We start from the raw sequence: 576716 nt of genomic DNA, 5'->3' as shown, positions 1-576716 counted from the left end.
TATGTGTGTTAATATACTGTATTGATGTTTCTCTTTCTGACTTCCTTCACTCTGTATAATAAGCTCTGGTTTCATCCACCTCATTAGAACTGTTTAAAATGTGTTCTTTTTTATAGCTGAGTAATATTCCATTGTGCATATGTGTCACAACTTCCTTATCCATTCATCTGCCGATGGACATCTAGGTTGCTTCCATGTCCTAGCTATTGTAAACAGTGCTGCAATGAACACTGGGGTACATGTATCTCTTTCAATTCTGGTGTCCTCGGTGTGTATGCCTAACAGTGGGATTGCTGGGTCATATGGAAGTTCCATTTCCAGTTTTTTAAGGAATCTCCATACTGTTCTCCATAGTGGCTGTACTAGTTTGCATTCCCATCAACAGTGTAAGAGGGTTCCCTTTTCTCCACACCCTCTCCAGCATTTATTGTTTGTAGAGTTTTTGATGGCAGCCATTCTGATCAGCATGAGATGGTACCTCATTGTGGTTTTGATTTGCACTTCTCTGATAATGAGTGATGGTGAGCAGTTTTCCATGTGTTTGTTAGACATCTTACACAGTGGGATTTTAACAAACCTAACATTTTACACATGTTCAAAGCCTGTCATAATAATGAAGGCCAACCTTTAATAAACAATTAATATGTGTCAAGCAAGTTGCTAAGTACAAGCATGCATTATATTATTGAATCCTTGCATTATTCAATGGATTAAGTGATATTATTATTCCCATTTTATAGAAGAGGAAACTAAGGCTTGGAGAGATTCAATTACTTTCCTAAGGAATTTTATTTGAATTTGAATTTAGGCATTCTGACTCTACAACCCAGGTACCCCATCTCTGCCGTGGCTTATTTTTCCAGTGGAGTGAGATTTTTTTAATCATTAGTTTATAATGTTTCTTAGGTTACAGATACTTTGAAAATCCAATGAATTTCCAGTCTGAAAAGTATCATCCAGAAAGACATATATATATATATATATATATATATATACACACATACACACACACACACACACACATATAACTATCTATGCCCACTTATACATGGGCACATACATGCATATTTCATATCTATCTATCTATCTATATATATATCAGGATCCTAAAAATTCTTGAGATCTGTTGCACAAACTTCAGTTCAAGTTTTCCTCCTGAAAGCCAAGAATACCTGGAGGAGACTGAGGAAGGTCAAGATTAGTCAAGAGCATAGATAATTCACCACGCCCATCTTTTCTGAAGAGTATAGGGTTCTGGCTGCTGGTTCAAACAGGCGTAGAGCTCGCAGAAGATGCTGATACAAGGATTCCCAGGAGGAACTGTCAGTCCAATGAGGTTGCAGATCTGCCACTGTTCAAGGCACATTGGAACTCACTTTGTCCATAAAAATGGAATCATCTTTCTCTAATTACTCTTTTACACCATGAACTTGATTGGCTTGTCCCCAAATCCAGTGTATCCTAGGAAGGGACTTAGGCCTTTCAAAACCAGTCCTAGACTGAATCAATTGTGTTGTAGGTTGTAGTACCAAAAACTTAAAAAAATGTCCTTGAACTTGGTTGAGCAATTGTTTCTAGAAAGTTACCCTAAATAAATAGTTTAAAATATGTGCAAAGATTTTACTACAAGAATTGTCTTTGAAATTTCTCATTAGTTAAAAAGTGGAATAAATGAAGTATTGGAAAAAAAAAAAAAAACAGTCCTAATATTCTCTCGACTTATTCTTCCTTATATTGAGACATGGAGTCATAGTAAACTGATAATAACAAATACTCTAAAGGTAAAAATTCACAAATTATATGTAAAATATTCAACTCAGTATTACTTTTCCACTGAAATGAACCCCTTAGAAATCAAGACTGAAATACATATCATAATAACACTTTTTCTTCTCTTTCAGCTCTGCTCTATGAATTTTTGCGGTCTTTGCAAGTGCAATGTGATGTCATTTGTCCACTAGGGGGAGACTTGCCCACACTTATAACCTATTCCTCCAGCTCCCTTTGCCTTGCTTTAGATAAAAATTGGAACTCGATTACAGCAGCAGCTCATTTACCGGGTTTCCTTTGCTAAGCAAGGCATTTTAGTTTGATTAACAAAATGTTCTAGTTAATGTTCAACTCTCAGGTCAGGAAGTGAAGAGGAAGGTGAGAAATGACTCTTAGGCAAATAAGGTAGTGACTTCCCTCGTTTTCCCTGTCCTTTGAGATGAGGGACTAGAACTGGACCCTGGAAGGCGCCAGCAGTCCGAGTCTCAGGAGAGAAGGCGCAGCTGCAGCGTCGCCAGCTCCAGTGTGGGCAGGACAGCGGACCCAAAATACGCACTCTGCAGCCAGCCCTGTCCCTGCCTTTTTTAGACTGTTTCCGGCCAGGCTGACTCATAGCAGCTAAGACAGCAAAATGTACCTGAGGCGATTACTGACGGTATTCAAACAGCCTTATTTTTCTTTCCTATCTTTTTCTGCTATACTCTGCCCGGCTTCTTTCCATCACCTTTGCCAACTTATTCCTCAGGCCTCTGAGCTGCCCTTAGTAATGGCCAGCCCTTTGAATGGTTCTCAGCAGTAAAGGAGCAAGGGATCCGACCTTGTCTAAAGGTTATTCCCCAAGTTCATAAATTTCCTGAGCAATGTGCATCCACATTATGTCTGGGATTGTATCTGTTCTACTGAGGTTTGCAATATACACTTATATGCACATACATCATCGAGTTTTATTTTTCTGATTTCAGAAGTCATTTGAATTGCAAGAATTTTCTCTGTTGACTAGAAGATGAATGCATGAAAGTCACATCACATGCCCATTTTTATCCTTACTCCTCCTTTAATTTGAATTTGCAGTAGGCATGCACACAAGAGAATAGCCAGGGAGCTGAGCTATATATATCTCTGTTTTCTTTTATTTCCCTTACAAATGTAGCAATTGATTCCAAAGCAGGAAGGTTATCCTTACATGTCACTATCTTCCACATCTAAGAATACATTCCTAATTTAATATCTGCCTAATATCTACTTTTTAAAAAAGTTATTTTAAATGGCACACTGCTGCAAATGGCATTATTTTGTTCTTTTTCATGACCGAGTAATATTCCATTGTATAAATGTATCACATCTTCTTTATCCATTCCTCTGTTGATGGACCTTGGGTTGCTTCCATGTCCTGGCTACTGAAAATAGGGCTGCTATAAACATTAGGGTGCATGTATCTTTTCATATTTATGGGCCTAGAGATTGTCACACTGAGTGAAATAAAACATAAAAAGATAAATATCATATGATATCACTTATACGTGGAATCTAAAAATAAGGATACAAATGAACTTATTTGCAAAACAGAAGCAGAGTCACGGATATAGAAAACAAACATGACTACCAGGTGATAGGAGGGGGAGGGACAAACTGGGAGACCAGGACTGACAGATACACACTATGAGGGCTTCCTAGATGGCTCAGTGGTAAAGAGTTTGTCTGCCAATGTGGGAGGCACAGGTTTGATCTCTGAGTCAAGAAGATCCCCTGGAGAAGAAAATGGCAACCCATCCCAGTGTTCTTATCTGGAAAATTCCATGGACAGAAGAGTCTGGAAAGCTACAGTCCATAGGGTTGTAAAGAATCAGACACAACTGAGCACACACACATACATAAAATAGATAACTAACAAGAACCCTCTGTATAGCACAAGGTATTCTACCCAATACTCTGTAATGGCCTATATGAGAAAAGAATCTAAAACAAAAAGACCGAATATATGTATGTGTGCAACTGATTCACTTTGCTGTTCCCCTGAAACTAATACAACCTTGTAAAATGTGTATACCCCAATAAAAATTAAAAAGAAAAATTAAATTGTTTTAAACCAAAACAAATGGTAGGTATCTTGCCTTCTGAGGGGAGAAGGCAAAATTCATCAATAAAGAGGATACCAGGGTCTCCTTTTTTAGCTGTGGAACAGCATCATAACCAACCCAAACTGCAAGCAGATACACACATACCTGCTAAGGATTACATGGCATTTAGCCCGGCAGGCTAGAGTCTGTGGAGCAGCAAAGAGTTGGACACAACTGAACATGCATGCATGATGAAGCAATCTATCCCAAGACATTGGCTGATACAGCTGTGGGGGCCGACTGACAAGCCCAAATTCACATGGGAAGGCCCGCAGGCTGGAAATTTTGAGGCAGGAGTTGATGCTCCAGTCTTGAGGCTGAATTTCTTCTTCCTTAGGGGAAACCTCATTAAGTCCTTTCCATTGATTGGATGAGGCCCACCCACATCATCAAGGATAATTTCCTTCACTTAAAGTCAATTGTTAGTGGGTGCTAACCACAGCTACAAAATACCTTCATGACAACACCTAGATGAGTATTGTTGAGTAGCTGGGTACCACAGCCTAGTGAAGAGACACAAGAAAACTTTCTACCACTGACTTGTACCTGTTTAACCACAAACTTAATGAAGATACAGAACAGCCCCATCATCCCAGAGAATTTGCTTATGCCTCTTCGTGATCAATCCTTCCCACCTGCACAACCTACTCCCAGCCCCCTGAACTCCTAATCTGTTTTTTCCCTGTATTGTTGTCTTTTCCAGAAAATCACATAAATGGAACTACACATATGTAGTCTTTCAAATCTGGCTCCTTTTGCTTGGAGTGATGCAAATGAGATTCACCCACATTGTTGCATGTGAGTAGATTGCTTCTTTGTACTGCTGAGAAAATTCCCTTGTGTGGAAGTACCATGATTCTAAATTAATTTTGTTAATGGGAGAGATATTATTATCTCTCATACTTCTCCAAATCAGGCACACTACAGAAGTTTGAAAATGTATAGGCATGTACATGGCATAGATATAACCCAATGAAGAATCATATCTGAAGCACATTCCTCCATGCCTGCACAGGTATTTTTCCTTGAAAAAAGATGATTTCATTGGCCACACAGAGTCAAGGCCAGGGTGGATCTTAAAAGCATCAGTCTTTATAATCTTTTAATTGGCCATATGGCATAGCGAACTATTTCAGAGCAGACTCAGATGACACTGATTATCGTAACGGTTAAAGGCTGAGCCACAAAATCAGATCAGGGAAGAGCTGGATTCCTGAACTAGTCGTGAAGAGGCTAACAGGCATAACACTGATGATCAGACATGACAGATAGCCAGACATGACAGACATACATGTTACAGCATAGGTGTCAATCAGTCTACATAAAATGGAAGTGGGACTTTCATCCATATGATCTGACATAAGACCTGTGCTTAAGAAGTCAAGGAAGTCCACAGACTAACCTGGTCCAGGGGGGCCAGCCCCTCTGTATCTGATGGACACTCAGTCTGCTGTGACTAAACTCTCACCCTGTCTATGATGTAGGAGTGGAGTGCTTTAGATGGAGCAAGATCTGAGTGTCCTATAAGCTCAATACCAAAGTTGACCTCATGTCTGCCAATGTCGATAGTGTTGGGCTGGGGTCTTCCTTTCTCAGTCAACACAAATTTATCCAGAAATTTCTATGGATCCCTCATGGTGCTCAGCCCAGGGGATATAAGAACAAATCAGACTCTCCTGGTCCCTCTCTTCATGGAACATAAATTCTATTGTGCAAATGTGTATGATCAAGTAATGTGATTTTTAACGTGAATCATCCTGGTTCCTGGCTCATAGCTCCCCAAACCCAAAGAAGGAAGCAAATCAAGAACTGAGGTTCAGAATACGCTAAGTGGGGAACGCGGAAGTCCTCTATGAGGCATCTGAGAAAAGACAGGATGAGTTAGGGGAAGAAAGTCATAGACAGAAGGAGCAGCGTGTGCAGAGGCTCTGGTAGAGACTGGGTATTACTGGAACAGGCTGAGCAAGTGTGAGAGGGACATGGGACAGGATCAGGAGGTGTCAGGCCACCAGCAGCTTGTGGGCTGTGCAGAGATTGGGTTTCCTTTAGTGAAACGGGAAGCCTGTGGAGGGTTCAGAATACAGGGGTCAGATGACCTGATTTGTGTTTTAAGAGGATTGTTTTGCTGCTATGCTGTAGTGTATTACTGGGCTTCCCAGGTGGCTGAGTGGTAAAGAATCCATCTGCCAATGCAAGAGATGCAGGAGATGCAGGTTCGATCCCTGGGTTGAGAAGATCCCCTGGAGGAGGAAATGGCAACCCACTCCAGTATTCCTGCTGGGAGAGTCGCATGGACAGAGGAGCCTGGCGGGCCACAGTCCATGGGGTCGCAAAAAATCAGCCACAACTGAGCACACACGTGCACACACACAGTGCAGTGTATTGCACTGAGACTGGGTTAGAAGGGGCAAGAGCTGTCAGGGTGCAGTGGCACAAGATTAGTAATGACACAGGTAAGAGAGTCAGAGAGAAGACAGGCTGCAAATCTGGGAGATACATACAGACCCGTTTAGAGGATCCTGATGAGATGGAAAGGTGAGGGAGAAAACAGCCTGAGCTACAGAGTGAACACTGTGGCGAAGACTTCTGACACTTAACTTAAACGGGACAAACTGGTTCAATCAGTGTCTGGAGCTCCACAGAGATGAATCACATTTTGGGATTCAAATATATAATCACTAATATTTAAAGCTATGGGAATTGAGCTTACCCTTCAAAAAGGTGTCAGAGAAGAGAAAAGGGCTCCAGAAAGAATGTGGAGGAAAATCAATACTGTATCCAGGTAACAACAACAAAAAAGAGGGGAATAAGAATAACACTGAGGCCAGCGAGATAAGACAAGATCCAGGAGAATGTGGTGGAAAGGAGTCAAGAGAGTAGTGCTCCGAGAACGAGGGCTTCGTCTCGGAGGGGTTGAATTCTGCTGCAGGAACAAAGAGCTAGAGCAAGAGGGGGCGATGTCTGTGAGAAGGGAGGGATGATCAGAGCCTGAGAGCAGCTGGGTAGGAAAACCCCTTTTAAACTGACCCCACAGGGACCCTGACAACGCATGATTGAAGTCTAATTTTGCTATTGTTAACTGTGGATTAAATTAGTGCAACCTTGTGATTTATAAGAAACATATTTGGCCATTCAGATGATGAAAATACACTTTTCATGTGCATTTGGTCTAAATCCTGGTTCCTGGCTCAAAGCTCCCCAAACCTATGAAATTTCCCGAGTGATAAGAACAATGGAATCACCTTTTGTTGTAATCTTTGGTCTCTTGTCCTCCATTCCTGAAATTGATTCAGAGCCATAAAGGTGAAATGGGTGTCTTGTTATTCATCACAGGACCTTTTCCTCTAACAACCTGGTTTGTGTTAATGAGGATTTTTAGAAAGCACCTAAAGATGGGGGTGGGAACCAACTTTGAATAGAGGATTGAAACTTTCTGTCTCACCTCCTGATTCCTATAGGGAGGGGTGAAGAGCCGAAAATTAATCAACCACCAATGACCAGTGATTTAATCAATCATTCTCATGCAGTGAAGCCTCTATAAAAACTCCAAAGGAAGGTATTTAAAGAGCTTAGTGTGGAGAACCAGAATGCTTCCACATGTCACCAAGCTGAATTTCAAACTTCAAGAAGACAAAAAAAAATCCTTTGTTCAGGAGGTTATCCTATGTCTCCCTTGATCAGATTGTTGAATCATATCCTTTAATATCCTTTGTATTAATAATAAACCAGGAATCTAGTGTGTAAACTGGATTTTTGAGTCCTGTAAGCAGCCCCAGCAAATTAATTGAACCCAAGAGTGGGCTGTGAGAACCTCTCGTTTATAGCCAGTGGGTGAGAAGCGCCTGGACTTGTGTTATTAGAGTCTGAACTGGAGGACAGTTGTGTGGGACTGAGTCCTCAAGCAGTGGGATCAGATACTATTTTGAGGAAATAGTGTTAGAATTGAATTGAATTGTAGAACACCTAGCTGGTATTGCTTGGTGGGTATCAGAACCCTTAATTAGCAATTTAGTTATATTTATTAAAAAATAACTCCCACCATCCCCTCAACAATACCTAAAGAGTGATATTGGCTATCTTATTAGAAAAACAGCATAGTATATTGAAGAGAAAATGAAATTTAAGTGTAGATGGATCTGACCTTGATTCCTGACTCTGCCACTGGTTGGCTGTGTATTCTTAGGCAAATTGTTCAAATTCTCTGACTCTCAATTCCCTGATCTGTAAAGCAAGGATGATATTAATGTTTATCTACATACTTATTCTGAGGTATACATTAATTAGGGTAAGTAAACAGTTTTTAAAATTTCAAAGTCATATGCAATCTAAGTGTAGTAGGAACGAACCCTAGTCCACAGACAGATATGTAAGAAAAAAAGTTTTATGGTTTTACTTTATATCATTTAATTCTGAAGTTGGGTACCCACCCACTTCTGAAACAGGTGAAAATTCAACTTCAGCCATTATTCAACTTCCATCTACTCCTACTGTAACACTCAGTCAAGATTCTTAAGGTTTTCCAAAATACCACATTACTTTGGTACCACAGACCCCACTAGTTACCATGGAAACACCATATGATTCTTTCAGGCCCAGCAACCTCTAGGCCACACTTAAATAAGGTGCAGCCTCCCCAGATAAACTACACGGTCATCCTTCTACAAGGACTCCTGCAAGGGAGAAAGCCCAGCTTACCGGCGTAAGTAAAGGACCTCTCTTTTACCTCCGCCTTGGGCAATCTTCCTTCTCTTTCCTTGCCCTTAAAAACCTTCCAATTATTATGCTCTTCTTCTGGGACACACATTTGCTTTGGAAATGCCATTAATTGAGAGTCATTTTGCTTTCAGGTCCACCAAAATTCCTAAGATAAGGAAGCCCCAAGGGGCCTGGCTATCTCTGGAAAAGAATTAGGAGTTGGGAAGGTAACGAAAGGACAACCAAACCTATTTTTAATAAATTGTGTTCTATGATAGTTTATTTTATGAATTTGCACAGGATCTTCGGTAGTCTTGTTGGACCACCTGGCTTACACCGGGACTGGCACGTTCAAGATATTGGAAAACACTGGCTTTAAGAGTACAGGGGATATATGGAAAATTTTTAATTCTTTAAAGGAAGGTGCTTTTCAGATATGAAGCATGGAGTAGGAAAAACTGGCCCACTTGCTAATGCAGGTATTACCTCTCTCCCCTGGGAACAGTACCCTTTGTTAGGCATCATTTGAGAGATCACTGGGGCTTCCCTGGTGGCTCAGAGGGTAAAGCATCTGCCTGCAATGTGGGAGACCCGGGTTCGATCCCTGGGTTGTGAAGATCCCCAGCAGAAGGAAATGGCAACCTACTCCAGTATTCTTGCCTGGAGAATCCCATGGACAGAGCAGCCTGGTAGACTACAGTCCATGGGGTCGTAAAGAGTAGGACACGACTGAACGACTTCACTTCACTTCTTCACTTCACACATTAACTTAACACATAAATGGATACTTACAAGCCAATTTCTTCCAAGAATGGCTGGGGAGCAATGAAGGAAATTTCCTGGTGAAGGCCTGGTTGCCATGTTCAGTCAATCAAGGTAATGAACATCACTATCTACTTGACTAGATAGTGGTCCATTTGGCTGCCCACACAGTTCCATCCTCACCTAAGTTTCTGTGCCTGAAACAGCCGTAATAGATATCTCACTTAAAACATTGGCCTATGGGTTCGGAACAGCAACAAACTGAGTGTCACTATAGGATGTGTGCAATTCACCAACATAAAGTCCCTAAGAAGATGCCAGACACGAGCAGAAAAGCCATCTTCCCAAGTTACTATATAATAATGAAAATTTTTGTTCATTATTCTAAGATCAAAATAAGAAACTTTGAAATATTATGTAGTGTTAATCGTTGCCTCCATGCAGCCTGAACCTAGCATAGCTTACCAATGTTTATCCCAAGTCTCTGAAAAAGGAAGTCTGGTGAGGTACAAAACCCTCTTTTTGCCTGTTGCCATCTCTGTATACTCCTATAGCCTGTTTGAGTGCCCAGTGAAAGATCCCCAGACTTCCCAATGTAGCAGGTAAAATCAGGTAGCTGGCAAGTGAGATCAAGATCTCAAGCCAGCATTCAGATTTGGAGGGCTTATATATTTTACAGATAGGTTATTTAATTTGCAAAGAAAACAACAATGTACTACATTTATCCTACAAAATAATATATAGAACACTCTTATCCTTTTGCCTAATTTTTAAAGTGTGGGATTGTATATAATAAAACGCTTAAATATATGCCAATAATACATTGTCTCATGAACTACAACAAGGTTATTAAGATAAGTTTTGAAAGGATACTCAAGCCCAGAGGGATAAAGAAAATGGCCCAGGGACTTCCCTGACAGTCCAGTAGTTAAATATCTGTGCTGTCAATGCAGGGGCATGGGTTTGATCCCTGGTCAGGGAACTAAGATCCCACATGCCACAGTGCACAGCCAAAAACAGCAACAAAGGGGGAAAAAAGAAATTGGCCCAATGTCACACAGCCAGATGTGGGAAAGCCTTGATTTAAACCCAGTTGCGATCAAATGCTTTATGATGACCAAACATTTTAGGAATAGTTCAGAATACGTTCTTGTTTTCTGTCTCTCCCTGTTTGTCTTTAGTTTTGGTTAATTTAGATTTGGATTTAATTTAGATTTTGAGCACTGTAAAGTACTCTATTTGTTCAAAGAAAGAGTGAAACTCTTGGCTTCTCTTTTTGTTGCTGAACTGGTGGCTGGGGTCCTCACGGCTGTGCCAGCTGTGGGACATTGAGGCCCACCAGGTTTACAACTTCAGCCTAAATTTCTCCTTTAATTCTTTAAAGCTCAAAACACTTCAGTTGAATCAGTGTGTTAATTCCATCTATGAGAATAAATAAAAATTCACATTGATGAAATGCAGCGTCTGAGTGGGAAGAAGGAAAGCATAATCGGAATCTGCTTCTTAGGAAGGATAAGAGGTAGCTCAGCTCTAAAGAATCTGCCTGCCAATGCAGGAGATAAAGGAGGCACAGGTTCTATCCCTGGGTTGGGAAGATCCCATGGAGAAGGAAAGGACAAATCACTCCAGTATTCTTGCCTAGAATCCCATAGACAGAGGAGCGTGGCAGGCTACAATCCATAGGGTCGCAGAGTCAGACATGACTGAGTGAGCACAGCACAGCACGAAGCAGCCAGCCCCCGAACACACACACACCTAAATTATCCCACATATACACCTATATCTATGGCTCTTAGTCCTGACTAACCTCGTTTGCATGGTCCATTAGCACCGCTTCCTACAGCTGAAGACTAGTCTGATTTAGACCCAAGGGGCATCCTCATCAACATTGTCTTACTACCATCCTAGAATTCCTTGCCTTCCAAACTTCAGAGACCTGCTTTGCTAATCTCCAAATCTGTATCTGTCAGTGGACGTCTGTCTCCAGTGCTAGAGGAAGACTCAATAATATGCAGCTTTTTCTATCCCAAGCACACACTGTCGGAGATGAGGCACTTAGTGTCTCAGCAATACTTTGTATCATCTTTCATTGATTCCCTGGCATAATGATCTTGACCTCCATGCTATCTCAGCCACTCATATCCAGAGATAAACCTTAAACACTGTAGAATAATAATTGTAGAATCTCATTTCCATCATCTCAATTTTGATCATCCCTACTCCCTGAATTTCCCTGCCCACTTCCTCTACTACTCTAATAATTTTTCAACCCCTCAGACACAATTAATCCATTAACCTTAACATACTTTCTCTATAGATCTCCTCACATCCTTGCTTCCCTAGTTTTCCCACTTACATTCCATAGCTCATGATAATAAGCACTCTTGTACATGCTCTTAAGAGTACATTACACTGACTAGGAAAACACAAACCCAGGTTAAATCTCCATTTATTTAAATGCCTTGAACCAGTAAGTCTCTTCAGCTTTTGTTAAAGGATTCTGTGTTTGTTCTCAGAGCATGACTCCATTGCTCTGCAGACAGTTTACAATTCTAGTTTAGCCTTCAATTCCTGTTTGTGCACAGCCTCAAGTTTAGATGAGAGGTTAGGACAGTCTCAGATTTTCCCTGAGCATGTGTACAACCCAGCATATGTGTGAAGTCTTTTAGGTTCTCTAGAAGATGTCAAAAAAATTTTAAACTATTGAAATCATGTTCCAAGCTATTCCTATTAATAGTTCTAATCAGCTTTCCTTTTAACTGTTCCCGATCACTTATTGCACCTCGGCTGCTATGATATTAAATGATCACCACTGGTTGTTTTGAAAAAATGCTATAGGAAACATGCTGGTAGCAATGAGTAAGCTCAAGTTAGGTCAAATAAAGACAAGCTTTGTAAGTTGGGGTTCATAAGTAGCTGTTACACAAGTCAGATAATAACAATTCTTAGGGACGGGGCTTTTTTCATGGCTCCTGATTTGTTCTTCCTCTCTCCAGATGCTGGTAGGCCATTGCTAGGTTTTTATGGCTATCTTGAGTGGAGGAGAAGGAGATGAGAAAAATGTAAGTTAAAGCATCATGAAACTTCCTGTTCTTATCTTAACACCCTGTGACTTATCTATTTTTCTTGAATAAAAATTCCTCAGATTTTGGCAAGCCTTTGGTTAATTTCCAGAATTCTGAAAAAGTTGAATTTGTTTTTTGCAAATGTTCTCATTGCTTTTATGGAGGAGCAGAAATTCAGAGATTTTCACACTGTTTGTCTGAGCACTGTATTATTTTTGTATCACACAAACCCAGCTTATCTCCCATCTTAAAAACTAAATCCCTTATCACCACATTGAGGAACACTGGGAAATGTTAATGTCACATTTGTATTTTCCCAGAAACCTTCGGTGAAGATGTTTTGCCTTAAAGCAATGGGTACATACAATTGTGCTGCAGTAGATTCTTAACAGAGTTATTTGGAAACAGACCATCTTTTCTTCAATCCTATATTTGAAAACCTACTCCATTTCATCCCAGTGACCCACTTAAATGTGTAAGCCCTATTTTCATGTTCATTTGAAGGAGACCTATTAAGTAATCATTAATTTAAATCAACAAACAGCATATTAAAAAGCAAATACATCATTTTGCCGACAAAGGTCCATATAGTCAAAGCTGCAGTTTTTCCAGTAGTCGTGTACAGATGTTAGAGTTGGACCATAAAGAAGGCTGAGAGCTGAAGAACTGATGCCTTCAAACTGTAGTGCTGGAGAAGACTCTTGAGAGTCACTTGGACAGCAAGATCAAACCAGTCAATCCTAAAGGAAATCAACCCTGAATACTCATTGGAAGGACTGATGCTGAAGCTGAAGCTCCAATACTTTGGCCACCTGCTGTGAAGAGCCGACTCATTGGAAAAGACCCTGATGCTGGGAAAGACTGAGGACAGGAGGAGAACTGGGTGGCAGAGGATGAAATGGTTAGATAGCATCATCAACTCAATGGACATGAATCTGAGCAAACCTCAGGAGATGGTGAAAGGTTGTTGTTGAATCACGCGAAGACACCAGGATTCTTGGGCCCCAGAGGAGAAGAATTCAATCCAGGGCCAGAGACAAGGCTTGATCACTCAGAGCTTTTGTGTAATAAAGTTTTTATTAAAGTATAAAGGAGATAGAGAAAGCTTCTGACATAGGCATCAGAAGGGGGCAGAAAGAGTACCCACTTGCTTATGAAGTTATATACTCTCCAATGAATCCAAAGAATGTCTGGAGGTTGTAAAGACCTCACCAGACCTACTCCCATAATTTACATTTTAAGATAACAGAATTAGCCAGAAGGTTTAATCCAGAGACTGTCCTCAGGCAGGATACATCCTTGTAAAGACCAGGTCTACTCCCATAATTTACATTTTAAGATTACAGAATTAGACAGAAGGTTTAATCCAGAGACTGTCCTCAGGCAGGATACATTATTGTTATATAATACTAAGGAATGTAGAGAAGGAAAGCTTTGTCCTTTCTTCCTCCTTGAGAATTTCAGATCCCTCTCTCCTTGGGGACCCCTAGACTCCTTATCAACCTGCCTAGGAAATGACTCTCTCAATGGTGACGTGAAGGACAGGAAAGCCTGGCATGCTGCAGTCCACAGGGTCACAAAGAGTTGGACACAACTTGGTGACTGAACAACAATTTCAATCAAAACATTCATTCTCTGTAATCTTTTTTATTGTTTTTAACTAAGCACAAAGGTAGGTTTTAAAAGTCTGTTTAAGGAAAGTTTAAGCCTGTCAAAGGAAAATGTAATAAACTGGATAAAAGAGGCTTTCTTAGATATATTCATGTCTAAACTCTTCTGAATCCATGCTACTAAATATAAGTTGTAATTTAAATAGCCTCAGGTTACAAGGACAGTGACTAATGAATTATAAAGGAACATAATTAACTTCCTACACTCTCTAAAAAGCTTGCTTTGCGAGACCCTCTCTGACACTTACTTAGAGAAGACCAGAATATCTGATCAGCATTGTTAAGAAAACTGCCCACTTCTCTCCTATTTTCAGACTCCTTTCAGACTGGGGGTGTAGTTACAGCAGACTGTGGAAATTTTGGAGTGGATCAGAAAAAGAAGTGTGGCATGTCAGAAGCTGTTTTGCTATTAACCAGCTGTGGTGTTGGGGAGCAGGTCATTTAAACTCTCTATGCCATGGTTTCCCTATTTGTAAAATGAAGGGTTAAGACAGAGTGACACAGAGAACTCAGCTCAATATTATGTGGCAACCTAAATGGGAAAAGAATTTGAAAAGGAGTGGATACATGTGTATGTATAACTGAATCACTTTTTTGTACACCTGAAACTATCACAACATTGTTAATCAACTATGTTCCAATATAAAATAAAAAGATTTTTTTTAAAAAGACACAATAACCCATAAGCTTTGCTCCCCATCTTATGATCAATGATCCAAGTTTTCTCATCCAAAAGCATATGAAGTATGGTAGGATATTCCACAGCTCACGAGGGTTTAAATAATATTTCAAATAAAATCAAAACTAAACAAACTTTCTGACCTGGATGACTTATTTCTGTGACTTATCAGAGCATTAAGAAAGGAGAATGACTATTTTTCCTTATGCAACTGACTTATTGAACAAACTCAATGTGTGGTTTGGAATTAAAACATGATTTAGTTTTTAATCCCGCCCCCCCCCCATCCCTTTAAGCATTATCCCTTGGTGGGAATCTTTTATCTGTGATAATCTCTCTTCTGCATGTTTCCTTTACTCTTAGGAAACAGTGCAACATTTGCTTCAAGTATCAAATACTCTCAATTCAGGATATATATATGAAGTCCAGCTTCCTATGATTAGCAAAATGTCAAAACTGGTATAACATGTACTTCTCGTTACCAACTTGGACATGCTTCTCAGAATAAGGAGCCTGGTCCTGTTGACTTCTCCTACTTGTGTTATTCTTTAGAAGAGTCCTGGTAGCGAAGGCTTAGAAGGATAAGTGACAGGACAAGTGCGTGGTATTGTCCTTTATGGGCTCTGCAGTTGAGGAAAGCTGTTTCCCACTTCTCCCTTAAAGTGCTTTGAGAACGCCCTTGCTGCCTGTTAAATTCCCTCTCTTGCAGTTTCTTTGATTCGAGCAGAAACATACTTAACCTGACTTGCCCAGTGAGCCTCCTCTTTCAGCCCTTGGTCCTATTGTTAATGCTTCCAGTTTCCCCCAACACCCCAAGACTTCCAGTCTCTCTCTGCTGGACAGGATGTCCAACAATTCCATTCCAGCTTAATTTCACCTCTTCTCTCTCTCACTATGGGAAAACTCAATGTCCTTTGCCCCTACAGACCTGGGAGACAAGTCAATCTCAACAAAGCAACTATTCAGGCCCTCTCTATTCTTCAGATTTCAGGAGCAAGCTCAGACCACACTCCACAGCTGGCTTTACTTTCTCAATAGTGCATCAAGGACCAGTCTTCTATGTTTCCTCATGTTAGGGAACAGAATTTCAAAGCTTTCTGAGTGGAGACCTTAGAGACCACCCCATCCACGCTAAGGGCAACCACTTTGCATATCTCTAGGCTGGTGGCATTTTGCCTTCTGATGCCCCATGTGCTCCCCCAAACAGGAAAATGGGGAAGCAGAGCAAGACAACACATCTCTCCAGGAATAAGAAAATCTTCTTCACTGAACTCCTCTCCAAAGCTTCTCTCTGATGTTTTATATGCTTTTGATTTCATGGAAGTGTCCAAACACTTAGGGATTCCTATTAACTATAAATTCTGCATTTGGAAGTGGTGGACAGATTTGTCTATCTTTGTAATCCAGTATCTATTGTAAGTCATGCTTCATTTGAAACTAATTACAGCAAGATTCTCATTCTAAATTCCTGTAACAGTTACATTAAGCCCAGGGCTGACATGCTACTGAAAAAAAAAAAAAAATGAGAAGGTAATGAAACAAAGAAAAATATTTTAATTACCCTAAGATAAGCATGGTATTTTATTGGTGGCTCAGCAATATAGAAGATTTGGTTTCAATCCCTGGGTCAGGAAGATCTGCTTATTTTGGAGGGCAGTAAAACCATACTTCTTTTATAGCTGTAATCTCATTGTACATACGCTTTTGCAATGTATTTTTTTTTTAAACTTAACTCCTCACAAACATTTTGTGACAGCATGCTTGGAATTTTAACATGTAAATATTATCGTGAATATTGATGTATCATTCATTTATCAAAGACCCTTTGAATGCCTACTCTGTGTCCAATACTGGTTCAGGTGCTGAGGTTGCCAAAGTTAAAAAACTGGGGTAAGCAGTCTGTTTAGGGAAGTGCAAATTATTATAAGGCAACACTGTATTTGTCACAAGACAGTTAACCACACAAGGTGGGAGTAGAGAATAGAAAGTATTTATGTTTTTTAAAGGAAGTTCGAAAGGAATCACAAAGGACGTGTTGAAGCTGAAATGTTTAAGGAGGGTGCGTGGGAGTTGGCTGGGTAGGCAAGTAAGAGGAAATCACCCTCCGTGGATGGAGCAGGTTGTACAAGTCAGGGAATTTATTTTGATCTTGTATAAGGTGTGAGTGTTTTTCTTTCTTTCAAACTGCTATTGAATCATTCTAAAATGACTCATTAAATAATCCTTGCTCCTCAAGTATAGAGTTATACTGGGAAGCTTGTTTTATTGTACATTAACTTTATTCTGTTGCTTGGTCTCGCTATTGCAATTCCAAGGATTTATAGTCTTTTGAGAGGGCCAAAACCACACTTCTTAAAGTATTGTTGGTTTTTAATAGTTTCAAATACCTAATATGCTAATCTACATCATAACTTCTTTGCCAAGAAATTCTTTTCTAAAGCATTCTAATGTTTCCTTAAAGGAACCTAGCTTTCTTTTAAAATTTTGAGATGTCAACAATATTTTTGATATCTCAAACACCTGAAGACAAAACTGCTTCAAATTTTAGCTGAATTAATCAATTTTATTACATTTTCTCTGCTTTTGGATATAGATAAAAAACTTACACAAAAGTTTTGCAAATCCTACAGATTTTTAGAAAATGTTTTGTTGCTGTTCCTTATGTGTGTTCTTTATGTTTGTTTCTTGACGTAAGTCTAAATGCATATGCCTTCATAATCTCCTAAATAATTTCAGAATATTGATATCTTTTTTTTTAAAGCATGGAGTTTAGTCTCAATCTTCCAAACTGTGTAATTTGACACATATTGAGCAAGACCACCAGACAACTGCCAACGTCTCTACTTTACTTTACATATGTCGGCATTCTTAGGAACGTTTGAGGATGGTTAGGTCGTTGTTTTTATGCTTAGTTTTAGGTTTACATAAATTTAGCTCCACAAATTTCTCCTTGCTCCTAAAGCTCAGAAGAAAATAACACACACAGTGTAAAGGGACCCATTCTGGCAAAACTCTGGGTTCAGATGTGCCCCCAAAATGCCTGATCAACAGATGGTCATTGACTTGCATGAGGACTGTAGGCCACAGGAGAGGGAGGAGGTGGTGATCATTCCCTGAGGGAATGGCACAGAAACCCAAGGCTCTTCCCCTGCTTTTAGAAAGTAGGTAGGATTAAAGTTTTCGAAAGGTATATATGCTCTACAATATGTGCACCCAAGCAGTACTGCCAAAATGACAGAATGGCCCTGGAACTTCAACACTGCAACCAGGGAATATTTGCAACAAATTATCACCTTTTGGGGGCTTCCCAGGTAGCTCAGTGGTAAAGAATCTACCTATCAATGCAGGAGATATAAGAGACGCGGGTTCGATCCCTGGGTAGGAATATCCCCTGAAGAAGGAAATGGCAACCCGCTCCAGTATTCTTGCCTGAAAAATCCCATGGACAGACTATAGCCTGCTGGGCTATAGTCTATGGGGTCACAAAGAGTTGATCATGACTAAGTATGCACACCCAAATTGCCTTTGTTTACTTTACCTCCTCATCTCCTCCTCTTTGTTCTATAAAACAATTAGTATCCAAATCTGGGCAGTATGGTTCTTTGGGACACTATTTCACCATCTTCTTGGTTTGCTGGCTTTCCCAATAATGCTCCCATTCCTTATCATAACAACTTGCCTCTCGATTTATTGGTCTCTCATGCACTGAGCAGTATGAGATTGGTCTCAGTAACACTTAGCTAATGAGGGTGACTTTCGTGAATGGGATTGGTTCCCCCATAAAAGAGGTCCCACAGAGCTTTCTAGCTCTTTGCACCATGTGAGGGCACAGAGAGAAGTCACCATCTATTAAGTAGGAAGCAGGCCCTCTCTAGACACTGAATCTATCAACATCTTGATCTTGGACTTTCCAGCCTCCATAACTGTGAGAAATAAATCTCTGTTGTTTATAAGCCACCCAGTAGCTTTTTTTTTAATTACAGCAGCCCAAACAGACTAAGACAAAAGGTTTACTTCAGACTTCAAGGCAGGGTTCAAGTTTGGCAATTCTGTTAATGGAATTCATTACATAAATATTTTAAAGGAGAAAACCATAAAACATAGGGTTATCTTTATAAATGTCAGATTATATTGGACACTAATCAGCACCTATTGTGATAAACAAAACAAAACAAACTTCTATGCATGGTAGATCCTCCTTATCTTGATAAAAGCTAGAACCAACAACAAATATCAATGAAGAGCCTAAGACATTTTTGTGGCCAGAATAAAGATAAGAATGTCCACTGAGGTAGTTAGTCTGCAAAGATACCACCCAATGGACACACTCCTTTATTCACACTTTTGTGCAGTCACTGCCATGTTGAGTCCAACCAACCTGTGACTTACTTGACAACCAGAACACAGCAGAAGTAATGTGGTGGTTACATGGTCCTCCAGTTAGAGGACTATGCCTTAAAAACCCTGACAGCAACCACTTTGGTGTTGCTTGGAAGCCATCCACCATGTAAGCATCTGAGTACCGTTCTGGAGAGGGAGGTCACTGGAAGGGGGTCTGGTGGATGAGACGACACATGGAGAGAGGCTTATGGAAGGGCACCAGGCTCATGAGTGAAGAAGCCAACGTATTATGTGAAACCTGCTATTGTAAAATTAACATTTCAGTGACAACACTGAAGGCTCATCAACTATAAGAACTAAATCATCACAACATTTCTATAGAACTAAATATATAAATAAGTTAAACTGATTAGGGAACCAAGTACAAACTCAAGTATCTAAGAAAGTCTAAGGTACATATATATATATCAGTTCAGTTCAGTCCCTCAGTCGTGTCTGACGCTTTGCGACCCCATGAATCGCAGCACGCCAGGCCTCCCTGTCCATCACCAACTCCCAGAGTTCACTCAGACTCACATCCATCGAGTCAGTGATGCCATCCAGCCATCTCATGCTCTGCCGTCCCCTTCTCCTCCTGCCCTCAATCCCTCCCAGCATCAGAGTCTTTTCCAATGAGTCAACTCTTCGCATGAGGTGGCCAAAGTACTGGAGTTTCGGCTTTAGCATCATTCCTGCCAAAGAAATCCCAGGGCTGATTTCCTTCAGAATGGACTGGTTGGATCTCCTTGCAGTCCAAGGGACTCTCAAGAGTCTTCTCCAACACCACAGTTCAAAAGCATCAATTCTTCAGCGCTCAGCCTTCTTCACAGTCCAACTCTCACATCCATAAATGACCACAGGAAAAACCATAGCCTTGACTAGACGGACCTTTGTTGGCAAAGTAATGTCTCTGCTTTTCAATATGCTATCTAGGTTGGTCGTAACTTTTCTTCCAAGGAGTAAGCATCTTTAAATTTCATGGCTGCAGTCACTATCTGCAGTGATTTTGGAGCCCAAAAAAATAAAGTCGGACACTGTTTCCACTGTTTCCCCATCTATTTGCCATGAAGTGGTGGGACTGGATGCCATGATCTTCGTTTTCTGAATGTTGAGCTTTAAGCCAACTTTTTCACTCTCCTCTTTCACCTTCATCAAGAGGCTTTTTAGTTCCTCTTCACTTTCTGCCATAAGGGTGGTGTCATCTGCATATCTGAGCTTACTGATATTTCTTCCGGCAATCTTGATTCCAGCTTGTGCTTCTTCCAGCCCAGCGTTTCTCATGATGTACTCTGTGTATAAGTTAAATAAGCAGGGTGACAAGATTGTTCCATGTGTGTATGTATATATATATATATACACACACACACACATACATACATATATATATATACACACATACATACATATACAAACACATACATAAGTGTATACATACATAGTTAAAAGGGAATCCAACTGATGCAAAAAAGATGACTCTTGCTGCTACAAACTGTTGGGACAACTAGCATTCAGATGTAAAAAACTAAAAAAAAAAGAAGACTTAGATTGTGCCCATAATAAATAAAAATGAACTAAAGATAGATAAAAGATTTTTAATGTAAAAATGAAATTCTGGAAACACTAGGGAACATTATATGCAAATATTTTTTATACCCTTGGAATGCAACAGCCATTACAAACAAATAAAATGTTCACAAACTATAAATGAAATAATATGAAGAGACTGACTAAATAAAAATGAAAACTTTGGTAATATTAAATTATACTACAAACAAAATTAAGTAACAAACTGAGGAAAATATTTGCAATCTGATTGACAGATAAATGGATAAACTTCTTACTATACATTGTTCTCACAAATCATTATAAAAAATAATTAGTACCCCATAAAATGAGAAAAAAATATGTTTAAGCACTTTATAGAAAATGAATAAAAATATTTCATAACGTCATTACTAAAAATGAAAAATTATAAATGAGAGATTTATTTAGTTATTCATTCTAGGAAATAGTCACTTCTGATTGTGCTCTGGGTTCAATATCTCTTTCTTGAAATTTTCTTTAAAATGTTGAAGAATAACAGTGAAAAGTGTTCAAAACCTAGTGCAATTATTCATAAAGTATCATGAAGTAAACATCTGTATAATCCACATCGGTTTAAAGAATAAAACCTTACCAGCGTCTCAAAAGCCCACTTCATGGTCACCCCAATTTCTACCCCTTTCTTCCTATTCTGTGGTAATTAGCATTCTGATTTCTAACACTCTGGTCTAGTTTCACCCATCTTTGAACTTTATATTTAATTGGAGTCATTCTCTTATGTCTGCCTTGTTTTGTTCAATTTTATGTTTGCAAGATTTACCGTGTCATTACATGTAATCAAAATTCTAATAGGTTAAGTGAATAAAATTTCACTGCTTGAATATATCCAACTTACCATTGTGCTCTTGAGATTCAAGATGTTTCTAGTTTTGGGCCATAATGAATAATGATTCTTTGCATATTCACATATGTGCCTTTTGATATAGTGTTCAAATATTTCTGTTCAGTTCATACATAGAATTGGAAACACTTACCCAGAGAGAATGTGTACTTTTGATAGGAATAGATGTTTCCAGAATGTTTCCCAAAGCTGTACCAATTTACATTTCTATCAGCGTTGCAAAGGGTTTCAAGTTGCTCCATATCACTGTCCACTTCTTATGTCACACTTTTTAACTTCAAGCCATTCTAGTACGTGTATAGCTTTAATTTTCATATTCTCGATGACCAATGAAACCTAGCACCTTTTCAGATATTTATTACCCATTTGAATAGTCTTTATACACAAGTGCTATAGTTCAATACCTTGTTCATTTCGCCTTGCCTGCGCTTTCCTTACTGAGCGACAGGAGTTCCTTAAATATTCCACAAATAAGCCCTCTCTTTTAAAGGTATAGCTAATATATTTTCCCATTCTATAGTTTTTTTCCTACTCTTTTGATGGTATCGTGTCATTAAAAAATGTTCCTAATTTTAATATAATACAAATTATTGATATTTCTTTTACACTCTGCTTTTCATGTCCTATGTAAGAACTCCTTTCCCTGTCTTAGGTCAGAAAAATAGTCTTCCATATTATCTTTTATAATTGAACTGTTCATTACAATAGCAATTAACCACATATGGTTAACTTGTTAAATTAATTGAAATGAAAATGAAAAGTTTTGTTTCCTTGTTTATTCTAGTTATGTCTTTAAGGGCCCAATAGCCAAAGATTTAGAGCATCTCCATCAATGCAGAAAGTTCTATTGGTCAAATACATCCTAGAAGGTCCTTTTATTTTGTCTTTTGTTGTAATAGTGGTAAGAATGTGGGCGGAAAAGTTGTGGGAGGAAAAGCGAGAACATTAATGTTCTCATTGTTGGCAGAAAGTCAATCAATGTTCTGTAAAATGAATGCAAGTAGAAAAAGTAATTTTTATGACTTTTTACCATTTAAAAAAATTATGAATTCCCTTAGCTTTGGAAGGAATCTTTTAGAATATATTTATGTTGTGAGGAAATATTGAAAAAAAGTTTGTTCATTGTTTTGGTTTAGCTTGTCTCTTTTTATTCTAAGTTCAGCTACAACTAAATTTATAATTGAGTAAGTTACGATGATCTCTGGAAGTGAATTAAATCAGATGCCTGTTTTCCTTCTTTTGACTCTGGCCTCCTTTCCTTTGTTTTTCTTTCTATTATGTCCCTCTCATCCGCTCCTTCTTCTGAACCTTGACAAACCACAAAGCTTGCAAAAATAGCTCTTGAAAGAATTGTTCTGACAGTTGCTTGAATGGCATTTACCAAAAATCCTGAGCAAGAAGCGTGGGAAACCAGTACATTCTCCACCTCTCCCAACCACAAGTTTGCAATAGTTATAGATTTTTTTTTTTTTTTTAAGGCAACTCAAGACAGACCACAAGAAAACATAGGCCTCCCTTCTTCTGTAAAACTCCAAACCTCCTTTGGTCTGGGGAGTTACCTGGTTTTCACATTTTCTCTGATGTACATTAACTAATAAAGACTTTGTCCTGTATTTGAATCACTTAAACTATTTGTTTTCTTGACTTCATGCCTTTAGGCTTAAAAAAAAAAAAAATCAAGTTCGGAGTAGAATACCTTGTTTTTGCCAGAACACAAAGATACCATCAGAAATCCCCTGAGTATTGCTTACAGGGGTACTCATTCACCAAGCTATGGCAATTTTATCATCAAAAAGCCTAAAAGCAAGTGTCATTTAATCAAATGTATTAAAAGATAGATGTAAAAGAAAAACAGTGTAGTAGTATATGCTTGTTTTTCTTAACTGTAATGTATACAGGTAAGTGTTGTTCATGAAGTATATATTGAATTTTTATTGAATATATTGAATTTTATGCAGGCAGGAATGGGTTTAGTTTGGGAATTGTGAGCAAACAAAATATTTCCAGAAGAAAGAATTTTATTCAGACTAGGAAGGACTGGTGGAAATTAGTGCTCGTAAACTAACCAGGTAGAAAAAGAATTCCAGAGAGTGCATAGAGATGGTGGGCCAACCAGGGGACCTAAAGAGGAAAGCAGATTGCACAGACTAAATTCTCATCTCATGAATTACAAAACCTTTGGTAACACTTTTAATCATAATAAGATATGGATAAGTGAAAGTAAAGTCGCTCAGTCGTGTCCAACTCTTTGCCACCCCATGGATTGTAGCCTACCTACCATGCTTCTCCATCCATGGGATTTTCCAGGCAAGAATACTGGAGTGGGTTGCCATTTCCTTCTCCAGTGGATCTACCCAACCCAGGGATCAAACCAGGGTCTCCAACATTGTAGGCAGACACTTTACCATCTGAGCCACCAGGGAAGATATGGATAAAGCATCCTCAAATTTCCGGAAGTTCTAACAGATTATATCAGAGCTATGAATAAACTTGAGAAGATAATGGGTTTTACAATGCAGGGTGTAAAAAAGTCAAACTTTTCTTTTGGCAGGGAGTGGTGTTGGGGGTGTGTTTTGTTTAAGGGGATGAGCTTGAAAAATTCCATTTGCAAGTGAAGGTTAATTGTAAGAAAGAGGGTCCACTGTGTACCATCTAGGTTTGAAAGAGCTTAGACACAACAAGATCTCATGCCATGACCAAGAATCAGTTATTTAGTGGTCCAGAAACTATCATTTTAGCAGATTTGTTGGAGATTGTATTTTCTTTTGAGTGTGGCAAGATTACTATATCCCTTGGGAGGTAAAATATAAATACAGTGAAAAGTGAAGAAATAAATCAAAATCATATCATCACCACTTGAACTGTGGTGTTGGAGAAGACTCTTGAGAGTCCCTTGGACTGCAAGGAGATCCAACCAGTCCATTCTGAAGGAAATCAGCCCTGGGATTTCTTTGGAAGGAATGATGCTAAAGCTGAAACTCCAGTACTTTGGCCACCTCATGCGAAGACTTGACTCATTGGAAAAGACTCTGATGCTGGGAGGGATTGGGGACAGGAGGAGAAGGGGACGACAGAGGATGAGATGGCTGGATGGCATCACCGACTCGATGGATGTGAGTCTGAGTGAACTCTGGGAGATGGTGATGGACAGGGAGGCCTCAGTTTAGTTCAGTTCAATTCAGTCGCTCAGTCGTGTCTGACTCTTTGTGACCCCATGAATCGCAGCACGCCAGGCCTCCCTGTCCATCACCAACTCCCGGAGTTCACTCAAACTCATGTCCATCAAGTCAGTGATGCCATCCAGCCATCTCATCCTCTGTCGTCCCCTTCTCCTCCTGCCCCCAATCCCTCCCAGCATCAGAGTCTTTTCCAATGAGTCAACTCTTCGCATGAGGTGGCCAAAGTACTGGAGCTTCAGCTTTAACATCATTCCTTCCAAAGAAATCCCTGGGTTGATCTCCTTTAGAATGGACTGGTTGGATCTCCTTGCAGTCCAAGGGACTCTCAAGAGTCTTCTCCAACACCACAGTTCAAAAGCATCAATTCTTCGGCACTCAGCTTTCTTCACAGTCCAACCCTCACATCCATACATGACCACTGGAAAAACCATAGCCTTGACTAGACGGACATTTGTTGGCAAAGTAATGTCTCTGCTTTTCAATATGCTATCTAGGCTGGTCATAACTTTTCTTCCAAGGAGTAAGCGTCTTTTAATTTCATGGCTGCAGTCACCATCTGCAGTGATGCCTGGTGTGCTGCAATTCATGGGGTCGCAAAGAGTCGGACACAACTAAGCAACTGAACTGGACTGAAGTAAAAATAATAAAAATTAATTGTGAAATCATTCTGGTACTCCATGCTGCTGCTGCTGCTGCTAAGTCGCTTCAGTCATGTCCGATTCTGTGTGACCGCATAGATGGCAGCCCATGAATGTTGTCTATTTCCCAAGTAATTGGATCAATTAACAAGCTAACGAATTAAACTTGATTTTTATTGAAATGTTTTGAAGAATTTAATTACATTTAAAATCCATGTGTAAATGTTTTCTGTTTGTGATGGTCTAGAAGATTGCATTAAGTAGATGTATACATTTTAACAAAAATAAAATAGAGAAGCCAAAAAATATAAGTATTCTTCATAGACAGTCTTGAAATGTTCATAAAACAAAAACTGATTTTCAGCACAACAAAAGATATAACGAAGGACTCACATGAGGCAGTCAGTCTCTTTGTAATGACGGGACAGTCTGTACCCTGATTATGGTGGTAATTACTTGGATCTGCATATGGGATAAAATTTCATAGTATTACTGTTCACTTTCCCAAAATAAGTAATTTTAAGAGAGAACATGTAAAAACTGATGAAATCCAGATGTCAGTGTCGTGGTTTTACATGTTCTAAGTATTATGTAAGATATTATCGTTGGGGGAAGCTGGGTGAAGGGTGCATGTGAATTCTTTATACTACTTTTTTTTTTTTATACTACTTTTGAAACTTGTGAATCTTACACTATTTCAAAATAAAAAGCTTATAAAGTATATGTAGAGATATTAGCTATTGCATAAGAAATAGGCATAGGCTGTCTTAGCGGTGCTGATAGATGGGTCAGCTGAACCTATGTCAGCTTTGCCTCATTTGCTTGCTCTGCTTATGAACTCAGGTATTGACATGACATAGAAGGTAGATCTTGCTGAGTCTGCTAAGGTAGCTTATTATTTTTTACTGGTATTAATATTCTTGTAGGATGTAAATCAACAGGAACAGCTATAAGTGGAAGCACTACAAAATAATCATATACTGTCATTCTTCTCTCTTCATTCTCAAGGGAGTATTCTCAAGGATACCCCCTTGGCATCCTCCTAGATCATTTCTCCCCACACAAAAGCTTTTTGGCTATTAAAGATGCCACTCTCCCATTTAGAACCACCCAATCGTTTCTCTTGGCATTTAGAAAAAACAAGTCTCCTTACAATGTCTCAGGGACTTAAAAAAAAAAAAAATCTGCCTCTGAGAGAAGGAAGTGGCAACCCACTGCAGTATTCTTGTCTGGGAAATCCCATGGATAGAGGAGCCCAGCAGGCTACAGTGCACGGGGTTGCAAGACTCAGACATAATTTAGCAACTAAATCACCACCACCACTGTTGACATTTCTAACCACATTCTGTACACTCTCCCTCCTCCTCAGAGCATCTTAACTACTTCGGCCCATTGGCTGTTATGGCAGAAAGTGAAGAGGAACTCAAAAGCCTCTTGATGAAAGTGAAAGAGGAGAGTGAAAGAGTTGGCTTAAAGCTCAACATTCAGAAAACGAAGATCATGGCATCCGGTCCCACCACTTCATGGGAAATAGATGGGGAAACAGTGTCAGACTTTATTTTTCTGGGCTCCAAAATCACTACAGATGGTGACTGCAGCCATGAAATTAAAAGATGCTTACTCCTTGGAAGGAAAGTTATGACCAACCTAGATAGCATATTGAAAAGCAGAGACATTACTTTGCCAACAAAGGTTCGTCTAGTCAAGGATGTGGTTTTTCCTGTGGTCATGTATGGATGTGAGAGTAGGACTGTGAAGAAAGCTGAGCACCGAAGAATTGATGCTTTTGAACTGTGGTGTTGGAGGAGACCCTTGAGAGTCCCTTGGACTGCAAGGAGATCCAACCAGTCCATTCTGAAGGATATCAGCCCTGGGATTTCTTTGGAAGGAATGATGCTAAAGCTGAAACTCCAGTACTTTGGCCACCTCATGCGAAGAGTTGACTCATTGGAAAAGACTCTGATGCTGGGAGGGATTGGGGGCAGGAGGAAAAGGGGACGACAGAGGATGAGATGGCTGGATGGCACCACTGACTCGATGGACGTGAGTCTGAGTGAACCCCGGGAGTTGGTGATGGACAGGGAGGCCTGGCGTGCTGCGATTCATGGGGTCACAAAGAGTCGGACACGACTGAGCGACTGATCTGATCTTATCTGATCTGAGCACGTGCCTAGCACACTCCTGTGGGGCTTGCTTCTGCTGCTCCCATTTTCATGTAGTCATCTTCTCCCCGGAGATCTCACTTGTCACTCTCAAGTCTACTCTAAACCACTGTACTTTATTTTTCTCTGTAGCACTTATGACTAACTGATGTTATTTTGTATATCTATTTATTGATTTTTAAATCCCTGTCTTGATCTACAGAGTTTAATGCATAATTGATGGCCAATAAATTTTCTGAATGAATGAATGCAAGCTCCTATTAATGGTGCTTATCCTGAGAAGTATGACTAGGGATGATTATACTTACATTATATTTCTCATATTTCAGGGTAGTTTGATATTCTTATATCAAGCATATGCTAATTTTGCAACTAAGTTCAATAACATATACACCCACATACACATATTTATGTTTGGAACAACAGATGACTACAAAGGTCTCTATATCTTTAGCATTGTAAGATCCCAGATTTTTCCAAGTTTTTCTTGTAAGATTTAAGGAACGGTTGCATGGCACAGCTTAGTTCTAAATGGTAAAGTATCAAGGTAAAATCAATTCCATTTTTCAATTGTGAATTAATATGAAAGCATGAATCATAGTCAATATGTAAGAGCCTGCCCAGGTATCACTCAATACATAGATTAATATGAGCACCTGTGTTCTGAACCTTAATTCCTACAAAGAATAGGTCAAGGACATCAAGCACCTCTGAACACCAATCATCCTTGGGAGAAAATAGAGGCAGTATCATTTTGGAAGATGGAGGCAGGTATTGTGTGATGATTGCTTGCAGATTGATTCTTTCCTTCTCCATCTGGTCTCCACAAACAGAAAAGCAAAATATGTGCTCCTAAATCTTGGCCCTCATTTGACCATAATGACTGTTATATTTGAATGATTTGATTTATCTTTCAGAAGTAGGAAGAGTTCAAATAAAGTGCTCATCAAGTTTTTGGTATGCCCTTTCCTTTTCCATAAAGTGTCTAGGCATTTTTCAAGGATCTAGAAGATACTCCAAGACAAGATTAAGGCAGAAGACAAAGAAAGGGCCAAAGGGGCATGAATAAGAAATGGAAGCAGAAGTGAAAGTTAAACAAAACTGTGCTTCTCAGAGACCTACTCTTTTTGCAAATGGGGTACAAATATTGGCTGTAACCTTTCAGAAACCCAGTATAGAGAGAGAAACTGAATTAGTTACACTTTTTGCAATATTTTTAACATAAGTTAAATCAAATCAACTGCTTTGTCAATTCACAGCTATTCCGCATAGCAAAGCAGAAAGGTATTTCTGAAAGTTTCTGTAAAGAAGATGTTATTTTGAATTTCCTTGCCATGATGTTTAACTTCTTTTAATATAGGGCAATGGCATAACTCCAAGATGCAATTAGGTTGAAACAATTATCTGGCAATGGAAGTGATGGTGGAGTGTGAAGTGGGGGTGGAGGTTGTGAATGACACTTTCATATAAATATATGAGCCTTTAACATAATCATGTACATTTTCTTTCTTCAGTCATTCCAGAATGGAAATTGGCAGGAGTACTTTTTTTTTCTTCTGTACCAAATTAGCATCTGCCCCTAGGACTGAGGTGAGGGAAACAGAACTGGGGAAACTGATAGTTAAAAGCCAGTAAGAATCATTATTTCTGCCTCACTGGTCAGGCATATTTTGAGCAAATGAGTCAGCACAGTGTGAGAGGCATGTTGGGGCTAGACTTTATCAGAAGTTACATAAATTTTTCAGAGTGACTAAAGCTGTTCTGGCTAGTTATTTAAAGCTTTGGGGAGCAGAAGGACTGAGGAAGTAGGAGGGGGGAACTGAACTTATTTTGTACCTAAGACAGCTCTGATCAGGCAACTTCTCTGCTCTAGTTCTCTCGGAAATGCCCTCTTTCCGGGGTTTATAATGTCACTGACTTAAGTTTAAGTTGTTCAAATTGTCCAAAACCCCATGGGTTCTCAACTCTGGAATGAATATCTAACAAAGATCCTAGCTTGTAAAATCCATTCTTCTGTATCAGATCAGTTGCCCAGAGCCTTTGCAGGCCCTTAGGGGTAAGGCTATCTTGGTGATTAGTTCTGATTCCTCTGGCGTTAACTAAGTATGAACTCAGTACTTCATATGCATGTGGTTCTTAAAGAGATGACAAAGCTCAAAACATATTTTCTGTCCTCAGGAAGCTCATGATAAAGGGGCAAAGACAGCATGAAGGTAATTAACACTCAGAGTGGGAAGTAGAATGTGATCAAGCAGAAGCAGACCAGGGATTCTGGAGCTAGGAGAGAATAGAATGCATGTTTTGGGAAGGTTCTCCTGTGTCTCTTTTCCTGAGGCATCTTAGTATGGAGCAGATGCTCAAAATGGAGCAGATGATCAAAATTGGCTAGATACATGAATTAATAAGACAGATGTTGACTGGAAGAGTCAAGTATGAAGAGATGGAGACAGGCAGAGAAGACATCCAAGGAGAGAAAGACATGGAACCCATCCAGCCCACATAAGGAAGGAAGCCCAAAGCTCCTCTTCCTCACAAGACCTTGGGAGGCCTCATTTTATTCACCTCATGACTACTTTGATTACCATGACATTGTGAATTTATGGTCACTTCTGTATAATTTAAAGGCTAGACATTTCAATAGGCTAGACTATCCATGATACAGAACTGTCTGCAAGCTCTAGCTAGCTCATTTTCCTACATACTAAGTGATCCTCTCCCACAGCAGTCAGGAATAACATTATTTTCTTAAGTGTTGGTGATGTGTGTAGGTACAATATCACTAATGAGGTGGTGAAATTGCCAGATGACACAGAGGCTTCCCAAGACAAGTGGCTCTTGTTAAGATGCCACAAATCTATTTGTCTCCTTCACCCCAAAACAGCATTCACCCACCCAAAGCCCTAAATCCCAAACAGTTTATCAATCTGCAAGGGAATAAAGGGTAACCTTTATTATAATTATAAGGCAGACTGTAAATAAACTTCCAAATAATATATTCAGATGTGCGCTTCCAAGGTTAGTTTAATATGCTGGATGTAGAGAAGGGCATTTTATGTGAGAAAAACGTTTTGCAAGGAGAACAAAGGAAGTGGAGGAGGCTGTCAAGCCTTGGAGAAAGTATTACTCATCTCAGAGGCCTCTAGCTAGGATGACATGAGAGAGGCAGGCAATTAAAGAAACACATTCACCTTTAGAGAAGTTCAGTCTAGTTTGTTTTGAGTATTAATTTATTAAGGGTGAATTTTCAACTATAACCTCTTATATAAGAAGTGTTAAAATATTTTCAAAATAAAAAAAAATCCGGATTTGCATTTCTATGATAATGGGGCCACAGGACATAAAATATTATCACTGATTGCTCTGGATTCTCCCCATTCCCAAGAGTCCACTTTCTAAGCACCATAGCCAGAGTCCCTCCACATCTGACTACCAGGGGCAGAACCATAGGCTCCAGTATTTGGGGAAACCACTGCCTCCATTCTCTTTTACGTACTGAGAATATTTCAAAGGCACTCCCTCTCTCCCTGCTATGTAACATAACCTCAATGAGTTTTGTTGTTTATCCATTGCTAAGTCATGTCTGATTCTTTTCAATTCCATGGACTGCAGCAGGACAGGCTACTCTATCCTCCAGTGTCTCCTGGAATTTCCTCAAATTCACGTCCATTGAGTCAGTGATTCTATCTAACCTTCTCATCCTCTGCTGCCCACTTCTCCTTTTGCCTTCAGTTTTTCCCAGCATCAAGGTGTTTTCCCAGAGAGTCAGTTCTTTGCATCAGGTCGCCAAAGTATTGGAGCTTCAGCTTGAGCAATAGTCCTTCCAATGAATAGTCAGGGTTGATTTCCTTTAGGGCTGATTGATTTGATCTCCTTGCTGTCCAAGCGATTCTCAAGAATATTCTCCATCAGTCAGTTCAGTTCAGTTCAGTCGCTCAGTTGTGTCCGACTCTGCGACCCCATGAATTGCAGCACACCAGGCCTCCCTGTCCATCACCAACTCCTGGAGTCTACTCAAACTCATATCCATCGAGTCAGTGATGCCATCCAGGCATCTCATCCTCTATCGTCCCCTTCTCCTCCTGCCCCCAATCCCTCCCAACATCAGGGTCTTTTCCAATGAGTCAATTCTTCACATGAGGTGGCCAAAATATTGGAGTTTCAGCTTCAGCATCAGTACTTCCAATGAATACCCAGGACTGATTTCCTTTAGGATGGACTGGTTGGACTTCTTTTCAGTCCAAAGGACTCTTAAGAGTCTTCTCCAACACCACAGTTCAAAAGCATCAATTCTTTAGCGCTCAGCTTTCTTCACAGTCCAACTCTCACATCCGTACATGACCACTGGAAAAACCATAGCCTTGACTAGGCAGACCTTTGTTGGCAAAGTAATGTCTCTGCTTTTTAATATGCTATCTAGGTTGGTCATGACTTTCTTTCCAAGGAGTAAGTGAAAGTGAAGTCACTCAGTCGTGTCCAACTCTTAGCGACCCCATGGACTACAGCCCACCAGGCCCTCCGTCCATGGGATTTTCTAGGCAAGAGTACTGGAGTAGGGTGCCATTGCCTTCTCTGTTAACAGGGGCTAGGCATACTATATTTACTTGGAGCTGGTATACTTGGTGACAGCCTTAGTGCCCTTGGACATGGTGTGCTTGGCCAGCTCCCCAGGTAGCAGCAAGCACACGGCGGTCTGGATCTCCCTGAATGTGATAGTCGAGCACTTGTTGTAATGCGCCAGGCACGATGCCTCACCAAGGAGTAAGCGTTTTTTAATTTCATGGCTGCAATCACCATCTGCAGTGATTTTGGAGCCCAAAAAAATAAAGTCTGACACTGTTTCCCTATCTGTTTCCCATGAAGTGATGGGACCAGATGCCATGATATTCGTTTTCTGGATGTTGAGCTTTAAGCCAACTTCTTCACTCTCCTCTTTCACTTTTATCAAGGGGCTTTTTAGTTCTTCTTCACTTTCTGCCATAAGGGTGCTGTCATCTGCCTATCTGAGGTTATTGATATTTCTCCCGGCAATCTTGATTCCCACTTGTGCTTACTCCAGCCCAGCGTTTCTCATGATGTACTCTGCATAGAAGTTAAAAAGCAGGGTGACAATATACAGCCTTGACGTACTCCTTTTCCTATTTGGAACCAGTCTGTTGTTCCATGTCCAGTTCTAACTGTTGCTTCCTGACATGCATATAGGTTTCTCAAGAGGCAGGTCAGGTGGTCTGGTATTCCCATCTCTTTCAGAATTTTCCACAGTTTATTGCGATCCACACAGTCAAAGGCTTTGGCATAGTCAATAAAGCAGAAATAGATGTTTTTCTGGAACTCTCTTGCTTTTTCGATGATCCAGCAGATGTTGGCAATTTGATCTCTGGTTCCTCTGCCTTTTCTAAAACCAGCTTGAACTTCTGGAAGTTCATGGTTCACATATTACTGAAGACTGGCTTGGAGAACATTGAGCATTACTTTACTAGCATTGTGAGATGAGTGCAATTGTGTGGTAGTTTGAGCATTCTTTGGCATTGCCTTTCTTTGGGATTGGAATGAAAACTGACCTTTTCCAGTCCTGTGGCCACTGCTGAGTTTTCCAGATTTACTGGCATATTGAGTATAGCACTTTCACAGCATCATCTTTCAGGATTTGAAACAGCTCAACTGGAATTCCATCACCTCCACTAGCTTTGTTCATAGTGATGCTTCCTAAGGCCCACTTGACTTCACATTCCAGGATGTCTGGCTCTAGGTCAGTGATCACACCATCATGATTATCTGGGTCATGAAGATCTTTTTGTACAGTTCTGTGTATTCTCTCCACCTCTTCTTAATATCTTCTGCTTCTGTTAGGTCCATACCATTTCTGTCCTTTATCGAGCCCATCTTTGCATGAAATGTTCCCTTGGTATCTCTAATTTTCTTGAAGAGATCTCTAGTCTTTCCCATTCTGTTGTTTGCCTCTATTTCTTTGCAGTGATCACTGAGGAAGGCTTTCTTATCTCTCCTTGCTATTCTTTGGAACTCTGCATTCAAATGGGAATATCTTTCCTTTTCTCCTTTGTTTTTCACTTCTCTTCTTTTCACAGCTATTTGTAAGGCCTTCTCAGACAGCCATTTTGTTTTTGTTTTTTCATTTCTTTTCCATGTGGATGGTCTTGATCCCTGTTTCCTGTACAACGTCACGAACCTCCATCCATAGTTCATCATGCACTCTATCAGATCTAGTCCCTTAAATCTATTTCTTTCTCCCACTATATAATCATAAGGGATTTGATTTAGGTCATACCTGAATGGTCTAGTGGTTTTCCCTACTTTCTTCAATTTAAGTCTGAATTTGTCAATAAGGAGTTTATGATCTGAGCCACAGTCAGCTCCCAGTCTTGTTTTTAGCATCGATTCTTGTGCACTCGGCCTTCTTTCTGGTCCAACTCATATATCTGTACATGGCTACTGGAAAAAACATAGTGTTGACTATACATGCTTTTGTTGCAAAGTGATGTCTCTGCTCTTTAATATGCTATCTAGGTTTGTCATAGCTTTGCTTCCAAGGAGCAAGCGTCTTTTAATTTCATGGCTGTAGTCACTATACTCAATGATTTTGGAGGCCAAGAAAATTGCCACTGTTTCCAAATTTTCCCCTTCTATTTGCCATGAAGTGATGGAACTTGATGCCATGATCTTAGTTTTTTGAATGTTGAGTTTTAAGCCAGGTTTTCACACTCATCAAGAAGCTCTTTAGTTCCTTTTCAATTTCTGCCCTTAGAGTGGTATCATCTGCATATCTGAGGTTGTTGATATTTCTCCTAGCAATCTTGATTCCAGCTTGTGACTTATCCAGCCTGGCATTTCTCATGATGTACTTTGCACATAGCTAAATTAAGAAGGTGATAATATACAGTCTTGTCTTACCCCTTTCCCAATTTTGAACCAGTCAGCTGTTCCATGTAAGGTTCTACCGGTTGCTTCTTGACCCACATACAGGTTTCACAGGCGACAGGTGAGGTGGTCTGGTATTCCCATCTCTTGAAAATTTTTCCAGTTTGTTGTAATCCACACAGTCAAAGACTTTAGCATAGTCAATGAGGCAGAAATAAATGTTTTTCTAGAATTCTCTTGCTTTCTCTATGATTCAATAGATGTTGGCAACTTGATCTCTGGTTCCTCTACCTTTCCTAAACTCAGCTTGTACATCTAGAAGTTCTTGGTTCACGTACTGCTGAAGCCTAGCTTGAAAGATTTTGGCTTTATAAGATCATACCTTTATAAGCATGTGAAATGAGCACAATTGTATGGTAATTTGAGCAATCTTTGATAGCTTCCTTCTTTGGGATTGGAATGAAAATTGATCTTTTCTAGTCCTGTGGCCACTGTTGAGTTTTCCAAATCTGCTAACATAATGAGTGCAGCACTTTAACAGCATCCATATTTTAGGATTTTTTAATAGCACAGCTGGAATTCTATCACCTCCTCTAGCTTTGTTAATAGTAATGCTTCCTAAGGACCACTTGACTTCATACTCCAGGATGTCTTGCTCTAGGTGAGTGACCATAGTGTTGTGGTTATCTGGGTTATTTAAGACATTCTTTTCATAGTTCTTCTATGTATTTTTGCCACCTCTTGTTAATCTCTCTGCTTCTGTTAGGTCCTTACCATTTCTGTCCTTTATCATGCCCTTCCTTGCACAAAATGTTCCACTGATATCTCCAATTTTCTTGAAGAAATCTCTAGTCTTTCCCATTATATTGGTTTCCTCTATTTCTTTGCATTGTTCATGTAAGAAGTCTTTCTTATCTCTCTTTGCTATTCTCTGGAATTCTGCATTCTGTTGGGTGTATCTTTCTCTTTCTCCCTTGCCTTTCACTTGTCTTCTTTTCTCAGCTATTTGTAAAGCCTCCTCAGACAACAACTTTGCCTTCTTGCATTTCTTTTTCTTGGGGATGATTTGGTCACTGACTTCTGTACAATGTTATGAACCTTCATCCTTCGTTCTTCAGGCACTCTGTCTACCAGATGTAATCCCTTGAAGATATTTGTCACCTCCACTGCATAATCATAAGGGATTTGATTTAGGTCATACCTGAATCTAGTAGTTTTCACTACTTTTCTTCAATTTAAGCCTGAATTTTGCAATAAAGAGCATATGATCTGAGTCACAGTCAGCTCCCAATCTTGTTTTGCTGACTGTATAGAGTTTCTCCAATCTTTGGCTGCAAGGAGTATAATTAATCTGATTTCAATATTGACCATTTTGTGAAGTCCACGTGTAGAAGCATCTCTTGGGTTATTGGAAAAGGATGTTTGCTATGACCAGTGTGTTCTCTTGACAAAATTGCTAGCCTTTGCCCTACTTCATTTTGTACTCCAACACCAAACTTGCCTGCTACTCCAGGTATTGCTTGACTTCCTACTTTTGCATTCCAAGGCCCTATGATGCAAAGGACACCTTTTTTTTTTTTTTGGCATTACTTCTAGGTCTTGTAAGCCTTTATACATCTAGATAGCTTCAGCTTCTTCAGTGTTAGTGGTTGCAGCATCAGTTCAGTTCAGTTCAGTTCATTTCAGCCGCTCAGTTGTGTCCAACTCTTTGTGATCCCTTGAATCACAGCACACCAGGCCTCCCTGTCCATCACCAACTCCCGGAGTTCACTGAGACTCACGTCCATCGAGTCAGTGATGCCATCCAGCCATCTCATCCTCTGTCGTCCCCTTCTCCTCCTGCCCTCAATCCCTCCCAGCATCAGAGTCTTTTCCAATGAGTCAACTCTTCGCATGAGGTCGCCAAAGGACTGGAGTTTCAGCTTTAGCATCATTCCCTCCAAAGAAATCCCAGGGCTGATCTCCTTCAGAATGGACTGGTTGGATCTCCTTGGAGTCCAAGGGACTCTCAAGCATCTTCTCCAACACCACAGTTCAAAAGTATCAATTCTTTGGCACTCAGCTTTCTTCACAGTCCAACTCTCACATCCATACATGACCACTGAAAAACCATAGCCTTGACTAGACAAACCTTTGTTGGCAAAGTAATGTCTCTGCTTTTCAATATGCTATCTAGGTTGGTCATAACTTTTCTTCCAAGGAGTAAGCATCTTTAAATTTCATGGCTGCAGTCACCATCTGCAGTGATTTTGGATCTCAAAAAAATAAAGTCTGACACTGTTTCCACTGTTTCCCCATCTATTACCCATGAAGTGATGGGACCAGATGCCATGATCTTTGTTTTCTGAATGTTGAGCTTTAAGCCAACTTTTCACTCTCCACTTTCACTTTCCTCAAGAGGTTTTTGAGTTCCTCTTCACTTTCTGCCATAAGGGTGGTGTCATCTGCATATCTGAGGTTATTGATATTTCTCCCGGCAATCTTGATTCCAGCTTGTGCTTCTTCCAGCCCAGCGTTTCTCATGATGTACTCTGCATAGAAGTTAAATAAGCAGGGTGACAATATACAGCCTTGACGTACTCCTTTTCCTATTTGGAACCAGTCTGTTGTTCCATGTCCAGTTCTAACTGTTGCTTCCTGACATGCATATAGGTTTCTCAAGAGGCAGGTCAGGTGGTCTGGTATTCCCATCTCTTTCAGAATTTTCCAGTTTATTGTGATCCACACAGTCAAAGGCTTTGGCATAGTCAATAAAGCAGAAATAGATGTTTTTCTGGAACTCTCTTGCTTTTGCTATGATCCAGCAGATGTTGGCAATTTGATCTCTGGTTCCTCTGCCTTTTCTAAAACCATCTTGAACTTCTGGAAGTTCGCGGTTCACGTATTGCTGAAGCCTGGCTTGGAGAATTTTGAACATTACTTTACTAGCATGTGAGATGAGTGCAATTGTGCGGTAGTTTGAGCATTCTTTGGCATTGCCTTTCTTTGGGATTGGAATGAAAACTGACCTTTTCCAGTCCTGTGGCCACTGCTGAGTTTTCCAAATTTGCTGGCATATTGAGTGCAGCACTTTCACAGCATCATCTTTCAGGACTTGGAATAGCTCAACTGGAATTCCATCACCTCCACTAGCTTTGTAGTGATGCTTTCTAAGGCCCACTTGACTTCACATTCCAGGATGTCTGGCTCTAGGTGAGTGATCACACCATCATGATTATCTGGGTCGTGAAGATCTTTTTTGTACAGTTCTTCTGTGTATTCTTGCCACCTCTTCTTAATATCTTCTGCTTCTGTTAGGTCCATACCATTTCTGTCCTTTATCGAGTCCATCTTTGCATGAAATGTTCCCTTGGTATCTCTAATTTTCTTGAAGAGATCTCTAGTCTTTCCCATTCTATTGTTTTCCTCTATTTCTTTGCATTATTCTCTGAGGAAGGCTTTCTTATCTCTCCTTGCTATTCTTTGGAACTCTGCATTCAGATGTTTATATCTTTCCTTTTCTCCTTTGCTTTTCGCTTCTCTTCTTTTCACAGCTATTTGTAAGGCCTCCTCAGACAGCCATTTTGCTTTTTTTCATTTCTTCTCCATGTGGATGGTCTTGATCCCTGTTTCCTGTACAGTGTCATGAACCTCATTCCATAGTTCATTAAGCACTCTATCTATCAGATCTAGTCCCTCAAATCTATTTCTCACTTCCACTGTATAATCATAAGGGATTTGATTTAGATCATACCTGAATGGTCTAGTGGTTTTCCCTACTTTCTTCAATTTAAGTCTGAATAGACTTAGATTATTGTGATGTTGAATGGTTTAGGAAGTCTTTATCTTGTTTCCTCAAATTTTTATTCTCACCATCTATCAGGACTCTAAGTCTAAGTTTCTGGAGAGCAGCCTCTCTTCCAAGTATTTAAGAAAATCTGAACTCACTGACCCCTTCATAGATCACAGCCTTGTCATGGCAAAGGGGCATGTGTAACTCAATGAAGCTATGAGCCATGCCCTGCAGGGCCACCCAGGATTAATGGGTCATAGTGAAGAGTTCTGACAAAACGTGGTCCCCTGGAGGAAAGAAGTAGGAAGACTCTCGTCCTTTCCAAATCTTTTAAGACAGAGAACAAATACAAATTAATATCTACAAAAGTTACCCTGCCCTAGTGGTCTTCCCCAAAACCCTCCATGCCCAGTGAGCACTGGAGAATGCTGATCTCTCCAGTGCTGATGATCACAGAAGTTTAAGGCATTGTGTTAAGCCCTGGGCTGAGAGATAGGACTTCAGTCTGCTGCCTGTGATTTTATTGTCTAAGGGGCAACAGCCATGCCTGCAACTCCAAAATCAATACCTGGGATAAATGCTATAATGGAGGAAGGTACAGTGAGAGGAGCATACAACTGGAACCATTCATCAGAGGAGCAGCAGAGATGGAGGATATAATATTTGGACTGCAGATGGTGTCAGTGACCAATATGACTGGGCTCAGCAAGCATCCGATGTGTGGGGTGGTGCAGAATTGCTCAGAGCAGAAGGCACAGCATAGGTAAATCTATCAAACAAAGGAAGATCCTGCATGTTATGGAAATAAAGGGTATCACTGGTCAGGTTCCCTAAGGAAACAAACTCTGAGTCAGAGATTTGCATGCAGGAAGCTTACTGCGGAGTCATCCAAATGGGAATACAGACTTTGAGGGATATGGAAGCAGGATTGAGCAAGTTAAACTGCAAAGTAATTGCAGCAGAAGCCTTGGCAGACCTCATGGGGAGTCTAGAACTGGGATGGCTCTGCAAAAGTGTCTCAAATTGAGGCAAGGGGGCTAAGTCTTATAGGACAGGGCTTTTCTTGGTAAGGGGGCATGTACCATTTGGAAGGGAAATTCCTTTTGGCTAAAGGCAATGCCTGGGAAGCACTCAGCTGTGAGCCTGGGGCAGACAACACTCCCAGGAGCTAGAGGAGGGAATTCCTCCAACCTGAAGGAGGGGATCTGGGTGATAACCCATCGCATCCACTGCAGCAGCCACAACTCAGCACTGCCGTGTCACGTGGTGGGGCAAGAGAAGACTAAGTATTAGTCAGGGTATGCTCAGCTATGCTGTAGTAACAGAAACTCTCATATCTCATGACATAACAAAGCTTTCTTTCTTGTGCATGACTCTTTTCCCAGGGTTGGGCAGTTACCTGTGGTAACTTAGGGATTCAGACTCCTTCGGTCTATCCAGAGCTGCAGTAAAAGAGAAAGAGGGAGACAGGACAATCATGCAAGGGCTTTATGGTCTGGTCTGCAAGACATATATAGTGCTTCCTTCCACATTCCACTGGTGATCTTCAGCCACATGGGCACAACTTAATTGCAAGAGAACTTGGGCATCTACTCTTCTACATGTCCAGAAAAAGGAAATGGAGTTGGTAGTGTCTAGCCAATCTCTGCTTCAGGCAACCATGTATAGTGTCCAGTCTAGAGCAAGATTACTGAATAGCGTTCATTTGCTAACATCCAGTACCGAAGAGGACAATTCAAGACTTTTCCTTTGTTTATAAGCATTAATATTTTAAAATTGTTCAGATTTGTGTTTTCCTCAGCAACACCAAGAATTGCTCTAAAATTATAGAAAGGTGAAAGGGTTAGTCACTCAATCATGTCTGACTCTGGGATCCCATAGACTGTAGCCTGCCAGGCTCTTCTGTCCAGGCAAGAATACTGCAATGGGTTGTTTTCCTAAAACTTGAAAAATCTCATGAAGCATAATTGCAAACAACTTATTAAAATGAGCAAAACAATATTTTTAAGCTGTGACCAATGCTCCATTCCTGGCTGGTATTTTGATATTTTTGTACAGAACATCTGTCAACTCAGCTGTGAAGGAAGGTAGAAGGGCTGCTGGGAAGGGGGAAGTTCTCAAGCCTTTTGACTCAAGCCTCTTGACCTACAGACCCTTCAGCCTTTCCAAGGCCATTGAGCATTACTCTGAGGGAAATGTAAGTCTGAAGGTTCAAGCAGGATGATAATCTGACACCTCCTTTTAGAATATGGTCACCATAGAAGTAGGCAACACATGGTCAATGTGTTCTGATCTCCAAAAGGAGATCAAGAATGTATGTTTGCCAGAAATTTGTTTGCAGTTTAAATTATGATATCAGGTTATTGCTATTTATAATAGTTCAACTTAATCCAAAGGAAAATTCCTTTTGTGTAACCATCTTACTTGAGCTACATCCAGAATTAAATTTGACCAAATGAAGCCACTGAAGACAGAATTTCAAAAGTATCTGCCTCGCATGCAGTCCTCCTAACAACTTTCTCCTTTTATCAATGTAGACAGCTGATGTTCAACTGAATTCTAGACAGTCCTTTAGGAGCCTCTTATCCTATTGGAAATCCAGGACTACAAGGCTCTTCCAATAGTGATTTGATGGCAAAGGAAAGGCCAGGTGAACCTGCACCCCGATGGGAGGAAGTGATGATGTTTCCTGAATCACAATAGAGCAAAACCCTCAGTGACTGGTTTTCTTCTGCTTATTAGACTTAGCTGGAAATGACCATCTGGCAAGAAGGCTTTCTGTGTCTTCCTCCTTCCTCCCATTCCCAAAGCCTTCTGACTGGGGCCAGCACTTTATGGTTGTCGGTTCCTTATTTTTCTGCAGGCAATAGCTGTGTAAGAACAGGGGCCTTGCCTTCCACATGTTATTTGCCCCATAGTACTTGGTGGGCTTCCCCAATGACTCTGTGGTAAAGAATTCACCTGCAATACGGGAACGTAGGAGACATCGACTCAATCCCTGGGTTGGGAAGATCTCCTGAAGGAGGAAATGGCAACTCACTCTAGTATTCTTGCCTGAAAACTCCCATGAACAGGAGAGCCTGGTGGGTTATGGCCCAAAGGGTTGCAAAGAATTGGACACAACCAAGCAACTGAACACACACACACAGCATTTGGTGGAGCTCCTTACCCTCTGCAGAGAATAGATAATTATTTGTTACAAGGGTAGGAGTAGGAGCCACGATTGCCCAGTAATTTTTTCTTACTGCTACCCCACTGAGTAGATCACTCAACCTTTTTAGTCCTCATCTGCGATGAGGTCAGACATTCTCTAGACATCTCCTAGCTTGCAAGTTGATGAATACAACAATTCAGTTTTGGGAAGAGATTTTGATGCAATGCTGCTCTGGAGTGAGGAAGATCTGTGTTTGAATCCCAACTCTGCCAGCTGGGTGACTCAGGCAAGTCACTTAACCCCTCTAAGGAAAACATTTTCAATTTTGTGACTTACAGACAGCATGAAGCAAACACAGACTTAATAACATGAGACTAGCAGTAATACCAGACTAACACTAGGTGTTACCACATCCAGAAGTTCTAAATGCAAATTAATGATTGTGGCAAAAGAACATTCAGGTTTTTGACACCTACTGTGGCTAGGCTCTTAAGATGATGCTGGACATAAAAATGCCTAGGTTTAGTGATAATCCAGACAATTAAATGGATGATTATAATAAATTATGATGAAAATGCAACAGATCATGTTTTATTTGGGTTGTCTTCCTCAGAAGTGTTGGTTGCTCCATCTTGTCCAACTCTTTGAGACCCAATGGACTGCAGTCTACCAGGCACCTTTGTCCACGGAATTCTCCAGGTGAGAATACTAACTCAGGAATTGAACCTGGGTTTCCTGCATTTCCTGCATTGCAGGCAGGTTCTTTACCTTCTTGAGCCACCAGCCTGGTAATAGCAGGTAAAAGAGAAAACAGTTCTGAAAAGTAGAAACCATTTTACCAAGAGTAAAGCCAGAAAGCTGTACTTTTAAATATTTGAACAAAATTTTGTAAAGCTGATCTGTGCCTAGACTTCACCAATGATGTTGCATGTGCTGGTGTGTGTGTGTGTGTGCACGTGTGACTCTGTGTGTCTATGTATGTGTGACTGTATGTGTCACACATGCACACACACTTGCCTCTTCCAGCAAACATCCCCCAGATTTTGCCGGCATGTTCACGCACTCAGATGGCAAGAGCGTCAGCAGCTGTCATCTTTTCACACCAAGAGAAGTAGAGCATGAGCACACTGATGTAACAAGAAAACACATCCCTCATCAGCTCTGAAGAAAGGACAGATGACAAATAACTATATTTCTAAAGCTGGGAACACTGTCTGCATCTTCCAAGCAATGCTGGTAAAAGGTTCACTTGCTCATAAATACAGAGACTCAGCTGGCAGAAAGGGGTGGATTTTCCCAGCAAGATGCCCCTAAATGGCAACTGCCTGATGGAAAAAGATATGTGAGATGCTGAGTTAATTTAGCTGTTGTTTGTACCCTGCTTGGCCCCCTGGTTGGGTCCAGTCCTGGAATACAAATGTGAGCTAGAGGCAGCGGGCCCCTATGTATGGTTTCCGCATATGGAAGGTCTGGGCTGGGGCTAAGCTCCTGAAGCTCATGGGCATGGGCAGGGTCTTTAGGAGATCCCTGTCCTCCTTGAACTCCATCTCTGCAGTGTGTGAAAATCCATTGTGAACCTCGTGCTTTAGGAACTTTGTAGGACTGGATGATATTTAGAGAAGTTATTTCATTTGTTGTGTGTTTACTGCCTCTGATTTTCCCTTTTTCTCTTTGGCCCATTTCTACAGGCTATTTGTGCTTCACTGCACAGATAAGGTATGTGGCCAAGAAGAAAGCAGAAGTCACTGACAAGAACACCTGGCTGTTTCTTTATAAGCACAGAGAGTCTGGGGGTTTGCGAAAAAAGTAAAGGGATGGAGTGTGTTCAGTGGCAGCGGCACAATGACATGGAGGTAAAGGGAGAGTTGGACTCATCAGAGTCCTACCCTACAAAGACTTGGGCTGCAGGAAGAGAAAGGTGGAGTACAAAAAGTCTGGCCCAGTGGGGATCAGCTTGGCTTCCTAGTAGCATCCTGATGAGGGGCCAAGACCCCAGAAAGGATGCTGTGTGCAGTGTCTCAGCACACAGGGCCACAGGTGATGTTTCCAAAGGAGACCAGGTATGCCCAGGTCCAAAGACTGGATGTCCTTACCCATCACCAGGCAATCCATCTAGGCTTAACCCTGAGGATGACTAAGGTCAAGTTTCACAGTGGTTTCTGAAGAATAAATAAATGCAATCAATTTTTTTGCACACCTGAGTTTGTGAGGTGGCATTTCTACCTGCTACATATGAATAACCAATATTTTCCAGACTAGCAATTGGTCTTTATTGGAATGCTCATATATAGCATCCAATGCTAAGAATCTCTTAGAAGGGGCAGGAAATCTGTTCATAGGAAGGGTAGGAACCAAGAAAGGCTTATTAGAAGAAATAATTATTAAATAAACACTAGCCATATGTAAGGAGTTCAAGGTAGGAGAGGAATGTTAGGAGAAAGAGAATGGCAGAGCTGGAAAGAGAGGGAAGGTGTGAAGTGTTAGAGGTATTTTCTAAAAAGAATATATTTAATAAACTTATAGTGCTTACTGTAACCAACCCCAAGGAGTAGATAGTATTATTATCTACATTTTACAGATAGGGACACTGAGGCACATGGATGGATTTGCCTGAGAAGTTCACTGTGATTGCCTATATCATGGCTTCATGGGTCCTGTGGGGTCAGGAGAGCCATGGTCCCAAATAGAAGAAATCTAGAAACAGGGTTAAATAGGCTGACTACTATGATGTCAATACCAAATCAGATTGATTATATTCTTTGCAGCCAAAGATGGAGAAGTTTTATACACTGAGCAAAAACAAGACCCAGAGCTGACTGTGGCTCAGATCATGAACTCCTTATTGCCAAATTCAGACTTAAATTGAAGAAAATGGGGAAAACCACTAGACCATTCAGGTATGACCTAAGTCAAATCCCTTATGACTATACGATGGAAGTAAGAAATAGATTTAAGGGACTAGATCTGACAGACAGAGTGCCTGACGAACTATGGACGGAATTCGTGACATTGTACAGGAGACAGGGATCAAGACCATCCCCAAGAAAAAGATATGCAAAAAAGCAAAATGACTGTCTGAGAAATAGACAGTGAAAAGAAGAGAAGCTAAAAGCAAAGGAGAAAAGGAAAGATACAAGCATCTGAATGCAGAGTTCCAAAGAATAGCAAGGAGAGATAAGAAAGCCTTCCTCAGTGATCATGCAAAGAAATACAGGAAAACAATAGAATGGGAAAGACTAGAGATCTCTTCAAGAAAATTAGAGATACCAAGGGAACATTTCATGCAAAAATGGGCTCAATAAAGGACAGAAATGGTATGGACCTAACAGAGCAGAAAATATTAAGAAGAGGTGGCAAGAATACACAGAAGAATTGTACAAAAAAGATCTTCATGACCTAGATAATCATGATGGTGTGATCACTCATGCTCACCTAGAGCCAGACGTCCTGGAATGTGAAGTCAAGTGGGTCTTAGGAAGCATCGCTATGAACAAAGCTAGTAGAGGTTATGGAATTCCAGTTGAGCTGTTTCAAATCCTGAAGGAGGATGCTGTGAAACTGCTGCACTCAATATGTCAGCAAATTTGGAAAACTCAGCAGTGGCCACAGGACTGGAAAAGGTCAGTTTTCATTCGAATCCCAAAGAAAGGCAATGCCAAAAAAAGTTCAAACTACTGCACAAATGCACTTATCTCACATGCTAGTAAAGTAATGCTCAAAATTCTCCAAGCCAGGTTTCTGCAATACATGAACCATGAACTTCCTGATGTTCAAGCTGGTTTTAGAAAAGGCAGAGGAACCAGAGATCAAAATGTCAACATCCACTGGATCATCGAAAAAGCAAGAGAGTTCCAGAAAAACATCTATTTCTGAACATCTTTTTCTGTTTTATTGAGTATGCCAAAACCTTTGACTGTGTGGATCACAATAAACTGTGGAAAATTCTGAAAGAGATGGGAATACCAGACCACCTGACCTGCCTCTTGAGAAACCTATATGCATGTCAGGAAGCAACAGTTAGAACTGGACATGGAACAACAGACTGGTTCCAAATAGGAAAAGGAGTACATCAAGGCTGTATATTGTCACCCTGCTTATTTAACTTCTATGCAGAGTACATCATGAGAAACACTGGGCTGGAGGAAGCACAAGCTGGAATCAAGATTGCCGGGAGAAATATCAATAAGCTCAGATATGCAGATTACATCACCCTTATAGCAGAAAGTGAAGAGGAACTAAAGAGCCTCTGGATGAAAGTGAAAGAGGAGAGTGAAAAAGTTGGCTTAAAGCTCAACATTCAGAGAACTAAGATCATGGCATTTGGTCCCATCACTTTATGGGAAATAGATGGGGAAACAGTGGCTGACTTTTTTTTTTTTTGGCTCCAAAATCACTGCAGATGGTGATTGCAGCCATGAAATTAAAAGATGCTTACTCCTTGGAACGAAAGTTATGACTAACCTAGATAGCATATTAAAAAGCAGAGACATTACTTTGTCAACAAAGGTCCATCTAGTCAGGGCTATGGTTTTTCCAGTAGTCATGTATGGATGTGAGAGTTGGACTATAGAAAAGCTGAGCGCTGAAGAATTGATGCTTTTGAACTATGGTGTTGGAGAAGACTCTTGAGATTCCCTTGGACAGCAAGGAGATCCAACCAGTCCATCCTAAAGGAGATCAGTTCTGGGTTTTCATTGGAAGGACTAATGTTGAAGCTGAAACTCCAATACTTTGGCTACCTGATGCAAAGAGCTGACTCATTTGAAAAGACCCTGTTGCTGGGAAAGATTCAGTGCAGGAGGAGAAGGGGAAGACAGAGGATGAAATGGTGGGATGGCATCACTGACTCAATGGACATGGGTTTGGGTATACTCCAGGAGTTGGTGATGGACATGAAGGCCTGGTTCATGGGGTCGCAAAGAGTCCAACATGACTGAGCAACTGAACTGACTGACTGATTATTATGGTGCCTTGATGAAGAACTAGCACCCCAGGTCAAGATCAATGAAGTACTTCTCTGTCCTTAGGTCCTGGGCCCAAATAATCAATTTTTCTTAAAATTCCCCTTTGCTCCAAGCAGTTCTCAATCCCTTGATCCCATATTTATGCCTATGGTTTGCTGAGCAAGGCTTTTCACACAGAGAATTTAAAAGAGATGCAGGAGTCAAGACTCAATTCAAATTATCATATATTTTGAGTGAAAAAGTTCAAAAAAACAATTCTTAATTTGCAGATACATCATGACAGTTTCATGAATAGTTACATAAAGCATAGCTTGGAGAATGATAACCAAGCTGAAAATAATTTATGTTTCAAATCAGTGATTATGGTATCCCACCCCAACAGCTATTTATTTGTTAGCTCTTATCCTACAGTTTCATTCCCTCCCCTCCTCTGGTTTTGGGTTAATGTTCTCTCGCTTTGAAATTTCCTTGCCTTCTTTATTTGGTTTATTTGATGAGATTTGGTGAGATGAGGACATTTTTTAAAATAAATGTCTGCAATAATATTTGGGTAACTTTTGAATTTTATGATCATATGCCTCTACTGGAATTTTGTAATTAAGATACTTGTAAGGAGAATTATGCCAAGCAAAGTTTGCATGGAGCCAAGTCCTATCAAGTAGGACAGCCAAGTCCTGTCATACTCCTGTCATCTATTTATAGGAGAGAATGTGGTTCATAATGATCATCCTGAGACTTATCCTGAAGTCTCAGAGGGCAACTGAAAATTACAGACCGTCAATATACTTTTGAGAAACTTTATTTCTGGGGGCTCCAAAATCACTGCAGATGGTGATGGCAGCCATGAAATTAAAAGACACTTGCTCCTTGGAAGAAAGCTATGACCAACCTAGGCAGCATATTAAAAAACAGAGACATTACTTTGCAGACAAAGGTCCGTCTAGTCAAAGCTATGATTTTTCCAGTACTCATATATGAATGTGAGAGTTGGACTATAAAGAAAGCTGAGCACCCAAGAATTGATGCTTTTGAACTGTGGTGTTGGAAAAAACTCTTGAGAGTCCCTTGGACTGCAAGGAGATTCAACCAGTCCATCCTAAAGGAAATCAGTCCTGAATATTAATTGGAAGGACTGATCCTGATGTTGAAACTCCAATACTTTGGCCACCTGATGCGAAGAACTGGCTCATTTGAAAAGACCCTGATGCTGGAAAAGATTGAAGGCGGGAGGAGAAGGGGATGGCAGAGAGTGAGATGGTTGGTGATGGACAGGGAAGCCTGGCATGCTGCAGTCCATGGGGTCGCAGAGTCAGACATGAGTGAGTGACTGAACCAAATATACTTCGGTGTCATAATAAGCATTCATTCATTCATTCATTCATCCAGCACTTTTGAGTGCTAACTTTAGGCCAGTCCCAATGTGTCTTTGACCTGCTATCAGCCAAATAAAAAGTATTCAGACATATAAACTCTAAAATAGATATTTGTGTGAAGTACTGTCTGTGTCAACAATGCTTCTTCAGAGGAAGGGAGCTTCAGGCCAGCCCTTGAAAGAGAAGAAAAGACAAAAGAAAATTCATGTAAAGGGGATGTGCAAAGTCATGGAGGTACAGTAAAGAGGTAAGAGGCTATAGGACACTTAGAGATTATGGTAGCTGGCTTCTAATTTGGCTTCCAATGATCCTCATCCCTGATATTCATGCCCTTGTATAGTCCCCTCCCACACCTAAGCAAAGCTAGTAGTGTACTGTAGAAGTGATGATATGTGACCAATACAATTAGTCATGAAAGACATTGTATCTTCCACCTTGGTCTTTGGATTGCCCACTCTAGAAGTCAGCTGCCATATTTTAAGTACCTTATGGAAAGACCCTAAGGGGAGGAAATAAGGCCCCCCACCAACACACTTGCCAGCCATGAGAATGGCACACATTGGAGGATTTACAACCTCCAGTCCAAGTCAAGGCTTCACAGACTGTAGTCCCAGTGAACCTCTAACTAAAAATCTAAAAGAAATGCTGTGCCAGAATTCCAAATCTAAGTTTCTCTGGATGTCATGACATATAGGAACCATAAGATAATAATAATTGTTGTTGTTTTAAGCCACTAAGTTTGGGATGATTTGTTGAGCATCCATGGATAAGTAATATGAAACATTTCAGTGGTTTTTAGCTCTACCAGTAGGACATGCCCTTCTTGTCTGTCCTGGGGGAAGATGTTTCCAGAACTCCAGAGAACTCTAGTTCCATGGTGAATGGGGTCTTGGAGAGGGAGTAGGTAGATTTTACTTCTCCCACAATCTCCATTTGTACCGCTCCACAAGCCACTCAGAATCAACATAAAATCTCCATATAGTAATGTGGTGGGAATTTGACTTCAAACATAACAAACTCCCTGGTCTCCTTTGAAAGGTCAGTTTGTGGTTTTTCTACTAGGTTCCCCAAACCTCTCCTGGAGAATGCACTACTCCAGGCATTTCCCTCCTTCGAGAAAATGAGTTATCCATTTCACAGTATGGAATCCCTGCTTTCATTACTTGAGAAATTCTTTCTTTGCCAAATGCCTGCTCGAAAGTTGTCTCCTTAATAAAAGTGTCACTAATTTTCACCTCTTCCTTAGGACTTCCACAGACTTTTGTTCATATTTCCATGATGTTTTTTTTTTTTTATTTTAATTCATTTTGCTACAGGATTATATTTTGTAAGTGGGTGGGCTTCATGCTTTATATGTAACCCCAACAGTTTACAAGTACCTCAGGACATAGTAGGTCCTTACTTTGTAGAACGGTAATGGAAACTGGGCAGGTTAAAGTCAATCAGCAGTCTCCTGTCTTTTGAGACTAGATGAATTTTTCTTGTATCACATGTTGCCTCTCACTCTGTTGTTCAGCTCATTTAGTCTCTGAACATGAACCATTTCACTTCCTCCTTCTTTGCCTGGGAAGCTCCTGCATATCCTTCAAGATTTGGCTTAGGTATCATTCACCGAACTTAGGAAGCCTTCCTTGACCCTTTCAGGTAGTTTTAGAAACTCCTTGTTAGGAATTTCTGTAGATGTCCATGAACATACTGCACGTATTACTGTACATTGGTCTAGATTATCTGTATGGGTTGATGCCTTCATCAGACTGCGAGCCTCAGTGTGGCAATTTTCAACACACAGTTATGCAACAAGGAAATGTCTATGAAATGAATGAATAAATTTTTGTTCTCTACCACTTGACACTTATTGTTAAAATTCTAGGCAAATCTGTCCACTAGGAGGACCATTATCTTGAGACAATTTTGTAAAGCTCTGATCCTTAAAACCACCCAATTAAAAATCACAAAGGAAGCTGAAGGAAGGAGCAGGATTCCTTATAAAACTCTCAGCCTTGCCTTTTGGCTCCTGTGTTAACATTTCTAGGCTTGAATTTAGAATGAGGTAACTAGAATAAATTGTGTTACATGCCACTGCACTCAATTGCAGTTCAATTATAATTTATGGATCGCTTTGGTCATCAGAGACCATTATCATAACCAAATGCCACAGCCTTATTATGGCACCTGCACTCATCCATCTTGCACAAATGGACAGTAAGACACCAAGTGCCTATTGAGAAGGCCATTCCCAAGCTGTGCAGGTTCATGCTGATCTCTGATTAGTCCCAGATTATGTCTCTGAACTGACATTGTAATCTGAGTTCCCTTTTTAGGGGAAAGATGACAATACAATTTGGTATAGGATTTGCATATCTTTTTAATGTTCTCAGTTTGTTTCAAGATCCCCCTCAGTTTCTTCTAAGACTACAGTCATGTCCTCCTCTTTCATCACATTGTTTTTCCCTCTTTCCAAAAATGTGGCTACAGTTGAATATAGATCCCTACTAGACCTTAAATGTTACTGTCATCTTAAAATGTGGTTTTCTCTTCTTTTAAAAAAACTACAATTAGCAAAAATAAGATTTTCAAAATCACTTTATCAAGTTATGATTGACATATAAAGAGTTGTACCTATTTTTGCATAAAACTTGATGACTTTGATGGTAAGTATACACCCGTGAAACCATCATCACCAAGGCCATACACATATTCATCACAAAGATTTCTCCAGCCACAAAAACAAGATTTATGGACTATCTAATAGCATATGGAGATGTTATATTTATCAAAAATAACATTCATAGAGGGAAAAATCAATTAATTAAGAAATAGAGCCTCTGAGAGTTGTTTGTTCCCTATAAACATTAACAGATGACTTGGAATTTACATTCTGCAAGTTGATGTTCCTTTCTAGGAATATTTCCCATCTAAAGATCATTTTCTGTTTTGTTTTTAGTCGAAATGTTACAGTCTGGGGCTCTACCCATGAGAATCACTTCTGAATCCCAATAACGTATTCCAGGTACCTTGTCTGGTTGGAAAGATTGGAGGCTAACCTCAGAACAGCTCTGGGAAAGGAAGCTCTACTTCACTTGGCATGGTGCTTAGTAGCATTGCACTTCCAAAGAACAGGACTGGAACTCTCTCAGCTCCACAGCCTGTCTCTCATGGCACCTGCTTCTCACTACACAGCTGCTAACTGCTTCTCTGTCGCCCTGCTGGCATCTTCATCCCCTGCTCTTCATTCTTTTGTGTTATTCAGGTACACTTGGAATTGCCATGTCATCAACTCAACATCAGGAATTTGATTACTGTCTACCCCTACTTCTAACTCAGGTTCAAAACTGCCAAATTCCAAATTCCCAAGAACGGAACCTGAACAGCGCAGTCCATCTTTCTGAGCCAGATCTCATAAGGAGTTGGTCACTGGCCAGCCTGTCCATGATTCTCTTTGAGTAAGATGTGCAGCCTTGTTCCAATCACCTGTGACTTTAATGAGGGTCATATAATATAAACATGACCTACTTAAGCAGAGAGTCTGAAGATGGTGAAGTACATTACAACAGAGGTGTCTGAAGCATACATTTATCTTTGGCATTTGTTTTAGGCCTGAAAACAATATTTGCTTGGGCCCATATAGTTTTTATACATGGGGAAAAAAGGACAATCATCACTTTTTATGAGTGATCCTTCAACCAAGTGGTCTCAAGAGACTACCTCAGAAAAAAACCAGAACTGGAACCAGTGCTGACCTCCTGCAATCCCAACAACTTACTTGAAAGTAACAGAAGGGCACCTCAAATTACTTTAGCCAAATTAACATAAATATGAACACCTGCAACCTCAAAGACCACCTCTTTGGCCTACCCACATATCATGAGATGTCCTAGAAGCCGGGCGGTGCACATGGATGAACAGTGCCACACGGATAGGAAGTAAGACAAGAGAAACTCACTTTACACAGTCTGTAATCGCCGTGCAGTCTCAACATGTGCTGTACTTTTGCTTTTTCATCTTGCCTTCTGACAATACTTTGCTTTTCATAGACTCCAAGGATTAACGAAATGTGTAGAAGAAACAACACACAAAAAATCATAATGCAAAGTATTTATTAATAATAGACAACACATACATTAATAGTCAACAAAAATTAAACAATGCTACAATTTCCAAACAGTGTGTGTTATTCATACTATGTTCTTTATCTTAGAGTTCAGTTCAGTCGCTCAGTCGTATCTGACTCTTTGCAACCCCATGAATCACAGCACGCCAGGCCTCCCTGTCCAACACCAACTCCCAGAGTTCACTCAAACTCACGTCCATCAAGTCAGTGATGCCATCCAGCCATCTCATCCTCTGTCGTCCCCTTCTCCTCCTGCCCCCAATCCCTCCCAGCATCAGAGTCTTTTCCAATGAGTCACCTCTTCACATGAGGTGGCCAAAGTATTGGAGTTTCAGCTTTAGCATCATTCCTTCCAAAGAACACCCAGGATTGATCTCCTGTAGAATGGACTGGTTAATGACTCCCAAACAATTCACTAAACCAATAATAATATTAGTTGCTATGATCTACTGAGCACTCACTGTATACTAGAGTTAGATATGCTTTAAACACTTATTTAATCTTCACAAGAACTCTGCAAGGCTATTTCAACTGAGGAAGCTGAGCCTTAGAAAATTTAAATAACTTTCTCACTGTCACACTGGTAGGATGTGACTTGAACCCAGATTTGTATCATTCCATATACTAAGATCTCAGTCACTGTTGACTACTGGTTCATCTATCGACATAACACCATATATTTATTTGAACAATTAACCAGTTTTGTATTATTTTGTATTTCCATATATATTTAATCAATTTTATATTCTTGGAGTTTCAGTTCAGTTCAGTTGCTCAGGTGTATCCGACTCTTTGTGACCCCATGAATTGCAGCATGCCAAGCCTCCCTGTCCATCACTAACTCCCAGATTTCACCCAAACTCATGTCCATTGAGTTGGTGATGCCATCCAGCCATCTCATCCTCTGTCGTCCCCTTCTCCTCCTGCCCCCAATCCCTCCCAGCATCAGAGTCTTTTCTAACGAGTCAACTCTTTGCATGAGGTGGCCAAAGTACTGGAATTTCAGCTTTAGCATCATTCCTTCCAAAGAAATCCCAGGACTGATCTCCTTTAGGATGGACTGGTTGGGTCTCCTTGCAGTCCAAGGGACTCTCAAGAGTCTTCTCCAACACCACAGTTCAAAAGCATCAATTCTTCAGTGCTCAGCTTTCTCCACAGTCCAACTCTCACATCCATACATGACCACTGGAAAAACCATAGCCTTGACTAGATGGACCTTTGTTGGCAAAGTAATGTCTCTGCTTTTAAATATGCTGTCTAGGTTGATCATAACTTTCCTTCCAAGGAGTGAGCGTATTTTAATTTCATGGCTGCAGTCACCATCTGCAGTGATTTTGGAGCCCTAAAAAATAAAGTCTGACACTATTTCCACTGTTTCCACATGAAGTGATGGGACCAGATGCCATGATCTTAGTTTTCTGAATGTTGACCTTTAAGCCAACTTTTTCACTCTCCTCTTTCACTTTCATCAAGAGGCTCTTTAGTTCTTCACTTTCTACCATAAGGGTGATGTCATCTGCATATCTGAGGTTATTGATATTTCTCCTGGCAATCTTGATTCCAGCTTGTGCTTCTTCCAGCCCAGCATTTCTCATGATGTACTCTGCATACAAGTTAAATCTCAGAGTTGTACATCACTAATTCATTCAAAGGATACATTGTGAGTGCAGCTGTTTGACAGCAGCTGTGTGGCAGTGGTGGAGAACAAGGCAGTTAAGATCTTTTATGTATTTCTATCCTGGCCCTTGTTCCCTTTATTACTTATTTATCCACACATCTATCCCATCTATCCCATTCTACTTGAAACAGAAAAAAAAATGGAGTTTAAGTGAACTGCTTGGAGTCAAGGTCTTTTGACTTTGAGCCCAAGACTATTTAAAGGGTGTAGCCTCACAAACCCACAGCATCAGGATTATCTGGAATATCATGGGAGATGCAAAGTATTGGGTTTATTAAATCAGGAAACAGTGACAGATTTTATTTCCTTGGGCTCCAAAATCACTGCTGATGGTGACATGAAATTAAAAGATGCTTGCTGTGATAAAATTAGACAGTGTATTAAAAAGCAGTGACATCACTTTTCTGACACAAGTACATATAGTAAAAGCTACAGTTTTTCCAGTAGTCATGTACGGCTATGAGAGTTGGACCATAAAGAAAGCCAAAGAATTGATGCTTTCAAACTGTGGTGCAGGAAAAGACTCTAGAGAGTTCCTTCGACAGAAGGGAGATTAAACTAGTCAATCCTGAAGGAAATCAACCCTAAATATTCATTGGAAGAATTGATGCTGAAGCTCCAATACTTTGGCCACCTGATTGGAAGAGCTGACTCATTGGAAAAGACCCTGATACTGGGAAAGATTGAAGGCAGGAGGAGAAGGGGATGAGAGAGGATGAGATGGTTGGATGGCATCATTGATTCAATGGATATGAATTTGAGAAAACTCCAGGAGATAGTGAAGGACAGGGAGGCCTGTCATGCTGCAGTCCATGGGATCTCAGAGTTAGATACAACTGAGCGACTGAACAGCAGCAACAACAAATCAGGTTCATTGGGACATGAGAATTACTGACTCATAGTTGCTGAGGGTGGGATTCAGGCATAGGTTTTTTAAGTTAATTAGTTTGGCTGCATAGGGTCTTTCTTGTGGCACGTGGGATCTTCATTGCATCATGTGTATCTTTCATTGTGGTGCAGGGGACTCTTTAGTTGTGTCCCGTGGGCTCAGTAATTGCAGCACACCAGCTTAGTTGCTCCATGGCATGTGGGATCTCAGTTCTCCAGCCAGGGATAGAGCTGGAGTCTTCTGCATTGGCAGGTGGATTCTTAACGACAGGACCACCAGCAAAGTCCTAGCAGTCATCTATCTTAAGCAAGCTCCCTAGGTGACTCATGTACCACCAAAGTCAGAGAAAAGTTTTAGGCTACTTATTTTTATCTACTTCACATATGCGGGGTATTAGTAAACCTTGCTTTAATTGGACTGATTCACTGTCTCAGATCTTCTAAGAAGAATCTCATTTTAAGAACTTGAACCAGTCTGTTCTGTGCTGTAAAGCATCCCAACACTCCAGTCAGTCAGGATCTGCATCGTCCTAAGGCAGTGCTGCTCAACTGGGGGCAATTTTATCCCATAGGGAACATTTGGCAACTTATATGCAGAGTACATCATGAGAAACGCTGGGCTGGAAGAAGCACAAGCTGGAATCAAGATTGCCGGGAGAAATATCAATAACCTCAGATATGCAGATGACACCACCCTTATGGCAGTAGTAAAGAGGAACTAAAAAGTCTCTTGATGAAAGTGAAAGTGGAGAGTGAAAAAGTTGGCTTAAAGCTCAACATTCAGAAAACTAAGATCATGGCATCTGGTCCCATCACTTCATGGCAAATAGATGGGGAAACAGTGTCAGACTTTATTTTTGGGGGCTCCAAAATCACTGCAGATGGTGACTGCAGCCATGAAATTAAAAGACGTGTAATCCTTGGAAGAAAAGTTATGACCAACCTAGATAGCATATTGAAAAGTAGAGACATTACTTTGCCAACAAAGGTCCGTCTAGTCAAGGCTATGGTTTTTCCTGTGGTCATGTATGGATGTGAGAATTGGACTGTGAATAAAGCTGAGCGCCGAAGAATTGATGCTTTTGAACTGTGGTGTTGGAGAAGATTCTTGAGAGTCCCTTGGACTGCAAGGAGATCCAACCAGTCCATTCGGAAGGAGATCAGCCCTGGGATTTCTTTGGAAGGAATGATGCTAAAGCTGAAACTCCAGTACTTTGGCCACGTCATGCGAAGAGTTGACTCATTGGAAAAGACTCTGATGCTGGGAGGGATTGGGGGCAGGAGGAGAAGGGGACGACAGAGGATGAGATGGCTGGATGGCATCATTGACTCCATCACTTGAGTCTGAGTGAACTCCGGGAGTTGGTGATGGACAGGGAGGCCTGGTGTGCTGCAATTCATGGGGTCGCAAAGAGTCAGACATGACTGAGCGACTGAACTGAATTGAACTGAATAGACATTTTTGATTGTCATGGCTTTGAGGGGCATGATATTACCATCATCCAGTGGGCCAAGGCCAGGGATGCTGCTAAACATCCAAGAATGCACAGGGCATCTCCTTACAACAAAAATTATCCAGCAGAGAATAGCAATAGTGCTGAGGTTGAAAAACCCTGCCCTAAAGGATCCTAAACAATCGATGACCAAGATGCCTCATGAAGGCATTTTGACCTGCTTTCTTCCTTCTCCACTCCCCAAATTATTAATTGCCAGTTAGAAATGGCAAAGTTTGCTTGCCAGGCAGAGAGGTATTCTGAATTTAAACTTGATTGAGCAAAAAAAAAAAAAAAAAAAAAACCTGCCACTTGACAGCAGAATCACAATATATCACACCACACTCATCCATCGTCATCTCCATTTTTTTTGTATCGAATGAGCCAACATCACCCTCATTAATATTTTACATAGCTATGCTATACATTTAATAAAACGCATGCCCTTTAAAAGTCAAAATGTTCCCACTAGGACTTGTATATGATACCATATAATTTTTCTTGAAACAGGGATCTGGCTTGGAGAATGACTTCAATTTGTTTTCCAGACACATGTGACATAAATCACTATTTCACTGACTCTGATCATCAGACCATTGCTGGCCTCCAATAAATGTTTTCCAGCCTGCAAACCTTTTACCACAGAAAGTTCTTATTTTTGAAAGCTATAAACTGAAACGATGACCCTTGACAGGCAATGAAACTTAAAGCATTTCTTGTTAAAGTTCTAATTTTTACTATATCTTAGTAATAAAATAAATAATTGAAGAGAGAAAATATAATAGTGCTGTCTTAGCTTGGTATCACCCAAAGCAAAATTTGTGGTGGAGGTTTATGATGAGTAGTTAATTTGAGAATCTGATTGCAAAAAGGAGAAGCAATGGGTTGGGGAATATAGCAGGAAAAGAGGGAAACCCAACTACCCCTTAAGGCAGCTGAACCCTAAGTTGGCCACCTGATGGACAACTGGTCACTTCATACCATGAGCCTTTGGGAAACTTTTTGAAATATATCTCATTTTTTATGGGATAAATGAAAAATCAAACAGGGGCTCTGTATCAGCCTAGAGGAGTGGGATGGGGAGGGAGATGGAAAGGAGTTTCAAAGGGGAGGTAATAAAAAAAAAATGAAATGTGTCTCAGAATCATCAGCCTGGGTAAGAAAGGGAGAGGCAGTTTCCTTTCACTACCAGTCTCATAGGTCAACATTGTTGTACAGGATGCCTGCTCCCATATTTCATTTGTGAGTGCTAACTGTTTCAGAGATGCACAAAGACAGGAAATGTGAAGGGCCTAAAACAAGAAAATACTAAATTACACCTGTCAGAAATCTGTGGAAGACTGTAGAACTTGCCCCTGGAGAGGTAATTACAATGAGAGGTATGGCCAGAGTACTTAAAGAGATGAAGAAGTGTCTGCAACAGAACTCTTCAATGACATACTTATATTACCCATCCATCTGTATAGGATGAATATATAGACATCTGAGACGTGTGCTATACACCTTATATATGTATATCTTATATAGCCCTGTAAGTATTAGGTACATATGATACACACACACACACACACACATGCAAACATATGCATGTACACATACAATTTATAAGTATATAAGTCAAATAAATATATACTAACATGTTAAATGCTTATATAGTATTTGATAATCATCATAGAGATTTTTTATATTTTTCTTCTCTAAGCTTAAGGACTTCCCTGATAGCTCAGATGGTAAAGAATCTGCCTGCAACATGGGAGACCAGGGTTCAATCCATGGGTCAGGAAGATCCTCTGGAGAAGGGAATGGCAACTCACTCCAGTATTCTTGCCTGGAGACTCCCATGAACAGAGGAGCCTAGCAGGCTAAAGTTCATGGGATCACAGAGAGCTGGACATGACGGAGCGACTACCACAAGCTTAGAGTTGCCTGAGATGTATGGAAGCAACAGTTAGAACTGGACATGGAACAACAGACTGGTTCCAAATAGGAAAAGGAGTATGTCAAGGCTGTATATTGTTACCCTGCTTATTTAACTTATATGCAGAGTACATCATGAGAAACACTGGGCAGGAGGAAGCACAAGCTGGAATCAAGATTGCTGGGAGAAATATCAATAACCTCAGATATGCAGATGACACCACCCTTATGGCAGTAGTGAAGAGGAACTAAAAAGCCCCTTGATGAAAGTGAAAGTGGAGAGTGAAAAAGTTGGCTTAAAGATCAACATTCAGAAAACGAAGATCATGACATCTGGTCCCATCACTTCATGGCAAATAGATGGGGAAACAGCGGAAACAGTGTCAGACTTTATTTTTGGGGGCTCCAAAATCACTGCAGATGGTGACTGCAGCCATGAAATTAAAAGACGCATACTCCTTGGAAGAAAAATTATGATCAACCTAGATAGCATATTCAAAAGCAGAGTCATTACTTTGCCAACAAAGGTCGGTCTAGTAAAGGCTATGGTTTTTCTAGTAGTCATGTATGGATGTGAGAGTTGGACTTTGAAGAAAGCTGAGCACTGAAGAATTGATACTTTTGAACTGTGGTGTTGAAGAAGACTCTTGAGAGTCCCTTGGACTGCAAGGAGACCCAAACAGTCTATCCTAAAGGAGATCAGTCCTAGGTGTTCATTGGAAGGACTGATGCTGAAACTGAAACTCCAATACTTTGGCCACCTCATACGAAGAGTTGACTCACTGGAAGACACCCTGATGCTGGGAGGGATTGAGGGCAGGAGGAGAAGGGGACGACAGAGGATGAGATGGCTGGATGGCATCACCGACTCGATGAACATCAGTTCAGTTCAGTTCAGTTGCTCAGTCGCGTCCGATTCTTTGCGACCCCATGAATCGCAGCACGCCAGGACTCCCTGTCCATCACCAACTCCCAGGGTTTACTCAGAATCATGTCCATCAAGTCAGTGACGTCATTCAGCCATCTCATCCTCTGTTGTCCCCTTCTCCTCCTGCCCCCAATCCCTCCCAGCATCAGAGTCTTTTCCAATGAGTCAACTCTTCCCATGAGGTGGCTAAAGTATTAGAGTTTCAGCTTTAGCATCATTCCTTCCAAAGAAATCCCAGGGCTGATCTCTTTCAGAATGGACTGGTTGGATCTCCTTGTAGTCCAAGGGATTCCCAAGAGTCTTCTCCAGCATCACAGTTCAAAAGCATCTATTCTTTGGTGCTCAGCTTTATTCACAGTCCAACTTTCACATCCATACATGACCACAGGAAAAACCATAGCCTTGACTAGACAGACCTCTGTTGGCAAAATAATGTCTCTGCTTTTCAATATGCTATCTAGGTTGGTCATAACATTCCTTCCAAGGATTACACGTCTTTTAATTTCATGGCTGCAGTCACCATCTGCAGTGATTTTGGAGCCCCCCAAAATAAAGTCTGACACTGTTTCCACTGTTTCCCCATCTATTTCCCATGAAGTGATGGGACCGGATGCCATGATCTTCGTTTTCTGAATGTTGAGCTTTAAGCCAACTTTTTCACTCTTCACTTTCACTTTCATCAAGAGGCTTTTTAGTTCCTCTTCACTTTCTGCCATAAGGGTGGTGTCATCTGCATATCTGAGGTTATTGATATTTCTCCAAGAAATCTTGATTTCAGCTTGTGCTTCTTCTAGTCCAGCATTTCTCATGAGGTACTCTGAATATAAGTTAAATAAGCAGGGTGACAATATACAGCCTTGACATACTCCTTTTCCTATTTGGAACCAGTGTGTTGTTCCATGTCCAGTTCTAACTGTTGCTTCCTAACCTGCATACAGATTTCTCAAGAGGCTGTTCAGGTGGTCTGGTATTCCCATATCTTTCAGAATTTTCCACAGTTTCTTGTGATCCACACAGTCAAAGGCTTTGGCATAGTCAATAAAGCAGAAACAGATGTTTTTCTGGAACTCTCTTGCTTTTTCCATGATCCAGTGAATGTTGGCAATTTGATCTCTGGTTCCTCTGCCTTTTCTAAAACCAGCTTGAACATCAGGAAGTTCATGGTTCACGTATTGCTGAAGCCTGGCTTGGAGAATTTTGAGCATTACTTTACTAGCGTGTGAGATGAGTGCAATTGTGCGGTAGTTTGAGCATTCTTTGGCATTGCCTTTCTTTGGGATTGGAATGAAACTGACCTTTTCCAGTCCTGTGGCCACTGCTGAGTTTTCCAAGTTTGGTGGCATATTGAGTGCAGCACTTTCACAGCATCGTCTTTCAAGATTTGAAATAGCTCCACTGGAATTCCATCACCTCCACTAGCTTTGTTCGTAGTGATGCTTTCTAAGGCCCACTTAACTTTACATTCCAGGATGTCTGGCTCTAGGTCAGTGATCACACCATCGTGGTTATCTGGGTCGTGAAGATCTTTTTTGTACAGTTCTTCTGTGTATTCTTGCCACCTCTTCTTAACATCTTCTGCTTCTGTTAGGTCCATACAATTTCTGGCCTTTATCGAGCCCATCTTTGCATGATATGTTCCTTTGGTGTCTCTAATTTTCTTGAAGAGATCTCTAGTCTTTCCCATTCTGTTGTTTTCCTCTATTTCTTTGCATTGATCTCTGAGGAAGGCTTTCTTATCTCTTCTTGCTATTCTTTGGAACTCTGCATTCAGATGTTTATATCTTTCCTTTTCTCTTTTGCTTTCGATTCTCTTCTTTTCACAGCTATTTGTAAGGCCTCCTCAGACAGCCATTTTGCTTTTTTGCATTTCTTTTCCATGGGGATGGTCTTGATCCCTGTTTCCTGTACAGTGTCACGAACCTCATTCCATAGTTTATCAGGCATTCTATCTATCAGATCTAGGCCCTTCAATCTATTTCTCACTTCTACTGTATAATCATAACGGGTTTGATTTAGGTCATACCTGAATGGTCTAGTGGTTTTCCCTACTTTCTTCAATTTAAGTCTATGGACATGAGTTTTGGTAAACTCCGGGAGTTGGTGATGGATAGGGAGGCCTGGTGTGCCGCGATTGATGGGGTCCCAAAGAGTTGGACATGACTGAGCGACTGAACGGAACTGAACTGAACTGAAGATGTATGGTTACTCTCATTTTGCCTCATTTGAAGGGCATTATCATTTGACACTGAAATGCATGGCTACACATCTTATTGGAAGTTCATGACTAGTATGCCTTTCCAGTGGATGTTAGTCTTATATCCTTTGGATAATATATTTGATATGACCCTTTTTACTGTTTTGACTTAGAATTTTAGTATTTCTATTTAAATCCTGTCTATACAACACAACAGCTGTGTGACCTTGGGCCAGTTATTGAAACTTTGTGAGCTTGAGTTTCCTCAATTATAAAATGGAGACAATGACAACACCTACAGCATACAATTTTTATAGGAACAAATAGTTAAACATGAAAATCCTTTAGGTTGGGGCCTGGCACATAGCAAGAGTTCCTACTATTTTAGCTATTCATACTGAATAAATGTTAGCTATCATTTTTATACATGCATATCAAAACTGTATGGAAGGAGATGGGAAAAGAGAGAGGATGAAATTAGTTGGCCTAACATTTCTCGGGTCATTTCCTACCAATAAGCAATCTCCAGTGTATTTGTAAACTGAACAAACACTTTAAATTGCATGTCTTTGTTTTGTTTTTAAGCACTTTGCTTATCCTAAGTTTTCCTCAGAGATAAACTTTTAATGTGTTTTAGAGAGTATTTAGCATGTCATTTGAGAATTGCTGAGTCACACTCGGGAGTTATTGAAGGGAACAGAGCCTCTAAAGTAAAAATCCAAGAAATGTTAAAAGCAAAACGTCACATAAGTGACTCTAGATAAGTTGACTTGGGAGTCATACTTGCAATTAGGTGACCAGAGGGTAGGAAAATCCTAAAATAAGACAAATCAGAAACATTCTCTGTATTTCTTTCTAAGTCCTGTGCTAAGGCTAGATAGAAGTCTGTAACTCAAGAAGCTCATAGCCTAGTAACCCTGCTACTTAGCTTTAAAAGTATAAACCAAGTGTATATGAACCAAATGTACAAACATGTTTTAGATATAAAACAAAAAATAAATCAACAAATGTACCTGTGTCGGATTCATTTTGATATTTGGCAAAACTAATACAATATGTAAAGTTTAAAAATAAAATTAAATTTAAAAAAAAAAAAGAAAAAAAAATTCAGCCATTTGGTACAAAGAATATGATTCAAGGAGGACTATATGGGGTTTTAGAATTAATGCTGAAATGTGTCTTGGTTCCACTATTAGATATTAAGGGCAATCTGGGGCCACGTCCAGGCTGTTCTATTCCTATAGAGAAAGAACAGGAGTCCAACCCTAGTCCTTGAAAATGAGAAGAAAACCTAGAAGGGAACTGGAAAGCACATTGTAAATGAAAGTTGTAAAGCTCTTCCAACTGAAACACATTCTGTCTAAAGCAAGAAATGTCACATTAATTGAGCACCTACTGTGTACCAGTTTGTCACCTACTATGTGCCAGTTCTCTACGTAAGAGAGAACTTTCCCTCTCCATTTCCATTTCCAAAGTTAAGTTAGCAATCTTCCATCTCAGAAGTTAAGTTAGCAATCCTCAAAAGATTATAAAGATAATAAGAAGCCAAAGCAGAGCTGTACCCCTGCCTATCCGGTAATACACATCATCAGAATGCTTTTTCATCTATGTGAACACCAGCTTACCAAATAAGCAGTTGACGTATCATAGCTAGCTGGTCAATGACCGTGTGAGGTCATCAGCAGTGACTTGGTATTAGTCATTTTTAAGCCCTGGCAGTGACAGAAAAATGCTCTTGATATTTCAGAGCCATGAGTTTGACAGGGCAGATGAAACAACTGATATCAATTAGAAACATAAATTCAGATTTTCTGGCCAACTTGAAAATAAATTGTATGCATAGACATCCACAAGTTAGAGTGGGAATCATTTATTGAATCAAGTAATTGCCTCTCAATGTCTGCAGCAAGTTAACTACCTAAGGCAAGTGAGACAAAGCACCCTCAAGAGAATTGTATTTGTTTATCCTGTTAAGTAGGCTTTTAATTGTGGTATGTCCCTCTGCCTAAACTCCTTGACATTTAAAGGGTGATGGTCGATTCTATACTTATTATTCATGCTGACAATAAATAAAATAAGGCAAAGAATTGATCTTCTACTAAAGGCCAATTATGTGCAGGAAAACAGAATGGTGAGCACAAGACTCTCTGCACTGTCTCTGTCCTCTGCTATCTATCAAGCTAAGCCCAAATGGTTTCTTCCTTTCTAGGGGTATTGGGACTGGAGCAGTGACCATGCGTCAGTCTCTGGTCCCAGGATCATCACTGCTCTGCAACCTTGGGAAGACCCTTAACCTCTCTGATCCAAGTAACCGCATTAGATGTAACTGATATTCATTTACATACTTTGAGAGTGGCTCACATTTTCACATACACATATTCTTTTACTTAATATAAACATCCTCCACAAATCTTGCCATGCTGGTGACACTACCTCTGCTCTTCAGGTAAAGAAACTAAGGTTTAGAGACGGAAACTTTTTTTTATTCAGGTCCCAATAAAGAACTGAACTGACCCACCAGTTCCACATACTGCCTACTATAGTGTATTGGTCATGGCCCTCTCCACTTTGGTAAAATTAGAATTTTCTTATTTCAAATTAAAAGCAATCAGATGTTAAGAACCTTCAAATGTAACTTTCTTCTTAGTGAACTTTGCTCTAGGAGCAGCGATCAATTACTTAGATTTAACTCCTCTCCCTTCCTTTCATGCCTAACTTCTGCTAAGACCTTTTGAGTATCCACTGTAAACTTTCTTGATTCTCTTTTCTTCCATTCTCCATCCCACTGCCTAGTTCAGACATGTGCCAAAGCCTTTCCTGGGCCCCAGCCTCCTCCTCACTTCCTTTCAATCTATTCTCTCTGCACTTTTGGCTGTTTGACTTTCACAGTATAGTTTTCTTTGCTGTGAGAAACCCTTGACTCACTCCACTGCTCTCCCAGGGTCAGCTCCTATACAGCCCTCATCCCATCTCAACCCTGCACAGCTGTTTTCAGCAGTCTAGGCACCCTGGGTTGCTTCACGCCTCCATGCAGTTATTTCTGTCTGGAACCCTGCTGTCACCTTACCAAAGAAAGGGTTTTCTTTACCCTTGAAAGCTCAGCTACCCCACGACTTTCCTCCCCCTCCTTCTCCTCCTTACTCACACCCACTTCCCTTTTTAGTCAGATCTACTATTCACCCACAATTGTCAATTTTATGAAGATGACAGTGAAGAGTTCCCACAAACTGGGAAACAAGGTAAGTAAAATGATTCTCTGAGAGTTAAACCTTAAAACCAATATATAAAGAATCAAGGCAGAGAAGTGCAAAGTTATCTTAAAGAGACAGAATAGTTTTCAAGCTTTAAAGATTGGGTTATAATACATCTGAAAACCTTAGGGCTAGATTTGCTTTGGAATTCAGAGGGTTTTGTTGTGTTTTTTTTTTTTTTTTTGTAGTACAATGCAACTACCTTATGTTCTATATATAATGTGTGCGTGCTCAGTTGCTCAGTTTTGTCTAACTCTTTCCGACCCCATGGACTGTAGCCCACCAGACTCCTCTGTCATGGAATTTTCTCATGGAATATTCCAGGCAAGAATACTGGAGTGAGTTACCATTTCCTACTCCAGGGGATCTTTCCAACCCAGGAATCAAATCCACATCTCTTGCATCTCCTGCATTGGCAGGCAGATTCTTTACCACTGCATCACCTGGGAAGCCCCTCCATATATAATATTCTCAATGTAATGCATCATGGAAATCATCAGTATTTGTGCAATGAAAGTATAAACCTCATACTAAGAAGCATAAATAAAGATTATGAATAGCTTCATGTTATTTCAGGTCACATTTGCCCTCAATTACCACTTTTGGTTTTCGGAGCTTTGAGGATTTCAGAACTGTGGATAATGGGTTGTGAACCTGAATCTCTCTAAATAAACAAATTCTCCATCAGGAAGGGACACAGTCAGCTACAAAGAAGTCAGTCAATAAGCCCACATTCAAGAGGAGGGGATTATACATGGGCATGAGGACCCGGAAGCTGGACCACAGGGTGCCATATTGGAGGCTGCCTACCCTACAAAGGATTGTAAAGTATTCCAGGATTAGATAAAGCTGAGCTGTTTTCATCCCTAGAGGAAAGGGTCAAGGAGAGAGAGTAGTTTACAGAACCTGGAAGGATAGAGTCATGTGGAGAGGGCAGCCTTGAAAGACATTGTGTCCTTGGGTTAAGGGAACAGACATCTTCTGATGACCCCATAGGTGGAAAGCAGGTGGAATAAATACCCCGATCTCTTTTTTCTCTCCTCTTCCATCTCTTGATGGACCTCTAGATTGACAGAACCCAATTAGACACCCTGAAGCAAGAGGGCACATTGATGTAATTGGTTCACGTCAAACTGCAAGGACAGAGAGTGAGTCTGGAGGGATAAACAGAAGATAGCAACCAGCACATAACACTAGTATCTGGAAAATTACCTGTCAGGGACATTTAGGTCCCAGGGAACTTGCATTTGAAAGGCTAATTTGGTACAAGATATTAATATCTTGTAATGACCTATAATGGAAAATAATCTGAAAAAGAATATATATATATATATATATTTAAAAGAAACTGAATCACTTTGCCATATACCTAAAACTAACATCAATACTGTAAGTCAACTACAGTCAATAAGAAAAGGTTAACTTGAATTATGATTATTTTTAAAGCATGAGATAGCTTAACAACTGCATTATAAATTTCTGGTCATCAAGAATGGAGCCACATTTACCTCTGAATATTATGTACTAATTTGCTCATGCCAACACAGGTTCTCAAAAATTTCAGTATTTGAGAACTAGAAGGAACCTCAACTATTACACAGTAAACACACTTTTATTATAAGAACGAGAAAACTGCTGAGATGTTAAGTGAATTGCCTAAGACCACACAATGCTAAGCCCACATGTTCCAACACCATCTGTAATTTACTAATTCCTTAATAGTAATGATAATAACTTTGCAAGTATATAGCATTTGAAAGTTTACAAAGAGCTTCCGCCCACATGATCTCACAATAATTCTGAGTTACTTAGAAGGTACATGCTATTTCCAATTTATAACTCAGAGAGTGACCGACATAGATGCTATTTTCAACACAACAAAAAATGCCATAATCAGCATAGAAAATAATATAGAAGTTTGGAGCTTATTGAGTTCAGCCATTCATTCTTATTACATAGAATTATCTTCTCTAATTGGCTATGGCAATTGTCTGAACTACAAACCGAAGGGCTGCTCAATGAGAAACCAATATAGGATCATGCTGTGTGAAAATGCTGAGAGCAATGTTGTGTGAGTTTCAGGTGCGCAGCAAAGTAATTCAGTTGTACACATATATGTATCTATTCATATATGCATTCTTTTCCATATATCTGAAACTAACATGACATTGCTAATCAACTATACTCCAATAGAAAATAAAAATTTTTTAAAAGGAAATGGCAAGAGTAGTCTGAAATAGATCTCAGGGAGTCTTCCAAAAGGAGAAAGGGAATAAAACAGCCCTGCTAAGGGCCTTTCCTTCTGTACCATAGATAGAGTGCCTCCTCGTGACATATCTATAATATTCTCCAGGAAACAAAGCCTATCATCTCTTGGAGGACTCTACACAATGAACATACATACACGCATACAAAAGACAAAAAAAATAAAACAGTAGGCTGAGGGGCAAAACGGGTAGAATTTGAAGCCTATAGTATTATTCTAGTTTAATCCACTGCTATTTAACAAACTGCAAAACTCAATAGTTTAAAATAACATTCCTTTTTATTATAGCCCATAATTTCATGGGTTAAGAATTCCTGTAGGGCTCTGCTGGGCAATTTTCCTGTTCACATACCAATGACTGGAATGATTTAGTGATATTCAGCTGAAGGCTGACCTGGTCTGGAAGAGTCAAGAGACTTTATTCACACACCAGCATCTTGATGGGGATGTCTTGAAAGTTTAGCTCACCTCTGCCTCTCTCCCTCCATTTAGCTTCAGGGCCCTCTATGAGATATATCCAGTAGGATAGCTGGATTTCTTACCTGGCCACTCAAGATTCCCAAAGCCTTAGAAGGCAGTCACTAGCCTCTGTTCAAGGACAGGCCCAGAACTGGCACAGCACCGGTTCAGCTGTGCAGTCTTGGTCCAAGAAGTCACAAGTTGACCCCCTTTAAGGAGAAGCCAAACAGATTCCACCAATTGGTAGGAGCAGCACCAAAGAATTCATGACCGTCTGGTGGTTTATCACTAAGTCATGTCTGACTCTTGTGACGCCACAGAATATAGCCCGCCAGCCTCCTCTGTCCATGGGATTTTCCAGGCAAGGATACTAGGGTGGATTGCCATTTCCTTCTCCAGAGGATCTTCCTGATCCAGGAATCGAATCCGGATCTCCTACATTGCAGGTGGGTTCTTCACCAACTGAGCTATAAGGGAAGCCCCCATGACCATCTTTAATCCCATATGATTCTTACCATAAACTGCTCCTATTTTCTCCATTCTTTTCACTGTTACCACTTATTTGACGTTTTTACAGTTATAACCTGAAGTAAATAATGAGGGCACTGGCTGGGGGTAATTTTTATTTCCAGGAACATGCCCCATCAATTGGGGACATAAGTTGAAATAACTGATCTCTCTAGCATTACTGGGATGTGTGTTGTTTCACCAGCCTGGGTTTAAGTGATGTATTCAGAGAAGGCAATTGCACCCCACTCCAGTACTCTTGCCTGGAAACTCTCATGGACGGAGGCGCCTGGTAGGCTGCAGTCCATGGGGTCGTGAAGAGTCGGAAACGACTGAGCGACTTCACTTTCACTTTTCACTTTCATGCATTGGAGAAGGAAACAGCAACCCACTCCAGCATTCTTGCCTGGAGAATCCCAGGGACAGAGGTGCCTCGTAGTCTGCCGTCTATGGGGTCCCACAGAGTCGGACAAGACTGAAGCGACTTAGCAACAGGAACAGCAACAATATATTCATAGCCTCGAATATGATGCCCTTAATTCCTCTAACCACCTACTCATATTGCAAATGTTTACCGATTCTCCATCCCAGATATTTTGAGAATCCTTAGGCTTGTTTATCCATGTCTGTCACTCACTTCTCTCTGCCATGGAGGCTGGGGCTGTCTCGTGGGAATGGCTATTGCTTCTGTCACTCTCTCTGGTTTTGATGCTAGTTCACTTCAATTCACCTCCTGGGCACACATTATTAAGGGAATTTGTTATTGTTATTTCAATCCTCATGATGCTATGAAGGAATGACCTCCATTTCCAAATGAAAAGAACAAAACTTCCTCTCTATTTTTATTCTTACACAAGATGTGTCTCTTTGTGAAGCTGCCCAACTGTCCAGTGTTCAGTTCAGTTCTGTCGCTCAGTCAAGTCCAACCCTTTGGGACCCCATGGACTGAAGCACGCCAGGCGCCCTGTCCATCACCAACTCCCGGAATTTACTCAAACTCATGTCCATTGAGTCAGTGATGTCATCCAACCATCTCACTCTCTGTCGTCCCCTTCTCCTCCCACTTTCAATCTTTCCCAGCCTCAGGATCTTTTCAAATGAGTCAGTTCTTTGCATAAGGTGGCCAAAATATTGGAGTTTCAGCTTCAACATCAGTCTTTCCAATGAATATTCAGGACTGATCTCCTTTAGGATGGACTGGTTGGATCTCCTTGCAGTCCAAGGGACTCTCAAGAGTTTTCTCCAACACCACAGTTCAAAAGTATCAACTCTTTGGCGCTCAGGTTTCTTTATAGTTCAACTCTCACATCCATACATGACTACTGGAAAAACCATAGCTCGACTAGACGTACCTTTGTTGACAAAGTAATGTCTCTGCTTTTTAATATGTTATCTAGGTTGGTCATAACTTTCCTTCCAAGGAGTAAGCATCTTTTAATTGCATGGCTGCCATCACCATCTGCAGTGATTTTGGAGACCCAAAAAATAAAGTCTGACACTGTTTCCACTGTTTCCCCATCTATTTGCCATGGAGTGATGGGACCGGATGCCATGATCTTAGTTTTCTGAATGTTGAGCTTTAAGCCAACTTTTTTACTCTTCTCTTTCACTTTCATCAAGAGGCTCTTTAGTTGTTCTTCCCTTTCTGCCATAAGGGTGGTGTCATCTGCATATCTGAGGTTATTGATATTTCTCCCGGCAATCTTGATTCCAGCTTGTACTTCATCCAGCCCAGCGTTTCTCATGATGTACTCTGCGGCTGCTGCTAAGTCGCTTCAGTCATGTCTGACTCTGTGCAACCCCATAGACGGCAGCCCATCAGGTTCCCCCATCCCTGGGATTCTCCAGGCAAGAACACTGAAGTGGGTTGCCATTTCCTTCTGCATATAAGTTAAATAAGCAGGGTGACAATATACAGCCTTGACAAACTCCTTTTCCTATTTGGAACCAGTCTGTTGTTCCACGTCCAGTTTTGACTGTTGCTTCCTGATCTGCATACGGATTTCTCAAGAGGCAGGTCAGGTGGTCTGGTATTCCCATCTCTTTCAGAATTTTCCACAGTTTATTGTGACCCACACAGTCAAAGGCTTTGGCATAGTCACTAAAGCAGAAATAAACATTCAGAAGTAGATGTTTTTCTGAAACTCTCTTGCTTTTTCGATGATCCAGTGGATGTTGGCAATTTGATCTTTGGTTCCTCTGCCTTTTCTGAAACAAGCTTGAACATCTGGAAGTTCATGGTTCACGTATTGCTGAAGCCTGGCTTGGAGAATTTTGATCATTACTTTACTAGTGTATGCTGCTACTACTGCTGCTAAGTCACTTCAGTCATGTCCGACTCTGTGTGACATCATAGACGGCAGCCCACCAGGCTCCCCCATCCCTGGGATTCTCCAGGCAAGAACACTGGGGTGGGTTGCCCTTTCCTTCTCCAATGCATGAAAGTGAAAAGTGAAAGTGAAGTCGCTTAGTCGTGTCCGACCCTCAGCGACCCCATGGACTGCAGCCTACCAGGCTCCTCCGTCCATGGGATTTTCCAGGCAGGATTATTGGAGTAGGGTGCCATTGCCTGCTCCAAACTAGTGTCTGAGATGAGTGCAATTTTTCGGTAGTTTGAGCATTCTTTGGCATTGCCTTTCTTTGGGATTGGAATGAAAACTGACCTTTTCCAGTCCTATGGCCACTGCTGAGTTTTCCAAATTTGCTGGCATACTGAGTGCAGCACTTTCACAGCATCATCTTTTAAGATTTGAAATAGCTCAACTGAAATTCCATCACCTCCACTAGCTTTGTTTGTAGTGATGCTTCCTAAGGCCCACTTGACATCACATTCCAGGATGTCTGGCTCTAGGTGAGCAATCACATCATCGTGATTATCTGGGTCATGAAGATCTTTTTTGTATAGTTCTTCTGCGTATTCTTGCCACCTTTTCTTAATATCTTCTGCTTCCGTTAGGTCTATACCATTTCTGTCCTTTATTGAGTCCATCTTTGCATGAAGTGTTCCCTTGATATCTCTAATTTTCTTGAAGAGGTCTCTAGTCTTTCCCATTCTATTGTTTTCCTCTATTTCTTTGCACTGATCACTGAGGAAGGCTTTCTTATCTCTCCTTGCTATGCTTTGAAACTCTTCATCAAATGGGTATAAATTTCCTTTTCTCCTTAGTTTTTTGCTTCTCTTCTTTTCACAGCTATTTGTAAGGCCTCTTCAGACAGCCATTCTGCTTTTTTGCTTTTCTTTTTCTTGGGGATGGTCTTGATCCCTGTCTCCTGTACAATGTCACGAACCTCCGTCCAGTGTTCCCATATGTTTTATTCAGCTACGCAGAACCAGCTACCTTGGGGGTGCTGATGCAGCCAGGGAAGTTGGCACTAGAGGAGCTCCCGCACCTACATGGCTACAAGTTATGTTCGGATCTCTCCTCCCATACTTTGATCAGACAACTGTGCTACCAGTGGCTCAGAGTGTAACTTCCCCTTTTACTTATGGTGTGTCCTCTCTCAGGACTGCTGTCTGCCCATTTCCCTCCCAGATTCTGTTAGGACATGCCATCTCCCCATCCTTCACTGCCCTTTCTGCAGTCTCTCATGTATGTCTCTATACCCTGAGCTTTGATGTTCATAGAGTTCTTTAGTTACCTTTGTGAACCCCTTTCAAGCTCTAAATAAATCAATAAATGCAAACAGATATGTGATGTGTGTCTGCATGTTTGGGGGTGAGACAGAGTACCTAAATCCCTTCAACAGAAACATCTCTTTTACAGTCCCTGTTAACCAAAATTTTTAGATTGTTGCATTCTATTCAAACCATATATTTGCCCCATTTCCTTCACCTTTGCCTTGGTAGAAACATGAGTTGGAAGAAAAATAATTTCTGCATTTATTTCCAGTATAGAGATAATTCTCTTTCCTATTTAACATTCAGGGGACTAAACCAAAATCTGCTTTCCCTCAAAAGTCCATTCTGATTGGTCTGGTTATGAACACAGGTGCTTGGCACAGAGTAGGGCACACTTGCTGCTTCTGCACAGCCTGGGGTGGAGACAGGGATTGTTTGATTCCTTTTTTGGGGGGAATATAATTGGTTTGCAATACTGTGTTAGTTTCTGCTGTACAACATGGTGAATCAGCATATGTATACATATATCGCCTTCCTCTTGAACCTCCCTCCCCAGCCCACTCCTCTAGATCATCACAGAGCACTGAGTTGAGTTTCCTGTGTTATATAGCAACTTCTCTCTAGCCATCTATTTTACACATGGTACTCTTGCCTGGAAAATCCCATGGATGGAGGAGCCTGGTGGGCTGCAATCCATGGGATCATGAAGAATCAGACACTTACTGAACAACTTCACTTTCACTTTTCACTTTCGTGCATTGGAGAAGGAAATGGCAACCCACTCCAGTGTTCTTGCCTGGGAAATCCCAGGGACGGTGGAGCCTGGTGGGCTGCCATCTACGGGGTCGCACAGAGTCGGACATGATTGAAGCGACTTAGCAGCAGCAGCAGTGTACATATATCAATGCTACTCTCTCAATTTTCCCCCCGCCCCCCGCCATTCCCCTACTGTGTCTAGAAGTCCCTTCTCTAGTTCTTTTAAAGACTGAAGTTTGGGAAATATGATTCCCAATGTTCCTCCCTAATCCTCAAGTTAGGTTGTTCACATGCATGGGGAAGATCTGTCCCTCGGGAAGGATCTGTAGTGTCAGGAGTTATCACCATTTCTAAGGATGATCACAATGATTTGAGAATGTACCACTGGCACAATCAGTGTGTGAGTTTGTCCCTTTCTCTCCTTCACACAGAGAGAGCACAAAAAGGGGCCGTGGCATGGGATGAACTGCCTTCTAAAGTCATTCAGCCTTACAAACAGTTAGATAATTCTAATTATACATGAATCATCTGTGTCTGATTTATTTCATCAACATATCTCTCAATTAGTTACCATTACATATTTTGAGTTCTCACAGCATTGTAAATGCACAGCCCCATGGACTGTAGCCTTTCAGATTCCTCTGTAGACTTTTCCAAGCAAGGGGGTTGTCTACTCCAGTGGATCTTCCTGACCCAGGGATCAAATCTGTGCTTCCTGCGGCTTCTACATTGGCAGGTGAATTCTTCACCACTGTGCCACCAGGCTTCCCAAGAAGCTCTGTCATTCATCTCTGAATTTCTTTTGCCTTGTGCTTTTTTGGGTATCTTTTGACACCAACATCTTCTCTCCCCTAGAGATGCAAATATCCTGATCTCAGAACCAAATTAGATTCTGTAGAACACCCCAGGCAGTTTCAAAGAAGGAAGGAAGGAAAGAAGAGGAAACTGAGGGCAGTTTGTCAAGAAATAAGAGGGTCTTTAAAAGAGACTTCCCACAGCCCTCACTGCAATCTCCTTACTGTCTGTTGACAGAAAGTTCCTGGTAGGTCCCTGTGAATCTCCATTTTTGTTTTTTGTTTTTTTTTAAACAACTTAATGAATTTTTTCTTGTTATCAATGCAATACACATTCATGAAGGGAACTGTGAAATTTCCATATAGGCAAACATAACACTTAAAAATATCATTGGGAAATAAATTCTATTGACACTATGGTAAATGTTCTCCATGGGGTTTTTTTTTTTTTTTCTGTATATATAAACAGATTTGAGAGCATATGAATCACACTATACATTGTTTTGTAACCAACTTTCTCATCTAACAAACTATCTTGAATATTCTTAGTATTCATATAAGCAATATTTTAGATAATCATTTAAAATAGATTATAGCATCTCAGTTTATGGATTCACCATTATTTCACTATTTGCATGCATGCATGCTCAGTTGCTCAGTTGTCTGGTTCTTTGCAATCCATGGACTATAGCCCGCCAGGCTCCTCTCATGGAATTTTCCAGTCAAGAATATTGGAGTGGGGTTGCCATTTCCTCCTCCAGGGGATCTTTCTAACCCAGGGTTTGAACACATGGCTCACATGGCTTCTGCATTGGCAGGAAGATTCTTTACCACTGAGCCACCTGGGAAGTCCCATTTCACTATTTACTTACTGGTAAAAATGTAGGTTGCTCTATTTTTCAGTCTTATAAATTATGCTGTGTGGAAAATGCTGTATAAATGCATCTGAAAATACATCTATTTTCATAAAATCAACCCCAAACTCCTACCTGTGCAATTATTGAGTCAAAGAGTTTGCACACTTTAGAACTTTTGATACATAGTACTAGCTCTCTATTGAAAGTGGGTTCAAATCATCTTGAGTAATAATGGTATATACAGTGAGTATTATAATTATTTATAATTTTTGCCAACCAAATTAAAACTAGCATTTGTTTAATTTGTCATTCTTAAACAGCTAGTTAAATTGAGTATTCACCCCTTTATATATTACTATTTTCATTTCTTCTTTTGATAAGTGCTTTTTCATTTAGCTATTTTTTAAAATTTTATTTTATTTTTAAACTTTACAATATTGTATTAGTTCTGCCAAATATCGAAATGAATCCGCCACAGGTATACCCGCGTTCCCTATCCTCAACCCTCCACCCTCCTCCCTCCCCTCCCCTCCCTCTGGGTCGTCCCAGTGCACCAGCCCCAAGCATCCAGTACCGTGCACCGAACCTGGACTGGCGACTCGTTTCATACATGATATTATACATGTTTCAATGCTATTTTCCCAAATCTGCCCACCCTCTCCCTCTCCCACAGAGTCCATAAGACTGATCTATACATTGTTGTCTCTTTTGCTGTCTCGTACACAGGGTTATTGTTACCATCTTTCTAAATTCCATATATATGCGTTAGTATACTGTATTGGTGTTTTTCTTTTGGCTTACTTCACTCTGTATAATAGGTTCCAGTTTCATCCATCTCATTAGAACTCATTCAGATGTATTCTTTTTAATGGCTGAGTAATACTCCATTGTGTATATGTACCACAGCTTTCTTATCCATTCATCTGCTGATGGGCATCTAGGTTGCTTCCATGTCCTGGCTATTATAAACAGTGCTGCGATGAACATTGGGGTACACGTGTCTCTTTCTCTTCTGGTTTCCTCAGTGTGTATGCCCAGCAGTGGGATTGCTGAATCATAAGGCAGTTCTATTTCCAGTTTTTTAAGGAATCTCCACACTGTTCTCCATAGTGGCTGTACTAGTTTGCATTCCCACCAACAGTGCAAGAGAGTTCCCTTCTCTCCACACCCTCTCCAGCATTTATTGCTTGTAGACTTATGGATTGCAGCCATTCTGACTGGCGTGAAATGGTACCTCATAGTGGTTTTGATTTGCATTTCTCTGATGATGAGTGATGTTGAGCATCTTTTCATGTGTTTGTTAGCCATCTGTATGTCTTCTTTGAAGAAATGTCTATTTAGTTCTTTGGCCCATTTTTGGATTGGGTCATTTATTTTTCTGGAGTTGAGCTGTAGGAGTTGCTTGTATATTTTTGAGATTAGTTGTTTGTCAGTTGCTTCATTTGCTATTATTTTCTCCCATTCTGAAGGCTGTCTTTTCACCTTGCTTAGAGTTTCCTTTGTTGTGCAGAAGCTTTTAAGTTTAATTAGGTCCCATTTGTTTATTTTTGCTTTTATTTCCAATATTCTGGGAGATTGGTCATAGAGGATCCTGCTGTGATGTATGTTGGAGAGTGTTTTGCCTATGTTCTCCTCTAGGAGTTTTATAGTTTCTGGTCTTATGTTGAGATCTTTAATCCATTTTGAGTTTATTTTTGTGTATGGTGTTAGAAAGTGGTCTAGTTTCATTCTTTTACAAGTGGTTGACCAGTTTTCCCAGCACCACTTGTTAAAGAGGTTGTCTTTAATCCATTGTATATTCTTGCCTCCTTTGTCAAAGATAAGGTGTCCATATGTGCGTGGATTTATCTCTAGGCTTTCTATTTTGTTCCATTGATCTATATTTCTGTCTTTGTGCCAGTACCATACTGTCTTGATAACTGTGGCTTTGTAATAGAGCCTGAAGTCAGGCAGGTTGATTCCTCCAGTTCCATTCTTCTTTCTCAAGATAGCTTTGGCTATTCGAGGTTTTTTGTATTTCCATACAAATTGTGAAATTATTTGTTCTAGCTCTGTGAAGAATACCGTTGGTAGCTTGATAGGGATTGCATTGAATCTATAAATTGCTTTGGGTAGTATACTCATTTTCACTATATTGATTCTTCCAATCCATGAACATGGTATATTTCTCCATCTATTAGTGTCCTCTTTGATTTCTTTCACCAGTGTTTTATAGTTCTATATATATAGGTCTTTGGTTTCTTTAGGTAGATATATTCCTAAGTATTTTATTCTTTCCGTTGCAATGGTGAATGGAATTGTTTCCTTAATTTCTCTTTCAGTTTTCTCATTATTAGTGTATAGGAATGCAAGGGATTTCTGTGTGTTGATTTTATATCCTGCAACTTTACTATAATCATTGATTAGTTCTAGTAATTTTCTGGTGGAGTCTTTAGGGTTTTCTATGTAGAGGATCATGTCATCTGCAAATAGTGAGAGTTTTACTTCTTCTTTTCCAATTTGGATTCCTTTTATTTCTTTTTCTGCTCTGATTGCTGTGGCCAAAACTTCCAAAACTATGTTGAATAGTAATGGTGAAAGTGGGCACCCTTGTCTTGTTCCTGACTTTAGAGGAAATGCTTTCAATTTTTCACCATTGAGGATAATGTTTGCTGTGGGTTTGTCATATATAGCTTTTATTATGTTGAGGTATGTTCCTTCTATTCCTGCTTTCTGGAGAGTTCTTATCATAAATGGATGTTGAATTTTGTCAAAGGCTTTCTCTGCATCTATTGAGATAATCATATGGTTTTTGTTTTTCAATTTGTTAATGTGGTGTATAACATTGATTGATTTGCGGATATTGAAGAATCCTTGCATCCCTGGGATAAAGCCCACTTGGTCATGGTGTATGATCTTTTTAATGTGTTGTTGGATTCTGATTGCTAGAATTTTGTTAAGGATTTTTGCATCTATGTTCATCAGTGATATTGGCATGTAGTTTTCTTTTTTTGTGGGATCTTTGTCAGGTTTTGGTATTAGGGTGATGGTGGCCTCATAGAATGAGTTTGGAAGTTTACCTTCCTCTGCAATTTTCTAGAAGAGTTTGAGCAGGATAGGTGTTAGCTCTTCTCTAAATTTTTGGTAGAATTCAGCTGTGAAGCCGTCTGGACCTGGGCTTTTGTTTGCTGGAAGATTTTTGATTACAGTTTCAATTTCCGTGCTTGTGATGGGTCTGTTAAGATTTTCTATTTCTTCCTGGTCCAGTTTTGGAAAGTTGTTCTTTTCTAAGAATTTGTCCATTTCTTCCACGATGTCCATTTTATTGGCATATAATTGTTGATAGTAGTCTCTTATGATCCTTTGTATTTCTGTGTTGTCTGTTGTGATCTCTCCATTTTCATTTCTAATTTTATTGATTTGATTTTTCTCCCTTTGATTCTTGATGAGTCTGGCTAATGGTTTGTCAATTTTATTTATCCTTTCAAAGAACCAGCTTTTGGCTTTGTTGATTTTTGCTATGGTCTCTTTTGTTTCTTTTGCATTTATTTCTGCCCTAATTTTTAAGATTTCTTTCCTTCTGCTACCCCTGGGGTCCTTCATTTCTTCCTTTTCTAGTTGCTTTAGGTGTAGGGTTAGGTTATTTATTTGACTTTTTTCTTGTTTCTTGAGGTATGCCTGTATTGCTATGAACTTTCCCCTTAGGACTGCTTTTAAAGTGTCCCACAGGTTTTGAGTTGTTGTGTTTTCATTTTCATTAGTTTCTATGTAAATTTTGATTTCTTTTTTGATTTCTTCTGTGATTTGTTGGTTATTCAGCAGGGTGTTGTTCATCCTCCATATGTTGGAATTTTTAATAGTTTTTCTCCTGTAATTGAGATCTAATCTTACTGCATTGTGGTCAGAAAAGATGCTTGGAATGATTTCTATTTTTTTGAATTTACCAAGGCTAGATTTATGGCCCAGGATGTGATCTATCCTGGAGAAGGTTCCATGTGTGCTTGAGAAAAAGGTGAAATTCCCTGTTTTGGGATGAAATGTCCTATAGATATCAATTAGGTCTAACTGGTCTATTGTATCGTTTAACGTTTGTGTTTCCTTGTTAATTTTCTGTTTAGTTGATCTATCCATAGATGTGAGTGGGGTATTAAAGTCTCCCACTATTATTGTGTTATTGTTAATTTCTCCTTTCATACTTGTTAGCATTTGTCTTACATATTGCGGCGCTCCCGTGTTGGGTGCATATATATTTATAATTGTTATATCTTCTTCTTGGATTGATCCTTTGATCATTATGTAGTGACCATCTTTGTCTCTTTTCACAGCTTTTGTTTTAAAGTCTATTTTATCTGATATAAGAATGGCTACTCCTGCTTTCTTTTGGTCCCTATTTGCATGAAAAATCTTTTTCCAGCCCTTCACTTTCAGTCTGTATGTGTTCCCTGTTTTGAGGTGGGTCTCTTGTAGACAACATATGTAGGGGTCTTGTTTTTGTATCCATTCAGCCAGTCTTTGTCTTTTGGTTGGGGCATTCAACCCATTTACATTTAAGGTAATTACTGATAAGTATGATCCCGTTGCCATTTACTTTATTGTATCGGGTTCGAGTTTATACACTGTTTTTGTGTTTTCTGTCTAGAGAAAATCCTTTAGTATTTGTTGGAGAGCTGGTTTGATGGTGCTGAATTCTCTCAGCTTTTGCTTGTCTGAGAAGCTTTTGATTTCTCCTTCATATTTGAATGAGATCCTTGCTGGGTACAATAATCTGGGCTGTAGGTTATTTTCTTTCATCACTTTAAGTATGTCTTGCCATTCCCTCCTGGCTTGAAGAGTTTCTATTGAAAGATCAGCTATTATCCTAATGGGAATTCCCTTGTGTGTTATTTGTTGTTTTTCCCTTGCTGCTTTTAATATTTGTTCTTTGTGTTTGATCTTTGTTAATTTGATTAATATGTGTCTTGGGGTGTTTCGCCTTGGATTTATCCTGTTTGGGACTCTCTGGGTTTCTTGGACCTGGGTGATTATTTCCTTCCCCATTTTAGGGAAGTTTTCAACTATTATCTCCTCAAGTATTTTCTCATGGTCTTTCTTTTTGTCTTCTTCTTCTGGGACCCCTATGATTCGAATGTTGTAGCGTTTAATATTGTCCTGGAGGTCTCTGAGATTGTCCTCATTTCTTTTAATTCGTTTTTCTTTTATCCTCTCTGATTCATTTATTTCTACCATTCTATCTTCTAATTCACTAATCCTATCTTCTGCCTCTGTTATTCTACTATTTGTTGCCTCCAGAGTGTTTTCAATTTCATTTATTGCATTATTCATTTTATATTGACTCTCTTTTATTTCTTCTAGGTCCTTGTTAAACCTTTCTTACATCTTCTCAATCTTTGTCTCCAAGCTATTTATCTGTGATTCCATTTTGATTTCAAGATTTTGGATCAATTTCACTATCATTATTCGGAATTCTTTATCAGGTAGATTCCCCGTCTCTTCCTCTTTTGTTTGGTTTGGTGGGCATTTATCCTGTTCCTTTATCTGCTGGGTATTCCTCTGTCTCTTCATCTTGTTTAAATTGCTGAGTTTGGGGTGTCTTTTCTGTATTCTGGCAGTTTGTGGAGTTCTATTTATTGTGGCATTTCCTCGCTCTGGGTGGGTTTGTACAGGTGGCTTGTCAAGGTTTCTTGGTTAGGAAAGCTTGTGTCGGTGTTCTGGTGAGTGGAGTTGTATTTCTTCTCTCTCCTTTCGAAGACTTGGGTTGCTTTTCTGGGTGCCTGATGTCCTCTGCCGGCATTCAGAAGTTGTTTTGTGGAATTTACTCGGCGTTTAAATGTTCTTTTGATGAATTTGTGGGGGAGAAAGTGTTCTCCCCGTCTTACTCCTCCACCATCTTAGCTCCTCTCATTTAGCTATTAAAAATATTTTTCACATATACAATACGTGTCAGATGGATTATTTGGTCATACATCTTTTTCTGGTTATCTAGTAGGATGTTTCATTAGTCTTACTGATTTGATTCAGCTCTTTATGTAGTGATGATATTTCCACCCCTGTCTTATATATTGCATGCTCTATTTCCAGGGCTTTGTGTTTTTGGGTTGTTTTTTTTTTTTTTTTGCTTGTGTCTGATGATATTTTGGGGCTTTTTCCTTATGTACGGAGCTGGTGGCTCAGCTGGTAAAGAATCAGCACACAATGAGGAAGACATGGGTTCGATCCTTGGTTTGGGAAGATCCCCTGGAAAAGGGAATGGCTACCCACTCCAGTATTCTGGCCTGGAGAATTCCACTGACTGTATATCCAAGGGGTCGCAAAGAGTTGGACACGACTGAGCGACTTTCACTTTTCTTTTCCGTATGTACAGAGCTTATATTTTAATGTAATCAAACACTGAAATATGTGTGTGTGTGTGTGTGTGTGTGTGTGTGTGATTTGTCTTCTTAATTAGAAAGGTCTTTACCATAAATACAGAAATAAAAGAAAGTGAGGTGTTTAGAATCATTAAGTTGATTTATATCCTCGAAGTTCTTTTATTAGATGTTAGAGACTGGCATGGCTATAATTATTTGGAAAGTAACTTAAACATTATTACAAGCTGTTCAGAAAGCTGTTGATTTCTGATAGCTTGATGGAGTCTGAGATTGGCCTAATTAATATAGAGAACTAATCTATATCACATTCTTGGAACTGTAATTACATTTGGGTAAATGTCTTTACCTCAGCACAATCCCTCTGATAGCCTCATCTGATTCCACATAAAGTGAGAAAATGGAAGAGAATAAAATCAAATTAAGAACATTATAGAGCACAGAGTCCATGTACTTTACTAAAAAAGCCTTAATATAACCTGTTTACAGCATAAGCCCACTTAACTTTGGAAAGCCTTACCCAGACCACTGGCATAAATTAGCTCAGATATGCCTCTAATGCCTTACCATGACTCCTCATTCCTCTCTTTCAAGCCACATGTGGAAATGGCAATCATTAGACAATTGTAGAATCATTGATTTAATGTTGGCCTCTGCTATACTATAAGCTCTGTGAGGCATCCCTTCTCTGCTGGTTACTACATGCCCAAGCAAGGCTTCAGCAATGCACGAACCATGAACTTCCAGATGTTCAAGCTGGTTTTAGAAAAGGCAGAGGAACCAGAGATCAAATTGCCAACATCCACTGGATCATCAAAAAAGCAAGAGAGTTCCAGAAAAACATCTACTTCTGCTTTATTGACTATGCCAAGCCTTTGACTGTGTGGATCACAATAAACTGTGGAAAGTTCTGAAAGAGATGGGAATACTAGACCACCTGACCTGCCTCCTGAGAAACCTGTATGCAGGTCAGGAAGCAACAGTTTGAACTGGACATGGAACAACAGACTGGTTCCAAATCGGGAAAGGAGCATATCAAGGCTGTATGTTTTCACCCTGCTTATTTAACTTATATGCAGAGTACATCATGAGAAATGCTGGGCTGGATGAAGCATAAGCTGGAATCAAGATTGCCGGGAGAAATATCAATAACCTCAGATATGCAGATGACACCATCCTTATGGCAGAAAGTGAAGAACTAAAAAGCCTCTTGATGAAAGTGAAAGAGGACAGTGAAAAAGTTGGCTTAAAGCTCAACATTCAGAAAACTAAGATCATGGCATCTGGTCCTATCACTTCATGGCAAATAGATGGGGAAACAGTGGAAACAGTGGCTGAATTTATTTTTCTGGGCTCCAAAATCACTGCAGATGGTGACTGCAGCCATGAAATTAAAAGATGCTTGCTCCTTGGAAGAAGAGTTGTGACCAACTTAGACAGCATATTAAAAAGCAGAGACATTACTTTGTCAACAAAGGTGCATCTAGTCAAAGCTATGGTTTTTCCAGTGGTCATGTATGGATGTGAGGGTTGGACTGTGAAGAAATCTGAGTGCCGAAGAATTGATGCTTTTGAACTGTGATGTTGGAGAAGACTCTTGAGAGTCCCTTGGACAGCAAGGAGATCCAACCAGTCCATCCTAAAGGAAACCAGTCCTGGGTGTTCATTGGAAGGACTGATGGTGAAGCTGAAACTCCAATATTTTGGCCACCTGATGCGAAGAGCTGACTCATTTGAAAAGGACCTGATGCTGGGAAAGATTGAGTGCAGTAGGAGAAGGGGATGACAGAGGATGAGATGGTTAGATAGCATCACCGACTCAATGGACATGAGTTTGGGTGAACTCCGGGAGTTGGTAATGGACAGGGAGGCCTGGCGTGCTGCGGTTCACGGAGTCGCAAAGAGTCGGACACGACTGAGTGACTGAACTGGACTGAACTGAACGTGTCCAAGACCTAAAACAGAGTTGGTACTGAAGACAGCTGGTTCTCAGAAGGATTGACTATTTGAATGAATGGGCCCTTTCTTTGTGGAAATGGGACTTTCCTCTTACCTTTTTAACTGGTAATTCTAATCAGGCCAGGGGGATATTTTAAACTAAGGCCCTGGGCCAAATTTAACCAGACTCATTCATTTCCACATTGTCCATTGTTGCTTTCCTGCCAGCTACGGAACTGCGTAGTTGCATCTGGCCTGCAAAGCTTAAAACATGTATTAGCCGGCCTTTTATAGAAAATTTTCTGACCCCTGCGTTAGATAAGTGATTTTACTCAATATCATCATTCCCAACAGTCACATAGGCATCACTTTTCAATTCCTCTTTTGTAGTGCACTGAAGAAATACTGATCCTGTGGTTTGACCCCTTGCATGGGCTCAGCTAATGAACAGGCAAGAATAAACTTTGCAGCTCAGGATGTGACTGACATAGAGAGGCTAGGGACAAGCCTAATGAACTTCTTTCTGGACCTGAAAAGAAAGAACTCTACATAGGGTAGTAAATTTAGCAACAAAAACCTAAATGGCAAAAAATTTCATATGCTAAACTTCTGATCATTTTATTGTGAGAATGACTTTCTCTTATAGAAATTTGTTGTTCATGGAATTTGGAAGACCTTGAAAAGACAGTCCTCACTCTCAATATAAACGAATTACCTGTTAATACTGGATCCTGTCAGCTACACATAGAAGATTGTCCTCCAGGTCTCAGAGGTTCTTAGAATTCTAGTTCTAAACACCAGGGACATTTCCTATGCAGGAAGCTATCTTTCCTCCATGTAGCTACTTAATACACCCACTGGACCTGCTAAAACAGCAACTTTTTATCTGGATTTTAAACAACCATGCCTGAGGTGTGACATGATGGTAGGCTAGCAGAACAATTAGATGGTGCCAAAATCTTACCATTGAAAAGATATTCAGAAAGACTCAGGCAGCCTTTATAAGCACAAGGAAACTTGGCAAAGGAAATCTGAGTAAATCCCTTTCAGTTGTATTTGGAACAGATATATTTAGATGTATTTAACACTGATGCTATATTATAGATGAGGCTGGACTCTGTGGCTTCAGTTCAGTTCAGTTCAGTCACTTGGTCGTGTCTGACTCTTTGTGACCCCATGAATTGCAGCACGCCAGGCCTCCCTGTCCATCACCAACTCCCGGAGTTCACCCAAACTCATGTCCATCGAGTCGGTAATGCCATCTAACCATCTTATCCTCTGTCGTCCCCTTCTCCTCCTGCCCCCAATCCCTCCCAGCATCAGAGTCTTTTCCAATGAGTCAACTCTTCACATGAGGTGGCCAAAGTATTGGAGTTTCAGCTTTAGCATCAGTCCTTCCAAAGAACACGCAGGACTGATCTCCTTTAGAATGGACTGGTTGGATCTCCCTGCAGTCCAAGGGACTCTCAAGAGTCTTCTCCAACACCACAGTTCAAAAGCATCAATTCTTCGGCACTCAGATTTCTTCACAGTCCAACCCTCACATCCATACATGACCACAGGAAAAACCATAGCCTTGACTAGACAGACCTTTGTTGGCAAAGTAATGTCTCTGCTTTTTAATATGCTATCTAGGTTGGTCATAACTTTCCTTCCAAGGAGTGTCTTTTAATTTCATGGCTGCAATCACCATCTGCAGTGATTTTAGAGCCCAGAAAAATAGTCTGACACTGTTTCCACTCTTTCCCCATCTATTTGCCATGAAGTGAAGGGACCAGATGCCATGATCTTCGTTTTCTGAATGTTGAGCTTTAAGCCAACTTTTTCACTCTCCTCTTTCACTTTCACCAAGAGGCTCTTTAGTTCCTCTTCACTTTCTGCCATAAGGGTGGTGTCATCTGCATATTTGAGGTTATTGATATTTCTCCCGGCAATCTTAATTCCAGCTTGTGCTTCATCCAGCCCAGCATTTCTCATGATGTACTCTGCATATAAGTTAAATAAGCAGGGTGAAAACATACAGCCTTGATATGCTCCTTTCCCGATTTGGAACCAGTCTGTTGTTCCATGTCCAGTTCAAACTGTTGCTTCCTGACCTGCATACAGGTTTCTCAGGAGGCAGGTCAGGTGGTCTAGTATTCCCATCTCTTTCAGAACTTTCCACAGTTTATTGTGATCCACACAGTCAAAGGCTTGGCATAGTCAATAAAGCAGAAATAGATGTTTTTCTGGAACTCTCTTGCTTTTTCGTTGATCCAGTGGATGTTGGCAATTTGATCTCTGGTTCCTCTGTCTTTTCTAAAGACAGCTTGAACATCTGGAAGTTCACAGTTCACGTATTGCTGAAGCCTGGCTTGGAGAATTTTCAGCATTACTTTACTAGTGTGTGAGATGAGTGCAATTGTTCAGTAGTTTGAGCATTCTTTGGCATTGCCTTTCTTTGTGATGTGGCTTAGCCTAGAGATTCAGTGAATTTCCCCATTTGAAAACAGTATCTTAGCTGATTCAATACAATCTAATGTTCCATCATCCCCAACAAAGTTCTAGAGGAGATGGAAAGATAGATACCAAGAGAAAGTATTGAACTTGCCTACTTGTCAGCATGGCAGAAATCTATGACAAGGCTGGAATGTTGGAGAAGACAGCTCAAGAAGGAAACGTACCCAGGGTTGTTCTAAGGTACTGGGTTTCAGGTCAAGGCTCCTGCTCAGGCCACCAGGTGTAGGAGGGAAAAGAAAAAAATTAGCTACTCCTGACCTTCTGGTGCCCAGTAGGTCTATCTATTAGAAACAGGACCCACAAGGTGTCTTGGAGCCTGGCTTTTGAGATGAGTTTTCTTCCTACTTTTGGAGAGCAGGACTATGGGACATTAATGATACAGCTTCCTCTTCCATACAGGCCCATCCTCTTGGTCAGAAAAAGGCTATTTCTTTGAACTAAAGTTGCAAGGGATAGCAATAAAAGGAATAGGACTTGATTTCCATTTATTACTCAGGTGACCTCAGGGGCAGAGTGACTCACCAAAGACAGAATTCAAATGCTCTGGGACATTTGAGACCAAAGCTATTTTTACATCACCCCTTTAAGTGGGATAAAAGTGGGACACAGGAGGAGAGACTCTTCAGGGCCCTTGTTTGCTCTGATTCTTCTGACTCTTTGCTGTCCGAAAGGCTGGCAAAGATAGGGAAACTGCCTTGAAAGGCAGGCACACTGATGGTGATATTCACTGATAACCTGAGCACGGAGGAGGAAGAAAATCCACAAGAATCAGGAACTCAAACATGAGAACAGCTTACAGCTATGGAATATAGAGACATATATCTGAATAAGGCCTGTGAGTCAAGACATCAGGAAAATAGAGAGCTATGCTCCAGAAACTTGGCTTAAGGGGGAAGATAATGCAGGTTAACTTGACATCCATTTTGGGAACAGTTCAATCCCACATGGTTAAAAGTCAAATATTTTGTTGTTTAAAGTTAACTTTCAGTTAAGGGATGTAAAGTAATCAATCGCCTCAGAACCATAGCTAACACGGAGAGTAGTCTAAAGCAGGGTCTAATGGTCACACAGTGTCCGGGTCCTTTCTCAGCACCCAACAACTCACCAACAGTGCACCCAGAGTCATTATTTTTTGTCCAGAATTCATGTTTCTTGTTAACCTTTGCCAGCATCAGGGTGCTTCTGGGAAAAATAAGCTGTGTAAAATAGATATTTGAAGATGAGGAGGAAGAGGAGCTGTTCAATTGCCGTATGTGGCAAAATTCACTTGGATTTGAAATTCTTTTTTTTTTTTTTTTTGTTATCCAGTGGGGTACTGGGAGATCATACTGTTCATGGGGTTCTTGCAGCAAGAATACTGGATTTGGTTTGCCATTCCTTCCTCTGGCATCGCGCTGGCGAGGCATCGCGCCTGGCCCATTACAACAAGTGCTCAACTATCACATCCAGGGAGATCCAGACCGCCGTGCGCTTGCTGCTACCTGAGGGGCTGGCCAAGCATGCCGTGTCCGAGGGCACTAAGGCTGTCACCAAGTATACCAGCTCCAAGTAAATATAATATGCCTAGCCACTGTTAATGGAGAAGGCAATGGCACCCCACTCCAGTATTCTTGCCTGGAAAATCCCATAGACGGAGGGCTTGGTGGGCTGTAGTCCATGGGGTCGCTAAGAGTCGGACACGACTGAGTGACTTCACTTTCACTTCACTTCACTTCCCTCCTCTAGTGAGTCATGTTTGGTCAGAGCTCTTTGCTATTAGTCATCTGACTTGGGTGGCTCTGCACCGCATGGCTCATAGCTTTATTGAGTTACACAAGCCCCTTCACCATGACAAGGCTGTGATCCACGAAGGGGTATGATCTAATAAGGCAAAAAGCAAAGAAGGGGTAAAGAGCCTCTTGATGAAGGTGAAAGAGAAAAGTGAAAGAGCTGGCTTAAAACTCAACATTCAAAAAACTAAGATCATGACATCTGGTCCTATTATTTCATGGCAAACAGATGGGGAAAAAGTGGAAGCAGTGACAGACTTTATTTTCTTGGACTCCAAAATCACTGCAGACTGTGCTGCACCCATGAAATTAAAAGATGCTTTCTCCTTGGAAGAAAAGCTTAAACAGACTCAAGTGAAGTTAAGTGAAAGTCGCTTAGTCGTGTTTAACTCTTTGCGACCCCATGGATAGTCCATGGAATTCTCCAGGCCAGAAAACTAGAGTGGGTAGCCTTTCCCTTCTCCAGGGCATATTCCCAACCCAGGGATTGAACAGGATATTAAAAAGCAAAGACATCACTTTGCTAACAAAGTCTGTATAGTCAAAGCTATTGTTTCTCCAGTAGTCCTGTACGGATGTGAGAGTAGGACCGTAAAGAAGGCGGAGCACCTAAGAATTGATGCCTTCAAACTGTGGTGCTGGAGAAGACTCTTGAGTGTCCCTTGGACAGCGAGGAAATTAAATCAGTCAATCCTAAAGGAAATCTTCCCTGAATATTCATTGGAAGGACTGATGCTGAAGCTGAAGCTCCAATACTTTTGCCACCTGATGCGAAGAGCCAACTCATTGGAAAAAGACCTTGATGCTGCGAAAGACTGGGGGCAAAAGGAGAAGAGAGAAGCAGAGGATGAGATGGTTGGATGGCATCACCAACTCAATGGACACGAGTTTGAGAAAACTCCAGGAGATAGCGAAGACAGGGAAACCTGGCGTGTTGCAGTCCACGGGGTCACAAAGAGTCGGACATGACTTAGTAACTGAACAACAACAACAACTGAGAGATTAGTACCCATGCCCCTGGTAGCAGCCCCTCCTCCAGGCCTGCTTGGCCTCATCAGCTGTCCCAATACGCTTGACCTCTTACCCAGGGTTCTTCCATACTGTACTTACCCCAGACTGGGACAAAAAGGCAGCACATTCCTTTAACTATTTTTTATATTAATACCATAGACAAGGACCTTTTTTTAAGGACTAGAGTTAGTAAATCAGACAAATAAAAGAGATAATACCATATGATTGCTCTTATATGTGGAAACTATACAACAAAACAAATGAACAAACATAAAAAAATTGCATTCATCTTTAAAGAGCATAGTCTCTGTTTCCCACAGCCCTCCAGCTGTCCCATACCCAAGCTCCACTGGTCTTCAAAGCCATGTGTTCTGAGGGCATATCTTTCTGGTACAGGACCCCCAGACTGGGGAGTTCCATGTAGGTCTCAGACCCCTCGTACTTTGGAGGGAACCTCTGCACTGTTTATCGTTTTCCCATTTGTGGGTTGACTACCTGGGGGTGTGGGTCTTGACTGCCACATCTCCACCCCTCCTACTTGTCTCGTTGTGGTACCATTTTCATACCTTTAGTTGCAGAAAATCCTTTCTACTAGTCTTCAGTTTGTTCTCATAAATAACCGTTCTGTAAATAGTGGTAATTTTGATGTGCCCATGGGAGGAGGTGAGCCACATCTCCACCCCTCCTACTTGTCTTGTTGTGGTACCATTTTCATACCTTTAGTTGCAGAAAATCCTTTCTACTAGTCTTCAGTTTGTTCTCATAAATAACCGTTCTGTAAATAGTGGTAATTTTGATGTGCCCATGGGAGGAGGTGAGCTCAGGGTCTTACTACTCCACAATCTTGGCAACTCCCTCTAACTCACACTTTCTGGATTCATATAGAGATTGAAATTTTATTTCAAATGACCTTTTTAAAAAATTTTTATTTGCATTTATTTTTTGCCGAATTTATCCCCAGGCTGGAAGCTTTTGTTTCTTCATTTTCTTCTGGGTTCTCTTTTTCTTCTGTGCAACCTCTTTTGACTTAGGAACAATCTGTTCTCTTTCAGTAAAAGCCATCTCAATGAGGCAGGGATGGCTCATGTATGGGTTGATTCAATCATGAGCTCTATAAGTCCTGTGCCATACCCTGGGGGCTTTGCTCTCTTGGATGAGCAAAATGACCAGAGAGTCTACATCTAAGCCCTTCAGTTCAGCATTACTGTCTTCAGTTTTGAGTATGTACAGTAAAAATTGAGCACTCTTCTTGAGCCACCAACCCTGTGTTCAGCCCCACTGTTTGGCCAGTGCACACCTACCAAATCCACCACTGTAACCACACAATGGCACACATTGCTTCTTTGAAGTGATGTCTTGCAGATACTTGGTGGCTTTTCAGACATGCATACCCTTAATGGCCTGGTCTTAATACCCTTAATGGCCTGTGGAAAATTCTGAAAGAGATGGGAATGCCAGACCACCTGACCTGCCTCCTGAGAAATCTGTATGTAGGTCAGGAAGAAACAGTTAGAACTGGACATGGAACAACAGACTGGTTCCAAATCGGGAAAGGAGCACATCAAGGCTGTATATTGTCACCCTGCTTATTTAACTTATATGCAGAGTACATCATGAGAAATGCTGGACTGGAAGAAGCACAAGCTGGAATCAAGATTGCTGGGAGAAATATCAATAACCTCAAATATGCAGATGACACCACCCTTATGGCAGAAAGCAAAGAAGAACTAAAGAGCCTCTTGACGAAAGTGAAAGAGGAGAGTCAAAAAGCTGGCTTAAAACTCAACATTCAGAAAATTAAGATCATGGCATCCGGTCTCTCACTTCATGGCAAATAGATGGGGAAACAATGCAAACAGTGACAGACTTTATTTTTGGGGACTCCAAAATCACTGCAGATGGTGATCTGCAGCCGTGAAATTAAAAGATGCTTGCTCTTTGGAAGAAAAGTTATGACCAACCTAGACAGCATATTAAAAAGCAGAGACATTACTCTGCCCACAAAGGTCTGTCTAGTCAAAGCTATGGTTTTACCAGTGGTCATGTATGGATGTGAGACTTGGACTGTGAAGAAAGCTGAGCACCGAAGAACTGATGCTTTTGAACTGTGGCGTTGGAGAAGACTCATGAGAGTCCCTTGGACTGCAAGGAGATCCAACCAGTCCATCCTAAAGGAAATCAGTCCTGAATATGCACTGGAAGGACTGATGCTAAAGCTGAAACTCCAGTACTTTAACCACCTGATGCAAAAAACTGACTCATTAGAAAAGACCCTGATGCTGGCAAAGATTGAAGGTGGGAGGAGAAGGGGACGGCAGAGGATGAGATGGTTGGATGGCATCACCAACTCAATGGACATGAGTTTGAGCAAATTCTGGGAGTTGGTATTGGACAGAGAAGACTGTCCATGGGATAGGAAGACCCAGGGCATGCTGCAGTCCATGGGGTTACAAAGGGTCAGACACGACTGAGTGATTTAACTGAACTGAACTGAACTGAATGGCCTGGGGAGTTTCAGGAGTGTTAAAGTGAACACAAAGATTTGAGCTTCTTGATTTGCATGATTTTATGGGGTTTTCTGGGTCAAGTGAATAGCAGCTACTATTGTCCTATGGAAACCTGAAAACTCTCATATTTTTACTGATTTTTAAATGTCCTTTATACATAAAGACAATTGACCAGATACACAAATGGTACTGTATTCATTATTTCCTCTTAATTTTTTGTTAAAAATTTGAGTCATCAGATTTTTAAAAGTTTATGTCAAATTAATGAGTACAATTTCTGACATTTACCAGTTTTTACATGTGTGAAAATGCATTTCTTATCCAGAGAGTACATAAATATTTGGCTGTAATACCTGCTGATTTTTTATCTATCTACCTATCAGTCATCCTATTTTTAATAATTGAAAATGCCTGAAATATTGAAATATGTTTGGCCTATAGAGTGGATTGATAATCTTCAGGATCCTCCACCCCCCACATAGCTATTTTTCATACATTTGTAAAACATAACTGCTTCCTCAGTGATTTATGATGATCTTTCTTTATGGATGTGACTTTCTTATCAGTGTATATTAGAGTGTATTTTAGAGGTAAGTATTGTGGAGCAAAGTTATTTATTATTGTTATATTTTTATATAGTGTAAATTGGATAAAAACTTAGCTTTTAACTATGCAGTTATGTTATAGATACTCAAAGTAATAATGTTCTATTACAAAGACATAGTAGAATCCAAAATTGATATATAAAGTTGTTTACATCAGCAATCCCCAACCTTTTGGGCGCTAGGGACCAGTTTTGTGGAAGACAATTTTTCCATGGGGCTAGGGGGTGGTTCAGGCAGTATTATAACATGAATGATGGGGGCAAGTGTTTCAGGTGGTAATGCAAATGATGGGGAGAGATGGAGAAGGACATGCTTGCCCGCTGCTAACCTCCACCCATGAGGCCCAGTTCCTAACAGGCTGCAGACCAGTACAAGTCCACAGGCTGGGGGTCCAAGGGACAAATGTAGGTTTTATACATATGGTGGTTGTGGTTTAGTCACTAAGTCGTGTCTGACTCTTGTAACACCATGGACTGCAGCCTACCAGGCTTCCCTGCCCATGGGATTTCCCAGGCAAGAATACTAGAGTGGGTTGCTATTTCCTTATTCGGGGGATCTTCCTGACCCAGGAGTCAAACCCACGTCTCCAGCTTTCAGGCAGATTCTTTACAGACTGAGCTACCAGGGAAGCCCAGGTTTTATATGTGTGTGTGTATATACATATATATATATATATATACACATATTTTTAAATGTTTATTTTTTAATGTTTATACACACAGGCAAATATTTGGAAGAACATTTTCAAGTTGAAACTGATGATCATTGAGAGTTGAAGTTCTGGTTAAATTATAATTTCTTTATTTTTATATTTCTCAATTTTTCTATGTAATCTAATATATATGCAATATTCACAAAACAAATGTTATATATTTCTATTTCTGTTGCTTAAATATAACTAGATTAACATTTTGTTAAACTTTATTCCAGTATATTAGATTAGATTTTGCTTTTGACATTCTTATAATTACACTTAATTAACCTCTGTATCTGAGAGAGGGTTTTACTTAAGGGCTACTTTTTTGCTCAACAAAATTAGCTGTAATAATGAGAAATAATAATTTGCAATAAAATAGGGCTGTTATATAGGCCTATCTCCAGGCCATGGTTGATGTATCTTTACCATTTTTGAGTGAAGTAAGTTGTGAGTTTTGAGGTGATCTTGAGGGGCAGGGGGCAGGTGATTTTCCCCTACAGACTTTTCTGGTTAGTTAAGTGTGGGCCTCGTGGCTTTCTCAAGGATGGGCACCCAGTCTTCTTATCCAACAGGTTCCTTACCTGGGTTTTCGTAGTTTTACATTTATTTCTTTAATTGTGAAGGCATATCTTGCACAAATTTTGTTCCAGGTAAACTCTGGCATATCTAAGACTGCCTTTACATATAAAAAGAAATTTGGTCCTGTATGAAATTTTTCCGACATAACTTTTTTCTTCAGAATTCTGCAGCTGTTGCAGTCTTGTCTTCTAGTGAAGTTGGTTCCTATTTTAGAAAGACTATAATTTCTGCCTGGAAACTCCTGAAATATTTTTTAAACAAATTCATCTTATTCAAATATCCTGCTAGTATATATATATTTGGGTATGCACCTATTTTCCTCAATTTGATCTGGTACATATTTCATATTTTGTATAAAACAGAATTGGATTTTTTTGGTCTCTTTCTGGGTGTATTTTATTTAATTTTGTGTTATTGCTTCTGTTACAATGTCCTAGTTTCTTCCTAAATTTTATATTACATATCACATATCATATTATATACCACACCTATATTTTATATTGGATCTATGATTTTTGTTGGTCTCTATTACTGTCACTCATTTGGGATCTTGCCGTTTTCATTGTGTTTTCCTTTCACTTTTTCACTTTGAGAAAACAGTTGAAGTTGTCTTCTGTGTCAGTGATTACATTTTCTTCAGTATGAATTATACCTTTTACCAGCACCAAAGATGCATTTATAGCTTACTGTTACATATTTACTTTTATGGTATTAATTCTTTATAGGATCCAGCTCATTTGTGGATCTTGATTGCTTTTAAATCTCAGTTTGTCCATAAGACTGTTTTTCCACAGAAGTCAAGGTTTTTCAGTGATGTGAGGAAGAAAAACTTCTCCACTCCCTCCTTCATTATGGTCCCAATAAGAAATCATATTCAGGGACTCTTAAGTCTTTAGCATGAATTCCACTTTTGCTTTTATGGGAGGTTTTTGGGTGTTTTGTGTTTTTTTGCATTCTTTATTTTTGTTGTTCTTGCTATTAACTTACTCCTTGTATATAAGGCTTGTTCCACGTTGGAGCTTACTGCAGAGAAGGTAATTGCTCTTAGCCCCAACATTCGTTTACTGAGAGGTGCTGACTGCACATTCCTCTCAGTTCTACAGTTGGATCAAAGATTGGCCTCATTTTTGGCGATTAAGAATAAAGCTGTTATACACATTTGAGAACAGGTTTTTGTGTGAACACAAATTTCATTTCTCTGGGATAAATGCCCAGGGGTATAATTACTGGGTTGTATGGTAGTTGCATGTTTAGTTTATTAAGAAAGTGCCAGACTATTTTTCAGAGTGGCTGTATCATTTTACAGTCTCATCAGCAATGTATGAGCGATCTAATTTCTATACATTCTTGCAAGAATTTTATGTTGGCATTATTTTTTATTTGATCCATTCTGATAAGACATTTAATGATATTTCATTGTCATTTTAATTTGCATTTCCCTAATAGCTAGCGATGCTGAATGCCTTTTCGTGTGCTTATTTGCCATCTGTACATCTTCTTCAGTGAAATATCCCTCATGTCTTTTGCCCATTTTCTAATTGAACTGTTTTTATGGGTATTTTATTTTGAGAATTTTAGGAACTAGTCTTTTCTCATATATATGGTTTGCAGATATTTTCTCTCACTTGCTAACTTTTTATCTTCTTAACAATGTTATTCACAGGGAAAAGTTGTTTAATGTTGATAAATTCTGATTTATCAGTTTTTCCCCTTATAGATGATACTTTTGATGTTAATTCTAAGAACTCTTTCGGAGAAGGCAATGGCAACCCACCCCAGTACTCTTGTCTGGAAAATCCCATGGATGGAGGAGCCTGGTAGGCTGCAGTCCATGGGGTCGCTAAGAGTTAGACATGACTGAGCGACTTCACTTTCACTTTTCACTTTCATGCTTTGGAGAAGGAAATGGCAACCCACTCCAGTGTTCTTGCCTGGAGAATCCCAGGGATGGGGGAGCCTGGTGGGCTGCCATCTATGGGGTTGCACAGAGTCGGACACAACTGAAGCGACTTAGCAGTAGCAGCTAAGAACCCTTTGCCTAGCACTAGATCATGATAATTTTATCAAATTTTTTTTGTCTTTGTTTATTTACTTTAATTTTATTTTATTTTTAAACTTTACATAAGTGTATTAGTTTTGCCAAATATCAAAATGAATCTGCCACAGGTATACATGTGTTCCCCATCCTGAACCCTCCTCCCTCCTCCCTCCCCATACCATCCCTCTGGGTCGTCCCAGTGCACTAGCCCCAAGCATCCAGTATTGTGCATCGAACCTGGACTGGCATCTCGTTTCTTACATGATATTTTACATGTTTCAATGTCATTCTCCCAAATCTTCCCACCCTCTCCCTCTCCCACAGAGTCCATAAGACTGTTCCATACATCAGTGTCTCTTTTGCTGTCTCGTACACCGGGTTATTGTTACCATCTTTCTAAATTCCATATATATGCGTTAGTATACTGTATTGATGTTTTTCCTTCTGGCTTACTTCACTCTGTATAATAGGCTCCAGTTTCATCCACCTCATTAGAACTGATTCAAATGTATTCTTTTTAATGGCTGAGTAATACTCCATTGTGTATATGTACCATAGCTTTCTTATCCATTCATCTGCTGATGAAAACTTCATTGATTCACACTTTACATTGAAATCAGGGACCCATTTTGAATTATTTTTTAATTAAGTGTGAAGTATAAGTCAAAGTTCAATTTGCAACCTATGAATGTTCTATTGCTCCAGAACACTTGTTCAAAAAGTTTTCCTTTGTCTATTGAATTGTTTCTGCATCTTTGTCAAAAGTCTGTTGGAAATATTTGTGTGGGTCTACTTCTCAGTTCTCTATGTGTTCTATAGATCTGTGTATCTTACCTTTTGTCAATACCGAGTAGTCTTGATTATTCTAGTTATATAGCAAGTCTTGAAATTGGTAAGACTGATTCCTACTTTATTTTTATTTTTCAAAATTATTTTAGCTATTTTATCATCTTTACTTAGAATAATAATATCTATATCTACAAAAAATTTTATTAGAATTTGAATAGGAATTTTAAAAATTGTCTTACATTTCTTTTTCTGATTCAAGATTCAATCCAGGATTTCACATTGCCTTTAGTTTCATTTTTTCCTTACTCTCCTACTGTCTGGAATATTTCCATCATTTCCCTTTCCTTTTATGACTTTGACAGTTTTAAGAATGCTGGTCATTTTTTTTTTTTTTTGAAGAATGTCTCTTTTACTTCTTAGAATAAATTTAAATTTAACTTTCACTATCAAAAATAAAGTAACCGTCCTTTGTTTTCCTTTTGTGGATGATACAGGCTCTATATCCAACCTCAAGAATCTTTGTCTCTCTTAAACTTTCTATACATTTAGAACATTTTTGACATATATTTATCATTACAGTATCATACAGAGTAATTTCGCTGACTAAAAATCCTCTGAGCTCTCATTATTCCTCATATCTTTAAGCCCTGGAAACCACTAATGTTTTTATTGTCTTTATAGTTTTGTCTTTTCCGTAATGTCATATAATTTGAAACACATCACATGTAACCTTTTCAGATTGGCTTCTTTCACTTAGCAATATATATTTAAGATTCCTCCATGTCTTTTATGACTTGGCAGCTTATATATTTTTAGTACTGAACAATATTCCACTGTCTGGGTGCACCACAGTTTACCCACTCATTTACCAAAGAACATCTTGGCTCCTTCCAAGTTTTGACAATTATTAATAATGCTACTTTAATCATCCATGTGCAGGTTTTTGGATGGATATGCTTTTCAACTCCTTTGAGTAAGTGCCCAGGAATGTGATTGCTGGATGATATGGTAAGAGTATGTTTAACTTTGTAAGAAACTGGCAGACTGTCTTACAAAGTGGCTGCACCATTCTGCATTTCCACCAGCAATGAATGAGAGTTCTGTTCTTCCATTTTTCACCAACAACTGGTGTTGTCAGAGTTCTGGATTTTGGCCATTCTAAAAGGTGTATAGTGGTATCTCACTGTTGTTTTATTTCACATTTTCTGAAGACATATAATGTAGAACATATTTTCATATACTTATTTGCGTATCTTCTTTGTTGAAATGTCTGTTACAATCTTCTATTTCTTAATTGGGTTATTTATTTTATTATTACTTAGTATTAAGAGTTCTTGTATATTTTTGATATATATTTTGCAAATATTTTCTCCCAGTCTATGGCTTGTCTCATCATTCTCTTCACAATGTCTTTCACAGAAAATATTTTTTTAACTTTAATGAAGTCCAGCTTAATGATTATTTCTTTCACAGATCCTGCCTTTGGTTCTGTAACTAAAGAGTCATTGCTATACCCAATGTTATCTATATTTTCTCCTTTTTTACCTTCCAGGAGGTTTGCAGTTTTGCATTTGCATTTAGGTTTGTGATCCATTGAGTGTGTGTGTGTGTGTGTGTGTGTGTGTGTGTGTGAAGAGATAAGGTCTACATAAAAATTTATTTTTTTGCTTGTTAAGGTTTGGCTTTCAAGCAACCATTTTTGAAAAGACTGTTTTTACTCCAGTGTATTGCCTTAGCTCCTTGTCAAAGATCAGTTGATAATACTTATTTGGGCCTATTTCAGGGCTCTCTATTCTCCTCCATTGATCTATCTGTCTCTACTTTTGCCAGTTCCACACTTTCTGATTACTGTAGCTTTTAAGTCTTGGCTAATAGTGTCAGTCCTTTGACTTTGTTCTGCTACTTCAATATCATGTTAACTATTTTATTTTTTTGTCTTTCCAGGTAAACTTTAGAATCACTTTGTCAATAGCTACAAAATATGTTACTGAGATTTTGATTGAGATTGCATTAAATCTACAGATTGAGTTGGGAAGAACTGATATTTGACAACACTGAATTCCTATCCATGAATATGGAATATCTTTCCAATTTTTTAGTTCTTCTTTGATACTTTCATCACAGTTTTATAATTTTCCTCATATAGATCTTATACATATTTTGTTACTTAAGTATTTCTTTTCCTTTTTGGTGGTATTACAAAAGGTAATGTGTTTCATTACCTTTTGTTTGTGTTTTATGTCAAACTCCACTTGTTCTTTGCTAGTATATAGGGATACAAATGACTATATATTAACCTTTTATCCTACTATCTGCTTATTAGTTCCAGGAGGATTGGTTTTTTCCTTTTCTTTTTTTGGGGGGGAACAATTCTTTAGAATCTTCTATATGGACAATCATGTGCTCTATGAACAAAGATTTTTATTTCTTCCTTCTAATATGTATATCTTTTATTTCCTTTTCTGTCCTCATTGCATTAGTTAGCAATTCCAGTACAATTCTGAAAAGGAGTGGAGAGAGGAGACATTCTTGCTTTGTTGCTTATCTTAGCAGGAAAGTGACAAAGAAGGATAATGTTAGCTATAGATTTTTGTAGCTATTATAAATTTCGGGACATCCCCTCTACTCTTAGTATATTGAGAGTTTTTGTTTTTGTTTTACCATGAATCGGCATTGAATTTTGTCAAATATGTTTTGTACATCTATTGATATGATCATGTAATTTTTCTTCTTGACGTGAGAGATTATATTAATTAACTTTTTAAATACTAAATCAGCTTTGCATACTTGAAATAAATCCCATTTGCTTGTCATATATAACTTTTTTAACACTGTTGAATTTGATTTGAAAACAATTTTCTGAGAATTTCTGCATCTATGTTCATGAGACGTATTGATAGTTTTTTTTTCTTTTAATGTCTTTGTCTGATTTTGGTTTAAGGTGATGTTGAGTTCAAAGACAGTTAGGAAGTATTCCCTCTGATTCTATCTTCTGAAATAATTGGTATAACCTCTTTCTTAAATTTTTTGATAGAATCTACCAGTGGTGCTTTCTGTTTTGGAAGATTATTAATCATTGATTCAGCTTTTTTAATAGATATAGGCCTAATCAGATTGTTTATTTCTTCTTGTGTGAGTTTTAGCAGATTGTGTCTTTCAAGGATTTTGTCCATTTCATCTAGATTAGCAAATTTGTGACCCAGAGTTGTTTATAATATTCCTTGATTATTCTTATAATGTCCATAGGATATGTAGTGATGTCCTTTCCTGCATTTCTGACTTTAGTCATTTGTATCCCATACTACCTCTTTTATCTTAGTTAGCCAAGCTAGAGGTTTATCAATTTTATTGATCTTTTCAAGGAATCAACTTTTGGTTTTATTGATTTTCTATATTTATTTCCTATTTTTATTTTCATTGACTTCTGCTCCAATTTTTATTTCTTCTTTTCTGCTTGTTTTGGAATAAATTTGCTCTTCTTTTTCTAGTTTTCTAAGGTTCAAGCTTAGATGATTGATTTTAGATTTTTCTTCTTTTCTACTCCTTTTTCAATGCTATAAATTTTGCTCATTTCCCTCTAAGGAATTTTGGTGCATCTCACAAATTCTGATAAGTTGTGTTTTCATTTTCATGATATTTTAAATATTCATTAATAGTTTAAAATATTTTAAAATTTCTCTTGAGATTTCTTCTTTGAATAATGTATTACTTATACATGTGCTGTTTATTATCCAGGCTTATTATCCATGTATTTGGGGATTTTATAGCTATCTATTTTTTATTTTTGTTTTAAGTTCACTATGGTCTGAGAGAAGACATATCTTTTCCATTTTTAAAAATGTATTAAGTTGTGTCCCAACCCAGGGATTTAACCCAGGTTCCTGTATTGCAGGCAGATTCTTTACCCTCTGAGCCACCAGGGAAGCCCATGTTATGGCCCAATCCTGGTGAATGCTCAATATGAGCTGGAAAAGAAGGTGTATTCTGCTACTGTTGGATTAAGTAGTCTATAGATGCAATTATATTCAGTTGATTGATGGTGTTGAATTTACTGCTTATCTGCTTGCCAAAGCTGTCTATTTTTGAAAGAAGGGTGTTGAGATCTTCAACTACAATAATGCACTCATTTGTTTCTTCTTGCACTTGTATCAGCTTTTGTCTCATGTACTTTCACAATTGATTGTTAGGTACATATATGCTAATGATCTTTATGTGTTCATGTCCTTGATTCCAGTTTCTTCTGTTTTCTGCTGGCTGTTTTTTTTTAATGAATCTTTAGTGTTTATCATCAACTCCTATTTAAGCCTCTTTGTCCTTTCTCTCTGCTGTGGGGATAGTCCTGTTTGTCTTCTCTTTCACTAATATGATTCCTGATAATATCCATTCTGCTCTTTACTGCCTCCAACCAATAGATCCACTTACTGTGGCTGTTGGGCTGTTGGCATTTACTTTAGGAGGTTCTTGAAATGAATGAGCTCTAATGATACTAGTATGTCCTTGCTCACTCAGCTCAAGATTCAGATTCCTTGCGTGGCTTAGAAAGGTCAAAAGGGCATGGTGATTTATTATATTAATATTGCAAAACACAGGGTAAAGAAGTTTCCCCAAGAGGAAAACAATGCAATTACCAAAATAAAAATGGGAAGAGGAGGATGGCAGAAAACAGCAAAGTCCATTGCAAACTTTTAACTAGGTACCTCAGTTTTAATTGGAAAGAGTCATACTGTGTAGCCCTGCTGAATAACTAAGAGAGAAAAATGCATGACTGACTCTTTACCCTGGCATCTTTCTCTTCCATGTGACCATGCTGGCAAATTACATTTTCTAACATCTAAGGTTTCTTTATCTATAGTTAATGCCACCAATGAACATACATCCTGCACTTCATTTTATCTGTACTTTCTAATAATTTTGTACTTGTTTTGGAGTCACTACACATTCGAGAGGTAATCTTTACCATACACACGTTTATCATGTCATCGTCTGTAATCCCTACTGGTTCAGTCAGTAAAGAATCCACCTGCAATGCAGGAGACCTGGGTGAAATCCTTGGGTTTGGAAGATCCCCTGGAGAAGGAAATGGCAACCCACTCCAGTATTCTTGCCTAAGAAATCCCATGGACAGAGGAGCCTGGTGGACTACGGTCTATTGAGTCACAAGAGTTGAACATGACTAAGCGACAGAACAACAACAACACATTCAAGATGTAGTCTTTACCCTACCCATGTTTATCATGTCATCATTTGTAATATTAGTAATGAATGAGATCCTTAGATCACTGGGTCGGATACTCAGAAATGAACACAGGTGCCCAAAACTCCCCTTTTCCTCCTTTAGGACAAATGTCGTCTTCTCAGAAAGTCTTTCCCATCATTGTGGTATCTAACTGGCCCATTATATCTACCCACCCTCTGTTTAATTTCATTGTAGCCTTTGGGATTATTTTGGGATTATTTCATTGTAGCCAAGTTGGGATTATTTTGTTTATTTGTTCCCTTGATTATCTTTTGGGCTCCCTCCATGAGAACAGGTACCATGACCCTCTCTCTCCTTTTGTTTCCCCAATTCTTAGCACAAGACCCTGCAAACAGGAGATGTTCATCTTACCTGAATGCTGATGCTACTGTTTGTCAAATTTGAGTTTCAAGTGTGAAATGCAGGATTTAAAATATTTAAGTGTACTTGCTGAAATCATGTTGTCCTTCTATGCTTATTAAACAACTATCTAGCACTTTACATCTCTCATTTTTTCCTTCTAAATGCCTCAATAATTTGATCTTACAAAATAATCATAGTCAGTGGAATAATTTTCAACAGATTTTCTTACTACACTTTGCACTGCAAAAATAAAATAAATGTGAAAACAATAAAAGTAAAAAGAAAAAGTAAAAATAAATGTGCTGACATCTTGGAACCATGAAATTTACTATATACTATCCATTACTTATAGGAAATAATGATTTTGACTTTAGTCTCCCCTAATTACTGTCTCATAATACTTCTATAGATAAGGTGAAAACTGTAACCTGGAATTTAAATGACATTATTTGACATTTCAGGAGGCTGATAATTTTTTTTTGATTAATTATAGTGGCAAGGTAATACATGTTACTCCATTCTCACCTACTTATTTTACTAGAACAGATTGTACACAACATATAAATTAGAGACCTGATGGTACAACAAAGAATTACCACAAAACTATTTATGTAGCAAGTAACTTCAACAATGCAATGTACTCTCATGTTAAGTAATCCAAAGTTGCGAAAATACAAAAGTGTAGAATTATATATTATTTGTTTCACAAATGATATCTTCTATTAAAAACTGAATTGCCACAAGAATTTCCTGAACAACTTACTGCCTAAAATAATAAATAATTAGTTACTAACTTGCTTGAGAGGAAACCTGTAAATGACAGGGGGAAATACCATCAAAATTATTTTAAAAAGTAATGAAGGTCAGGAGTTAATGGTTATGCATTCCTCCAGTTACATAACATTATTAGGTGCCATATGCTATTAAGATCAAAAATCACATGTGGGAATAAGTCATGGGTTATATAGCCACTCATGAAAATTTTGTGCTATGAATTTAGTACCCAAAATCATGTAATAATAATGTTTAGTTTTGCTTTGTTGGGGAAAGCTAGACACATTGCATTGTATTCAACTAAGATCCAACTCAGATTTGCTAGAGAAAATTATCAGAGGCCACTCAGATGGAAGTGGCCAGCCACCACCTACCTTTAGTCACAAGGACATTTGAATTTGTGGATATTTCAAACCCATGTGGTCTGTGATCTTTTTCTTTTTCTCCCTTGGCATGTGGTAAAGAGTTCGTCTGTTTACTAAGCCTAGATGTGTTATGCAGAGGTGATGTCATTTTGTTGTATGCTTTATGTGCATACATAATCTGTAGAGGCAGACCTAAATTAAACTGTATTTTGTGTGTGTGTGTGTGTGTGCATATGTTCTAAGTTGCTCTGCTGCTAAGTCACTTCAGTCATGTCCGACTCTGTGTGACCCCATAGATGGCAGCCCACCAGGCTCCGCCGTCCCTGGGATTCTCCAGGCAAGTTGCTCAGGATATTCATATTTATCCAGAAACATTTCAAGTTTTCTAGGATAAGTGCCAGATGTCATAAAGTTCTGAAGGACAATAAGAAAGCAGGTGAAATTATGTAATTACATTACCCAATTAAGGCTTATTTAGTTTGCTTTGTTTTGTTCTGTTTCATTTGGCTTTTAATTCCCCTTGAACCTCTTAATAAAGGCCCTTATTGCTTATTGTGAGTTGTGAGGTTTTATAACAGTAAGAGAAGCATTAATAAGGAGATTAAAGAAAGATGTTTCAAATCGGAGATGAGTTTAAGCAGGACATATCTTTTGAGTGTTCACTCCTTGAAATTAAGCTCCAAACTCTCCATTACCTCTTCAATATTGCTGAATTATAATTATTATGGGGAGGCAGAAGATGTAAAGATTATTTTTGACTAAGAACCTAAGGACCGATTCATGGAGAATTTGCCTGGCAGAGAACTTTCACTGTATTATTGCTGAAATGTCATGTGACTTTTTATTTAAGAACTCCTTTTGTGTTTGAACTAGAAGGAAAATTATAGACAAAAGTAGTATAGCCCCTACAATTTACACTTATAAAACTGAGTCTAAACAGATTAGGAAAAAGACTTTCTCATGATTATAAGTAGTTACTGGTAGAGTTGGAACTCAGTCATTCTGTGATATAATGTACTTTGCAGCTATGTTAAAGTGAAAACACTGGCCTTGAGAGGAACAGTCTGGCATCAGTGAAAAACTTCCTCATTATGTATGAACAGCTCTACTCAGGGTAAACCCAATATGATCTGTTTTCCCTCTGGTAGTTGAAGAGGCTTCTGTCTATGTATGTGAAGTGCTATTGATATCATAAGACCCATTTTACCAGATCAGCTTCTATCAACAAATCTTTCAAAAAAATCATAATAGCCACTTTTGTAGCCATTCATTCTGTGTTCTTTTCATCAACAAAAATTTTTGAGTTGTATATTTTGGAATAATTAAGATTTGTCCTAGGGAAAGAAAAGATATGTTTTGACTGGTAGATGAATTTATGCTTGCTTCATGAGAGACAAGCATCGATTTTTTAAAATGTTTATCAGGCCTATTACATCCTTTTTAAATTATTCATTAATTTTTAAAATGTGTACCATATGTTTACTGTGAGCAGGTACTATGGTGAGCAAAAGATAATAATAATTAAATATTTATGAATGAAAGTGCATAGGAAGTTTCCAGCACATGATAAATATCCAATAAATGTTACTTTTTTACCTTTCAAACTTTTCGTGGCATATAGCACTTGTCCATAGCTGTATTACAACTTTCAGTCCCTTCTTTTACTGTTTCTTCTTGAAAATATTAAAAATATAAATATATCAGCTTAATATCTATCAAACTATATAAGCTATCAACATTCCTGCCATAATCAAATGACCTCTCTGGGTTGAATCCATCAATCTTGTTTTCAGAAAACCATCAAAACAATTCAAAGAAAATAAAAGTGGTCCCCATGAGAATGAGAAAGTAGATAAACTCAATATTTGGAAGGCATTAAAATTTCATATATGAATTCTACTAAATTTTTTTGAAATCTAAACGAATTGGTAAATATGGAGGAGAATATAAATGGCTAGAGTTGGCTCAAGAAGCAGCAGCAAACTTAATAAGTTAGTAAAGGTATTTAAAGACTTGTTTATGAACTGTTCTCAAAAAGATGACAGACCATTTTGAGGACTTTCAAACTGTCAAAGGATGTATCATCTCCATTGTAGTAAAATGTCCCAGAAAATAGGGACAATATTTTAAAATACAGCTTCGTTTTGTATATATACCTATATCTGTGATCCCAAAACCGACAAATGTAACCCAGAAAAAGATCCATCTCACTGAAGAACACAGATATCAAATTTTGGAATAAAATTCAGCTGAGATATTAAAAGGAAGAAAATCAATGACTAATTCTGGGTTTATCCAGTAACACAAGCATGATTAATACCTTAGAAAATGTGTGTGCATGCAAAGTCTCTTCAGTTCTGTCCTATTCTTTGTGACCCTATGGACTGTAGCCCACCAGGCTTCTCTGCCCATTGGATACTCCAGGCAAGAATACTGGAGTGGGGTGTCATGTCCTTCTCCAAGCGATCTTCCCGACCCAGGGATCAAACCCGTGTCTCCTGCAGCTCCTGCACTGCAGGCAGATTCTTTACTGCTGAGCGACCAGGGAAGCCCCATAGAAAATTTATTACCATAATTAATCCCACTAGTGAACCAAAGGTGAAAAAACTGAATCATCAATCAACTCAACAGATACCAGAAGACCAGATAAAATTCAACAATGGCTCCATTTAAAAAAATCCTTAATAAAATACTAATCGAAGGATACTCTCAATATATTTTGAAGTGTTTTTTTCAAGGTACATAGTGGAAAGCATTCCTCCATCACTCCTCCAAGTCCGAAACAGAGACTGATAATCCAACTCAGCATGCTCTAAAGACCTCAGAACTACTTTCAAGCAAGAGCTGCTGCTGCTGCTGCTAAGTCCCTTCAGTCGTGTCCGACTCTGTGCGACCCCATAGATGGCAGCCCACCAGGCTCCCCCGTCCCTGGGATTCTCCAGGCAAGAACACTGGAGTAGGTTGCCATTACCTTCTCCAATGCATGAAAGTGAAAAGTGAAAGTGAAGTCGCTCAGTCGTGTCCGACCCTCAGCGACCCCATGGACTGCAGCCTTCCAGGCTCCTCCGTCCATGGGATCTTCCAGGCAGGAGTACTGGAGTGGGGTGCCATCGCCTTCTCCGTCAAGCAAGAGCTACAAATAGTCAAAGTAGTAGATTGGAGTGGACACTGAAAACAATACTTTTTTTTGCCATTCTGCCAATGGTTTCCCATTAAGGACAAGAATAAAACAAGTTGCCACTATGATTTCAGTCATTTAATGCTATTCTACTAGTGCAGCAATTAGATAAGAAATATGAGGAAAAAGAGCCTAAAAGGAAGTAAATTTAACTTTGGGAGCTTTTTGTTTGCTTCTTTTGCTTACAATTGACCTTTGAACAACACACATTTGAATTGCTCCAGTATACTTTACAGGCTTTTCATACTACATACTGTAAATACTACAGTATTACATGATCTGCGGTTGGTTGAACCCATGGATGGAAAACTGTAGATACGGAGAAACCACATAAATGGAGGAACTGTGCATATGAAGAGCCAATAATAAATTATGCAAACACTTTCCACATTGCTCAAGGGTCAATGTCTTTTGTGTTTAATTTTACTGATAATTTAATGGTCTACTGGAAAACCTAGGGAAAACAAAAGGAAAAAAAATACTGTATAAGAAAATTTTATACTTTGGTTGATTATAAAATAAATACATAGGAAGTGATACTTTTCTATATATCAGTAATAGGCATGATGTCTTCATTGGTACATTATATATAATAAGCATAATATAAGACTTTGGAACTTTTGGTGAAATTATGGCCAGAATTCCCATGAAGAGTTGGGGAGAAGATACAGTCTCCTGATGTGGGAAGGCAGCTTAATTAACATTATTTTCCCCTTAACTTAATAAAATAATATCCTTCTAAAATTTTTGAAGGATAAAGAAAGCTAAAGGTCAAAGAATTGATGCTTTTGAACTGTGGTTTTGGAGAAGACTCTTGAGAGCCCCTTGGACTGCAAGGAGATCAAACCAGTCCATCCTAAGGGAAATCAATCCTGAATATTCATTAGAAGGACTGATGCTGAAGCGGAAACTCCAATACTTTTGTCACCTGATGCAAAGAGCCTCCTCATTAGAAAAGATCCTGATGCAGGAAAGATTGAAGGCAGGAGGAGAAGGGGATGACAGAGGATGAAATGGTTGGATGGCATCACTGACTCAATGGACAAGAGTTTGAGCAAGCTCCGAGAGATGGTGAAGGACAGGGAAGCCTGGTGTGCTGCAGTCCATGAGGTCACAAATAGTTGCGCACGACTAAGTGACTGAACAACAACAACAGAAATTGTTTGAAATATGTATTAATATGTGTTTAAAATATATATTTTATATTTATTCAAAATTTTGAAATATATACCCGTATTATCATCACAGTGCTATACACTGTATATGTATATATATGTATATACACATATACATGTATGACTATACATATAACATCTGACTACATAATACTGTAAGTCAGGATGACTTACATTATAAATAATATTAGTTTCAGATGTACAACATTCAGTAATTTTATACATCATGAAATGATCGCCATGTTGTCTAGTTACCATCTGTTACCATACAAAGTTTTTACAATATTACTGATTATATCCTCTATGCTGTACATTACATCCCCATGACACTTATTTTAAAAGTTTGTACTTCTTAATCCCTTTCACCTATTTCACCCACCTCCCATTCCCTTTACGCTGGCAATCACAAGTTTATTCTTTGTATCTATGAGTTTGTTTGTTTTGTATTTGTTCTTTTTTTTTTTAGATTCCAGGTCCATCCATATTGTTGTAAACGGCAAGATCTAATTCTTCTTTATGTACATATAGAACTTTACCGAATTCATTTATTAGTTCTAAAAGATTTTTTGGTGGCATATTTAAGGTGTTCTACTTATAGTATCATGTCATCTGCAAATAGTTATAGTTTTACTTTTTTATTTCCATTCTGGATGCTTTTTGTTTCTTTTTTACTTTCTGAATGCTGTGGCTAGGACTTCCAATATTATGTTGACTGAAAGTGGTGTGAGTCAGCATCCTTGTCTTGTTCCTGATCTTAGAGGAAAATCAGCTTTTACTACTGAGGTGATCATCCCAGCCATGTCACCCTAAACATATCCATTTTCTTAATCTCACTTTAATAATAATATGAGATGATATTTCAGGACTTTATGGTTTTAAAGTTACATGGTTCTGCTTTCTGATAGATGCCTGAAGGTATACCTCAATCATCTCTGCAAACAAAACTAGAGATGTGGTATTTAATGAATATTTGCACAACATGAAATGTGGTAAATACCAGATTTTCTAATTCAAAGGTATCATTGAACCTTGATAAAATGTGGAGAACTATTTAAAGCAAAGGGAGTTATGCCTTAGATATATGGTTCTTCATCTTCTTGGGAAAGTGGCTCTCACTTACAGATTGATAAAAGATTAGATCCTTTCTTCAAAATATATACATGTACATACACAAACATTTTTCTCAAAGAACCATTAAAGCTCACTCAAATGTTCAGCCAAAGTTAAAAACTTGCTTTGTATGTTTTTGAGAAATTACCTATTTTTGTTTCTGAGAAAGTATAGTTTTGGATTTCAGGTCCTTTCCTCTCTAAAAAAGTTTCACATTCATCCTATACCTACAAGTGTTTCTAGCATAGCAATACAAATATGCTAAAAAAAAAAATACTGTTTTGTTAGGCCAGCATTGAAAATAAAGAATAATATAAAAAAAGGAAATCTTATTTAATGTTTATTCTCAACCCTACTAAAATAGTTACTTGTCTTACTTTTAAGACTATAACCTTTACTGTTACTTATGTCAGTCTCCTCCCTGTAGTTATCATGTTAGTTCATCAGTTTCTAACTAGTTATATTTGTCAGTATATAATTGAATGTTTCTAATTTATTCAAAATTCTACTAAATGTTTTATAAATTCCAGTCATATATATTAACACTATCTGTAGCATAACACAACATTTATTAATCAAAACATGAAGAATCACACAGCTGAAAAATATAAAACAGCAACAAAAAATACAGGTTTATTGCTTTCTTGCTATATTAGTTTTTCCTCTCAACATGTTAATATAAAGTTTTGTAATTTCCTAAAGCTTAGAAAACTTTTGTCAAAAAAAAAAAAACAAAAAAACAACAAGATAATGGGGTAAAAAGGTAAATAATCCCACTGTTTTTCCCCACAGTTAAATCATATATGAGGACAGGAGAATCAATTAGAAGACCCAACCCAGTTTCCCAAGTCGGCTTCTCTGGGCCATGGTTAATTCCTTCCTTTCATTGTGTTGCTTAATTTGAGAGCTAAAGCTCATTGCACACAACAGTCTTTCCAATTTACACTGACTTTGGGGTAGAGACTCTGACAGGCAATTTGAAGGAAAAAAAAAAACCCAGAATTTTGTTTTTTCTTATTAGATTTTCCAGAATTTTCTTTTATTTGCTCCAAAGAACCTTAATTCTAATTGAAGGCTTAAAATGTCATAGGACATTCATTTTGAAGATGGAAAATAAGAAAAAAGGAGCAGTTCCTTTCATTATATCAACTGAGCGTAAGGAATGTTGTCTTCAGATTTGTGTCTCACTTGTTGGTTCTCATTTTCTAAGTGAAAGTGAAAGTCACTGAGTCGTGTCTGACTCTTGGCAACCCCATGGACTATACAGTCCATGGAATTCTCCAGGCCAGAATACTGGAGTGGGTAGCCTTTCCTGTCTCCAGGGGATCTTCCCAACACCGGGATTGAACCCAGGTCTCCCACATTGCAGGTGGCTTCTTTACCAGTTGAGTCAACAGTGAAGGCCAAGAATACTGAAGTGGGTAGCTTATCCCTTCTCCAGCAGATCTTCCTGACCCAGGAATCAAACCAGGGTCTCCAGCATTGCAGGCAGATTTTTTACCAACTGTGCTATCAGGGAAGATAAGATCATTTTCTAAATTCTGGGGTAAATGATTCAGTGGTGGAGAAAAGAGTTCCTCTAATGCTACTTTTGCAGAATCTTTGAGTCAAAAATATAATAGAACTTTTGGGAAATTTTAGATGGTAAGAGATTGTCACCTATATCCCTTACAGCAAAAGACTGATCAATCTTTTTGCTTGATTGATCAGTCAAGATTGATCAAATCTATGCCCAGCTGCTTTTATAAGGTCACTCTGATGCACTGTAAATGATCCAAAAATATTTATTTAGTGAAAGCTAGACTTATTGCTGATGCTTGTCCAGTAGTATTATCTCTTGGGGGTCCATAAAGTTTCTATATCAAAGACAAAATGATGGAAAAGCAAAAATATAAATGCATGGTATTCAGAGCAAAAGAAGATTTACTCTACAGTGGATAGCCATGTCTGCTAATTAACCAATCCGTTAGCAATCAGAACTAAGAGTCTTGCTGTTATTGATGTTTTGAATTATAAATAGTAAGTTCTTTATTTTTTATAAAACACTTTTTGATCAAGTAAGTTAATATGGTCACCATTTACATTTCCCATTGTGAAATGCTTTGGTATGCATGCTGCTAAGTCACTTCAGTCGTGTCCAATTCTTTGTGACCCTATGGACAGTAGCCCATCAATCTCCCCTGTCAATAGGATTCTCCAGGCAAGAACCCTGTAGTGGGTTGCCATTTCCTTCTCCATGATTTTGTGTATACATGCAGCTTAAAAGCTCATACAGAATCAAATCCTCTATCTTTTTATTTTTGTACAAGTACTTGAAATGTCCTGAACAGAGATGTTTGAAAGGTCTTAAAGAGGCCAGCCAGGGTCAATCTGATTCTGAATTTCAGTGTTGTTAACTTGCTTCCTAAAGGAGTCAGGTGCTTTACAACTGAGCAAGTTAAGAACTATGGGCTCTTAGGACAAAGGCTAGCAAGCAGGAACCAAGACCACTTTTCTTAGCCTATCAGAGTCTTGATGTTATTAAAGGAAATCTGGGGACAGTATAAAATAGTAGGGATAAAATGAGATGGAATCTCTCTTAGATTTAAATCAAATTTCATTTGAACTTTCAGGCTGTTATCACTAGAATCACTCTGGTCTTGTGGACAGATTGTATTTCTTGTTTTGCATGTTTTAGCCTCTGGCCTCCATTTCAGTCTTCCATAGCTGGTAGCCATGACAACTCATTGACTAGGGTGAGGGAAGGAGTCCAGCACACAGCCTGCTGCAGTCCAGTTTTATCTCAGATCTTGAGGGGCCTTGCTCCATTTCCCGAGCCAGTCTGGCATATGGGAAAGGCCATCACGTGAGCAAACACAGGCTAATCAGAACAACTGCTCCTCAACGCTCCAACAGTGCCCTTTACACTTTCCACTGGAGAGGTGGCGAAGTCAGTATGTCAGCAACATATCCACTGCTCCTTATCTGGGGCAATGCAGTCTTTAAATATTTAAAGTGGTCAGTTCCATCCATTAAAGATGGTTCTTGATATGGTTGCATTTTCAGCCAGGCTATGAGAGATGAAAGACTACTTACCCCTACCCTTTCAGCTGCAGCTGCTGCTGCTGCTACTGCTGCTAAGTTGCTTCAGTCGTGTCCCAATCTGTGCGACCCCATAGACGGCAACCCACCAGGCTCCACCATCCCTGGAATTCTCCAGGCAAGAACACTGGAGTGGTTGCCATTTCCTTCTCCAATGCATGAAAGTGAAAAGTGAAAGTGAAGTTCCTCAGTCATGTCCAACTCTTAGTGACCCCATGGACTGCAGCCCACCAGGCTCCTCCATCCATGGGATTTTCCAGGCAAGAGTACTGGAGTGGGGTGCCATTGCCTTCTCCCACCCTTTCAGAGTCACAGTTTAGGAAAAGAAATAAGTGGGTTTTGGATCATCTAAAAGAAATAAAGTTTTTTCCATGAAAACTCAAGGAATTTATTTCCATGAATTCTCAAGGGCAGAGTTGAATATTTGACTTTAATTTTTTTTTTCTTGCTGGTGGCTTGGAGTTTGCAGTGATGCTACTCTGCTGCTGCTGTTGTTGCTGCTGCTGCTAAGTCGCTTCAGTCATGTCCGACTCTGTACGACCTCATAGATGGCAGCCCACCAGGCTCTGCCGTCCCTGGAATTCTCCAGGCAAGAACACTGGAGTGGGTTGCCATTTCCTTCTCCAATGATGCTACTCTACAGTCTGTTTATTTCAGAACCAATTGATATGTGTGGTCCTCACTACTCATTGTTCATGTTTGCATTCATGATAGCAACTACTAAGAATGTATTAATAGGAAACACTTGGCCCTTCTTTTTCATGTTTCTTTATAAGAGAGGTTTTTCTCTGCCTTCAAAACATGGAGAATGTTAAAGTCATTTTTCAAAAATTGTGAGTTACTGCTTATTCACTTAGAGTAGGAATGACCTTTCAGATGGGTAAAATTAATGAGAATCTGACATCCATTTGGCCATGTTTACATGAGGACTACTTCTTTGACCCTCTCCATCTGCTAGAACCTGAGATTTTAGGACAGACAATGGTCCTCAGCTTAAGTAACTGAATAAGTGAGCTCTGACTCCATTCATACCTAAGTCTCTGCAAGTTTGTGCCAAGTTCTGTGTTTGGTCTAAATTTAGGAGGAGATTGGACAAACTATTCGTTATGTTCCTGAGTGCTCTCCATTTGAACATTACCCAAGGAAGTCTATGCTTTATGAGTTATTGGGCCTTCATGAATAATGATGCTTTGATATGCATTTCACTGTTCTGCTTTATTGGTTCTCTAGTGCATAGAATCTGGCCGGAAGAAAATCTCAATCTTCCATTAGAACATTAGAACATAACAATTTCTGACAGTCCACAGAAATAGTGCCCTAGCTTCAAGAAGGCAGAATGCTTCTGAAGATATCCTCAACAGAATGGAAGGTTTGGCTACAACTTCCTAGTTGACAAAACTGCAGGAAAAGGATGGTGATTCAAATCTGGGAAAATTAAAATTGGACAAGACAGTCTGTGGAAGTTATCATAGAATTTGCTACTTTCTGAGCACCAGTCATATGTTTTATTAATAGAACTGGACAGAGATTCTGGAGATACTATTTATTATTTATAAGGCATATTCCGACACACCTGAATTGTCAAGGCTTCTGATGTGACTGATAGTAAAAAAAAAAAAAAAAAAACAACTATGGAATGGAGATAATTATTAGAAAAAACAGTGAATGTATCATTTTGTGAAGAGCCTTCAGAAACTTCTACTTTCTGACTTTAGTAATTCTGCCTGTTTGAGGTCTGATTCTTTTCTATTCCTATTTTTATTTTGGGTAGTGTTTAATGTTTAGAGGCATCCCTTTCTGTCCATTATCCTCTTTTCAGTGGCATTTCCATAATGGATGATGAGAAGTTTGGCAAAAGAATGGTTGCTGGGTCTAGTTTCTCTTTCATTTTACTGGGCTCCTTAACTTTCAACTCTTTTTTTTTCTTTCTTTCTTTTCACTTCATTGTCTCCGAGGTATATCACACCTTCTCTATATATCTGATTCTTCCCCAGAAGCAACATGTTTCCAGAGCTTTCACTTGTGATCTCATAATAGGGGGCCCAGGGAATAGAATATAAGGACAAGAATCATTCATGCTCCATGGCTGGACCAAGCATGTAAAAATGTTCCTTAGGGTAATGCTGTACCAGTCATGTTGGCAGAAGACACATCACACAAGAGACTCTCCATAGATGGTTACAGGAGTTAACAAAAGGGAAATTACTGAAAATTAGTATCAGAATTTTACATTAGGCTAAGTGAGCACTATTTACTATGCATTAGAACCACTACCTGAGATATTCATAGGCTGCATTACGTTGGCCTTGGACTTATGTAGTTTTGTGTTATTTTTTACCCCTGAACAGCTAACATTCTAAAAATACTTGTTTGGTTGCCTCTGCTTGATACACAGGTAATATGAGTTAAATTTATGTGAAGCAAAAGGACTCTGAATGGTCCCAGCTCCACAAGACATGCAGAGTCGGGTAACTGAAGAAGCTGACCTAGGTGCTGCAAATGCTCCCAAAATACACTATTATTTCTATTACTGTTTGGAATAATTCACCATTTTCTCCACCTTAGAATGGAAAAAAGAATCACATCACAGGAACTGAAAAAGTAAAATATTTTTCACTATTTCTTTTGCATATGTACCCTCCCTGAGAAACTTATTAAAGCACGATCTTCATTCAAACAAAGATGACTGAAAGAAAGTTCTTTGAAAGGATATACAATAAGGATTTAACATATTTTTAATTGTACAGCAAGGACTAAAACAAGATGGGAATATAGATTTTAAAATAATATGTAAATATTACTAATTCTGATGAAGTAGGGAGAATGCAGATTTAAAAATGGGAGGAGAAGGGACTGACAATTAAGAAAATAGAATAACACCATTGACTGATGTATAGGTCACGGGAAGAGTCAACAGATTCTGTTTAAAACCGAGGATCAGAGACTAGAGGGATTAGAAAGCAAAAAGGAGATTAAGGGCAGTATAAACAGTATTCATATAATAGGAAACTTTACAATAAAAATACTTAGTTTCTTAAGTACCAAAAGCAACTGAGATTTAAAAAGGGGGGGACAAACAAGACACAGAATTAAACTGACTTGGCTTTAAATTTAATGTAATTCTGAAGCAATTTCTGATGAATTTTTGTTTTTAACCTCTCAAGTTGATGCTAAATTTCACGCAGAAAAATAAACTTAGAAAGAGATTGAGCTCCGAGTGGAGATTAGCCCTACCAGATATAAAAACAAACTACAAAGCTTCTATAATTAACACAGTGTGGCACTGGCTCATAAATGTACAGACAAAATAAGCAACAGAACAGACCAGAGGATACCAAACTACAGCTCACAGGCCAAATACAATTCACCATCTCTCTGTAAATAAAATTTTATTGGAACAGAGACATTCCAGAGAGAGTCATAGGGTTCACAGAGCCAAAACTACTTGCAATCTGGCCTTTCACAAAAATTCCCTGACCTTTGGAGCAGACTATTCAAAAATATACAGCTACATAGAAAAATATAGTATATGATAAAGATAATACCTCAAATAACTTCAATCTTGATAGTTTTTTTTTTTTAATAAATGCTAGACAAATGAGTAGGCATTTGGAAAAAGGTAGAATTGGGCTTATTCAGTATACATATATACATTCATATAAACTCCAAATGGATCAGAGATTCAATTAAGGCAAAAAAAAAAAAAAAGTCATCAACTATGAATACTAGACGGGCAGGCATGGTGGAGAGGTCTGACCGAATGTGGTCCACTGGAGAAGGGAATGGCAAATCACTTCAGTATTCTTGCATTGAGAACCCCATGAACAGTACGAAAAGGCAAAATGATAGGATACTGAAAGAGGAACTCCCCAGGTCAGTAGGTTCCCAATATGCTACTGGAGATCAGTGGAGAAATAACTCCAGAAAGAATGAAGGGATGGAGCCAAAGCGAAAACAATACCCAGTTGTGGATGTGACTTGTGATAGAAGCAAGGTCCGATGCTGTAAAGAGCAATATTGTATAGGAACCTGGAATGTCAGGTCCATTAATCAAGGCAAATTGGAAGTGGTCAAACAGGAGATGGCAGGAGTGAACATCGACATTCTAGGAATCAGCGAACTAAAATGGGCTGGAATGAGTGAATTTAACTCAGATGACCATTATATCTACTACTGTGGGCAGGAATCCCTTAGAAGACATGGAGTAGCCATCATGGTCAACAAAAGACTCCAAAATGCAATACTTGGATGCAATCTCAAAAACAACAGAATGATCTCTGTTCGTTTCCAAGGCAAACCATTCAATATCACAGTAATCCAAGTCTTTGCCCCAACCAGTAACGCTGAAGAAGCTGAAGTTGAATGGTTCTATGAAGACCTACAAGACCTTTTAGAACTAATACCCCAAAAATATGTCCTTTTCATTATAGGTGACTGGAATGCAAAAGTAGGAAGTCAAGAAACACCTGGGGTAACAGGCAAATTTGGCCTTGGAATACGGAATGAAGCAGGGCAAAGACTATTAGAGTTTTGCCAAGAAAATTCATTGGTTATAGCAAACACCCTCTTCCAACAACACAAGAGAAGACTCTACACATGGACATCACCAGATAGTCAACACCAAAATCAGATTGATTATATTCTTTGCAGCCAAAGATGGAGAAGCTCTATACAGTCAGCAAAGACAAGATCAGGAGCTGAATGTGGCTCAAATTATGAACTCCTTATTGCCAAATTCAGACTTAAATTGAAGAAAGTAGGGAAAACCACTAGACCATTCAGGTATGACCTAAATCAAATCCGTTATGATTATACAGTGGAAGTGAGAAATAGATTTAAGGGCCTAGATCTGATAGATAGAGTGCCTGATGAACTATGGAATGAGGTTCATGACATTGTACAGGAGACAGGGATCAAGACCATCCCCATGGAAAAGAAATGCAAAAAAGCAAAATGGCTGTGTGGGGAGGCCTTACAAATAGCTGTGAAAAGAAGAGAAGTGAAAAGCAAAGGAGAAAAAGAAAGATATAAGCATCTGAATGCAGAGTTCCAAAGAATAGGAAGGAGAGATAAGAAAGCCTTCTTCAGTGATCAATGCAAAGAAATAGAGGAAAACAACAGAATGGGAAAGACTAGAGATCTCTTCAAGAAAATTAGAGATACCAAGGGAACATTTCATGCAAAGATGGGCTCGATAAAGGCCACAAATGGTATGGACCTAACAGAAGCAGAAGATATTAAGAAGAGGTGGAAAGAATACAGAGGAGAACTATACAAAAAAGATCTTCACGACCCAGATAATCACGATGGTATGATCACTCACCTAGAGCCAGACATCCTAGAATGTGAAGTCAAATGGGCCTTAGAAAGCATCACTATGAACAAAGCTAGTGGAGGTGATGGAATTCCAGTTGAGCTATTCCAAATCCTGAAAGATGATGCTGTGAAAGTGCTATACTCAATATGCCAGCAAATTTGGAAAACTCAGCAGTGGCCACAGGACTGGAAAAGGTCAGTTTTCATTCCAATCCCAAAGAAAGGCAATGCCAAAGAATGCTCAAACTACCACACAATTGCACTTATCTCACACGCTAGTAAAGTAATGCTCAAAATTCTCCAAGCCAGGCTTCAGCAATACGTGAACGGTGAACTTCCTGATGTTCAAGCTCGTCTTAGAAAAGGCAGAGGAACCAGAGATCAAATTGCCAACATCCACTGGATTATCAAACAAGCAAGAGAGTTCCAGAAAAACATCTATTTCTGCTTTATTGACTATGCCAAAGCCTTTGACTGTGCGGATCACAATAAACTGTGGAAAATTCTGAAAGAGATAGGAAGACCAGAGCACCTGACCTGCCTCTTGAGAAATCCGTAGGCAGGTCAGGAAGCAACAGTTAGAACTGGACATGGAACAACAGACTGGTTCCAAATAGGAAAAGGAGTACATCAAGGCTATATATTGTCACCCTGCTTATTTAACTTATATGCAGAGTACATCATGAGAAACACTGGGCTGGAAGAAGCACAAGCTGGAATCAAGACTGCTGGGAGAAATATCAATAACCTTAGATATGCAGATGACACCTACCTTATGGCAGAAAGGGAAGAAGAACTAAACAGCCTCTTGATGAAAGTGAAAGTGGAGGGTGAAACGTTGGCTTAAAGCTCAACATTCAGAAAACGAAGATCATGGCATCTGGTCCCATCACTTCATGGGAAATAGATGGGGAAACAGTGGAAACAGTGTCAGACTTCATTTTTTTTGGCTCCAAAATCACTGCAGATAGTTATTGCAGCCATGAAATTAAAAGACGCTTACTCCTTGGAAGGAAAGTTACGACCAATCTCGATAGCATATTGAAAAGTAGAGACATTACTTTGCCAACAAAGGTCCATCTAGTCAAGGCTATGGTTTTTCCTGTGGTCATGTATGGATGTGAGAGTAGGACTGTGAAGAAAGCTGAGCACCAAAGAATTGATGCTTTTGAACTGTGGTGTTGGAGAAGACTCTTGAGAGTCCCTTGGACTGCAAGGAGATCCAACCAGTCCATTCTGAAGGAGATCAGCCCTTGGATTTCTTTGGAAGAATGATGCTAAAGCTGAAACTCCAATACTTTGGCCACCTCATGCGAAGAGTTGACTCATTGGAAAAGACTCTGATGCTGGGAGGGATTGGGGGCAGGAAGAGAAGGGGACGCCATAGGATGAGATGGCTGGATGGCATCACTGACTCGATGGACGTGAGTCTGGGTGAACTCCAGGAGTTGGTGATGGACAGGGAGGCCTGGCGTGCTGCGATTCATGGTGTCGCAGAGTCAGACACGACTGAGCAACTGAACTGAACTGAACTGATGAATACTAGAAGAAATACAAATAAATTCCTCTCTAATTATAACTAAAAATTCAGATGCATTAAGAAAAGAGTGTTTAAGTTTGACTACATAGAAGCCAAAAATGTTTGCAAGGTAAAAACATTACAAGCAAACTCAAAGAAACAAATGATAAACGGGATATCAAAGATAAAAGTATATTGTCCCTAGTTTATCATAACTTCTAAAATGTGAAGAACTTTCTGTAGTTTTCCCAGTAAGGATGTAATACCCCAATAAGGAAATTACAGGTATGTGGTATTGTGGCCAAGAATATGTTACTGGAGTATAATGATCAGAAACACCAAACAAACCAAAAACATGGCAGGTTCTATTTGAAAAAGGAGGGAGGGAGACTGTATACTTTAAACTGTTGATGTTTTACAATATATGAAGACATATGACAATTGAAAGCAAAACCAGACACTAGACTGGATACTGTAGTGAAGTAGGGAAGTGATATGAAGAATTTCAGATCAATTATGGTAAATTTACTTATAACTGTGTTCTAGTTATTAACATAAGAGCATATTCTTAGTCTTAGTCTTAATAAATGTAGCCTAAGGTATTTAGGAGTAAAAGTGTACAGTTGTTTTTGTACTATTGTAATATTTTTAGTATTATAACTAATCTGTAATTTTAAAGTAAATGTCAAACAGGAGGTTTTGAAAAAGTGAATGAGAACGCCATACCAGCATTTTGGGGTTCGGTTTCTCTTGCCATCCTTCTCCCTAGCTTCCCCTCCCACCCCAAAATGGATTAGTGGGATAAATCAGTGAGTACTGCTTTCTTAGGGTGATGCAGAAAGACAAATAAACCAACAGAACAGAAAAGAGAATTTATACAAATACCAAACACATATGGCCACCTGATATTTGACAAAGGTGATATTTCAGTTCAGTAAGGAAAAGGATTAACCTTTCAATAAATGGTGCTAAGTTCTTTGGATATTCACTTGAAAAAGAAGAATAAGGAGACTGAAAGGGGCAGGAGGAGAACACGAAAAGGAGTACAGATCCCCTCTCTCACACAACAGAAAATCCATTTTAGGTAAATGGCAATTTTGAATGTGAGAGGTAAAAAAAAGTTCAATGAATAAAATAAAACATAAGAGACTATCTTCATGGCCTTAGCATGAGCAAAAACACACAAAAGCAATAAGTATTCATCATAAAGGAAATAATTTATCCAGCAAATTCTGTTCATCACATTTTTAAACTTCTGACTAAAGACAATGTAAAGTATGTACTAGTTAAGTCTGCCGGAAATTTCCTCCCCAAATGATACAAAATAACTTCATAATTATGGAATTTCTGCATAAGTCCATACCCTCAGCATTAATCCAAGACAGAGGATGTCCTAGCAAAAAAGTAAACACGAATAGAAAGAGAAAAATCAACAAACTCCTCAGTATAATCCCTCATCCTCCCATCACTCCCTTGTCCCACTGGAAAACTGTGGTGAGCAAAGGTGGATCCAGACGAATTCAGGGAAGAAAGAAGAGATCTGGCAAAGAGGCCTGGGAGGTATTTGAATCAGTCACTAGAAAGACTGGACATTCCAAAATCTGAAAATACTACCAATATTTTGAGGCATGGACTATAAGGCAGAGACTTTTAAAGTGTAACTGACTTAAAGGCCCAGTATCTAATTTAAAGACGCTACCTCACATAAGACTGTTCAAGCAGGCAGATAACTGTTCAAGTTATCTAGATAGGAGGAGAAAGAAACCGATGCTGGGGCGGGAGGGTGGGGAAACCAGGGAGGGGCAAATGCGAGGAGACCATGCATCTTATAAACAACCTGGGTCCTTGCTCAAAGAAAAGCAGGCATCTCCAGACTGACAGGAAACCACACACTTTGGGCGATAAGCGTCTGGGGCTCTCAAGCATCTGAATGTAACCTTTTGCTCACTATGCCCTTATAACAATAAAATTAGCCTTGCAGATAAGAAGTTCCCATCATGCACTGAAGCCATGACCCCTCTGATCACGGATTAAATGAGGACCAAAATCCTTCCTCCTTTCAGTAAGATGGACCTGGGATGAAAATCAGGGGGAAAGATGTTCAAATCCCTCCCAAACAACTGAATATTCATCTCTTGATTTCTGCATCTCATGTAACCTGATAGCCAAAGAAACACAGTGCAGGCACAAACCTGAGACGGCCTCCTCTCCCCTGGGGACGTACTTGAATTTAAATAACTGCTCACTTTGCTTTCTCGACCTCTGTCTGTCTCTGAATTCTTTCTGCCACAAGACTCTACCCTGGGTACTATCCTTGGCAGAACCATCCAGAACCTTGCAGAATTTGGTAAGCCTCAGCCTTGTTACTTTCCACTCTTACTTTCATGCCTTGCTCACTGGTAATGGGGGGAAAAAAAGCCGGCTAGGCATTTTCCCAGGCTGGGTCTGCCGCTTCTTCTTACGTAGGCGCAGAGCATGCCGGGAAAGGTTTCTGGCCATTCTCACTGGCCACTAGCGACCGAGCCACAGGAGCCTTGCCCTCGGAGTTTGCCTGATCTACTATTTAATCAACTGCCATCAGGCGAACTCGGGTGGGGCTGAGTTTGGCACATGGACAAAAATAGGAAAAAATGTAAGAGGAAATTGAACTCAGGAAAGAAGTGGAACTAAAAGATAAAAATACCTTAGCAATGAACATTACAAGAGCCCAAGGTAGAGTAGACACCAATGAAAATTTAATAAGAGGCATTAAAGAAAGGTGATAAAACAAGAAATTAAAAATGACATAAAGAATGAAGTAGAAAATAAAGTCAAAGAGTAATAGAAGAGAAAGACTGGCAGAGAGGTAATAATATCCACATTATTGGAATACATAAAGAAGAAAAAGTAATGGAAGAGAGTTAAAATAATTAAGATTATAATTCACTTTCCAGAAATAGAAAAACATCTGAAGCTACACATTGAAATATCTCCCTGAATACCTTGGAAGATTAAACCATAATGATTAACTCTGAGGCATATCCTAGTAAAGCTATTAGATTTCAAAGATAAATTCTTTGTGATCTCCAGACAGAAAAGATAAAATATTTACAAAGGGAAAGTAATTAGATTAACAGTTCCCCTCAAAGTTAGCATTAAAACGAGGCAATAATGAGCAGCACTCTTAGAAACCTCAGTGAATGAAAATATGAAGGGTTCTATATCCAGCCAAGCTGTCCTTCAAATATCAACAAATATATAAACAGTTTTGGGCATACAAGAACTTGGGGAACACTGAGCCCTCCAGGCCTTCCTGAGGAACCTACTAGGGATGAGTTTTATTCAACAGAGGGATGACTGGGGAAAATTCAGCAAAAGAACTAAAGTGAGCATTATAAAATAGATATATGAGGTATATGTATTAATATATATAAGAATAAAGCAAAGGTGGAGACAAGAGTGGAAGAATAATAGATAAATGTTATATATTGTGACAAAGTAGAAATAATGGAAATTTGGGGAGGATGTTGGTGAAGGAAAGATCAAAAATAGAAAAAACTCATTGTTATTTAAACAGGTAACATTAATTGATGGGCTTCTCAGGTGGCACTAGTGGTAAAGAACCCACCTGCCAATGCAGGAGACGGAAGAGACGGGGTTTGATTTTGATCCCTGAGTCAGGAAGATCCCCAGGAGAAGCAAATGGCAACCCCCTCCAGTATTCTTGCCTGGAGTATCCCATGGACAGAGGAGCCTGGCACGCTACAGTCCATAGGGTCACAAAGAGTCAGACACAACTGAAGTGACTTAGCACACACACATATTAATTGATATAAAACAAAAACAAAAATCTCTGAAACATCAAGAAGTAAAAGGTCAAATAATAAAAGGAGAGAGTAAAGACTTTTAAAAGGCATAAATGCAAAGGTTAATCTAAAACAAAAATATACATTTTCCTAAATAACAAAAATAGGAAATGTATACCAACACATTCATATGCTTGAATATATACTATATGTGTGTGTGTATGCTCAGTCGCTCAGTCACATTTGACTCTTTGCAACCCCATGAATTGAAGCCCACCAGGCTCCTCTGTCCATGAAATTTTCCAGGCAAGAATTCTGGAGAGGGTTGCCATTTCCTACTCCAGGAGATCTTCTCAACACAAGGATCAAACCTCCATCTCTTGCATCTCCTTCATTGGCTGGCAGATTCTTTACTAATGCACCACCTGGGAAGCCCATATACCGTATATTATTTATAAATAAGTAAATATATATATAGTATACATATGCAAAGAAATACACATCTCATAGTTAAAGAAGCATAATATATAGACCAAAATACACAGAATTATAAAATATTATGATAAAGTTCAGATAAAACATATTGGTCATAACAACAACAGAAAACTTATTACCAAACAAATAGATTTTCAGTTTGGTTCACAAAATGTAACCCATCTCTGCGCTGTATCGAGAGACACACTTAAAACAAAATGATTTAGAAAAGCTAAAAATAACAGAATGGACACATTTATACCAGGCAAATGGAAATAGAAAAAGAGCAGGGTAGCTATGCTAACACTAAACAAATATTTCAAGTCCCAAAGCTATGACAAGACAAAGATGGGTACTTTTCAATGCTAAACACTAGAATTCACAATGAATATATAACACATAAATATTTATGCATAAATAAAAGATCAACCATCTTTATGAAACAGCTACAAAACTTGCCAGGAGGCATAGTTAGAGACACACTTATAAAATAAAACTTTAATATACCTCTTTCATTATAACACAGATCAAGAAGACAAAAGTAACTAACTAATGAGACAAAATATATAAACAACATAATTAATTGAGTTAGGGTTAGGGTCGTGTGGCTGTAGATACAGATCGTGTGGATGTATATCAACCCTTGCACCACAGTGGTAGGGATGTGTATTCTTCTCAACTGTCCATGGCACATTCAAAAAAAACTGCTCATATATTGAGAAACAAAGAAAATGTCAGTATCTCCCAGAAAGTATAAATAGTGTAAGCTACACTCTGCTCACAATGCAATAAAACTAAAATTTACTATAAGACAGAATGCTTCCCTGGTGGCTCAGTGATAAAGAATACACCTGCCAATGCAGGAGACCCAGGTTCGATCCCTGGGTCAGGAAGACCTGGAGAAGGAAATTATTCCTGCCTGGGCAATCCCATGGACAGAGCAGCCTGGAGGGCTGTGGTCCATGGGGTCCCAAAGAGTCGCACACGACTTAGTGACTGAGCACACAAAAGACAGAATATTAATAACAGTAAAGGAAAGTCTCTTCTACCTAGGAATTTTTAAATCAAAGAGTTTCTGAATTCTCATTTGTTTGGAGGATTTTACTATTAATTGAACTGTTATGAATGACTTTTAGATGAAAGGAAGGATGGTTCAAGAGATTCAGAAGGACGCTTTTTCCCTCTGCTGTTTCTTTTTCCCTGTATTTTATAAGAGAGCAATGAGCAGAATGAATCTTTTCGTATACAGGCAGAATTATATAGAATTGAAATGACAACAGGAGCAAAGCTATCCTAGTGTAGCTATAAACTACAGAAGGCAGAAGCATCATCAGATACAGATAGAAAGTCCACATTTGAGCATGGTCATAAAGACATGCATCATTTAACTTGGCAATCATATGTTAGAGGAGGAGAAATGAGAGAAAGAAGGAAGGAGAGAGCTAGAGTGGGAGAAAAGGAAACCTCTCTATGTCAATTTTTTAATTAAATGCTTTAGCATGTATCATCTCATTTAATCATCCCCCGTGTAGTGGGAGAAAGATGATATTTCCTCCTTGTTTTAGATTTAGGGATCTGAGTCTTTGAGAGATCCATGGAATCATAAAACTAATTAGTGATTGAAGTACAATGTAAATTCACATTTTTCTGTGTCCAAAGCAAAATACTCTTTTCATAACTCTGCCTTTGTATCCTTCTCTTCCTCCCATTCTTCCCTTCTTTCACTCAATAAATATTTACTGACTATCCCACTCCAGTACTCTTGCCTGGAAAATCCCATGGACGGAGGAGCCTGGAAGGCTGCAGTCCTTGGGGCCGCTAAGAGTCGGACACGACTGAGCGACTTCACTTTCTCTTTTCACTTTCATGCATTGGAGAAGGAAATGGCAACCCACTCCAGTGTTCTTGCCTGGAGAATCCCAGGGACAGGGAAGCCTGGTGGGCTGCCATCTATGGGGTCGCACAGAGTCGGACACGACTCAAGTGACTTAGCATAGCATAGCATCAGTGTGTCAGGGACTGTTCTCCCTACTAGGGGTGGAGCAGTAAAGAAGTAGATAACAGTTCTGCTTTCACAGACTACAGTGTAATGGAGGAGACAGAACATGAATGGATATATAAACAGGAATGGTACCAGATCATGATACATGATGGGAAGATTATTAAGATAACATGATAAGACAGAGTGACTGGGTGACTGCTTTAGATTGGAGAACAGGGAAGATCTCTCTGAGTTATTCCAGGCATCAGCCTTCATGGGGAATAAGCTTGTGTGTCTGAGGAGCAAAAGGAATGCTAGTGGCTCTGGGATGTAGAGAGCAAGGCAGAATGATTAGAAATGAGGTCAGAGAGCTAAAGAGGAGACTGATCTTGTGAGAATAAAGAATTTGAGTTCGATTTTGAGATTGATGGGAAACTTTTGAGTGTTTTAAGCTGGAAGTTGATAAGATCTGCTTCACATCTTGAAATGACACCAGGGCAGTGGGATTATGCTAAAGACATAGTTTTAAGTCATTGCAAATCATTCCCACCCAAATGGAGCACGTAGGATAGCAAAGGAAAAACTCCCACAGACCGTATCTTCAGTAAAATAATGGGCAATCCTTGGGAATGCCTTCATGAGCTCTGAGGTAGGAAAAGGGTGCAAGCCACCGAGAGATACAGACACATTAGTCCAAGCCCACTCTCAAAATTATCCAGCAAACATTTTCTCTCCAAAAGACTAACCCTAACCCTCACCTTGAGCAGTTACTGATAGAAAAAGGATAAAAACTTAGCAGAATACAGCAAATGTGGGTTAAGGGGTAAAGGAACCCAGAGGAAGCAGATCCCAGGAAATACTGAGCAGGAAATGCATACCAACTAAAGGGGAGAAGACTGTTTTTGGAAGGTGAGGCCTTTGGGTCCCTGGTAAACACAAGTATGGAGGCAGAAAATCTCTCTGAACCAGATCAAGCTCTGAGAGAGTGGAGTCTGGTGATACACTGAGACCATGCTGCTAAGTCACTTCAGTCGTGTCCGACTCTGTGAGACCCCAGAGACGGCAGCTCGCCAGGCTCCCCTGTCCCTGGGATTCTCCAGGCAAGAACACTGGAGTGGGTTGCCATTTCCTTCTCCAATGCATGATACACTGGTGCAATAGGGAAGTTCTTGAATCAGAAAGCTGGGAAATCACCCCGACCTATCCCTTTCCCATCACGGAAAAACCTACCTCACTTAAATATGAAAACAAAGGAATATGACATATGTGATCACAAAGCAGACAAACTGTAACTACATTTCAAACCAAGTTAAAAGAAATTTTTTAAATGATTGGAACTTTAAAATTGACACAAATAAAAACTAGATGAATTTAGAAATTATATGATTAGACAAGAAGATATGAAATGAGAACTGACATAACACAGGAAATGACTTTAAAAGAAAAGTTCTGAGATGAAGACATTGCTACCAAAAGAGTGTGTGTGGAGTCCAGCTGCTCGCCTTTCAAAAAGCAATAAACATGCTAGATTGGTGGAACGTTTGCTTTATTTCAGATGCTGGCAACTGGCAGGGTAGAGCGGGGGGTGGTGGACATCTGTACAAATGTCAACTTCCCCCACTGACAAGCAGAGGGTGAGAGCCTTTATAGATAGATTGGGTGGGGGTGGGAGGGTGGCTACATGCAGAAACAGCACAGTCATCTCTCACAGTCATCTTCAAATTGGTCATCAGCAGTCTGACCAGCATCATCTTGGTTGTTTTCAGTTCAGTTCAGTTCAGTCGCTCAGTCGTGTCCGACTCTTTGCGAACCCACGAATCGCAGCACACCAGGCCTCTCTGTCCATCACCAATTCCCAGAGTTTACTCAAACTCACGTCCATCCAACCTTCTCATCCTCTGTCGTCCCCTTCTCCTCCTGCCCCCAATCCCTGCCAGCATCAGAGTCTTTTCCAATGAGTCAACTCTTCACATGAAGTGGCCAAAGTACTAGAGCTTCAGCTTTAGCATCATTCCTTCCAAAGAACACCCAGGACTGATCTCCTTCAGAATGGACTGGTTGGATCTCCTTGCAGTCCAAGGGACTCTCAAGAGTCTTCTCCAACACCACAGTTCAAAAGCATCAATTCTTCAGCGCTCAGCTTTCTTCACAGTCCAACTCTCACATCCATACATGACCACAGGAAAAACCATAGCCTTGACTAGACGGACCTTTGTTGGCAAGGTAATGTCTCTGCTTTTCAATACGCTATCTAGGTTGGTCATAACTTTCCTTCCAAGGAGTAAGCGTCTTTTAATTTCATGGCTGCAGTCACCATCTGCAGTGATCTTGGAGCCCCCCAAAATAAAGTCTCACACTGTTTCCCCATCTATTTCCCATGAAGTGATGGGACCAGATGCCATGATCTTCGTTGTGGTACAGTTAATCTTCAGTTCCTAGGGGCTTCCCAGATGGGGCTAGTGGTAAAGAATCTGTCTGCCAATGCAGGAGATATAAGGAAGCACATTTGATCCCTGGGCTGGGAAGATCCCCTGGAGTAGGAAATGGCAACCCACTCCAGTATTCTTGCCTGGAGAATCCCATGGACAGGGGAGCCCGGTGGGCTGCAGCCCACAGGGTCGAAAAGTGTTGCTCATAGGCTATGGCTCAGAATATTATCTATAGAGCCCTTGAGAAAGAACTAAACGTCCTTGACTATGCTTAGTGACTACATTATTATTATTTAGTTTCCTTTGACTGTCTTCCTTTGTTTTCACATTTCTCTGATTAAACTTATTCCTTGGCTAAAGTTTTCCACAGACAAAAGGAGGCAGAGGACATGGTGGGGAGGCAAGGACCACAGGATACTGCTCTGTTTCAGCATAATGAGCAGGTACACAGGAAGGAATAGACCCCCATGGAAAATATAATAAAGGGAGGTATGGGATGTAAAGAAGAAAAGTGAAAAAAATCAAAGGGAATTTTTTAAAAAGGGAAAAAATAGATTTGGGGGAAAGAGATATTCATATGAAACTCAAGAAAAAGGAAATCAAATATTCATATAATTGAAGATACTGAAGAAGCTGTGAAACAGAATAAATATTTAAAAAGCATAATTCAAGAAATCTTTCCTAAAATAAAAGAAGCTTTGAATTTTCATATTCAAAGGGCACATCGTCATGTACCTTGGAAACACAAACCAGAGCATTCAAGAGAGAAACATATTATGGTAAAACCAAAGGACTTTAAAAAAAGAATCTGAGAATCCAGGCAAACAGACACATTATTCATAAAGGAAAGAAAATCAGATTAGGATGATATCATGACAGGTTCCCTTTTTGATGTTTAAAAAACAATGGAACACTGTGTTTAAGATATTCAGAGAAAGAAAGAAAATATGAACTAGGATTTTATAGTTAGAAAAATTCTTCTTTAATTATAAAGGCTACATTCACACAATTAAGAATATGGAAGGACTCTGAGAACATTGATCCCATGAGCTCTTCCAGGAGCATTTATAAGAAACTGAGCTTTACACAAGCCCAGAGATTGAAGAAGCTTTAGCATGAAGTCTGGGGGTAACCACTGAGTATATTTCATTATGACACTAAATTAAAACACAAGTATCTGGAGATAAAAAATGTAAATGTTTATGCTTAGACAATGTAAAAATAATAAAATTAACAAAAATGGGTGTGGAGAAGGGGAAGATTAATTGAAATGTGATAAATTATTGATTGCATTGTGTATATTAGCTGGAAATAAAATGATACCCTTTAAAGCGAATAACAGGGTCATAGTAGTTAAATATATTTTAATTACTTTCATTAACTCTAAGATAATACTGCTGCTGCTGCTGCTGCTAAGTCGCTTCAGTCGTGTCTGACTCTGTGCGACCCCATAGACAGCAGCCCACCAGGCTCCCCGTCCCTGGGATTCTCCAGGCAAGAACACTGGAGTGGGTTGCCATTTCCTTCTCCAATGCATGAAAGTGAAAAATGAAAAGTGAACGTGAAGATACTACTGCTGCTAAGTCACTTCAGTCGTGTCCGACTCTGTGCGACCCCATAGACGGCAGCCCACCAGGCTCCCCGGTTCCTGGGATTCTCCAGGCAAGAACACTGGAGTGGGTTGCCACTCCCTTCTCTAATGCATGAAAGTGAAGTCGCTCAGTCGTGTCCGACCCTCAGTGACCCCGTGGACTGCAGCCTTCCAGGCTCCTCCGTCCATGGGATTTTCCAGGCAAGAGTACTGGAGTGGGGTGCCATTGCCTTCTCTGGAAGATAATACTAGGGCACTAAAATAGTGAGAAAAAAGGAGGGACGGTATAGTGAGAAGAGGTTACAGGTTATTTCAATATTGGTTATAATGTAAGTGATACTATTTAGGGAAAGAAAGGACTAAGAGGGTGCTAAATAAGTATTAGTAACCATTAAAACAAAAATACAACTTTTCCTAAGCACACACACACAAATAGCCTCACAAAAGAGAAGATAAAGCAGATATATGGTTAAGGATTTTACTGTATCAGTAAATATACATGGTATTATCTCCCCTTCTAAAGAATGAGATTTTCAGACAAAGCAAAATCCAACAGTATACTTTATTCCTGAAATGCATCTAAGATAAATTATTCAGAAAAGTTAAAAACAAAAGCATGCCCAAAAGTTTCCGAGGGACACTCAAAGAAAAAGAGTGGACTTAATTTTGTTATCAGACAAAGTAGAATTCAGATCAAAGATATTAAATGAGACAAAGAGGGACACATTATACTAATAAAAACTACAATTTACAATGAAGATATGATTGTTAATATCTGTGCATTCAGTAATAGCATCAATTTTCATAAAGCAGAAAATATAGGGACAAGAAACATATAACAAACACACTGTAAAAACAGAAGATTTCAACAGTCCTCTCACAGATATAAACAGATCAAAGATGAAAAATTCTTAAGGATACAGAAGATCTAAAAAAGATTAATAATTAATAAGGAGCTTATAGATATTTATTGAATAATGTAGTTGCATGTGAATTATTTATGAAATCACTCAGATAACTGGTAGGCTTAAAGAAAATTTTAGCAAGTCCCAAAGAATATCTGAAAAAAAGTCTATAAAGAGAGAGCATTTTATATCCATATAGCATTCTTACGCAAAGCTTGAACTTAATAACAAAGTTAGAAAACAAAAATTCCCTTCCATATTGATATCAAAAAGAAATGAATGACTAGCCTGGGATAAGGCTTCAGACAATAGAAAGTGAATGACTGTGCTGCATGCTTTGGAAATAGAGAAACGATTTGCTGATGGATTGCATACGGACAGTAGGTATAAAAAGCAATCAAGGACATCTACTAGATTCTAGTCTTAAAAATGGAGGACCAGTTATTAAGGTGAGAGTAACTGGAAACAACTTTAGTGAGGACAAGATATTAATGGTAGAACTCAAGTCTATTTTTATTATATTAATATGAGGTGCTTACTTACTCCAATTTCCATCAGAAATTGGATCTTTTCCTCTTTGTCCCAGGATGCCTATCAAATGTTCCTTTTGAACACATCCGTTAATCTTCTTGAAAGGTGTCCTGGTCAACACAATTTACACCATCTGTTGCTTTCCCAGATAATCTCGTGCTGCAGTGTTTCGGTACTCAGTGTATATTACTGACCTCAGCAGCTGCCCAGCTGGCTCACCCCTTGGTCTAACTCTTCTCCTTAACTGGTGACTTCTCATCCCTTCTCCTCATTAATGGCACCAACAGAACATAATAAAAGTACATTTCAAACAAGTACACTGCATTAGCTCTTGCTAATTGTAAAGCTCTTTTCAATTTTTTCTGTGCTTTCATTTTATTTATTTATATTTTTTATTGATGTATAGTAGATTTACAATGCTAATTTCTGGTCCAGAGTAAAATGATTCAACTATATATCAGCTGTATATATAGATATACCTTCATTCATTTTCATATCCTTTTCCATTATGGTTTATTACAAGATACCGACTATAGTTCCCTGTGCTATATAGTAAGAGCTTGGTGTTTATTTTCTTAATTTTTATAATTAAAAAGATTAATTGGAATATAATTGCTTTACAATGCTGTGTTTGTTCTGCTGTACAATGATGTGAATCAGCTACATGTATATAAATCCCCTTCCTCTAGAGCCTCCCTCCCACCCCCATCCCACCCCATCTAGGTCATCATAGAGCTCCCTGTGTTGTACAGTAGCTTCCCGCTAGTTATCTGTTTTACACATGGTAGTGTGTACAAGCGGAGAAGGCAATGGCACCCCACTCCAGCGCTCATGCCTGGAAAATCCCATGGACGGAGGAGCCTGGTGGGCTGCAGTCCATGGGATCACTAAGAGTCGGACACGACTGAGCGACTTCCCTTTCACTTTTCACTTTCCTGCATGGGAGAAGGAAATGGCAACCCACTCCAGTGTTCTTGCCTGGAGAATCCCAGGGACGGGGGAGCCTGGTGGGCTGCCGTCTATGGGGTCGCTAAGAGTCGGACACGACTGAATCGACTTAGCAGCAGCAGCAGCAGCAGTGTGTATAAGTCAATGCTGCTCTCTCTATCCGTCCCACCCTCCCCTTCCTCCACTGTGGCCTCAAGTCTGTACTCTACATCTGCATCTCTATGCCTGCCCTGCAAATATGGCCATTAGTACCATTTTTCTAGATTCCATATACATGTGTTAATATATGATATTGTTTTTCTCTTTCTGACTTACTTCACTCTGTATCACAGGCTCTAGTTTTATCCACATAACTATATATGACCCAATTTTGTTCCTTTTTATGGCCAGTTATACCATATATGTACCACATCTTTATCCATTCATTTGTCAATGGACATTTAGGCTGCTTCCATATCCTGGCTATTGTAAATAGGGCTGCAGTGATTTACCCAAATATATGTGCAACTGCCTTCCCTTTGGTTTTCAGTAGTTGCTTTGGCATTTATTTTGGAAATGTGAAGAATCTTGCTACCTGTTGGTGTTGGAAACTGATAACCTAAGACAAATATCTTCTTGTCACCCAGAGCTTGGGATTTGATCACACAATTTACAAAATCCAATTCATATTCCAAGGCCAAGCATCCAAAAAATGTCAGGAAAAGAACTAGAAAAGGAAAAAAAGGGAATCTGCAGGACTATTACTTGGGACGGAGAAGTCATGACTTGACAATATTCTTAAAGACTCCAGCAGATCTACCTTGGGTCAAAGCATCCAAGCTAATCTCTGGTCAAAGTAAGAGTGGGAACCCAGAAAAAGGGGCAAAGCCAAGTTATTACCATATCTTCCTGCCACCATAAATCTTAGAGTTAGAAGAGAACTTAAAAATCATCTGGCATTGAATTTCTTGACTGTAGGGCAGTAAATTGTATTATCTTTACTTTAGAGACGAGATACTTCAGACTCAGACAGTTCAGTGGTTGTGTGGAGGTTAAAGTCAGACAATCCTAACTCTTAGCACAGTGTATTTTTTCTGAGTCCATAGCTTGGATTGATTAACTGTTGTCACAGCTACCACTGGGCCACTGGTCTTAAGACTTCTAGAACAAAGGAAGTAAGTAAGGACAAGAACCTTTTTCTTTTTATTTTTTGGAAGGAAGTCATTGACTATGTGTACTCCACACATAGTGAGGAATTATGCTCCACTTCCTTGAGGGAGGAGCATCTACATAAATGACTTGGAATTTTTCATAAGAGAATTGTCTCTTTCTACCCATTTATTTGGGTTTCCCTGTGGCCCAGCATTAAAGAATCTACCTGTGATGCAGAAGACTCAGGAGACACAGGTTCAATCCATGGATCAGAAAGATCCCTTGGAGAAGGATATGGCAACCCGTCCAGTATTCTTGCCTGGAGAATCCCATGAACTAAGGAGCCTGGCGGGCTACAGTCCATAGGTTTGCAAAGAATTGGACACAGCTGAAGCAACTAAGCATATACACATTTATTTATCCAGTTATTTGTTTACACGAGTATGGACTCATCAATTGCTATCTTTTATAGTAAATTATAATCCATTACTACTTTATTTTGTTGATCAAACTGTTCCAACTTTAACCACTGGGAGTTTTTTTAGTTGGATGCTGTGTCCCTTTGACATATCCTCATCAGAGCTGAATATCTAGATTTCTCTCTCTCTTACACACACACACACACACACACACACACTTTCCTACTTTCTGTCACTTCAAGATACTCCAGGCTCATCTTGAATATTTCTTTTCCTTATTATATAATCAGTCATTTCTTTATGGAGCTCTGGTTTATTTTATTGGCAAATGGTATTAAAATCAAGATATGGGTAGTAGGTGGACTCATTGCTGTTAAGTGAGTGAGTGATAGTTGTTCAGTCATGTCTGACTCTTTGCAAGCCCAGGGACTATATAGCCTGCCAAGCTCCTCTGTCCATGGAATTCTCCATGCAAGAATACTGGAGGGGGTTGCCATTTCCTTCTCCATCGGATCTTCCCAACCCAGGGATCCAACACCAGTCTCCTGCATTACAAGCAGATTCTTTACCAGCTGAGCCACCAGGGAAGCCTTGCTATTGAAGTGTTCTATTAATAGATTCTTTAAGTTTACAGAGCAAGGAAATATATGTATGTTTACTAAACCATATACTTAAACGTATCTATAAATATTTATATATATAGCCATCTATATTGGCAGTGAGCTAAAAATGAACTCATACTAGTATCTTTAATCTATTATCATGTGGATTATTCTAGCCTCTTTCCCTTGCTTCTGTATAACCTCCCACTCCAAAAGTGAGAAAGTTGGTTCCTACCATTTGCTGTTAATTTACTTCATTGTTCCATTCCAATTTATATGTACAGTGCTATCAGAATTCTTAACCTGTAAACTGTGAGAATTTTATTAACTAGAATACAGAGCTTATGTACAGTTTTGTGATTTTCTTGTTTTGTTTTGTGGGTTTTTTTTTTTTAATCTTACAGATGCCACTTGTTTATAAAGTTACTTAGGTTAATATCTTTTCCCACCATCTCACTCAGTGAAGTCGCTTCATATACCTATAGCAGTTGAATTATTTTGTCACATTCGGCATTCCATGTTGAGATTCCCTAAATTTCTAAATGATTTTTAAAATTACTATTTTAAGATTCATCCTTTGTTGCAAAGTTCTATGCATGCGTGCTCAGTCACTTCAGTTGTGTCTAACTCTTTGTGACCCTATGGACTGTAGCCTGCCAGGCTCCTTTCTGCATGGGATTCTCCAGGCAAGAATACTGGAGTGGGTTTCCATGCCCTCCTCCAGGGGATCTTCCTGGCCCAGATATCAAACCTGTGTCTCCTGCATTGCAGGTGGATTCTTTAACCACTGAGCCACTTGGGAAGCCCACAAAGTTTGTAGGTTTCAATAACTGCATAGTGTCATGGATCACCACTGCAATATCATACTGAAGAACTTCTCCACTCTAAAATACTTTGGCCACCTGATGCAAGGGGACGACAGAGAACGAAATGGTTGGATGGCATCACCGATTCAATGGACATGAGTTTGAGCAAGCTCCAGGAGCTGGTGATGGACAGGGATGCCTGGCATGCTGAAGTCCATGGGATCACAGAGTCGGACACGACTGAGTGATTGAACTGAACTGAAGATATCCCGTGCTTCCTTTTTTCAACTCTCCTCCATAACCCTGGTAACCACTGATCTTTTTACTCTTAGTGTAGTTTTACCTTTCCAAAAGGTCATGTAATTGAAATTATACATTAGAAAGTCTTTTAAGTTTGGCTTCTTTTACTTAGCAATACATATTTAACATCTACCCATCTTTTGTGGTTTGATTATTCATTTCTTTTTAATTAGTAAGTAAGTATGTATATTGTACATACACATAGATGTAGCACAGTTTGCTTATCCATTTACCTACTGAAGGAAATCTTGGTTTCCTCCAATTTGGGGAAATCATGAATAAAGCTGATATAATCATTCACGTGCAGGTTTTTGTGTGGGCATAATTTTTCAAATCTATGAGGGCTTCTCTCATACTTAGCTCAGTCGGTAAAGAATCTGCCTGCAATGCAGGAGACCTAGGTTCAGTTTCTGGGTTGGGAAGATCCCCTGGGGAAGGAAATGGCAACCGACTCAAATATTCTTGCCTGGAGAATCCCATGGACAAAGGAGCCTGGCAAGCTACAGTCTATGGGGTCACAAGAGTCGGATACGACTTAGTGACTGAACTACTAACTACTAATTTTTCAAATCAGTTGGGTAAATACTTAGGATGCAATTGCTGTATCATATGTTAAGACTATGATTAGCTTTGTAAGAAATTGGCAAACTGTCTTCCAAAGTAGCTGCACCACTTTGCATTTCCACCAACAACGAACGGAAGTTCCTGTTGCTCTGGATTCCCACCAACTTTGCTCTTGTTAGTTTTTACACACTTTATTCTAATATATATATAGTGGTATCTTATTTTTATTTCCTTAATTTATATTTTTAATGCATTAAGGCTATTTATTTAGTCACAACTCAATTCTAGGGTATATAAGAAATTCATTAATTTTCTATTTAACATCTGTATCAATTCAGTTCAGTTCAGTCCAGTCACTCAGTCGTGTCTGACTCTGTGACCCCATGGACTGCAACATGCCAGGTCTTCCTGTCCATCGCCAGCTCCTGGAGTTTACTCAAACTCATGTCCATTGAGTCATGTTGGATGGTGATACCATCCAACCATCTCATCCTCTGTTGTCCCCTTCTCCTCCTGCCTTCAAGTTTTCCCAGGATCAGGGTCTTTTCAAATGAGTCAGTTATTCCCATCAGATGGCCAAAGTATTGGCATTTCATCTGTATACTCAGTTATATTTTCAACATAAGCCATGTGTTCTTCAGTTATATCTTTCGACTGTTGCTTCTGTTCCAATTGTTGTGATTTATTTTTCAAGAAATTCATAATTCTTAAATTGGATTTCCATTTATTGTCTTCCCATTACTATGATATTAACTATTTTCATTGTTTTTGTCATTTTCCCCTACATTACATGACATCTTTTTAATTTGACGTTTATATCCCTTATTCAAGATTCTTCTAAATTTCTAATTCTGTCTTCTAATTGAGGCTTTTAATTTAACTGTTGAATATGTTTGCCTAGTTTCCTTAGAGCATCCATTTCCTGTTAAATTTCTGTTCTTATTTTATCTCCTCTCATAAAGATTTCAAGTCCTTGTTTTTTAAACCTTGGTTTATTCACAAAACTTATTTTTAGTGATATGATATCCTCCAAGTCTTCAAAATAATGAGAAGAAAATTAGCTTGGTCCAGTGTTTGCCAATAGGAGAAGGCAATGGCACCCCACTCCAGTACTCTTGCCTGGAAAATACCATGGACAGAGGAGCCTGGTAGGCTGCTGTCCATGGGGTCGCTAAGAGTCGAACACAACTGAGCGACTTCACTTTCACTTTTCACTTTCATGTACTGGAGAAGGAAATGGCAACCCACTCCAGTGTTCTTGCTTGGAAAATCCCATGGATGGGGGAGCCTGGTGGGCTGCCATCTGTGGGGTCACACAGAGTCGGACACAACTGAAGTGACTTAGCAGCAGCAGCAGCAGAAGTGTTTGCCAATAGTCAGATTTTGTGCCATGGTTTTCTCTTTACTAACTTTTGTTGTTGTTCAGTCACTCAGTCACGTCCAACTCTTTGCGATCCAATGGACTGCAGCACACCAGGCTTCCCTGTCCATCACCAACTCCCAAAGCTTATTCAAACTCATGTCCAGTGAGTCAGTGATGCCATCCAACCATCCCGTCCTCTGCTGTCCTCTTCTCTTCCTGCCTTCAATTTTTCCCTGCATCAGGGTCTTTTCAAATGATTGTGTTCTTTGCATCAGGTGGCCAAAGTATTGGAGTTTCAGCATCGATCCTTCCAATGAATATTAAGGACTGATTTCCTTTAGGATAGATTGGTTTGATTTCCTTGCAGTCCCAGGGACTCTCAAAAGTCTTCTCCAACACCACAGTTCAAAAGCATCAATTCTTTGGCACTCAGCCTTCTTTATGGTCCAACTTTCACATTCATACGTGACTACTGGAAAAACCATAGCCTTGACTAGATGGACCTTTGTTGACGAAGTAATGTCTCTGCTTTTTAACATGCTGTTGGTTATAGCTTTTCTTCCAAGGAATAAGCATCTTGAAATTTTATGGCTGCAGTTACCATCTGCAGTGATTCTGGCCCCCAAGAAAATAGTCTATCACTGTTCCCATTGTATCCCCATCTATTTGCCATGCCCTTCCCTTAGGTGAAAACCATATGCCAATGTCTCTTTCATATTTAATTCTCATTTCTGCTTCATATGTTTTTACCTAAATAATTGCAATTTTTAAAAAAATTACTTCCTCTTTCTTAGAAAACAGAAATTATAGATTGGACATACAAAAAGCTGTAATGCCCAAGGTGCACTGTGGCATTTTCCTCCAGAGGACAATACAGCAAAGAATCACAGTGCCTACCTGTCATTGTCTGACTCATTTTCTGGGGGTTGGGATCTCTGATGCCCCTTGACTTAGAGGAATTTTGGAGTAGGGCTTGGAACAGTGTCTCACTACTTCAAAATAAAAACTCTTTCTAGCAGAGAAGTAGATTTGCTATTTGGGGATGATAAGGATTTGTGTTTCTGATATGCAAGCAAAGATGTCAGTGAGAAATTTTATTTTCTTTATACTACAGGTAAGAATGTTTCCCTTCCCTTAGGTGAAAACCATATGCCACCGTCTCTTTCATATTCTAATTCTCATTTCTGCTTCATATGTTTTTAATTAACAAAAATGCTCCCTATGGTCAAGCAATATGTTGACTGTCAGTCTTAGTTTCAAATGTAATTACAAATTATAATCATTTCCTGAGTTCCCATAGATATTCCATTAGGAATTGACCAAAACTGAATTAAAGAAAGTTAGCCAAATGTTATAACATGATGGTTAAAAAAAAAATATTTCAGTAGAAATATGGATTTTCTTTACATATATATTATAAAAGTGGGAAACTTTACAAAACACAACATAAAGTTTAAGAAATCATAACAGATTATATCAGCAACACTTTAATCATTAAATGTCTAATGGACCTAACAGAAGTAGAAGATATTAAGAAGAGGTGGAAAGAATACACAGAAGAACTGTACAAAAAAGATCTTCACTACCCAGATAATCACGATGGTGTGATCACTGACCTAGAGCCAGACATCCTGGAATGTGAAGTTAAGTGGGCCTTAGAAAGCATCACTATGAACAAAGCTAGTGGAGGTGATGGAATTCCAGTTGAGCTATTTCAAATCCTGAAAGATGATGCTGTGAAAGTGCTGCACTCAATATGCCAGCAAATTTGGAAAACTCAGCAGTGGCCACAGGACTGGAAAAGGTCAGTTTTCATTCCAATCCCAAAGAAAGGCAATGCCAAAGAATGCTCAAACTACCACACAATTGCACTCATCTCACATGTTAGTAAAGTAATGCTCAAAATTCTCCAAGCCAGGCTTCAGCAATACGTGAACTGTGAACTTCCTGATGTTCAAGCTGGTTTTAGAAAAGGCAGAGGAACCAGAGATCAAATTGCCAACACCTGCTGGATCACGGAAAAAGCAAGAGAGTTCCAGAAAAACATCTATTTCTGCTTTATTGACTATGCCAAAGCCTTTGACTGTGTGGATCACAATCAACTGTGGAAAATTCTGAAAGAGATAGGAAGACCAGAGCACCTGACCTGCCTCTTGAGAAATCTGTATGCAGGTCAGGAAGCAACAGTTAGAACTGGACATGGAACAACAGACTGGTTCCAAAAAGGAAAAGGAGTACATCGAGGCTGCATATTGTCACCCTGCTTATTTAACTTATATGCAGAGTACATCATGAAAAACGCTAGGCTGGAAGAAGCACAAGCTGGAATCAAGATTGCTGGGAGAAATATCAATGACCTCAGATATGCAGATGACACCACCCTTATGGCAAAAAGTGAAGAGGAACTAAAGAGCCTCTTGATGATAGTGAAAGAGGAGAGTAAAAATTTGGTTTAAAGCTCAACATTCAGAAAACGAAGATCATGGCATCTGGTCCCATCACTTCATGGGAAATAGATGGGGAAACAGTGGAAACAGTGTCAGACTTTATTTTTTTGTGCTCCAAAATCACTGCAGATGGTGACTGCAGCCAAAAGTTATAACCAACCTAGATTGCATATTGGAAAGCAGAGACATTACTTTGCCAACAAAGGTCCATCTAGTCAAGGCTATGGTTTTTACAGTGGTCATGTATGGATGTGAGAGTTGAACTGTGAAGAAAGCTGAGCACCGAAGAATTGATGCTTTTAAACTGTAGTGTTGGAGAAGATCCTTTTTTTTTTTTTTGTATATGAAACTTGCTTAATTTATTTGTATTTATTTATTTATTTTACTTTACAATATTGTATTGGTTTTGCCATACATCAACATGAATCCGCCACAGGTATACAGGCGTTCTGAATTCTGAACTGCCCTCCCACCTCCCTCCCCATACCATCCCTCTGGGTCATCCCAGTGCACCAGCCCCAAGCATCCTGTATCCTGCATCGAACCTGGACTGGTGATTTGTTTCTTATATGATATTATACATGTTTCAATGCCATTCTCCCAAATCATCCCCCTCCCTCTCCCACAGAGTCCAAAAGACTGTTCTACACATCTGTGTCTCTTTTGCTGTCTCACATATAGGGTTATCGTTACCATCTTTCCAAATTCCATATATATGCGTTAGTATACTGTATTGGTGTTTTTCTTTCTGGCTTACTTCACTCTGTATAATCGGCTCCAGTTTCATCCACCTCATTAGAACTGATTCAAATGTATTCTTTTTAATGGCAGAGTAATACTCCAGTGTATATGTACCACAGCTTTCTTATCCATTCATCTGCTGATGGACATCTAGGTTGCTTCCATGTCCTGGCTATTATAAACAGTGCTGCGATGAACACTGGGGTACACGTGTCTCTTTCAATTCTGGTTTTGGAGAAGACTCTTGAGAGTCCCTTGGACTGCAAGGAGATCCAACCAGTCCATTCTGAAGGAGATCAGCCCTGGGATTTCTTTGGAAGGAATGATGCTAAAGCTGAAACTCCAGTACTTTGGCCACCTCAAGCGAAGAGTTGACTCATTGGAAAAGACTCTGATCCTGGGAGGGACTGGGGGCATGAGGAGAAGGGGATGACAGAGGATGAGATGGCTGGATGGCATCACTGACTCAATGAACGTGAGTCTCAGTGAACTCTGAGAGTTGGTAATGGACAGGGAGGCCTGGTGTGCTGCGATTCACGGGGTTGCAAAGAGTCTGACACCACTGAGCGACTGAACTGAACTGAGTATATGATTTTAGTAAAATAAAATATCTGAGATGCAGGTATTAATCCAGTGCTGACAACACATTGTTATGATTTGCACAGAGACTGAAACAAAGATTTTGAGATATACAGAAGAAACTGAAAAGAAATAAGACATTATAATAAATCATAATATGACATTAGTAAAGAGGGACTTAAAAAATTAGGGGTTTCTAGATACTTTATTTTATTCATAGAGATTATTAGCAAATAAGAAACGGATCTTTCAGTTCAGTTCAGTTGCTCAGTCATGTCCGACTCTTTGTGACCCCATGAATCACAGCACGCCAGTCCTCCCTGTTCATCACCAACCCCCAGAGTTCACCCAGACTCACGTCCATCGAGTCAGTGATGCCATCCAGCCATCTCATCCTCTGTCATCCCCTTCTCCTCCTGCCCCCAATCCCTCCCAGCATCAGAGTCTTTTCCAATGAGTCAACTCTTCACATGAGGTGGCCAAAGTACTGGAGTTTCAGCTTTAGCATCATTCTTTCCAAAGAAATCCCAGGGCTGATCTTCTTCAAATTGACTGGTTGGATCTCCTTGCAGTCCAAGGGACTCTCAAGAGTCTTCTCCAACATCACAGTTCAAAAGCATCAATTCTTCGGCGCTCAGCCTTCTTCACAGTCCAACTCTCACATCCATACATGACCACAGGAAAAACCATAGCCTTGACTCAGATCAGATCAGATCAGATCAGTCGCTCAGTGGTGTCTGACTCTTTGCGACTCCATGAATCGCAGCACACCAGGCCTTCCTGTCCATCACCAACTCCCGGAGTTCACTGAGACTCACGTCCATCGAGTCAGTGAGGCCATCCAGCCATCTCATCCTCTGTCATCCCCTTCTCCTCCTGCCCCCAATCCCTCCCAGCATCAGAGTCTTTTCCAATGAGTCAACTCTTCGCATGAGGTGGCCAAAGTACTGGAGTTTCAGCTTTAGCATCATTCCTTCCAAAGAAATCCCAGGGCTGATCTCCTTCAGAATGGACTGGTTGGATCTCCTTGCAGTCCAAGGGACTCTCAAGAGTCTTCTCCAACACCACAGTTCAAAAGCATCAATTCTTTGGTGCTCAGCTTTCTTTATAGTCCAACTCTCACATCCATACATGACCACAGGAAAAACCATAGCCTTGACTAGATGGACCTTTGTTGGCAAAGTAATGTCTCTGCCTTTGAATATGCTATCTAGGTTGGTTATAACTTTCCTTCCAAGGAGTAAGCGTCTTTTAATTTCATGGCTGCAGCCTTGACTAGACAAACCTTTATTGACAAAGTAATGTCTCTGCTTTTGAATATGCTATCTAGGTTGGTCATAACTTTCCTTCCAAGGAGTAAGCGTCTTTTAATTTCATGGCTGCAGTCACCATCTGCAGTGATTTTGGAGCACAAAAAAATAAAGTCTGACATTCTTTCCACTGTTTCCCCATCTATTTGCCATGAAGTGATGGGACCGGATGCCATGATCTTCGTTTTCTGAATGTTGAGTTTTCAGCCAACTTTTTCACTCTCCACTTTCACCTTCATCAAGAGGCTTTTTAGTTCCTCTTCACTTTCTGCCATAAGGGTGGTGTCATCTGCATATCTGAGGTCATTGATATTTCTCCCAGCAATCTTGATTCCAGCTTGTGTTTCTTCCAGTCCAGTGTTTCTCATGATGTACTCTGCATATAAGTTAAATAAGCAGGGTGACAACATACAGCCTCAATGTACTCCTTTTCCTATTTGGAACCAGTCTGCTGTTCCATGTCCAGTTCTAACTGTTGCTTCCTGACCTGCATGTAGGTTTCTCAAGAGGCAGGTCAGGTGCTCTGGTATTCCCAACTCTTTCAGAATTTTCCACAGTTGATTGTGATCCACACAGTCAAAGGCTTTGGCATAGTCAATAAAGCAGAAATAGATGTTTTTGTGGAACTCTCTTGCTTTTTCCATGATCCAGCAGATGTTGGCAATTTGATCTCTGGTTCCTCTGCCTTTTCTAAAACCAGCTTGAACATCAGGAAGTTCATGGTTCATGTATTGCTGAAGCCTGGCTTGGAGAATTTTGAGCATTACTTTACTAACATGTGAGATGAGTGCAATTGTGCAGTAGTTTGAGCATTCTTTGGCATTGCCTTTCTTTGGGATTGGAATGAAAACTGACTTTTTCCAGTCCTGTGGCCACTGCTGAGTTTTCCAAATTTGCTGGCATATTGAGTGTAGCACTTTCACAGCATCATCTTCCAGGATTTGAAATGGCTCAACTGGAATTCCATCACCTCCACTAGCTTTGTTCATAGTGATTATTTCTAAGACCCACTTGACTTCACTTTCCAGGATGTCTGGCTTTAGGTCAGTGATCACACCATCGTGATTATCTTGGTCTTGAAGATCTTTTTGTACAGTTCTTTTGTGTATTCTTCCCACCTCTTCTTAATATTTTCTGCTTCTGTTAGGTCCATACCATTTCGTCCTTTATTGAGCCCATCTTTGCATGAAATGTTCCCTTGGTATCTCTAATTTTCTTGAAGAGATCTCTAGTCTTTCCCATTCTGTTGTTTTCCTTTATTTCTTTGCATTGATCACTGAGGAAGGCTTTCTTATCTCTCCTTGCTATTCTTTGGAACTCTGCATTCAGATGCTTATATCTTTCCTTTTCTCCTTTGCTTTTTGCTTCTCTTCTTTTCACAGCTATTTGTAAGCCCTCCCCAGACAGCCATTTTTCTTTTTTGCATTTCTTTTCCATGGGAATGGTCTTAATCCCTGTCTTCGGTACAATGTCACAAACCTCATTCCATAGTTCATCAGGCACTCTATCTATCAGATCTAGGCCCTTAAATCTATTTCTCACTTCCACTGTATAATCATAAGGGATTTGATTTAGGTCATTTGGCAATAAGGAGTTCATGATCTGAGCCACAGTCAGCTCCTGGTCTTGTTTTTGCTGACTGTATAGAGCTTCTCCATCTTTGGCTGCAAAGAATAGAATCAACCTGATTTCGGTGTTGACCATCTGGTGATGTCCATGTATAGAGTCTTCTCTTGTGTTGTTGGAAGAGGGTGTTTGTTATGACTAGTGCATTTTCTTGGCAAAACTCTATTAGTCTTTGCCCTGCTTCATTCTGTATTCCAAGGCCAAATTTGCCTGTCACTCCAGGTGTTTCTTGACTTCCTACTTTTGCATTCCAGTCACCTATAATAAAAATGACAGCTTTTTTGGGTGTTAGTTCTAAAAGGTCTTGTAGGTCTTCAAAGAACCGTTCAACTTCAGGTTCTTCAGTGTTACTGGTTGGGGCATAGACTTGGATTACTGTGATATTGAATGGTTTGCCTTGGAAACGAACAGAGATCATTCTGTCGTTTTTGAGATTGCATCCAAGTACTGTATTTTGGACTCTTTTGTTCACCATGATGGGTACTCCATTTCTTCTGAGGGATTCCTGCCCACAGTAGTAGATATAATGGTCATCTGAGTTAAATTCACCCATTCCAGTCCATTTTAGTTCGCTGATTCCTAGAATGTTGACATTCACTCTTGCCATCTCTTGTTTGACCACTTCCAATTTGCCTTGATTCATGGACCTGACATTCCAGGTTCCTATGCAATATAGGTCATGTGTTTGTAAATATTTAGACATGTGTTTTTTATACAGTAAAGTTCATCCATTTTGAGTGCACAGGTTGAAAACCTTTAATAATGTATATAGTTGTGCAGCTACTAGCATTGTCAAACTTAATATTATTTCCATCCCCCACTCCAAAAGTCCCTGATACCCATTGCCGTACTATGCTCAGTCATGTCCAACTCTTTGGGACCCCATGGACTTCAACCCTTCAACTCCTCTGTCCATAGAACTTTCCAGGCAAGAATATTGGAGTGGGTTGCCTTTTCCTAATCCAGGGGATCTTCCCCACCCAGGGATCAAACCCACATCTCTTGCATCTTGTGCATCAGCAGGCAGATTCTTTACCTCTAAGCCACCTGGGAAGTTGATATCTCTTATATCAGATATATCTGATATCTCTGATATATACAACTTGTCAACATGATAACATTAGTTTTTTAGTTTTACCTATCCTAGATGTGAGAAACACATTCAAAGGCAAAGCATGTTTGCATGTCTCTCCAATCTTGCTTAATTCCCTGGGGTGTCACATACACATGTGTATTTTATCACCCAGCCAGGCATGCATGGAATATTTATTATCTGTACTTCGACAGTCTCTTGGCCCTCATTACTAAAATTTTCCTGTAAATTCTTAGCTGTACTGCAGCCTATTCCACATTAAGCCCATGCTCTTTGTCTGGTAAAGTGATAGGTTTTAACTACTTAAGTGTGGGAGGGATAGAAATGGGCATATTGTAAGAAGGCTATAAACTCACCATTATTTAACAAGAAAGCATCAGTTATTCCTGAGTAAACTTTTCCAAGTTGTTGTTTGCATTTGGTCATTTTCCTGTGTCTGAAATTTTTGTTTTTAATAATTTTATCCGGTTTATTCTTGTTTTCATGGGTGAGAGTATTTTTTCCCCCTGCCTTCCACCTCTCTCATTACGAGCACCGGAAGTAGCATGATCAGTCCATCTTTGTGAAGAGGAAAAAAGCTATACACAGACACACACACACCCCAAAATGATGCTAAATATGATATAATATCTGCCACAGCAGCCTGTGTAGGTTTTGAAAAGCAGTGATGCTGAGGCTGAGGATGTAACGGAGTTGGGTGTTTTTCAGTGTGACAACGGGTCTTATACATAACTGGTGAGAGGAAAGAGTGTGCTAAGTTGCTTCAGTCGTCTCCAACTCTTTGCAACCCCATGGACTCATAGTCCTCCAGGATCCTCTGTCCATGGGATTTTCCAGGGAAGAATACTAGAATGAGTTGCCATGTCCTCCTCCAGGGGAACTTCTCAACCCAGAAATCAAACACCATGTCTCCTGCGTCTCCTGCATTGCAGGTGGATTCTTTCCCACTGAACCACCAGGGACGGATAAATCATAGCAAGAATAACCTTTATCTTCAGCTTGGGAGAAGAGTCAAGAAGAACATGAAGAATAAAAATGATGAATAATTCAGTTGTCTGTGGATGGTATCCCATGTTATTTTAATGATAATGACAGTCCATTATTCTTTGTCATTAGTTATGATTTTAATACAAAAAAAAAATGACCAAGAGTAAAATTAAGAATAAAGAGAAATTTCCTTTGTTAAATATTTGAACAGGCCAAAGGAGTAAGTTATAAAATTTCTTTTCCTTCAGCACATTGTGAGTAGAAAAAGAAATCTCTGGCAGAATTGAAATCAAATTAAGATAAAATTGAAAAGTACTTGATATTATTTCCAGGTGCAAATGACTATAAATTATATTAGGCTATAAGCTGTGATGAGATTTTGTATATCAGCACTTGGCAATTAATTATAATTGATACACAGTATCTAAAGTACTACTAAGCTAATACTTGTTACAATTATTTCCTACCCTCTCTCAACTTAATATACAAAACACATTACACATTTTGTATTAGAATTATTTAATTACTGAGAATCAAAAGAAAGTATTGTGTAGCTAGAATATGGGTTTTAAGAGAAAAAAAAATCATATATAGGCAAAGCCTTATTATTATCACTCACTACTCATTATCTGCTGACTACCACTTTCAGGCTCTAGCCACTGTACCCTGTGCCTTTCATAAAAACAACTCTACTGAGACAAATGAATCTGCACAAATAGCTTAAACATGGGCAAATCACTATGTATTCTGAATATTCTCAGAAGAGTAAATGTTGCGTGTAGGTCTGACAAAGAAAAGAAAATTATATGTATACCACACAATTGTCCCTGATAATAGATGCCAGGAAATCTCAGTGAAGCCATTCTAAATGATGCAAAATTATTACCCTCCCATCCACATTTTTGTAATTCTTTTTTGATTAAGGCTGGAATTTTATTTTCCCATTTGTTTACAGATTTTTCATTTACCTGTGCTAACAATAGTGCTTTATATACTTTGAAATTTAAAAATTTGAAAATTCCCAGTGCTTTATATACTTTGAAATATTTTCACTTGATATGTTTGACCACAACAGCTCTGCTATTATCCTCATAATACAAATCGTTTTCAGAGGAGTTAAAGAAAATTAGTTAGTGGTTATATTAGTTAGTGGATAGTCATGATTCTATCCAGTGGCCAAAAGTAAAATTAAACAAAACCCAGACTTTGCTCTCACGTTTGCTGTCTCTCATTTTAGGCCAAGTAAAATGTGATTTTTTTTTTCCATCTTGCATGCTGATACAACCGCTAGAAAAGATATTGTTTCTTTTATAGTCAGAAAAATGAAGGCATTAGTAATTGTCAATAGGAGGTATCCCTTTTCTTAAATGTATTTTTAGATGCAGACACCCTAGCAAGACATGACCGTTACTAAAGATTAGGAAAACTAAATTCTGGGTAAACATCCATCTTTCCTCTCTTATACTCAGTCCATCACTTGTATGTTGCAACATTTGCCATGCCTTGGCAACTGTCCCTGGCCTCAGGTGGTTTATGTGATAATGCTAAATTCTAGGAAAGTGAAAGTGAAAGTCACTCAGTCGCGTCCGACTCTTTGCGACCCCATGGACTATACAGTTCATTGTATTCTCCAGGCCAGAATACTGGAGTGGGTACCTTTCCTGCTGCAGGGGGATCTTCCCATCTCAGGCGTCAAACCCAGGTCTCCCGCATTGCAGATGGATTCTTTACCAGCTAAGCCACAAGGGAAGCCCAAGTTCTAAGAAGTCAAGTGCAATATTTTCTTATTTCCTAAAACTTTTTGCTTTTTTTTTCCTTCCACAGCAAAACTTAAGAAATATTTTGAGTTTAAATTGATCTTTTTCCTTCTGGTTGGTCTACACATGTTTAGAATCTGTTTCTATGTTTTAGAAACCCAGGTTATAAGAAGAAATGACTAGTTAGTTGGTGAGATTTGCTTCATTCTCTGGAAAAACCTCATTACTTACACAAATATGATGTCTTTTAACAGACATTCAGATCTTTTTCTCTTTAACCTGTTTGTTATGAAGCTTTCAACAAGGCTGAGCTCTTGAGTGGGTTTTGTAAGGCAGGTATGTTAATCCCTCGATGGGAATGCAGACATTAGAAACAAGAGAACAAAAACGAAGGCAAGAACACTGCTTCTCAGGCTTGTTTTCCTCCCAACAGGCTTGAGAAGAAAGTAGGAAAGCCTGCCAAATTAGCTGGCATAGAACATAAGAAAACTGGGTGGGGAATTTTAAAAGGCAGAAAAGACTTTTAATGAGGCAGTACCCTGAGGGAGATCAAAAGCCTGTTAGATACAATAGTTATGATGGAATTAAGGAGTAAAAAGGCCATTTGGGTAATTAAAGCCTCCTTTGTGACTGTTCAGTCCCTGGGTCGGGAAGATCCCCTGGAGAAGGAAATGGCAATCCACTCTAGTATTCTTGCCTGGAAAATCCTATGGACGGAAGAGTCTGGTAGGCTACAGTCCACGGGGTTGCAAACAGTCGGACACGAATGAGTGACTTCACTTTCACTTCCACTTGTGACTGTTAGGGCTTCGCAGATGGCTCAGTGGGTGAAAAATCTGCCTGTGATGCAGGAGACTCGGGTTCAATCCCTGGGTCAGGAAAATCCCCTGAAGAAGGGCATGGCAACTTATTTTAATACTCTTGCCTGGAAAATCCCATGGCCAGAGGAGCCTAAAGGGCTACAATTCATAGGCTTGCAAAGAGCTGGACATGACGGAGCATACACACACACACACACACACACACACACATGACTTTTATAGCCTCCATCCTTAGACATCTCTGTCCTTGTAGATAGAGATGTGAGCAGAAATCCAGTTACAGGTTCTACACTAGCTGAGAGCAATGTGGTTGGGAGGGGTAAGGGAGAGACATGTTAACTTATCATTATAACACAAAGGTTACAGCTTGGCAGCCCATGGGCCACATTTGATCCAAATATAACTATTTTTTGACCTGTATGGTGTTTTGAGATTCACATAATGCAGTGAGGGAAAAAATCCAGTTCTATGACTTCCCTTGAAAAGCCAGATCTAGAAACTCTGGTCCTAAACTCCCTCATAGTAGCTGCTGGCTGGTTCTGCGTAGCATCAGTCCCCTTTAGACAGGACATGAAGACTCGATACACCATAAGCTTAGTGCTTGAATTATTGTTTAAGTAATAGCTTCTATATTGCTATCTATATAAAAATGGGAAACTAAACACTGAAAATTAGACAAAGATGACACAATTTTTCTTACATGTGGTCCACTTCCTCTGTCTGTATCATCTACCTAGTCTCTACTGCATTTGATTCTGTCACCCTTGACATGGAAAATGCTTATTAGCCTGAATCTGTTGGAATGGCTTTGAAGATACCCATGAACAGAAGCCTTTTAGAAAAAATTGATTATGTTTTTAAATATATTTTGCTGTAAAATGGATTGTTGCCTTCCTAATTCCTTTTTGGTTTATTAATGTGAGATGACAGTGTGATAGGAAAGAGAAAAACAGGTGTTAGAGTTTGGCAGCCTTGGTTTAAGTTCCAATTATTAGCTTTGCTAATAATCATGGATAGACCTGAGAAAAGTCTCATTCTGGCTAGTTTCCTCTGTCTTAAAAATAGAAATAATAAAAATTGTTACACAGTGTGATTCTGTACGTAAAATAAGAGCATCACATTAAGCTCCCAACTGCTCAATAAATGATACTTTATCAATTATAATCAAATGATTTTATATTCTAACTCCAGATTTAACTAAGATTTTGTGACAATAAAATTAAGTAACCTGAAATATGTCAGATGCAAGCAGGCTATACAATGTGTAGCCCCCTCAAGAATGTACGAGAAATATGATTGCTCATCCAGAGATTAATAAAATAAAAATAATGAATTAGAGCAAGGGTCAGCAATTTTTTTTCTGTTAAGAAACACATAGTAAATACTTTAGGCTTTGCATGTCACAGGGTCAGTGTCACGGCTTGTAGGTTGCTGCCCTTGCAGCAAGGAAGAAGCCATAGACAATACATAAATGAATGAGTGTGACTGCCTTCCAATAAAACTGTTTATGAACACTGAAATTCGAATTTCATATAATTTTCACATGTCATGAAATAGTATTCCTTAGATTTTTTTCAACCATTTGTAAAAGTAAAAGCTATTCTTAGTTCTGGGCAGTATAAAATCAGATGTCTGGCTGCAGTTGGCCTGTGGGTCGTAGTTGGCCAACTCCTGCATTAAAACAGTAATATGAAAAGTCATAAAAAATATTCTGGTTCACAGAGATACACTTAAGGCTTTGTATCTAAATAATCAGAAGCAAATAGGGAGTTCTAGAAACAAATTTTGGCAGAAACAATCCTCTCAATGTCTACCTGGCTCCAAGCCCATCTGGAAGGACTAGCCCCATCTGGAAATTGATGTGTTAGACTAACACGGCCTGCTGCTACTCAGTAGTCAAATCACACCAAACTCCCCTTACTCACCATGAGTCCTTTTATATGTCATTTGGCTTTACTTTTTTCTACAGAGTTGTTTACAGGGACGGAATGTACTGGTCAAGCTGACACAAATACCTATTTTGTTTGACAGGTATTTCATGTTGCAAATGGATAAATTGTGATTCTGATTTGCTCATCTGTCTTTTGCAAGTCCTTTTTTTTTTTTTTTCCTTTAAGCCTGAATCAGCATTTCCAAATCCAATTAACGTGGGGATATATACGAGAGTGTTTTTATGAGCCTACAAGGTGGAGGACCACGTCCTCACCACTGGTTAATTTATGAAGGTAATTTTGCTTTAAAGACCCTTTCTGTGTGGCCAGTCACCCTCCCTTAGAAAGTCTGATGCTTACTCTGAGCTACACGTTCTTCATCCAAACGTCAAACTCTTTTCAGAAGGTTAGTGCAGAGATTTGTTGAGTTATTATGAGTAAAGGAATAGGAAGTGCTCAATTAGTTTTCACTATTATGATGATCAAGACTATGATTATTGACAGTGCTGTCACTTTACCCTGGTGTCTTAATTATCCCTATAAATAGGCCTCACTCCTTTTTATGATCCTGATATTAAAAGACTATAATTCATTTAAATGGGTTGCTGGGATAGGGTGAATTACATTAAGACTGTTTAAATTCCTTACCTAATTTAAAACTACTCTGAAATAGCTCATTTTTCCATAAGATGTTAAAAAGTGCTTTCTACTTATAATCAAGGTCACATTTAGCAGAAAAGGAAAGAAGACTTCAAATGCATTGAGAACTTACTCTTTTTCAGAATCCCTAGGCTTTAGTGTTTTTGAGACTCCTGTTGGTTGATACAGCTATTCTCTTTGTATCAACAAGGAAAATGGGTGTTCAAAAAAGTGAAATCATGTTTGTAGGGTAACAGAGCTAGGAAGCTATGGCTCTGGGATTTGAATTGGAACTCCCTCCTCTCCCTCTTTGTAAACAGTATAGATCCATTTATGCATACATTCTTTGTACAAGAACTGTCATATAGATTACATCTGAATATGCTATAAACTCTACCATCAGTTCAGTTCAGTTGCTCAGTCACGTCTTTTAATTTCATGGCTGCAATCACCATCTGCTGTGATTTTGGAGCCCAAAAAAGTAAAGTCTGACACTGTTTCCACTGTTTCCCCATCTATTTGCCATGAAGTGATGAGACCGGATGCCATGATCTTAGTTTTCTGAATGTTGAGCTTGAAGCCAACTTTTTCACTCTCCTCTTTCACCTTCATCAAGAGGCTTTTTAGTTCCTCTTCACTTTCTGCCACAAGGGTGGTGTCATCTGCATATCTGAGGTTATTGATAAGAAATTTCTCCCAGAAACCTTGATTCCAGCTTGTGCTTCATCCAGCCCAGCATTTCTCATGATGTACTCTGCATATAAGTTAAATAGGCAGGGTGAAAACATACAGCCTTGATATGCTCCTTTCCCTATTTGGAACCAGTCTGTTGTTCCATGTCCAGTTCTAACTATTGCTTCCTGACCTGCATACAGATTTCTCAAGAGGCAGGTCATATGGTCTGGTATTCCCATCTCTTTCAGAATTTTCCACAGTTGATTGTGATCCACACAGTCAAAGGCTTTGGCATAGTCAATAAAGCAGAAATAGATGGTTTTCTGGAACTCTCTTGCTTTTTCGATGATCCAGCGGATGTTGGCAATTTGATCTCTGGTTCCTCTGCCTTTTCTAAAACCATCTTCAACATCTGGAATTTCACAGTTCATGTATTGCTGAAGCCTAGCTTGGAGAATTTTGAGCATTACTTTACTAGCATGTTGAGATGAGTGCAATTGTGCAGTAGTTTGAGCATTCTTTGGCATTGCCTTTCTTTGGGATTGGAATGAAAACTGACCTTTTCCAGTCCTGTGGCCACTGCTGAGTCTTCCAAATTTGCTGGCATATTGAGGGCAGCACTTTCACAGCATCATCTTTCAGGATTTGAAATAGCTCAACTGGAATTCCATCACCTCCACTAGCTTTGTTCTATGAAGACCTACAAGACCTTTTAGAACTAACACCCAAAAAAGATGTCCTTTTCATTATAGGGGACTGGAATGCAAAAGTAGGAAGTCAAGAAACACCTGGAGTAACAGGCAAATTTGGCCTTGGAGTACGGAATGAAGCAGGGCAAAGGCTAATAGAGTTTTGCCAAGAGAACGTACTGGTCATAGCAAACACCCTCTTCCAACAACACAAGAGAAGACTCTACACATGGACATCACCAGATGGTCAACACCAAAATCAGATTGGTTTATATTGATTATACTATATTCTTGCAGCCAAAGATGGAGAAGCTGTATACAATCAGCAAAAACAAGACCGGAAGCTGACTGTGGCTCAGATCATGAACTCCTTATTGCCAAATTCAGACTTAAATTGAAGAAAGTGGGAAAAACCACTATATCATTCAGGTATGACCTAAATCAAATCCCTTATTATTATACAGTGGAAGTAAGAAATAGATTTAAAGGGACTGGATCTGATAGACAGAGTGCCTGATGAACTATGGACAGACATTCATGACATTGTACAGGAAACTCTACCATACAATGCTATAGTTTTACTCTAAACTGCCATATGTCTTTACAAAAAATAAACAAAGATAATGTTTGTGTTTATATTCACATAGCAACAATTTCTGATATGAATCTGAGTCTCTTTGGCTTCAAGGTTGAAGGTTGTCTGCTAAATGACGACAGGAAACTCCATCCGATCCCCAAACTCATTTAAGCTTAGGCATAGGACTACTCTACTATGGTATAAACTGCAGTCTGTAGAAAGGCACAAGAAAGAATAAATTGCCCCACGACTTTAAAACAAGAGTAGGAATAACATATTTACTTCGAGCTTATGATGTGTCTGGATTCCACTTAGTGCTTTACAGGTACTTTCTTGTTTAATTGTATTACCATTAATAGTAAGCCGGTAATATTGTTAGCTCCAGTTTGTAGATGAAGGAACTGAGAATTAGAGTGGTAATTTTCTCAGTATAAAAGAGCTAGTGAGAGAGTGAGCTAATGCAGGTCTATCTGACTGGAGAGCCTATATTTATTTTCACTAAGATGCCCCCATTATTTTGTGTTCTGTAGTTGTAACTACAATCATTACATTGCCACATACTTATTCAAATCAATGAACACAGGATTCATCTTGTAATACTCTAAACAATACTCTAAAATTGCCATATATTCACAAACATAAGGTAAGGTCAATTATTATAAGGTGTTTCCAATTTTTTCTGATAGAAAGATTCCCCCAAAGTGGGTTTTGGTTTTTAGCTTTTTCATATACTTAAACTTTTAGATTATAGATTAATTGCCTCATTGTTTTCAGTCTGTTAACTCACTTATGCATAGATATGCATATATATCTAAGTTACCATAGAAAATCATGGATTAATTTAGAAATGTTCTTTTTTTTTTTTACTTTTGCAGTTCATGGAATGATTTTTTTCAAATTTTTCACATGTATCTTTAACTCCAGGGCTGTATTCACATCAGAACTACTTTTTGAGTCATCTAACATGGTTTTCCAGAACACATTATCTTCATTTCCATATAAGTAAATTGAGACATGACCCATTTTGAGTTTTAGTTTGAATATGATATAAAAAAAATTTCCTAAGCCATAAGACTCATTTTCAAAACTTAGAAGTTTGGTTTTAATGTAATGTGCCCTGTGGTCTCTGACTTAACCATTAACTGTACGTGTTTACATCCTGAAAACTTTACAACTAGATCCATCACTGACAACAATATGAAAGTAAACCCAGAACTAACATCATATCTGTCAACACTATTTATCTTTTCCCCTTTTTATTTTGAAACAGTATACACTTAGATGTATTAATCCTTACACAATTGATTGGAAGCTTCAACGAGACAGCAAATGATGTCTAGAGTGAGGGCTCTGCACATAGTAGGAACTCAGTTGTTAGTTCCACAGACCAATGCAGCTCATACTATTGATGAAGACAGTATTCTGACTCTGCCTTTTGTGGTTATAGTACTTTTGACCTTGATAAAGTTAGTTGATGGATCATCTCCTTTATAATCAGAAGACTAAGAGGCAGTGCATTCAGCTGAAGTCATTGGCTTGCAATCTGGTCACTACAACTTTTCTTCCCAGAAGAGGTCTTAAACTGCTCCTCTTGGTTTATTGCCCCATGGTTCTCATAATAATTACAATGATAATGACTATAATTTTTCTGATTTGGGTAGAGAGATACAATCTACAAGCTCCTTTACATGTGTTAGAGCATTTGTATATAACAATGAGGCTGCAGCCAAGGTATTATTATCTTTCATTTTCTAGATGAGAAAATCAAGGTACACTAGAGATTTGATAAGTTTCTAAAGTTCCCAAAGCCAGTATCAAACAGCTGTCACATAAACCCTTTTGTGTCAAAAAATGAGTCATGTTGAACAAAACCTACGATGACTGCAGTTATATTCAATAATACTGTGCAGTATACACACCCTTTCCTTTTTCCACTGTCAAAATTAGATGGAATGAAAATTAAAACTTATTTTAAAAGTTATGTCCAATGGATTAAGACAATGCTATATAATTCTTTACATAGAAACAAGATACTCTGTTGCCCAAAGAGTATGGTCTCTGAATCAGAGGCAAGGGAAATCCTCCAGACAAACCCAATCAGTCCTTTCTGTAAGGGCCTCTAACGTTTGAGCATTACTTCTCTGTCAAAATACACTTTATCTTTGTCTATCTACTTTCATTGTTGGGCAAATTTCTGAGCAGTCTTGAAGAAACCAATGCAAAAGCCAAGTCCTCTATCAAAACTCTCTCAATACCCCTAGATGTAAGTAGATGTACCTTCTCTATGCTACCATGGTCTATGTGATCCCTGGGAGCTAGGACAAAAATTTATTTATAATTTGCCCTGTGCCTGACAATGGTGGAGTTTCCACGTAGTGGATATTTGATGGCGTTTTTCCCGGAGTCAGCCATATGGTCTGGGGAAAATTTATCCACCCCCAGCTCCAGAGATGACCAGATTGTATTTTAAAAAAATAATCAGTGTATTTGATATCCAGGCAATGTGGTTGATCCTTGAAAGGCACCAGGTTCAATTCACATCAACAAAATATAAGATATTTTCTAGAGGTTTCTGAAAGGAATAGAAACTTCCTTCCTCTTCTGGGAAAGCCAAAGAAAAAAGTGGATTATTTTCCTCCAGACTCCCAAGCCTCTTAGGTAACCTCTAAACACTTCAAACTCAACACCTGCCAAGCAGAGGCCACCACTCTTTAACCTTGCCTCTCCCTCTGCCTTTCCTGTGTTTGCTCCCTGCACTCAGACCACCCAGGTATTTGGGAACCTGCTACTCATAATGACCCCTCCTTCTTTCTGACCCCATAATTTCTCAGTGTCCTGCCACATTTTTCCCTCCTAAATATTCCTATAATTTCTCACTTTATTATTTTAATCTACACTTCACTTTCTGGTTTCAATCCCTGGGTAAGGAAGATTCCCCTAGAGAAGGGAATGGCTACCCACTCCAGTACTCTTGCCAGGAAGATTCCATGGACAGAGGAGCCTGGAGGGCTATGGCCTATGGGGTTGCAAAGGGTCAGACACAACTTGAGCAACGAACACTTTTTTAGTACAAAGTAATTACCATTACTACTTCTAGTACTATTACTACTACTGATGATAATAATAGATCTGAATCTTTATTCTCATTCAACATTTTTATTGAATACTAATTGATAGCATATCAATGGAGAAGGCAATGGCAACCCACTCCAGTACTCTTGCCTGGAAAATCCCATGGACATAGGAGCCTGGTAGGCTGCAGTCCATAGGGTCGCTAAGAGTCGGACAGGACTGAGCGACTTCACTTTCACTTTTCACTTTCATGCACTGGAGAAGGAAATGGCAACCACTCCAGTGTTCTTGCCTGGAGAATCCCAGGAATGGGGGAGCCTGGTGGGCTGCCGTCTATGGGGTCGCACAAAGTCGGACACGACTGAAGCGACTTAGCAGCAGTAATAGCAGCAGCAGAATATCAATGCTAATTGATACAATTCAATAAAAGTGCTGAATGAGTGAATGAAAATTCAGATTTATATTATTGTGCAAGTACAATGTGCCAGGCATGCTATTTGCCATCACGGAAATGTTGGGCTGGAGGAAGCACAAGCTGGAATCAATAGATATACAGATGACACCACCCTTATTGCAGAAAGTGAATAGGAACTAAAGAGCCTCTTGATGAAAGTGAAAGAGGAGAGTGAAAAAGTCGGCTCAAAGCTCAACATTCAGAAAACTAAGATCATGGCATCTGGTCCCATCACTTCATGGCAGATAGATGGGGAAACAGTGGAAACAGTGGCTAACTATTTTTCTGGGCTCCAAAATCACTGCAGATGGTGCAGCCATGAAATTAAAAGACACTTACTCCTTGGAAGGAAAGTTATGACCAACCTAAATAGCATATTCAAAAGCAGAGACATTACTTTGTCAACAAAGGTCCATCTAGTCAAGGCTGTGGTTTTTCCAATAGTCATGTATGGATGTGAGAGTTGGACTATAAAGAAAGCTGAGCACCGAAGAATTGATGCTTTTGAACTGTGGTGTTGGAGAAGACTCTTGAGAGTCCCTTGGACTGCAAGGAGATCCAACCAGTCCATCCTAAAGGAGATCAGTCCTGGGTGTTCTTTGGAAGGACTTATGTTAAAGCTGAAACTTCAATATTTTGGCCACCTGATGCAAAGAGTTGACTCATTTGAAAAGACCCTGATGTTAACAAAATTGAAGGTAGGAGGAGAAGGGGACGACAGAGGATGAGATGGTTGGATGGCATCACCAACTCAATGTACGTGAGTTTGAGTAAACTCCAGGAGTTGGTGATGGACAGGGAGGCCTGGTGTGCTGCAGTTCATGGGGTCGCAAAGAGTCAGACATAACTGATTGACTGAACTGAACTGATGCTTTACTTTGGGCTTTTCTGGTGGCTCAAATGGTAAGGAATCTTCCTGCAATGCAGGAGACCCGGGTAGATCCTTAGGTTGAGAAGATCCCCTGGAGAAGGGAATGGCTGTCTACTGCAGTATTCTTCCCTGGATAATCCCATGGACAGAGAAACCTGGTAGGCTACAATCCGTGCGGTGGCAAAGAGTCAGACACAATTGAGTAACACTTCACTTTCACTTTGTGCTTTATTTTAAAATTTTTATTCTCATAATTTAATGAAATAAACAGTGTTATCTCACAAAAAGCTATTCAGAGAATGTGAATAAATTTCCCAAAGATACTTAGTTCCTATGTGATAAAAGCAGAATTTGAAACCAGTTTACTTCAAAGTCTGGTGCTATTTCCAGACAATTCACTCTTCATGGACCAGAACCAGCTTGTCTATTAGAACTACATGGAATGAGTAATTTTGTCAAGGAGTAATTTCAACTTCCAAATCTTATCATTTAAAAAGTACATTTCATAAAGCTATAGCTGTCATTTCTAGTGTTCCTCTGATGGATTTGGGCAAAGTCAATTGCAAATATTTTGGAAAGGATTCACCACTTTAGAAACCATTAAGAATATTTGTGATTCATGGCAAGAGGTCCAAATCTCAAATTTAACAGGAGTTTGGAAGAAGTTGATTCCAGTTCTTATGGATGATTTTAAGGGGTTTAAAACTTCAGTAGAGGAAGTAACAGCAGATGTGGTGGAAATAGCAAGAAAACTAGAAGTAGGGCTTGAAGCTGTAAGTGAATTTCTGCAATCTTATGATAAAACAAGCAGGTGAGCAGTTACTTCTAATGGATGAGCAAAGAGTGGCTTCTTGAGAGGGAATCTACTCCAAGTGAAGATGCTGAGAACATTGTTAAGATGACAATGAAGGACCTAGAATTGTACATAAGCCTATTTGCTGTAGCGGTGGCTTGGTTTGAGAGTATTAACTTCAATTCTGAAAGAAGTTCAACTGTGGGTAAAATATTCTCATACAGCATTGCGTATTACAGAGAAATCATTGGTGAAATAGCAGTCAGTCGATGTAGTAAATTTCTTGTGCATGTAGTAAACTCCTTGTGCGTGTAGTAAACTCCTACTAAACCGACCAAATGAACGGTAGGCTCCTCTGTCCATGGGATTTTCCTGGCAAGAATGCTGGAGTGGGTTGCCATGCCCTCCTCCAAAGGATGTTCCTGACCCAGAGATCAAACCCATGTCTCTCCTGTCCATTCATTGGCAGGCGGGTTCTTTACCACTAGTGCCACCTGTGAAGCCCAGAAATTGGCACAGCCATCAACCTCAAGGCAAGACCTTCTATCAACAAAAAGATAAGTACTTACTGAAGGCTCAGATAGTGGGTAACATTTTTAGCAATAAAATATTTTAAAATTAAGATACATACGTTGCTTTTTTGGGCATAATGCTATTGCACAGACTATTAACAGACTATGGTGTAGTGTAAAAATAGCTGTTATATGCATTGACAAATTTAAAATTTTGTGTGACTTGCTTTATTGTGTTATTTGCTTTACTGTGGTGGTCTGGAACCTAACTCACTCTATCTCCATGGTATGTCTGTACTTTGTTAGAGATTCAAGGAACATATTTTGCATGGGAAACATTTAGGAGATGTGATCCAGAAGAAGCAGGCAACAAAATGCCATAGGGAAATGTTTACAGAAAGCTCTGTGTTCAACTAAATAGAAGACCAGATGTTACCATAAACTGCTCCACTTTAGAAAAATTCTTCTTTAGAGCTCTGGCTTGGAAAAATAATTGTCATCTTCTTGAAAACATGGGTAGCTTTTAGTACTGGCAATTGGGTACCTCAATTTCTTTCAGTTATCATGTAGAGTTATCACTTCTTTCAAGTCAAATACTAACAGGTTTGGCCATGTTTCAACACAAATTAGAAATGTTCAAAGAATATCAAGATTATAATTCCCAGTGAACCTTTCAGTTTTTGTCCTTCCATGACCTAAATTATGTTAGATAAAGGAAAATTAAGCTGTTATCCTTCAGTTCAGTTCAGTCGCTCAGTCGTGTCCAACTCTTTGCAAGCCCATGAACCGCAGCACACCAGGCCTCCCTGTCCATCACCAACTCCCGGAGTTTACCCAAACTCATGTCCATTGAGTCAGCGATGCCATCCAACCATCTCATCCTATTTATTCCCCTTCTCCTCCTGCCCTCAATCTTTCCCAGCATCAGGATCTTTTCCAATGAGTCAGCTCTTCACATCAGGTGGCCAAAGTATTGGAGTTTCAGCTTCAACATCAGTCCTTCCAATGATCACCCAGGACTGATCTTTAGAATGGACTGGTTGGATCCCCTTGCAGTCCAAGGGACTCTTAAGAGTCTTCTCCTACACCACAGTTCAAAAGCATCAATTCTTCGGTGCTCAGCTTTCTTTATAGTCCAACTCTCACATCCATACATGACTACTGGAAAAACCATAGCCTTGATTAGACGGACCTTTGTTGGCAAAGTAGTGTCTCTGCTTTTTAATATGCTGTCTAGGTAAATTCAGAGACAACCATTTAGGGTGGATCAGTGAAAACTTGCCCTGGAAACCTAAGGCTTCCATGTAACCAGTTGGTAAATCCTTTGGGGAAGAGTCAAGCCAGACATGAGAGGAGGAGAAACTCTCCACTAAAGATTTAGGATCAGTCTCTATGAGGAGAAAAAGAAAGGATGTTCAGTTTCCTCCTCTACTGAGCCCATTGACACTGTCCAAGGTTGAAGTAAGCAGCATTCCCAGATGCTTTTTTCCAAATAAAGTAGCCTTTACTGTAGTAACAAACAATAGTGTATTGGATCTGGAGCCAGGGTAGAGAATATATCAATGGGCCTGGCTTTGTGAATTTACATTCTAGCTTTATGCATATTCTTCAGTCCTCAGGAGCATCCTCACGGTAGGCAGTATTATCATCACCATTTTATCAATGGGGAGATGGAGGTATAGAAAAGTCTCACTCAGCCAATCAGTGGTACTGTGCTGTGCTTAGTCATTCAGTTGTGTCCGACCACTCTGCAACCCCATGGGGTATAGCCTGCCAGGCTCCTTTGTTCATGGGGATTCTCCAGTTAAGAATACTGAAGTGGGTTGCTATGCCTTCTTCCAGGGGATCTTCCCACCCCAGGGATTGAACCCATGTCTCCCGCATTGCAGGCAGATTCTTTACTGTCTGAGCCACCAGGGAAGCCCAATCAATTGTAGAGTTGGGATTTGATCCTTGGTAGAGCAAATGCTTTCACCTACCATGCTATGCTGCCACTGCTGATGTCTGATGACAGTCACCCTTTATTATTCCCAACATGACAAAGGGAGCTAAAGAAAGCAGGACTTGTATAATTGTTAGGTCGGATGGATTAATACAATCGTTAGGTCAGACACATGCTAAACTAAGTGGCAGATTATCCTGTGTGGAATAACACTAAGAGCTTCAAGGCTACCTCTGTTCATTAGAGGGATGGGAATGTTAGTTCCTAAGGCAGTGAGTTCAAGGGTCTGCTTGGGAAGGATTGGCTCAAACCCCCAAGGTGATGTTAGGGCAGTGTAAGGCCTTAGCACCCAGAGGGCATACCCTTGAATCCCAGCACAATACTGGTGTGAATCTTAGGTTCTTCATCTATAAAATGAGCATTAAAATATCATTTTCCACACATAGGTTTATTGTAAGATTAGAAGTGATAATGCATATAAGTGGAGTCCTGGGACATAGAACATTTCCAATAAATCGTTATCCATTGTGTCAAATGGGCTTAATGTTCCTTTTTACACAACAATTAACCAGACTTTAGCAGATACTAGTTCAGGAAACTTGAAAGAGTGAGAGTAATGTGTGGAATGGGAGGATGTTGAGAGGGTTACATTCACACAAACTGCCAAGGCCCCTTCTCTTTTGTCAAGAAACAAGTTCATATCATACATTTCTCCTCAGTGTCTGCTTTGTCAGACTTCCAGCATTCATTTCTGTTGTAATCACATTTTGTCTAATTAACATCAAAATCTAATCTGTAAACACTCCAGGAAAAACATCTCCTGGGCAACATTTCTTTTAATCCCTGGTGGTGTGTAAGCAAAGCAGGGGATTTGCTGAGCCTGGGACAAGTCCTACTAGCCCAAGTTGTAGTCAAGGGGGCAGAGAAACTCATAGATTGAATACGAGCACCTGAACCACCACAATTAGAAGAATTTTCCTTCAAAAGCTATTGGTCCCCTTAAGGAAAACTATCAAGTACTACGAAAGACAGAATTGGGGACATTTTGCTCTCAAGGGGCTCAATTATTTCTAAATATATTTCCAAATAAGTGAGACTTTCTTAAACCATTTATCACCATAGCAACTAAGCTGGCAGAGTTGGTGGGAGTCTTAGCTTCTATCAACTGTGAAATATGCTTGTTGCTTGCAAAGCCTGTAGAAAAAAAAGTGCTATATTGAATAAGTAAGGCAGTAAATTCATGAAGACTCACAGGAAATGAATGAATAAGGAATGATGGAAACATTTGCAAAGATGTACAATCTTACTCTGAGAGTTTAATAATAAAATTCCATTAGAAAAGACCTTATTGTGCCCCCAATTTGGTTATCTCATAAATAAAATAATTCTCTTAAAAAACAAATACTTTTCTCTAATCATACATCCCAGCATACATGGTGCCTCAAAGGTTGTGGCCTGGAGATTGAGATTTGAGTTCTAGTCCCAATGTTGATACTAATTAGCATCTGTGTTGAATAAGGCTTTCAACCTCACATGAACTGTTTCCTTTTCTGTACAATGAAAGAATGTGGGATTCTGTTATTCACCTTGAATAAGTGAGGTAAACACTAACTTTTAAAACTCCTTTATGGCTTTTAAAAATTCTGGGTTTTTTTTCAAGTTCTGGAAAATGAATCAGGTATTCAGGTTCATGGGTTACCTGTACATCTAAGACCCTGACTTCCTGTGTGTCTTCTCAGCTTCAGTCAACCCCAGAAGGAAGGCAGGTAGACCACTCCAAGGCATTTTTGAAAAAGGGTGGAGGTGGATATTTATATTTACTGTACAACTTTGCATTTACCGTACTTTTACATATTATCTCCTTTCATCCTTACAACCTTGTACATTGTATGTATAATTTCCATTTTAGATTATAATTCCCATTTTGAGGAAAGAAAGTGTTTAATCCACTTCTTCACTGTCCCACTACCAGCAAGTTGGGCAGCTATGACTTTACTCCACATCTGCTGAACTCCAGGCTACCTCTCCTTTAAAACCATCTGGGTCAATGGCATAATGCTGTGCAAAAGGCTTGATCAGGAAGTCAAGACCTGTGCTTAAGTTCCAGCATAGTCACCTATATAGCTGTCTGACCTCAGGCAAGTCAGTACTGTCCTTGGGCTTTCATCTTTATCTCCAAGAGATTAGATCATAAGGAGTGACTACCCCTTGAGACAATGGGCATCTTCAGATGAAAAAGGATCAGAAAGCACCCAGAGGAGGAGTAGGAGGGTGAGGGTTTCAGACTCCCTGGGGCCCTGGGTATTTACTGCAGGAAGGCAGTGAGGTGATCACGCGTGGAAGAGGAGGTTCAGCCTTTTGAAAACAAGGATGAACTCAGGTAGCACAGATTTTGAAAGAGGTTCACTCAGCATTCACAATTGGAAACAAAAGTCATACACTGAAATAAAATAAGCTAGAAAAGAGCTTTCTGACAACTGAGGCGAGGGTTAGTTTGAAAGCAGCAGGCTGCATTCAGCTGTCTCTATATTTCTCTGCAGGTGAATTACTTTCAACTAAACGCAGTGTCCAGACTTGAGAGGAGTAGACTCTACTGGAAAAGCAGACCTTGCTTAAATTTATTAATGTATCTTTTGGGGGTTTTTGCTTATAAATTATCTCTTAATGCTTTGATAGTATCGATAGGATACGTTCATTGGAATCACATCACTTCCTTCTATTCTTGTACACTCAAAAGGGACAGTCAGCTGCAGTAAAGAGAAGAAAAACATACGCAACCCTCACCTGACCACTGGCACCTTTTCAACCAGGCTTAGTAACTCTAGCAAAAAGTTCTTGATAGAACTCTATCAAGCCCGGCTCTAGCTCCCTAACTTACAGCTTAGAAGAGAAGCCATTAGATATACTTCATGAATACTAACCCTCTGAATACAAGTGGAAGAGAGAATTTCTGCTTTGAGAGGAATAATGTAAATAAGACAAAATTCAAGACCTGGAGTCAGCCAAGAGTGGATCCAGTTCTGATTGCTTCATTTATTAGTTGTGTGACTTAAATAAATTACCTAAGGGACTTCCTTGGTAGTCCAGTGGTTAAGACTGTTTTCCAATGCAGCAAGTGAGGGTTCAATCCCCAGTTAGGGAGCTAAGATCCCACATGCCTTGAGGCCAAAAAGCACAACATAAAAAGGAAGCAATGTTGTAAAAAATTCAATAAAGACTTTAAAAATGGTTCACATAAAAAAAAATCTTTAAAAAATAAATAAAGATAAATTACCTCATCACTCTGTACTTCTTTCTCCTCCTCTGAAAATGGCTAGGAAAATTCTAGCAGCTGTCAGTTTCATAGAATTTAAATGTAGAGCTGAAAGCAAAAGATAAAACAAGGAGTCAAAAATGAGGATCCTGGGGAAAAGTTGGAAGATAAGATTCAAAGGATAAAGTTTCAAGACCGGAACACGGATGGTGTTAGGAAGTTTCAAGGCCAGAGTCTCCAATTACCAGCCAGCTGCAAAAGTGTTGGCAAGCCTGCTGTGACTATCCACACTGAGACCAAAATCACCAAGACAAAGGAGGAGAGGAAGCCTTCAAACTGAGAAGCAACAACAAATTCTCCCAAAGGTAGGATGCTAAAAGGACAATAGGAAGGAGCTTGACTGCAACTTGCTTTGTTAATATAACACTGTTTAGTGGTGTATTCCATGAGGCATCAAAGGTGGAAGAAATCATGCAAAGCCCTCCAATTCTTTTTCTTTTTTCTTTTTTAAAATTTATTTTAATTGGAGGCTAATTACTTTACAATATTGTGGTGGTTTTTGCCATACATTCACATGAATCAGCCATGGGTGTACATGTGTTCCCCATCCTGACCCTCTCTCCTACCTCCCTCCTCATCCCATCCCTCAGGGTCATGCAAACTAGTACAGCCACTATGGAGAACAGTTGGCGATTCCTTAAAAACTGGAAATAGAACTGCCATACGACCCAGCCCTCCAATTCTTATGCTTGTTCTTAGCTTTGCTTTAATGTCACATATCTCAACGATGACATTCACACTGTTCTTCATACAGCATCTATCCAGGCACCCCTCATGCTTGAACCAGGAAGAAAGACGGAGGCTTTGTGAGAGGTGGTCTTCTGAACATGGCAGAATTGGAAGGTGCAAGAGCAATCCTTCTTCCCCCAGGAAGTGGCTCTCAGCCTTAGTTTCCTTCTGTGCACATCCTTGTCACTTTGGCCTAGGCAGCTATACTCCCAGGCCTAGAGGGTGTGGGTTAGGATGTCCAGAGTCCTCCACGCTGGCAAGCCAGATGGATAAGCCCAAAAGGGGCTTCAGCAGCATCTGTGCATAGTCATGGATCACTCACTTCCCTAGGGCTGGGCTTCACACTTGCACAGTGAATTACCATTCATCTAGGCCAAGGCCAAGGTTTTTTTAAATTTTGCTTTACTTTGTATTCTTTTAATTTTTATTTTTGAAATAATTCCAAATTTAAGAAAATTACAAAAATAATGCAATGTACTCTCATACAGACTTTGTCCCAGATTTAGTTTCAAGAAGCAAGAATACATAAAGAATTCTCATATATCTGTCACCCCAGTTTACCACTTTTTCACAATTTGCCACGTAGGCTACAATATTCCCTATCTCCTATATGGCTTCCCAGGTGGCTCAGCGGTAAAGAATCCACCTGCCAATACAGGAGACGAGGGTTCCATTCCTGGTCGGGAAGAACCCCTAGAGTAGGAAAATGGCAACCCACTTCAGTATTCTTGCCTGGAGGATATCATGAACAGAAAAGCCTGGCAATCTCAGTCCATGGGTCTCAGAGTCAAACATGATTGAGCAAATAACATTTTCACTTTTTTCATATATAAAATGTTCCACGAACCATTGAAAAGTAAGTGGCAAACACCATGCCCCTTTACTCCTAACCTGTGTAGTATATTAAATATATTTCTAACAGTAGAACATTCTTTTGTATAATTACAATACCATTTTCAAGATCAAGAAATTTAGTATAGACACAATACTATTTTCAAATCCACTGTCCAGATTCAAATATTGCCAGTTTTCCTAATCATATCTTCTATAACTTTTTTTTTTCCCCAAAGATCATATGTTGCATTTAGCTGCCATATCTCTTTAGTCGCTTTTAACCTGGAACTATTCCTTCATCTTTCTTTGTCTTTCAGGAATAATATTGACATTTTCAGAGAGTACAGTACATTGCACATTTTAAAAAATATTTCTCAGGTTCTGTTTACTGCATTCCCTGATAGTTAAATTCACCTTATGCCTTTTTTAGCAGGAATACCTCAGAAATGATATCATGTCCTTCTCAGTACCTCACGACAGGAAGCATGGGATCTCACTGTGGCTCATTATTGGGATGTTAACTTTGATCTCTACAAATTTGTCCTGATCCTTATAATACTATGTGCGAGTCTGGATCAGTGGCACTCAATCTTTGTTGAGCATTAAAACTTTCCTGGGAACTAGAGAACAATAAGCTTGAATATCCAGCCTTCACCCTCAAGCAGTGACTGTCTACCTTACCTGTGCATTGGAATCATCTGGAAAAAATTTTAAGATGCCATAATGCCCGACTCTTACATTTAGAAATTCTGGCATGTATAGTTTGGGTTTTTCCTGGACATTAGAATTTTTTAAAACTCTTCAGGTCAAGCCAAGTGTGAGAATCACTGTTTTAGATCAGTTAGGTCAGATTTTCTGTTGGTGGGCACTGGAATATTTTCAAAGCTTGCCCGGCTATCTTGATGCGTAGGCAGAGTTGAGAACCACAGGTGTACACCTAGGAGATTAGAGTCCAGCTTTAATCAAAGAGGCAAGCTGGAGCTGGGCTGGTTTTCTCAAGATTATACAGCTGATAAGTTGTGCGGTCATGGACAGCAACCAAGGCATTCTTTCCTGTTAACCATAGCTTTTCTCTGAATGAAGCAGAAGTCAGCTAGTTGACATTTATTTCACCTGAGAGGAAACCAAAGGGGCTATATTTCTGCCCCAAGCCCCGGAAATCTGAGAAAATCAGACAGTTATTTTCACATTGTTCTGTTCTGCTAACTTCAGGTTGTTCTGTTAATGACTACATTCTTTCTACTTAGTGTGGTCCATGAACAGCAATATCAACATCAGAACTTCAAACCCCACCTCAGATAAATTATTCAGTTTGTTGCAGGTAATCCTTCCATAGAATCCCAGAAAGATGGTCCATGCATGAGGCTATTTGGTTACAGAAAGCTTAGTTTTGAGACATCTAATTTATTATAGGGCCACTTTAAGACAAGAATCGCTGGGATTTTCATTTAGGATAGTAATTTGATCACTTTTATTGTGTACTTCTCTCTAACTCATGAGCATCCAAGTGACCGAGAAAATAAAATAGCCATCCCTGAATCCTGGCAAGTGTATCACTCAGAATTCAGAATTTTGGAAATTCTGGGGAGGAAATGGGGTTAAGGGATTGGCAAGTCCTTACATATTATCTGGTACAAAGAGAAAATGTACCTGGGAAACAAGTGGGTGTAAATACCTGGCAGAATTCTAAGCTAATAGGAATATGGCAAGAGGGGAGGTAGGAGTGGGCTACAAGAGACAAGGAACTTGACCTTGATTCAAGAAGTGTGCCAAGACTGAGTCTACGATTCTCCCTCCAAAGTTACAGGCGCATGCTTTTCTGAGGAAAATGACATTTCTCTTTTTCTGCTCTTATATGTAAGAATAAACAAAATCCACCAACTGAAAAGATTAAGCTGTTTAAAAGAAGAGGAAGAGAGGTAAGGAACTGAGATAAAAAGAGTTTTGTAATTAATATTTTCAATGCGATTCCAGATGGCTTTGTAAGGAAAAATTGTTAGAAAAGAAATATTCAATATCAGGAAAACATTGTTCCAGAATGGGCTTCCCAGGGGGCACAGTGGTAAAGAATCCACTTTCCAGTGCAGGAGATACAAGTTACAGGTGTGGTCCCTGGGTCGAGAAGAAATGGCAACCCACTCCAGTATTCTTGCCTGGAAACTCCCATTGACAGAGGAGCCTGGCAGGCTACAGTCCAGGGGGTTGTACAGTCAGACATGACTGAACACACATGTACACAAAAGTGTTTCAGATAATAAACCCAATTCCTACATTTAAAAAAACACTATGGAGGCAGTCACTAGCAAGTTGGTAACAAAGGAAAGTGAGAAGCTGATAAAAATCGATCACAAAACATTGCCTCAGAACTCAGAAGAAAAAAATAAAGGTAAGAATAGACTAACAAGCAAACTGGCAAGACACTAGGAAAAATGATCCAGGATTTCCAACACACATGATACATGCAGTAGTCAGTATTATTTGCTCAGTTGTGTCCAACACTTTGCAACCCCATGGTCTGTGGCTCACCAGGCTCCTTTGTCCATGGAATTCTCACCAGGCCAGAATACTGGAGGGGATTGCCATTTTCTACTCCAGGGGATCTTCCTGATGCAGGGATCAAACCCAGGTATCCTGCATTATGGGCAGATTCTTTACCATCTGAGCCACCTGTTTGGAGTCACTACATAGTCCTGAGTACTGCTGCTACTGCTAAGTCACTTCAGTCGTGTCCGACTCAGTGTGACCCCATAGACGGCAGCCCACCAGGCTCCCCTGTCCCTGGGATTCTCCAGGCAAGAACACTGGAGTGGGTTGCCATTTCCTTCTCCAATACATGAAAGTGAAAAGTGAAAGTGAAGTCGCTCAGTCCTGTCCGACCCTCAGCGACCCCATGGACTGCAGCCTACCAGGCTCCTCTGTCCATGGGATTTTCCAGGCAGGAGTACTGGAGTGGGGTGCCATTGCCTTCTCCAGTCCTGAGTACAGGAAGATGAAATTGAGCAGGTGGTATTTCCTGATTTGAAACTTTGTGTCCACACAGAGTTCTTCATATTTGGGTTTATAGAAGCTTTTGTCCTAATTGCCCAAACCTGGAAGCAACCAAGATGTCCTTCAGAAGGCTGACAGATGATTAAGCTGTGGTACATCTGGACAATGGAATGTTATTCAGCACTAAAAAGAAACCACAGTAGTGGTTGTCAGGGGTTAGGAGGAAGAGAAAGACAAATAGGCAAAACACAGAGGATTTGTAGGGCAATGAAAGTATCCTGTATGATACTGTAATGGTGGATACCTGTGCCATTATACATTTGCCCAAGTCCACAGAATGTACAACACTCTATGCTGTAACAGTGAGTGTAAGAGTGAGTCTAAAAGTCAACGACAGACTTTTAGTGACTGTAATGTGTCAGTGTGCGTTCATCAGGGCTAATGTACCACTCTGGGCGGGGGGATGTTGAGAGTGGGAGAGGCTGAACATGTGAGGATAAAAGGTATATGGGAACTCTCTGCATTTTCCACTCAATTTTACTGTGGTTGTAAAACTGCTCCAAAAAGCTAAGTCTATTTTTAAATCTATCAAGCATCAGCAAGTGATCAGAAGTGTTTTCCAGAACAGATCTTTCCAACAGCCTTTGCATTGATATCACTGGCAGCTACCTTGCTAAGGCCTCTCAACTCAGAGTACAAACTCCATTGCTATGAGGTCAACATGAGTTGTTTTACTTTCAGTTCAGCTGCTCAGTCCTGTCCAACTCATTGCTACCCCATGGATTGCAACACACCAGGCTTCCCTGTCCATCACCAACTCACGGAGCTTGCTCAAACTCATGTCCATCGAGTTGGTGATGCCATCCAACCATCTCATCCTCTGTCATCCCTTCTCATACTGCCTTCAGTCTTTCCTAACATCAGAGTCTTTTCCAAAGAGTCAGTTCTTCGCATCAGGTGGCCAAAGTATTGGAGCTTCAGCTTCAGCATCAGTCCTTCCAATGAATATTCAGGACTGAAATCCTTTAGGATGGACTGGTTGGATCTCCTTGCAGTCCAAGGGATTCTCAAGAGTCTTCTCCAACACCATAGTTCAAAAGCATCAATTCTTTGACGCTCAGCTTTCTTTATAGTCCAACTCTCACATCCATACATGACTACTGGAAAAACCATAGCTTTGATTAGATGGACCTTTGTTGGCAAAGTAATGTCTCTGCTTTTCAATATGCTATCTAGGTTGGCCATAGCTTTTCTTCCAAGGAGCAAGTGTCTTTTAATTTCATGGCTGTAGTCACCATCTGCAGTGATTTTGGAGTCCCCCCAAATAAAGTCTATCACTGTTTCCCCATCTATTTGCCATGAAATGATGGGACGGATGCCATGATCTTAGGTTTTTGAATGTTAAGTTTTAAGCCAACTTTTTCACTCTCCTCTTTCACTTTCATCAACAGGCTCTTTAGTTCTTATTTGATTTTTGCTATAAGTGTGTTGTCATCTGCATATCTGAGGTTATCGATATTTCTCCCAGCAATCTTGATTCCAGCTTGTGCTTCTTCCAGCCCAGCGTTTCTCATGATGTACTCTGCATAGAAGTTAAATAAGTAGGGTGACAATATACAGCCTTGATGTACTCCTTTTCCTATTTGGAACCAGTCTGTTGTTCCATGTCCAGTTCTAACTGTTGCTTCCTGACCTGCATACAGGTTTTTCAAGAGGCAGGTCAGGTGGTCTGGTATTCCCATCTCTTTCAGAATTTCCCACAGTTTATTGTGATCCACACAGTCAAAGGCTTTGGCATAATCAATAAAGCAGAAATAGATGTTTTTCTGGAATTCTCTTGCTTGTTTGATAATCCAGTGGATGTTGGCAATTTGATCTCTGGTTCCTCTGCCTTTTCTAAATCCAGCTTGAACATCTGGAAGTTCATGGTTCAAATACTGTTGGAGCCTGGCTTTGAAGATTTTGAGCACTACTTTTGCTAGCATGTGAGATGAGTGCAATTGTGTGGTAGTTTGAACATTCTTTGGCCTTGCCTTTCTTTGGGATTGGAATGAAAACTGACCTTTTCCAGTCCTGTGGCCACTGCTGAGTTTTCCAAATTTGCTGACATATTGAGGGCAGCACTTTCACAGCATCATCTTTCAGGATTTGAAATAGCTCAACTGGAATTCCATCACCTCTACTAGCTTTGTTCATAGTGATGCTTCCTAAGGCCCACTTGACTTCACATTCCAGGATGTCTGGCTCTAGGTGAGTGATCACACCATCGTGGCTATCTGAGTCATCAAGATCTTTTTTGTATAGTTCTCTTGTGTATTCTTGCCACCTCTTCTTAATATCTTCTGCTTCTGTTAGGTCCATACCATTTCTGTCCTTTATCGAGCCTATCTTTGCATGAAATGTTTCCTTGGTATCACTAATTTTCTTGACGATATCTCTGGTCTTTCCCACTATGTCATTTTCCTCTATTCCTTTGCATTCATCACTGAGGAAGGCTTTCTTATCTCTCCTTGCTATTCTTTGGAACTCTGCATTCAAATGGGTATATCTTTCCTTTTCTTCTTTGTCTTTAGCTTCTCTTCTTTTCTGTTATTTTTAAGGCCTGCTCAGACAACCATTTTGCTTTTTTGCACTTCTTTTTCTTGGGGATGGTCTTGATCATTGCCTCCTATACAGTGTCATGAACCTCCATCCAGAGATCATCAGGCACTCTGATGAACTAGCAGATCTAATCCCTTGAATCAATTTCTCACTTCCACTGTATAATCATAAGGGATTTGATTTAGGTCATATCTGAATGGTATAGTGGTTTTCCCTACTTTCTTCAATTTAAGTCTGAATTTGGCAATAAGGAGTTCATGATCTGAGCCAGTCAGCTCCCAGTCTTGTCTTTGCTGACTGTATAGAGCTTCTCCATCTTTGGCTGCAAAGATTATAATCAATCTGATTTCAGTATTGACCATCTGGTGATGTTCATGTGTAGAGTCTTCTCTTGTGTTGTTGGAAGAGGGTGTTTGCTATGACCAGTGCATTCTGTTGGCAAAATTCTATTAGCCTTTGCCCTACTTCATTCTGTACTCCAAGGCCAAATTTGCCTGTTACTCCAGGTATCCTTTGACTTTCTGCTTTTGCATTCCAGTCCCCTATTATGGAAAGGACATCTTTTTGAGGTGTTAGTTCTAGAAGGTCTTGTAGGTCTTCATAGAACCATTCAACTTCAGCTTCTTCAGTATTACTGGTTGGGGTATAGGCTTGGATTACTGTGATATTGAATGGATTGCCTTGGAAATGAACAGAGATCATTCTGTCATTTTTAAGATTGCATCCACGTACTCTATTTCAGACTCTTGTGTTGACTACTCCATTTCCTCTAAGGGATTCCTGCCCACAGTAGTGGATATAATGGTCATCAGAGTTAAATTCACCCATTCCAGTCCATTTTAGTTCGCTGATTCCTAAAATGTCGATGTTCACTCTTGTTATGTCCTATTTGACCACTTCTAATTTGCCTTGATTCATGGACCTAACATTCCAGGTTCCTATGCAATATTGCTCTTTACAGCATCAGACTTAACTTCCGTCACTAGTCACATCCACAACTGGGTGTTGTTTTTGCTTTGGCTCCATCTCTTCATTCTTTCTGGAGTTATTTCTCCACTGGTCTCCAGTAACATATTGAGCACCTACCGACCTGGGGAGTTCATTTTTCAGTGTCCTGTCTTTTTGCCTTTTCATGCTGTTTGTGGGGTTCTCAAAGCAAGAATACTGAAGTGGTTTGCCATTCCCTTCTCCAGTGGACCATGTTTTGTCAGAACTCACCACCATGACCTGTCTCTCTTGGGTGGCCTTACACAGCTTAGCTCATAGTTTCATTGAGTTAGACAAGGCTGTGGTCCATGTGATCAGTTTTACTTTATCAGTTTGTTAACATCAGATATATAACTTTGATATATATTAAATGATCTGTTTCTTCTCTCCTTTGTAAAATTGCTGTAATGATAAAAGTGATAATTCTATCCTGACAGGCCAGTTCAGTAGTTATTGTGATTTTTGTCGTTACTTAATACATACCAGAAGAATTATATGGTTAGTAGTAGGAAAATTTGAAAGAGAAAGAAAGAGGCGATGATTTTTTTGTACCTACCACACACATATTTACATATCTGCATCCCTTTCCTGTAGCTAGCTCATTAAAAGTCCAATGTATTTATGCCAATGCCTTCCAACAAAAAATGTCATCACATATCAGACCTGATGGAAGAGTTAATAGTTCAGAGTGAGAGCCCCAGCACTTTAGTCCTACTTTTCTGAGATGTCAATCTATTCATCAGTTTATGGCAAGAAAAAAAATAAATGATAAAATAGAGAAAAACTGGAAGGAAAAAATATGTTATGAAATATGTGCGTAAATAATAAAAGTGTAGTTTGTAGGAGAAGGGGAAAATAATGTGCAAGTATAAAATGTTGTTACCTACCAAAAGTAATTGCTTTTCTCTTTATTAAACCCTGGTTGCTATGGAAACCTTTTGCATTGAGTTAAAACTTTAAAAATACTTATGAATTATCTTGTTCCAGAATTTGCATTTAGTTTTAATATTTTTAAAAAATAAATTGATTTTAAATGCTGTTGTTTTGAAATCAAGACTGTGGTTTGACAACTTTGATATTCACATTTCTCCATGAATTGCCCCAGCCAAGCTGCATCTTCTGCAAAGACAGTCACTTTCTGAAGGGGTCCTATGCATGCTTCACTGCTGTTCAGCCATTCAGTAGTGCCTGACTCTTTGTGACCCTATGGACTCTGATCTTCTAGGCTCCTCTGTCCATGGGATTCTCCAGGCAAGAATACTGGAATGGGTTGCCATGCCCTCCCCCAGGGATCTTCCTGACCCAGGGATCAAACCCTCCTCAGTCTCCTGCACTGGCAAATTGGTTCTTTACCACTAGCACCACCTGGGAAGCCCAACTGGCCTTTAAACTTCGAGGGAAAAGACAATAACAAATAATCTGAATAATTTCCGAGAGATTAGAGTTCTATGAATAAAATAAAACAGTGTAATTGGATAAAAAAAGAGAGGCAAGACAAGTAAACTTTTTGAGAGGGTAGTCAGGCAATTTTAAGAGAAAGCAATATTCGAGTAGAAACTTGAGTGAGAAAAAATATTGCAAAGAGAAGCCTTTCAGGGAGAACTCCCTGAAAATATAAAAACCCAAAGCAGAAATGAACCTGAACTGTTCCAGGAAAATTAAAACAGTCATGATGGCTGGGAGCACAAGGAGTGATGTGGTTCAAGATCTGGTCTGGGAATTAGAAAAGAACAGATCATTTAGGGTTTGCAGGCCCTGCTAAGGGCATGGGTTTTAGGTTGAGTATAAAGGAAAGTCATTATATAATTTTAAATTGAAAAGTAAAATTTTCTTATTTATATTTACAAAATTACTCTGATAAATAATAATGAATTCCAGGAGCAAGAAATATACAGAAGACCAGCAAAGAGATTATATAGCAGTGAACCAAGTAAGTGAGGATACAGAGATACAATGTTAGCATTAGAAATGGTAAAACATGATTAGTTAAAAAGGATACATTTCAGAATGTTATGGGTCCATGCTGAGGAAATGATGGGTAATTTATATTATATGTTATTGTTATTATTTAAGAGATGCTAAATTTTATGAACTATAACCAGAATTAATGGGGATAATATTATGATTTTTCCCATTTTATTATTAAAAGATACTTAATATTAACACATTCTTGCATTTTTGAAACTATAGTTAGTCTTGCTCTATTGATTCCTTTAAATTGCTACTGCATTTTCTTTGCTAATAATTTACTCATTGATGTTACAATGATACGTATAATTACAATAAACTTGTAACTGATACCTTTGTAGGATTCCTGAAGCAGTATTTATGTGTGCTTAAGAATTTTCACGTTCTGTATTAAAACATTTTCTATGGCTTTAAATAATCACTTCCTTGATGTTTTGTTCGAATTCCCTTGTGAAATTATTTGAACCTAATGTTTTTCATTTAGATGTAGCTCAATGATAGCTTTAAAAATTTCTTCCGTGGTATAATTAGTCTGTTTAGGATTATTTTTATATTTTTAAGTCCATTTTACTTATTTATATTTTCCCAGAAATTATCATTATTATAACAAAAATGGGAAAAAGCCACCTTTTGAGACATTTAGAAAAGCATCCATTGTATTACCAAATGTATATTCATTTAATAATTCTTTCCATTTCTGCTCCCTTCTCAAAACTTCACTCCCTAACAATAAAATAGATGGTAGGAATCTGGCCAGAATATTATTTGAAAGCTCAGCTTTCCAGCTCAGACTGTTCATTATTCCAGGACTGATGGAGATTTGAATGAATCACTGGGAATTCTCCAGAGATGCCTTTTAGCGGTGGACTCATGCCACCTGTGTCTTCAATCACAACATTGCCTTTGGGCTGCTTGTATCCCCAGGTGAGCAGGAGTCCATCTGCCCATTCCCTAAGCTCATAATGATGAAGTTTTACAGGAAGCAGAACTGATTTTAGCATTTCTTCAAAATATTTCCATTCAAGTTTATTTCTAGCTCACTGGACAAACTTATGCTTTTTTTCTTTTTTTTTGGTCACATGTGGTATGGTTTAAAGCAGACGTTTCTTCCTTATATATAAACCTGCCATATTTTTTCACTTCCTCTATGGAAAATCCAGAGACCCTTTAAAGTATATCTCCCCATTGTCCTTCTGAGTATATTCCCATTCTCCAAAGAAGAGGTTCTGAGGGAAGGATGAAGGTGTCAGGTCTCTCAGTTCAGTTCAGTCGCTCAGTCGTGTCCAACTCTTTGTAACCCCATGACACTCAGCACACCAGGCCTCCCTGTCCATCACCAACTCCCGGAGTTTACCCACACTCGTGTCCATTGAGTTGGTGATGCCATCCATCTCATCCTATGTCATCCCCTTCTCCTACTGCCCTCAATCTTTCCCAGCATCAGGGTCTTTTCAAATGAGTCAGCTCTTCGCATCAGGTGGCCAAAATATTGGAGTTTCAGCTTCAACATCAGTCCTTCCAATGAACACCCAGGACTGATCTCCTTTAGGATGGACTGGTTGGATCTCCTTGCAGTCCAAGGGACTCTCAAGAGTCTTCTCCAACACCACAGTTCAAAAGCATCAATTCTTCAGCACTCAGCTTTCTTTATAGTCCAACTCCCACAGCCATACATGACTACTGGAAAAATCATAGCTTTGACTAGATGGACTTTTGTTGACAAAGTAATATCTCTGCTTTTTAATATGCTATCTAGGTTGGTCATAACTTTCCTTCCAAGGAGTAAGTGTCTTTTAATTTCATGGCTGCAATCACCATCTGTGGTGATTTTGGAGCCAAAAAATAAATAAATAAAGTCAGCCACCCGTCTATTTGCCATGAAGTGATGAGACCAGATGCCATGATCTTACTTTTCTAAATGTTGAGCTTTAAGCCAACTTTTTCACTCTCTTCTTTCACTTTCATCAAGAGGCTCTTTAGTTCTCTTCACTTTCTGCCATAAAGATGGGTGTCATCTGCATATCTGAGGTTATTGATATTTCTCCCAGAAATCTTGATTCCAGCTTGTGCTTCTTCCAGCCCAGCGTTTGTCATGATGTACTCTACATAAAAGTTAAATAAGCAGGGTGACAATATACAGCCTTGACGTACTCCTTTTCCTATTTGGAACCAGTCTGTTGTTCCATGTCCAGTTCTAACTGTTGCTTCCTGACATGCATACAGGTTTATCAAGAGGCAGGTCAGGTGGTCTGGTATTCCCATCTCCTTCAGAATTTTCCAGAGTTGATTGTGATCCACACAGTCAAAGGCTTTGGCATAGTCAATAAAGCAGAAATAGATGGTTTTCTGGAACTCTCTTGCTTTTTCGATCATCCAGCGAATGTTGGCAATTTGATCTCTGGTTCCTCTGCCTTTCCTAAAAGCAGCTTGAACATCTGGAAGTTCACAGTTCACGTATTGCTGAAGCCTGGCTTGGAGAATTTTGAGCATTACTTTACTATCGTGTGAGATGAGTGCAATTATGTGGTAGTTTGAGCATCTTTGGCATTGCCTTTCTTTGGGATTGGAATGAAAACTGACCTTTTCCAGTCCTGTGGCCACTGTTGCATTTTCCAAATTTGCTGACATATTGAGGGCAGCACTTTCACAGCATCATCTTTTAGGATTTGAAATAGCTCAACTGAATTCCATCACCTCCACTAGCTTTGTCTGTAGTGATGCTTTCCTAAGGCCCACTGACTTCACATTCCAGGATGTCTGGCTCTAGATGAGTGATCACACCATCGTGATAATCACCTCATGGTTATCTGGGTCATGAAGATCTTTTTTTGTACAGTTCTTCTGTGTATTCTTGCCGCCTCTTCTTAATATTTTCTACTTCTGTTATGTCCATACCATTTCTGTCCTTTATCGAGCCCATCTTTGCATGAAATGTTCCCTTGCTATCTCTAATTTTCTTGAAGAGATCTCTAGTCTTTCCCATTCTGTTGTTTTCCTCTATTTTCTTTGCACTGACCGCTGAGGAAGGCTTTCTTATCTCTCCTTGCTATTCTTCGGAACTCTGCATTCAGGTGCTTATATCTTTCCTTTTCTCCTTTACTTTTCACTTCTCTTCTTTTCACTGTCTATTTCTCAGACAGTCATTTTGCTCTTTTGCATTTCTTTTCCATAGGGATGATCTTGATCCCTGTCTCCTGTACAATGTCATGAACCTCCGTCCATAGTTCATCAGGTACTCTGTCTAGCAGATTTAGTCCCTTAAAGCTATTTCTCACTTTCACTGTATAATCATAAGGGATTTGATTTAGGTCATACCTGAATGGTCAGTGGTTTTCTCCACTTTCTTCAATTTAAGTCTGAATTTGGCAATAAGGAATTCATGATCTGAGCCACAGTCAGCTCCCGGTCTTGTTTTTGCTGACTGTATACAGCTCCTCCATTTTGGCTGCAAAGAATATAACCAATCTGATTTTGGTGTTGGCCATCAGGTGATGTCCATGTGTATGTAGAGTCTTGTCTTGTGTTGTTGGAAGAAGGTATTTGCTATGACCAGGTCTCTAGGTAGGTGTTTGATTCTTCCATGGGGGAGAAAAAACAGAATGTGCATATAGTAGATTTGGTTACTTATATTTAAAAGTGTGCATGCCAAGTCCAGATTTACTTAATCAGATGGCATATGACCATCCTGGTAACTGATAACTCAATGAGCCACAGATATATATGGGGATATGCATGTCTTCCATTTTGGAAGGGAAATGTTTCTGACACCAGAATGGAAATACTAGTTTAACCCTTCTATTGTCTAGATTTCTCCCTCTAAATATAATTGTGGATTTGTCAACTTCTCCTTTAGTTATGTATTTGAAGCACTGTAATTAAGTACATATCAGAGTTGTTATGTCTTCTTGATGAATTGGCCTTTTCATTCTTATGAAGCATTCTTCTTTATCTCCAGTAACACACTCTTTTTCTTGAAGTCTGTTCTGTCTGATATTAATATATAATATCTCCAATTTACTTTAGACAAGCATTTGAATACACATTATCTTGTTCCACTCTTGCCTTTTAACCTCTCTGTGTCTTTTTTTAACTTCTGTCTATTGTAGATTGCATTTATGGATCTCTCTTTTTTTATCCAATATGGCAACTTTTACATTTTAATTGATTATTGACTCTATAGCTAATGTAATTATTAATAAGATTGGGTTGAAGTCTACCATTGTCCTATTTTTCCTATTTACCTCATACTTTTTTCCCTTTTTTTCCTTATCTTCTGCTTTAAAAAAATTAACTATTTCTTAGTATTCCATGTGATCCCCTCTACATTTTTTGACTATTTCTTTTTATTTTTTTTTTTTAGAAGTTACAAGAAGCATTACAATCTAACACAATCTATCTCAAATACCACTTCATATGTAACATAAACCGTTACAAGAACATGTCTTCTTTTGCCTTCTCTTGTCCTCTGGTTTATAGTTTCCATACCTCTTATGTCTGTGAATGTAATAAATCCCAGAATCCAGGTGCCTCAAAGGTAGAGAACACTGCTTTGCTATTATTCTTTCCTATGTGTTTCTTATCTTTTGGCCAAATTTTGTCACTATTCAACTATATACCTACAAAAAAAAAAAAAAAAAAGAACTATGCTCTAACATATGACTAAAATTCAAAATAATCATCAATAAAATTATTATTTATCATCAATAAACTCAACACAATGAGAACGCTAAAATGAAAGATTCCAAGAATTTCCACTTGATTTTTAGCATATTTGTATAAATGACCAACCTTTCTTAATAAAGATTTTTAAGAAGAATGTGCATTCAGAAGGCAGAATCATGAACTGAAATGCACTACAAATAGCACTGTCAAAGCAATCAAAGTTTCCTTTTGCATATGAATATCAGAGAAAGAATAGGTGGATCCCACCACTCTTTTTAACCCCACTTCTACTTACAGGGCATTCTCCTTGATAATGATGGGCACAAATGCCATCAATTTTACCTTTGCCTATCATGTGAGTGTTCTCTTTGCCTGGAAAACAAACTTCAGTTGGAACAACAGAGAAAAAAAGAGTTCTAGTTTTTTTAAAGTTAAGCCAATGGAGAAAATGTATGGCTGTTGCTGTGTTTACAGGTTGGGTAGGCTTTGGCTTGCAGAAAAGTTTCTCTATATATTTTGTCAAGAGTATTGCAACTTTTATTGAAATGGTTTCTGCAATGATAAAGAGCCAAACTTGATAAAAGACCCTTTTATAAGTTAGATATAGGATGATATTAGAGACCATCTGAAATGTAACAGTTAAGTTGCAAGAAAACAGACAGCATGTCAAAAATAGGGTAATTCCAATGGAGTTTTTAAGAAGCATGAATCACAAAGGCATCAGAAATATGTAGAGAAATGATGAAGGATGATGCAGTCCCCTGGGTATAAGAATAGTGAAATGCTCCTACTAACCCTGAGCCTAAAGACTCAGGGGGAAGAAGTAGTTACTTGCATGAAAAGGAATACTTATACAAAGAGTCTCAGCTTGAGAAGAACTGTGAACTCAGTTGAAGGACATGGCCAGTTTAATAGTTATACATTGAGGGAGCTGGGGCAATAAATACCTAAATTTACTCTTCTTTTTCCAAACTTTAATTCAACAAAATACAAAATTTGTTGAATAAAAGAGTTCAACAAACAATACAATGTTTTCAATTATAATAAAGAGAATCTATGAAAAAATTTTAGCAAATATGGTTCTGTATGTCTAAAGACAGACCATTTTAGCCATAAGATTGGAGGAAGGCAAGTCAGTCTTTCTTAACACTCTTAAATAACATTGTGTATGAAACTTTTCCACAATAAAATCTCTACATACCGAAGTCTACTGACTAATTTCTACAAACATTTAATAAAGAAATAACAACTCTACACCAATTCTTCCAAAAAATTGAAGAAGACATCTCCACCTATAAGACTAGCTTTACTTTAATACTAAAACCAAACACATAAAAATAAACTTATGGAGATTCAAGAGGGAGGAGAAATATGTACACTTATGGCTGATTCATGATGATGTTTGGCAGAAACCAACACAATTCTGTACAGCAATTATCCTTCAATTAAAAAAAATTAATTTATAACTGTGGCTTTGTAGTAGAGCCTGAAGTCAGGTAGGTTGATTCCTCCAGTTCCATTCTTCTTTCTCAGGATCGCTTTGGCTATTCGAGGTTTTTTGTATTTCCATACAAATTGTGAAATTATTTGTTCTAGCTCTGTGAAGAATACTGTTGGTAGCTTGATAGGGATTGCACTGAATCTATAAATTGCTTTGGGTAGTATACTAATTTTCACTATATTGATTCTTCCAATCCATGAACATGGTATATTTCTCCATCTATTAGTGTCCTCTTTGATTTCTTTCACCAGTGTTTTATAGTTTTCTATATATAGGTCTTTAGTTTCTTTAGGTAGATATATTCCTAAGTATTTTATTCTTTCCGTTGCAATGGTGAATGGAATTGTTTCCTTAATTTCTCTTTCTGTTTTCTCATTATTAGTGTATAGGAATGCAAGAGACTTTTGTGTGTTGATTTTATGTCCTGCAACTTTACTATAGTCATTGATTAGTTCTAGTAATTTTCTGGTGGAGTCTTTAGGGTTTTCTATGTAGAGGATCATGTCATCTGCAAATAGTGAGAGTTTTACTTCTTCTTTTCCAATTTGGATTCCTTTTATTCAAAGCCACAGTTATCAAGACAGTATGGTACTGGCACAAAGACAGAAATATTGATCAATGGAACAAAATAGAAAGCCCAGAGATAAATCCACGCACCTATGGACACCTTATCTTTGACAAAGGAGGCAAGAATATACAATGGATTAAAGACAATCTCTTTAACAAGTGGTGCTGGGAAATCTGGTCAACCACTTGTAAAAGAATGAAACTAGAACACTTTCTAACATCACACACAAAAATAAACTCAAAATGGATTAAAGATCTAAACGTAAGACCAGAAACTATAAAACTCCTAGAGGAGAACATAGGCAAAACACTCTCTGATATACATCACAGCAGGATCCTCTATGACCCACCTCCCAGAATATTGGAAATAAAAGCAAAAATAAACAAATGGGACCTAATTAACCTTAAAAGCTTCTGCACATCAAAGGAAACTATCAGCAAGGTGAAAAGACAGCCTTCAGAATGGGAGAAAATAATAGCTAATGAAGCAACTGACAAACAACTACTCTCAAAAATATACAAACAACTCCTACAGCTCAACTCCAGAAAAATAAATGACCCAATCAAAAAATGGGCCAAAGAACTAAATAGACATTTCTCCAAAGAAGACATACAGATGGCTAACAAACACATGGAAAGATGCTCAACATCACTCATTATCAGAGAAATGCAAATCAAAACCACTATGAGCTACCATTTCACACCAGTCAGAATGGCTGCGATCCAAAAGTCTACACATAATAAATGCTGGAGAGGGTGTGGAGAAAAAGGAACCCTCTTACACTGTTGGTGGGAATGCAAACTAGTACAGCCACTATGGAGAACAGTGTGGAGATTCCTTAAAAAACTGGAAATAGAACTGCCTTATGATCCAGCAATCCCACTGCTGGGCATACACACTGAGGAAACCAGAAGGGAAAGAGACACGTGTACCCCAATGTTCATTGCAGCACTGTTTATAATAGCCAGGACATGGAAGCAACCTAGATGTCCATCAGCAGATGATTGGATAAGAAAGCTATGGTACATATACACAATGGAGTATTACTCAGCCATTAAAAAGAATACATTGGAGTCAGTTCTAATGAGGTGGATGAAACTGGAGCCTATTATACAGAGTGAAGTAAGCCAGAAAGAAAAACACTAATACAGTATACTAACGCATATATATGGAATTTAGAAAGATGGTAACAATAACCCTGTGTACGAGACAGCAAAAGAGACACTAATGTATAGAACAGTCTTATGGACTCTGTGGGAGAGGGAGAGGGTGGGAAGATTTGGGAGAATGGCATTGAAACATGTAAAATAGCATGTATGAAATGAGATGCCAGTCCAGGTTTGATGCACGATACTAGATGCTTGGGGCTAGTGCACTGGGACGACCCAGAGGGATGGTATGGGGAGGGAGGAGGGAGGAGGGTTCAGGATGGGGAACACATGTATACCTGTGGTGGATTCATTTTGATATTGGCAAAACTAATACAATTATGTAAAGTTTAAAAATAAAATAAAATTTAAAAAAATAAAAAATAAAAAAATTAATTTAAAAAATAAAAAGATTACATCTATCATGAAAAAAGACATTTAAAAATCAGTAAATTGAGTCCAAGAATATATAAATATAACACATTATAATCTATAACACATTATAATCTAATCTATAATCTAATCCTATTAATGCAAGATTAATTTCACATTTGAAAATTTATTAATAAAAGGTATTATGTTGAAATAATTGAAAAGGAGAAAAATATATGATGGTCCTGATAGATGCAGAAAAAGTATTAGACAGAATTCAACATTCACTTCTGATTAAAACTCTTAGCAAACTAGAAATAGAAGGGATCTTCTTGAACCATATTAAGAACATTGAAAAGCATAATGAGTATCACACTTAATAGTAAAGAAAACAAATATTTTCCTCTGGAAATTATGAGCAAAGAAAGGATTTAACTGTCAGTATTCAACAATGCACTGGAGTTTCTAGCTACTCAGAAGGGCAAGAAAATAAAGTAAAAGGAATCCAGGCTTAAAAGGAGGAAACAAAACTACCTTATTTGTAGAAGACATGATGATATACAAAGATTGAATATATAAAATATATATATAGTAAATATTAAATATATTATTATATGTTATATTTTATATATATAATATGTTGAATCTATAATAAAAGTTTCTAGAATTAATAAGTAATTTTAGCAAGGTTTTAGAATATCAGTTATATTAAAAGCCAACTGTATTTTTATATACCAGCAATGAACCATCAGAATGCTGAATTAAAGTAATACAATAAAGTTTAACAATACCACCAACACAAGAAATCCTTATGGATACACATGACAAAAATTGTGAAAGATATGTCCACAAAAAAGTACAAAAACTGATTAGAAAAATTAAAGATCTTAACATGTGGGGAGATATGTCATGTTCATGGATAAAAACACCCAATATTTTAAAGATATCATCTCTTCAAATTGATCTATATATTTATTGCAGTCCCATTCAAAATTTCAATATGAATGTTATAGAAAATTACAAGTTGAATATGAAGTTCACTTGGAAATGTGAAGCACATAGAACATCCTTACATACTTTAAAAAATAAACCCAACCATAATTCCAGAAAAAAAATCTATTTCTGCTTCACTGTTTGCTAAAGTCTTTCTCTGACTGTGTGTATCACAATAAACTGTGGAAAATTCTTCAAGAGATGGGAATACCAGACCACATTACCACCTGCTGAGAAATCTGTATTCAGGTCAAGAAGCAACAGTTAGAACTTGATGTGGAACAATGGACTGGTTACAAATTGGGAAAGTAGTACTTCAAAAATTTGGCTTAAAACTCAACATTCAGAAAACGAAGATCATGGCATCTGGTCCTATCACTTCATGGGAAATAGATGGGGAAACAGTGGAAACAGTGTCAGACTTTATTTTTCTGGGCTCCAAAATCACTGCAGATGGTGACTGCAGCCATGAAATTAAAAGACGCTTACTCCTTGAGGGAAAGTTATGACAAACCTAGATAGCATATTGAAAAGCAGAGGCATTAGTTTGCCAACAAAGGTCCATCTAGTCAAGCCTATGGTTTTTCCAGTGGTCGTGCATGCATGTGAGAGTTGGACTGTGAAGAAGGCTGAGTGCCGAAGAATTGATGCTTTTGAACTGTGTTGTTGGAGAAGACTCTAGAGAGTCCCTTGGACTGCAAGGAGATCCAACCAGTCCATTCTAAAGGAGATCAGCCCTGGGATTTCTTTGGAAGGAATGATGCTAAAGCTGAAACTCCAGTACTTTGGCCACCTCATGTGAAGAGTTGACTCATTGGAAAAGACTCTGATGCTGGGAGGGATTGGGGGCAGGAGGAGAAGGGGACGACAGAGGATGAGATGGCTGGATGGCACCACTGACTCGATGGACGTGGGTCTCAGTGAACTCCGGGAGGTGGTGATGGACAGGGAAGCGTGGCGTGCTGCGATTCATGGGGTCGCAAAGAGTCTGACATGACTGAGAGACTGAACTAAACTGAACTGAACTGAAGGCTGTATATTGTCACCCTGCTTATTTAACTTATATGCAGAGTACATCATGAGAAACGCTGGGCTGGAGGAAGCACAAGCTGGAATCAAGTTTGCCAGGAGAAACATCAATAACCTCAGATATGCAGATGACACCCACCCTTATGGCAGAAAGTGAAGAAGAACTAAAGAGCCTATTGATGAAAGTGAAAGAAGAGAGTGAAAAAGTTGGCTTAAAGCTCAACATTCAGAAAACAAAGATCATGGCATCCAGTCCCATAACTCCATGGCAAATAGATGGGGAAACAGTGGAAATAGTGGCTGACTTTATTTTTTGGGTCTCCAAAATCACTGCAGATGGTGATGGCAGCCATGAAATTAAAAGACGCTTACTCCTTGGAAGGAAAGTTATGACCAATCTAGATAGCACATTCAACAGCAGAGACATTACTTTGTCAACAAAGGTCCGTCTAGTCAAGGCTATGGTTTTTCCAGTAGTCATGTATGGATGGGAAGTTGGACTATAAAGAAAGCTGAGCACCAAAGAATTGATGCTTTTGAACTGTGGTGTTGGAGAAGACTCTTGAAAGTCCCTTGGACTGCAAGGAGATCTAACCAGTCCATCCTAAAGAAAATTAGTCCTGAATATTTATTAGAAGGACTGATGCTGAAGCTGAAGCTCCAATACTTTGGCCACCTGATGTGAAGAACTGACTCACTGGAAAAGACCCTGATGCTTATAAAGATTGAAGGCAGGATGAGAAAGGGATGACAGAGGATGAAATGGTTGGATAGCATCACCGACTTAATGGATATGAGTTTGAGTAAGCTCTGGAAGTTATTGATGGACAGGGAGGCCTGGCGTGCTACAATCCATGGTGTCGCAAGGAGTCAGACACAACTGAGTGACTGAACTAAACTGAACTGATATATTTTCCATGATGGGTTTTTTTTATTTTTTTGGCTATACCCTGCAGCATGTGGGAGCTTGGTTCGGGGACCAAGGATCTAGTCTTCAGTCCCTGCATTGGAAACATGAAATCTTAATCACTGGACCTCCAGGGAAGTCCCCCATCTCTACGATTTGTAAAAGTACAAAGTTGGAGAACACACATTATCTGATGTCAAGAAGAGTTTTTATTATGCTCAAGTAATGAATACAGCCTGGTATAGTGCCATGACAGACAAATCAATCAAGGGAAGAGTGTCAAACATTTTTGCCAAAATTGAAAGTGTGATTTGCTTCTTAAACAAACAGTACTGGAACAATTGTAGAATCATATGGTAAAGAGAGAGGGAGAGAGAAGTTAGGAAGGAAGAAAGAAAGGGAGGGAGAGAGGACAAAGACATAAAAAAGTTGCCTTCCTAAGAGAAATAAAAGTATATATCCATACAAAGATTTTTTTCAGACTATATGATTCTACTTTTATAAAATTCTAGGAACTACAACGTAGGGATCTACAATGACAGAAACTCAGTCATTGGTTCGTGAGGAATAGGGTTGCCTTGGTATAGCCAGAATGGGTGGATTTCAATGGAGGACAAAGAAGCTTTTGCAGTGATAAGTATATTAACTATACTGTAGTGATGGCTTTATGGGTGCATATATATATATATATCAAAATTTATCAAAATGCACACTTGAAACGTGTAGTTTATTGTATGATAATTACACTGCAATAAAGTTAAAAACCACTATTAAGAACTGAATAGGCAATGAAACATGGGTAGAAAATATTTCAAGTGTGTATATATGGGAAGGATTTGTAACCAGAAAATACTTAGTTTGAAAATCTTCTACATCTAAAAAACTAATTAAAAACATCCTTTAAATGGACAAACATTTAAACATATATTTCACAAAAGAAGACATATAAATGGCCAATGTTAAGCATAGGAAAAGATGCTAAAAATTTTTTAACATCATGGAAATGAAAATTAAAACTACAATACATATGACTATATATCCAGTACTACAATAAGTAGTGGAAATATACATAGCTGGTAGAAGTGTAAAATTGAAATAATTTTATAAAAGTGTTTGGAAATTTCTAGCAAAGTTAACTCAACATCTTCTCTATGACTGGACTATTCACTCACAGGAGTTTGCTTAAAAGAGATAAAAACATTTGTGCACAGAAAGTCTTTTTTATAAGAGTGTTCATAGCGGGTTTTTTTTTTATTGTTTTTGTTGCTGTTTTACATTAAAAATTAAATGATGTTAATACAAACATATGCATAGCTGATATATTTGAGAAATTTTGAAAATTTTCCTTCTTCATTTTTTTCTTTCTGTTATCAAAACAAAATTAGCATCTAACATTATTAGTTTCAGGTATACAATATAATTATTTGATATTTGCGTATAGAGAAAAACAATCACCATAGTAAGTCTAGTTAGTATCCAACTTCACACATAGTTATATTTTTTCCTTGTGATAAGAACTTTAAAGACTTATTCTCTTAGCAATTTCAAATACACTATACGATTTTATTAACTATAGTTACAATGCTGTACATTACATCCCCATGATATTTATTTTATAACTAGAAGTTTGTAGTTTTTGACCACATTTGCCCATTTCATCCACCCCCACTCTCCAAGCCCCAGGACTCTTGTATTCCCTTTTTGCTATCATTTATTTTAAACAATTTCTGTGAAATCTCTCAGTAAAATGGATTTTGTTTTTACATTGCTTTATTTTATTTTGTTTTATACATCCTTCCATCGTTTTCAGGATGGTGTCCATCTTTAGACCTATCCAGACCAGGAAGAATCTTTCAGGAAGAAAGATTTTGGCTCCAGAATCTTGGGGCAGAGTTTTCAACTCCAGTTCTCCCAAGTGACATCAACCTCCCCAAAGGAACTAATAATGATTTTCAATGCAGCTATGGACCATTCTCTGTGAAATCTTCTTGTTTCTGCTGCCTGTTTTGCCAGAACTCTGTGCTCCTCTGGGAATCCATAAGGAATACTTCTATAGAGCCATGAAAGGGACATCAGACACACCTTCTCAGATCCTCAGGGTGGTCTCCTGTGACTCAGGGACAGAACTGCCTTCTGTGGAACATGGTGAAACTGGTCAGATAGACAGAAAGCCATCTCCTCTAATAGTGCCCAGTTCTCGCCAAGAATGGTGCTGCACACAAAGCCAAGAGGGGAGTGAGGGAATGACAGCAATACATCAGGTAAAGAAGGGATGAAACATTAGAAGGTGTGGCCTGGGCTGTGAAGCCAGAACTCCAAGTTGGGAGGAGCGAAAAAGAGTTAAAGAGCAAGAGAAAGGAGGTATGTGTAGTCAGAAAGGACTCCACAGACAACATGGAGGAAGGCTCTTGTCCACAGACCAGTCCTTGGTACCAACCTCCTTATGACATTGCTAAGCCAGCTAGAGTCCAGGCACCAGAACAGAAGACCAGAGAAGCCTGAGGTCTTCTGTCCTCTAACGCAGGCTACTGGCACTTGTGTCCAGTGACAGGGAGCTTGCTTACTTACCTTCTCTGCAGGCTGAGCCTCAATCAGACCAAATTTTAGAACCTTAAACAGAATGTAACCTTTAAGACAATGCAGTAAGATACGTGTGTGGGGGGGGGGTGTTCAGTTGTGTGTGACTCTTTGAAATCCCATAAATTGTAGCCCCACAGGCTCCTCTGTCCATGGGATTTCCCAGGCAAAGAACACTGGAGTGGGTTGCCATTTCCTCCTCCAGGGGATCTTCCTGACCCAGGAATCAAACCTACATTTCCTGCATCGGCGAGTGAATCCTTGGTCACTAGCACCACCTGGGAAGTCCCACAGTAAAAATATAAGCTCACCTAATTGCTCTCTGAAGTTTTTGGGCCCAGCTATAGTTGGCAATGGAGAAGGCAATGGCACCCCACTCCAGTACTCTTACCTGGAAAATCCCATAGACGGAGGAGCCTGGTAGGCTGCAGTCCATGGGGTCGCTAAGAGTCGGACACGACTGAGTGACTTCACTTTCACTTTTCACTTTCCACTTTCATGCATTGGAGGAGGAAATGGCAACCCACTCCAGTATTCTTGCCTGGAGAATCCCAGGGACGGCGGGACCTGATGGGCTGCCATCTCTGGGGTCGCACAGAGTCGGGCACAACTGAAGCGACTTAGCAGTAGCAGCAGCATAGTTGGCAATATAGTACACCATCAATCCAAACCTTGTCAGAGAGAATATTCTAAATTGCTTACTTTTCCTTTATCTTTTCAGAAGTTACCAAACCTGACTACACATCAGAATTACCTGAGAGAGTTTCTTAAGTTACAGATTCTCAAGCCTTATCTTTACCTGGGTACCTGGGAGTAGGGCCTAGAAATATAATTTTGAACACCTGGTCCCCGTGCATTCTGAAATTAATTGTCTGGTGAGAACTGGATTTGGGGAACCACTGTGCCTACTGGGAAGGCCTTGGGAGTGAGACTCTGTCTCAGTCATGTTCTCTCACTCAGGCCCTAGCCTCCTGCACAGAACATGGGCGACCCCACCAGTGCTTTCTGTCCTGAACTGAATTAATAAATGCACATGTGAAGTGCAGTCAAGATGCTTTGGGGAACACTTGCAAGAATCAATCGCACTGACTAAGGGATTTTAAGCAGAGTATCAAAAGATAAGCAGAAGAGTGGCAGGCAAATTTGAGGTGGAGGATAAAGAACTTCCCAAATAAGAAATGTTTACAAAGAAGGGATATGGAAGAAGGTGGGAGCAGGAGATGGGAGTGGGCTTTGGGGTTACTCAGCCCTGCTATTCCTCATTAGGCACAAAAATACGTGAGGTCAACTCAGCCAGGAGAGTGCCTGGATTCAGTCATGTATTAGTCGTTCAGTCATGTCCGACATTCTGCAACCCTGTTGACTCTAGCCCACCAAGCTCCTTTGTCCATGGGGATTCTCCAGGCAAGAACACTGGACTGGGTTGCCATTTCCTTCTCCAGAGTTCAGCCATAGGGGCTGACTATAGGAGGCATGTGATCTATACCTCTTTGACCTCTTCAAGCCTCAGATACTGTCAGTGCCAATGCACTTCCTAACTGCAAAACCTTTTCTCTTATCAGCTGTCCAAGCCCATCCCTCTCACTTGCTACCTGCACTTTGCCTGCTCTCTGACTTTTCTCTCCTTCCCTCATAGTGCCCAGAGTCAATCTCCTTTCTGTCTAGATCTCCATGGTCCTTTCCTGTAAATATCAGCTGTACCACAGAAAGAAGGGAGGAAAGGGGAGGGGATGGTGAAAAGGGAAGGGAGAGGAGAAAGAAAGAAGGGGGGGAGGGAAAAAGAGAGCAAGGATGTGAGGAATGAACATTTATCAGGTGTCTATTCTGGGTAGAATGTTTTCCTAGAGGGTATTTTGTTCAATCCTCATGACAAGCTTGTGAGATAGCTGTTATTAATACTAGCAACACTCTATACATGTGCAAACCAGGTTAATTACATGTCCAGTAGCACACAAGGATTTGCTCCTGGGTAGATGTCTGCTAAAACAGTTGGCCCCAGATAGACACAATTTCAGACATCATTTCCAATCGTGTGATAAGAGGTAGGTTTGCATTTTCTTGTTTTCCAGTGGTAATTATTAAATGCTAGTATCCCATTGTCTTAGAATGCAAGATTGCAAGAGAAACATTTTCAGGGCCATTTCCTTGTTGATAAATATGCTCAAGGAAAATGTTGAGAGCTTTTCACTATTCAGAAGCAATTGCTGCAAAAAAGAGAAAATCCCCAGTAGAATTTGGACTCATTTCCTGGTTTGAGAATTCACTCTGGCTGGAGTCAGAGTTTCAGTGAAATTCCTCCGAGAGCAGAGGATATTGGCTCCTAAAAACTCAATCAATTATTCTTAGTGGACTCTTTTAGAGAATGACATGTTTCTCTTTGAAAAGGTTTTATTCTTCCAACTGCCTGATAAAAAGTGGGGACAGCAGGATGAACCCAAATATTATATGATGTTGAATATGGAATGACAAGACAGGCCAGAGAGTCTCTCCCCTGAGAGAAGGAAAATGACAAAGAATAAGCTCACACATCTCGTCCCTCACAATCCCTGCAGCCACCACTCCCTCATGTTTCCACAGCATTCTACCTGTATACCCAAAAGAGCAGCAGCAGGATCGAACCACAATCTTTATCCACATGCCTTTCTGACACATAGCAAGTTCTCAGTCATTCTGTTAAATTTTTTCCTTTTATACCAATTATGGAGCTAACCCATTTCTTCTCAGTCTGACTGTGTAAATAGTAGCTGTGAAGAGAAGGAAAGAGGAGATTATGTGCTTCAGTTTCTGACTCCTTCCCCATGCTCTCTATACCTTTCTGTCAGCTGAGACATATAATGCAGAGGCCCTAGGAGGTCCTTGAATCCTAAATAGGGGAGAGCTTCCCATCTTACGGAGAAGGCAATGGCACCCCACTCCAGTACTTTTGCCTGGAAAATCCCATGGATGGAGGAGCCTGGTGGGCTGCAGGCCATGGGGTCACTAAGAGTCAGACACAACTGAGTGACTTCACTTTCACTTTTCACTGTCATGCATTGGAGAAGGAAATGGCAACCCACTCCAGTGTTCTTGCCTGGAGAATCCCAGGGACTGGTAGCCTGGTGGGCTGCTGTCTATGGGCTTGCACAGAGTCGGACACAACTGAAGCGACGTAGCAGCAGCAGCAGCCCATCATACAGAATGATTCATCTCAAACCCTAGGGTAAAGAAATTTTTTTTTTTATTTGGTGCCTATTTGTGAAGGTAACCCAGTCTACTCAAACTCAAACAATAGGAACATGGGTTGCATGTTAAATTTGTGACAAGTGGTATTCTTTCATACGCTAACAAGAGATCCTGCCACACAGCTGGAATTCTACAAAAATTGCACATTAATGGGTTAATTTGGCCTTGTTTAAATTAACCAATAATTAATTTGGCCCCAGTTTAAAAGTTCAAGGCATGGGAAGTAGTTTTGAATTTCACCCAAGTTTACAAAGAAACAATTGAAGTATATTAAGTAGGGAGGCAGCAAGATTATATTCATATTTTTGAATGACCAATAGAGCAAGACCCAAAGCAGGGAAACTAGGTTGAACCCTGTGGCTGGAATCTAGGTTCCTGGCAGTACTGACAGCAAGTAGCAGATGTATTCAAAACACATCTAGGAGGGAGAAGGGGGACAAACTAAAGAATGAGTGGTGTGAATATTTAAGAGATAGGGAGAGACTCAGGAAGCCTGCTAAGGAGACTCAGGGAAAGCATCTTGAGAAGCAAGAAGAAAACACAAAGATGTTTTGCCCAAGGAAGGGAGCCCAGGAAGAGACTTCTCAGGAGTGGGTTATACACAGAGACAGAAAATGATGAAGGGCAACTAAGCCAAGCACAAAAAGGTGCCCATCTGATTCAACAAATAATCACACCGTGGGGCAGTCGGGCCAAGTGGGGGTCACTAACTCACATTATTGTAGCCTGAGAAATGAATAATGCATAAGAATATAGAGAGAAAATTTAGAAAACTTTTTCAGGAGGGTTGGCTGTGGTGACCAACCAGGAGAAGTAAGGAAGTAGTCAGAGGAAAACATGAGTCAAAGGAATTGTGTGTGCATGTGTGTGTTAAATTTGTTTTAAACATGAGAGAATTCTTGAAATGCCATTGGGAGGGAGCATGCAGAGAGGAGAGAATAATCAATGTAGCAAGTCCTTGATGAGAGAGCTGTGGGGGGTATGGGATGCAGGGTAGATAGAAAAATTAACTGTTGGCAGGATGAAGAACATATTTTATAATAAACAGAAACAGAAAAAAAGAAGTGCAAATAGAAGTAATTTTTGTTTGATAGATTTAACATAAATGGTTAATGGAAACAATATATTGGCAGAAAATGAAAGAGAAACGATTAAGCCTATTAGAATTTCTGTTCATTGACGGGAATGAAAAATGGCCCTACATAAGGGTGGTTCAGATGAGAAACACAACTGAAAATGAGCTAGGCAGGACTCAGTAAAATTTTAGAAACTGTGTGACCATATAAACTAATGGTTGAAAACGTGGGCTTTGAAATCAGCAAAACAAGGTTCTGTATCCCAGTTTCATTATTTAATGACTTCACGATCTTGTGCAGTTTGCCTGACCTTCATAAAACTCCAATTCCTAATACCTTCAGTGGGATTATGTACACAAAACAACGACCATTTGGGGTAACACATTATTACTCAAAATTCTTTTGACATCATTATTGTTTGTCAAAAGTATTTAAGAAATTGTGATCTTCGTGAAACAAGCAAAAAAAAAAAAATGCAGAGGTTATAGGTAATGATGAAGAGGCAAATGTGATAGCTTCCCAGAATATTCAAAAAATAAACAGATTTAAACAATAAGAGAGTTGATGAATATGGAGGACTGATATGAGTAATCGATGTTCAGAATGAAAGATCAAAGAATAACAGAAGCTTTAATCAAAGACAGACATCCATTCATTTGCTGCCTTTATGAGTTTTCACACTGTATACCCATACATTTATAAACCACCCTCTTTTGCTATACAAAAGAAAATTTCTTTCACTTCTACAGCATTGAAGCTGGTTTTAGTCAGCTCAGAGGCATATGGCATAAATTTTCGCTCATGTTCTTCTCAATTTTTGGAGCCTGTGTGCTTAGTCACTTAGTCATGTCCAACTCTTTGCAACCCTTTGGACTGTAGCCTATCGGGCTCCTCTGTACATGGGATTTTCCAGGGAAAAATATTGGAGTGGGTTGGCATGCTCTCCTCCAGGGGATCTCCCTGACTCAGGGATCTAACCCAGGTCTTCTGCATTGAAGGCAGATTCTTTATCATCCGAGCCACCAGGGAAGCCCTTCTGAGCCATGAGGCCTCTTTAATAATATTTTAATTTGTTTCAAAAGTGTGTCCTAGTTACATTTCAAAAACCTCTTGTTCGCACAACAAAAACAGAACAATAAACTGGCAAAATGCAAACACTAATGTTACCACCATTGTCAAAATCCCGGGTACTTTAGGAGTTTTTTTTAATTTAATTGCATAATAATAGAGATTGTGATTATCTGCAGTATGTAATTACCAACACATTACTGATATTAACAGTTTAACGCTTGAACATTTCTTTTCATTAATAGAAGCACAGCAGTTTTCACATTAATGTTAAAAATAAAATGTGTGTGTGTTTTTGCCCACTAGCTAAAACTTTGGAGTGAGTTATGCTTGTGTGGCAGGGATTAATTGTATCAAAATACTCTGATGACCTGGGGACCTTCTACATAATTGAAATGACTCCTTGCAATGGAGACAAGATCAGTGACAAGAGATCTTTGTTAGGGTCCACATCCTAGCAATTTTTCTAATTACATAGATAAAGGAAACTTTTCAAATGTTGAGGTTTTGAGTGGTTGATAATATATCAGACCTCTTTCCCAATCCCCACCTCAAGGTTGAAAAATCAGACAACATAGACAGATGGAGAACACAAGAGCCTTATCACTGATAAAGCTAGTTGCAGAATGAAACTTAGAGCTGGTACCCAAGGGGCATCCTTAACCATATATTGCTCTCAATGCCACTTTCAAAACAGACATTAAACCTGCCATCCTGATTGCTAATAGAGTGGATGACCTCATGGCTCCCTTAGAGAGGTAGATGCCTTACACGTGGCAGAGGAAGAGAGACCAGATGTTCTAGTGGAAGAAAGTCACACACGGGGAACTTCAGAGCTCCAGCACATGACCTCTCTTCCAGAAGACTAGCCTGGGCTTCTTCTATGCAGCTCAGGGCTTAGCAGGGAGGAAGCAAAAACTGCTAGTCCTCCTAAAAACTAGCCCCATAGTTGGCACAATGTCACTTCTACTGTATTTTATTGGTGAAAACATTTAGGCCAGCCAAGAATCAAGTGAGTGGAGGAATAAACTTCTCTGCTTGGCGCAGAACTGGTAAGAGGGTAACAGGAAGGGAAAGAACTGACAGCAGTCAAGAAATCCCACACTCTAACGGATGGAGGGAGAGTGCCTCACAGTTGCCTCTGTGTGTAGAATCTGCCTGCAATGCGGGACGCTTGGGTTCAGTCCCTGAGTTGAGAAGATCTCCTGGAGAAGGGAATGGCAACCCTCTCCATATTCTTGCCTGGAGAAGTCCATGGACAGAGGAGCCCAGTGGGCTACAGTCCATGGGGTTGCAGAGAGTCAGACACAACTAAATGACTAACACTTTCATTTTCATCAATGTCAAGCCCATCCACACAGTGTACATAATCCCAGTGAGCAGTGTTGGTCTGGGCTCTGAGCACAGAATAAAGAGAGCCCTGGCAGGCACAGGATTAATAAAATTCTCCCCAGCTACGGAGGCTTACCACTCTTCAACTGAGAGAATGACATATGAAGCTTGTTATGCTCTGACTATTCAATGAAAAATGAGTCTCATGAAACGTGGATCAGTAGAGCCTGAAGATTTTATTCATATGAAGAATCTCACATTCTTAATGCTTAAAATCACCTCTTAAATTTGAAAAGCTGTAAGAAAACTACCTTAATATATGTTATCATTTCCTCATTTTTACCTTTATAAAAGTCTTTTCTCATACATTTGAAACTCGTGACAGTCCTATGAGACATGTGTACGTAAAAAAGCGTTGGACATGGATTAAGAACTTGGGCCTCTCTCTTTAAAATAAAGTGTTTTGTGTGTTCATAAAAATAACAAATGTTCTTGTACAAAGTCTGGATATACAAAATGCTTTAAGAATTTAAGAAAACAAATTCCCCATAAAAGCACATCTCAGAGATGAGCATTATTACTCTTGTGATTTAATTTCTAATATACTCTTATTTGCTTCCCCTTAGCTACCACCAATGGAAAGTGAAGTCGCTCAGTCGTGTCCAACTCTTTGCAACCCCATGGACTGTAGTTTACCAGGCTCCTCAGTCCATGGAATTTTCCAGGCAAGAGTATTGGAGTGGGTTGCCATTTCCTTCTCCCAGGGGATCTTCCCAACCCAGGAATTGAACCCGGATCTCCCACATTGTAGGCAGACGCTTTACCATCTAAGCCACCAGGGAAGCCCAGTGGAAAGCTCTTACAAACTTCATAATCACATATGTAGTTTTTCAACTGTAATCATATCATAAAATAATGACAAGGTATATTCTTATTTCCCCCAGTTATTAAAGACTCCTTAAAACACAATTTGTAAGTGATATGTTTTTTAACCTGTCTATATAGATGCATACACTGTGTAACGGGCTTCCCTGGTAGCTCAGATGGTAAAGAATCCTCCTGCAATGCAGGAGACCCCAGTTCAATTCCTGGGTTGGGAAGATTCACTGGAGAAGGGACAGGCTACCCACTCCAATATTCTCAGCCTTCCCTGATGGCTGAGCTGATAAAGAACCTGCCTGCAGTGTGAGAGACCTGGCTTCCATCCCTGGGTTGGGGAGATCCCCTTGAGGAGGGCATGGCAACCCACGCCAATATTCTTGCCTGCAGAATCCCCATGGGCAGAGGAGCCTGGTGGGCTACAGTCCATGGGTTGCCCTCAGATATACAAATGACACCTCCCTTATGGGAGAAAGTGAAGAGGAACTAAAGAACCTCTTGATGAAAGTGAAAGAAGAGAGTGAAAAAGTTGGCTTAAAACTCAACATTCAGAAAACTAAGATCATGGCATCTGGTCCAATCACTTCATGGCAAATAGATGGGGAAACAGTGGAAACAGTGACAGACTTTAATTTTGGGGGCTCCAAAATCACTGCAGATGGTGACTGCAGCCACGAAATTAAAAGACGCTTGCTCTTTGGAAGAAAAGCTGTGACAAACCTAGACAGCATAATAAAAAGCAGAGACATTACTTTGCCAACAAAGGTCCATCTAGTCAAAGCTATGGTTTTCCCAGTAGTCATATACGGATGTGAGAGTTGGACCATAATGAAAGCTAAGCACAGAAGAATTGATGCTTTTAAACTGAGGTGTGGAGAAGACTCTTGTGAGTCCCTTGGACTGCAAAGAGATCCAACCAGTCCATCCTAAAGAAAATCAGTCCTGAATATTCATTGGAAGGAGTGATGCTGAAGCTGAAACTCCAATACTTTGGCCACCTGATGTGAAGAACTCATTCACTGGAAAAGACCCTGATGCTAGGAAAGATTGAAAGCAGGAGGAGAAGAGGATAACAGAGGATGAGATGGTTGGATAGCGTCACTGACTTGATGGACATGAGTTTGAGAAAGTTCCAGGAGTTGGTGATGGACAGGGAGGCCTGGTGTGCTACAGTCCATGGGGTCACAAAGAGTCGGATACGACTGAGTGACTGAACTGAACTGAGCATTGTGTAATATTTAGAAGTTCAAGAGATATAATAAAAATTAATTTAAAATTTTTTGTTTGCTTATTACTCACAGCAAACAATTGCTATCATTTTGCTGTTTTTCCTTCCAGAAGTATTTTAATACAGGTAAAGATATTGAAAGTGCTGTATACATACCTATCTCTCTATCTATCTCTACATGTGTGCATATACTTGGCATATATGAATATACATATGCATTTTATGTTTACAAAAATATGATTATAGTGTACACTGCTTTGTAAACTTCACTTTTACTGAACAGTGTATGGTAAATATTTTCCCGTCTCTGGTTTTACCATCCCAACCAATATGTTACTCTGAAAATTTTCAAGCTTTCAGAAAAATGTGAAGATTATGCCCTGTGTACCCATGCACCACCGCCTAGGTTCTATCATGGATGACACCAGTTCCCATTTCTCTTCGGTGAAGAGTGTTCCTGGGACTCCCACCAGCACTCCTGACCTGCTGGGCAGTGGAGATGGGTGGGCGCAGCACCCGCTCCTACAGACAAACACCCCCAGGAAGTTCAGGATCTTTCTTCCAGTGACACTGCAGTGGGTGAGGGTCTGGAGGCAGGACACTGACAAAGTTAGCTGCAGAAGGAAATCATGTCTGCCTATATAGCCCATGGTCAATGTTCTACTCATAACAGTTCTCAGAAGCCTTTCTCTGAGGTGTGTATAGCTCTTCAACTTTCTTAATGTGGTTGAAGAGGAAATGTTTTCTGGTTCTAGTACTGTCAGTGTGAGGCAGTCATTTCTATGTTGACTGGTATTTATTGTACTGCAAAGAAACTTCATTTTTGTTCTTGAAAATGGTTGAGATTGGTCTTTTATTCATGTAGTCTGTGCTGTGCTGTGCTCAATTGTGTCTGATTCTTTGCGACCCCATGGACTGTAGCCCTCCAGGCTCCTCTGTCCATAGGGGATTCTCCAGGCAAGAATACTGGAGTGGGTTGTCATGCCCTCCTCCAGGGGATCTTCCCAACCCAGGGATCGAACCCAGGTCTCCCGCATTGCACATAGTCTAGAAACCCCTAATCCCCTTGCTATTTGAGAATACAATGATCCTCTAAGAAAGCACAGACTTTTATAACAACGACAACAACAAAACACACTGTCTATAAAAAAGATACAGCAGTTAGGGAAAAAATCCTGCACTCAAATTCTTTTTGGAACTGCCCGTGCCTGGTCTAACCAGTACCCAAAAATCTGCAAAAAGATGGAAACAGCTGAGTGGCTTCCCTAGAGTTCACTTTCTGCAGATGGAACTTCAGAAAGAGCTCCACTATCCGTCAGGGGACTAGATTCCACACTTTCTCACTGATCAACAGAATGACCTCGGTCTTGACCTCGTCCCCTCAATAACCCTTTCTCAATGGTGTAGTGAAGTCTAATAGAAAACAGCTTTGAGCTTCTTCTTGAGAAAAACAAGTGATAACTACAAACTTTCAACAATTTGTTTCCACTACCTTTGTGTGAGACTCGACTTCCCAGGTGGTGCTAGGGGTAAAGAACCTGCCTGCCAATGAAGGAGACATAAGAGACTTGGGTTTGATCCCTGAGTCAGGAAGATCCCCTGGAGGAGGGCATGGCAACTCTTTCCAGTATTCTTGCCTGGAGAATCCCATGGACAGAGGAGCCTGGAGGTCTACAGTCCACAGGGTTGCAAAGAGCTGGACACAACTGAAGCAATTTGGCACACACAGATGAAGTAAGGGAATATATAATCACTTTCTCTCATGCTAGAGATCAGGACTCATGGGCTCAGACAGGTGTTCAAACCTAGGTCTCTTGACCCCTAACTGACAGCTCCTTCCATGCCTCTACTCTCACTTACCTCTCCTCAAAAGCAAAGAGAAAACTGATCAACACAAAAGACTGAATAAAACATTGGGCAAAGCAATTTTTTTTAAAACCGCTCACTTGACAGCTCTTCTGCTTGCACAATATGGTGTCTATAAAATGTGCACGGCCTTCAAGGAATTTAAGAGGTTCAATCTTCCTCCTTTTTCTCATGTAAGTCCCTGAAAATTGAAAACTATTCTGATGAAATGATTGAAGGCAGCCATGTGCTTGCAACAAGGTCCCTTACCTCTCATTCTGCTAAAATAAAATTATGAGGCAACTGCCCACCTGAGAAACTTCAGACAGTAACAGGGACGGGCCCATTAATCTACTGGGCATCTGTTTACCCCAGTCTGGTTCTTGGTCTCAGAGGACCACCTCCTCAGCCTATAAGCCACAAAAGAACCTTAATACTTTATAGTCATAAAAATGAAAAATCACTGCCTGGAAGTGAAGTAAATGAGTTCTGTGCAACGAATAGGAAATGCCTTTTTTCCCCCCTCCCACAAAGTGTTCCTATCAAAGGAAAGGACTAAATCATGGAATTTCCAAAGTGCTGTCTCTTCTCTTACACAGATCGGTTAACCTGACTTCCTGATTTACACTCACAGCAATCTGTCATTGGCCGTGATGAGTTCTCTCATGAAGAGTTCTGTGGAGTTTTTCTGGGAGGATGCTGACGTATTTGGCCAGATAAATTTTAAATCATTTTCCTTTAACTATTGATGTATGCATTCTTTCCACTGTGGTGGACCACAGTGATTTTGATATTAATTGGCTTTTGGAAAAATAAAAGCTCATACCAGAGCCACTGGCAGTCTGTAATCATTCCTCCCAGTGAGTGAAAAAATACAGAGACAGAAAAGTGGAAATTCTGAAAAAGTATGCTTTTCCTCAAATGAAACAAACATGAAAACTCAGGTGTCAGCAGCTTTTTTTTTTTTTTATAATCCTACTCTAGTACAATTAGATCTCAGTATTTATTTCCTCTGATCTTAATTAAGGAAGCGCTTGAGACTCCCAGGCCAGCCCAATTATCTAAAGACAAAAATTCTAGGAATTCAACAGTCTCACCCACAGGAATATCTGCAGCAAATCAGGGTAAGCAATTATCATGATTTCCCTTGAAGACTAAACAGAAGCACCTACCAAACTTCCTCCTTTATTCAGTTCCAGGCTTCCATTTCAAACCTATAGCCTCAGGCTCTTGATCTGCTTGAAATCCTAGTCAACATGGAAAATTGAGACAAAAACTAGTAACACTTCACGGGGTGATATGGCTGCTTTGGGATCATGTGGGCACACTGCCTTGTTTCCTCAGCTGTAAGATAAGCCTGTGGTATCAATTATTACGCTTCCTATAATTTGCTTCCTTTGCTTTCTCTGTCTTCCTGACTTCTGCACACACTAACCTTCTCTCTCACATTGCTGTTTACATCTTTATTTTAATAAAGGTTGTGCTGCTGGCCTAAATGTTTTGTAATTAGCCCTGGCAAATCACACAAAGTTAGAGTGGGGAAATTTTTTTAAAGGTCACCTAGTGAAACTTCTTCCTTTTTAAAATGAAGAAACCAAGCTCAGAGAGTTAAGCAATTTCTCAGTGTCGCTGTATGTTTTGACAGAAGATCGATCCTGGTCTTCTGACTCACCACTCCACTCTTTACTCACATACCACTCATTCAAAATATTTTTAGCCACTGGACTCTTTCTGCAGATGAAATAAGAGGGGGAAAGCAATACAAAACGGTGATAAATTCAAAGCAAGAGTGGGACCTGGAGACCCACCTGGTGGACCCTCTCCACATCCTGCCCTGAGGCATGGCCATAAGACCTCTGGGGAAGGTGATAATAAGAACTTTTAATCACATGGGAAGGCAAAGTCACAAAACAATCGAAAGAGATGCATCAGTCACCACTGTCAGCCACTCAAATGTGCACTCACTGATCACCACTGCTGCCTCCAGGAGTCCATCAGCACAGTTTGTAAACCACTGCACTTACCATGTTCATAGGGCTGCAGGCAGGAAAAAATTAGCCATCCTGTTTAACACCAACCAGAAATTTCTAGAAATTGGACTTTACAACATTGCCTGACAGAGTGTTATGTCTGGTCACTGATGAATCACAGTGTCAATTTCTCTTGAAAGAAACTATATACAGATTTAAAGTTAGTACCAGTAACGCTGAAGAAGCTGAAGTTGAATGGTTCTATGAAGACCTACAAGACCTTTTAGAACTAACACTCAAAATAGATGTCCTTTTCATTGTAGGGGACTGGAATGCAAAAGGAGGAAGTCAAGAAACACCTGGGGTAACAGGCAAATTTAGCCTTGGAGTACAGAATGAAGCAGGGCAAAGGCTAATAGAGTTTTGCAAGAGAACTCATTAGTCATAGCAAACACCCTCTTCCAACAACACAAGAGAAGACTCTACATATGGACATCACCAGATGGTCAACACTGAAATCAGATTGATTATATTCTTTACAGCCAAAATGGAGAAGCTCTATACAATCAGCAAAAACAAGACAGGGAGCTGACTGTGGCTCCGATCATGAACACCTTATTGCTAAATTCAAACTTAAATTGAAGAAAGTAGGGAAAACCACTAGACCATTCAGGTATGACCTAAATCAAATCCCTTATGATTATACAGTGAAAGTGAGAAATAGATTTAAGTGACTAGATCTGCTAGACAGAGTACCTGATGAACTATGGACGGAGGTTTGTGACACTGTATAGGAGACAGGAATCAAGACCATCCCCATGGAAAAGAAATGCAAAAAAGCAAAATGGCTGTCTGAGGAGGCCTTACAAATAGCTGTGAAAAGAAGAGAAGTGAAAAGCAAAGGAGAAAAGGAAAGATATACCCTTTTGAATGCAGAGTTCCAAAGAATAACAAGGGGAGATAAGAAAGCCTTCCTCAGCAATCAGTGCAAAGAAAGAGGAAAACAACAGAATGGGAAAGACTAGAGATCTCTTCAGGAAAATTAGAGATACCAAGGGAATATTTCATGCAAAGATGAGATCAATAAAGGACAGAAATGATATGGACCTAACAGAAGCAGAAGATATTAAGAAGAGGTGGCAAGAATACACAGAACAACTGTACAAAAAAGATCTCCACGATCCAGATAATCATGATGGTGTGATCACTCACCTAGAGCCAGACATCCTGGAATGTGAAGTCAAGTGGCCCTTAGGAAGCATCACTATGAACAAAGCTAGTGGAGGTGATGGAATTCCAGTTGAGCTATTTCAAATCCTAAAAGATGATGCTGTGAAAGTGCTGCACTCAATATGTCAGCAAATTTGGAAAACTCAGCAGTGGCCACAGGACTGGAAAAGGTCAGTTTTCATTCCAATCCCAAAGAAAGGCAATGCCAAAGAATGCTCAAACTACCGCACAATTGCACTCATCTCACACACTAGTAAAGTAATGTTCAAAATTCTCCAAGCCAGGCTTCAACAATACATGAACTGTGAACTTCCAGATGTTGAAGCTGGTTTTAGAAAAGGCAGCAAATTGCCAACATCCACTGGATCATGGAAAAAGCAAGAAAGTTCCAGAAAAACATCTATTTCTGCTTTATTGACTATGCCAAAGCCTTTGACTGTGTGGATCACAATAAACTGTGGAAAATTCTGAAAGAGGTGGGAATACCAGACCACCTGACCTGCCTCTTGAAAAACCTGTATGCAGATCAGGAAGCAACAGTTAGAACTGGACATGGAACAATAGACTGGTTCCAAATTGAGAAAGGAGTACATCAAGGCTGTATTTTGTTACCCTGCTTATTTAACTTACATGCAGAGTACATCATGAGAAACACTGGGCTGGAAGAAGCACAGGCTGGAATCAAGACTGCCAGGAGAAATGTCAATAACTTCAGATATGCAGATGACACTACCCTTATGGCAGAAAGTGAAGAAGAACTAAAGAACCTCTTGATGAAAGTGAAAGAGGAGAGTGAAAAAGTTGGCTCAAAACTCAACATCCAGAAAACTAAGATCATGGCATCCAGTCCCATCACGTCATGGCAAATAGATGGGGAAACAGTGGCTGACTTTATTTTTTTGGTCTCCAAAATCACTGCAGATGATGATTTTAGCCATGAAATTAAAAGACACTTACTCCTTGGAAGGAAAGTTATGACCAACCTAGACAGCATATTCTAAATCAGAGACATTACTTTGCCAACAAAAGTTCGTCTAGTCAAGGCTATGGTTTTTCCTGTGGTCATGTATGGATGTGAGAGTTGGACTGTAAAGAAGGCTGAGCGCCGAAGAATTGATGCTTTTGAACTGTGGTGTTGGAGAAGTCTCTTAAAAGTCCCTTGGACTGCAAGGAGATCCAACCAGTCCATCTTAAAGGAAATCAGTTCTGGGTGTTCATTGGAAGGACTGATGTTGAAGCTGAAACGCCAATATTTTGGCCACCTGATGTGAAGAGCTGACTCATTTGAAAAGACCCTGATGCTGGGAAAGTTGAGGGCAGGAAGAGAAGGGGACGATAGAGGATGAGATGGTTGGATGGCATCACTGTCTCAATGGACATTGAGTTTAGATAAACTCCAGGAGTTGGTGATCGACAGGGAAGACTGGCATGCTGTGGTTCATAGGGTTGCAAAGAGTCGGACACGACTGAGTGACTGAACTGAGACTGCTTCAGCTAAGTAGAATAAACTCAGTGTGGAGAATAATAACTTTGCCAAAATTCTACACAGTGGGAGAGCAGAAATTGTCAGAAGTCCATGGAAAATGGCAGACATTTGAAAAAACTTAAAAGTTTATATATTTTTAAAATTCATGTATGAAATAAATATGTCCGTGTGTATGTGTGTGTGTGTGTGTGCATGTGTATAGGTGGATCTGAAAAGTAACATGGCAATTGCTAAATGCTTGTTTAAGTGCCATATTTTTTTAAAAAGCATTTAAGTACACACACAAAATCCCAGGACACCTCTCCATCACTTGGCAGATGGAAAGAACCAAGAAGCTGAATCAATGTTATTTTTGTTCACATCAAAACCGTGCTTTCTCTGAGCTGGGAGGGTAAATATAAGCAAGAAAGTTTTGCATATCTGAAAAATGACAAGCAAATTTGTTTAAAAGTCTAAAATTTTCCACTTGTGCATTCCTTGGTTCCTGTCCTGGGGTGTCCATCCTGTGTACCTCAGAGTCGGTATCACCCAGCACGTCTGATGTTTTTCTTCCAGCTGAGTTTATGACACAGAGGACAAGCCATGAGACCACAAGTGGGAATCCAGACTCTGTTGGATTACATTTCTCTCCTGAATCTAGGAAATCCTTAATTTTTAGAAGCCTCACTTTCCTCATCTGTTAAACGTCATGAAAGATTTGCATTCACTTTTTTGCTAAATGTAATAGCTGGGGATTATAAATTAAGTGCTATTGTTAATATTTCATGTTTAAATGTATTTTATTTAATGAACACATATACCCCTTACTATATATGTATGTGTGTGTGTGTTCAGTTCCTCAGTCATATCCAACTCTTTGCAACCCCATGGACTGTAGCCCACCAGGCTCCTCTGTCTGTGGAATTTTCCAGACAAGAATACTGTAGTGGGTAGCTATTCCCTTCCTCAGGGATCTTCACAACCCAGAGACTGAACCCAGGTCTATTGCATCTCTTGCATTGGCAGAAGGATTCTTTACCACTAGCACCACCTGGAAAGCCCTCCTATTTGTAGGGAATATTTTTTAAAGCTCTATGAACATGAACTTATTTAATGTTCAACTCTATGAGGCAAAAAATTTTCCCATTTTATAGAGAAGACAACAGAGACATGTAGAGGTTAAGTAATTTTCTCAAGATCACACAGCTAATAAGTAATAGGGTTGGAATTCAAACCCAGGTAACTGCTCCAAAGTTCTTGTTCTTACTTATTACACTCTGCTGCAGTATTAAAAGTGAAGTGTCACTTTAAAAACATTTCTTGACACTGTAGAAACTGAAAAGTAAATCAACAACCTTAAGCAATGTACCAGGGGCAACTGGGAGCCAACAATCAAAAGGTAGAATGATTTTCCTAATCTCCTCTTGACTGCTGGAATTGTGTAAGTATTTAATCCTCTTCATGCAGAGTATTAATCTTTAGCAAGTGGATGCCTCCTAAAAATTTGGAGGGATAAACTAAAGTGAGTCTTACAGACAAGGTTGCATTTTCATTGCACTCTCTGCATTAGCAGAATGGCAAATGAGTAGATTTGGGGCTACAGCAGAGTCCCTTTCCAGCAGACTTCCTCCAGCTTTAGAGAATCTGTTTGAGCAGAAGCTGCACTCAGTGCTGTAAACATGAGGTTGCAATGGCTATTATGTGGGGGTGATCCCTTTCATGGGGACTTAAACCTAAAGTAGCTCAATCAGAGTCCTAAAACCTACAATGTCTGTATATTTTCTTTGCAAACATTAAAGAGAACTGTCTCTCCCTGCCACGCTTGTCTCAGAGCCCCAAAATCATAAGAGTAAAGCATAATAAGACATCAAGAAAACACATGACTGAACTGAAGCATGTAAAGGACATCTTGATGATGGGACCTCCATCTATGATCATCTGCTAACATGGGCCTTTGTAATGAAGATAGGGCCAGAAAGGATGCTACTGTATCTTCAGCAGAAGACCAAGGTAGGGTCAATGTCATTGCTAACATGCAAATATTATCTCAAGCAAGTCAACCCTACTTTCTGTTTGGAAGAAGGTACGTAATTATAGTAGTTAATGTGTTTTTCTTTAGTTGACTCAGGAGAAAATAAGTATAGCCCCACTGATGGAGAAAGCAGACATATAGTGTAAGTCAAGATGTGCTGATGTTGCCTAGTAAGGATCTACTCCTCCTGCCTTCTTCGAATTTCTGAGCATTAAATACATTAGGACAAAAAAAAAAAAAATCTCCACTTTTGTGCCATACTTCATTAGGAGAACCTTAAGTGTCCTCAAGGACCATGCCTCACAATGAGACCTTCTTGGCTTTGGAACACTGCTTCATAAATAAGGAAAGTGGTTTTACTTACCTAAAATTAGAGTATCTATTTTTCTCCTCTCATCATTGCAACTAACTTTGATAAATAACTTTTGACATTTAAAATGAAGCTCTTGAATCTCCCTTCTCATTAAAAGAGAAAAAAGAAAGAAAGAAAAGAAGTTTAGGAAATAGCCATCCCTCCTGGCTCTATTACTGGATGAATTGCTTTTTAAATAAATGCTTTCAGTATAAAAGAAGAACACACATATTAGACAACATTTGGAAAATCCAAAAAGTACACAGAAGGAAAAACCATACTTAGCCCCATTACCCAAGAAAAAAATCATCGACAGCACTTCAGTGTTTTCATTTATGATTTCCTCTTAGATTTTATGCTTATATTTCCTCAGGTTGAAAATAGGTCAATTACCCATAAATTAAGCTATGCAGTTAATGTAACTCTAAATTGCAATTCTTAATCAGAATGTGATTGTATAATACAAATCCCTGTAGGTTTCTCCTAGAACTTGATTCACTTTAAATTCAACCTACAGTATAAATGGATGAGACTATGTAAGAAAAACTTCTGAAACAACAAAAAAGGGACTCTGATAATATATATTAAAATAAAAAATGCATATACCCTTTGGCCTAACCATCTTATTTTAAGAAGCTTTCTTGAAAAAGTGTAACACTAGTATGAATTTGCAGTGGATTATTTGTTTTGCTTTGGACCTTCAGGTACAGAGCATTGACTTCATCACACTTCCCAATTCATGGAACATTAACATATTATCCACACAGGGAAGGAACAAAGGCCTCTTGTTTTCCCTTTTCCTATCAGTTTGGTTCCTTTTGATCTTCAATCCTCATCTCTCCCCCATTTCCTCCTTCCCTAGTAACCACACATCACATTACAAGAATCCAGTCTTTTAGGAATGACATTTCATTGCCCTTAGAACCTTTTTATCACAAACAATGCGGCAATGAACATCCCCAGGCACTTTTCCTTATGAATCTATGTACAAATTTAGCTGGCACGTAGGAGGCAGGGAAGAGAGACTTACTTTTGTAAAGTACTTTTGAATTGCTTTTCATATTGCTTGTATCTATTTTATTCTCACCAGTGGTCCATGAAGTTAACCCTCTCATTCTCGCCAGTTCTTATTAACTTTTGTCAATGTAATGGGAATAAAGTAGCAGTTCACAGTTGTTTCATTTCACATGTACCCAATTAACTAATAAATTTGACTATCATTTCATACACTTAACCGCCATTTGATTTCTCACATCTGAGATTCACATATACATTATGTTCTTTGTCCACTTTTTCTTTTCAGTGTCCTGACTTTTTCCTAATATTTTACAAGAAATTCCCTAACTATTCTAGATTTTAATATCTTGCCAGTCTTAGATTTGGCAAATATCTTTGTGTAGTACATTTTGTGTCTATTAATTTTGTCCATGATGGTTTTAATGTAACAGAAATCTAATCTTAAGGTATTTGATTGTAATCCAATCTTAATATTTTGATTGTAATCCAATCTTAATATTTTATAATGTGGATTATACATCTTTGAGTCTCCTTTAGGAGTATTCCTCTGACCTGATGTCAGAAAAATAACCTTCTGTATTATTTTCTAGAGTGTTTCTGTTGCCCCAGATGCTTACCAGCATTAGGTGTTGTCAGTGTTTGGGGTTTGGGCTATTCTAATATACGTATGTGTGCATGTGTGTGTAGTATCTCATTGTTGTTTTAACTTGTAGTTCCCTAGTGACATATGATACGGAGAAGACAATGGCAACCCACTCCAGTACTTTTGCCTGGAAAATCCCATGGACAGAGGAGTCTGGTAGGCTGCAGTCCATGGGGTTGCTAGGAGTCAGACACGACTGAGCGACTTCACTTCCACTTTTCACTTTCATGCATTGGAGAAGGAAATGGCAACCCACTCCAGTGTTCTTGCCTGGAGAATCCCAGGGACGGGCGAGCCTGGTGGGCTGCCGTCGATGGGGTTGCACAGAGTCGGACACGACTGAAGCGACTTAGCAGCAGCAGCAGCAGTGACATATGATATGGAACACCTTTTTGTATACTTATTTGCCATCTATGTATCTTCTTCGATGAAGTGTCAGGTAAGGTTTCAGCCTTTTTTTATGTGGGTTGTTTGTTTCCTTACCACTGAGTTTTAAGAATCCTTTGTATAACAGTTCTTGATCAGATGTGTCTTTTGCAAATATTTTCTCCTAGTCTGTAACTTGTCTTCTAATTCTTTTGACATTGTCTTTTGCAGAATGGAAGTTCTTAATTTTAATGAAGTCTGGGTTATCAATGATTTCTTTTATGTGTTATGTCTCCGGTTATATCTAAGACATGCTGTACTCAAAGTCATCTAGGTCTTCTTCTATATCATCTTCTACAATTTTTTTTTTTTTATCTTCTACAATTTTTATAGATTTTCATTTTACATTTAGGTTTGTGTTTCATTTTGAGTTAATTTTGTGAAGATGTTTATGACGTTTTTATTCAGTGTTTTATAGGAGTCTCTATTCAGAATAGTAAGACGAGAAAAAAGAAAGATATGTAAGGATTAAGATGAAAAATATAAAACTATCATTATTTACAGGTAGCATGATAGTATACAAAGAAAATCCAAAAGACAAGGCAATTTTGTTTTAGACTTAATTCATGAATGTATCAAGTTTGCTGAAATCAAAGTCAGTATGCAAATGATTGTATTGCTATATGCCAGCGATAAATAGGGGAAAAAAAATTTTAAGAGTCTATGTAGAATAGCATCACAAAACACCAACTAGTCAAGAATAAGTCTAACAAAGATATGTGTGACCTCTAGTTTCAAAACTACAAAATATTACTAAGTGAAACTAAGAAAGATTAAAATAAATGGAGACATTTACCATGTTTGTATTCACTTGCTCAGGCTACCATAACAAAATACCATAGACCAGGTGACTTTAACAACAGAAACTTATTTTCTCATAGTCTGGAGGTTAGGAAGTCCAAGATCAAGGTTCCAGCTAATTCAATTTCTGATGAAAGCTCTATTTCTAGCTTAAAGATGACTGTCTTCTGTTGGTGTCATCACATGGCAGAAAGACAGCAGTCTCTCTGGTGTCTCTTCTTGTAAGGATAGTAATCCTACAGGATCAGGGCTACCCTTATGACCTCATCTAACCTTAATTACTTCTTTAGAGGTCATAGAAGAAGTCAGGCTTCAACACATGAATTTGGAAGGGAACAAATATTCAGTCCATAACACACAGTGTTCATGACTAAAATCTCCTATAACCTTGGTGTAGGAACAGGCAGCCTAAGACACAAAAGAAAAAGAATTCCGAAGTTCTTTTAAAGTTTTAATAAATTTTTAAAAGCTTCTGCATGGCAGGTGTGTGTGTGTACATATATATATATATATATATATGAGAGAAGGAGAAAAAGAGCAAAGCCAAAAGATAAATTGCAAGGTTGTAGAAAATACTAGGACAAATATTGTAAGTAAAGATTTAATATCTCTAATGTACAAAGAACTCAAAATTCTGATAGAAAAAAAGGATAAATGACCTGAACAGAAAAATCACAAATAAAAGATATAAAATGATTTAAACATATGAAACAATGTTTAACTTTTTTCTCACACATAATAAAAGAAATGTACACTGAGATACCATTTCTCACCACACAGTGTGGCAAATATTAAAAACCTTGGCAACAAATGCTATTGGTCAGGCTGTGGGGAAGCATGCAGTCTCCTGTGCTGATGATGTGAATGCAAACTGTTACAGCCCTCAAGGAAGGCAATTACTAGCAAAATTACGCGTGCATTTATATTGTGTCCGGCTTCTCACTTCTAAGAGTTTACACCTCAAGCAGCATGAAAATACATATGCATAAATTTATTCTGTGCAGCTTTGTGATTGCAAAAATCTTGTTAATAATCTAAGTCCCTATAAAGAGAAAGTGTCTGAATAATCTATGGTACAGCCACACTATGGAGAACTATTAAAAATAATGACAGAGATTTTTAGAAACTGATACTTTGTGTAAACCTAGAGACCGATTAGGAAAAGTGGCAACCACTTTTGGGTGCAAATTATGAAGTCGTCTCAGAGAGTACAGAAGGACAAACTTATCAGGATGGCAGACTCCTCCCTGTCTCTCTTCATTTATAGATCTCAACTCTCTAAAAATCCTAGGCAGGCCAGTTCAGCACACACTGTAGAGAACCTAGCACTTCATCTGTGAGAGGACCACGTCCTGGGCACTGGTTCCATCATTCGTGAGCTTTCTTGCGCAGAGAGTGTTGATACAAAGTCAGGATTCCAGTACAGGTAGGTTAGCACCATTCTCAGAGGTAGAAACATCTCCTGATGAATGTGTTTTCCATGGTGGGATTTCTATCAGTCACTTTTGCCCTTTTCCCAAGAATTACACCCTTTAGGAGGCTTACTTGGAGGACAGAGAACATTGTGAAAAAGTAATGATACAGAAAAGAGCAGGATTTTGTGACCTGGAAAGTTGAATACATACAGTGACTAGCTTCTCTCTTCCTGAAACCATCAAACCAGGAAGGAATACATGGTAAGATTCTTTCCTAAGAGTCTAGAGAAAGTTCTAGAGAAGATGACAAGAGGGCTTCAGTCTTTCCTGAAGTGGATGAAAAAGGAGAGAAAGAAGCCCCTTCAGAAGCTCTTCCCTGGAATGTAAGCCTTGGGGCTACTCAAGAAGTCCTGGGATGGACAGGAACGGGTCCAACCTAGAGAACAGGGCAAAGTAACATGAGCCATGGAATTGGCCCCTGTTCTTCCTGCTTCCCCGTGTTTATCCTTCATCTCTCAACTTCAGAGAGAGATGATTACAGAGCTGTAAGGAGACTGATGTACTTAAGAGAAGGATGCAGGGCTGTTCTCAGCAAATTGCCATCACTTCCTCTCAAATGGTTCTTGAGCAGGTGGCAGCCTGAGATCCCTCTGGGGAGTGTGTGGCCAACCACCTTGTCCCTTTCCTTAGAGCACTGGAATAGTCTAGGAAGCCAGCTCTTCATCTACAATGAAAAATAAATATCTCATACCTAAGTTTATGGAAAATTTTAGTTTGGTAAAACAATTTTATTCTCTCCCTCCTTATGAAAGGAAATAATCACATTTTCAATGAAATTTTAAAACATTCTCTTGCCTCATTATGGAATAAAATGCAAAAATCCATTAAGAGTTTATGTTTCTTTTATATGAAAGGTTATTGTAGAAAATACCATAATAAGAGAGCTCCAAATAAAAGAGAGCCAGAGATAACCGTAATAAATATTCATTTAGAAAATACCCCAGTTTCCAGATCCCTATCTTCTTTATTTTCTTGCAATAAAAATTGAAACAGTAGTTGAATGAAAGTGTAGATCAAAATAAACTGTTCTGAAAGATTATATGAACACCATCTATCATAAGGGTCATAATTCATAAAAAGGACATGTTCAAAATAATTTTTTTGTTGTCAACCTGACAATTTGTCTTATGGAAATAAAACTTTAAAGAAAACTGGTTTATTGGTGTGCTGTGTGCTCATTTTTGTTCTGGTCAATACTTTTATTATGGACTGGGGCATGGATAGCAAAGGTATGCTGATCTAATAACCCTGGCCAAAGAGCAAGGAGATCAGCCTGACTACGCCAGCACGAAAAGCAGAAATCACTGATGTATCAGAAGGTGGAATGAGGGTCCAGTATGGATCATCATATTGACTGGGAGCCATTCTCTATCCACCAGGGTTAGGGTTTGTTTGGTTGCAAGTTCAGTAGAAATCTACAATTCTGGATGTCTTCCAGTATAGTTGATGTTAAGTCTTAGGTTTGCATGGTACCCGGAAAAAGGAAGGTCATCACCAACATGTGTGCTGAGCCCATCATAGAGTCTAACTCCGGGACAGGGTTTAATTATAGATTCCACTTATGAACAGTTACTCAGAAAAACTGGATCCAGTTCAGAGCACAGCTGAGATGGTGAAGACACGAAAGTATTCTCACATGGGGAGCTGTTGAAACAGGAGAAGATTTATGGAAGACATGATATGTCCTCAGATACTCAAAGCGTTGTCATCTGGTGAAAGGCCGAGACTGACTGCTGCTGCAGAGAGGCTGGCTGCACATCCGTGGGAGGCAGGGTGGGGGAAAAAATACATAGGCTGCCTGAGCAGGAAGTGAATGCCCAACAGGGAGGAATGCAAGCAGACCAGCATCTCTTAGGAATATTTGCAGGGATTCTTGGCTTAGAAATAGTGGTGGCTAGAGGATTGGATGGAGAAGGCAATGGCACCCCACTCCAGTACTCTTGCCTGGAAAATCCCATGGATGGAGGAGACTGGTAGGCTACAGTCCATGGGGTCGATAAGAGTCGAACACGACTGAGCGACTTCACTTTCACTTTTCACTTTCAAGCATTGAAGGAAATGGCAACCCACTCCAGTATTCTTGCCTGGAGAATCCCAGGGACAGAGGAGCCAGTTGGGCTGCCATCTATGGGGTCGCACAGAGTCAGACACGACTGAAGCAACTTAGCAGCAGCAGCAGCAGAGGATTGAAAGACTGGCCTGAAAGCCTCTGCAAAATTCTACAAGTTATAGATGTCAGTGGGGTTTCCTCTGAAGTCTCCCTACTTCCTCTCACTGTTGCCTGGCACTCCCTCTTATGTGTGCTGCCTTCTTCAGGGACATCAGACACTTTTTCTTCTTGATTTTTAAGACCCCCTAACAGTACTTGCACATTCTGTTCTGTATGTGCTGCTCATTTATCTGTCTCATCTTTCTCCCCATCCAACTGTGAGTTCTGACATTTTAGGAGAAGGCTTGCACTCCCTGTCCAGTTCATGCCCTTTGCATAAAGCTTCTTGTCAGAAGAAAATTTGTGTATCTTTGTAAATATTCACATAAACAACTCAGAAAATAGAAGAATCTGTTTTGAGAAAGATGGAGATAAGGGATTGGTTAATGAAAGACTTTTAATACTTTTTATAAAGGATGAAAATTTTAAGAGAACAAGTCAAAGCACAAATGTTCCATTATGTAATCAAATAATATTTTACTTACATAAAAAATCATTTCTTCTGAACTGGGAAATATCTTTCATATACTGAGGAAACTAGTGTTTTCTGAGGTCAACTGTACCAGTGATTAGAAATGAAAAGAATAAAAATCAGGAATTTAGAAACAGAGTAGGAGCTCCTTAGAACATTGTGGGAAGCCCGGTGTTCTGATTACAGTCTCACATGCTGGATCACCAAACCCAAGACAACAATGGTCAGTTTTGAGAATCAAGTGGAAAATTTTATCCAGCTATCTTCTGGATGTGCAACCTCTGTATGGGGTTCTACTTAGGTGTACCTGAGGCCCAGAGTTGGCTTGTGAGTGCGTGGCCTTCACTCTGTGGGGAGAAATTGTGGGACAGTTTTCTTCAAGTCCTGGTCGGGCTGTACTGTGGATATAGCCTAGGGAGCTGCCAGCCTCGCCCTCATGATTACAGTGGCTGGGAGCAAAGCAAACGTGTTCATGTTAAGCAAAAACAGATACACTTGAGACCAATATATTGGAAGCAGTCAAAAGTAAAGTTTTAGAAAAGTTTCTCATAATGTCAGAATTAGAATATGCCTCCATGTCATTGTTTGGAATTCACTTTATTTTTTAAATGATTTGCATCAACATTTGTTCATGTATTTATTATTTTACTACTCGGTAGCATCACATTAGGAGAAGGCAATGCCATCCCACTCCAATACTCTTGCCTGGAAAATCCCATGGGTGGAGGGGCCTGGTAGGCTGCAGTCCATGGGGTTCCAAAGAGTCGAATATGACTGAGCATTTGAGCACACAGCACTGGGTTTTGATACAGATTAATGTTGGGAAATAACGGACAGAAGAGAAGCCAAAAGAATTTAAATAGTGAGTTCTCTTCTTTTAAAGTGCCCGTGCTGAGAGGACCAGGAGATACAAGCAGTCTTCTGTGACTGTGTCTGGGCATCCTGGGCTGTGGGGTCCAGGGAAAGATTAGAGAACAGATGTCAAATCGTAGGTCAGGTTATCAGAGCAATAGAACCCAGGCTCCTGAATCCCGCATGGCTAAGTTGTGCCATGCTCCTGGCTGGTCTGATTGTTCATGGCAGGAGACCAGTTGGGGTCAGGGGATACCTCAACAGAAACTCTCTGTGGCAGGAGGATGACAAGAGCTGGTGACCATCAGGGCAGGACCCAAGGAGGCCAGTTGGGTGCATCAAAGACATCATTCTATAGATTCTTATAAGGCAGCAGTTCTCAGTGTTTCTCTACTGGGCTACACACATTGGATGATTTTCACTTGAACAACATAAACAACAACATAAAGTGCATAAATGTAATCCCAACTTAGACAAACAAACCAGCCCTCTGCCCCCAAATTATTTGTCATGGCATTTCTAAAGCATTTGATAATAATGATAATAAAGAAATCAAGGACTTGTCTCAAAATAAGTTGTCATTAAAAAGGAAGAATATTAAATGTAACTAAGCTCATTTTTAAAATTTTTGGATTTAAAAAATGAGTAGAACTCCAGGAGGGCTCAGCTGAGACAGGATTAGTGGAGGACTGTATCAGTTATGACTGAATTACCTGTCAGAACTCCTCTTTCTCTCTTGCTCAGTGTTCAAGTACTAACAATTGACTGATCTCTCATCTGTATCATAATCTCTAATCACTGATAAAGTATTTGCATACCTCAGTACTGAAGTCCCAGCAATCCTTCTCACTATTCATCACAGCATACCACTGTGTCTGCAGTAGGAATAGTGCATTCTGGGACCTGATGCACTCTTCTGAGAATTCCGTTTTCTTTAGCTGTGCAAACATGCTCACATCCAGGGCCCCTTCTCTTTGCTGATTCCCACTGGCCCTGGATGTACAAGAGCAGGACCTTAATCCAGGAATAAGTGAGAGAGGGGATGGACAGGGACATGGAGACATAGGCACAGAAAAGGAAAATTAGGAGTCTTTCTCTCCCACTCTCTTTCTGTGTTCCTTCCTTATCATTCTGTCATTTCAGGGAGGAGAGAAATGTCTTAATATTTGCATGGGATTATTACGAATATATCCAGTTAATGTGTGATAAAAGCACTATCTTTTTTTTTTCTTTCCCACAACCTTTTCCAGAAACTGAAGGACCAGGTTATTATAGTTCAAGATAAAACCAAGAAAATCAGTTAGTTCTGAAACCCAGTCACCCTAAAACTGAGTTCCCTTACTGAATTTATGATGAACCTCTTTATCCAAAACTTTATTCCCTTTCTTGTCCCCTCTGACCTCAATCCTGAGCTAACTGAACACCAATCAACCAGAATCAGATTATTAAAATTTCTGTTGTTGATGATATCTTTAATGTACTAAAATTACTATCATAGATATCATCATTAATGTACAAACTCAGATTGTTCCCCAGGGCAAGATAAATTAATAGACCTCCCCCTAAGCCATGGACCACCTGGCCTGAGGATTGTAAACCAAAGACATCCAATACTTTGGCCACCTGATGCGAAGAGCTGAGTCATTGGAAAAGACCCTAATTCTGGGAAAGATTGAAGGCGGGACAAAAAAGGGATGACAGAGGATGAGATGGTTGGATGGCATCACCAACTCAATCAATATGAGTTTGAGTAAACTCCGGGAGTTGGTGATGGACAGGGAGGTCTGGCATGCTGCAGTTCATGAGGTCACAAAGAGTCAGACATGACTGAGTGACTGAACTGAACAGAACTGCTCTCCAAGATTAATGTGGAATTAATTGTTGAGAATCATGCTGACCCTCTAACTAGCCAGACTTGAGTAGCTTTAATTTCTCAAAGCCCCAGTATCCTCATCCATAAAATAAAGATAATTATCATGCCTCTCTTTTTAAGTTGAGCAACGTTTAAATGAAAACAATCCCATAAAGAGTATTAAATGCAGTACCTGAAATGTTAGATGCATGGAACAAACAGTTTTCATTATTTTATTAGCAGTGTAATTTTCAATATCAGAGCATGTGTCACACTGCCACTCATGAGCCAGTACTGCCACATTTGGCCAAATATCCTAATGCAGGTTCCCATTCTTTGTGTTTAAATAATTGAAACTGAACCCACTTGCTAGTCCTAACTCATCAATTAAGAGGGAGGTTAGTTCATAAATATTCCAACCATCCTCTCTTCTACTATTTTCTGCTATGAAGGCCCTAAATTTCTTCAATTATTCCTAAGAATTAAATTATGCAAGTTTTATTCAGGCTTGAAGTTACTTCTACTGGAAATGGCAACAGAGAAAATGCTCTGGGGCAACACCTCCTAACTATTATCTATCCCCAAAGAGTAAAAAAGATGGCTTGAGAAAAATCTGCTCTGTGGGAAACTGTTTTGAAAGATAGTTTGGATTTATTCATTAATTTCCTCTCTTATCTAACAGTCCTTATAGCTCTGGCAAGTCTCTGGTGTTTATTTCCATTGAAAAGGAGCCAAATTAGCACATACTATGCAAATTGCAGCACATGCAAACTCTTTATAAATTCAGAAAACAATTAATCTAATACCCTTATGGAAAACAAGGTAAATACGAATAAGGAAAATGAATGTTTCAAGTAGAAAAAAATTTTCCTTGAAGAAAATGGCCCAGGAATTCCTATGTGAAGAGAGTGGAGGGACAGGAAAACAGAGTTCAGGAGTTGAGAAACCATGGATAGAAGGTCTACCGTTAGAGACAAGGTCAATCGTTGTTTAGTGGCTAAGTCATGTCTGACTCTTTTGGGACCCCATGGACTGTAGCCACCAGCGTTCTCTGTCCGTGGGATTTCCCAGGCAAGAACACTAGAGTGGGTTTCCATTTCCTTCTTCAGGATCCTCCTGACCCAGAGATGAAACTCGCATCTCCTGCTTAGCAGGTGGATTCTTCACCACTGAGCCACCTGGGAAGCCTGTAAGATTAATATAATGTCTATTATATACTCCATCTTCACATTTATTATCAGAAGTAGTCTTCCCAGGGACGATGAAAGGGCAATGCTGTTATCCCAGCATTAGAGATGAGGAAATGCAGACACGTAAAGGTGAGTCCACATAACTGTTGGTGGCAAAATGGAGTGAGACTCAACGCATGGCTTGCTCCATTTCACGGTTCATCCTCTTTCTATTAAACTGTTCTGTGTAGTACAGAGAAGAAGCCTAAAACTACCAAAGAACGCTGCTGACTATAACAGAAAACTGTAATTGATCTGTAAGAAAAGCTCCGGAAATGAACTCAAGGCTCTGAGGGAAGCGTTTGCCTCATGGGAGGCTACCCTGGTCTGCAGAAGACAAACATGGGTCAGAATGGTTTTCACACATTTGCAGGACATGAACAAAACAACTGTAGACACTGGAGCAGAAAGAAATTGGTCAGGATGTAGGGAACAATATTTTCTCCCTCGGGTCTTCATGATTTAATTTGGAGAATTTTTCTTAACGTATTTCCTGATAGCTCAGTTGCTAAAGAATGTGCCTGCAATGCAGGAGACCCTGGTTTGATTCCTGGGTCAGGAAGATCTTCCGGAGTAGGGCTAGGCTATCCTCTCCAGCATTCTTGGGCTTCCATTGTGGCTCAGCTGGTAAAGAATCTGCCTGCAATGGGGAAGACCTGGGTTTAACCCCTGGGTTGGGAAGATCCCCTAGAGAAGGGAAAGGCTACCCACTCCAGTATTCTGGCCTGGAGAATTCCATGGACTGTATAATCCATTGTATTGCAAAGACATGACTGAGCGACTTTCACTTTCATGAAAAAGAAAAGTGAGCCTCAGGACCACACTGACATTTTTTTTTTCTATTTTGTCAGATAAGTAGGACTCTACATTTTTTTTTTCACTCTCCCTCCATTTATAAGAACAGAAAAACAAAGATTTTACTCAAAATACTTGATGCTTTTCTATCAGTTCCTCAAAATCTTTACCCTACATTGACTGGAAACACCTCCATCTTAAGGCTCATTTCTTCTCTCTTACAAAGGCCTGAGTGGGAAGGAGGGTAATAAAAAGATGACACTCAGAGAGACCTTACCTGTCCGACTAGGTTTGAAGCAATGACCACAGGCTTGCTGCAGTGTCCTTGAATTATCTCTGAGCTTTGTGTCCTAAAACTGACTTCTATCTCACAAAGTTCTTTTGGGAAAAAGAAAAAACAATTGACAAATGAAGCACTTTGCAAAATTTTACCAGTATTAAGTGATGGTGCTAAGTTCAGATCTTCACATCTGTCATCTCATTTAACCCTTAAAACCATTGTTATGATCCCCTTTTATCAAAAAAAGGACACAGAGGCCTGGAGGGGTTGGTTAGCTTGTGCAAGGTCAAGCAGATTCTGAGAGGTCCAGCCAGCTTTCTCTAACCCCTGACCTGAGTGCTTGTGCAGTGTAAGAACTTTAGATTTGAAATACTTGGATTCAAATTCTGGCTTCACTAGCTGTTCAACCATTAATCTATCAATGCCTTTATCTCCAAAACAGGGAACAGTGATTGAGTCAGTAAATCACAGAGCTGTCTTGAAGATTAAATGAGTTAATACATTGAAAGTTCTTAGATCTGTGATTCCTATCTGTGTGCCAAGGTGCCTCAGGGCACCACGATGAACTCTAGGGGGTGGTTGGGACTACTGAAATTTTCAAGGGCAATGTGGTGATACTTGATATCTGTTAGACATTGAGCAGACTCGTAGCTGGATGTAGTTCACAGTCACAGTATTAGGTCACACTGCATTCCTTTTGATGATGATAGATCTTCACAAAGTTGGATTTTCAATAAACACTACAAAAAGAAGGCAAATACTACCCCAAAATCAATGCAGAGCAGGGTTAAGCATGGCGCTGTCCAACTGATCCCATTTGCAAAGTTGTGTAGCACCCAAAAGCCACACAAGTCCCATTATAAGTAATTGTGTTATTTTAAAATGAAATAAAATTATTATCTTTTCTTTATATGTGTATGTCATTTTTTTTAAATGGCTGCATAAGTTGTCAGGACATAAATATTATAATATATAATACTATAAAAACAGATTATAAATAATATTATAATACATCATACTATAAATAACATTGTTGTTGAGACCTAACTACTTAGTAAATGGATATTTTCTTTGTCCTGGATGTGCCATGAAAAAAAAAAATATTGTCACTTTGAATGCCATAAAGTGAGAACGTTTGGAATTGACTTGGAACAATTTCATATGGTTAGTCACACTGTCGGAGAAGGCAATGGCACCCCACTCCAGTACTCTTGCCTGGAAAATCCCATGGGCAGAGGAGCCTGGTAGGCTGCAGTCCATGGGGTTGCTAAGAGTTAGACATGACTGAGCGACTTCACTTTCACTTTTCACTTTCATGCATTGGAGAAGGAAATGGCAACCCACTCCAGTGTTCTTGTCTGGAGAATCCCAGGGACGGGGGAGCCTGGTGGGCTGCCGTCTATGGGGTCGCAGAGAGTCGGACACGACTGAAGTGACTTAGCAGCAGTCACACTGTATGTCAGCTGTTCTCATCAACTCCCATGCTTTAATGAGTCTCATATTAAGTTCTGTCAGTTCCGTATGAGTAACAGAGCTGATATGTATGTCTGCAAACTGCCTAGCCAGGTCAGGAGAGAGGGACCAGCTTTTACAGCTGAAGACATGAGGTTAAGGCTGGCATGTGACTCATACCAGATCACCTAGCTCACCCGTATGCTGCTGGAACTTCCACAGACCACTTGCTTCCCTGAACCAGGCTGCTTCTCCAAAAAGAAAAAAAAAAAGAAAATGACACAAAACAAGAAAAATGTGTTACAACAGATAAAATTCTTTTTGCTCCCCACGGTATCCCCTGAGGATGGGGGGAGTTGCTTCTCTTCCTTCATTTAATTATCAATTCATTTGAAAATGTTATTTAACAATTCTAATGAGTGTCATTCAACTGATTAGGAAGATGCATTAATTTTCCTCTCTAATTGAGAAGGCTCAAAGTAAGCTCCCCACACAGAATTCTAGGACTCAAATTCCCATCTGCTACTTTTACCTCTGGGAGATTCATGCCCCATGGAGATGAGAGCTTTCTGCTGCTTTTTAGGAACATGATTGGTTTCTTCTGAGACCTGGCCTGGGGTGCCAACAAAGAGGAGAGGTAGTAGCTTGGCCACTTTAGGCAAAGGACCCTGTTCTGTTTGTCCTAAGATGCAAGGGAAAACATGAAGAAAAGATTTCAACTGATACAGATATGCTTCTAGTGTTAGTAGCTCAACTGTGTCCAACTCCACGGATTATAGCCCGCCAGGCTCCTCTGTACATGGGACTTTCTAGACAAGAATACTGAAATGTCCACTAGTCACACTGTCGGAGAAGGCAATGGCACCTTGCCTTCAGGATGGATTTTCTTTTAAAAATTTAGAAAAAAAATAATTAATAAAAAAAAAAAAAACAAATAGATGGTGAGACAGGGTGGGGCAGAGGGAAAAAAGGATTAAACTTTTTTCTTCTCTGTCCAGCTTTAGAACTGCTGAAAGAAATATAAAAAAAAAAAAAAAAACCAAAGATCATTCATGACATCAAGTCCTATTGCTTTATGGCAAATAGATGGGGAAACCATGGAAACAGTGACAGACTTTATTTTCTTGGGCTCCAAAAAAAAAAAAAAGAATACTGAAATGGATTGGCATTTCCTTCTCCAGGGGATCTTTTCAACCCAGGGATTGAACCCAATGCTTCTGATAGTTTAAAGAAGCTACCTTGAAGACTGGATGGGAGGGAAGTCTGGGGGGGAATGGATACCTGTATATGTATGGCTGAATCCTTTTGCTGTCCACCCAAAACTATGATAGCATTGTTAATCAACTGTGCTCCAATATAAAATAAAAAGTACTTTTTTAAAAAAGAAGCTGCCTCGAGGGGGGGTGTTTGTTCTTATTTGTTTGTTTATATTATTTTTTACATTTCCCTATAAATATTCAGGAAATTTGTTTACCCTAATATTTTCATAGCATCCCTGGGGGTATCCCAAGGGAATGCTTCCATTCATATCAGTGACAAGGTCCATATTAGCTGCTCAAGCAGTGGGTAAGGGATTCCACAAAGGCCCTCCACAACTGTACACACTTATCGCTGGACCTGTGACGATGTTCCATTACATAACAAAAGGGATTTTGCAAGTGTAGTTAAGGTTATAAATCATAAGATAGGGAGATTACAATGCATTATCCAGATCAGATCAGATTAGTCGCTCAGTCGTGTCCAACTCTTTGCAACCCCATGAATCACAGCACGCCAGGCCTCCCTGTCCATCACCAACTCCCGGAGTTCACCCAGACCCATGTCCATCGAGTCAGTGATGCCATCCAGCCATCTCATCCTCTGTCGTCCCCTTCTCCTCCTGCCCCCAATCCATCCCAGCATCAGAGTCTTTTCCAATGAGTCAACTCTTTGCATGAGGTGGCCAAAGTACTGGAGTTTCAGCTTTAGCGTCATTCCTTCCAAAGAAATCCCAGGGCTGATCTCCTTCAGAATGGACTGGTTGGATCTCCTTGCAGTCCAAGGGACTCTCAAGAGTCTTCTCCAACACCACAGTTCAAGAGCATCAATTCTTCAGCGCTCAGCCTTCTTCACAGTCCAACTCTCCCATCCATACACGATCACAGGAAAAACCATAGCCTTGACTAGACGAACCTTGGTTGGCAAAGTAATGTCTCCGCTTTTGAATATGCTATCCAGGTTGGTCATAACTTTCCTTCCAAGGAGTAAGCGTCTTTTAATTTCATGGCTGCAGTCACCATCTGCAGTGATTTTGGAGCCCAGAAAAATAAAGTCTGACACTGTTTCCACTGTTTCCCCATCTATTTCCCATGAAGTGGTGGGACTGGATGCCATGATCTTTGTTTTCTGAATGTTGAGCTTTAAGCCAACTTTTTCACTCTCCACTTTCACCTTCATCAAGTGGCTTTTTAGTTCCTCTTCACTTTCTGCCATAAGGGTGGTGTCATCTGCATATCTGAGGTGATTGATATTTCTCCCGGCAATCTTGATTTCAGCTTGTGTTTCTTCCAGTCCAGCATTTCTCATGATGTACTCTGCACATAAGTTAAATAAACAGGGTGACAATATACAGTCTTGACGTACTCCTTTTCCTATTTGGAACCAGTCTGTTGTTCCATGTCCAGTTCTAACTGTTGCTTCCTGACCTGCATACAAATTTCTCAAGAGGCAGGTCAGGTGGTCTGGTATTCCCATCTCTTTCAGAATTTTCCACAGTTTCTTGTGATCCACACAGTCAAAGGCTTTGGCATAGTCAATAAAGCAGAAATAGATGTTTTTCTGGAACTCTTTTGCTTTTTCCATGATCCAGCGGATGTTGGCAATTTGATCTCTGGTTCCTCTGCCTTTTCTAAAACCAGCTTGAACATCTGGAAGTTCACGGTTCACATACCAATCCAATCATGTGATGCCTTAAAAGCAGAGAGAATGCTCCAGCTGGAGTCAGAAAGTTGTGGCAGAAGGGAAGTGGGAGAGATCTGAAGCTTTAGAGGGCCTAACTTGCCACTCCTGGAGGGCCCACACGGAGAATATGAGAAGGAGCTCAGGTAGCTTCTAGGAGCAAAGACTTGTCCCCAGCTGACAGTCAACAAGGAAATGGAGACTTCAGGCTCACAACCATAAGGAAGTGAATTCATCCAGCAGCCTGAATGAGCCAGGATGCAGATTGAGTCTCAGGGTAGGAACACAGTTTTTCCAACTCCCCAGTTCCAGCCTTGAAAGACCCAAAGCTGAGGGCTCAGCTGAACCACTCTGTGCCCAAACCACCAGCCTACACAACTGTAAAACAATACACTGGTGTTGCTTTAAGCTACTTAATTTGTAGTCACTTGTTACAACAGTGATAGAAAACTCATATAGAACCTGGATCAGGTCAGGGTCAGAAAGCGACTCCTAAGGAAATCTAGAATTTGAGTCACCACCAAGGGTTGCCCCTCAGAGGCTATGGTGGGTGGAGCAGCACACAGCAGCAGCAGCAGCAGGAACACATCTGTCATCATGAGACAAAACTCAAGAGCAGAGGGATTTGCACAATAACGCTCCTCTTACAGATGCTGATGGCTACAGCCAGAACTGTGACACCTCTGACACCAAGGATGAAGCATGGAAAAATGGGGAGGTGGCATGCTAGCCCATAGGACTCAGCCAAAGGTCCGTATTTTGTGCAGAGGTGGCCAGGGAAGCATATGTTACTGCCAAGAATAATATAGTTAATCAGCAAAGATTGATATGATGTGTCCACATTGTCACTAACAAACAAATTAAGTTGGCTTTTCTAGTATTTCTTGCTCCTGCACATATTTGGTGAATATCTTATTTAGCACTTTGCTCCACTCCTTGATACCCACTTCAAGGGATAAAAGACAAGTGTCCCAGTGATCAGAGAAATTAACCTCAAGGAGATCTGGGATTTCAGACACATTTAGACTTGATTCCAATATCGGAGCTCACATGTCTCCGTTAAAATTTACTGTCCGCCTTCACCCTGATATGTAATTTATGATAAAGCTGTCTCCTGCTCTCTCTGTACCTACCTCTTCCCCTGGTCCACAGTCTGAGAGCATCATAACTTAATATTCTTATTTTATTCTATAAGGAACACCATCACCAGTACTTATAGGAAAGGAAAAAAAAGAGAGCTCCATGATCTGGCTCCTGTCAATCCTGATCTGCTCTGCGGGTGGGAGAGAGGGCATGCTGAGTCATGACTTCATTCTTCCTGTGTATCGTTTTCTGTCTGAAATGTAATTCTATCTTCCTCGTCTAATTTCTACTCATTCTTCAGAATTTAACTCAAGGAAAAAAGAGAAAATTATAAAACTGAACATGAGTGGAAACAAATGAACTTAAATACATATACACATACGTGATTTTCAAAAGATGAAAATATCATGGGGAAATGAAGAATGGAAACTTAGTTTTGTTTTGTTTTGGCTTCCATAATGTTTTTTTTTTTCTGTTTTTTTTTTTTTTTTTATTTTACTTTACAATATTGTATTGGTTTTGCCATACATCAACATGCATCCACCATGGGTGTACACGTGTTCGCCATCCTGAACCCCCCTCCCACCTCCCTCTCCATACCATCCCTCTGGGTCATCCCAGTGCACTAGCCCCAAACCTCCTGTATCCTGCATCGAACCTGGACTGGCGATTCGTTTCTTATATGATATTATACATGTTTCAATGCCATTCTCCCAAATCATTCCCCCTCCCTCTCCCACAGAGTCCAAAAGACTGTTCTCTACATCTGTGTCTCTTTTGCTGTCTCGCATACAGGGTTGTCGTTACCATCTTTCTAAATTCCATATATATGCGTTAGTATACTGTATTGGTATTTTTCTTTCTGGCTTACTTCACTCTGTATAATAGGCTCCAGTTTCATCCACCTTGTTAGAACTGATTCAAATATATTCTTTTTAATGGCTGAGTAATACTCCATCGTGTATATGTACATAGCTTTCTTATCCATTCATCTGCTGATGGACATCTAGGTTGCTTCCATGTCCTGGCTATTATAAACAGTGCTGCGATGAACATTGGGGTACACGTGTGTCTTTCAATTCTGGCACAAAGACAGAAATATAGATCAATGGAACAAAATAGAAAGCCCAGAGATAAACCCACACACCTATGGACACCCTACCTTTGACAAAGGAGGCAAGAATATACAATGGAGAAAAGACAATCTCTTTAACAAGTGGTGCTGGGAAAACTGGTCAACCACTTGTAAAAGAATGAGACTAGAACACTTTCTAACACCATACACTAAAATAAACTCAAAATGGATTAAAGATCTAAACATAAGACCAGAAACTATAAAACTCTTAGAGGAGAACACAGGCAAAACACTCTCCGACATGCATCACAGCAGGATCCTCTATGACCCACCTCCCAGAATAATGGAAATAAAAGCAAAAATAAACAAATGGGATCTAATTAAAATTAAAAAGCTTCTGCACAACAAAAGAAACTATAAGTAAGGTGAAAAGACAGCCTTCAGAATGGGAGAAAATAATAGCAAATGAAGCAACTGACAAACAACTAATCTCAAAAATATACAAGCAACTCCTACAGCTCAACTCCAGAAAAATAAATGACCCAATCAAAAAATGGGCCAAAGAACTAAATAGACATTTCTTCAAAGAAGACATACAGATGGCTAACAAACACATGAAAAGATGCTCAGCATCACTCATTATCAGAGAAATGCACATCAAAACCACAATGAAGTACCATTTCACGCCAGTCAGAATGGCTGCAATCCAAAAGTCTACAAGCAATAAATGCTAGAGAGGGTGTGGAGAAAAGGGAACCCTCTTACACTGTTGGTGGGAATGCAAACTAGTACAGCCACTATGGAGAACAGTGTGGAGATTCCTTAAAAACCTGGAAATAGAACTGCCATACGACCCAGCAATCCCACTCACTGCTGGGCATACACACCAAGGAAACCAGAATTGGAGACTTAGTTTTAAAGAAAGTAAGACTCTATAGTCAAGTTCAACATATCAACTTTGACTGGAACCTGGTTAAAAGTAAACAGTAACAAAAGATTTGGGGCCAACTGCATACATTTAAGTACACGGAATATTAGATAATATTAGGGAACTATTATGGTTGGATGGCATCACAGACTCGATGGACATGAGTTTGTGCACGTTTCTGTAGTTGGTGATGGACAAGGAAGCCTGGCGTGCTGCAGCCCATGGGGTCACAAAGAGTCAGACACAACTGAGTAACTGAACTGAACTGAGGAAACTATTAGTTTTCTTAAGTGTGACAAATGTAGCTAAATGGAAGAGTGTCCTACTCTGAGGCACTGCATGAAGAAGTATTTAGCAGTGAGATTTCAAAACTGGAATATACTTTCAAATAATTCAGCAAAAACAACATATATGTGTATAAATTGAGAAATATGAGCTTCCCAGGTGGTGTAATGGTAAAGAATCTGCCTACCAATGCAGGATTTGCAAGAGACATGGGTTGATCCCTGGATCAGGAAGATTCCCTGGAGTAGGCCACCCCAGTATTCTTGCTTCAAAAATTCCATGGACAGAGGAGCCTGGCAGGCTACAGTCCATGAGGTCACAATGAGTTGGACATGATTGGGCAAGTAAGCAGACTGAGCGAGTACACACACACACACACACGTGAGAAAGAGAGGAGAGCAAGTGTGATTAAAAGTACAAGCAATTTTTAACCTACTTGTAGTTGTACCATCCCTTCAAATGTTCTCCATGGTTGGAATGTTTTACAATAACACATTAGGGGAAAATAAAGAATTTAGGGTATAGTATTGAAGTCCATGGGGTTAAAGTTTATATAAAGTTCAAGATAACCAATGTTTGAGAAAAGGTTTAGAACGAAGGTGGGGATGGTGACAGGAGACATTTGAAAAGGTGCTGACCTTGTACGGTAAGGATAGAAGTCAGAATAGAGAGGGTTTGGAAAGGAGCAATGTAGCCTGAGAAGCTCACTCACTCCGGAGAGTCAGAAGCAGAAAAAAGGAAATAAGTTGAATAGCTTAATCAAGTACCGGATCATTGATTTTTAGCAGAAAAGACAATATTGCAATAATATTAAAGGGCCCTTGAAAGCAATAATGATAATAAACCATCCATCATTCTGCACTCCTGTTTATTAATATTGCCATGCTTGCTATTTTGTAGTCAAGTTTAACTATGTATTATGTCAAGTATTTTCCATATCGATAAAAGTGCATTCAAATTGCTTCATGTTTCATTATGCTTTATGTACCATGGCTCATTAAACCATAAACATTTAGATCTCTGCCTCCTCCTTTTTTTCCTTACATAAGTAGTACTGCAAAGTATATATTTGTGTATATTCACCTTCTAGTAGATTATTTCTAACCCCCAGTGTGGCTATATGTGGAGTAAGAAAGCAAGTGAAGTTAAATGAAGTCATAAGAGCAGAGCTGCAACCCCACAGTTGAACACTTAGAACACTTTTCTAAGTGTTCTTAGAAAAGAAACATCAAAGAGCTCATCTTCTGCCTCACTCTCTCATTCTCTCTGTCTGTCTCTCTCTCTCTACACATACTAAAAGCCATACAAAAAGACACCCATCTACAAGCAAGGAAGAGAACCCTCAACAAAAACCAAATTTGTGTGCAATTTAACAATGGACACCCAGCCTCTCGAATTATGAGGAAATAAATACCTGTTGTTTAAGCCATCCAGTCTGTGGAATTTTGTTACGGCCACCTACACAGACAAATATGTCATGCCATAAAAGTTTCAGTTCTCAAATTAACCTATAAATTGAAATCATTTCAATCAAAATGTCAATTTTTTTGAAAACTTAACTTTGGTGCCCCTACAAGCCCCTTAAAATTTAATTTGAGAAACATTCTTTTTCCCTCAAATAAATAGGAAGAAAAATACATGCTATACTAGCATGCACTAACATGTAAACTACATGGTTATAGTAAAAGAAAGGCTGGCAGGTGGTAAGTATTCATAAAATGTTAATTATTATTTCCATCACCCTCCTGATCATTATTACTCACTTTAGGAATATTATAAATGTTTTAACCTGTATTGAGGGAGATTGGGCAAAATTTGGTTTTTAAAAAGCCATAAAAATGTAGACTAAAGGGCAAAGATGTTTACAGTAGTTTTGTTTATAATGGTATGAAACTGAAGCATTCCAAGTGTTAAATAATGAAGTGATATTAAATTATAAATGTTTTATAGCATAAGCACAAAAAGGAAAATGTTTCAGCAGTGGAGTCACTGCCAGTCACCGTGCAATCAGGAAATTGGTTATACAGGTGACAGAAAAACTGAGGAGGCAAAAGGGATGATGAGGCAGCACAGCGTTTAACAAGAGCAGGAAGCTGCTCAAACCCCCACACCTGGACTAATGATGGGAAAGAAGCGGTGTCACTGGAACCGAAGCTGAAAACTTCCTGTGGAAGGTATGGTCCCAGGGGGAACCACAGCAAGGTTCCAGAGGAGTCAGGGGCTATAGAGGAAAGGGCTGTCCCATTCTTGCCGGAACCAAGGAAGAGACTCATGGCTGTCAAAAATAACACTCGATGCAAAGAGAAAGACAGAAAAATATCCTGGCTTTTGCTTTTCAGTCTTCCACCAGTTCCTATTTTTGGTGAATCTACCTGCAAATTACTGAGGCAATGACATCTGGGATATGTAATTCCCTGCAATTCAGAAAAAGCTAGGAAAAGATGGGGAATGAATCCAAGAGGAAACAGGAAATAAGCCAATATAACTATTCTGTGATACTGGTGAGGAAAACATATCATGATATATTTTAAGGAAAGAAATGGGCTATATACATTTGTATATTTCCAAACAGGCATATAGATACATACATAAATACTTAAGCATAGAAAAAATCTAGAGAACCACATCAAGATATTAATGTTATCATTGTCTGGATGATACTATTTTTGGCTGCTCTGTATTGTCTAGTTATTCTCAAGTAAATATATAGCAGTAATGACTTAAAATAATAAAAGGATAATTGTGTTTCTGTGTTTAAGAGCAATTAGATTATTGGCTCCTTGAATGTTGGATACAAAGATGAGCTATCTTTATCATGTTTAGAGCCTTTATATTAGAGGAAAAAAGGGCTAAATTCATCTACCAAAATGAAATACACAACTGTGTCTCTCTTGACATTGACCATCAGAAAAAATACTCAATGTATTTTTACTGCCACTTGCCCTTTTCTACCTCCACATACAATTGAGATAATAAGGTATGTTACACCTGATTCCTTTTTATCTCTTTCAACAATACATTATGAATCATCTCCTTTAAGAATTCCTTTCACATTTGTTTCTTTTATTACCAAGCTAACCTCTATAATTCAGATAGTTCCATTTTATGGTTCTCATAGTTAGTAACATTTATTTTATGGCATGCATTCTCTCTCCCTCAGATTTTAATTTTGTTTCTCTTCCCTTTTGAAACACCATCCATATTATTTGAATAGTATTAGAATGTAGATCTTGTTTGGGAGGATAATTCTGATGCCAACCTGAAACAGTAAAATAAGAACTCCTTACTTCTCCACCAAAAACCAGTTATCCTTCCTTTAGGCTTTTCTCAGTCAGTATCCAGTCTGAAGGTAGCACTCATACCAATTATTTTACAAAAATACTTTAATATAAAGTAAGCTAATTAGGTTTTGTAGAACTGAACATGCAAATAAGGGAATCTGAGGGACTATACAGGTTGTAACTGCAAGTATTAGCAACTATCCTTAGGGTTGGGAGGACAAAGAGAAGGAATTGGGATTACTAAAATGTAGATGCTTGTAAGAGGAGTCCGGATGCAGACCTCTGGGGAGAGAGCACCGCCTGCTTGGTACAGCCTTATGGAAAGCTTCCTGAGGAGCTGGGCCCTGGCCGGCTGGCCCCGTTATCCCTGAAGGCATACATGAGGCTAATTTTAGCAACAAACAGGATAGCGACTGCTACTCCCAGGGTAAACTTCCACTGCAGTAGTGTTGCTGAGAGCAAAAGGAAACAGACTTGAAGAAGCTGTCCCTTCTCATCCTTCCAGCCGGCCACCCTCCCTCTAGCTCCCCCTTTTGGCAGAGGTAACAAGTAGCAGGCTGACAAAACAAATAGGGTTTGCAGAGACCTAATCAGAAGCTGAGTCCAGAAGAGTGTTCTGAAGCTGAGAGATATCAGCAGAGGTCCATTGTCACACACACCCCTGTCCAGAATGTCAGCAAATAACAGGACGCTATGCCTATTTCTGAGAGTAAAAGCAGGACTGGGGACCAAAGCAGAATAAAATAGGCTTGTAATAAAAAATGGGGGAGTTATTTAACTTCATTACTAAAATAGAAAGACAGAACCATCTTCCCCCAGCTCAGTCAGTGCTCAAGAGGAACAAGCTTTGTGCTTCCTGATGCTGAGAGGCCCTCGTACCTTGTTATGTTTATTCAGCTCTCTGCACCTCCTGGTATTTTCTATCTCATTTCCTATTCTTCAGTTCAGTTCAGTCACTCAGTTGTGTCCGACTCTTTGCGATCCCATGAATTGCAGCACTCCAGGCCTCCCTGTCCATCACCAATTCCTGGAGTTCACCCAAACCCATGTCCATTGAGTCCGTGATGCCATCCAACCATCTCATCCTCTGTCGTCCCCTTCTCCTCCTGCCCTCAATCTTATCCAGCATCAGGGTCTTTTCAAATGAGTCAGCTCTTCTCATCAGGTGGCCAGAGTATTGGGGTTTCAGCTTCAACATGAGTCCTTCCAATGAACACCCAGGACTGATCTCCTTTAGGATGGACTGGTTGGATCTCCTTGCAGTCCAAGGGACTCTCAAGAGTCTTCTCCAACACCACAGTTCAAAAGCATCAATTCTTCGGCACTCAGCTTTCTTTATAGTCCAACTCTGACATCCATACATGACCACTGGAAAAACCATAGCCTTACTAGACGGACCTTTGTTGGCAAAGTAATATGTCTGCTTTTTAATATTCCTGGGCCCATTGAACCAGATAACTAGGTTGAATGTCTGAATTTGGACCTCAAGAGCCTGCCTCAGGTACAAAGTTTTGATATAATCACCCTCTAACCTTCTAAATAACATGTCCTCCCCTCTAACAATACAGCAGCCCATTGTATCAAACCCTTATATCACATACTCCTACAGACCTGCGTTGGTCTTGAAAGTGAAAGTTAATGTTAGTTACTCAGTCAGGTCTGACTCTTTGCAACCCCATGGACCATCGCCCGCCAGGTTCCTCTGTCCATAGAATTCTCCAGGCAAGAATACTAGAGAGAGTTGCCATTCCCTTCTCCAGGGGATCTTCCTGACCCAGACATCGAACTTGGGTCTCCTGCATTGCAGGCAGATTCTTTACCATCTGAGCCACCAGAGAAGTCTATGTTGATCTTAGAGAGCCTTATTCATCCATGCATTCATCCATTCACTAATTCAGCAAGTGTCTGCTTATAACTTTTTGTGTTAGACATTGTTCAACACACTAGAGATACAGCAGTGATCAAAGTAGATCAAGTCTCTGCTGGAACTTGCATTCCAGTGGGGACTGAGAGGGAGAGGCAGGAACAAGGCAGATAAAGCACAAATACCTGATAGAGGTCAGGGAATAATAAGTCTTATAGAGAACAATACCGCAGTATGAAAAGAGAGAGAAGCAGGAATCTAGAGAGTGATCAAGAAGGACTCTGAAAATATACCAGTTGGACAGATATGCGTTTTAGGAATATCTACGAACAAAGCAATACCAGATAGAGGGAAGAGAAGGTGTAAAGATGCTGAGGCAGAAGCGTGTCTGGCATGTTGGCAGAGAAAAGGGAAAAGGTCAGTGATGCTGGAGAGGCTCTGGTTTAGGGTCAAACATGAGGATGAGGCCGGAGAGGGAGCAGGTCACACAGGCTGTATCCGCCACAGAAAGGACTCTGTAGTACACTCCAAGTGAAATGAACAGGAGAGAGAAAATACTTGATTTAAATTAAAAAAAATTCTCCTGGCAACTGTGTGGGTGATAAGTCATAGACTCGAAGAATTAGTTGATTAGAAGAGACTCCATTGTTGTATATACTGCCAAGAAATTGAAAAAAGAATACTGCCTATTAAACCACACATGGAGCTTTCTAATGAACCAGGAAAAACAGTTGTTAAAAAAGTTGTTTTAAGTTTATTCAAACAAAAATTTTTTTGTGCATACAGAGAAGGAAAATCTACATGAAATTCATTAGTTGAAAAGTTTGTCTTTACATGCAGAGCTCAATCCTTCTGAAATACTTTTCAATTCAGAGTCATCAAGGAAGCTCAGATGTTCACTGGTTCCTTCGTTCGTTCAACAAAGTCAACCAAGCACTTGCTCTGTGGTAAGCACTATTCTCGGCGTTGGGAGGCATTTGAAAATATGCCAGATGCAATCCATGGCTTCACCAAGCTTACAGTCTAGTAGGTAACAAAAAGCAAGGAAAGGGAAGAGCAGCAAACAGAGGAGAAAGTGACATTTCTGCAAATGTTCTATCACTATGAGACATAGTTCACAAAGGGAACTTTAATGTCAGACAAAGCTGGGATTGAAAACTGTCTCTCCATTTACTATCAAAAATGTATCTTTACATCCTTGAAACAATTATTTAATCTCCCTAGTCATCAGTTTCCTTCTAATATCAACTTCATAGAATTGTTATTAAGGTAAAATAAAATAAAATAATGTAATTCCCTTAGCTGAGTATTGATTCTAATTATGGAATTAGAGCATATATATTTTTGTATTTAAATATGTCTTATATGCTTCTCAAAATAATTCATGTGCCCATGATGCCTCAGATTATTCTTGCATATGTGCTTATTCCTTCTTTCTGTAAACTTTTAGGAATCTTCCAAATATGCTACACACAATAAATTATAAAACCACATGACTATCGTGTCTTCCTACAATTATGCATTGAGTTGACATCTTGTTTCCCCTTCCCCCAACTCATAAAATCTCAGGGAAAGAATACATTTTGCCTCTAATGTATAAAGAAAATTGTTATTATTTGCCACTCCTTTTGTTTGGCAGAGGTAAAAATTGCAGGACTGAAAAGGAAGTGATTGGAGCACAGGATCAAAGAAAGGTGCCAGATTATTGCATCTAAACAGGTTGACCGCAGTTAAAGGAAGTGGTAAGCTGGCTCCATTCTGGAGTTGCCATTGTTTTTCTCAGCTGCTGCGTAATGAACAGTTCTCTGTAGATCTATGGAGTTCCTTGTGAAAAACCCTTAGCCCTATAGCCAGGAGGCTGATGGCAGTCATTATAACACACTTTAGGATACTCTATTGTAATCATCATTCTAACAGAATTTAAAGTATCTGTGGTGTGGTCATCTGCCCGGCCAAATATTTAAAGCTTTGATCAGCCACTGCTTATTTCCACCTCAGAAAGCCTTATGTAGACAAAGAAAATACAACTACAACTCTTTCTTTCCTTTAAACCTTAAACTATATAAATTGTTTCTTGGTTGAAGTTTTCTTGGCAGGAAATTCTTAGAAGCAAAGCAGATAATCTGTCTCCAAGATGTAGTTATAATCTCTTTCTCTTTTAAATTAGAGACCTCATTCACCATCTGGCTCAGCTGGGAGAATCAAAAAAAAATGGAGTTATGAATTGGAAAATATATATCTTTTTTTACGTATCCTCTATTAATACATTAGCATAGTGCGTGTATGATCAGCACTATTTCCATGTGAGTTAAAGAGGTACTCTGCTCCCTGCTAACCCTTTCTGTTCCAAAGCAGAAAGGGTCCTAAAAATCAGGCAGTACAACTTCAAAATAAAAGATGCCACGTTCCAATGTAGTCACCAGAGTGTAAGGTGCCCCTTCAATTCCTAAATGTTCTTAAATAAATAATAAATATATATGTACTATTTGATTTATTCTCTTCCAAAAGATATTTTTGTTGTAATGAGCAACTTGAGGCAATATGAATCTAGAGTGGTAACAAATGGTTAATGATTAGAGTCCCATTATAAGTAAATAACTGAAAAACAATAAGGAGAATGAATTCTTATCCAGACAACATAAGGTCTTTAACTACAACAGATACATGAGTGTATAATGTTTATAAATTTTCAAACATTCCAAGCAACTCAAATGAATTGTCAGCATGTGTTACTTATTAAAACACATTCCATCTTTTGATTCACAAAATAAAACTAATTTTTTTCACTTGACGTTTTAACTGATGTGGATAATCAGATGTCAACTCTGTAGAGAAATTAATTTCATCCAAATTATGGATAAATTATTTTCTAAGTCAATGATGTTTATTTCTTTCAAAAGTCTTGCCTATCTTACTTTCCACACATTTCCCTTTAGGTCCCAATCTACATTACACATTAATTCCTCCATATTTTAACTTCCCAAAGGTACTGTGGAGCTGAGATCGGACATACCCCAGTACAAGGCTCATACCTGATTTCCTTTCTCTTTGAAAATTTCCAAATTATTCCTTAAATTTAGCAATGATGATTATGAGGAGAAAGAGGATATGTTCTATTTCCTTCACTCAGATGTCATTCAATTGTCTCATGCTTTAGTGTTCTTATATTACCATCACTCATTACCCCACTTAATCCTTGTTCCTGCAGATTTAATCCTTTAATAGGGGTTTCAGTAGATCAGCAGCCGTCAACCCCCACAGCTCCCCTGCTGCACTGAAGCCTCAGCCTCCGCTTGGATTTCCTCCCGATCCCGTCTCTCCTGGCCCGGATCTCTCACCGTTCAGTGGAAGGTGGCTCCTCTCATGCCCCTATTCTAGGAGGTGAGTCAGCAATATTGGCCTGGAGCTACTCCACGTTCAAGGTCAAGAGGAGCAACCTCGTCCAAGGTAAGGAGAAAGGCTGAGCTTTGCTGGAGCAGCGGTGAAGAGATACCCCACGTCCAAGGTGAGAGAAACCCAAGTAAGATAGTAGGTGTTGCAAGAGAGCATCAGAGGGCAGACACACTAAAACCATAATCAAGAAAACTAGCCAATCTGATCACACCAGACCACAGCCTTGTCTAACTCAATGAAACTAAGCCATGCCATGTGGGGCCACCCAAAACTGATGGATCATGGTGGAGAGGTCTGACAGAATGTGGTCCACTGGAGAAGGGAATGGCAAACCACTTCAGTATTCTTGCCTTGAGAACCCCATGAACAGTATGCAAAGGCAAAATGATAGGATACTGAAAGAGGAACTCCCCAGGTCAGTAGGTGCCCAATATGCTACAGGAGATCAGTGGAGAAATAACTCCAGAAAGAATGATGGGATGGAGCCAAAGCAAAAACAATACCCAGTTGTGGGTGTGACTGGTGATAGAAGTAAGGTCCAATGCTGTAAAGAGCAATATTGTGTAGGAACCTGGAATGTTAGGTCCATGAATCAAGGCAAATTTGGAGTAGTCGAACAGGAGATGGCAAGAGTGAACGTTGACATTCTAGGAATCAGTGAACTAAAATGGACTGGAATGGGTGAATTTAACTCAGATAACCATTCTATCTACTACTGTGGGCAGGAATCCCCTAGAAGAAATGGAGTAGCCATCATGGTCAACAACAGAGTCCGAAATGCAGTACTTGGATGCAGACTTAAAAACGCAGAATGATATCTGTTCATTTCCAAGGCAAACCATTCAATATTACAGTGATCCAAGCCTATGCCCCAACCAGTAACGCTGAAGAAGCTGCAGTTAAATGATTCTATGAAGACCTACAAGACCTTTTAGAACTAACACCCAAAAAAGATATCCTTTTCATTATAGGGGACAGGAATGCAAAAGTAGGAAGTCAAGAAACACTGGGAGTAACAGGCAAATTTGGCCTTGGAATACAGAATGAAGCAAGGCAAAGGCTAATAGAGTTTTGGCAAGAGAACACACTGGTCATAGCAAACACCCTCTTCCAACAACACAAGAGAAGACTCTACACATGAACATCACCAGATGGTCAACACCAAAATCAGATTGATTATATTCTTTGCAGCCAAAGATGGAGAAGCTCTATATAGTCAGCAAAAATAAGACTAGGTGCTGACTGTGGCTCAGATCATGAACTCCTTATTGCCAAATTCAGACTTAAATTGAAAGTAGGGAAAACCACTAGACCATTCAGGTATGACCTAAATCAAATCCCTTATGATTATACAGTGGAAGTGAGAATTAGATTTAAGGGACTAGATCTGCTAGACAGAGTGCCTGATGAACTGTGGATGGAGGTTCGTGACATTGTACAGGAGACAGGGATCAAGACCATCCCCATGGAAAAGAAATGCAAAAAAGCAAAATGGCTGTCTGAGGAGGCCTTACAAATAGCTGTAAAAAGAAGAGAAGTGAAAAGCAGAGGAGAAAAGGAAAGATATAAGCATCTGAATGCAGAGTTCCAAAGAATAGCAAGGAGAGATAAGAAAGCCTTCCTCAGCCATCAATACAAAGAAATAGACTAAAACAATAGAATGGGAAAGACTAGAGATCTCTTCAAGAAAATCAAAGATGGGCTTGATAAAGGACAGAAATGGTATGGACCTAACAGAAGCAGAAGATATTAAGAAGAGGTGACAAGAATACACAGAAGAACTGTACAAAAAAGATCTTCATGACCCAGATAATCACAATGGTGTGATCACTGACCTAGAGCCAGACATCCTGGAATGTGAAGTCAAGTGGGCCTTAGGAAGCATCGCTATGAACAAAGCTAGTAGAGGTGATGGAATTCCAGTTGAGCTATTTCAAATCCTGAAAGATGATGCTGTGAAAGTGCTGCACTCAATATGCCAGCAAATTTGGAAAATGTAACAGTGGCCATAGGACTGGAAAAGGTCAGTTTTCATTCCAATCCCAAAGAAAGGCAATGCCAAAGAGTGTTCAAACTACCACACATTTTCACTCATCTCACACGCTAGTAAAGTAATGCTCAAAATTCTCCAAGCCAAACTTCAGCAATACATGAACTGTAAACTTCCAATGTTCAAGCTGGTTTTAGAAAGGGCAGAGGAACCAGAGATGAAATTGCCAACATCCGCTGGATCATCGAAAAAGCAAGAGAATTCCAGAAAAACATCTATTTTTGCTTTATTGACTATGCCAAAGCCTTTGACTATGTGGATCACAATAAACTGTGGAAAATTCTGAAAGAGATGGGAATACCAGACTACCTGACCTGCCTCTTGAGAAACCTATATGCAGGTCAGGAAGCAACAGCTAGAACTGGACATGGAACAACAGACTGGTTCCAAATAGGAAAAGGAGTACGTCAAGGCTGTATATTATCACCCTGCTTGTTTAACTTATATGCAGAGTATATTATGAGAAACACTGGGCTGGAAGAAGCACAAGATGGAATCAAGATTGCCAGGAGAAATATCAATAGCCTCAGATATGCAGATGACACCACCCTTATGGCAGAAAGTGAAGAGGAACTGAAAAGCCTCTTGATGAAAGTGAAAGTGGAGAGTGAAAAAGTTGGCTGAAAACTCAACATTCAGAAAACGAAGATCATGGCATCTAGTCCCATCACTTCATGGCAAATAGATGGGGAAACAATGGCTGACTTTATTTTGAGGGCCCCAAAATCACCACAGATGGTGACTGTAGCCATGAAATTTAAAGACGTTTACTCCTTGGAGGGAAAGTTATGACCAACCTAGATAGCATATTCAAAAGCAGAGATATTACTTTGCCAACTAAGGTCCATCTAACCAAGGCTATGGTTTTTCCAGTGGTCATGCATGGATGTGAGAGTTGGACTGTGAAGAAAGCTGAGCATCAAAGAATTGATGCTTTTGAACTGTAGTGTTGGAGAAGACTCTTGAGAGTCCCTTGCACTGCAAGGAGATCCAAGCAGTCCATCCTAAAGGAGATCAGTCCTGGGTGTTCATTGGAAGGACTGATGCAGAGGCTGAAATTCCAATACTTTGGCCACCTCGTGAGAAGAGTTGACTCATTGGAAAAGACCCTGATGCTGGGAAGGATTGGGGGCAGTAGGAGAAGGGGATGACAGAGGATGAGATGGCTGGATGGCATCACCAACTTGATGCATATGAGTTTGAATGAACTCCAGGAGTTGGTGATGGACAGGGAGGCCTGGCGTGCTGGGATTCATGGGGTCTCAAAGAGTCAGACACGACTAAGTGACTGAACTGAACTGAACTGAGATAGAATCGGCTTGGAGATCTGTATTCCAGAGGGCTTGCACTACACTTTTGGTCTGAAACTCAGAGAGAAGACAGCCATGCAAAGTGCCTCACATCAAGATAGGTAGACTGCTATGGATTAGTAAGAGTATAGCAAGACCAACCCGTCTAAGACCTTCAAAGAGGTCTTTAAAAGTTCCCAACCTTCTCCTAGAAGAAGCCCAGAAGATAACTGAGAATTAGAAGCTGGAGTGCCATCAGGGATTCACAAGCCCATAGTAGAGACAAAGTGATGACGTCAGAGAAATGGGAAGAAAAAGCAGAAGAAAATTCAGGGATTGAGTTTAAAATGAGTTATGTGAAAATGAAAAGATTGGGTAAACAAAGGGTTTTTTCCTACTATAGAACAGAAATGGTGTTTTATGAACTAAGGGTGATTTCTACAATAGTTTCAGTTTTCCCATCTGACTTGGTATTATAAAATTTACAGTTGTAGCAGACAATTTGAGATTCCTAGAACACAATGTGTTAGTACTCATTTACCTGAGCTAACAACAATTTTCCCAGAGTCACCAACAGCAGGCTGACCCCCCATCACTTCTGACTGATTTTTCTGGATCAGGGGACTACTGATTTGTGTTTTCATCTGACCTGGGGGAAAGATCCAAGCTGAGGATCCCCAGGTGCATAAATCCCACATGTTAAAAAAATTTAAGCCTGGATTTTATTTCACAATTGCAAAGAGGAGGCACAAGCCCACCAAATGAAAATGACTTGATCAACATTTTCCACCTGTCATCACAGAGCACGTCCATGGTCAAGAATGGACCTTGTTCCCAAGAAGCATCAGACAACTAGGTTTGCCATCCCCCAGGTTCCTAGGGGAAGGCAATGGCAACCCACTCCAGTACTCTTGCCTGGAAAATCCCATGGACGGAGGAGCCTGGTGGGCTGCAGTCCATGGGGTCGCTAGGAGTCGGACACAACGGAGTGACTTCACTTTCACCTTTCACTTTCATGCATTGGAGAAGGCAATGGCAACCCACTCCAGTGTTCTTGCCTGGAGAATCCCAGGGACAGGGGAGCCTGGTGGGCTGTCGTCTATGGGGTCGCACAGAGTCGGACACGACTGAAGCGACTTAGCAGCAGCAGCAGCAGCAGCACCAGCAGGTTCCTAGAGGGACCTGCCTGTTGTGAGTGACACTTCATGGTTGACAAATAGGCTTCTTGGTTCACTGTGAATGATTTTTTATGCTAGTCAATGTTCTAAAGAACCCAGAAAAAGAACATTTAAATTACAAGCTACATCAGCTACAACATCAGGGTTTATAGCGTCCACTTAGACCACTACAGAATATTAGAATGATTGTGGATGTGGCATCAGACTACCTGAGACAAATTCCAGTTCCATAACCTGCTGGGCAGAGTACTGTTTCCTCAATTTCCTTATTTGTGAAATGTGAAGGCAAAAATCTATCTCAGCATATTTTTCTGAAGAATGAAAGAAATAACACGTATAAAGCACTCAATTTCACTGACTCATAAAAGAAATGTAACAAATATCAGTTTATTTTTCACCTTTCTCTTGTTATTTCATGCTCTAAATTTTACGTTATTCTGAGTTTAAAAACAATGTGTTTATGTTAAGGTTTAACAACCATGGTGACTTCATCCTTTACTCAGTCTAATTAATTTCAGCATTGACTGTATCCTGTAGCCACTGTAGATAGTAACAGGGCCACTAAACGTGAAACTCTCAGGTATCCACCTGTAATCCACTGAAACAGCTAGAGATGGCTGCACTGATCCTTTTTCAACAGATGTTCACCCTGTACCAAATGTGTGCTAATCTCACCCGCAAGGCCAGAGAGCAGGAAGGGGGATAATAACACGCTCTGTAACACATGGCAGAGATAAAACAGAGTGATATGGGACTAAGATGAAAGAGATCAAACTCCAAACCAAGACCTTGAAGCAAGGTGAACTGTGTCAGACTGTTTCAGTAATTCAGATGAGGGAAGGATGGTGGCCTGAAGTAAGATTAGAATGTTGGAGATGAAAAGAAACAGATATTCCAAAAAAAGCACTGAAGAGGAGCACAGGCAGATTTTGACCATCAAGCAGATGTAAATAGCAGGTGGAACAGTGAGGGTAGACATGACCACATGACAGAGTCTATTAATTCCAGTCGAGAGCCTGCGTGGGAGAGATACTTATCTGGGTGACTTGGGAGATACAAAGAGGAGAAGGCCCATTCCTGCCTCCTAGAAAATGTGTAATATACTTAAGGAAATAAGATATAACACCCTTTTCCATTATCCCCTAATTCATTATTTTATTTTTTAAAGAGCCCTATTCAATAAAAAAAAAAAAGCAGTGAAAATGAATAAGCATGGGGCATCGGGGAAGAGGCTTTAGGAAAATCCCAATGAAAGCTCCACATAATTATTTTAGTTTTACAGAAAGAGTGGATAAAAAGAACAGGTTGTGTCATTTATTTTTGAGCCAGGTACCCCAAAGCCCAAGTGTCCCTAGTTTGATTTCTACAAAGAGGAAGGGAAATTGTAGTATCTGAAAGCATTTCTTTGAAAATTACTCTTTGAGAATTATATTGAGTCAAACATTTTCATTTAAAACCCATATTGCTTAAAATTACATATCTTTTGATATTTGTATATGTGTGTCTCTATATATAAGAAATTATCCTATCAATGCCCCAAAGAAAGTAAGAGAAATTTGCTGTTAGGTGTCAGTATGGGCCCTACATTTCTGATCTAGGAAAAAAAACAAGTGTGATGATGCTTCCCTAAACCCCCAGTCATACCCCACAATCTCCTTGCCATATCTGAATAGCCCATAGCTTAAGTTGTGGGCAAACTCTTCCTTTACTCTTCTTCATCACCAGGTCTGCTTTGCCCATGCCACCTCTGGGACCCTAATTCTGTCCATCATTTTCAGACAGAAAGCCAAATCCACTGTAGATCGTATTTACATTATAGTTGATGGAGAGTAAAGGAAAAAGGCAACCTGAATAACTCCACTGCTACTGCTCCAGTTTCTGTTTCACTGTGGAGTCATCATCAATCATGGTCTCACTCAGAGTAGCTGCTCCAGAGAGCATCACAAGAAAGAGTGTAGGCGGGTTCCTAAAATCGAATTCATAGATCTAAAGCCAAGACTGCTATAACAAAGTCAGGAAAGAAAGGGGAAGTTGGAGAAGGCAGATCAAGCAGGAGTAAGCACGAGAGTATAGGACGGAGGTGTGAGTTCTGAGAATGTAAGTTTGAGATGAAGTTAGAAAAAGTCACTGGAGAGCACGCTGAGTGAGGTAGGAGGCAGTACGGAGAAGGCAATGGCACCCCACTCCAGTACTCTTGCCTGGAAAACCCCATGGATGGAGAAGCCTGGTGGGCTGCAGTCCATGGGGTGGCTAGAGTAGGACACGACTGAGCGACTTCCCTTTCACTTTTCACTTTCATGCATTGGAGAAGAAAATGGCAAACCACTCCAATGTTCTTGCCTGGAGAATCCCAGGGACAGGGGAGCCTGGTGGGCTGCCGTCTATGGGGTCGCACAGAGTCAGACACGACTGAAGTGACTTAACAGCAGTAGCAGCAGCAGCAGGAGGCAGTAAGCAGGTAGTAAGGAAGCCTTAAGGGCTGTTTCCATCATTGCTACTCAGTCAAACACACATGGGCACTGCTATCTTGCCTTCTGAATCACTGGGATGGTACACTGACTATGGCATTTACCTTGGGGAGATGTTTTTTGAAACTAGGATAATAACTCTGGTTCTCAGATAACCAGAAGTATGTCAGCATATACAGAACAGAAATCTTGTTATTCTAAACTTATTCCTCAGGCAAGACAAAATTCTAGCTCACTATAACCTTCTCTCTCTGATTTTGTACTAAACAGGGACATAACAACTAACCAAGACTTCCCCAGATACACCCCACATCCAGCTAACAGCTGACTTCACCACCTTGCTTGCTAGAAACTGGAGCGTCAATCTGATCCCTTTCTTATATGGTCCAGGGGGTATTGTTGCCAAGAGACATTTTGGTATTGTTTCATTAGCTCTGCAGAAACTCTGTAACTGGCTGGACTTACTGAGATCAGGGACTGTTCATTCCCTTGTCTCCCTACCTTAAGAATTTTAATTTCTCTTTTCTCTGCCTTAGATACATTCCATAGATCAAATGGCTGATGCATTCTCCGAAACAGTGAAAAATGAAGACATTCTTGGGGAGGCCTAGGTGGTCTCTTAATCAGACAAAACCTCCTCTTTAGCTGACATACCCAGGAGACCTGATATCATCCTGTGTTAGAGCAATGAATTTTCCTTTATTTGAGTGACAGGAGATTGGGTTTACTAATTTCATTTTCAACAAAGTCACCTCAACATTGTTATTTCTAAGATTTTTTACAGCATTCTCATTTAAAATAGAGTTTAGTGTAACAATATGGAGCATGATGTTATGATTCTGATACAAATTTGTCACCGAAGTGTGAAGAGACAAGAAGAAAAGCTGGCAATCCAGATAAGAAAAAATAATTGACTGAGAAGCTCTTATACTTGAGAAAGACATAAAAGTAGAAATTGAAATCATTGACATGAACTGTGGACTTTGAAAAACCTTTTCTCTGAAACTGAAATTACCCAGATATGCCTGGCATCATTCCATCCAAAGTCACAGCGCATTTAGTTTGACATTATTTGTAGGAATACTCACGTTGGATCCCTGAGCCACCATGCAAGATATTCAATTACCCTGGGTTTGCCATGCTATGAGGAAGCTCAAGCTTGGAAAGACTATGTGTAGGCACTCAGGTCAACAGTCCCCACTAAGTTCAGCATGGAGACATCTCAGCTCAAGTACCAAAATATGAGTTTAAAGTTCTCAAAAATATTCTAACCTGCTGTCATTTAAATTACCTAGTTTTCAAGTTCTTTTATGGAGGCCCCAGACATCATGGAGTAATGACAAATGATTTCTGCAGTGTCCTGTCCAAATTCTTGATTCACAGAGTCTGTAAGCCCAATAAAATAGTTGATTTGTGCCAGTAAGTTTTTCAGTGGTTTGTTACACAACAATATGCAATCAGAACACCTCCAGACTTTTGCTGCTGCTGCTGCCAGACTTTTAGGCAAGAACAAATTATGGGATTAAACACATTTATGAACTGCTGTTCTGTATTGTTATGCTTTCGACTATGCTTAGTGTTTGATACATATAATGCATTCCAAACACAAAAATCAAGTAAACTAGGATGACAGCAGCTCAAGAAATCTCTATGTATAATCTAAGTTTGAATTACAGCAGAATATGCATCAAAACAGACCACAAACCTCCTTTATAAGAACCTTCTAATTAAAGTTCTCAAGAAAATGCCTTAGTGTAATGATTTTCAGACTTTGATATGCCAGAATCACCTGAGAAACTTGATTAAAATACAGAGGCCCAGGTTTTTACCTATTAATAGTTAATACTTGCACCAACCATTAATATTTAATGTGTCTGTATCTCTGTTCTTCATTAGGTCTCCAGGTGATTCTGAAGCACATTAATGGTTGAGAATCACTGACACAGTGTTATGGAAAGTACGTAAAGTGCAGAATGTAGGTCAGATGGCAACATTTTTCCTGCCTCTCTACCCACTGCATGTAGGAAAATTTTGAGGAAAGGTTTAGTTGAAGGCTGAGTACCCATTTTCCACATTTCTCAGACAGTTTCTGAATAGTGTCTTAACTGCAGTGCCTTCTCCCTCTGATGAGTGGAAACCACATGCTCACGTACACATGACCAATGTGAAGGTTATGCAGCCACGCCATGAATTCACATCACAGGTGAAATAAGAACCGATTTACTTGCCAACTAAGTCTGTAGAGGTGAGTTATCTATTGTCAACAGACAGAAAACCGCAGGCACAACTGCTTTGCTTAACTCAGTACTTCTCAACCTTGACAGCACACTAGAATCACCTGGAGAACGTTTAAAACTCCCCATTACCCGAGCTGTACCCCAGGCGTTTACAGCAAAATCTGGTGGTTGATCATAGGCAGTGATTACGTATAAGGCTCACCAGGTGATTCAAAGTCTATCCAAAGTTGAAAACCACTAACACAATTCTCACAAATGAGGTTGATTCATCCTGAATTAAGAGAAAAATCTGTAACTCTAATGATACTTTTTTCTATTATGATACTCTTTTAATTTGGTATCACATTAAATAGTTTAGAATATGAGAGAATGTGCAGAAAGAAAAATCCCAGAGATCTGACTTTCTGAATTTCTGCCCTTTCCTTGTGGTCCTCAGTCTACATGACACATTGTTAATACAAATGTGCTCTTTTCAGTAAGAAAGCATCTGCCATGCCAATACATGGAAATGGAAAGGCTGTATAGACTACCTCCCTTTCTAAGAGGATAAGGCAATAAACAACAATAACACATATAGAACCCAGATATATAATGAAGTCTTTAAACTCAATAAAAAGACAAATAACACTTTTGATATGGGCAAAAGATTTGCACCAGAGAAGGTATACAAATGACTGATAAGAACATGAAAAGACATTCAATCACTTCTTGGGAAACAGATGGGGAAACAGTGGAAACAGTGTCAGACTTTGTTTTGGGGGGCTCCAAAATCACTACAGATGGTGATTGCAGCCATGAAATTAAAAGACGCTTACTCCTTGGAAGGCAAGTTATGACCAACCTAGGTAGCATATTCAAAAGCAGAGATATTAGTTTGCCAACAAAGGTCCATCTAGTCAAGGCTATGGTTTTTCCAGTGGTCATGTATGGGTGTGAGAGTTGGACTGTGAAGAAAGCTGAGTGCCAAAGAATTGATGGTTTTGAACTATGGTGTTGAAGAAGACTCTTGAGAGTCCCTTGGACTGCAGGGAGATCCAACCAGTCCATCCTAAAGATCAGTCCTGTGTGTTCATTGGAAGGACTGATGCTAAAGTTGAAACTCCAGTACTTTGGCCATCTCATGCGAAGAGTTGACTCACTGGAAAAGACTCTGATGCTGGGAGGGATTGGGGGCAGGAGGAGAAGGGGATGACAGAGAATGAGATAGATGGATGGCATCACTGACTCGATGGACATGAGTTTAGGTGAACTCCAGGAGTTGGTGATGGACAGGGAGGCCTGGCATGCTGTGATTCATGGGGTTGCAAAGAGTCAGACACGAATGAGTGACTGAACTGAACTATTAGGAAAATGAAATCAAAACCACATAAGATACCAGTTTATATCAAATACATGGCTATTGTCAGAAGGACATATAACAATAAGCAGAGGAGATGATGTGAAGAAACTAGATCCTCATACATTGCTGGCGGGACAACTATAAAATTGGTATGCCCAGTTTGGTTCAGTTAAGTTGCTCAGTTGTGTCCAACTCTTTGCGACCCCATGAACTGCAGCACACCAGGCCTCCCTGTCCACCACCAACTCCCGGAGTTCACTCAAACTCATGTCCATGGAGTCCATGATGCCATCCAGCCATCTCATCTTCTGTTGTTCCCTTTTCCTCCTGCCCCCAATCCCTCCCAGCATCAGAGTCTTTTCCAATGAGTCGAATCTTCACATGAGGTGGCCAAAGTACTGGAGTTTCAGCTTTAGCATCAGTCCTCCCAAAGAACACCCAGGACTGATTTCCTTTAGGATGGACTGCTTGGATCTCCTTGCAGTCCAAGGGACTCTCAAGAGTCTTCTCCAACACCACATTTCAAAAGCATCAATTCTTCGGCACTCAGCTTTCTTCACAGTCCAACTCTTACATCCATACATGACCACAGGAAAAACCGTAGCCTTGACTAGATGGACTTTGTTGGCAAAGTAATGTCTCCGCTTTTGAATATGCTATCTAGGTTGGTCATAACTTTCCTTCCAAGGAGTAAGTGTCTTTTAATTTCATGGCTGCAATGCCCAGTTTGGTAGTTCCTTAGAAATTAAACATACCACAACTAAGTTAGATTTTATTTCATGTATGCCAGGCTTGTTCAATATTCTAAAATCAATTAATGTGATCCATTACATCAACATGCTAAAAAAAAAAATTCCACACAATCATATCAATAGATGCAGAAAAGATATTTGGTAAAAATCTAACACCTATTCATTATTAAAAACTTTCTGCAAGCTAAGATAGAGGGGAACTTCCTCAAGTTGATAAACTGTAACAGTGTTGTGCTCAGTTGTATTTGACTTTTTGTGACCCATGGACTGTATCCGGCCAGGCTCCTCTGTCCATGGAATTTTCCAGGCCAAGAATACTGGAGTGGGATGCCATTTCCCACTCCAGCGGATCTTCCCAACCCAGGGATTGAAAGTATGTCTCTTGCATCTCCTGGATTGGCAGGGAGATTCTTTACTCCTATGCCACCTGCAAAGCCAAGTTAATAAAGAAGGTTTACAAAAATCTGTGGCTGACATCATAGTAAAAGGTGAGAAACAAAGCTTTCTGAGTAGGATCAGGAAGAAGGCAAGGATGTCTTCTCTCGTGATTCATTGCAACATGTTTCTGTAACTCCTAGCTAGCGTGATAAGATAAGGCAAGAAAAGAAGATTTATACAGATTGGGAATGAAGAAATAAAACCGCCTTTGTTCACAGATGATATATTGTCTGTGTATGTAGAGAATTGAAAGAATAGACCAAAAAACAAGAAAGGGGAAAAAATCCTCCTGTAACAAGCCCGTACGGCAAGGTTGCAAGATAAAAGGCTAGTAGGTTACTATACACAAGTCAATTGCTTTCCTATGCACCAGCAATAAGTGGCATTTGAAATTTAAAACTTAAAACCATTTACATTAGCCTGCCCCCCACCAACTATATACTTAGGTACTAATCTAGGAAAATATACACAAGATGTATAAGAGTATGGTGATGACTCTTTAGATAAAAAATCAAAGATATAATTCAGGAAAAAATTATGAATAATCTGGACTTCATTAAAATTAAAAATTTCTGCTCTGCAAAATACACTATCAAGGCAACACAAAGACAAGTCACAGACTGGGAGGAAATATTTGCAAAAATCACCTCAGAAAAAGGACTGTTATCCAAAATATACAGAGAACTCTTCATTTGAAAAAAATGAGTCTAAGATTTTATCAGACACTTCACTAGAAAGACATATGGATGGCAAATAAACATGGAAAAATGCTTTACATCATGTCATCAAGGAAATGCAAATTAAAGCAATGAGATCCAAAAGGTGTGTGGATACACTCAATGCACCTATTAGAGTGGCCCAAATCTGGAACACTGACAACTCCAAGTGCTGGTCAGGATGTGGAGGGACAGAAACCCTCACTCATTGCTGGTGGGAATGCAAAATGATACAGCCACTTTGGAAGACAGTTTGCCAGCGGCTTAACAAACTAAACACACTCTTCCCATATGATCCAGGATCACTGGTATTTACCTAAAGAAACTGAAAACTCATGTCACACAGAAATCTGCACACATGTTTAGAGCAGCTTTATTCATAATTGCCCAAACTTGGAAGCAATCAAGATGTTCCTCAGTAGGTGAATGGATAAATAAATTGTGGTATAATCAGACAATGACATATTTTTCAGCACTAAAAAAATGAGCTATCAAGCTATGAAAAGGTATCAAATAATGTTAAATATATATTATTAAATGAAGCAAATGTGAAAAGGTTCTATATTGTATGATTCCAATTACATTACATTATGGAAAAGACGAAAGTCTTCTAAAACTAAAACTGGAGACAGTAAAAAAGTCAGTGATTGTCAGGGCTGGGCGAGAAAGGATGAATAGGCAGAACACAGAAGATTTTTAAGATAGTGAAAATACTCTGTGTGGTATTATAATGGTACATACATGTCATTCCACATACATCTAAACCCATAGAAGGTAAAACACCAAGACTGAACCATAATATAAAATATGGACTTTGGGTGATTATGTAATGTAAGTTCATCAGTGGTAACAAATGCACCACTCTGGTGAAAGAGGCTGATAATGGGAGAGTCTATGTATATTTGAGGGCAGGGAGTACATGGGAAACCTCTGCCTTCCCTTAATTTTGCTGTGAACCTAAAACAACTCCTAAAAAACAGCAAAATTTTAAAATATAGAATAAAGTGGAAAATTTGATATTTTAATACTTTTTATTTTTATGTTTTACAAATTTTTAAAATTTGTTTCCATTTTTGAGTATGTGATACTCTTATATGTTTCAAAAATTAAACTAAATAAGCAAAAAATTAAACATATATTTACCATACAACTCAAAACTTCCACTACTAGTAATCTGTTCAGGAGAGATAAAAACATTTGTTTGCAAAGACAAACACAAGGTTTATCTATGAATGTTTATAGCAGCATTATTCAAACTCACCAGAAGTGGAAATGACCCCAAAGTCAATCCTCTGGTGAATGGATAAGTAAAATTGGGAATATCCGTACAATAAAACACTTTCAGCATTAAAACAAAGAAACAGTGATGTACGCTACAATATGTATGTGCTTCAAAAGTATTATGCAGCGTGAAAAAAGCCAGACACAAAAGTCAACATATTTTATGATCCCTTTACATAAAATGTCCAGAAAAGACAAACATATATAGAGAGAAAGTTAATTAGTGCTTTCTGGGGCTGAGGTGAATAAGAGGAACAACTGCAAATTGATGTAAGAGGTTCTTTTTGGATCATGAAAATGTTCTAAAATTGGATTGTGGCGATGATGGTTCTACAACTTCATAAATTTACTCAGTCAATTGAATTATATACTTCAAGTTGGCAAATTGTACAGTGTGTAAATTATTTAATATATCATAATAAAACTATTTAGAAAGACAGAATATGGAATTAGTTTCAAAGTTCTGAGAAATGAAAGGTGAAAAAACATAACATGCATAAAGAAAGATTATTATTTAAAAAATTACTTTAAGAAATTCAAATTTAGTCATTTTTAAGAAATTTTTAAAACCCTTGGGTTATATATTTAACATTTGCTATACATCAGCTATTGTTCTATTAATAAGTGTGTTATATCATTATACCACATAAATGATCTTATGAGGTTGATATTATATCCCTTTTTTTTTTCTAATTTTATTTTATTTTTAAACTTTACATAATTGTATTAGTTTTGCCAAATATCAAAATGAATCCGCCACAGGTATACATGTGTTCCCCATCCCGAACCCTCCTCCCTCCTCCCTCCCCATACCATCCCTCCGGGCCGTCCCAGTGCACCAGCCCCAAGCATCCAGCATCGTGCATCGAACCTGGACTGGCAACTCGTTTCCTACATGATATTTTACATGTTTCATTGCCATTCTCCCAAATCTTCCCACCCTCTCCCTCTCCCACAGAGTCCATAAGACTGTTCCATACATCAGTGTCTCTTTTGCTGTCTCGTACACCGGGTTATTGTTACCATCTTTCTAAATTCCACATATAAGCGTTAGTATACTGTATTTATGTTTTTCCTTCTGGCTTACTTCACTCTGCATAATAGGCTCCAGTTTCATCCACCTCATTAGAACTGATTCAAATGTATTCTTTTTAATGGCTGAGTAATACTCCATTGTGTATATGTACCACAGCTTTCTTATCCATTCATCTGCTGATGGACATCTAGGTTGCTTCCATGTCTTGGCTATTATAAACAGTGCTGCGATGAACATTGGGGTACACGTGTCTCTTTCCCTTCTGGTTTCCTCAGTGTGTATGCCCAGCAGTGGGGTTGCTGTATCATAAGGCAGTTCTATTTCCAGTTTTTTAAGGAATCTCCACACTGTTCTCCATAGTGGCTGCACTAGTTTGCATTCCCACCAACAGTGTAAGAGGGTTCCCTTTTCTCCACACCCTCTCCAGCATTTATTATTTGTAGACTTTTGGATCGCAGCCATTCTGACTGGTGTGAAATGGTACCTCATAGTGGTTTTGATTTGCATTTCTCTGATAATGAGTGATGTTGAGCATCTTTCCATGTGTTTGTTAGCCATCTGTATGTCTTCTTTGGAGAAATGTCTATTTAGTTCTTTGGCCCATTTTTTGATTGGGTCATTTATTTTTCTGGAGTTGAGCTGTAGGAGTTGCTTGTATATTTTTGTGATTAGTTGTTTGTCGGTTGCTTCATTTGCTATTATTTTCTCCCGTTCTGAAGGCTGTCTTTTCACCTTGCTAATAGTTTCCTTTGATGTGCAGAAGCTTTTAAGGTTAATTAGATCCCATTTGTTTATTTTTGCTTTTATTTCCAATATTCTGGGAGGTGGGTCATAGAGGATCCTGCTGTGATGTATGTCGGAGAGTGTTTTGCCTATGTTCTCCTCTAGGAGTTTTATAGTTTCTGGTCTTAACGTTTAGATCTTTAATCCATTTTATATCCCTTTTTTCAGCTATCAAAACTGAGCTTAACTGGAAACAAAATATGAGATGATAGTATAAAAAGACAGAATCATATTTAAAAAGTCTGGTAGTGCTAAAGAGACAATTCAAGAAGTTCGTTAATAATGCCATCATTATAATAATTACAAGTGGTGTTCAAACAAATAAAAAAAAGAATACAGACTCAAAACTAGTTTACTCCTGATCAAAATGGGATTGAAGAAATCACAATGCAGAGGAAAAGGAGAAAGAGGTGAATGTGACCAGAAGTAGATATGGATGACACAAACTGAGAACCAAAGAAAGCGCAATAGTGTTCTGGGGACTTCAGGAGAGAATAGACATTAAAACCTTAAAGAGGGACTTCCCTGGTGGTCCAGTGGTTGAGAAGCAACCTTGCAATGCAGGGAACATGGGTTCAATCCCTGGTCAGGGAACTAAGATCCCACGTACCCGCAGATCCACTGAGCCCGTTCACTGCAACTCCCGAAGCCTGTGCACCACAACTAGAGAGTCCGTTCTCCACAACGAATGATCCCACACGATACAGCAAAGACCCTGCGTGCCACAGCTAAGACCCAATGCAGCCAAATAAATAATTTTGTTTTAAATTAAAGATATTAGTTAAAATTTTCTTTTAGTTGAAGACAGTTCTAAATATAAATTAAACTACCATTAACAAGAATAACAACACACTAGCTACTGCACTGAACCCTTCACAAACAGCAACTTGTTTGACCATTACAGCAACCCTAGGAAGCACAGACTATAATTATGTGCACTTTACAGAGGGTCCTTAGAGCAAAATGATATAGTCCAACATAAGTACATGTCATAAATTTTTCTATAACAATAATACAACACTAAACAGTACAGGTAAAAACCTACAAGAAATGCAGATGGCATTTACAGAATTTCGTTTACAATAGAAAACATAACCAAACTTTTCTGGGTCTTTGAAAAACCATTAGACAAAAATCAAAAGGTAAGGAAATAGAGGTTCTAAAGAATACAATAAAACTAATATGGGTGTCCTGACAGATATGCATACAAAAGTTTTCGGGTGTGTAATTGTCTTGTAAATAGAATTCCATGGATTATTTTTCAAAATTGATCATATGAAAATTTTTAAACATTTCAAAATGTAGATTTTTGGCTTTTTAAAACAAAATTCAAAAAATAAAAATAGGAATTTACATTGGACTGAACAAAGATAGCAACATTTAGAAGTCACTCAAGTAACTTTTTGCTATAAGAAGACATCAAAGCATCTATTACATAGATTGTAGGAAATAATAAAAATAAGACTAGGACATATCAGAATCTACATGACCTAGCTAAAAGCATAATCAGAGGAAAATTCATTGCCTTAAGCATGAATGAATGAAAATAAATGTTCATTATTTAATCCAAGGGTTCAGATTTAAAAAACAGCAAAATGGAGACAGAATAAGGAATAAAAAAAAAAATCAGCAATTACACTTCAAGAAAATATTTTGAGAAATTTATCAGACAAGTACTCAAAGACTTGTGTTCAGTGTACAATTTCTGAAAGTTCGAACAACTTAAACTCTCAGTTATTGTTAAGATGACTGAATAGATCATGGGAACATAACATTTGCATTACAGAGAGACACTAAAAATAACCATCATATTTATTGATTTAAAAGCCTACAATGTGTAAAGTTAAAAAGTAGAACGCAAAGCCAAGTATATGGCAGGATCTCACCTGGGGACTGAGGAATACATTAGCAGTTAATATAACTTGCATTTTTGCGTGTTCAGGTATTTATTTAAAGTAGGCAAGTTTTACTATTTCATATTTCTCCCAGTGTCCTCTTTAAAGAAGAACATTGTATTCCATTTCTTTATGAGAGTGTATGTCTTAAACACTGTAACATGAGTAACTTCTTTGCCTATTACAGCAAGCAATTACCAGATGTAATACTCTGCATTTATCTTTTGTCCAGGATCCCAAGGATTTATCTCCGCCTTCAAAGCAATTTTCTCTCAGAGGACACTATTATTTCATACTAATGATTCAGCGCCCTCACAACCACATCAGAATACAATGGAAAAATTGAAGGACTAGGAAAAGTTAACCAACACGGAGTCAGTGATTGTTTCTAATTCTTTTTTACTACTTAAAAAGATCTCCTTTACCCAAATCTCTCTGTACTTTACTAGGGAACTTGTACACACTGTAAAGTAATATTCTGAGAATTAAATATGACAAAGGTAAGCCCTCAGCACAGTGATTAGGTGGAATTTCCTATTTCTTCCCCCCAAATCCTTTCCTACTCTTAGCACATAATTAAAACTCCTCTAACCAATACGTATTTACATAGATTCTACAATAGGCACTTAAAGATTAAAAGTTCCAGCGCAACAGCTGTAATGTATCTAACTTAGATCATGTATGCAACATCATGGCTACCGCCAGTATCAGCTATCAGCTCTTCCCTTTGAGAGAAAAGTCACAGATGATGGAGTGTCTATTAGCACTGTAACCATGAGAAATTTGGCCTCTGCAGGCAGTAGAGCATTTTGGCTTCAGAGAATCAAAATCCCACCAAGAGGAAGCTAATTTCCTTTGTCTTAAACCCACCCTTATTCAACCAGTCTCCACACTGGAAAGAAAAAAAAAAAAAGTTATTTGCTTCATCCAAAGTAATTAAAAACAGCAAAACCCAAATTTAAACCTCAAAACTATGATCATAGCTTCCTTGGATGTCAAAATAATTCATTCTCTTTACTATTCACTTGGAGATGAAGCACACACTGCCTGTGTCATTTCCTGCTTTGATGTTATTTCACACTCCTTCTGTGATGTAACCTGGAGGGTCATATCTGTTCTCTCCAACAGAACCATGAACTTTCCCACATCATCTGAATTATGTATCCCTCACATAACAATTGCTTAAACATATTTATGACCAATAACAAATTCAATTCAGTACAACATGCATTTTTGAGCAGTTTGGAGCTGTCAAAGAACAATTTGGGACTTTGGTAAGAAGTGGTTTTACTTGAAAGGATTGTGGCAAGATGGGGAAAGGACCACTCGCAAATAAGAGAGTGTCCCCCTGCCCCCAGGAGATCTGCAGGTGTGTCTAGGGTTAGACAAAAAGGAGTTATTAGTCTGGAAAGAAGCGAGCATGAATAAGGGGGATGGACAGATGGGCACAATTTGATAAGAGCACCATCATCCTATTCCAGTGAAAAGCTGTTAAGGAGGGGTTGTAAGCCAACTTAGGCTGAGGGCCACCCAAGTTTAGCCTGCAAGAAGGACAGATTCTTAACAAAGTTTGTTTTCACCAGCATTTTATTCCAATTGACCAGTGGGGACTAAACAGCTTAGCTAACCATTTAGGAGACAAAGAAAGAGAATTGGAGTGTCTGTGTCTAGCCTTGGTGTAGAAGTCAAGGAGGCATCTGTGAATATAATCTCAGTCACATGGGGAATGATGGTTATTTGCAATAAGCCATTTCGGGACCACAGTGAAATGAAGATCACAGGGTTCAGATGAAGGTCAGTGTTGTCAGAAGACACAAAAAGAAAAGGGGCAGCGTCTGCCCTTTAGGAACTTGAACACTAAGTGGAGAGCCCCCCAAAACTTACACATGTAAAAAATAATAGTCATGATTAAGAACGTGAAGGAACAATGGAAGACAATTAACATTAAGGGATAAGCATTTTCCCATTGAATTCTGCAACACCCTCATGATGCAGGTGCTATTGTCATCCCAGTTAGCAGACAAGGAAAGAGAGCCTTGCCGGTGTGCATGGACGAAGAAAGCAGAAGAGCCAACTTAGGATCCAGATGGTGCTGACAACCCAGGTCACAGTTAATACACGAAAATGCCAAGGTTTCAAATAACAAATGAGTGCTGGGAATTTCAGGAGATACGTTGGAGGCCCAGAACTCTCCCTCTCATTTACATATGACTAATTAGAAACCTTGGGCTTTCAGACTGCAATGAGGCAGAATGGCAATTCCTATTGAGTTGGACCCTAATAATCATTAAAAATACATGTATAAGAAACAAGTTTAAATATTTTGCCCATAATTTTTATTACAAAGCCTATGAACTCTTTCCATCTAGCATTTCAGGAAAACAATATATGTGTTCAATACTGTACCCAAGGCTCCCATAAATAAATGTATGAAACAGGAAGCTGGGGGGGATTTGTGGAACGCCGAGCATCTCTCTTCCAAACCTCTCCATTATTCTATTTGCTGAAATTGAAATTCTTGTCCTAGGGTAGAGCTTTTCATCCTGAGAAGGTTAAGACTTAAGTGCTGCTACAAGAAAACTCCAAGGGGTATGTATCTGATATGAGACTGATTTTGAGCAAAGCGGATTATAGTAGAGATGAAGAAGGGAGCCAGTAACGGGGGAAAGGTAATCTTCATCTAGAAGGGGAAGAGGCTGAGAACAGGGAGTAAAGAACACAGAAAGGCTTCAGGGAAAAAAAAAAAGAAAATCTTGTCTCTTCATAATGATCAAAATATGTCAATACTATTTCAAAATAAAACTCATGTATTCCTTTTCTTCAGTCTTTGTAAAATCCCATTACTTTTAGCTCAAGGGCATCTGCCTGTCAAGCCTAAAGAGATTGCGTGACACCAGTCACTGCTTCGGAGGAAAAGGGTTACTGCAGGGGAAGTCATTTGTGAGCCAGTGGCAGAGGACTTTATGGGAACCAAGTTAGCGCCCAGCTGTCCTTTTACTGACATCTAGTAATAGTTCATAGTCAGCAGTGGTGGACATGTCCCCATAGACTGCCCATTCAGTGTCATGCTTATTGGTGCCCTGGGATTTGGGAAAACTCTCTGGTGACTCAGATGGTAAAGAATCCACCTGCAATGCAGGAGACCTGGGTTCGATCCCTGGGTTGGGAAGATCTTCTGGAGAAGCGAATGGAATACACACTCCAGTATTCTTGCCTGGAGAATCCTGTGGACAGCAGAGCCTGCCATGTTACAGTCCATGGGGTCACAAAGAGTCAGACCCGACTGAACCACTTTCAGTGACCAGGCCCAATTTCAAACCACTCTGGCAAGGGAGACCAGCTGGGAACAGAGTCAGCCTGATTTCATGTGGTCCCTGACATTGGGTACCAAGGTCATTTTTGTTTCAGCTGATATTTTTAGGTTCTCCATCAGGGCAAGAACACTGCCCGTATCTCAAGGGCTACCAGAGATTGAAGAGTAACCAAGACAGTGAGGGACAAGGGGCAGTCTCACTGCCTGCCTGGGCCACATAAAGTGCCTTCCTCCAAACTAAATGTTTGACTGATAAATTGGGAAGGGGTAGGGAAGTCTGAGGAGAGGATAACAGGGCATGTACCTGGGACAAAAGTGGACAAAAAATAAAAGATGAAACTCCCCAGCTCCCCAGACACCACCTTTTCCCCAAAGTCCCACAGCCTAAATGTGGCCCAAAAGCAGGAAGAGAAAAAAGTGTGCCCCAGAAGCACCTGGTAAAGCAGTTCCTGGTAAAGCAGTTTCTCCCTGTCTCCAACCAAGCCTTGGTGATGTCTTATTGACATGCCCTAGCCCAGGATCTGTTACGTTCTTAGATATGAGAGACCCACTACCCTGAGAAAGGCAGAATGATTACTGAACCACACCAAAAACAGAGAAAATCTAAGGGACAGACAACTGAGAGTCTTAGAAACTATACTCTCCCCCTGACCTGAAACATCTTCTTTCAGATTCTTGCTATTGTTGTTCACTTGCCAAGTCATGTCCAACTCTTTTCCACTCCATGGACTGCAGCAAACCAGGCTTTGCTATCCCTCACCATATCCCAGAGTTTGCCCAAGTTCGTGTCCACTGAATCAGTGATGCCATCCAACCATCTCATCTTCTGTCACCCTCTTCTTCTTCTGCCTTCAATCTTTTCCAGCATCAGGGTCTTTTCCAATGAGTTGGCTCTTTGCATCAGGAACATATCTCTTTCAGGCTCTAGGTGGATATTTTTTAAGAAAGGTAATACTTAGTTCTAGAAATGTGACACAAATTATTTATCTGAGGGTCTCCAAAATGGAAGTTAACCATGACTTCTGGTGTTGAAAAAGTATAAAATTGGTGGTCCAAAGATAAAGAAAATTCCTCTCCCTCCTGTGCTCCTCTGAGATGACAGGTGTTCAGTGGCTCAAACTAGATCTTGAGAAAGCAGAGCCCAGAAATGAGATCAGGCTCACTATGGGTTCTATGAGCCCCAGGAACAGCCCGCAGGGCTAAAGACCAAACAAGCCAGACAACCAGCACAGCACCCCCAGAATGAACTCTGTGGGCAGGCACCAAAAATCACAGAAATGCTACCCAGGTGGCTTGCTGTCCTCCTAGGACAGGGTTTCACATTCCTGGAAGCACATTAGACTCACCTGGGGAGACTTTAAATATCCTAATGCCCAGGTGACACCCTAGAAAATCTAATCAGAAACTTTGGGGAGGCTACCCAAGCATTAAGAGTTTTTAAAGCACTCCCAGTTATTCCAATGTGCAGCCGGGACTGAGAACTCTGCCCTGGGAAGCAGTGAGCATGTAAAATACAGGGGCTCCCAGTTTCTACAGGGAACATAGAGTTTTGAGGCTTACTTCATTGTAATCTGTCAGCACACCATTAACTACGTCTTGTGTTAGGGAGGTGGCATGATGGGGAAGGATGGGCTGTCTCTAGTGATACATTTAGTTGAGACCAGTGCTTTCAAACGGAGAAGGCAATGGCAACCCACTCCAGTACTCTTGCCTGGAAAATCCCATGGATGGAGGAGCCTGGAAGGCTGCAGTCCATAGGGTTGCTAAGAGTCAGACACGACTGAGCGACTTCACTTTCACTTTTCACTTTCATGCATTGGAGAAGGAAATGGCAACCCACTCCAGTGTTCTTGCCTGGAGAATCCCAGGGACGGTAGAGCCTGGTGGGCTGCTGTCTATGGGGTCGCACAGAGTCCGACACGACTGAAGTGACTTAGAAGCAGCAGCAGTGCTCTCAAAACAGAGTTCCTGTGAGCATACCTGTCGCACTCTGCCATGAGCCAGCCCCCAGAACTACTGGATATTCAACGCAAAGATTCTCTACTGCACCATCACAATATGCTGGGTTTGTGGGTATTGTTATTAATGAATTATTAATAATGAAGTCAAAGTACTGACAGTTCCCAGTGATTTACATTTTTTTGTTAAATTAGAAAAGTTTCAAGATCATCCTTGTAACAGTACCACACTCACATGGAACCACTTGCATTCTGATGGGTTCATTCATTCAGCAAAACTATTTAATGCCTATCATACGTGTGCCAAGCACTGTGCTAGACTCTAAAGACACAGCAGTCAATACAATAGCTATGGTACCCTCCCTCGTGGAGCTTATCATCAGAGAACAGAGATATTTAAACAAAATATTCCATTATAAGAATATATCCTACTTTGTTTACCCATTCTTTCATTGATGGACACCTGGAATCTTTGTGGGTTTTGGCTATTATTATGTGGGTAGTTTCCAATTAGGGTCAATTTCAAACAGAGTTGTTCTATTCATCTTTACTTGTTTTGACTAAGTATTCATTTGTGTCAGGTATTTTCCTAAGTGAGGAAACTATTGGGTCAGAGAATATGTTGAACTTTAGATAACACTGCCAAGAATTTATTGAAAATGTTTGTATCAATTTAAATCACTTCAGTAGTGTATGATGGTTCTTCATCCTGCAAATCCTTACAAACACATGGTTCCCATCTTTATCATTTAAGCCTTTCTAACAGGTATCACAACTGGAGAAGGAAATGGCAACCCACTCCAGTGTTCTTGCCTTGAGAATCCCAGGGACGGAGGAGCGTGGTGGGCTGCCGTCTATGGGGTCGCACAGAGTCAGACACAACTGAAGCGACTTAGCAGCAGCAGCAGCAGGTATCACATGGTTTTACTCTAAGTTCTATAATTCATTAATTCTCTTCTTATTTTTGTGAAATCTGTAGGAATGAACAGAGAAGGAAATGGCAACCCACTCCAGTATTCTTGCCTAGAGAATCCCGTGGACAGAGGAGCCTGGTGGGCTGCTGTCCATAGGGTCGCACAGAGTCGGACGCGACTGAGGCAACTTAGCATGCATGCATGCATTGGAGAAGGAAATGGCAACTCACTCCAGTATTCTTGCCTGGAGAATCTCAGGGACAGAGGAGCCTGGTGGGCTGCTGTCTATGGGGTCGCACAGAGTGGGACACAACTGAAGCGACTTAGCAGCAGCAGCAGTAGGAATGAATTCAAGTGAAGAGCCAGAGGCCTTGTCTAATACTGGGGTTGCTCCAAAGAAAACAGAAACAATGAGAGATATATCGAGGGAGAAACTGATTTACTGTAGGGAATTGGCTCCTGTGATCATAAAGGCCTTGTAGTCCTACGACCGGTAGTCAGCTAGCCAGGGGAGCTAATGCGTGTTTTCAGTCTAAAAGCTTGCAGCCTTGAGACCCATGAAGAGCTAAGGCTTCTGTTCAAATCTAAAGCCTTGAAAGAAACCAATGCCCCAGCTCAAAGCAGTCTGGCGGGAGGAGTTCCCTCTTGTTCCAGACAGGATCGGCATTGTTGTTCTATTCAGATTTTCAATAGATTGAATGAAAGCCACCGACATCAGGTAGGGCTTCTGCTTTACTCAGTCTAATGAGTCAAAAGTTAATGTTATCCCAAAACATCCTCACAGACACACTGAGAATGTTTCACCAAATATCTGGGCACCAACCTCCCCAGTTGACATATAAAATTAACCATCACACCATGCTAGTTTGCCATCTTATCTGCAACCATTCCTTTCAAATGTTGTGCAGTATTCTATTGTAAAATACGTACACGTGTATGTATATGTATATTATATATATGTACACACATATATTGTCATGGTGGTGGTGGTTTAGTCACCATGTTTTTTCCAACTCTTGCAACCCCATGGACTGCAGTCTGCCAGGCTCCTCTGTCCATGGAATTTCTCAATAAGAATACTGGAGTAGGTTGCCATTTCCTTCTCCAGGGAATCTTCCCAACCCAGGGGTTGAACCTGTGTGTCGAACCCATATCTCCTGCATTGCAGGTGGATTCTTTACTGCTGAGCCATCAGGGAAGCTCATATGTAGTCATACTTCATATAAATTTAAAAATATTTTGTTTAGCTTTGTGTTTGTATATTTCATCTATAATTTTACATTTGCTATAGATTACTCATTCTTATTGATATAAAGTATTTCATTATATGATTACATAGAAATTTATTTATCCAGTCTACTGTTGATAGGCATGTGGGTAATTTCTGGTTTGGAGCTCCTCATTGATTTTGTCACTGTAAATATTTAGGTTACTTCTAATTTGTTTCTAAGGAGTATTGCATAGGCGTCTCTTGCATGTTTCCTTGTACACAGACATAAATATTCTCTTGGGTAGCCACAGGTCAAAAACTAATCCAGCTGGACCATGAGTGGAGAGAAAACAGCACAAACAGAAGTTTTCTCTCCACCTGCTCATGGCATCTACCATTTTCTCTCTCTTTATCCTCACCACACTATGACTAAACTGGCTTCTGTTCTTTCCTAGAAGTTTCTCATGGATATTGCTTTATAAATTCTCATTGAAGTAAAACAGACCTACGAAAAGATGCATGCATTTTATGTGTGGAGTGCACCGGATTTCCCTAAATTAAATACATGCAAGTAACCCAGATAAAGAGATGGAAAATTATAGACTGCTGAATCTTGGCTTTACTGGATACTGCCAAATAGCTCTTCAAGGTGAGCATATCTGCTAATTCTCACACCGCTTCTTCTCATCGTTGTCAATATTGGGGTAGCCAGACCCTAGTTTTGCTATGCCAACAAATAAAAATTCTGCCTTGTTTTAAGTTGCTTTTGTTTCACCAGTGGTTGAGCACTTTGTTCACGTTTATGTGCCAGTTAGAACACTCTTCGCTCATTTTACTATTTGGTTGTCGTCTTGTTTTGACCTTTTCCCTAAGAGTCTACAGCTCACCCTGGGGCTTCCTTCGTGGCTCAGCTGGTATTTTCTGACAGCTTCCTCTTATTTGTTGTCCCTTCAGCATAGACAATATCTTCTCATCTCTAGCATACTGCACTCCTCTTAGGCTGGATGGATTACGCTACAACTTTCCCAGGAAATATCATGGGGGCTATAGTCTTTTAAGACATTGCTTGCAAGTTTGGCTCACTGAGCATCTTCAGTGTAAGTTATCAGGTATCACACTTTGTTGCAATACAAGCAGCTTAGTACTGTTGTTTTATACCTGGCCTGCTCTCCTTACTCCTTTAGCTTCATATCTCAACAGGCTCCTGAGATTTGATGCAAATTATAGTATGTTACAGTAAAAGCACCACTGTCTAGGAATTTCTGAAGAACTGAGTTATCATCTCATTTCCATCACCAGCTGTGGGATCTTGGGCAAGTCGTTTCACCACCAAGCAGCAGCCTCTTCTAGTATCAAATGAGAATATAAAGATACGTTCCCTGCCTACCTCTCAGAGTTGTTTTGGACATCAAATAAAAGAACATCAAGGAGATAAGAGTATCGACCAAACACCAGTCCCAGTCACATCATGAGAGGTGGTGGTTGACTGACAGGCACAGACCCCAGGCTTTTCTGAAGCACTGCCCTCTGAAAACCTAGAGTAGAATCAGGGGTGTGAGACTCAAACGTGCTCTTTGCTCACACTTACTGAAATAACGTGCAGGCTACTAAGTAAATGCTTGAGTGAGGATCATAAGTCAGAAGGTACCCTCAGTTGAAAAAAATGCATCATTATGATTTGATTTCAGAAAGGCAAACATGACCTGAATTAATCAAGTGGCTGTGGAATCCAAATTCCTGTCTTGTTGAAGCTGGAGCAGATGTGGGAGGCAGGGGGGTCTGTTCCAGAAGTGAGGAGAAGTGCAGCTGAGCACGAAGGACTGCCTGGGGAGCCATGTGGATTGCTGTGAGGGGCTCCTGCCAGCTTTTCAGGGCAAGCCCCCCCCTCACCTCTGGGCAGGTACATGGGGTGTTGAGGCTGCGCCGGCTACTGGATCATAACTGCCGAGGAGTAAGCAGCACGTGGCTTGAGCAGGCAGGCAGAGCTCTTTAGTGAGGTGGGTTCTGGGAGGGCTCTGAGCCTGTGCTCAGCTGAGCTCCAGAAGAAGCTCAGGGAGGCAGAGGAGGGCAGAGCCGCAGCTGCTGCCTGGCTCTCAAGAAGAGGGCGGGACTCTCTCCATCAGCTGCAGGCTCAAGGACGGGGGACTCCACTCCACCTGAGCCATGCCGGCCAACCTCACAGAGGGCAGCGCCAAGTCCAATGGGACTGGGCAGGCACTGAATTCTCCTGTCCTTTGTACTGAAACAGTGACTTTCACTGCAGAGGTGGAAGGAGAGGAATGGGGCTCCTTCTACTACTCCTTCAAGGTAAGTTTCCTGCCTTCCACTCTGAACACTGATTTTAAATAATAAGACAAAGTAGAATTTTAAGTTCAAAGATCACAGCCAATATCATTCAGAGTGTAGCTTATTTTATTTACTAAAAAGAGTTTAAAAAAAACTGATGAGCTATAAAAGTAAGTTTTTCATATTGTGCTAGGATCTATTTCGTCATTTCTTAAGAATATTTGTTTTGTTTTTTTTTTCCCTGCTGCTGCTACAAATGTAAGAGTCATGAGTAACATTTGTAAGTGGATGACTTTTTAATTTTTCCCTTTCCTTAGGTGAAAGTGCTTTTAGTTAATCCTATAGTAGTGCTTGAAATGTCTGTTCCTCGTAACGGTTATTGTTGTGAGTTTTTTGTTAGGAGCATCAGAGGTTTGTAAAGCCCGCATCGCCCAGGACGCTACCTGTTGCAATGAGGGACATAGCGCTGAGTAAGGAAAGAAGGACCACACTTTCTGTGTTGATCCTTTGCAGTGAATATCGGAGGGAAGTAAGGTCCTTAACTGTAGTCGGTGATGTTACGGTTCACAAGTTCCCTCCTAAAAGAAATGAGGAAATCAGAGTTTAGTAAGTTTCACTTTCAAAGTATCCAAGGGCCATATTGAGGAAGAGGCCATTGTTAGGCTGATACTGTTTCCTCTTCCACAAGATTGTGGTCAGGAATAAACCGGGCTTCCAGAAAATAGTTTCCTGCTTCTTGCATGGGAATGCAGGGATGTCAGGTTATTTCACAGAATGCCTGATGGTGCATTCAGCTGTTACACTAATTCCCAGGACTCAAACTGGTTTTTCATACTTCAAGAAAAATTCTAGCAGTTTTTTTTTTTTTTAATCCTCTGGGTGTTCTTGAAATGATTTGGTTTTTACTGACGAGGTAGAATTTGCTATAATATCTACCTTGGAGCTTTGCTTCTTTTTCAACACTCAGAATAAAACTTTCAGCCAGGAGCTGCGCTGGAAGCCAGCCTCACTGGTGCTTGAGAGCCCTAGAGAAAATGTAGCAAAGCAGAGTGGAACAAGTCACTTAGGTGGATTGCATGGGACCCATCCCTAGGCACCACTTCCTAATGCATTCATGCACACACACAGCCCAGCTGCCCAGGTCTACAACAGAAAATAGAAACTGGAATTGGAGTGGGGTGCCATTTACCATTGCCTGAATAATCCCCTCTGAAATCAGCCTTCAGATCCAGAGATTCTGTCTTGGAGAGGCAGGCTTTCTGCACCCAGGAAGCCTACTGCTCCTCTCAGAGATGCTGCCTCTGCAGCCTTTTTGATATTTATAGAACATGACAGCAAACAGAATGAAGAGAGACTGGCCACTGCAGAAAGGATAATAATCAGCAATAAGACAGTTGTTCTGAGAGTCAGGCAATAATCAGCTGAAATCTCATTTGCCAATTTTTTTTTTTTTTAATACAGCTCCGAAGGGGAAGTTTTGAGTGTTTGGACAAACAAACCCCTCCTCACTCTCTTCTAGTGTTTGAACTCTGTCCTAGCAACATCATCTCTAGGCACTATGGAAAATCACATCATTTTCATCTCATTTCTATTAATAAGTTTGCCCTCTAGCAGTTGAACCACTAGACAAGGAGAGAAACAGAAAGAAAGAAAATATGTCTGATCAGGAACTTAGAATGTTCTGTTTCATTTTTTAAAAAATATAATCATTCATTAAAGCAGTGATTTTTAGTTACACAACAATCAGTAGTAGTGTTGGTGAGAACTAGCTTAAGTGTCTTAAGCTAGTGTGTAACTTTTTCCACCATCCCCTTTGAGCACAAGCAGTTTTGATGCAAACTCTTATTTTTTGTGATCCTTTTATCCCACACGTGTCTCAAGAAGAAAGTCAGAACTGTGTTTGTAGATTTCCTCCCAACCATGTCCTTTTAATCTCCATCACCTTTTCCAAAAGCAGTAGAAATGTCATCAAAAATGAAGTGGTAACAGCAGTAAAAGTAGAAGAAATAATAGCAATAGCAAAAGCCATACATTGCATTGGCTGTGAGCTTTCTTGGTGACATGAATCTTTCTGAAAGACTTTTGTGAAGTGTCTCATTTGATATGGTGTACCTTTCATTTCGAATGCCTTTCATCTTCATCTGAGTTTATCTAAGTTCAACCTGGTCTTTAAGGCTCCTCTTGGGTTGCTTCCTCCCTGAAGCCCCCCCAAACCCATCCCTCCTCCGAGTTCCGGTAGTGTCTGGAGTATACCTCCTCTCTTTGCCACTTAATCTAACTCTGTGCTCAACTATGTCAATAATGTGTCAGGTCAATGTGCAACAGTCATTAAGCTCCTCAAGTGAAAGTAATGACTAATGTTTGTTTCATGTTTTCTCTAAAACCCTGCACCGTGCGTGTCCTACTCAATAAACATTTACTGCATAAATGAACTGTGGTTCTGTGTTCTGTTTCTGTCTGCCACCTACATGTTGTCAGACTGGGCATCAGAAAGTTTGCTTTCTCAGTGACAGAGGTGAGGGTTTTATTCACTGCTACTCCACAGGTCAGCCCCTGCCCTGCCAGGTCTTTATCAAATGTATTCACTGAGGTCCTCCTCTCTAGGCACATTTAGTTCATCCTTATTCCATTTCTAAGCCAATGTGATGAAGGTAAGTAATAGTTTCCTGTGGGTGGAATATAAAAGTAAGTGTATCATCATACACTGTAGCTCATACTGGTTTAGCCCTAGCGAACCCACACCCACTCATTGCTGTCTGCCCTAGTCTTAGCTGCTTTACTCAGTCTACATGCCTGGGCTTCTAACCTACTTCCTTATGTAGCCCTCATGTTCTTCTCCGAACCCAAAGCTCTCTTGGCAGAAGATAAGATATCCATGTCTAAATCTTACCAGCCCTTTCTTCACAAGCTTGGAGGCTTTTCTTTCTTCCCATCTCTATCTCCAAATTCTTGCCCCTGCCCCCCACTGTTCTAACCCACTCTGCCATCCTCTGTATATTCTTGGATACCAGTAGGAAGGGCAGAAGTGAGTTCACCACTTTCTGCTTCCATCGTGGGTTTCACATGACTAAAGCTCTGTGGTCCTGGGTTCAAGGTTCTCAGCTCAGGCCCTGGTTTCTTTCACAGTTTTCAATGTCTCATATGTTCAAGGTTCCATCTAGTTCACCTGATCCCTTTCTAGTCCTCAGCATCAAGCACTTCCATGGGCTTCAAGAATCTACCATACATCTTTAAGGAGGATGGGACCTGGCTCATAAGAAAGTGAATGGAGGACCTGAAAATAAGACTGTTCAGTGGAAGACAAAGATGAAACTCTTCTTAATAGCCTTAATTTTGCTGGTAAATTCACTTGCAAAATTTCCTGAATCCCTGATTACTAAAAATTAATTCAAAGTACTGGTAGGGAAACCTACTTGAATTAGTAAATTGCTGAAATTATAAAATAATGCAAAAGAACTCAGTTTTATTACTCTCAGGTGAGGGGAGAAACATGAACCAAGATTGCAAAACTATTACTTGACAATGATCTTTTTTTGAATCTCCTTTAGCGGGTCATTACAAATGACATGCAATTAGTCTAACTATTGTTTATATGTAAATGGTTGCTTCTAAGTGCTTGAGGGTGATTGGACACAGTTTGTTCCCTTTGTTTTGCTCCCTCTGCCTGCTGTCTCTTAATTTTCTTAACACATTCCTCCTCCATTAATATAACAAAAGCAAATTCCAGTTCAACCCAAGTTTCAATTATCTCACACTAGGCTTAAAGAAACGTTTAATGATATAAAGAATCTGAAGTATACCGTTCTTATTTTTACTATATTTAGACTGACAATTCCTTTGTAAGAACACACTGTACCCACTGTGAACCAGCACTTTCACTTCCAGTGGCTGCCACTTCAGCTATCTCTGTGCCCACTTACCTGCTTCTCTGCACACTCCTTTAGTCCCACTTCGGCCCTACAAGACTTGACTGTCTCCTTTCCTGCCTTGGGCCTCAGAACAATGTCAGGGATGCCCTTCCTGGAGTCCAGGAGCCCTTGGTTCCTGTCCTTTCAAGGTGCTTCCTGAAACTTATAACAATGGTTCTTGCATTTTATCAGCATCTTTTTGTCCTCTTCTAATCAGTTTCACTCAGTCTGTTCATATTGAGTTTCTAGAGCTGAATACTGTGACTGTTCATAGGGAATTACCACTAGTTTTGCCCAGTTAAATAATTATTAAAGGTCTGGTGTCACTGCCTGTTCCTGTTGGGCACACCTAGCATGCTACTCTCCAATCCCCTGCCCTGGACCAGCGCTATACCACATCCAACTTCACCCTATGCCCCTGAGAAAGGCACACATTTCATTGGTTGGCTTTATTTACAAGACTGTCGTGCAGTTCCCAAGCTGTGTACTCTCGTGTGTGAAAAGGGAAAACTCTCTCAACCAACTTTCTCTTTGTATCACTGATCTCTTTGTATCACATCATCTGATGGCAGGTAACAATCATAGTTGATTCAGAGTAAATGCAGAGTTGCAGTTTTTCAGCCTGTGAAGGGGTTTCCCACTTTCTGACTCAGGAAAGGCATCTAAGCTCCAGGAATGATGCTTCCAGAGTGTGTGTGTCCAGATACGTGTGGCTGGAGTGAGGGAGCAAGTCTGACCTGGGGAGGAACCTGGGCCATTTCGGGCTGGGATGAAGAGTCCTGTCTGGCTTTCAGAAGAGTTGGTGCTTGTTGCAGATCCTTGTCAGATCTACATCAGGCTCGGGTCAGGCTGTGCTGTCTTCTGCGGGAGCATCCGTTTGTCCCATTTCCCTTCAGGTGCACAGGTGTTCACACCTCCCTCCTCCCCTCTCTCAACCCTCTGAATTTCTGCATCCTTCCTGGGAAAGAAAGGGTTGACTGCTTGCCTCCCAGCTCTGGTCTGGTCCTCTGTCTCCCCACGAGGCCATTAACTATCCAACTGCCACCTCACTAGAGCTGGGTGAATCCCAGGGGCCTGCCATCCCCTGGTGTCTGTACAGTAAGTGGAGCTCGCCACTCTCTAATCCTGTGTTCCCAACCTTGTTCTCTTCTTCTCTTTTCCTGTGGTAGCCTTGGCGCGGGGGCGGGGGGCGGGGCTGTACAAATCCTCTCATCAGTGTCTGATCTCCTCACACTCTGCACCACCACTGTACCATCTGACACTCCTGTCTCCCACGGCCTGCTTTCACTCCTGTCTCCCACTGCCTGCTTTCTCTGTGGTGGGGAGCCTGACTAGACTGTTTGCCGCCAAATGAATTATTCCAGACTCTTTTGAGCTGAAGGCTCAAAAGACACATCCTCTTGCAAAGGAAAAAGACATGTCTATTGAAGCTGTTTATGATATCCTTCAAGAGGTATTTTGAGAGCCAGGAGCTGACTTATTTCTCTTTGTCTGCATTGCTGGAGTAAAGACTGTACCCAGAGGGCAGACGGTGTAGAGCTCTCTGGCTGCCAAAGCTCCGAGAGGTTTTCTCAAGAAAGTGGAAAAGAGCATATCCATTAGTGCTTCAAAAAGAAAAAAATAATAATAGTATATATATATTACCCTGTCATCCTTGAAGTAATTTCCTGTTGATAGTGGGTAAGAACATTTCGAGCTATGCACTGAAGTAGACGAGAAATGTAATTTTATTTTCTGTAACTGAACTTGGCTTCTCCTGGACCTCTCAGCTCAGCTGATGGAAGAAGTAGCCTAGTCATTCCCAGGTATACTCAGGCTCTTGAATCTTCCCCGTCACTGTAGTGAGGCACAGGCTGTAAAATAGGACTGCTGACGTCAGCTCCCAGTTCTTCCACCATCTGGCTGAGAACTTGAGGAAGTTCACTCCTACCTATCCATTGGTTTATTCGTCTGACAAATGGTGCTAATAACTGAATGTCCTTCAGAGGATTGTTGTGACAAGTTACGTGATTAAATGTTGGTGGGGCCATTAAGGACAGTGATGGCCTTAAGTACAGTGTTTGAGGACTGTTAGCCCCAGGGGTGGGTTGTTATACTCCTTTCTGAAGCTCCGGAGAGATGAGGCACCACTGTTACCTACACAGAAGAATCTTCTGAAGATACTAAGAGAGATCCGTGTACTGGAAGATCTCCAAGACCACTTCAGTATGCTTTAGGCCCCCAAACAGTGGTACTGAATTGTTTCATTTCTCTCAATTAGACCATGGAAAATGTAGGATAAGATATCTAGAGATGATTCCACTTCCTTCTTTATCATCCAGATGCCACATCTAATTTTTACCTATGCAAGCTTAATGGCTTACTACAAGAGGGCTTTTTACAGAGAAGGGAAGTTATACCCCATCCAGAAGGGGTGAGTTTCTACCATGGTAGAAAGATTTTCTGGGCGACAAGACGGCAAAACCACCAAGGTCATGATGAAGTCATTAAGGGATAACCAGGGTTCTTATCTTTTTCCTTAGGCAATATTGACATCTGCCTAAAAATGGTGGGTCTCTTATACTTGGCAGCACCTTACAGTTAACAACTTGACATCATATGATTTCATCAGACTCACCATCAGCTCTAGGAGGATTTAAAAATAGCATTCCTTTTTTTAACCTGATGTGAACACAAGGCCTGATAGAAGTTAAGGGTGTGAACTTTCTAAAAAATAAATGAAAGAAAGCAAGAAACAAACAAAGAAAGGAAGAAAAAAAGGAAAAATAAACATGGTTCTACTGTCGATTTTAATTGGATAGGATAGGTCTCTGTAATAGCAAAAAATTAAACCCCAGGGTTTCCCTAGAGGACTGGTGATTGGGAATCTGCACTTCCATTTTGGTAGAGGGCAGTGGGGTGTGGGGAGAGGGTTAGATTCCTGGTCAAAGAAGTAAAATCCCACAAGCCTCACACAACTTGGCAATAATAATAATAATAACAAAGTCCCATTAATTTAAAAAACAAAACCGAAAAAGTCTACACCCTGAATCTCGGTGATTTAACACATTAAAAGTTTATTTTTCTCTCCCATCCCAGGTGCAAGCAGGTCAACTTGTATCTCTGCCTTCTAAAATAAGCAGTTTCCAAGGGAGATGGCAAAACTTACCCTATCTGCTTTGGCCTGAAATGATGCATGACTGACTCCAGTTCCGCTGGCAATAATTAGTTAGTTGTTGGGCATGGGAAATGTAGTTTAACTGAATGCCCCCAGTGCGGGGAACATAGCACCAAGCATGATTTGACCTTCACCTTCTGCACGATAAAACCCAAACTCTCCAAACTAGCCTTCTGGCTTTTCACAATCTGACTGCCCCTCCTCCCCCATTTCTCTCCTCTCCTGCACCATGCCTCACTGGATACTGTATTCCAGGAAACTATTATCTTTTGGCAGAAATGCCTTTCTCATAGCTTTTTCTTCTGATATCACATCTCGGCTCAGTTGCCCCGTCGTCTGTGAAGAATTCAGATTTCTTTAGGAGATCAGCACTGCCACTATTCTTATGTTTCCAAAGCACTTCAAGTCTTTGTGTGACAAGATTCTTCTCTTGACATGCATGTCCGCCTACACACACACACACGCACAGACACATGTGTGTGCATAAACATAGGCTGACACACATACAGAAACATACACATATACATGATGTCAGTCATTTTAAGGCAGCTCGAGATCCCACTACCCCTGGGGCAGTGCCTGACAACATGGTAGACAAATCTTCAAAACATGTTTTATTGAATGAAAGAGCATATTGAGAAACAATCTGTGTAACAAGTTTATTCCTAAGGTCTCAGCAAATTCACATGAAAACATTAAAGTAGATGGAGTCTTAATCCTTATTCTCCAAGCCATTGGGTTGAACTTAAAGGCACCATGATTTGGGGGAACTCCTGACACAGACGGAGAAGCGTAGTAGGCTACCGTCCATGGGGTCACAAAGAGTTGGACACGACTGAATGACTTCACTTTTTTTCACTGACACGATAGCAAGCCCTATTGGTGGGGTGTGTGTGTGTGTGTGTATGTGTGTGTGTGTGTGTTTTAGTCTCTTGGTCGCGTCCAACTCTTTGTGACCCCAAGGATTGTAGCCCGCCAGGCTCTTCTGACCCTGGGATTCTCCAGGCAAGAACACTGGAGAGGGTTGCCAGTTCCTTCTCCAGGGAATCTTTCCAATCCAGGGATCAAACCCACGTCTCCTGCATTGCAGGCAGATTGTTTACCATGTGAGTCACTAGGGAAGTCCAGATCATTAGACCTAAAGCAAACAACATCCAGGTTCTGTCTGCTCCCCTTCCCTTGCTGCCAGCTCAGCTTCCATATCTGAGGCTGGAAAGCCATCCACTTCTGAGCCCTAAAACACCTGCTGGGTATTGAGAGAGTGTGTTAGTGTTCACATCCCTGCTCTCTGTTTATGTGTTCTGATGCCTGATTATAGAAGCTCAGTCACAGAGATCTTCTGCAAAGTGCAGAGGACAGAGAGTATCACCTGTGGACAACAGGAAGAATCTGCTCCAGTGGGGTGAATGGATCAGCCTTGTCTACTAGAATGTCAATCAGGTGGTCACACACGTTTCCTGTCTGCTGCCTGTGGACACTTCAAGCAGAAAAGGTATTTATCCTGTGAACACTGAGACTACAGCTGCTTTCACTGTGTAGGGCCCTATACTAGGGACTAGGGAGTCAAAGAGGATTTATCATTGTCCTAAGGGGCTGGGAAACTAATATTTTCATTCAACAAATATTACTAAGATTATTTAACCTTTAAAATTTTTAACACCTATAGATAAACATAAATAGTTTTTCTCAATTTAATTTAAATTTGAAAATAAATTAAATATCATACCTAAAAATAAGTCATGCATGCATACTAAATTGCTTCAATTGTGTCCAACTCTTTGTGACCCTATGGACTGTAGCCCACCAGGCTCCTTTGTCCATGGTGGTTCTCCAGGCAAGAATACTGGAGTGGGTTTTCATGCCCTCTTCCAAGGGATCTTCCTGACTCAGGGATCAAACCCATGTACCTTATGTTTCCTGCGTTGGCAGATGAGTTCTTTATCACTAGGGCCACCTGGGAAACCCCCAAATCAAAATATAATTCAGAATATAATCTTTTAAAGTATATTCTTTTCCTTCCCATGTCATGTACTCCTTTATGAAGTTGAGAATCACAGATGGGCTTGACTGAGTATTACTTTAGGTACTGGGGTTCCAAAGATGCACAAAACAGGTACCATATTGTCAGACAATTCTGTCTAACAGGGGAAAGGTATACTCAGCCAATAGCTATGATGCAAGGGAAGAGAAGGCAGTCACTTAGAAGAAAAGACAGTGGGGGGATGACAGAAGGAGGTATAAACAAATTAAAAAGAAGGATTTCTGCATAGAAAATCAAGTTGATCTTCATTGAAGATAGGTAAATGGAAGCTTTCAGTTTAGATAAAAGAGTTAAAGAGAGGAAAAAGACCCAGGTGGACCTTCAGACTAAACAATATGGATTTTTTTTTGTCCTTATAGGCCATAAGAAATCTTTAGAGTTTTATTAGCAAAATTGCTAACAGTGAAAACTGTGATGAGAGAGATTAATCAGGCTGCAGAGTACTGGGTGGGAATGTAGGGAGGGAACATTGAGGAAAGAGAGTCAGTTATGATGACCCAATGAGAGGTGTCAGTGCTCAGTAAGATAAGGATTGCCTGAGAGTGGACAGGAAGAAGCAGGGGGACTTTCTGTCAGATCATATGCAGGGCTCGGGGAATCAGAGAAGATTGGCAGAGGCAAGGAATGACGATGACATAGGGGCTCAAATTGATAAGCTGATTCTAAAATGTATGTGGGAAGGCAAAGGAAATTGACTAGCCACATTAACTCTCAAAAACAATAAAGTTAGGGAACTCACACTGGCTGGTTATGACCTTCTCTAAAGCAGTAGTGTGGTACTGAGAAAAGCATACACATTCAGAAATGGAACAGGATAAACAGTCCAGAAATAGGCCCAGTCATATCTGGTCAATTAATTTTTGACAAAGAGATAAAGGCAACTCAATAGAGAAAATCAAAATTGTTGCTGGAACAAATAGATAATTACGTGTAAAAAAGGAACTCCTGCCCAAACCTCACACCCCATAAAAATTAACATCAAATGGATCATATATCTAAGTGTAAAACCTAAAATAAAAGAAAAAGAAAACATAGAAGGCAAACTTCGTGACCTTCGATTAGGCAATGATTTCTTACATACGACACTAGTGGCACAGTCCATAAAGGAAAAATTTGATACATTGGACTTCACTAGGAACTTCTATAATTTAAAAGATGCTATGAAGAGAATAAAACCACATACTAGGAGAAAATATCTATAAATCACAAATAATTTTCATCCAGAAGATACAGATAATTCTTAAAGCTCAATACAAAGAAAAAGACCTCAACTTAAAACCATAGCAAAGTTTCAAACAGACATATCACCAAATGGTGACTAAACACATGAAAAAATTCTTAACCTCATTTGTTTCTGGTGAAATGCAAATTAAAACCTCAATGAAATACCATCACACACTCATTAGAATGACTAAAATAAAAATATACTGAAGATATCAAGAACTGGCAAAGATAGGAAGCAACCAACTAGAACCATCATACATTACTGACAGCAAAGAAAATGGTAAAGACAGTTGGGAAAACTTTTTGCCATTTTCTTATAAAGTTAAACATACATTTATTACTCAAGTCCAAAATCCTACTCCTGAGTATTTGTCCAAGACAAATAATGTAAAAGCCTCTATGTCAATACTTACAGTGGTTTTATCTTAAATTGCTAAAAATTGGAAGCAACTCAAATGTCCAGTGGCTAGAAAATGGATAGTTCAGTTCAGTCACTCAGTCGTGTCCGACTCTTTGCGACTCCATGAATCGCAGCACGCCAGGCCTCTCTGTCCATCATCAACTCCCAGAGTTCACTCAGACCCATGTCCATCGAGTCAGTGATGCCATCCAGCCAGCCATCTCATCCTCTGTCGTCCTCTTCTCCTCCTGCCCCCAATCCCTCCCAGCATCAGAGTCTTTTCCAATGAGTCAACTCTTCGCATGGGGTGGCCAAAGTATTGGAGTTTCAGCTTTAGCATCATTCCTTCCAAAGAAATTCCAGTGCTGATCTCTTTCAGAATGGACTGGTTGGATCTCCCTGCAGTCCAAGGGACTCTCAAGAGTCTTCTCCAACACCACAGTTCAAAACCATCAATTCTTTGGCACTCAGCTTTCTTCACAGTCCAACTCTCACATCCATACACGACCACTGGAAAAACCATAGCCTTGACTAGATGGACCTTTGTTGGCAAAGTAATGTCTCTGCTTTTGAATACGCTATCTAGGTTGGTCATAACTTTCTTTCCAAGGATTAAGTGTCTTTTAATTTCATGGCTGCAGTCACCATCTGCAGTGATTTTGGAGCCCCCAAAAATAAAGTCTGACACTGTTTCCACTGTTTCCCCATCTATTTCCCATGAAGTGATGGGACCAGATGCCATGATCTTCGTTTTCTGAATGTTGAGCTTGAAGCCAACTTTTTCACTCTCCTCTTTCACTTTCATCAAGAGGCTTTTTAGTTCCTCTTCACTTTCTGCCATAAGGGTGGTGTCACCTGCATATCTGAGGTTGTTGATATTTCTCCCGGAAATCTTGATTCCAGCTTGTGCTTCTTCCAGCCCAGCGTTTCTCATGATGTACTCTGCATATAAATAAAATAAGCAGGGTGACAATATACAGCCTTGACGTACTCCTTTTCCTATTTGAGACCAGTCTGTTGTCTGTGCAATGGAGTATTACTTGGCAATAAAAAGGAATAAACTTATAGATATACAGAACAAAATGGATGAATTTCAAATGCATTACGCTAAGTGAAAGGAGCCAGATTCAAAATGCTGTAATGATTTCATTTACATGATGTTGAGAAACCAAAACTCTAAGGACAGAAAGCAAATCAGTGGTTGCTGTGAAGAGGCTGACTACAAAATGGCACTGGAGACCCCTTTTAGATGACAGAAATATCTATATCTTGATTGCAACAATGGTTAAGTTTGTCAAAACTACAAAACTAACATTCAAAGGATGACTTTTCCTCTGTATTAAGTACTACTTAATAAAAAATTATTCTATAGAGGGTTTCTCCAATGTCAACAGCCATGCCACCTCAAAAAGACACTCAGAGAGTCTCAAAGAGTGAATGAACCCTATCACAGACTTAGCACTTTCCTTGGCATAAATATAGGCAAATAATCCAGGATATGGCTCTATGAATGTTTTCCAAGGGTCCTCCTTATTTCTGCTTTACAAGTAGACATTAACCATTAGCCATTTAGTATGAGTCTTTACTATGCAAGCTTCCCTGGTAGCTTAGTGGTTTAAAAAATCATCTGCCAATGCAGGAGATGCAGATTTGATCCCTGGTCCAGGAAGATCCCCTGGAGAAGGAAACAGCAACCCACTCCAGTATTCTTGCCTAGGAAATCCCATGGAAGAGAGAAGCCTAGCAGGCTAAGTCCACTGGATCGCAAAGAGTCAGACATGACTTAGTGACCAAAAAACAACAACTATACTATATAATATTTACTACTAGGGAGAAATATTGATGATGATACAAAATTTTGGACCAATCAACAGCAGAGGTGAAAGGAGGAGGTCCTAAATAGGCTCCTGAAGATAGCAATGTTACTTGGTTGACCCCAAAGTTATTCTCAACCCTCTTCTCATTTTCCCAGCCACATACTCACTAGCCTAGTCTCCCTTGCAGTAAACAGTAGCACAGTTTGAGAAACTTAATTGGAAGTCTATGAGATTTCTGATAAAGATTCCACTTTTCTTTGATAGAAGGAGAAAGACAGGGCTTGAATTTTCCTTCCTCTCTTGAATTCAGACACAATGCATGGCGCTTCAGCAGCCACTTTGCAACCACAAAAGAAAAGCTAAGGCAATTTCAAAGAGTTCAGGACAGCAGCTATGTATCTTCAGATTTCTTATTGTATGAAAAAAATATTTGTTTAAGCCACTGTAATGTAGGCTTTCTTTTATTTTTGAGTCGTAGACTTGACCAAGTGATACAAATTCCAAGTACAAAACTATATATCCAGGTTGCTGAAGCCAAGCCCTTGGAAGTGGACCACAGAGAATCAAATAGACATTTCATTTATTCTACATTTGGGCGGGGCAGGGGCTGGCTGTGCTCATGTTTTTCATCCTACTATTATCTATTGTCTAGATTACTGTTATCTAGATTACAAAAGGATTGAATAGAGTTTTATAAACATTGAATCAAACAGAACTGTATGTTTCCCGGTAACCAAGAAAGAGATAGTTTCTCCTCCTTCCCAAAGAAAAGAGCCCTAAATTTTTCCAAATGATTCTTCACATTTCAGATAATGACAGTGCTATTCACTTAGGTAATTTTATGGGGAAAAAAGAAATCTGAAGGCACTTTTAAAAACATTAGTTCAAAAAACTACCTAAAACATTAGCTCATTTTTTTCATGACAGCTCAATAAGAGGATTTTTATTCTCTTCCCTGATGCACAAGGAATCATCCTTTCCTTACAGTTTAAACAAGCAAGGAAAGTGCGAGAAATGGGCTTTGGGCCTCAAATCAGTTCTATATTGTGCTACCCTGAGCACATCACACGGCTTCTCTGGATCCAGGCAGCTCAGCCGTGAGAGCAAAACAATAACGATGTCCCTTCAGGATGGTGAAGAAGGGAAGGAGCCAAGTCTTAGGTGAGAAGTGACGTTTTGGGTGGGAGCGGGAGGAGGGTAATCATGGAATTCTACTCAATAATCTCCTGGGAGGGTCCTACCAACCCAGAGGGTTTCAGGGGTGAGGGTGGGCTAATGCCCTTCTCCTTAAAGACCAGCCTCACAGACCCTTTATCTCAGATTTATCCTCCCAAACTCCCCACCCACTGAGATTCTCCATCCTCCCACACTCTCCCCTCACCCAAACTATTCTCCCTTCTTAAAGATAAATAAAATAAAAACTCCCCGGGACATCTCTCCTTTTTAGTTCCATTGATAGTTCTTCTACGGAAAGAAATAGGTGGCTGTAGAGAAATAACAAGCAAGCATAACTTTGACATGATTCACAAGAACCCAGACTAAGCTTTCGCATTCTCTCACACACCATATTTCTCCCTCCCCAGCCTCCTCTGCCTGCCCTCATCCTCACCACGGCATTCAGTGTGGACTTGGCATGCATGCAGTGTGTGCTAAGTGGCTTTAGTCATGTCAGACTCTGCAGTGCTACGGGCTGTAGCCCACCAGGCTCCTCTGTCCATGGAATACTCCAGGCAAGAATACCAGAGATGGTTGCCATTCCCTTCTGCAGGGGATCTTCCCGACCCAGGGATCAAACCTGTGTCTCTTACGTTTCCATGTTGGCAGGCAGGTTCTTTATCACTACATGGAATTTGCATGCTCTGCTTTTAAAAAAATTCTTTTTCTCCGCCTTTTGCTTAGTCCGCCTGTTGTCCCCCAAATTTTTTTCCCTCAATAAATCGATTCCAAGTATTTGCATGAAAGCCATTCTGAGTAAACAAATTCCTTCCCTCGGGTGTCTCTCCCACAGCCTTTGATCTTCCAAGGTTATTTGCATTTTTTAAAAGAACTTGCTTCATTTAAATAAACCCCTACTCTCCTGAGCATACTGGACATGAGATAGCAAAGGTTACTTAGGATCTAGAGGATTGTTGGAACTTCTTGAAAAAGCAGCAGCAGCAGGGAATAAGATTCCCCTTGATTCCTCTTCTTCCAGCTCTTGAAGTCTCCTTGCCTTGCTCTTCTGTTGGGCAGGAGCTGTGATTCACCCCGGCCAGCGGTGTTCCAGGCTCTGCACTGGACGAACGATTTCCCCACAGCACTCAGAATTCCATTTGCATGCAGGTATTGAACCCAAGTGTTTGCTTATGAACAATTATTCACAGCTCTTAATTTAATAAAAAATGAAAGAGAACACTGTTAGTACCCAAGTGGAAGTTTCCTTTCTTTCATCTAGTATTGTGCACCACTGCCCTTGGCAATCCATACCTATAGAAGATATTCTTTTGATTAAGAATAAATTTGATTACCTTTCCAATGTGTTCAGTCCCTTTTGAGATTTTTTTTTCTTTTTTTTTGGCGCAGGTTGGGATAAAAATGCAAAAGGTATTCAAGCATACAGAAACTATTAGAAGACTTTATAAACTGGAAAGCACTAGTCAAATTTAGGACAGCAATAATTCACAATGCTAAGCATTAGAACTTCTTGTACCACACTGCACTGTGTGTGCGTGCTCAGTCATGTCTGACTCTTTGAGACCCCATGGCTTGTAGCCCACTAGGCTCCTCTGTCCATGGGATTTTCCAGGCAAGAGTGGGATTAAACCCTGGTCTCTTGTGTCTTCTGCATTAGTAGGTGGATTCTTGACCGCTGCACCACCAGGAAAGCCCATGCTAATCATTAGTGAGATGTAAAAAACAAAATTTGAATAAATGAAAAGGCATGTGGTGCTCCAGGACAGGAAAACTAAATTTTGTGAAGATGTCGGTTCTCCCCAATTTCTTTATAGTGTTAAAAAACTTTAATCAAATCTTTAATGTGATTGTTTGAATTTGACAAAATAACTTAAAAGCTCAATTTTAAAAAGGTAAGTAAAGCTAAGAGATTTGAACATAAATGTTAATGAGGAAGGGGGATTTTTCTCCATCAGTTACTAAAAAATATAAACCTGCATTAAGCAAAACATTTTAGAATTAGCACAGTAATGGACAGGTTCATAATAACAAATAGTTTGCTTTAAAAATAAAACCTTAGTCATATATGAACTTTAACACTACAAAGAAACTACAAAAAATAGTAAGAAATGAATATTTTGGCAGTTAGAGCACTGGGTGAATGGGTGGTGAGTCTTATCTCATGTAAAGTTGTAAGATCAATTTCAATTGGATTTTGTAACTAAGTTTTTACAAAATAGACAGAAAAAAAGCATACTTATTAGACTGATTTCAGATGAGCAAGAACTTTCTAAGCCTAACAAAACATTTAAACAGAAACAAAAAACTAAGGAAAGTATTTTCAACAAAATAAATATATAGCATTTATATACATATAAATATTTATAATATTACATATTATATATTATTTAATAATTATACTAAAAATATAACATGATTAAAGGTCTTAATATATAAAAAGCTCTCAGAAAAAGTGGTATTTATAATAGAAAAAAACAGGCAAAGAAAATAAAAAGCATTTTAGATTAAATGTAGAGTTAAAAGAATGCAAAAAAGCTTTATTTGCTAGTGGCTTGAATAATACAAAGTTAACCATGAAACATAATATGGAATATATCAAACTGGTAAAATTAAAGACAAATGTTACAAAAGTATATGACAGTCTTGTAGACTGGTGGGACAGTAAATACAAACAACTAAACAAATGCACACAACTTGCTGTGTATTTGGTAATACATAGCAAGCCTAAACAATATATTTACATATTGACTTGGTAGATTTGCTTGCAGGATTAAACCTTAAGAATAGTAAAGAAATATTCAAGAAAAGTTTTGACATGGTCTTACGTGTTAAACTATTTCATGTAGTACACATCTGACAAGAGAAATTTAAAATTGTAATGCAACCATAAGATGGAATATTAAGGAATATTATGCACCTATAATAATCATTGTTCCTCATTCAATGCTAAAGATTTTTAAGCACAATAAACTGCATATATAAAATATTCCAGTTCAGTTCAGTTCAGTCGCTCAGTCGTGTCCGACTCTTTGCGACCCCATGAACCGCAGCACGCCAGGCCTCCCTGTCCATCACCAATTCCCGGAGTCCACCCAAACTCATGTCCATCGAGTCGGTGATGCCATCCAGCCATCTTATCCTCTGTCGTCCCCTTTTCTTCCTGCCCTCAATCTTTCCCAGCATCAGGTTCTTTTCCAATGAGTCGGCTCTTCGCATGAGGTGGTCAAAGTATTGGAGTTTCAGCTTCAACATCAGTCCTTCCAATGAACACCCAGGTTGTACAGATATTTCAATATTACATAACCAGAAAATATGGAAAGGAATATACCAAAAGTGGGAAAGTGAATGAGAAATTCTCTCTGGAAGGTGGGCATTTGTCTTTGTCTTTGTACTTTTAAAATATGTTACTAAGTTTTGACAGTGCATATTACTTTTATTATCAGAAAAGACAAAATAATCATGTATAATACACCATGCAATGTCTCAAATATATTTTGCACACTGTATTTCCATGAAAGCAAGTGAAAGAATCAGTTTCCTCTGCAGACAAATGACAAGGGAGGCTGAAAAAGGCATCTGAAAGCAGACACCTTTGTGGTAGAGAAGCTGGCCAAAATGGGGGGAGGGGAGGTACCAGGTAATGAATTGGCCCCCAAGGATCACACATTGAAGGGTCTGAGGACCTGCCAGTGTCTCCCTAGTAATGAACTGTGTGGATGCAAGTGCGATTTGCTCTTCTAATAATGAAGGTTATACACTTTCAAAGCTAAAGCAGAATTCAGGAACTTAGTGTATACATAATCACTGTATGCAGTGATTCTCCTATTTCATTTCTTTCTTCCCTCTCTCATTTTGCTCCTCTTAGAATATTTTCCCACTCTGATCCCAATAGGTAGTTTAATAGTGATTTCTGGATTAAGCGTGCAACCTGTGAATTATCTATTTCTTTAAAACTCCATTTTCCAACTGTGTTGTTTTTCTACTATCATTGGGAAGGTCTGACCCATAAAGTGCACTTGGTTTCCATGTTGAGAACTGCAGGAAGGTGGATTAGACAGAAGCACACATCAGGGTTGGAGGACCAAGCCCGCCCAGGGCACTGGCCACTGCTGGGAACTAGGGCTTCTGAGCATAGGCCCAAGGTGATGTGGCCAACTCCATCGAAATCCAAGAGGCTCAGGCGGAGTGGGAGCGATGCTTGGAGTCAGGCAGGTGCCTGCATCTGTCGACCTTGGATAGGTTCCCAGGGAGCCTATAAAGTGACTGATGAGAGGTGGAGGGACTAGTGTTCAATCCTGGGCTGGGGAGGCTTGCATGTAGGGGGCCAGATAGAACACAGGAGGCCAAAGAGACAGGCAAGGGAATGCAAGGACAATGGAAACCAAGGAGGATGACCAGCTGTCACAGGGTATACACTAATCATTAGCTTTTTAAACTCTGTTGACCAACCACCCAATTTAGGTGCACAGAGAATAAAAGTAATATAGGACAATCTCCCTGGAATCGTCATTCAGAGCCCTTCTCAGGCCTCCTTCTCACTTACCATGATGTTCAGCTCCATGCATTATCCTCATATCTGCCTGTGCTCTTTCACTTGCTCACTTCCCCAGATTTCTTCTTGCTGCTTGAGTTTGAGCCTCCTGGATGGACTGGAAACTATGGAAACAACAGATTAAATGTATCACAGATTGAAGGTCTGAGCTCAGATAAACCCTTGGGGGGAAGGTTCCTCAGACACTTTTCCCTACTTAGTAGCACCTCCAAGACAGAAAATAAATTCCCACAGGCTTATTTTTTAATCTGTGAATCATGCAAAAGAATAGTTTCTTGGTATTTTTATCACACAGTAATCCTTTGGTTTCTACTACATTGTAGAGATTTGGACCTAATTTACCCAAATGTTAGTTTTCTATATTTCAAGGGTCTGGAGCTCAAATAGCAATTTAAATGTTAATCTCAGTTCTTGGTACATAGCAGACACTTCATTCGTTTGTTCAACAAATATTAATTTCTACCTGGACTTGGAGCCCAGTGGATTTTAAGATGATTTCTAGCATGTGCTGTCTGATATACTGTGAGAATTCGGATGGAATATCAGAATCTAAATGCCTCAAAGCTTCCAATACACCCTATTTGTGATTAATCTGGAGGTTCTTTTGTGATCCAAGAATGACTCACAAGAAGGGACTCACACTGAAATGAATGCGGGACATGGGCATTTCTGCTTCTGGTGAAATCCAAGAATTCACTAGTAACCAGGAAACTGCATCACTCAGTCATGTAAAGGCAGTCCTGATCTGCACCAAAGCCTGATAGAAATGAGAACAATTAGGCAGTGAGCAGCTAACAGTGCTAACTAAACACAAAATATGACCCATGGCAGTAATGATCAAATACTCTAGACCAATATCTAACCCTTTCTGGTCAGAGTAGAAAGAGCTTATACAATGTGTCCTGGAAGCTAAACTAAGAAATAAATGTCAGGCAGAGAATTGCTTTTCTGTTCAGCCCAGTTTGAAGAAGCTAAAGTTGAGTTCTCTCACCCATGATAGTGGTATTAAGAGATAAGGCAATGAACATAAGTGGAAAAGAGTCCAGATAGAGAGGAATCTTTTCTTTTGGTAGCAATTTCTTTTAACGCAGGACAAAGACCCAGAGTGGACCTTTCTCCAATTTTGAAATAGTTTCTAGGACACAAGTCTACTATCTCCTTATAAGCCTTTCTCTGCTCTATGACCACACCTAATGTTTGTGGATGGGCCCTGTCTGTCTTCACTAACCTAAAATTTTTCAGTCTGCCTTTCCTCATACTGTTCCCAGGCAACCTACGTGTTTGCTTGATTACATCTACTCACTTTTCAGACCCAGCTCACACCTTAATTTCTCCAGGCTACACCTTTTGATCAACCATCCCAGTCCCTCCTCAGTTTCTTCCAAGATGTCCTTTACTGGGGATTGTAGAGCACTTCCATTATAGTAGCTCACATTGAACATTTTTGTTTACATATCTACCATCAGACTAGGAGCTCCTTGTCCTAGCCTTCCCTCTATGGTACTACGGAACTTCTGTGGACCTGTGGTAAAGATCCCAAATTATGTTGAACTTTGCTGCTAGATTCTCAATAAATGTTTGTTGAGCTTGATTATGCAGAATGAGAACCAATATAACCATAATCACAACAACATGATTTCAAGGACAGTTCCCCAATTCCGGCCTGAGTATCATTTGTACACCAACCTGTAGGTATATCAAGGCTTTCCTCTCAGGCTAAATGCCTTGCCCCTTTATATACCACATGAGAGATCACAGGACGATTCAGAGCACCCAATTATTTGGGACCCTTTTGGCTGACAGCCCTACTGTCAACCTCAACAGACTTGGGCTGTGAAAATACCTCCCAACCCATTCACATTCTCTATTCGTCAGGCAGGAGGCCCCCTGCCAGCAGGTTCCACGAGGTGTTAGTAAGAGGATGCAATGTACATTTCTATTCTAGACTCCTGATAAAATGATATGAAAAGGCTTATAAGAACATAAGAATGAAATTAACATCCACATGTACATGTAGCTTTTTGTAATTTTCTGATTTTTTGTAATACCAACTAGTTAAAAACTCTTGTAGCTATTTTTTTCATAATTGAGTATTACCAATGAAAGTTATCCTGGAAGTAATCCAAGACAGAATCCCCAGTGGTCTAGGTAAAACAGCTAGAAAAGGTGAGTGTAGATAGGTGGTTGTGATGACAATAATTCCACAGAGGGTGTCTCCAAGCTGGGTTACTGGCAGGATGGTGAAAATGCAGATTTTCAAAAGGGGCATCAGCAGCAAGTGGTTATGGGGAAGAAGCCAAGGTGAGCACTATTGAGCAAGCTGGGTCCTACCCTGCGCCTCCTGGTTGACTGCCTTACTGCTTGTTGACCACTTGGCAGTACTTCCTTAGCAGCAGGTGGGGCGAGGCTTGGGGAAAAATTGGGACAAGCTCCTGAGTGACAGGTTTCCAACTGTTCAGAAATGGTCACTACCCAAGGGTCTACAGATCCTCTTAATGCGTCTCATTCCCCAAGTCTAATGAAGCAGCTTTGGGAACCAAAGCTTTGTAGTCGGGTCCTGCCTGTCTCACTTTAAACTGTGTGCTCCCTGTGTTACACAGTGATTCAGCCTCAATGCAACAGGATATTTTCAGAGCTCTGCTTTTGGTATTTCCAAGCCACCTACGCAAAATTACTGAGGCTTGGAGTAGGCTTCAGAACCTGGGTGCTATGAATGACAGGAGCACACGGGTCTCAGTGATGGGACTGTAGAGCTTATTGGTTTGCTGATTGAGAACTGAGTCTGAATCATAACCTTTCTGAGACTTCATTTCCTCTCTTGGGAAGTATGATGTATTTGCTACTTCCTGTGTTTGAGATATTCATCTTCAACATCATAGAAATAAAAAGAAGCAAAAAATGAACCATGAAAATGTAAAGGGTAGAGAAAGCCCTGTACTCCCTGGGGCAGACGATGCAGCTGCATCTTGTGAGATATTTACAGTTTCCATTGTACGGAAGCCACACGTCAGTCCAGGGTTCATCCATACAAACACATATTGAGCACTGACCTTACTCTCAGTCCTCAGGGAGGCAGTTGCAAAGCTGATTCAGCTTCAGAAACCTAGCTTCAGACAAGTTTGGGTCAGAAGGAAAATGAAGATCTGCTTCCCACCTGAAAATTGAAAATAAATGAGGCAACTTTACCGTCTCTGGCCCAAAACTCAAGCAGAAAATCACTACCAGTAAACATGGTATGGACTTTTCCGTCAAGCAAAGCCATGTTCAAGTTCCGGCTGCATTGCTTAGGAGCCAGGTACTCTAGGTAGCAACTTCTCTGAGCCCTTACTTCCTTATCTATAAGACGGAGGACAGAGTCATCTAATCAGTCAGGCTGTGACAATTGCACATGGCAATCACCAACAAGCATTTACTGAGTACCTATCATACATTACAAACTAAGTCAGTCATCTGCTAGATTAATGATGGGATTCACTCAAATAGTGTTAGTTCCCACTCACCCTGTGATTGTTAAAAATACCTTAGGGATGTTTTGTTGGCTTTCAGCTTCCAGGACTTCACTGGAAAAGAAGATTATCATTCTTTGGGTTTGGATAACTCATGTCTTCCTTTTCAGACAAATCTGACATATCTAGTTTCAACTAGAGTCATTTAGCTAAATGGCCTGTATTTCCTGGGATAATGTTCATTCTTGTGATATTTATAAGTACCTTTGGCCTTGTCATCAACCGTATTATTAAGTTCTTTCTATAGGGAAGATAAAATGCCAGTCTGGAATGGTGACCCAGACTTAATGCCTGATCTCATGGAAATCCTTTTGACTCTGGAAGCATATCCCATGGGGTCAAATCCCAAGTATCAGCCCTGTGCCAGCACCAGCATCATCAAAAGAATATTGCAATTCATCCCTCTTAAACCAACGTTGTAATTTTCTAATCTGCTGGGAGCTGGCATCACTTCATGGTGTCGTTAACTTTAGGTTAAAAGCAAATTAATTAATCATAAGCCCACAACTATGTAACTGAGTTGAAAACACACTACAGTCATTGAAAAATTCCAAATTCACTTACTACCTCCGTTCTGTATTAAGCATCTGGCTTGAATTTTTGCCTCACATGACCACTAGGGGGCATTTAATCCCCAACTATATTCTGAAATAGTTCACAAACTCTACGTGTGGAGGAAGGAGTGCAGATTAGGCTCGGGTGAAATTTCAGACTGGAATGGAAAGTGGGATCAAGAGGGTAAATTCAAGCATCATTCTTAAAAGTAGTCAATTATTTATAAATCACTGCCCAAACCTAAATATAGTCCATAGGCGGGGAGAAACATCAACCCCAGATATGCAGATGACACCACCCTAATGGCAGAAAGCAAAGAAGAACTAAAAAGCCTCTTGATGGAAGTGAAAGAGGAGAGTGAAAAAGTTGGCTTAAAGCTCAACATTCAGAAAACGAAGATCATGGCATCTGGTCCCATCACTTCATGGCAAATAGATGGGGAAACAGTGGAAACAGTGTCAGACTTTGTTTTGGGGGGGCTCCAAAATCACTGTAGATGGTGATTGCAGCCATGAAATTAAAAGACACTTAATCCTTGGAGGAAAGTTATGACCAACCTAGATAGCATATTATAAAGCAGAGACATTACTTTGCCAACAAAGGTCCGTCTAGTCAAGGCTATGGTTTTTCCTGTGGTCATGTATGGATGTGAGAGTTGGACTGTGAAGAAAGCTGAGCACAGAAGGATTGATACTTTGAACTGTGGAGTTGGAGAAGACTCTTGAGAGTCCCTTGGACTGTAAGGAGATCCAACCAGTCCATCCTAAAGGAGATCGGTCCTGGGTGTTCACTGGAAGGAATGATGCTAAAGCTGAAACTCCAGTACTTTGGCCACCTCATGTGAAGAGTTGACTCATTGGAAAAGACTCTGATGCTGGGAGGGATTGAGGGCAGGAGGAGAAGGGGACGACAGAGGATGAGATGGCTGGATGGCACCACTGACTCGATGGACGTGAGTCTGAGTGAACTCCGGGAGTTGGTGATGGACAGGGAGGCCTGGCATGCTGCAATTCATGGAGTCGCAAAGAGTCGGACACGACTGAGTGACTGAACTGACCTGAACTGAACTGAACCTAAAAAGGAGATAAACCAATTTTTATGTTGTGTGTACTATGCATCAGACACTGAGCTAGAAATCTTCATTTGCATCATCATCTCTATCCATCACAAGTACCCTGAGACAGATTTCATTTATGTCCTCCTTTTATAAATGAGAAAACAGACTCAAAGAGGTTATCACTTACTGATGTGTCACACATCCAGCAATCAGTAAAGAATCTGACCCCAGATCAGGCAGGTTTGAAAACCTACTCACTTTTCTACTAAACGGCTCACTGGACTGTGATGCTCAAATGCCTCTAAACTTGTTTCCCCAATTCCCATTGTCGTAGTTTCCCAAATCTTCATATTACCTTGGGAGGTGTGTGTATGTTTAGGTGTGTGTGCATGCATGGGTTAAGAATGCTATGAATAAAATGATCCTACAACTGTGTAATTGTTTTATATTTAATGACCTTTGGACAATTGATGACACACACAGGATTTAATTTTAACAGTATAATTTATACACTCTACGTGTTTTAGTCTGCTTTGTAGTGTCAACACTTTGTACTATACACAATTCATTGATATTGAATGAATTAATAAATAAATACACACAGCTCTTAGAAAATTACAGTAGGGAGCTTCTTCCATCTAGAAATTTCCTGAAGCCAATGAATTAAGGTGAGACTGTCTTTCAATAGAAAACTGCAAAGCAGAAGGAGTAGACTTGATTTCACAGAATTTGCTCAACCCACCCCACAGATGTCATCTAATCCCAAAGAGAGTATTATAGACTCTGGCCTGTTCACAGAGCACCCTGGGCCAGCCAACCCAAAGCATGGTTACTGCAGATTCTTCAGAAGAGGCTCAGCTGCAGAGCCAGCACTCACTGTTCCAAGCCCTCCTGAGACCTGACCTCCAGTTCACTGGTACGTCAAAATGGGATAATCTGATTTGCAGTATTTGTCACTCTCTGCTCCCAGCAGGGCAGTTCTGAGCCCCAAGCCTACTTTGAAGAGATTGGCTGCCTGGGGCAGGATCCTGAAGTACAAAGATGAAAAAAGCAGCCCTCCCATGTCCGCTGGGAGTCCGGTGGCTACTCTACTAGAGAAAAGTGATTTCTGGAAATCCGAATCTTGGCATCAGCAGCATAATCCCCAGCACGCTTGGTGAAAAGCAAATCATTTGCCCACTTCAGTGTTATTTTTCTGGAGATGTGGCACAACTGTACTTCCCATAGGCACTTAGTTATGTCAGGAAGAGGGAGTGTGAAGAGAGGTGGATTCTGGGAAAAACCTTGACTTCTAGTTCAAAATTACCCTGGGTTCACTTAATTCTCCTCTTTCTAATTCTCATCCAAAAGTTCTTCAGAGTGTAATTTTAGTTGGGAAAAATTCTGTGTCAGAAGTAGAAAATGGGGAAGGTTGATGCCTACTTGCTGGAAAGTTGGAAGTTGTCTCTGTAAGATGTGGAGGCACTAAGATGCCGGAGCAGAGGGCCACAGGCTCATTCACTCTCCCATGAAGTAAGAGTCATCCTGTTGAATCAGGGAGGGAGGCCAGCCCCGCAGGGAATCCCACCCAGGAAGGCTCAGTCCAGAGGCCGAGGCTAGGGTGGATTTCTGTGGGGAGTTCACTGATTGCCTCAGACTCCAGGGAGGAGAATAATGGCCAGCTGCCTTCTCCTAGCTAAAGGGAGGCTGGAGCTGGGTAGGGGCTGATGAAGACAAGGGACTTGGTGAGAAAACAGCCTGTATTCACTGCCTCCTGCCACTCTGGTGTCCCCTGCAGAGTGCCGGGCCTCCTTCTTTGTCCGCTTCCAGATGTACTCTCTCCCCATTCACTGTGGAGAGCTGGATTTCTGATCTGATGAAAAAGAATCACAAGCATTCTAACATTCCTTTTCTTCTTCATCTGAGGCTGAAAGAGTTCAACAGAGATTGACTTAGTACTGGACAAGTATGGAAATAAACTACCCTCCACCTCCACCTAAATGGAGAAAATTTTCTGGATATGGTACAGTGTTTTATAATTCAAAGCAAGGAACTTTTTTAAGGCATCAAAACATTTCTCCAGGTGAAAAAGATCTCCTAAGAGAAATAGGAGAAATTCTTTGAAAAGCTCTCATTTGTGTTCTCAGCAGGGCTGGAAAGGATTTTGCAGGCCCCGCCTGCCACACCACCTGTTCTAAGGGCTCCTTGATCTTTCCTGAACCATGTACATTACCAGGATGCCATCATCTCCCCAGAGAGCAAATGACATTAGGACCATACTGGGGACATAGATGCCTAATGCATCTCCTGTGTCATCTGCCAACATCATAGTGTCCACAAGATCTGCTCAGACTTCCAAGCCACCTATTTTCTTGCCTTGGTCCCCAGGTTGCTGTACAGTTTTAAAAAGCAGGTCTTTTTAAAGCAAGTCCAAAAGGGACTCTGTGGGAGAGGGAGAGGAGGGGATGATTTGGGAGAATGACATTGAAACATGTATAATATCATATAAGAAACGAATCGCCAGTCCAGGTTCGATGCAGGATACAGGATGCTTGGGGCTGGTGCACTGTGATGACCCAGAGGGATGGTATGGGGAGGGAAGTGGGAAGGGGGTTCAGGATGGGGAGCACGTGTACACACGTGGCAGATTCATGTTGATGTATGGCAAAACCAATACAATATTGTAAAGTAATTAGCCTCCAATTAAAATAAATAAATTTAAATTTTAAAAAAATAAATAAAAAGCAGGTCTTCCAAGTTCAAACCACATATTTATGTTCACTACCTACACACGAGGTGCTGACTGGGGAAGATCAGCCCGGCCCATCAAGGCTTCCCCTGCTGTATCTGTTCCTGACAGCACAGTTGTCCATGGATCTCAAAGGAGAGAACTCTCTTACAAAGACTCAGAATAACCCTTTTCATAACAATTAGTTTCCATTCCTAATGCTTTATCTGTGCCAACCAGTTTTAGGCTGGTAGAGAAATGAGTCATCCAGAAAAACGTATCCCTTCTGGTCAGAAAAGGACCAGAGAAAAGTCAGGAAGCCTGGTGCTGAGCAAAGACACTGTCTTCCAAATGAGAGATGATGTAAGCATGTTGGAGTGAGGGACTGTCACCTGTGACCCTGAAAGCAGCAGAGATCGTCCACCCTCTGGTCCTCACACTCCACTTGTGCGGCCACCCTTCCCCTAGCACCACCACGAGGAACATTCCCTAACTTCTACCGTTCTGTGGCCCAGACCTCTACCAGGGCCTAGAACTCATCTGTACCTGTGAGATGGAGAACGTTAATATCAGTTTGACACTTAATTATCATGGATGTGTGTGTGTGTGTGCACTTATGACATATTTTTCAAAGGATAAGAAGAATATACAGTGTAATTGAAAGGATATTTACCTTCTGAGAGAGGGGACTTGATCATGATTGAAAGTGGTGGACAAATGGGATCTGAGCTTTGTCTGGTTCATTATAGTTTTTAAAGAATTGATTTGTCTGTTATTGTGTAATTTAAAATTAATATAGTATAAGAGAAAGTGCTGCTGTGATACCTCAGATTTTCAGGGAGTGTTTCAATCAGAGTTCTCCACAGAAAATAGAACCAATAGAAAGATAGATAGATTAAACAGTAGCTAGAGAGAGAGATATGTTGTTTAGTTGCTAAGTCGTGTCCGATTCTTTTGCGATCCCATGGACAGTAGCATGCCAGGCTCCTCTGTCCGTGGGATTTCCCAGGCAAGAATACTGGAGTGGGTTGCCATTTCCTCCTCCAGGGGATCTTCCTGACTCAGGGAACACACTAACATCTCCTGCAGTGCCAGGTGGATTCTTTACCACTGAACCACCAGGAAAGCCCAGATAAATATTTAATATATTATATTGAGAGAAAGAGAGAAAGGAGGAGACTTACTTTAAGAACTTTGCTCACATGATTGTGGGGACTCCAAGTCTGAAATTCTTAAAGGAGGTAACCGGCTGGAAACTCAGGGTTGATACTTATGTTCTACAAGGAATTCTTCAGGGAATCTTCCTTCTTCTCTGGGAAACCTCAGTTTTTTCTCTTAGAGCTTTCAACTTATTGGATGAAGTCCACATCCACCCATATTAGGTAGGGTGATCTGCTTTACTTAAAGTCGAGTGACTGTAGACGTTGACCTTCATAACAACCACCTTACACTAGAGTTTGACCAAACAGCTGGGTCCTCTCGCCTGGCCAGGATACAATTTTATCACATACAGTTGTATCATTATAAGGGATTTCTTCAGGCTCTTCTTTTTTTATAAGATTTTTTTTTATGTAGATCATTTTTAAAAATTTTATGGAATTTATTACAATATCGCTTCTGTTTCACGTTTTGTTTTTTTGGCCTCGAGGCATATAGGATCTTAGCCCCACTAACAGGGATCAAACCTGCACCCCACACACAGGAAGGCAAAGTCTCAACAACTCTACTGCCAGGGAAGTCCCTTCTTCAGGCTCTTCTTACTGTCTTCTCCAAATAGGAGGAACACTTTGCATCCTGGTCTTAGACATGCACATTCTTATCAGGATTCCGCCCAGACATGTTGGGCTGAAGTCTCTTCGCTTCTGATCTCTGACTTGCCTCTGGGTCCCCTTGGCTCCCTGTTCTCACCCACAGCCCAGCCCTCCCCAGTCCCTGTGTCCAGCCCATCCTGTTGCCTCTGTTTTTCTGGGCTTTGGACTTAAGATAGCTGGAAAGTTCCATTAAAGAGAGAATGGAAAGCTTTTTATAAAGAACTTGACATTTTGAATGAGTAGCATTCCTACTTTTTTTTCACTTTTACTAATTATACATTTTCTCAGTGGAATTTTAATATTCCTATATTATACAATTCGGTCAAAGGAAAAAGAGTAAGAAAACCCATAATCACACTACCCTAAAATAACCACTCTTAACATTTTAGTACACTTCAGTTCTTTTCCTACATGTATAATTTTGCAGAGTTGTAATCATACCCAATATATAATTTTATTATGTTTTCCACTTACCATTATATTATAAGCATTTTTAATGTTGCCACATAATCTTCAGGTCTGTCACTGTTAATAGCTACATAATAGTTCACTGAATTGAAGTGCTTTATTTACTTAACTATACTGTTATCTTTAAACAATTTCAAATTTCTTCTTACAATAAATAGATACATCTTTGTGATTGTAGTGCTCTTTTTAACACCTAGAATTCTCTCACATGGGCTTAAAATTGCTTAGCCAAAGAATATTGTGCCTATGTTTTTGTCTGCTGACATATATTTCTAAATAGATCCTTTTAATGGTTGCGTCAATCTACACCGCTGCCAGTGTAAATAAGGACCATTGTGTTTTTGTTCTCTTGAGAGCAGAGCTTTGACAGGCGGGGGACAGGAGACCAGGAGGAAGACATTTCAACAACAAAGCCTGAGCCTTGCTTTCTGGAAAGTCCTAGGGTTCTCACACTGGTTTTGTGTTGCTTTGTTTTTCACAGACTGAGCAGTTGATAACTCTGTGGGTCCTCTTCGTTTTCACCATTGTTGGAAACGCCATTGTGCTGTTCTCCACATGGAGGAGGCAGAGGAAGTCGAGAATGACCTTTTTTGTGACTCAGCTGGCCATCACAGGTAAGCAACTTCAGGAGAGGAATGAGCTGAGAATTCCCATGGCTCCTCACTGTCAAGTAATTTACCAACAGAACTGGTGTATTACCAGTCCAAAACGCAGCTGCAGATTTGGGAATCATTTCTGTAGGGATATAAAACTCAAATTTGAATTTTTCTTCCAACAAATTTAACATATTTAAATATTTATAAGATTCCATTATAAAAATAACTCTCTAAACAACAAAGTTGAGTATACCATTGTCAGTGCTACCAAAAGGTTCTACTTTCCCTGTACACAGCAGCCTCCATGGCTCACTAAGGTAATACTATCATATCATACCATATGATGGGCTTAAAGAATATACCCCAGAAAATGGACCAGAATTATCTTTACTCAGTAATAAATGTTAAGTCTCAAGGACTTGGCAAATTTAAATCTGTGGGCATTGCTTTTGAAATGTAAGTGACATGTAACACCACTGTTGGGCATAGTACAAGGATCATATGCTAGATTTAGATGTGTAAGGGTGGATTTAAAATGGCAACCCACTCCAGTATTCTTGCCTGGAAAATTCCATGGACGGAGGAGCCTGGTGGGCTACAGTCCATGGGTCGCAAAGAGTCGGACACGACTGAGCGACTTCACCAGTACTGGTGAAAAGTGAATGCATCACACCTAGAAAGAGAATGATGGAATATTCTCACGTTTAAAAATGATCTATGAAAGAAAGACCCCCATACAGATGAGTAGAGTCCAAATTGGTAGGGCTCATGTTCAAAAGGAAAACATAACCGAGGGAGTTTTATGCCACAGGCCAGAGAAGAGAGTGGGCAGATGGGATTCCTGGATGGTCCAGCCTAAGACAGCTGTAGCTGTCATATGCTTTTAATTTGAATCTTACTGAGGGCAAATGCAAAAAAAAAAAAAAAAAATTTTATAAGTGTTAAGTGCCAACAAGGAGCAATGGTAGATGACTGTTAGGAAGGGCTGTTAGGTACATTTCAACCTGTTCTGTGCTCTCAGTTGCAATAATGGCCATGAGAGTTCCTGGGAATTTGGTCTTAAACTCCAATATATGAAACATATGACACTGTAACTTACAAGAAAACCTTAGCCATACCTTGTTGATATCCTGAAATTCCCCTCTTCCTCTTTAACAAAGTATAGGAGGCCCATCTGTTTAGGTCAGGCTACAGTGACCAGGGTGAAAAACAAGGGCACTACTGAGAAATATGGAGATGGAAGAGGAGCCCCCCGAGTAACAAAAGTGGGACTTGTGATGAAAGAAACTCCTTCAATCTTTCCTATAAAGAGAAGCCCCATTTTTCACTAGGAGTAGAGTGTAGGAGGTGGCTTCCCAGGAAGCACTAGTGGTAAAGAAACTGCCTGCCAGGAGACATAAGAGATGCAGTTTCAACCCCTGGGTCAGGATTCTTGCCTGGAGAATCCCAAGGACAGAGAAGCCGGGCAGGCTACAGTCCACAGGGTTGCAAAAAGTCAGACATGACTGGAGTGACATAGCATGCATGTAAAGGATAAGTAAAGGGTAATTAGAATCATCTGTTGATAGTAAATGTAAAATTCTTAGATGAGGTTATAATAACTTACTTTCACCATATTTTTTTCAGTTACAGTGCTGTAACCAAGATTCTATGAAACCATATATTCTTTTAGAGTGTAAGAATTTAGGAGGTGTTAAGGATATCAGCTTAGAATTTAAAGTATTGTCAAAAATAATAATAAACGAACAACTAAAATCTCACTATCTATTTTCAAAAAGAAGAGCTGTGTGTTCTACTGAAATCCATCGTCTGCTGCATTAACCCGGGCTTAATTTCTCATGAGTGTTCTAGATAGTCTGTTTTTTATTTGTTAATTCCCTATGGAAAAACTCAAGGAATCAGATCAGGAGCATTTCAAGTGAAGAATTCTTGGAGACAGCAACTTTGCCTAGGGCCTGAGAATGGGCTAACTTCTTATGTAAGATGTTAAAATTTTCTTCACTCACATTTCACCGTGATCTCAGATCCTGTAGTAAGGGATTTGAGAATACACGTCGGAGTCTTCAGTAGCACATATGAGAAGGTTGCTCCAGTATCAGCTGAAGGATCTTACACTTTGTGATTCATGTAAATTTGATTTGAGTCTCCTATCCTATGTTAATGGCCTCCCCAAGATTTCTTCAAATTTCCTGGACTTTATATTTTTACTTGTCACTTCTGGTTCTCACTTGCTATCTCTGCTGAACTCTTGCTCTCTTTTATAAACATCTCACCTTCCCTAGTTAGTCTTTCTTTTTTAAAAAGCCAGACTGACCCTAACAAGGCACTCAGCTCTCTTTTCTTTTATTTTCTTTAAAAATTATCCACAGAAACTTAACTTTCTATGTTTAAAAGACTTTGCCAAATGTTTCTGGCAACAGAGAGAGACTGCATTATAACAAAGCAAATATATTAAAGCTGAATATATTTTTAAAACTTTCAGCTACTACCAGGTGTCTTTGACTCTCCAATGTTGTTCATAGGATGACCAAATTTTTTCACATAAACATATTCTTAAATCATCAGATTCAACTGACATCATCAGTGACAGACATATTTGGAAAACAAAATTCAGAGACATTTTTATACCTGGCTCTTCTAATTGAGAAAAGTAAATGCTAACAATTATTATTGGGTAAGGCAATATTCTTAAATATTCAAAATTCTTAAAGAGATGGGAATACCAGACCACCTGACCTGTCTCCTGAGAAATCTGTGTGCAGGTTAAGAAGTAATAGTTAGAACTGAACATGGAACAACAGACCGGTTGCATATCAGGAAAGGAGTACATCAAGGCTGTATTTTGTCACTCTGCTTATTTAACTTACATGCAGAGTACATCATGAGAAATGCTGGGCTGGAGGAAGCACAAGCTGGAATCAAGATTGCCAGGAGAAATATCAATAACCTCAGATATGCAGATGACACCACCCTTATGGCAGAAAGAGAAGAACTAAAGAACCTCTTGATGAAAGTGAAAGGGGAGGATGGAAAAGTCAGCTTAAAACTCAACATTCAGAAAATGAAGATCATGGCATCTGGTCCCATCACTTCATGGCAAATAGATGGGGAAACAATGGAAACAGTGACAGACTTTATTTTGGGGGGCTCCAAAATCACTGCAGATGGTGACTGCAGCCATGAAATTAAAAGACATTTGCTCCTTGGAAGAAAAGCTATGACCAACCTAGACAGCATAGTATAAAGCAGGGACATTACTTTGCCAACAAAGGTCTGTCTAGTCAAAGCTATGGTTTTTCCTGTAGTCATGTATGGATGTGAGAGTTGGATTTTAAAGAAAGCTGAGCACCGAAGAAGTGATGCTTTTGAACTGTGGTGTTGGAGAAGACTCTTGAAGGTCCCTTGGACAGCAAGGAGATCCAACCAGTCCATCCTAAAGGAAATCAATCCTGAATATTCACTGGGGGGACTGATGGTGAAGCTGTAGCTCCGATACTTTGGCCACCTGATGTAGAGAACTGACTCATTAGAAAAGACCCTGATTCTTGGAAAGATTGAAGGCAGGAGGAGAAGAGGATGACAGAGGATGAGAAGGTTGGATGGCATCACCAACTCAATGGACATGAGTTTGAGTAGGCTCTGGGAGTTGGTGCTGGTCAGGGAAGCCTGGCATGCTGCAGTCCATGGTGTCACAAAGAATCCGACACGACTGAGTGACTGAACTGAAAGCAATATTAATACTCTTCATTAAATAATATTGTCCATCATGACTCTCCTGACAAAAGCCTCCTATTTACAGTGATTCTTTGAGGAACCTTTTGATTTCCACTTGGTCTCTGATTTACGTAGTTGGTGAAACAGTTGGAATTAGATTCAGCTGAATATCTATAAAATCCAGATAAAGGTGGCTTAAGTCTACAAGGATTTATTTTCATCTTATGTAAAGAATTCTGGAGGTAGGCAGTCCAGGGCTCATATTGTATTTCCTTATCACTGGAAACTCAGGCTTCTCTATATTTCTACTCTATTAAAGAATGTTCAACCTCAAGGTCAGCTCATGGTATATGGCTCATGGTCAGTTGTTGGTTCAAGATGGCTGTTAGAACTCCTGCCATCATTCCCAGATTCCAGTCAACAGAAAAGCAGAGAGCGGAAAGGACAAGAGGGGCTCATGCCCCACCACCTGTCCTCTTAGCTGGCATTCCTAGGATTCCCACCCATTAATTTATGCTTGCATTTTATTTGCCATCTCTAACTAAAGAGAAGCTAAAATATAAAGAAGTAAATGTTTTTGGTTTTTTGTTTGTTTTTAACCCATTGGCCAGAATAAAATCGTTTCTGTTCCTAAGAGAGAACAGAAGTAAGTAGCAGTCTCAGGCACAGCTTGTCTTCTGTACTTTAGTTTCCTTCAAGAAAGAGAAGTTTAGACAGTGCACCTCTGTTCGACCATCCATTTCCCTGCTTTGAAGATACTTCTACCAGATGCTATGCTTTCTTCTTCAGACCCCATATCTTGGCAGGTAGCACTTTTCATGTCCAAAAACTGCAGTGATCCACTGAATGACTGTACATTAAGTAGATACATTCCTATTGTTGTCTATTTACGTGAAAGTGTTAGTCACTCAGTCATGTCTGACACTTTGCGAACCATGGACTGTATAACCCACCAGGCTCCTTTGTCCATGAAATTCTCCAGGTAAGAATACTGGAGTGTGTTGCCATTTCTTTCTCCAGGGGATCTTCCTGATCCAGGGATCGAACCCGGGTCTCTGTAAAGAATCTTGTAGGCAGATTCTTTACCAGTGGAGTTATAAGAGAACCCTGTCCTCAATTTTTGGCTACTACCATCAATTCTGCAATGAATATTCTCACAATTAAATCTGACAAGCATTATTATTCACTTAAGAAAATTTCTAGACATGAACTTAGTGCATCAAAGGAAGACACTTTTGTCACTTTCAAATTGGCCAATGTCCTTTTAGGTCACCCAGGCTAAAAGACGATGAAAAATGGCATGTGACAAACCTTCCAGAAGCCACCAACACCGATCCACACTGAGTATTATTTTTAAAAGATCCTGAAAACAGAAGCCTTCAGTTCAGTTGAGTTCAGTTCAGTCACTCAGTCGTGTCTGACTCTTTGTGACCCCGTGGACTGCAGCATGCCAAGCTTCCCTGCCCATCACCAACTCCCAGAACTTGCTCAAACTCATGTCCATTGCGTCAGTGATGCTATGCAACGATCACATCCTCTGTCGTCCCCTTCTCCTCTGCTTACAATCTCTCCCAGCATCAGGGTCTTTTCTAATGAGTCAGTTCTTCACATCAGGTAGCCAAAGTATTGGCATTTCAGCTTCAGCATCAATCCTTCCAGTGAATATTCAGGACTGATTTCCTTTAGGATGGACTGGTTGGATCTCCTTGCAGTCCAAGGGATTCTCAAGAGTCTTTTCTAACACCACAGTTCAAAAGCATCAATTCTTCGGTGCTCAGCTTTCTTTATAGTGCAACTCTCACATCCATACATGACTACAGGAAAATCCATAGCTTTGACAAGACAGACCTTTGTTGGCAAAGTAATGTCTCTGCTTTATAATATGCTGTCTAGGTTGGTCATAGCTTTTCTTCCAAGGAGCAAGTGTCTTTTAATTTCATGGCTGCAGTCATCATCTGCAGTGATTTTGGAGCCCCCCAAAATAAAGTCTGTCACTGTTTCCATTGTTTCCCCATCTATTTGCCTTGAAATGATGGGACCAGATGCCATGATCTTCATTTTCTGAATGTTGAGTTTTAAGCCAACTTTTTCACTCTCCTCTTTTACTTTCATCAAGAGGCTCTTTAGTTCTTCTTCTCTTTCTGCCATAAGGGTGGTGTCATTGGCATATCTGAGGTTATTGATATTTTTCCTGGCAATCTTGATTCCAGCTTGTGCTTCTTCCAGCCCGGCATTTCCCATGATGTACTCTGCATATAAGCTAAATAAGCAGGGTGACAATATACAGCCTTGACATACTCCTTTCCCAATTTGGAACCAATCCATTGTTCCATGTCCTGTTCTAATTGTTGCTTCTTGACTTGCATACAGATTTCTCAGGAGGCAAGTCAGGTGGTCTGGTATTCCCATGTCTTTAAGAATTTTCCACAGTTTGTTGTGGTTCACACAGTCAAAGGCTTTGGCATAGTCAATAAAGCAGAAATAGATGTTTTTCTGGAACTCTTTTGCTTTTTCTATGATCCAACGGCTATTGGCAATTTGATCTCTGGCAATTTTAGGTCACCCAGGCTAAAAGCTGATGATGTCATGAGACAAACCTTCTAGAAGCCACCAGCACAGATCCACACTGAGTCTTATTTTTCAAAGATCCTGCAAACGGAAGCCTTATTTATTTGCAATAACATTAGGGCATGTTCCTTGAGGCCATGGATTCTCTCTGTTCATCTGTTAGCATTCAGTCCACACCTACTCAAATCTAATTTGCTTATTGTAAAAAGGAGCAGGGCTTCCCTGGTAGCTCAGTAGTAAAGAATCTGCCTGCCAATGCAGAAGACACAGGTTTGATCCCTGGTCCAGGAAGATCCCACATGCTATGGAGCAACTAAGCTCACGGCTATTGAGCCTGCGCTCTAAGGCCAGGAGCCACAACTCCTGAGCTCATGTGCCTCCACTACTCCTGAAGTCCACGTGACCCAGAGAGAGCCCGTGCACTGAAGCAAGAGAAGCCACAGCAATGACAAGCCCACCGCAACTAGAGAAGTCGCCCCAACTCTCCACAACTAAAGAAAAGCCCAAGTAGCAGTGAAGATCCAGCACAGCCAAAAATAAATAAATTAAAAAAATCATTTCAAAAATAAAAAGGAGTATTTTCTTCCCTCCTAGCTAGCGTATCAAAGAAGAAGCCACATCTATTTGTCTTTCTTTTTCCCCACAGTCCCTATAGCAGCACTCACTCACGTATTTGTGAAAACAAAGAACACATCATTTACATTTGAATGGAAGAATTCTTTTAGTTTTACACGCATATATTTCAATTCACTTCCTTCTTCTCCACATTTCTGATCCCTTCAAAAAACACTTAATTCTCTATATCTTCCATTAGAAATTTTGATTGTAGGATTTAGCCTTGAGAATATAAGAAAACCAGAAGATCTTAAAGCTGCTATTTTGGCATATTCTGCAATTTTTAGCACATCCATTTTAACAATTTTCTGGATGAATTTAATGACTGTTTGTATTTTATAAGCCAAAGTGCCAATTAAAATTTATTATTCATTTATCATCTTTTTTATTGATGTCTGTTTTATTCAAAGGCCATAAAGAATGGGAGCTAATGAGAGTAACTCCCATTGAGTGTTCAACCAAGGAAAGATAGAAAACATATTTTTTGGCATATATTCAAATAACTTTCTTCTGATAAGACCAAATCTTCTCACATTGGTGGAAATTAGCTTGGCCTCAAAGCACTTTCTGGAGAGCAACTTACTAATAAACTAAGGAATGTACCACCCTCAAAGGCTCCCTGTCAATTATCTGACAGCAGAGAAAACCGAAAGGTTTAGCAAGGGAGGTGAGACCAGGAAGAGTGAGGTGTTCAAGGTCATACATAGAGTTCACGACCACTTACAAAGCTGATTTCACTGAGTTGCGTACTCAGTTCATTTCATTCATACTCAGTTCATGATTTGAATTCTGCTCATTCATTTACTTTTTTATACTGTTTTCAATAAGCTTAACACGTTCAAAGTAATGATATGTGATATGTATATATAACAATAAGTTCAGTTAACAACCATCACCTCACATAGTTACAATTTTGGGGGGAAGAATGTCAAGAAATTTTAAAATCTACTCTCTAAGCAACTTTCAAATATACAATACAGTATTGTTAACGACAGTCACCATGTTGTATATTACATCCCCAGAACTACTTCTTCTTATAAGTAGAAGTTGGTTCCCTTTGACCATCTTCACCCATTTCCCCCAGTCCTCACCCCTGACAACCACCTATCTGTCCTCTGTTTCTTTGAGTTTGTTTTTTTTTTTCTCTTGGTTTCCACATACAGCGTTTGTCTTTCTCTGCCCTTTCACTTAGCATAATGCCTTCAAGATTTATTTGTGCATTGTCATAATGGAGGATCTCCTCTTTAGGTTTGAATAATATTTCATTGTGTATATATACCATGTATTCTTCTTTATAATATTTATTTATTTTTGGCTGAGGTCTTTTGTGGTTTGATGTGAATTGTAGGAATTTTTTTCTATTTCTATGAAAAAATACCCTTGAAATATTGATACAGATTGCATTAAACCTACTGATTATTTGGGGTAGTATGGACATTTTAATAATATTAAATCTTCCAATCCATGAAAGAGGTTATCTTTCCATTCATTTGTGTCTTATTGAACTTCTTTAATCAATATCTTACAGCTTTCTGTGTGCAGATCTTTCACCTCCTTCATTAAATTTACCTATAAGCATTTTATTGTTTTGAATGCTATTGAAATGGGGTTGTTTCCTTTACATCTTTTTCAGATAATTGTTAGTGCATAGAAAAGGAGTTGGCTTCTGTATGTTGATTTTATATCCTGCAACCCAAATCAGGCAAAAATAATGACTAAGCTCCCTAGCCAAATGGGGTCACCATCTGTGATCTTTGCTCTCATGCATGTGAGAAGAGAAATGTGGTCTGCCAAGACCTGAGCACTGGTTGCTCTGGGTCTACCCTCCTTTTGTTTGTTTCTGATCCACAGGAGTCAAACCCTACAGAGTTCCCCAGTGATCCTTGAGGAGTGAGACCCATAGCGGGCATCCTGGGAAGCATCCTGCAACACTGGGGGAAGTGGATGCTCACTTTGGTATATTTCTTCCCCACTGGAGAAACTGTAGGCCCAGTAGGGCCCTCTCAGGTGTGGCCTTGTGTTTGCCTGGGGAGGGGCAATGCAGTCAGAGTGTAGTTCTTCCCATTACCCTTATAATAGGGTCCTTCTTGATCTCTGTGGTTCAAGGTGCTATTTCACCTCACCTCCGTGTTCAGCCATTTTCATAATCATGTCCTGTCTATGGACAGCGGCTAGTTGGTCTTCTTGTGAGGGGGACTGTAGTCAGGAATGATCCGTGTTGCCATCTTGATGACATTATTTGTAATCCTTCCCTTCTGTAATGGAAATGCTTGAGACTATGGATAATTTTTCCCAAAATTTGTACATTTCATGAATTAATTCTTACTGTTTTATTTTCCAAATATTTAGTGCTTTTTTATTTCCTCTTTCACTATGAAATAAGCATTTCATAGGTTTCAATTATTTTTATCTTCAAGTTTCAGATGAGTATTTTTCTATAACATTTTGTAATTCACAATTAATTGTATTGCCTTGCAGTCAGAGAGTATTTTTAGAAGAATTTCTGCTCTTTTGAAAAATATTTGATACATACTAAAAATTAGGACATGTCAACTTAAAAAAAGGAGTCACAACCTAAAAGTTCAGAGTTATGTTTGATTTGGTGGGAGTTTTTAGGACTTCAAGCCCAGAAACAGGATCTCAAGTAATCCTGAGAGAACTGCTCTGAGGAGGTGAAGGGGAGAGCCAGGTTATATAGAAATTTTACAACAAAGAGCAGGTAGTCTTAACATCAAAAGATTATTGTTAATTAAAGAAAATCAGATATCCCAGGTTAAGGAATTTAGCACTTTTCTATGTAGGGGAAGATGCAAGAGTCTGAGCTTGTTGAAATCATTCCTTTCATATGCATCTCAGTTATCCTGGGGTCAGTATCCTGTGTTTTTCACATTCTGAGCTCCCTTGGGGCTCACCATAGGGACTGGCTGCAATCTGATGGCTATTAGATAGCAGGCTGGAGAAGGAAATGGCAACCCATTCCAGTGTTCTTGCCTGGAAAATCCCATGGACAAAGGAGCTGTAGCCTGGCAGGCTACAGTCCATGGGTTCACAAAGAGTTGGACACAACTTAATCTGAGATACACAGATAGCAGGTATTCTTCTTCTTGAATGCCCTTAAGACTCAACAGTTCACACTGGAGGGCTGGAATTGCTGATGATTGTGACATCCTTGTTTATTGATATGGCAGGAAATATTTCATTTCTCAGACTTAAATTTTTCATTTCATTTCATTTAATAATAATTAAAGTTGTGGAAATTTTAAAAAATCATCTAAATGAGAAAAAGCAATGGTTGTGTATTGAGAGCTTACAATAGCAAAGGAGTCAATCATTGTCATTTATGTTGGCAGACACTCAAAGATAAGCAAAAGAGTGGGAGTGCTTTGTAATGGGAAAAAAAAAAAAAAGACGAGGTATGCCTTGATTGGAGGCTGTTGGCACAGGAAGTGGTAGGCAGGCTAACTAGAAGCATTACATCTATGTGATTGGTTAACATTGCATATTTGGCTTTGTTCAATTGGTTCTAAGTTGGAAGCAGAAATGGTTATTAATTAGGGAACCTGTCGGTTTTTAATCATGAGCTGGCTGTTTGGGGCAAATCACTATAGCAGTTATTGCTTGGTTTTCCAGACAGGCTGCTATAGATAGTAGGTTGGCTTCCTGAGTTGATCACTGCAGGTTGTGGGCCTAAGGTCCATTTTTATATAGTCTGGTCATTGTCCATATGTATATTTAGTTTTTCAATATATTCTTTGTACTTATCTTTCTGAATTTTCTCTGATTATCATATTCAAATTTTCTGTATCTCCCTATATGTACTTCTTGCCTATTCACTATGTCATGAGTAACTAAAAGCACTGTCAAAAACTTTCACACTTTCTCTCATTTTCTCCCAGTATCTTCTAATCAATATTTATTTTATAAATTTTAGCATTCTGTCACTTGGTTCTTAAAGTCTCTTAATATATCTTTAATACAGGTTTGAGTGCTTAATATTACATGGACAAACACAATCTTTCTACTTTCATTTATTAACTTGCTTAAATTTTATCTATGTGATACTAATATTAAATGCATCTATTTAATTTTTATTGCATTCATTTTTCACACACTGGACTAAGCATTTTAATAAAACCTCATTTAAAAATACATTTATCATAAATACCTTTGCTTTGTGACTATACTTGCAATAATTATCAACAAGTATTTCTATATTTGAATATTTCAAAGATTATCAATAGTTGGCTTCCCCATTCTTGGTTCCTTTATTTTGATAGAGCTCCCAATTTTCTGGCGTACTTTGAGCGCTTATTTTTTTCCCACTTCAGGATAGGATTCTCAAGAACCTGGCATTAGTGAAAAAGACTTTCTCTTGCCTCTCAAAAATAAAAACATAGGTGAGGAAATGTTGAATTCACAACTCAAATCACCAAAGACGTTGCTCTATTGACTCCTGGCGTTTCATGTTACAGAGAAGTATGAAGTCAGTCTGGAATTTCTTCCTTTATAGCTTATCAGACTTTTTTTCTTTTGAGTATTCATACATTTACCTGGTTATATCTATTTATTGATCTGTTGTATCACTTCTGCTTTTTGCCAAGTAAGCTCTTTTGATCTGCAGATTAAAGAGATTTCTAAGTTCATTTTATTTTTGTCTGAATATTGATTACCTTCCATTAGTTCTGATCTTACGTTCAGGAACACTATCCATATGTTAGGAACTATGGTCCTTTTCTCTCACCAATTATATATATTGGTCCTATTCTTCCATATTTGGAAGAACTATGAAAACTTTTTCTAATGATTGATTTGATTTTGATTAGCAGTGTAAAACTCTACTTTTTAACGTTTCTAAAGTCTCTTAAAAATTGCTTCTCCTTTGAGCTGTTTCAAAACATTCATTCTTTATATTATCTAGTGCCTTTTTATTGCTGTCAACTTCTCAGTATTTCTCTTTTTACAACTTACTTAATGACTTACTACTTCCCAGGTGGCTGGTTCTAGTGGTAAAGAACCCACCTCCCAATGCAGAAAACATGAGAGACTCAGGTTTGATCTCTGGGGTGAGAAGATCCCCTGGAGGAGGGCATGGCAACCCACTCCAGTATTCTTGCCTAATGAATCCCATGGACAGAGGAGCCTGACAGGCTACAGTCCATGGGATGGCAAAGAGTTGGACACGACTGCAGCAACTTGGCACGCAATGTCTTCTTAGGTGGTGCTAGTAGTAAAGAAGCTGCCTGCCAATGCAGGAGATGTAAAAGACACAGGTCGTAAAAGACATGGGTTCAACCCCTGGGTTGGGGAGATCCCCTGGAGGAGGAAATGGCACCCCACTCCAGCATTTTGCCTGGAGAAATCCATGGACAGAGGAGCCTGGGGGGCTACAGTCTATGAGGTCGAAAGAGTTGGACACAACTGAGCATCAGAGCATGTCTTACTACCTCATCTTTCATCTTGCCAAAATGTCAGAGTTTTTCTAAAATGTAATAAGAATACAAAACACTGCTTAAGATTTAAGCATGTTTCCTGAACTAAAAGGTTGTGTTTAAGGATTTTTTTCTGACATTTGTGTGTTCTTTTCTACTTAATGTTATAAAATTTCACTACTTTATGACTCAGTCATTCCACTAAAAGTTGTTTGATTGGCTAACATCTGAACAAGTGCGTGTCTTTCATTTAGATTATTCCTACAGTGGCTACACAATGCCATCATTGTTCCCTACTCTGAGAAGAGGTGGTCTATGTTTGTAAAGAAAACCAGTTTCTCTTGAGCAGGAAAAGAAGGTATTGCCTTATCACTCTGGGAATAATCTAACTAAAAGGAATGAACACTTATCCCAGAAAATCTTCTTCTTCTTCAGAGAAATTGGGTTTCTTTTTATTCTCTCCCTTTGCTCCTTGATCATCACACTATGTAACCTGGAAAAGGCACTTCACCTCACTAAGCCTTCTGTTTTCTCAACTCTAAAATGAAGAAGCTATCCGGATGGGCTTAAGAGATCAGAAGTGATCTGGTTCTAGCAGTCTTGTGCTTCTAATTAGAAATTTGCAGTTGTAGAAATTGAGGGGATTTTTTTACACCTTCAGATGTCTGCTGACTAAACAACTTTTGTCATAATGAGTACACGTTGCCTTTATCAATTAGCTCTGTTTCGCTTAATAATGGTACTATCTGGGTCCTCATCCATATGGAAGGAGAATTGCCAATGGAATGTAATAATACTAGTGATAATAAGATTGATTCACTCCTCTGTTGCTTGCTGCCTCACCGGGCTTCCCTGATCAACACACTACAGTTCCGTTTGTGGCTTATTCTTTCATTCCTTCCTTTAGTGTTTCAACAAATATATTAAGCACTAATTATGTCATTACAGTTAGTTGCAGATACCAAGGACACAGTGATGTATTTGGTTCAACTGTTTAAGTTACATTTGAAACAATAAAGCAAAAAAGGGGACAATTTTGCTTTCCTCATGCAAATTTCAGCAGCAGAATAAGCCTTGGGCTTGATTTTGCTTTAGCAATTCAGGAATGCCACTAAGGATGCTGTCTCTGACATTATAGAAGTCACTTCCTTCAGCCTTGTTCTTCATATTAGTTATAGGATGCTGTATTCATTTGCTTGGGCTGCCATAACAATTACCACAGACTGGGTGGCTTAACAGAATTTTTTTCCTCACAGTTCTAAATGCTACACAGGTCCTGGATGAAGATATTGGCAAGTTTAGATTCTTTTGAAGCCTCTCTCCTTGAATTGGTGGCCATCTTCTTCTTTTGTCTTTTGTTGACCTAAATCAAATGGACTACTAGTTATTTCTCCAGAAAAAAAATGGATTTATTCAGAATCAGCAAAGAACTTCCATTCAAGATGTGCAAGTATGGCAAGCCACATGCAAGTCCTCTCACAGGAAGGAGAGGAAAACTCTTTTAAACAGGGGAAAGAGGGACTTCCCTGAAGGGAAGTGGTTAACACTTCGCTTTCCAATGCAGGGAGTGTGGGTTCAATTCCTGATCGGGGAGCTAAGAAATGTAGGAAGCCACCCTTCCCAGCAGTGCTTAGGAAACCCCTACATGCCCTTCACCAACCTAACAGTCTATATGCTCACACATGAACTAATCAGTGTGAACAAGATACGCAATTACTGATGAGCTCAGACTGAAGTCAAACACCTCACTCCTAGGGATTCAGTTTTCCCCAAAGCACGCTGCCTGGGATGTGATATTGGAACTAAAAGCTGAGTTCTTACTAAAAGAAGCAGATGTTGGAAAGATAACCTCACAACAAATGGTAGGGGGCAAAGACAGAGTCTCTAATCCTCAGGGACTTCTATTTGGAGTGGGAGATTTTTTTCTCAGGACTAGGACATTGGGTGGTTAATGCCTGGAATCACCGTAGGCAGAATATATCTCTGTCCTAGAGCTGGGAGCCTTCTGAATATCTTTGAAGATTAAAAACATTAAAACACTGCCTGGAAAAAGTAAAATGTATGAAGTCATAAGTTAGCCTATTCCATTCAACTTAGGGGAACTTAGATCAAATGAACTGCCATTGTATTTGTTTCCCTGATATTCAAATAGAAGGGTGAGTGTGAGCATATACTTTCAGGATGTTTAAAAATATTTCTTTCAACCTTATACCAGCGTTGTGAGATAAATATTCCCATTTTCCAGATGAGGATAACAAAGCTCAGAGAGGGTAAGTGTCCTGGGAAAGTCTTTGAATGCCCTCCCCCATAGTAAATCCACAGTGTAAGGACTCAAGGACAAGAAACCTGGAGTTGCAGGTAGTCATCTTCTCCTAAAGGGGCTTGAGAGTCACCAAGCATCTGTTGAAGGGGTCATGCATTGAGGATCCCCAGAGCAGAGTGACTTAGTATACAGACAGGCACTGCAACTCTGCCCTATGCAACCCTGTCTTTGGCTCAGATATTATTGGCTCCACTCTACGTGAACTCAGCCAAAGATTTTAACATTAAGAATTGTTGCCTGTCTCTAATTTTAATAATTGATGGAAGTTTTACAACTTTCAGTGACTTTTAACTCAACTTTCTTTGGCTCATTGTTTCTTGAGCAGTAACAGTGTGATCACTGTTACACAAAGGCTGGACATGATCTACGATTAACTTTTTCCTCCATAATAATGTCATTGCATGCTTCTGAATTCCTTAGCTTTAGGTACAATTGGGTCATTGTCTCAAAGTTCAAGCAATCAATACTTGGATTTAAAATGTGTCCTTGTAGCATACTTTTTGGGCCAATCCAGTTCCCAGTGCTCTGACTTGTATTGCCAACCACTTACCTGACATGTCTAAAAATGCTCGTCTCCATGCACTGCTTTCCACGCCTCAATTGATGCCAGCACATCTTTGCAGTCGCTTAGAACAAATAAGAAGTCATCCTAGATGTCTCTCTTTTTCTTACACCACACATCCGATTCATCAGAAAATCATCTGCTGTGGTATATAAATGTGTGTGTGTGTGTGTGTGTGTGTGTACTCAGACATATCTGACTCTTTGCAACCACATGGACTCTAACCCTCCAGGCTCCTCTGTCCATGGGATTTTCCAGGCAAGAATATTGGAATGGGGTACCATTTCCTCCTCCAGGGGATATTCCCGACCCAGGGATCAAAACAGTGTCTCCTTTGTCTCCTGCATTGGCATATTCTTTACCACTGAGCCACCTGGGAAACCCTTATAATTCAACCACTTCTTGCCATCTCTATTGCTTCCACTCTGTTCTGAGCTTTCATCATCTCCTGCAGAGATTACTTCAATAGCCTCCCGATAGGTCTTCCTGTTTCTATAGCTGTCTCCACGCCAAGGGTGGCAAACTACACTTCATAAGTCAAACTCTGTCAACCATTTGTTTTTGTAAACAAAGTTTTATTACAACACAGTCCATTGGTCTACACATTGTCTATGGCTACTTATGTGGTAAAATGGTACAGAAATGAACAGATTTGACAGATTGTATGGCCCACAAAGCCTGAAGTATTTACTATCTGACCCTTTAAAGAGAAAGTTTCCTGGTCTCTGGAGTACTCTTGACTTTGCAATCTTGAAAGGTCCTTTTGAAATAAAAATCAGATCAGGCAATGCTTTTGTTCACATCCCTCCTACGACTTCCATTTTTACCAGGAGTAAAATCCAAAAGGAGAAGGCTATGGCACCCCACTCCAGTACTCTTGTCTGGAAAATCCCATGGACGGAGGAGCCTGGTGGGCTGCAGTCCATGGGGTTGCTACAAGTCGGACAGGACTGAATGACTTCCCTTTCACTTTCATGCATTGGAGGAGGAAATGGCAACCCACTCCAGTATTCTTGCCTGGAGAATCCCAGGGATGGGGGAGCCTGGTGGGCTGCCGTCTATGGGGTCGCACAGAGTCAGACAAGACAAGCAACTTAGCAGCAGCAACAAAATCCAAAAAGCTTTACAAAGGCCTTTAAGGTAACATTACCTCTCTGGCTTCTTCTACTGCTATCTCCCGCATTCACTCTGCCCCAGCACAAATGACCCCTTGTTATTCTTGAAAAATGCCCCACACAATCCTACCTCAGGGCCCTTGCATATGCTACACCTTCAGCTTACAAAGCTCTTTCCCCAGATGTCTGCATGGCTCACTCCCTCAAGTTCTTCAAATCTTTCCTCAAATACCAGTTTCTTGTGGGCTTCTAATTAATACAACCCATCAACCCTAGGTTGAAGGCAGAAGAAGGGAGTAACAGAGAACAAGATGGTTGGATGGCATCACCAATTCAATGACATGAACTTGGGCAAACTCTGGGAGATGGTGAGGGAAGCCTGGCATGCTGCAGTCCATGGGGTCACAAAGAGTCAGACACGACTTGGCAACTGAACAACAGCAACAAATCAGCTCTAAACACCAGAATTCCTGAGACTTCCTTTATGCTGTTCTATTTTTCCTTCTTTTGCACAGCAATTGTTATATTCTACTATACTATACTTATGTATTGAGTTTATTATTTATTGTTTATTGTATACTTCCTGAAATATAGGGCAAAGATTTATGTTTTATAAGAACTTCAGAAAAGGAACTGGACACAGAGTAGTCATCTGATCAATTTCAATTCAGTTCAATCACTCAGTCATGTCTGATTCTTTGTGACCCCATGGACTGCAGCATACCAGGCTTCCTTGTCCATCACCAACTCTCAGAGCTTGCTCAAACTCATGTCCATCGAGTCAGTGATACCATCCAACCATCTCATCTTCTGTCATCCACTTCTCCTCCTGACTTCAATCTTTCCCAACATCAGGGTCTTTTCCAATGAGTCAGTTCTTCCCATCAGGTGACAAAGTATTGGAGCTTCAGCTTCAGTATCAGTCATTTGATACATATTTGTTCAACGATGAACAATGAATAAATAAAAACTGAATATAAAATATTTATAGGTCCTAACACTCTGCTAAGTACTGTGGAGAAATGCATACTCACACTCCCCAACATATGACATATTCCTTTATCTCAAGAATTTATCACATACAAAGTTGAAGGAATTCAGGAAAAGTAAATGGAATACATCAATTATTAGCACTAAAATGACTGACTAGTATAGCCAAATGTACATAGTATATTAGAATAAGAGAAAAAAGTAGGACAGAGTTGTTTAGGAAGGCTTCTTGGAACATCATGAACCTCTCCAAGAAAAGTAGAGAGAATTAAACTGAATTAAGCAGTGAGTAGCAGGAGGAACTCACAGAATTCCATACAAAGAGCACAGCATAAGCAAAGCCAGGGAAGTGGGAAAGAATACTCTTCACCATACCTGCTCCTCAGAAAATTATTAGTCAGCCTAGCTTAACAATCTAGAGTTGAAGTTTTGATCTTCTTCCATCAATCATCAACCCATGAATTAATCAATGGGATATTGAGGAGCTTGGTCTCAACTGCCTGCAGGTCAGTGCAGGGAAAGCAAGTTACAGAAGGATGGAACATGGAACTTTCTGGAAGACACCTGCCCAGGTTGTGCTGGAAGAGCGCAGGTGAGGAGCATGCCTTTAGTACAGCATCTCGGCATCTGCACGTAAGAAATCCTGATGGGCATTCACAAAGCCCCAAGCCCCAGACATGAAAGAGAGGGAAAGAAGCTTTCCTTTTAACAGTTAAATTTATGTAACCAGTCCACAATGGGAAAAGGCAGAGTCTTCTAGACCCACTGAAATAGTCACTTTGCTTTAGTTTATTCAGTGGTATGCAATCCCCTAAATATATAATATGATAATATAATATGTAATAATACATGCATATATATTAGATATACATTATATTATATATTTATGTAAATATATATTATATATACGTAAATTATATAATATAATTTGCATAGTAATTGTTATATTCTACTATACACAGAAATATAGTTTATAATGCATGAAGATACATCATACTATATGTTATATATACATACATATATTATACCTATTTGTCTATATATCACATATCATATCACATATATTCATATAGATATATAGATTTAAAGAGACTGACGATCTGAAATATTTTAATACAAAGACAGAAACTATGGAACTAGGAATGTACTACTGGTCAAAACAGAGACGTGCTAAATCAGGTCACTAGCATGGTGTTCTGTCCTTTGAATCAAGGATATGTCCTCAGGTGTCACCACGATTATATATCCATTCAATCGATCAAAGTTTATGGAACAGCTACCATGCACCATGCTTATGTTAAGAGCCAGAGATTGAGTGGTGAGCAAAAGAGTGCCCCAGGCACTGCGGAACAGAAGTCTAGTGTGGGTGCAGATATTAAACACACACTTGTCTAGGAGGGTTTGAAGCAGTCTCCAAGACCAGCCACTAATTCTTATTCTGATTGTATGATCATGAAACTACCTTCTAATGACTACTTAAGTCTCTCAGAGAGACTGTTATCAGAGAACTGTGAGGTCTGGGGGAGGTGGGTGCAGATTGGAAGCCTAATTTGTAGACCTGCTATGCTGAGGACTAAACCATAGACCCTGGCAAATTCGCCACAACAAAGTCATTCTATGAGCCTTGCGGGGCCAAGCACACAGAGGCACTTTCCTGCTGGCTACATACCTCTGCTTTCAAGAGAAATGTTTTCTTGATATTTCTTTTTTATCTATTTGCATTGTTTTCCCTCTAAGTCTTCCCCCAAATAAGCTTGTTTTGACGTACCTTGAGTTCATTTTGCCAGATTGTCTGTTGTTAATTCCATGTCATCTCTCCCTCTCTCCAGATTTTGCTTTGCATCACAGGGGAGAAGCCTTCATTTCCCAGAATTGTTTTTCCCATTTGCTTCCAGGTCACATTCTGCCACTGAGGGGTACAGACATGAGATCTGAAAGAGAATTGAGAAAGAGAAACCGCTTTCTCCAGCAGCAGTTCTGCAAAAACATAAGACGTCAAACAGGAGATTATCAGCAGTAGCTTCTAAGCAAGTTCTTAGAAAGCACCTGATTTCCTGGTGTTTCCAAAGATTCTTGAAGTTTGCCGAATCCTGGTGAGCTCCTGCAAACTGCCTGCTTTGGTGCCAAGGGAAAGTAAAATCATCTGTACTAGCTTTGTAGCTACTCAGGTGCTTTTTGGCTTAATGAACTCAAGCCAAAACTTCCCTGAGCCCTCTTAAGTCTCATTCCCTGTATCTAAAACCTTTCCTACTTGACATACCTTTCTAGGCTATTTTCTGACCAAACCTGAAAATTTTAGTGAGTTTGTGTAGAAAGAACTATTCCTAGTTATTTTGGCCCTCTCCTCAAGATCCTTAAACAAAATATACAATGGCCTGCCTTTAGAGAGAGGAGAGAAAACCACCGTGAATTACCTATTTCTCGATTCCACTATTAGTGACTAATGTGCCCTTTGTACTTCCTAGATTGGAGCCTCAGAGACTAATTGAAAGCTTGAAAGTAAGTCCTCTAGCCAATAAGAGAAAGATCTTTGTATCTGGCCTGATGCTGGATAATTGAGAAGCTCTCCTTGGCCTGTAGGTCTCCTTAGTCGTGTTTCCAGGGTATGGCAAACAGGCTTGCTTGGCTAGGGAATAGGAGGAACCATAGAAGTGTGAGTAGGTTTAAAACTATATGCACTAGAATCACCTCATGGACCCCAAAACTAGTGGTTCTCAACATCCTGCAGATAATCAGCTGCAAAAGCACTTACAAAAAAAAAAATCATGTCCTGACTCATACCAAAGTTTTGATTTAATTGATCTGGCTTCAAACCAAGGCATTAGTAATTTTTCAAAGTTCTCAGATGATTTTAATATGCAGTCAGGGTTGAGAAACACTGAGAAGATGTCCATGAAATGCCCAACACAGATCCTGCTCAAGAAATGTTAGCTTTTTTCCTCTGCTGTCATTACCAGGAAATCTGAGACTTGAGCCCAGGCTTCTTGGCAGGGTTGCTTCCTTTGCCCCAGAGCAGCCCAGAAGTGTGGATATGACAAAACAGCACACTCTTTGTCACTGGCTGAGCATTCCAGTTAATGGGGACTTCGCAAAAGCATCGATGCCTGGTTCTATCCTGACCAGTTAAATCAGTACCTCTGGGGTGGGACGCACACCTCAGTATTATTAATTTTTCCATAAACATTTGCCACATGATCTGATCTCTATTTCCCCATTATAATTTTTGTGTAGTTCTTTATGCCACTTCAGTTACAACTGCTTGTTTATAGTATCTAACCCACTGTACTGTGTACCCAAGGTCAAGGTGGATGATTTGTTTCATAGTTTTTATACATCCTTTTTCTCCTTTCACTCAGAACCACCGGAGTTCTAACATATTGTATATATTTAAGTAACACTAATTTAATTAATTGTCTGAGGCCAAGAATACCCATCTGAAACCCTCCAACTTCTCCAATCTACTTTTTCACTTACATTCCTTGACGTATTTTCTTCTGTCGTCATACAATGTCTTGTTTCGCCCTGTAGCTAAAATGATCTCTTCAAAATTCAACTCCATCAGTGAAGTTGGTTGATGGGTATGATAGTACATAGATAATGATATAATTAGCATGCATGTTCATTATAATGTTGTGTATGTGAGAAGGCACCCACAATTTATAAATCTCTCCAGTGATTCAAAAATGCACCCAAGGTTAAGAATCACTGTTCTAAGAGTAGGTTGAGACCAGATTGCAGAAGCATCTGAGACCCAAGACCAGCTCTAGACGTTGGAGTGAAATAAATTAAGGCACTGGGTCATCACTGAAGTCTTTGAGCAGAGGTACAACTGAACCGGAGATGTTTTTAAGTGTATAAGCCTGAAGACAGCATATGGATATAAGAAGGAGAATTAATTACTTCTGATTGGGTCTTTATTCATTTCTCAAAGGACTTATGTAATCATCTAAGTTCTGTTTCCATGCTTTTGAACTGTGGTATTGGAGAAGACCCTTGAGAGTCCCTTGGACTGCAAGGAGATCCAACCAGTCCATTGTAAAGAAGATCAGTCTTGGGTGTTCATTGGAAGGACTGATGCTAAAGCTGAAACTCCAATACTTTGGCCACCTCATGCAAAGAGTTGACTCATTGGAAAAGGCCCTGATGCTGGGAGGGATTGGGGGCAGGAGGAGAAGGGGACAACAGAGGATGAGATGGCTGGATGGCATCAACAACTCGATGGACACAAGTTTGAGTAAACTCTGGGAGTTGGTGATGGACAGGGAGGCCTGGCATGCTGCGATTTATGGGGTCGCAAAGAGTCAGACACAACTGAGTGACTGAACTGACTGATTGATAATTATTTTTTCTTCCTGATAGCCTTATACTCATTTGAGTATCTGTCAAAGAGCCACATTTCAGTATATTAATTATTTTACTGAATGTTACAGCTTGAAGTCCTATCTGCTAGTTTTATTAAAATATAAATGAGGGGGGAAAAAAAACCTCTGCATTATCTAGGAGCATATCCATATGAGCAGCCTGACTCCATTAGCTGTTATCTGCAGCGGAGACGGATTATGAGTGGTCATTATCTTAAGGACACAGCTCTTCAGTGGCTGTTCAAAAGAAGACTAGACTGGGCAAGAAAGGTACCTCCCTGATCAGTAACTACCATCACTGGTCCCCACAGGAAACAGAATTTCAATTGTCAGAACCATCCTAGTGGATCAATAGAATACAACTATGAATTTAATCATCTAGAAACCAAGGATATAGTTTCACTTTTCTGAATGAATTTACATCTTTTAAAAGAGCTAGCACATTCACAGTTTTGCTAACACAGTCCTGTGATGTAGGGAGCAAATGCCCAAAAATATTCTAGAGAGAAGATAAGGAAGTGAGATTAAAACATCAGATGGAGCAACCTCTGGAATTCCTCCTTTGTAACCCACCTTTACCCCCACTCCAAATTAAAACTTATGGAAGAAAAACATGTATTTTAAAAAATTACTAACTTATCTTAGAGGCAGAAGGTGAAACTCTGAGGTGCCAGAAATAAAGGGAAAATCCTTAGACTGGAAGGCTATGGGAGCCGAAGTCCTGTAGAATGTCTGTTATTATTGTTGTTTTATAGTCGCTCAGTCATGTCTGATTCTTTTCAATGGCATGGACTATAGCCCACCATGCTCCTCTGTCCATGGGATTTCCCAGGCAAGAATACTAGAGTGGGTTGTCATTTCCTTCTTCAGGAGATCTTCCTAACCCAGGGATCAAACCCAGGTCTCCCACATTGGCAGGGGGATTCTTTACCACTGAGCCACCTGGGAAGCACTGCAGAATACAGGGAGAACAAAGATGCAAAAGTTTAGGTGCTATGTTTTCACATCTCTGAGGAGGTCAAGGCTTCAGGACTAGAGCACAGAACTGGGCTCCCTGAATGACTCTGGGAACTGGGGAGACTGCAGCATCTGTGACTGGGAAATGAAAAGTTTCCCCACTGGCTGGGAAGCCAACCCTCTCTCCCAGGCCTCCTTCCATGTCCCTCCAGATAAGAGAGCCTCGGGAAATGGGATCTCAAACCCACTGTGCACCACACAGCAGGCACCAAACCCACTGGACACTCCAAAGGACATTACTCACATAAACAAGGGTCCTCTGTTCTGTCATTGATTCCTAGGTGGCAAATAATACCAAATGATAGTGACTGAAAACATCCCTCATGTTTCTGACAGTCAAAAACTCAAGCATGACAAAACAAGGTCCACAGTGTGGACTCCATAAAGTCTGGGACTCAGCTAGGAATGTCTTGATTGGCGTGACCGACATGTTGATGCAGACAGACCACTGGGAGCTTATCAAGGACTGTAAGACAGTGTCTTCACCTCCTCTTCACAAGGGTGTTTTCAGAGCTTCCTTGGAGGGTGGCAGCTGGGTTCCATGAGCACCAGGTAGAAGCTGGAAGGACCCCTATGTCCCAGGCTTTGATGTTTCACTTCTGCCACATTTCATTGCTCAGGTACGGGCCACAGAACCAGCCAGGATTCAAGACACAACCACACAAGAGCGAGAATAACACGAAACATGGTTCTTAGCAGGAGTGGATTCTTAGAGACTAGTGATGATGCTGGAATTGGACTATGTGTCAGTGCTTGGCTGCAGTTGTGGAAATCTTGGTGTAAACACCTAATAGAAATGGATTCAATCCAATGGTGCCCTTCAGAAGTGGTCATAAAACTCCTCCCAAAGAAGGACTTCTGCATATTACAGCATCCACACGACTGCCTCAGAATTCCCACAGGTGATAGATTCCCTGGAAGATGAACTCCAAGAGAAGTAGGTGATTCTTAGCTGGCACGTGAGCTCCAAAACTGACTAAGTGAGGCTCCTCAGGGTTGTACCCCATCCAAGATCCAGTCAGCTGTTCTGACCAGCCTCAGGAGTAAAGCAGAGCTGGGGTAGGGACTAGATGGGAGGTAGGCTACCCAGTCGGAGAAGACAATGGCACCCTGCTCCAGTACTCTAGCCTGGAAAATCCCATGGACGGAGGAGCCTGGTGGGCTGCAGTCCATGGGGTCGTGAAGAGTCGGACACGACTGAGCGACTTCACTTTCACTTTTCACTTTCATGCATTGGAGAAGGAAATGGCAACCCACTCCAGTGTTCTTGCCTGGAGAATCTCAGGGAAGGGGGAACCTGGTGGGCTGCCCTCTATGGGGTCGCACAGAGTCAGACACGACTGAAGTGACTTACCAGCAGCAGGCTATCCAGTGACTGTAACCATGCATCAAGAAGTGCCACAGAGACCAGGAGCCAAATGAACGAGGACGTACCATTATTTGAAGGATGTAAGACCACTTCTTGCATGTTCATAGAAATTGTACAGTGCAATTCACAGCAGAGATGTGTGTGCAGATGAACACAAATGACAAGTCTTGTTGTGCTTCCTCTGTCTAGAGGAAGATTAATTGAGGAAAACTGATGGGGGAAATGAGTGAGAGGAGCCTGGTTGTCATGGCTGTGGCAAGTTCCTCTCTGCCTGGCTGATGCTTCAGAATAGAGCAGAGGTATATGTTGGCCTCATAATTCAGACTACTTGAAAGACAGCAAAGAAAGAATACCTACTTTAGTAAAATCAAGATGCACAAGCATGTAAAGGCAATGCTGTGCCAAACCAACATTTCTCATGGGATAAGCACATGGGAATGTGAGTCCAAAAAGTCCTTCTCCCAAGAAAATCCCTCTTTTGACAGCCAATGCAGCACAAGTGGGTTATAAAGTAGCTCATGCCATGAAGCATTTAAAAGAGTCAGAAAATTATTGGAGACTCTACCAAGGAGTTGTCAGTCAACCTTATAGAATATTCTGTGTGACCTTATCTTAAATGTGTAGCAGAAATAATTCTTCCCTCAGGATGGGGTCATGTATTATAATTTGCTCAATTCAATGAAATGTGAGCAGAAGTGATTGTGTCACCTCCAAGCTGAAGTCCTGAAAATGTCCCCTTAAGATTACCCTGTCTGTCTCTCCACTTTCAGTAATGAGTGTGGAGGCTGTGTTGACACATCAGGGTCTTTAAAGCGAAGCTGCCTGAATGACTGTGTTTGGAGGTCGTCTGCTACTGCAGGTAGCCTCATCTACGCTGTTACTCCAGAGCCTTGGTGGGCTCATCTTTGTAGCCCCAGCGGTGCCCTGATGCTGGAGCAGGCATGTGGGAAGACCACTGGTAGGGACAGCACTGGGATGGGAAAGCTTGTTATTCAGCTTGGAGTGGCATTAGTGGAAGCAATCCTAGAATATACCTCCAGAGAAGAAAGTTGAGTGAAGCCACAGTCAGAATGAGGGAGAAAACCTGGAGAAGGAGGGATGGTGTGGGTGGCCTCCAGAGTTGAGGTGCTAGATGTGGGTAAATTGCATTCAGGATTGAGCTGTTCAGGTGTTAGTTTACAAATGGGTAGCACATGCTTCTGGTTTCCCTGGTAGCTCCACAATGCAGGAGATCCCAGTTCAATTCCTGGGTTGCAAAGATACCCCAGAGGAGGGCATGGCAACCCATTCCAGTGTTCTTGCCTGGAGAATCGCCATGGACAGAGGAACCTGGCAGTCTACAGTCCATGGGGTCGCAGAGTCGGATATGACTGAGCAACTAAGCAGAGCACAACACAACACGTGCTTCAGGCCTCATTCAGCAGAGAACGTACTTGAGATTGAAGACTGTGCTCTAAATTCTATCAGTGGAGAGTGTTGTTACTTGAACCATGAGATGATTATAACAAAAGCACTACCATTTATCCACCAGAGAGGAAACAAGTGATTGTATGGTATTTACCAACATATAAAATGATGGCAAACAGCACACCCTGTAGTGCTGGAGTCTGGCTCCAGCAGCCAGGGAATCAACCTGAAGAGATGGATGGTGTCGGCAAGAAAAATGAGGCAGCCTCTCAGTTTTCCTGGACTGCCTATTTATTTCAAGTTTAAGATTTTCTTTTATACTTTTACAAAAGCATTAGGTCAGAGCATTAGGTCAGTTCCCCCTCACCCAGATTTATTATTTCCATAAATCATTGTTGCTCTTCAGAGTTCCTGCTTCAGTCATTCTCTCGGAATCAGCCTTACCATCTATTATCTACTTCCTCTAATGTGCCCTATAGTTAACTTGTGATTACATTGTAACTCATGCTACATTCCCCAGTTTACTACTTATCTTCCTAAATCCTGTTTGTCCCTAACATCCTGAGCTCACTATCTCTTAAAAAGGCTCCTAGCTATAGTGTCTCTAAAACTTCCTAACTTCTATAAGCTATAGTAAAATATGCTAACTTTACAACATTCCTTAAATCTTTTACTTTTAACTATTTTAATTATTTCTAAGCCCTAAATTCAGTAAACTCCTTTGCCATAAACATTTTCCTCACAAATAGGCTTTAGATAGAAATCCCTCCCATGGCCTCAAGCTGCGGCCTATGTGCTCATCCTGGAACACTCTTTTGTAAAAGTCCTTAAACAAATGTCAATGATTAACTTTATGAATTATTCTCTGAGCACAGCTGCAGAAGCCTTTGTGCCTTCTCATGCTCCTCTCAAGAACAATAAGCACCTTAATATTCCTTTTCAGTCAACTCAGCCGAGGAGAGGAAAAAACAAGTCAGAATTACAAGGCCTAACTCCTTCATCCCAGGTCCATGCCTGCGGAATGAGGAGAGGGGACTGGGGCCGTGCTTCCATTTTGTCAGTAATGCCTAATGCAGCCCCCGACACTGTAGGCGTCTTACCTGATGATTGGAAAAGTTGATCATTGCCACAAAAACACTATCTCCCTACATTAACCCTTATCTGAGACGAGCAAATGAGCATATCTATTGACAGCAGGTTGCAGAGACAGGGTTTCTGGTTCAAATCTTGGCTCACCTGTTTTCTGTTGGGATATCTTACAAGGTGGTTACTTGACTTCTTTCTGCTCCAATATCTTCAACTGTTAAATGAAGATGAAAGAAACTCCTCTGTCCTGAGGTCGGCACATGAATTATACTGGATCAGGAAGAAAAGTGCTAAGTACTGTGTCTCATAGATGAGTCCTAAACAAATGTTAGATGTCATGATTTAACCAGGATCCTTTAAAAGTACTGCACAGGTATCCTTACCCACCCCCTTTCCTCCCTTTCCCACTGAAATGCTTAAGACAGTTCACTTCTCCCCTCTCCACACTTGCCACACAATTCCTGGGGACACAGAGCAGCACTGGGGGGTCTTGCTCTAGGAGGAGGGCATCACAGCTTAAGGGTCCTAATTCCCCTCTCTCCCTCTGTGTGTGTGTGCTTAGTCGCTCAGTCATGTCCAACTCTTTGCGACCCCAAGGACTCTAGCCCTCCAGACTTCTCTGTCCATGGCGATTCTCCAGGCAAGAATACGGGAATGGTTAGCCACTCCCTCTTCCAGGGGATCTTCCTAACCCAGGAATTGAACCAGGGTCTCCCACATTTCAGGCAGATTCTTTACCATCTGAGCCACCATGGAAGCCCAAGAATACTGGACTGGGTAGCCTATCCCCTCTCTAGGGGATCTTCACAACCCAGGAATTGAACCAGGGTCTCCTGCATTGCAGGCGATTCTTTATCAGCTGAGCTGCCAGGGAAGCCCTCTCTCCCTCTAACTTGACACTATTCTTGTCTGCTTCCCGCCTAGACTGGGGTGTTCAGGAGCCTGCAGCTGCTTCTCTTAGAGGGAGAGTGACCAGACAATGCCCTTCTTGGTGTGCTTTACTAGATATCAGAAAATCCCCACCACCAAGAACATTTTATCACATTCTAATGTCTAAAATCCTATAAGTCAGGGCACATTCATTTAGTTAAAATATAAAAATTCCAGAGAGAAGATATATAGCAAGACTTATCAGTCACATGGGATTCTCAGGTAGCTCAGTGGTAAAGAATCTTCCTGCCAATGCAGGAGATGCAGGAGACTAGAGTTCAGTCTCTGGGTTGGGAAGATCCCCTGGAGAAGGGAATGGCAACCCACTCCAGTATTATTGCCTGGAGAATCCCGCAGACAGACTGTAGCCTGGTAGGCTACAGGCTACAGTCCATGGGGTCACAAATGACTAACACTTTCATTTTTCATATACTTCAGTATAAATGAATTTCTCAGATTTTTTTTCTGAAAGCAGGTTAGACAACGGGGAGATATAAGAGAGTATGAAAAGCCTGAGGATTTGAGAAGCAGCTGAGGAGAAAAAGAATCCAAATAAGAGTCCTGGAAACCTCAGAGACAGTCATTGTATAGGTACCATTTGGACCAAGGCTGCTCTGAATGAGTCGTGTCCCCAAATGAGATGTATCCCCAGAGGCCCCATAGGGTTCTCAGGGTCTCATCTTAAGAAGAAATTACTTTCAAATCCTGGGATTGCAGAGTCTATAATGGTTATCTGAGCTGTTATTCATCAGGGAACAGAGAGTAATCAGAGTGCTCATCCAGAAAGTGTGGGCTTTGGAACCAAAGACATTTTTATCAGGACACATGCTGCATGGAGAGCTTGGACTTCCCATCAAACATGTCAAATGCCTGCCCTCCCACTCGGTTAAAGGATCTGGAATCCCCTGGCCTTCTAAATGTGTCACTGTGGCCTTTTAGGGGAGTATAAGCATAGGAATAAACACAATGGATGAGCAGATCTAGCTGGGAATTATTCAGGCATCACATTTTAGAGCAGAAGTTTTAAATTTTTTAGTTTACACACTTTAAAATAATATTGAGCCTCCCAAAAAACTTGTGTTTACGTGAGTTAATTTATGTCTAGAAGTATTTACCATTTTAGAAAATAAAATTGAGGAATTAAAAAATATTTTTATCCATTTATTTTAAATAACAATAATAAAATATAAACAGAAATTACATGCATTATGGAAAGTAACTATTTTTTGCAAAACAAAAAAACGATTGCTTGGTTTCTTATCAGTCAGCTATACATGTGTAGTATAGTAGGAAATAGATATATTGGCCTTTGTTCCACCTTGGCTCAGAGTTCCTAAACTTCCTGAAATTTCCTGAATGATAGAGGTAAGAGAAGCACTTTTTGTTATTCCTAAGAAGCCCCTTCCAACTGTACCTGTGTTTATACTAATGAGGTGACTCTTGGAGGGCCCCAGATAGCTTCAGGATGGGAGCTGGTTGCCAGAGGAACCAACCTGTGATTAGAGGGTGGGAACTTTCAGCTCCACCCCTGAGTTCTAGAGGGACTGGAGATTGAGTTCAATCAACAAAGACCAGTGATTTAATGTAATGTAATGAATGTAATGAAACATCCATCGAATCTCCTAAATGGGGTTTGAGAAGCTCCCTGGTTGGTGAACATATCAAAGTGGTGAAGGGTGTGTTCCTAAAGAGGGCATGGACGCCGTGTGTGCACACTGCACACCCCCTGTGCATCTCTTCTGTTTCCTGAGTTGTAGGCTCTGTAATAAACTGGTGGACGTAAGTAAAGGGTTATCCTGTGTTTTTTGAGTTGTTCTAATGAATTGTCAAAAGGGGCAGGGAAGGTTGTAGGAACTCCCAAATCTGTAGCCAGCCGAGCAGAAGTGTGGGTCACCTGGCACCCCATTTGTGGTATGCGTCTGAAATGGGCAGTCTTGTGGGACTGAATTCTTAATCTGTGATGTCCATACCAACTGTGGCAGTCAGTGTCAGAACTGAGTTCAATCACTGGATACCTGATTGGTGTCAGAGAATCAGAGGCAGGTATCATGTGACTTTGGAAAACACCACATGAAAGAAGAAGAGTGAGAAAGCAAATAACATTTCAGTACTGTTGTAAAAATAGTTTTGGCTTTGCAGGACCCCCCTCCCGAAAATGTTTCAAGGGACCTCAGGTGTCCCGAGACCCCACCTGAAGACCTCTGTGTTAAAGGATTGTTTTCTGGGATTGGGCTGATCTGAAATTATCCATTCCTTAGTCCCTGAATACCTCATGCAAGTCTCAGAAGTTCAGAAAAATTTAGAAATAGCTTTTCCATAATTAAGGACACTCCTAGATCTAAGATGAAGACTTCAGGGAGTTCTGGAGTTTGTAGAATGACTATGGACTGGGATAGAATAGTGTTTGTAGGTCTGTTTGCTGAACCTCTGTGTTTGTGAATCTGGGAACCAGAGGGGAAGTAGCTGTAGCCTAATGAATACAGAGTGCAAAGTACCCAACTCTGCCACTTCACGGCCTTACAACCTTGGGAAAAGTCACTGCATCCTTCTGAGATTTCCTCTTTTGCAAAATGGAGATAATATCCAGGCACATTGCAGATGTGACCTTATTTTACTCACATGCACATTCTACACATTCTACACACATTCTCTCTATAATGCCATGAGACATGCAAAGTCAAGGGGACACAGTTACCTCTCTTTTAGCAATGGGAAGTCACGTGCTCAATGAAGTGCTCAGTAGATGCAAGGTGCTTAATTGGAATCCAGGTTTGTTTGACCTTGAATCCCATGCTTTTCCTCATCCTACTGGCTTAGAGAGAAGGGGTCCAGGGTCAGCACAGAGCAGAGAATGGTGGGGGATGGGGTTTGTTCTGTAAGTTTAACCAGAGCTCATGGCATGTGGTGACAATGCCAGGAGTGAATGAGTGCTCAACACCCAATAACTGAGGAGGATGTTTGTACAATGAGTGGAAAATGGGAAAGTAATTTCGTTGGTTGTCAGAGGGCTATAGTGAGGAGAAAGGCCCTCAGAGCAGATGTGCTGGGTAAGCAAACATCATCCCCACCCCTGCATCTCTCAGGGGAGGGGCAAGAGAGGGGATTCTCCATTTTATTTAGATGCTGATGCCTGGCAAAATTTGCTGCAAATCCATTTTCTCTCTCATGACTTAGGAGAATGGAATCAGATGGTTAGCATGCTAGACTGTTCATAGCTGTGTTAAGCAGCAGGTGACCTAGAAAAGATTTGCCCTAAGAAAAAAGTGATAACACGTTATCCCTGGATAATGATATTTTGTCTGTATGCACTGTTAAGAAGTTTCAGAAATATTATGGGAAACAAGAAAAGGTTCTTTCATACAGCTGGCACCTTGCTAAATAAATGTATATTCCATACCTGATTCTTTAATGAGGATTCTAAATGTATTCTCGTACTGCTGCCAGACAGATTTTGTCTATCTTTTCTTATGCAAAAAATGTAGATGGACTTTCAACTTGAGATTGTGCCTGGACAACAGTCTTCAATACAACCTGTCCCATTTCGCACTTTAAAAATGTGGGGAAAAAATTAAAACTCTCATTATTATTGAAAACAATCACTGACAGACAATCTAATATCAGAATCAAAGAGGAAAAGACACTACTTATGAAGCAGATGGAGCTGCATTGAGACACACCAAGCCAAAGAGCTCTCTGCTCCACATAAAACACAGACTGTCAACAAATGTGAGACAGAGGCATTGCCTGTGGCCTGAACTAAGCTCATCCTTAGATGCTGCTGGGCTGTGAGACAAACAGGGCATGGACTCTTTACCCCATTAACTACTCTCTAGAAAGAATACAAGTCCCAGGGGAAAATAAGGCAGGAGGTAGGAGAAGACTCAAGGTATAATGTCACGTGCAGTCCCATGAGTGAGGAGCTGGTTGTATGAGCAGAGAGAAGTCCCCTCATAATGGACCATGTTGGGAGTGGGTGGGAGTTGTGTGGTGTGTGTGTGTGTGTGTGGCATGTGAGGTGTACAGTGTATGTGTGCAGCATGTGTGAGAATGTAGTATGTCTAATGAGTGACATGTGTAATGTGTTGTATGGTATGTGTTTGATATAATGAGTGAATATGTATGTGTGATATGCAGTGTGTGTATGTGGTATATATTTGTGTGTGTGTATGTGGTATGTATTTGGCATACGCATGTATGTGGATGTGGTATGTGTAGGGGGTGTATGTGCGGGGTGTACATACCTAACTACCATAATTGAGGCTCCTAAAGAATCAGGCAATTGAAAGAGAGGGATGACTTCCCTTGGATAAAGACCCATCAGAAATTTGGAGTTGGCCGGGAGCTATTTGTGCATGTTGACCTGGCCTGCAAATGAAATAAAGGGTGTTGATTATTGGTCTGGGCTTCCCAGGTGATGCTAGTGGTAAAGAATCTGCCTGCCAATGCAGGAGACATAAGAGATGTGGGTCAATCCCTGGGCTGGGAAGATCCCCTGGAGGAGGGCATGGCAACTCACTCCAGTATTGTTGCCTGGAGAATCCCATGAACAGAGAAGCCTGGCAGGCTATAGTCTATAGAGTAACAAAGAGTCAGACACAACTGAAGTGACTCAGCACACATGCATTATTGGTTCATCATATGCTGAGCAGAGAGCAGGAATGAGAGTCATTCATTTACTGTATCTGCTTCTAAGCATTAAATCTGAAAAGAAATCTGGCTATTTTTTTGAGAAAAAGAAGAAATCCATCAAGTAATTTGGAACTGCAGAAGCATAATTTATACCAAGAAAAAAAAACATCTGGAAGGCTCAGAAGAAAAAGATGTCTCTAAAAAAAATACTCCTCAATGAATAGAAAAAAGATATTTCAAGGAAATGTTTTAGTGTCATGCAAAGATGTAAGAAGGCATAAGCAGCATCATAAACAAAAAGGCAGGGAGAGGGAAGGAAGAAGATGTCATGAAAGGAGCCATTGTGGGGAATGGAGCTGTTAAGACAACACTTGCAGCAATGACAACCAAAAAAAGACCAATTCATGGTGCAGAAAAATCCCATCAATTACTGGAAGGGTAGGTTTGAGAAGCCGATAGAATGCCAAAAGAAAGGATAAGAAGTCAAAACAAAGTAAGAGGAAATAGGAATGAAAGACATCCAAGGGTGTTCCTGGAAGAGAAACAAGGGGGAAACAATGAGAGAAAAGCAGAATCAAACTTATAAGAAATCTTTCCTGCGCTTGCAAAGGAGGGCAAGAAAGTCTTGTGGAAGCAGGTTTCAAGAGCTTATCATTTTTAGATACAATAATTTAAAGCATACCTGGAGCATCGCCACCTCCACCATCATCTACTCAACATCCTAGCAAAACATTTTTATTCATTCACTCAACAAATATTTATTTTATGCACCAGGCACTAAAATTGTAAAGGTCAAAGGAAAAGCCCTCAAAGATTCAGGCAGGACAAAATTGTTTACTTATAATACGCACAGTAAACCAAATATCAGATCATTAGAAGACATCCATCATCTTAAGGGGTTGTTTGGGGGCTCAGGGATTTCATAGGCTGCCAAGTTACCTTTTTTGTATGAATGACAAATGCAGATATATAGTTATTACCAACTGAACTTGGATCCACTTGCCTACCTCACAGCCAAGCCAATTTACTGACACCACATTGGGGTGAAGCAAAGTACAGTGTTTATGGCAGGCACCAAGCAAGGAGAAAAAGCAGCTCATGCTCAAAAGACCCAAACTCTCCATAACTTTCAGCAAGGGTTTTTAAAGACATTATTAGGGGAGGGGATTATAGGTGATCAGCTCATGGACCTTCTGATTTGTTGCTGGTGAGGTAACAGGGTGGTGTTTCAGGAATCCTAACCAGCAACCTTCTGGTTCCAACCAGTCGGGGATATACCACCATCCTCCTTCTGGGTAAGAAAGTCTTTGTTCCTGCAGAACAACTTGGAGATACATATCAGATTATTATGTATATCCTTCAGGAGGAACTAGGACTCTTTCATCATTGAACTGTTGTTTCTTGACTGCTTTTCCTTCCTTTCTCTGTTTCCTCTCTTCTCTTATTAAGTAACTAGTTGACTCTGCTCTTTGGAACTCAGAGAAGGCCTAGGAGACTAAATCTTTTTTTTTTTTCTACAAACAAGAAATGGGGGACATGGGTGCTTTGTACCTGGGAGAGTCCCATAGGATTCTGCTTGGTTTCACAGTGGTGTGAAGCCATATTAGTATTGAATGTTTAAAAATATATATAAAGACATTTGACAACTAATGGAGAGTTGGAGCAGAATCAAAGACCTAAAATTGAAGAAGTCATGTATGGAAGTCCTAAAATTATTAAAATATACACTTTCATAAATAATTTGTACATGTGGTTGTAAACTGAAAATATACATCACATACTATACAAGAAAAAGAATATATATAAACATACATATCCTTACCTCAACAATTCTATGAATAGAAATATTTCTGCCAAAGAATTATTTAAGGATGTGTAATGGTTTCTAAATAAGGATATAATTTACAATGTTAGTTACAAAGTGAAAAAAATAGAATAAGAATAAAACAATGGTGGCACTGGTTATATATACAATAATTTATATTTATGATGAAACAAAATAGAACAATGTAGATCAAGTCCATTTATAGGGTAATAAGCTGTGGCAGAGACATTACGTTGCCAACAAAGGTCTGTCTAGTCAAGGCTATGGTTTTTCCAGTGGTCATGTATGTATGTGAGAGTTGGACTGTGAAGAAAGCTGAGCACCGAAGAATTGATGCTTTTGAACTGTGGTATTGGAGAAGACTCTTGAGAGTCCCTTGGACTGCAAAGAGATCCAACCCTGGGATTGGAGATCAGCCCTGGGATTTCTTTGGAGGGAATGATGCTGAAGCTGAAACTCCAGTACTTTGGCCACCTCATGTGAAGAGTTGACTCATTGGAAAAGACTCTGATGCTGGGAGGGATTGGGGGCAGGAGGAGAAGAAGATGACAGAGGATGAGATGGCTGGATGGCATCACCGACTGGATGGATGTGAGTTTGAGTGAACTCCGGGAGTTGGTGATGGACAGGGAGGCCTGGCGTGCTGCAATTCATGGGGTCGCAAAGAGTCGGACACGACTGAGCGACTGAACTGAACTGAACTGAACTGAACTGAAGCTGTGGCATTTTTACCCAAAAAATGGATTTGCCTGTTGGTAGGTGTCAAACCCAAAGACACAACTAAGATCAGGAGAAGGAAGGATTTATTATTACTTGCAGCAAGTAAAGAGGACACCAGGGCTATTTCCCAAAGCAGTGTCTCTTCAACAGCAAAATAGGGGAAGTTTTAAGCTAAGCGTACATGCATATTCATGAAGGGGCTTAGGTGGTCCACTGAGTTCAAACTTTAGTGGATTGAGGTCACTAGGGTCAGAAAATGTTGACATCACCATCCATTAGGTTTTAGTTGATCTGGTGGTTGAGTACTTCAGGCTAATCTTTACTGCTAATCAGAATTGGGAGTCTTTAACAAATGATCAGATACTCGGGTTCAATCCCTGGGTTGAGAAAATCCTCTGGAGAAAGGAATGGCAACCCACTCCAGTATTCTTGCCTGGAGAATTCCATGGACTTCTCCTGGTGGGCTACAAACCATGGGGTATCACAGAGTCAGATACCACTGAGCAACTGAGCAGGACTAAGAGATTATTTTTGCTATTGCAAATTCTTTTGCCCAACAGTAGTTGTTTGTTCCCATAAGATGCTTAATCTTGAGAACTGTTCAAAGGCAAGCCTTGTGGCTAGGCTTAGATTGGAAAATGGTTTAAGCCAAAAATGGTTTCTCTTATGTCAAGAAAGCCATGCTTGGTTCTCTTCCTCCTGTCCTATTTGTTTACAATATGTTGCCATCTTGAAAAAAAAAAAAAGCATGTATTTACAGTCTAATTCTACTTTAGAAAAAATTATATGTGTGTAAATAGAAAATAAATTCTAGTAATTTCTGCAATTAAATGTTAATAGTTGTTATATCTGTTGCAGGATGGAGGACCCCTTCCAGGGCCCAAAACTGGGCTCTTGTCTAACACTGGGAAATGAATTGTCCGAGGAGACACATGTGCTGACAAAGCAAGAGATTTTATTGGGAAAGGGCACCCGGGTGGAGAGCAGTAGGGTAAGGGAACCCAGGAGGACTGCTCTGCCGCGTGGCTTGCAGTCTCAGGTTTTATTGCAATGGGATTAGTTTCTGGGTAGTCTTTGGCCAATCATTCTAATTCAGTCTTTCTTGGTGGCGCACGCATCGCTCAGCCAAGATGGATGCTAGTGAGAGGGATTCTAGGAAGTGGACGGACATGTGGTGTCTCCTTTAGACCTTTCCCAAACTCTTCCGGTTGGTGGTGGCTTATTAGTTCCATATTCCTTATCAGGATCTCCTGTCATAAAACAGCTCATGCAAATGGTTACTATGGTGCCTGGCCAGGGTGGGCAGTTTCAATCAGTGTGCTTCCCCTAACATATCTAGATGGCAAGATTTTGCATGCTTGTAATTTTCTGTTTTATCTTAGTTTGTTGGGTTCATCTGGATGTTCCAGTTGTTTTGCAAGTTGCATGTTTGCGTGTGTGTTCCATCATGTCCAATTCTTTACAACCCCATGGACTGTAGCCTGCCGGGCTCCTCTGTCCATGGAATTTTCCAGGCAAGAATACTGGAGTGTATGCCATTTTCTACTCCAGGGGATCTTCTGATTCAGGGATCGAAGCTGTGTCTCTTGTGTCTTCTACATTGGCCAGCAGATTCTTTACCACCGTGCCTCCTCAGAAGCCCAAGCTGTATGTAAGAGACTTAAATAAGGTTGTGATATAATTAGATTTTTAAGGGTAGAGACGGGATTGCAGGACAAGTATAAGAGACAAGGTAATTGAAACAAATCAGATGAGAGATAATGGCAGTTAGAAGCCAGACAGTGGGAATGGGCAAAAGTGGGTAGAATTGAGTGATTCCAAAGACAAGAACTGATGGGGCTGGAGATTGGTTAGATACAGGAGTGGTGCTGCAGATAATTACAGTGCAGTAAGAAATCATGCTTCCTTGGAGTCTAAAGTAAGGAAGAGTCAGCCAGATGGAAAGGAAAGGAAGGGCATTTCAGCCAGAAGTGTTTATTCCATTATTTGACCTGTCTTACAGTGGCCTTTCCCAGCCAAACTGCAAACACACCCACCAAAGTTGAATTAACGTTTTCAAAGGGAGCGGAAAGCACAGTTCCCTCTGGAAACTCAGAGCACATTATGTCAAAGTGAATCCATCTGTCCTCGCTATAGCAATCTCCGGACAGGCTGCCCTAGGCTGCTTTGCAGAAAAGGGTTATTCTCTGCTGAGCGCCTCATTTACACCTGAATGGAGAACTCAAGGGAATTCTGGACGAGCCACGCACAGCACAGTTACTATTTCTAGGAAATTTTTATTTGACTCCAATGACTTACAAAAACAGAATGATGTCCCACTGCCCAGTAATAATCACTGTGACCTTCACTGGGAATGAAGGGTCGTTTCCCCAAGGACCTGATCCAAAATACCATCTAGCAGATAGGAGCTCCTGTCAGAACAGGAAGCTCCATCACACTGACAGGCTCTCCCTGAAGACTCCATGTGCCCCAGGATTTGAACAAAGCATCCTTTTATATGCAGGGTGAAGGAGGTGCAAATTTCTAAATGGCACAAAATAAAGTGGCTTGTAATTATCTATCTTTAGCAGACATTTGAAGTAGGAATAGGTCACTGGGATTTCCATTCCAAATCTGCACTGCAGTTTCCTCAAAAAAAAAAAAAAAAAAAAGACTTGTTTTTCACTTATTCTATTCAACATTTCTTACTAGTTATAATTTATAACAATAATAATGATAACCATAGGAAATAACATGAATAGCTCATAGTTTGCCAGATCCTAAACCTATCTTGTTTTATCTTTAGAACCACTGATGAACTAACAACTGTACAACAACATGATGAAGGTAACTTAATTTCTACAGATGTCAGAGAGAAAACTTATCTGTCTTGTCTGGTTGAACCAAAACCCATCTACCTCCCACGCTGAGGAGTTAGGCTTTTATTTTAAAGAATATGCTGTTATCAAGAAAGACCTATTGAACATTCACTTTGACCTTTGCCCTCAGAGTCATCAACACCTGAGTTACTGGCTGGTTTCTCAAAAAGAATAGTTAATGTTGACTTTCTTTTCACCCCCTTCTATAACTAGATCTGGGAAAGTGGCATAACTAGCATAAAGGAAAACCTCTAAAAAGTATAGCCATATTGCCACAGAAACAGATTCAGAAAAAACAAACCAGAGAACTCTGAGGAAAGAAAACATATTATGTAAGTTTTCCCTTAGAGTTTGGCAGCCTTTGTTCATAGTTGGATATAAACTCATTTAGTTCTACCAATAAGCCCACACAACTTTACTTCCTGACATCTGTTCTCTCCTCCCAGGATCTGGAAGGTTTCTTTCCTCTGATAAGTGTAAAACATTTGTGGGTATACGATAAGTTCAGTAAGGGGCAGAAAGTTGACTGCCGGATTCAGTAGGTCTGGGGTGGGGTGGGGCACCCAGAAAGCTGGATTTCTTTAAACCACCCCCCAAAGTTTTTCTCAGGCTTCCCTGATAGTTCAGTTGGTAAAGAATTGCCTGCAATGCAGGAGACCCCTGTTGGATTCCTGGGTTGGGAAGATCTGCTGGAGAAAGGGTAGGCTACCCACTCCAGTATTCTTGGACTTCCTTTGTGGCTCCGCTGGTAAAGAATCCGCCTGCAATGCAGGAGACCTGGGTTCGATTCCTGGGTTGGGAAGATCCTCTAGAGAAGGGAAAGGCTGCTCACTCCAGTATTCTGGCCTATAGAATTCCACGGACTGTAGTCCGTGGAGTCACAAAGAGTCAGACATGACGGAGTGACTTTCACTTTCCCTTTCTGAAGTTTTCCTTACCCAACTGGTTTTGGAGCAATGATTTGAAATCTCAACTCGGTATCTGGTGGTGGTATGCACAAAGTGGCATCACAGTGAAGTAGTTCAGGTCGTGTCCGACTCTTTGTGACCCCGTGGACTGTAGCCCACTAGGCTCCTCCATCCATGAAATTTTCTAGGCAAGAGTACTGGAGTGGGTTGCCATTTCCTTCTCCAGGGGATCTTCCCAACCCCGGGATCAAACCCGAGTATCCGCATTGCAGGCAGACGCTTTACCGTCTGAGCCACATCATAGCTGCTGCTGCTGCTGCTAAGTCGCTTCAGTCGTGTCCGACTCCGTGCAACCCCATAGACGGCAGCCCACCAGGCTCCCCGTCCCTGGGATTCTCCAGGCAAGAACACTGGAGTCGGTTGCCATTTCCTTCTCCAATGCATGAAAGTGAAAAGTGAAAGTGAAGTTGCTCAGTCGTGTCTGACTCTTAGCAACCCCATGGACTGCAGCCTACCAGGCTCCTCCGTCCATGGGATTTTCCAGGCAAGAGTACTGGAGTGGGGTGCCATTGCCTTCTCCGGTGATACCAATATACATACATTAATGAGATAATGTACATATGCAAAGTGCTTAGCACAGTGTCAGCATTTCAGTAAGTAATCAATAAATGGAAGTAATTATTATCATTATATGAAAAGTTAGATAGTAATATAATATGCAGTGAAGTCCTTATTTTATTGGGCAGAACTAATTAAGCACAAATCACTGTATGTGTTGCCCATGGGGTTAGGTGAGAGAAATGTCTAGTGGTAACAAACAACGTGTGTTATCAAGCTGCCCAAATTAATAATCCATTTAAATTTCACTTTAGCTCAGTTAGTCAGGCATGTCTGACTCTTTTCGACCCTATAGACCATAGCTTGCCAGGCTCCTCTGTCCATGGAATTTTCCAGGCAAGAATACTGGAGTGGGTTACCATTCCCTTCTCCAGGGGACCTTCCTGACACAGGGATGGAACCCAAGTCTCCTGCACTGCAGGCAGATTTTTACCACCTGAGCCATAAGGGAAGCCCCTTTAAATTTCACTTTAAAAAGGAACAACAAAAAAGAAGGGACCTCCAAAACCTTTGAACAGAGCTCTCAGAACAGTAGAATGCTGACTGCCACCAAGGTGACTGTAGATACAACTTTCATTACCATTCCTGAAATCACTCATATTTTAAAAAGAAAACATATTTCTAAGAGTAAAACTTAGTAATTAAGACACTAAAGGCAAAAAAAAAAGACATCACAATACATAACACCCATAATAACACTTTTGGAAAATTTTCTATGTCCCATCAACTGTGCCAAATTCCCAACTGGAATTGGCTCATTCTATCCTGACAGCCTGGAAAAATCCCATGGACAGAGGAGCCTGGCGGACTACAGTCCATGGGGTCACACAGTCCATGGGGACACAACTGAGCACAGCAAAACACATCCTGACAGCCACCCTAGGACGAGTGTTGGTTTGATCTCCATTTGCTATGGAGAACAGTGAGATTAATTTATCGAGGTAGCACACCTCATGCATGAACTGTTGTTCAGTTGTATCTGACTCTTTGCGGCCCCATGGACTGAGTCAGACACGACTGTAGAACCAAGTTAAACTCAGGATGCCTGTGTTAATGCTAAGTTGCTTCAGTCGTATTCAACTCTTTGCGAACCTATGGACTGTAGCCCTCCATGGGATTCTCCAGGCAAGAATACTGGAATGGGTTGCCATGCCCTCCTCCAGGGGATCTTCCCGACCCAGGGATCAAACGCGTGTCTCTTATGTTTCCTGCATTGGCAGGCAGGTTCTTTACTACTAGTGGCCACCTGGGAAGCCCAATAACACATCCCCAAACCTGTACTTGTAATCAGAACCCTCATACAGAACTGTTTATGCAGTCAAGAGAACAGTTGTCCCCGGAATGTAGGCAAAACCCAGTGAAGAAATTGTTCAGTGCACTATGCTAGCTAATTGTTGGCACCAGCTTGTTAATAAAAAGGAAGTCAGTCAAGAGAATGGGAAGACAAGCCACAGACAGGCCACAAGATCTTATAAAAGACTGCTAACCAAAATACAAAGAACTCATAAAACTTAACAGTAAGAAAACAAACAACCTAATTTAAAAAATGGACAGAAGACCTGAATAGACACTTCACTCAGGAAGATAAACAGATGGGAAAAAAAGCATGTTCCCCATTTGTCATTATGGAATTGTAAATTAAAACAACAATGAGATACTGCTACACACTTATTAGGATGGTCAAAATCCAGAACACAGACAATATCAAACGTTAGTGAGGATGCGGAATAACAGGAACTCTCATTCATTGCTGGTGGGAATGCAAAATGGTACAGCCACTTTGATGACCCTAGAGTAGTTTTTTACAAAACTAAACACACTCTTCCCACACAGTCCAGCAACTGAACTCCTTGGTATTTACCCAAGAGAGCTGAAAATTTATGTCCATACCAAAAAATAGCACCTGTATTTTTATAACAGCTTGATTCATAATTGCCAAAACTTGAAAGCAAGCAAGATGTCCCTTAGTAGGTGAATGAATAAGCAAACTGTGGAACACCTTATACAATGGCATACCACCCAGTGCTAAAAGAAATGAGCAGTCAAGCTATAAAAAGACATGGAAGAAACTTAAATGTATATTACTAAGTGAAAGAAGACAATCTGAAAAGTTGCATGAATTCAACTATATGACATGTTGGAAAAGATAAAACCATTCTAAAACTATTCTATTTTAAAATTCTATTCTAAAATTAAACTAGAAAGAGTAAAAAGATCAGTGGTTGCCAGGGGTTAGGAGAGAGGGAGGGATGAACAGGCAGAGGGTAGGGGTTTTAAGGCAGTGGAACTACTCTGTATGATACTGCAATGGTAGACATCATTATATACATTCATCAAAACCCATAGAATGTACATCAAGAATGATCCTTAATGTAAACGGACTTTGGATGAGAATGGTGTGTCAATGTAGGTTCATTGATTGTAACAAATACCAAGTAAGGCAGGTGTCTTAACCCCTACCCTTTGTAAGAACCATTACCTATTTCTCCCATTGGAGGCTCAGGTCTGAGTAAAACCCTCCGAGCACATCATCCTCTCCCCATGAGGCTTGTCAGCCCCAGGGTTCAGACTATTCAAGTGTCTCACCTGCCCGGGAGTTGCGGCAGTGCAGGGGTTTCTGGAGACTCCCGGAAGTTGAGAGCTAAGCCGCTTCAGTAGTGTCCAACTCTGTGCGACCCCATAGACGGCAGCCCACCAGGCTTCCCCATCCCTGGGATTCTCCAGGCAAGAACACTGGAGTGGGTTGCCATTTCCTTCTCCAATGCATGAAAGTGAAAAGTGAAAGTGAAGTCGCTCAGTCACGTCCGACTCCTAGCGACCCCATGGACTGCAGCCTACCAGGCCCCTCCGTCCATGGGATTTGTCAGGCAAGAGTACTGGAGTGGGGTGCCATCGCCTTCTCCGAATTGAGAGGGCATAGAGGAGCAAAACCCATTGACTGAACTCTGTTTGCCTCTGTATGTCCTAAAATTTCCATCTCCTCGTGAATAAAAGAAACAAACTATATTGTATCCCACTGAAAAGGTATATTCCTGAACTTTACAAAATCTAAACATCTTAAAAAATATATACCAACCTTTGATAGAAAAATCAGTGAATACATACAAAGACTCTGTAATTTAAAAGGAAACCCTCTAAGGAATTTAGCTAATGCAACCCAATAAGAAGACAACAGAATAAATGGTATAAGTGAAAAAATGAGTGAAATTATCAATTTGCAAATGATATGACTATTTTATAAGGAAACACAAGAAAATCATTGGTTTTAGTAGGAGATTTAATTAAAGTGGCTGATTATAAAATCAACAAATATAAAAAGCAATTAGCTTTTCTATATACTAGCAATAACCTATTAAAAATATAATAAAAACCTAACATTTGAATTTTCAATAGCAGTTGTAACATAAAATGCATATGAATACACTTTAAGATAAATGTAGTGACTCATATGAAGAAAATAACAGAATTTTACTTAGTGACATTTTTAAAATTTAAAATCCATTCAATGTTTCTGTGGGGTCAGAAACCCCACAATGTAAAGATTGCAATTAAAATTGCAGTTCCATGCAATTCAGATGAAGACTCCAATTGAATTTCTAATTTTAAAACTAGCAGATACTATTTTAAAGCACATCTGGAAACACACATTCTTGATATTTTCCAAGACATTCATCAGAAGGAAAACAATAAGTAACATGTAACTGCTCATCTTGGAATGAGGCTGCATTGGCTTAAGACTCAGAAGTGAAGGAACAGAAGGTGAACGTGAAGTCGCTCAGTCGTGTCCGATTCTTTGCGACCCCATGGACTGTAGCCTACCAGGCTCCTCTGTCCATGGGATTTTCCAGGCTATTGCCACTCCTATTGTACTGGAGTGGATTGCCGTTTCCTTCTCCAAGGGATCTCCCCAACCCAGAGATTGAACCCAGGTCTCCCGCATTGTAGACAGACGCTTTACCGTCTGAGCCACCAGGGAAATGAAGGAATAGAATGAAAGGCCAAATCAAAGATACTTAGGACTTTAGGAAATAATAAAAATGCTTTTGAAATGAACAGGAGGAAAGAAACCTGGCTGAATAAACAGAACAGGATGTGTGTTCCAGCATATTGTCACTTACTCTGTGCTGCCTGCGGCGCTCTTGACTTACTCTGCCCTCTAACCTGAAACCTTCCCCCAAAGCTATTCCTGGTCTCTGTTTAATGCTCCCTCCGTGGTGAGCTCTTCCTTGGTCTTCCTAACTATTAATAAAATAGCACTCTGCAGAGGGTTTGAGGGATTTGAGGGCCAATCAATGAAAAAGATGTGAGCACAAGGGGCCAATGACACACAAAAGCCTTATTTAATAGATACCCCTTTGACAAGAGTGCCTCATGAGGAAGTCTTTCACAGTCATAAACTGTCCAGTGGCTACGGCACAGGGATCACTGCTCAGAAGGGGAGGAAAGTAGGGGAGAGTGGGATCAGATCGGGGTTTATGAGTCTAGACGATGTCATTCTGCAGCATAGGCGGGAGTCTGGGTCAGGGAGTTGTGAAGCTGACATCTGCTTGAGGTCTTTATAGCCTATGCCTATAGCTATGGCTGTAAAGCTAACAGATGTTGGGCACAGTCTGTCAATGGCTGTCAGTGGCTAAAAATCTGTTTCTTTGGGCTATATTTAAAATAATTGAGTGTAATAAAAACTTGAGTTTGGTGCCAGTGGGCTTTTGAGCTAATAGAGCTCATCCTGCAATGAAGAAACAAGCAACCTAAGAGCTAATATACAGTGACTCTCTTTGGCTTATTTATACGACACACCCCACTCCATTCAATATCAACACCCCTCCTAATATTTTTTATAGAACTTATCCCTCTGTGACATTGTAATCTATATTATTTGGATTTTGCATTTAGTATCTATTTTTCTTATTAGAATGTTAACTCCATGAAGATAGATAGGAACTATTTCATCTTTGTATATTGCTATTTCCTTAGCACCAAGAAATTGACTGCCTGAACAGAATGGGTGCCTGAAAGACATCTGCTCGAGGAATTAAGAGAGGAAAGGAAGAAAGGAAGAAACCATACTAAAATAAAGATTAAAATAAGTTTAAAATTCCAGTATAAACATGAAATTATTTTTAGAAAGAAGTGTCAAAAATTGGGATGGAGAAAGATTTTTCTTAAGTATGATATCAAGGTAGAAATTATTAAGAAATTAAAAAATTTAAATTTTTAAATTTAAAAATATAATTTTTGAATTTAAAAATATAAAACATAAAATATAAATTATAAAGTTAAAATTAAAAAAAATTATAAACCAATTTAAATATTTACAATTTAAGTACTATTTACATAGCTGATAAAGAGTTGATATACTCACTAAATAAGGACTTCCTATAAATTATTAATAAAGAGAAATGTACTTCTTAGAAAAATAAACATAAATATGTGAATAGGAAAGGCACAAAAAGAAAATGAGGTTCACCACTACATCTACTTTAAATGTTTAATGTCATAAATTAAGTAAATGCAAAAAATAATAACAATGAGCTACTATCAGTTCAGTTCAGTTCAGTCACTCAGTCATGTCCGATTCTTGCAACCCATTGAATCGCAGCACGCCAGGCCTCCCTGTCCATCACCAACTCCCAGAGTTGACACAAACCCAAGTCCATTGAGTCGGTGATGCCATCCAACCATCTCATCTTCTGTTGTCCCCTTCTCCTCCTACCCGCAATCTTTCCCAGCATCAGGGTCTTTTCCAATGAGTTAGCTCTTTGCATCAGGTGGCCAAAGTATTGGATTTTCAGCTTTAGCATCAGTCCTTCCAAAGAATATTCAGGACTGATCTCCTTTAGGATGGACTGGTTGGATCTCCTTGCAGTCCAAGGGACTCTCGAGAGTCTTCTCCAACACCACAGTTCAAAAGCATCAATTCTCCTGCACTCAATTTCTTTATAGTCCAACTCTCACATCTATACACGACCACTGGAAAAACCATAGCCTTGACTAGACAGACCTTTGTTGACATTGTAATGTCTCTGCTTTTGAATATGCTAAGTTGATCATAACTTTCCTTCCAAGGAGTAAGCGTCTTTTAATATCATGGCTACAGTCACCATCTGCAGTGATTTTGGAGCCCAGAAAAATAAAGTCAGTCACTGTTTCCCCATCTATTTGCCATGAAGTGATGGGACCAGATGCCATGATCTTAGCTTTCTGAATGTTGAGCTTTAAGCCAACTTTTTCACTCTCTTCTTTCACTTTCATCAAGAGGCTCTTCAGTTCTTCTTCACTTTCTGCCATAAGGGTGGTGTCATCTGCGTATCTGAGGTTATTGATATTTCTCTCGGCAATCTTGATTGTAGCTTGTGCTTCCTCCAGCCCAGCGTTTCTCATGATGTACTCTGTATATAAGTTAAATAAGCAGGGTGACAATATACAGCCTTGATGTACTTCCTTTTCCTATTTGGAAACAGTCTGTTATTCCATGTCCAGTTCTAACTGTTGCTTCCTGACCTGCATACAGGTTTCTCAAGAGGCAGATCAGGTGGTCTGGTATTCCCGTCTCTTTCAAAATTTTTCACAGTTTATTGTGATCCACACAGTCAAAGGCTTTGGCATAGTCAACAAAGCAGAAATAGATGTTTTTCTGGAATTCTCTTGCTTTTTTGATGATCCAGCAGACGTTGGCAATTTGATCTCTGGTTCCTCTGCCTTTTCTAAAACCAGCTTGAACATCTGGAAGTTCACGGTTCACGTATTGCTGAAGCCTGGCTTAGAGAATTTTGAGCATCACTTTACTAGCGTGTGAGATGAGTGCAATTGTGCGGTAGTTTGAGCATTCTTTTGCATTGCCTTTCTTGGGATTGGAATGAAAACTGACATTTTCCAGTCCTGTGCCACTGCTGAGTTTTCCAAATTTTCTGGCATATTGAGTGCAGCACTTTCACAGCATCATCTTTTAGGATTTGAATAGCTCAACTGGAATTCCATCACCTCCACTAGCTTTGTTCATAGTGATGCTTCCTAAGGCCCACTTGACTTCACATTCCAGAATGTCCGGCTCTAGGTGAGTGATCACACCATTGTGATTATTTGGGTCATGAAGATCTTTTTTGTACAGTTCTTCTGTGTATTCTTGCCACCTCTTCTTAATAGCTTCTGCTTCTGTTAGGTCCTTACCATTTCTGTCCTTATTGAGCCCATCTTTGCATGAAATGTTCCCTTGGTATCTCTAACTTCCTTGAAGAGATCTCTAGTCTTTCCCATTCTATTGTTTTCCTCTATTTCTTTGCATTGATTTCTGAGGAAAGCTTTCTTATCTCTCCTTGCTATTCTTTGGAACTCTGCATTCAAATGGGTATATCTTTCCTTTTCTCCTTTGCTTTTTGCTTCTCTTCTTTTCACAGCTATTTGTAAGGACTTCCCAGACAGCCATTTTGCTTTTTTGCATTTCTTTTTCTTGGGGATGGTCTTGATTCCTGTCTACCATGTCTGCCTATTAATAAAGTAGGTTTCAAGAAACTGATACTACATCAGGCCATCTCTATTAAAATCTGAAAAAGTACCAACAAAATGCTAGAAAGTGTTTGTCTGTGGGTCATATTTTCCTTTTTGACACTTTCAAATTGTTTAACATTGTATATTACTTATGTAATAAAAAAAAAAGTAACTGTACATAGAAACTAAATATCTGTAAATCTCTGGCTCCCAGGGTGGGTCAGTCCAATGCCCCAGTACTGAGAACTGCCTAGGTCTGTTGCTATTTTGATTACACAGAGGAATGGGTGATGATTCTCTCTACTTTATATGTAGGCCAGGGGACAAGAGTAAGTTCCACACAGACAGATCTTGAAGTCCCAGCAGAAGTTTTCCCGGTGGCCAGTGGAGGCAGGGATTGTAAGGGGAATAGAATGTGCAAGGAGTGGGTATAGGATAACATGGGGGCACCGTAGTGTCATAATAAAAACATGTAACACTTGGATTCTCAGTTTCCAGAATTCACAGTTGACACTGAAAGCCTATCATGTTATTGGGCTCAGGACAGAGTTCACCTCACTGGTTATGGGTAAAATAAAGAGTTTTTAATGTAACTTGCATAGCAAGGGTAGGAAAAAGAGCACATTTCTCTAATGTCTTACCCTAGGGAGTGCTGGGACTGGCCACAGGGTACATTCCAGGGGAGGGATCCAGCTTCCCCAGTTGCTCACCTTTCTTATTTATCAGTGGCTGACTTTATTTTTCTGGGCTCCAAAATCACTGCAGATGGTGATTGCAGCCATGAAATTAAAAGACGCTTACTCCTTGGAAGGAAAGTTATGACCAACCTAGATAGCATATTCAAAAGCAGAGACATTACTTTGCCAACAAAGGTCCGTTTAGTCAAGGCTATGGTTTTTTCAGTGGTCATGTATGGATGTGAGAATTAGACTATAAAGAAAGCTGAGCACCAAAGAACTGATGCTTTTGAACTGTGGTATTGGAGAAGACTCTTGAGAGTCCCTTGGACTGCAAGGAGATCCAACCAGTCCATCCTAAAGGAGATCAGTCCTGGGTGTTCATTGGAAGGACTGATGTTGAAGCTGAAACTCCAATACTTTGGCCACCTGATGCAAAGAGCTGACACATGTGAAAAGACCCTGATGCTGGGAAAGATTGAGGGCAGGAGGAGAAGGGGATGACAGAGGATGAGACAGTTGGATGGCACCACCAACTCAATGGACATGAGTTTGGGTGAACTCCGGCAGTTGGTGATGGACAGGGAGGCCTGGTGTGCTGGTTCATGGGGTTGCAGAGTCGGACACGACTGAGCGACTGAACTGAACTGAACTTATTTATGAAGAGATAGGCAGGTTTATCAGTTGGAGGAAGGGCATGGTCAGTGGCAGGAAAAGGACCACCTGAGTACGGGCCAGTATGGTGTAGAGGTCTGATGCTTAGGAAAGCCAGTTGCCAGGTGTAGCCCTGCCTCTTGACCTGAGGAAACGCACTGTCATCACACTGGTGCATCTCATCCAGGCAACTCAGTGAGAATTCCCAGGTGAAGCTATTCAGTTTATCCGTAACAGAATCTTAGGGTCACTTCTGGGCTATTCTGGTGTCCATACCAGAGATCCATGACATTTCATGGATTTTAATTTCACTGAGGCTGGACTGGGCTCACCCCTCCTTTAAGGGTAGTGTACAGAAACATCACTAAACCAGCGGCCTGAGGTTAGCTACAAGCCCTGCAGTCACATCTCTGTTAGATGTCTTTTTGTGTATCTGTCAGTACATACACATGCACACTTATAATACGGGGCTGTTATTTTGTGAAAAGTAGCCACAAACTACTTTTTTGTACTAACTGCCAATAAAGGTGACAATAAAGAGTGAGGAATTAACAGTTCTTGGGCAGAAAAGAGAAGTCGTAGATAAATGACAAAGAAGAGAAATATTAGCTCATGTATTTGTTAAAGTATGAATGATAATAAGTACAACATTTAGAAAGAGGTAAGATGATTCATAATACTTTTAATGATCACCCAATTTAAAAACTGCTCATCCGGTTAGAGATAAAATAAATGGAAGATATATTGCGGTTAACTTAACAGTGTTAGTAGGTGTTTGACTATACAGGAACCCACGCACAGCAAAAGTATTCTTAAGGCTTTAAACAGTATATGCTGAAAAATAGAAGTTGGTTGGAAGTTTTTAAAATATATTTTTTTATTTGAAGAATGTGAATAATAGGCCTTTGTGAGGAGAGGGCTCCTTAATCACACACCTCTGTAAAAATGTGGTTTCTATGGGAATAATTAACATCATTCATCATTCTTGGTTAGTGTTACTGTAGAGATGTAATACAATATTGTGTGGAGATTATTTTCATGACAAAATATACTATATAATTGCTATTTAAATTACCTTAGTCTTACATTTATAGAGTCATGGAAGTCACAAATTTTTCAGTTATAGAACAAAATCATCTGACATTCAAGAAAATGGAGTTTCACAACTGAGTTGAGATATTTCTCCTTTGGAGTATCAAATAGCAGTACTTTGGTACTGCTATAGAGCAAACTGGGAGGGCAAAGTCACAGGAGATGATGTTGAGGAGATGGGAGATGGGAAGCTGACCATGAGGTTGAGTTTCAAGCCATGCCTGGGGGTTAGAGACAGAAGGCTCACAACCATAGGAGCGATGAAATCTGATTTGTTCTCCTGACAACAATTTCACTGAATGATCCCTATGGAAATGGAAAGACAGATTGGTGGAGGACAGATGGAAAAGAAACCAGACTGGAAGAGTCAAAGTGACAGCTTAGGAGACTATTTTCATAGTCCTAAAACGATGATAAGGACCCCCAACCCAGTGGTCCTCAACTCTAGTTGAATCATAGAGTCAGCTGGAGAGCTTTGGAAACTACAGATTCCTGTTTTAATGATTGCCCCATTCAAAAACTGCTCATCTTGTTAAAGATAAAATAAATAGATGATAAAATGCTGGTTAACTTAAGAGTGTTAGTAGGTATTTGTACAGGAACACATGCACAACAAATGTACCATTACAGCTTTAAATAGTAGATGCTGAAAATATGTTGAGAATATCTGCAGGTGGTTTCTGGGCATTATATGTCTTTAAGTTCCCCAGGTGATTCTGATGTAAGATGAGAACTGAGAATGCTGCTCTGAACTACACAGTGGCAACTGACATGGATATACTAAAAACACATTTAGGAGTAGACCTCCATGATGGCTGACAGATGAAAATGGAAGAATAGGAAATGTCTCATGGTTAGACATGGACAGCTTGGAGGATTGGGTGGCACTTGTTAAGACAGAAAATATAGAGAACTTCTTGAACACATTTCAAACTTTGAATACATTGCAACATGTAGTCTCTTCAAAACCTCACATGTCCTACAAATCCACAAACTTGGGGTGGCAATTAGCAAAAAAAGCTTATATAATTTGAAAAATAATTCTTTGGTAGTTTCAGGGAAATTATATTCTTTCCAAAAGTTACAAGAAAACCTGACTATAGGTGCCTGTTCTCAAGGGGAATCTAGGTATTGAAATAGCAACATCTCATTATGAAAATTTTGCTCCTACCTGAGATTAGATTTATCATTTCCTTTTTTCTAAGACTGAGATGGAATAGTTCACCAGAGGACACTGTTTCTCAGCAAACTGGTCTATATTGCTATGAAGTTCTTAGATTTCAGTCTTGAAAACTCAAGTCCACCTGCAAATGTCTTATCTGTCATTTCCTTTTGGTCTTATCTGTTTTTCTCTTGCTTGTTCTCTCATTTAATGGTTGTATTTTTCTCTGAGAAGGTGCTTCTCTGTATTTTTCTCTGAGATGTTTCTCCCAGCCAAGATCTCTCCACAAGGAACCCCAGAAGCATTAGGCTTGCATTATCCTCAACACTGGGCTTCCCAAGACTAAGAAACAATCACTGTGACCACCCTCTCAAGTCTCCACTCATAGCCATGTCTGGAGGCAGAGATGGCCGTGCTTCCTGGGGAGGTCCTGGAGGTTTCAGAAAAAAGATTACTCTGGAGATCAAAGCTAAAATCAACCCCAACTTGTTGCACCACTCACGGCAGGTCATCCCTCTTGTTTCTTACCCCTACGACCCTGTCCCTTTCTTCTTTTTCATTGTTTTGGTAAATAAATGAATGTATATTTGGATCCCACACCTATGATCCCTATAAAACCCATGCCAACCTTCTTTCTTTCTTTTGAAAAATAAACTGAGCAACTATTAGAATTTAATAGCAGGAAATGGTAAAAAAAAAAAAAAAGTTGGCTTAAAACTCAATATTCAGAAAACTAAGATCATGGCATCTGGTCCCATCACTTCATGGCAAATAGATGGGGAAACAATGGAAACAGTGACAGACTTTATTTTCTTGGGCTCCAAATCTTCAGCCATAAAATTAAAAGACATTTGCTCCTTGGAAGAAAAGCTATGACCAACCTAGACAGTATATTAAAAAGCAGAGACATTACTTTGCCAACAAAGGTCGTCTAGTCAAGGCTCTGGTTTTTCCCATAGTCATGTATGGATGTGAGAGTTGGACTATAAAGAAAACTAAGCACAGAAGAATTGATGCTTTTGAACTGTGGTGTTGGAGAAGACTCTTGAGAGTCCCTTGGACTGCATGGAGATCCAACCAGTCCATCCTAAAGGAGATCAGTCCTGAATATTCTTTGGAAGGACTGATGCTGAAGCTGAAGATCCAATACTTTGGCTACCTGATGTGAAGAATTGACTCATTTGAAAAGACCCTGGTGCTGGGAAAGATTGAAGGCAGGAGGAGAAAGGGACGACAGAGGATGAGATGGTTGGATGGCATCACCGACTCAATGGACATAAGTTTGTGCAAGCTCTGGGAGCTGGTGATGGACAGGGAAGCCTGGCCTGCTGCAATCCATGGGGTTGCAAAGAATCAGACATGACTGAGTGACTGAACTGAACTGAACTGAATAGCAGGAAAAGGGAAAGCTCTCAACTCCAGATCCAGAGAAAAGGGCTTGGGTCCTGTGAAAAGTAATGCTTAATGAGTTAATTTCCAAAAGCCCAAAACAGAGCTCTAAAAATATTCATTTATTTGAAATAGTGGCTAAGGTTTTCATAATCTAGCCTGAGGAAGTCATATAAAATTGCTGATAAAGCTTTTTGCAAAGAAATTTTGCAAAGCTATTTATAAAATAGAAAATTGTAAACAAATTAAATGCCCAACACTGAAAGAACAGTTAAATAACATATGTTACATTTCCTCAAAGAATATAATGTACATTAAAATACTTTTAGTAATAAATTTGTAATAACAATGAAAAATCTTCCAAGTAAATGAAAAGCAATATAGAAAATTATATAGCTACATAAATTCCAGCTATATAAAAAATTAAAGACTTACATAGAAAAATGAACATAAATAACTGTTGATTTTGGTGATGACTGGAAGTATGATCCTACTTCTCTCCCAACTTTATACTTTTCTTATTTTCCATATTTTTTTCCATATATTTTTAGTAAGCATAACCGATGTTCATCTCTCAATCGTCTCGATTGACCTGTCAGCAGAATTTGACATAGTTAATTGCTCCCTCCTCCCAAAAACACTTTCCAAACTTGCCTTCTAAAACACCATACTCTCCTGGTTTATCACCCACCCTTTGGTCTATCTTTCCTTGTCTCCTTTCCTCGTTCCTCATCTTTGACCTGATCTTTTAGTGTGGGGTGTCTCAGAAGTTGGTCCACAGAACTTTACTCTTCTCTGTCCACACCGACTTCCTAATGACTTCACACAGAGGCATGACTGTATATATTATCCATGTGCCAACAACTCTCCCATTTATATCTCCACATTAGACCTTGCTCCTGACCTCTAAATAAGAATATGCAACTCTACTATACATCACTGCAAAAAGATATCTCAAACAATTCATGTCCAAACTAAATCTTGATCTTCACTCCCCAAATCTATTCCATTTGGATTCTTTCCCATCTGTATCAATCAGGATTTGGTCTGGAAATCAGAGTTACTCTAATTATTATATGAATCAGGGACTGAAGGGGCTTTCCCTGTGGCTTAGCAGTAAAGAATCTGCCTGCCAAACAGGAGATGCAGGAGACGCTGGTTTGATCCCTGGGTTGGGAAGATGCCTTGGAGGAGGAAATGGCAACCCACTCCAGCATTCTTGCCTGGAAAATCCCATGGACAGAGGATCTCTGTGGACTACAAGCCATGGGGTCGCAAAAGAGTCAGACACAAGTGAGTGACTAAACAACAACAGGGGACTGAGTAGATAAACTGGTGCTTTCCTAAGTGTGAGCAGAGTTTGAAAAGGAAAGATCAAGAAGACTGAAGCCAGAAGATCAAAGAAACATCCCTAACATTTGTGGTTCTTAAATGTTCTTTGGGGAACTGCAGCTTTTCTCAAGATCTGCGGCAAAGCTCTCAATTGCCTCAACTGCAGCAGCAAAGCAGGCTCTTTCAGAATTCTGAGAAGCTGTAAGCCTTGCGGTCGCTCATAAACCTGCCTTCTATGGCTGCTGACAGTAACGGCCTCGCTTCACTTTTCCTTTAAAATTTCTCATTGAAAAACTCTAACCTGGAACCCCATGGGGAAGGAGAATCTAGAAAATGTGGTTCCTAGATTCTTCTCTTCCATGAAGAGGAGTCCGCTAGAAGTAGACAGGTGAAAACACGCAATCGCAGCACGTTCAGAGTAAGGCTTGTGTTACTCCCTGTGGCACTAGCAACCTGCCCCAGACGTGCGGTATCTTTGTGCCCCCTGTTGACCTGGGGGTGGAGGACGGCAAGTGAGCAAATTAAAATTTCGTAGCACTCTCTTACCACAGGGCACTGACTTTCTTCACTAGGCTTTTTCCTGGTTGTTGTAAGTTGTTGACTGAATCCCAGAGTTCTGTGCAAGTTGATCCTGACAGTTTTCTCTAGTGCATTAGCTGCTAGAATGATGGAGCACTGGAGTTCCCCACTCGGTCATTTTCAACAACGTCACCCCCAGCTTTTTTAAGTTCTTAAGATAGATTCTTAGATCATTTGTCTTCACATTTTTTTCTTTACTATTATAGGCATTTAGGAACTATAAGTATTTGTAAAAAGTGCTTTAATCTCATCTCACAAGTTCTGATAGATATTATTTTCATTTCTATCTCATTATGATTAATTAATCTTTAATTTCTATTATGATTTCTTTCTCAACAATTTTAACAAATTGTTATTTAGAACTTTAATTTTCAAAAGTACTAGACTTGTCTTTGTATTTCCTAGCTTAATATCTTATTTTAGACTTTTTGATATTAAATGAAACCTGACATATGGTGTAATGCACAATATTTTTATAATGTGCCATGTGCCTTTAAAAACAGTGTTCTCCAGATTTGAGAAGTATTATTAATTATTTACATCAGGTCAAGGTTGTTTCCTGTGCGATTCAAATTTCCTCTATCCTTGGTGATTTTTTAAATCTACTTGATGTATAAATAATTAAAATAAGTTGCTAAAATCTGCAGTTATGGCGGGGAATTTGTCTGTCTCTCCCTGTAGTTTTATTAAATTTTTACCTTATTTATTTTAACAGGTTTAGAATTGATACATCTTACTGGTGAATTGAACTTTTTCAACCATTATTCAGTGACTCTCATTGTTTCTAGTAATGTTTTTAAGGATTTTATCTTATATTGGTTTAGCTATAGCTTCTTTCTTTTAGTTAGCATTTGTCTATATCATTTTTTATTTTAACAGTGTGTGGTTTTTATGTTTTAGATGCTTCCTTCTTCTGCCTTCCTGAGAACAAGTACTCCTATGTCTAGTGCTGTGTCCAGTTTGACCTTCTGCTCCCAAGGGGTGGGAGGGACACCTCAGGGTAAGAGGAACAAGGAAATCAGAGGATATGGGAAGAAGCTCTGATCTTTCATCTGGCATCAAAGTGAATTAAATTGCCAGGCCTTCTTCCTAGTGTTGGCCTTGGACTCAGATAAATTATCCCTATGAGTTCTTTGTGTTTGAAACTCTAGGTGTACCTGATCCACAGGGGTTGTGTTCATGATAAACATTCCATTTGGTCTGTCCATTGAAAACAACAGTCATTATCTCTGTGAAACCATTTCCTCTTCCAAAAGCTGTGACTTTGTCTGAAAACAGTATAAGATATTTAAAACTGGGACTTTCTCAGGTTTGCTGTACCTGAGACTGACATGCTTCATTAATTATATAAAGCTCCTAGGCACTATCTTTTTGAATAATGCCTCTTTTCCATTTTCTTTATCATCTCCTGGAACTCCAATGAGATTTTTATTAGATATTCTCAGTCTATTCACTGTATCTCTTAAATTTGATTTCCTTCTTTGTCTCTATCTATTGCCTTCAATGTGATTTCTTCAGATCTCTATTTAAGCTTACTGATTCTCTTTTCATCTGTTTCCAAACTTCTACTTATCATGCTTATTAAGATACTAATTTTAATTCTTACAAAACTTTTTGTCATGTCTAAAAGTTTTATTTTGTTCTTCTTTTAATATACCTGGTCAATTAGAGAGTCACTTTTTTAGTATCATCAAATTTATAATCCCCTGCTTTATTTCTTTTAATATATTTTTCGGTGCTACATAATATTGTTTTTCTGATACTTTCAGTATATGAATCTCTGAACACTTGGTTTCTGTGTTTACACAGTTGTTCATGTTTGCACAGTGGAGCTTTTCAAAGGTCATAGTGCACTCATGAGAGATGGAAGGAAAAAAGGCAAAGTCTTAGTATTATTAAGAAAATAGTTTTGACCTGATAGATCGAGGGTCTCAGGAACACTTAGGCGTCCTCAGATCACTTGAAAATCACCTCCCCGTGGCATCCATTAATTTAAATGAATTCCTTCTCTCCTATGCATGGAGAATACCCTTGGGAATTGCCTTGGGCACTTTTAGGAAGGTGTCAACACTGGGAACATTGAGAAAATGAAAGCACCATTTTCTCTGGAACTTGGTCGAGAAAGACTGCAAGTTATTGAAACTTGTATCTAATGTAACTGTATAATGTTTTTGCTTCTTAATCATTGTGTTCTTTCCACTTCCTCTTCAGAGTTTCTAGCACTCCTCCACTTAGAAGTTTTTACTGCTACAATGAAGGTTTATTAAAGGAACATGAAAACAAAATAGTCTACTTCTTGACTTTGAGTTTCAAATGATTTGGGAAAAAAAAATGAAATGCCTGGTTATGTGGATCTAACAATGGGAAAGGATGAGAAGAGCATGTGTAGGAGACAGGAGCTTCAACATCAGGGCCTTGCTGGGAAGCAGACCCTGAGCCCTGAGCCACCAAAGGACAAATGTTGAGGAGGATATGGGAGGGGAGATAACAAGTTGGAGAAATTCGAGAGCAAGAAGATATGTAACTCACTCTACCCACTTTCTCAAGAGACAGTCCAGGGAATGAGTGAGGCGCTGGGTTCCTCCTCCCATGCAGCACTGACAGTGAGAAGAAATGGGTATGTGGGTACCCAGGCAGAGAGCCTGAAACAACTTTATATGGTCTCTGCACCTGAATTCTGTTGTGGGGACACAGAACGCATTCTGAGGAACCCAGAGCAGAGAGAGTCTGTGTCTTAAAGAGGTCCTGCAGTTGGAAAAAAGGGACGGACCACTTTAATCTACTGACAACGAAATGCAAGATGGGGTTGGGGACATCATTTCAGTAGATGTCAGTGAGGATAAGGAATGATGCCGAGGACCAGACACAACACACATACATGACTTGATACTGAATAAGCTTTCTAGAACTTTAAAAGGACTACAGAGACAAGAGAAGGGTAAACACTTAATTGACTGCAATTAAATTTTGACATCCAGCAGAGTAAGAGTTCAGAGATGAAATTAATTTCAGTTTCAGAAGATGAAGAATGTTATCTTTCTTGTACAACTACAATCAGAAGTGTAACGAATGCTCAAATTCCAGAATCCCTTAGCTGGGTGACAGCTGGGAGGAGATGAAGAGGCGATAGAGGGTAGGGATCTGGGCACCCCTGCCTCGCAGTTTGCTTTCTATGGGAACTGCATCACAAATGAGGCTCATCGTGGCTCCAGGAACGCTTACTGCCTGGTTCTGCTCAGCAAGGCTCTCAGTCAGAAAATATAATTGATGTACACAGAACTCTTGCCAGCTCATAGAGAAAGGGCCTCTAATTCAGAGAAAAAGGAGTTGGGCCTCTGCCAGTCATATACATTTTATGCTTCATACGGGCATCAGTCAGACCCTGATTTCAGGCTGACAAACCAGGAAAAATAAAACTGTCAGAATGCAGGCAGGCTCTTGACGGGGACTGTTAGCTTGGTAATGGAAGGGAATGTTATTGCTCTAGGCATTTGCATAATATCTATTGATCAAGCCTCCTCAACGCTACTATTCTTCCTGTGAGGTCTGGCAGTGCGGTGGATGGTTTAGGCTCACATCACAGCCTCTGCACACTCAGGGTGGACCACAGTACCCGATATAGCTCAAGAATGGGGCAGAGAGTCCCCAGTGTCCAAACCAGAGGCAGCCTCCATCAGTATGAGACAGGAAGTCGACATAGTCGGGTTTTATTCATAGCTCTGCTGACCACCTAGTTGTGTGACCTTGGGCAAGCTGCCAGTCCATTCTGTTCCTCTCTGCATTCCACACTGCCTGGAATCCCTCCATTAGAGATCCCTCCTGGGCCAAGGTTTGACGCCCCTATTAAAATGAAAATGCTATTGAAAGAATTAAATGCCTTTAACCATTCAGTTCAGTTCAGTTCAGTCGTTCAGTGATGTCCGTCTCTCTGAGACCCATGGCCTGCAGCACACCAGGCTTCCCTGTCCATCACACCAGGCTTCCCTGTCCATCACCCACTCCCAGAGCTTGCTCAAACTCATGTCCATTGAGTCGGTGATGCCATCTAACCATCTTATCCTCTGTCGTCCCCTTCTCCTCCTGCCTTCAATCTTTCCCAGCATCAGCATCTTTTCAAATGAGTCAGTTCTTTGCATCAGGTGGCCAAAGTATTGGATCTTCAGCTTCAGCATCAGTCCTTCCAATGAATATTCAGGACTGATTTCCTTTAGGATGGACTGGATCTCCTTGCAGTCCAAGGGACTCTCCAGAATCTTGTCCAGCACCCCAGTTCAAAAGCACCAATTCCTCGGCACTCACTTTTCTTTATGGTCCAACTCTCACATCCATACGTGAGTATTGGAAAACCATAGCTTTGACTAGACGGACTTTTGTCAGCAAAGTTATGTCTCTGCTTTTTGATATGCTGTCTAGGATGGTCATAGCTTTTCTTCCAAGGAGTAAGCATCTTTTAATTTTATGGCTGCAGTGACCATCTGCAGTGATTTTGCAGCTCAGGAAAACAAAGTTTCAGTTTCTTTAGCCACTTTAGCCATTAGCTCCCAAGAATTAGTTTGTCAGATTCATTTGTTTACAGCTGAGAGCTTTAAGTTTTGGTGGACTGACATGAGGCAGGAGCAGGTAGGAGAAGGCTAAGTGGAGTGTTGGGAATCTCTGCCTGGGAGTCAGGTGGGTGACATAGGGAAGGATCCTGGTGAGTCATTATAGGCTCAGAGATGCAAGTGCATCCATCTCCTCACAGTGCCCAAATCCCTGACTAGGAGACTGAGGATCTGGAGTAATCCCCTCCTCCTAAGCAAGCTACTTGGAAGCTCCAAGGTAATACTGAGAAAAGACCCTGAGCCCAGCCTTATACAAGCCTGAGGCCTAATGCTCCTCCCAGGTGGCAATCCTTAAGAGAAGGTGTAACAGGCACACACTGAAGTCAAGCATGTGACCCTGAATCTCCTCTTCTTCCAGATAAATAATACCCTATTCCCTCTCTGCAATCTGTACAACCTCAGCCAAACTGAGCCCCCTTGAAGCCACTCTCAGCTTGATGTTTCTGAAGAAATCTCCAACTTCGGTCTAAAAGAAACCTCTCAGAGGCAATGGTATTTATCTTTGGGTAAATCACATGAAACATGGCAAAGTATCTTAAATTTCCTCTGGGTCCATTCATTTACCTCCAAAGTCTCCAACAGCTGCTCAGAATCGCTTCTTTCTCTGCCTCCTAGGTGCTGTGCTGTCTTCTCCAAGATTTCTTCCTAAACATTCCAAGGAAAGGGGGAAGAGGGTAGAAAGGGGAAAGAGGAGGAAGGAAGGAAAATTCACATTATTGAGAGCCTACTAGTTCCAAACACTTTGACATTTAATCTTGACAAAGTAAGTATACTTACTTCAATTTTGTAAGATGTCTAAGTAAGTTGCCCAAGGTCACAGAGCAATTAAGTGGCAAACGATGGATTCAGATAATGCCTGTGTCAAAGGCCAGGCCCAGTTATACTCAAAATAATTCCTATCCTCCTGAGAACCTGAGAGCCAAGCCCCAGGGATCCCAGGGTGGGCACTGAACAGGGCAGAAAGTGAGGAGGATATCAGCTGCTCATCACAGTTTCAGTTGACTTCAGTCGCTCAGTCATGTCCGACTCTTTGCCACCCCATGAACTACAGCACGCCAGGCCTCCTGTCCATCACCAACTCCCAGAGACCACCCAAACCCATGTCCATTGAGTTGATGATGCCATCCAACCATCTCATCCTCTGTCATCCCTTTCTCCTCCTGCCCTCAATCTTTCCCGCATCAGGGTCTTTTCAAATGAGTCAGCTCTTCGCATCAGGTGGCCAAAGTATTGGAGTTTCAGCTTCAACATCACTCCTTCCAATGAATACCCAGGACTGATCTCCTTTAGGATGGACTAGATGGATCTCCTTGCAGTCTAAGGGACTCTCAAGAGTCTTCTCAAACATCACTGTTCAAAAGCATCAATTCTTCAGTGCTCAGCTTTCTTCACAGCCCAACTCTCACATCCATACATGACCACTGAAAAAACCATAGCCTTGTCTAGATGGACCTTGATGTTGACAAAGTAATGTCTCTGCTTTTGAATATGCTGTCTAGATTGGTCATAACTTTCCTTCCAAGGAGTAAGCGTCTTTTAATTTCATGGCTGCAATCACCATCTGCAGTGATTTTGGAGCCCCCAAAATAAAGTCAGGCACTGTTTCCACTGTTTCCCCATCTATTTCCCATTTAGTGATGGGACCAGATGCCATGATCTTCGTTTTCTGAATATTGAGCTTTAAGCCAACTTTTTCACTCTGCTCTTTCACTTTCATCAAGAGGCTCTTTAGTTCCTCTTCACTTTCTGCCATAAGGGTGGTGTCATCTGCATATCTGACATTATTGATATTTCTCCCAGAATATCAAAACTGGAGAAGGGAATGGCAAACCACTTCAGTATTCTTGCCTTGAGAACCCCATGAACAGTATGAAAAGCCATCACAGTTTGGCCATGATTATAACAAGTGCTCCAATTAAAGTTCAATTTTATTACTTTAGATTTCTTTTATATTTCAAATCTGATGAGAAGTTCACATTCTAAAAATGAATATCTGTTGAATATTTAAAATTCAGGTGTTCAGTTAAATCTTTTAAGAAGACTCTTCCTGTGTTTGGCCTTCCTCTTGTGTCTATCTAATTTTAGTATCCAGAATTTTCCTAGGTATTTGAGAGAGTCGGGGATAGAGAAGCCTAAGTTATGAGTCTTATCCAGGAGTCTCTCATAGTCTGGGGGGAAAGCCTAGTAAATTAAATGGTGAGTGACAGTATGTGCTTCATAGTTCCACACCTTCACAGGTGCTGCTCTTGCTACCTGAGTGCCCTTCTCTCGCTTGGGCCTGTCTAGCAAAGCCTGGCTCATTCTTCAACGTTCAAAACTCAAGGGATACCTCTGTGAAGAATGCCTTGTCCTCCTGGTTCCTACTTTACCAGATTTGATCAATTACCACATCTTTTATACAGATACCATGCAATACTGTCTGATATTTTACATGTCTCCCTTTGACACTGGAATGTGAGGAAGTTGAGGACAGAAACAGTGTTTTCTTTCTTGAATTCCCAGCATATGGCATGGTATCTGAAGCCTAGTAAACAGAAACAGCAATTATAGACTGATGATCATTTAAATAAGTGCTAAATGAAGTTATACAAATTGAGGACCTCCAGGGAAACATGGTGGGAACATGATGGATGGGGGTTGAGTTTGCACTGTGTCTTAGATGATGAGTAATATCTGGAGTTGTTGATGCTGCAAATAGTGTAGGAGAAAGTTATCAGCTAGAAGGATAAGAGAGAATAAAAGAATATCTTCCCAGATGTTTCACAGTAGTTCTGCTTTCATGTATCCCACCCTATTGTTACATGTTGTCAGCTTCAGAATGAGGAATATTGTTCCACAGAGAAGAATGGGTGTTACTGTAAACCACATATCGAGTTGAATGTTCATCATGAACAGAAGACCTGAGGAGCAGAACTGCCCAACAGGACTCCTAGAGTTTTAAACACAAAGACATAGGATGACCTTATATGGGGCCCAATCCAACACCAAGAAGAAGGTCCAGCCATCTTGAAGCCCCTAAAGTCTCTTTGACTGTTGTCAACAAACATTTGCAGAAACCTTGCCAGCTCCTAGAGGATCACCCAGCATCAGGACCCTTTCTCATCTCCTCTTTTCTACCTGAGCTCCTGAGATCTACTCTCCTCTTTGCAGCAGATGGTTGACTCATCAAAAGGCCAGCTACATCAAAACTTGCTCTCAGACAGAGGGTTTTCAGGGCAGCGAAGGATGCTATAATGATAGATACATGTTATTATACTTTTGTCCACCCTCCGGGATGTACAGCACCAGGAATGAACCCTAATGTAAACTACAAACTTTGGATGATTATAATGTATCACCGTAGTTCATACATGCGTGAATTCTTGCTCAGTAGCTTTAGTCGTGTCTGACTCTTGGCAACCCTATGGACTGTAGCATGCCAGGCTCCTTTATCCATGGGAATTCTCCAGGAATACTGAAGTGGGTTGTCATGCTCTCCTTCAGGGTACCTTCCCAAACCAGTGATCAAACCAATGTCTCATGGATTCTTTACCCAGTGAGCCACTGGGAAATCTCACAGTAGTTCATCTCTCATAACAAATGCAACCCTCCTGTGCAGGGTGGGTAGTGAGGAAGGCTGTGGGGGCAGGGAGTATACGAGAGCTCTGTACTTTTCCTTGATTTTTCTGTAACCCTAAAACTGCCCTAAAAAATAAAGTCCTCATAAAATAAGGTAAAAATTTGCTTTCAAGAAAGAATAATAATAATAATGCACACCTTATATACAGGTAGACATGTTATTATATACTCAATGACTGTATATTCTCTTTGATGGTAACAGTGGCTGCTTCTGAGGAGGCGACTAAGTGACTAGGAGTCAAAAATAGGAGAAATTGTGTTTTTATTTTTAGATTTTATTATTTTTATTGAAATATGAAATCAAATCCCATAAAGTATTTGTAAGCATCTGTTGATGTGTTTCCACAAACTGAACACACCCGAGTAACCAGCACCCAAATCAAGAAACTCAGCATTATTAGCAGCCTGCTAAGCCACCTCCCTCGTTTCCCATCACCACCTCCACTCAGGGTGAGTCCCTGAGGCAAAGGTGAGATTTCACCTGATTCTGTACCTTATCTAGATGGAATCTAGATGTGTGCTTTTCTGTCTGGCTTCTTTTGCTTAGCATTTGTTCAAGAGATTCATCATCATTGTAGCCTGTAGTTACAGACCATTCATGCTATTGAATGGCATTTCATTGTATAAATATACCACAATCGATTTCTCTGTTTTACTGGTGATGGGCATTTAGGCAATTTCCAGTTTAGAGCTATTATGACTATTACTGCCTTGAACATTTCAGACACATTGTTTTGTGAGACAGTTATTTTTTATTATTTGTACTACTTGAATTTTGTATTATATGCTCGCATTACTTATAAAGAACACAGAAACCATATTTAAAAGCACCTTCTAGGGCACTTTAATTTGGATCAGAGATTTCTCTCCTTCCCTGCCGATAAGTAAGCAGAAAAATTAATAACAATAGCTAATATTTAATGGGACTTTCCTGATAGCTCAGTTGGTAAAGAATCTGCCTGGAGTGCAGGAGACCCTGGTTCGATTCCTGGGTCAGGAATATCTACAGGAGAAGGGGTAGGCTACCCACTCCAGTATTCTTGGGCTTCCCTTGTGGCTCAGCTGGTTAAAAATCTACCTTCAATGTGGGAGACCTGGGTTCAATCCCTGGGTTGATCCCCTGGAGAAGGGAAAGGCTACCCACTCCAGTATTATGGCCTGATACTTACTGAATCTGTTTGCAAAACAAACAGAAAACTTTTTCATGCTCTCATTTATTCCTCCACATTACCTGAGCTATACTCTTGTTACTCTCATGTTTGACTTCCGGAAACTGAAACTGGGGAGTTTAAATAATTTGCCCAGAGTCATAGTTACCAAATGGAGTTCAAACACAGGTCCCTGACTCTAAAGCTTGTGCTTTGACCTCTGATGCACAGTTTCCATTAGACAGGGCTGGGCATCCAGGGAGCCGGTCAGAATGGAGAAGGAGGAGCTCAAATACAGCAGATCCAAATGCCTGCTCAGCCTAGCCCTACAGCATGGTTTGCTCTTTGCCCCCTTTACGTCCTAATGAATCAAATCATTTTGAACATGAAAGAGAGTGAGATTGGATTTTTGCTAAGATGAAAGAAAGGAATCTGGCCCCACCTGGTATCTTCAAAGCTCTTCAGTGTAAGCTAGCAGAAAGTACTTCAGTGCAATGAAGTGGCAATTTAATAATTCCCCAAGAATACAAAAAGATTTGGCAAAGTCACAAGCAATCTGGATCCACCAGCACTTGGGCATAATGGAAAGAGCAGGCGTCTTAAGCTCTAGAGCAGAAGTCAGCCAGCTTTTTCTATTAAGAGCCAGATAATAAACATTTTAGGTTTTGAAGGCCATCCTGTCCCTGTCACAACCACCCAGCTCTGCCGTTGTGGCACGAAAGCAGGCATGGAAAGTATGTAACTGAATGGGAGTGGTTGTGTTCCAACAGACTTTATCAGTGGATGCTCAAATTTGAATTTCACATTATTTTCATGTGCCACAAAAATATTTTTCTTCTCTTGATTTTTTCAAAAGTTAAAACATGTTTTTAAATATTCTTAGTCTGAGATAGGTCTCTTTATTTTTATTAGAGAATCCTTGTATGAAATTACTGAGTAGAGAAAAATGTTTTCAAAATTCTTGAACATAAAAAAGATTCTTAGTTTGACAACTGTACAAAATTAAGTAGTGGGGTCTGGAGATCTGGGTTGAATCCTGGCTCAATCATTTATTATTTACATGGCTTTAGAAACATTACTTGAATTCTCCCAGCTTCCTTTCTCTCTTGGAGAAATGAGCAGAGGAGGCTCCATGCATGCAGGTCCTCTTTTGTGACTGGCACTAAGTCTGTGCTTTACTGAAGTTAACCCTCATAATGACCACAAGCAGCAGAAAGTATACTACTGCCTCTTTTTGAACAGGTATAGTGTTGGGAAGAGATTATGTACATAATTTTGCCTGGCTTGGCCTTCCTTGTTTATTGAGGTCAATCCTTATTATATGCAGAAGTTTCTATATTGGTTCAATGACAGTTTTCTTGCTTCTTCTAAGATTCTGTGATTTTTTTTTTTAGTATCTTTTGTTGTACTGCACGTTAGAGTGAATCGTTTCATCTAATTATTCTATTCAGTTAGGAGTATATAAAAGTCCAATTTATACTCCAAATATCACTGAAGCAAAGTTGAATGCACATTCTGAATGAATGGTCACTATTTCTATTTATGTGCACAGAGTCTGGTTCAGATACATTCATATAAAACACTGCATTAAATAAGAGAATGTCTGCGAATTGCCTAGTACAATGCCTGGCACAAGGGTAGTCTGACGATAGTTGTCCCCATCCTGCTTAAAGACAAGGATCAGACTCAGAGAACTTTTTCTTGGAAAAATTGTCACCTGGAAAGATGAAGCCAAGATGACACTTTACTTCCATACTCACCGTGTACTCTTCCCAGCCCCAGGCCTGGAAACAACCATCTTCAAGGAGCCACGGAGACCAGGATATATTTGAGTGAAAGGGCTATAGGAACTGCACACCAGTTTATTTTCTCAGTCTAAGCCTCAATATCCTTTTATATTTCAGTGATTCTCAAATGGAAGCAGTTTAGGGGCATTTGGAAATGGTAGGGCATTTGGAGTCATCTGAGAGTCCAGGGATGTGAAATTTCCTATAATGCACAGAGCAGACTAGACTGATAAAGAATAGCCCCACAAACAGCATCCCTGCTAACAAATAGCTATCCAATCCCTGAATCAGTCATCGCAGCTTGTCTTTCTTGAGTTCTGTTTCCTCGAGTATTGGCTTGGTTGTCAGGCACTCAGTTAACTTAACCACCACCCTTTCCTTAGTAGGTGCCAAATGTATTGAATTAACTACCATGCCTTATAGTCGATAAAACAGCCAGCCTTGATTGTTGATCTGATTTAAACAGAGCCTCAACCTCTTACTTATCAGTTCTTTTCAGAAAACTATCTTCCAGAAAATTGGTTATGAACTCAGAACTTACGGTGAAGTCCCATTCATTTCTAGTCTATGCAAGTGCTCCATCTAGTCATTCAGCCCTGTCTGTTGTACCAACACCAATTAGAGGTACCCAGGGCTTACACCATGCATTTTACCAAGCACTTTACAAGCTATTTAACCTTCACAATATCCCTATAAATCATGTACTCTTATTATCATTTTTTACAAGGAATCTGATACTCAGCATGGTTAGTAACATACCCAAGATGGTGCAGCTATTATGTGGCAGAACCAACATTCTAAACCCCTGCAGTCAGGCCCCAGGACCCATGCTGAATGCACTGCCTGTAACACATAAGACATACCCAATAATGTAGAAAATACAAAATAAAATACAAGAGCCATGGAAAATGTTAAACTACAGGGACAACAAAATCAAAAACAAATTTAAGTTTTGAGGTAATACAAAGTTATTGTGGCTGACTATATTTCACTCTGTGTTTCTTAGCAGCCAAAACTAAGGGCAAAACTCCTCAGATATGATTCCTTCCAGCCTTGAGGGAAATGCATCTCAAGAAGTGTCTGGATCATGAACATTGATCCTGTGGAGCCTTGTATGCAGGACTTTGATAAGACTTCAGTAAAACATTCCCTACAATGTTCTTGTGTGCGTGTGTGCATGCACAGTTGCTTCAGTCGTGTCTGACTCTTCGCAACCCTATGGACTGTAACCTGCCAGGTTACAGGTAACCTGTAACCAGAAAGGCTCCTCTGTCCATAAGATTCTCCAGGCCAAAATACTGAGTGAGTTGTCATGCCCTCCTTCAAGGGATCTTCCTGACCCAGGGATCAAACCCACATCTCCTGAGTTCCCTGAATTGCAAGCAGATTCTTTATTGCTGAGCCACTGGGGAAGCCCAAAAACATCCTTACAGTAAGTGATTCTCATAGACCTTCAATAGGAGACAAGAGCATGAAGACTGTTCCAGGACAGAGGGAATGAAAAGTGTCCATTGAATTGAAAAGGCATCTTAAGACCAAAAAACAAGGCAGGTAGCTTCATATACTCAATGAGTCAGTTTATCACAGGGTCACTTACTTACAGGATTGGGTTAGGTTGGGGGCAGACAATGATCTGGAAGCATTCACCGCTGCACCCCACACTGGCAAGGGGCCACTGGGACAATTTTACAGTTAACCTAGGGTATGGGAGTAGGTACTAGGAAACAGGATGTATGCTCCTAACTTAAGATTTATGAATGGGTAACTTATCTCATGGGGGTCAGGAATATATCAGTGAAGGTTTTCATTGTTTGGGGATTAATAGAGCATAGAGGCTACCACGGAGAAGGCAATGGCAACCCACTCCAGTACTCTTGCCCGGAAAATCCCATGGATGGAGGAGCCTGGTAGGCTGCAGTCCATGGGGTTTCGAAGAGTCGGACACTGAGTGACTTCACTTTCACTTTTTACTTTTATGCATTGGAGAAGGAAATGGCAACCCACTCCACTATTCTTGCCTGGAGAATCCCAGGGATGGCGGAGCCTGGTGGGCTGCCGTCTGTGGGGTCGCACAGAGTTGGACATGACTGAAGAGACTTAGCAGCAGCAGCAGCAGAGGCTTTCTAGTCCTCTATGATTATTGGTTGTTGTTGTTGTTGTTTGGTAGCTCATATCTGACTCTTTGTGACTCCATGGACTACAGCATGCCAGGCTTCCCTGTCCTTCACCGTCTCCTGGAACTTGCTCAAACTCATGTCCGTTGAGTAAGTGATGCCATCCAACCATCCCACCCTCTGCTATCCACTTTTCCTCCTGCCTTCAATCTTTCCCAGCATCAAGGTCTTTTCTAATGAGTCAGCTCTTCACATCAGATGGCCAAAGTGTTGGATATTCAGCTCCAGCATCAGTCCTTCCAATGAATATTCAGGACTGATTTCCGTTAGGATGGACTGGTTGAATCTCCTCGCAGTCCAAGGACTCTCAAGGGTCTTCTCCAACACCACAGTTTAAAAGCATCAATTCTTTGGTGCTTAACCTTTTTGATAGTCCACTCTCACATCTGTACATGACTACTAGAAAACCTATAGCTTTGACTATTCGGTCCTTTGTTGACCAAGTAATGTTTCTGCTTTTTTTAATATGCTGTCCAGGTTTGTCATAGCTTTTCATCTAAGGACCATCTTTTAATTTCATGGCTGCAGTCACTGTCCACAGTGATTTTGGATCCCAAGAAAATAAAGTTTGTCACTGTTTACATTGTTTCCACATCTATTTGCCATGAAGTGATGAGACTGGCAAGAATACACAGAAGAACTGTACAAAAAGGATTTTCATGACCCAGTTAATCATGATGGTGTGATCACTCATCTTGAGCCAGACATTCTGGAATGTGAAGTCAAGTGGGCCTTAGGAAGCATCACTACAAACAAAGCTAGTGGAGGTGATGGAATTACAGTGGAGCTATTTCAAATGCTAAAAGATGATGCTGTGAAAGTGTTGTACTCAATGTGTCAGCAAATTTGGAAAACTCAGCAGTGGCCACAGGACTGGAAAAGGTCAGTTTTCATTCCAATCCCAAAGAAAGGCCATGCCATAGAATGCTCAAACTACCACACAATTGCACTCATCTCACACGCTAGTAAAGTAATGCTCAAAATTCTCCAAGCCAGGCTTCAGCAATATGTGAACCATGAACTTCCAGATGTCCAAGCTGGTTTTAGAAAAGGCAGAGGAACCAGAGATCAAATTGCTAACATCCGCTGGATCATCAAAAAAGCAAGAGAGTTCCAGAAAAACATCTATTTCTACTTTATTGACTATGCCAAAGCCTTTGACTGTGTAGATCACAATAAACTGTGGAAAATTCTGAAAGAGATGGGAATACCAGACCACCTGACCTGCCTCTTGAGAAACTTGTATGCAGGTCAGGAAGCAACAGTTAGAACTGGACATGGAACAACAGACTGGTTCTAAATAGGAAAAGGAGTATGTCAAGGCTGTATATTGTCACCCTGCTTATTTCACTTATATGCAGAGTACATCGTGAGAAACGCTGGGCTGGAGGAAGCACAAGCTGGAATCAAGATTGCCGGGAGAAATATCAATACCCTCAGATATGCAGATGACACCACCCTTATGGCAGAAAGTGAAGAAGAAATAAAGAGCCTCTTGATGAAAGTGAAAGAGCAGAGTGAAAAAGTTGGCTTAAAGCTCAACGTTCAGAAAATGAAGATCATGGCATCCGGTCCTATCACTTCATGGGAAATAGATGGGGAAACAGTGGAAACAATGTCAGACTTTATTTTTTGGGCTCCAAAATCACTGCAAATGGTGACTGTAGCCATGATATTAAAAGACGCTTACTCCTTGGAAGGAAAGTTATGACCAACCTAGATAGCATATTCAAAAGCAGAGACATTACTTTGCCAACAAAGGTCCATCTAGTCAAGGCTATGGTTTTCCCAGTGGTCATGTATGGATGTGAGAGTTTGACTATAAAGAAAGCTGAGCACTGAAGAATTGATGCTTTTGAACTGTGTTGTTTGAGAAGACTCTTGAGAGTCCCTTGAACTGCAAGGAGATCCAACCAGTCCATCCTAAAGGAGATCAGTCCTGGGTGTTCACTGGAAGGAAGGACTGATGTTGAAGCTGAAACTCCAATACTTTGTCCACCTGATACAAAGAGCTGACTCATTTGAAAAGACCCTGATTCCTGGAAAGATTGAGGGCAGGAGGAGAAGGGGATGACAGAGGATGAGAGGGTTGGATGGCATCACCAACTAAATGGCCATGAGCTTGTATAAACTCCAGGAGTTTGTGATGGACAGGGAGGCCTGGCATGCTCTGGTTCATGGGGTCACAAAGAATTGGACACAGCTGAGCGACTGAACTGAATTGAACTAATGAGACCAGATAGGCCTGGCATTTTGCATGATGTACTCTGTATTCAAGTTAAATAAGCAGCATGAAAATATATAGCCTTGATGTACTCTTTTCCCGATTTGGAACCAGTCTATTTTTCCATGTCCAGTTCTAATCATTGCTTCTTGACTTGCATACAGGTGTTTCAGGAGGTAGGTAAGGTAGTCTTGTAGTCCCATCTCTTTAAGAATTTTCCACAGTTTGTTATGATCCACACAGTCAAAGGCTTTAGCATAGTCAATGAAGCAGAAGTAAATGTTTTTCTGAAATTCTCTTGCCTTTTCTATGATCCAATGGATGTTGGTAATTTGATCTCTATGATTATTAAACAACATATATTAACTACAAAATCCTTGATGACAAAGAGGTGCACAGTACAGTCCTGGGCAGCATCAGTGAAATAAGATAGTTACTGAGATCTTAAATTATACAAAAGGGCAGCCATAAAGACCATCCAAGACAATGATGGTCCAAATATTTCTTGATAACAATCTACCACATCCATCCCAACCTGCTACAACTCATTTGTCCTTTGGCATGAGGACAAAGGGAAAAAAAGATATTCAAAGAACTTGTCTCTTGGATAACTACAAATGATTTTCCCTACCCCTACACTTAGATTTCTAAACATCCTATAATAAATTGACTCACTGATGTCAGTTCTTTTTAAAAGGAAAACACACTCTCATTAAAAGAGGAAATGAGTTTCCATTTCTGACCTTTATACTGAGTCAGCTTGAGTCCCATGTGGTGCTGACGATTGTGCATGACCCTGCCTCAAGACAGTTCCACGTAAAATGGAGGAGAAGTAGTGGCTCCGTGCCTTATTTTCCCTTATCTTAAGGAAACGTTTGCTTTGCTGAACCTGATGTTTGTATATATGAGTGTAAGAATTCTTCACCACTCAGCAATGACCAATGACCCAGGCTGACCAGTTGGCCTCATTAAATGAGATTCTTGGCTTTTGGGTACATAGAAGCAAAGGGAATACGTTTTAGGAGGACGTGGGTTTCTTTAATTGGACATATGATTTTTATTTGTTTGGTGGACCAAGGGAGAAAGAGAGACATTAGTGGCATTTTGTGACTGTTAAGACTAATTGAAAAATCTCAGGAATGAAGCTTTCTGTGAAGAGAGTGCTCTAATGGGAATGGATGTGATGATTATTTACCTAATTGAGCAATAATGACTGAGGTGCAGGCCACTTTTTCCGGGATTAATAAAGAACCCGGGAGTTGACAGTTTAGGCCATTAAGCTCAGCTAGTACTCAATCTTGGTGAAGGGCATGGTGCCAGAATTATATTAGTATTGTAAAATGAGCCCAAAACTTAGAGACACGAGAACTTACTTTTCTGAGAAATAATTTTACTTGGCAGTTAATCATCTGACATCAGTTTGGGCAACCCAAGTTCTCTCATTAAACTAACTTTCACATAAGGTCTTGAAATCTTATTCCATTTAGAGTGTTCTCAAGCATATGGTTGTTATAAAAGCAAAGTGGGAGAGAGTGGGATCCTTAGTAATATCAAAAATAGTTTCCTGCGCAACTGCAAGCAAACAAGCCATTATCACCTCCCTTGCTTTTAAAACAAAACAAACAACACAATGACACTGAGTTGAACTAGAGGCATCACAGACCCTGGAGATTCATGGTTGAAATTGTTACCCAGAGTGTCCCTACAGTAAAACCAAGCAACACTACTCCATAATCTCTAATTGGCACTACAAGTATCTTGCTGCTGCTGCTGCTAAGTCGCTTCAGTCATGCCCGACTCTGTGCGACCCCATAGACGGCAGCCCACCAGGCTCCCCCGTCCCTGGGATTCTCCAGGCAAGAACACTGGAGTGGGTTGCCATTTCCTTCTCCAATGCATGAAAGTGAAAATTGAAAGTGAAGACACTCAGTCATGTCCGACTCTTAGCGACCCCATGGACTTCAGCCTAGCAGGCTCCTCCGTCCATGGGATTTTCCAGGCAAGAGTACTGGAGTGGGTTGCTGTTGCCTTCTCCGAAAGGTATCTTACATTATCAGAAATCTCAATCTTATAGAAATTGTGTTTGTATTCAATAGCCCCCTATCCAGTGCAACAAATGTTCATGTACTACTCACTTGCCAAGAAAAAGAGTTACTCAGCTTTCTAGGTGTTAACTATTCCTATAGTTCTGCTCTGCATGGGAAAGTTCAAACATCAACTTAGAGCAAGTAGAAATGGTGCTTCAACTTTCTCTCTCTGCAGAGTGAATCCTACACTGCTGGCCTTGTATTTTCAAGGTATTTGCAAATCTGTTTTATAAGCCAACATTTCCTTCTTTTGCTAGCACTGAATATTTTGCAAGACAGTATAAAAAGGGATGAGAGTATAAACATGAATAAGGCACAGCCACTGTGGTACTGCAACCTAGAAGAGACCTTAGAATCAAGAGAGCTCTTTAAAAAAAAAAATTGGGGTATAGTTGCTTTACAATATTGTGTTAGTTTCTGCTGTACAACGAAGTGAATCAGCTATACATATACATATATCCCCTCTGTCTTGGACCTCCCTCCCACTACCACCCCCAACCACCCCCCCCCCAACCCAGCAATCAACATCATCACAGAGGACCAAGCTGAGTTCCCTATGCTATATAGCAGGTTCCCACTAGCTATCTATTTTACATATACACATGGAATATTACTCGGCCATTTAAAGGAGTGAAATTGGGTCATTTGTAGAGAGAGCTCTTTTGGAAACCTGTTGAGGGAGCAAAACTTCCAATCATATTCCTCCTTCCAGCATCTGGATTTCTAATCATTATCTTAATCTACACTGAAGAAGATGGTTAATGTGGCTCCATCTGCTCTGAGGCATCACCTCTCTAGCAACCTCTGCAGGAGCCTGCAGCCAGCCAATCAAGCAACAGCAGTAATAATGAAGTCATTTATTTAGTAGGAAGTTACCAAGCTTTTACCACGTAATAAAACGATGTCAGGGTCCAGAGACATAAAGGTGAATTTTTAAAAAATCTCTATCTTCCCAAACTATAGTGTAATTGAAAAGAAATATTAAAAATGTTAATGTGTTATAGGTACTTCGATAGTAGCGTAGGGAGAAACCCAGAAGAGGAAATCAGCCAATCTTAGTAGTCTTCAGGAAGAAGAACATGCATCATAAAGGAGGTAATCTTGAGCTAAACTTTAAAAAGTTAAGAGATATCCTTCAGGTAGAGGTACATAAAGAACTTGCCAAGTCAAGGGACCGACATAAAGAAAGGGGCTGGCAGAGGAGAACGCTGGGGATGGTCAAGGAACAGTAAGGTCTTCTCTCTTAACTACATCTTAAGTGCCTCACTTGATTAAGCAGCACTTCCACTCTTTCTGCAAACTAGCAGAAAATACCCTACCAGCATCTGTGGCAAGTCGGATGGACACTAATGAGCCTGTCCCCTTTCTCCTTCCACTTCTTCTATTATGTGAGTCACAGGAGTTTGTTCCCAATCAGTTTGTGCCAAATGTACTCATGACTGAAATTATATAATTAACATAAACAACACTGTGGAGTTGTTGTTTCTGTGAAAATTAAGTTGGATATTTTGAAAAAACTTGACTTTTATTTTTACTGAGTCACTAAGAGAAGTTACAATAGAAGCAAGCCCAGGAAATGGAACTATAAAAGAATAAAGGAGGATTATAAAATTCCCTACAATGAGATTCTGCCTCAAATTGCTTTGCTGATATCTCAAGTTCTCACTCTAAAGAAACCAGGACTGGAAATCATGAAAGATGCATTATGGAGGCATTTTATGCACTAAAAATGATGATTCATAAAATCAAAGTCTTGCCCCTATGTTAAAGATAAGACAAATGTACACTCAAGTTTTATGTTAAGATATTTTAAGGTGGTTTTGTGGGTGTGCTTTCTTTCTTTAACCAATGTTTTGACCATCAAACTGGTGTCACTGTTAATGTACTGGTTGAAAGGATTTCTCTTATAGCACGAATTTAGGAGAGGATGAGAAAAGATCAAACTGAAGAAAGAGGCAGGAAGGCTCCAAAAGTCACAATAGGGCATCTGGACTTTATTCTATAGATCAGGGAGTGGCAAACTATAGCCCACAGGTCAATCTCAGCCCCAAACCCATTTTTATAAATAAAGTTTTATTGGTACCTAGCCATGTCCAATCAGTTAGAGGAGTACCTATGGCTGCGTTCACCCTACAATGGCAGAGCTGAAGAGTTGTTATAGAGATGGTGTGCAGGTATACAAGAAGGTTTAGGCTATGCCTACAGGAAAAGCATGAAATACTTCTTTCCTGCCAGTCACTTCTTTCAACAAAAGCCCTAGGCCACTGCAGGACCAAATGCCCTAGAGAACAAGGAAAGGCACAGAAATAAAAATCCCTCAATTCTTGGGGATGGAGCTATAAAATGGCTGGGCCAGGATATCAAATAATACTAATTAGAAGTCTCCTACCACTAGGGAAAGACATTGAAAATCTTTCCCACACAAGACCCACCACTTTGATTTCCAGGGAGGAACTGGAACACTGAGAATGTCCCACCCTCAGGGCCCAGGTGTACAGGTCTATGTGAGACTGAGGCTTGGCCAGGAAAAAATAGAGCATTACAACTACCAGCTTAGGAAGCATTGAGCAGCAAACAGTAACAATGCTACAGGACTATAAATGCATCTGAAAGCCAAGAGTGGAGCATTAAAACCCTCCAGCACCCCAACTCCCATGCTAATAGAGCATCCAAAAGCAATCTGAAGCCTCTAGGGACTGAGGATGTCCACAGCAACAACATCATTAACCGTTAGGGAAATGCACACTGAAGTCATAATGAAAGGCCACAGTCTGGGCTTCCCCAATGGCTCAGAGGGTAAAGAATCTTCCTGCAATGCAGGAGACACAGGAGATGCAGGTTCGATCTCTGGAGGAGAAATGGCAGCCCATTCCACTATTCTTACCTGGAAAATCCCATAGACAGAGGAACCTGGTGGGCTACAGTCCAAATCGTTGCAAAGAGTTGGACATGACTGAGCAACTGAGCACAGCACCATACATTCATGGTTGAATAAATAAAACACATTGAGAATATCAAGTGGTACCAAGGATGCAGAAGTATTTCTTATACTTTATTGGTAAGGAGCACCCTGGTGCAGCAACTCTGGAAAGCAGTTGAGCAGTTTCTTATGACAAGCTATACTTACCCTAGGGCCCAACAGTCTACTCCTGGGTATTTACCCTAAGAAAATGAAAACTTATGTTCACATAAAATCTTATATAGGAATGTTCATAGCAGTTTTATTTGGGACAGCTGAAACCTGGAAGCAACCCAAATAGAATGAGCTTATCCTCCTATATTTGCAGGAAGCACCATCATCTACCCATTCCAGGACCCTAATATATTGTTGACTCCTCTCTCTACCTCACTTTTAAAACACCAAAGTCCTCCTTATTGTACCTTCAAAATATATGTCACATCTGCATTTTCTTCTCTATTTTTGCTATTTGACACACGCTAGGTACCAATGATCTCTTTCTTGAACTTCTGCACAGTTCCCTAACAAATATAAATGGCAATTCCAGTATTGTGTGTTAGTCACTCAGTCGTGTCTGAGTCTTTGCAATCCCATGGACTGTAGCCTGCCAGGCTTCTCTGTCCATGGAATTCTCTAGGCAAGAATACTGGAGTGGGTACCAATTCCCTCCTCCAGGAGATCTTCCTGACCCAGGGATTGAAATCTGCTCGCTCTCATTGCAGGCCAATTCTTTACCATCTGAGCTACCAGGGAAGCCCAATTTCAGTATTAGACCTACCAAATGGATCTACCCCTCCCCCAACCCATGTAAAACACATGTTTGGATACATAAACATTTAATTTTTCCCCCAGTATATGGGGGAAAAAAAAGAAAGCTCCTTTAATTGGCACATAAGACCTTAAAAATCCTTGGTTCTTGACTCTCTAGGCCCATTTCTTGCCACTTTCAAGCACCTATTTCAGGCTTCAGCAACAACAAATAGATGTTGTTTCATATGCAAAAGCAATTGAGTTTCTCATCTCACTCTGTCTCACCTCCGTAACTTCATTCATGCTGTCACCTGTGCCAGAGTTAACATCCTTCCCTCCCTCTTCCACTGACCTGTCCAAACCTTTAGGGTTCAGTTCAGGGGTCACCTCATTTTGACTTCTCCCTACAATACCCATTCTCCTGCTCCGAGTGGGAACCCACTTCATGTTTGTAAGAATCTGTCAAAGGAGCACTAAAGACTGCTGTGAGCCTGTTTTGGCTTTTCTGAGTATAACAGTTTCCTAGAATTGTTCACAGAAGAGATTTTAAAAAGCAAGAGTAATACATAGAAGTGATGAAGCCTTTCAAGTGTGCCCTTTGTTCCCAAGGTTCTATTAATTGCCATTTAGGGAAGGCTTATTTGCAATGTCCCCAATTACTTAGGCAACTAAATAGCATTTACGGATTAGATAGAGCAGCATTTGCTTAATAGCAAATAACAAATGCAGTGGCATAGCCCACTGATAGTCTCCTTCCAGAGATGAGCTTATTTAAATTTGAGCTCCAGAGGGAAATTGCTTTTTTTTTTTTACTGGAGTACATTATAATTGTTCACATAACCACTTAGATCTAGACATTGGGTTTTTTCCCCTTAATTTTTAACAAATTAAGTAATAAATAAACCAAAAGAGCATATCCAAGTAACTCCAGTGTCCATTCCACTCATTCGAGTCTATTCCTGCCAGTAAAAGCTTCATGAAATTCCTATCTGATCAAATCACAACCCCACAACTCTGAAGGCCCTGCTTTCATCTGCTCTTCTCAGCTGGAACATCTCTGACTACCCAGAATTGCTGTGAGATTTCTCTTCTCCAACTTTTTAGACAGTTTTGTGGTAGTTTCTATGTGCTTGCCAATGCTTCTAACTGTTCTTACCTATAGGGAAACAAAAAGGAAGAAACAGGCAGAACACTGATGTTCAATATAAAAATGCCAGTTGGGGACTTGGCAAGGGGCAGGCAAGACCGCACTGTGGAAGGCTTTGATGCTAAATTCAGGGCTCAGACTTTATTAATGGTGAAGATTCAGATAAAGAAGGTTTTTAGGTCCTTGACAGAATGTTATATCCCATGTCTCAAGAAAGTGGCCCTAAGTCAATGAATCTGTCTTAAGTTCTAGTCCTATCCATTGATCAGCAGAAAATCCCTGAAGCACTGATTTGAGAATGATTCTGGATCACATAATTAATGAGAAATATCTGCATAGAGGTACGGGGAGAAGGAACTTCTAGACACACAGCATATTTTGCCATAGCTCTGGACATCCATACAACTTATACAGTCTGCAATTATAGAACTGAGCAGAAAGTCTCTAACATTGGTCTCAGATTTTGGCCTCAATTCCTCAGTAGTTTAAAAAACTAAGTCATTGATCATTCACTTGACTTTGTCCAAAGAAGAAAGAAGAAAGTAGAGGAAGATGACCACAACTCACATAGGGTGGTAACAAGAAGTCCAAGTTGTAAAATGATGGGTGCAGAAAGGAAAATTTTGAAGGCTTCATGGGAATAAATATTTGCCTTTTCTCAGTTTTGCCTTATATCGCTCCTCACACTGTCCTTGGGCAATAGCAACTCACTCCAGTACTCTTGCCTGGAAAATCCCACGGACAGAGGAGCCTGGTAGGCTGCAGTCCATGGGGTCGCTAAGAGTCAGGCACAACTGAGCAACTTCACTTTCACTTTTCACTTTCATGCATTGGAGAAGGAAATGGCAACTCACTCCAGTGTTCTTGCCTGGAGAATTGCAGGGACAGAGGAGCCTAGTGGGCTGCCATCTATGGGGTCGCACAGAGTTGGACACAACTGAAGCAACTTAGCAGCAGCAGCAGCAGCAGCAAACATCTTTAAAACTCCTCTTCTGTGACTTAGAAGGTCAACTCTCTGATAATATTTCTTATCAGTCATCACAAAAATCCTTCCTAAGTGGCTGCATCTGAGTGGCAACAGACTCTAACAATGAACTGTAACTCCTACCTTGCCTTACATTTTCTCTATTGAAAGTGAAAGTGAAAGTCACTCAGTCGTGTCTGACTCTTTGGGACGCCATGGACTACAGTCTGTGGAATTCTCCAGGCCAGAATACTAGAGTGGGTAGCCTTTCCCTTCTCCAGGGTATCTTCCTGACCCAGGGATCGAACCCAGGTCTTCCCCATTACAGGCAGATTCTTTACCAACTGAGCTATCAGGGAAGCCATTTGCCACCTAATAAATCAGGAAAAACAAAAAAAAGGCTCCAGGAATTCATTTCTACTGTAGCATAGTTGCAAATTTGAAAGAGACTGAAATCAACCACTTTTATGTGTTTTTGTTAGATTCTTTCACAGGACTGGTTAACATCTTGACAGATATCATTTGGAGATTCACTGGAGACTTCATGGCACCTGACCTGGTCTGCCGCGTGGTCCGCTATTTGCAGGTATGTAGCACCTTCCAAATATGATGAGACAAACTGACACCAAAATTACCTCTTGGATTCTTCATAAGGAAAATAGTGTAAAATGCTGTACTCTGATGCAACAAATTGCTCACTTCTTCATAGTTGAAAGGACAAGCAAAATTTATATTTTTCATGTTTTTTGTTTGTTAAAAACAATACATATATAAAGAAAACCCAAGTAAGCAATAATAAGAACATAAGCATTCCTAGTTCAAGCATTAGGTAGAATTTCTGGGTTATTATTCTTTTTGACATATTCTGGCTGTCTTAGTCCAAGGATGCTGATATATGTAAAAATACCGTTCTGACCTGGAGAATTCCATGGACTATATAGTCAATGGGGTCACAAAGAGTCAGACACGACTGAGCAACTTTCACAGAATAGGTGGCTTTTAAACAACAATTTATTTCTCACAGTTCTGGAGGCTGGAAGTCAAAAATTAGTGTACCAGCCTGGTCAGGTTACAGCCTTTCTCCAGACTGCAGACATCTCATTATTTCCTCACACACCATGACAAAATGGGATTTATTCTGGGTATGCAAGGCTGGTTCAACATTCAAAACTCAATTGACATAATTCATAACATAAAAAGGTAAGAAAAGATTATATGATCCTATCAGTAGATACAGAAAAAGCATTTAAGAAAATCTTATACTCACTCATGATAAAAACTCTCAGCAAACTATGTATAGAGAGAAACTTCCTCAACTTGATAACAAAAATCTACAAAAAACCTACAACTAACCTCAGACTTAATGGTGAGAAGCTAGAAGCTTTCCTCTTGAGACTGGAAATAACACAAAGATGTCTCCTCTCACACTTGTATTCAGCATCATGCTGGAAGTTCCAACTAATTCAAAATGACAAGAAAAAAAATAAAAGGTTACACAGATTGGTATAGAAAGATGAAATTAAAAACATCTGTGTTTACAAATAACTTTGTCTTTGTCTCTATAGACAATAAAGTGAAAACCAGTAAGGTCACAGAATTCGAGGTTAGGGTACGACAGAGGATGAGCTGGCTGGATGGCATCATCAACTCAATAGATATGACTTTGAGTAAGCTCCAGGAGTTGGTGATGGACAGGGAGGCCTGGCGTGCTACAGTCCATGGGGTTGCAAATAGTAGGACATGACTAAGTGACTGAACTGAACATCCAAAAGTTCAGATGTTTTTTCATATACCAGCAATCAACAATTTGAAGTTAAAATTTACAACACAGTACCATTTATGTTAGCACCCAAAATATGAAATCTTTAGGTATAAGTCTAACAAAATATGTGCAAGATCAATATGAATAAAACTGGAAAAACTCTGAAAAAAAATCAAACAATATCTTGAAATGTATAGATATTCCATGTTCATAGATAGGAAGACTCACTATTGTCAAGATGATAATTCTGCCAGTACAACTTATAAATCCAATGTAATTCCAATCAAAATCCCACCAGGTTATTCTATAGATATGGACAAGCTCTAAAGTTTAAGTAAAAAACACAGAACAGTCAATACAATATGGAAAAAGAAGAATATGGCTGGAAGATTGACCCTATCTGATTTCAAGAATTACAAAATGCTCCAAAAATCAAAACAGCATGATACTGGAAAAGAATCAACACATAGATCAATGGAGCAGAATAGACAGTGCAGAAAGAGATACACACAAAAAGTCTAATGGATCTTTAACAAAGGATCAAAGAGTTCAATGGAGAAAGGATAGCCTACTCAAGAAATGCTGCTGGAGTCACTGGATATCCATCTGCAAAAATAAATAAGTAAGAATCCAACCACAGACTTCACCCCTTTCACAGGAACTAACTCAGTATGGATCACAGATTGGAATGAAATATGGAGTACTATAAAACTACTAGAAAATAACACAGGAGAAAATCAGGGGACTTTGGGTCTTTCTGTGATTTTTTTAGATATAACATCAAAAGCACAATCCATGAAAGAAACAATTGAAAGTTGTGGTTTTATGAAAATTTAAAATTGATTCTCTGCAAAAGACACTGTCAAGAAACTGGAAAAATAGGGTACAGAATTGGGAAAAATATAAAAAACATATATTTGATAAAGAAACAAAAGTGAAAGAAAGAAAGTGAAGTTGCTCAGTCGTGTCCAACTCTTTGCAACCCCATGGACTGTAGCCTACCAGGTTCCTCTGTCCATGGGATTTTCCAGGCAAGAATATTGGAGTGGGTTGACATTTCCTTCTCCAGGAGATCTTCCTGACCCAGGGATTGAACCCAGGTGTCCCACATTGTAGGCAGACGCTTTACCATCTGAGCCACCAGGGAAGTCAAAGAAACAAAGAAATCCTCAAATAACAATAAGAAAATAAACAACCCTCATCAAAGTGGTCAAAAGACCTGAACAGATACTTCACCAAAGAAGATCTACAGATGACAAGCAAGCATATAGAAAGAATTTCAACCTTCATTACTTAGGCATTAGGAAATTCCTAATTAAAACAATGAGATACCACTACATACTTATTAGAATGGCTAAAACAATATTTTTTAAACTGACAATATGAAATGGGACTGAGAATATGTAGCTATAGGAAGTCTCATTCATCTTTTGTGGAAATGCAAAATGGTACACTTTAGAAGATAGTTCGGCAATTTCTTATAAACTTGAACATACTCTTACCATACCATCTAGCAATTGTGCTCCTAGGCATTCACTCAGTTGAGTTGACAACTTATATCCACATGAAAGTCTGCACAAGAATGTTTATAGCAGTTTTATTCACAATTGCAAGAAATTGAAAGCAAGATACTCCTCAGAAGCTGAATGGATAAATAAACCAAATGAGCTATCAAGCCATGCAAAGTCATGGAGGAATCTTAAAAGCACATTGCTAACTGAAAGAAGCAAGTCTAAAAAGACTATGTGTGTGTGATTATAACTATATGACATTGGAAAAGGCAAAACCATGCAGACAGTAAAAAGATCAGTGGTTGCCAGGGATTTGGAGGGATTAAATAGATAAGGCACAAGGGATTTTTAGGACAGTAATCTCTTCTGTATAACACTGTAATAAAGGATACATGGCATTATGCATTTATCAAAACCCACGGAACTGTGCAACACAAATAGTGAATCTCAATACAAGCCATGGACTTCAGTTAATCATAATGTATCAATATCAGTCTGTTAATTTTTAAAAATTGATCACACTAATGTAAGGTTTAATAAGAAGAGAAAGTGTGTGTGGTTGGGGGGGTGGCTAATATGGGTACTCTTTGCCTTATCTGCTCAATTTTTTCTGTATAACTAAAATTGTTCTAAAAGATAAAGTATATTGATTTTTTTAAAGTCAGTCCAGAGATTCTACTTTAAATGAATCCAATCTGGCATTTTTCTAAATAAAAAAATTTAAGTTTTCTGCATTTAAGTCTCACTTTTCTACAAGATTTTTTTTTTTTTTTTGGTTTCATATTTCCTAGGTCATTTTTGTCAGAATTGAGGGTGGGATAGTGAGAATTTAGACATATGTCCTCAAGCTTCCATCTGTTCTCCAAATGGTATCCCATATGTTGTTGACGTGTAGAATTTTCATTGTTGACATTTATGAATTGACTATAATTGTACTTTAATTTCCTTCTTGACTCAATTATAAGGGTGTTTAAATTTCCAAGTGGTATTTAAAAAAAAATTCATGATACTAATTTCAGCTTTCATTGCTTGTTGTTTTAAATTTGTGAATTGTATAAATTCCACTTTTTGGAATATATTCAGGGTTTTTTTTTTCCTTGATAGCTTAGTTTATGATTAATTTTTGAAATACTGCTTAGATATTTTATAACAATTGTATCATTCTTAGAGTTTGTTTAATTATTTCTACCTATGTATTATTGTACTTGTTCCCTCTGTAGAACTACAAACGTTTTAGTTATGAATATTTCAGTTCAGTTCAGTTCAGTTGCTCAGTCGTGTCCGACTCTTTGTGACCCCATGAACTGCAGCACGCCAGGCCTCCCTGTCCATCACCAACTCCCAGAGTTCACTCAGACTCACGTCCATCGAGTCGGTGATGCCATCCAGCCATCTCATCCTCTGTCGTCCCCTTCTCCTCCTGCCCCCAATCCCTCCCAGCATCAGAGTCTTTTCCAATGAGTCAACTCTTCCCATGAGGTGGCCAAAGTACTGGAGTTTCAGCTTTAGCATCATTCCTTCCAAAGAAATCCCAGGGCTGATCTCCTTCAGAATGGACTGGTTGGATCTCCTTGCAGTCCAAGGGACTCTCAAGAGTCTTCTCCAACACCACAGTTCAAAAGCATCAATTCTTCGGCGCTCAGCTTTCTTCACAGTCCTACTCTCACATCATACATGACTACTGGAAAAACCATAGCCTTGACTAGATGGACCTTTGTTGGCAAAGTAATGTCTCTGCTTTTGAATATGCTATCTAGGTTGGTCATAACTTTCCTTCCAAGGAGTAAGCGTCTTTTAATTTCACGGCCGCAATCACCATCTGCAGTGATTTTGGAGCCCCCAAAATAAAGTCTGACACTTTTTCCACTGTTTCCCCATCTATTTCCCATGAAATGATGGGACCAGATGCCATGATCTTCATTTTCTGAATGTTGAACTTTAAGCCAACTTTTTCACTCTCCTCTTTCACTTTCATCAGGAGGCTTTTTAGTTCCTTTTCACTTTCTGCCATAAGGGTGGTGTCATCTGCATATCTGAGGTTATTGATATTTCTCCCGGCAATCTTGATTCCAGCCTGTGCTTCCTCCAGCCCAGAGTTTCTCTATATTATGCTATTGTTACATTTGGGCTTCCCTGGTGGCTTAGACCATAAAGCCTCTGCCTGCAATGTGGGAGACCTGGGTTCAATGTTACTTTTAGGTTTATTGATATTCTGTTGCCATTGTGGTATTGTATCTATTATAATATAAATGATCCCTTCAATCCATGCAGTACTAATTGCTTTGAATTTAATTTGTCTAATAATACTATTGCAATGAATGCTTTCTTTTAGTTTTCAGTTGCTCAATATACCATTGGCCATCACTCTATTTTTATTTTTTTATTTTATTTTTTTTTACAGCTAACCTTATTTATTTATTTATTTTTTATTTTATTTTTAAACTTTACAATATTGTATTGGTTCTGCCTTATATCGAAATGAATCTGCCACAGGCATACATGTGTTCCCCATCCTGAACCCTCCTCCCTCCTCCCTCCCCATACCATCCTTCTGGGTCGTCCCAGTGCACTAGCCCCAAGCATCCAGTATTGTGCATTGAACCTGGACTGGCGACTCGTTTCATATATGATATTATACATATTTCAATGCCATTCTCCCAGCTCATCCCACCCTCTCCCTCTCCCACAGAGTCCAAAAGACTGTTCTATACATCAGTGTCTCTTTTGCTGTCTCGTATACAGGGTTATTGTTACCATCTTTCTAAATTCCATATATATGCGTTAGTATACTGTATTGGTGTTTTTCTTTCTGGCTTACTTCACTCTGTATAATAGGCTCCAGTTTCATCCACCTCATTAGAACTGATTCAAATGTATTCTTTTTAATGGCTGAGTAATACTCCATTGTGTATGTGTACCACAGCTTTCTTATCCATTCAACATCTAGGTTGCTTCCATGTCCTGGCTATTATAAACAGTGCTGCAATGAACATTGGGGTACATGTGTCTCTTTCAATTCTGGTTTCCTCAGTGCATCACTCTATTTTTAAACTTTGATAATCTTTTGGTTTTAGAAGTTTCTCTTCTAAATAGTATACAGTTGGATTTGGGAAAGAGTTGTGTAAACAATCTTTGTTTTAGTGGAGGAGCTCAAGCCATTCATTTTTATTTTGACAAATAGTGTTTGGTACTATTTCAATCATATCATTTTAATCTTTCTGTGTTAATTTTTTATTCACTCATTTTTTTCCCTTTCTATATATTTGGTTATAATTGTGGTAGGCTGAAAAATGGCCCCCCAAACATTTCTAAATCCTAATACATGAAACCTATGTATGTTACCTTATATGGTAAAAAAGACTTTGCAGATGTGATTAAGTTAATGATTTTGAAATGAGAAGACTATTCTGAATTATCTCAGTCATTATTACTATTGAGTCCAAAGGCAAACATACAGATCCTTGTAAGAGGGAGGCAGAGGAAGATTTGACATACAGACAGAAGAGGCACTGTAACCATGGGCTCAAAGATGGTATTGGTGTGACCACAATTCAAAGAACTCTGGCAGCCACCTAAAGCTGGAAAAGACCAGGAAAGAATTCTCCCCAGAGCCTAGAGAAGGGGAGTGGCCCTACCAACACCTTGATTTTGACTCAATATAGCTGATTCTGACTTCTGGTCTCCAAAAATATAAAAGAATGAATTTATGTTGGTTTAAGCCACAGTGTTTGTGGCAATTTGCTATCGTGGTCATAGGACTCTAATAAATCTTTTTTCTCTATTTCTATTTTACTCTGTCATAGCTTATCTTTAAAGTGCAATACATCTCTATCAAAATAAAAACAACAAAATAGATGTCTAAAATATCTAAATAGAAATTTGATGCAATTGCTTTCCTTCTACTTTCTGCCCTCATCCAACTCACCAAATTTTCTCTGAAATATTATGTAATTATATTCATAGCTATTTTAAACATTTTGTGTTTTTCTGACTCATTGCTTACTATGGCTTTCGTATTCTATCCCCTTCTTCTTCTTGAGTACTCAATTTCAAAACAATTCTCAGTCAGCAGAAATGTTTCTTCAAGAAAGATTTTTTCCAAAAGTAGGTGATGTTTTCCTTCTATTTATATGTAAGAAAATTATCCTGTGCCTTGGTACAAAAATATTTACCAAATTTTTGAATCACAATTTTTCTTTCAACACTCATTAATCTTTTTGTTCTGTTTTCTGGCACTTATTTTTGTGGAGAGGAGGCATGACAATTTGAGGTATATTTCTTTCAGATAATCTTTAACATTTTATTTTTTATTTATTAAAAAAAATTTTTTTAATTTAATTTTATTTTTAAACTTTACAGTATTGTGTTAGTTATGCCAAATATCGAAATGAATCCGCCACAGGTATACTTGTGTTCCCCATCCTGAATCCTCCTCCCTCCTCCTTCCCCATACCATTTCTCTGGGTCGTCCCAGTGCACCAGCCCCAAGCATCCAGTATCATGCATCGAACCTGGACTGGCAACTCGTTTCATACATGATATACATGCTTCAATGCCATTCTCCCAAATCTTCCCACCCTCTCCCTCTCCCAAAGAGTCCATAAGACTGTTCTATACATCAGTGTCTCTTTTGCTGTCTCGTACACAGGTACAGATAATCTTTAACATTTAAAAAAAAAAACCAAAAACCCTGTCCAGATGTTTGAAGACTCCTGAAGTTAAATATTCTTTTTGACCATGTCTCAAAAGTACATATCTTTTTCTTAACTCTTCCTGCTTCTCTGGCCAGTCTGTTGTGACCTTTTCTCTTGCCCCAGGTCCTGAATTTGTGTGAGCCAGTCATCTCACTCAGCACAGTTGCAGATGCCACAATTCTCATGACTGTCTCATCACAACATTCTAACCCATGCAGTTCTCCCATTGAGAGTTCTCTTTCCCATCCTTCTCCTCAACTCAGTGTGGCCAGCATTAACAACTCTGAATCCATGGATCCCACACAAAAAAATCCCAGTTTTCTCTAAGGATACAATCTTATTTTTGTTGCTGTTGTAAAAACTGTATGCCATTTTTCTTTCTCATCACTCATCAGCTTCTTAGCAAGATGAGAATTTCTTCTTGCATCCCTCAGGGGAGACTTCAGTCTCTGGTCAGTTTTCAGAACACCCTCTCCATGGCACCTTCTGCAACACAGATGCTGGGAAGTATATGTGGCAGTGTTACGGAAATAAAAATAATAAAGAATATCAGTATAGCTGATTATTTTTCTGAGGCAGGGAATTAACAAAACGGTACAAATTCAGACAAAGGTTATTAACAAAGTCATGTTATCCCTATTTCATTTTAGAAGAAATTCAGACACTCACCCCTAGACTTTAGTCTTCAAGTTACTTTCTACTTACTATGAATTTGACCAAAAGTTTACAAAGTAGTGATATGGCTAGACTCCTGGTAGAAATGAGGCTCAAAGTTACTGGAAAATTTTCCATCTTGATAATCCTTTCAGATATATTTATTACCTTTTGCGTATGCTCTTCACAGAAGAGATATTAACCTCCTAAATCAAAATGTTCTCTGCAAAGTAAGCAAATACCACTGAACATAGAATAATTAAAGGACATGGATAAGCTTAATAAAAGAGGGTGGGAAGGCAGAAGAGGGGACCCAAAGGCCGACCCTAGTGGGCAGCTCTGCTGCAGAAGTGGATGAAGAAGGGGAGCTCTAAGAATGTCAGCCCAGATGGTGATAAATGATTCAAAACAGCACGCAGGCTCCTTGAAGCCAGATCCCTCCTATCATCTTTCAACAACTCACGTTGATAAAAGGCAAGTGAACGTTTGTTTCTAATTATTCTGGAATGTCATCTGTAGCAGAGAAAATTAGTTTAGCTTTAAAAGTCAATTACAAACAAATGTACCGCGCGAATGTCAAGGGGGACTGATCCTTGGAGAAATGTGGAGTCTCCAAGAAGCCAAGTGAAAGAGTGAGCAAGTGAGAACTGGAGGCACTCTCACCTGTCACCGCCAGCAGTGCAAAGTCCAGCACCGAGAAGAGCCATCTTCTGCCTGCGCGGGAGCCAGGCATTCCTGTCCATAATCCAAACCTCATCCAGCCCTTGGTTTAGTGCCTAGGTTTCTAAATAGCACAAAATGCTCTTCTCTCCATGATGTGCATTTCCTCACCTTTATGAAACCACTCACCTCCTCTCATTTCTGTCTTCAGGTTGTGCTGCTCTATGCCTCTACCTATGTCCTGGTGTCCCTCAGCATAGACAGATACCATGCCATCGTCTACCCCATGAAGTTCCTGCAAGGAGGTGAGCAGGCTCCACCAAGTACTATCCTTGGGTGAGGGTTTTTGCTAATATTATCCTCTTAGTCATGGCTCTTTTCCTTCCCCTTTCTCCTCTTCCCCTTCCTTCCCTACTTCTTGAGTCTGATTGTTGAAAAAGACGTAGAAAAGAAACTTGGCTGCCTGTGAAAATGCTGACAGCTGGCCTGGATGGCCAAGAACTGTGAGGAAAGATGCTTTGCTGAGCCCACTCTGTGACCATTTTCCTTGGCACTGATGCTTCCAGCTTTTTTTTTTTAGAGTACTGTTGAAACACATAACTATCCAAACTAAGGAACACTCCCACTTCAACTTGCTTATTTTCCAGAAAGAAGCATTTTGCCTTCTTTACCCCAAAACCATGGAAATAATTGGAAAAATGTTTCAAATTGATAATTATAATGGAAACAAGGAAAACCCTCGTTGATCCAGAGATAGTGAAGAATCCCTGAAAGAAGGAAGCAGACGGGTCAGCAGGAAGGCTCAAGGCACACAACCCACAGTACACACAGATGATGTTACAGCAATGGGGCAGAGGTCTTCCTAAATAGATCGTGGAAATGCCTAGAGCAAGACAGACTCGGGGAAATTGGCAGGGTGATTCTTAGAGTACAATGAGGACCTTTTATCACAGCACATCTCCCGTCCTGCTGTCCTTCCCCTTCCCAGATGTGCAGCAAGGATGAACATCTCTGCTTCCAAGTAGTGGGGACACTGGATTTCAAGAGACAGGGTGGGGCCCTGGGGAGCAATGACACCTTGGAGAGATGGTGGATACCTAGTCACAGGACTAATTGTCCATTGCTCTGCCCACAGGCAGAGGCCACTTACATCTCTGACCTCCAAAAGCAAATAAGAGTCCAAAGTACTTCACGTTTCCAAGCAGGCTGTGAAACTGATAAAGTGAAGAACCTAACATGAAATCTTGTCTACAAAAATGAGGTGCAATCAAATATCATGAAAAAGTGTGACAAAAGCCAAACTGTACAAGATAGATAATATGTTTAAAATACCATTCTGCAGAATTTACACCTGAGGAAACAAAATTAATAGAGCAAGCAGAATTTTAGAATAAGTAGCAATAATGTCATCAGATACTATTAAATACATCAGGCAGTACTGACACAGATACTTTGGATGGCAACGTATAGCAATACCTAATTAAAATGTAAAATGTGCAGCCCTTTGATATTGAAGTTCTACGTCTTGGTATCTTCTCTGGACAAATGCTGACATGTGTGCATAGATACACATATGTTGTGTATTGTAGCATTACTCAGAATATCAGGAATTCAATGCTCACCTTGGTGTCCCTCAGTGGAGGAATGGCTAGCACCCTATGCAGAAGTTTTAATAGCTTAGGTTCACTGTGTACTATGTACTAGTCATGATTCTAAGTTCTTTATATATGTTAAATACTTTAATCCTCACAATAGCTCTGTGATATAGGTTCTATTATTATTTGCATCTTAGTCTGGGCAATTGCAATTCAAAGAGTTAAAGAAGTTTGCCCAAATCGCAGTTAGTAGTTGCAGGGGCAGGATTTGAACCCAGATGGTCTGGGTTCAGCTCAGGTGCACTCAAGTACTATATATCCTGTCTCTCAATGAAGAGGTAGGGCAGACATGGAGAGAGATATGCATCACCATGAAAATGTCTGCATCGTATTTTGAGTAATAAAAACAATATACATGCAGTATGTATATAGTATAACATTAATACAAAGAAAAACTCAAAACAACAATAGAGAGAGAGAAGAGCAGGAAAGAATGCAAGAAATAGGGAGGTATCAGAATAATAAACAACTGCCCACAAAAATGCACACCAATTAGTACTTACCTTTGGGGATGGGAGTTGGAATCTCCATAGTGACCACAGGGACTTACATGCCATTAGGTAATTTTTATACCAGCAACACATGAGTGTGATGTGAAACTAATTTTAAGATAAAATTGATATCTATTTCTAAGGCTTTTTGTAGGTTGCATGTAAGTGAGTGTGTGTGAGGGGTGCAATCTGCACCAAGCTTTCTGGACACTGTTACGGTCTCATGATGATGGCAGAGAAGGAAGTAGGGGAGGAAATGGGGTAAAGGGGAGAGACATTTTATGATATGCGTATGCAGAAGTATGATACATGTACTCATCCATCTACTTATTAACACCCAGCAAGCTCTGGGGAGGATTGCAGACAAGGTACAAAAAGACATTTATACCAGAGTATTTCAAGGTGAAGAAATTGGATTAAAGAAAACATAAGTATAAGAAAATCTGTGAGGGGGTGTCCCAGGACATTTGCTAGAGGGAGAGGCTTTGGGATCCATTCCCAAGGGGGAAACATGGTGAGTTACATGTCTAACCATATTCATTAGCTAAAAAACAAATCAACTATTAGGTTATGGAAAATATGACTGGTTCTGGGAGATACTGCCCAATATTATGGATTGGTCCCTAAATTACAGGAAAGACAGCAATGAATATTATAGTGTTCTTTAAAATATGGAAAGCAATTTATTTCCTCACTATAAAATTAATAGAGGCTTCATGTAGGGCACTTGGAAAATAATCATCTCTAATAACTCCAGGGAAAGATGCAAGCTTGGAAATGAAATTAGCCAATTTCCCTTCCTCCGCCCAATTCCAACTGAAGTCATGGAAGAAGCACACAGATTGGAGGACACCTGCAGCCGGGAAGGGAGCTGAGGAAAGACGCCATCCAAAGACACGAAACTTCAAGGAATTCCCAGCACGTGGGCATCAGATTAAACATAACATGGATGCCAAGCCCCCTAGGAAAGCTGCATGGCCTGGCAGGAAGAGGAAAAGATTCTCAGTGTTATAGGATGAGGCAGTCGATGGCACAGGGTGGAGGGAACTGCGTGCTAGAGCCTTCTTGGTGCTCCAGCTCGTTGGAATATAAGGGGTGAGGGGCAGGATTGAGAAGGCAGGCAGGAGACTCCCCACAGAGCAGCACAGAGAATGGGGCCAGTGGAGGCCAGCAGGGACTCTCCTGTGCCTGAGTAAGCACATGGCAATGGCAACACAACCAAAGGAAGGACAGCAGCAATGGGGGAGTGAACACATTTTACTGATGCTTTACTGCTTTTTACTTAAGTGGTAGTTTTCCTTAGCCAGCAACTCCAGAGGAGTCATCAATTTTAAAGCTCTTTAGTAAAATTAAATGTGAGAATATTTAGGAAAGCATCAACCAGTAATGAAGAGAGATATATAGAGCCAGATATTAAAATATAAAACTCTGTTAATTATAACTGTTTACTACTTAAAGTCACTGATATCAAAGGGCTTTCCTGAGTTTTCAAGCAGGTGGGGCAGAGTCTCCACCCCTACGGGGTCTCTGGATACATGTACCTTCTTTGTAGGTGAAGATGGAAAAGCTGTGTACAGTTAGTAAAAGCAAGACCTGGAGCTGACTATGGCTCAGATCATCAGCTCCTGATAGCAAAATTCAGGCTTTAAACTAAAGAAAGTGGGGAAAACCACTAGGCCAGTCAAGTATGACTTAAATCAAATGCCCTATGAATATACAGTGGAGTTGACAAACAGATTCAAGGGATTAGATCTAGTAAACAGAGTGCCTGAAGAACTATGGTCAGAGGTTCGTAATATTGTACAGGAGGCAGCGAACAAAACCATCCCAAAGAAAAAGAAATGCAAGAGGCAAAGGTGTTATCTGAGGAGGCTTTACAAATAGCTGAGGAAAGAATAAAAGTGAAAAGCAAGGGAGAACAGAATGATGGGAAGACCTAAAAAGACTGTATTATAATTCTACCCCAAGGTTCCTGTTTGTTCACTGTGCCAGTTATATCTGTTTTCTAAATCTTTCCAATAGCTCTTTTCAGAGTGACAGTTCAACAAGAACAGAATCCCAGATATTATTTCCCAAATATTTGGGATTCAAGATTCTAATAGAGCCCCTAGTTTCTTCTAGAATTGTTCTCACTTCTTATAGTCTTCCTGATCACATACTACTCACCTCTCTACAATACCTCCTGATTCTACATTTCCCTCTCTCACCCTGAGACATGAACTGGCTTTCCAATTTGAAAGTTGGGAGGTGGAGGGAGGTGTCCTGTCCCTGGATGAAGGGGCCCACCAGGGTCAGTCAACACAGACAGCACAGCTAGAGTGGGGATGAAGAAGAAGAGCTTCAACACCAGCTTAACAGAAAGCATCATAAAAACTGTTTCAAAAGACCACTCTCATGTGTATTAATTGTCTCCATCTGACCCCATCATGGTTAGATGAGCAGAAGGTATATATATATTTTTAATTCCACTTTCAAGAACTCAATTTGAGACTGAGTGGTTTGCCCAAGGTCAAAACATCACATCCGAAAGAGCCCAAATCTAGAGTGTGGGGTCAGAGTTACCAGACTTCAGGGCTTGGTTGAAAGAACTCTGCTCTCCAGAACCAAGCCCACTGCTCTTTCTCTGCCTTACCACTCCTCCCTTGTTCCTTCAAACAAAAGAAGGCTATCGAACGTTTGCCAAACAGCTTTCAAACACTGTCACAGTGCTTCATATTGCTAGGTATGTGAGAAGAATAACAACCAGATCAAAGGCCCCATCTCTGCCTTTCAGGATGAGCAAGGCACCAGAGACAAGCATTTGCACAGCAACCTATCAAATGTACATGATACAAACTGAGCTCCATAGTACTGTAGGAATGTGTCAGCATCTCAAGTCAAACAGGTAAATCAGGGAAGAAAAAGAGAAGGAGAGATTGGGCCAAGCAATGCTCTAGCTTCTGTGATTAAATTCTCCCTTTAATCCTTGCATCAGCTCTAGATGCAGGTCCTATTACCCCCATTTTAAGCATAAGGAAACTGAGGCTCTGAGAGTTCTAGAATTCCTCTCCCACCACGATCTTTTTCCACACCAGATACCAAGTGTGCTCCCAAAGGCTGTTTCCAGATGCCCAGGCATCCCTCTCTTTTCTTTGAGCAGAAAAGCAGGCCAAGGTCCTCATCATGATTGCCTGGAGCCTCTCTTTCCTGTTCTCCATTCCTACCCTTATCATATTTGGGAAAAGGAAACTCTCCAATGGCGAAGTGCAGTGCTGGGCCCTGTGGCCCGACGACTCCTACTGGACCCCGTACATGACCATCGTGGCCTTCCTGGTGTACTTCATCCCCCTGACAATCATCAGGTAAGAGGCCAGCAGGCCAGACACACACAGGGGCTTTCCCAGTTCATCAACTGTGTTCTCTTTCCTTCTAGGGCACTCATTGCTCCTAGTGTCCTTTGGGGAACTGGCTAGGAGCCAAGATCTTATGTAAAGCTACCATATGCTAAGCTCAACTCCTCCAAAGTGGAATAAGGAGGATGGAACTAACATTTTCTGATTATGTGCTATGGGGCAGGCCTTGTGAAAAGTGGCTAACAATTATCCCATCCAACACAACTCTATGAAATAACTACCCTTATCCCCATTTTATAAATGACAAAACTCAAGCACAAATAAGTCAAGTAACTTATTCAACATAACATGGTATTTAACCCCAGGTTTGTCTGATTTCATATCCTGTTCTCTCTCCTATATCATGCAACTTTTTAAATATAAGACCTAGTACCAGTTTCAGAAACCTTATAATTGAAAAGACAGACAAACTTGAAACAAAACTGGAAAAAATGAAAACACAGTACACACAAAAATATGCTAGCATGTGTATTCAATGAAGTCAAACAATGGCAGGGAGCACTTCTTGGAAGCATCCTTTAAATGAGGGAAGCCTTCAGATAGGAGAAGGGGAAGGTAAGAACAGGTTACCTGGTGACTGGGGATAAGAGTGTATATGGTGACTGGAAAGGACAGGCAGGCAGTGCCAATGGAAGAGAAGCTGGCAATAAGCTCTTTCTGGATGGGGTGAGGCTCATTGTGAAGGGCCTTAGGAAACAAGCCATAGGATGTTCCCTTTGCCCTGCAGCCAAAGGTGGACCAAAGATGGTCTTTCAGTAGAGAAGATCACAACCTCCTGGACGAGGCAGGGTCTCCCTTAGTCACACCACAGGATCCTCTCTGAAAGGCTGGCTCAGCACAGGTTGGTGGGATTGGAAACAGCAGGGAGATAACTGGCTTGTTAAGTACGAACATGGAGCTTGCTGATTCTGCACCTCTTGAGTGTTCCCAAGTCTACTATCGAGTACCACATAAGTTGTCCTGGGCAAATGAAGATCAGCCTTTGTGTTTCAATATTAATAGTATAAATAATGCTGTGATAAAAATCTTGGTACTTAAAATTATTCCTGAGTCCCTGATTATTTCCTCAGAACTCATTCTAATGGAATTGCTAGATCATAGATGATGTTCATTTAAGACTTTTGATGCATATTCATAACCTGCCCTATAAAAAAAAGTGTATTCCTGCCAACAGCAAACAAGAGCTCTGATTTTTCTTCCCCTCACCCAGAGAAAGGTGATATCGTTTCTTTATTAAATCTTTGCTGATCACAAAGGTTTAAAAAAGTATCTCATTGTTTCCATATGCATTTCTTGGATTAAGTGATTGGATATTTTCAAGTGTTTTCTGATGTTATAGGAATTACTTGTTCTTGCTCTTTGTTCATCTTTGTCTCATAAGATGCTAAAGCTGGAAAAATGTTACCCATCACATAGTTCAGCCCCTAAACTTTTCACAAGTAGACCTAGAGCTAAAAGAAGTGAAATGATTTGCTTTCCATCAAAGGTATACAGGAGCAGAGTGATTCCCACGGTCAGCGGCTCAGCCTTTCTGAGATTGGATATTATCCAGTCATCTCTGCTGAATCCACAAGTTAACATCTATACTATATTTCAACTTACTGCTCTCCTCTTCACCAAGCTGAATCTGGGAGGAAGCTGGAAGGGATGATTAAAGTTATTTAGATAGTTGATCAAAACTAGGTAACAGCCAGTTAAAAGAAGCACAGAAAGAGGCCAGCTGCAATGGTAAGAAAGTATTTGGAAGGAAGCAAATCATGTCATCACAGGCAACTGACACATTGATTTCAGCAGCAGCGAATATCCCTGCTTCTCTCCTGATTGATTTCCCATCAGCTCCTGAAATCAGTTCAAACCCCTGTTCCACAGGGTGGATGCAACCCTGAAGCACAGGCTCACAACATGCTGTCTGGCCAGATCTCTCACTCAGGGCTTTCACAGTCTGAAATTTCCCCCATTCATTCAAGCTGCCTCTTCTCCAACTTGCCTACAGTTCAGCTTGTGCATTTTTGTAGTGTCCTTGGAAAATGCAAAGTCTAACTTAATGATTAAAGGGGGTGATTTCAAAAGTCCTTTTCACTCAGCCCTTGTCAGACTAAGGCATGAGTAAATCCTGCTCCTTGATGCTTGCTTCCAGCCAGGGCAGAACCATGAAAATGCAGTGACCTTGTTCTGTACTTTAGCTCCCCTGAAGCGTTTCTTACCTACTCAGTCATTACCTTCCCTCCTGCCTCCTGTGGTCAGCCTTCTGCGGGAGAGAGCTTCTCTCTGGGGGGGATGCACCAGAGCAAATCATCTGTTCTTGAATGAGGACCAGGTATGAACGAAGTTTTCTGAGGCATTTGTTTTCCAACGAGTTTGAGGGATAAGTTGCTATAATTTCACCTATGTCAGAAGTAAAAGCAACTCTTTTTTATTGTTTTCTTTTTTTCTTAACCATACTTTGGCACCCTGAGCTTGATTCTGTTGCTAGTGACTTTCAGATAAGTTTAAAGTCTTAATTCCAAGACTGAGTAGAAGAAAGAAACAACTCAAGTGTTCACTAGTTTTATTAACCATGTCTCATGCTTTATTGCCCCTCATGCATGATACATTTATATACAGATATATATATACACATAAACATAAATGTATATTCTTACCAAAATGATTGGCAAAAAAAAAATATATATATATATATATATGTTGTTGTTTTAATTTGCATTTCTTTCATCACGAACGAGGTTGAACATATTGAATACCACTTCATTGAGTTATGCAAGCCCCTTCGCCATGACAAGGCTGTGACACATGAAGGGGAACACATTTTATATGTTCAATATTATTTTTGGTTTATTTTGCTTTTTCTTTATTCATTTGTTTTTGGCTGTGTTGGGTCTTCGTTGCTGAGTGCAGGCTTTCTCTAGTTGCCATACAGCAGAAGCTATTCTAGTTGCGGTTTGTGGGCTTCTCGTTGCAGTGGCTTCTCTTGCTGTGGAGCGTGGCCTCTAGGCAAAGGACCCTGCTGCGGTTGTCGCGTGTGGGCTCAGGAGTTGTGGCTCCCAGGCCCTGGAGCACAGGCTCCTTAGTTGCAGCACATGGACTTAGTTGCTCAGCAGCATGTGGGATCTTCCCAGGTCAGGATTGAACCCACGTCTCCTGCATTGGCAGGCAGATTCTTTACCACTGAGCTACCAGGGAAGACCTATTTCTGTTTTTTAAGTAACTTACCTATTCATATTCTTTTTCTCCATTTATCTTATTCTCTCTCTTTAGAGATATTTTTATATAAAAACTTTCCCTGTTTTCATATGATTAGGATATTTCCCTAGTTTGTCCCTAGTTTGCCTTTTCATTTTGAATATGATTTTATTTTGCTTTCAGTTAATAAGACTGACATAATCAAGAGGAGAGAAATTATGAATAACTAAAATTAGAAAGTCAAATGAATCAGTTTGAAAAAAGAATCATAGGAAAGTACTTGGCAAAAGTTTATATAAATGCATATAAAAAAATGAATGAAATGTAAATGGCTTTCTGTAATATATAAACATTTTATATTTTAGTGTATTCACATCCACACACACTTTACATTTTTTATTTCTATTCTCTCTTAGGAAAGGATAAGTTCATTTCACAAACTTACCTATATGTTAACTTTTAAATGATTTATTATTTTACTTATTTGAAAATAATTTCAGTTTTGGGAGCATGTTAAGAATATCACTTTAAAATTGTATTATTTTATTGTGATGTCTAATTTTGAGATTTTACTTGATTTTTATGTAATATAAATTAAAAATCTAAGTTAAATTTATGTTTTTTTAATGCTGGGTCATTCACTCCAACATTACTTACTGAATAATTTACCTTTTCCCTATGGTATGAAATGGTAATTCTATCATATGCATATTTATATTATAAATGTTCTTAGTGTTTAGGAGCTTTCTAATCTCTTCACTTTTTTTTGGTTTTCTCTATTCTTTATCTTTAGAGAAACCATTATACAATAATTTTTTTCTTCTTTAATATGTTGTAAATATTTCCCCAGTTTTTCATTTGTTTCTTCATTTTCAATATGTTTCCTTTTTCTCATATGAAAATACACTTAATAGCATTTTTCTCATATCAAACTGGCAACATTTTTAAAAAGACTTGGGAGTGAGGGACACAGTGGGAGGCAGAGAATGAAATTTTTTACAAACTTTATTAAAAAACAATTTAATAAAATACAATGAGAATCCTTCAAAAGTTTATACAGCAAAAGAAATCAATGGAGAGTTTCGGATTAGCAGATGCAAATTATTACACATATGGATAAACAACAAGGTCCTACTGTACAGCACAGGGAACTATAATCAATATCCTGTAATAAACTGTAATGGAAAATAATATGAAAAAGAGTATATATGTATAACTGAATTACTTTTCTGTACAGCAGAAATCAACATAACACTATTACACATTACATTTTACACTTCAACAAAGTTTTTAAAAAGTAAAAATTTTTTAAATAGAAAAGAAATCAATCAAAAATGTCCAAGCAGAAGAGGAAATTACATGGTCCTGATGAAAAAGTACTACCTTCTGAAGGTACCCCCTTCTCATCAAAAAATCTCTGGGAATATGAAATAGAATGCATGCATAATATTCCACAGCGTGGTTGAATATGCTTTCATTTTGTTTCCAGTTAGTAGAGATTGACACAATTAAGAAAAGGACAGACCACACAAATAATTAAGTTAGTGGTTTTTCTGCTACTAATATTACATTGTTTTAATGACTGTAGCTTTATATACATTTAATATCTGCTCCAGTGTTCTTGCCTGGAAAATCCCAGGGACGGCAGAGTCTGGTGGGCTGCCGTCTATGGGGTCGCACAGAGTCGGACATGACTGAAGCGACTTAGCAGCAGCAGCAGCAGCAAGACAAGATCTATGCCTTTTTTAGATTCTAAGGCTATTCCTGGGGAAGCTGCTCACACACTCTCCTTGCACCCACTACTCCAGCCAGAACAAGCCGTCTGAACACCCCACACTCCTCTCATCCCTGGGCCTTTGTGCACATCATTCCTTATGTCTGGGCACTCCTCCAGACTCACTCTGCCTCACTTCTGGCAAAATGATTCACATTCTTTCTGTCTTATTCCAAAGACTGACGGAGTTGTCTCTGCCAATCCTAGGCCACATCCGACCTCAACTTGTCCAAGCTGCCATTAAGGCTTCATGGGAGTGTCACTGCCTGCTTCTGCAACTGTATCTCTTGAGCATGTGACTCTTGTCTCAATCTCTAGACTCCAAACTCAGCACATAATGAACACTTTGTAAATGTTAGATTAAATAAACAATGCAGACCTGACTGCTGAACTTCGTCAATTAGACAGAAGTATTATGTCACTCCATCTCTCTCTCTCTCACTCACACACACACACACACACATCTAGTATGGAAATTTCTGGTTATTTAATGCCTAGATCAGTTTCTGGCATATGGCAGATACTCCATAAACATATGTGAAAGGAAAGAAGAGAGAGGGAGGAAGAAATGCAGAGAGGAAGGGAAAGAGGAAGGAAGGAGTCATATTGTCAGTGGCAAACTCTCCTGAGAGCTGTGCGTGGATAAAGATTTAGCTGTTCCATCACTAATTAAATCAGGCTCCCAGGACCTGAAACCACAGTGACTGACAATAAAGGCAATGCATTGTTTTTCTGGGTCACCAGAACTCCTGTTGCTTCAAAATTTATTTGACTTGTCTGACTGTTGCTGGGAAAGGTTTTTAGCCCTACTGTAATTGATTTACTCTAGCTATGGTTATCTTCTTGCTACCTAATTGATTTCTCATTCTCCTATCATTTTTACTCTAGGAGATGAAAGTAGAGGCATAAAAGATCCATAGCTGGCAACTGCAAAACAATAAGTGGAAAAATGCACATTGGTCATGGAGCACTGATTTATATTATGCAGAAAAAAATCCATTTATTTTGTTTGGGGAAAGGGGGCATGCTGTGGGGAAAGCCCCATGCAGAGGTCAGAACAGGTCTGTGGACCACAAGATCATGGTAGATATAAGGGCCCAAGGTGCTAGCCAGCACTGTCCATGGTACGAGATGTCCAAGGCCAAAGTATATTGTCTGAGAGATGGCAAGAGGTAGGTCTTTTGAAAAAGCTGTCATTACTAGCCTGCTAGGTTATGGTAGATGCTTATATTTGAGTTCCCCATATCCATTCCACTCTAAGCTGCTCACGGCAACCCCTCCCCTTAGCATGTGAATGCTTCAGATCTACTTCTAGGCAATGAAATATGAGGCAGTGTCTTTTGAAGAGCTTTTGGAAAGATTTCCCCATTTTAAGCAATGAAATGAAAAATAAAAATCTTTCTTCCCCTGTTTCCCTCCTCAGAAGCATCTGTGTTAAGATCTTGTTATACACCCTTCCAGGACTGTTCAGTTCACATACCAGCATATACATATGTACAGAAACAAATTAAACACACTGAAGGACATCTGATCTTTGAAAAAAAAGAAAAAGTTGATCAATCGCTTCACTTTCCTGTTTAGGGCTATTCAGTGGATTTCTATTGTTTCAGACAAAAAGTCCAAGACCTCAAACCCTGTACTCAAGGCCATGTGTGACCTGGTCCATGCCTCACTCTCCATCCTTTTCTTAGGCCACACAAGCTGCCTTACTTACCATGCTTCAACCACACTGGCCTTCTCTAAGTTCTTCAAATGGGCCTGATCCCTCCTGTCTCAGAGACTTTGCAAGTGCTAGTCCCTCTGCTTGAATGACCACCTTATTTTTTGCATTTAAAAAAACCATTTTATTCTTCAGATCTTAGCTGAAACTATACCTCTTCTGAAAGGGCTTTCCTGAAGCCTTTCAAGCCAAGTCTCTATTACATACTCTTACATCCCCTATATCTTATCTTCATGGCATTAGTGTTAGTGAAACTAATTAATGAGAAGAGAGACACTTTTGATCAAGGAGCATCCTTAAGCCACTAGTAGGAGAAGAGTGAAAAGGACCACGTGAAGCATGCCAAGTGAAGCATCAGCTCCCCCTACTCCCGCTTCTACTCCCACTCATGCTTAGCTTCTAGTCAGATCTACAGAGCACAACTGAACCTCATACTCAGGCCCCAGAATGAGGCAAAGGTGGAGACAGAGATGGAACCTGTGGCTCTAAGACTGTGATGGGCATCCATCAAGTCCCTGACCTGTGCTGAGTAGGAGTCATGAAAGGGGCACTTTTGGTCTGAGTGGAATGTTCTCCTTGTATCTTGAGGACAGAGGGAACTTTTGATTCCATTTCCTGACACTCATACACAATCTAGAAGCAAGACTCAGGAAGTAGCCTCAGGCATCCTCTTCAGTACTTAATGCCACTTGAAAAGTCTTCCTCTGGTTTGCACTCTCACACTCTTCCATGGCCAGGAGCTGCCTTCAGAAGGCAACAGAAGAAAATGGGTCTGTGTTTGGATCGCCTTCCATAAAATCAAGAAATAAACCAGCCAGGAAAGGGATACTTTACTCAATCTTGGTGCCCCTTAGATTTTCAGGTTTCTAAGAAGCTTGAAATAAAGCTATGCCTGCTGAGAGAATGGAGATAAATAAAAGGCATGGAAGAAAGGATGGAGATGCTGTTCCTCAGCTGGCCATGAGAATGGGCCATTTCTGGATCTGCTTGATCTTTAAGATATGATTGCCATAGACAAGGGACTTCCCACGTGGCTCAGTAGTAAAGAAACACCTACCAAATGTAGAGGATATAGGAGACATGGGTTCAATCTCTGGGTCAGGAAGATCCCCTGTAGCAGGAAATGGCAACCTACTCCAGTATTCTTGCCTGTAAAGTCCTATGGACAGAGGAACCTGGTGGGATACAGTCCACAGGGGTCACAAAAAGTTGGACGAGAGTGAGTGAGCACCCATGCACGGCATGGACAAGACTCAACATACCAAGTGTTATACCAGCCCAGAGGCCCCAAGGAAGAGGTAGCCAACTGTCACCGAGGAAGAGAAAGGTTTCATATCAACATGATACATGGAGAATGGGCTAAAAAAATGTATTTTTAGGAAGCAAAGGAGACACAGAGAAATGGAAGACATCGGACCTTATGTTCACTCAAAGCCAACTACATATTAAGCATGGGATTGGGGTTAGTTTAGTTGGCTCCTCCTGTTGCTGACATGGAAGAAGGTGTATTGAGAGACACTGGAGTAGAGGGAGGCAGGATGGTGACGATAGAGGTGAAGAAGGCAGAGATAGATTGTGGGAGGCTTTGGATGCCCTGCTCAAGAGACTAGATAGCATCGTGTAGGAAAATGGAGGCACTGGAGGGTTTTTAAGCCAAGGAATGATTCTCTGTCCCAAAGCTCCAGTTCTGATGGCAAGTGGTATAGACATTCCAGATGGTAGCAAAGTGGAGATGTTTATAAGACTATGGCAATAAATCAGGCAAGAGAGGATAAGGAGTGTTTGTTCTGGCAGCACATATATTAAAATTAGAAGGATACAAAGAAAATTGTCATGGCCCCTGCATAAGGATGACACATTAATTTGTGCGTTCATGCATATTTCTGTGCTTAATGGATACAAAGTTTCAGCTGGGAAAGATGAGAAAGTTTTGGAGATGGATGATAGTGAGAGGTGCACAGCAATGTCAGTGTACTTAATGCCTCCAAACTGTACACTTAAAAATGGATAAAATGGTAAATTTTATGTTATATTTATTTCATCACAATAAAGAAGGTTCTAGATATTAAACAAGAAGATACTGTAAGGGTCTGAAGTGATGCTGAAGAGCAGAAGTGGAGAGGAAGGTACATATGATGGAGACATTTTGAAGGGACAATTCACAGAATTTGCTGATTAATTAGATGAAAAGAATCAGCAAGAAGGAAATAGATGTATTCACAGTTCTCTCTGATGTATGACTGTTACATCCTGAGAAGTGGCCGCATTTCGGAAATAAAGGGGCATCCTACTTATTAGTTTTCCTGGCTAACAGTAAAGCTGCTCCTGGCTTTCTACTTGCCTGACTGATCCTAGCGGGACAAGGTGGGGGTGACTAAGGCCCAAACCCCTAACACATAAAACCTTTCTTAATTTTCCACTGTGTATACGGTTGATAATCAACAAATACTTGAATTATTATTCAATTAAGCAGCAGGGTTGCAACTGTGGTACTCAATTATACTTGATGATATTATAACCTTTCCTTGTATTTCATTTATCTGGGAAAAAGTTTTCCTGATCTCACAAATATTCAACTTAGGGAAAAGAATAGACTCACTAGCAATTTGCTTTCTCATTTTTTCTTTCATGTAGACAAACAATTTCCAGAAAAGTCCCTGGGCAGGTATAGGAGGGGCGAATATGCTTCTCAAAGACCCTGAGCTTTCCTGGCAGACTCAGAGGAGGTTCTCTGAGCAGGGAAAAGCAATAAGGAGGGTTTTACCACAGTCATTAATTGAGTTATATTACAGAGACCATTAAAAGCAATTAGTGCTTTGTCAGCTACTGTGAACTAGAACTCTGATTTTTTTTTTTACCCAAGTGATTCTCAAGAGGGATGTTAGTGCAGTTTTAAAATGAAGCAGTGCTTTGTCTCAAAGTTTTTAGTCAAGGTTCTTAGTATATTAGAAATGTCAAATAACTAATTAAAGAAGGGTATGTTTATATTTATCAAAGGGGATAAAGGATACAAACTTTGCTAATGCTTTTGAGTCATTAGTCCTTTTTTCCTGTTCGGTGCAGATTTTGCTGCTATTGTTGTTGTTTAGTCGCTCAGTCGTGTCCGACTCTTTACAAACCCATGGACTGTAGCCCACCAGGCTCCTCTGTCCATGGGATTTCCCAGGCAAGAATACCAGAGTGGGTTGCCATTTCCTCCTCCAGGGGATCTTCCTAACCCAGGGATCAAACCCACGTCTCCTTTATTGCAGGCGGATTCTTTACCACTGGGTCACCAGGGAAGACCCTGGGTGCAGATTATATCATGCAATATTAGGTGTGATATCATGTGAAAAATGAAGAAGGAAGGGAAAGAAAATGACATTCATTGAGCCTCTGATAATTTTAAAACACTGTGTATAGCACTTTAAAGGTTGTCACATTTGATCCCTAAAAAACTCTTAAGTTTGCATTATTAACTTGATTTGATGGTCTAAACTAAGACCCAGTCTTTTAGTGGGTTCTGGCTGCTATGATAGAGCACCACAACACAGAGCAGGTGACTTGCAAACAACAGAAATATATTTCTCACAGTACTGGGGCCTAGAAGTCTGAAATCAGGTTGCCAGTTCAGTTGGGTGGGGCCTCCCTGGTGGCTCAGTGGTAAAGAATCCGCCTGCAATGCAGGAGATGTGGGTTTGACCCCTAAGTTGGGAAGATCCCCTGGAGGAGGAAATGACAATCCACTCCAGTATTCTTGCCTGGGAAAGAATACTGAGGAACTTGGCGGGCTACGGTCCGTGGGGTCGCAAAGGAGTAGGACATGAATTAGCAACGAGCATGAGCAGGAGCACGGTTGGGTGAGGGCTCTCTTCCAGGTTGCAGACTTCTTCTTGTAGCCTCACACGACAAAAATGTCACGAGAATTCTGTGGGAATATCCTCTTACAAGGGCATTAATCCCACTCATGAAGATGCAACCCTCCATATGACCTAAGCACCTCCCCAAAGTCCCATATCCTTATAACACCATATTGGACAGTAGGATTTCAACATATAAATTTGGGGAGGAGGGACACAATTCTTCCTGTTTCACTCAGTGTATTAGTTATTTATTTCTGGGTAACATATTATTATTTTAAGTCACCAGGTTCATGATAATTTATCTCTTAATGGGTTCGGGTTGCTTTAACTTATTATCTCACAGCTTCTGTGGGTCAGAGTCTGGACATGGTTTAACTGGGTCCTCTGCTTAGGTGTCTGCCAGGGCTGAGGTGTTATCAGAGGCTCAAGTAAGGAAGGATTTTCCTCCAAGTTTCCCTGGACTTCTGGCAGAATTGATTTCTTGGGGCTAAAGGACTCACAAAAGCTTGCTTCTTCAAAGCTAGCAATGCACTAGAGACACTAGCAAGACAGATCCTGCACACTTATGTAATCATAGACATCCCATCACTTTCACCCCAAAGCACTGATAAGCAAGTCACAGGTCTGGCCATACTCAAGGGGAGAGGATGACAGTGATGTGAACACCTGAGGCAGGAATTATGGAGTCGAGGAAAGCCTGTCAAGGCCATACAACCAGCAAATAATAGAGCTAGTTACAAATCTAAATTTTTCTGACCCCAGACCCTGTGTTTGGATTCCAGTCTCAGCTGTACCTCTGACCATCTGAATTATCTTGGAGAAATCACTTGATTTCACCCAGTCCAAGGCTCCTGACTTAAAAAAAAGCAGCGGCTGCCATCTACTGTGACTCTGTAATCAGGAAGGATAGGGGGGCAGACCACGGTTGAAAGACCCTTGCCTCCACATCTCACACCTGGGGGACTGCAGTGTCCTCAGCGTGAGGGCCCACCAGCCACTTTAATACTGTCTTTGGTCCTTTCCGCAGTGTCATCTATGCCATTGTGATCAGAACTATTTGGGTCAAAAGCAAAGCCTATGAGACAGTGATTTCCAACTGCTCAGGTAAGTCTTTCATCTGCATTACCAAATCTTTAGCTAATCTTGCTTCTGCAGAGGTTTTTCTCTAGCAAACATGAGCTGGGGTTTTACAGTTATAACAAGCCTGCTGTTATATCAGAGACCAGCTGGCACATCAGACCCCCCAAAAGCTGTTTCAGGCAGGCTTTGCCTTCTCCACATGGCTCTCCCAAAATCTGAGGAAGGAGGACTTTGGGTCTGGCTAAGCTGTGCCAGCAGAGCCCCTTGAAACAGCTCTAAGCCAGGGTCTGAGGGTAACCCTATCCTGGTGGGTTTGCAGAGAGGCACCCAAGAGGACTCTGGTATGAAAAGAGAGGACCGTGTAGGGAGGAGGCCACACGTTCAGCAAAACATGAGGACAGACATTTCTGCTTGGCTTAAATTTACAGAAAAACTGTCATCTAACCACAAAACAGTCCTGGGCCCTAGGACAGTCAAGGCAGAATACATGCCCTCCCCATGGTTTGAGCATACCCCACACAGCAGAACAAGCCCAAGACTGCCTGCTACAGCCCTTCCCCAAATCCCATTTCAGCAACCTTACTGCTGAGCACCACCTGCACAATAGGTGCTGAGACTTGGAGGCCCATCTGCTTCCCAGGCAGACACCTCTGGGCCTCTGACAATAACCTGAAGAGAACACAGCACACAAACATGCCCGAGAGAGAAGAGAACGTCTCCTGGGTGTCTAGTTACTATAAAATGGCTAGTTCTGAAAAAGGAGACCATGGAGTTTCCATGGACCAAGACCACACATATATATTCATTTTGCAAAAATTATCATCCATCTTTTACAAATGGAAATCATATTAATTTTAAATTATACATATCTATATAGATATATCATTGCATTGTCTGGGTAGGTTTTTGATTGAGTTGTCACTTAACAGAGTTCATGATCCTAGTTTGACAGCTCAAGTGAGGTAGGACCAGAGGGTTTTGGAAAGCCCAGAGCTCTAGGTTGGAGGGGAAACACAGGGAAAAGGAGGGTATTTTAGTGTGCTCAAGCTGCCATAACAATATACCACAGCAAGTGGCTTAAACAATAAATTTATTTTATCACAGTTCTAGAGACTGGAAACCCAAGATCGAGGTACCAGTCAATTCTGTTCCTGGTAAGAGCTCTCTTCTTGGATTGCAGATGGGCTTGCTGGCTTCTTGCTATCTACTCACAAAGCAGAGAGGAGAGACAGAAATCTTTCTACTGTCTCTTCTTATAAGGGCACTAATTCCATCATAAGATTCCTGTTCTCATCTAACTCTATTTCCCAAAGGCCCCATCTGCAAAAATTAATACCATCACATTGGGGGGTTAAGTCTTCAACTTATGAATTTTGTGATGACACAAATACACAAGGCATAACAGGGGAAGAGTCAGGGGAAAAAGTGAGAAGAGAGAGAGACAGTGGAAATAAACACACACCAACCAAATGAGAATAGACAAAGGCTATTTAGTCAAAGCTTGCTATAGCAAGGGAATCAGCCACCATCACTTGTCTTTTGACAGAAACACAAAAGCAGTCAGAGGAGTGGTAAAGCCTCAGATGTGCCCTGATTGGGGGCTATTGTCATGGGGAAGCTGTAAGTGTGCTGATCAAAAGCACAGCATCCTGTGTGATGGGTTAGGCATGCATATTTGGCTTTCTCTGGTTGATTTTAAGTTGACAATAGGGGCAAAAATTGAAGAGCTATCAGTCAGTAGTCAAGTCTTGGGTATTTGTGGTAGACTGTTCGAGGAGGTATTATTCAGTGTATGGACTCTGAGTTAGAAACAGTGGTCTGACTTTCTACGAGTCTGACTTGCATAGAGTAGGTTGGTTTCCTTGACTGGTTACTGTAGATAATGGGTTGGTTTCCTGGGTTGGTTGCTGCAGAGTGTGGGTCAAAGTTCCATCTTAAATATGATCTGGCTACTGTCCATTTGTTTGCTTAGTCTGTCAACACAGACTGACAAGACAGACAGTGCATCTACCGTCAGTTGGCAGTAATGCCTAACGCGGCTCCTGACCCCTCTCCTCATTCTGCAGGCACGGTCCCGGGATGAAGGAGTTAGGCCTTGTAATTCTGACTTGTCTTTTCCTCTCCTCGGCTGAGTTGACTGAAAAGGAATATTAAGGTGGTTATTGTTCTTGAGAGGTGCATGAGAAGGCACAAAGCCTTCTGCAGCTGTGCTCAGTCAGCCACTTCTGGGTCCTTTCCATACTTTACCTCCCTGAATCCTTACACAGCTCTGTAAGGTGGTATCATCATCTCTCTCTTACACATGGAAGACAGGCTCAAAGGTTAAGCAATTTGCTTGTTTTCATAGGTAGCTCATGATATATCAGCCTATGTTTTCTCTTCCACATCAGGCTGCCTCTCAGAAGAAAGAACATTACAGAAAGGAAGGTGGTGAATGACTGAAAAAAGCTCAATTTTTAAATTTTTTTTTTAATTATAAAACTCAAACTCAGGATTGTTGGCATGGCTGTCACCCGCCAGCCTCTCTGCTGAGCTCTGCCTTCAGAGCACTCTTCCAGAATCATCTCCCGAAGTGTTTTGATGTATTTAAAAATCTAAAAGGTGACCTAATTTTGCTTAAGTAGGCTGAGGTCTTCCTGTACTTTCAGATTTAAATCAGATTGGTTTAAACCCTTGTCTGTGATTTCTGCCAGTTCCAGGAGACTGGTGTGTCCTCTTTCACTGTCCCTCTGAGCTCTCACCCCACGGTCTCACCTCCAACAGCTCATCTGTTCCCTCTGCTCTTGATCCAATGAATCATGGAATCCATCTCGTTTCCTTAGGCTTGAAGTGATGAAGAGTTTCCACATTCTGTCAGCTACCCACCACTTGCGGGATCTCCCACTTTTATCTCAGCAGGGCTTTCACATCTGTGATTACCCTGTCTCTCTCCAGAGTCCCCCAGATCTCCCTGCTACTCAATTTTCTAGTTCCTGCACCCTTAGATGCCCCCATCCTCCAGTCCCTGAGATTTTATAAAGCTGCCAAGAGATCCATTTTCCACTGATATACAGTATGCCTCTCCTCTCCAAAGGTGGAAATGGCTACAATCAGTTTTTATTCTCTAGTACAAGTTTATATGTCCATCATATCAATTTTTTATTTGTCTATATCTTTGTATCAGCATCACTGACCCTTTTCTGGAATGAGGAGCAGAGAGTAGTTCCAAAAATCCTGTGTACTTTCTGTATCTTATTCATAAGCAGCTCGATTGTCAATCTCATTAGAGCCAAGTAACTCCAGAGTTGGCTAGGACAAAGGTTTCCACTGGTTTTAGTATTCCAGGATTACTGCCCATCAACAAGGGGAAATAAGCAATGATTAGTGTGAACAGAAGCTAACTTTGTAAACAAGGCTGCACAATTCAAGTTTCAGAATCATTCTTCTTCCTGGCAAGTATGTCTATTTTCTCTCCCTCAAGTCTGACAGAAAGGAAAAGAAATAACTATTTAATAAATGATCTACAGACTTTCCCCAAAACGAGTGCTTGGCAGGCGAGAGGTAGAGAATATGAGGTTTCCAATCCTGTAGGTTATCCTTTATAAATGAGCTTGCTTTGGATGCCCAGGGATGTTTACTCTTATAAAACAGAACATTTACTGCCTGTGGGCAGGAGATGGAAGAGGTGCACCCATGAAATGGACAAAGTGTAACATATCTGGATATAACTGCATCTGGCCAATATGACTTGGAAGATATGATGTGACCCATGCTATAGCCAAAGTACATGTTTCCAGTTAAATGGGGCAGAACAAGCTGAAGAAAAAAGTTTCTGATTAGGAGCAATTGGGTTAAAGTCCTGATCACTTCCAGCTAAATAAACTTAAAATAAGCGCTTTAAGTACTTTTCTTTATCAGTACGTGAGAGTGAAATGGCTTTTCTGCAAACAACTACCTTCAACAAAAGGCAAAAAAAAAAAAAAGTTGTTTAGCCACTAAGTCAGGTCTGACTCTTGCAACTCCTATGTATATACTGGAGCCTGCCAGGCTCCTCTGTCCATGGGATTTCCCAAGCAAGAATAATGGAGTGGGTTGCCATTTCCTTTTCCATGTGGAAAAAAAAAAAAATATATATATATATAATAAATGAAACTTATATATATATAGCATGTTTGTGGATAGCAAGATTCAGTTCTATAAAGATGTCTATTCTCCTCAAATGATTCACAGATTGATATAGTTAAAATCAAAATTCAAATGGGATGTTTTCTTAAGCTTGATAAGCCAATTTAAAAACATACATGGAAATTTCAAGAGTCAAGAAAAGCCAGGAAGACAGTTCTGGAGAATTACAACAAGGTAGTAAAAGTGTTAGTAGCTCAGTCGTGCCTGACTCTTTGCGACCCCATGGACTGCAGCCCACCAAGCTCCTCTGTCCATTAGATTTTCCAGGCAAGGACACTGCAGTGGGGTTGCCATTTCCTTCTCCAGGGGATCTTCCCAACCCAAGGATCAAACCCAGGTCTCCTGCACTGCAGGCAGATTCTTTACTGACTGAGCTACAAGGGAAGCCCAAGGTAGTAAAGGTTTAATGTATAAACACTGATTTATCATAAAGTTAGAGTGACTAATAGAGTATGGTATAGACACAATTCAATAGGGAAAAAAAAAAAAGCTCCCAAAGAGACCCACACATATAATATAAGCACTTGATATACGACAGAAGATCATAGGGTAATCAATTAATTGGATCTTCACCTCAATTCATCAATTCAGTTCAGTTCAGTTCAGTTCAGTCACTCAGTCGTGTCCAACTCTTTGTGACCCCATGAATCGCAGCACGCCAGGCCTCCCTGTCCATCACCAACTCCCGGAGTCCACCCAGACTCACGTCCATCGAGTCCGTGATGCCATCCAGCCATCTCATCCTCTGTCGTCCCCTTCTCCTCCTGCCCCCAATCCCTCCCAGCATCAGAGTCTTTTCCAATGAGTCAACTCTTCACAGGAGGTGGCCAAAGTACTGGAGTTTCAGCTTTAGCATCATTCCCTCCGAAGAAATCCAGGGCTGATCTCCTTCAGAATGGACTGGTTGGATCTCCTTGTAGTCCAAGGGACTCTCAAGAGTCTTCTCCAACACAACAGTTTAAAAGCATCAATTCTTCAGCGCTCAGCCTTCTTCACAGTCCAACTCTCACATCCATACATGACCACAGGAGAAACCATAGCCTTGATTAGACTAACCTGTGTTGGCAAAGTAATGTCTCTGCTTTTGAATATGCTATCTAGGTTGGTCATAACTTTCCTTCCGAGCAGTAAGCGTCTTTTAATTTCATGGCTGCAGTCACCATTTGCAGTGATTTTGGAGCCCCCCAAAATAAAGTCTGACACTGTTTCCACTGTTTCCCCATCTATTTCCCATGAAGTGATGGGACCGGATGCCATGATCTTCATTTTCTGAATGTTGAGCTTTAAGCCACATTTTTCACTCTCCACTTTCACTTTCATCAAGAGGCTCTTTAGTTCCTCTTCACTTTATGCCATAAGGGTGGTGTCATCTGCATATCTGAGGCTATTGATATTTCTCCCAGCAATCTTGATTCCAGCTTGTGTTTCTTCCAGTCCAGCATTTCTCATGATGTACTCTGCATAGAAGTTAAATAAGCAGGGTGACAATATACAGCCTTGACATACTCCTTTTCCTATTTGGAACCAGTCTGTTGTTCCATGTCCAGTTCTAACTGTTGCTTCCTGACCTGCATACAGATTTCTTAAGAGGCAGATCAGGTGGTCTGGTATTCCCATCTGTTTCAGAATTTTCCACAGTTTATTGTGATCCACACAGTCAAAGGCTTTGGCATAGTCAATAAAGCAGAAATAGATCTTTTTCTGGAACTCTCTTGCTTTTTTGATGATCCAGCGGATGTTGGCAATTTCATCTCTGGTTCCTCTGCCCTTTCTAAAACCAGCTTGAACATCAGGAAGTTCACGGTTCACATATTGCTGAAGCCTGGCTTGGAGAATTTTGAGCATTACTTTACTAGGGTGTGAGATGAGTGCAATTGTGTGGTAGTTTGAGCATTCTTTTGCATTGCCTTTCTTTGGGATTGGAATGAAAACTGACCTTTTCCAGTCCTGTGGCCACTGCTGAGTTTTCCAAATTTGCTGGCATATTGAGGGCAGCACTTTCACAGCATCATCTTTCAGGATTTGGAATAGCTCAACTGGAATTCCATCACCTCCACTAGCTTTGTTCGTAGTGATGCTTTCTAAGGCCCACTTGACTTCACATTCCAGGATGTCTGGCTCTAGGTCAGTGATCACACCATCATGATTATCTGGGTCATGAAGATCTTTTTTGTACAGTTCTTCTGTGTATTCTTGCCACCTCTTCTTAATATCTTCTGCTTCTGTTAGGTCCATACCATTTCTGTCCTTTATCAAGCCCATCTTTGCATGAAATGTTCCCTTGGTATCTCTAATTTTCTTGAAGAGATCTCTAGTCTTTCCCATTCTGTTGTTTTCCTCTATTTCTTTGCATTGATTGCTGAGGAAGGCTTTCTTATCTCTACTTGCTATTCTTTGGAACTCTGCATTCAGATGCTTATATCTTTCCTTTTCTCCTTTGCTTTTTGCTTCTCTTCTTTTCACAGCTATTTGTAAGGACTTCCCAGACAGCCATTTTGCTTTTTTGCATTTCTTTTCCATGGGGATGGTCTTGATCCCTGTCTCCTGTACAGTGTCACGAACCTCAGTCCATAGTTCATCAGGCACTCTACTTATCAGATCTAGGCCCTTAAATCTATTTCTCACTTCCACTGTATAATCATAAGGGATTTGATTTAGGTCATACCTGAATGGTCTAGTGGTTTTCCCTACTTTCTTCAATTTAAGTCTGAATTTGGCAATAAGGAGTTCATGGTCTGAGCCACAGTCAGCTCCTGGTCTTGTTTTTGCTGAATGTATAGAGCTTCTCCATCTTTGGCTGCAAAGAATATAATTAAATACCAGGGAAATTTGAAACTTAGATGTGAAATGTAAGACTTTAAAATTTCTTTAAAGACAATGAAGGATGTTATCTTTATGACACTGGAATAAGAAAGGATTTCTTAAACAAGAGACAAGATGCATTAAACCAAAAAAGTGATAAATAAATTTGACTCTATTTATATTTAAAAGTCAAGCCAAAAAGTAGGAGAAGCTATTTGCAATACATTATCTAGGAAAAGATTAGTATCTAGAATGTATGAAGAATTCTTAAGATTCAATAAAAATATTTTTTAAAATGATAAATAGAAGAAAAATGAGGAAGACACAAATACATTTCGTAAGAGGGAAAAGAGAAATAGCCAAAAACAAGGTTCTCAACCTCACTGATACATGAGGAAAGTATACATTTAAACTTCAACTAGGTATAATTTGTCAGTCACAGGACTGGTAAAGTTTTAAAATCTGGTATTTCTAAGTATTAACAAAGATATAAACCTCATGGTTTATCTAGCAATATCATTCCTAAAAATCTTAGTAGACTTCTGACTTATTTGCTTCCAGTCAGCTTCACCAGCAACCATATCCACACAATCTTTCTGAAAATAATTCTCAGGTCTGACTAGTTTCTTTGCTTCCTTATTCAGTCCCCTAGAATAGAAGCTAGCTTGAGGTCATCTGAAACAGTAGGTGGGAGGCCACATCCTCAGTCTGCCTTTCCTCTCAGGAATGATCCTGAATGGATCATTGCTGGTGTAAACTTCTCTTACAACTGAATTTGGATACTGGCTTCATTGGCATAAGATGTGCACAGTCAAAAGGTATACACGTTTGCTTTAGCAGTCCGTTCGCATTTTCAATTTGCATTGGGCCATACAAAGTATGTACTTGGTGCTATGAAGACAAGAAACAATCAGATTCCAAAATTTAAGGGGCTTCCTGTGGTAAAGAATCCATGAAATGGGTTTGATCTCTGGTCCAGGAAGATCCTACATGCCATGTGGCAGCTAACCCTGTGTGCCACAACTATTGAGCCCATGCTCTAAAGTGCAGAGGTCACAACTATTGAGCCCACGTGCTGCAACTACTGAAGCCCAGTGCCCTAGAGACCATGCTCTGCTATAAGAGAAGCAACTGCAATGTGAAGCCCAGGCACCACAACCACAGAGTATCCTCTACTCCCCGCCACTAGAAAAAGCCCAAGTCCAGCAGTGAAGACCCAGCATAGCGAAAAAATAAATAAAATTTTTTTTAAAGTTTCCAAATTTTAGGACTTTCCCTAACTTCCTTCATTTTTGTTCATACTCCAACCAACTCTTGTCTGAGTTCATCTCTTTTTTCCTAATACTTTGCTAAACACAGCCGGTGGCAATCAACACACACTATTAACATTCTGTTTACCAACTGAGATAGTTAATTTTCTGTGTCAACTTGATTGTGCTAGCAAGATAGCTGGTAAAACGTTATTTCTAAGTGTGTCTAGAGGGCATTCCTGGAAGCATGTGAATCTGCACACTAAGTAAAGAAGGCAGGCCTCACCAATGACAGTGAGAATCATCCAATCCACTGAGGGCCAGAATAGAACTAAAAGCAAAGGAAGGGCAAATTTGCTTGAGCTGGGACATCCATCTTGTCCTCCTCTCTTCCTGGGACCTAAGACTAGGACAAAGATTTACACTATTGGGTGCCTGATTCTCCAGCGTTTTGACTTAGATGTACATCATCGTCTCTCCTGGTTTTCATGTTTTTGGATTTGGGCTGAATTAGACCATCAGACCTCTTGGTTCTGCAGACAGCAGATTATGGAATTTAGCCTCCATAACTGCATGAGTCAATTTCTATAATAAATTTCCACATATACATGGATATAGCTACCGATAGAGACATATATGTTCTCTTTCTCTGGAGAATCCTAACTCTATACCACCTTTGTACTCTCCCTGGGGGTCCAGTCTCAGTAAGCACACAACCTGCCTTCCCTTTATAACACTTCTAGCCAGTGCATCTCTACCGTCCCAGCTTTCCCTATCGGTCTCCTCACTACCTGCTCCCTGCCTAGAGGCCAATGCTGCATGCTGTAGGTTTGCATTATGACAGCACTGCATGTGAAGCTTCAATCTCTGCTTTAGTTAAGGAAGCACTAGCAGCTATATTAGAGAAAGCCTCAAATATAGTAACCTTAACAAAAGAGAAATTTGTTTCTTCTTCAGTTAAAGTCAGTTAAAGTCGAATTGACAGTAAAGGTCAACGGGAAAGACACACAGTCATTCAGAAACTCAAAATGACAATGCTGCTACTCTTTACCAAATGGCTACTAAGGTATGGCTTAGCATCAGTATCCAGCAGATTGGGGATGAGGGAAGACAGCACGAAGGATTACTCAGGGAGTTTATCGGAGCCAGGCCTGAGTTCTCTCCATGTTCCTTATAGGCAGAACTTAATCATGTGACTACCCCCAGCTGAAAGGAAAACTAAGATCATGGCATCCGGTCCCATCACTTCATGGCAAATAGATGGGGAAACAATGGAAACAGTGATAGATTTTATTTTCTTGGGCTCCAAAATCACTGTGGATGGCGACTGCAGCCATGAAATTAAAAGACGCTTGCTCCTTGGAAGAAAAGCTATGACCAACCTAGACAGCCTATTAAAAAGCAGAGACATTACTTTGCCGACAAAGGTCCATCTAGTCAAAACCATAGTTTTTCCAGTGGTCATGTATGGATGTGAGAGTTGGATCATAAATAAAACTGAGCACCAAGGAATTGATGCTTTTGAACTGTGGTGTTGGAGAAGACTCTTGAGAGTCCCTTGGACTGCAAGGAGATCAAACCAGTTAATCCTAAAGGAAATCAGTCCTGAAGATTCATTGGAAAGACTGATGCTGAGCTGAAGCTCCAATACTTCGGCCACCTGATGCGAAGAGCTGACTCATTAGAAAAGACTCTGATGCTGGGAAAGACTGAAGGCAGGAGGAGAAGGGGACCACAGAGGATGAGATGGTTGGATGGCATCACCGACTTGATGGACATGAGTTTGATGAACATGCAGTCCATGGGGTTACAAAGAGTCAGACACGACTGAGTGAGTGAACTGAAATGAATAACCCCTGCTGAAAAGGAGGCTGGGAAATGTCATCTCTCTGTGGGCCCTGGGGGCAAAGGAAAGAATTTGGTGGATAGCTAACCTGTCTGCCACAATTATTTTGGGTCTGCCAGGGTTCCTGGTTCCACCTGAACTGAGGAGCTGAGGAATAGACAAGGCTGTGAGTTAGGTGAGTTAGGTCATACTTCCTTGTATCTATGACCTTCTGTTTTAAAAAAAGAAAACACACACAAGGAAAGGAAGTGGAGGTGGCCAAAGTTCTGAGCTAAGTAGATGAGACATAATGTGCTAAAAATAGTTCACATTAAGTTTATGTTCATAAGGAGGTCATCAATGATCAGAAATTAAAAATAAATTATAAGTTCAAAATTTTTGGAAATCAGACATAATTGTTAAAATGTTCAATTTTTTAAATTAATCTGAAATACATGAAGTTACCAACATATGAAAAAATAATGACTTTAAAATATTATCAGGTAGATTCCTTATTAACAAACAAATCACCAGGACTCTTGCAGGTCTACTTATGCCTACCCTCAGCCCCAACCAGACAGGAAGAAATTCTGCTTCATTTAAAATCTCAGAAAAAAAAAATAAAAAATAAAATCTCAGGACATCAGTGTTCCCCCTTCAGAGGCTCAGCCCACAAAAAAAAAAAAGGGGAGGGGGGTTACCAGGGGCTCTGCAAGTGGCATGAAGCATGGGAAAGGAAAGGAACAGCGACAGGCCACTTCGGATTCATCCTTGAACTAAGACAGCCCAAGGCAGCATCCTGCTTCCAGTCCAAAATCTAATCCACCCACTGCCTCTAGGCTACCCCCTATTAATGCACAGTGACAGCTGAATTTAACTGCTTTTCACTCCTGCTCAGCTCCAAGGCCTGAGGGGAAATAATCCTTTTATCTCCCAATAAAGGAGAATTACTGGGATTTTGCAGCTCATCTCACTTTGAAGAGCCATCTCCAGGAGCTAGAGGTTTTGCATTTCCTAGAGTGGTCAGATTAAAGACGCTTTTCACTGATCTCATTGGGAGATGGAATGGTAGGAGTTGATTATATTGTCACCCAGTTGCCCTGTGGAAAGTACTGCAAGTTTCCATTTTAAACAGATTTCAGAGCACAAATGTCATTCTCAAAAAGTTTTTCTGAAAAACTAAGTCTTCAGAGCCATGCTGTTTAGGAGCCAGCTGTTACACCAGCAAATGGAGATACTTTGAAAAGATATGATTTGATCTGCTGTCTTTTTTACTTGCCCCCATGGCTATAATCCCATCCTGATAATTATCTGATGTATATAAATTCTATATACAGATAATATTCAGTAGTAGCCTATCTAAATATAGTAATGAGTATTCCCAGGTGATTCAGAGGTAAAGAATCCGCCTATCAAGCAGGAGGCTTGGGAAAATCCCCCGGAGAAGGAGTTGGCAACCCTCTCCAGTATTCTTGCCTGGAGAATCCCATGGACAGAGGAGACTGGTGGGCTACAATCCATGGGGTCACAGAAGAGTTGGATATAACAGAGTGACTAAACAACAACAACAAATGTAGTAATATTTTCTGTTCACTTCCATAAAGGCAGCTCATTCCTCCTGAAATACTGTTAAAATCTCATTCATCCCAACTAATAAGGAAATTGACATTCTCGCTATGGGGCTTGGCACCTTGAATACATTATTTTATTTTAATCTTCAAGACAACTCTGTGAATTAGGTGTTTTATGCTTCATTTTTGAAAGTGGGAAACTGACGCTGGGAACAGTAGGCAATTTGCATGACACCACTAGTAAGCTGTGCAGCTTGAGTGTGTATTCAGGTTTGATCTTGAAGTCTGTATCCTTCCCAAGATACTACTTTGGAAATCAGGGCTTCAACCTTGGCACTGTCAGTATTTTGAACTAGATAATTCTTCTTTTGTGGGGGACTGTCCTGTGCATTGAAGGATACTTAGCAGCATTCCTGGTCTCTGCCCACTAGATGCCTGGAACACCCACCCCAACCATTGTGACAATCAAAAATGTGTCCAATCATAACCCCAGGGGTAATATTTCCCCACCTAAAAACCACTGCTATAAACACTCCTTAAGTATTTTCTCCCTTATACCACTGAAATTTTGTGCTTCTGTGAAATGCACGGAACAATCTGAAGGCCCTAATAGTGCCTAAGAGTGGCCTCCCAGGGTAGACATCAAGAAATAAAAATCAGTTATATAATTAAATATAGCATTTCAGTTCACTGCACAGAAAAACCCCTTATTCCTATTATTCCTGCTAACAGCTTGTCTTCTCCAATGAGTAAGCATTCAAACTGTGAAAACAGACAGAAGCTTCGATGACTTGCAGCTGCCTCAGAAACTCAGCCCAAACTCCTCAGGGAGACATTCAAGGTCTTCCTACTTTGGCCTCAGTCCTTCTCCCCACCCTCAAACCAGCGTCCTTTCAGGCTCCAGCCAAGCGAGATGACTCACCAAGATTCTAACACTTCCTACATGTTCTCATTTCCCTGTCTTGGCTGAGGACTTCCCCTCTGCTTCAGGCATCTTTCCCAATCCTACGCCCCCACCCCCAGCTTGGCCTTGGGGATTTCCGCCTCTGCCTTGTGGCCACCTCTGCATTACAGTGGGGGAATGGCTTCTTTCTTCGTTCATACTTGGTTTTTGGTTTTAGTCTCTCTCATCTCACCCAGCCTCATGCTGAGTGATCTTTCCTGCTGGATTGAAAGTTCCCAGAGAAGAGGAACTCTATTTTAGCCTGTTTTGTTCAGTTCTTATCGCTTGGTGGGTTGGGCTGGATTGGATTGCAGACAGGGTAGAATAAATAGTGCAAAGGTAAATTTCACACCAGTTTCCATGAGGATTTAAATACATTTCAAACGTGACAGCTGAAGGTGTAGTGAGGACCAGTGAGCATGGTAGCCGGGCTCTAGGGTAGTCCTATCTCGTATGACTTAGGTGTGCCTGGGTGGGCCTCTGATCTCGGCCACCACTAGGCTTGTGTCCCTTGAGCCTTAATCAGTGGCACTCACCTGAGGGTGTGTGGGGCTGGCCTTCTGTCCATGCCTGTCCCTCACTGAGGGTCTGCTTATGTCCAGAGGGAGGGCATCTTTTCCCAACTTTCACAAAGGTACCAAGAGGGCTGGTAGAAGCCATGATAGTAAAAAACTCTCTCACAGCTTCAAGGTACCCTGCGTCAAGTGCCACCATTCCCAAATGTGCCATTTAACGACTCCTTCTACTAAGAACTACTGCACTGAATTCTGCCCGTCCTAATCAGTCATTTGTTTTACCACCACTCCTTGACTAGAGACGAGTTTATATTAATTCATTCAATAAATATTAATTAATCATTCACTAGTTTAGAGGATACAGGAGTGAGGAAAACAAAGTCTCTGTCTCCATCAAGCTTACATTCTAGTGGATTCCTAAATTTAATCCTTACATGTTTAGTATCAAACAACCCACATAAGATTAAAGTTATAACGAGGCTCTTATTTGGAACAGGTTTTATTATATCTCTGGCTTGAGCTTTTGTTGAGAGTGGGATTTCTGAGTTACATGAGTAAGTTCATCTGGGGTAAGATTTCTAGGAAAACTGCTTTGTCCTAGGTTGCTGAGGGGACAAGACCAATGTCTCAGCGTCGCCCCCTGTGGTCACCTGGCTCATTCCAGATTCAGTTGATTCAGGGCATCCAGCCAAGTCTCTTGAGAGTCTGGATGTCCCAATGCATTTGCATTTTACATTAAGCTGCTAACTGAGCAGTTTCTAGCATCCAGCCCATTTACTCTGAATATGTCAAAGGGCAGGGCGGGGGACGGGGGGTTCCTCCTGGGCATAGGTGAGGAGGATCTAGGTGGTCCCATGACAACTGTGGGTCTAACCTACAGTGTTCCTATTGGCAGAAGCAGGACTTCACTTAATGGTTCGCTTTTTGCATCTGCAGATGGAAAGCTGTGCACCAGTTACAACCGAGGGCTCATCTCAAAGGCAAAGATCAAGGCCATCAAGTATAGTATTGTCATCATTCTTGGTAAGCAGCATCCCTCCTCGTGTTGTAAAACTGTGGACATTCCAATAACAAATTTGTACCTGGGACCTGGTGACACAAAGTACACACAAGGAAAAAATCTGTCTATGGGAACTTCTGCCTTTTCCCAATTAGAAAGGAATATGTGTGTGGAGCTTATCAGTGTCACTGCAGCTCCCTCACGGGCCAATATTTGGTTTCCTATATCTATCTTTATGAATATTGTTGTCCAACACAGCCAGGGGATGCATAATGTGGAGGAAAAACCTAATTAAGACATTACTAGCTGAAGCTGATGCTCACCATCATCTAGTTGACCCAGTTGCTTTTCTGAAGGCATACACTCCCCAGAGCTGAAGTTCAACAACCAAGGAAGACAGAAGCAGCATTCCATTTCTTCGGATATTTAATTTCAAGGTCACCATAAATTCTTCCCTAATGGATGCCTTATCTTCCCTGCTCGCTCCTGTCATTTTCCCTTTCTTTTTGTTTTTTTGGTCTCTCTACTCTTAAGACCCATAAAGTCACCTCGTCCAAGAAAAAAAGGTATTTCTAGAGCACCTAATATATGTCAGATTGGTGTTATATTCTTTGTCATTCCCAAACCTTCAAAACTTCCTCCCCCTTTCGTCCCCTCAGTTAATGGCCCTGATTCTTATTTCACAAGGAAAACACTCTTCCCAGAACAGAACTTCCTCATTCACCTGTCTTGATATGCATGGACCTACCTGCATCTCTGCCTTTTCTCCTATTACTATGGATAAACTATCTCTGCTCCTTAATCCAAAATGCACTTGAGCTATCCCATTCCTCCCTGCGCCTGTGAACTCAAGAATCCTCTTCCTGCAATCATCTCCTCTCCCCCACAGATATCCCCCTTGACTGGATCATATGCACATACACACACTGTAACAGCTCCCTCTATAAACTCCCCAGTAACAGACCCTCTTCTTTAACACTCTCCTTTCTAGCAGACCTCCTCCCCTTTTCATCTCTCATTCTCTGGAGCCTATTTCTATTAGCTTTCTTTCCTATTACTCTAGTACAGGCATACTTATCAAGGTAACCACAGCCAACAAAATGCCAGATGTCAATACTCAGTCTTGAGTTGATTTCCAAACAACATTTGCTCAGTTCTTCTTTGGAACACGTCCTTTGCTTAGAAATTATATCTATGATTTCTACTTGAAATTTTTTTATAATTCTACTTGAAATTTTTATTTATGATAAGCTTAGCATACTCAACATGAAAAACCAGAAGCCTCAGCATGCTTTCTTATCTCCTCCAAGTTTACTCATCCTCCTGTGTTCCCAAGTTTAGTAAATGACTTCATCTTTCATCCACACCAAAAACCTAAGGGTCATCTGTCTGTCATTATTCTACTTCTCTTCCACGCCACATATCTAGTCTATCAGTAAGGCACAGAAACTTTACCTACAAAAGAAATCTCAAAATCAACCATTTTTCAGCATCTATACAATTATTTCCTTGATCTAAGCTCCTACCAACTTCTGCCTGGAACACTGGAACTGCAACTGATCTTCTCTTAATCCTTCTCTGTAAAGCAGATAATGTGATCTTTTTAAAAATGTTAATCAGACACTATCACTACCCTGCAAACTCACCTATGGATTCCCATTACACTGGAATAAAATCTTACTTTTTCCCATGTCTTACACAGTGTGTGTGATCTGTCCTCCAGCCAAGTATCCAGCCCCATGCCCCTGTTCTCTTCCTTGCCCATTCTATGTATAACAGGCACACTGGTTTTCTTGCTCTTTCTTCAAATGTCAACTTGTTCATACCTTGCAATATTTCCCACCTGAAATGCCCCACCTTCAGATGGTGGCATGGCTCATCCATGCCATGGCTTAACATCATCTTGCTTTCCAACAATACACCACCTCTTCAGAAAGGCCTCCTTGGCAAGTCTTAAATGTCTCTCCTATAGTCTTTATCCTACTTTATTTTTTCTTCATATTTCTACTTCCACTTGACAGTATAGGGTATATATTGATCTGCTTATTGTCTATCTCCCCTGCTGGCAAAATCCCCACAAGCAATGACTTTCACTTTTGTTTTCCTTACATTATCTCCAAGGGCTTACAGGGTCCATGCACACTGTGCTTAATTAATATCTGTTGAAAGAACAAATGGGGATATGCATGAAGGAAAAGATTTGTGCCATTCCCTTTTTTACTTAGCTCAAAATACTACCCCTCCCTACCCACCTTGCGGTTCTTAAGAGCTCTGGGAGCATAGCTCTCATGTTAGGTCTGCTAGTACATTAAGTCACCAGAACTGTCCATCTCACCTTTCTAAAATGCATCTGCAAAATACCAAACAGACCACATGCCGTGTGACTTAGCCAGGAGAATACACTCACAAAACAACATTGCAGGCAGACCTGGGGATAGAGCACATACCACCCACTGGGGCTCAGAATCCTTTCCTAGAAGCTTCTGAAGTAGATCAGAGATTATCTGCTTTCCCAGACAATCAGGAGCATGATACACATTCCCTGGATGTTGAGTCAGGAAGCATATCTTATATATGTGTTTCAGAGCCAGTACAGCCTTTTATAATCAGGAGCCATATATATAAGCACTGGATTCCCTTTAGTCAGAGAGCAAGAAAGTCCACAAGGAGGTCAGCCATGTCAGTGATCCAATCAGACCAAAATGCTCCTTCCTATAACAAATATTTTGTAATGCCCCTCTACCACTCTGAAATGAAATGTATACAAAAACCTATGAACCTAACATAATTCTTAACAGAGCAACGTATAACATAAAGAGAGACTAGGAAGAAAATAATTGATAACAAAATAATATAGATTTCAATATATAAATACTTGGATATAGTCCTTAGTAGAATAAAGAAGTAATAATAGTTACAAATGCAAACCAATGCAGGTGTGTTTTCATGGAGACATAAAAAATAAAGCAGTATTGCTGTCAGTGACTTTATTTTCCCAGTAGGTGAACAAATCCTGCTAAAGTTCCAAATTAAACAAAGTAATCTTTCCTCTATTTGCAAGGGAATTGGACTTCTGGAAAACTCAGTATTTATTTAAAATATTGTGGTCATATATAAAATAGAATCAGGTTTTTAGACTGGGGTCATTATAAACAGATTCTCTGCTCCATAAATGTCCAAATGGGCATTTGAAGGATGTATGAGACGTGGGTGGGGCTGGCTGCATGATGCAGGGGGACAGGTATCCCTAGGAAAACCAGAACCAACACACAACACACACAAATATATGCACACGTGTTTTCAAAATTCCCCAAACAGAAGCTCTGCCCCTCCATGCCCCAGAACTACTATCTGCGCCAATGCCTGGCTTTACCACCAGAGCCCAGAATGTTCAGTGGTCTTTGTGTTACAACTGTTCCCTTTTAACAGATTGTCAAGGTCAAGGAGGGAAAAAAAACATGTGTCAGTCAAAGAGTTATGGCGACAAGCTGATTCCTGCAGTCAGATGGCAAAGGAAGCCTGACTTCCCTGAGGAAAAAGCCTATGACTGAGAAAGCGAAGAAAGAGAGTGGAGAGGATGGGGCAAGAAAGTAAGAGAGAGCACATGTGGGTTCCAGTCAACCCCAAGAAGGTTTATCTCTGTGGTATTAATCTGTGTTCTCCAGAGAAATTATATATATATATACATACACACATACATACCTATATATATACACATATACATACCTATATATATATATTAAGATATTTATTGTAAACAATTGGCTCATTTGACTGTGAAGCTGAAAAGTCCCCAGATCTCCAGATCCAGGAGAGCTAATGGTGTCGTCTCAGTCTGAGTCAAAGTATGAAGGCCAAAGAGGATCAAAGTCTTAGCCAGAAGACGGTCAAGCAAACAGAGTGACTCCTCTCTCACTCACCCTTTTTATTGTATTCAAACCTATGGATAGATCACTGCCCACCCACACTGGGGAGGACAACTTACTTTTCTTAATCTACAAATTCAAATGTTAATCTCATTCAGAAATACTCTGAGAACACAGAAATAATCAGAAGTAATGATTAACAAAAAAATTTGGCATCCTATGACCTAGTCAAGGTGGCACATAAAATTGGCCATCGCACTCTGGGTCTCCATTTCTCATCTCCTTCCTCTGAGGATTTGGATGCAAGCAGAATCAGGGTCTCACGCATACTAATGCACTTGGTAAGGGGTATATAATGTGGGTGTTGCCTGGAAAGGCTGACTTGGAAATGGAAAATAAAATTGAGAATCTTGTGACTTAGCCAGGCTGTGTTTTGAAACACTAGATATCACCCCTTCCCCTCGCCTACCCCAAAACAGGAGTCACTATAAAGTGCTCCTTGTTCTGTCTTTTACCATAGAGTCTCCAAATTCAGAGGGATTTGCTGAATTTTTTTTCGCACTGTGTAGAATGAGAGGCTGAGGCCATGTTGAACAGCTCCCAGCCTTTCAAGGATCACTGCAGTAGTTAAATCAGACCCTCCCTTTACAAATAGACAAGCTCCAGCAAATTTACTCAACTTTAGAAATGCGTCTGTGGGATGTAATGTATGTATGTGTGAGTGTGTGTGTGTGTGTGTGTGTGTTTAAGTAAACATGACATTAATATGAACACACACAACTGTTCTAAATATTTCTGAGATCCCAGGTGGTAAGGAGCCTCCTCATTGAAGCTCCACTCAGGGCCAACACGGAGGGCCCCCTGGGCTGTGGGCTGCTACAGGGCTAATGGTTCTCTTCTCCCCAGCCTTCATCTGCTGTTGGAGTCCCTACTTCCTCTTCGACATTTTGGACAATTTCAGCCTCCTTCCAAACACTAAGGAGCGTTTCTACGCCTCTGTGATCATTCAGAACCTGCCTGCCTTGAACAGTGCCATCAACCCCCTCATCTACTGTGTTTTCAGCAACTCCATATGCTTCCCCTGCAGGTAAGGGGCATTCAGACACGGGGAAGCCCTCTGCACTCACCTCCAACCTGTGTCTTCCTCATGCTAGAGCTCCCGGGCGGGTTATAGATGAGAAACTGAGAGTCAAAAAGTTCCCGCTAGTGTGACAGATTCAAATTCAGGCCCCCCAGCCATGGCTCATGCTTTCTCCTATACCACATCACCTCCTATAGCAATCATCCTAATCGAGTCACATATAGACGATCCTTATTTTCGTTTAAAGCTTCTCCCCATGAGTTGCCTCAATACAATGCCATGGAGATAGCAGGACACAAAGAATTATCATTTTACAGATAAACAAATTAAGGCTCACACGTTAAGTAACATTATTGAGATTATATGAATAATTAGTTACAGATCTGAAATTAGATCCTTCCCACAATGACTCAGTCTGCTGTTTTTCAGCTGTTTTACTGCACAATCTACAGGGGGTAGGTGGAAAAATCCTTAGGGGATGGAATCGTACTAGAATTGTTTCAGGCTTGGGTTTGATGCCCTCTGTTGAATCTGTCTTCCATCAGTTGACAAGATCTTTCAAGTCCTTCTAGAATTATGGATGGATGGTAGCATTTCTCAGTGATCCTAAACGTCACTGATACGTTAGAATGGCTACCATCCCTCACCTGCCTTGCCCCTGGCCTCTCACCCATCAGCCCCTCCCTGCCCTCCCCTTTCCTCTTGTCTCCATGATGGAATTGCAGAATGGTTACAGGCTTGGGTTTGATGCTGCCATTGTTGATTCATAGCTACATGCGACCTAGGGAAAATTATTTAACTTCCATAAACCTCCATTTCCTCACAAGTAAAAGAGGGGTAATAGCAATAGCAGTGCCTACATCTTAGCCAGTGATGTCTCTGTCACTGGGCTCTGGTGCTGATCTGTAGGAAGGAGGGCTGTGAGTGGTGGGGAAGTATGGTGAGGGCTATTACATTAAAAGTGCTTAGCACAATGCCTGATCCTTAATAAGTTCTCCACAAGTGTTAGCTCCTGAACAGTTAAATTATTCAGGACAAATGATTTTTCCTCTTTGTTCTTTCTTTAGGGAGCAAAGATCACGGGATTCCAGAATGACATGTCGGGAGAGAACTGAGAAGCATGAGATGCAGGTTCTGTCCAAGCCAGAATTCATGTAGATCATGGGGCAGTGGTAGCACTGGGCTGAGCCCCATCAACTCTCCTGGGTTCCCATTAGCACCTTGGGCCTCTGCCCTGTACCTTTATCACTTGGGGGATGCACAAGGCAAACACTAAAAAGTGTGTGTCACCTGCCTCAGCAAGTATTGGCCAATAGGAAGTTACAAACTATTCACACCAGCCAGGAAAGATAACCCCTTCTTTCCCTACCACTCCTAGCTGCCCTTCTCGCTGTCAGCACCAGAATCAACGGACAGAGACGTTGCTGGCCTGGGGCCCAGGCTTGGGCAAACAGAGGGAATTGACTAACAAAGCATGTTTGTACATGTTCTTATAATTACAATTTAAGAAGTAAATAAAAGGCTTACCTGGGCCTAGATTTTCCTCCCATTTTTGGAATCAAGTTTCAGTAGCTGTGGCCAAAGAGATGTTTGTCCTTGAAATGTCAACAAATAATAAATTCATCTCCAGGCATTGAGGCTTTGTGTCTCCTCTGCAGATGGCCATGGTTGGCAGATGGATGTGTTGGCAGCAGCCAGCCTCACGGTCCCATTGTATCAACAGATGATTTGCAGAAAGAACATAAGTGCTGGCCCTCCAGAGCAAAATCGAAATTGAGGGGTACTTTATCTGGTAGGAAAAGAAACAGCGCAAAAAGTCATGGGGCTCTGACCTCCAGGCTCTGAGAGGTGGCACCTGGGTCTCACACATGTCTTTCTGGCTCTCTGAAGGCTCCTCCCTTTGCATTCCACATTTAGGCCACTCTGGGTTCCATGTCTCATACCTCAGGGACACTTCTCTCTCTATAGTTGGGAGCTGAACGCCTGTGGCTTTTCCAGGCATGATGTTTCTGTAATATCTTTATCATTTTTGCACATTTTAGCTATTGTCTATCTAACACCTTGGCTGGGAAGCACTCGTGGGCCTTATTTTGACAAGCCTGGAGTTTGATATATATAAGCATAATCCAAGTGAAATATGACTAAATGTTTTCTAATCAATTTTTGCCATCAGATTTTTCCATAAGTGGAAGTGGAATAATTTAATTTGATTATATATACATCCCCACCCACAGTTCTAGGATGCGCGTGAGCTCCTTATTTTTAGCCTCACATACATTCTTGACATTAAAATCTCCTTGGCAAAATCCTCCTTCCCAAAATTATCCTGAGCTTAAGTCTTTTTTCGTCTACTGCTAGTGGAGTTATTATTTTAATAGCACTCCATTCCTCATTATGGTGTTAACCCAAAGACTTCATGCTTAAGGTCACAGTGGCATTTTTCCCATAAACTCTCTTTTCAATTCCATCTGACCTTAAGAAATGTATCTCTTATGTAGAAAGCAGACTCCTCAGTTACCATCTATCTTAGAATTACTTTCTGAATTTGAGGAGCCTGAAAAATCTAGTTGTACATCTACAGAACAGTATTGAAGGCTGCCTTCCTTTCTGTCCAACCAGCTAAATGTGAGCAAACCTGGAAGCTTTGAGTGGTTGAGAAGTGCTTTTTGACATTTCACTTTAAATCAAGATGTGCTACAGAAGACCCACATAATCATTGCTAAGATAACTGTCTGCATGCGAGCCAATTAACAGTGCAAAATCTGGTGGCTGCCCTTCCTACATGGCAAAATGGGAGGCCTGGGTTCTTTTGACAGATGCTTTCAACCTCTGTCAAGCTCTGGTCTGAGAAAGGCATTACATGCCTACCTCATCCATCAATAGACCCAGAAAGTTAAGGAGAGAGTCAAGTGAGGGGCTTTGTGGGCTTTAAAACCTGTGAATGTGATTTTGTAGTTATTGTAGCGCTGAGACTCCTGTTCCCAGTGAAGACTGGAGATCAGTAAGATAATGGTACAGGCTGCTGCAAGACAAGCTGCCAGTACAATGAAACTTGCTTCATATTGGTGAGGACTTTGGGGTCCTCCTTTTCATGTATTTTCTGAGCTTGAGGAAACATGATTTAAATACTAAGGAATGCTGGTAATAGTTTCATAGTCTTATGACCTTGGAACAAATTATTTAATGTTTCTGAGCATCACTGTCTCATCTGTAAAATAGGAACAAAATAAGGCTGGAGCAGAGAGTCTTGTGGGTTCTTTACAGATATAGGTGCTGAGATTATAATGGCTTAAATTAAATCCATAGAGTCATAGCTTCTGGAATTTCTTCCCCAGGGAGGCAATGATTGTATGACTCATGGCCACGTTGTTTGCTCTTTAGAAGGTGTAATTTCTCCATCTATCACCATGAAGTCAGAGAAACATCATTTCCCAATTGGGAAATACAGTGTGAACTCTTGGAGAAAATGAGCAGCTTAGTGTTGTGATGTCATTTTTATAGCCTTGGACACCGAAGTGGGGCCAGAGAAGCCAGCAGAGTGATATATAAAATTAAGATGCTTACTTCCTACACCAAGATGTCACAGACACTTATGATTGCATTATCACTTAGCTTCAGGCATAGGCAAAAATTTAGGATAATAAGGATAGATGTGTTTAATATATTTAGCCATGCTAGAGAAAATAAGTGTCTCCGCTTTACTGAACTAAATTAAATATGAATGGTAAAAACTTTGCTTCCAGGGATTGTATTGAGCATAATTTAACGGAAGTTTAATTTTGCCAAGCAACATTTCCCATACCTTTTAAATGGCTTTAATTTGTGATTAATGATGAGAAAAAAGTATCCCTTCTCAACCAAACACACAGCTTAAACTTGCTTCCCCACATCATTATGACAACTCTAGACATCCATATACAGAAAGGACTTTACCTCTTCCTTTTGCATCCACAGTGTCGGAAGGGACCACAAGCCTGCATCTGGTGGGGAAACAGGAAGACAAAATTATATTTAGCAGGAAATAGAGCAGCTCTACTCTTCTAGAGTCATCTTAAGTGAGCTACAGGCCTTATGGCAACTATACTTTTTTTACAGTCATATGACTATACCTCACTACAGCCAGCAAATTTGGGAAACTCAGTAGTGGCCACAGGACTGGAAAGGTCAGTTTTCATTCCAATCCCAAAGAAAGGCAATGCCAAAGAATGCTCACCCTACCACACAATTGCCCTCATCTCACACACTAGCAAAGTAATGCTCAAAATTCTCCAAGCTAGGCTTCAACAGTTCATGAACCATGAATTTCCAGATGTTCAAGCTGGATTAATAAAAGACAGAGGAACCAGAAATAAAATTGCCAACATCTGCTGGATCATCAAAAAAGCATGAGAGTTCCAGAAAAACATCTACTTCTGCTTTATTGACTATGCCAAAGCCTTTGACTGTGTGGATCACAACAAACTGTGGAAAATTCTTCAAGAGATGGGAATACTAGACCACCTGATCTGCCTCCTGAGAAATCTGTATGCAGGTCAGGAAGCAACAGTTAGAACTGGACATGAAACAACAGACTGGTTCCAAATAGGAAAAGGAGTATGTCAAGGCTGTATATTGTCACCCTGCTTATTTAACTTATATGCAGAGTACATCATCAGAAATGCTGGGCTGGCAGAAGCACAAGCTGGAATCAAGATTGCCGGGAGACATATCAATAGCCTCAGATATGCAGATGACACCACCCTTATGGCAGAAAGTGAAGAGGAACTCAAAAGCTTCTTGATGAAAGTGAAAGAGGAGAGTGAAAAAATTGGCTTAAAGCTCAACATTCAGAAAACAAAGATTATGGCATCCGGTCCCATCACTTCATGGGAAATAGATGAAGAAACAGTGGAAACAGTGTCAGACTTTATTTTGGGGGGCTCCAAAATCACTGCAGACAGTGACTGCAGCCATGAAATTAAAACACTTACTCCTTAGAAGGAAAGTTATGACCAACCTAGATAGCATATTCAAAAGCAGAGACATTACTTTGCCAACAAAGGTCCATCTAGTCAAGGCTGTGGTTTTTCCTGTGGTCATGTATGGATATGAGAGTTGGACTATGAAGAAAGTTGAGCACTAAAGAATTGATGCTTTTAAACTGTGTTGTTGGAGAAGACTCTTGAGAGTCCCTTGGACTGCAAGGAGATCCAACCAGTCCATCCTAAAGGAGATCAGTCCTGGGGGTTCACTGGAAGGACTGATGCTAAAGGTGAAACTCCAATACTTTAGCCACCTCATGTGAAGAATTGACTCACTGGAAAAGACCCTGATGCTGGGAGGGATTGGGGGTGGGAAGAGAAGGGGACGACAGAGGATGAGATGGCTGGATGGCATCCCTGACTCGATGCACGTGAGTCTGAGTGAACTCTGGGAATTGGTGATGGACAGGGAGGCCTGGCATGCTGCGATTCATGGGGTCGCAAAGAGTTGGACACGACTGAGCGACTGAACTGAAATGAACAGTGTTTCTTGCAGTTTTTCAATTGCATTTGACTGAAAGTAGATGGTCCTGTTCAGGGGCCAATCTCCTCGCTTTTGGAAACCTGAAAAACACATGCCTCATTTCTCTGCAGCTGCATTTTAAGACTGCATTATCCTCAACAGGGCTGGTTTGATTAACATTTTAAAAGTGCAATTCCATGCATACAGAATGTTAAGATGGACAGAGGCTTGTGTCATGTAGTCTCATGGTTTTCTGACTATCTGGGGACTCCCTAAGAAGTCCCAAAGAAGTGACTCAGTATTCATACTCACATATACAACAATAGTATACATATAAAGTCTAGACAAAATTAAGATAGTTAAATTGCTTAAAGTCCTTGCATTACCTGGAATGTGGGTAGAATATAGATTAGACATTGATACACCAAGAATGCATGTTTTCATTTCAAGAATGTAGGTTGTAATCATTAAAATAATAGAAATAAAGAACTATATAACTTTGAAACTAAAAGAGAAGAAAAACATGATAAAAGGACTCAAGCAGTCTAAAGGCAAGAAAAGAGAGAAGTAGAAATATGAATAGCTGGGACAAATAGAAAGCACATAGGAAAATGGTGGATTTTTTTATCCAAATATATCAGTAACTGTAATAATGTAAGCAGATTATATACTCCAGTTTTTGTTTGATTAGACTTTTAAAGAAACAACTATATGTTATTTGCAAGAGATATGCCTAAAACACAAGGACGCCGAAAGTTTGGAAATAAAAGAATGGACAAAGGTATTCCATGGAAACAGTACTAAAAGCTGGTGAGACTGTATTAATAAAGACTAAATACATTTTAAGGGGGAAAAAAGCATTAGTGGCAATAAACAGGGACATTTCAAGTGATAAATGTTTTAGTTCAGTGAGATGATATAACTCTAAATTTCTAAGCATTTACAAGATGGCCTCAAAATATGTATTTTCAAAAGCTGTCAGAACTATCAAACAAATAGACAAGTCCACAGCCATAGTGGGGAATTTTGTCACACTTAATTTCAGTAATTGAAGGAAACAAAAACTAGGAATGATCTGCATAATTGGAACAACATGAATAACACAGGTAGCGCACATTATCCTACCACTCCAAAATAAATGGTCTTTTCAAGCACATGTGAAGCAGTTACAAAACTTGATCATATGACAGCCATAAATAAAATAAGCTTCAAAACATTCAAAAGATTGAGCTCAAACAGATTGGTTTCTCTGATCACAATACAATTATGCTAGAACTCAAGAGCATGAGCTTAACTAGAAGATTACCAGGTTTAGAAATCAGAAAATATATTTCTTAGTACTTATAATCAAAGAAAAAAGTACATGTAAAGTAGAAAACAATCATATTGAATGATAATGAAATTATATCAAAAGTGTGGGATACAAACAAAGGACTAAAAAGAATTTTTCTTCTTTTCTTTTTTTTCTTCTTCTTTTTCTTCTTTTCCTTTAAGTTAATGAATAAATCATCTAGTTCATGAAGTTAGGGAAATTCACCAAAACAAAGCCACAGGAAATACAAGCAAGAAAATAATGTGCAGGAGTAAATTTAATAAAATAGAAAACAAACATGTAATTTTAGAAGCTCAAGACAAAATTCTGTTATTTGTAAAAATAATAAAAGCAATAAACCTCTTATGAGACTGGTCAAAGGGAAAAAAGAGAGAAGGCACAAGTAAGCAGTATTATTTATTTTAAGGATATCTCTGCAGGTCTTGAAGTCAATAAAGAGATAATAAAAGGATATTATGATCAAGTACTAAAGCAAACTGAAAATATAGCTGAACAGCCACCTTACTATAACTGACATAAGAAGACACAGAAAAGTTGAGTAGTAAATATCATAACTACTAAAGAAAAAATATACCTTCATTGGAGAGTTCTACCACAATTTAAATAAAAAACAACTCTAATTCTATTATACTTATACTATTCAGGAGACTTGAAACTATTTATTAGACTAAAAATGCCATAATGTCAAAACCCTACAAAGATATTACCAAACGGAAAATTACAAGTGAAATTTTGTCATGAAAATAAAAACAAAAGTTCCAAATTAAATTTTAGCAAACCAAATCCAGCAAAATATAAAAAGACTAAAACACATGACCAAGTTGTATTCATTTCAGGAATGCAAAGTTGGCTTAATATTAGAGAATTACTCAAATAACTCATTATACTAATAGATTACAAGAGTTAAAAAAAACACATTATCAGTATAACAGATACAGGGGAAATGTTCAATAAAATTATTGGGCATTAAGGCACAATAAAAGATTTTCACAAATTTGAGTTAAAAAGAAATCCCTAACTCTAAAGATTATGTACCAAAAATCCTAATGATAAAACTTTGAGGTAGTCCCTTTGAAATAAAGAATGAATGAGTAAAGAATACTATTATCATCACTTTATTCAACACTGTACTAAGATCCTAGCCAATATAGTAAAGCAACAAAAACAAAAAGATAAAAGGCATAAGGATTGGCAATGCATAATAAAAATCAATTTATTATTGATATAAATATATAGAATATCAAAATAAGATACAATATTAGAATTGATAATTATAATTGTAAATAATTAAAAGTAATCATAAAGTTTAGTATGGTTGCAGGATACAAAATCAATATACAAAAGTCAATATCATTTCCACACAAGAGCAACAAATAGAAAATTATTTTTCAATTGCAATTTACAATAGCCTTAAAAGATCAAGTTCCTAAGAATAAATTCATAAATGGTGTGTAAATCTCTATGGAGGAATCATAGTACTATTGAAAGGTATTAAAAAGGAACTAATTCAATGTAGAAACAAGTACACCATGATTTATCATAAAATCATCCATTCTTCTCCAATCAATTAGTAAGATTAATATAGTAACAATCTAAGCTCCAGCAGGAATTCTGTAGAACTTTACAAGTTGCCTCTAAAAATTTATAGAGAAATGCAGAAGGCCAAAATTAGCCAAGACCAAGAAAAAAAAAGTGGGAATATTTGATCAGCTAGATACTTGATCTTATCACAAAGCCATAATAATGAAAATTATAGTATTGTGTCAGAGTAGACAAATTAACAAATATAACAGTAAAAAAGTTCAGAAAAAGATGTCCACATATTGGAAAACTTGTTTATTTCAGAGACAGCATTGCAGAGGAATGGAAAAAGGGTGCTCTTTCAATACATGATGTAAGGAAAATTGGGCAGTTACATAGAAAAAAATGAAAATGAAAGCCTGGTGGATTATATGCAAAAGTGCTTCCAGATGGATTATGGATCTAACTGCATGAAATAAAACAACTTGAAGAAATAATGTAAGAGAATATCTTTAAGATCTCTGAATAGGGCAAGAGCTCTTTAAACAAAACACAAAAACTGCTGCTTTGAAAGGAAAAGATTAATAAATTTGATTACCAAAAAATTAGAAAATCAAAAGACATCATAAAAAAGGGTGAAAAAGCAAGTGATAGAATGGGAAATGATATTTGCAAATGACCAAGATCTAGTATTTAGAATATGCAAAATTCACGTAAATCACTAAGAAAAGACAATTGAAAACAGATAGAAATTGACCAGGACTTGATTTCAGAAAAGAAATTTTCTAAAAGGCCAATAAAACACCAAATGAAAAGATGTTAAATCTCACTGAAGTCAGGGAAAAGTAAATTAAATCACAGTGAGATATTAATATGCACCCACTAAATTGGCAGAAATTTAAAACTTTGACAATATCAAGTGTTGGTGAGGATGTGAAGCATCAGAAATTTTCATTGTTTTCTGGTGGTAAATATTTAGTACAACCTAAGGATCAAACCCCAGAGAAGGCAATGGCACCCCACTCCAGTACTTTTGCCTGGAAAATCCCATGGATGGAGGAGCCTAGTAGGCTGCAGTCCATGGGGTCACTGGGAGTCGGACACGACTGAGTGACTTCACTTTCACTTTTCACTGTCATGCATTGGAGAAGGAAATGGCAACCCACTCCAGTGTTCTTGCCTGGAGAATCCCAGGGACAGGGGAGCCTGGTGGGCTGCCGTCTATGGGGTTGCACAGAGTCGGACACGACTGAAGTGACTTAGCAGCAGCAAGGATCAAACCAGAGTCTCTCACATTGTAGGCAGATTCTTTACCAACTCAGCCATCAGGAAAGCTCCTACAATCATTCTAGCCTTTAACTAATAAAATTAAGGATGTATATACTCTATGACTTTGCATTTCCATTCCTGAGTAAAGATACTACAGAAGAGTATAATTATGTGAGCCTTAATATATGTGAAAGAATATTCATAATAATTAGCGAAGGGAATGGCAACCCACTCCAGTATTCTTCCCTGGAAAATCTCAAGGACAAGAGGAAACAGGTGGGCTACAGTTCATGCGGTCGCAAAAGAGTCAGACACAACTTAGCAACTTAACAACAATCATAATAATACTGATTTATAAGAACCATAAGTGGAAGTGAAACAAATGCCCACCAGAACAATAGATTAAAAAAATATGGTATATTTCATACAATAAAGTACTTTATAGCACCAAAAATGACCAAAAGAAAACCCACCCCAGCTGCTTGTCACAACGTAAAAAAAATCTTTAAAAACATAATATAAAAGTAAAGAAGATAAATACTAAAAGATACTGTATGATTTCAATTATGTAAAATTCACAAGCAGCCACATTTTACTATTGTATATAGGGATGCATACACAGGTGATAAAATTCTAAAACAATGCAAGGAAATTACTTTTATGAAGTAATTTATAAAAGCCAAGAGTGAGGCTCCTTTGTGAGATGGGAAAGAGCTGTGTTTGGGAGGGAGCCTGCAGAAGGGGGGCTGGTAAGGTTCTGTTTCTTGCTTCGGGTGTTCACTATCTAATTACTCATTAAGCTATATATTCACATTTGGTGTGCGTTTATGCAGAGAAGGCAATGGCACCACTCTAGTACTCTTGTCTGGAAAATCCCATGGACGGAGGAGCCTGGAAGGCTGCAGTCCATGGGGTCGCTGAGGGTCGGACTCGACTGAGCGACTTCACTTTCACTTTTCACTTTCATGCATTGGAGAAGGAAATGGCAACCCACTCCAGTGTTCTTGCCTGGAGAGTCCCAGGGACAGGGGAGCCTGGTGGGCTGCCGTCTATGGGGCCGCAGAGTTGGACACGACTGAAGTGACTTAGCAGCACCAGTAGCAGCACTTTTATGAATGTGTGTTATATTTTACAATTAGAAGTTTCTAAAACTGTAGCTTTTCAAAGTCTTTTAGGACTATTATTCTGGTAGTAGTGCAGAGAAGGCAGCCAGATTGGAAACAGGAAGGTGATCAATCGGGTCTGGATTACACACAAGAAACGGCAGAGATGAGATGGCCCAAAGATGCTTCTGGGTTCCTTCTCTGCATTCTGAGCCAGCAATGTATCATTCACATCCAGTAACAGGAATATTGATGCCAACATTTTTCAAAATCTGCAGAAATATCTTGGCTCCTCCATAGAGTCTTGAGTGTCAGTCCAGTGGAAATCAATATCTAGCTTCTGTTCTCTTGTTACCTATTGAGGGGTCCTGGAGTCCTGAAGTTCTTACTCATAACTCCAACCCCCATGTCCTTCCAAAGAGTCTCCTCCTCCTTTCTGCCCTTTCTCATCCCTCATGTATAGCAGGTACATACACCTGCTGTGTTACTCCCCAAGTACAGCCACATCAGCATTCCTCCAGAGAGGCTTTCATGTAAAGAGGGAACATTTAAGGCATTGCTGCCCTATTGCCAAAGAACTAACTTCCAAAAAAAGTAGATACTTTGAGCCTGCAGGAGGTGGCCAGGACAAATATTTGGTGTCAAAAGCATGTTGACTCATCTCCATGATGATTTGACAGGGTTTAAGAAGGCTGATCAAAGGGTCCCAAATCTTGCTGCGTCACAGAATCACTCATGGGCTTAGGAAAGAAGTACAGATCTTGAGATCTCCAACCGCATTCTGATTCATTGGTCTCTGAGTACAGCCTAGAAGTCTGTACGTACAGCAAGCAACTCAGGTGATTCTTGTGCAGGGGTTCCTGCAGCTCTTTGAGGCACCAGTACTTAGGAACCAGTGCTTAACAGCATGCCAGGTCTTTAAAGCCCAAGTTTCTCATGGCCAGGAAGGGTGTGGGCCACCTTGGCTTACCTCTGTCCAGTTGCCCTGAGTCCAACCTGAGGACAAATGTTCTTCTAAGAGTCCAACTTCATCACCTTGCAACTCTCCAGATAATGGTTAGGTAAACCCAGGACTAAATTTTGTTTCTTCTATCCACTCTAGACTAAATGCTCTTTCCCCACAAGAAGACAGACCTTAGTATAGAGTGCTTTACATGCAGGTAGATACACAAATGAAATCAAGTGGGAAAGCATCGCCCTGAGTTTATGTGATGTCTGAGAACAAGGAAGGATGCCTCTGAAGGGATGTCTGGGGGCTGTAAAAACATGCAGATAGGGTATTACACTGAAGCCCTTGAGTGTAACCTCTTCAGACTCGGACCCCTTTATGCTTGTTTATGGACTTCCCTGGATGCTTGTTTATGGACTTCCCTGGAGGCTTAGATGGTAAAGAATCCACCTGCAAAGAAGGAGACTTGGGTTCATTCTCTGGGTTAAGAAGATTCCCCTGGAGTAGGAAATGGCAACCCACTCCAGTATTCTTGCCTGGAGAATTCCATGGACAGAGGAGCCTAGCGGGTTACAGTCCATGGGGTCACAAAGAGTTAGACACAACTGACTGACTTTCACATACTTGTTTATGTGGATTATACTCATAGATATTTACTGCATTAAAAATTAAATGTGAGAAACTGTTTAATATTTACCTATGAATTCCTTTATAAATAACAATAATAAACTCAATACATAGTAACATAAATATCTTCTATACGGAAAGTAACTATTTCCCTCTTCAAAAAAAAAATTTAGCAGGAAGATCAACTTGTTTTAACTTTTTGTAAATCTCTTTAAGTTTGGCTTAATAGAAGACAGCTGGATTTTCAGATCTTCTGCATTCAATCTGTGGCAATATGTTGTTTTGATAGAAATATGTAAAGAAAATCAGGCTTCACACAAATATGTAGTTAGGGGAAAAAAGGAGTATTTTAATCTGCTTCTGCACTCAATCTGTTGTGCTAGTCCATGCCATGTGACCTCTGGAAAATTCCACTGTACACAAGAGAGAAAGAAAATGAAAAAGGCCCCAAAAACATTCTAGTGCTACTATGAAAATAGTTTTGATCTCACAGACCCTCCCTGAAAGGTCCTCTCCACTCACCAGGATCTGGACCACACTTTAAGGATTGCTGCCTTAAAGAAAAACTGTGTGCGCATTTATTTGCCAACAGCAATAGCTATTGCTTTAATACTGCTGTCCTGGCTGCAAAGTGGAGGCAGGATGAGGTGGGTAGGCTAACTGACCATGTGTATCTGTTTGCAAAGCGGGGTAAAGCACTAATTATAGGCAATTATGATTTGGACTTTGTTCCAAGATGACACCTCAAAAGGTAAACCTAGTGATTAAAGCTACCTGTGCTGTGGGCCATAGCCCATAGTCCTACTCAAACTGGATACTCAGGGCATGTCCAGGACTGGGGGCAAGTGGTGGCTGGACTGAGAAAGAGAGTGAGCAATGCATGTATGTATGCTCAGTCACTCAGTCAAGTCTGACTCTTTGCAACCCCATGGACTGCAGCCTACCAGGCCCCTCTGTCCATGGAATTCTCCAGGCAAGAATACTGGAGTGGGTTGCCATTTCCTTCTCCAAGAATGGTCAATATTCACCTCTAAAACTATGGTGTTTACAGGGTTCTGAATGTAAGCAGACAAATGACTCTCTTCATATCCTCAAATGGACTTGCTAAGTCAGCCTACCCAGACCACTTTCTTTCACACTGAGGCTGCCAATCCAGCAATCCTGATCTCCTGCACTGTTTTGTGATTTGTTTTTTTGCACAGCATCTATCATCTTCCAATGCACTGTATAATGTGATTATGATTATGTTTACTGCTTATTGCCAACATCTCCCATGAGACAAGGATCTTTGCCTATTTTGTTCACTGCTATATGCCCTGGACCAGAACACTGCCTGGGATAGAGTATGTACTGATAAATGTTAGTGAACTAATAAGATTTATGGATAAAGGGGAAGAGGAGAACACTAGCATCCTGCAAGCAGTTTGCACCCAGGAGAGGAGGAAGGCTAAGCTGAGCATGCCCAGTTTATTCTCTCCAAATTCATGACACAGATAAGGCTATTCCTTCCTCTTCCAACAACTGAATAGCAAATAAAAGTTGAAAATGTGACATCTCTCCATGAAAGGACACATTAGAAATGAAGAAGCATCATCCACCGCTGACTTTCCACAATTATTTGTTCTTAACTCTTTGTGATTAAATATTAAGCCTATGGTCAGCCATGGGTGTGGTGACCCTCCGATGAGGAGATCATAAGTTCTATCAAGACCTTTCTATTCCTCTTTCATCAGGTACCCTCCCAATGCCACCCACTTCATTTGGACCCTTTATGCCCCTACTGTTTCTTTGCTCCAAGCCCATCCTCCACTCCATTTGATGCTGAAGCTGAGGCTGGGACTCTGCAAACCACATTTCCCAATTCCTTTGTTAGTTGTTTTTTGTTAGGTAAGGTCTGCCAAAGGGAAATGGGTAGGATATGGAAAAAAGAACACAATTTGGGGAATATAGAGGGCTTCCTTTCTGTATTTCAATCATCAGCTTTCCCATCATCTCCTCAGGGTTACTAGCAGGATTCAGACCACACCTCTCCTCAGGTGCATGGAGCTTGCCCCAGAGACCTCAACATCTGTCCTGGGGGCCCTTCTCTAAACTCCTAGGGTAATGCCTCCTTCCTTTTGTTCTCCAGTCTTAGGGGTGGTAGCTGCTGTCTGCAGTTATTAATCCCTAGGCTACCATTCTTCTTTGCTATTTCAGCTCCCTAGCACCTGTGCACCCAATTCTGCATAAGTCCCTTCTTTCTGAAATATCTACCATGGCTCCTCTTTCCCTTGTATGGCTCCTGACTGGTACAGTTCCCCTGTGGACCCTCCTGGGACCACTGATGGACAAGTTAGAATTGATCCCCACAGGGCTCTCATGTGAGTCAGAAAAATCTCAATTAAATCTCTATATTGCTGTTAATTAACTCCTTATTCAATTTCTCTTTCTTAACGTCCTTCCACACTATCCGATATAGCTAGAGTGATCATACGGTCCAGCTCAACCCAAACAGTATAGGTTTATGACTGTTGTCCAAGCATAATTATTAATAGAGCCTCCTTTTTCTCTCAGAACTATCCTAGTTTGGGTGATAAATTATATTGTCACTCTAATCATTATATGCTCTACAAAGAAATTAAATCATGTTAAGATATTCCAGCAATAAAATACCAATTACAAGATGTTCCAAGTTTGAATATCAACCCTTTCTCATCATGAATTTCCTGGGAAGAAATTAAATTTCAATGATTGAAGTCAATGATTAAGTTAGAGTTCAAATATATTAAAGTCCAAAGGATTTAAGGTCCAAAATCATATTCTTTACCCATCTGATTTAAGGTTTGAAGAAAATTAGAGTCCAATTCCCTTCAATTTGTTATTCCACTCCTGTGTTTTATTTCTCAACATTCCAAGGACCTGCACTAAATGTTGGAGTTGAAGGGTCCAAAAATAGCCTCTGTTCCCCACAAGAGCTTTGAATAGATTATAAAATCAAATAAAGGATGACAGGAGAGAGATTAGAACAACACCATTATTACTAACAAATGTGGCTTGTACCTGCAGTCAAGCTGCTGCTGCTGCTAAGTCGCTTCAGTTGTGTCCGACTCTGTGCGACCCCGTAGACGGCAGCCCACCAGGCTCCACCGTCCCTGGGATTCTCCAAGCAAGAACACTGAAGTGGGTTGCCATTCCCTTCTCCAAAGCATGAAAGTGAAAAGTAAAAGTCAAGTCACTCAGTTGTGTTCAACTCTGCAACCCCATGGACTGCAGCCTACCAGGCTCCTCTGTCCATGGGATTTTTCAGGCAAGAGTACTGGAGTGGGTGCCATTGCCTTCTCCACCTGCAGTCAAGAGAGTATGCTAACAATGAACTCACTGTGGTAAATAGGCTTCCCTGGTAGCTCAGCTGGTAAAGAACCCACCTGTAACGCAGGAGACCCCATTTCAATTCCTGGGTCGGGAAGATCCCCTGGAGAAGGGATAGGCTACTTACTCCAGTATTTTTGGACTTACCTGGTGGCTCAGATGGTAAAAAGTCCGCCTGCAATGCGGGAGAACCTGGGTTCAATCCCTGGGTTGGAAAGATCCCCTGGAGGAGGGCATGGCAACCCATTCCAGTAACCTTGCTGGAGAATCCCAATGGACAGAGGAGCCTGGCAGGTTGCAGTCCATGGGGTTGCAAAGAGTCAGACATGACTGAGCGACTAAGCGTGCATGCACGCACTGTGGCACATAGAGCTACTGCTCACTAATATCTGTATTTACCCTTTCTCTTGGGCACAGCTGCATTATGCATTTCTCAGCCTCTCTTACAGGTAACTTTGGCCCTATGAATTTTAGGCAATGGATCATAAGAAAAGTCATGTGTTCTCTTTTATAGCATAGTCCATAAAAACTTCCCTTGAGTATTTCTCATGCTACCCCCAACCTCATCTGCAAGCTGAATGGGAAAAACTCTGAGGACTTAGAAAAGGGTGAAGCTAAAGAATTTCTGGAAGTTGTTTCTTGAAGCCCTCAGGCCACCCTGCCTTCTCTACCCTCCAATTTCCTGAAACTGACCCAGGACAGGTTCTCCTACAGCAGTGAGTTAGCAGCTCAGGGGAGACATAAAGAAGCAGAAGAAAACTTCTATACCCTGTGGACAGCTCAAGCCCAAGAGAAAGTGAGTAGACCTGAGCTGCGCATGCTCAGTATCATCCTCCTGCCTTCAAATCACTCAGATTAAACCTCACCAGGTAGGACTGAGGGAGCCGCTTTCTAGAGAAAGATGACCACACCTCCCCAGGGAAAATTTCTCCCCATCAAAAGAGTGTTTTCATGTTGATATATGGCAAAACCAATACAATATTGTAAAGTTAAAAATAAAAAAAATAAAATAAATTTTAAAAAAGAAAAAAAAAGTGTTTTCTTTTTTGTGCACCCCCTGTTTTGACTTCTAACAATCTTTCCTTTGTTTCCCATCCAGATTGTATTAGCTCTTTCCCAAGGCATACCCATTGCTAATTTCCTTGGTATAAAACAGAGGAGAATTACCTTTGCTTCTCTCTTGTGACTAGTCTGTGGAAGGCCAGACAAATAGGCTTCCCTGGACAAAGTGAATGTCGCTCAGTCATGTCCAACTCTTAAGTCCACGGAATTCTCCAAGCCAGAATACTGGAGTGGGTAGCTGTTCCCTTCTCCAGGGGATTTTCCCAACCCGGGGATCGAATTCATGCCTCCCACATTGCAGGCAGATTCTTTACCAGCTGAGCCACCAGGGAAGCCCGTGGCTAAAGTTGAGTGACCTCCCTCTCCACCTACTCCTGACTGCAGAGTCCAGAAAAGGTCATTCTTAGTAGACATAACAGGGGATCCTTAGCACATTCTTTTATTCTTTGAGGATTAGTAGTATTTACTTACAAATCAGCAGGCTCTTTCTGTAGGAAGTTTATACCCTCAGCAACTCCCTGCCTCAGAGTTCACCTGCCATGGAGACCACCTTCCTTTTCTTGAAATAGATGAGTTCAGATTCTCACCACGGCAGGAATAATGCTGGCATGGGCTCCCTTTAGTGTGTTTTCCACACCCACAGTCTTTTCTGAAGGACACTGTCCTGCCTTTAATATTCAGGCCAGTGCTCGGTCCGATGTGGCCTAGTACCTTCTGGCTAAAGCAGATTAGACCAAGGTAGACCACCAACCCACGGGGGCTCATTCACAGACTCGTCAACAGACTGTGGCCAAGAGAATGAGTCATTTAGTGGGAACTGAAACCCAAATTTTACACGATAAAATGGGAGAGGTCACAATGGACCATTTTAAGCTTGTAAGACAGTAGGACCCATGAGTAAGCAGAGAAAATTGACTGATAAAGGACAATGGTGCAGCTGTACAGAGAAACACAAGTGGAGAGAGGAGAGGGGAGAGACCAGAGAGAGACAGACAATTCAGAGGAACTCATCCACGGTGGTATCTTGGACCCTGCTGCTGCTGCTAAGTCACTTCAGTCGTGTTGTTCAATTCCTTGTAGCCCCGTGTTTCACTGTGCCTTGTGTGACCAGAACAACTCATTTCCATAACTGTTATCAGAATGTGATTCCCTAGAAAACCACGAACATGTGAGCTTCTTCTTGCCTACCTGTCAGATGGCTTGAGCAACTAAGATTGGGAATAAGGTGTGAATAAATAAGAGAGAGTTCGGCAAGATTGGCACTTTGGGAAGAAAGGAGAGTAAGAGAGTGAATCTTTGCTTTATTCTTTAGGTTAGTATGAGGTTCAGAGGTTAAAGTGAAGGAGAAGATATCCACAGCAAAACTCATGCCAAATTGAGGAATTCTCCAGGCCATAGAAGGAAATAAGGGCAGTTTCTTCAAGGACATTGTGGTGCTGGACATTTTGTGTGTGCATAGCCTCGCATTCAGTAGGAGCTCAGTTATGAAAAGGAGGTGTTCTGAAATTTGCAGAATGAATAAACTAGGCACATCTACCCTAGATAGAGAAAGCCTATCAGTTTTATTAAAATTTTCCAACCCTTAAAATTTATAACATGAGAAGCTGTAATATATTGAATTATCTCAATCCTCTGCCCCAAACAAAGAAGTTAATAAGGAAATCAAGTGAGATGAATCTAAGACTGACAGTTCAAATAGGCCAAATAGCCAAGGTATCTGGGGTATGTTAGAATACTACTAACTAAGCCTGGTGAATTGCCTTTATTAAAGAGCAAGGAGTCCTCAGAAAGGAAGTTTTTCGACCTGCCAGAAGTAAAAGTGAGGAGGAGTCTAGAACCCCTTATCATCCTGCAGCACCCTTTAGTGCTCCCCGGCCAGCACCCCCAGCATGCCCTTATGCCTGTCCAGCCTACCCATCTCCAGGTAGCTCTGATCCAGCTGGGGAGAACATGGAGACCGGGAATTGTCAGCATCCTGACCAATGAGAGTTGAAGGTCCCTTCGCAGAGAGTAATCCCCCAAGTCAAAGGAAGGGAATGAGATATGAACACACAGCTGCACTCGACATCCAGTGTAAAGCCCAGCAGAACCCACCTCGGGTACACAGCAGCACTTGGGCTTGTCCAGAGGATGGGTGGGGGTGAGCCTGCTCTTGGCCTGAGAGAGAGTGAACTTGCACTAAAGGGAAGAGCTGGGTGCCCAGCACAGCCCAGGAAGACAGGCCTTGTTCTTCACAGGAGAGAGGCAACTTGGTGTCCTGTGGTATCCATCACTGCGTTGGCCACCTTGGCAACTCCAGTTTAGACCCATCGGGGCTGCTTTGTCCCCCTCTGTTAAAGTAGAATACACATGGGGAGAGAGGCACTGCCAGCACTCAGCCTGCCAAAGGGCTGGGTAAGGTGGCCAGGATGAGGAGGGGCCCTGGCTGCACACCAAGCCTGCTTGAAAGAAGCAGTCGCACCAGGGGGAGTGGAGGCCAACCTCTTCTGAGGAATTGGGATGACTTCACAGGGAAGCTCACTTGACGTAGCATTAGGGCCAGGGTTCTGAGGAAGGGAATCCCATAAAGGCCACAGAAAGAAGACTGGCCTCCAAGACCGGGCTGACACAGCATGGTAGCAGGCAGGACTGTTCCTAAGCAGCAGCCTCTGGAAACTGAGAGCACGGAGTGGTCCTTCTTTACCAGGTGAGGGCAAGAATGAGTGGAGCAGGGATTGGACAATAGGACAGTTCATGTGAAACAGTCAAATAATTCAAAGGGCAAAAACACAGGCCGGCTCACTCAGAGCACCTGAAAGTGATGATTCTATGCAAATTTGATGACATCAGATCCTGTTTAAAATTGCTGCCTTTTCTCCATTCCCATACGCCCCGCCTTAGCTCAGACCATAATGAATGACCACCAGGACACGTGTCATGGTTCTCACTGCCACTAGACTTGCCCCGTCCCCTCCGCCAACACTGCTTTTGGGGATCAGGCCTTGACTCTTTCTTAGGGTGTGGAACTGGCAGGGCTAGGGGCAGTGGTCTGTATTAGGTGACAGACAACAGAAAGCGACGTTTTCTGAACTAGAACTTATGATTTTTGTGCCAAGTAGGCTAGCTACTTTTTCGTGCTCCATTTCATTTCATTGTCGCATCCCCTCATGAGGCAAATATCAGTACCTGCACTTCGCAGATGAGGAAAATGAGACTCGGAAAGGACACGCAAAATGCCCAAGCCACGTAGCCCTAAGTGGGGTGTGGGACTTGAACTTGGGCTTCCTGACATTATGTCTCATAGTGTGAACCACTGGTAACATTTCTCTGTCCTCATCTTTCTTCTCCTCAGAGCCCAGTACAACATTTATTGATCTGCCTACCAACACCTCTTCCTTGATCCGCGGTGGTCTGACTTAACCAAGCCTCGCTGTCACCTGTCCACCTGCCCTTTACCCCTGCATCTCCCCATCCCCACTCACCCTCGGAAGACTCCATCAGAATTTGCTGTAGCTTCACTCTCATTTTCCTGAGAAGAGCTGAACAGACCTGAGCATGTCCAAGATCTACGGTATTTCTGAGGAAGGTGGAGGGGCCCAGGCAGGGGCTGCGTGAACAAAGGCTGTTACAATAGTGCTTTCAGGGTGACGTGCACACAATGCCTTGCATTTTGTCTCTTAATCATCCCCTGGTCTATCTGGCTGGTGTCTGACTTTGAAATCCTGCAACATCCAGTGAATAAAGAGCCATTGTGTTTTTTCCCAAACAGAACTGGGCCTGTCACTCCAGACACAGAAAGCACCCTGGTCTCTTTAGTCAGTTTTTGCAGCGATACTGTCCCTGCTGGTCCTTATTCTCCCCGAACAATAGCAGCCAGGTGTCACCAGGATCACCAACCAGCACAGCTGCAGGCCTCCATAAAGTGCTAGGGCTTGAAACCCTCTTGGAGAATGGCTTGAACCCTCACCTTAAACTTGGGGAGCTTCTGGCCAATCCAGTGACGAAGCTGCAGGGCCAAGTTCCTTCCTGAGCCTCTTGGTGGCTTGCCTGAATGTGCAGCCTCTGATGTCACCCTTGAACCAGGTCCTTGAGGGTAGGGCACTGGAAGCAGTTGTGCTCTTTGGAAGATGTTACCCGTTAGAACAGGGCTTCCATGTGTATGGGAATCCCCTGGGATTTGGGGGAAATGCAGGTTTGGATTCAGCCTGAGATTCTGTGTTTCTAACAAGCTTCCAGGTGAGATTACTATTGCTGCTCTGGGACCATGTTTTCACTCACAAGGGCTTAGAGCCTCTCTCAGCCCCAGGGTGGGACTAGAGCTGAGATCTGAGGGGTGTCTGTGAGGGTGTGAGGAAGCCGCTCAGCTGGAGTCAGCTGTGAAGCCATCGTCCCCTGAGCAGACACCCAGACACAGCAGCAGGGACCAGCCCTCAGGGAAGAGTTGAAGAGGATGAAAGTAATGATCAGAGATGCTCACAGGAAAAAAAAAAAAAATGGGGGATAGATATCTGTGGTGGTCTTATTGGAAGATGAGATACAGGGTCGGGGGTAGATGATATGTCATGTGAGGAATTTCCAAAATGAGGTCACACACAGGAAGACCCCAGTCCGTCTTCATTTCGGTCAGCCTTTCCTCTTTCCCGGAGTCCTCTCTTCCATGTCAGCCTCAGGACGCTGACTATGATGCTCTCAAGGAGAAAGCCAGAAACCCTGCAGTGGGCCCTTCCTGGCTCCTCTGCTCTCACCGTGTGCTGCAGGTGGTGCCGGGCCCTCTGCCACTTCTGACTGCTCACGACGGCATGCGGACACCAGTGGTTCTGAAAATGAGTCGCAGTAGGCTAGGCTGTGTCAGAGCCTCCAGAGGGGGCTTGCAAAAAATGCAGTGTTCAAACCTAGAAATTCTGACACAGTAACATGTGGGAAAGAGCCCTGGGATTTACAAAAAGGTTTAAGCTCCCCAGGTTATTATGAAGCACAACCAAACTTGAAAAGTGCCAATTTACGCAAAATACTACTAAGATCCAACTACACAGAATGCTGCTAACAAAAGGTAGCTAAATGCCAATATTATAGTGTAACTCCATTTGCTTGTATGTTATATGTATATGCTTTATAGTAAATAATAAACAGTATACCTCCAATTTTTTAAAAATACACACATGTTGATATATAGATACATAGATACCTGGGAGGTAGGATGATAGGATTATAGCATTTCTCTTTTATTCCTTTCTCTTCTTTACTCCTGCTCTCCACCCCCACTGTCCAAAGGACAGGGGTGACCCCAGGCTCCCTTGTCCCTGTGACACCGACAAGACTGTGATAGAAGGAATTTATAGTCACAGATCCCTAGAAACAAGAGGCACACCATGCTATGCCATGTAAGGCCACAAGGTGGGTAAGGAGGCAGAAGAGGAGAGAGAAGAGAGCAGCGCCCAGAGCTTTTGGGGGGTTTTCCCCAGAAAGGATGGGCCAGGCAAGATAGATATAATCATAAGCTTAGGGTGGGAAAGTTTGAAGGAGTTCAACAGGCTCTGGGCTGTGTGGGTGGTCTCTGGGTGTTTGAGACCTGGCTCTGGGCTAATTGAGGGCAGGAGGAATACTGACTTGTTCTGTGTGAGTTTAATAAAGGAGATGATGTAGGTGTGGGCTCTGGGTTGGCTGGTTTGTATATCACAGGTGCACTCTTGGAAAAGTCATTTGCTACCTTTAGAAATTAGCTGGCCCTGGGAGGGGCAGTCTCTCCAAGATCAAGGCTCCAAACGTCAGAGTATCAATAATACAAAAATGTTTAAAAATATAGTCAATTTTGCTTTGCATAATCAACCTTCAAAAATGCCACTGAGGTCTTTAAATGACACATAGCTAAATCAATTGCAGGGTAAGAAGTTTTGTATACTTTTTAGAAGCTTGTGAGCTGGACACAGACTTCAGGGCTCTTCCACTCTCCTGTTTAAATGACGATCCTTGTAATTGTAGCATGAATTTTTACAAAGCACTTTCTTTCACACATTTTACTTCATTTAATTTCCATAACCATTCTAAGAGATGAGCATTTGGTTCCTATGTGATTCAGAAGAAGCAGTCTGGTGGGGTTTGGGGTCGGGGAGTGAAAAACAAGGTACACATTACCATGTGTTAAGTTCTCCTAAAGGGACACACTAACACATACTAAGCTCTCCTAAAGGATTCCCTGGTGGCTCAGATGGGAAAGAGTCTACCTGCAGTGTGGAAGACCTGAGTTTGTTCCCTGGGTTGGGAATATTCCCTGGAGAAGGGAATGGCTACCCATTTCAGTATTCTTGTCTGGAGAATTCCATGGACAGAGGAGTCTAGTGAGCTACAGTCCATGGAGTCCCAAGGAGTCGGACATGACTGAAAGGTAGTGTTCTCCTTAGATTCAGAGAAGTTAAGTGACCCTAGATGAAAGCCAAAAGCTGAAATGTCCCCCTGTGTTAGGCAATGAACCCACATTGGTTTGTTCTCAAAACCAACACCTTTCCACTATATTCACTGATTCAAGCAGTAGTGGCAAACCCCCATATGTCCCAGATGCTATTCTGGATGCTGTACAAAGCTGGATATACAAAGCTAAGCAAAATAGATGGCATGCTCCCTAGTCTTGAGGAGTTTACAGAAGAGAAGGGAGAAAGATATTAATAAGTTTATCATCAAAATATAAAATGAGAATGGTGCTTAAAAATTTGAAGGAACACTTGTGAGGCACTGAGCCCACCTCCAAAATCCTGGGCCAGGAGCCAGGTCTAGGACCTGTTTTACCAACCCTGCAGCCCTGCTCAGGCCATTGTAGCTGTTTCCTGGTCTATGATAACTGCCAAGGCATCTCCTTCCTAACAGGTACTGCCTGACCCTTCACTGCCCATTTTTTCCTCTAGCAGGTCAGGAGAGTGATGGCCAGTCAAACCAGATTCCAACAGTATCGGAAGACAAGGCAGAGAAGAGCCAACAAATACGTTTTTAAGGGTGGTTAGGAAAAATCCCAGGCTTCCCTGATAGCTCAGCTGGTAAAGAATCTGCCTGCAATGCAGGAGACCCCGGTTCAATTCCTAGGTCAGGAAGTTCCCCTGGAGAAGGGAAAGGCTACCCACTCCGGTATTCTTGGGCTTCAACACACTGGTTCCAAATAGGAAAAGGAGTACGTCAAGGCTGTATATTGTCACCCTGCTTATTTAACTTATATGCAGAGTACATCATGAGAAACGCTGGACTGGAAGAAACACAAGCTGAAATCAAGATTGCTGGGAGAAATATCAATAACCTCAGATATGCAGATGACACCACCCTTATGGCAGAAAGTGAAGAGGAACTAAAAAGCCTCTTGATGAAAGTGAAAGAGGAGAGTGAAAAAAAGTTGGCTTAAAGCTCAACATTCAGGAAACGAAGATCATGACATCCGGTCCCATCACTTTATGGGAAATAGATGGGGAAACAGTGGAAATAGTGTCAGACTTTAGTTTTCTGGGCTCCAAAATCACTGCAGATGGTGACTGCAGCCATGAAATTAAAAGACGCTTACTTCTTGGAAGGAAAGTTATGACCAACCTAGATAGCATATTCAAAAGCAGAGACATTACTTTGCCAACAAAGGTCTGTCTAGTCAAGGCTATGGTTTTTCCTGTGGTCATGTATGGATGTGAGAGTTGGACTGTGAAGAAGGCTGAACACCAAAGAATTGATGCTTTTGAACTGTGGTGTTGGAGAAGACTCTTGAGAGTCCCTTGGACTGCAAGGAGACCCAACCAGTCCATTCTGAAGGAGATCAGCCCTGGGATTTCTTTGGAAGGAAAGATGCTAAAGCTGAAACTCCAGTACTTTGGCCACCTCATGCGAAGAGTTGACCCATTGGAAAAGACTCTGATGCTGGGAGGGATTGGGGGCAAGAGGAGAAGGGGATGACAGAGGATGAGATGGCTGGATAGCATCACTGACTTGATGGACGTGAGTCTGAGTGAACTCCGGGAGTTGGTGATGGACAGGGAGGCCTGGCGTGCTGTGGTTCATGGGGTCGCAAAGAGTCAGACATGACTGAGCGACTGATCTGATCTGATCTGAGGAAAAATCCCAGAAATGTGAGTCTGCCTGAAAGAGCTTTCTTCTTCAGAAGGAAACTCTGGATAGCATTTGTTACCTACATAAAGATACCAAGACTCCTCCCTTTTCTTTTAAAATTCTGACTCAGGGTGTGTTGAAGGGAAGATTTTTGTGAGAGGGGGAAGCTGTTGGGAAGGTTCCCGTGCTCTTTAGGGGGAGCCACAGGAAGAGATGCTCTGAGTACTGAGAGGTCTGACAGTGATGCTTCAGTGTGGCTGCTGACACCGAGGACACAGTCAGTGCCCAGTGGGCCTGAGCAGACCATCAGACCTTGGTCCTCGGTGCCATCACTGGGCCACCAAAGCAGATGTCCCTGAAGTCCTCCTACCTCAAAACTTCCTAAAACCCAAGATAATAAAATCCTTGTTTAAACCAATTTGAGATGGGGTTTCTTCAAGACAAATACATTTTAACTGATGCATAAAAACTGTTTTATTTTTAGTATCATGAAGTTTACTTTCAACCTCATGGGAGCAAAGTCATTGATGTATTCTACCTAGATCAAACGTATCTTTTTAAGTAAATGTTTTATTGAAAATATAGCTACCTAATACAAAGAGCTGACTGGCTGGAAAAGACCCTGATGTTGGGAAAGATTGAGGGCAGGAGGAGAAGGGGACGACAGAGGATGAGATGGTTGGATGGCATCATCAACTCTATGGACATGAGTTTGAACAAACTCTGGGAAGGACAGGGAAGCTTGCTGTGCTGCAGTCCATGGGGTCGCAAAGAGTTGGACAGGACTGGGCAACTGAACAACAAGCATACATTTGAAAATTTGTATAAATCCTAGATACACAATTTGATGAATTATGATCATGGAAACACATGCATGCAATCATCCAGGTTGGACCTAGAAAAAATTGGAGAAATTTGAATAAGTAGAAGTTAAAGGGCCAGCCAGGCATGGTATGTAAAAGGAAATGAGTCTAAGTCCCAGGGTAAGACCTTATGAAGTACAGAAGGGAGACTATGAGGATACAGCTTGACAAATATGTATCATTAGGATAAAGTCCATTCAGACTCATTCGTTATGTGAATTTTAATAGACTTGTCCTGCTGATGGACCTTGTTGTTGGGATCCAACAATTCTATTGCTATTAGGAATATAAAGGGGAAGAATCCAAGAAATACCCAGTCTAAGGTGAACAGCCACTTAGAAAAACACAGGTTAGTAAACACACATATTTTCTTGCTCTTTCAGCTAAAAGGGACTAAAAGCAGTGACACTGCAGTAGCAATGAGCACTTAGTGACTCTATTACCATTCTCTAACGCAAGACGTCATGGTTTATCTAGAGCTGATTCTACCGCTGGGGCAGGAAATACAAGTTGAGCCTGGAGCATCTTGTAGATGCACTTTTCTCTAAGAATGTCAGGCCCATCATCACTGGCATTCACTGTGTGACTGATTTTCCAAAGGTCAGAGCTATGACGAGAGACCGGAAATGTCACTGTGGTCACTCATCTCCCTTCTTCATCCATGGCCATTGACAAGGCTGGTGTAAAGATGGTGTCATGGGTTGAAAATCGGTCACTCAAATGTAACAGGTTTTAACTACTGAAACTTGTAAATGTTATAAAGAAGAAGAACCATTGTAGGTGTGACTAAATCAAGGATCTTGACATGCAGAGATTATCCTGGAATACCAGGATGGGCTATAATGTGATTACAAGCGTCCTTATAAAAGAGCACAGTGACAATTCACACAGGGAAGAAAGGCAATGTGACTGCAGAAGCAGAGACTGAAGTAGCCACAAGTCAAGGAAAGCCAGCTGCCATCAGAAGCTGAAAGAGGCAAGGAACAGATTTTCCCCAGAGCGCCCAAAAGGAGTGCCATCCTACACCTTGCTTTCAGCCCACTGATACTGATTTCAGATCTCCAGAACAGTGGGAGAATAAATTTCTTCTATTTTAAGATACCAAATTTTGGGGAATTTGTTATAGTAGCTGCTGGGCCAAAGCGGAAATGACGCTCAGTTGTGGGTGTGTCTGGTGGTGAAAATAAAGTCCAATGTTGTAAAGAACAATATTGCATAGGAACTTGGAATGTTAGGTCCATGAATCAAGGTAAATTGGATGTGGTCAAGCAAGAGATGGCAAGAGTGAATGTCAACATCTTGAGGAATCAGTGAACTAAAATGGACATGAATGGGCAAATTTAATTCAGATGACCATTATATCTACTACTGTGGGCAAGAATCCCTTAGAAGAAATGGCATAGACCTCATAGTCAACAAAAGAGTCTGAAATGCAGGAAACTAATACCTATGGAAAAATATGCATTCCACTAATAAGTGAGAAAACACACCCCCTGAGGTTCCTGATCTTCTCTTGTTGCTCCAGGTCTTGTCTTGGGTTCTTAGTCTGTCTTCTTGAGAACAACTGCCCCAGCCCCCGCCACAGCTACCCTAGGCAGTGACTGTATCCTCTGTTTCAAGCAGGTCTCCTCATGAGGCACCCTCACCTATGACAAATCTCTCTGCTTCCTGCCCCTAAGTTGTCCCACTGGTTCTACTTCTCTGCCCCTGCTCATCATGCCTGATGTTCTGCTCACAAGAGACAAGGAAGCACTGAGACCTCATCCCTGTTCCCATATGCTACCCTCAGACTCTTCTCTTTGGTGTCAAGAGATGGCATACCTCTGCATTTCTGCTGTAACATGAATGTGCCCAGACTTCACAGGACGTGTTAGGCCATGGCAAGCTTTCTGGGGAAAATGGTCAATTGAGTAGGGTCACAAGGTGCAGAAGCAGGACATGAGTAAGAGAATCAAATCGACATCTTGAGGAATCAGTGAACCAAAATGGACATGAATGGGCAAATTTAATTCAGATGACCATTATATCTACTACTGTGGGCAAGAATCCCTTAGAAGAAATGGAATAGCCCTCATAGTCAACAAAAGAGTCTGAAATGCAGGAAACTAATACCTACGGAAAAATATGCATTCCACTAATAAGTGAGAAAACACACCCTCTGAGGTTCCTGGATAGAATCCAAGGATAGAACGAGGGAAATGGCACAACCCAATTGCTCTAGTGATGAAGAAAAAGTGAGCAAGGAGGGAAGGAGCTGCAAGGTCACTTGCAGGTGGTGGGAGATGAGTAGCATCAGGAGAGAGGTTATGGGCAGTGTCTGGGATACGCCTATCCTAGCAGGTGGAGTCCAGAGCTGCCCTTTGACCTGGGGTCTGGTGCCACCACACTGAAGGAGGCAGTGCCAGGCTGGATGGGGCAAAGGTTGGATGTGGTCTCCCCATCCCACACCACCAACTGTGATGCTCCTATACTAGTAGGTTGAGAAACAGCCAGCCCCCCTCCCAAAAGACGTTCGGCTCTCAGTCTCAGAATCTTTTACCTGACAGTGGAGGGAACTTTGCAGATATGATTAAGTTAAGGATCTCAGGATGGGGAGATTATGCCCGATGTAATCACAAGGTTCTGACAAGAGAGATGCAGGAGACTCAGAGTCTGTAGCAGGAGATGTGATGACAAAAGTTGGAATGGAGTGGAGTACAGGTGGCTTCTAGATTTTGAAAAAGGGAAGGTAATAGTCTCTTCCTGAAGCCTCTAGAAGGAACACAGCCCTGCTGACATCTTGGTTTTGGATTTCTGACTTCTAAAACTGTGTGTAGTTTTCAGTCACTAGGTTTGTAGTAATTTGTCACAGTGGCTGAAAGAGATGAATATACTCCCATATAGTCCAGGGAGGGCTGATGGGCGCACATGAGGCTTTGGATTTTTGCTGAGGCTTTAAGGAGCAAGATATGCTGCAAATGGCAATATCAGCACTTTCTGAGGTCCCCAGTTGAGTCAGGAAAGAAGAACAGAACCCAGCATCCCCACAGTGCCAGAGTGAAGCAAGTCACACTTCCAGTGACAGATGGAATGGCTGTGCCCCACTGGCACTAACAAATACAATGCCATCATCTCTGGGTCATTCACTCACTTGAAAGAATGCTTTTTATGTTGCCCAAAAGGTCATCCATCTAGGTTGTGAGGCCAGTGTCCACCCAGAGCCCCTGGATCCTTCTCCAGGTTGATGGCATGTATGTGCTAGTGCCAGCGGGGCACAGCCATTCCATCTGTCACCAGAACAGTGACCTGCTTCACCCTGGCACTGTGGGGACACTGGGTTCTGTTCTTTCCTGATTCTCACCCAAAGAGAGGAAAGGGAGCCAGCAAAAGCGAGTTTGGGAAGACTGTGGGATGCAAGGAAGGCACTTCTCCAGCCCAGCCAGCCTTCCAGGCCAACACCAGCGTCACCACTCTGCCAACTGCAGCTGGCATCCCAGACGCTTTCAAATTGAAGATGAAGAAATAGGGGACCTCTGGCTGCCTGCAGGCTCCCTTTCTCCACTCTGTGTTCCATTCCCTTCATACAAGCAATTTCAAGCTACCTCCCTGCAGAGCATTAGCCTAACAGGCTGAGTCCTGGCAGTACCATTCTGATTCTTTCATTTGAAGCACGTGTTCATTACAGACTTTCAAATAAATCATATTGGTGGCTCCAAAACAGAATGTTCCCCTGGGCTCATGTGCAACTCAGGAAACAACAGGACCACAGTCTCTGTGACATGCCAGGCATTCAGGTCTGACTATCAAAAGCTAGAGAGTGCCTGAAATTAGAGCTAAGTTCCTACTGTGTTCTTAAAGTAATGACCACCGATCTACTGGTGCATTTTCTGTAGAGAAAGTAACAGTAATAATAGAATAGTAATGATTTGCATGCACCTGCCCTGCTTGAAGGGGGCTGGAACACCAGGCTGTAGGACAGTGGCAGGCAGTGGCTTAAGCCCTGGAAGGCTATGCAAGGCAGACTTTCCAGGCAGAGTTGAGCCAGCACCAGCACACTGAAATTTCTGATTCCAATACCAGTACTCTCTCCACTGCCCATTCTGTTCACTATTGGTAACCCCAATCTTTTTGCTAAAGCCCCCCGGATTCCAATATACCTCCTAAGGGTAGTGCAACTGTCCAATAGTCCACCTAAACTCATGTTAGCTTTTTCTTTAACCTCATTTTTCAGGTTGACTTGTGGGAGCAGACAATGATTGGTCCTTATGCACACTACCTTGCTCCCTTCAACAGGACCTCTACCTCTGGGCAGGCCCACCTCGGGTTCTTTCTCATCCACCTGCACTCTGCCTATAACTGGGTAGGAGATTTAGGCTGATATCTTACATTTTCAGGGAAGATGAGTGAAGTCGCTTGGATTCCTCTTTTTATACTAGGAGTTGTTGCCTCTGGCACTTAATGAAAAGGCATATTGATTTCCATTTGGCTATTGATCCTCGTGTATAAACCTCTTATCAGGTAAGGACACTGGGAGGCCAGTGTGGTTGAGTCCAGAGCCCATAACAAGTCCTATAGTTCAGGAAACAAAGCCATAGGAGGTCATTTTGCAGGCCTTGGTCAGTAAGTAACCACAATTGAAGGGGAATGAGATCAATTATATATCTTGATCAGTCAACACTTAATTATTTTAAAATCATATCATCGTATTTGGGCATTACTTAAATGACTTGCAAACTAGTTTTGATAAAGCCAGTAAATGCATTTGATTTAGGATTGTGTTGTACCAACACTTGCAGGACAAGGGCAGACCTCTGCGGTAGGCAGAATAATGGCCTCCAAAAATGCCCACATCCCAATCTCCAAATTTAGGAGTGTGTTAGATTACAGAGCAAAAGGGAATTAAGGTCAAAGGTGCAATTAGGGTTGCTAATCACATGACCTGAAAACAGGGAAATTATCCCGGCTTATATGGATAGACCCAGCATAATCAGGGGTCTTAGGTGAAACAGGTCTTTAAGTGAAAGTGGAAAAAGGTCAAGGCATGGCCCCAAAGAACTTGGCCTGACATTGTTGGCTTTGAAGAAGCGCAGGAGGAACAAGTCAACAAATCTGAGTGGCCTCTAGAAGCTGGAAAAAGCATGGACATGTATTCTCCCTTAGAAACTCCAGAAGGAACACGGTCCTGCTGACACCGTGATTTTTAGCCCAGTGAAATCCATTCAGACTTCTGACCTCCAGAACTGTAATAAATTTGTGCTGTTTTAAGCCACTGTGTTCAGGAAAATTTGTTACAGCTGCAATAGGAAACCCTCTCAATCTGAATTTTTCATCTTTAGTACTGTTGACATATAGGGCTGGAAAATTCTTTGTTCTGGGGGCTGTCTTGTGAACTGTAGGATCCCTCACTTCTACCCATTAGATGCCAGTAGAGCATCCCTTCCCAGGTTAAGACAACCAAGAATGTCTCCAGACATTTCTTTGAGTGGGGAGAAGAAGGGGAAAATCATCCTTGGTTCAGAACCTCTGCTCCAAACCTACCATCCTGTCCATTTCAATATGTACTTGCCCTCACACACATGGGATTTTGGTCACCGACCTTTTCCTTGTGGATGCTTCTGGACAAAGTCTTTGATGCCAATTGAAAACGAACTACCACACAAAATTGGTATTAATCTCTGATGCCTCAGAGTGAGTTTCATCATTTCGACCAAGCTGGTTTGGAGTAGCTAATGAGTTTGTTGTTTAATCAATAAGTCGTGTCTGACTCTTTTGCAGCTCCATGGACTGTAGCCTGCCAGGCTCCTCTGCTCATGGGATTTCCCAGGCAAGAATACTGGAGTGGGTTGCCATTTCCTTCTCCAAACAAGCTAGTTTGATAAGGAGAGAGAAAAAGGAATCTGAACACACTATTAAGTGAAAAAGACATAAAAACTGACATCTAGATGGATACAAGGTAAACTCTTCTCATTCCATGCAATGCTCTTTATCAATTAAGCCAGACTGGAGCATGCATATGAGTAAGATGTGATTTCTACCCTTAGGATTTCACTGTCTCATAAGGGAGACTCACAGGCAATTAAAAAAATATATATATGGCAAAACCAATACAATATTGTAAAGTTAAATTAAATAAAATTAAATAAATAAATAAATAAAAATTTCAGTAGAGATTAGAAGGACTGTATACACACCATGGTCATATATTTTGAATTAAGATTCTATGGCCTGGACACAAGCTCTGAGAAAGTATAACAATAGAAACAAATATTTGAAATCAAGACTGCCTCAGAAAGTATGTCCATGCCACACATAAGAGGTATATTCAGCAACATGTATGGACCTAGAAACTATCATACTAAGTGAAATAAGTTAGAAAGAAAAAGACAAATATCATACAATATTGCTCATATGTGGAATCTAAAAAAATGATACAAATGACTTACATGCAAAACAGAAATAGACCCAGACACAGAAAATAAACTTTTGGTTACCGAAGGGGAAAGAAAAGGAGAGGGATAAATTAGGAGATTGGGATTAATATATATACACTACTAAAGTGATTCACGTGGTCGCAAAGAGTCAGACATGACTGAGCGACTGAACTGAATTGAAAACAGATAACCAATAAGGACCTGCTGCTGCTGCTGCTAAGTCGCTTCAGTAGTGTCTGACTCTGTTCGACCCCAGAGACGGCAGCCCACCAGGTTCCCCCGTCCCTGGGATTCTCCAGGCAAGAACACTGGAGTGGGTTGCCATAGCAAACAATACACAGAAGAACTGTACAAAAAAGATCTTAACGACCCAGATAATCACGATGGTGTGATCACTGACCTAGAACCAGACATCCTGGAATGTGAAGTCAAGTGGGCCTTAGGAAGCATCACTACAGACAAAGCTAGTGGAGGTGATGGAATTCCAGTGCTGCAGTCAATATGCCAGCAAATTTGGAAAACTCAGCAGTGGCCACAGGACTGGAAAAGGTCAGTTTTCATTCCAATCCCAAAGTAAGGCAATGCAAAAGAATGCTCAAACTACCACACAATTGCACTCATCTCACATGCTAGTAAAGTAATGCTCAAAATTCTCCAAGCCAGGCTTCAGCAATACATGAACCGTGAACTTCCAGATATTCAAGCTGGTTTTAGAAAAGGCAGAGGAACCAGAGATCAAATTGCCAACATCCACCGGATCATCAAAAAAGCAAGAGAGTTCCAGAAAAAGATCTATTTCTGCTTTATTGACTATGCCAAAGCCTTTGACTGTGTAGATCACAATAAACTGTGGAAAATTCTGAAAGAGATGGGAATACCAGACCACCTGACCTGCCTCTTGAGAAACCTATATGCAGGTCAGGAAGCAACAGTTAGAACTGGACATGGAACAACAGACTGGTTCCAAATAGGAAAAGGAGTACGTCAAGGCTGTATATTGTCACCCTGCTTATTTAACTTATATGCAGAGTACATCATGAGAAACATTGGGCTGGAAGAAGCACAAGCTGGAATCAAGATTTCCAGGAGAAATATCAATAACCTCAGATATGCAGATGACACCACCCTTATGGCAGAAAGTGAAGAGGAACTAAAGAGCCTCTTGATGAAAGTGAAAGTGGAGAGTGAAAAAGTTGGCTTAAAGCTCAACATTCAGAAAACTAAGATTATGGCATCTGGTCCCATCACTTCATGGCAAATAGATGGGGAAACAGTGGAAACGGTGTCAGACTTTATATTTGGGGCTCCAAAATCACTGCAGATGGTGACTGCAGCCATGAAATTAAAAGACACTTACTCCTTGGGAGGAAAGTTATGACCAACCTAGATAGCATATTCAAAAGCAGAGACATTACTTTGCCAACAAAGGTCCATCTAGTCAAGGCTATGGTTTTTCCAGTGGTCATGTATGGATGTGAGAGTTGGACTATAAAGAAAGCTGAGCGCCAAAAAATTGATGCTTTTGAACTGTGGTATTGGAGAAGACTTTTGAGAGTCCCTTGGACTGCAAGGATATCCAACCAGTCATCCTAAAGGAGATCGGTCCTGGGTGTTCATTGGAAGGACTGATGCTAAAGCTGAAACTCCAATACTTTGGCCACTTCATGAGAAGAGTTGACTCATTTGGAAAAACCCTGATGCTGGGAGGGATTGGGAGCAGGAGGAGATGGGGATGACAGAAGGTGAGATGGCTGGATGGCATCACTGACTCTATGAACATGAGTTTGGGTAAACTTCGGGAGTTGGTGATGGACAGGGAGGCCTGGCATGCTGCGATTCATATGGGCGCAAAGAGTCGGACACGACTGAGTGACTGAATTGAACTGAACTGATATAGCAAAGGGAACAATACTCAATATTTTATAATAACCTACAAAGGAAAATAATGTGAAAAGAACATATATGTGTAGACATATACATATATGTGTATCCCCTTCATGGATCACTGCCTTGTCATGGCAAAGGGGCTTGCATAACTCAATGAAACTATGAGCCATGCCATGCAAGGCCACCCAAGACAGACAGGTCATAGTGGAGAATTCTGACAAAATATGGACTTGGGCAAACTCTGGGAGATGATGAGGGACGTTGAGGCCTGGTGTGCTGCAGTCCATGTGGGTCACAGAGTCAGACATGACTTGGTGACAGAACAATATATAGGTATAAATATATATCTGAATCACTTTGCTTTAGACCTGAAAGGAACACAACATTCTAAGTCAACTATACTTCAATTTAAAAAATTAAATTAAAAAATATTTAAAAGAGGTATATGCAGATTACAACTGGAAGCTTCCAGAGCATGGATTCACATTGGCAAAAAGAAGGAGGAGTGACCCACAACCCACACAGGAGAAATCCATGCACGAAGAGGCAGGACAGGAAAGCATATGGTGCATATCTAGAGTCAATCAGCAACTCCAAATAGATATGGCTGCTTCAAGGTAATTCCAAATATGCATCATAATCAAGTTTTAAAAAAATAGATGCCATAGGAATGATTTTTATTTAAAAATGTATTATCAGTCAAGAAATTCTTCAAGAGTAGATGCTAAGGATTTAACCTAGATTCTTCTCTCTTCCTAATCACCCAACCTTGTGCAAGGTGCTTCTCTGTACCTCTGTTTCCACATCTGTAACATGGCAATAATAATGTCTACCCTGAGGGTCCCTGAAGGAGTTGTATATCCAGACTAAGTGCTTTATAATTGTTCCTATGAAAATCACTAAAAGTGTTATTGCCAACAGAGCCTAAATAATGGATGGACTACAGTTCACCTGTAGGACTCCTTGCTACAGGGCGGAGTGTTGGGTTTGACCCCATGAAGGCACTGGCACACACTTTGGGGGAGAGACCTAGGAGTGGGGAAAGCAGCCATGGCATGGGACACTCCAGGGCCAGCAGAGGAGCAGAGAAGGGGCAGTGGGGAGAAAGTCCACGCTTCCTAGAACAGAGAAGGACGACTGTGTTTACAACCTCACCCACGTGCCCCGGGGTCTCAGACTGAGAAGTCCCTGCACATACCGCACAAGAGACCATGTGCAGAGCAGTCACTCAGAACTTTCCAACTTTCCAGATGGACATTAGGGAGTGGTGAGGCCCTTGGTGAGCTGGAGTCTTTGGAAGGAGAGGGTCATCCCTCTTCCAGTCAATAGTTGTCATGAAAATGTTAGCAGATCTCATTTTTAAATAAGAAAAGCTGGAAATCAGAAATGTCATGGGGAACTTCTCATGTTTTAAGAAGATAGCTCATTGGTCTGTAAGCAGATTCAGCCTACAGACCACCCTTGTGAGACGCCAGGTTAGAGGCTTATAAAATAACCTTTCCTGCCGTGTCTTTTGATGTGAGAACACCATCGGCAAGAAGTCTGGGTACTTTTCTTGTAAGATTCTGATGAGCCCCAGAGGAAGAAATTATTTCCAAGTTTCTCTGGAAGAATCTATATATTGATTAAAGTAGTGTTATTACCTTAACACCGCTTTACTGCTACTTTTACTGCCTCAGCTGGCAGCTTATCAAGCTCTTCAAGGTCAGGAGGCTAGGAATCATTTGCTATCTCTGTCTCCTGGCCCCCACAGCCAGGTCCTATAAAATGGATCTCTTCAGTATCTCATACTGTTCATGGGGTTCTCAAGGCAAGAATACTGAAGTGGTTTGCCACTCCCTTCTCCAGTAGACCACATTTTGTCAGAACTCTCCACCATGACCCGTCCATCTTGGGTGCCCTACATGGCAGGGCTCATAGTTTCATTGAGTTAGACAAGGCTGTGGTCCATGTGTCTAGATTGGTTAGTGACTGTGGTTTTCAGTCTGTCTTCCCTCTGATGGAGAAGGATAAGAGGCTTATGGAAGCTTCCTAATGGGAGAGACTGACTGAGGGGGAAACTGGGTCTTGTTCTGATGGGAGGGGCCATGCTCAGTAAATCTTTAATTCAATTTTCTGTTGACGGGTGGAGCTGTGTTCTCTCCCTGCTATTTACCTGGGGCAAACTATGGTGGAGGTAATGAAGATAATGGTGACCTCCTTCAAAAGATCCCATGCACACACTGCTACACTCAGTGCCCCCAACCCTGCAGCAGGCCACAGCTGACCTACGCCTCCACTGGAGACTCCTGGACACTCACAGGCAAGTCTGGGTCAGTCTCCTGTGGGGATGAGGATGAGATGATTGGATGGTATCACTGACTCCATGGATATGAGTTTGGGTAAACTCTGGGAGTTGGTGATGGACAGGGAGGCCTGGCGAGCTGCAGTCCATGGGGTCACAGAGTCGGACACGACTGAGCAACTGAACTGAACTCAGTATTTCGTAGATCTGCTTATACCCACTGACACTTCAGGTGATGCTATCCTATTGTGAAACCCTGCTGATGCTTCCTAACAGATCCTCATGCATCCACCTGACCAGGTCCTCCTGCACACTTCACTCTGAAAAGTAGCCATCCAAAGCATACATCTTATGAGCTTGTGTCACTACTTCACTTTGGAACCACTCAATGATTCTGTATCACTATTGGAAAGTCAAAACCTGAGCTCCTTGGCATTACATACATGTCCAGACAGCACTGAATATTTGCATGTGTCTGAGTGCTGGGCACAATGGGAAGCTGGGACTATCAGGTAGGGGCCATATTATAAAGAACCTCGAATGCCATGCTGAGGAGTTGGCTCCATCACATAAGCAGTGCAGAGCTATGGATGGTTTGAAGCAGAGATGAAACTCGTCTGGTCTAAATTTTCTACTTTTTAACACTGTTTGCTTCCTTCACAGCACATATTATAGTTTGTAATTATTTCACTGACTTGTTTACTTTTTCCAAATTTCCCATTTAACTCAAGACTATGAAAGGAAAGAAACCATATATGTTTTGTTCACATTTATTTCTCTACTACCCTGTAAGTGTCTGGCATATCATAGGAATTCAATTAAAAGTTGTTGAATGAATGAATAAATGAATGATGCATGCAGGAATGAATGAGTAGAATGAACACAAAAATAACCATGGGTTCCATTCAACCCACACCCACCTCACCATTCTCGTTTATATAAAGACCTTTCAGAACTATGTCAGGACAAGCTGTGCATTTTGATGAAGTTTTGTAATGCAGGATAGAGCAGCAGTGACTGGATGTTAATGACATGCATTTTTATTGACTAAAGCACAATGCAGAGCAGCCAGTAGTAAGTGATTAGAGGAATAAGACCTTCAAAAGTGCATACAGGCCATAATTAACTGAAAAGTCTGCTCACTGTTACTAGGAGCATAAATGCCAAGATTTGGTATTCAACTTGGTCTATAAACATGAAAGACCAAGAGAATTTGCAACAGACTTTAGTCAGGTTTGCCTTCTTTTAATTCAAATCGATCAAATTCTTTAACAATTTGGATATTCACTGAAACATTATCAGAGGTGTTCTTTGGGCAGTTAGATTTTCTCGGTTTTCTAAATTTTCAGTAATAAATATGTATTACTTTAAAAATTTAAAAAACAGGATAAACAACAAGGTCCTACTGTATAGCAGAGCAATACTCAATATCCTGTGATAAACCATAATGGAAAAGAATATGAAAGAGAATGCATAAATATGTATAACTGAATCACTTTGCTATACAGCAGAAATCAACACAAAATTGTAAATCAACTATATTTCGATAAAAAAATTTCAGAAAGGCAATAAAACCTTAAGAAATGCTTCCTAAGAAGGGAATCAATTTATTGTGTGTTGTCTGAAGCCCTATTATTGATATTTTTCAAATCCTTTCTATACCTGTTTTGATCCTCACAATCATGAATTTTTAGAGTAGGTGGAAATCTTATAAGATCATCTCATATAACTTTCTCATATTTCACAGGTAAAATTTTGACTACCTGGTATCCTTTCTCCACTGCATGTAATTCTAATAAAACTATCAATCATGAGGATGAGTAGGGTGGGGGGAATGTGGAGAGGCTAAGAAACAAGATCCATACTAAACAACCAGAGAGTAATTTAAATAATTTCTCTAGAAACAATAAATAATCCAGCAGTGTTCACATGACTCAAATGGCCATCCTGATTATTTCTGCTGGGAAGAGGTTTATTCTTTTTGTGGTTGGCCCTCAAGTTAAGGAAAGATGTGGGCCTGGAATGGCATTCAAACTTTGAATGACACGTGCTTGGCCCAACTCCTTGGATTTCCCGGAAAAGTATTAAGCCAATAAATTACCTTTTATTTTGCTGAAGGTTGGACTTTATTTTCTGTCACAGACATCAGAGAGAAATCTTAATAAATAACCACACATTACTAATGCCATTTGTCCCTTTTATTTAGTTTTTAAAAGAAAGGCAGACTGCCATACGCAGCACCTCATCTGGGTGTGTCTGTAATTTTGTAAGCCTGACTACCCTATACTGTCCTGCAAATGGACCTGAAGAGACTGACTGAAGATCATGGCAGGGGACTGCAGCTACCCATGTAGGCTTGACTGAAGGCTGGTTCTACTCTACAAGTGAAAGTTGTCCTCTTCAACTAAGTGGGCAGCTTTGGGAGGGATGCGCATAGGAGCAGTGAGGAAGGAAAGGGACACTTGCCTAGCCAGCTAGATCAGCCAAATCATCCCTAGTGATCAATGGGGCGACAGATGTCACAGTCAGATCACCCTCATTGCAGTCAGATAGCCCTCACATCTCGTCTTCTTTATTAAGGTCTCAAAGATGAGGACTCCAAGATATCCCTGAGTCTCCTATCTCTATGATTTTTTTCTAGTAGTAATAGAAAAAGATAATTATTTATGTTCAACTTAAACTTTCTGCTATAATTTTCAGTTAGAGACTTTTGCTTCTACCTGAGATAGAGTAACAGAACTGAATTTACTTTCCTATTGAAACAACAGCAACAACAACAACAACAAACCCGTGAAAAAAGATTTTCAAGTCACTGGATATTAGGCAATGAAGGATAGCGATCCTGGAGATAGCTAACTAATGAGGTGACCCCTAGCACTGCCTCTGATTGTTGCCTTGAGAGCATTTATAGTCTGCAGTCTATGAAGGGGGAGCCAGATAGACCCTGATGGACTCCCTGAATTGAGAGTCTAGGGAGATGAAAGGAGCTTGAGTTTGCAAGGCTGAGTACCAAAAAGGAGACAACTTCTCAGAGGGTGATCTGAAGAGGTTCCTTGGGTACTCAGCACAGTACTGATCAGCGTATGCACTTAAGGAAACTACCCAAATCTGGGTGCAAACTACCTTGAAGGATTAGAGAACAGTGTCCAGTGCTCACACGGAATAGTGAACTGTGCCTGTTTCTGCCAGTCAGAGAGAAAAACACATGGTTCATACACATTGGGTAGTGCCCAGTAAAATTATATAGTAGAGAATAAGTGGTCTTAGCCGAGCACAGTTCTGAACTCACCTAAAAAATATCATAAAAGCAGACATATAAGATCTGTTTCAAAGTAACTTAATTCCATCCCAGAACAAAGTTCAAGGATATTTATAGGAATATAAAAATACTCAACCCAAAAGGATAAAATTCACATTTGGCATAATCAAAGACTATCAGATATGCAAAGAAGAAAGAAATCATGACCCATAATGAGATGAATCTATTAATAGAAACTGATCCCAAACTAACACAGATAGTAGAATAAGCAGAGAGGACATTAAATTATTTGTTAGAACTGTTTTTTATCCAGTATGTCCAAAAATTATGGAGAGACACGGAAATTTTTAAGACCCACTTAGAACTTCAGGGCATGAAAACTATCATGTCTAAGATATAAAATACATTGGATGGCATTCAGAGGAGATTAGACATTTCAGGGGGTAAAATCAGTGAACTTAAAGGCACAGCAACAGAAATGATCCAAAATCCCATGTGGCACTAAGTGGTAAAGAATCCACCTGCCAGTGCAGGAGACACAGGAGATGCGGGTTTGATCCTTCAGTCAGGAAGGTCCCCTGGAGGAGGGCATGGCAACCCACTCCAGTATTCTTGTCTGGAGAATCAATCGCATGGACTGAGGAGCCTGGAGGGCTACAGTCCATAGGGTCACAAACAGTCAGACATGACTGAAGTGACTTAGCACACACACACACAAAATGAAAACCAGAGAGTAAAAAGAATCGCTTTCTCTTGCCCCACCTACACCAAAAACAGTGAGTTACAGGTCAATTACAGGGAGCCTAAAATGTATGTATTTGGGGTCTCTAAAAGAGACAATAGATAAAGGGATATGGACAGAAAATATATTTGAAGAAATAATGGCTTAAAATTTTCCAAATTTGACAACTACTATAAACTCATGGTTTATTATATACATATATATATATATACATATATATATATATATTCAGTTCAGTTCTGTTTAGTTGCTTAGTCGTGTCTGACTCTTTGCGACTCCATGAATTGCACCATGCCAGGCCTCCCTGTCCATCACCAACTACCGGAGTTCACTCAAACTCATGTCCATCGAGTTGGTGATGCCATCCAGCCATCTCATCCTCTGTCGTCCCCTTCTCCTCCTGCCCCCAATCCCTCCCAGCGTCAGGGTCTTTTCCAATGAGTCAACTTTTCATATGAGATGGCCAAAGTATTGGAATTTCAGCTGTAGCATCAGTCCCTCCAAAGAACACCCAGGACTGATTTCCTTCAGAATGGACTGGTTGGATCTCTTTGCAGTCCAAGGAACTCTCAAGAGTCTTCTCCAACATCACAGTTCAAAAGCATCAATTCTTTGGTGCTCAGTTTTCTTTATAGTCCAACTCTCACATCCATACATGACTACTGGAAAAACCATAGCCTTGACTAGATAGACCTTTGTTGGCAAAGTAATGTCTCTGCTTTTGAATATGCTATCTAGGTTGGTCATAACTTTCCTTCCAAGGAGTAAGCATCTTTTAATTTCATGGCTGCAGTCACCATCTGCAGTGATTTTGGAGCCCCCAAAAATAAAGTCATCCACTGTTTCCCCATGTATTTGCCATAAAGAGATAGGACCAGATGCCATGATCTTAGTTTTCTAAATGTTGAGCTTTAAGCCAACTTTTTCACTCTCCTCTTTCACTCTCATCAAGAGGCTTTTTAGTTCCTCTTCACTTTCTGCCATAAGGGTGGTCTCATCTGCATATCTGACATTATTGATATTTCTCCCAGCAATCTTGATTTCAGCTTGTGCTTCTTCCAGCCCAGTGTTTCTCATGATGTACTCTGCATAGCAGTTAAATAAGCAGGGTAACAATGTACAGCCTTGACGTATTCCTTTTCCTATTTGAAACCAGTCTGTTGTTCCATGTCCAGTTCTAACTGTTGCTTCCTGACCTGCATATAAGCTCATGGTAAAGAAAGCTGAGCACCAAAGAACTGATGCTTTTGAACTGTAGTGTTGGAGAAGACTCTTGAGAGTCCTTTGGACTGCAAGGAGATCCAACCAGTCCATCCTAAAGGAGATCAGTCCTGGGTGTTCATTGGAGGGACTGACGTTGAAGCTGAAACTCCAATACTTTGGCCACCTGATGGGAAGAGCTGACTCATTTAAAAAGACCCTGATGCTAGAAAGATTGAGGGCAGGAGGAGAAGGGGACGACAGAGGATGAGATGATTGGATGGTATTACGGACACAATGGACATGGGTTTGGGTGGACTCTGGGAGTTGGTGATGGACAGGAGGCCTGGCATGCTGCAGTTCATGGGGTTGCAAGAGTCAGACATGACTGAGCAACTGAACTGAACTGAATACACTCATGGATCAAAAAAAGCTCAAGGAAGCCCGAGGCTAAGAAGCATGAAGAAAACTATACCACAACCCATCCCAATCAAACTGCTAAACTTATTGACCATAGAGTCCTAGGAACATCATTTAAAAATTACTGTTCCCATTCAATGTTCTCATTTTTAAATTTTTATTTATTTATTTGGCTGCATGCAGAATCTTCTTTTTTTTTAATTTTATTTTATTTTTAAACTTTACAATATTGTAATGTCCTCATTTTTAGATAAGGAAACTAAATTTCAGAGAAGTAATTTGCTCAGTAACATACAGAATGTTAGTGTCAAAGTCCAGTGTTTTTTCCTCAACTTTCAGCCGGAAACCTTGTCATTCTTGAAACCTCCTTGGGAACGTGCTATCTTTCTGTAACTGAGCAGGATCTTATGGGGCCTTTTAGGGACAGACCCCTCAACCCATATCCTCTGATTTAGTTCTCCTCTGAACTACCTAGATAACAGTATCTGATGCACATTTTCTGAGTTATTTTACAGATGCTATAACCTCTACCAAATGGAGGAAAGTAACCACTTGATGATCATGGAATACCCAATCCCCAGACCTGCTGGTGCCTGAAGACTGATAATGTAACCCCCTGGGACACCACCCTGTTACCTCACCATCAACCCATCAGACAACTGTGCATGAGTTGATCACATACCCTGCAATTCCCCTCCCTTACCTTGCCTTTAAAAATGCTTGCCTGAAACCCATCAGGGAGTTCGGGTGTTTTAAGCATTAGCTGTCCTGGACTCCTTGTCTGACACCTTTAAATAAATGCCACACTTTGCTTCACCACAACCTAATGTCAGTAGATTGGCTGTACTGCAAGGGCAAGCAGACCCAGGTTTGGTTTGGTAACACTTCCAAAACCAATTTCACAGCCTATAACATTGCCTTTCACACTCAAGGTTTTCTTTCAGCACAAACTCTACAACTCTAACAGTCAGTGAATGCCTGGGCATTTGGACGGGAATGAGACTAAACAACAAAAACAGAAATCTTCAGATCATAAGCCTCTGCAGGGAGTGCAAGCTCGCTGTGAAATGTCAGGTGAAAGACAGTGCTGTGTATTCTGAGGTGGCAATTCTACTTGGAATTGGCAGCCATTTTTCTGTCATCACTTAAGTCATTTTCCTGTTCAGCTCAGAAGGCAGCCCTGGCTCTGCTAGGAGTGACAGATGCTATGCTGAGCAGAGCCCCCAGCCCAGCCCATCTCAACAGCCAGGCCCACTTCAGCAACGGCTGAGTGAAAGGGGCAGATGTGGAGCCAGACTATTTTGACAGGAGATTGATTTTCTCCTCTCTGCCCTGCTCCCACCCCCACCCCAAGCTTTTTCTCTTTCCTTATGGATTATTCCTACTTTCAACTAAAAGCAAAGAGGAACAGCAAGAAAATTATTCTGGAAGGGTTGGGGAGACACCTGGGAGGAAAAGCACAAAAGGAAAACCCCAGAGATTTTCAGTATTAAGAATGGTTAGGGATCAGTCCACCCTGATTTGCTTGTCTGTGCCTGGTGGTATGATTAAGGGCAGAAAAAGGGAGGGAGACGTTATTATTATTATTTTTTAAAAGATATCTTGATACAGAATTCATTTCAAAGAGATTCCTGATCCTCTGGATGGGAAAAATAACCTAACAGAAATTTTGATTATGATGTGAAGCCCCCTGGGAATAGATAACCTAGATAAGAAGGTTACAGAAAAGAACCGAAATCAGGTTTTTTTTTTTTCAAAGAGATACTAGCACTGCCGTTCACTGCATTCATAATAACCAACTTGGGAAAACAAACTAAATGTCTACCAACAAATGAAAGGTTTTAGAAAAGGGGGTATATGCATACAACAGAATATTATTTGCCTTTTTTTAAAAGAGGGAAATCCTGCTATATGTGACAACACGGATGAACCTTGAAGACATTACACTGAGTGAAACAAGCCAGTCATAGGCTGAATATTGCAAGACTCCACTTAACGTAAGGTATCCAAAATAGCTGAATTAAAAAAAAAAAACAAAGAATAGAATGGTGGTTGCCATGGGCTTGTGGATGGGGGAGGTGGGAATTATAACCAAGAGGAACAAAGTTTCAGGTAAACAAGATGAAAAGCTCTAGAGAACTGCTGTATAACACTGTGCTACAGTTAACAACAATATATTGATTGTTCTCTTAAAATCTGATAGGAAGGCAGATCACGTGTTCTTACTGCAAGTTTTTTTATTTTAAAAAAAGGGGGGAGGTGGTAAGACAATGAGGAGATAAATTGTTCTGCATAATGAAAGGGAATTTGACCTTCTGGTCAAATCTAGGGTCACTAGAGTTTGCAAGCTGGGGGCTGTTGACCAGAGAGGGAGGAGAGTGAGGGAGAGCAGGGCTGAGGCCTGGAGCCCAGCAGAGAGCAGGGCCAAGGGCAGTGGAGGCTGAAAACTTTACGTACAATACCTCATGTCATCTACATAAGAGCCCTGTGAGACTGGCATTGTCTCTTATCCCATTTTACCCAGGGGGAAACTGGGCATTCCAGATGTAGCTGGCTTGTGCTTGTAGGAGCTGAGTGTCCGAGTCTGGATTCCAAACTGATTAACTATTCCTGAGGTGTTCTTTCCACCACACCAAGGTGGATGGGGCGGCTTGGGCTAGGACCTGGAGAGCAACTCTCTAATTTCAGCTTTACTACTAAGTACTGGGCTTCCCAGGTGGCACTAGTGATGAAGAACCTGCCTACCAATGCAGGAGACATCAGACACCGGACTTCAGCCCCGGGGTCGGGAAGGTCCCCTGGAGGAAGGCACGGCAACCCACTCTAGTATTCTTGCCTGAGACTCCCGTGGACAGAGGAGCCTGGCGGGCTGCAGTCCATAGGGTCACTAAGAGTCGGACATGAAGTGACTTAGCATGCACACGCACACCTGGAGTACTAGCATGAACTTGGGCAAGTTATTTCCCCTTTCAAAGCCTCAGTGTCTCCATTTATATTAAAAAAGTTGATTTCAGCCTTGTCAGCAAACCCTTTCTTCTAATAGCCTGTGGTTTTGGAACCCAGCAGAACCCTGTGCCCCAACCCTCTGCGAGTAAGTACAAAGACCCCTCTATGTTTCCTGCCTCTTGTTTGTAGAAAAGCTGCAATCTCCCAGGCCTACTTGAGTCAAAAAAGAGCAGCCTCAAGCAGTTAAGGATTAGGACAACAGAGTCACAGACTCACTGTCTGATGCAGTTGTTTTACAGATACTATAACTGCCTTCAGCAGAAGCCCTTTTGGCTTGTCACTTCAGCAAAGCTTCACTGGAACTAAACATGGTTTCAGACACTCCTGTGCTCTGCTCACCTCTGCCCCAGCACACTTTTCAAATCTTTTGATCACACAATACTTTGCCTAACCTGTTGGTTCTTTCTGTAGATCAAAGAAATGAAGACTAAGTAATTAACAGATGACCAGATCTCTTCCCTAGCTTTCTCTTCAGTAATCTTGTGAACAAACTGTGTGAACAACATAATGTCTAGAGGAAGATCACAAAAGCTGAGAACCCTGCAATGCAATGGGTTGGTGGCGGGAATGACCCTGGCCCTTCTCAAAGACTAACTGAGATGACTTCCTCCTTTCCCCTTAAAAGCTTTATGACCAAGTACAGTCTTCAGAGTTGGTTTTGGGGGAACGTAAGTCCACCTCCTCCCAAGATCGCCGACTCTCTGATTAAAAGCAACTTTCCTTTCCTCCAACAACTGCCTCTGGGATACTGAGTTTTGAGTGGTGAGCATCTAGGCCTGGGATCGGTAACAGATTTTATCAACCTAAGTGGGTGCTGCTGACCTTTTAAATGAGACGCCTGTCTCCCTACTCCCTCTGTTCCCTTCACATTGAACTGAGGGCCCATCGTGTGCCAGGCACCAAGGGAAGTACCACTTACAAATCATGATTACTGGAGAAATTGAGGATTTTCTCTCAACCACCTGCTACATCTATGGTGGGTCTTTCTTTACGTGTGTATTAGTTATCTGAAAGTGTCTATTTGTTTTTTCAATATTGAATGGAGAATAATTATAATATATGCATAAAGTATAAATAATTACAGTTAAGTCACACCTTTATACCCACTACCCAATTTGAAAGAACACATAACCTTCAACTGTGAAGACCCTTGTGTGTCTCCCATCCTCTGAAAGACAGTCACTAATTTTACTTAAAATTCACTTGTTTTTCTTCATATTTTACATTTTAGTTCCTTAAAAATGTGTTTAACTTTGCATGTTATTGAACTTTTCTCTATATGAACTCATATCACATATATTCTTCTACAAATTAATTTTTTTTTGGCTTAGCAATATTTCCCCAAGAGTCATACATGTTATTGCCTACAACTGTTTTACAGTTTTACATGTTCAACAGGACACTGCAGGATGACTATACCTCAATGTCTTTATCCATTCTATGGTTGACTGCAGACACACGGGCAAGTGATCTTCTGGTTGTCTGCTGTTGAGAACACTTGGCAGTGAACTTCTTAGATATGTCTCCTGATGCACATGTTTGTTTTTTTCTGGGGTATAAACCTAAGGAGTGGAGAAACTAAGTCATAGTATGTATAATCTCAAATTCATCAGGTAGTGCCATATATTTCTGAAAAGTTACCCTCCACAGGGAGTGAAGACTTCCTGTTGTCCCACCCTTTTCCCAGTACTTTAAAAATCTAATCAATGTTGTGAATTATAAATGTTGTCACTATGGTTTCATTTTGCATTTCTCTGATTATGAACAGGTCGGATTGTTTTTTTTTTAAAGATGGTTCATAACCATCTGCATTTCTTTTTCAGGAAATGTGATGTTTTGGGCCAATTTTTCTTTGTATTTTTTTACTCTGTTAGGATTTCTTTATTCTGGATACCGACCTTTTTTATCAGGTAGACAAGCTGAAAATACCTTCTATACATCATGGATTGCTTCACTTGTTTCATCGTCTTTTGATGAATAGAAGTTATTAACCACAACACAGTGAATCAGTCACTCCTTTCCTTTTACAGTTAGTTTTAGAGTTTTAGGAAGTCCTTCTTTGAGGAAATCCTACTTGAGGACATAAAGACAGATAAAGAGCCCTGCTGCTGCTGCTGCTGCTAAGTCGCTTCAGTCGTGTCTGACTCTGTGTGACCCCATAGACGGCAGCCAACCAGGCTCCCCCGTCCCTGGGATTCTCCAGGCAAGAACACTGGAGTGGGTTGCCATTTCCTTCTCCAATGCATGAAAGTGAAAAGTGAAAGTCAAGTCACTCAGTCATGTCTGACTCAACTGCGGCCCACCAGGCTCCTCCATCCATGGGATTTTCCAGGCAAGGTACTGGGATATTAAAATATAGGTCAATTTAAGGTGAACTAGTATTTTTATCGGAGAAGGCAATGGCACCCCACTCCAGTACTCTTGCCTGGAGAATCCCATGGACAGAGGAGCCTGGTAGGCTGCAGTCCATGGGGTCGCTGAGGGTTGGACATGACTGAGCGACTTCACTTTCACGCATTGGAGAAGGAAATGGCAACCCACTCCAGTGTTCTTGCCTGGAGAATCCCAGAGACGAGCGACTTAGCAGCAGCAGCATTTTTATATCTTAAGTTCAGTTTATTGCTAGATTCTTGTTTGCATCTTTGTTCATGAATGTAATAGACCTGTGATTTTCCTATCCTGACTTCATCCTCTCTGCTCTTGTTATTTAATGTTACAGTTGCCCAAAAGCTGGGGTTCTTTTATTTCCTATTCTCTAGGTGTTTGTATGGGGTTGACATTATCTGCACCTTAAATGTTTGGCTGCTGCTGCTGCTGCTAAGTCGCTTCAGTCCTGTCTGACTCTGTGCAACCCCATAGACGGCAGCCCACCAGGCTCCCCCGTCCCTGGGAGTCTCCAGGCAAGGACACTGGAATGGGCTGCCATTTCCTTCTCCAATGCGTGAAAGTGAAGTCGCTCAGTCGTGTCCAACCCTCAGCGACCCATGGACTGCAGCCTACCAGGCTCCTCCATCCATGGGATTTTCCAGGCAAGAGTACTGGAGTGGGGTGCCATTGCCTTCTCCGAAATGTTTGGCAGAAGTCTGCAAAACTCTCTGGATTTATTATTTTCTTTGAAGAGAGATCTTTAAAAATTACTAATTTGATTTCTTTGCTGGGGATAAGACTACTCCTAATTTCTACTTTTCTTGGATTAATTGCATTTCTCTAGAAATTTAACCATCTAAGTGTTCAAATTTATTGACAAAATTGTCATAACTTCTCCTCCACCTATTCTCTGCAGCTTCTGTAATTCACCATTCATAATTTTTATGTCTTGTTTTCCTCTCCATTAAGAATTTTTTCAAATAACCAACTTTGCTTTTTTGATATCTTTATTTCATCAAGTTCTGCTTTTATTTCCTTCAGTTTGGGGATGGGGTAGTCTGCTGTTCTTTGTCTATATGCCTGACATTGATATTTGAATTTATTTTTAGTTTAATATGTGCATTTTAGACTATATAGAGAAAAAAACATACTCCTAGATTTGCTTTAAATATACCCCACAAGCAGTTTGTAGTATATCATTGCTCTATTTTTTCCTCAAATTTTCATCATAGATTCTTCATTGATTTATGGCTTATTTAAAACTGTTTTTTAAATTTTATATTAATTTCTCACATTAAGGGATTTTAATCATTACTTCTTTTGAGAATTGCCATGTGATCCCATTTAGGACCACTTTTTAAATTTAACCAATATTGTTACATCAGTGAAATAAACAGATTGAAAATGTTTGCCTTTCTGGAGTTCATGCTTTGTCAGTTCTTGGAAATATCCCACATACTGGAATAGGAGGTGTATTCTTCATTTGTTTAGTGTAGTTGTACTATAAAGGACCATTACATTAAGATTCCTTTATTGCTAAAACCATGTATATCACTAGTGACTTTTTTGCCTGCTTATTACATCAATTTCTGTCACATTTGTTATAATTTCCTGCTGTTTGTGGATTTGTCCACTTCTCTTGTTTTTAATTACCACCCTAGGAGGCATATCCTTTTTAAAGGTAAGAATGAGTCTCAAATAATAACATGTCTTATCTTACAAAGTTTGCAAACAATGGACCCAGGATTCTAATTTAGTTGTCTCAATTATGGTAATATGAATTGTATGACTGCTGTCATGTTTTGTCTAATATCCTTATCTAGTGACAACATGAGTCTCTCCCCATCCTATGCAAATTTCCTCCTCCCACACTTTAATTGAACTCCTAATCAGAGTTCCCAGCTTCCTGGTCAGCAGTGAATGTACACAGCACTGGCCATCATAGTATCCTGGGCCACACAAACCAAATGAGGCCAAAGAGAGTGCTTTCTTTGGAGACAAACATATCCATCTTTACCATATTGTTTCCCAATAGTTACTGGGTTACCAGCCATTTCTGAATGTATCAAGGTAGCTAGTTAGGATATAGAGAAGGAAATGGCAACCCACTCCAGTACTGTCGCCTGGAAAATCCCATAGACCGAGTCTGGTAGGCTGCAGTCCATGGGGTTGCTAGGAATCGTACACGACTGATCGACTTCACTTTCACTTTTCCCTTTCATGCAATGGAGAAGGAAATGGCAACCCACTCCGGTATTCTTGCCTAAAGAATCCCAGGGACGGGGAGCCTGGTGGGCTGCCATCTATGGGGTCACACAGAGTCAGACACAACTGACGTGACTTAGCAGCAGCAGCTAGGGTATGTTAATGATGTTAATTTTTGTTTAATTATTTATCAAAGAAATTTTTCTTCTACATATGATATCAATCTAAAGAGATCCTGCATTTCCTTATTATTTCATCTCCACAGTTAGGATACATAATCTTCCATTTCTTTTAGTTTAAATAATTACAGTGCCACCTAGAATTTACTGCCATGTTGAATAAAGCATGTTTTATTAAAAAAAAAAAAATTAAGCATTTCCACTTCCTAGGCACTGTTAGGAGGAACTGTGCATTTGGAATGGACTAAGACACAGGTCCAGTCTGAAAGGACACAGTGCAGTACAAGTCGTATTAGATGTGTGGAATTTAGGAGTGATAGCAATGTGGACAGTGGGGACAGTTCACTCTGCCAAGGGGAAGGCAGTTAGGGAAGTCTTCACAGAGGAGTTGACATTTGAGTTAAACTGCATCTTGAAATAAAAACCGATCAAGAAAGTATATTCCAGGAAAATGAAAAAAAAAAAAAAAGATCAGCAAAGAGAAGAAAGATTCTCCACAACAAATATTAAATTGTCAAAGTGAATTTTAAATTAGTTTATTTTTATTCTTTTTTTGCTTTTGGCTGTTAAATTCCCATTTCTCACAGGCACTCAAATCAGGGTTTATAAATATGTGGTACCTATGCTGTCACTATCCCGCCTCTCATACCCACCATGGCAACTACCTCTAACTGAACAAAAAATTCTTTCCTCAGAGAGTCTACTCAACACTAAGTTCCGTGATTAATAAAGTATTAATAGAAAGTCAATCATTATTAATAAAAGAGTGTATATGAAAGAAACTTGCTTACCGTTTCTAATTCAATTGGGCAGAGACATGGGAAGAATGGACATCCAGACGTAAGGCAGGGAGGCCTGCATTTTTTAAAGGTCCAAATCTTAAGACTCCTCCCAGATTGCTTAAATTCTAATTTGTGGAGATGGGGGAAAGGCTTCAGTAGTTTTCAAGCTTCACAAATAATTTCCAATGTATTGACAAGCTTGAGGATGACTGCCATAAAGGGTCTGTGTTAGAAAAAGTCAAATTCATCACAGATTTAAGAGCTGGGAGGATTACTGAATTACAACTCCTAGGAAGATAATGTTCTAGGGCAAGAGGGAGGTCCCTGAATCTGGACTCTGGTTAATACGGAGATACCAAGAGTGAAGATCCAAGGGTACAGGGCCAGAGATGTGAGCTGTGTCTATAAAGTTCAGCTGAAGAGCTGAACTTCATGACCTGATGCCAAATCTTAGAAATGGTTAATTCTTATTTTCATTTCTTTTTTTTTTTTTTTTTAGAAATGAGTAAGCACTAAAGCTTTAAGAGCAGTCAGTATCACAACTGAATGAGCTGAATTTTGCTACATTAAACTTTCTTTATAGGTATTAAATTTGCATATGGGGGAGCCCATATACTTAAAAAAAATCAAGGAAATTACATTCTGCTGAATTTAAAAGAACATGCCTGCATAAACAGAATACTCCATAGTGCTACTATTTGCAAGTTATTTTGACAACTCATTGTTTATTTAAAGTAATTAGAATTTGGGGTTAGATAAAGAGTATAGAAAGCATTGCTTTGAAAGCAGAGCCAATATCAATACTATCTGAATCTCTTACCTTTAATTATACTCCAATGACTCAAAATCTTAAGAGAGAAAGTCTTCAACTCTCAAGTTCATTCAGAATTTTAAAATTGCTCTCATGGGAGGACAGGAAGGATGAAAGAGTTTTCAAGACTTTCCTATACCTTAATGTCCTTTTTAACTTTGAATGTAAAAGCGTGTTTGTACTGACAGTACTATGAAATAAAGATCAATTCAAGTCTGTAATGAAGTTCAAAAGCACCTCCTCTTTTTTTGCACAGGTAACAATTTTATTGATTTAAATTAGAAACTTCTAGTTGTGGGGAAGGAGAACAGGCAGGCAAAAGAGAGAAAACAGGTGATCTGTGGACCACAGCTGATCCTGAACTGCTCCCTAATAGAGAGAGAAGACTGAGGATTTCTGGAGTCAAACAAAAGTAATGAAGTGGAAAATGAAGTTTTAAATTCACACACATCACTGAATTTATCTATTTTCTTTTAGGCAACGTAATTTTACAAAAGTAAATTCGATCTCACATGATTTCACTCTTTTTCAATCTTTGGACTGAAAAGAAAGGTCTAAGCCTGTCTATAGTATACAAGTTCAAAATACTTAAATGGTCCATACTACCTGTTCAGCACAGTGCAAGTGAGCTATATTAATGTCTGATTAAAAATTACCTTATCTGTTCTTGGTTTAAAAGCACATTATCTGTTCTTTGCTCCTTGCAAGTTCCACTGAAGCATGCTCCCTAAGAGACAAAGAAAGAACTCCGTAAAATTCAGTTCCCAATATAGGGACCCTCTAGCCTGTCCTGGTGGGATAAGTACTGTCAGGAATGAAGCGCTCGCTAGAGGCCAGTATTCCAGATAGTCCCTTCCTATCCATTAGAACAGCTTTTCTCAAGAATACTCCCTGCAGGAACAGCATAGCATTACCTGAGAACTAGTTAGAATGCAAACTCTGGGGTCCTATCTGGCTTACTACTTTTGAACTACTATAACAAGATACCACAAACTAGGTATCTTAAAAAGAACAGGAATTTATTTCTTACAGTTCTGGAGGCTAGAAGTCTAAGATCAAGGTGCCAGCTGATTCAGTATTTGGTTGGAGCCCACTTCCTAGTTCATAGATTGCCCCTTGTAGCTATAATCTCACATGGAGGAGGTAGCAAGGGAGTTTTCTTGGGCCTCTTTTATAAGGGCACTAATCGCATTTATGAAAGCTCCATCCTCATGACCTAATCACCCCAAGTGCCCCACCTTCTAGTATTATCACCTTGGGAATTAGGGTTTTAACATATGAATTTTGGGGACACAAACATTCAGATGATAGCACCACCTTAGGCCAACCTTTGTTATGAGTAAGAAACCTTTGTGGTGAGGTGCAGTAGTCTGTTTTAACAAGCCCTCCAGGTGATTCTGATTCTCACACTATCTTTGAGAATTACTCTCCTCAAACATGTCAGAGAATGAAGGTGTTACTGTGTAAAAACTTATAGAGGCATGAATTAAGCTAACCTGTCTTGCCTCCTAGCAGATTAAAAAAAACAAAAACAAAAACTAAGTTGATGCTTGTATCAAACTAACACAAGGACTTATAATTTAGAAAATGTCCTGAGGCCAAACTGTGGTTTAATGTATGAAAAAAAAGCTTTCAGCAACTCTGGAATTACCCTGAAAATATGACTTTAAAGAATGATTGTGTCCCTTGACATAAACAGTAAAGTAATGTAAGTGTATATAATGCCACAAACACGAGAAGAGTGTGGGAAACCTCAACAGCTATTCCATCACTGATGAAGAGGATTGAGTAGCTCCAAGGACCTTTACCCCTTCCCCTTTATTCAGGACTGCAATCTGCCATAGACCAGTTCGTGGGGTTATCTGACCACAGAATGAGGCTAAACATATGTACAGCTAAGAAGGAAATGAAAATAAGAATTAAAAAAAAAAACACTTCCCATATTTTTCATGATCTTTTTTATTTAACATACATAGTACATGTAAACAACTGGCAAAAAATTCATAAAAATACAATTCCCCTATGCATTATCAATTTACTCTTGATACATTCTTTCATTTTCTCCTTAGTATCATTGTCCTATTTTAACACTACACTGTTTCTGCTAAGCAATTTTAAGAGGCTTATCTTTTTTAAGGAATACTGCCCCAACTTTTTTTTTTCCTTTCCTAATGTCATAGCAATAGCTATTTTTATCACTGCCTTGACCATCCTAACCTTCCTCACACTAAAGCAAAAATATTTTTAAATGCTAAAAATGCATAAAATACTGAGCTCTAATACTGTTTATCATGTATATCAAACCTACTACTACTGTGTGTTGCCATACAAGATATTTATAACCTTCAGCACCGGCTGCTACAGATGTGACCAAGGCCGAGTGGGCAGTGTAGCCCAGGGCGTCTTTTCTAAACTGACTGGCCTAAAACATAATCATAGCTTGCTGGTGGAGCTAAATGAATAAATACTGCTATGAAAGGAGGCTTCTGAAAATAATAATTAAAAAAAAAACCCTAATTTGACTAGTTTTATCTTTTCCCAGCATATAAAACAGTTATAACACCATTTTAACGTTTTTCCTATGTGGAATTTCAAATAATTACATGTAAACTTACTGGGAAGGGAATTATTTAAAGGTGGGAAAAATAGAGAATGACTTTAAAAGTAAAATTTAAAAAAGACAGTAAATGCTGGATGTACAAAACACATTTATGTGAGAAACAATGGGAAATAAAACGGAGCACACACTTCTCCTCTCCCCACCCATGGTGGCTTTCATCCTCCCAGGCCTCAAGTGCCCACTTCCCATTTTTCTGCGTTGCTGCATCACTGCTTAAATTCTACTCCTAATCCAAACTCCCCAGATGCTTCCTTATTTTCTAAAACTGGCTAAAGACCAAGACCAAGAAATAAGTCACCCAGTGAGCAAGAAAGAGGGAGAGGCACCTGAAGTCACTGACCATCTCGGCCAGAAGGAGGCTCCCTGGGAAAGACGGGCTCTGGGGCAGGCTCAGGGCTGCACGTGCCTCAGCCTGGGCTGTCTCGTCAGCTGTCTGTTCTAAGCAAGCTAGTGCTTCCCCCAGACCAGGCTTGTCCTTGGGCTCTGGAGAGAAGGCAGAAAGAGAACAGCTCTTCAGTGGCTTCCTGGAGCAGGCACCGGAAACCAGCCCTGAGGACTCAGGTCTCAAGGACAGTCCACAATGAGGTTAATCTGCCTGCAGTTAATAAAGAGAACACTGTGTAATTAAATGTGTAGTCTGCCAGAGTCATGGTTTGCTTAGAACGTTAAATCTTAAAACCATTTCTCAGAACTATGAGGGTTCAGTGTTTTGTAGAATCTCATTTCACACAAATTAACTTCTAAGAAACAAAAATTCATACTAGGAATTTAAAGCAGGTTGGAAAAGTTTCAAGATACAAATAAACAGATAAGAAAAAAGTAAAGAGGAAGACTGAATATATTAGTTCCTCATACTGAAGTGATGGTTTTTGAAACCAAAATTATAACATAAGGTTTAAGGCTTCGTCTTATTAAAGACAGGCAATTTTAAAAGTAAAATATAAAAACTCCATTCACTTATCATTACTTATTTACTGTGTGACCAAAAAACTAGTCATATTTATGGTATCTTAATAATAAAAGAAAAATTACCATACACTACAGTCTTCCACTATAAATTATATCTACTCACATATACATTAGTTGCTAGATGCATCTGTGGTTGTTCAAAATAGCTTTTCTTAAACAATTATACATGAAAAATTTTAAGTGGTTTAAAGTTATTAAAATATAAACATTCGAATACTACTAAAAATGAGAAAAATACGCAATTGTCATTAAACTTTTTAAACCAAGAATAAGTAACTGATAAGCAATTAAATGAGTAAATAGCACTTATTTGACAAAGAATATTGAGAAAGAAACAGACAAGCCAACATACACTAATGCCACGTGGTTGGCAGTTGTAGGAATCTGGTCCTAAAGACTAGGTCCAAGAACTTGGATTTACAACGGGCAGGAAATGCTTTATTAACAAGAGCAACAGAGAACAAAGAGTGTGAAGAAGGGAAATAAATTATAGGTCTACACAGCAAATATCCATGTCTGCCCCAGCTATTCTTTCTGAAATTGATGACAGGGGCTGACATGACTGAGGAGCTTACAATAATCACTGAAATGTTCGAAAGACAAGAGCAAAAGGCAGAGAAAAAAGCAAGGGGCATCAATAGTCCACAAACTGTAAAATCAGCCCCTACACAGTTCAGAAGTGACTATATTTTCACATCACCTTGTTATGACCCATCATATTTTTTTATACAGGTAGCTTTGCTCACTTTAGGACAAATATTTAAGTCAAGTACAAGCATATACTCATTTGCATAGCAAATTTTAAGGGGTGCATTGATATAGTAACCAACTGATAAAGGTTTAAGTATTTTTACATTCAGACTGACCAAATAAGACGTTTTCTATTTGAAAACAGTTACCTACAAAAGTTTTGGGAATCTGAATTAAAAACAAGGCATGAGTTATTAGCAAAACATGGAAACCATTACTGGTGGAATTCTCCGTAGGCAGCAGTCACTCCTCTATGACTTCTAAGACTTTGTAAACACTGTTCTGGAATACAGTGGTGAAGTGAGGCTTGGACTCCTTTACTAAGAGGTTGCATAAGGGAGGTTTCCCAGCATTAGCAGGATCTTCCACATCCCAGATTTCAGGCATACTGCATCCAGGCCTAGAAAAATTAATGTGCAGATTAAAAAAAAAAACCACTGTACGTTACATAATGGAAGATAAAGGAACACATTTTCCATGTTCCTACCCTCATTTCTTTTTTCACTTAAAATAAGTTAGCTTTCTTTAAAAAAAAAAAAATCAAAAATACCCTATCATAGTTATTTTTATTTAAGCTACCATAAATCCTTTCTAGAACAAGGTGAACACAGCAAAGGTGACAATAAAGAAAGAAAAAGACATATAATATACGTGAATTCAGGTGGTGGGGTAAAAGATCTCAGTTGAATTCTGCCTCAGCTACTTACCAAAAATGTGGTCTTGGGTAGTTCACTCAATCTCACTCTCCACATAGGTAAAATGGGACAGACCCATGATGTAAGGGACTATGGGAGAGACAGCATCCAGCATGGTGCCCAGCACATAGTAAGAGGAATACTGATGCAGATTACATACTGCATATACTGATGCAGAAAATTATACAGGATACCTCCAAGAGATCCCAGTTTTGGTTCCATACCACCACAATAAAGCAAATATTACATTAAAGTGAGTACCCAAATTTTTGAGTTGTATTGCCAAGTGCATGTAAACATTATGTTTATGCTGAGTTCTAAGTGTGCAATAGAATTACATATCCTAATTTAAAAATTCGTTAATGCTAAAAAGTATGTTAACCATCATCTGAGTCTTCAGTGATAAGGCTTCATAATATTTTTGCTGATGGAGGGTCTTGCCCCAATGTTGATGGCTACTGATCGATCAAGGTAATGGTTACAGATAGCCTGGGTGGCTATGGAAATTTCTTAAAATAAGACAATATAATGATGCTTGCCACCTTAATGGGCTCCTTCTTTCATGAACGATTTCTCTGTAGCACACAATGCTGTGTGATGGCATTTTACTCACAGTAGAATTTCTTTCAAAATTGGAATCAATATTCTCAAACCCTGTCACTGCTTTATCAACTAAATTTATGTAATATTCTAAATCCTTTGTTGTTATTTTAACAATCTTCACAGCATCTTCACCAGGAGTAGAGTCCATCTCAAAAAACCACGTGCTGTGCTTATCCATAAGAAGTAACTTCTTATCTGCTAGTTTCATCATGAGATGGTAGCAATTCAGTTACATCTTCAGGCCCCACTTCTAACCCTAACTGTCTTGCTACTTGCACCATATCTGCAGTCCCTTACTCCACCGCAGTCTTGAACCCCTCAAAGTCAAGCAGGAGGGGTGCAGTCAGCTTCTCCCAAGCTCCTGCTAACTCTGAGACTTTGACCTCTTCCCAGGAATCACAAATGCCCTTAATGGTATCTAGATGGGTGAATCCTTCCCAAAATGGTTTTCAACTGACTTTGCCCAGATCCAACAGAAGAATACTGGCTATGGCAGCTATACCCTTACAAAGTGTATTTCTTAAATTATAAGACATCGAAACAGAAATTACTTGAACTGTGGGGCTGCAGAATGGATGCTATGTTAGAAGGCATGAAAACAACGTTAATCTCATTGTACATTCATTCGAGCTTTGGGGTGACCGGGTGCATTGTCAATGAGCAGTTATATTTTGAAATGAATCTTTTTTTCCCCAAGCAGGTCTTAACAGCTTATCATAGTCAGAAACCACATTGTAAGCAGTTGTGCTATCATCCAGGCTTGGAGCACCGGCAAAGTAGGTTTATCATAATTCAGTAGGGCCCTAGGGTTTTCAGAATGATAAATGCAGCACTGGCTTCAGCTTCAAGTCACCACCTGCTTTAGCCTCTAATAAGAGAGATCAAGCTCCAGGAGTTGGTTATGGACAGTGAAGCATGGCCTGCTGCAGTCCATGGGGCTGCAAAGAATTGGACACAACTGCGCAACTGAACTAACTGAAGAGAGACAGCCTGTTCTTGGAAGATTTGAAGCCAGGTATTGACTTGTCCTCTCTAGCTATGGAAGTCCTAGATGGCATCTTCTTCCAATAGAAGGCTTTCATCATTGAAAATCTGTTGCTTAGTGTAGCCACCTTCAATAATGATTTCAGCTAGACCTGGATAATTTGCTGAAGCTTCTACATCAGCACTTGCTGCTTCATCTTGTACTCTGATATTATAGAGATGACTTTTTTCCTTAAACCTCATGAACCAACCTCTGCTGGTTTCAAACTTTACCACTGTGGCTTCCTCACCTTCTCAACCCTTACAAAACTAAAGAGAGTTATGGCCTTGCTCTAAATTAGTCTTTGGCTTAAGGGGATGTTGTGGCTGGTTTGATCTTTCATCCAGACCACTAAAATTTTCTCCATATTAGCAATAAGGGTGTTTCACTTTCTTATAATTCATGTATTAACTGGCGTAGCACTTTTCTTTCAAGAACATTTCCTTTGTATTCACTATGTGGCTAACTGTTTGGCACAAGAGGCCTAGCTTTTGACCCATCTTGGCCTTTGATATGCCTTCCTTACTAAATTTAGTCATTTATAACTTTTGTTTCAAAGTGAGAGACATGCAGCTCTTCTTTTCACTTGAACACTTAGAAGCCACTGAAAAATTATTAATTGGCCTATGTTTCAAAGAATAGGGAGGCACAAGGAGAAAGAGAGAGGGGAACAGCTGGTTGGTGGAACAGTCAGGACACATACAACATTCACTCATCAAGTTTGCCATCTTACATGGGTACAGTACAAGGTGCCCCAAAACAATTACAATAGTAACAGCAAAGATCACTGGTCACAGATCACCATGATAGATATAAAAATGAAAAAAGTTGAAATATTTTGAGAATTATCAAAATGTGACATGAAAGAGATGGGAATACCAGACCACCTGACGTGCCTCTTGAGAAATCTGTATGCAGGTCAGGAAGCAACAGTTAGAAGTGGACATGGAACAACAGACTGGTTCCAAATAGAAAAACGAGTACATCAAGACTGTATATTGTCACCCTGCTTATTTAACTTATATGCAGAGTACATCATGAGAAACGCTGGGCTGGATGAAGCACAAGCCGGAATCAAGATTGCCGGGAGAAATATCAATAACGTCAGATATGCAGATGACACCACCCTTATGGCAGAAAGTGAAGAAGAACTAAAGAGCCTCTTGATGAAAGTGAAAGAGGAGAGTGAAAAAGTTGGCTTAAAGCTCAACATTCAGAAAACTAAGATCATGGCATCTGGTCCCATCACTTCATGGCAAATAGATGGGGAAACAGTGGAAACAGTGGCTGAATTTATTTTGGGAGGCTCCAAAATCACTGCAGATGGTGACTGCAGCCAGGAAATTAAAAGACGCTTACTCCTTGGAAGGAAAGTTATGACCAACCTAGACAGGATACTAAAAAGCAGAGACATTACTTTGTCAACAAAGGTCCATCTAGTAGACATGTAGACATGTATGGATGTGAGAGTTGGACTGTGAAGAAAGCTGAGCCAGAAGAATTGATGCTTTTGAACTGTAGTGTTGGAGAAGACTCTTGAGAGTCCCTTGGACTGCAAGGAGATCCAACCAGTCCAAGAAGATCAGTCCGGGTGTTCATTGGAAGGACTGATGTTGAAGCTGAAACTCCAATATTTTGGCCACCTGATGCGAAGAGCTGACTCATCTGAAAAGACCCTGATGCTGGGAAAGATTGAGGGCAGGCGGAGAAGGGGATGAGATGGTTGGATGGCATCACTGACTCAATGGACATGAGTTTGAGCAGACTCCGGCAGTTGGTGTTGGACAGGGAGGCCTGGCGTGCTGCAGTCCATGGCGTTGCAGAGTCAGACACGACTGAGTGACTAAACTGAATTGAACTGACATGGAGACACAAGGTGACCCTTTATTATTTACCAAATCCATTCTTACTTCCACTAAACAGTAACTGATATATTATTTTCAAATCTATTATATTACTGGTTTTATAATCACCAATGTATTAATAATAACTGATTCAGGAAAGTGTAAGAAGTGGATGAGTGGATGCAAGAACTACCTGGTGAAAGGTTTGATTATAAAGGACATTTGTCTCCTTAAAATGGCGAGAGCTGGGACATTCTTTAATCAAGTTATCAAACTTACCATCAGCAATAACAGAACAAAGTGACAGGTATCTCCAAAAGTAACATAATGGAAAGTATACAACACCATCTATGCAGTGTTCTTGCCAAATTTTGCCAGACTGAATTTAATAATGTGGAATAAGTTAGACAAATTCAAATGTGGGACATTCTTGCAAGACAACTGGCCTGGACTCTTCCAAATATCAATTAAAAACAAAAAAAGTGAAAGGGATTTCACAAATTTTACATTTTTAAAATGTTAAAAAACAGAAAAACCAAGGAAAAATTATAGAGATTTGACAACAGCTTGTGTTTTGTCATAGCTGCTTCACTTTTCTTTGTAAGAGAAAACACCATTTCCAACAAGTCCCTTTAATTACCAAGGGCAGCCCCATGACCCTGCTATTTACCACGAGGCAAGCACTAGACAGGAATGCACATGCTTTCTCCTTTTCCATAACATCTTTATTTTTTTTTTAACATCTTTAATTTAAAGGGAACCTTCACTCAAAAGATGTCAAAATATGAACCTATCAAAATAAATAAGTAGAAGCCACTGTCACCTCCAATGCCCTTCCTCAGAGGTGCTTCTATAAACAATCCAGCATGCATTCTGTTCGACCTTTTTTATTCACGTTCAGACATACAAGCACACAAAAACATAGGCACAGACATTTATATTCACAGGTGCTCCCGGGTTGCTTTTACAAAACTGAGATTAACCTGGGACTCCTCACTTAGCAATAGAAAGTGGTCACTGTCCAATTTCACGAAGACCTACCTTATTCTTTTTCATAGGTGTAGTACTTTTATGTATTATTTAATCACTCTTTCATGGATAGATATCTTAATTGTTTCTCATTTTTGTCATTATAAAACAATGCTGATATAAATAATTTTGTGCCTTTATCTTTCTATAAGCTAAGTTTTTAGAAGCAGTGCTATCACCATGTCAAAACGCTATTCAATTTTCACTATGCGTCTATCAAATTATCTTCCAAAAAGGTATTACCAGTGAGTGTTCCCACAAAAGAGTGTTCAGTACACACTTTTCTTCACACCCTCGCTGATATGAGATTCTATTAACCTATGAAGATATGACTGGGCTTGGGTTTTCCATCTTTTAATTTTCTCACACATACCAAGGCCAAACTGTTACTACACTGCAGGCCAGTGATAGTAGAGAGTGAAACACACACGAAGCACCAGCTACTGAGTTCAACTGCTTTCAGGAAAAGACGAGACAAAGAGCCGCCTTTGTGAGCTCTAAGTGTAACATCTTTTAGTTCTTGTCTGAGTTTTCTAAAGTTTCCTGAGGCCAGTCAGCTATGTCTTTAAAACAGCATTAGTGAAAATCTCAGTAATTTTCTTCTGAATTGATGTTTTTTACTTTTATGTCAACTCTATTATGGGAATTAATGAGAAGGAGCAGAGAATTGAGAATAAAAAAGGAGCTAATTAAAAACTGAATCTGTAACTTGTATTTGAGTATATTTTCCTACTTGTATTTGAACATAGGGTATTAAGTATTTCAAGAATAATCAAGTGCACAATTAAGCCACTCTGTAAATGAGAGCACATATATAGTGCCCACCGTGGCAGATATCAGTTTAAGCTCCAGGTGGATTAGTGCCTCTTCCTTTTCTTCTCCTATACTAGTTCCCCATTTGCTCCCCCTGTTCGGGCATATTTTTCTTTTCCAATCACATACAACTGTCTTAGGCTGGCATGACAGAATTGGAGAGTGAGGGCCAAAGCAGTAAGGAAGGTTCCAATTCTGGTTGACAGCTCTGGCCAGAAACTCAGTTCTTCCTACTGTGAAAGTAAGAGTACTGAATTGAAAGTAAGAGTACTGAATATTAGTCCTTCTTCCCTTTCCTCTTCTGAGCCCTCCATTTGCTTCTCTGTCAGAACAGAGAGCACAGCTGTGTTTTGTTTCAAGCTTTGAGCAGAGTGCACCTGCCTAAGACTTTCTGAGACTTACAATCCTATAGAAGATGGAGAGAGTCGTTACTGAGGGGGAACCAGATAAGAGGAAGCCACTTCCTCTTTTTCCTCTCTCTCCACTCCTGCTGCCCAAACACAACAAGGGCAATCAGTGCAGCAGAGGAAATCCAGCACAAACCTCCACCCCACCCAACTCTCAGCCTTGTCCCTGGAGGTGAGCTCCAAATGAAGAGGATCAGAAGCCAGTTAATTCACTGCTGACTTTGTGCAGTGTCCAAGATTTATTGCCATACTTCCTAAATTTGTCTTTTGATCCTTTCTTGTGTACAAAAACCAGTGCTCTGCCCATCAGAATATGAGACTACTACAACTATGCAAATCCAAGGAGCTCTATCAACATCTTAGAATAAAGAACGCCAGCCTCTGCAATTTTCACATATTCAAATATGCATGGGTCTAGGGAAAAATGAAGACTCTTGAATCAAGGTTCATCATTTGTTTGGGGAAGAGAGCTCACAAAACAATTTTTATGTTCCAGTAACTTACAGGTGTTTCAGGTTGGCATCACTGAGTCAGAAAGTAAACCCTGAGACAGTAAAGACCCCAGTGCTGGCAGAAATCTGCCAAGAAACTGAGTCCTTCTGATTGTAAATGTCAGGCCAACATTCATTTATTACAATGTCTTCATCAAATTGTTATGAGAGATGCTTACAACTTTTTGTCCTAAATTTATATAACAAAGTTAAAGGTTATGTATATAAGTTTCATACATATCCTTATGTTCATAAAGACGTGGAGCATTTTCTCAATTATGATTCAGTAACATTTCTGTAGATCTTGATTAAATTCCAGTCACTTGGGACATACTCACTGGAAAATCATTCAACAATAAACAATTATTTGAGTTTCCTTGTGGGCAACACTTGATAGATACTGCCTCAGAACTACTTTTACTCCTGAGTCAATATTTAATCATTTTATCTTAACACCTTCGTGTATCACTGAAATATATGGTGAATGAGATTGATTAAGCCACAGATATAGCAATCTCCTGAAGATTTCTGTTTACTTAAAGAGTAATGAAAATTTAAAAAAAAATAATAGTGTTCCATAAAATATCCTTGATTTCTGATAAAAACTACTTTCTATATTCCTTATGGGATGACAATTCAGTATTTTAATAGTAAGCTATCATTTGCTTTCGGCTTCCCTGGTGGCTCAGAGGGTAAAGTGTCTGCTACTATGCAGGAGACCTCAGTTTGATCCCTGGGTCAGGAAGATCCCCTGGAGAAGGATACAGCACCCCACTCCAGTACTCTTGCCTGGAAAATCCCATGGTCTGAGAAGCCTGGTAGGCTACAGTCCATGGGGTCACAAAGAGTCAGACGCGACTGAGCAACTTCACTTCATAACTTCACTTCACCCAAGTGCAACATTTCTAAATAGTCTACTTTGCTGCTGCTGCTGCTGCTAAGTCGCTTCAGTAGTGTCCGACTCTGTGCGACCCCACAGACAGCAGCCCACGAGGCTCCCCCATCCCTGGGATTCTCCAGGCAAGAACACTGGAGTGGGTTGCCATTTTCTCCTCCAATGCATGAAAGTGAAAAGTCAAAGTGAAGTCGCTCAGTCGTGTCTGACTCCTAGCGACCCCATGGACTGCAGCCCACCTTTAGAATTCATATTTGCTTTGAAATCTTACCAACTCTTAACTAATGTGCTTAGTGAACTTCTCTGTGGAAATAGAAAAAATTTAAAATATAAACCCAGGAGAATAGGGGTTGCTGTAATGTTAATCATTTGCCCACTCAAATAAGACACAAACAGTAAGACAGAAGCTTCACTCTAAGTCAGAAGTTCCCCAACCTTTTTGGCACCAGGGACCAGTTTCACGAAAGATAATTGTTCCAAAGAAGCGGGGCAGAGGAAGGCTTCAGGATGATTCAAGTGCATTACACTTATTGTGCACTTTATTTCTATTATTACAAAGCTCCAACTCAGATCATCAGGCGTTAGAGCCAGATGTTGGGGGATCCCTGCTCTAAGGTGAATTTGGGAGAGGGTCCCCTCTATCCCAGGATATAAGTTGTAGAGATGTGGAACAGATAAAGCTGCTGGACTTCATTACAGTGAGACTCTCCACTACTTGGCTTCAACTCTACAAGTCTTTTGAAAGAAAATACATCCAACTTTAGAGTTTTTTTAAAAAAACACCAAAGACAAGTGTGAACAATTTGGGAAATTATCAATAAGTGCACATACAAAGGAAATGTGCACATGCAGATCATTACAAATTAAAAAGATATTTATAATGATTTGAAAAGAAAAAAACTCCAAATAATTATTAGAAAGGTTTTTTGGCTTATACTTTGCTAAATATTATATATGTTTCACACATACAACTAGTAAAGCACTTTCCATGAGACTGAATTAACTTTAATGTCCTATGAATATAAAGTACTGTTGCTGAGTACTCACTTGGATCTTCTTATACACCACGATTCTTCCAGAATGTAGTAATTCACTTGTAACTTTATCAGTTCTCGCTTCACTTCTTCAGCTGCTTTCCGACTATACATCGAATATACTATTTTCGTTCTGGCTCTGTAAAGAAAATTAATTGGGCAGAAGATTTTCAAGATCAAAAGAATGCAATCAACCTATTTGGACAGAAGTACTGAATGGAACTAGAAGAAAGACTCTATAGAAAAATCAGGTCAAGAGGACATTCTTCACAAGAGCTCCTGGCTCAGGGGCACTGGGGAGGTCAACCAAAAAAAGGCACAGGCAGCACAAGAGTCCTGAGAGAAGCAGTTCAGTTTAATGAATCTTTTCATCGCCAAACTCAGTCTTTTGGTTTGTTTGATTGCTTGATTTAAATTTCCCATCACTCTATCACAGATACGAGTACGAGCTACACAAAGACAACTACAGGACTACTTGAAAGGTTTGTTGTTAACTTTAAAGGTACGACAGTCCTAACTTTGATAACCAACAATTAGTATTAAATGGCTCTCCATTTTATTCATAATTAAAACAAAAAACTAAGTTTATTCAACACAGTTGCTCCAGAAATTAGTTTGCTAAAATTGATTTTTTAATGAAAAAGCTTTTTTATTTATAAAAGGTATGGCCCACTGTTACGTAAAATATTAATAAGATCACCAATCACTTAGGAAATGACTAGCTGACCAACCTAGAAATTAAATGAAAATTTAATCTTTTTCCTTTTCAGAGAGAACATGGGCTTCCCTGGTGGCTCAGACAGTAAAGAATCTGCCTGCAATGTTGGGAGACCCAGGTTCAATCCCCAGGTTGGGAAGATCCCCTGGAGAAGGAAATGGCAACCCACTTCAATATTCTTGCCTGGAGAATTCCATGGACAGAGGAGCCTAGTGGGCTACAGTCCACGGGGGTCACAAAGAGTTGGACATGACTGAGCGACAAACATTTTCAAAGAGAACACAACATTCTAACTTATGAAAAAATAGTAGAAAAAAAACACATGATCATTTCAGTAGAACTATATTGGTGAAAATTAGAGAATAAAAAATAAAACCTCTCCTTGAATTAGATTCCATTTCAACTGACTCCTCAAAATTCAAGAAAAATATCCTATGAGAAAACCTTAATAAAAACTATAGGCTAATGAATTTTCTGGAGGAACTTAAAGGTGATGATAACTAATAAGGACCTGGGTGTTTTGGAGCCCTGTATAACACAGACACTGTGTGATTTCTTTATGCTGCCAAGGAGAGAAGAGAACCCCAAAGACTGCAGCTTTATTGTCCTATGGGGCCTTAACAGTTTGCACTGAACTTAACCATGTTATCTCAGTATTCTTTGTCCCCAGCCTCTATATACTCCAGTTCACCATATCCTTTTTGAAATACTTCTTGTTATGCTGCTGGTTCCCTCGCTCATTTTCTATTTGTATGAAAAACTTGTTTTCAACAATGTGATAATTGTGTACTAACCTTAAACCCGCATCTTCATAATGTGGATGATTCACAACGGGCCGAAGTGCGGAGAGTTTAACACTTGCCATTGTGGGCATGGCACCCGCAAACACTGCATCTGCAAAGCAGGAGCAAAGGGCTTAGGAAGACCCCTGGGGGACGTGACAAGGAGTCCCCCTCTGGTCAGCTCCATTACTTCCCAGGTAAAAAAGCTGAGGCCTGAATCGTGACATAAAGATTCAGTAACAGAACCAGAATGAATTGGGTAGCTGATAAAATGGTGGTCAGCAACCAAGTCTGGATAAAATATTTTCCTTGCAAGACAAAGCCTCATCACTGAAGATCTCTGTTTCTTGTGGTTGTTTGTTTTTAGTGCATTTTCCTGATTCTAAGAAGAAGTAACACATTGACTAGAGAAGTTTTACAGCACCAAGGAATTCTGAAAGATGATTTGATATTCAGTTCAGTTGCTCAGTCATGTCCGACTCTTTGCGACCCCATGAATTGCAGCACTCCAGGCCTCCCTTATGACAACAAAAAGTTCCCTTTGGATACATGAATCAAGTATCATATTCCTTGAGTTCATTTCAAGAAGGAATGTGAAGGACTGAGATTAAAAATTAATCAGGAAAATAAGCATACCATAAATCATTTTAAACTGTGCCATGCAAAACTTTGGATATATTTTTTAAAAAATTAGAATTTATGGAAAACAGAGAAATAAATTATTAAGAAAATACTTACAACATTTCTTTAGCAAATTTCATAAGCAAGATTAACATCTCTCTCTTTCTAGATAATCGAGAAACAGGGTTTCTTAGAAAGATTAAAACCACTGGAAGTAACTAAGTTAAGGTTGTGCACTTGTATATAAAACCATAGGGAAAACCACAGCTAAATAATAAGACTTTTTTTTACCCGGTTTAGTACTATATTTAATCCATTCTATAAGTTCTTCTTGTGGCAAATTGCTGAATTCCCCTACAATATTCCACTGGGTTTGTAAATTTGCAGAACCTTGTATTGACATTGCTGCTAACACAGCAAAAACAACAGCACCAGGATGCACTTTGCAAAAGAGCCATCCAAATAGCTGAAATCAAATAAAGAACACATTGACAATGGTTAGTACAAGCAGCCTGCATCCTGAAATAAGCAAAAGTTCTTCCCAGAGAAGAATACAGTCTCTGCTAGCATCCCAGATACAGGACTAATAATTCGAAGGAAAAGTTCCAGAAACAATAACCTGAGGGGTCGAAAGAATTCTACCATTAGCTTTATATAGGTGGGACATGGTTTAAGAAATTCTTCTCTTAATTTGCTCTCTCTACTTCCAGGTTCCAGTAAGGTCAGGCCTACCTAAATAATTTGCCAAACTCAGTGCAAAATAAAAACATGGGTTCCTTGACTGACAATTTTTAAGACGCTCAAAGCAGCGAAATAGCTATGCATCAATCTCGGTGCAGAGTCCTTCTGAGTGTGGGCCCCTGTGCGATCACTGCTTTCTGTCAATATCTACATAGTTACCATTCATGAATTTAGCCTGCACTGAATGAGTGTTTGTTGTATGCCTAGGACCATTTTAGAAGTTAAAAGGATAAATGATCTGCTGTGGCCCTTAACCTTTGGAAAGATTATAACAAAACCATGAAGAACTTTAATTATAACAATTTAAAGAACTTTGGGCAATTCAATATTATTTTAGAGCCACTTAATAACAAAGGCTGGGGTAAAATTATCACAGCATCTATAATACCGACATAACAATCATCTCACCTGTTTTGAGCAGATCAAGGAAGCCATAACACACATGTGTGGTGTCAAGAAGAGCTTTAGTCTCATAATTAAAACACCAAGGACTGTATATGCTAGCAGTTGCAATGCGTGATAAACCAGCTGAAAGACAGAGAACATATTTTTTACTCCTAATATTTGTGAAGTTTAAGAATATATTGTTAAATTGGTGAATATACTAGAAAAGAGTACTTTTTCTTAGAAACAATATTTTGATTTCTGAAATAAACAAGTCTTAAAATTCACTTTCAAACTTCTCCATTTTATTAGAGGGCTAAAATTATAAAATCCTTAAGGCAAGTGGACCTATAATTCCACTCAGAATCAAGTCTGGGGTTAATAAAGCCCACACTTCTGAACCAGGTGGAAATATGAAATACAGTATCATCAACTATAGTCACCATGCCATTGCTAAGAAAGAGGATCCTAAAAGTCTTCATCACAAGAAAAAAATTTTTAGTAACTATGTATAGTAAGAATTTTAACTAGATTTACTGTGGTGATCAATCCACAAGGTATGCAAATTCAAATCAGTATGCTGTACATCTGAAACTAGCATTATATGTCAATTATCCCTTATTTAAAAAGAAACAGGCTGAATCACCAGGAAATGGGAACAGCAGCCAGTCACATCTCTGAGGCCTCTGGGCAAGGTGAGCAGAGAGGAAAATGATCTCCAATCATGTCAAAGATACTCTGCAACAGTGCCTAAATGGACCCCAGCAGTGAACTGCTATTACCTTGATGATGATCAGAACAGACCAAGTGAGTTTCCTAGCTACCTACTTTAACAAATGAATGGTCATATTTGCAGTATTCTCATAAAAATGCATACAGGCCTATTTAAAGTGAGAAAATGAATAGAAAGAAAAGTCCAAATATATACAAACATTAAAACAAGGCACACTTTGGTAATATTAAGTCTTTACCTCTCCATGATCAAACTGGTGTTTTCTGAAATGAAAAAAGAAATACTACCATTGAATCACCATTGAAGCACTTCAATCATGTGCATTTTTACCTGACAAATATGAGTTTTACAACTTCTATAATATTCCCTCAGGACACATACATGTAAACCAAAATAACTAAAAGTTATAAACCAAACAGATGCTACAGTCTTTTAAAACAATTTATTTTGCACATCCCACATATCTGACTACATGGGTATTTTTAGGCCAACAAGACTTGCTGGCTGCCATGTATCACATACCTCACGAGTAATATCCTGACAAAGCAGGGAGCCCTCACAGTCCCATAGCCCTACTTCCTGTCCCCAGTGGTCCCTTGGCTCCCACATAAACTATAACTGCCACAGAGACAATATAGGAAGCCACACACAAGACTTTTTCACAGCAGCAGTTCTGAAACAAAAAATAGTCACAAAATGCCACCTTTAGTTTTGCTTGATGTTAATTTCCTAAGAAAGGATACATCTTTATAGGCCTATCCCCCCCCACATCTCACGCTGGTCCCCTTCCCAGCACCCCAACCCTGTGTTGAGTCTCATCACAGCACTGAGAGCAAATTTCAAAAATGGGAATCCAGATATGCCATTCTTAAGACTTTCTAGTTGGTTGTGGGTTTGCTTTTTTTTTTTTTTTTGGTAATTACACATAGTCTTCTTTAGATGGTCCCCATCTTTCACCCTTGAAATTCACCTTCTACCGTGTTCCCTCTTGACCAACTGTGCTCCGTCACACTAGACTCATTTTACGCCTTAAAACATCAGACAGCTCCTTTGACTCCCATATTCAGTGCCTCCCACCTTGATCACTCACACTCCATTTCCCTGTTTTATCTTCTCATAGAAAATAAAATGTTCACTTATAGGTTTACTTGAGTATCCTCTGACTCCCCCTACTGAAATGAACCCTTCAGGAGGACAGGGTACAAATCCATCCATTCACTCAATTTCACTGAACACTGAAGACAGAGCAGTAAATAAGATGGGGTGGGGGGGAAACTGTGCCCCAGAGTTTACATATAAGTTGAAGGAGACAAACAGAAGCAAATAAGCAAACATTACATGGCAATAAATACCATGCAGAAAAAAGGAAACCAGGGAAAAGATGCAGGAAGTACTGGATGTCCAGGGTGGTATAAATTTATCTGTGTGGTCACCAACTGAGTGAACTCTTAGCAGAGCCTTGAGGACCTGAGAATTGGAGCCTGAGGATCCCCGGTGGAACAGCACTTCAGGCAGAGAGAACAAACATGACAAAGCCCCATGGTAGCAGAGAAGGAAATGGCAATCCACTCCAGTATTCTTGCCTGGAGAATCCCATGGACGGAGGAGCCTGGTGGGCTACAGTCCATGGGGTCACAAAGAGTCAGACACGACTGAGCAACTTCACTCACTCACTAACTCATGGCAGCCGGCTCCTTGGCAGGCTGACAGTAAAGACGGCATGATTAGAGAAGAGGGAGCCAGAAGGAAAATGAGCTGAAGAAGATCCAGCAGAAGTGTGCTGACAGGGAAGCACATTCAGAGGCTCAGTACTGCGTTCACAGAATTTGAGATTCTCACCAGACACCCCAATAGAGATGACAAACACTGAGTCTATGTATAAATCTTAAGTTCAAGGGAGAAGTCTGGATCAGAGATACAAATATACAACTCGATAACACATGCCTTCTCTATGCTAAACACTGAAATATTTCAAGACCTAAGACCTAGAACAATGCCTAGCAAATACAGTTCAATTCTTTTTTTTTTTGAATGAATGAACAAATGATTCAATTAACCCCTAATCTAGGTAATCTGGGTAGCATAGTATCTGATTGGACGATTTGGTTTCAAAAATACTGATGTACTAGCAAAGAGTAAATATATTAGGCAAATGAAGGAAGTGAATGGGTCCTCCTTTATTCTTCTTTCATTCCAAGTACAAATTATCCATTACCATTTATTAAGCACCTAGAATGTTAATATGACCATTACATTAATGTTAATATGACCATTAATATGACCATTACATTAACTCTGATCTTACAACTATTTATTATCCCAACTGACAGCTAAGGAAAGCAAGTCACAGAGCTAGTAAGCAGCAAAGCCAGGTCTATATATTGACTGGTTTCAGAATCAATACATTTTCTACCTCATCATGCTGTCTTTATCCTCCTTTAACCCCTAGGTCCCTGAATAAAGGAGACACTCGTGCTCACATCTTGAGAATTAAAATGTGTATCCTACCCCTCCCCTTTTTATATTGGCATATGACTTTGGTACTTAATGCAAAATGAAATGTCAATGTGCCTTTCTCCTTTCCAAAAAGCTCTGATCCTACCTAGATTGAGAGCCCCATGAAGCTCAGTGTTTTTCTATAATTATTTCTATAGTTGAGTTATTATTGAAAAGACTCTCTTGTTTCTGTGAAAAGTTCCCCCTTTCTCTTCCAGATGCATACTATAGTTGTAACCTTTAGCCCTTTTCTGAGCTCTTAAAAATTTTTCATCTCAATCGAAAATAAATTTTGGCTTTATGTACTAGAAGCTTTTTCCTTTTTCTCAGCCCTCAAAGGTGTCGGGTAGAAGCAAGGGTACAGTTACAATAAATTGCTTCTAAATGAGAACCAGAGTGCATGCAATAATTTATCACTGCAGAGGTTAAAGAACAATACATAAGGCTGTGTTATAAAAGAAAATATACAGACACACAAATTCAACAATCTCTACTGCCCCCCAAAACACTCACAAAAGAATGAAACTAGAATTAAAACTTCCTTTACTCCATCCTCTAATCCTATCCCCTACTAATAATTATAAGTTTTATCTTTCCACATCCCTATGTACAAATAAACATATAAAATCTTCATATTTAAAATAAAAGTATAATCATCCTTTATATGTTTTATAATTTTTAATTCAAAGATGTATGATGAAATATCCATAAAGAATTCTACTTTCTGACTGGCTCATAATTAAACCAATCCTGTACTACCGAATACTTTGGCTGTTTTCACTTTCATATTTACACACCACCACAGTGGGCATCTCTGTACCATCACCTCTGCATTTCTATGAGCGTTTCTAGGGGACACATTTGCATCGGTGAAACTGCTGGGTTAAAGGACAGGCCCACCATATGTTTTGCTTTACTGCCCTACCACCCTTGCAAGCACTGGGTATTAATTTTTACAAACCTGGCAAGTAAAAAGGTTTCCACATTATCATGGGACTGAGCATTTTTTTCATGTATCTATTTACTCATGCATAAGCCTTTATCACTCAACTACTATTCTTTCCTCATATGCCAGGCACTGCATATAGACTGCTGAACTGAAAAGAAATGGCCATCCCCCCTTTCAGGAGATACAGGCAACAACACTGCAGTTTGTAAACACATGGTGAAAAATGCTGAGAGAAAGAAAAAGGGTGTGACAGTGGAGAATAACAAGCAAGGAGACAAGGGATCTACTCAGAGATGATAGGCAGAAAAGGCTTCTTACAGGAGGTGACATTTAGGCAAAGATTAGAGAAGTGAGTCATGCCAAGACAGGCTGTGGGAAGCAGAGGGCACAATTACGGGCTTAGGGCACAACCACTGCAAGGGCAGGAAACTGATTTTCCTGGTCAAAGAGCACAAAAGAGATTCGTGGGACATGAGTGTAGTGGGAAAGCGAAAATGGGAATGTGTTTTCTCAGCTGCCTGTGTGTGCCTTTCACTCATTTTTCAAATGGGTTTTTAGCATTTTTCTTGTTAATTTATAGACGTTCTTTATGTGTGATGGTCATTACTACCTTGTTATGATCTGCAAATATTTCCCCCAAGTTGTATTTGCTTTGAATAATGCTTATGGTATTTTACCATAGAATTTATCTGGTCAACCATATCAACCTTTCCTTCTACCTTATCGGTTTTATGCCATTCTTAACAAGGCCTCTAACTCTAACATTATGATAAACTCTTGGTTTATTTGGGAGTTTCATTTTTCTCTATATTTAAATCTTTGATCTATCTGGAATTTATTTTATGTAAAAACTGAGGTATGATCCACTTTTACATTTCCCTCTTCTTCTGTCAAAAGGCTGTCCATTGGTCCTAAAACCATCAACAGAGTAATTTGCTTTACCTGCCAAACTGAAGCACAAAGCTGTGTCCTTCAAGTAGAAATACGTGTAGGGCTACTGTCAGAGCATACTGGATGGGGCTTAGAGACAAGTAAGTGATGTGCTTAGCTCTGCTCAGAGAGGGAATAAGGATAAAAGCAGAGAAGGGGGATGGCAACAACTGAAACATCAGTTATCAAATGTTGCGTGCACAACACATAACTATAAAATTAATACCCTGTAAATACCTACTTAATAAACTGGAGGAAGTAACAAAGTCATTAATGCCATATTTACCTTATATGTGTCTGCTGTTTAGTTAAGACAACCCACATGTCACTAATAACCTGCAAATAGATTTTTAAACACTTTATAACAGCTGTATTGGAAAAAAAATTCAAGTAACATTTTCTAGACTTTCAAACTTTTACTTACTTTAAAATACAGAAGTATGGAGATAAGAAGTAACTCAGAAATAGTAATTATGACAACAGAATCTTACATTTGTATATGTACTTAAGCATATCTATAATCAACCCTGTTCAGATTAGGTTTTATTATTATGTTATAAATGAGCAACAGGCTCAGAAGGATTGAATGATCTTCCTGAAGGTGGACAACAACTAAGAAGGGTCTTGAAACCTGACCTTTCAGCTTCTAATTCACCTTTACTGAATTCCACCACATTCAGGTTCTTGGTAGTGCCTCTACTTAACTATACACTATACAGGAATAATAACTATGATGTCCAAACAGGAGGGTAAAGGGGCCATCTGATTCTCACTCTTCCCTTGCTTTTTAATGGAGATGATGTGAGGCCAGTAACAACCTCTCCGACCTTCCAATTTTGCATTTGCCAAAATGGTAATAATAGTATCTGTACCCTAGAATGTTACTGAAGAACCAACTGAAATAAGGTATGTGAAATATTTAGAGAGATTATAAATATATGATGTGAATAATAATTACAATACAGAATATTCCACAAATACATGACATTGTACTAACATAGAAATAATAGCTCTGAATTAGAAAACCTTTAGGGTCTATCATTTATTTTTCAATTACAGACTAATCCCAAGTCATTCACTTAAAACATTTGTAGTTATAAAGTTCACTAACTCTTAAGAAGAAAAAAGAATATCATACCACTCTTTGCTAAAGATTAGAACTTCCTTGGCCTGATTTATATCTGGACTTAAGATTTCATTATCAAAGCTAAGTCGGGAGTCTATTTCATTGAGTTTAGTAAAACATTGTTAATATTCTATTTTTCCTTTTGATTAATAATAAACTCTATCCAGAATTTAATGAAGACTACACAAATGACTTAGAAAGGCATATGTTAAATATTTTAATAAAATGTTACATAAAAGTTAGAAGTGAGTCAATAATAATTCACATAAGCAGAAACAATTGTCTGTGGGTCAACATGATCTCTCTGATCCTATCTTTCAAAACACATGACTCTCAAAATGTAAGTGTCCTTTTCTTAGGTTTACTTTATGTTGGTAACTAGCACAATATTTTTTAAGATTTATAAATATTCATCAAAGGTTATTAGTAAGAAAATACAGAGTGTGCTTCAATAAATCTATGTAAGTATTGTGTTAGATTAACATGTAGCCTAGTACATGTAACTACTATGAAGAAATAAGAACATGTTTTATTATGAGAAAGTACTCATACGGTAAAGAATAGACTTACCTTTCTAATGATTACAATAAACACAACAAGAACTACTGGAAGCAATAATGTCTTTGTATACCTCAAGGGAGTCTGAAATTCAAAGAAGTGTTTCATTAGAGAAGAATGTTATTTCAAATGAAACTGCCAATCATGAACCAAGTGAGTTTTAAAACATGTTAAGAAACTTATGCATTCACCAATCTACCCACTGATTCCCATCATAAAAATGGAGATACATTTTCATAGAAATGAACTTCCCCAAAATGCTGAGTTGAAAACACTAACAGATACAGTTCCCAAACACTTGTAGTGTAAAACGCAACTAGAAAGATTACTATTCACTTTTGCACAGTACTGTTCTAACTAGGGAGCCCAATATTCAATGAGGGTCAGCAGAATGGCATGAGCTTTACTGTGCATTTTATCTGGAATAAAAATCTTTTTTTTTTTTTTTAAACTAAAAAAGCCCTACACATTGCAATCCTATACACCTCTCAATAATTTGAGATCACAGTCTCAAACAATTCTCGGCCTGAAATTTCTAAATTGCAATCGATTTGCTCGTTATCAACACATTCCATCACAAAAGTAATCTTTTATCATTACATGAAATTATGCATGCTTTCCTCAATATGTTTATAAACAGAAGGCTAGATTCAACCATATTAAAAATACTGGTACATTTTAATTCTACAAAACATAAGGTAAGTAGCATTTTCTGATTTCTCTCTCCTTAGTCCAATTTTCTCACTTTCTATTCTGTATTAGACAAGCAATTTTGATAATTTATAATAACTATTTTATTATTTCAAAAATTAGACATTTGCTAATAATAACAATAAATATAAGAAAAGTAGTAAGATTGTTTTTTTTTTTTCTAATTTTATTTTTAAACTTTACATAATTGTATTAGTTTTGCCAAATATCAAAATGAATCCACCACAGGTATACACGTGTTCCCCATCCTGAACCCTCCCCCTCCTCCCTCCCCATACCATCCCTCTGGGTCGTCCCAGTGCACCAGCCCCAAGCATCCAGTATCGTGCATCGAACCTGGACTGGCAACTCGTTTCATACATGATATTTTACATGTTTCAATGCCATTCTCCCAAATCTTCCCACCCTCTCCCTCTCCCACAGAATCCATAAGACTGTTCTATACATCAGTGTCTCTTTTGCTGTCTCGTACACAGGGTTATTGTTACCATCTTTCTAAATTCCATATATATGCATTAGTATACTGTATTGGTGTTTTTCCTTCTGGCTTACTTCACTCTGTATAATAGGCTTCAGTTTCATCCACCTCATTAGAACTGATTCAAATGTATTCTTTTTAATGGCTGAGTAATACTCCATTGTGTATATGTACCACAGCTTTCTTATCCAATCATCTGCTGATGGACATCTAGGTTGCTTCCATGTCCTGGCTATTATAAACAGTGCTGCGATGAACAGTGGGGTACACGTGTCTCTTTCCCTTCTGGTTTCCTCAGTGTGTATGCCCAGCAGTGGGATTGCTGGATCATAAGGCAGTTCTATTTCCAGTTTTTTAAGGAATCTCCACACTGTTCTCCATAGTGGCTGTACTAGTTTGCATTCCCACCAACAGTGTAAGAGGGTTCCCTTTTCTCCACACCCTCTCCAGCATTTATTATTTGTAGACTTTTGGATTGCAGCCATTCTGACTGGTGTGAAATGGTACCTCATAGTGGTTTTGATTTGCATTTCTCTGATAATGAGTGATGTTGAGCATCTTTTCATGTGTTTGTTAGCCATCTGTATGTCTTCTTCGGAGAAATGTCTATTTAGTTCTTTGGCCCATTTTTTGATTGGGTCGTTAATTTTTCTGGAGTTGAGCTGTAGGAGTTGCTTGTATATTTTTGAGATTAGTTGTGTGTCGGTTGTTTCATTTGCTATTATTTTCTCCCATTCTGAAGGCTGTCTTTTCACCTTGCTAATAGTTTCCTTTGATGTGCAGAAGCTTTTAAGGTTAATTAGAACATAGAACATAGGCAAAACACTCTCTGACATACATCACAGCAGGATCCTCTATGACCCACCTCCCAGAATATTGGAAATAAAAGCAAAAAGATTGTTTTCTTTAAAAAGGAAGTATTTAAAAAATTGTGTTAAAAATACTTAACAAAGTTTAATAGAGCTCAAACAATTTTAACATTATATTCCAAAAGTTTATTAGTGTGAAGTAAGTCAGAAAGAGAAAAACAAATATCATATATTAATGTATATATGTGCAATCTAGAAAAATGGTATCTAAAAACCCATTTGTAGAGCAGAAATAGAGATGGAGATGTCCAGAACAGACATGTGGACACAGGGGTGCGAGGAAGGGGGAGCAGGGTGAGTTAGGAGATTAGGATTGATGTAATACACCACTATGTATAAAACAGATAGCTGGTGGGGAACCTGCCGTAATAGTGAAGAGAGCTCAGCTCAGTGCTCTGTGGTGATCTAGTGGGGTGGGATTGTCAGGGGAGGTCTTAGAGGGAGGGATATACGTATGCATACAGCTGATTCACTTTGGTGCACAGCAGAAACCAACACAATGTTGCAAAGCACTAATACCTCAATTAAAAAAAAAAAGAACAAATGCAAAGGAAAAAAACCATAGTGAGAGATATGTGTACACGCTTGTTCTATTAGAATTATAAATTCTTTTAATATTTCTCATAATTATTGATTTTATTCTAAGCATAAAAGTTACAGACGCTCATTGTGAGCACTAGAAAACGGAGAAAAAATAAAGCAGACAATGAATTTCACATTTTAATCAGTTATCAGCATTTCCTCCCTGATGGATTGTATATGTTCACGTCCTTTGCCCATTTCTGCATAGGTGGGTAGGGGAACAGTGTGGGGTTGTACATTTTTGGTGCTGAGAAAGAGTGAGGGTCCTTGATAATTTTTTATTGATTTGAACACTCCTAAACTAATTAATCTCTAGTTTCCGTGATTTTATCACAAGAATCATCCCAGTTAGTCATTTGATTTTAATTTTTATAACATTTAATGTACAAAACTGTACACATAACAGTTTTAAATTATATGCAGACAAATCTATTAATCATTCTCATATGCATTTTGTACTAATATGAAGTTAAGAAATGTTTCTCAAACTAATTTTTCAAGCTTCATTTATATTTAACACATCAACTGAAATGAAGTTTGGCATATGATACAAAGCTTTAACCTGATTTCCCACCCCAGTTCAATTTTTCAAATAATATTCATGAAACAATGCATCTTTTATCACTTAGCTGTGGTGCTCTCTGCTCTCTTCATTTCATACCAAGTACATACACAAAAACATAGTTAAGTACATACACATGGGGTCTGTCCAGCATTGTTTATTTTTGGCCATAATGTTCCTATTTTGATGTCTTTGTACTTTAAATACTGTTGCTTTCCATTTTCATATCTAAAAGGCAAAGATCTCCCTCACTGGTTTTTACTACCTTTCAATAGTACAATTCAATTAAAATATGACTACTATAGAAAATTTAGAAAATGCAAATTACAAAATAAAGTTAATCACTAATTACCTCTTCACCAGAAAAAAGAAAACCAGTGTTAAAATTTTGCTTACACTTTATGTGTGCTAATCATAGCTCAATAAGATCACAGCATGTTGCTTACCCTATTATACATCTTAAGTGTCTTTCCATACCAGTATGATACTGCGTTAAATTGTTCCCTCTTCCCACCATGCAGCAGATGCCCTCTCTCTGAACCTGCACTGTGCTCTGTCTCTACAGCACAGTCCCTGTGAAGATACCTATGGAGATGAAGAATGGCCGGCTGGACATGGCTTTGCCATTTTCTTCAAATTGGCTGAAGCCATGCTATGCCTTAGTAAACTATTTCTTCTGTTACATAACTGATGATTCATACTCTCAAGGCTATGTAGTGGCGTGTTTATTTTCAATAACGTTAAAGGATTTACACTGAGCCCTAATTTCTCTGTTGATACCTATACTTCCTTTACCATCTCCTTGAAGGAGTCTTGATCTGCTATAGGCATGCATTTTAATGTTTGGCAAGACATTTTTCCCTATTTTCTTTCAGCAGGCTCAACATTATCACTTGTACACTTTTTATCAGTCATTATGTGTCAAAACCACTTGCCAGAACACAGGAAATGAAGACTGATAAGTCACTGGAGTAAAGAGTCATCTGCCATGTGGCATACTCTCTTCCAACTGGTCTGCGATTCAGTGGCTTGACCCAGTGGGGATCAGGGAAAATGAATGTGTCAGCAGAGGACTGCTGGCCAGTTCCATACACACACAGACACACAGCTTTGAAGAAAAATGTCTCAGAGATAATTAAATATCCTCATAAATCAGGACCACATGGGTGGTGTGTGTATATACACACACACACACACACACACACACACACACACACACAAAAGGCACATATATATAAATACTGTTGAACCAAACTAGCTCATAAAGTATTACAAAATAGTATTTAATGTGAAACATCTTAAAATATCAACGGTATTTCCTATGTATCTCCTTTCATTCTCACAATATCTGTTTGTAGCATACTACCAGAAACTAGTAAGCTACAGTTCAAAGAATGAGAATCACTTGCTCAACAACATAAGTAATACTGCAGACTTCTGTCTCACAATCCACTCAACTACTCTCAGATCTCCTTCTAAACACACGAGTACAGTTTTAGAAAGACAAATGTTGTTGGAATGAAAAACCTGTATTCAATGATATTTCAAATCACTGAGATTATTAAAACAAATAATCACAAAGCAAGTGGAAACTGAAAAGCTTGAGAGTTTCACTGAATCAATACTACCCTTGAAAGGAAGCAACTTGAAATGCTTCTGTGTTTACTCATCCTAAAAACTATTGCTAGACTGAATGCATGTTTCTAAATTATCAAAATCAGAAGAAATCATATATTTCATGAGGCTGTGCTAATGTAAACAGGAACATCTTGGTTTAAGCTGCAAGGTTTTCCTTTTCCTTCAAACTGAGATATGAGCACAGAGGTAAGAATCTGAGTAACAGGAGCACCCTTTATGAAAAATGAATGGACCAAAACCTAAGGAAAGAAAAGGATAAATCCCATCTTACCTCCTTCTCCATAAAGTCAAACTCTGCTGCACATGTATACAATAAAGTGTCAAAATCCTTGTAACTGAAGAATTTTGATGTTAATAAGTTGCCAATATGAGCCTAGTAAGGAATAAAGGGTGGCACCATTAGATTATGCCATACATTGCTATAACTCATTTCAATCTTAACAGTACCTAAAAACAGCTTCCATTGCATGGCAGAACTTGCTGTTCTAACACCCGGCTGTTTTTGGACCCTCCAATTTCACAGTCTCCGTTCTTTGGCTGACAAGTGATAGCTCCAACAACACCCTGCCTTCCACGCACCATCAACCACATTCCACAGGCTTTTACCCTTGAGTTTTCCCTGCTCAAGGTGTTAAACCTTGTGAAATACACTACAAGGTATCCAGTGGGCTTGGTAACATCCAGCAATCACAAAGGGACATCATGTTTTTGAGTAAAGAAAAACAAACATAATTCAGAATTTCTGAAAGGCAGACTGAAAAGACTTTTTGAAAGAAGCAGACAACAGGCAGACCTTGGAATAAAACACACCTTTTGACTGACAGTTAGCATCTGTCTATTCTTCACATATCACCAAGTTCATACTTACATCACCTCACTTACTTCCCACAACGAGCCACATGAGGAAGCTAGAATTATTTTCATTTAACAAATGAGAAAACATTTGCCAAAGTTTCAATTCATTATTGTCTAAAAGAGCAAGAACCGTAGGAAAGGGGATAAATTATACCCAAAGCAAATCATGACTAAAACGCTAAACAATACATAAACGAAGTGTTGGGGGGTGGTTGGGGAGTGAATAGGAACTCAATGGCGATGGGATATCCTGAAGAATCTCAAATGCTGTGTCTTGTAGGGAAGAAATGTATGCTAATAAGTTTAAGAAACCAATAGGGAGAATACCTTGGCCTAAAAGTACGCAATGCATATGCAAACCACCAATCCAAGGAAAGGGAAAAGAATCTAAAAGGAAAGCAAAATGGTTGGAAAATCTCAATAAAATGAAAGAAAGAAGTCCCAAAATAATGATAACTGCCATAAATGTGAAGACCTTAAGTTCACTAATTAAAGACAGATGCTCAATTAGAGTTAAGGGAAAAAATTCAGTATCATGTTTGCAGAAAGGCTAAAAGCAGAAAAAGAGAACAAGATATACCAGATACAATGAACCACAGAAACCTGCATTAGCAAATGTTATGTCTCACAAAACTAAATTCAAACAAAAACACATGAAAAAGACAACAAATGACATTATATGCTGATAAAACAAATAACAAAGCAAGATTATACATATCATAAACATCTTTTCACTGAATGTATTCAAAGTATATAAAAGCACAACTGGAAAAGTCTCTAGGAAGAAAAAATAAGTTCACAATATTTGTTGGTTATGTGAATTTATTTCTACAATGCAAATTACTTTTTTCTAATCACAAATGCAGCAAAACTGGAAAACAATAACTAAGAAAGACTTTAAAAGTCCTTTCAGCTAGAAACTGAATAACATAAAACTTATCTTTGGGTTAAAAAAGAAAATCACAAAATAGTTCACTTGTAAGATGCAAAAAAGGTACTACTTATAGGGAAATTTATAGATTTGAAATGTGTTTATCATAATATAAGAGAAGTGAAAACAAAAGAGCCAAGCACTTTCCCTCAAGCATCAGAAAAAGGTTCAGAGCAATCCCAAAGAAATAAGAATAAAGGAAATGAGGATGAGAGATTTCAGTTACAAAGAAAAATACAATAAAATCAAAGAGGAGTTTTTAAAAAGTGGTACTTTGGAAATATTAATATAATAAATAGCAAGTAGAAAACATAGCAAAAAATAAAAGCACTTCTTTATAGATTAATATAATATTGATTCTAAATCCAAAGAAGGAAAATTAAAGAACATAAAAGACAATTTCACATACATGTAAAAAATTTCAATAAGACTTTTTTCACTATCTGAATCCTATAATAATTTTTAAAAAACATGATCCATTTGATGATATATATGAAATGGGTGAGTTTCTACTAAAGATGTAAACTACCAGTAACTTCCTGAAGACAGTGGATTTGTAGTAGAAAATCTTCCCATGAACAAAACTTCAGATCCTGAGGGCTTCATGGTCAAATTCTAACAAACATTTAAGGAAGAAATAATATAAATTCTATATAAATTCTCACTGAAAACAGGAGATTGAACATTTTCCAATAATTTTAGCAAGCACAGCATTACTTTGAAACCAAAACCAGGCAAAAACATCATCCCCTGGATGCATTCAATTGCCAGGCCCAGAGCAGGTACACTGAATGACTGAATAAATGCATTTTAGGCTATGCTTTTAAACTTTTAAAATATCTTTCCACAGATTGTAGACTACCCCTTTAATAGTCCAGTGGTTCTCAATCTTTTTTAAGCAAACAATTCTGTTGTTCATATGAAAACCTGTATAGATGTCCACTATGTAAGAGATTAAAGCTAGACTATCCTGGATGCAAAGAGCCTGTGAAGTCCCACAACTTCACAGAACTCAGTTTCAAAATCACAACTTAAATCTATTACAGGAGCAAGAAAGACAGTGAATTAAAATAAATTACAGAAAAAAAAAAAAATGTGGTTTACGTTACTCTTTGCACGTTGGTCAGTGTCCTCTTTTAAGTAATGTGCTCACCAAAATATCAAAATAAAATAGACAAATTACAGATAGGGTGAATCTTTTGCAATTATAAAACAGACTTCTTCTCATCTTATTATCTCTCCTACCCAAATACCAAAGAAAGTAAAACCAATAACAAAAATAAAAATGTCTCTCGCAAGACTGACTTGGATTAAATCATCTATAAAAGCTTATAAATAAACCTTTCATAAGCACTAATCAGAAAACTGGAAGAAAAAAAAGAATGAGTCTATAATACAATTTATTATTTAAGAGGCTCTGAAGGTGGTGTCTTTGTCTGTTGCAAAAGGGGATTATAAAGAAACCAGAGGAAAATAACTGCATAGGTTTTAAAATTTGAGCTTAAGACTCTAGAGCTTTCTTTAAAATTTTAAAACCTTTGTGATCTAGAAAAACCAATAAGAGACTGTGTCAAAAATTAATTTTGAAGAATAGACTATATATTTAGTCACATTTACTTTCTATTAGATAGATAAAATAACAGGTGAATAGACCCCACCTTAAAATTTAGATTAAACAGTGGTACTTGGCAACTCTAATAATTCATTCTAAGCCTGTTTACTTCAAGTCTTTCAAGTTTAAGCAAAAATATACTTACATCATCTGCAATACCAAAGATTTTAGATGTCAAATACTTTAGTATGACAGTTCCAAATAACCAAAAACATCCTTGGATAACCTACAAAAGAAAAATATAGCAAAACAAAACTAAACCAATGCATCATACAGCCACTGCATAGACATAGCCTAGGAAGAAAAAATAAATGCTTTAATCACATGTGAAGTAATTATTGCTACAGCCAAGAGAAAATGCTGAAACACATGCACCTTAAAATAAAGAATGTTACTTCAAAATCAAGGGCTGTCACCAGAAAGAAAAATATATACAATCTTCTTATCAAAGTTAATATTTTAGAGGAGATTTACACAGCAATTGCAGTTAAATTCCCCTTCTACTAAAAGTTTCTTACACATGTACTGCTCCTCAGAAAAAGCACAGGTAATAAAATACAAAAATTGAAATTCTTTAACTACCTATCCAATATTAATCTTGCTTCATGAAGAGAGTAATTTGGCACATTAAAATTGAGCCCTAATATGTTATAAAACTGTTAGACTTCCTGCATTATATAGATCAATTCCTTGAAAGTAAAACATAAAACCAATGATATATTTTAGAGAAGGAAGAATGTATACATTCAAATAGATTGATTCTTACCCATAAACTAAGTTCAGATACATTTATTTTCAGGAAATATGGTTTCATTGCCAGTAAACCCTGCATGGAGAAAATAACATAGCATAAAGTTAACAATTACAGACACAAATTCAGGTACCAAAAAAATACTTATAAATAACACGACCCTCAAAATCTAAAATTTAGCACAATTTTCATTGTTTCACATAGAATCAATACAAGCTTATTCGATTTCAAGAAGCCCTGTTTTGTCCAGAATATTTTAAGTCAATTAGTCATTTTGTAAAGTTGGAATAAAAATCTCTATATGTAAATTTCTATAATTGACTTCTATGGCTGGTTCTGATTTACCTAAGAACCAAGAAATATATAATAATTTCCGAACTTTAGATAGGTGTCTTATAAGATTTTCATTAAGTTAAAATATTACTAACTCCTTGAATAAACTATAAATGAGTTTTTGATGAACCAACTAAATACTTCTCAACCAAATCTGATTTCTTTCCAGATACATAACAAACTTCCAAAGCATAGTATCTATAAAGATCTAAATCTACTTCCAACTTGGCAAAAATATAGTTAGAGATTGAAACATAAATACATGAACCCAAATTAAATCTTTTCAGAAGTTTCTGAATATCTGAGAATGCAAAATGTGTTACAATTAAGGTTTCAAAGTGATAACTAAAAATAGACATGTTTATAGTTAAATATACATTTATAGTTAAATATACAAAAACATGCTACATTTTGTACCTGTTGCCATCATTTATTTTTATACATCAAAATATTGTTACATGAAATATGCATAATGCTTAATCTATACCTGAGAGACAGCTCAATATCAAGCACCCAGTAAGAAGCCTAACACACTGTAGGTGTTCAACAGAACTGAAGAGAATTTCCTGCAACATGTACTTAAGATTGAATTTATTGATAGGCAATCTTCCATTCAATGGCTTTCCTGTACACAAGTACCAACAGTCATGTACTTCACCCTGAGTAATACAAGGACTTCTCCATGTACGCATGTAAATACAGAATTGGGTCCACTGTCACATTTCCTAATTACAAGCAGAATTCACGACTGTAAGAACTATCAGTAATAGCAAAGCACAGCAATTCAGTTAACGAGGGGTGTTTTTTAGTCATGATTGAACAAAGCGTCAACCACATGCTAATTGCTCATTTATGTGCTGGAGTATACTCAAGTCACACAACCTGAAAGGGATGGTGGTCTAGACTGGGAAGAGGCATTTGGAAAACAGAATCTTTAAAAAAAATTTACTTGTAAAATTGGACAAAGAAATAGCAGATTCCAAATTTGTTAATGGGTTCTAGAAATCAAGAAAGACAAAATGATCTGACTTACTTAAATGACTATTCAAGAAGTAGAATATATTTCAGTTAAGACAGTGCAATATGCTTTCATCTCCAAGAAACCAGTCTAAAACTAAAGCACGTGTATGTTAAACATAAGGAATATTTTCTTTCCTCTTAGGTATGCAAAACATTGTAACAGAGAAATCCATTGACAAAAAAAAAAAGGAGTAACCACCTCTGCAGTCTTTAAATTTAGAGAGACATATTATATTTAGAAAGTCATTCTAACAAAAGTGGCAGAAGGTTTTAGATGACCTGTTACCCTAATTCCGTAAGACTGTCTCTCCATAATCTACATCTGCTCTTAATGATCTAGAAAAATATAACTGAACCATTACCTGATTTAAATTATCTGAATAAGTCATACAAATAGACATGAAGGGAAAAAACTAAACAAACAAGTCCTCAAGCCTCTCTCTGATCACAGTGGAACAAGAAGGAGAGACTGCTGTGAGATGCCAAAACGAGGAAAGGGGGTGACAGAGTGGGGAAAGAAGAGAACAAACTGAAAAGAGGGGAGAAAACAAGAAAAAGAGGAGAGCACAGAAATCATTCTAAAATAAACCCTGGGCCAAAATTTAGGTGACATAAAAGATTAGAGAGAAAGGACAGATTGAGAGTACAAAGCAAAGCACTTTGTTTTCAGGCATTAATTTTTGCTGTGTTTCTTTGGAAGTGAGAACTTAAATACATTATCACGTTATATGTATTTAGTAAGACACTTGAAACAGTTCTTGAAAGATAATCCCTCATGAATCTCAAGCCAATGATAAACTGGTAAACCATTAATTTCAAAAACAGACATTTACTTAAGGAACACTTACCCAAATAATTACCAAAGAGGAAGCATAATAAGAAGTTAGTAACATTGAGTTTCCAAACATCAAAACAAAACAAAGTGCAAGAGAAATCTGAAAAAATCCAAGAAAAATATAATTAACATACAGAAAACCAAAAAAATGATTTTTATTCTGAAAACTGCACATGCCCATGATAAACAAAATTTGAACCGTTCAAAAGGGAATATACAAGTAAAAGAGCCCGCATTCTATGCCCCACTTCAAAACCCCAGAAATCACCACCACCACCAATTCCCTGTGCATTCTTACATTTACATATACAACTTCTAGTTTATAACTTTTTAAAACCACAAATGAAAAGTTGGCCCAGAAGCTATACTACTGCTTGCTTTTACTCTTAGTTTGTTTCAAAGAGCTGTACATATCAATTTAAACCAATTTAATTCATTCTGTTGAATAACTGAAAAGAGTACTCTACTCTTGAGATACGCTATAATTTATGCAACCAGTACTCTGAATACTTAAGTGCTTTCCAATTTTGTCTCGCTGTTAGTTTTGTTTTTCCTATTATAAACACTGCTGAGAAAACATCCTTATGTATCCATCTTATATATTAGTACATGTCAACACATTTATGGGATGAATTACTATTGTGGGTCAAGGATACAAACATTTTAAAATTTGAGAAAATACTGACAAATTTCCATACAAAAATATCATACTCTCCACCAGTAGGGTATGAGAGTTCCTGCCGATACACACTCCTACCAATATCATGCATTATTCTTTTTAAATATCTGCCAATCTAACAAAAAAAAAGGTTGCTTCATTGTTTCATTTTTTTCTATGCACCTTTCCATTCTTAGGGATGAGACATACAGCTTCTTTTCTTCTATTTACTACTTACATTGTTTTGTGTGTGTATGAATTTCCTACTCCTAATGTCCATTTTTCTATTGGGTTTTTGTATTTTCTTAAGCACTCCTTCATATATTATACAGCATGGCCCCTTACAAAGTAAACATATTACAAATATTTTCCCAGTTCATTTTTATCTTTGTGATATTTATTATAACTGTTTCCTAAATTTTTACATTAGTCAGTTTATCATTCATTTCCTGTAAGACTTGAGAATTTACCTCCATTATAAGAAAAGCCTTTAAAAATAAAATAATCCATGCTTTCTTTCAGTGGTTTTATTTTTGATCCACATACATAAAATTTATATAAAAATTTTATAATCAGCCTAAATTTGAAAAAGACATTTGTATTAAAATTGCTTTATCCTATAATGTACATTATACTATATTTTAGCTACATCTGCCCACTATCAAATCTTTAGATTTGAAAATAGTACACACTGTTTCCATTTCTTTAAGTCTTCTTTTATATATATCAAGGGTGTAAAGTTTTCTTCATATAGATCCTGCCTATTAAGTTTATTTCAAAGTATATTATCTGTGTTGCTATTACATCAGAAATCTTTTCATATTTTCTGATTTTTTATATTTAGAAAAATTATGTTAAGTATGAATAAATGAATATAAACTTCCATTGTTTCTAGCAGTAATTACTTTATTAATTTGGGTTTTTTACGTATTCAGAAGTATATCAATTACAAACAATGATATTTTTATATCTTCCTTTTCTATTTGAGACTCTTATTTTTTAGTCAGTTGTATTAGTTGATATTTATGCAACAATGTTAAGAGTAGCAGAAGACATATTTCTTAAATTTCTGGCATTAATGGGAATAGTTTTATTGATTCATCATGTTGCATGATACTAGCTTTTGGCTTAAAGTACATGTATGTATCAAAAGTTCAATGAAACACCCATCTATTTTCATTTAATTAAGATCTTAAAAATCAGAAACAGATGTTGACTTTATCAAATGCTATTATAATATCAAAGGAAAAGGTGTTCAATATCATTAGTAAATGCAAATCAAAACCACAATGAGACACTACCTCATAATCTCACACCTGTTAGAAAGACCATTATCAAAAAGCCAAGATGTAAGTATTGGTGAGGATGTTGAGAATAAAAAGCCCTTTTCCCCACTATTGGTGAGTTGGTACACTATGGAGGACAGTATGGAAGTTCCTTAAGAAATTAAAACTATGATAGAACTATCATTTGACCCAGAAAACCCACCCCTGGCATATACCCAAAGGAAACAAAAACAGGATCTCCAAGAGAGATGTGCACTCCCATGTCCACTGCAGCATTATTCACAATGGCCAAGACACTAAGTTTCCACTGATGGATGAATGGATATGGAAAATGTGGCATATACACAACAGACCAAAACTCAGCCATAAAAAAGAAGTCCCTGCCATTTGCATCAGCATGGATGGACCCTGAGAACATTTATGCCACGTGAAATAACCCATTCAGGAAAAGACAAATACCACATGATTCCACTTATATGAGGTACCTAGAGTAGTTAAAAGTATAAACATAGGAAGCAGAATGAGGGTTTCCAGGGCACTGGGGGGACATGAGGGGAAGGAGTATAGGAAGTTATAACTTTATAAGGTATAGAGCTTCATTTTGCAAGATTAAGAGTTGTGGAAATAGATGGTGGTGATGTTTGCACAACAATAAGAATGTACTTAATATCACTGATGTGTACACCTAAAACAATTAAGATGGTAAAGTTTATGTGTATGATATTATTTTATCATAATAAAAAATGGAAAAAATTCATTTTGGAGGAAATTTCATATTTTTTTCCTTTATGTAACTATGGAGATTTAGGAGTTTGTAAAGCAAAGATAGCCCATAGTATGTAACTGATTCCATAGTCAGTAAGTGACATGATAAAGCATATATCATTTACCCAAGATAGGTTCTACTATAAACTAAGCCTGTGTCATATTAGTACTTTTAAAACTGTAACTTTAAGTCAAAGTCCTCATCCATAGCTGCTTATACAGACTAAGGGCTTAACACTTATTCTAATTTTTACTGCAATATAGAAAAAGCATATTAAACACTTTGGGGGGAAAAAATCAAGTGTGAAAAAGGATAAGTACTCTCTAATCCCATTCATGCACAGATTTGAAACCCTAACAAAATAATAGTAAATGAATCCAGGAATATATAGTTTTGCTTAGCTCAGAAAAGCAAGGTTGCTTAATGTAGAAAATCAATCAATGTAATTCTTCATAGCAACATATTAAAGAGGAAAATATACACAGGATCTCTAGACAGATGTAGAAAAGCATTTGATGAAACAGCCTTTCTGATTTCTTCAAAAAAGTACTCAAAGCATAATGAGAACAAAGGACAAAGAAGCCAGCAGAAAGTAGCCGGTCAAATCAGGAACAATGCAAGCATCAAAATTAATAATGAAAGTAGTGGATTACACTGCAGTGAATAAAACAAATGACGTTTTTTCTTGGACATAAGAGAGAAACTGATGAAAATTTTGAATAGGAATAACACAAAGAGAAAAGACAAAGGGCCTATAAACATACCAAAACACGTTCAACTTTACTGAAAACCAGAGAAAAATGTAAATTAAGGTCATAAGATACCATTTTATATTCTCCAGATTGACAAAATTAAAAAAGAAAAAAAGATACCAAATAACAAGGACTGTTACATGTTATTGTTCAAAGTAGTCTAATCACTTTTGAAAAGCACTGTAATATTAAATTGTGAAACTGAACATGCATTTAATTTACCACCTAAAAATTCTACTACAAGGTAAATAGCTTAGAGAAATTCTATATTTATGTCCCAGGAGGTATGTGGAAATAAGCACTATTCATAAAAGGAAAAGGAGAGGAAAAAAAATCTAAACATCTTTCAATAAGAACATGGATAAATAAATTGTGCTTAATTGATACAATAAGAAACATAAAGAAAGAAAATGCCCGAACTCCAGTAACATACAAATCTCAGAAATCTGAGTGAAAACATATTTCACACAAAAAGGAAACCATTTTATAAACCTCAAAAACAATATAAAAATTATAAGAATCTATTATCTATGCATAAGTATATGCATATGGTAAAGTCATAAAGGAAAACAATTATAATTTGAAAGGTCAGGCTCATGGTTATCTCCAAGAAAAGTGAGGTGGCTATATTCAGGACACAAGGGCTTCAAAGTAATGATGGTTCCAGTTTTCAGCTGGAGGGTAGGCTCATTATTGTTCATTTTATAACTCTGTTCATAATTTATCTTATAAATGTCCTTTTATATGTACCAATTATTAGAGAACAAAAAATATATGGCTGTAGTATAAACCCTGATAGTTGGGATTTTTTTTCTTTTTAGTAATAACAAGTGCCTGACTTAAGCTTTTATTGCAATCCACTTCAAATATGGCTATCTCTTGAATAAACACACTGCCAGCCACAGGACTAGATAAAGTCAGGTCACCTGCCCCTACTGAGGCTCCTTGGTTTTAGAGATCTTTGTTAATTTCAATACCTGACCTCTGGGCCAGTCTTTTCCCTTCCTGTGATTTAAATTCCCACTCTTATGTTTTAAATCCACCAAAGAGAATGAGCCCTCAAAACCCTACGCCCTCATCCTAGACACCAACAAAGGCAGAATCCCAGATGCACACTTGCTCCCTACCTCTCCTATACCTCCCCTTGTCCCCATGACCTAATTGCATGGTCCCAGATGTGCTGTGTAATTTCCAGGTCCTGTAAGTAATAAACCTTGATTATTTTTTCAAAATTTCCTGGTAATTATTGCTAAAAGGCATCTTGTCATGATAATAAGAACCACAAGTACCTGTCAAACCACAAAATCAGTTATTGATAGGCTAAGACTGGCACAAAGCCATGGCATATTGTACTTACATTAAAATTATAGGAAAAAGAAAACAAAATTGTAAGGATTAACGATGGAGAAGGCAAACATTTTTTTTAAAAATCAGTATTCTTCAAAATCAACCATCCAGCCTTATGATCTCTGCTCTATTTCATCAACCTGGAATATTCTTCTCCATGATATCTACTTAACTGACTCCCTCGCCTCTTTCCAGTCTTTGCTGCACTACCCTCCCCTCTTCTCAGTAAGACCTCTCCTGACCACCTCATTTGACTTCTCAATCTCCCATCCACTGACAGCTGGCCCTATTGACCTCCTCGGGGTCTCATGGCTTATCCTTCTCTATAGTCCATACCACTTTCTAAAATACTATATAATTTACCAATTTACTATGTTTATTATTTATCTTCTGTCTTCTATCCTTCCTCTACTCTACTCGGATGTAATCCACATACATGCTGGGATCTTTGCAATTCTATTCACTGATATGTCCCATGTGCCTCAATAGCTGGTGTTCAATAAATGGATATACCACTTTATTTTAACAGAAGGTTCCTGGATTATATACCATTCCATGATCTCTTTCACGAATTATCTTTTTTACTGATAATGTATAAGTTGGACACAAACTCAAATCAGGTAATATGACCCAAGATAAAATTTTCAGGGTGGCCTATTTAAAATAAGATCTGTTAATTCTATCACAGTTTTTGACTAACACTTGTTTTAGTTATGGAACTATGTTAAAACCAGTTTCAGCCATGAATAAATCAATATTAATCAGGAGCTTGTTTTAAGGTCAAGATATATGGGAAAAAACAAATTTAAAAATCATTACCATGTGTATATAAATGATCTTCCGTAACTTGCTTATGTCAATGTATCCCACAACATAGAGTGCAAATAATGATGCAATCTGAAATTTAAAAAGTTATGTGAAAATTTAAAATTATACATATATAATGAACAGATTAAAAAATTAAGAAAGGAATTATCTTTATTTTGCCTCAAATTTATATTTATATAGAAAGTTCTTTAGTTTCCCTCTTACCTGCTAATTTATGATTAAACATGGTGAATACATTAATATAGCAAATATTGGTTGACTATTCTCTTCCATTCACTTCTCTCTCAATTAACCATGTAAATTATCTGCTTTGCAGATTATCCAAAACAATACTCCTTTTAATGTCAGAGTGACTCTACTGCCGACATGTAGAATTACAAAGTGCCTTGCTCAAATAATATGAAAATGCAATTATAATGTGACAATTAATACATAATTGGGAAAGATACATTAAAAGCTAAAAAATAATTATTTAATGCATGTGTGTGTAAAAATATATTAGGTTCTGCTTGTTAGTCACACTTAAAAAGTATCTCCATTAGTGTTCTCATTTATACTTATACAAATATTCCAGTGTTGGCTATAGTTAAATTTATCAAATTTCAAGCTAGAAGTACTTGTATTACAAAGGTATTAACTTTTTTTAACAGTTTTGAAGAAAATTGTGAATGTATTTTCCAAGAATTCTAAGAGTACTGGAGTTATTCATATGAATTAATTGATTATATGAATAAATTGATTAAATAATGTACCTCTTAGTAAAATGGCTCAGCTGATAAAGAATTCGCCCGCAATGCGGGAGACCTGGGTTCAGTCCCTGGGTTGGGAAGATCCCCTGGAGAAGGAAAAGGCTACCCAGTCCACTATTCTGGCCTGGAGAATTCCATGGACTGTATAGTCCATGGGGTTGCAAAGAGTCAGACGCGACCAAGCAACTTTCACTTTCAGTTTTTTAGTAAAATAGAGAGGTATTCAAACAGTGTCTTTCCATCTTTCTTCATGGAAAAAGCAATTCAAATTAAATTCCATGCTTCTCTTACTACACAAATACGTTTTAAACAAACAGCAAAATAGCTGAATACTTATAAACATGTATCTTAAGTTATGTTCATCAAGTTTTTAATCTCCAAGTAATCTACAATAAATTTTCCTAAAAGCAAGAAAACAATGCTTCCCTTTACCCAGATTTCTCCATGGGGAACACATCATTGCTGAAGGGTGACTGATTCGACACAACTGTGGGCAAGTGTGTTGTTATTCAGTGTAAGCCCCACAGAGAGGCACATTACTTCCTCCTCTCACTCCATGCAACTCCCCACATTCCCCATCCCCCAGATAAAAAACATAAAGCTGGCCATCTCCACCAACGGGAGGGTAGGAGCTCTCCCTTTCCATTCCAGGGGTTAAGCAATACACAACAGGCCTACTAGGTTTTAAGAAGTGACCCTCAGGGACATTTTAAACCAGAAACATTTAAAATGTCAACAAACTAAAGAAGACAAGAGAGTCTAAAAGGTAACATCAAATAAAGAATTAAGTACAAATAGCGCCACCTGAACTGCAGGAGACCCAGGTCCGATCCTTGGGTTGCAAAGATTCCCTGGAGAAGGGAATAGCTGTGCACTCCAGTATTGCTGCCTGGAGAATTCCATGGCCAGAGGAGCCCAGCAGGTGACAGTCATGGTGTCGCAAAGAGTTAGACACGACTGAGCAACTAACACTTTCACTTTTTCAAAGCTTCTCTTAAAAAAAAAAAAAAGAAACAGCTAACCTGACATCCTGTTAAGTAGTGGTAATGTGTTAGGAGTCTTATAATACATACATGACCCCATCTGATCCTAATCACAACCCAATACAGTAGGTTATTTCAGTTTCTCTACTTCATATATGAGAAAACTGAAACTAAGAAAAGTTAGGCTATCTGTCCAACTAAGAAGCTACTGAACAGTTAGGTCTCAAATCCAGGCTTGACTTCCTTTCTCAAGCAAGACATTTCAAAGGACATTTAAAAGCAACTCAAGTTGCTTTCTATGAATAGGAATAAGGCCAGTATAAGAAAAAATCAAAGTAGTGGGTGCAGGGAAAAATGAGCACACATTCTACTCCCCACTCTCAATATCCACTAATAAATAAATCTTATTTATTGCCCTATCTTGAAATTTCTTTCAAAATATCAACTGAAAAGAACATTTTAGGACTTAGAATCATGTAACATATCAGTTCTATAATTTTAGATAATTAAGTTCTTATAATCAAATATACTAAACTTAATTCAGTTTAAAAATATAAGCACCTTACCTGAGTAAGAAGTACAAACTGAGCAAACTGCCAGGGAAGCATAAAAAATACATTGGAAATGCAGAGTGCAATCAGGCTTCCTCTGTAAAGTTTCGTAGCCCTTAAAAAGATAAAATAAGTTTAACCAGAAAAGATCCCCTGGAGAAGGAAATGGCAGCCCGGTCCAGTATTATTCTTGGAGAATTCCATGGACAGAGGAGCCGGGCAGGCTCTATAGTCCACGGGGTCACATACAGTCAGTCACGACTGAGTGATTAACAGACACACAAATCAGAAAACATTCTAGCATGGCTCCAAATCGCTACAAATTAGAATCTCTAAACACAATCTGGTTGTAACATATAAAATGAGCCAATGGATTAAAAATTATGCCTACTGACACCCAATTACAACAACTTACTATGAAAAGTAAATACCCAGTATAACTGTAACAAGGGCTTCCCAGGTGGCTCAGCGGTAAAGAATCCACCTGCCAATGAAGGAGACACGGGTTCAATCTCCGGGTTGGGAAGATACCCTGAACAAGGAAATGGCAACCCACTCCAGTGTTCTTGCCTGGGAAATTCCATGGACAGAAAAGCCTGGTGACTACAGTCCATGGATTTGCAAAAGAGTCAGAAAGACTCAGCGACTAAACAACAGCAATAACTGTAAAAAAACAAAGTTTCCAAAGGGGAGAGGGGGAAATCAGTCAGTGTATCTGCTGAGTTTTTTCAAACTATATTTTGGTGAATTCACAACCAAATATATATATGTAAAGCTGCATTCAATAGATTAATTTGGAGAGATAGATGATGCCTATGAAAAAAAATCACAGAAGTAGCAGATTCTAAGCAATAAGTATTCTGCAGACAAGCAAGCAAGTGTTTAGGATATGGGCTGAGCAGCTGATGGACGTTTCCTGGAGGAGATGAGATAAAAGCTGGGTCCTGCATGAATAGGACACAGAAAAGAGAAGAGGAGGCAAAGGCAGGGGGCATTTGGATCTCTGATCTGAGCAGCTGTGGACAATCAGAGCATATTAGCAAGGGAATCAGAGGAAGAAAAAGTTTGCCAGCACTGGATTTAAGACAGAAGCAGAAAAGTAGGTGAAAAGCAGAAAATAGAGACTGATGGGCAGTCTACTGTGTGCACTGTATTAGAGAAAAAAACCAAGATCAAGAGTGTGGTTGTGGTGACACAACACGTGCAGTGGAGACTCAGGTGTTCATACAGCACATCACTTCTTCCCAAAGTGTTTGAGAAGGAAAGGTCTATCACGGTGCGCCATAACTAAAGCTGAATCCAGAGGTCAGCTTACTTGAAGATGCTAAAGAAGCTCTAATTTCCATAATAAAAGCGGAATTTAAGGCAGAGCAATCAGACTGGAGCTGCAAAGACTTTAAGAGCTAATACAAAAGCTGCCACCCATCCCATATTCTGTGAAAGGCCGGTCTAAAAACACTAAGAGACAAAGCCACATAATGGCTCTATTCCTGCCAAGCTCATCATGGGGAAATGGATCACCCAAAGGGTTTGATGTAACACACGTCAACCAGTTCTCCTGAATTCTGCATTGAACAGAGTTAGACAAGTCTGAGTCATCTTCAGATTTTCATCATGCTTTGTTCTATTGTTTCCTACACTCCATTTTCTTTTATCGTCACCCTCTGAAACAAGGCAGCATCCGTCTAAATTCTGTATCTTTCAGTAGAAGGGGAGGAAACTATTCTCCTTTAAACTCTCTACCAGTGTGGTGCCTGCATCTCTATTAGGTCTCTAACTGAAGGCCAGAGAAACAGGGATGAGCCCAATCCAATCCTGCGTTTCTAGCAGGAATTCTCCTAGCATATCTTTATCTACTCAGAAGGTTTCTTTCTACCCCTGCTATTCAGTTCTCAGGGATGCTAAACAAATGCAGAAAGAACTACACATATGACAGTTCCTGACCACACGTATTCTATGAACTGTTCTTGTGTAGGTACACTCTACTGCCACCAGCTTCCCCATTTCTTCCTATTTTTGGAAGGCTGCTGTGGTGGCAGAAAACGACCTGGGAAAGCAGAGATGGCAGAAGCAGAAGCAGACTTGTTGCTCCTCCGGCATATCTGTGGATCACTAATTAAAGGAAAGAAGACTAGAAGGCAGATTAAGAAAACATTTTGGGTAGTAATATATTTTGAAGTTATAGTCTTAAAATACCTTTATGAAAGCAACCTAGCAACAGCATCATCTTAATTATTTTATTACATTGTTTTCATAACGGAAGTTTTAAAAATTCCAGCTTAAGTTATTCAATGCAAAGCAAATAACAACCTCTAAAGATAAGTCAAAGTTACCTGAGAATGTGAGTCACAAGCAACATCTGAAGTACAAGGAATGGATATGAGAAGCTTTCACGGAGAGGAGGTGTCCACATCACACGGGTACACTGAAAAAAAAAAAAAAAACAAATTCATAGTGTATGGTAACTTTGCTAAATGTGTTGAGTAAGACATACCAACTGAAAGTTGCTATTAAGCTTTTCTCACAATGTAATGGTGTGCCAGAAAACAAACTATTGATACTAACATTTTTACCAACAGCCAAATTAGGAGGAAGGCACACATGGCATAAGACCTTATGAAACAGTAACATCATGAATTGTCAACAGCAAAGTCCTAAAAAGCTTCACCTGCAGCTTAAAAGGAACAGAGGGAAAACACTAGCAAGAAAATGTTCTGCCAAAACTAAAAACACTACATTTGAGTTGACTATGAAAATTAACTATAGTTTGTCTTCTTTCACATGAATTTCAGCAAAACTATTCATAACTAGTTCAATAACCTCAGATTTAACCTCAGATATGCAGATGACACCACCCTTATGGCAGAAAGCAAAGAGGAACTAAAGCGCCTATTGGTGCAAGTGAGAGTGAAACAGCTGGCTTAAAACTCAACATTCAAAAAACTAAGATCATGGCATCCAGTCTCATCACCTCATGGCAAATAGATGGGGAAACAATGGAAACAGCGACAGACTTTATTTTCTTAGGCTCCAAAATCACTGAAGATGGTGACTGCAGCCATGAAATTAAAAGACACTTCCTCCTGGGAAGATAAGCTATAACCAACCTAGACAGCATATTAAAAAGCAGAGACATTACTTTACCAAAAAAGGTCCGTGTATTCAAAGCTATTGTTTTTCCAACAGTCATGTACAGATGTGAGAGTCGTACCACAAAGAAAGCTGAACGCCAAAGAATTGATGCTTTTGAACTGTGGTGCTGAAGAAGACTCCTGAGAGTCCCTTGGACTGAAAGGAGATCAAACCAGTCCATCCTAAAGGAAATCAGTCCTGAGTATTCATTGGAATGACTGATGTTGAAGCTGAAACTCCAATACTTTGGCCACCTGATGCAAAGAACAGATTCACTGGAAAAGACTCTGATGCTGGGAAAGATTGAAGGCAGAAGGAGAAGGGGAAAGAATGAGATGGTTGAATGGCATCATTGACTCGATGGACATGAGTTTGAGCAAGCACCAGGAATTGGCGATGGACAGGGAAGCCTGGCGTGCTGCAGTCCATGGGGTCACAGAGAGTCAGACATGACTGAGGGACTGAACTGAACTGATTCATAGCTAATATTTCAAAACTCTCTGGGGACATCACTGTTAGTATTTTTATCGACAATACCACTTAAAAGGAGCACTCCATTTTTGTTTTTACTTCTTTGACCTGAGCTGCCAAGTATTTATAAAAAGTGGTACAGGAGATCAAATAAAATAACAGAAATTCTAAAATAGTTATCAGCCTTTCTGAAAGCTAACTTTGGATTTGATTAAATAACATAATAGTCCAGTTTTAGTATTCTATCATGTTTCTGCATATATATTAAATATATTAATAAGTCCATGTTTCAGTTTGAAGAAAACAGCCCTGGATTAAATGTAAAGCAATTTGATATCACTACTACTAAGCTAGTCACACTAGAAGAAATCATTGCATCTTTCAAGTCAAGCAGGGTAAATTTAAGGAATATATAGGATGACAAAGATCGTGATGGATACAAGCCTTTATTTTAGCTCTGCCTTAGACTATTAGATATCTCTACTACCCCTATAGAAAGTTTGAGTCAATTTATTTCTCTTTTTCTACCAAAAGTCACCATTCCCTATGAAATTAACATAAATATATATTTTTAAATGAACTTACATGCAAGATAATATGAAAAGATTGAAAGTCTTTAAAAATGCATGTTTGTTGAGATACAATTTTAAAAAATGTTAGTTGATTAATTAGTTTATTAGAGATTTCAGTATGATTGATAGAAGAAATATATAACCAAAATTTACAAAGCTACCAATCTCTATGCAAAAACCAGTAAGAAAATATTTAAACTATATAATACACAATTTGAAAATTTTCCTTAGACTGTTCACCCACATTTATTTCATTACTAAATTCAACTATGTTGTCATCTCTTAGAAATTCATTTCTCTTAATAGCAATAGTCACTCAGTTTGCTAAAACTCAATTATATCCTCTGTAAAGTATGGATAAGAAAGCTCAATTATAAACTATAACAAAGAGCAAGGTTTTCTCCTTCTAAAATGTTAAGAGTGAATGAATTCAAATATATGTGAACATGTTTCTTATTGTTTCTCCAATAACACAGGGTGCTTTTCTAAATCTGAAACAAACATAACTGCTGATCTAAATGATAGCATATAATACGAAAAATTTTTTTAAAAAGATGTGTCTTAATCATACCTTAAGTAACAATAAATAGGTATTTTTATTTAACTATAATTTTAAGTGGAAAATTAAAATCTATAATTCTCTTTATAGGTTGAAATATAAGAAAGGAGGAAATATACACGTGAACTGCTTCAAAAAGGATTACAGAAAAGTACTCTGCACTCTGACAAAGAATAAGAAATTCTTTAATTGTGAAAATAAATTCAATAAAAAAAATCTTGCACTGTTCAAACTGTCCTCATCCACTACATAATTTTTAATCTATTTGGCTTGGTAAGGGCTAAATCTTTTAGTCATGTACTCAAGAATCAAAAACAAAGAAATGTCAGCAATAAACAGCTTCATTTTTCAACCTCTCTTTTCAAATAGTTGACTTATACTACTAGAGATCTGAGCATAATCTAACTGATTTATTTTCATAATTTAAAAATAGAAATAGAACTGACTAGTCAATTATAACTTATAGTCAGTATTAGTATCAAATAGATCATGTTTAAGGCTTGTTCCAAGAGTTTTAATTAGAGTTAACATATAAGGTTTGAGCTTAAAACAACGATCCTACCTCTTGACTGCTGCACTGTTGTATTAGCTACAATAGTAAACACAATACAAGTGATTCCAAAATGATTCCTGACCTCCACGGGTTTGGCTACTCCTTTTCTAAGAACAGTAAAGGTTTAAGGATTCAACTATCCAGATGTCAACCATAAAAATGCTGGATGCAACAAAAAAATGCAACAGCCACACAACATCATCTAGCTGATGTTACCTGGGCAGCCCCATTGTTTAGGCAGACCCTTAGCTTGGCATTGGCTTTATGAGGCTGGTGGGACTGCAACTTTATAAGTCAGGTAGGTTTCTTGGAGCTTTTATCTCTTTCTGTACCATGTACTGATACACTGCCCAATTGAACCATCAGTTATTGATACATACATCAATTTGAATTTGTAATACAATTTTTGCTTACACAAAAATTAATGCTTCAGTGACATATAATTGCTATCAACAAGCTTTGTGTGCTTGTGTGTGTGCTTAGTCGCTCAGTCATGTTCCACTTTTTAAGAACCTGTGCGCTGTAGCCTGCCAGGCTCCTCTGTGGGACTTTTCAGGTGAAGGTTGCCATTTCCTCCTCCAGGGGATCTTCCCAACCCAGGGATCAAACCCAGGTCTTCGGTGTCCGCTATACTGCAGGCAGATTCTTTACCCACTGAGCCATTGGGGAAGCCCTTACTATCTTAATAAAGTACTTCTACTGGTTCTATGGAAACAAATGTTTATCTATTTTTGTCTCTGATCTTCCAGGATAACAGCATATCCTACCATAAAGTTTGCAAAAAAACTTCTGTGAAATGAGTCAGCTTTGTTGGATAAGCAATAACTTACATCTTCATGACTCCATCCTTTGTACCAATAACTCAAACCTGACCTTTCCTTACTTATTTAAACATAGAAAAAATGCCTGACAAGGTGTTATCAACTCTACCACCTTTACTATGTGGTTGTAAACTAAACTACTCAAGGTTATTATCAACATGCTCAATATTCTGTATACAGTATTAAAGTATTCATCATGACACAAAAACAATATAAATATAAAATGAAACAAATGATTCCAACTGCACTGAATGGTAACCTAACAGAGAAGCAAAAATAATTTAGGTATATATCGAGCTATTTCGCTTTTGAACTCTGTATTCCTTAGCAGAATATGATCTTAGGAAACAAAGAACAGCAAAGAAATCTTAAGCTTTACTTAGTAGGTTTGTTGTTAGTAATCGTATTAGTGTACGAATTCTGAAATTATTTTGTATATACTACAGAATAAAGCAAATAAGTAAATACAATTACATTATGGGGAGGCAGAAGATACAAATATGGAGTAGGGGAAGGCAGAGATTATAACACTGGATTACTAGATCAGAATTAATGGAGGAATCGGTGTGAATTAATGATTTTTGCTGAAAGAAGCTAAAAGTGATTACATCCAAGCAGTAATAAGCACACTAAGCACCCTGCTTTTGGTCTCTAAATACCATTTTCCACCAGCAGGATCTAAGATTCCTTGGAAAATAGCTGATTCCAAATCTAGGGACAGGAAAGTACTAAGTGATTTTGAAACAACTTTTTGTGCAAGAAAGTAAGTGTTCAAAGAACACTGAGGGAAATAAATAAAGAACACTGGACACATCAAAAGGGCAGAGAATAGTACCAAAATACACATGTGTGCCTACACACACACACAACTTAGGAATTAATTTAACAAAAATTATGATATAAAAAACATTGCTGAAACAACTGAAGAAGATTGATATAAATGAAGAATAGTTATGTTTACAGATGGGAGGATTTGATATATTTAGAATGCCTCTTCTCCCTAAATTGATCTAGAGATCAAGGCAATAACTAAAGTCCCAGCAGGTTTTATATGTGCTGAGGGAAGGAGGAATCATGGAAAACTGATTCTAAAATTCATATGAAAATACAAAGAACCTGGACTAGTTAAAGCAACACTGGAAAAAAACAGAGTTAGAGACTTTTACTACCAGATATCACACTTTTAAAGCTACAATATTTAAGACTGCATGATAATGACTTAAAGATAAACAGCCAAACTGGAACAGATTTGAGAGTCTAAAACAAATCTACTGATACTCAGTCACTTGATTAATGACAAAAGCATCAGTACAATTCAAAGGAAAAAGAACTGTCTTTTCAACAAACAGTACTAAATTAATTTAATATTCAGATTAGGGTGAAGAAGCAGAGACAAACAGGAACTTTCCCTGGCAGTTCAGTGGTTAAGACTCCACTTTCCAATGCAGTGGTGCAGATTCTGTCCTTGGTTGGGGAACTAAGATCCCATCTGCCTCGTGGCCAAAAAAACAAAACATAAAACAGAAGCAATATCATAACAAATTCAATAAAGACTTTAAAATATGGTCGACATGAAAAAAAAAAAAACTTGAAAAAAGAAGAAGCACTGAAGAACAGTCAGGAGGCAGAGAGAAGTCACAATCTCATGTTGTGTTTAGCTTCCAGAAAACTGCTGAAGTTGAATCCAGTGATGGACTGATACTAAAAAGCTAAAAATTTACCTCCTCCAAATTCAATTGCTTGTAAGACCAAAGAGATCATACCCTGGAGTGAGCATCTGGGAAACTGGAGAGTGAGCCACAGGGCAGAAATTTCCTTCATTCATTTGAAACTGGAGGAAAATTTAAATTAAAACTACAGCACTCCCCAGCTTGGCAAGACTCATGGCGGGATCCAATCGCTTGGCCCTTACCCTACATGCTCAACACAGGAAAAGATATTCCCTTTCTGATGGGAAAAAAAAAAACAAGCAAAAACAATTATTTAATTCGGGCTTTATCATTTTGTTATACAAAATATCTTGCATAAAATAGAAATCTATGAGACATGTAAAATCAAATATATAACCCACAATTAAAAGGTAAATTCTAGTCAGAAAATTTAATCCACAGAGAACATTAATGTTGGAATTAGCAGACAGGGAATTGAACTATAATCATTAGGTTTAAAAATTTACAGAAAAAGATGGATAAAATGGGTGAACAGATAGGAATTTTCAACAGAGAAACAGAAGCTCGGGGAAAAACTTAAATTTATAATATCTAAAATAAAAAATTCACTAGATGGGCATTAAAGCAGACAATGTATCAGAATAAAGTATCAATGAACTCAAGGACAAATAATATATCCAAATAGAGAAAGAGAAACAAACAAACAAACAAAAAGATGAAGGGAGTACCTGCGGGACAACATCAAAAGCTGAACATACATGGAACTGGAATCCTCAAAGACAGTAAGAAAGAGAATGGGGAAGACAAAGTATCTGAACAAAAGATATTTGATAAAGTTTTCTAAAAACCAATTTAAAAAATCAACCCACGGAACAAAGATGTTCAGAGAAATCTAAGCAGGGTACATACAAAGAAGACCACATTTAAGTTCATCACCATCAAACCAAGAGAAATCAAATACAAAAAAATAAAACTTCAAACCATTATAGAAAACATATTACATTCAGCGAAACAATAGTAAGTGTGATAGATGACTTTTCAAACAATGGAAGCCAGAAGACAAAGAATGACATTTAAAGAGCTTAAACATAAAGCTTTCAACCCAGAATTCTTATCCAGCAAAAAAAAAAAAAAAAGGCACTTAAAAAATAATGAAGGAAAATAAGGATGTTTTTAGAAAGGCAAAAGCTAAGAGAACTTATTGGCAGCAGATCTGTACCACAATGCTAAATAAAGTTCTTAAGACTGAAGAGAAACTACACCAGATGGAAACCCAGATCTGCAGGAAGAAATGAAGAACACCACCGAAACCCAAATTGAAACATCCAGCTATGAAAGATGACTAGGAGTTAACCAGGCATAGATTAGGAGACACAGGGAGAGGGAAACAGGCAGGACACAGGAGAGAGCATGTGCAAAGGCCCTGAGACAGGAAAAGGAGCAGTCCTTTCTGGGAACTAGAGGAAGGAAGGACAGCAGGGCTGAGGCAAGAAGAAAATGCCCTAGTGCAGAGAGACCCAGAAAGGGCCAGGGCGTGAAAGATGCAGGAGGCTGGTTTTCTGCCACATTAGAAGCTATTACTAGTCTTCAAACTACATCAACAGATTAATCTCCAACTAAGACTAGCACACACTCTGTTTATGGACTTTTGGAGTTAAGTCTCACAAATACACACAGCACTCAATTGCCTGAATAAATAATACATCTTGCACTTACACTATCTACGAAATTAATGTAAAAAATATTTAAATCATGTCACTCGTCTGCAGGTAACCCTCCACAGCCTTTCAATATGCTCCAAATGAACCTTACAATGACTGACAGGACTACAGAATCAGCTCTTTCCACATCCCACCTTCCACCTTTCACTGTCTGGCCTTATACCTTCTACTCTCTGCTCCTCCAAAATGGCCTCCTTGCTTCTCCCCAAATAAATCAGGAAACCCCCGCAACCCCCCACCTTTAGCAGAAGACTGTTCCACCTTCACATCCACAAGGGACCTTTGTTTTACTAACTGAAACATCTGCAGCCTCTACAGATCCTGACATAGGGTACGCCCTCAGTATATGCTGCTGTTGTTTTTTCCCTATTTATTTTTTTGAACTATAGTTGATTTACAGTGTTGTTAATTCCTATTATACAGCAAAGTGATTTGACTATATATGTTGTTTTAAATGAGTTGAATAAACACAAGACCCAGAACAAATGTCCTTACCATCATTAGAAATGAAAGGGAGGAAGGAAGAGGAAACGAGAAAAGGTTCCTTAAGTTGGCAAGAAAAGATCTCATCATAAAAAGCTAAACAAACCTATTTCACATAAAATGAATTTTTAACAGTCAAAAACTGGAGAAAAGTACTGCATTTAGTTTTTTTTTAATGTATCCATCTAAATGCTTTTCAATTAGCATGCTAAAAATCAACCAATGCTATAAATATCTTATAATAAGAAAACATTTTAAAAGCAAAGAAAAATTGTTAGTTTTCATCTTAGCAAAAATTCTCAATAGGAACAGAATTAACATTTAATTAAAAAGTTTGATAAAACATCTGCATAATTTTTATTATAAAATAATTTTATATATAGCCTCAATATTACTGATCATTACTATGAGCCACTAATAGCTTCTTTATTATGTTTTCACATTTTTCAGATTTGAGGGTTTAAAATTTTCCTTTTAAATAATTTGATTAATCATTTATGCTACATAATTTGTAGTTCTTCTATTAGAGCAAAAATTTCCCCTTGTAAAACCATCTGAGAAAGGAATGCTTCAGAAAGTACATCATATAAAGAAATGGCAACCCCCTCCTCCAGCATTCCTGCCTGGGAAATCCTGTGGACAGACGAGCCTGGTGGGCTATATAGTCCATGGGGTTGCAAAAGAGCTGGGTGTGACTTAGAAACTAAATGACACAACAATGAAAACAAAAATACTATCTTAGACTCAATTACAGAACAAATTAAATAATGCAAATAGAACTTAAAAGCAGGAAACAATTCACAACTGGTTTTTGGCACATAAACCACTCACTCACATGATTTAAATAACTCTTCTAAGAAAGAAGGGTACCAGTTAGAAAACGGCCAGATATTCCAGTGCGACACACACTGTGCTTCTCTGGAAAAGTTCACTAAATACATGAATAGTTACAACCAGAGTAGATGCTGTGCCCCGCCCCCCCAATATAAAAACTATGTACTTTAAACAACACTTTTAAAAATGAGAAGAGAACAAGGGTCTGAAAATCTTACAATCTGAAAACCAAAATAAATTAAAAATTATAATAAAATCATTTTCAGTTACTTGTGATCTCACAATTATTTTATCCAAAACTACAGTTTATGTTCTCAATTAATGTCATTACTCAAAATGGTCACTTATATATTTTAAAGCTACAGTCACTGATATAAGTACAATTATTTACTTAACTAATTCAGGAAAACTACAGTTTTAATTCTAATCTCATTTAATCTTTTCCTAAGTAGAAAGTAATCCCTAGGTATGCTTCAATATCCCAAGTAGCTGAAAAGTGTTAAAAAAAAAAAAATCTATCACCCTTAAAAATGAACTGAACGTCTATTTCATTGCTAAAAACTGAAAAGACTGCTAAGAAAGATGTTCATGCTACAAGAGTATCAAAATTATTAGAAAAATGTATGATCAAAAATTAATAACCCCGTGTTGGAGAAGACTCTTGAGAGACTCTTGGACTGCAAGGAGATCCAACCAGTCCATTCTAAAGGAAATCAGTCCTGGGTGTTCTTTGGAAGGAATGATGCTAAAGCTGAAACTCCAGTACTTTGGCCACCTCATGCGAAGAGCTGACTCATTGGAAAAGACTCTGATGCTGGGAGGGATTGGGGGCAGGAGGAGAGGGGGACGACAGGGGATGAGATGGCTGGATGGCATCACTGACTCGATGGATGTGAGTCTGGGTGAACTCCGGGAGTTGGTGATGGACAGGGAGGCCTGGCGTGCTGCAATTTATGGGGTAGCAAAGAGTTGGACACGACTGAGTGACCGAACTGAACTGAATGTCTAGTCAAGGCTATGGTTTTTCCAGTGGTCATGTATGGATTTGAGAGTTGGACTATAAAGAAAGCTGAGTGCCGAAGAATTGATGCTTTTGAACTGTGGTGCTGGAGAAGACTCTTAAGAGTCCCTTGGACTGCAAGGAGATCAGTCCTGGGTGTTCACTGGAAGGACTGATGCTGAAACTGAAACTCCAATACTTTGGCCACCTGATGCGAAGAGCTGACTCATTTGAAAAGACCCTGTTGCTGGGAAAGATTGAGGGTAGGAGGAAAAGGGGACAACAGAGGATGAGATGGTTGGATGGTGTCACCGATTCAATGGACATGGGTTTGGGTGAACTCTGGGAGTTGGTGATGGACAGGGAGGCCTGGCGTGCTGCGGTTCATGGGGTCACAAAGAGTCGGACACGACTGAGCGACTGAACTGAGTTTACACTGAGAATAACACAGTAGACCTTTCTGCTTAAGAGATAGTAATATTTAAAACTGTGCCTTGGCTTCGAAATTTTCAGTAATCTCTTTCTTCTCAACATCTCACTGTGAACACCCAATGCTCCTTTCTTCCACTGTTAAGCAATTATTTCCTATTTCTTAGGGCATTCTCACAGATCTGTGCTTCCAAATGTTTTATGGTCCACACCAAGGCACTAAGCAGCATCCACAGTCAAAAAGAGCCAAATAATTCTTTTATTTCTTTGTTTAAACTTCAGACCAAATTAATTAATTGATGTCATGTTGCAATCGTCAAATAACTCTAATCTATAAAGTCACTCTAGCTTTAAATTTCTGTGATTTTAAATACTACGCATGTGCTAGTTTAAGTTTCACTAGTAATCCACTAAATGATAAGAAAAGTAAGTTCAACCCTGAGTCTACAGTTTAGTTTTTGTATGACTACCCTCAGAGCTTTGTAACATGTATATATTCAAATATTGTAGACAGTGCAGAAACACTTAAAAGGATTAAGTTACTTCACACAAAACAACCTGACCTTTTATATGAGAGTTCCCCTCATAGAAAACTTTCATGAAAGAAAACCAAACATATACATATATATTACTAGAAATTCATTTACAATTATAATTAAGTTAGTGGAAGGATTTCATTGGCATCTTGAATTTATATTAAAATTTAACCTAAAATGTTACCAATAATAATACAATTACACAGCTAATACTTACTTAGCAGCAACTATGTGTCAAACATTGTTTGAGACACATTACAAATATGAGCTCATTTAATCTCACAATAATCCAATGAGATGGATAACATTATTATGCCCATTTACAAAGAGAAAACTAGGGTGGGTGAGATTAAAGGGCTTGCCCAGGTCACTTACTTAGTCACTAAATGGCAGAGTCAGGATTTGAACACAGGTAGCCTGGATGCAGAGTCTATGCTTTTTACAATGTTATTCTCTTTAGAAAGAACTTGGATACATGCACAAATTTATAGATACAATAAAACATTCTTCAAAGGACCCTTAAAAGTATAACAAGGTTTAATATAAATGCATTAAAATAGAAACATATACAATAGCTCCTACATCAAAAAGTTACCCCCCACAAGAAGTTAATGGATACATGGCTAGCTTATTTTTATTACAGTTAAAACAAGAGTTTTCACAATTTTAAATTATATACAGAATTAACACAGACCCACTATTTCTTTAAGCCACTAAGAGATATATCAAAAGATACAATGGTTATAAAATTTAAGATAAATGCTAGTGTTTAAAATTTGAATCAAAATAAGATTAAACATTTAAAGACTGCTGCTGCTGCTAAGTCGCTTCAGTAGTGTCCGACTCTGTGCGACCCCATAGACGGCAGCCCACCAGGCTCCCCCGTCCCTGGGACTCTCCAGGCAAGAACACTGGAGTGGGTTGCCATTTCCTTCTCCAATGCATGAAAGTGAAAAGTGAAAGGGAAGTCACTCAGTCGTGTCCAACTCTGTGACCCCATGGACTGCAGCCTACAAGGCTCCTCCATCCATGGGATTTTCCAGGCAAGAGTACCAGAGTGAGTTGCCATTGTCTTCTCTGATTTTAAAGACTGCTACTACATGAAATTAAAAGATGCTTACTCCTTGGAAGCAAAGTTATGACCAACCTAGATAGCATATTCAAAAGCAGAGACATTACTTTGCCAACAAAGGTCGGTCTAGTCAAGGCTATGGTTTTTCCAGTGGTCATATATGGATGTGAGAGCTGGACTGTGAAGAAAGCTGAGTGCCGAAGAATTGATGCTTTTGAACTGTGGTGTCGGAGAAGACTCTTGAGAGTCCCTTGGACTTCAAGGAGATCTAACCAGTCCATTCTAAAGGAAATCAGTCCTGGGTGTTCATTGGAAGGACTGATGCTGAAGCTGAAACTCCAATACTTTGGCTACCTCATGTGATGAGTTGACTCATTGGAAAAGACTCTGATGCTGGAAGGGATTGGGGGCAGGAGGAGAAGGGGACGACAGAGGATGAGATGGCTGGATGGCATCACTGACTCGATGGACTGAGTTTGAGTGAACTCCGGGAGTTGGTGATGGACAGGGAGGCCTGGCGTGCTGCGATTCATGGGGTCGCAGAGTTGGACATGACTGAGTGACTAAACTGAACTGAACTACAGATTAAATTTAAAGAAATTAAAGAAATTTAAATATATATTTAAATTTCTATATATTTCTATATTTTATATTGGTAAAATTTGTATTGGTAAAATGTCTTAAAATTTTTAAAAATACTTAAGTGAAAAACATTGTTTCTAGAAGTAAAACCCCTGAACAGTTTGAAAATATTTGTTTACTACCTACCTCTCCATGATTGAAAAAGAAGCACAACACTGTAACCAAGCCTCCTAAACGGCTGCCGCTGGAAAAGAATATAAGAAAATGTAACTCCAGTAACAGAAATCAGGTCAATCCTAATAAAACCCTGAAATAACATAACATGATAATCTGCTAGTACTACAAAAAGTTTTAGCCACACTAGAACTCTATTATTTACAAAACAGCTTATTTCCTCTAATGTATCATTAGTTTAAAAAAAAAAAAGTTTTTTTTAAAAAAACATTCTCCATGCTCAAAATGTACAGAAAAACAGAAACTGACAAGGAATAAAAAATTCTTATTCGTCATGTTACTGTGCACCATGCAACCTGATCTTTCTTTTTTCACTTTTTAAACTTCTTTAGTACCAACTATTTTTCTTTGCATATAATACACATTCAGGAGAGAGGATGGAAGCTAGTACAGAAAAGTGCTTTATGATCAGAAAGCTGGAATCTCCATACTGCCTCCTGCTCCTGGAAATTCACAAAGTGTGTTAGCACGTTAAAGATTTAACTAATTCAGTACTTCCCAAATCCCATCTCCAAGCTACCTTTATACATGCTTGTGAAACACTCGTTTACAGATTAAGTTTTATCATTTGTTTATTTTCAGAAAATTGGGAAACACAACACAAACATCAAAATATAAGAATCTGGCTTATATCTCTAGCTAAGAAACCACAATGGTGTAGTTTGACAGTCCCAACAGTTAAAGCTTCATTTGCTCAGTAAGGGTGAATTACGTCCCCATTCTACTCTGACCGTGACCAAAAGCATCTGAGCAAGGGAAAGGAAGGCTGTTTTCAGATCTGTTTCATCATTTCTTTCATCTCTACTCTTGAGGTCTTTGAGTTCTCTTTAGCTCATGCTGCTTTCTTGTAATTTTACCCAGATATCCTTCCTTCCTTCTATCCACCCAAAAATATGTGTATATCACAGAAAAGCAACAAAGAATCAGACACAGGTATTCTAGGCCATTATGTTTATTCTTCAGGGTGTAGGAATGAGGAAACACAGAGGAGATACATGAGATGGCAGGGATAATTCATGTACTGAGAACATACACCCTCCCCAACATCCCCAGAAGCAAACAGGAAGGGCTGGGATCCCCAGCACATAGGGACAGTCAGCCTTGGCTCAAGAGGGAAGTGGAGTCTACATGTTTAGTGGCAAGGAGTTTACAGAGTTGCTATTTTCCCCATAGAGTTAGGGCACAGAGCCACTTGCTGCTCAAGAGAACAGGGAGCAGTGCTAAAGGTCTGAGGAAAGTGGAGGAGGAGGTATCTGAAATACCACTTGCACTTAGGAGAGAGGTAAGGAGGGAAAACAGAAGGGCTGTAGAGCCCTCTTTAAGGGATCAATAGAAGTTCAAGATCACAAATTGTCACAGAGACACTAACAGTAAGGCTGTGTGATCTTTCTCCACTGGTCATTAACTTGGACCAGCACAAATGAAATATAAAGGGGCAAAGAAACAGCATGCTGGCCAGACAGTATTGAAGTGATGGATTACAGAAATAAGAAAGGCAGATAAAGGAGCTAGAAAGGGTATAGGACAGGGGTTGGAAGTTGGGGTTCTCTCCTCAAGAGGCATAGCATGGCTACTTCAAAAGACCAGCAAACAGGCAAACTCTAGGCTCAATGTAAGTGATGAGATTTTAGGAAGCTTAAGAATGTATTATGGGGACTTCCCTGATGGCCCAGTGGTTAAGAATCTGCCTGCCAATGCAGGGGATGTGGGTTTGATCCCTAACCTAGGAAGATTCCACATGCCACAGGCAATTGAGCCTGTGCCCTGCAACTACTGAAATGTGCACACCCTGGAGCCCTTTGCAACTAGAGTAGCCCTGCTCGCTGCAACTAGAGAGAGCCTGTGTGCGGCAATGAAGCACCACTGAAAAGAAAACGTTTAAGAAAAAGAATGAGTTATGGATTTAAATAATTAGATGCTTAAATATTAGGTATTAAAGAGACAAATATATTTTAACAATTAGAACATATTCTAACAAGACAAAAAGCCATAGAGCTACATATTTTTAAAAAATGGTTTCCTGCCAGCAACCCTCCTCCAATCCTATTCACTAAAGATAATCAATAACATTTGTTGTGCGTCCATCCTTCCAAATCCTTCTCTATAACCATACAAACACATATTTTAATGTTATTATACTATTAACATCCCTCCAAAATGTTCCTTTCCTAATTAATCTGTTATTCCTAATTTAACCCAAAGCATTCTTTTCCACAGATGTCACACATTGCACAGTACAAACACTTTGCAATTTGTTCCCCCCTTTCCCTGTTATTGGTCATACAGATGTTTTTCAGTTCCTTGTTATAATTTTTTAAATGATAAAAGAACATCTTTGCACATGTAAAAAATAGTGTTTTTACTTCTATCAAATAGACCTGTGAGACTGTCGAGTCAAAGAATGCGGACTTTCCAGAAGACCCACTCCAGTCCACACCCTCACCAGTGTGTGAGGGGTTGATTCACTATAACACAGGACCCAATGTGCCCAGACCCTTTTACATTTTGCCCATAGAAAGGCTGGAGATTTTTTCTCACTGTTATTTTGATTTGTTCTTCCTGCCTATTTGTACAAAGCACTATGTCAGTGGGTTGTTTCATTTTGCTTTCTTCATTTACTCGTCTGTGAATTGTTCTGTTCACATTCTTATCTGTTTTTCTATTGGCTTCTGTTTCCCTATTTAAAGATTAGAGATATAAATTTTTTACTGTTATATATGTGACAAAATCTTTTGGTATAACTTATGGTTTATTCTACAATAAAAAATTTAACTTTATGTAGCTAATTTTATAGTAAAATATCGGTATTTTTTCTTCTTTCCTTCTGCATTTCCTGGCTTGTCTGTGAAGGTCTTCCCCATCTCAAAATTATACAGTGTTCTCCTATAATAAGATTATAGTGCAGCATCTTTTGATTACAGACAGTTTTGCTTAACCAGGCAGAGAGGCAGATTTTCTGGTATATTGAGGCTCTGCATAGCCAAGAGCAGAGAAAAAACCTTGCTTATCTACAAGGAATGTTCTATGTTCCAACCATTAGGAAATGATATGACTTGCAATAAATCCAAAACAGTGTGCTCAGCGTTTAACTTCCTACCCTCTGGTGTTTAAAGACTATCACATAAGTCATTTTATTTTGCTAAACAGAAAAGATTTAGCAATATTTAAAATTATTTTTTAATTTTTTAAATATTTAAAATTAATTTTTTTCCATTACAGTTGATTAGTTGATATTTCAGCATTCCCTAGTGGTTAAAAAAAAAGTTTCTTCTGCAATATTACCACCAACTGTCAGAAAATATGAAAGTTCCTATTGTGCAAATTTTAAAGCATTCTAAGCTTGGTAAACATTTGCCACAGTTACTCATACATCCCAATTAACCTTTTGGACCTTAATTTCCTTAGATATAAAATAAGGGGATAAGAATATAAAAAATCTTAAAAATACTTATCAATTCTAATGTTTAATAATCTTGTAATTTTCTTCTTTCCCAAATCTTTCTGTAAAGTGGATTTAAACCACTCATCACATTTTGGTAGGCTCTGTTAATCATTGCAGTTTTTACCTCTATATACCAAAGAATTATGAAACATGCAAAGTTCAAAATAAACACAGAAACAAAAGTAATCATTGTTGTTGTTTAGTCACTAAGCGGTGTCCAACTCTTTTCCAACCCTGTGGACTGCAGCCTGCCAGGCTCCTCTGTCCATGGGGTTTGCCAGGCCAGACTACTAGAGTGGGTTCCCATTTCCTTCTCCAGGGGATCTTCCCGACCCAGAGATCAAATCCATATCTCTTGCATTGCAGGCATATTCTTTACCGCTGAGCTACCAGGGAAGCCTGATATTAAATTACCCTTGTGTAAATGCTTAAGAAAAAGAATATGAAAGAGTAATTTAGAAACAAATCAATCGAGAGGATTTCAAGTTGCGAATTTAATGAGATGTAAGCCTCAGCACCTGCTAGACCACCAGACCTGACTGAGAGCTGAGCATCCTTCCTTGAACTTCTTAATTGTTTAGTCCCTAAGTCGTGCACAACTCTTTGCAACCCCACGGACGGTAGCCCGCAGGGCTCCTCTGTCCATGGAATTCTCCAGGCAAGAATACAGGAGTGGGTTGCCATTTCCTCCTCCAGGGGATCCTCCTGGTCCAGGGATGGAACCCGCAACTACTGTTTGGCAGGCGGATTCTTTACCACTGATCCACCAGGGAAACCTTCTCTTAGGGGCAGGGATACTTTGAACATTAAGAAAAGAGAAAGTAAAAGGTGAGAAAGAGAATGAGAATCAGGAGGGCTGAGAAAAGTTCTCAGCGTGGTCCTGCCAGTCTGTTATAAGCAAATAATCAATGCTTTTAATTTAACTCTCTGCTAGGACCAAGAAAAAGAGTTTTATTTGCAAGACTGTGAACTTCTTGATACATCACTGCAACGGTTATAGTGCCAAATACTGAGCCTCTCCTAAGGCAGAGATTCAAAAGGTATCTTTAGAGTAAGTGAAAACATGAAAAGTCTTCAATCAGAACACTGCTGGCATTCATTTTGGGGAACCTTGTGGTTAAACATACATTTCCTGTCATTGGTACTGGGACCTCCACTCCATGATGCACAATTTCCTCCCCATCAGCTCAGCCTTTACCCAGATGCTTCCTTCCCCTCCTGCCTTGAAACCTCACTCTGCTGGGACAGTCACTCTGTCAGGCTCCTACATGGTTCTAGGCCCAGAGATGAGGCCAGCAGCCTCCTCTACTGTCATCTTCATTAAACCCTGCTCATCAGAGCTCATTTCTCTCACATGCTCTCCTCAGAGCTGTCATCTCCCAACACTCCAGCTCATTCCCAATATTCACAGCTTTCTCCTACCTCAAAGGTACACCGAGTTTCTTAACCCTCTGCTGAGCACCACTGGAGAAAATTATACCAATGTGCAAACCTGTGCTGTCCTAAAATTATAAAACAAAATTTTAAAAACCTGTCAATCACAAATCCTCATGAACTATGCCTCCCAAATACCTTGGAGACCGTCCACTTCTCTCCATCCCACCCCCACTAAACTAGCTCAGGCCACCACCCCCTTCCCCATGGACAACTGCAATGCCTTCCCGCACAGCTTCATTAGGCTGTGCGTCCATGTTCACTCCTCCTACAATATTCTCTGCATTATGCCATCGTTACAAATAAATGAATACAATAACATGAACTACCCACTCAATCCTTCACTGGCATTCCATTGTTCTCCGGAGGAAATTCAAACACCTAAACATGTCTAGGATGCTGCATGGGATCTGGCTGTGTATATACCTCCAGATCCCTTTCACTATTCTTCCTTCCACCCTAAAACCTGTGCTCCAGTTGCACTGTATTGTTACAGTCCCTCAAATGAAATCATAATGACTGCAGTGAGTAAAATAGCCTGGTGGGGAACAGCACTGATGGCAGAAGAAGAGATTCTAGGAAGAGAGATGCCTACGAGAGAAAACCACGGTATCCTAGTAAGAGTGATGCTGGGGGTCCCAGAGAGAGAGAGAGAGAGAGAATGTCGGACTATCCCAGGGAGACAGAATGCTGAGGGACAAAGAAAGAAGTACAGGGATGCCAGAGATATTCTGAAGAAAGAAACCAATGGGATTTTGTGACTACTAGGACATCAGAGGTAGCAAAAGGGGACAGTCATGGATATCTTCTCAGGCTCAGACTTGGGCAACAAACAGTGTGGTTAGTGTCATTTGCTGAGATAATGACACAAGAGGAGGCAGAGTTTGTAGAAAAGACTCCAATATTTTCAACTAATAACTTTCATCAATTTATGCATGCTGAAGAGAAATACTTATCTTTTAAATATTCATATACAACTGTTATACCAAATGATTAAAGATGTGCTAGCCCACCAAGCTAATAGAACATTTGAAAAGAAAACAAAAACAAAAAAACATGGAGCTGGAAAAGTTTGAGCTGATACAATTCACAGCCTATTTAAGACATGTTTTTAACCAAAAATCCAGCCTGTGTAAACAGTAAATGCTGATTTATTAATGAAGAACAAAAAAGTCAAGTAAAATAATGAAAGCAAAATTAGCATAAAGGATAAGAAATTCAACTTTTCCTTAGAACAGGTGAAGGGCTAGGGAGAAGTAAAATCTTGATACAAAAACTTAGTTCTGCCACAGAGCCTAAAAAGAAAAAAAAAAAAAAAAAAAAACCCCTGTGTCAGTTCATAGGTGACTTGGGTTGGGTCATGAGAAAGACATGTATGAAAATTGGTTATATTAACTGTGACTATTCACTTCAGGACAGAAAGTGAAAGTCGCTCAGTTGTATCCAACTCTTTGTGACCCCATGGACTATACAGTCCATGTAATTCTCCAGGTCAGGACACTGGAGTGGGTAGCCGTTCCCTTCTCTGGGGGATCTTCCCAACCCAGGGATTGAGTCCAGGTCTCCCACATTGCAGGCGAATTGTTTACCAGCTGAGCTACAGGGGAAGAAAGGAGGGCATTAAGCAAAATTAAAAGGGAGGTCTGACATACAGACTAATCTTACAGGTCCTCAAAGTGTCTGGAACTTATTTAGAAATAAAGTAGTTAAAAAAAAAAAAAATTCTAGTATCAAGGAAGCCACTATGAGTCTCCAATGGCCAAAGAAGACAACAGAAGAACACAAAACCAAAAGAGGATTTTCTTTGCCCTCTGTGACTGGTTGGTTCCTCATGTGAAAGAAAGGCATCTTCTGATGAGTAGCTACGGTCTACAAAAGAATGGCCAGGCTTTTCTCACAATACAAATTGAAGGAGGATCTGCAGGTGAGAGACAATGCAAAAAACAAAATAAAACTTGAAGCTCAAAACTCTTTAGAAGAGCTGGAAATTTCATAGAAACTACAGTAAAACATAACAGGTAAAATAAGAGAGGGGAAAAAAAAAACAGAAAATTATATTTCAATCCAAGAGTCCCCTATCCAAACAATAGGATTTTGAGGAAAAGAGAGACAATGGAGGAGAGAAAGTCATCAAAGAAATAATATAGAAAAGTTTCCCCCAGAAGAATGCACATGTACAGAGGAACAAAGCCTTTAGCATATCTGATATAAAGAATGAAACAAAATCTACTACATCATGACCTTTACTTAAGACATGGAAAAAAGAATCCAAAAGCTGCCAGAGAAAAAATGAACCAGGTACAAAAGGAATTGATGGCAGAACAGCACCTAACTTTTGAAAAGCCATAGTGAATCTTAGAAGACAGTGGAATAAAGTCTGAAGAAAACTAAAGTACTGAGTTGGCCAAAAAGTTTATTCAGGTTTTTAAGGAAAAACCCAAATGAACTTTTCTAAAACCAGTCAAACTAGTGACCAGTATAGTGTGGAACCAAAAGACATAGGGTTCCAGGAGAGAGGCCCCAAGGTTTAGGAGTGGGAAAACTGAAATGGTGAATTTTATATATTTGGCAACATATAAATTATTTTACAGTTTACTTGTGGTTTATAATTAATTGGTATACAAAAAGTGAAGGAAAACAAAATAATAGATGACTCTTAACTACAAGAAAAAAAATGTTTCCACATAAACAATTATTTACCCTACTAGACTCAGGGCTTCCCAGGAGGGACAGCAGTAAAGAATCTGCCTGCCAATGTAAGAGACACAAGAGATGCAGGTTTGATCCCTGGGTTGGGAAGATCCTCTGGAGGAGGAAATGGCATCCCAGTGCAGTATTCTTGCCTGGAAAATTCCATGGACAGAAGATCCTGGCAGGCTGCGTTCCACGGGGTCACAAAGAGTCAGACACGACTTAGTGGGCCAAGCACAGAGCACAGCACTCGACTAAGCAGTGCGCAATATTTATTTGGTCTTAACAACATAAATATGGACCACTGTCTGAAAGTCATTTCTCTGGACAAAGAAACAGATGGGCGATGGGGACAGACAGGGCAACGGACTGGTGCTTCATTTCATCACAAAAGCCAACACAGAAAATGACAATTAACTTTAAAATCACTCTAGTAAGTCTCATACCCAGCTGTAGAATAGGATAAAAAAAAAAGCTGAATAAACTTATTTGGGAACTTGCTGATTTTCTCTGGAGAAAGAACTATAAGTAAAACAATCATAAAAATTTTCCAGGTAACATGAAAACAGACATTCTTATTCATCACCAAAGGAAATAAAATACTACATTGTATTATTTTTTAAGCGAGGATAGTGGGTACTATACTATAGTAGATAATCACAGAGATGCATGAAACATAAAATAAGGGGTTTCATATAACTGTTTCTTATAAAGCCCTAAAAGAAAAGTTCAGTAAAAGTATTTTCCATGGAGAACAACAAACAAAAGCCCAGGGAGACAGCAGGGTCTGGAGAGGTAACAGGCAGCACAGGTGGACTCAGAGTCAACTTTACTCACTGCTCACTGTTTTCTCGGAGAAGGCGATGGCACCCACTCCAGTACTCTTGCCTGGAAAATCCCATGGACCGAGGAGCCTGGTAGGCTGCAGTCCATGGGGTCGCGAAGAGTCGGACACAACTGAGCGACTTCACTTTCACTTTTCACTTTCATGCACTGGAGAAGGAAATGGCAACCCACTCCAGTGTTCTTGCCTGGAGAGTCCCAGGGACGGGGGAGCCTGGTGGGCTGCCGTCTATGGGGTTGCACCGAGTCGGACACTACTAAAGCAACGTAGCAGCAGCAGCAGCAACAACACTGTTTTCTACAGATCTACTCAGATGATGCTTAATCTAGAATGGAAAGCCAAATGCTGAAGGAGCCTCAAAACCAAGAAGAGGTATTTTCTGGGCACCCTGGAGAACACTGAATAGAAAAGGACTCAAAGATTCTATAACATGATCTAAAAATCTTACTCAAAATTAGGTGCTGTAATGATTCTATTTCTTGTCTTATTAACTGTGGGGAAAGGATTTTTATCCATCCTTCAGCTACAGTTTCTGTACCTCTCTACAGAAACTCTAAAGATGGTGGCAGCCATAATCATCAGTGAGAGACGAAAGAAAAAACTAAGCACAAAAGTGCTGGGCATCGCATTTCTCTGTGAAAACCTTGAATGGCTTCATGTCATTATTTTACCATCCTTAGACTAAAACCAGATAAAAGAATGGCTTGGCCTGGCTGCCAGATAATGTCCATAGAAGGGGCTGGTGGTACAGGTGGATGGGACCACATTCTCACCACTGGTGCGACCAGATTGCAGTAGAGGAAGCAATAGGAGTTTCACAGCTTAGACTGGGGATGACAGGGACACCCAAGCAGTAGTCCAATCAAAAAATCTTGTTTCCATTTTGTCCTCTGAAAGGAAAATGAAGAGATGTTCCTTGGCAGAAGGGAAGGAATCGAAAAACAGACAGACTGAAGGATAGTGACAAATAAAGAATAACTCCTTCGAACTCTATAAAACCAACAGGGGGATGAGCCCTAAAATAAAAACACATCTTCTAAGGGACATCCCTCTTTCAGGACTAATTCTGTCCTATATTAGTTTTCCACTAATAGAAACATTCAAGGTTTGTTTTGAATTCCTCTAAATTTCAAAGGAAGGCAAAATGATTAAAGCCAACAAACTTGTGAAAACAGATGTACTTCTGGAGCACACATACACACACCCAGACAGACACACACACACCCAGACAGACACCTCTATCAGAGAAGTAATAGAGACAGACAAGTCCAGCAGGAGTGAAAAGGAGAGTGAGATGATATGGAGAGGCTAGGCCTCCTTGGGTAAAAGGCCTTTCAAATTCCCAGTTTCAGTTTTTATGAGGCCCAAATAGTTGGTTTCCTGTTCCCTAATTCCACAATACCTCTTCATCCCCCTCTTTTATTTGAACTAGTCAGAGTATTTCTGGTGAGCTATTTAGAAAAAAGAAAAAAGAAATCCTGTTTAGAAACTCTCTTATTATTTGTATACATCTTTTATATCAATAAAATTTATAATAAATTTGTTTAATATGTATTTTTTTTCCAGAGAGCTGGCTGTTAAACATTTACCAGCAAACCATAACTTCAGGGTGAATAAATAGTTATATGTACCATCCAATCTATTCTTACTTAACAATCTCAATTTCCAGAATAATACTAAAATCAAACAACAAAGAAGAAAAGGATTAATATTACTTGCATGACATCTGCCCTTCAGGTCCAACAAGAAAAGCTTTTGGCATTTATCAATAAGAGAATTCCATCTCTCAGGAATGAATGAATTTCCCCAAGAAGCAATGAGGACTTTCCTAACTGCCTGTTAACTACTCTCACATGTTCCAACCTCCCTGCAGAACGGAGACATGAGGGGTCTTGAGAAACTGGCCCCCAGAAACTGTTAGTCTGCAGCTGAGAAATATCAGATTATCTTATGAAATACATAACTGTAACTATGACTTAACAACACAGCTTGTAGAAAATAACTAACAATAGGTGTTTTGAAGAAATACTAAAACACTGAGAATTCCAGACAAAAAGGTATATTATGAATAGGTCGTGTTTGCAAAAATGTCTTACTTCATCTCCTCAAGTCAGAGCTTGGCAGCCCAGCCCCATTTCATTGTTTGTGTATGTTTTGTTTTCCCTTCCACTTCCATTTCTGCTGAAATGAACTGGCTTACTTGACTTCAGAAAACTTAACACAGGTATTATTTTAAGACACTTCTGGATTTAAAAACATCATACTCAATTTGCCTATAAAATTCTAATCTGCTCAAGAAATTTCAACTTTCATTTCTCAATAGAAACATAGTTTTTATAAACAGATTCTAAATTCAACTGAAGACATCCTCCTCTTTATTCTTAACCCACATGTTAAGAAGTCTGCAGCTTTATCCCACTTTATAAAATTAGAAGGATGGCAAACCTAACAACCAGGGAAGAAAACAGTAAGAACTACCTAGTAATCTGAGACTTCTAAAAATATTCATGTCAAGAACATTTAAAAACGGAAGGAAAAAAAAATGATAGAAAAAGTGATGGAAGACTTGATTCACCGTAATATAAACCCAGGTCCCTGCTGGAGTATAATTTACACACCTGGGCCCCCAGGGTGCAGTACAACTGCCAAGAGAACAGAAGTGACTCCACGGTGCTCATCTGGGGATGGTGAGGCTAGGAAGAGTCTAGACATTAGGATGTGTTTGGACAGGACTACAGAGATTATGCAGGGAAATGAAAATGTGTGACACCAGTGTGGTCTCTTTACCCAAGCATAGCTCCAGAGGGTCGGCCACCAGGTACAAGAGTCAGACAACACCAAGGGGGCCGGCTGGGCTCAGAGCAGTAAAATGGGTGCAGCTGAAACAGGACGCGGCGCTCAGAGCTGGGAGAAGAACCAGAGATAGCTATTGGGAAAGACCCAAATCCCCTTAAGGTAAAGTCACTCCCTCCTGCTGCCCCAACCAGTGAGTGGTCTACAGATATTTTTTTTTTAGCCTAAAACAACAGTAAGAAATAAGACTTTACACCACAACTCAGCACACATACATGTATATACATATATACAATAAGCAACAAACAGAAGTTTCTCTAAATAACACCTATTTTATAAAGTATGGTACATGTTATTATTCATATTTGAATATATATGAATAACAAATATGAATAATAACACATACCATACTTTATAAAATACCATATATACCACATATATATATGAATATACAATATATTCATATTCCTATTATTCATTTTTTTTTTCACGTAAGTAGGAATTGCTGGTCCCAACTCACTAAACTGATCTTAAAATCCCCTACGAGGTAACGCCCTCCTGTTTGACAGACTACTGAAGCGGTCACTGGCTGACTCTGGGGTGAGGTGACTGTCAAAGGTCACATGAGTTCATAGCTCAGCTTTGAATCTTGTCCCTCTATTGGTCACATTTCTGATTTCCTTCACTTGCTTTGGAAGAGGTTTCCAACCAGTCTGGCATTAAGCTCATTCATCAACCAGCCCAACTCTTTGCTCCAATCTGATCTTCCACAATGCCTCCTCAGTCATTTGTATCCCAGGAAAACTGATCTTCTTTCTACCCCCTCCCTATCCCAAAATGTCCACCTTTGCTTCTCCCCAGGGTTCTTTTCGACTCCACCTATCCAAAATGCTCTGATCCTCCAAGACAGAGCTAGATCAACTGCTCCAAACAGAACAAATTTCTCCTGCCTCCAGAACTGAAAGCACTTTATCCTTGCTGTCTATCTCGTACTGACACACGCCCACCACTGCTGCCATCTCCAACCTCACCCCACCAACATGCTCTCAGAACCCAAACATGCGGTCTCAAAAAGAGACCACTTAGTATGCACTCCAGGTGCAGACTGAACAAATGAACATGGAGGGAGAACACTGCTCTCTGCAGACTGAAAAATCTCTGGCCAGGGCCCAAAGCACCAAGAATCCCTCAGCCAAAACCAAAGCCTCACATTCTCTGCAGCAGATATTGTGTCTTCAACCTTTGAAATAATTGTCATCGTAAGCATTATAAGAAAATGATACAGCATGCTTACTTTTAGTGTTTAGAAATTCTTCTTTCAATTAAAAAAACAGTATAACTATAGGTTAGCAATTTAGCAAGAATGTCATGTTCCATGTTTTAACTTCTTTTAAAGTCTGATTTCCCAAATGCAATAAAGACAGCTGGGTACTACTCAGCAAAATGAATAGATTCCCTCCAAACTCATCTAACTTTGGCTCCTCATGAGACAAAGCACCCTGGCTTTGCTTTCCTTCAAAAGTCAGCCTCCTCTCCTGCTTACCAGATACTTCTGTTAAGTTAGTTCTGTGTATCTTGTTTCAAAAACAAAATTTTTCACATCATCTTTTAATCAAGAATTTTCATTTCAGTCTCCCCTAATTACATAATTCAAAGAACTTACTTAGAGCAAAGTCAGAAATATTAGCATCAAAGTATCTTAAATCTTTATGCAAATATATTTTAAGTTGATCTTCTAATAGCTTCCTCATTTGACAAATATTATCAAGCAACTGGTATATACTCAGATACTGAGCTAGGATGCAAGAGATCTTTGAGGTATTAAACTGTAAATGCCACACTTTCAAAGCAAAGAAAACAACAGGATAATAGCAGATTCACATGCATTAACCCAAACTGAAAATTACATACATACGCTATACTCCTGGACCTCAACGAATCAGGAAGAAGTCAAAAAAGAAAATTCTAAAGATACTCTGAAGCTAAAATAATTCAAACAAGTAGTAGAAGGAAGGGTCAAAAAAAGGAGAAATAGAAACACAAAACTCAGAAAATATGTTAATCTTTTAGTTTTAGAAATGTTGCTCAACTATGAAGTAAATGAAGTCAGTTACTAAATATCTGTATAGACTATATTTCTATTTAAAATTAGCAGAATAGTCACTAACACCATTTGACAATAAATGGTCCTTTCCCTTATGTTCCCAATATTTTATGTAACCAATATATACTGCTTATGTACAAAAGCCCACAAATATTTAATATTTATCAAATATCCCCGCCCTCCTCTACTTAAGCCTTTAAAATTATTTTAAATGTGGCTGACTATGCCAATGATGAAATCGTTCAAATGGGAAATAATTTTGTATCTACTAATAGATATATTAGAAATGACATTGTCATAAAACTGAACTATGTCAATCATCTCACTGTTCTTACTATTCTAGTATACAGTATAAACCATACATATTAAAAATGAGTAGTCTTACCTTAAATATGTGCCATATATGAAGAACAATGCCATCATTAGTCCATTTAAAATAAAAATTACAGCAACATAAAAGCAAGCAGGATCTCCCAATCCTTTAAAAATTAAAAAAAAAGAATGCTTTAACTATAGATTACTTTATGTGTCCGACAATTCACATTAAAATGTGACTATTTTGAAAATGGTTGCCAGATACATTTAATGGTTGCCTTGGCTCCCATATGAACACATGACACTAATGTGAAACATAGGTAAGACCAGAGAAGTAGCTGTAGTGGTTATGAAACAGGGCTGCAAATTCATGGATACTCCTCCTGTAGAGGTCTGGGGTCTGTGCCCCTGGTTTTAAGTCTGGCTGGGCTTGTGACTGCTTTAGCAGACCATGGCAGAAGCCATATGGAAGAGGCCATGCAGTATCCAACTTGGAGCCCTGAGCAACCACATGAGAAGCCTAACTACCCTGAGATACTAATACAGAAGCACAAGATGCATGAAAAGGGCACTTGTAGGTGTTCCAGTGAGGCTCAGCTGGGCTCAGCCTTGCAGGTACCCCAGTCAAGCAGCCAGAATGTAAGTGAAGTAGCTCCAAGTTAATTCCAGTGTTCCCAGCCATTTGAGTCTAGCAGAGTCCTCTGACATCGCAGAAACAAACCAACCATTCTATACCCCGCCCAAATTCCCTACTAGCAGAAACCATAAACATAATAAAAACCACTAAGTTTGCCGTAAATTTATTATACTGCAACAGACAACAGGACAATATCATGGAAACTTGCCTTCACAGCTTTCAATAGGGCTGAGTCCTTCTCCTCTGGTAACTGTCCAACATATCTTGGTTTGAATACCAATCAAATCCATTATTTTGGTATAAATCCTGTACCAGCTGGCTAAGATTACCTAATAGGAAAAGAGAGGGAGACATTTTAAGAAAAAAGTATCCTCAACAGTTTCCTTACTAGAATATTTTTGAGACATTTTGATAATTGACAAATTTTCCCTTCCTGTACAATTCTCATCTGGGTCTCTTTAAATCTAGTAAAAGAAGCTTTACAGTCCCGTATGTAGATTCTTCACTGGTCAGTCTTCACGTGTTCACCCAGGGCTAAGAATAAAATATAACAAAAGATATACAAATCTGTAATCTTCAAAAGCTATAAAATTCAACTAAGGGATACAAAACAAGAGTTGAACAAACAGAAAGATATTCTATCTTCCTGAACAGATTTAATTTTTCAAGATGTGAATTCTTCCTCAAATTAATTCATAAACATAAAACAAAGCTAAGCAAGATCTCAAGTGTCTACTGAGATGTGTTATATGGAAAAGACAAAACGGAGATAACTGAAGAAAATGTCCTAACAGATAATAAAATTTGCTACTTATATAATTAAAATAGTGTGATGCTGGCACAAGAATAGTCAGACAGATCAAAGTAACTATGGCAGAGGCAGTGGAATGCCACAGGTCTCTCTTCGGGGCTGAGGCACTCATTCCCTGAGCAGTGGGGAGGGGTGGTGGCTGACAACCCTCAGCTGGGTTTCTCTCTGGGAGCTATCCTCTGCAGTAGAGAGTAAATTCACTAAAGGTCACCCTCCCCAAGGGTAACTGCAGCCATAACTAGTCAACAGGGGGGAATATAAAGGTCAGAGGCCCTTGCTTCAGGTAGGACAACTCTGTAGGGTCATCCCAGTTCCAGAGCTTCCCCAGAGATTGGCTGAGGCCTCTGCTATGACCGGATCACAGCTCAACTCCTCCGCCTGCCTCCTCCTAATTCCTTCATCCCCCTTCAGATATTGCCCTCAAGGGTATTCCCCTATATACTTCAGGTACAGATCTCCATCTTAAAGCCTATTTCTCAGGACCTCAACCTAAGGTAACACTGAACAGCAAGTCCAAAAGTAGTTGAAAGCATATGTGTATAATAATTTTGGAAATAATAAGAGAAGCAGGCAGAAGATGGACCACTCACCCAAGTGCTGGGTTACACAGAAGACCATTTTGAAAAAATAAAAGGTTAGATTCCTGCCACAAAACTGAGTATTCAAACAAATTTCAGATAAATTAAAACTGTAAATCTCAAAAACATAATTATAACAATTAAGAATAAGGTTTTTTTTACATATATGAATGAATAAAAAACATAAATCTAAAAGATTCATAGACATGATAGCTCTGACAAGAAAAAATACATTCACATCATACTGTACAAAGCTAAAGGGCAAACAAAAAGCTGGAGAAAATGTCGTATCCGTATAGCATAGTATTAACTTCCTGCATATAATGAGCTCTTACAAAATGTCAATAAAAATATAGACAAAGGGCATGAATAAGCAATTATTTTTAAAAGTGAAAGTGCATTTAATACATAGCACTGAAAATATACATGTACATACACAAATATATAGCAATGAACAAAACACATCACATGATCTTAATTTTTTTAGCCATTAAATTAGCAAGGATGCAGAGAAACAGGCATTTTTAAAAACACTGCCCATGGTAATTTTCATTAATAAATCCTATCTAAAAAGCATTTTGGCAACATGTACCAAAATCATTAAAGCCTATATTCTGTTGAACTAAATAGTTCCACATCCACAAATTTACAGTTTAAAAAAACATAAGTATATGTGTATCCCCATCCACAAATTTAGAGTTTAAAAAAAAAACATGGATATTTGTAAAGATTTTGCTTCAAGAATGTTTACTGAAGCTTTAGGATATTTTAAAAGTTGAAAACAACCAAAATTATCATAAAAGATGAACTAAATAAACAATGGCAGATTGTATTACTGCCATAAAAAATAATGCTGTTGAAAAAAGATGATTTAGGAAGATGGTTTTAAATATTCTTAAAAGACAAAAAGTATTTATAAAAAAAAGTGTTGTGTGATCCCATTGCTGGAAAAGTAAATGCAGACATGCACAGAAAGTACTCAATAAGCACTTTGGTGGTTATTTATTGGTCTCTATCTCCTCCATAATTAAGCAGGCTAACTCAGTTCATCTGGAAGTTAGACTCCTCTCACTCAAAGGGAAATGACCAAGAGCCCTGATTAGTGCTGACACTGAGCCCAAGCCTGAGATCTCTCAGCACCAAGGCAGCCATGGCCCGCTGCACCAGGCAGCACCCCTTCTGGCAGCATCAGCATGCTATGAGGGGGCCAGGGGAGCGTGCTTAACAGGAGAGCCCCACGAGGGATGTCACCCAGGAAGTCACCCCTTCTGGCAGCATCAGCATGCTATGAAGGGGCCAAGGGGAGCGTGCTTAACAGGAGAGCCCCAAGAGGGATGTCACCCAGGAAGTCAACCCAGGTAGGTCCTGGAGAATGCCTTAGGGATGCATTAAATAGTTACTGATAGCACTGCCTTCCTATCTCAGCTCCTTTCTTCCATTCCCACCAGGGGAAAAGCGCATCCAATTAAATGAAGAATCTCAGGTAAGGAAGAAACAGTATTCGGCAAATGACACATAAAGGTAATGTAATACCTATAAACACACCAAATCTAGTTCCCACATTTTCTAAACCATGCAATCATAATACTCATTTCCATAAAATCATTAAAGACCCCAAAAATTAATCATGATTTTTTTCATATTCCTTTCTAAGAAAAGATATCCATTTACTTTTTTAAAAAAGATAAAATTTAATATATTGAACTAGATCTTAGATTTAGAATCACCATTTAATATAAGTAATACTTTATAAAGTAAAAAAATCATAATTGCAAAAGTATCTTACCTCAGGGTAAAGATTGAACCTTTTTAATGTATTAATAACAAGGGGATATTCAGTCAGTTTATCATTCATAATCATCCATACTCCATTCAAAAATGAGGGTGCTTCCACAATAGTCTTAAAGTAGGAATAATACAGTCCCTGAAACAAGCACATGTTATAATAAAAAGTACATAATTACTATGCCTCGTATTAGCTTAAAATAAAACTTAAATATACTGTTTTTTAAAAACAAAGCAATCACGCACGTAACAGCTACAATTAATTTCACAGGATTCTGGTCACTAATAAATGCTCAGGTTGCAAAAAACTTACATATTTTAGCATAACCTTGTCTTAATTGAACAACTGATCTCAAAACAGCTTAAAAAATAGCTTTAACATTTAAAAAGTCATATAACTCAGAGAGCATGCTCATTTAGGAAACCCCTATAAACCCTGGTGGGCTGCAGTCCATGGGGTCGCTAAGAGTCGGACACGACTGAGAGACTTCACTTTCACGTTTCACTTTCACGCATTGGAGAAGGCAATGGCAACCCACTCCAGTGTTCTTGCCTGGAGAATCCCAGGGACGGGGAGCCTGGTGGGCTGCCGTCTATGGGGTCGCATAGAGTCGGACACGACTGAAGAGACTTAGCAGCAGCAGCCGCAGCAGCATAACCCACACTAATTGAAGAGTTAGAAAAGGCTTCTTTCAGTGTTAGAAAGGGTTCTTCTCAGCTCAGCATAAGTTAAGAACCCTGCAGAACTGGAGCTGTGAAGACAGAAGAGAGGGACCATGGTAGTACTCCCATTTTGAGGAAAAAAATGCTTTACTAGTAGTCATGTATGATGTGAGAGTTGGACCATAAAGAAGGCAGAGCACCGAAGAACTGATGTTTCTGAATTGTGGTGCTAGAGAAGACTCTTGAGAGTCTCTTGGACAGCAGGGAGATCAAACCAGTCAATCCTAAAGAAAATCAATCCTGAATACTCATTGGAAAGATTAATGCTGAAGCTGAAGCTCCAATACTTTGGCCACATGATGTGAAGGGCTGACTCCAAATGCAATATAACTGGTATCTTTATAACAAGAGGGAAATTTAAACAGAGATATAGGGGGAAATGCTTCATGAAGACAGAGGCAGAGATTGGAGTCATGGTACCTACAATGCAAGCCAAGGATTGCCAGAACCATGAGAAGCTAGAATGAAGTCTCAGAGAGAACATGTTCCTGCCATCACCTAGATTTTAGACTTCTAGCCTCCAGAACTGTGAGAAAATAAACTTCTGCTCTTCTAAGGTACAAGTGCTTTGTTATGACAGCCCCCCAGGAAACTACAACCTACCTTATTTATAGGTTTGATTTTGGAATCACGTAAATATCTTATATAACTAAAATTTAAAACAAAAAAGTTTATATGCCTAAATATCCAAAAAATATATAAGAATTATTAAGTTGGCAAAGGATTTCAAACAAATTTAAGATATAGTAATTTTATTGTACATTCCTAGTTGAATATACATTAAAGTCAAAAATAAAACAACAAACAAGTTTTAAATTATTTCTAGTAATCATTTTTAACAATATATTTGATACTTTTATTCCTCAAATATAGGTAATGTGAAACCAAGATTCTCAGGCTAACAGAAGAGATACAAATTTAATATCAAAAAAGTAATTAATCTAAATTTGAATTTAGAAATATAAATAATTTATTTTTTCTTTTTAAAAAATTGTTTCCTAATTCTATCTACTAAAAAGGCCTAGACACAATGGCCAATCTAGCATAAAATACTAGCAATGAGTACCTCTGTCACCAAAATTGTGGCCTCTAAATACCATTTGCTACTGGAAGGAATCAGGGCTCCTTAGAATACTGGATGATTCCAGGTCTGGAAAGGAAATGTCTTCCAGTACCAGAAAGTTAAGGAAGCTACATAATACTAGTGAGGTCATATCAAGGAGGGTGTGTGTGTGTGTACATGTTTGTGTGTGTGTACACACACTCAATCATTTCCAACTCTTTGCAACCCCATGGACTACATATAGCCCACCAGGCTCCTCTGTCCATTGAATTTTCCAGGCAAGAATACTGGAGCAGGTTGCCATTTCCTACTCTAGGGGATCTTCCCTAGAGGGAAGGGATAGGGATCAAACCCATGTTTCTTACGTCTCCTGCATTGGCAGGCAGATTCTTTACCACTGAGCCATCTGGGAATCCCAAATCAAGGAATCACAGAGCCAACTGCAAGGACTCTCACCAGCAAAAGACAGGTAAGTTTAAGAAATCTGTTAAAATCTATCAGGCCGTAAACATACACCCAAAGACAAAACTCTGCTTGTCACCATTAAAAGATGCTAGGGAAGCAACTCATTTTTCCGAAAAGTTGTAATAGAAGGAAAGCATCAAGCATTTTCCTGTCTTTCCTGTGTAAAGTGTAGCTCAGAGAAAAAAGCCAAATAAAGAAGAACATCAAAAGTTCTTCTTTATGGAGTTGTTATGGTTAGTAAATGCCCATTCCCCCAGCCTATTTAAACACTGATTGATATTTGATGATACTAAGTAACTGTTCTTCAATATTTTCAAGTATGACAATGATACTGTGGTTAACAAAAAAGTCCTTTATTTTGAGACATACATGAAAAATACGTACAGATGAAATGATATGGTATCTGAGGTTTCCTTTAAAAAGAGATGGGTATATGAAAATGTAGATGACAGAAAAATGGCTATGTGTCTTCAGTTGTTGAAGCTAGAGGAATGGGTAGGGGGACTTGGGTCTACTCTTTCTGCTTTAAAATATCTGAAAATTTCCATGATAAGAAGCCTAAAATATTTAGATTATTAAACTACTACAATAAAATAGTACATGAAAACTAACCATTTCAGTGCGAAAAGCCATCTCTCTTTCCAATGTTGAGAGGTGAGAAAAATGACGATCATTTTCAAAGAGGTGTGTTATATGACTCCTGTAAAACAAACAGTAACAAAGCAACTGTGTTGAAACTTATACTAAGTATAATTTTAAAAGAAACTCTAAAAGCAAACATAAAATATTAATACTCTACATATTTGCACTTAATTTTGTGATAAAACTCAAACACAACAGTCTCCATATTTGCTCTTCCATTCAATATATCTTATATTTCCACTAAAATTTCTCTCTATAAGAAAACACATTCAAATTAGATTTTAAAATTAGAATGAACCAGAATAATGATACTATAAGCCAAAAACAATAAAATTATAGATTAAACTATAAATGTCATTGGGTTACTATTTCAGAAATGTCTGATTTATGAAATTCATATTTCTTCTTATCCAGAAGATTAAAAAACTTAATCTTCTCAATGTGAACACTATATTAATGTTAAACAGTTTCAAATATAACCTCATTAATAATATATCTCTTTTTTATTAAAAATTGCATTATTCTGGCTCTGATTTATCAATTAAACTACATTTTCATACTAGTGTGCTGCATGTAATATATATTCATCCTTATACTGGAATTATTCATATATATATGAAATAGGATGATAGGCTGTAAACATCTGCCTAAAATATACCATAGGAGAAAAACGTTCTTACCAGTGCAACACTGCTGCAAAGGCAGCTGCAAGAAAAAAGAAACGTAAATCATTATTTTAGCATTAAAAGTGTTTTCACCTTACAGAAGAGCATTGTAAAGATAAGCATGATAAAGTCTGGGAACTGTAGATCCTGAACTCATAGGGAGCGGATAAAGAATGGGGACTCTTCAAAAAAAGTCCCAGAGCTCTGCTTAAAATACCAATGGACTAAATTATAAAAGAATTAAGCATATAGCTATAATTTTCATTCACTCAACAAAATAAATGAGGAGCTATTAATATTATTTGCCAACAACCATACAAGAAATGTTTGGATGGAAAGTTCCACAAACTCAACTGCAAGAAGGATAGAACTAATGGTGAGAGGCAAAAGAATAAAGATATGGTAACTTCAGGGAACAGGACTGGAGAGGGATAGAAAAAAGGAACTATCACTTCGATACATGCTGCAATGTCTGAATTTTTATAGTAAGTTTTAATATTTTTAAACAAATTTAAAACAAAACAGGAAGGAAGAAAAAGAGGTGGAAAAAGAAAATAGAAAAACTGGTAATAAAACCAGTCTCATACAAGAATCAATAGTTTGCCTTCTATACAAGTACAAAGAACACATTAAAAAGAATCCAGAAAACAGTATTCTTATATCACAAGATTCATCTTATTGTAGGCTTCTGATTAAATAACTACAAGGAAACCAAGTATGAAATACTCTTAGAAATGAAAGACAAACAGCTCAGATCTTATTGTCTTATTTTTACAGAGGTATTTCTATTTAAAATTTTAAAATTCATTTTACCTAGAAGACACTAATGGTTACAAAAGACAAAGAGTTACTCTTTCTAGATCATTGAAACTACAAATATTTAACTAGGTTTGTCATTTGACATTTGTTTGTAAAGGGTTCTTTGATCTTTTGAAACTTTGATTTCTTGTTGAGCAATCTACTATCCACTTCCTTTAAAGATGTCATACCACCATAATAAAATTTGGGCTTTATTTTATTAATGTCTCAACTATTATGTCCTGAATAAATCATTCTTCTGTTATAGAATGTAAATACCACCTTTATCATGCTGAAGAACTGTTACACTTATACTTTGGTAATCCCTTAGAGATTATAATTTTGACATCATTGATAAATCGGAGAAGGCAATGGCACCCCACTCCAGTACTCTTGCCTGGAAAATCCCATGGATGGAAGAGCCTGGTAGGCTGCAGTCCATGGGGTCGCTAAGAGTCGGACAGGACTGAGCGACTTCACTTTCACTTTTCACTTTCATGCACTGGAGAAGGCAATGGCAACCCACTCCAGTGTTCTTGCCTGGAGAATCCCAGGGACGGGGGAGCCTGGTGGGCTGCCGTCTATGGGGTCGCACAGAGTCCGACACACAACTAAAGCAACTTAGCAGCAGCATTGATAAATAAATATGGGAAGAATCTACATGTTTACAGCACATATATGTTATTATCCATAAACATATAGATTCAATTATTCCAACTCTCTTTTCAATTGCCCCTGACAAAACTCCTATCAGTAGAGCTAATAATATAAACTTAACTCATATTTCTTATTAAGTCTTTCCTGGGAGTTTTAACACTTTTTCTCCTGCTAATAAATATGAAATTTTGTTTTCATTATACTTCACTGGATATTGTTAATGTATTTATTTTTGAAGTGTATTTATTTGTAATGTATTTCCTTTGCTATACAATTGATTCTTTTAGGGTTTTTTTTTTGTTGTTTATCATCTCTAATTCTCCATTTTAAGTAATATTTTTAAAAGATAATTTTGTTCCTGTTTAATAAGTTTACTATTTTAGTTTATTCTTCCCATGTGACAATAATAATAAACTTCTAGAATAATACTAAGTAATTCTGACAAAAGAGGGCAAACTATTCTGGGCACTTTAACAGAAATGCATTTTACATTATGCCTTTAAATTAGCCTCTGACCTTCACAATTCTGCAGTAATACATATGATTTTTCAAGATCATCCGCTCTCTGCTCCCTCAGAATACTATAATTTCTCAGAAGGAAGACACAAAGTCCTTTTGGTGCCTTCCTTTAATTCAATCCTTGCAACACTAGTCAATTCTTGGATTTCTCAGCATTTGAATGACCCTCTTTCAGTTTCCAATGTTGATTCATAATCTGTCCAATGTTTTAAATTTCTGTTTTCATTTCAATTTAACAATAACAATAGTTAATTAGTAGCAGTAGTAGTAATAAAGCAGCTAACATTTGAATTCTTATTACCTGCCAGGCATTTTTAAGTGCTCTACTTGAACTAACATAGTAAGTCCTCACAAGCATCCTACGTGTTAAGTACCAACACTTCCCTGGTATACAAATAATAAGGGCTTCAGGTGGCTCAGTGGTAAAGAATCCACCTGCCAATGCAGGAGACTCACGAGGTGCAGGTTCGATGGTAAAGATCCCCTGGAGGAAATGGCAACCCACTCCAGTATTCTTGCTGGGAAATCCCACAGACAGAGGAGGGCTACAGTCCATGGGGTCGCAGCCCATGGGGTTGCAGAGAGTGGGCAGGACTGAGCAACTTAGCATCCAGCACACATATAGATAATAAGTTGATTCTCAGGGAACTTTAGAAACTAGCCCAAGAAACAAAGTGGATAAACAGAGAAAGGGAAGTTGGAAGCAGGAATTCTGACCTAAGACCCCTGTTCTGTGTGGCCTCTTGTGGAGGACGGAAGGGCTGCAACAAAGGCCTCCTTACCCTAAAGTATCTTATTCCCCTTCCATCTTTCTTTTATTATTTTAAGAAAAAAGAAAAAAAAGGCTACAATTCATCTGTTGATACAGGCAGCGTATTTTATAGAAGCTATTTTTATATAAAAGTATAGAATTATGCTTTAATTTATTCAATTGAGATAAATTCTATGTATATGTCATCTGAAAATGAAAACCTCAGTAAGTAAAGCAGATACTGCCTTGTGAGCACATAATTTAAGCATAAAGACATATAATGACAAAAACTTCTTAAAACATCCCCAAAGAGCTTTTCATGCCTTCTTGCCTACAGAAAAGATTATGATTTTCTCTAAATATATTCTGGTGATTATTAATCCTGTGTATAGTCTTTTGGGAGTGTCACAAAGTTGATAACCAATTTTTCCAGTTTAACTCGTATGTTATTTTTGTCATTCTAAAAATCAGAACATAAAAAAAAAAAAGCTTTCAAAAATTCCAAAACTATTCTATGAGAAAAATGGTGTTCAAAGAGTGAAGGTTTGCTTTGTAATCTAACTCAAAAGACTGCAATCCTGTGGCTGAGAATTCTGTAAGGCTCTTAAGTTTTGCTGGAAGCACGCAAATTACCAATACTCTGAAACTAAACTGGCCACTCCTTCCACTTTATGATTAAAGAAATTTCGTACCAGATTATATGTCACATTACATCAATTTTCAGCCTTACAGGATTTGAGCTGCTTCTTCATTGAAAATTATTCTTCTCCAGTTATTAGAATCTTGTTTAAACAAAATAGAATGCAATTCCCTGAGGGGAGAAACAATGTTTTACTGAATTCTACCATAGTAGTACTTAGCAAGAAGCTGAAAACAAAGGCCGACTCAAATGCTGAATTAATGCATTTAAGGGGGAAAATTAAATAATCCTAAATCATGTCCACATAATAAACCAAAGTTGAATGTACTTTGACAGTTAGCTATACACACACACACAAACACAGTGTGCATGTAATTGTTTTGTTTTCAAAAATGGAGTCCCTGTGATCAGTGCAAATCAGACCCTCTGCCTAGGTGCAGCCTGCTGCCTAAGCCTCCAGGTTCTCAGTCCCGAACCCCAGCACAGTGGAGTTCCAGAGGCCTGCCCCAGCTCTGCTCCCACTGACACTCCTCTGTCCAGCCACAGCTCAGAAAGTGCGGAGGGGGTACCCCTCGTTGCTCCCCACCGCATGCATGGCCTGTATCGTTTCACTGCTGTGAAGAGGGCAGAAGGAATGGAGAAAGAAACAGACAGGAGGTTATTCCATGCTGTTCTACTCAGTCCTTGAGGGCTCCTAAATCCCATCCCCTCTCCAACCAGCGGATCCCCCAGATCTCTCTCCCCAGCTCTGGCAGTCTCTCCCTTCCTCCAGGTCGCCTTGCCCCAGCAGGTGACCCAGAAGTCCTGGTCTCTTCCACAGACCCTCCCACCCACCCACCCAGTTAGGATTCCTCGGAAGTAGAGCTCCACGACCCGCTTTCCTAAGGTTCCTCAGCCGAGTCTCCTGCACACTAAAGTTGGACACCCACCGTCCTTTCTCTCTTCCTCCTTCTCAAGGCAGAGAGCAGGAACTGTGAAGCTGTGAGCCAGGGTGCTGTGGCTCCCTTCACCCCTCTGTGACAACCTGCCGGCCACAGAACTCCAGCCACAACTACGGTTGCCCGCCTACCCTACACTGAATCCCTTACACGTGGGCTTCATAACTAGGACTTGCCTTAATTCTCAGATACCTTCACAAGCTCTCTTGAGTCTCACAACAATCCTGTATTTATTCTCATTTTACAGATGAAAAACTGGGCCTCTGAAAGGGTATTCTCTCCAAGCAAGAACCTGAACGCAGCCTCCCTCCCGAGCCTCAGTTTCTCTCCAGTGACAGAGCTGCCTCCCTTTCAATCTTCATGCACTTGATGACTTCATCGTGTAACAATATTTATATGGAGAAATACATTCTAAGTCCAAAATGACTTGCAAAATTTAAAAATACAACTTATTCCTAAATTGAGGTTAATCCGTACTTAAAGCACTCTGCAGTTTTGGCCTCCCTAATGCCCAAGTGACAAAATGACATAAAAAGAAGTTAAGAACTCTTCTTAAATCCACTGGACAAGATTTTCAAACCAATCTTGACAAGTTCCATATTCAACCTCTTTCTAATTAGTTATAACAGTTGTTTTCAAGGGACCATTCAGAGTTTAAAAGTTTCTTTTCAGAAGCTGAAGTCACTAGGAAGTAGTCTACCTGTTTCACACCAACAGTCTTTCCTAGAGAAGGAAGTTGATTTCTAAACATAAAGATTTAAGCATCTCCTCCCCATGTCTGAAGTCCCACTGGCTTTTCCGTGGCTCATACCATGGAGCCCACATTCTGGCCTTTTTCTGGTTAATCCCACCACACACCCTTCACATAGGCTGCATAGGGCAACGATCCTCTGAAACACCTAGTATTTTAATGATGCTTCCTGATAGCTTCCCTGATAGCTCAGTTGGTAAAGAATCCGCCAGCAATGCAAGAGACCCTGGTTCGATTCCTGATTTGGGAAGATCCCCTGGAGAAGGGAAAGGCTACCCACTCCAGTATTCTGGCCTGAAGAATTCCATGGACTACTGTCCATGGGGTTGCAGAGTCCGACATGACTGAGCAACTTTCACTTTAATTATGCAGTATGCCTGAAAACTCTTAATTCATCCTTCAAAGTTAAAGGAATTCAAAAGTGGTATTTTGAGAAGCCTGTTCTGCCAATAGGTATTAAACCTTGCTTGTTGTATTGCTGTTGTTCAGTCACTAAGTTGTGTCTGACTCTTTGTGACCCCACAGATTGCCCACCAGGCTCCTCTGTCCATGGGATTTCCCAGGCAAGAATACTGGAGTGGGCTGCCATCTTCTCCTCCAGAAGATCTTTTCGACCCAGGGATTGAACCTGTGTCACCTGCATTGGCAGGCAGATTCCTTACCGCTGAGACACCAGGAAAATTCATTATACCTTGTTAGGGAAGTTAAAATGGAGGAAGTCTTATTCAGGCTTCAGAAGCAGGAGAGCAGGCCTCTGATCTGCTTCTAACCTGCTGGACACTGCCCAGAATCCATGCCTGCCTGCAAGCACAGCAAGTCTGGAAGCACTTTAGGTAAGAAAGGGAGTAGGTCTTAGAATTTTCTTGAGCCCCTAAGTGTCTGGCCAACCCCCTCTTCCCTGCTACCAGGGTCTAAGATGTCTTATGACTCACAAGATGAAACAAACAGCATTGTAAAAGACAGTAAACCAGAGCTGCTTTTTTGTATGCAAACTAATGATGGTATCAGTTTGTGTGTTGGAATTATAAGCGGGATCCCTCAAAGCTGCAATTTGAAGTCTCACCCACGGTCTGGCCACTGCCTGGGACCTTGGGCCAATTGGGACTCCAGATTGCTCTCATTCAGGACTCGCCAGCGCTGTTCAAGTCTGGATGTTGGTGATGTATTGCTGTTACACATGTATGTTTCACATATATGATAATGAAGGACAGGGAAGTCTGGTGTGCTGCGTTTCATGGGGACTCAAAGAATCAGGCACAACAGCGACTGAACAACAATGCTATTACTTCTCTCCATTGTTTCTAATTTTTTTCTTTTAATGACTGTATATTTAAATTAAGTCAAATAATCTATAGAAGGTTGAAATTGTTTATGTGTTTGTAAGGCACTCTTTCGTTCATGAATCCTTCAAACCTAAAGCGAAAGTAAAAACTTTCCACCAAAATTACTTTTATCACAGTTCCCTATGCTGGAGTACTTGAGACTGAAATATAAGCCAACATCTGTACCTTTAAAGATAAAATCTTTGAGAGATAAGATTTAGGTACATAAAATAATGAGAGAACACCCGCACCCAAGTAAATAGCACAAAGTCTATGAACCGTAAGAAATCTGAGAAGGCAGATCAATAATGGCCACTCACGGCAGGGTTTATTAAAGTGGGATTGGGTGGGCAGAAGTGAGGGGGAGAGGTTGGATTTCAGGACATGATTACAACTTAGGTGAGGATTTATGTTGAGTAGCCAAAAGACAGCTACAATAAAGCTGGATGTGGACTCTGATCCAACATAGCAAAAGAATTCCCATCACTAATATTGACGATACGGAATACACATGATACTGACAATAATGAGGTGTCAACTGAAGGCTCACTCACTATATATACAGCGTGTCTGGCTCTCAGAGCTCTATGAACACCAGTGGCGCCGGGGATGAGGGGGTGGGGGCGCGGGTATTGTCATAGCTCCTCAACCAGTGGTACCAAGAACCGGAGCCAGCAGAGTGCCCCCTGGGCCAGAAATCTCTGCATTTTGAAGAGACCATTTACTCTCACACTCACACCACACAAACATTATCATTTTTTACTGTGCGCCACGATGTACAAAAAAAGGTTCAGAAGCACTTTCAGTCAGTAAAGAAACAGAGCAAGATTTAGAAAGAACATCATAAAGCAGCAACATAGAGCAAAAGTGATCTAAACCCTGGGATTGCATTAGAATCATCAGTGTTGCTAAATAAAACTAGAGATGTCTGAGTATTAATCCAGGGTGCCTAAATCTGAAACTCCAGGTTTTCTTATTTTAATACTTGAATGATTCTAATCTACAGTCAAGGTTAATGATCACTGGTACAGAAACGGCTGGAGCAAAATATTCATACATGTTCACAAAATGTAAGAATTGGCTGCTTTGTATTCCACATGTTTTCTAGCAATAATTAGGTCACCTGGGAGCTTATCAGAAATTCAGACTCTCAGGTCCCATTCCAGATCCCCAGACCCCTGAGCTGATTTATAAACACTTCTAAGGGCAATATCTCAACACTGACAGCACACTGGAATCATCGCGGAGCTTGGACACTGCTAGACCTGGTACTGGGGATGATTCTAACGTGCAGCCGCGGATGAAAACACTGATGGCGGTGGGGCATGTTAAGACTGCATCCCTGAGCCCCCACTCTCAGACATCCTGATGCAATAGATCTCACTTGGGGCTTAGAAAGCTACATTTTTAACAGTTTTTGTTATGAAAAGGGAAACAAATTCAAAAGGTATTCTGAAGGAAAAAATTGTCAAAATCCTGACAGCTGAGAATTATAATTAAGAAAGGGAAAGAATTAAAATTAAGAATCAAATTCTTCTTTACATTCTTAAGAAGAAATATTCCTTGGATTTCATATGACTTATTTAGCCTCAGTTTAATTTTCATCAAATGTGAAATGAGGGTTTTTACTTGGTTATCTCTACTCCTAGCATTTAATAACTCCACATAGCTACAACTGGGGACGTCCCTGGTGGCACAGTGGTAAAGAACCTGCCTTCCAATGCAGGAGACACAGGTTCAATCCTAGGTTGGGAAAATCCACTGAACAAGGAAATGCCAACCCACTCCAATATTCTTGCCTGGGAAGTCCCACAGACAGAGGAGCCTGGTGGGCTAGAGTGTATGGGGTCGCAAAGAATCGGACACAACTTAGCGACTGAATAACAACAATAGCTACAACTACTAACACTAATAAGGACTTCAGATTCTCCAAAGGGCCTCCATGATTATTTTCTGTTTTCCTTTTGGATATTTCTGCTCCCCAAACTAAAAAAAGCCTTGGCAGGTTTGACCCTTTTAATTTGTTTTCTTGTTTCAGTAGGCAAAAAACATACTCAGTTGATTAATAAGACACTGACTCCCAAAGTGAGAAGCAGGATTACTTTAAAATTCAGTCATGACTGGAAGAAAACCATATAGCTCCTAGATAAGATCAAGAATTCACAGTGGTCTACGTAATTATACTTGTAAGGTTGACCATAGTTAATTTGAATCTCCTCCATATATCTGACACTGAGCAAAATAGTATCTTACAACAGTTAGGGAAAAATTAAGAAATTTCAATTATCATGAATAAACCTATTTATCAGTTGTAGTTCACTGAGCACTTTCAAAGATTAAGCAAAAAGACCCAGACTTCCTTTTGAGGCAAAAAATGGCTCTTATTTTCCCATGAGGCCCAAGGTCACATGACTAGGATAAACCAAGGCTTCCAGGAAAGCCTGAGTTTCATGACTCTGGTTTTCTTCTCATTGGAAGCTCAAGCAGAATAAAAATGCTAATAAGCACATTTAACCAAAAGGATGTACTGGCATAAAGGAGAAAACTCCTGAGAAATAATTTAAAAATCAAGGACAAAGGTTTACTTTGAAGTGAATGAAAACAACATGGAAAGTAAATACCACTCCCTCCAAAAGAGTATAAAAATTAGACTTCTAAACAGAGAATTATACAATGTAAATTTTCACACTTTAAAAATATTTATGTATCAGTTCAGTCAATTCAGTTCAGTCGCTCAATCGTGTCCGACTCTTTGCGACCCCATGAATCGCAGCACGCCAGGCCTCCCTGTCCATCACCAACTCCCGGAGTTCACCCAGACCCACGTCCAAAGATGCCATCCAGCCATCTCATCCTCTGTCGTCCCCTTCTCCTCCTGCCCCCAATCCCTCCCAGCATCAGAGTCTTCCAATGAGTCAACTCTTCGCATGAGGTGGCCAAAGTATTGGAGTTTCAGCTTTAGCATCATTCCTTCCAAAGAACACCCAGGACTGATCTTCTTTAGAATGGACTGGTTGGATCTCCTTGCAGTCCAGGGGACTCTCAAGAGTCTTCTGTAACACCACAGTTCAAAAGCATCAATTCTTCGGCGCTCAGCTTTCTTCACAGTCCAACTCTCACATCCATATATGACCACTGGAAAAACCATAGCCTTGACTAGATGGACCTTTGTTGGCAAAGTAATGTCTCTGCTTTTCAATATGCTATCTAGGTTGGTCATAATTTTTCTTCCAAAGAGTAAGCGTCTTTCAATTTCATGGCTGCAGTCACCATCTGCCGTGATTTTGGAGCCCAAAAAAATAAAGTCTGACACTGTTTCCACTGTTTCCCCATGTATTTGCCATGAAGTGATGGGACCAGATGCCATGATCTTCGTTTTCTGAATGTTGAGCTTTAAGCCAATTTTTTCACTCTCCTCTTAACTTTCATCAAGAGGCTTTTTAGTTCCTGCCATAAGGGTGGTGTCATCTGCATATCTGAGGTTATTGCTATTTCTCCTGGCAATCTTTATGTATACACATATATTAAAGTGTGTTGGTCGCTCAGTTGTGTTTGACTCTTTGTGACCCCATGGACTATAGCCCACCAGGCTCCTCTGTCCATGGAATTCTCCAGGCAAGTATACTGGAGTGGGTAACCATTCCCTTCTCTGGGGGATCTTCCCAACCCAGTGATTGAACCTGGGTCTCCTGCATTGCAGGCAGATTCTTTACTGTCAGAGCCACCAGGGAAGAAGCCAAATATTAAAAATATTTATGTATATACACATATTAAAGTAGACAATCTTAATACAACTACCCAATACATGTGTTTTTAAAGCAATAAATTCTAGCTTCCTTTTAAAATCATATCTTCATATAACATGGACAAAAATATTTCAGAAATCTAACAGTAACTTACATTAGCAATTTTAATAAAGTAATTTTCTCTTGACTGAAAAAAAATGCATTTCCGTTTTTAAAGAACAAGTAGCAGGATAAAATATACACCTGAAATAATATGCTAGGCTCACTAAATGCTTCTCAGCAATCAGAGTGAAACTGTAAAGCTTTAGTAAATCTAACAGGAAAAAAATGTAGAAGCTGCATCTCTTCCCTAGAGAAAAAAAAAAAAGATCCATATATACACAGTACACCCCCAGGCCCATCATATGAAGCAAGAGATTTTAACAAGTTCATTAATCAATAAGCCACTTAAGTTTTAAGGTTACAGCTATGGATTCTCAAGGCTATGTATTCTCTCCAAATTTCAAACTGCTCTTGGGTAGCACGTTTTGCTTATCTCTTAAACGATTAAGAAAACTATGACACTGATTTTTAATATTTCGCTCTGCTTTCTTTAATGACAATCCCAACCAACCAATCAAAAACAATTCAAAATTTAGTAGTTTCCAAAAAAAAAAAATAGTTATGCAAAGACAAAACAGAGGCTGACAGGTTGACCATAAGGATTTAACAAACAGAGCAATTCCCTAAATGAGCATAAGCCACCAAAGTAGAACTCTTGCTAAAAAAGTGATTAGGTCTTAGAACATATGATTAGGTCTTGGAACTACTAAATATGTTCCCATTACAGTATCTTTGACAGTTGCCTTAGATTATAGATCTGAAACCTACAATTTGACAGATGTATCAAACAAGTCAAGATAACTGTTGTTTAGCTGCTAAGTCACATCTGACTCTTTGTGACCTCATGGACTGTAGCCCACAAGATGACTCTGTGGGATTTCCCAGGCAAGAATACGGGAATGGATTGCCATTTCCTTGTCCAGGGGATCTTCCTGACCCAGGGATTGAACCTGAGTCTCCTGCTTGGCAGGCAGATTCTTTATCACTGAGCCACCCAGGAAGCCCCAAGAAGCCAACATACCTTAACTTTAATCTCTGACTTCACTCAGTGAATTCACAAGAGATGTCAGGCCATTCACCTGTCTCACTTAAGTTTCCTCGTATATAAAATTCCAGGAGTTAACTTTTTAGATTTTCATGAAACTTCCAAGGAGATCAAAGATGAGAAGAGTGAGAAATCAGGTCTTTTGTTAGGGACATTAAAATGGAGGAAGGACATTAAAAAGCTCAGGCTTCAGAAGGAGACCAGGCCTCAGACCTTCTTCTGACCTCCCTGGACACTGCCCAGATTCCATGCCTGCCTGCAAGCACAGTGAGTCAGGAAGCACTTTAGATAAGAAAGGGAGTAGGTCTTAGAACTCTTGAGCCCCTGGAGGTCTGGCCAACCCCTCACTGTCTAACGAAATCCTATGACTCACAAGGTAAAACAGCATGGTAAAAGTTAAATCAGAGCTGCATTTTTGCATGAAATCAGTTTGCAGCCTGAGATTATAAGCAAGAGCTCCCAAAGCTGCAATTTGAAGTCTCACTGGTGGAGTGGACACTGCCTGGGACCTTTTCCCAACTGGGACTCCAGATTGCTGTCATTTGGGACTTGCCAGCACTGTTCAAGCCTGGGTTGTAGGTTGGCCCAATTTGGTGAGGTATACGCTGTTACTTCTTTCTATTGTTTCTATTTTTCTTTTAATGATTATACATTTAAATTAAGTCAAATAATCTTCTATAAAAAAACTGAAACTGTTTATTTGTGAGGAACGAGTGGTTTCTTTTGTTAATGAATCCTTTGAATCCAATATGAAAGTAAAATTTTGGCAAAAGTCTTATTTTAAAAAAAACAAAAAACTTTTAAACATACTAGAAAACAGTGGCACTCTGCTAGTTATGTAAGTACTTTATGATCAGTATGAAAACATGGGGAAAAGAGTCTGATCTGTGACATTTGCAGCACTGAAAGGCTGCACAACAAAAAGCAGTGGTTACTGCAGGAAGTAACGGGAAAACACAACGTAGAGCAATAGCTTATTAGGCAAATTGGAGCTGGTGTGAAAATAAGAATAAATCCTCATTCTTCTCAATTAAAACAATATTCTCAAATTAAAAATCTGTCAAGATGGCAAGTTTTCATAAGTTACTGGCCAAATGGTTTATAAACTTCATTTTAAGATATAGTTGGTGCTACTGTAAACTAGAAGATAAACCCTTGGTCACCACAATGAATCACTCAGAATTTCTGTGACTGATTTTGGTGATTATGCTAGTAGGTTAACATTTGCTGCTATGATTAAAATTACAAAATACCATCCAAGAATCAATTACATGTAGTCAAAGTACTAAAAAACACACTTGATAAATTTGTTACTTTGGAAAGGAAATCAAATATAAGGAAATATGCCAGGCCAACATGAAGATATATGAGCTCTTAAATGCACTTACGAGGGGGGGTGGGGGGAGATAGTAATAATGCTAAGAAAATAAAAATTAGTATTAAACCAAAAATAAAACTTACAATAGTTGTAGATTTATGTACTCTAACAATTAATTCTTCTGGTTTTTAAACTTGTTCCTGCTTAATGATTCTTGAATAATGAAAGATCATCCATGGAGAAGTGATCTTTCCTATGAAAGAGGACTGCTTTTTATGGGATTAACTATAATGTTTATAAGTAGTGTTTAAGAGCATGAACTCTGGAGCCATACTGCTTGGATTCAAGTCTTGACCTTTCCACGTTCTAGGGGTGACCTGGAGAAGGCAATGGCACCCCACTCCAGTATTCTTGCCTGGAGAATCCCATGGGCGGAGGAGCCTGGTAGGCTGCAGTCCATGGGGTCGCTAAGAGTCAGACACAACTGAAGCAACTTAGCAGCAGCAGGGGTGACCTTGGGCAAGTTATTTAACATCTGTGTGCCTCACATCCCCCATTTGGTAAAATGGGTATGACAATCAGTGTCATGGTAAAGACTGAGTTAGTAGTTAAATGAGTTTGAGATAAGTCAGTTAATCTAAAGTAGCTAGAACTATGCCTGGTACACAGTGAACCACACATATGCAGAAATGGTATCACCAATTTCCAAGAATTTAGTATTACCCATTTGCTGAAGAGAGAAGGCAATGGCACCCCACTCCAATACTCTTGCCTGGAAAACCCCATGGACGGAGGAGCCTGGTAGGCTGCAGTCCATGGGGTCACTAAGAGTTGGACACGACTGAGTGACTTCACTTTCACTTTTCACTTTCATGCATTGGAGAAGGCAATGGCAACCTACTCCAGTGTCCTTGCCTGGAGAATGCCAGGGACGGGGGAGCCTGGTGGGCTGCAGTCCATGGGGTCGCACAGAGTTGGACATGACTGAAGCGACTTAGCAGCAGTAGCAGCATTTGCTGAAGACTCCCTATTTTACGTTCCCTCTCAGCCCTTTTATGTCCCTCGCCTACTTGACATTTGTACTTAGACTTCTCACAATGTCTCAAAGGTAACATGTCCAAGATAGAATGAATTCTTGACCTTCTCCCTTAAATCTGTCCCCTCACCACATCCCTAGTCTTCACCATCTCCATGAATCTCCAGTTAATACAACAGACGTATCAGATGATAAATGGCAGCCCACAGTCCATGTTGGGAAAACAACAGAAATTAAAAGAAACCTTGGCAAACTTTGTTGTCTGTGTCCACATTTAAAAGAGGGGAGGGGCAGTTACACTAGTTCCAGGGGACTGCTGCCAAGTAGGAATGTCAGTTCTGTGATGAAGGACATAGATACCCAGATGCTCAGTCATGCCCAACTCTTTGTGACCCCATGGACCATAGTCCACCAGGCTTTTCTGTCCAGGGAAGCCTGTGATGAGGGACAGACTGTTCCTTAAGGGAAGCTGAACATCAGATTTTAAAGCTACTGATGCCTCCTTCCACGTCATCCCACCCGATTCCGATTTGTCTGAACCGTGGCTTAGCTGTCAGGGTTTTTTTTAAGTTTCCAGGTGACACTAGTGTACAGCCAAGATTGAGAACTAGTCTAGTTCAGGCCTCCCATTTTAATATGTGTACAGACTGAGACTCAGAGAAGCTGTATGCTTAGCTCAGGCACCAACAAGTTTGAAACAGGTACAGAATCAGCAAATAGTTCTTCTAAGGCTGTTTACAAACAGCATTTTTGAAAAAGGTCAGAACAGAAAATCAGAGTGTACCGTATATTACAGGCTGAGTACAGTACATGACCTTTTAACTTTAAATATTGTGTACATACTGATCCTTAGTCTCCATTTCCCTTTTCAGATTCATTCTCCTCCCTCTCTGTCTTGTTCCCAGCCCCAGGAGGCTGACTTTACACAATGATTCAGCTGGGCCTCCTGCCAAAGGTCAGCCAGTGAGAGGCACCAGTGGGAGATCAGAGGGTGGGCAGGAGTGTCTGGGATCCCTCCTCTTGGGTGATCTTGCCCCCACTGCACAGCTTTCCCTGGGTTCAGCTCTGGAGGGAGCTCCCTTTCCACTTCAAGTCCAGAAGAGGTAGCATCTTCCCACTGGTGACAATCCCTGGTGCTTCAGTGTCCTTTGTGGGTTTCTTAAACCTGCTCATACTTCTGAAAACAGGCCACTTATTAAATCCGTTTCCTGCCAGGACATTGACATACACAAATAGCTTGACAGACAGACGCATAAATGTACAGGGTTGGATTTTCACAAGTGTGAGCAGGTTTAATGGAAATTATGTTGCTTACTGAAGGTTGTGGTCAAAAAAGTTGGAGAAACACTCCGTTTTTTCTACTACACCATTGCCTCCCCTGGATGATAAAGGGAGCTGCTGAGTTGAAACTTCTAAAAATAAACATTTCAAAAACCTTATGACTGTTACCATTAAATAGTAAACAGTACCTAAAAGAAAGACATGTTTAATAAAACGGATTTTTTTTTTTTTAAACAGAGCTTATACTGCTAAACAGTGGAAAGGGCCACTTTGACAAGAAGTGAGTTTCCCACCACTGCTCTGCACATGTGGAGGAGATGAGAGACTAGGAACCCCAAGTTAGTCTCTCTTTAAAAGATGTGCTTCTATCAGGGAGAACCAAATGGTTAAAATTTCTTCCAAAACATAAATGAAGCAATTTTTGTCATAGCAAAATACTGTAGTAAAAAACCACACCATGTCAGCTCAACTCTCACTGATTTGTGGAGGGGAAAGAAGAGTGAAATGAGGCAGCTTTCAAAAATGTCCAAACCCTGCTCCTTTTCATGGATCTGAAAGTACAGATCCAGAGAAAGAACTAAACATCCCAGGTCTGACTATTCTCCAGAACCATCTTTCAAGCTGCCTTATGGCCCCACGTAAACAGCTATCAAGGACAGAAAGTCTCTAGACCTTGATCTGGTCATCCAACCTCCATCCATCTGATGGCCGCAATGCCCAAAGTACATCCAAAACTGTGGGACCTTCACTGTACCTCCTTCTAATACCCAAAGTGCCACACTGCGATAGTAATACAAAACTGTACTTAGGTCTGGGCATGACTAGATCCAAATATAAGCCATCCAATATAAGATTCAAAAGAAATGCAATTAGGACCAAAGAAAATATGGACAAAAATGGCAACAGATATTCTATGGTTTGTTACCATAACCTCCCTGAAGGAGTGATACCATTCCATATTTTGCTACAAAGTGGTTAATGTTTACAGCAGATAGTGGGGGACGAGGGGGGGCGCAATTTCATCCTGTCCTGGGTGCATGCTAAGTCGCTTCAGTCCTGCCCTACTCTTTGGGACCCTATGAACTGTGGCCCACCGGCTCCTTTGTCCATGGGATTCTCCAGGCAAGAATACTGGAGTGGGTTGCCATTTCCTCCTCCAGGGGATCTTCCAGATCCAGCAATTGAATCCCGAGTCTCCAGGGGCTCCTGCATTGCAGGCAGATTCTTTACCACTGAGCCACCAGGGAAGCCCCCTTCATCCTGTCACCAGATATCAAATCAGTATTATGCATGTGCTTTTATAATAGCAACTGAAATTGTTCAATGCTTAGATACAAACTGTCTAGCCATGCTGTACCCCAGCTCCTTTGGGTTCTGCTCCTCAGGACATGCCCTGGAGTAAGTAGGGCAGGTGATAATCCTGTGTCATAGAGAAGGCAACACTCACAAAGGAAATAACTTCAAACTTAAACCAAACTTAAACACCTTGAACCGGATCAGGAGCCTCTGTCTCATCCACTGTACCATGCTGCCTCCCCAAGGTGAATTTATCTAACCTGCACATTGACAAGATTTTTCACGCTCACTACTGAAAAAAGAGAGAAATATACTGAAAATACTGAATTTTTCTAAGCTTGAATCTATCATAGAAAAAAAAAGTACCCCTATAGTAATATCAACCTATTTGCATCCATTAAAATGTGTGTGTGATGACTGTGGCTTTTTATAATTGAGTGGCTTCTGGTGGTGCCTGTGATCTCAGGGGAGGCTGATATGCTATATTTTATTCCCTGATCTATACTGAACTCCAAATTCTTTGATATCACTAAGGGAATTAGAAAGGACAAAGAATTAAATAATTCAGTAGCCAAAGTCCATTAATGACATTATATAGTAAAGGCAGTGTTACATCTTTTTACTAGCTGACTTAGAAAAATCAGGCCTATCATTCAAACTGCTATAACTTGCCTTATCAGAATGTCAATCAGGAAACAAAGGAAACCTGAAGTCGTTCCACAACACGCGAATGTTTCAACTTTATTTTTTTCAGCACATCATTACAACATTATCCGTTCGGTCAACGTAGTGGATGAGGAGGAGAGCCCTCCATACCAATCATTGCTAGGTCAGCAGGGTCCCAGCTTGGGCGCCCCAAACACAACGCGATCTGAAAAGTACTTGCGGAGGGGAATCACAAAGTGCCATCGGCGGTGTTTGCAGTCAAGACGAAAAAGGCACGCTAACATTTAATGATAAGTTTAGCAACTTTCTAGAACAGCGGACGAGCTTTTGCTTTGAGCTCAGCAGAATCGCTTCCAACCCAAAGCAAACCATCCTCCCGGACAGGGGCCGAGATAACGGGAAGGCGGCCGGTCCGCGCCAATCAACAGCGCCTGAGTCTGGTTAGCGCAGACCTGCCAGTTCGCAGCCAGGCCGGGCAGCTGTTGATCTCGGGGCCATTTTTTTTTAAAGCAGAGACAGAGAGCAAGTAGAAAAGGAGTGAGGAAGGCTGAGCCTGAGGGAGAGGGAGTGAAAGAAGAGGTAAGGACGTCCCAGGAAAAGTCGAAGAGGGCTGCAAACTGGCGGAGACCGACCGGCGGAGCTCGGCGGCGCGGAAGCGAGAGGAGAGCGGAGAGAAAGGGTAGAGGGGGCCCGCGCCTCAAAGTTCCGCGTCCCGGCGGCGCCCGCGCGCTGGGCTGCTCACCTAGCAGGAGCGTGGTCCAGGTTCGGCCGCGCCCCGAGCGCCGCAGGCCCAGCGCCCCGCGCAGCCCGGCCGCCAAGCGCCCCCCGAGGCCGCCCCCGGCGGGTGGCGCGGCGGACTCGGCTCTGGGCCCCTTTCTGCCCGCGGCGCCCTTGCGCCTAGGGGACGGGGGCGCGCGCTCGGGCCCGGGCTCCCCGGCGCCGACATCTGGCGACCCCCTCAGCGGTGACTGCGAGGCGCGGGGCGGCTGGGGCGGCTTAGGGGCCGCCTCCCGATGCTTGTTCCGCGCCTGCAGGACCATCTTGGCATAGTCGCGCCCGCTCGCTGCGCGCGCCCGGACGGCGGCCGGGAAACGCCGGGCTGGCGGGGCGGCCCCGGCGCCGCTCACTCTCCGGCAGGCGGGCGGGCGGAGGGCGGGCCGGTCCCTCCCCGCGAGCGGGGAGGCGGGGAGAGCTGCAAGGCCGGGCGGCGGCTGCCTGCTGGCGGTGCAGCCGGGAGGCGGCGCCGGACTCGAGCGCCTGCCGCCGTTGCCGCCGCTCCGGTTGTCACGGCGACCGCGGAACGCCGGGGGGCGGGGGCGGAGACACTGTGAGCTGCCGCGGCCCCGCTCCCGCCGCCCCTCCGCGCCGGACGCGCGCTCCCGGCCGGCCAACGCGCACGCGCGGACTTCCGGCGCGGGCGGGGGCCGACCTGGGGCCGCCCTGCGACCCGTGCCCTTCTTCGGACCCGCAAGGGGCTCGGCCAGGCGAGGGCACGAACCGCCTTCCGGGAGCAGCTGTCCCTCCCATTGGGAACGGCCGGGAAGAAGAAAGGGCCCTCTGGGGGAGGGGGCCGCTGGTGGAAGTTTCGGACCCGATTAAGGCTGAAAGTGGAGCCCGGGGAAGCCCGCGTGGCCCCAGCAGCTCGTAGCGGGAGCGGCTGGACGGGGTGGGGCGGGGGCGGGGGCGGGGGCGGGAAGACGCTCGGGAATAACCGCGCGGGGGCGCTGTGCGAGCGCTCTGGCGCCTCGGTGGCTCAGCCGCTGGAAAAAGAACCTAACAAAGTAGAGCCACTGGATCACGTTACTCCACGACGTGTGGCCTCTCAGTTTAGAATGCTGCTGAAAGCAGCTCCCGCGCTGACGGATGCGACAAGCAGGGCACCCTGATTTAAAATGGTATCAGAGTACCTCCAGGGGAGCTGATAAGGATCGAGACGCAAGTGTGTGCCTGACATTAAAACTGAAGAACCGGGGTAGGAAGTGACAAAATTTAATGGACAGAGAAGAAAAAGTTATCAACAAGTGTGTTCTGTTAGTTTTAAATGCTGTAACCTTGTGGCTTGAAAGAAAGCAGAAAAACTTTACTTGCCGTTAAAACACAAAACTAGTCGAAAACCCATTTTTCTTTCCCGTGGCAAGCGGAAGGCATGACTGACGGGAGCCTAGGAAGACTAGGAAAACTAGGCAGATCCCAGTCACCCTTCTCCCGCCACCCCACGTTTGCATTCTTTGCACAAAACCCTACAGCCGCGTGGATAAGTTTCTTTCCTTGCAGTGTCCAGTGGACTTGTTCCAAAAAATTGTCCTCAATTTCCAGTTTTGTAAATGAAACCACATCATTATCTCCGTTGTAATTCCAGGTGCTTCACGTGGCTATGGATCCTTGCCCTTAAGTGTTTTTGTCCAGTGATTTCGTTATTTAAGGAAGTTAATATCAGCATTCATTCACTGTTATGCCTTTTTAAGGGCAATTATTTTGTAAAGGGAAAAAAATCACCATGCTAATTAATAATCCCTCATATTCTATATTTTGTGAGTTTAAATTTTCACTTGTCTTTCATCGAAGCAGGGAACAACTATTTTTAGACTCTTTTTTAAAAAATTATTGAAGTGATATTACAGAAATCTTAGATTCTGAAATAATGTGTCAGATGATCCAGTGTGTTACCCTCTGGATTCAACTGGTACCGTTTTTGCCAGAGAAAACACTTGTTGAATGAATAAATGAGTGATTGAGGGAATGAATGCAGGGAATAACAACCAGATGAAGATGAATTATGCTGTGTTATGCAGTGCACCTGACAGTTACTTAGTTCCAGCCCTCCTCTCAGAGAAGGCAATGGCACCCCATTCCAGTGTTCTTGCCTGGAGAATCCCAGGGACGGGGGAGCCTGGTGGGCTGCCGTCTATGGGGCCGCAGAGTCGGACACGCCTGAAGCGACTTAGCAGCCGCAGCAGCAGCCCTCCTCTCCCTTGGTCTCTTAATTTCTAGAGGACAAAGAAGCTCTACTTATCAGCCTCATATTGTCCCACAGAGCCTGACTGTGACAGTTTGTTAAACTGAATTAAAAGAGAAACACCTGTTGTTTAAGACACACGCAGTGGGTTTTGAGCAGTTCCACCAGTGCTGAGTCCCTTTGCCAAGTGGAAAATCCCAGAGAAAAGCAGTCTAGTGTATCAGTCAAGACACAGGCTAATGATAGGCCATATTTCAGCCTCTGGTCTGACATGTACCAGCCCTGTGACCTTGGCTAAGTTACCAGACCTTTTAGAGTCTCCATCTCCTTATCCCTAAGAGTAATAAAGATGTCTACCTTACAGATCTGTAAAAAAGAAATAAATATGACAGTGTATGTAAAGTGAAGTCGCTCAGTCGTGTCCGACTCTGCGACCCCATGGACTGTAGCCTGCCAGGCTAGTCTGTCCATGGGATTTTCCAGGCAAGAATACTGGAGTGGGTTGCCATTTCCTTCTCCAGGGGAACTTCCCGACCCAGGGATCGAACCCCGGTCTCTCGCATTGTAGGCAGACGCTTTACCGTCTTCCATCAGAGTAACTGCTCAGTAAATGTCCAAAGCAGTGGATGCCGTATATGGAGGATGGTAAGTCCTCTGTCCTCCCAAAGCCTGAGGCTGACAGTCCAGAATGGATGTGAAGATGCAGGGGAGTAGAGACAGCTGTGTGATCTTCCAACCAGTCCCACCCTCTCTGGGCTGCAAGTTTCTCAGCTGCCTGAGCAGTTGCTCCTCCCCTTGAAGTTCCCTGCTTGCCACACATGCTTTACAAATAAGGACCATCTTTACAAATAAGGACCATCTGGTGGATCGTTAAGCTTATATAAAATGGTAAGCAACTCCTCTTACTTCTCTCTCCCCTCCCCCAAGAAAGAAGGCTGCTTCACACAGGGAGGGTGGTAGAGCAGAAAATGGAATCGTCGTGAAGGTTATGTGCCAGATTTCATTTTGTTGAGATGCACAAGAGCAGGCAGTGCAGTGTATTCATATTCATATCTTTAGGCTAAGGACTGCCACATAGTGGTGAATGCTAGAGAGAGACAGAGAACTGAAAGCTGCACTTAAAAAGAAAAAAGTTTGTTGCGGGCAGATGATCCTATGAATTAACTCAAGATTATAATGAATATAGATTAAATATTACAATTACTGACCACCTTTAATGCCTTTTTCCCCAGGAGTTCCAGATGTACCAGGAAAGTGCTTCCTTATGTGACCTTATAGAAATACTGGATCAAAACAGACCAATTCTGAGAGAAACCCCACAGAGCAGGACTTCCTGGTGGTCTAGTGGCAGGGGGGCCTGGGTTCAATCCCTGGTCAGAAAACTAGATCCCACGTCCTGCTGCTAACACCTGATGCAGCCAAATGAATAAAAAATAAGTTTTTGTTTTTGTTTAAGAAAAAGAAACCCCACAGAACAACCACACGTGAATTCCTCATCTGGTCACCAAGGTACAAGCCCAATCCTTTTCTTACTAAAAGCTACATTTTGGACATTTGAAATAAAAACTTTTAATCAAAAAAGTAATTTTGTGAAAAATGTTGGGGATGGAGAAATAAGAGATTAAAAGAAGGAAATGAGCATAGAATAATAAAGACAAGTAAATGCCCCCAAATAAAGTTTAGCAATATTATAGAGACCAGGGAAATACTGTTAAAAGAACCACAAAAAGTAAAATTTGGCCAAAGGAAGGCTGCTGGGAACCAGTTTTCTTATTTGTTTCCATTGACATTTTCAAAGCCCTATTTAAAAGTCCCAAATGTCCCCCTTTTCCTCTCACTCCCTCTCCTACCCGCAGAGAGCAAAAGGAGAATCTTGAGTGTGGCATTTACTTCTCGTTTCTTTAGAGCAAGTCACTTGATCTTTTGCAGAAGTGTCTGGGGCTCAAGTTCTAGATTCTGACAGCTGTGTCCCTCAGTGGTTGCTCATATAAAGAGAGGAACCTGTGTAACCAAGGTTACAGAACTTTACAGAAGCCTAAATGGGTGCAACAAAGTACATCTGTATAACATTCAACTTTCTACAAAGCTCCAACATTAACTTGTCACTGTATTATAATGTATTCCTTTAGGCTCTGGTGAGAACAAATGTAAATTGCTGCTTTATTGGTTTTCAAATTTTATCTTCTGTCTTTCTGGTAACTGACCTTGTAATTTAAACTGTTCATACTCCAATGAGTGTTCCTGAGAAACTCGGAAAGTTCATTATTAGTCCTAGTTCTAGTGCATCATCAAGAAACACTCCATTACAGAGGGGCATGTCTCCCTAAAATGCAGTTCCTGTTACTGAGGGCTTACTGTGTCCTTGGTGTCTTAGTAGATTTTAGAGACATTAAAAATTCAGATAAAGTCGTCATCCCCAAAGGGCTTGCAGTTTAGATGGAGAGGCAGGGTAAGCTAGGAGCACATTTGATTGTGCAGGAGAATGTGTGTTTCAGAGCCTAAGTACTGAAAGAGTTACAGAGAGACCACATCTCTCACGATTTAGGAGTTTTCAGGGAGGAGATGAAACTTGTCTAGGCATTATTGGAACAATAGATCTTTCTTAAACAGAAGGAAGCTTGGAAAACACATTATAGAGAGGGAACAGCATGTTTCTGAAACCCTTGTGTGCCTGGCCCATAGTAAGTGCTAATAGGAACACCTTAAATCCTTTTCAGAATGAGAAAGGGAAGAAACAACTAATTTAAGGAATAAATAGATTAAAAAGACTGGAGCATGAAATGCTTAGAGTGCTCACACATGGATTCTGTGTCTCATAGCCCCCAGATCTCTCTGCAACTGAGCAGACTACTTGCTAAAGGATGCTGAGCATACCTGCCCCCATCTACCCTCCACTCCACCACCCCAGTGCCCCACAAACACACCCAGGTGGACTTAGAAACACTGGAAGCCAATGAATTCCACCATTAGCCTCTAATTTGGGCAGAGACTTGCTTGTATCCAGCAGGACTTTGATGACTCATAGCCTGAGCCTCATGCTCACCTGCCTCCGGATGCAGATAAGGTAGGGGATGGTTTCATTTGGGCACTGAATGGTCAGTATTTGAGCCCATTCTCCAGGATAAGCAACTGGATATATCACACAACTTATCTGCTCCCTGCTAAACTGTTTCCTTGACCCAACCTTCTCTTGTGCTCCCTGAGGCCAACAATCCATCCCTCATACATTCAGCTCATCTCAGTAGTCTCTAAATCTTGGCTCTTTCTAGAGGTCCTTTCTCCTATGACAGATTCATTCCCTCATTAACTCTACCCGCTTCTTTCCTTGGATCTCCTTTCTGCCTCTGGAAAGCTCCTCCGGGGCCCTTGCCATCTTTACCTTTCATCATTGCTTCTCTCTTCAGACAGCACCATTTACTCTAGTCCTGGTCCCCAGTCCTCTTAATTCCTACCATTGCCACAACTAACTTGAGCACCTTTCTAACACTGAACCTCTCAGCTCCTTGATATTCTCGTCTCTGGTGACCTGCACTCCTATGTGATCCCCCACTCTTATAGTCCCACCCTGCTCTTTGTCATCACCCCAATCTGGCTTTACTCCTGCAGTTAAAATTCAAGCAACCCACCTCCAGTGCCTCTAAGTCTCCTTGTTATTCCACCCCAGTGCATCACTGCAACTCTCTCTGTCAAGATCCCCACCCCTGCCCCCTGCATGGTCCTTCCATCTCACTCACCTGGCAAAATCCCACTGTCTGACTTCAGATCCCATGCTACTGAGCAATGCTGGTGAAATCCCACAGCCTGGAAGGAACTCCTGTGAATTCTTAGTTTCCATTGGCAACTGGCCCTGAGTGCTGCCCTGAAGTCCTCCAACATGCCCCTGGTCCCATTCTCCAGAGCAGATACAGCAAATGTTCACTGCTCTATGTATAATGTATAATCCCTGCTCCCCAGATTCATAGGTTAGAACCAAATCCCCAGTGTGATGGCACTTGGAGCTGGGGGGATATAATTAGAACCTGAAAGCAGAGCCCTCAGGAAAGGGATTAGTGCCTATGAAAGAGACTTAGAATTCCTTCTCCTCCTTCCACCACATGAGGACACAGTGAAAAGAGGGCCATCTTTGAATGGGGAAGGAGGCCCTCACCAGACACTGAATTTCCCAGCACCTTGATCTTAGACTTCCCAGCCTTATCTCTCTCCATTCCCCAGTCCTCTCTGCCCTCTATCCCCCTGAACTTCTTCACACGCTGTTCTCTTAAACTGTCACACTTCTGTTCCGTCCAGCCCCTGGCAGTTCTAGATAACTGACATTCTCAACCCCTCACTTAGAAATCATCTCCTGCAGGAACTTTCCTCTCCTTTCTCCCCTCACATCCTAGCCATACATCTAATAACCTCAACTTTCCGTTGTCATATCACTAACTGCTGTCAATTTGCCTGTTTATTTGTCTGATGTCTCTGTTAGACTAATTTTCTTGAGGGCAAGATCTGTATTAGGTCAGATTCCCCAAGAATCTCTAAGACAAAAATTTGTATGCGGTGGTTCCAGAGTCCAGGGAGGTACTTTCAAGAACAAAGCTTTTCAGGGAGTCAAGAAAGTGGAGTTGGACAAAGAGAAATTGAACTGCAGACCAAATGCAGCAGGAGCCTCAATCAATCCAACAGGGAGCCCTGGAGCTAGGATGGCCCTTCACAACCATTCTGAGTTGTGGCAAGGGTCCCAGGTCTGTGACACCACACCAGTTGGTTATTGGTGGTGGCCTCTTGCAAGGAGTGAGAGAGATGTGGGCAGGCAGCTCCATAGAATCTGTATGACTAAAAGCCAGTCCCAAAAAGGATTCAATGGTGAGTTCTTAGCGACCTACATCAGTGGCATTAACTCTGGGGAAGTTTGGGTAGCCTACCAAAGCCCCCTCTGCTGTATGCTGTCTCAAGGCCTGACACACCAGAGGTGCCCATTCTTATTGTAGGTAAATCATCAAATGTATGATTAAATGAATTAATTAAAATAGCAGAAAACAAGGTTAGTAGATTAAATAAATTGAGATTAGAGCCTTACAGAAGGACATTTTCTATTTGAAAACAGTGAACTCTAATGCTCAAAAGATTGATGGGTTGTAAATAAGATTTGAAAAAATAGCAAGCAGACATGCTATGAAGATATAGATTTGTGGCGTGTGGATGGTAGGGATGGCTGAGAAGATCGTAGGAAGATGGACAGAGGACAAAACCCAGGACCTGAGACTCTGCTCCTATAACCAGGGCAGTGAAGTATAGAAGGGCTGTAAGAGGATATTGAGAGCATAACAGGGCAAATATGAGACTAGCTAAAATCTTACACTAACTCTTTAGAAGATATTTATGATTTGTTGTTGCTGTTCAATCACTCAGTCATGTCCAGCTCTTTGCAACCCCATGGACTGCAGCACACCAGGCTTCCCTGTCCTTCACCATTTCCTGGAACTTGCTCAAACCCATGTCCATTGAGTCGGTGATGCCATCCAACCATCTTGTCCTCTGTCCCCTTCTCTTCTTGCCTTCAATCTTTCCCAGCATCAGGGTCTTTTCTGAGTTGGCTCTTGGCATCAGGTGACCAAAATATTGGAGCTTCAGCTTCAGCATCAGTCCTTCCAAGGAATATTCAGGACTGATTTCCTTTAGGGTTGACTGGTTTGATCTCCTTGCAGTCCAAGGGACTCTCAAGAGTCTTCTCCAACACCACAGTTCAAAAGCATCAATTCTTCGGCACTCAGCTCTCTTTATAGTCCAACTCTCATAGCCATACATGAATACCAGAAAAACCATAGCTTAACTATACAGACCTTTGTTGGTAAAGTAATGTCTCTGCTTTTTAATATGCTGTCTAAGTTTGTCATAGCTTTTCTTCCAAGAAGCAAGCATCTTTTAATTTCATGGCTGCAGTCACCATCTGCAATGATTTTGGAGCCCAAGAAAATAAAGTCTCTCACTGTTTCCACTGTTACCACATGTATTAGGTATACTTGATCTCATATATTAGTTATAAGCAGAGAGTCACCATTTGAAATGTCAGGACTATAAATTGGATGTAAGTCTAACTTTCAAAGGTATTCACTGTACATTTCTAAACTATAATTTTGGATCTATTTTGTAGATATGTTAAAAAACTAAAATATTTAGTTGTTTTACTTCCCGAGCAGCTATTAATTCAAGTCATCTCAGCTCTTGCCACTAATCCTGGCTTGTTTTCAGAAACTAACGTTAAAGGCAATAGCTGTAGACAGTTTGTAGCCATCTCAAAATGACCTGAAGCCCACAATACTCAGCAATGTTGGAAATTCCTTATTTTTTCCTACCTGAAACTGCATGTTGCTATGGTGTCCATTTTGTCCCAGGCAACAGTTTAGGGAGGAGTAACAGGTAAGGAACCTTTGGCTCTTCAGAGGAAAGTGGCATGGGTTCCAGCACCTGATTTTGCAACCAGACAAGGAATGTTGTGTCTGGACTCAAGACTGCTCTTGCGAGCGCTGAAGTGCAAAGTTTGGTGAAGTAGAGCACTAGCCCTGGCACCTTGCCAGAGAGGTGGTACACATCATGCTGGGTTCCTGGAAGCTTTGGGAGGGTCTGCAGTATGGATTCTGTGCAGCCTCAGGAGGAATCAAGATCCAGTTGTCATTGGCCCCAAGGTACCAAGAGAATAGGGGCAGAGTGAGAAAGAGCTTATCCCAATCCTTACTGACCTGTCCCAAATGGCCTATTTGCTGGGTATAGCGGACAAAGGAGCAAGAAGTGGCAATGACTGAGCACACAGCCCCAGATTCCATCCTCGGGCCTGTGACTGCACACTCCATGAACTCTTATACATATCTGAGGAGTTTCCAATTTAGGGTTAGGGGCATTGACTGGTACCAGGTACAGTGGTGTTCGTGATGCTTTGGGGCCAGTGCTTTTCCTGACACTGTTCAAAATGTGAAAGTCAGAGAGGGTTAAGCTGGGCGTCCAGGTTCCCCTGAACAGATGCCACAGCAACCCACCCAGTGCTTGGCCCAAGTGCCGCATCTTGCTTTGTGCAGAGTTTCATCACCCTTGGGTATAGTACAGCCCTGTAAGCAGTTTTGCACGGCATACTCTGCAGTTCCTTTGGCAGTTTGTCTCAGCACACTTGGTTCACACACTAGACTAGATGTTTGCTTGTCTTTCTTTATTTCCCAACATGAGTTAACACAATCAGTCCTTTAAGATTATCTGCAGGTACTTAACTCCTTCGTTGCCATCTTCAGACTTCTAATCTGCAGTATTATTTTGTTCATGGGAGTGAAACTTGCATGGTAAGTCCGATACAAGTTACCTGATAAAACACAGAGAATGAAAGCATACAAGATCAGCTCTCCATAACAGTCATGGACAACCAGAGCAATGCTTGAGCACACTTGAAGTCTACTCCAGCCAGACTAGATGCACAATGAAATGAGAACATTGGGAAGTTAAACACCTTTATTATTCCTTACAGCTAAGATAAATAAGCTACAAGGATGCATTGTATAGCACAGGAAATAGAGTCAATCTCTTTTAATAATTTCAAATGGAGTATAATCTATAAAAATATCGAATCACTGTTATATACCTGAAACTAATATAATATTGTATATCAATTACACCTCAATTAAAAAGAAACCTTTTACAATTCAGCAAGTTAAATTAAATATTTTTAAAAATTAGTTCATCTTACTAATACCTTACCATGTTCTAAATTTCTTTTCTTTTGTGACTATCTGGACCAATGCATGTATTTCAGAAGCCATTGAGTGAATTTGGTTGGTTGAGGAATAAAGAGTATGGTGAGACAAGAATTGTTCTAAGGAGGATGATCCTTGGAATGGAGAGGAGGCAGAGGCAGAAGGCGACAAGTCAGGGAACAGACAGCTCAGTAGAAGCACAGAGACAGAGACAACGCTGATGTTAGGGGCCCTTCAAGCAGCTGGATGCTGCACCTCTGGGAAGCTGCCCTGAACCCCCAGGACAGGCCAGCTGTTGAACTCCAGACCTGCCTCATCAATACTTTCACTGGAGGAGTTAACCTTTACCAATTTATTTACTGGAATTAAGTGCACAATTTTGTTTTAGAGATAGCATTGCTGCCTTAAAAAGTAGAGTCAAGCAAAATACTTAGGAAGTTTGTTTTCTGTTTTTGTTTTTGGCTATAATGGGTCTTCGGTGCTGCACAGGCTTTTCTCTAGTTGCAGCAAGTAGGGGTTACACTCTAGTTGTGATGCATGGGCTTCTCATTGTGGTGACCTCTTGCAGAGCCCTCTAGCACTCTGGCTTCAATAGTTGCGGCCCATGGGCGCAGTAGTTGTGGTTCCAGGGCTCCAGAGCACAGGCTCAGTAGTTGCGACCCATAGGCTTAGTTGCTCTGTGGCATGTGGGATCCTCCTGGACCAGGGATCGAACCCAGGACTCATGCCTTGGCAGGCAGATTCTTCACCACTGAGCCACCAGGGAAACCTGGAAGTTTGTTTAAAATGCAGATGACTGGCTCATGCCCCTAGAAAATGAGAAGTTGGAGTTGAAGCCACAGGTAGCCTGTGTGTCTAGCCAGGAGGCTTCTGACAACATCTTATAAAACCTGGCCTGGGTGATAGTATAAGACTTACTTACTTTATATGAGTTCATTCTGAGTGTTTGGCGGTCACACTTCCCAGTAAATGAAGATTGTTTTGCTTCTATTTTGCATTTTTTGAAGACAAAGATTTTTCTCAAATCCCGCTATTAATATTTATATTATTAGTATTTAATAATCTATTAGTAGTAGTATTTAGTATTAATAGTAATACTAGTCTAATAGTATTACCATTAGTATTTAATAATCTGTACATTTGAGAAGGAGAAGCAAACAAATTGTGCCTATAGAAAAAAAAATGGACAAAGCAATAGAGATTCATCTTCATAAAGTTTTTTCTTCATCCTTCTTTTTGGGGTTATATTTTGGATGAATAGCTATTAATGTCCATAATAATTCTTCTTTAGTAGTTTAAGATGGATCTTGGAAATAAGTCTTGAAAATACTGCCTGGAAAATGAGTAGGTAACAATAGGCTATGTACTATTAATAAAACTTTGCTAAAAGATTACACAATATATTATTCTGAGTCCTGCCAGAAGCATCTATGATATCACCTGACCCTTTTCGTGGAACATGAGGTCAGAGGAAGAAGGTACAGGGAATACCCACAGGCACTCAGTGTGGATCCACAGGCCTGCCAGGTCGCACCCTGGAGCTCTGGCAACATTAACGTTACCTGGGAGCCTTTAAGAAATGACGCCAAAGCCCAGACCTGACTCAGATCGATGAAATCAGAAAGGATGAGCATCTGTATCTTTTAGAAGCTCCCTGGTGACTCTGCCAAACAGTGAGGCTGAGATCCAAAACTTTAGGGAAAGAGGAAATTGATCTTGGTTTTTATTCCTTAGCTGCATGACAGATTTTTAGCATATATTAATTTATCTTTTTGCAGGGTCTATGCACTAAAGGAGAAAACATGGACATTCAGGGAATGCAAGATGCTGTTCTGATCAAAACAAAGGGGCTTTCCCACATCAGAGGCATATCTTGTCCACGGCACTCGTCTCTACTTGAGTCCCTCTTCAACACTTAGATCAGCTCACAAATGTTCATTTAATCTGCAGAGCACAGTAGTACACAGCACTGGTTTGAAAACTCTTTGGAAATTCAACCTGGAAATCCAGGGATTCATCTGCTAAACTCCTGCTCCTCTGCTCAGCCCAGCCTTGGCTTTACTTCAGCTTGGAAACCTTGACCAGGAATCTCCCCTTCTCCTTGCCCACTCCCTGGACTGGGCAGAAACAAAAGAGCCTGAAAACGATGGACGTAGGGAAGGAGAAATGAATCAAGGTACAAGTATGAAGAGCCAATGAAGAGAGTCATGAAGTATTTTGGAGGAAAGCTCCTTGTGCCAAATCTAATTTTTCCTGGAGCTACCCAAGCCCAAGACATATTTCTGGAGCCAGCCAAAGAAGAGGCCCATGGAATTTTAAGTATCTTGAAAACAAAAGAAATCCAGGCTGAGATGTCCAGTGTATTTATACTCAGGCACAGAGCAACACAGTAATGATATATTTGTTCTTTACATCCCAAAACAATATGACATACAAAACATTGAGGAAAACCCTCAAAAAAGGAAAAAGCTCACAATAACAAATAATAGTAGCTGCTATAAAACTAGCCTTGGCTAGATTTCAGGCCCTTGTCTGTGTCTTTTATATACATCATTTAATCCTCCTCACAGCAGCCTACAGGGTTCATGCTTTTATTATCCCTATTTTGAAGGGGAGCAATCACAGAGAGGCTGAGTAACTTGCCCAGGGGCAGAGCTAGTTAGAGGGAGCTGGGGTAGGGACCCCATGGGGTCATCCTGCCTCACCCATGATTCCATGCAATCTTGTGTGGTGGAACATTCTTAAAAGACAGACACTGTGAAATGCGGTTTCCTTTAAGAGCTAAAAATTGCTTCCTTCCAAATAAAGGCTATCCAACAATTACAGGCTTTCACAAGAAAGAATGTTCAGGGCAGCTGAGTGTGGCAGATCATGGGGATTAACTTGAGTTCTCTTTAATTTGTATATTGTTTTCAATATAAGTCATTGGCAGACTTGGGAACCCTATTGTTAGTAACAGATGACTTGCACCATCGCTGACAGCCTACTGCAACACCCCAGCGGGTTGTGACACCACCACTGTGGGAACCACCAGCCTGGAAAATAGACCTAAGGAGGAAGATGTTTATATGAATGAGTTGGAAAAGGTAGCTGGAAGGTGGGTGAAACTAGATATCAGCAGTTTGTGTGAGGCCTCCCAGCACAGTGCTTTCTGGAAAAGTGGGCAAGTAAAGGAGCTGGCTTTGGAACATACACATCACATTGTTGCAGCTGAGCCTGCAGAGATAAGTTTCGGGGCGTCCTGCCGCCTGCCAAGAATACAGGACAGAAGCCCCAGAAGCCACAGTATTTATAGTCTAAGATACAATCACTCCTGGTTGAGAATTCTCCCCTTTGACACAGCAAGTGACAGATGCTGGGGGGCTTCCCTGGTGGCTCAGTTGCAGGTCTGCCTGCAACTCAGGAGACCTGGGTTCAATCCCTGGGTCGGGAAGATCCCCTGGAGCAGGAAGTGGCAACCCACTCCAGTATTCTTGCCTGGAAAATCCCATGAATAGAGGAGCCTGGGGGCCTATAGTCCATAGGGTCACAAAGAGTCAGACACAACTGAGCACACATGCATTGGGGGAAAAATAAGCATGTCTCCCAGGACATGTGGAAGCTTCTATTTGGGCATTTTGGCCCCTTGACACCAGGTCAGTTAGGTGACTTTGGTCATGAGTTCATCTGCATTAGCCCCATTTAACCTCCATTCCCCCCAAAAGAATCTAGCCAAGAAGTATTATTATTCCCATTCAGTGTAAGGAGAAACTCAAGCTCTGTGGAGGTTTCAATGCAAAACTGTAAATTCTTTGACGTTCTTGCCATGAAGACGAGACATCTATATTCATTCCCTCCCCTAGAACAAAGGCATGACTTTCCACACCTCCTTGAAAACAATGAACTGTGACCTGTGAGGCTGGGTCACAAAAGGCCCTCGACTTCTGCTTTCCACTCTCCTGGGACAAGTCCCCTTGGAGCCTGGGCCTTGGTATAAAAAGTCTAGCTGCCCTGAAGCCACCTTGCTGGAGTCCATATGGCGAGATCACACTGTTAGGGAAGAGTATCCTGAGGAGCCCCAGATGACATGTTCTAGTCCCTAGCTGTCTAGGACTCCCCAGGCCAGCGATCAGACAAATGAATGGAGTGGAGTTCAAGAAAACTGGAGCTGTGCAACTTTGTAGAAGGACCAAAAAGTTCCTCACTGGGCTCCTTCGACCCCCACACAGTGAAAGAGAATACATGCTCATTTGTTTTATGCCACCAAGTTAGGAATGATTTGCTGTGCAGCAGGCTCTAAGAGAAGTCACTTTCCAAGATCACTAAGGAACTTCCCAATGGAGCTGAGGCTGGAATCATTCCATTCAATGCAGTATTTAATAACCAGAGAGGCGTGGCCCCTGGGGACCAGACAAGAATAAGATACTGCCCAAACCCTCTGCAATCAGGGCCTCAATTTCCGCCTCCTCCTGAAGGCAGCTCCTCCATGCTGGAGGTGGGTGGAGTGGGTGAGCCCCACTGTCACTGGTTTCTAGAAGGAATTGGCTCCAGGGCATTCTGGCTGTTTCTCTGCAGCATGCTGTGTACAGGTGGCTTCTGGCACCAAGAGGTGCCAAGCCTGCCGCCAGCCTTGGCTTTCCCTCCAGCCCTACTCTGATGAGCTGGTTGGCTGTGTTTACAATTGAAAGCAGACAGCGTTGCAAAGGTAGGTAGTTACCACACAGCCTGCCTGCAGAGTGTAGCTTGGCTCTCATGAATTATGTCCAGTCCCTGGTCTCACATTTGGCTGGATCTGCAGGAAAAATACGTGTGTTCCGGGCCCCAGCTGATCTTTTAATCTAGCTTCTGTTCTAACATAAACATTCTCTGTTAAAATTATAAACTTTCAACTGCTTTTTCAAAATAGATTGGTATAAAAGCATAAAATATATAAAAATCATTTTTATTTTGTAATGAACTCAGGGCTGTTGGGTGCCCAGCACTCACTCAGACTCCTGAGGTTGTCCTGTAAGTCAAGGGGGAGGCATTTACAGCGAAAACCAAGGGAATGGTGCCCCAACCCTGGGGTACAGCAGTCCTATGGTATTCTGTACTCTTTTTCATTTCTGAGGTATATGTAGTGTATTTTCATTTAATCTTCACGTTTCATGAATGAAATCAACAAATATTGATCAAGTATTGACGTGATTAGATATCAAATCAGTTTTGTTTAAAAAATGAGAACTAGCTTATTTTTACCTGTCATACAATCAAAGCCCAATTAAAATTTATTTGCCAAATTTATATTGCGGCTTTCTAGGTCTCCTTTAATCAAAGAATTCCTAAACATAAAGAAGAAGAAGAAAGGGGAGGGGAAGAAAATGATGGAGAATTCAGCATTGTGATAAGGAGTAAATATTATGTTTAGAATATTATGCACAGTGCCTGGCCTATGATAGATACTCAATAAATGCGATTATAGATCTTTATTATTCTGCCTTGTCTCTCCAAGTCCTCTTCACCAGGAAGATACAAATGATGTCAAACTCACAGGGCTATTTAAATTTCTTTTACTGCTTGGCTGGCTCATATCTGCGGGACCTTTGAGCATCCTGCACTGTAAGTTCCACACCAGCATTTCTGGGACTCTCTGGACATGTCCATCAGGTGTATGAGGACTAGCCTGCTGACTACCCTGCACATCTGCCTGTGCCTTGCCTGTCACCAGCATACCCTGCTTTCAGTTGCCACAGCCTGGAAGCTTCCCCTGATGGGAGAAGAGAGGTCCGGTTTCTCTGCCACTCATCTGTTCTGATGACCTGAGCAAAGCTGACAGCAAAGTGTGGGGAAAGAACCATCTCTGTGTTAACAGCTGTGGGAGGGATGCTGAGCAGGGTGCCTTGTGACCTTCTGTGTTAGAAATTTACAGACAGAATGATCATTTTTAAATAAGCGTTGATGTTTTCTTTCCTCTCCCCAAGAAACAGACAAGCACCTGCATCCCAGGCGCTGGGATGGGTGGGGACAAATAGCTACCTTTACACCAGACTTGGATTCTTTACTCTCTTCAGCACTGAAGGCTGTGCTGTTAGGGCCAGTTTACTGCCCTCAAACCTCTTCTCTTGGAAGGTCTTTTCCCTGCCGGGGGTCTGTTCAGCTCCCTACAGAGTCAGCCCATGGTGGGCCCAACCAGCATTTCTTCCAGCATGCTCTTCTGCCTGTGCAAACAGGCTGCTGCAGGTCCACGTCTCGTCTGCTGGTCATTCACGCTTAGCCTCCCACCACCGCTGCTTCACACCTGCTCTGTGGAGCACTGCCTCCTGCATCTCCATCCTCCTCAAGGAATGGCCACTGTGGCTGCCACAGGTTCTGTCCAGCTCCCATTGGACTTGGCTCTTCCTGTCCCAAAGTGACAATTCTGGCAAATGAGAAGCCTGGCCTCTCAGGTGGATGGAAAGAAACCAGTATTCATTGAGCACCCCACTAAATGTCAGGGTGTCCGGCCACATCTTTCCTAGCTGTCCAGGATTCCCCTTTTGCAGCATGAGTGAGAGAAGCTTACTTTGCCGTAGCCAGGAGCCTGACTTTGAAACCAACTCTGGCTGAATCAAAAGTTCATGCTTCCCAGAACTTTGCAGTCTCTGCATCCCCTGAAGGAATCTTTGCCTGTCAATGGTCACACTTCATGGTGTCATGAGAGTTATTAAAAGCCCCTCAAGAGCTAGGCTGAACATGACTCGGAGTAACAGTTCTGACCACCACGTTCCTCCCACATGGCCCCTAAACTAGCCCTGGACCAAATCCCCATCACTAATTACGCTAGCACCTTTCTTGGGGTCTGCAGTTACTGTCCACAGCCCCTCCTTGAGAGTCATCCTAAGCTCCGAAGTATTGATATCTTCCTCCAGTGTCTCCAAGGGACCTGGGTCCCCTGAGAACATGGGGCCCCTCGTGGCATTCCTAGTGATGTCTACTCTTTCATTACTGATACTGGTAGTTTTTGGTCCCCCACCACCCCTGTCTGTTAATTTAGCTGGAGTTTTATGCATTTTGTTGATATTTTCATTGACTTTGTTTATTGTTTTTCTGATTTCACTTTCATTGATTTTTGCTCTTATCTCTATATATTCCTTCCTTCTGCATACGTTAGATTGAATTTGTTCTTCTTTTCCAATTTCTTAATGTGGAAGCTTAGACTATTGATTTGAGACTTTCTTTTTTTAATATGAGCATTTAATGTTATGAATTTTTTCTCAAAGCACTTCCAATTGTTATACTTTTATTATTATTCATTTAAAAATATTTTCTTATTTCCCTTCAAACTTTCCTTACCTCTTTGACCAATGGACTATTTGTATAGTAAGTTTATATTGTTTAGTTCCTAAATGTTTGGATGTTTTCTAGCTATCTTTCTGCTTTTGATTTTTTAAAAATTCTTTTATGGTCATACATATTTATTACTGTCTACATACCTGAGTGCTTTCAATTATTTTTTTTTATTTAGGTTTTATATAATGACCCAGAACATGCCCACATAGGCACTTTAAAAGAATGTGACTTTTGCTATTTTGGAGAAGATTGTCATCTGTTCAGATCTGCTGGAGATTTTTGGAGTTTTTCTCTCCTCAAATTCCTGGATAATATTGATTTTTGTTTGTTTGCTTTAGCAACTAACCTCATTAGATACAGATAAAAAATTCTGTGGAACTGGTTTCACCTCAGGTCAGGTCTCAAAGTGACTGTGATACAGCTTTAGGTCTGACTCATTCATGTGCAGCCTGGGCAGTGAGCCCAGAGCCGTGTTGGTTTGTACAATTTAGAGCATTTGTTTCTCCAGTTCTGGCCTCTCCAGGGTTTCCCACACACTCTCCAGTTCCCAGGGCCACTGGTACCTGGTTCCTCTGGCCAGAAAAATGGGCTCCTCGTAGAGTTTATTTGGATCTGTTCTGCAGTTCTATGTGACTGGCACTACATCCAGGGCAGAGTGGTGAGATAAAATAGAGGAAACAATAATGGAGCTTTCCCCCATCATCTTTGGGACACAGAGAATGCTTTTTGCCTGATTCTCTGACCAGAGAGACTCAATTTTTTTCCCTCAGGGCTTTAGGTATTCATACCACAACCACTGCCATGAAGTTCCAGACTGGGGCCACCCTTGTGTTACAAATAGAAAAAAGAAGAGGAAAAAATTGGGATGTGTCCCACACTTTTCAGGTTGCAGGGGGCCCCCTTTCTTGTTTTGGTTGACAAAGGTAGGTTCAGAGTCCTGATGTCTCTGACTGCTGTCCAGTTCCATAACTGGGGCCACTTTCCTGAAAGAAGGGTGAAATAAAGGAAGAAAAATGACCCCAAATACTGGTTTTTCAATTTTTTACTTTCCTCTGCTTACTTTTCAGATTCCTTAAGTATCTGAGTTTCATTGTGTCAGTTTTAGCCCTAGTTAGAGAAAGAGGGTACAGAGGGCTTCATTTTGGCCAACAACAGCAGTTGCAGTAATATTAGAAACCTAACAATTATTGAATTCTATATATATTGAATCCATTTTGCATCTTCCTGTCCTTCCCTTTCTGGGAAGGCTTTTTAAAATGCTGAATTTGTGGGGATTTTGGAGATGCTGTGGGAATCTGACTTCTGCTTTCACCGAGAAGTGCTGAGCGTTTCATAGCGGGGAAGGGGGGTGTCTGTTAGTCCATATGCAGCTCTTTCGCAAACTGATAACTTCAACCTCCCATGAGCCATTATGATCCAGTGTCCAGGCAGTGTTCATACGTGTTTCTGTGTTTATTTTCACATTCTGGAAATATATGGTGCCTGTAATACTGGGCGTAACTGTCGGTTTATTTGTCTGTCTCCTCCTGAGGGTCCTCGAGGGCAGAGAATTTTTTCAGAGGCATGGCAGGCTGGTGATCATTTGTTAAAAATTGTCTGATTTTGCCTTGAAAGTGACGTTCTTGGCATGAGTGCCGGCATTTTTCTTGTCTGTTAACCACGTCTGAGGATGATAACCCGTCACCCGTCTCTGAGAGCTATCCTGTGATCACAGGCTCTGCTCCCTGAGAGAGGGTCAACACTTCACAAACACCCGTGTTCTCAGCTGTCGGACATGGTCACACTGAATATGCTCTACTTCAGGCACAGGTAACTAAACCATGGCACAGCCAAGTGTCTTTGGACTCACCCTAAAGTTACTGATCACCATGAAGAAGCTGAAATAGAGAATCTGGGTCAACCCAGACTCATTGTAGCAGTTCTGATCTCAATTGCCCTCAGATGCCTAGTTGGCAGCTCGATATACACTTACACTCATTTTTACTCCTGTATTAAGACATCACTTAATAGGTTTTCTGACTTCCTCTGTATCTCTGGCTGCATGAACAACCAAATGCAGCAGCGTGCCGTGCTTCACCCACATCCTTGTGCTCCCCCACCACCATATCATTTCCCTCTTCTTGTGGAACAAAAACCTTAAAAATGTTTTCTCATTTTTTTTTTTAATTTACAATCTACTGGTTTATGAGTGCAAGGCAATTTTATGTTATTTTTCAAGTCTTTTACATACTTGGGGAACTTTGCCTTCAAGAGGGATCAGCAAGATGTCACATCAGCCATTCACCTCCATGTTCTAAATTGAGCGCCTACCCTGTCTGGCTGAATGCTCCATTCATATCACTGGGAACAGCTCCACACCCTCAGGAGCTATACGGAGTTGCACACACACCTCACACCATCACAAAGTTGCCTCAGATGAGAATTTGATTTCCTCCACAGCATTTTAAATTCCAGCAAATGGGCTCTATTTAAAACAAAACAAAACAAAACAAAACAGGAAATGCTGCAAAGGCCTGTGCCCTTGTCTTTTGTTCAAGGCTAATGTGCTGACTCAGCAGAGAAACCTGTAGTCTGGACAGCAGAAACCTGAACTTCCCCAAGAACAAACAGGGTCCCTCAGTCTCCCAGTGAGCCTGGCGCTGAGTCAGCTGTGCAACTCAGTGTCTCTGTAGCTCCCCGCTGAATCACTTTTTAAAAATTTTTTCTTCCCTTTTTATTGAGATATAATTGACCTATTATTGTGAGAATAGAAAGAGCAGGAGTCCTGCTGTGAGCTGGAGTCCCTGGGTTTACAGAAGGACCTGTGTGCCTGCCTCCCTTTCCCTCTCCACTGCTGCACTCCCAGGCTGGCTCCCCACCCCCAGTTTCAGCCTTGCCTTGCACCCCCAGGCTATACCAACCCTACCACTGCTCCTTCTGTCACCAGCCACGAAAAAATGCTTACAAAGTACTTAACTGAATTAAACTGGATTGAATTCAGGGTCTAAGTGTGCCACTAGAAAAATCATCAACATAAACTTTTGGAAGGCCTTTCTTGAAAACATATTGAATGGAAACTTCCTTACCTTTCAAATGACTGATAGCATATGCTGTGAGACAGTCTATTTGTTATCCATTTTCACTTTTGTTTTGCAACAATAATATTTAAATTATTTCATCTATTTCTAAAATTTCTTGTGAAGGTAGAACTCTAGAACTCCAGTGTTTACATCTCTCTCACCTGAATCTAAAAGTTTCTGCCATTTTCACATTTTGGTGTAAACTGCTTTGCTCTTCCCCTCCTCCTGAAATTAAGGTGTCAGTGGCAATGAGTCTTCACAGATAATGGGCTTTTAAGAGCCAAAGGCCTTACAGATCATCTGAATTAAGAGTGGAATGGGGATAAGAAGCATGTGTTCAGTCATGTCTGACTCTTGGCAACCCCATGGACTGTAACCTGCCAGGCTTCTCTGACCATGGAAT

General features: G+C 40.0%; 2 protein-coding genes, 2 long non-coding RNA genes and 2 other non-coding genes across 8 annotated transcripts; 4 read left to right on the top strand and 2 right to left on the bottom strand.

Annotated features, from left to right (window-relative positions):
- Positions 1-249455: 249455 nt before the first annotated feature.
- Positions 249456-256552, top strand: LOC133246801 (uncharacterized). Its single transcript, XR_009736180.1, has 3 exons — positions 249456-249613; positions 250867-250928; positions 256190-256552. It is a non-coding gene; the product is annotated as an uncharacterized LOC133246801 (long non-coding RNA).
- A 952-nt stretch (positions 256553-257504) lies between these two features.
- On the top strand, positions 257505-410455 carry NPSR1 (neuropeptide S receptor 1). The gene is made up of 9 exons (XM_061414162.1): positions 257505-258041; positions 286878-287010; positions 364348-364451; positions 373358-373451; positions 378432-378633; positions 390228-390304; positions 404287-404373; positions 409123-409303; positions 410365-410455. The coding sequence occupies exons 1-9, from the start codon at positions 257898-257900 to the stop codon at positions 410453-410455; spliced, it is 1113 nt and encodes a 370-aa protein (XP_061270146.1). The 5' UTR covers positions 257505-257897.
- Positions 349554-349626, top strand: TRNAS-GGA (transfer RNA serine (anticodon GGA)). The gene has a single exon. It is a non-coding gene; the product is annotated as a tRNA-Ser (tRNA).
- On the top strand, positions 387137-387243 carry LOC133247008 (U6 spliceosomal RNA). Its single transcript, XR_009736245.1, has one exon. It is a non-coding gene; the product is annotated as a U6 spliceosomal RNA (small nuclear RNA).
- Positions 410456-410736: 281 nt separating the features above from the next.
- On the bottom strand, positions 410737-456404 carry LOC133246150 (uncharacterized). Its single transcript, XR_009735932.1, has 3 exons — positions 455533-456404; positions 413100-413277; positions 410737-411086 (listed from the first exon to the last, which is right to left on the bottom strand). It is a non-coding gene; the product is annotated as an uncharacterized LOC133246150 (long non-coding RNA).
- A 5994-nt stretch (positions 456405-462398) lies between these two features.
- Positions 462399-556428, bottom strand: DPY19L1 (dpy-19 like C-mannosyltransferase 1). Of its 3 annotated transcripts, XM_061414160.1 has the most exons (23): positions 556036-556428; positions 538443-538467; positions 537733-537820; positions 534871-535008; positions 531904-532024; positions 531129-531222; positions 517388-517445; positions 505100-505191; positions 502782-502881; positions 500475-500552; positions 494860-494946; positions 492674-492733; positions 492053-492133; positions 488781-488882; positions 483682-483753; positions 482272-482321; positions 477849-477873; positions 476902-477021; positions 476044-476218; positions 475144-475243; positions 473645-473770; positions 465015-465196; positions 462399-463672 (listed from the first exon to the last, which is right to left on the bottom strand). In XM_061414160.1, exons 1-22 carry the CDS (start codon positions 556331-556333, stop codon positions 465040-465042), a joined length of 2247 nt encoding a protein of 748 aa, XP_061270144.1. In that variant the 5' UTR covers positions 556334-556428; the 3' UTR covers positions 462399-463672; positions 465015-465039. The 3 variants fall into 3 exon arrangements, with proteins under 3 accessions (XP_061270144.1, XP_061270143.1, XP_061270145.1); XM_061414159.1 differs by having other exon boundaries at positions 462399-465196; XM_061414161.1 differs by lacking the exon at positions 494860-494946 and having other exon boundaries at positions 462399-465196.
- Positions 556429-576716: the final 20288 nt, after the last annotated feature.

This window comes from Bos javanicus, chromosome 4 (assembly GCF_032452875.1).
Source record: "Bos javanicus breed banteng chromosome 4, ARS-OSU_banteng_1.0, whole genome shotgun sequence".
In the NCBI taxonomy this organism is placed as follows: Eukaryota; Metazoa; Chordata; class Mammalia; order Artiodactyla; family Bovidae; genus Bos; species Bos javanicus.
The sequence above is the reverse complement of the archived record's forward strand: the minus strand, read 5'-3'. Positions and strand labels throughout refer to the sequence as shown.

What these genes read in the sequence shown, in the direction of transcription:
- NPSR1 (XM_061414162.1), top strand. Translation starts at nt 257,898, where the DNA reads ATGCCGGCCAACCTCACAGAGGGCAGCGCCAAGTCCAATGGGACTGGG. An exon ending in GCGTGGTCCGCTATTTGCAG is followed by an intron (nt 364,452 to 373,357) that starts GTATGTAGCACC and finishes TTCTGTCTTCAG; the next exon opens with GTTGTGCTGCTCTATGCCTC. An exon ending in TAGTATTGTCATCATTCTTG is followed by an intron (nt 404,374 to 409,122) that starts GTAAGCAGCATC and finishes TCTTCTCCCCAG; the next exon opens with CCTTCATCTGCTGTTGGAGT.
- DPY19L1 (XM_061414159.1), bottom strand. Translation starts at nt 556,333, where the DNA reads ATGGTCCTGCAGGCGCGGAACAAGCATCGGGAGGCGGCCCCTAAGCCG. An exon ending in CTGGACCACGCTCCTGCTAG is followed by an intron (nt 538,468 to 556,035) that starts GTGAGCAGCCCA and finishes TTTTTCTTGCAG; the next exon opens with CTGCCTTTGCAGCAGTGTTG. An exon ending in CCTCTTTGGTAATTATTTGG is followed by an intron (nt 492,734 to 494,859) that starts GTAAGTGTTCCT and finishes TTCTCCATGCAG; the next exon opens with GGTTTACTGGCAATGAAACC.